Source organism: Falco rusticolus, chromosome 4 (assembly GCF_015220075.1).
Source record: "Falco rusticolus isolate bFalRus1 chromosome 4, bFalRus1.pri, whole genome shotgun sequence".
NCBI lineage: Eukaryota > Metazoa > Chordata > Aves > Falconiformes > Falconidae > Falco > Falco rusticolus.
Window position 1 is genome coordinate 98,065,585 of NC_051190.1, and position 546,945 is coordinate 98,612,529.

At 42.7% G+C, this 546,945-nt stretch overlaps 9 protein-coding genes, 2 long non-coding RNA genes and 2 other non-coding genes across 24 annotated transcripts; 6 read left to right on the top strand and 7 right to left on the bottom strand.

The window, feature by feature from the left end:
• Window positions 1-25,833: 25,833 nt before the first annotated feature.
• LOC119146358 lies at window positions 25,834-37,306 on the bottom strand. Of its 2 annotated transcripts, none has more exons than XR_005103712.1 (3): window positions 35,667-37,306; window positions 30,474-30,962; window positions 25,834-26,655 (listed from the first exon to the last, which is right to left on the bottom strand). It is a non-coding gene; the product is annotated as an uncharacterized LOC119146358 (long non-coding RNA). The 2 variants fall into 2 exon arrangements; XR_005103713.1 differs by lacking the exon at window positions 35,667-37,306 and adding an exon at window positions 31,761-31,821.
• A 5,216-nt stretch (window positions 37,307-42,522) lies between these two features.
• On the bottom strand, window positions 42,523-51,797 carry EIF1B (eukaryotic translation initiation factor 1B). Its single transcript, XM_037383864.1, has 4 exons — window positions 51,486-51,797; window positions 48,944-49,107; window positions 48,152-48,253; window positions 42,523-47,597 (listed from the first exon to the last, which is right to left on the bottom strand). Exons 1-4 carry the CDS (start codon window positions 51,514-51,516, stop codon window positions 47,553-47,555), a joined length of 342 nt encoding a protein of 113 aa, XP_037239761.1. The 5' UTR covers window positions 51,517-51,797; the 3' UTR covers window positions 42,523-47,552.
• A 125-nt stretch (window positions 51,798-51,922) lies between these two features.
• LOC119146362 lies at window positions 51,923-59,516 on the top strand. The gene is made up of 3 exons (XR_005103714.1): window positions 51,923-52,155; window positions 54,666-54,839; window positions 59,170-59,516. It is a non-coding gene; the product is annotated as an uncharacterized LOC119146362 (long non-coding RNA).
• Window positions 59,517-63,078: 3,562 nt separating this feature from the next.
• Window positions 63,079-65,554, top strand: PRLH (prolactin releasing hormone). Its single transcript, XM_037383866.1, has 2 exons — window positions 63,079-63,246; window positions 64,965-65,554. The coding sequence occupies exons 1-2, from the start codon at window positions 63,099-63,101 to the stop codon at window positions 65,141-65,143; spliced, it is 327 nt and encodes a 108-aa protein (XP_037239763.1). The 5' UTR covers window positions 63,079-63,098; the 3' UTR covers window positions 65,144-65,554.
• Window positions 65,555-66,872: 1,318 nt separating this feature from the next.
• Window positions 66,873-304,028, bottom strand: LOC119147047 (myosin VIIA and Rab interacting protein). Of its 5 annotated transcripts, none has more exons than XM_037385505.1 (18): window positions 303,721-304,024; window positions 289,546-289,695; window positions 190,996-191,217; window positions 125,001-125,137; window positions 123,256-123,336; window positions 122,561-122,658; window positions 122,142-122,222; window positions 120,463-120,612; window positions 106,748-106,925; window positions 101,245-101,894; window positions 92,571-92,810; window positions 84,279-84,341; window positions 78,027-78,221; window positions 73,213-73,374; window positions 71,446-71,550; window positions 71,290-71,350; window positions 70,362-70,480; window positions 66,873-69,675 (listed from the first exon to the last, which is right to left on the bottom strand). In XM_037385505.1, exons 2-18 carry the CDS (start codon window positions 289,653-289,655, stop codon window positions 69,643-69,645), a joined length of 2,685 nt encoding a protein of 894 aa, XP_037241402.1. In that variant the 5' UTR covers window positions 289,656-289,695; window positions 303,721-304,024; the 3' UTR covers window positions 66,873-69,642. The 5 variants fall into 5 exon arrangements, with proteins under 5 accessions (XP_037241402.1, XP_037241401.1, XP_037241404.1 ...); XM_037385504.1 differs by having other exon boundaries at window positions 123,256-123,339; XM_037385507.1 differs by lacking the exon at window positions 71,446-71,550 and having other exon boundaries at window positions 123,256-123,339; window positions 303,721-304,028.
• A 37,771-nt stretch (window positions 304,029-341,799) lies between these two features.
• Window positions 341,800-456,759, top strand: TMC2 (transmembrane channel like 2). Its single transcript, XM_037383847.1, has 20 exons — window positions 341,800-341,830; window positions 421,862-421,909; window positions 423,894-424,227; window positions 424,985-425,137; window positions 427,312-427,402; window positions 428,318-428,399; window positions 428,692-428,798; window positions 430,523-430,621; window positions 434,401-434,543; window positions 436,051-436,198; window positions 436,644-436,832; window positions 438,341-438,520; window positions 439,344-439,496; window positions 440,859-440,987; window positions 443,976-444,043; window positions 444,937-445,176; window positions 446,932-447,057; window positions 452,077-452,155; window positions 454,314-454,434; window positions 455,544-456,759. Exons 1-20 carry the CDS (start codon window positions 341,800-341,802, stop codon window positions 455,795-455,797), a joined length of 2,775 nt encoding a protein of 924 aa, XP_037239744.1. The 3' UTR covers window positions 455,798-456,759.
• Window positions 456,760-470,843: 14,084 nt separating this feature from the next.
• On the bottom strand, window positions 470,844-476,637 carry RPSA (ribosomal protein SA). The gene is made up of 7 exons (XM_037382535.1): window positions 476,507-476,637; window positions 476,057-476,224; window positions 474,085-474,203; window positions 472,575-472,820; window positions 471,477-471,605; window positions 471,073-471,241; window positions 470,844-470,988 (listed from the first exon to the last, which is right to left on the bottom strand). Exons 2-7 carry the CDS (start codon window positions 476,187-476,189, stop codon window positions 470,894-470,896), a joined length of 891 nt encoding a protein of 296 aa, XP_037238432.1. The 5' UTR covers window positions 476,190-476,224; window positions 476,507-476,637; the 3' UTR covers window positions 470,844-470,893.
• Window positions 472,246-472,404, bottom strand: LOC119147933. Its single transcript, XR_005104245.1, has one exon. It is a non-coding gene; the product is annotated as a small nucleolar RNA SNORA62/SNORA6 family (small nucleolar RNA).
• LOC119147934 lies at window positions 473,306-473,465 on the bottom strand. The gene has a single exon (XR_005104246.1). It is a non-coding gene; the product is annotated as a small nucleolar RNA SNORA62/SNORA6 family (small nucleolar RNA).
• Window positions 476,638-476,674: 37 nt separating the features above from the next.
• LOC119145833 (C-C chemokine receptor type 8-like) lies at window positions 476,675-498,471 on the top strand. 2 transcript variants are annotated; one of them, XR_005103545.1, is made up of 3 exons: window positions 476,675-476,818; window positions 478,572-478,714; window positions 480,426-481,215. XR_005103545.1 is itself a non-coding variant. In XM_037382531.1 (3 exons), the coding sequence occupies exons 2-3, from the start codon at window positions 495,828-495,830 to the stop codon at window positions 498,178-498,180; spliced, it is 1,131 nt and encodes a 376-aa protein (XP_037238428.1). In that variant the 5' UTR covers window positions 476,675-476,818; window positions 495,813-495,827; the 3' UTR covers window positions 498,181-498,471. The 2 variants fall into 2 exon arrangements, 1 of the variants encoding a protein (XP_037238428.1); XM_037382531.1 differs by lacking the exons at window positions 478,572-478,714; window positions 480,426-481,215 and adding exons at window positions 495,813-495,881; window positions 497,104-498,471.
• Window positions 480,151-490,329, bottom strand: SLC25A38 (solute carrier family 25 member 38). Of its 3 annotated transcripts, none has more exons than XM_037382532.1 (7): window positions 490,181-490,329; window positions 488,773-488,894; window positions 487,464-487,548; window positions 486,755-486,934; window positions 486,129-486,297; window positions 485,330-485,496; window positions 480,151-483,916 (listed from the first exon to the last, which is right to left on the bottom strand). In XM_037382532.1, the coding sequence occupies exons 1-7, from the start codon at window positions 490,250-490,252 to the stop codon at window positions 483,794-483,796; spliced, it is 918 nt and encodes a 305-aa protein (XP_037238429.1). In that variant the 5' UTR covers window positions 490,253-490,329; the 3' UTR covers window positions 480,151-483,793. The 3 variants fall into 3 exon arrangements, with proteins under 3 accessions (XP_037238429.1, XP_037238430.1, XP_037238431.1); XM_037382533.1 differs by lacking the exon at window positions 490,181-490,329 and adding an exon at window positions 489,806-489,888; XM_037382534.1 differs by lacking the exon at window positions 490,181-490,329 and adding an exon at window positions 489,631-489,700.
• Window positions 498,472-506,318: 7,847 nt separating the features above from the next.
• CX3CR1 (C-X3-C motif chemokine receptor 1) lies at window positions 506,319-518,901 on the top strand. Of its 4 annotated transcripts, none has more exons than XM_037385500.1 (3): window positions 506,319-506,919; window positions 507,867-507,920; window positions 517,246-518,901. In XM_037385500.1, the coding sequence occupies exon 3, from the start codon at window positions 517,260-517,262 to the stop codon at window positions 518,322-518,324; it is 1,065 nt and encodes a 354-aa protein (XP_037241397.1). In that variant the 5' UTR covers window positions 506,319-506,919; window positions 507,867-507,920; window positions 517,246-517,259; the 3' UTR covers window positions 518,325-518,901. The 4 variants fall into 4 exon arrangements, with proteins under 4 accessions (XP_037241397.1, XP_037241395.1, XP_037241394.1 ...); XM_037385498.1 differs by lacking the exon at window positions 507,867-507,920 and adding an exon at window positions 513,318-513,500 and having other exon boundaries at window positions 506,320-506,919; XM_037385497.1 differs by lacking the exon at window positions 507,867-507,920 and having other exon boundaries at window positions 506,340-506,919.
• Window positions 518,902-527,347: 8,446 nt separating this feature from the next.
• Window positions 527,348-535,646, top strand: LOC119147665 (C-C chemokine receptor type 4-like). The gene is made up of 2 exons (XM_037386947.1): window positions 527,348-532,672; window positions 533,851-535,646. Exon 2 carries the CDS (start codon window positions 533,866-533,868, stop codon window positions 534,940-534,942), a length of 1,077 nt encoding a protein of 358 aa, XP_037242844.1. The 5' UTR covers window positions 527,348-532,672; window positions 533,851-533,865; the 3' UTR covers window positions 534,943-535,646.
• The last annotated feature ends 11,299 nt before the right edge of the window (window positions 535,647-546,945 follow it).

The window sequence follows — 546,945 nt, forward strand, 5'->3', positions numbered from 1 at the left end:
AGCTGGGACGATACAGTACTCATGCAGGAGAAGACCCAGCTGAGTTTCTTAGGACTCAAGCCCATATTTCTTATAATCAGGGGTCTGCCTTCCCCAAGTGACCCTTGGCACATATTCAGGTCTTTCTGCATAGTCTGTGCCATCCCAGCAAAAAATGCCTCAAAACTCAAGAAAACAAAAGCAAAAAAAGAACTAGAAATTTGCTAGAACACAAAACAAGATTCTTTTGACCTAAGACCTGCTTTTATCTAGCAACTGCTTCATGTTAAAAAACTGGTCTTGTTATAAAAGGAGGCAGGGACTTCTTTTACTTCATTTGAGTATAGATTGACGCTTCCTTTTGTGCTGTCTGGCCAGCTCATTGTCTTGAAATGTGGCCTTGAATCCCCTCAGGCAGGAGAAGGAATTAAATCTGTGTTTCCCAGGCTAGGGGAGAGTATAAGCTCTTCCATAAAAGAATTCTTCTTCATGTCCTCCCCACTCCCAGTATCTTAATGGGAAGTGGTGAGGTATGTCTTGTAGAAGGGGGCTGCCTAACTGTGCGTTGGACATGCTCCAAAGTTTTCTGCCCCTTCTGCCCCACCAGGGTATTTAGGCAGGAACATATCCAGTTTCTTCCTGAGTGACTTAGGTATGGGACTGTTCAGGCCTGGTAGAACCAAGGTTTCCCCACATGTGGGCAGGAGCAGGTCACGTTGCTGCCTGTTCTAGGAAATCCCAGTGGAGCATATGGACTTGTGTAGCTTGGCTAGCAACAAGATGGGAGAGGGGATCTCTGCTACGCTGCAGGAATTTAAGTTAAACGTGATGTTCAGGCAGGATTTGGGGCTGTATTTTACAAGGGACAGGACAGTAGACTTGCAGGTTTTAGTTACCTGTATGTTTTGTGTGTGTGTGTGTGTAAATGTTAAAGTCAAGAAAAAAAAGGGGAAATTAATATTTTGACACATTCCTCTGCCTAATACTCCAGCATCATCAGACACAGAGCACACAGTACACAGAGCACTGTTGGGGAGGCAGCTGCAAGGAAGCCTGATAAATGCTGTGATATATACAGTTTGTCAAAGTCTGATGCCCAGTTCTCTTTTAATGACATGAGCTAAGTTTCTCTCTCAGGCCGAGAAATCCCAAATGAAGAAAAAATTGGTTTAGAGTTTATGGATTTTAAAAATGGTTTGGTTTTGAAAATATTTTCATTTTTACAACAAATGCAATTTTGGATGATTTTTTAATACTTATTTTTTAGTCAGAACTACAGAAAAAAATGAAATCCTGATGTTGTTTCCCCCTGCCCAGGTCCCTGGAGGAAAATAATCTTATATCAAGAATGTCAAGTTTAGTCTAATGATTATGTTATATTGTAGTGTTAAATTTCATCTAGCGGAAGGTGAAAAAAACCCCTTCTGCTATTTGCTACTTATCTCTATTAAAAGTTTCACTACATTCATTTTTTACTTCATTTATTCAGAAAATGCAAATCTAGTTAAATAAAATTTAAAAATAGTTATGTACAGAATATATGAAAAATGAGCCCAAGTGTATTGTACTAGAGACGTTTCCCATTTTCACAACAGAATCAATCAATAGAAATTATTCCAATTTCTGCTTCATTGGCTGAGCTCTGCACAGTAAATGCTACAGTGCAAAAAGCCAGCTAATTCCTCCAAGTTCTGGTTAGACAACGCTAGCAGATTCATTTTCTTCTTTCTATTTTTTAAACAAGGATTAAAGTAAACAATCGGTGCGTCATCTTAGACTCTCTTATGCATCTTCTGCTTTTCTTTCCTTACCTCATACTTTCTGACGGTCTCTGATTGATAAATGTGCAGCGTTTCAGATCCGTTTGTTCACAGCTTTCCTAGCAGTGTGTTTCAAGTCTTACCTTAATTTTTAGAAGCCACATGCCATGTAATGTCCTAAACGGAGCTTGTGAGAAAGAAACTGTCCAATCCAACAACATATGGTTTTTATGGTGGTGTTGGGCTAAGGGATCATTTTTATGTCACTTGTAAAGGTACCTTCCTCTAGGTTCCCATCTTCATATATCCTGATTGTGAAAGTTATGGTGCCGGTGAAGGTTTAGTGAAGAATGATTCAGAAGCAGAGCATGGTGAGAAATAGCTCAGCAACATTTACATCCTTCATTTAGGAAATAAAAGTATTGGAAGCATTAAGTAAAAATTAAAGCTTTAGTGTAAAAAGGTATTAGAAAACAACAAAAAGAAATCTTCTGGTGCTCCTGAAGCCAATATGAAGTGCTGAAATATTTCATCCCTTTGATATCTCAGGTCTGTTGCACAAAACTGTACAGAGAAGAGCTAGCAGAGCCATAGTGTTGCATGTAAAGTTACTGTTTAAAAAACTAATCTAAAAATGTGCGTGAATGCAAGTCCCTTTATCTATATGAAAATAGATGGAAATATATTCAGTGCATTTATGGCGTATGAAAGGCTATATTTAATGTTATCTGGTCTTGACCTTTAGACTGAAATTTGCATTTGATTTTCAATGCCTCTGTGAATGTTTTATTTCCTGCGCAAAACCCTTTCTAAACTGTGAGGACTGCACACCCTATTGCAATATCGATCATTTTACACTGATGCTGGTAACTTCTCATGGCTTTATAAAGTTAACTATTGTTTTGAAGTAAAATTCTGAATTTTGGATCCAATGGTGTTACATTAGGAATAGACTTGTTCAAAGCTGTGACAACCCTTTTGCTCTAATCTGTCTGCAGAGAGTGTGAATGCTCTTTGAGAAGGTTTATCGTTATGTCCTGGCTTTGCTTGAGTTCATACCAAGACATAGCCTAAAAAATGAAGGCTTACACTAAGACATAGCCTTAGACTATGATAGGATGCTTGAAGCTTCATTTTATAATACCTTTTATTAACTCAGTCACTTAGTACTGTTATTCATTTTATGTAACACTGCATTCCCCTATGCCATGAATGCCTGAGTACAATTTCATATTTCACAGGTAATCATTAATTCATTAATTTTTTCTCTTTTTCCTTTTTTTTTAATTGTCTCTGTCCTCTCTCTCTTTCTTCCGTAGAGCATAATAAACTTATTACAACCTTCATCTTAACACCACCACCTCACTCAACTGGTCTAACATACTCAGATTCAGAACAATCATTCTCCACAATTATTTAGCATTAAACCCAGGAAACTCTGCTTCAGATCTGAAGAAAGGCTTGCGCTTCTTAAAGCTTGTCTGCTTTTTTCCCTAGTCATATCAGTAGCAGTATCTTTTATAAAAGATATTGTTTCAATTATTAATTGTTGGCATTAAAAAGTGACACTTCAGGATCAGGACCTTACAACGAGACAAGGCGGTGCATTTGCTCACACACAAAATTACTATTCTGTATAACTTGATATTCCTCAGGTCTTTTCCTAGATTTTTGACCGATTTGTATATTTGTGTAGGATAGTGTCCTCAAGGCACACAGACATGTACTTGTGAACACACTGCACAGTAGTCCCAGCACATCTCTCCCAGGAATGATCCACTTCCTCATCATTATTCCATATTTTATGCCTTCTTCATGTTTGTGTCAGAGCAAATCAAAAGATCCAACCCTTAAAAACCAAGGGCTGAATTATCTCCCAAAGGAAGGAGTGAAGCATCATTCTGCAGCAGTAGTTTCAAGAATTATGAGACGCACATTTTTTAAAGCATTTTGAGGTATCTTTTTCTATTCAGCTGTGAGCAGGGTACACCACTCCAATAACAATCCTCTGTCCACTTGAGAATCAGCAATTTGATGACCAGCATCATTAGCACAATGAGGTTAGCAGTCTGCTGCATTAGACAATAGACTGTATCACCTACATTACACTTGGATTCACTTGCAGCTCATGAAAGGAAGAGGGATGTTCTCAGAGGCTTCTGTGGAGGTGTTAGTTCAGATCAGGTCTTGGTTCACTAAGCATAGAAATTTAAAAAATAATGCTGTATCAAAACATTAGAAATTAAATATTGTGCTGATAAGCTCAACAAAGTAGTGTCCAGAAAATTGCATTATGACTAATGCAGGTCAAGCCACAAGGGGAAATGACCTGTATTTAATAAATGTAATTTATGATTACACAATATTGATAACCCTAATCTAATAATTTATTCAATATGTATTCCTGGTACTCATCAGTTTTATTCTTTCAGGAATGCTAGCAGTATAAAGCTTATATATTAAATCCAGAAAAGTGATTTACAATATGTATTACTTGTCAGGGCACTCATATTTGCTGGGTAATGTAACTATGATATAACATAATAATATCACTATCCCAAGCAGGAAAAAGCAATCTGGCTGAAAAAATTACACCACCTTTATGCAGAGACATAGTAACATGCAGACTTGCCATTAATGTCATCAACAGAAACTTGGCTGAGAACTCAGTCAGATTTAAATTGCGAGGTTTAAGGCTTCCCCATTGCCACTGTGCCGTTCCAAGACTGCCCCATGGAAGGGTGACATAATGCAGTGCTAGTTACAAAACAAGACCCATATTTTTTCTCTCCTACCCTGTCTTTAACTTAGAATAACTTTATAGGACCTGACCGTGAAAGATGTTACAGTGATCAGCACTGCAGTGACCAGGAGACAGTTGTCAGTGTTAGGGGTAGCATGTACAAAGCTGAGCTAGATGTTGAAGTTCTCTGCCTGGGGAAGATGCTGGTGTTGGGATGTTCTTTATAAGACATGATGCACAAATATGCTGGGGTGGCCACACAAATTGGAAAATAACAAGGAGAAAGTGTGTCGTATGGTGGGACACCTGCTTTATTCATTCCCCCCCTCCAGGTTAGAGCACTTTCCCAGGAGGCAAGGAGGATGCGTTCCCATCCTGCTTTGGCCAGAGAGGTTTTGGCTGCACAGTCTCTTACCCGAGGAAGTGTCCAGCCTACCTGGCTATAGGTACTGAGTTGGAACTGGGCTAACAGGGTCAAAGGAGGAGGGGTGGCAGTGTCCCTCAAATGGATGGGAGGAGATGGTGGGAGTGCTGTCCCTGCATGATTTTTGGATCGTATCCTATGTCTGTCTCATGCAGAAACAGCTTGGGGAACTGGAACAGACCCCAGAGCATCTCCCTTCTAGTAGGTATTTCATTGTTCCGCCCATGCTTACTGGTTTGCTCCTGTCTAACATATGAGAATATGGGGTGGCTCCTCACATTGTGTGTCGCATTTATGTTTTACTTCCAGTTGAGCCAGCCTCCTTTGAGGCTTTCCTTTCCCTGGACAGTCCTTTTTATATTAAGTGCAGCCATAATGAACTCCCCAAAAGTCTTCAGCACTGCACCAGTTTGAAAGGAACTTGTACTTTCCTTATCTCAAGATTTTTGTTGTCCTCTGAAAAAACTCCACAACCCAACACAATCACAAGTCCCTGCCAAATCCCCAAACATTGCTGCTTTTTCTCTGAGCCCTTCAGCACCCCACTTCGCTTTTGATTGTTCCAGTGCAGCATCTTCTGCACTCAGATGTGGGATTATCAGCTGTTATCTTCCCTCCTCCCTCATGCTTTGGTGTTTTCCATCCCTCCTCCTGGCAGGCAGTGCTATATTCTGGGCCCCACATTCTCTGCGACAATTGACATGGGCACAGTTGTTTCTTTTTTTGTTTAGTTTTATTTTTGCTTATTCCTGTTTCTGCTTAGCCTTCTCTCCTCTGTTATCTCTTCTTGGTACTATCAAGCTACTTTCAGCTGTGTTGCTCTCAAATCTCCTCCACAGTCTCTGCAACGTCTGTTATCACTTCTCTTCTTTGGATCTCTGCTGCTTAGCTGCAACATCTTTTCTTTGTTGCTTTTGTGCTACAGAGAAACAAACCAAAACAAAACAACTAAAAAAATCCAAATGAATAGAAAAAACCCAAGCAACCTCCCGTGAAAATTCCTACTTGCAGCCATCTGTTCACTGCCTTCCTTTCACTGAACTTCAGCTTATAGACTTGACCAACATGACTTTTTACTGCAGATAACTGAACGCTTGCCTGACTGTGTGTCTTGTCTCTGACATGCTCCTCCTTGCCCACACGTGCTACAGGCTCTGTAACATCAAACATAAATTAGCAGAGGGAAAGTGTTATTGCTTCAATATCTACTGTTCCTTTTTATACTGTTCAGTATATGGCAAAGTAGCACCACCTGAAGAATAGCCTGCTGCTGGTGTTGGTTACCAACCTGGAAAACAGCTCATTTTAATTATCTTCTGCTGTTTGACAAGCAGCAATGTTACTGTTGGATGTGACTGTGCAATGCTTTGTCGAGGTTTGGCTAGATTAGAACCAGACCCACTGTAGCTCAGAGCTGTGAGGCAAAATTGCATTATATGAATTAAACACTCCAAACAATCCCCGCTCCACAAACTAGCACATTTTTTCCTGTTAAAGCTCAGAAAAGCTCTTCTAGTCATGGCACTATTTCACAAAATAAGGTGGCCTTCTTAATGAATAACCTGACTGTTTAACGAGGATAAGCAGATGATTGCAACCCAGTACTAATGTTTAGTTCCCGTGTGTTGGGTTGACCCCGGCTGGACACCAGGTGCCCATCAAAGCTGCTCTGTCACTCCCCTCCTCAATTGGACAGGGGAGAGGGAACATAATGAAAGGCTTGTGGGTTGAGATAAGGACAGGGAAGATCACTCACCAATTACTGTCATGGACAAAACAGACTTGACATGGGGAAATTAATTTATTACCAATCAAATCAGACTAGGATAATAAGAAATAAAATCAAATCTTAAAAACACCTTCTCCCCTCACATAGTCTCCCTTCTCTCTCTGGCTCCAATTGTGCTGGGTTTTTTTTCCTCCTTCTTAAATATGTTGTCACAGAGATGCTACCACTGTCACCGATGGGCTTGGCCTTGGGCAGTGGTGGGTCTATCTTGAAGCCAGCTGGCGTTGGCTCTATCAGGCATAGGGGAAGCTTCTAGCAGCTTCTCACAGAAGCCACCTGTGCAGCCCCCCCCACTACCAAAACCTTGCCATGCAAACCAAATACATCCCCAAAGGGAATGGCAGATATTTTGTAAGTACCAAGCATATGCATCCTTCCAAAAATCAGTGAATTGTAGTACCCTTCTTGGATAGTAGGAGACATTTTCACAAGCTGAAAGTTCTTACAAGAAAAAGAGCTGGAGACATTCCATACATGTGACAATAAGAGACAGGATACTATTAAAAACGTGTGCCTCATTCACTCTGCATTCAGTTGTCCCTCATTTAGAGTCACTGCAGAATAGACAACTGGCTAGTGATTCATTTGCAGGGGCAAGGGTGGTAGTTCGCCTAACATTTTGTTCAGGAAAGGATGATTGAATCAGTCATGTAAATTATTTTCACTTGCTCATTTGATCTATTCTCAACTTTTTTCTCCCTCAGGAATCTGACTGCTACAAATACTTGAAAATCATATGGATGTTTTTCTAATTTCAACATAGTGTAGGCTTTGCCATAGCTGATCCACACATTGTAGCAGAGCATGACTTACAGACAGGAAAACCACAGCAGTAATAAAAGACCAATTTAATTGTCATCAAACTTTATTAGTTTATTTTTCTCTTTTCTCTGTTTCATTTGTTCCTCATTTCTTTTTGTGTTGGTATAGCATGTTGATAAAGAAGTACTTCACAGCCAAAATGAATCCAAAGATGAATGGATCTTAGTCACCAAAGATAGGCTTTTCTGCAGCCCTTCAGTTTTTTATCCTAAAGAGGTCATTGTTAGGACTGCCTGGCTCTTTTCCCCTGTTATATCAGCAAAAGCACACAACCTCTTGAAACTTCTTTTTGCAGGCTATTTGTCTCTTTACCTTTCCTTTGTGCTACTTCTTTCTCCCTCTATCCCACTTCAGTTATCTTTCTTGCTCCCTACACTCTTGGTAGGCTTTTTTCCTGACAGCACATTCTGGAGCCTTTATCTGCCAGAAGGTTCATGAGGTGGATGTGACTGTGTACCATAAAAAGCAATGTAAGACGCTGGGCCTGCAGTCAGTATTTCAGATTGGCCAGGAGGTGACCAAGAAAGAGTTGCAGAAGGAGATGGTCATTATCTGCTATACTGACTACTAGAGAGAAAGCAGGAAACATGTTTTCTGGATCCTGCTGAATGGAGTGAAGCCCATTGTCTGGGATAAGAAAAAGCAGAGCCATCCAGGGTGGTCTGTGGAGCAGAGTGGTGAATGTCCTCCAGGGGACCTGGGCTTTCCATAATAATCTCTACTATGAAGGGGGTGGTCTGTGTCTTACTTGTTTTGCCAATCAGCATGGCTGTTAATCAAGAAATCCACCATCCTTTCACTGGCAATGGCGCTGAGGTAAATTCCTGCTTCCTCACATGTTCTGCCGTTTTCACAAGTTTTCAATCAGGATGTGGTAAAAATATATTCACCCTTGTACAGGAAAACTCACCGTGAAAAAGGTACTTATGGCATTGCCTGCACGGCATGGGATAGTGTTTGTGGGATCAGTGTTTCTCATTTTTCTGTTGCATGGGAGTCTGAATGCTGCCATCCCACTTTCAAAAGTGTCTGCATTAGTCAGGACTGTAACACCTAAAGAGAATCACGAGTCTTTATCACAAGGTCCATTTCTGCTGCAACCTGTCAACATCTGCGGTACCGCACTGTTGCTGCTTTGTCAAGGGGTGGGTTTATGCAGGCACTTTATTGTGTGAGAATGGTGGGCTTTTTTTCTAAGCTCTGAAAAGCAGAGCCAGGGTTGCCTATGAGCAAATTCACCTTCCTTCATCTCACTGCCTCTCTGAACTAATATCCCTGCTTCTGGGAAAAACACTTGCTGGAGAGCCTCCTTCTTTCCAACCGTAGCAAAGTGGGTGGCAACATCTGGGTCTTGCTCAGAGGCAGATGGAAGCTAATGCCTGGCTGGAGGGGGCCCAGGGAGCGGAGGCTGCTGGCGGCATGACCAGAACCGTGTTTGTGCTGGCGGCAGTTGTGGTGCCATTTGCTGGTGCCTGGTGTCTCTGGCTGATTCCCAACACAAATGTAACAACAGTTCATCCTCATATGTGAGCCAAGCCCGTTCGAACAGGGCTTCCCTGCTTTTCGCCTTCACCTGCTGTGGATTCGCTTTGAAGAACCTGTGTGATTGTGGCAGTTTTAAAAGTTTTGAAAGGCCTCCTTAAAAGCATGTGGCCTGTAGGAGCCATAATTATTGCCCTGAATGAGGACATATTAGAAATGGGGATATATCAATGGGCAACTGCTTGAGTCAGCTGAAGTAGGTGCAACCATTCCTTTCTGTCTTTACCCTGCATCTGGCATTACTGTTTGATTCTGCCCTGAAGTGTTGCTGAAGTCCCTCTGTGTCATATATACTTACAAACTCTCCCTTCATGGTGGCTTGTAAACACACAGAATAGTGGGGGATTCTGGCTATGTAGTTTGAATGTTGCATCTTGCATTACTGTGATTTTGCCAGTTGGCTTATATAGCTGCAATGGCTAGCAGCTGCACCTGAACTCCCAGATTCCCCAGGGCTGTTGCCGTTGCTGGTTCTTGTTGCAGAATTTGGAAGATTTCCTTCTTTCCGGTCCTGGTGGGGATTGAGACCTAAAATACTTGGAGTATGTTGTCAAGGGTTTCCTCTTACTAAACAGACCACAAACCCATCTGTCAAGGCCTTTTCAATTGCTAATTTAAAGAACAGATGGATCACCACTAAAATAGCTCCAGCTAATTGAACTTGTCAAACAAAACTGCCCAAACCCTACCAGGCCTTGCTTGAAAATATGCTTTAAACAAGTCCTGAAAAAAATAATCTTTGAAATAGCTAGGGTGGTTAAAAACAAATAAAAGCTATCTCATGTGAAAACAGAGAATGCAAGACCTCTCTTCACAAAACTCAGGTAAAACTACTGTGTTGGTCTAGGAGCCTTCACAAACTTCACAAAGGAACTCTTGTGAATCTTAACTGATGATGCTTTGCTCATATCCTGGCACTCGGGAAGGGATTGGTTTTTTATATCCAAATGAGATGTTTCTTGCACAGTCAAAGCACACTGTGATGGAAATGGGAAATAGGTATTGAAGCCCACAAGAGCAATAGCTGTATGTGAAAGTTAGTCATGCAGTTGCTGTGAGAATTGTTTACTTATTAGTTTTTAAAATATGACCTTAGCATTACTGTTACCATCATCTTGCAAATATTTAACAAAACTCCATTTGTTGTCAATTGCTTTAATTCAGTTAGTTGGTGTGGAACAAAAGTGATTTATACATGCATAAGTATGCATATACCTTTATCATTATCTGTGTGTCACTTCATGGTCAGGTGTACCTAGGGATGTATCAGAGGTTCTCTTTTGTCAGTCTGCCTGGTTTACAAATAATATAATGGATACTGAATCAAAAGAATTATGGGAATCAATTACTCATGAGAGTAGAAGTACTTCAAGTACTGCTCTTTTAAATAGATCACTTCCTACTTTGTCATCTTTGACCACTAATTGCACAGGGCAGTTCTGAGTTAAATAACCTGCAGGGCAAGAATTATTTATAAAAGATTACACACATAGGACTTTGATACATTTTTTAATGCTGCATAGACAAGAGCAGTAAACCCTGGAGGAGACTGCTGCATTTGTAATCACAGCTTGAAATGCATTTACTGTAACAGGTGATACTGTGTATCACAAATATCAAATGTGTGCTATTCTTTTGGTACTTGGCTGAAACTAATGAAATCTTTGAAAATGCTACAAGGCATATCCATGCAGAAATACATTCGCCCTGAAACTGCAAATCTGTAGAGCTTTCATACGCATGTATCATGTGAAGTACTTCTGTTATGAAAAGCAGGTACCAGTGTCTGTGCGTAAGCATAAGCACCTGTCTGTGTGCATATGCTGGAGGGAAACGTCAGTTCAGACTTTTTCTTAGTTCTTGTATGACTGAGAGAAACTGTCGTGATCTCCTGCTGTTTCCTGTGAGTAGACTGTCAGAGGAAAGATATTTATTCAATGCCAAATGTAATCTCATTTTTTATGTCTTAAGGATGTATTTGTTGTTAAATTTAAGGACTTCTGTCATCCAATAGAGCTAGAATTTTAGCTAGTATGAATTAGTTTAGAGCTTCTGAGATCTGTGGAGATGCAGTGCAACAGATCCTCAGCTCTTTTTTGTGTGGATGCCATGATGCAAGACTTAACACCACATGGTAAGAAAAGAGAAAGAGCAAGAGAGAGGGAGAGAGAAGAGTTTTTTTTCCTAAGAGGCAAAAATTAATTTCTCCAGTGTTCAAGATTTTGGGGAATAAGGAAATATTTGCATAATACTTCCTACCTGATTAAAAAAAAATAGTTGAGGGAGCCCATCCTCATTCAGTAACTGGCTGAGAAGAGCAGAGGTGCAGCATCTGGAGCTGATAACTGAGAGGGCTGTTCTGGGAAGCTTCCCTTCAGATTAGCTAGAGTGAAAACATAGCTCAGTCTCCAGCCATACCACCAGCTGTGCAGCTTGCTAGGAACGTTCTTACATTGAAAAACCTGTTCAAAACTCAGACACCAGAAAAAGTCAAGTTTTGTTACAGAGAGCAGAGGCAGGCCCCACGTGTCTGCTTCACTGAAGTTCAGTATTCTCGTTTACCTGAAATCCAATTTTTAGGTGAATCTAAACAAGTTTAGAGTTTTTAGAAGAGTTCTACAAAACTCAGAGTTTAATGTTGATTCCTCTTAAAAGTAGGCACTTGTGATGAATTCTGTTTTGAGATTATAAGTAGAGCTGAGAAAGGTTTTATGATACTCTATTTGGAAGGGCCAGTCTGTAGTAACCAAAACCTACTATAAGGAGGCATCAACTGAAACAAATTTCCTGTTGAAGTTTCAAAAATGAATGAGATTTAACACCCTTTAATATTTCATTGCATCATTGCTAAAATGTAAAAATTGGTGGGCTTTCAATTTTCATCTTGAAAGGTAGGGTACTTCAAAAAGTTACTAGAAATTGAAACTTGCAAAATTAATATTTTTTCAGTTGCCCTATACTGTCGTTTTATTTGGGTTTTAAGTTCAGTAAAAACTTTTAAGAGTTTGTTTCACCTGATTTTTGTCAGAAGTATTTTTGTTCACCTAGAAGCTCGTGTAGAATGGGCTTACTTCTTCCTCTGTTGCTGTGATGATTAGCTCATCTGTTCAAGTGAAACTCAAGGCTTGCCTCATCAATTGAAAATTTATGACTTGACAAAGCTCTCCTAATACTCCTTAGGCATCTATCTTCCAGTGAATTAGAGAAAAGGGAGGGAGAAGGCTCCATTAAAAATACAACCAACATGTCTCCTAAAGCATTAAAGGCAGGCAGCAAAATTCAGAATTGTTGGGCTAGTTTCAGTCCTAGCTTACCCCCTGAGCTGTGTCTATTGGCAGGTCCTCTGAGCAGCAGGTGGCACTGGTGAAATGTGCTCTCCATGTATTTTCCTGTAAACTGGACCCAGCAGAGTGACAGCTACATTTCTGAGCATTTAGCCTCGACCTGTCCCACATCCATTCCCAGTTATATAATTTCATAAGTAATTGCAAGGGGGTGGTATTTAGCCTTGAGTTCATTTTTGATGGAGCAGCCTTCCTGTTCCCGTATGATGTTTCCACATTTATGTGGCCAGTATTCGTACCATTGGTTTGAAGCAATTGCCTTGTTACCATGCCCTGATGAGCCTTTGCTGTTGCCATTGTAGCCTTGAAAGCTGGAAATTGCAAGTGCTGCAGGTGGTGAGCTGCAGGGTTTGATTAATCCAAATTCCATTTTCGCATTATTGAAAAAGGATTGGGCAAAAGGGATGCTCTGCAGCTGAGTGTCAACATAGTTAGAAATAATGCAGCTATGGGGATGACGATTTGGGTCATGCAGTAATTATTTTGAGCCAGGAGGACATAGTGAGGCGATATCAGAAATTTGTCAGAGAGCATTGCTTTAACATGTGGTTATGTAAGAGCTCAGTAAGAAGGCCAGTCTGCAAGACAAGTGGCTTTTTGTCCATTGTTATATTAAAAATGTGATTTTCACCAAAACTATGCTGAGCTACAGGATGTTAACACAATACATAGGACTGACATGAATTTGGTGCCCAGTCCTGTATCGGATCATGCAGTCTTCACAGAAACAGAAAAACACTCAACTGCTGGCCATGAAGTACAGCCTTGGAATTAAAGTAAGTAAAATACCCAGAAATAATGATGAACTTCAGAAATAACTGTGGCAGCTTCATAGAATCGTAGAATGATTTAGGTTGGAAAAGACCTTTGAGATCATCAAGTCCAACTGGTAGCCTAGGACTGCCAAGCCCACCACTAAACCATGCTTCTAAGCACCAGGTTTATGGGTTTCTTAAACACTTTCAGGGATAGTGATTCCACCACCACCCTGAGCCTTCTCCTCTCCAGGCTAAACAACCCCAGTTCCCTCAGCTCCTTCTCCTAAGGCTTGTGCTCCAGACCCTTCACCAGCTTCATTGCCCGTCTCTGGACATGCTCCAGCACCTCAATGTCTTTCTTGCAGTGAGGGGCTCAAAACTGAACACAATATTCCAGGTGCGGCCTCACCAGTGCCAAGTACAGGGGGACAATCACTGCCCTTGTCCTGCTGGCCACACTGTTTCAGATACAAGCCAGAATGCTATCGGCCTTCTTGGCCACCTGGGCACACTGCTGGCTCATGTTCAGCCAGCTGTCAGCCAGCACCCCCAGGCCATTTTCTGCTGAGCAACTTTCCAGCCACTCTGCCCCCAGCCTGTAGTGTTGTGTGGGGTTGTTGTGCCCCAAGTGCAGGACCCGGCACTGAGCCTTGTGGAACCATGTAATTGGCCTCGGCCCATCAAGCCAGCCCATCCAGATCCCTCTAAAAAGCATTACTAACCTCAAGGGGATCAACACTCCCGCCCAACTTGGTGTCGTCTGCAAACTTACTGAGAGTGCACTCAATCCCCTCATCCAGATCATTGATAATGATATTAAACAGGACTGGCCCCAGTGCTGAGCCCTGAGGAACACTACTTGTGACTGGCCACCAGCTGGATTTATCTCCATTCACCACCATGCTTTGGGCCCGGCCATCCAGCCAGCTTTTTATGCAGCAAAGAGTACACCCATCCAAGTCATGAGCAGCCAGTTTCTCCAGGAGAATGCTGTGGGAGATGATGTCAAAGGCTTTAGTAAGGTCCAGGCAGAAAATATCCACACACCTTTCCCTCATCCACTAGCCAGGTCATCCTGTCGTAGAAGATCAGGTTCGTCAGGCAGGACTTGCCTCTCATAACCCCATGCTGGCTGGGCTTGATCCCCTGGTTGTCCTTCACATGCTGCGTGACGGTGCTCAGGATGATCTGCTCCATAACCTTCCCCAACACTGAGGTCAGGCTTCATCCTTTTCTTTATTTCCATTTACCACAGGTTCACTGGTGTGTGGTTTTTTTGGTTTGTGTTTCTTTGCTACATCAGTTTAATCATGGATTTCATCTTTTTCTAGGTCTTTCTCTGTTGCCAGTACGTAGCCTCAAGCTTCCTTGCTGTGCTTATAAGAAGCCGTTTCACAGGTGTCGGTGAGGTGTGTGTGCTGCTATTTCAAGAGGAAGCAAGATATTAAATGCATATGTGAAACAGAGAACAAGATTTTATTTCTCTGATGTATAAATTCCATGAATCTCCTCATTTCCATAGGTAGGAAGAAAATGGTAGAAATAAACGCCAAATGACAAAGTTCATTTCTGCGCTGTTCTGTCCAGAAATTAATGGGACTGAAATCCTGTTACCAAAACACTTCGGTTTAAAAACTCACATATTTGCTGTGAACAGCTGTATATTTGGGACCTGTAGCATGGGCCAGAACTTTGTCTAATTGTTGGTACCTGAAAATGGTTTTAAAATATAAAAAAAACCATTTTATAACCCTTTTTCCATTTACCATCCACAGCTGTACTGGTTTTGGCTGAGATAGAGTTAATTTTCTTCATAGTAGCTGGTATGGGGCTGTGTTTTGGATCTGTGCTGGAAACAGTGTTGGTAACACAGGGATGTTTTGGTTACTGCTGAGCAGTGCTCACACGGAGTCAAGGCCTTTCCTGCTCCTCACACCGCTCCACCAGCAATTAGGCTGGGGGTGCACAAGAAGTTGGGAGGGGACACAGCCAGGGCAGCTGGGGTTACAACCAACCAACTGACCAAACCATACCATGTAACACCATGCTCAGCAGTATAAAGCTGGGGGAAGAAGAAGGAAGCAGAAAGAAGGAAGCAGAAGACCTTCGGAGTGATGGTGTTTGTCTTCCCAAGTAACCATTATGCATGATGGAGCCCCGCTTTCCTGGAGACGGCTGAACACCTGCCTGCTGATGGGAAGTGGTGAGTAAACTCCTTCTTTTGATTTTGCTTGTGTGTGCGAGTTTTGCTTTACCTATTAAACTGACTTTATCCCAAGCCACACAAGTTTTCCCACTTTTACCCTTCTGATTCTCTCCCCCATCTCACACGGTGGGAGTGAGCGAGCAGCTGGGGGAGGGTTAGTTGTCGGCTGGCGTTTAACAACGATAGTCCTTTTTGGCACCCAACATGGAGCTCAAAGGGTTAAAGATAGCAACAGATTTGATTGGAAAGTGCTAGATGGAATTTATAGCTGTTATTTCTGTTAAGCTATTAATCGGCAGGCTCCTGTGCTTGCCCTAGGGCTTGCTTGCCTTACTGTATATTAAGAGTCTAGTGCTCGTTAGTGGCTGCTTTTTGCTTTTGCTGCTTGCTGTGCTGCTGTACTGCTTATCATCTTACTCTGCTGTGCCTGGGAACATTTTGGTAACAGCAATGGGGATGCGCCGGGGCTGGCAGATGGCCAGGGCATGGCTGCTGTTTCTGTGCTGCTGTACTAGACAGGCTGGAGCTCCCGTGTGAACTGGAGTCGAAGAGACTGACTTGTGGATGAGTCCACATGGGAGCAAGACACCCCAAAGTGCCTGTGGCCATGGATAAGCCCATGCCAGAGCAGGTGTATCTCGAAGCATCTGTGGCCGTGGTTGTCTGTGCTGCAGTAGGTATACCTCTGAAGAGATTGTGGCCTAAGGATAAGTCTGTGCTGGAGAAGGTATACCTTAAAGCGTCTTTGGTGGTGGGTAAGTCCATGCTGCAGCAAGTACAGCTTGAAGCATCAGTGGCTGTCCATGAGGCCATGCTGGAGCACCTCAGAGCATGTGGCCATGGATACACCCACAACAGCAGGGTAATTCTCTGAGCATAAACAGACCAAGATGTAATTCTTCTTGCAAACAAGGCATGCAAACAAGCATCCCGCAAAGCATCCTACACTGGCAGAGCAGCTCTTTGGAGAGATTCCCATTTGATATAGTACTTACAAGTGCTGCTGAAGGTAAGCACAAGCCAGGTTAGCATAACCTGTTGCCAAGGCTGCATGCCCTGGATGTGAGTTTTGGCCTCTACCATACAGGATGTCATAGAAAACGGGACTGTGAGGGACAGGGCATGATGTGTTTGAGGGGCTGTTCCCAGAGATCTGCCTGGAGCAGGGCACCTTATTTTGGGGTGAGGACAGGGCTGGTGTCACAGATGTGAGCCCTGCTGTGCCTCAGGGCCAGAAGACAGGCCAGGTCTTGTTTTGCACACTGGGTGGGACCCAGACGATGCCATCTTACCCTCATGGTCAGTGCTGTGATTCTTCCTGTGGTATTTTTCTTATGATGAAGAAGTAGATCAAACAAGTAAATTGTGTAAGTGAATGCGAAGAGGCATGGGAATGCTGGGCAGCTTTGGGCTTCATCACAGCAGTGGAGAGAGTGGAAGAAGCTGTTTTTCAGGGATGTTTTTTCTGGGCTGGCCTGGGTCTCCTTGTATGCCCTGGCAGTATGCTTGGCAAAGGCACCACACACTACTAATCGGCTCCTCTTCTCGCAGCTGCCCAGCTTCCAATAACAGATTCACCTTGGGCCCATGCATCATTATGCTACCATCTGCATTGGCCAGGGCATGGAATGGCGTTGGTTGAGTACAGTTATATCCTTTAGGGTTTATGTTCAGTTGCAGCTGCCCATCACCTAAGTCAGACATCAGCTCGTGTACTTATGAGTAATCACAGCACAGAGCAGCAGCCAGCTTTTGTCTCTTTTACAGTATGATTTTTAAGCAGCTTATTTTCATGTTGTTGGTAGCTTCTTTTACCATTAATTGATCTTACAGACACAGGCTTTGCTTGGATCTGTACTGCAAGAAGAATGAAGAAGCTTTTAATAGGCAGTGCTGTGCTTACTGTGTAATGTATTTTATGGACTTGCAATCCCTTCCTCTTAGTCTTCAGCCTAGATTCAGTATTAAAGCAGTGGCTTATGTAGGGCAGGAATCCTGCAGAGTGATTGCCAGCAACATGAACATTCCAACTCACATTGTCGTGCATGTCACACTTCTGCAGGCTAACATAATGCCAGTATTTCTAGTAGTTTATATATACATTTCATCAGCCTTAATGTTCCTCTGACACAGGATTAATTTGCTGCCTTTTTTCTCCTTAGCTGTGGAACTTTCTGGAGTCCTTGAAACAAAAATGAAAGCAGTCAGCTATGTGGGGACAGCAAGCACACACCTGCATCTGTGAGTGTTCAAGAGCGCTCAACTTCTCTGTGGCTGGGCCAGTAGGACAAGATGCCTATCACTCCTGGCTGCTAGCTGCTCTGCATCACCATCACTGCCACAGTACATCAGGCATTTGCTGAGTCTGAGCTGCTCCCTTTCCAGCCAAACAGCTCATTTTTGTCTGTCAGTGTTTGGTTGCTTACAGTGACCCCACGAGTCAGGGTGTGATTATATGAATTGTTACTGGCAGGGAGGATGGGATAAGCACGCTAAGGAGGGTTGGGGGTGATTACAGTTGTAACTAACTGACAGAGTAAGTTAAATCAGACCTCGGACAGTAGGTGTCAAGGAATAAACCAGGGTTCTTAATTCATAAAGATGGACATATATCAAATAGGAGTCCTGCCTGCCTTCACACGCAGCTTTCCCACAGAATATGGAAGAAGGGCAGGAATCGGTGAATGATGAATGCACTCCACAAGCTACACACCTGCTGCATTAAAAGTGAGTATCTCCACTCCCCTGTCTTGTAGAAGCTGATATAAGCCTGGAAGAGTACTGAGAGAGCTCTCATTCAGTGGAATTTTCCACTCTCTTTATATACATATGCATGCTGTGTGCTGCTGGGGTGCTGGCAGAATGGATGCAGGTACTACAGAAAAAGTGGCTTCCTTGATGCTTTAAAATACAGGGGAAAAAATAAGAGGACAATGAGAAGAAATTGCTTATAAAACCTGGCTATTGAAAATGCTGTAAAATAATATTTAGTCTGAGAGTGAATGGCAGGGTTTCACAAAAGACTATTTATCTGAGACCCCATATGTCAAGTTGAAACGGTGATTTTTCTATTTCTATTTATTTCAAATTTTGCAGTCACTAGAATTGATATAATAACATTTAAAAACCCCAACATTTCTGGCACTGTCAGCAAAGAATGGCACTTGAATCTTTCATTTTTCTCTGTGTCAAACCTCTGCAGATCTTTAACCTTGGGAAAACAAGGCACCTGTAGCTATCTGAATATATTGGGGCATGATGTGCACTGGAGGGGGAACTGATCCCAGGTTCCCCACTAACCTAGCTGAACAGTGTCTCTTGAAACTCAGAGCTGCTAAAGAAAATATGGTCACTGCAGCTACTCCTTACTGTTTTGGTTGCATTTTATGAATGAGAACTGGGTTTAGGTTCCTGTCACGATGGAGGTGTTAAGAGCTGTGAAACCCAGGTAGTCAAGTGTCTTCTTGCAGATTAACGCACATGTACACCAGACGGGGGACGACAAACAGGACAATCCCTATCCTTGCTTCTTGCCTGAAAAAATTGCTCCCTGATTAACATGCAGGCTCTGATAATCTCAATTTGATCCTTTTTTTAGTCATTGTACGGCCTGCAACCTGGAACATAAATTTCATTGGACAGACAGGCACTGCAGTAGATGTATCATTTCTCCAGGCCCAGCACCTACAGGATAAGAAGGTAAGCTGGAACGAATGGAAGAAACTATTTTTATGAACATATGGTGCGTGTACCTCTTTGCATGTTTTTTTCCCAGGGCCATGCAAGGGTACTCACACATTTGCTGTACCATTAGGGCCTCACACACGGAGCTGCATCATTACACAGCTGGGTATCTATTTAGTAGGAGCATTCAGGCTCCTCTAGGACTCTGCTTACATCCTGCTCTGTAAAAGGGTCCAGTTTGACTCCAGTCATATCCTAGCTTGCTAATATGAGAAGCAGTATAACAAAAAAAGTGATACTTATGAAATGGTGCATCTGCTTTCTTGTGTCCAAACTTTGGCACAGGAAGGCAATTTAAAACTTGAGTTTCTTAAGAGAAGCCTCTAAAGCTACCTTGCACACAGGAAAGAAAGCTGACAGAAAGGAGCTCAGCTGACTTGATGTCAACTTCATGTCTGAAGAAAGCTTTACCTTCTTTCCAAAGGTCAGATTAACTAGGAAAAGTCAAGTTTTCATTTCTTAAATGATGTTTCCTCACAGGGTGCTTCAAACAGTATATTTTTCTGTTCTAGTCTGTGTCTCTGAGCCCCAGCTCCCCCTTGCACTTTGTTATAGATAAAAAAACCTGTTGTGTTTTTTCCTTACTGTTACCCTTATAAGCATTATAATGCTTACTTTGAGTTCATTTTTCTTGGATTCCTTGCTAAAAGCTGAAAAGATGATGCATTGTAAACAACAAATCTCTGCTGCTGAGAGCCAGTTTTGCATGTGCAAAGACTTAAAAAAATGTGAGATTGTTCTACAGATTATGAGATACAAAAAGGAAAAGAAGAAAAATTTATTCTTTTATTTGAATTCTGTTTCCCCTATTTTATTTTTTGGTGAACAGGGCAAGAATGTCTGTGTTCTTTTACGGACCTCAGGGGTCAGGAATATTTTTAATAAGGAAAATGAAATGTTCATGCAATTCTTGGACACTTAAGTAGGGCTTTAATATCTGTTTCTACACATTTTAGTGAAATTTTTATATAACGTATGATATAGAGATAGATATTTTGTTATGCATCTGTCTATATATGCATATCATAAGACAGGCTGTGAAAATGTTATGAATTGGCAATGCTTGATATTAATGCTGTGCTTAGAAATGTTAAAAAAAAAACACCAACAGATACTGTTCTGGTCTACCAGAATTAGGCTGTTATTGTTAATGCAGGACTCTCTAAACTCAATCATTTTGAAGAGGCTTTTAAACCATTTCATTCAGCAGTTAGTTCTTTAATTAATCCCTTTTTATAATGAATGGTAATGGAGCCTTCACCCCCTTTACAAAGGGCCTATAATTCTAGTTCCACTTTCAAGGTCTACAGCATGCACAGCTAGTATATTAGACAAGTATAATATATAATAGTACAGATATGCAAGTAATGCTGCAGGTATTTTAGAAGCACAGATGAGCCAAAGGAAGATTAATGAAATTTGACAACATGACAGAAATGCTGCTGCACAAGGACATCCATCTCTAGGCTTTTTGTTATTTTTTGCTGTAACAGAACAATCAGTGGAGTAAAATACCCCTTTGATGAGTGTAATTTGGTAACAATTTGCAAACATGATAATGTGCCTTCTTAATTCAAAGACATTTCACAGAGATATCTTGACATTTTCATTACAGGAGCTGTCAGGAATAATCTGGAAGAGCAAAAGAACCTTATTGAAAAATGCCTACTTCTATTTGGTAATCTAATAATCTGTAGTAGTAGGGTCAAGTCATTTTTTATGATACAGCCTTTAATCATCTATCAATTACGACTTTTAATTACAGCTGAGCTGCTGAGATGTACAGAGATCTTCCTGGTGACAAAATGAACAGCTGTAGCTCCGAATAGTGCACTACTGCTAAAGAGAGCAGTTCCCTTTCTCCACCACCACCTTCCTATCAATGAACTGGCTACAAAAAAAGAACGTGCTGAGCGCATTACACATAATGCCAAAAATCTGGTTATGTCATAACACATATCCATGACAAACTGAATGAAGATTACAAGAGAAGTTTTTGTGGCTTTTTCTAATTTACAGCTACTTGACTTTGCCCTTCAAAGTTTCTAACTAGCAAGCTGTACTAACAGCTGCAGATATACTTTCTAGGTAATTGTGAACATCTATATGAGCCAGGACTTTTTTTAATAGCAATCACTCTGACACTGTTTGAGTCTCTGCCCCAGGGAGAAGGGAAACACTTTGCCTGGGAGCCACAAAGGCCGGCTCAGAGCAGGGTGATCTCAGTGCTGAGCATTACCTCCCTCAGCAGCACAGTCCAGGCTGTCATATGCAGATTGATCACCTGAACTGTTTTGGGTAGAAAAATAAAAATACATAATGTTAATAGCCCCAAAGTAAAAATTTCAGGTGTCCTGCAGGTCTCTGCTGATATCATAGAACAAATTTTTCTGTGTTCCCTGAAGGCCACTGTGTCTTGCTGCTCCTTGGTGGCTCTGCTTTTCTGTGGGTGGGGTAGCTTCAGAGGGCTTGTCTGTTAATAGCACAGTGATAGCTTTCCTGATTCTGCAGGCTAGTACTGTAAAAGTCCAGCTGTTTATAAAAAGCAAGTAAATCAAAACTCAGTCTACTTCACACCAAATGAAAACTCCTTCCTTTATTTTTTTTTTCACTTCTTTCTCTGTGTGCAGGACTCTTCAGTCTAAAACAAAGCGGCATCAAATGACCCTGCAAATAAGATCAGTGTAATTCAGAGAATGAAATTAATCCGTCAAGCCCTGGCTTTGTTTGTCAGTTACCATCACTGTAGTTTCTTTTCATCTTCAATTTTTGCTCCCCTTCATTATTTTCTATAAAGAATTTTATTTGGAGGAAGAAATAGAAAGAGGATTTTATGCATCCATTATTTAATGATGGACCTTTATCCTGGGGGAAAATGAGCAAGAAGGATTCTGATGATAGAATGAAGTGAATTAAAGATCAAAAAATTTCCTAAATTTGGCTGAGAGTTTATGACCAAATTTGCATATCTCTGGTTTTAATGTCAGTGACTTCTTTCTTGCTCCATTGTTGGGTTTGTTTTTATTTTTCTAATTTAATTGCTTGTGTATTAATTTTCACAATTCTGGAGCCAGCATCCCTGAGAGATCTAATTTAGGGACTGTATTTCCTCTTTGGAAAATAAGAGACTATTTCACAAAGAAGGAAAAATCAAGAACAATGGGATCTTTGAAATAACATACCTTATTTATTTTCAGAACAGCATTTCTTTTCTATAGCTTCTTAGGAGGGAGTGTTGTCTTCACAGGAGATTTGCCTGAATGCAGTTTTCAGACTCTTACCAGGCAGCACAAAAAACTGGAAGAGGCACCATAGCATTGCTCAAACTTGCATCAGCGGACCTGTTGCACGAGGGGTACGTACCACTGTGCTTAGGCTGGGCAGAGGGAATTTTATGTTGTACCTCCTCCTGGCTGATGTTTCAAGGAAAGAGTGGGACAGCCTGCACATAGCTCTACTGTAGTACCAGCTACGTTATACCTAAAGAGAGAGGTCTTAATATATCACATATACAATGTATATATAGAACTTTACGTTCCAAACAAAAATCACTTTAGGCATGAGTCGGGTGCCAGGAGTTTTCTAACCTGCTTCGGCAGCGTACTCTGTGTGCTCTGCATTGCTGTGCTGATGCACAAGAGCTGTATGGCTGGCATACCGGGCTACCTGCGCTGGTGGCAAAGCTGCTGAGCGCCACGTGAATGTGAGCCTTGGGGACGCAGGATTATAGCCACATGAGGGAGCTGCTTTAATTCTCCTCTCAAGCAACACAGGCATCAACTACCAGTGAGCAGCAGGGTTTGGGGCAAACCACAGGGCTGCTGTACTTGCTGCCAAGCCTTTGCCTCCCCACTGCAGGATGGCAAGTAGGGAGATTTGACATCACTTCCAAGATATGTCTCAACAATGCCCTTTCTATCATCCTCCTTAGTTCTCCCCATTTTTACTAATAACATCATGCCAAACTTCCCTCCTAAATGACTCGTATGTATCTCTATCTTCATTTTCTTGCCTTCTTTCCAATCGTTACTGCTTCCAGCTTTCCTTCTCTCATCTGGGGGGGGGGGGGGGGGGGGGGGGGAAAAAAAGGCAGCAAAAATCTTCCAAACCGGAGTATTTAAAAAACCTTATTACTATTAAATGAAGCACAGATTAGGATAAAGTATTATACGAAGTGCACAATGCTGCCTAAAGACACCTTTAATGAAAAGATGGGGAAGCTTATGGATGCTGGAGTACTGGACCCTTGTGATTGCCTAGGACATGCCAGAAAGCACACACAGGTGCTTGAAAACACAGCAGGACTTTTGTGTGATGAAGAGCCTCCAAGGAGTTGCAACCACAGTAGAGCTGTTAAAACAATCTGGTCTCTTATGGTTTCCAGCTAAGCTGGTTAAGAGCACAGTGCCTGCATGTAAATAGAGCTCTTAACCCTACTGCATTACAGGCACAACAGGAGTGATTATCTCCCCCACCTCTTTTCCTAAGGCTGCTTTGTTCTTGGTTCCTTATTTCTTTAATGGTGCAGAACAACCTGGCTCCATCACAGTATTTTTTGGAAGGGGACACTTGCCTCCTTCCCCAGCACTACAGGTAGCCATGAAGTGCTGCACATCCTAAGTACAAGGTGTCTGCACCACAGGAAAGCCTGCAGTACATGAAGAGAAGGACAGGCCCCAAGACCTGAAGGCATAAAATACGTTGCACCGGATTCAAAGCAGCAAAAAACCGCTCATGACTCACAGTCCTAATCCCAACTAGTGAGGCGTCTTCTGCTCTGCTGAGAAGCCTCTGGAAAGCTCTCCTCTGTACCATCTGAAATTAAATTAATGAACAAATGTATGTTTCTGCTATGTGAAAATACTACATCTCTGGAAAGAGAATGAAAGCAAATGACCTTTCAATCATTCATCCTCTGTGGGACTTGGGGGCGCTCCTGTTCTACCCTGTAAAAATGTCTCTGGGTAATTCTGGATTAAGGCTACTACTCAATCCAGAAAAGAAAATACTTTTTCAGAATACTAGAGAAACTCTTTCCAGAGTCAGATATAAGGTCCTTTCTGGCAAGCAACAAAGCCACTAACGAAAGCTCTTCTGAGCTTCACGGACACATTAGACTTCAGATGCTGATGTTTCCATTTTCAACTCTATTTAGTCCTGCTGGCTGGCCTAAGAGCCCCAGCTCTGCTGTGTCACAGCTCTTCTTGCAGTATCATAAACCCCAGCAAGATGTAGGAGACTGCAAACCATATGTGTGCATGGGGATAGGTTGAGCAATTACTTATTTTAAGGCCTATGCATTATTTTCCAACAGTAACAGAGGAGATTCACACTCAAAAGTTATTCTCGAAAGGATGTTTCCTGCAAAGCTGAGAACACTGACTCACTGCTGCCATCCTCCCAGTCTCCAGAGCGTGATGCAGAGGTGAGGTAGGAGAAGGAAGCAAGTGATGTCTTGCTTTTGCCGTGAGAAATAAGGGCTGGTTTGTAACTTGGCTCTTTTCCTGAAGATTTCCAGCATGAGATGGGAGACTACAAATAGCAAATCACAGACAGCTGGCTTCTGGTGTATAGAACAGATAGGCAAAGTTTTCAACCCTCTGCTGCAGACAATTGCCTAAAATACATTGAGACCATACAGCTCAAGGAAGAGAAAGAAAGACCAGATTAGTTGACTTAATCGTGGTCTTCTCATACTGAATCTAGCATAGGTAGAGTTACAAACATTGCCATGAGGTGAGTTGACACATATATAAAGATACACCTACTCCAAAGGAGAGTGCTTTTTCTCTCTTTAACTTTCCTGTAAATACCACATTTCAGCTCTGCTGCCAAATGAATGCATTTTCTAGTGGAAACGCACTGTGGAACATGAGGAAAAAATTGGGAGCAAGTGCTGTCCCATCATTGGTTTGCACCACATCAAAGTAGGGCAGCTGAAATGAATGCAGTTACACTGGGGTGCAGCTGTGTTTACAGCAATGAAACTGTGAAGAACTGCATTATTCAGGCACTGGAGGAGTGAAAAGTGATTTAAAAGAGCTGTTTGGAACAGTTGATGCTTTTCTTTTACTTAGGTAAATTATTATTGTTACATCTACATAGCAAAAGGGCAATTTTAATCTGTCTATGACTACAGAAATACAATTTTCAGGTGATATTTGGAAAAGCTTTAGATAATGCTGGACACAGAGAAAGAGACTAACGCAAATGGAAAAGGTGTCAAACCCGTAATGGTAATGAATTTCTCATAAATGCCCTCACCGATCCCTTGCAAATGAAAACTGGGTCATTGGAAAAGTTCAGTTTAAAGTACAACCCAGTTATTCACAAAGGTTATTATGTTGTGCAAAGTTTTCATAAAAACTTTGTGTCTTCTGCCAAAATTTACAATTCCTCATTGAAAATCAAAATTCAGCTGAAATACAGTTTTGCGTGTTTTTCTGAATAAGATGATATTGCATTTGGAAACATGATGCCTGGTAGCTGTACATTTATGGCCGCAAATTCCACTTTTGTGTTCTGAGTCGGGTTAGATCACCAGACTAAACCTTATGTTTAGACTCGTCCAAGAGAGAAGCTGGGAATGCTGGAAGCTTAAAAAACCTGCCCCAGATAAAAACAAGAACGATGTTTCAAGGTTGTCTGTCTTTTTGTTAGAATTTAAATGAGTCACAAGCATGTAAACAGTAAGTAAATGAAGAACAGAGCAACACAAGAGATGATACACAAAGACAAGTAATTGTATCTTCCAGTACTTCACATTATAAACTCAACACAAGGCTAACTCAGCCTTTACAACAGAGTCACTAGCCTAGCTAGACTTCTAAATTTCAAAAGGCAAGCTTCAAAGAAGATTTGGGTGCACCTCTGGATGGGAACCTCAGCGTAAACAAGCAGTTGTTTCTCCGAGCGAAGGCAACACAGAGGGGCCTGTTACAGCAATGTTGCATCTAGGCACTAAAACATGCTGTAACAGGCCCCTCTGTGTTGCCTTCGCTCCAAGCAAAATACAAGTCTATATTCCAATGGGAGGGAAGAACACTAACAGCAAGTGATACTATAAATAAATCAGGTGTAAACCGTGTGGTTGTAGACTTCAGGAGAGGAAAATAACACACATGAGGAATTCAGTTTTTCTGCTGCTGTAAGGAGACAACTCCTAGGTTTTTAGGACATTTCACTAGTTTCAGCTGTTAAACCCTAGCTTGGAGTGGCTGACAAAGATTACAAAGGACTGACGACGATGATTAGAAAGAAGAAGTCAGAAGACATGAGGGCTGAACTCTTATTGGAGAAATTGTAAAAAGCTAACAAAAAAACCCTCAGAACAAAACAATCAACGGCAGACCTGTGACAAAAACAATTACATCCTCAGGATTTCCCCTTCACCAGCAAATACCTCCAAGCAGGCAATGGTCTCCAACTTCTTTACAGTGCTAGTAAATCATCTCAGCCCCACAAGCCGCAGGCGTCCTGGGCAGCTGGTGCAAGGGCTGCTCTGGCTTTAGCAGCTGGACTCTAGAACGGACCTTTGTTGCCTCCTGAAAAAAAAAAAAAATATGTTTTTTTAATGGCAATACAACACCTTTGCCTTCACATCACGCATTCTTGTGCTCAGCTCAACCATGACCTATGTCTCATTTGTCCAAGGAGTATTTAAAGAGAGGTTTCAAAATGCCAACAGAATTTAATAAATTCTAATATCACAGTAGTGAAAGGATGCTCTTGAAAGGCATTTCAATGGTGTTGAAAAGAGGTTGAATGAGGGACAAACCCCAGTCAGTGAGGAGATACTGGGAAAATACAATCTCCATTATGCATTTAATATCAGATGTTGATAATGTACTGTATGAAACAGTCCTGCGTGGGAAAAGAAATGAGAGCCTTCACTCTCTTACAGTGCCAAGCTGTCCACTGACATAGTAGAATAAAAGTAAGAAAAAGATACAAACATGGAGAAAAAGCATTCAGGCAGCTTTCCTGTCGATGCTGTACAGTCTTTCCAAAAATCTGAGCAAGTGGCCTGAATGAAATTAATAATCAGCTTTGATTAGAGGACCTTGCTGTATTAGCTATTTATTTATTTATGTACCCGCACACACCCACGGGCAGCAATGAGGTAATAGTCAATGTCTTTATTTCTAATGATGTGGCATATTTTTCCCAGGTTATGAAAGGCAGGTTAATATTTTATCTTACATCAATAAGTCTCTCTGTACTAAATACATAAAGGTTATTCTTGAAAACATACTCTGGCATGGCCATGAACTTACTGTAATAGTTTGTAGGAGGAAGAGTTCACTAGGTGTCTGAAGAATTTCACTGCAACTACGTGAATATACTGATCTCGATCCCCGTTACACATATTGTTGCACGTGATGTTACGGGCCGGTATTTGAAATACATGACTTATGAATTTAATATCATCTCTTATAGGCTCTCTTTCACCAGCATAGTCACTGGATGACATTGATTTCTTCTCTCTCCCCCTGCTTATCTCAAGCTCTTCCATTTTGCTTGTCTTACTGATTTTTCATGTTCACTTCACACGTTATCTCACCGGAAGCTGGTAATGAATCAATGTGGCCTCCTAAATACATGTTCTGTTACAACCCTTCGGAAAGAGCCACTTGCAGCTATCTATATCAAAATCGACTCAGTAGCTATTGCACACATCTAAACAAGAGAAAACATAGTTGTCTCAACCTGACTCACAGAAGGCCTGTACAGTCTTTCTGGGTGCATGTATTTTTAAACGCCTGCCATGATAATATGAATTTAAAAGGAAAACCCTGGAACAAGCTAGACTGAAGTCCTTAATTTCAATTAGTTAAATTTTTAGTGGCTCATCTCACAACCTTCTGCCTGGAAGCTGTGTGCCTTCCTCTCAACCCCTTCTTGTCCTATATCCAATATTACTGGAAGGCCTTCAGGGCAGGGACTAGCTCTTATTCTCTGCTTACGGTGCCATAACACACAGCTGTTCTCAGAAAGAGACCCATTGGCACAAAAGGGACACCTGAAGCGTAGATAACAGTAATACTAATTACGCGAAATAATGCCAGGACAGCTATGATGACAAATTGTTGCTATTTTTACTCCCTGCTGGTCTTACATCTTTAGGTAACATTAAAATGTAATGGTTAGTTCATTCCCATAGAAGTACTCTATTTATTCTAGCTGGCCTGCTGCAGTACATAAAGGTTCTGATACAGCTTTCTGCTATACAGAGACAGGTCTAGCTGAGAAAGGAACACTTGTACTCCAAACTGCTGCTTGAAACTAGTCAAGAGTAATAACACAGGAAACTAATTTACACTTGAAGATGTTTTAAATGGGTACTTGAGGGAAACACAGCAACATCATAACACCCTAAATTAACCAGCACCTCACTGAGAGAAAACAGGATGTTAAATTCAGGGATTTCTCCTAAGAGATTTCACGTGAGTTAAAAATCTGCTCAGCTGAACAAAAGTAGAAGATGCATATGTTCATTTTGGAGCTCTCCAACACAAAAAAACCAACACTGAATTTTTAACATCCATCTATGCAATGCAGTGATGACTGACAATATTTGTGTGCCTTATTTATTTGCAGGCTCACACAAACCTCATCCTATCCCGCACTAAAATGGGGTTCGAACAGAGACTTGTCACAGAGGCCACCAGGGCCCTACAGTAAAGGTCAGTGGAGCCTGCATGTCCCTGGCTTGCATCAACCACCTGTGCTTCCCAAGTGACACTGCGCTGGCTGTGTCACAGCTGGTTCCAGCTACCCACTACAGGACTTCCCGGCGGGATTAAAAGTGGGTTTCCATGACTGCATTGTCTGAGCAGCCTCCTGTGAAAATCCAGGCTCAGCGTATTTGGAAAGACTTCATGGCTTGATTTGCAATGGATGAGAGCTCTCTCATTCCCATCTAACTCACTAAAGTCCAGACAGCTAAAGACTTTTCTCAACCCTGAACAAATCGTGAATGCGTTGGTAACAAACTTGAAGGGCTTGCTTTGCTAGAAAACAGCATCTTGGTGTTCCACTTGTTTCTGCTTGTGCTCTTTACCAGCAAATGCTGTCCTAAACATGGACAGACAAATCAAAATTCATGCTGAATTATACAGAAAACAAATCGCCAGAGCTGAGTGAACACCAAAACCAGTGTGCAAACCCTCTGGGAAAAAGGAACTGTGTAACTCTTCTGCCAGGGGGTGGTTTTGGCAGTGAGAAGGGTTCAGTCGTATGAGGTGTCTCTAAACTTCCCAATCCCGACAGCAAAACTTGAATTAGCCTGCCTTTTGCCATCAGGCATGTGGGAGACTAGATTACATTGTCTGGGCTGAGCAACACCTCCCCATTCACAACCATCATCTGGAAGCCCTTGCCCAACTGGATCTTTTACATGGGCTCTGCTGCACTCCTGGGCAAGGAATTTAAATTCATTCATTCAAGCAGAAGGACTAAAACACTTATTTCAAAGCAACAACAAGTAAACAGAAGAATCAAAATCTCCTACACTCATTTACTTTTACAAGCTGTTTCGACTTTGAAACCAAACCAAAAACCCCAAGAGGCACCACAAGGCTTACCAGCATTGCAATTAAACTGTGAGATGACATTTGGGTTTGTTAGCTCTGCTGTGGCTAAATGAACAAACGGCTTATATGATATTAAAAGATTATTTTTTTATCTTCTCAGAAGCCCTTCCCCATTTACACGGCAGAGCATGTGATGCATTTGCCCTCCTCTTCTTTGTTGCTGTTTTTCAAAGTCTCAGTAAAGCTTCAGCCAGCGGGCCCTATGTGATGTCTCAGGACCAGCTGTCATCATGCTTCACAGCTATGAGAGTAATTCAGTTAGCATGTCTTTTATACAGTGCTTGCTACAGGGAGATTTCAAAGCCCCTGCAGCTCCAGAGGTGCCTACACCAGGAACACTGCCGTGTGAAGTCTGAGGACATTTCATGAGCTACACCTTGCTTCTGCAGCAAATTGCCAGTGGTAGTCAGCAACTGCTTTACAATATCCTCGCAGTTCTACCAGATCTATTTATGAGAAGCCTAGTTAAAATGAACGTGGTTGAGCCAATTAGACTGTAAAGGTCTTTTAGGTAATTGCTTTGGCGTGCTTAAAATTTCCAGTTGTACAGGGTGCTTCACAGTGACCTCTGAGCTCTGGCAGGTCCGGGAGATCCTCCCTAAAGAGGTCCCCCTGCCTCGTCCTGGCTTAATCCCATTTCTACCTATATGGGCTCCTGAAAAGCACAGGTTTTACTGCCATCTAATGTCAACCCAGACTGCATAATCTCCTGCTGCTACAGTATTAGACTAATGCCATTAGATCGTTATTCTCCTGAACCTACTTACCTGCAGCAGGACACAGGGGTCATCACAAGTTGACTCCCCCGTTGCAGGAACTTCCCAGCTAAATCCTGCTCAGCTCTTCGCAGCGTCACCCTGCAGCCTGCGAGTCCTGTGAGTCATTTTTAGTACTGTCTGGAACCAGCAGCTGGCATCCGTCATGGTACTGAGGAGCATCCAGGAGAGGGGCTGGGAGAGGCTCAGTTCTCAGGTGGGTGGCTGTTGCGGGGAGTCCAGCCGGTGGTAGCACGTCACTAGCCCTGCTGCCCTGTCCCAGCCCGTGGTGGAGGTCTCGTGCCTGAAGATCCCATGGGAGAAGGCTGAGGAGTACCACCGTGGCCGTGTGGCACCCACCCCTTGCTGACCTGGGCTGTCCAGTGGGCTGCGGGTTGCTCCACAGGGTGACACCAGCGAGAGAGCCCGGCCTCCTCTCACCAGCCAGATTTGGAGGAGCAGAAGAAAATGTCACCCGGTACAGCCACGAAAGACAGCGTACTGCAAAAAAAAGGAGAAATGGGCTCAGGTGCCGCGCACACCCTGGCAAAAGGCAGGAAGGCACATGCCTGTTTCTCGCACGTGCTGAGTTTGAACTGCCTGGATGGGACTGCAGAGGCACAGCAGTGTCCTTTAACTAGAGACTCCAAGTGCTTATTTCAGCATCACTTCCTACCATAACAGATTTACACAGCACTCAATCTCATTCTAATTGACCAGAACTGCTGATTGTGTTACAATTAAATTGCAGTCTAATTTTACTTAGCTATAACTGATAGGACACACAGCTATAGAAATTAAACCACATTGAAAGGAATCTGCGCTGAACACTGGTGTGAATATTAGGCTGGAATTAAGCTGAAGAAATGTGGCAACAGGCTACCATCACGGCCACCACTATTCAAAGAAATTAATATTTAGGGACCAAGGGAATCTAAAATAGTTTTCCAATGTGTTTTTTCTGCATCCAGCACTCTAAAATAGAATTCAGATTTCCGTTAAAAGGACAAAAGCTGAGACTGTCAGAGGACAGTCATTGCAGGTTCAGCTTTTTCAGAGGTGTTGACTGGATACTTACTGTTGGGTATACTGGTGGGCTGAAGCCCATGCTTCTAATGCCTGTTTTTCTACTGTCCTATTTCTTCCCTCTTGCCAGACCAACTATTTTATTTAGTGCCTTGTAGAAAAGTCAGCTCATCCTACAGATAAAAGATCAAAGATGTTCATTGTGCAAGCCCTAGAACTAGGTCATTCAGCTCCCCTTCTAGATTTTATCTTCTCTCTTTTGTATTAACAAACCTGCAATGGAGGTGGCTTTTTACATTCCTTGGGCATTGAAATGAAAGCTGCCAGCACTTCATCCCCTGCAAAAACATGAGAAAAAGCCCTCTGTAATGCTGGAGAGCAAATACCTGGAGGTCCCAGCTGCCATGCCATGCTCTCTGTAGACCATAAGCTTTACTAAAGCAATTGTACATACACATTTCCAAAAGCTTTTTTTTTTTGCTTTTTTTTTTTTTTTGGGGGGGGGGGGGGAGGGGGGAGGGAAGGGGAGACAACGACAACAGGCAGTGCTGAAAAATTTATCAACCTCTCTCCATACATAACAGGGACCACAGACTGCACCAGCAGTGTTAATTTAACGTCAGGGAATACTCCCTCCCAACAGGCCAATAAACCCAAACCTATGTAAGGGTATATACTTTTATACATACCAGTGTTTGATACTGCTTTCCTTTTGGCACTGCAGTGGTGACAGGGCACCCACAGATTTTACCAGGAAATAACCCCATAATGGCGACTTCATCAGCTTCAGCCACTGCCGGGTTTACCTGGCAGCAATATGTACACCTCTGGTCTCCTCCAGGATTTCATTTTTAAGGGCAGGATAGCTCACAAGCATTTGGTTTTCCATTGATAAAACATACTATTTTCAACAATGGAGTTCAAATCCCAGGTATGCAGTGGCTCATGTGGCTAGGCCTTCTCAAGAGAGCTAAACCACAGAGTGAGGCTTTGTTGCTCAGGCAGAAAAACCACCTAGAAGAAACGTGCTTTGGTCACTAGCCTGCCAGACCTAGGTGACGTTCCTCTGAAAGCCAGGCCACGGCAGGACTTTCAGCCCGAGAGCTGCAGGCTGAAAGCTGCAGAGCCATACTGTAAGATATTGTCTGGTTTCACTAACCACATGAGGTTAATGTGCAGAGAGCTATTAATCCTCCTACAAACAGATCATTTTTCAGTTCATTAAACATTATTGCTAAAGTACCAGTAGCTCTTCCTCAATTACTCACCTCTGAGAAAAGTGGCTCACAACTAAGTAAGAGGAGAAATAGATATTAAACCGTTTATTCCCATGAAATCTCATGCCATGCAGGATAATTTCTGTCATTTCATTAGGGCGGGTGTACAGAGGGACTGGGTTTGTCTGCACTTAATTATTTTGTTAATGCTGAAGAGATATGTATTTATTCGGCCAAGCAAGCATTCATTTTATGCTTCCAGAATTTGTACGATGGGCAGAGCTGACCAACCTTTTCCTTCCAATCCCTTCCGTCACACTGCTTGACTCTGTCCCTCCAGCAATATAGAAAGCCAGCCCTGTGCCTTTTCACCCGGCTCCATGGTTCCTTAGCAGAGGGCTCCTACAGACATGTGGGGCCATCCCTTTGCTGATTGTACATCTGGATTCCAGACCCTGGCACAGCACCGGGCACTAGCAGGAGGTCGCTGCTTTTGCTGCTGGAGACAGGCTGGGGGGCAGAATCAAGGTTTGAAGGAGGCAGCAAGGAAGAATGTGACCAGGAGAATACTGTATTTAAGCAGATCCTTTCTAAGCTTGCCTCTAAAGGAAGGAGAAAAAATACCCAGTAAGTGTGTGGTAGGAGGACAGGACACTGGGAGCAGATTGGGGAGGATGCCTGGTGCTGGGTGAGAAGGGAATCTTAGAAATCTTAAAAAATGCAAAGCTACCTTTGAAATCATTGTAGGCCGCGCCAATCTGGATTATTAAAAGCATCCAGTTTTACTTGTAAACGGAATTTGCTCAAAAAATCTGATCAATTTATGACTTTCAGATCCAGCCCATGGATACAACCCCCAGCAGAACTCCATTTCATGCCTCCAGAACAGCTGTCAGCATCGTGAAACCTCAGTTTTCCATCCAAACCAACAACCAGCAGACCTAACTGCTTTACTTACAAAAGAACTGATCAAGGAATTAATTTCCATCCAGGTCTTCATCATCCACTCTTATTTAAAAGCAGTGTCATGGTCCTCAGAATAATCCTATTATGCAGTACAAATCGGTCCAATTCTTCAGCTGGGAGCAAAGTGCTTTAGTGCTACTTTTTCCCCAGCTGTCAAAGTTGTTGTGTGACTGCCGATTTGGGGAAAGAAGTAACATTTAGATTTGTGTTCCCAACCGTGGACTCAATTTTGAAACCTTTACCCTGTACTCTGCATTCAAAAGCAATGACGTATAGATGGCAACTTCCTGAATTGAATGGATAGACTCCAAAAAAACAATTGATCCCAGATTCTATGCTTTCCAGTATTATAGCTTGTCCTAAAGGACAGACTCCTTTTCAGAGTACCTGTTCAGCAGGTCTGTTGGTCTCAAAGTCAGCCACAGACTGGGGCTCCATCATGCAACAGCAAACTCCTGACCTCAGGAGAGCTGCAGAGCCCAAATTGCAGCTGGTCTGTTCGGTGGGAATTTCTGTTAATCAAGTTGAAAAGAGTGAGATCTTCCCAGATCATCAACAGGTAGGAGATCCACACTTAAAGTGAGGACCAAGCTTGCTCGTTATAGGAAGCGTTGATGTATCTACCTGTCTTCAGCAATGAGAGAGAGAGCTCACAGAAAATGTTCAGACTGCTAAATTAGCTGAAATTGAGCCCCTGAACATGTGAAATGGGAGTACTTCCATCAAACTGACCCAAGCTAACCTAAATAAATGTAATTCCAAATGGTTTTCTTACTGATATCTAGACTTATGGGCTCGGTCCCTAAGTCTCATGAGATGTCTGCTTGCAGGAGTGTGCAATGCTTGAGTTATATTTACGGGTTTAATCTAGACCAGGAATGACATTGGTAAGGATTACACTCTAATCAATCTGACCTACAAACTATTTATCTTGGGATTCTGTATCTCGTGATCAATAAATTCCAGAATTAAGTGACATGTCTGCATGCCCTTGCCTCCTAGGGAACCTTTATGCTTCCCAAACAAACAAGCCAGCGCCACTCGTTTCATTTCATGAAAGGGAAGGCAAGGAGAGGCTTAGGAGAGCTTTGGGTCAAATAGACAAGTGTATTTAGGTGCCTGCAGCCCCCCAGCAATCAATAGGCACTCGGGCACCTAAGAGACTCACTGGTGCCTGTCCTTAGGTAGTATTGGCAGTTTCCAAAAGGTAGTCTAGCAGCAGCTGGCTGGCCATATGGGCTGCATCCATTTCTGGGTGTGCTCAGCCGCCAGCGAGGTCAGTGGGAGCAGGCTGACTCCTGAATCAGAGTTTTGCCTGCGCTCACTTTGCCACCTCCTAATTCACATTTGGAGGCAGCCAGGGACCATTCAAGGCCAATGCCATCAAGCATTCTGAAATTCTGTTCCTAAACCCACATCCGATGCCTACTTGCAAGCTATTTGGACAGGTGCAGGCACTATCCTGTGATGTTGCACAGCGTCTGGTACCACGCGCTCCGGCTCTGGGAGGCAAGTCCTAGTATTGTAACTAGTGTGTTCATCCTCAGTAAAATTGACCCAGTTTTATTTCAGTGGCACTGTATCATTAATAGATCTGTCACAAACCCATAGCTTCAGTTTCCTGGCATTATCAATAGGCTATCTTTTTTCTCTCTGAGGTAGTGCAACCGCACACTAAGTCTTTGTGGGGAACAGCTGCATCTAAAGCTTTTGCTTCATGTGTTTTCTGACACGACATTAACCCTTTAGGTTAACCTTTAGGTAAACCCTTTAGGCTTCCTCCAGGCTCTGCACAAGCAAGAGTAGCCTCAGCAGTGGATCACTTTGTAGCACTTAGATACATTTACATGACCCGAGTTAGCCTGCCATGCCTATACAGGAAGGTATGTGGACAATCAAAGATCACATAAGACCATCTAACTCTTCAATCTCTATTAAGCATGACACACTTCAAATAATGTATATGAATGTTAAATCTTACTATAAAGCCACTCACCTGAAGTTACTGCTGTTTCTCAAGACCACCTTGAATGCAGCCAGGATCAGTGCTGGAGTTACCGATGTGAGCTCAGTGCCAGTTTTCTGCTGTTGGTTGCTTTTCTCGCCTTTTTCTCTTTTCAAGTTGCCATTTTTAGCACCTTGTGCCAAATAAATCACTGCTTTGGCCCCAGGAACAATTAGCTGCTGCCTGCTGGCCATGTCGAGGCAGCTCTCATTGTTCAGCAGAACTAAGTGTCCATAGCATCTCAGCGTGCAGTAGGCTACGCCTGCCACATCAGAGTGATGCTACCCAGAATGACCTGAACCACGGTATGAGCTCACCAGCCCCAACAGGGAGAGGCAGTAAAACATCCCAACCAGAAGAGTAAGTTCCCTTTCTTCAGGGCTAACATCTTTCTTCAGGGCTATCATTTCCACCAGCAGCCAAAACTTTGTACACAGTTAACCTTAATGGAATTAATACACTCACAATACCAGGGGAAAAAAAAAATAAATGCCTTCAGTACCTTTCTTACATTGTGGGAAATGCTATTGATTTATTTATTTGAAATAAATCTTTTTTTATTTATTAGGAAATTACCTACAGGGTATCAGAAGTCCCTCCATGTACGAGTTGCGGATGTTAGGCTTTAGGCTACATTTTGGATTAGAGCTTGTTCTGCAATACAGCTGGATGGATGGCACCAGGGAGGCAGTCGGACACAAGCTATTACACCTGCTGGCTGTGGTTTGAGATCTTGCCAACGGTGAGATCAGCCAGGGCCTTCAGCAGGAAAGAGCCCTTACGGCTGTAAGGTAGGACACGATTCTCATGGAGCGCACTCTCAGGTCTATGGGTGCTGAAATAACCTGGCAGGTGCTGGCGAAGGGCTAATTAGTTTTCTCCCCTCGCTGAGCCTGGCTTACACTTCTGTATACCAGCCTCAGCAAGGAGACGCAACACATCTGTGCCTCCTCAGGATCTCGCTTGAAGTGCCTCAGCCCAAAGCAGGTGCCAAGTCAGAGAAGGTGATCAGGAAAAGAGGTGCAATGAACTTCACATTGAGCTGGTTTGAGATGGTTGGCAGCACCAGCCGTGGCTGCTCACCCAAGTGAGGAACAGGCAGTGAACAACCTAGTCCCTTCCTGCATGTCATGGACCCCACAATACAGGCAGGGTCTCTGTACCAGCCCAGAGGGGCTAACCTCTCCTCACGGTCCCAAACCTGGTCTCCCACTGTTGTTATTTTAGCTGTATCTCGTTTTGTTAAACAGTGAGGCTGGTTGAAAGAAGCTACAAAACCACGGTGCACCACACCACCAGCCCTAAAAGCATCAAACACTGACACCAACTGTGTCTGCTGAGAGAGTCCACAAACACCAAAACTCCCAAGTGGAGAGGTCAGCATCCCTGCTTTGACCAGAAACACATACATACATTATTTTAGGAAAGTATGTTTTAAATTACCGACAGATTTCTCTGGAGCCATGTCTTGGCACCACACAGCACTGACTGCAATCACGTGCCCGCGACCTAGGGTCTCACTTGATGCACATCATCTATCCATTGGATATAACCGGCTCCAGAGTTTCATAAACTCTGATCTCACGCACGCAGTGTACTTTCTAATCATGTAATCTTGTCAGTCATTGTACTGCAGCTCTTGGGGTGGGGGGGTGGGTGTGTGTGTTAGAAAAAAAGGGAAGGTTAACATACAAAAGGAAGGTTTCTGTTTTACAAAGCTCCCTTTATTCACCTGAATCCTGCTAAGGTCAAGAGAGAGTCTGCTACTGACTCATAACAGCATTTGGATTGAGTGCTGAATTAGAAATCACGCTTTGTACAGTTTCAGTTCAGGAAAGAACTAGCTTCCGAAAAGATCACATGGTGCCAACTTTTGTCTTTTCTTAGCTAAAGTCCTAGGAGTACTTTCCAACACTTACTCACCAAATGAGAGCATTTTTCACTTCTATAACAGTTTTAATAGAAGTGTGGTGTTTAAAGAGCCCATTTCTAATGGGCTGCTTCCAACTCTTACAGCCTTGGGAGAGGAACAGGTCCCCAGGCACCATCCATAGCCAGATCCACCCAAATACCCTTATGAGCCCAACCAGCCTGGGGTGGCACTGCAGAGGACTGTCATCTGTACAAACTTCTGATCCCTAAAGGTGCCTGCTCTGACTTTTGCAGTGTTTCTGAATGGCTTTTTCATTGCTGGTTCCTTACAGCCCCTTCCTATAGGCAGCTGGGTCTGGTGTGCAGTCACTCCCATTGCCACCACACACACACACTGAGCTCCTCTCCTCCACCTCGTTCCAGCAGACCCACCACCTCTCCTCTGAGCCTGCAGAGAACTAAGTGGACAAGAAGTGACTCCTTAACCCCCAAAAGTAAATAATTTCCTGCCGAGTCACCTCTGAGAACTGGCTTGCTGTCACAGGATTTGCAGCACTAGCTGGTGGAAACTGTGGAGGTGTACAAAGGCAGGTCTGCCTCTTTCCGTGGTATCTTGCCATGAGCTGACTTTTGCCTGTTAGAAGCCATAGCTGTCATCTCCTGCGTCTCCCAGTAATTTTCTTTCTTCTCTCTGAAGTGATGCCCTGGGACTCTTTTTTCCTCACACCTCTTGCACCAGGGCTCAGTGGTAAGCGTGAACGGAGCTATGAGTTGTCGACGTGTGGCTGGCTGTAGGGAAAGGGTACATCTAAGGACAGATTTTAGATCCTCTCCCTCTCAGGCAGAGGAAATTTGGGGTACAGTTTCACATGGGTTGTGCTTGCAGCCACCCAGGAATGTTACCAAATTTTTCCCTCTGAATTTCCCCCATCTAAGCTTTACAGTCATTTTTCCTGGCTCAGCAGCACTATTTTCAGCATGTGCTGTCTTCCAGTGACATCTAGGGATACCGACTGGAAACAGCAAGCTGGCCATTAAGATAAGCATTGTTTAAAACCTATTTCAAGCTGAAAACCCCCATTCATTTGATAGAGACCAATTATTTAATTGCTTTAAAAAAAAAGGTCAGGAGACCCCTATCTCTCCCCAGAAACATAAAATAAACCCCAATTTGTCATGGCAGAATTTGTATTTTTAAAAATCTTTTGTTGCAATCTGATAACTGTTTGTAAAACTTCAATTGCACAATGGACACAAACCTGTAGATCTTAAATAAGCCAATGGCTGAAGAAACAATTGCAATTAAGATCAGGGGAAAAGCATCCTGCCATGTTTTGCAGGATTGACGCATCATACTCCCCAAGGCCCACTCCTCACCTCATGTTTCATTAGCATTAATTTCATAAAGTGGCAACACAAGACATGGCACTGACTGGCATAACGTTTCACTCTGGTACAAAGAATGCAAGATAATAGCATTTCATTACTACAAAGCACATGAAAACGGAAAAATTCAACAGGAAGACAGAAACACTTTGACGTCAAAAAAGCAAGTTGCTTCCTGTAGCTGGATCTACTATTTACTCGTTACATTTATGGCAGTCCTCCAGTCACAAATCAGAGAGTCACCATATTTGGTGTTTCACCTACACAGGACAATGATATAGGCCATATAGGCCCATAGCTCTTACCTGCAGGGTGAGGCACAACCGACGGGATGGAAGCAGTAGAGCAGAGGGAACGGTGCCCGCATCTAGACTGCTCTGTAGCCTAGCTTGATGTCAGACTTGAGTCTGCAGTGTTGAACAGCTTATTCCTGTAGGAACAAGGCAGCAGCAGCAGCAAGGCTTCCCACCGTGCCTTCATTTCGTTACTGAAGGAGCAGGCAGGCTTCCTCCAGCGCACAGCCAGGGACAGCCAAGCAGGATTACTACCTGCCTGTGCAATATATCACATCAAGGGTGCAGAACCGCCTACGCTAGCTCTTTCAAAATCGACTTTGCCTGACTGTACAATCCACATCTGCTCTGGATTTCCTCCTGTAAATTCCTAATTCTTCACAACGCAGGACAGCAAAAGAATCCTGCACTCATTCATGCTTGGACCTTTGGAGAACCCAAGAAAATAAGTCTCTTTGATGGCAGGAGGAAACATGGAGCGTATTCTCAAAAGGAGAAGACATCAAAAGAAGTGCTCATACATGTAACAGGGGCTTTTATGTCCAAACCTGACGTATTTAAATCTACTTGCATGTAACAACAGTGTGGAGAGGGTGAGAACAGAGGCAAGCCGGTGATTTCTCAGGACCTTTTTGTCCAATGAGATAGAGCCGTGCCAGCCGAGGCCCAAATTCCAGCAATCAGGAAAAACTCTATCCAAAAGTAAAGGTCAAGTAAACTTTTGAAAAATAAGTCAGTGGATGCTTCACCAGTATCAGCCCTGCAAGATGTGATCCTGCAAATATGGTCTGTCCAATTCTATTAACTGGAGGGCAATTTCTCTTGATACATATCTGCGAAGGAACTAGAAAAAAACCTGACCCCTTTGCTCTCAGCAGCCACTTTGCCAGATCACTTAACTACTACAGAAAGTGGCAATCGCAAGCCACACCTTTTGCTTGTTTCTGCCACCTCTGCTGTTCCCATCACACAGCAGCCTACCCGAGGGCAGCGACATGCAACTTGCGCATTCCCGATGCTCACAAGAGCAGCACCCGTTGCAGCATGCTCTCCGAAGGCCCACACAACCCACGCTGTGCCTTCCGCACGTAGACCTGAGAGAAAGCACTGCTTCAGGACTGATTTAAGGCACTGAAATAAGTACAGCAAGAACTCTTCGGGCAGCAGATGCCTCTCAAGGTAATGTAAGACGGCCTTCAATTTTAATAGCTTCTTTGCAGAAATAGAACACCTAAATATGCACTTGGAAGATTCTCACATTGTCTCCTTATATTTAATTGGTTCAGCTAATCTTTCCTTTTTTAAGCAATCCCTAATGCCTTCCTCCTGAAAACATACCTTAACAATGTGAGTATAAGTAGCCTGAAATCAAATTGAGACAGGTAGTAAGATACTAGAAAGTAACAGAAGATTAGAGATGATCTCCGGAGGGGGCACAGGCAGGTGGTGTACACTGCGTAAACAGAGCAAAGATTACAGCCTAGACAAGAATCTGGCAAGCAACACATCACCACCTTCGCTAACAGCCTGTAGAGCCTCCAGACAGCTATAGAAGGGGTATTACCATTTTAAGCACGTTTCCTTTGCATTCCTCCTGCCTGTAGCCTCATCCAGCAATATGCAGCTGCCAGCAACAGGGTGTTCTTGCTTTCATACACAGAATTATGTTCTCAGATGCTCATTTTTTGTCTTCCAAATGTTGGGCTTGATGATTTCTAGAACATTACAGGCTTGTTTGGTCCCACCCCGCAGTACAATTCCACAGCAGACAACTGTCAATCCTCCCTACTCAGAGGGTGCTGCCCTGGAGTTGTTAGGATACTACTTTTATCACACAGACAAGAAGTAATTAAAGGACTGTAGAGACAGACCAACAGTAGATGCCCATTTCTGTGTGGCCAAACCACTTCCCGTGACCAGAGTGCTCTGGTACTTTGCATTTATTGCCAGAGACCAGCTGTGTATCAGCCTGCACTGCTGTGAGAACCAGCCCACACCTTGAAATCGTGCAGCTGCTTCTGTGCAGTGCAAACCGCCAAGGCAGCAGAAGCTGCCGTGTTCAGACTGGCTTCAGGGGCAGGCAACCTGAAGGGCTCTGCATTGCTGTACTTGGAAGCAAGATGCAGACACCCCCTTCCCTCTCACCCTCTGTAAAACCCTTTCTATCTTCCACAGCATTACTGAACCATGATTTGCTATCAGCGTGACTTACGCCAGTACTGGAATTCACTTCTACCACCAGGAGAAATGAAACAATTTGATGACCCCAAGAGGTGTCCCTCCCCTCAGTGCCCTTTAAAAACAGCTTAGCAAGCAAGGCAAGCGAGACAGGGATGGATGAGGACTCCAGGCCCAGCTATGTTCAAAACATAGCACCATTCACAGTATTTTTAATGAAGTAAAGATACTACTAGACAATCAGAAAGTTTCTTCATGCCACTGCAAAGTCTTTCCTAAAGTTAAGGTAAGGTAGTAAAACACTCTTCTTTCAATATACTCTATAAGGACCTTTTTCATATAATTTCTCACTCTTATAAATTATCTTGAATAATGTATGGATCAATTTACAGGTTATTATTCACTAAAGGAACCTGGACAGTGTTTTTGTTCTGTATCGTCAAGTCCTAATCTAGATCTGGGCTTTGAGTTACAGGTGTAACTCAAAGATACTGACAGTATCAGATACTGACAAGTATCAGTTTGCAGGGCCATCCTTCTCACCAGTGTTACCGAGCACAGATGTGCTGATACTACCAATATCTGTTTGGTCTGTTTACTGAGGTGTAACTCATTGCTCACCAGGAGGTACCCCTGTCGCGTAAGTATCTAACGTCTTCTGTTGGAGAGTAGCTGAAGGCCGTTTCCTCCACACCAGGGGCTGCCCTTTGGTAGGTTTTGCCAGCAGGACTCTTGAGAATATCTAACTTTTAACCTTTCTTAGCCCAGAAACATCCTCTGATTACACATTAATGCATTGTGTCATTTTCCGGGTCTACCTAAAAGAGCAACCTTCTAATTCATCTGTGGGACAGCTACTGAAACACCTGCAGTGCCACCTCTCCCATGGGGTTAACAGTCCCATCATGATGCCCAAGGATTGTCTACCTGTACTGCAGGAACAGCAGCTTCCCTGTCCAATTGTGAGAGGAACTAGGAAGACAGCTGACAGCTAAATCCTGTCTTCGAGGAACATGACCATTCTACTTGCAACCACATCTGAATTCATCTACTTGTAACTTGGAGAACTGAGCCTGGATCATGGGGGTTTTTTGCTGCACATTCATAGCAAAGAAGGCTTAAAATGGAAAAAAGCATTTATTATATACACAAGTGCTTTTAATCAGACCCCAAATGAATTTCAGAAATGTGCTGCCACACTTCACAGATGCAAGACATTCTAAAATGGCTGAGACCAGACTTGAGCATGTTACTGGCTTCATCTTAAAACACTGTGAATTTTGCTTATTCAAGAAGTTAAAAGATCCTCTTCTACCCAAAATTTTGGATCTCATGCCAATACAATCATCTTCTTTTAGAGCTGTGATACCCCAGTACAAGTCACAATATTTTTTAAGTTGGTCAGTACAGATTATGGTAGAAATTTAGAAGAGGAAATGCAACATTTCTTGAAGAAATCAAACTGATTACAAGAAGATCACATACATCACTTAAATTACACTACTTCTACCTTCCACCAAAAAAAAAAAAAAAAAAAAGAAAAAATAATCCTCCTTAAAAAGAGCACAGAATTCCATTTCTTAGAAAAGCATACATAAAACAACACTGGTACATTTTATTTCAAAAGACTTTGTCGCCTCAACTCTCCAGCAATACTCCAATACAGGTTAAGACTTGTTCATAGAGATCAATCACAGGCATGTAGCAAACATTAAAAAGGCATGCCGAGTACAAATCCTCTTTTGAGATTTATTTTTTTAAAATGTAAACTGGAAACAGTAGGCATGAAGCATCTGTACAGCAAACATAAAACAACTATTTTTTTTTCCCTTATTCATCTCAAGATTTTTTGATCTGGCAACTAGAAAATAAACCTCATGTTCTATCCATGGGGGACACGTTCCCAACTAAACTGAATATAAATGTAGGAAGAGTCTTAGGAGGAAGGCAGATTCTTAGTACCTAAATACACATGACCCTTTAAGACCACTTCTATTTCCCTAGTGGCAGTAGCACACTAATTAGAGGGACACTCAGTGACACTAATCAACACTGAACACACCAAAAGTGACAGCAGCCCCTACTGCATCCCAAAGTAATTATAAAAATGCTGGCCTCCCCCGTTCTTTAACTGGCTAAATACCAGTCCTGTACGTACTTCCACACAGTAAGAGGAACTACTGAGCCACTTCAAAGAAGGGTGTAACATATGGATCCTGTACACTACAGCCTTCCAGGAAGATTAAGGAAAAGATAACTGCTGACCACAACTCAAGGTACACCTTGCCTATACTGTAAAATCAAGAGTAGTACAGCCTGTAACAGTGCAGCACAGCGGGTAAGATCTTACACAAACTACAAACAGGCTATTGCACTACAGCAGGGTATCTGCTTACTGACAGGTCCGTAAATACCTGTATATGCATCTTCAGGACAACTACAAACTGATTATAAGCAGGACAGCAGTATAGGGCAAAATGCAGAGCTCCGCTTAATTTTTTTCTTCCAAATATTTAAAACTTAACACTTCAATAACTCCTCAAAAAAAGTTTTATAATGGCTTCAGATATGTTTATAACCTTAAATGCCAAACCCTCAAGGAAGTTTAATTAGGATTTTTAAAGATACAAACCCAGAAATTACAATGTTACACAGATCTTGCAGTCCAGGAGAATCTAAGTTAATGAAAACAGGCAAGATATAAACTTATTTCCTCAGGTGGTTTTTTGTGGGATTCCCTCCTCCCTCTCCAGAACAACATGCTTTTCATTTAGGCTGTGCAAGAACGTAGTGCAGGATGTAAGGTTTAAACAAAGCCACTGAGCCAATGAACAGCACACACACACAATCTAGGCACTATTCTTTTCAAAGGTTCTTTCACTTGAGAGGATTATTGCTCATCTGCCCATAGTTGTGCTCTTCACACTCATCTCTGAAACACACGGTCAGATTTAGTACACCACAGGTGAAGTAAAGGGCCTGATAATTCACCCAAAAGGAGGAAGTAGGCAGTCTACACGCTTAAATTACTAAATCTCATCTTCTACAAATAAGGACTGCTACCACCACTTGGGAAGTGATGGTTTCATTGTTCGCAATTTCATTATGTAGATGGAGGCTCTGAACACACAATTCAATGAATTTATTTAACCAACACCTTATTCCTGTGTATCAGCTAAAAGAGTCACCTACAACAGCCCAATGTAACTATGCACAGCAAATTTCAAACAGCAGTTCCTACATCCAACTGCAGCTTGTGGTTAAGCCTAGATATCACCAAGGCGGCAAACAATTTGGAGATCTCAAGGACACAGATTTCACAATATTCCAACAAAAACAAGCACCACTCTTTGCAGTCTGAGCTTGCCCTGTCTCAAGTCCTACTAGTGGGTTTTAAAAGTGTTTCCTATTATTAGTTCCCTTTTACTGCCTTGACAATTATGCGCCACATCCTTTACATTTTTTACCCTGTTTTGGAATAGATGGAAAGAGTGAAACCTGCTTTCCCCTCTGAAAACAGGTTCTCACGGCAGTAATTTAAACAGTTCTTTCCCATGGTCTTCCATATTTCTCATCATTCTTGAACATGGATATATATGCCACATAGGCAGAGCTTTGACAAAGAAGTTTTAGCGTAAGATGATAAAACATGAAATTGTTGAAGCCTTTCCTCCAGAACATGAAGAGGCTTGGGCATGTTAACAAGAGACGCTGTTCTAGTTTAAAACACTTCAAGGATGAAAATTTCTGCTTTTCTTCTAGGAAGATTAAATTGTTTGTTGCTACAACAAATCTCATCTATTTAAACTTCAAATGTGTTACTTCTTATTCCCTCTCCTTTTAATTTTGACCTTCAAAGGGCAAAACACAAGCAGCTCCACTAGAGCGTAAGAACCAATCCACTTACCAACTGCAAGGTTCCTCCTACCGGCAAGGACTTTTAAATGAGGAAGAAATCAAAGTTTTTTCTCATTTATTCCAAACAGAATAACTATGGAGAAATGACTCAAGCTTAGGCAGTGAAAGTTAATGGAATGCCATCTGAAATGAAGACTGACTCAGTAACACATGAGACTTGCTAATCCTTTGTTAATCTCCAATTCAAAACCTACTAGAAGTACTCACATAATACCAGTAAAATAGGAGAAGATACTGCTTGCTCTTCCGCTTGGGCAGCAGAACAAGCTTTAAATGAGAATGTCATTTTTTCCCTGGCATTTGATAAAATGAAAATCACTAAGTGCTATGTAACCCCAAAGGATTAATTACTTTAGCATCTATGAATAAGGACCAGGTAAAAAATTTGCAGTACAATGATTTTATTCTGCTAAAGTGTAAGACTTGCATAAGACTTACGCTTTAGATTTTCATTCCATGTGCTGGTATTTCGAGTTTTGCAACAGGCATTGCCTCCGCCTCCTCTTGAACACACTACACCTTAACGGTATACAATCTTCTGGAACATCTTTTTCTCTGGAACTGTTAAAATCTGCAACACCAGGCAAAATTTGTGGAGACTGAGAGACTGGACACTGGATACTTACAGGTGCAATTGCCTAGACCAGACAGAGAAAGGAAGTGCCATATGTATGCTTTATAACGTTCCTCTAATTGTTGCTAGTGCCATAAAGGTTCAGATCTGAATTCAGAAATCTAAAAACAACTTCAAATGAGTTGAAATTGAGCATTTCTGTTTAGAAAGGCAACTCTGAACAGGAAACAAAGCACAGGCACAGGTGATATTAAATAATATAGTTTTGGCTATTCTTGATGTTTACTTAGGTAGTCATCAATTTTTTTTCTGAGTAAGTTTTATTGATAAATCTTAGCAGTAAAGAAATGTCTCTTTCTTCCTTTCCAGAGAACACATGGTATTACAGGAAGTGTTAACATTTCCCACTACTGTTATGGTTTCCCAGCTCAGCATGTTTTGAATTGTTTCAGAGACAATTTCCATGTCTATCTCACAAGGAAGGTAAGACCTGCTCACAAAATAATTTCATTCTGTAAAGAGACATGTCTTAAAAGCAGAATAACAAATGCCTAAAGCTAACTAAAACTACATGAAAAGCATGGTTGAACCTATCATAACTTTAGATAACACAGAATGAACTGCCTGCTAGAAAAGGAGACTAAATCAGCTTTCTGTAGCAACACCCCAACCCCACTACAAACCCCTCCATATTAACTGTTAAACACAGCAAAACTTCTCACACTAAGACAAAAAAAGTTTAGTGCAGAGCCTGTTCCCTTCGTTACTTCTGCAAGTAATACTAGCTGCTAATTAAAGCATTCTGCTTGCCCACATTAAACGTACAGTCATGGCAGAAGCCAACTCAATGTGTTTCCCCTTTACTCAGTAACAGAAGAGATACAAAATCCCATGCACCTCCTTCAAATGTTTTGGGAGTCCTACGTAAGACCTAGATGTTTAGCATGTTCTCAGGAATAGCAGCCTTAAGGAGTTCAGCTTATTTTAGCCTACTATGGTTAACGCTAGTACATCATAGTCACTGCAGTAGATTTTAGAGAAGATCCAGTTGCTTACTCAGCAAACAATTTATGTCTTATCGTGCTGCTACTAAGATACACCTACACAAAAGACTTTAAAGCTCTAGTCTTACAGCTACAGGATCACATCATGCTAGAATACTGATTTAACTGGCTAATACTTCATCACACAGATTTTCCAATTTATTCAACCATCAGTGAGCTACACTTGCCACAAAACAGTTTAGCCATTCTTTAGTAAGGCTGCTGTGCTAGTTTAAAACTTAAGCTAAAGCATTTCAGATATCCCAGAAAATATATGAATAAACTTTTATTTTTAAGCAACACCACACACTATTTTAATACAACCCACACATTTAAGTCAGGTGGAGAGTACTAAACTGAACAATCATCGCTAAAACATTTCCATTGGAAATGTGGTAAAGTTCACAAGTGTCTTCATTACCACCTTACTGAAGTTTTCTTATGTGTTTCTAGTCTACACAGCCCATGTTTCACACAGTCATGCAAATCTGAAACAAATTTGAAGTGTTTAGGTAACAGGGAAGTCCATTCACTGCAAAGATTCATTTTTCACAGAAGAGCCAGGCTAGGTAAGGCCAAATACTTCAGGGTTCTTCATCGGAGTACAGGTATTTTAGAAACCATGAACTTTCAGTTGTTCTTCCTTGACAATGCCAATCTAAGGGAGAAAAGCAACGTATTTCAGTAAAGCTTACATGCTAAGGATATTACAGTGATATCAAGTTACCACAATCTTACATACTTTGATTAAAAGAAACTGAAGTATATAGTCAGTAAAGCAGTTTTCTGGGAATGTTTCTGAGCCAGGCAGAACAACTGACTACACAAAAAAGAAAATCTTATCAAACATCTGACTTATTCTGTAGTCCTAGTGTAACATCTCTGCATCATGATTTGCATCGGTAAGCCTCTTTCCTTTATAGTGTTTTCAGTCTCAACATTATGGTTCGCATCAAAGGCTTGATTTCACAAATGAAGAACTCAAGCTGTACTGCCAGAGAACAAGTGGTATGTTGAAGCAGGGTAAATGCATTCTGCAGTGCTTTCATTCTTACTGGAGGGTTTGCTCTCATTCTGCAAGTGTCATTTTACTTTTTGGCTGAAAATACAAAGGAACTATAGTGGACATCTTTAGCTTGTTAATTAACATCAGTGCCACCTGTCACTCTAATGCTTCCAGAGAGGTTTAGATATTTATCTGCAGTCCCTCACCTCCAAGAGGAATTGGCAAATGTTCTTCCTCTGGTCACCCTGAAGCTGGATAACTTCACCGTATTCAGGATGTTCAATCACAGTACCATTACAAGCAAATTTCTAGAGAGAAACATTCATACTGTTAGGACATCTGATGTACATTATGATTTCGCTTAGTAAGTCTTTTCAGCAGAATTTTGTCACAGAAGCTGCTTACTAAATTCTGATGACAAGCAAGGCAAAGGCTAGATCTATTTTACACTGGTTTTGAGAGCAAATAGAATCTATCTGCTGATACGCATAGACACAAACTAGGCTGCTGATAGTAAATCCAGGCAAGGACAGGATTAACTGTTGTGCAGAAGGAACTGGCCAACATGCATTACAAGAATGGGGAAAAAAAGTCATGACACAGCCTTTCAACTCCATGCTATTTTAAAATAAGTACTTTCATCCTGGAGAAACAAGACCTATTTTCAACAGCAACCCAGCTATGACAGAAGCAGGAATGCAAAAGAAGTTCTACTTTAAACTGATTTTATTCTTCATATCAACAAAGCCAGGTATCTTTGAAATTTTCTTGAAACATTAAGAACATATTTTATTTACTTCTTTATAGGAAAGAAACATTTAACTTTTAAAAATCAAGTGTCACTAGACACTGATAGAAGTTTTGAGAAAAACAGGGAAAGGGATCAATCTGAATATTAAAGTGATGCACACTGGAAAGAATGAAATAAAACAAACATTCTGTTACTTAGTATTAAAAGCTATCATAGTCCTTTATCATTGTCAAATCAGCAACTTCACCTTTTTGAAAGCTTTCACAAGTTTCTTCTTGTCATAATCATCTGCAATTCCCTGGACAGTTGTTAGTGTCTTTCTTCCGTTTCGTTGCTGGATCCTTATGTGAATATAATCCTCAGTCCCCGCCGGGAGTAAATCGTCACCCTTTGTTGCATCAGCAAAGGGGTCTGCAGGAGGAAAAAGATTCATGTAATTCCCACAACGAAAACACTCAACCTCAAAAACTAACAGTGAAGTTTCTCACTTCACAAAGAGATTCAGGGGACAATCTTGCTGTTTTCTCCCTGTTTAAAAGCATGCTGTTAAAATCACGAGTACTTTTTTCAACAGTTGTATTAAGGCTCACCAACCTAACTCAGCATAGCACTCTCAACTGTCATGCATCCATCTTCAAGGCCTTTCTGGATATAAACAATTTTCAGCTACAGTATCAATTTAGCTCACTGCTCCTTGCAAACTGTAAATCCTGAAGCTCTGCACCTGAAAACAGGATGTTGCAAGAGAACATCAAGTGCACCTAAGTTTTAGACAGCCACGTGCATAATAAGTGAAATATGGAAGTTGTACCTGTTATCAGATCAACTGCTAAGTACATGCAAATACAAAAAGTTCTTGTGCAACTTTACAGGTCCAAAAGAGAAGTCATGTACTCTGTGACAACTACCACACTAGCAGCATATTAAGGCATGGATGTAATTTTTGGCTACGAATGTAAACAAAACATGGCAACAGACACCAACAGATGTCAGAGGGTCTTGTAAACCAGCACCCTTCTGCCAGTCAGTAGTTTTAGGCAAGAACTGTGACAACATTCATTTAGGCTTTGACTACAAAAAGGTCAGTTTTCAAATCCTTCCAAGTTTAAAATGAGACTAGCACAGGTGAAACAAGAATGCATTTAGGAAGAAAGGTTTCAGGGTTATACTTCTTATTCTCAGTTGCCCACAAAAAGATATTTAACACTCACTCTATCATGAAATTTCATAGCCCTGCAAGTTTCCTAATCAGTAGCTCCAAATAAATCTTGAAGCATGAACTACTTCAAGTATTTTTTTAAGACAAATCACAAGTAATTTTTTGATACTGGTCAGAATCATATTGAAGAGTCTGATCTTTAGAAATTGTAGGTGTAGGTTCAACAGCCACGCAAGCTACAATTTCCCAAACTTCCATCCAAAACTTGAACGTAAAAACACTGATCAAGTTTTGTCATTCACTCAAAAAAAAAAATGTCCCAAAAGAGTAAAACTTCAGCAGAAATAGGAACAGAAGTAGTCTAGCTACAGACAGACTGACCCTTGCAGAAACAAGAATGACAAGAGCATTAAAGCCATTGAAAGCAGGATGACAATGCAAGCACCACAGGGAAAAAAGTAACAGCTCTGCGAAGCCTGACTGGCTTAATTTCTAAGACATTTGTTAAGGTATGCTGAATTTCACTGTGCACCACAGTTTGTGGGGCAAACAAAAAACAAAAAAAAAAAAAGGAAAAAAAGAAAATTCCAGTCAAAGAAAAAGTCAAACAAAAAGGGGTCTTGGGCATGAAGATCACTTGGCAGAGTTTAGGATTCTAGGTGGGAGATAAGACAGCGCTGTAGCTGTTAACATCGAAGCACTTTAAAAAAAATAAATCCTTTCGGCAGCACCTTCCTAAGCACAGGGTCAACTCCAGAACCGTGATTAACGCAACCTTCTCGTATTGCTTGTGTATGCAAGAGATCAATGACAAAACTGAGACCAAAAGCCTGGCAACATTATTACATAGTGTGAACTTGCTCACTTCTGTTGCCTATAGATAAGGAAGGTGGAGGAGAACCACGGCCCAGCACAGTAAACTTCCTTGCTACTACAAGAAAAACGCCCTACCATCTGTATAGCTCAAGCTACACAAACACCACTCTTTGCAGGGCATGGATCAGGTTTTGGGACATCGGTACGTGTACGATGAGGCAGCAAATCAACAAGCAGTTGGAAGCATGGAAATTATTCCCTTCCTTAGCAGAGAATATGAACTCTGGCCTCCCTATAGAGGCCATATAACATGAAGATTATAACTTTGGGACTGCGGAGCTGACAGAAAAGCCCAATTTGGGGTGCTACCAGACATGCGGGCAAACAGCGCAGTACGGGCCGCCCGAGCACGGTACACGGCAGCACCTCCTACGGCCGCGGAGGGAGCGCTGAGCCTCCCGCCCGGTGCCTGCCCGCCGCACGCCCGGCGCCCGCCCCGGCAGGACAAGGACGAGCAGCCGGAGCTGCCGCTGCGGAGTAACGGGGCAGCGCCGGGGACGGCAACCCCCGCCCAGCGGCGGCTCCAGTGTCACGGCGGGGGCCGGGGGCACCGGCGCGCACAAGCCCCGGGCTCTCGGGAGAGCGGGAGCAGGGCAACACCGGGGGCCGGGGCGGCAGCACAGGCGGCGGGCCGGGGCCGGGGCCGGGCCGGCGGAGGCAGCCGCAGCCGCAGCCCCGGGCTGGGTGTGCCGAGGGGGTGACCGCGGGGCTCCCCTGCGGTACGATGGGGTGGCGGGGTGGCGGCGGCTCTTACCGAAGGATTGGAGGTTCTGGATAGATGACATGCGATTCTGCGGCGAGAGGCTGGAGCAGCGGGGAAAAGGCCGCGGCTGGCTCCGCTCGGGTCACGTCTCCGGCTCCGCAGTGCCGGCGGGGAGGGAGCGGGGCGGGAGGGGAGGGAGCGAGGGGAGGGATGACAAAAGCCGAGGGAGGGGCGGCGAGAGAGAGAGAAAGGAGTAAAAGGAGGAGAAAGCGCAAACGCGAACAGACCGGGGTGCGAGCCCGCCGCCCCTCCCCGCGGCACACCGCCCCACACACCGCTAACGGCAGCGGCCGCCGCTTCCCCTCAGAAAATGGCGGCTGGCCCGCGCCGCGCCAGGCACGTGACGGCCGCCCCGCCGCGCCCCACGGAAAGGGGTGCGCCCCCTCGCGGCCCGCAGCGCGGGGAGCCCGGCCCGGGCGGCGGGTCAGGGCTGCCCTACAGCCCCGCCGGCCCCAGGGGATCGCCTGCTCGCCCCCCGAGCGGAGCGCCGGCGCGGGGTTGAAGCCCCTGGTTCCCCACGCTGCCTGCCCGCAGGGACGGCGCGGGCCCTGGCGGGGTGACCCCCAGTGAGGGTCCCCTCCGTGCTGGCGGTGCCGTTCATCAGCTCCCTCCGTGTCTCCGAGCTAGCTCCTGCCGGCCGCTGGGCTGACTTTCCAAGCTGGTAGGGAATGGGGGGAGTGCTTCCCCTGTCCCCTTACCCACTCAAACGTATGGGGACCTTCCCCCCGGCCTGCCTCGCTGGGTGACGCGCCTCCAGACCGCCCGTGCCCCTTCGGCTGGGTACTGCCCCCGCGGGGCTCCCCTGCCTGCCGCTGCCCGCCTGGCACCGCTGGCCTCCCGGCGTGGGGGGACGGGGGTGCGGGGGCTGCAGGGGGAAAGGCGTGCCTTTGGCAGGGCCTGCTGGCATTGCGGAGCCTGCCGGGCCTCAGGAGGTGACAAATGGCTTTGCAGATGTACAATAACTTGGTTGCATTGGCACGACTGCCAGAACCTGTTTCTCCTTTTTTTTTTTTTATTTCTTCCCTTTTTGTTTGTTTTTTCTTTTTTTTGGCTTTTGTGCTAACCTTCAGTCCTCTTAAATCACAGGGATATTTCTTTCCTGTTATCCAAGGCCTGGATCAGCACTGCAGTATTATGAATATCAGCATACATTAAGAAAGTTTCTGGTCCTGGCACTTTGCAAGGAAGCTTCTCTTTTTTACCTTGGGGCAAGCAAGGCCACTTGCCATGGTACAAAACTTCTGCTCACCCTTTGCTACCATCCCTGATAAAGCCTTACGGTGCAATATGGGCCGTGGAGAGGGTTGTCTTAACTCCTTCCCAAGCAGCTGCAAAATGCACTGCTGGACAGTAATGGCGGAATGGGGAGATGCTCATTACAGAGCCCAAAGGGCCTGTCTCGGTCACAGGCTTGCCAGAATTTGAACAATGTCCATGGATTAAGGATGCTGAGCTAGATGCTCAGAGACCTTCTGGGCAGGTTGTACAAGCTCAGGACACCCACCCTCAGGGACATGTTCCTGGTATGTCTCCAGCAGTTCTCTCAGAGAACTTACATTACTACTAATGTGGGGAATTTTTGGCCCTGATGCATTTTTGAAAATTCTGCATCTCTGTACAAAATTTTATTGTCTCTTTTGCTCTCCCATCATCATCCCATGAAACTTCCCCAGCAGCCATGCAGGTCTGTCATCCTGTTTTTCCCCCAGCCACTGGTTCTTGTTACCTTGGCTGGGCCAGTACCACTGTGGGGCACTGTAGTGAGCCAGATGAGCAAACTGATTTGAGTTAAAAAGTAAAGGTTAAAACTTCCTATCTACTCCACTTGCACAATCCTGCAACAGTTGTGCTGGGACAACCAAAGAGAACAGAAGCTGGGGACAGCCCTGGCCGTGATGAGAGGACGGTGGGCCTTCAGATGCAAAACCCAAGTCCAAGCCTGCAGGTTTAGGCTGCTCACTGTGGTTGTTCTTTTGCTTACTTTGAATCCTCATGCCTTTAAAATAGTTTCGTACTTCTCACTGCAGGATTAACCCAGGCCTATGGGCTCATTGGGTATTTGTGGGATTTGTTGTACAGTTTATAGACAAATGAGAAACAACAAGGCTTCTTTATAAGCCAAGAAGATGTGACTTTGTAATCCTTAAAAAAACCCACAGTGAGCAGTTCTTAAGTGCAAACTTTGACAACTGCAGAGGGAATGGAAACAAACCCTAACTGCACAGCTTGGCATGCGCTGGGCAGCAATTAAAATAAAGGCAGCGGACAGCACACTTACTGTTCCTTTGGCAGCCTGCTGCAATGGCCACATGCATTGGCATGGGGTCTCTGTGAGGCTGCGTCAATGCAAAAATCTCTCCCTCTTCTGTCATCCTCAGAGGGAGCTGCAGGTCTCCGTGTCATGTCCGTCACTTAGTTCTGACACAAACATGGTCTGTGCCAGAGCCTTGCACCAAACTTTGGTCACAGTGGGCAGAGACAGGTAGCATCCTGCTGGAGATGTGCTGCTTCTGCTTTTGCCCCTTGACAGCTGTCCTGAGGTGCTTTGTCCTGACTGAGTCCTTCCCATGTCTCCTGAGCGGCCACTCATGACAATAGATCTGCGGAAGTCCTGGTTATGGGGGCTTCCAGCCACACCAGACTGCAGAAAGGTGGGCCAAGCAGACATGGCACCACAGCAAACAAAAAAGGTAGAAACAATTAAAATAGTTTTAAAACCTAAGTGGAAACAAAAGGCGTTGTCACTTAGGCTGTTAAATTTCAGATTACGGCTAATCATCCTAGGGCTCAGGCTGGAGTTAATCTCACCTGCTAATATCTGTCAGACATCAGAGTTTAAGCAATGGATGGGAATGAGACTCTTGCCTTTCCATGACTAGTGTATAACCTGGCAACTATTGCGGCAGAAAAGAAGAGCATCATCTCTAATTATCTTGGTCATGGCTTCACGATATGTAATAGCTGCAAGACCTGGTTTTGAATAGCAATCCCCTTGCTTGACTTTTACTGTATTCCTGTTCATCTGCCAAGCTGTATGTGAATCATTAGAGGTTATTTATGACTGGATAAACTGCAGGCACTAAAACCAGGGACTCACTGGCATGCAGATGAAAAATATGATATACTAAAGCCATGAAGTACACTTTTGTAAAAATTGTCGCCCTAGTGCAGAACTGCACCTTCACTGGATATTCTCAGAAGTACTTCGGCTGCCCTTTAGGATCAACAAGTAACCCAGACCAGTGGGAGAAACTTTGTTCTTCCAGAGAATTGCTGTGTTGGAAATACAGTCTGGGAATGCCATGAGAAAGCATCACATCAGGAAAAAAACAAGTCACCCACATGGTAGGGACTAAAGCTCTGCTTTAATTTAGGACTCTGTACAATGTCTGTCTTTGCATGTGTGTACATGTGAGGCTGCCATTACCTTCAGCTGTTTTCAATGTCCTCTGTTATAACTGGATCATTTTTTTTCATTTCCTACAGACATAGTTCTAATATATACTACTATTATTTTCATGTGCAGCACCCTAATATTGAAAGTTTTATTCCTTAGGAGCTTTTACAAAGTCAAAATTTAATTTAATTAAGGATTGCTCCTGTAGGCAGATCCCCCATACCTGTCCCTGCAGTCTGCCATACCAGAAAAGAACAAACTGGCATGCTGACCTGTCCTCTGCAACAGCCTGGAAACCCAGACAATTACTGCTTGAAGCACGCAGTGTTCAAAGAGCAGTTTAAGATGCCTGACAAAGTGATTGTACATGAAATGTGGAAATGGCATGTAGCGGCACTAACTTCTGTCCTGTATTCCACCAATGCAACTACTTTATATCCAAATTCTGCTCCACTCCAGTGCCAGAAGCATGACTCTGCTGGCCTAACGGTGGCCTCCTGAAAATAGCATCAAAGCACTGGATGCTTGAGATAGGCAAAAGTACTTCCATCCTTGATTTTTTTTTTCTTGAACTTTAATCTTCCCTGCTCCTCCTACGCTACCCAGCTCCGTTTGCAAGCTGCACCTCCCAAACCTGTGTGCAGAAGGCTGTACGGTGGCTTTCTAGCAGGGAGGAAGAATAGCAAAAGTGTCAGAAGAAAACATCCCTCTATCTTTACTGTCAGCAGAATAGTTTTGAAGGTGGCTGTAACCATGCCAAGCCTGACTTGTGTTTTTCCATCTGAGCTCTAACGCTGGTGCAAAGCCTCCATAGTGTGCTGAGGAGGGCTTGGGGAGACTGGCTTATGTCCTGAGCTGTAGCCTATGCTTGAGCTGCCCAGCTGCTAACAAGTTGTTCCGGTAAACACGTGCTATCTGGGAGAACTGGGCAAATTGGGAATTGTGCTCATGGTATATACCTGTATATCCAGTCTAACTTATCAGAATCTGGGTTATATGCAGTTTGGTTTAGTCTCATTACATGGGACAGATACCAAAATACACGTTTTCATTTGAAACGTGTGGGGGGTTAATTCCTTGTTCAATGATTGAAAGCAAGACGATAGTTTCTGTTTTAACCACTAGATGGGCCTCTTTCTCAAACAAAAATACAGCTTCAAAATAAAGCCAGTCCTGGCTTTTCTCTGAACCTGAATGTTAGTAGAGAATGGCTTCAGTGTAAAGCTATACATGATTAACAGTCTCATCTAGTTGCTTGAATTGACATGGTTTTCTGAACAGATTTGAATATAACTTTTCATGAATCCTCCAAACTCAATTAGTGCAACCAGGCCTCTTATCAATCATCAAGTTCTTCCAAGTTAATGTCAGATAAGAATTTTCAGCTCCAGCCAGCGCAAGTGTCATTGTTCTCCCTCCTTCTCATTCAAGGCTAAGCAAAATCAGACCAGCAACGTTTTAATATTTCACACTCAGAAGTCATGCTCTACGCTGGCATAGAAGGCTGGGCAGATTCATAGATTCATGGATCAGGCAGTAGTTCATGGCATTTGCAAAGTATTTGCATACTGGTACGTGAAACAATGAAAGTGGTGATTGGGGAAAAAAAAAGCGTATCTTTCTCCACCCAGCTGCATCAAATGTCTTTGCTTTGGTGGTTTTCACCTTCTGTTTGTGGAAGGCTCCTACCAGCAAAAGAAGTACAGAAAAAAAGAAATTTTGGATTAGCTCTTTGGGCAGACTAGATGGTAGAGTTTGGCACCAAACCTGTAGTTCACTGTTGGCCTCTGGAGCTGTCTTCCCAAGGAATATTCCTCTGTGGCAGGCACCCTGGACCTCATCCTCTTGGGTCACTCCAGCCTTCAGGTGATACATTCCACCATTGCTGACATTCATCCTCCTCATCATTTCCTGTCCAGGAGCCCAACCTCTCCTTAGCCTTGGGAAGTCGCTGTCCTTACCACAGCCCGTCACAGCTGTGTTTCTGCTGCCTTTCTAAGAGGTTGCATCCCACGGTGTCTCCCCAGCCAGCTAGCCCACTGAGACACTGCAACACTCCAGCTAACAGTGGGCACGGTCATGCTTCTGGGTCCCATAACCTACACAAGAATTTTACATGCAGGAGTCCTGGGTCTTGTGTGGGGCAGGGAAATGATGGAGGCCTGAGCCCTTCTGGGGGATCATCTTACAAAGAAGAGAGCACGTGCCCAGCCTCACTCGAAAACAGAAAAAGGATGAAGGTTTTAACACGCAAACCTCTGTGCCTTCACTACAGACCAAGCTGTGCTCTAGATGATATTGGTTCAGTCTTTCACGACCCTCTTTCCCCAGCAGGTCTTTTTCAGTTCCTTCCAGATCTGAGTGGCTTTCACATTTCTGTGCTGCCTGAGCTGACTTGCTTTCCTTGGCCAAACCATATGCCCTGCTCTGAATGGGGTAACAAAATGAAATAAAATAACAACTGCCTGAAAAGACCCCGAGAAGTCAGGACAATTTCTCTGAAGCTTCTGAGTACTATATATAGCACTCTGGTAGTTCAGTCGTGGTCTGGTGGAGAGAATTGATAACTTACAGTCAATGAGGATGGAGTAAGGTAGCACTGTGGTAAGAGAAATGCCTGATGAGGCTCATCTAAACAGACTGTCACAGTTTATTAGTCTTCATGAAGGCAGAATGAAAGCAAAAATGAAAAAATAAGTACTTGAAACTCACAAGTGGCATGCCCAGAACAGGTGCACGGTCGTGATCCTTCTTGTGGCGGGGAGAATGCTGTGAAGTTCTTGGCTCATGATTTTGTGGGTGCTGAGAATTTACATGGGTTCAAGAAGCAGCTGTGAAAGAAAAGAAGTCCATTAAGGGCTACCTGCCACAAACATTTGGCTTGGGAAGCCTCTAGACCACAAGGCTCAAGGGCCTGGGAGAATAGTCTGGTGGGGAATGTCAAAATGTGCTGCCCTGTATTTAGACTCTTCCCAAAGATGTTCTCTGCTGGGCACCGTCAAAACCAGAATACTGCAGTAGATGGACCTTGGGCCAGAACAAACGCAGCTGATCATATTAGAGCATTTTAAACGCTGGCTCTCCTAATATTTTTTTTTTTTGTATGGCATATTATTTTGCAGGCAACATTTACCAATAAGCAAACCATGTTACCAGGAACACATTGCACAGTTTTACCTTACCTGGTAATTTCCATGTAGATGCCAATCGATGAAAATGATCTGTGCTATTGAAGGGCTCCCATTGCAGTGCCAGCAAGTCTAGGAAGAGTGAATGGGATGAAACAGGCTTTTATTTTTGTGTTAAGATGATAGGATCACTTAGCAAAACAGGAAAACAAGACAGAGTCCTACATAATCCTGGAGAGAAAAAGCCCTCGCTCCACCAATTGCCCACTAGAGATCAAGAAAGGATACCCACATTTTCTGGTCAAAACCAATGTGAAGACCAGTAAGGGAAAAGATCTATGATGCAAAACCATGAAGGGTTTTACTTACTAAGCAGATACCCTTGCCACGCACGCACGCAAAATTAGCACAGCAGAAGCAGAGCCACCGCCTGGTTCTTGGACACAGATTGATTTTTAGGTAGGGAGCGTTTGCAAGGTTCAAAGGGAACATGCTAAAAGGAGGTTGCTGAAGAAAGCATGTATATACATTATTGATTGTGTTAGCTGTAGAAAGACCTTTTGTGCTATCATGGACTTGAAGTGCTCTTCATATTTTGTAGTTGTAATCCTGAGTAGTCTGAGTAAACTCTTGAAAACTTGGATGAGGAAGGCACTTCTTTTAGCTGTTGCTAGGTGGAAATTGGGGAATGGAAGAGTATTTCTCAGGTTTCTTTACCATTTGTGTTCATGCACATGCCCAGAGAGCAAACTATTACACATAAATGAGAAATTTATTTTAATCCCTACAACTAGTGACCATACCCTCATTGGTGGTGGTGGTGTCATCTATTTGATACCTGGACACTGAGTAGGGGCAGGGCCAGGCAAAATTTCAGTCAGGCTTCCTTCTAGCAGTACCCCACAAATTGCCCCTAGGAAAAAGAATAGTCTAATTTCTTTTGGAAGGTGGCTGCAGTGGAATAGTGTCATTTGTACTTTGAAGTTTTCCCAGCTGGAAACATCTCTGTAGAAAAACTAGATTTGCTACTGAACTTCCTTGCACTTTATATTAATGGAATTCCAGCATTTCTTATCCAGTCTCAGCTTATGGACTGGGTCATGCCTCAGAGCCCTCTCTTCTAAGCACAGCTTTAAAAATTGTTTTTCAGGGAGTCAGTCTCACCAGGAGCAGAGCACAACCCTGTGTCTGTGAAAATCTCTGCAGGAGAGCCTCGGTCCCCAGGCAGCCCAGTAACGCTACACATCTCAGCCTCTTTGCAGTATGGTGCCGAAGCAGTGAAACACCTGGCAGTTCAGCTGCTGCTCCGCTACAAACCTTCGTGGTAAACACAGTCTGAGCCATTAAAGCAGCGAGGTCTGTAACAGCAAGATTGCAATGACACATTAGTCAAGAGACAGAGTTAAAAACAGCTGTCCAGAAGAGATGCCTATTGCAGAAATACAATATTGCTCCAGATATTAGCCTCATGCAGATGAAATTTCCTGTGCCACAAAACTGGTAAGCCCCTGCTTAAGCACTGAACCACAACTGATTTCCTCAGCTACTTGGGTGCTGTGTTGCAGTATGGCCTAAACCTGAGGAACGGGTCGGTTGACGCCAGCCGTGGGTTAGGGGATTAATGGGACAAGAGATGCCATCAAGTAAGATCCCAAGCAAAAAAGCAGAGGTGGGACAACAGCAAGGGGAACAAGGGCTGGGAAGGGGTGTGTGGACTGACTGCTCCAGTTTGCTGGCCCTGAGAGCTTCCCACTGTCTGTCTCCTCTTTCTCAGCACCTCATCCCCAGCCACGAGTGGCTTTCCCCTGCAGATGCACGCTCAGACAGAGCATCTCAGCCAGGCAGCACAGAGAGCGTGGCTCTTCAGTGCACAGAGGTGCTGCTCTGTTCTGCCTGTGTCCCCTCACCCACAGGGACATGGCAGCAGCCCCCTCCCCTCCACTTTCCTCTTGGTGGGCTCGGGGGGCCTCAGCCCGGTGTCCTGCCGGCCCCCGGCCCCGCTATCCCTTGACGCCGCCCTCAGCTCCTGCTCCCTGCCCTGATCAATGGCTTTCTAATAGAGCCACAGTTCTCTACCCCTCCTTCTTTAAATTTAAATTTTGCTCACTAGTACTGCTGACGTCCTCCTGGCCCACCTCTTGACTCCCCCCACCCCGCCTCCCCTCCCTTCAAGCCCATTTCCCTCCAGTATAAAAGGCACAAGCCCCCAGCAGCTGCCTTGCTTCTGCTTGGAGCAGCGGCTACCTGAGGAGCAGCTTGGGTGCAAACAGGTGAGTGCCTCCCTCTATCTGCTTCAGCACTCGTCCTGGCTCTTGTTTTCTTGCTGGATTTCCTTGTGGGGTTTTTTTGGGTTTTGTGTGTGTGTGTGTGTGTGTGTGTGTTAGCTTTTCTGCACTAATGTACTCAGCTGTGCTCTGGCCTCAGTAACTTCTGTCCAGTTTTTGCAGTGAAGGAGACCATGCTGAGGCACCACGGCTGACCCCCCAGGCAGTGGTGTGCCCCTGCAGAGAGAGCACAGGCAGGAGCCTGCAGCGCAGCAGCACACCTTCCGTGCCGCTCAGCCCTGAAATGAGCCATGGTCCCAGGCCTGGATCCACCCAGCATTTCGTCTCTTGCGGGGATTTCCAGTACTGCTTTCAAGCATGAAAGCTATTCGTGTTTGTGTTGGAGGGGGTGTACACAGCCACTGATCTTGAGTAAGATGCTATTTTAGGGTTTAAAGAGTCAGTAGCACCTTGTCTTCTGAGGATCTCCACTGTAGGTTTAAACCTGATGAATCTGCAGCAGAACTTGAGTTTGATGTGTGGAAGCCTGTCACTGCTCACGTGTGGCAGACCCACGGCAAGCTGTGATGCTGCAACTTTACTAGTGGCTTTAACTTCCCCCTTTCATGTCAACAGAAATTGTCAGACTGCTGTCACAGATGTTGCTCAGCCAAAATTTAAAGGCTCTTTCTGCTTAGGGACCACGCAGAAGTGGCAAGTTGACCAGATAGTGGTGGTGCTGACTTCTGCTGAGCTCCAGGAGAAAAATGATTCCTGAAACTTTTAATTGCATCAAGTTTTGTTGAAACTAGTAAGCTTTAAAAGTTTTTTGTGATCATGTAATGGTTGGAAATGGAAGGCATACACAGACTGACTGTACAAAATCTTGTTTTTCAATTTCTCCTTTGGAAGAAAGCTGCAGGTCTGTGAGGTAAGCATTTTGTGCTTATCCTTAAAGCCTAGTGACAAGGTAGAGATGGGGGTAGAAGTGCTCAGCATCATGCAAGGTCAAGTTTGTGGCATTATCTCTGCCTTGGTTTCTCCCCGTACAAACAGGGGTGTGACAATTAGGAGGAGGAAAAATCAGGGAGTATTGGAGTTGCTGAGCCCCCTGATTATTTAGGTGTGGCATGTTACTGAGGAGCAGTGGGAGCCATGCTTCACAAAAGTTCTAGCCAGTCAAGGGTATGAGCAAAAAGTTCAGTAAATAACAGCACTTTAGAAGGTGGCCAGAATGGCTGATTCTGGCACAGGACCAGCTGCTGGAGACTGAAGACACAGCATTGCTTAGGAAAAAGCTTGTGCTAAAAGCTTTTCCCTGCATTTTTGTCTTTCATCAACAATGAGCTCAAGACAAGCTCTTCCTTCCTGTCACTCACTTCCCAGAAAAACAAGACACAAAACCAGACAGCAAGTAACCTGGAAAACCTGTCAGCAGCCCTGTAAGCACACCAGTGAGATTCCTCAAAACATCTTTCTGTCTCACAGAACTTAAAGCTTTTCTAAATATAGAGCAACAAGAGATGTACACCAGCTGAAAGTGAAAGCAGAATTTATCCCATGTGGTGTTACATGCCAAGATCATTTAGTCCTGATTGTCATGAGATTGTCATGACGTAAGTTAGAAAAAGTTAATTCACAGTTCTGTGGAACTGTGGGTTGAAATCACTTTCCTCTAAGCTGCCTGCTAAGTAACTGTCAGTGTGGGAAAAATCCCCAACAGACCTTCACTGAATTCTAGGGGTTAAGGAGCTTTTGCCTTTGCATTTTAGTGAAAGACACAACCAGATTCTCCAGGTGCTTTTGTTGTGTTGCTGTGCAGTGTGCTTGGGAGCATCTTGCATCAAAATACTTTAATTCCCGCTCTGCCTGTACTGAGAGCAGGCTAAGATTTTGGCAGCAACAGGGGAAAAATCCTACCCGTACACAAGGAGAACTCCGTGTTGGCGTAGCCGAGAGGATTTCCTATAGCTCTGTACCTGTATACCTACTGTACGTGACGCTTAAGCAGACAGGGCTCCTGCTGACTTCTGTAGGCAGAGGCTCCAGGCTGTCAAATATATCGGCAGACCTTGCATGTTACAAGGCAGACTGTCCTAGCGTGACAGCTCGGGGAGCTGCTGCGAGGAAGCTTGTACAAAATGCCGCAGGCAGTGGCAACCTGAGCCTGGGATCCCTCACCCCCTGGATGCCATTTTCCCAGCTCAGCACCTTCTGTTCTGCACAACTCTTCTCGGGGAGGGGCGTGGGTGGGATTTCCCATCCATTTGCATCTGGGTGCATTTACAGGATTGGGACGTCTACCAGTGGAAACCATAACTGGAAATAGTACTTGAGCATGCTGGCTGCGAAAGGGAGCGATGACACAGGAGGAGCATTCCCTTTCATACCGAAATGCATGTAACTGTACAAAGAGCATGCACAATGCAAATGTTAGACATATTTTACAAGTGAGGAAAGGATGGTGAAGGTAGTGGCCAATGCCCATGGTCACAGGGGGCCACACACTGAGTCAGCAGCAAGCTCAGGGCCAGGACTCAAGCGTCCTGTGAAGCCGTGACAGGGGCTTTCACTGATGGCGAGAAAAAACCTCCAGCTGCAGACTTACCTTGGTAGATGGCTCACTGCAGAGCCTGTGCCTTCGAATTGGAATACCCAGGACATCCTCAGCATCAGCGTTTCACAGAACTTGGTTGTGAAATGGCTCTGATGGATGAGAACACACCGTTAATGGTTGACACTTTCCCTCACCTTCAGAGCTTTCACTTTTTAGCTTTCACTTTTCTCCTCACAGCCTTCCAACTGCTGCTCCATCATGTGGCATCTGATCTCATGGACACCATGTGCCCAGTGGTCACCAAAGCACTTAAAGCTGGTCACTGTCTACATGCTGGTGCTCTTGGTATTGCTCAGCTTTGCTTCAGGACAGAGCAGGCCATTTAAACATCAGATAGACAACAGAAGTAAGTATGAGTCTCACCTGGTGTAATGTGATGGACTTCCGTGGGGTGACCCTGTGGTCTCTGGTGCATCGAGGGATCAGGGCCGGGCTGTCAGGCAAAGTTCAGCAGCAAATCCATGTGGGTGTTTCTATGGTGAAATGGTGGTGTGGGGTCCCGTACTTCCATTTACACTTGTAAGTGCATATACAGAACCTAGTTCTCGCAGTCCTTCATTATCCTAGAGAAATAGTGTAATTTTTTATAAATACCAGAGGAGACACTAATGTACAGAAGATGACAAAGAAAATGTAAGACAGTATACATCCAATATTTAAGCATCAAATTTTCAGCTGTGTTCTGTAGTCCTGGGGTAGTTCACAACTGCTTCTGTACAATAACAAGAAAGCAAGAGCCAGAAGCTTAGGTTTGCTTAATGGACATCTTCATTTCTGTCTGGAACCATGAGTTGTCTGAAAGTCGAAATACAAGTGGTTGAAGTATCTTCATTCAGAGATGCTGTGAGGAACTCAGGCTGGCCAGGTGAGAGGCAACATCATCTACCCCAAGCAAAAGCTAGCACACAGTCCAAAAGATTTTTGAGAAAATCTTTATCAGGAATTCTCATGTTCCCCCAAAGAGTCAAGGCTGATACCTGTATGTAGAGTGGGAGAGAGGGGGTGTGGGGGGTAAGGCACATGGGGTCTCAGTGGCACACCTTTCCCCATGAAAGAGGACTAGAGATGTTGGGACCCTCATTTTTTAGCTACCCAGGTGAAAAAAATGAAGTTACTTAGGTTTGGTGGGCAGGTGGGGTGTTGAACACCATGTGGAAAGACTTCAAAGATGTCTTTATGAAGAAATTTACAGCCAAACTGGATTTTTAATTTTCTCTGTTCAAGCATCAAAATGCACAGGGGAAAATCCTGCTGCCTTGCCTGAGACTTTCGTATGACTTGGATGATATATAATGCACTTAAATTGAAATTTATTCTTGTTCCTGACAGTCCTCCAGCTTTGAAATGATTTGGCATTTCCTTGGGGTGGCATCATCTCCAGCACTTTGTAGATTTTCCCTGTTGCTGTATCTTAGTCTTTCAACACAAATTACCCCTTTCCACACCTGCTCTAAAACTAGAGTATAAAAATAAAGTCAAATACAAGCATGCTTCAGATGCTTTAAAAGAAGAAAAGTCGTCCATGAAAACAACTTCCTAAGCGAACAAGAATTAGCTTTTTATGTTTACCTCTCACATAGGAATCCCCTCTGCAATCCAGTGGAATTGTCAGACTGTAGAGATAGCACAGCTGGTGCGCACAGCAGAAACGGAGGCTGGACAGTAGGATCTTCAGAACTTTAGCTAAGAGAGGAGAGTTTGAAAGTGGTGGTACAAGGAGCTACTATGGTCTTTCTGGATATAGACCGCATTGTAACCTCTTCCAGGGTTCAGATGTTTTAAACCACGCTGTGACCTACCTCCTGAATTTGATGGGTACTTTGGCTTATGTTAGAATTGCTGGTGGCAACCCAGGTAGATGAAAATTCACATCTGAATCCTCTTCCTTTGAGTTCTACACATGGAAATCAACCCTCAAAGGCACCAGAAAGTGTGTGTCTGGCTGCAGCCCTTCCCCTTTTTTCCCCTGGGCTACAAATAAGCCACCTAGCACCCTCGAGATGTTTAGGAAATGCTGCCTTTGAGTAAAGTGGTAGATGCTTCACTGACTGCTTTCAATTCCAGGTCCCGAGATCGATCCTTTTTGGTATGTGGGCCGTGGTGTTCGCCCCATCGGTCGGTTTGGGAAGAGGCAGCTGAGAAGCAGCCACAGCAGCCCAGGGCCTGTGAGCAGGCACCTAGATTTCATCTTGAATGCTTTGTGGGAACAAAAGGTGTCGGACACAGAAGACAACGACTGGTGATCTCTGTTCCCTGCAGTTGTGACCCAACCTCTCTTCTTTCAATTGTGCCCTCCCCTGCACCTCAGACCTCCTGTTCTGCTTTTGCCACGCAATCTCACGCTGCTCTTCTTTCTACTCCTTGTGCCAGTTCCTTCGAAAAGAAACACATTCAGGGTGCAGGTACAAGACAATGCATGGACACTAGTACTGAGTGCCACCATAGCTTCTAAAAATGGTTCTTCATCTTACATCCCCACCAGTCTCCTGATGCTGTTCCTTGTAACATTAGGTTTATCCAAATCCCACACAGATTTTGTGCTGGGACTTAAACTCTGTGGTGTTAAGTATATAATGAAACCTTCCTGTCACATTTTGAAGTCAATGGCTGTTGATATGTAAAAATAAAAAGCAATGGTTGGAAGAAAGAAAAAAGGCTCTCCCTAATTTTTAATGTACCTGCATTAATGGCATGGAAGCTGGTGCTCTGTGCATAGTCTTTATGTAGATTGTTAACATCGACTTGTAGGAATGTAGCCCTGAACTACTCACTGACCCTTCATGATCCTTCCTGTACTGCTGGAGAGATATATTAATGAACAAAAAGGAGCTCCTATCAGAGATAAGCATTTTCTTCTTGCTGAAGAAAATAAATAAATAAGCTAACTAAACTCTTCAGAGCAGTTTTGTGCCTACTGCATGTAACCGTGCACCGTTAACCAAAAGGTGTAAGGGGCCTAAACTAGCTCGTTCCCTTTAAAACAGTGTAGGTGTTTGTAAGCGCAGTATCTGATCAAGCTAAAGTCACTCTTTGAGGATCACAAGCCATGTACCATCTCCTACATTAGTCCACATCAATAAGCCTGGGGTTGTGGCTCAATACTCATGCTTCCCCTAGTAGTTAGCTTTGTTGTAGTAATTTTATAACTGTTACTCACAATATGTTTAATCTTGATTAATAACTATTACCAGCAATAATATTCAAATGCAGTTTAATCTATGGTTTATACCCAAAAGAGACAGTTTACAATTTAGCTAATGACTGACGGTTAAATCCAGGCCATGACTTATTCTGCTAAAGACAAATTAAAACTTGCATTTCTAGTTATGCTTTCTTAGAATTACTACTAAAAATTGATAGCAGCTGAATTAATCATTGCAGATAATCTATCCCTTTTTTTTTCTTTTTGCAAATGGTCTGTCAGCAAGGAGTGGAGTTTTACTACAATAAGGAAGTTACTACTATTTATAATACAACGTGTCTGCTGACCCAAAGTGTTACTTAAAACGTGCCAGTTTAAATGAACGCTGTCATGGTGGAGAAAATACGCTGATAAAGAAAAGTTTTGATCAGTATTCATTGCATGGGACTTTGGAAATGCTAGACTAAGATTATTGGCAGGGTTCTTGCTCAGTTTGTCATTTCGCACCAATCCAAGCGAAAATTACAGAAATCCTGCCTGAGAAATTCTGTTTGAGATGGTATTTTGCCCAACGGACTCGACAGTTTGGGGAAGACTAACCGTCAAATGTTCATAACAGGGTTCCCCCCATCCCAGCCCCAGTGAAAAAAATCTGAGCCAAGCGTGCGAACGTGCATTCCTCCCCTCGGCTCACAGGAATTCTGCGGCGCTGCCCATCTCCTGGGTTTAACGGGGTTGCGTGGGGACAGGCAGCACCCGAGCGCTGCATGCAGCAGTGTGTTCTGCGTGCTTCCTGGCCCAAGTGCACATAAATCCACACAACAGAGAAGAACTTTCGGTTTTTCTTTATGAATCAAGTCCTTGAAAAGGCATTCTTTTCATAAATTGGTTTTACTCTTTTGTAATTTCTCTTGACAATAATTCTTGGTGAGTATGCAGATAACAACAACAAGGCAAGCTTAATATTCACTCAGACTTAATCAAATAGATCATATAGTCTTCATTTTACCCATTAAAATATTTTCATTTATAAAAATTAATCTAAATATAAATATTAACACTAAAGATTGAAATCACTTGATGACAAAATAATTCTTTGTGTGCTATAACATACGCTTTTATGATTTTTTAAAACAGTAAATTATATTTTTGCACATATTTGGCACAATAAACATTTGTAAAAATCCAAATGCCTTAGCAGGTGGGTTTTTTTTTTCTTTTTTTTTTTTTTTTCAATGCCTACACAGTACACATTTTTCTGTCAAAGAAGACTGAATATTTTAACATTGTAACACGATAACAGTTGCTTTTCATGCCTCTTAAGGAAAACAACCTATTCCAAACCTTGTTGGCTTGTTTAAATCACACTAACAGAACAAAAGCTGAAGAGTTATTCTATTAAAATTAGTCATTTCTGTACTGATATTACATACACAATATTAGTTATTATTTATTCGACGAATATGTAGACCAACCACCATTAATGACATTTCATAACACGCATACCTGCATAAACCAGAACCTGGGAATGTATTGTATACATACATGAGAACAGTCAAGGAAGTAGGAGGAGACTGGATAACAAAAAAATTACTAGGCGTCCTACTCTGTTTAATCTCCTTTACTGGATTGCATATATAGATAAAATCTGTTTGTTTTATATATATATATATATGTATTAAACAGAGTGGGCCAAATTCTGCCCTCATATCTGTGCAAACCAATTTCAGAGAACTAGTATTGTGTGAGAGTAAAAGAAGGCATAATTTTACCCAGAAAAAACCACGTTGGGTCAGATCTCGAGCAGATGGAAATTCCTTGAAGGGATGGAGTGACACTTACGTACTCTAGGTGGGACGATGGTTGTATTTATTCCGAGGGTTCCTTACATGCAGCTCGGCATCAGAGTACTGACAAGCTAGATGTCAAATGTGGGTGGCAGATCTGCAGCTGGCGCTGTTTTTCCAACCGTCCCATCCAGCCTCACCTTCCTCACCCGCCCCTCTAAATCCAGTCCAGCCAGGCAATTTGCCCAGTTCTGCTCACACTTGCCCAACCATAGCCATTTCATGGCCCGGTGTCCTGGGGGACTGTGTTCCCGCTGCACGGCAGGTAACGTGGCACTCTGCTAGTGGGTGTCTGCTGGGAGCCCAGGGAAGGGAGCAGCTCTCCTTTGCTGCACCCCCTGCTCTCAGGAGAGCTCACCATTCCTGGATACTGAGGGGAGCTTGCCAGCCCGTACCCTCCTTCATAGCACGTTTCACTTCAACCCAGTCTGCATTTGGGTACCAGCTTTGCACTTTGTGTGGAAGATAAGGGATTCACTGGCTTATCACCTCCTCTAACTACTTCCTTTGTCTTGTTCGGAACAAGAAGTACCACAAATTGGCAAGGTCCTCCCCAAAAAGGGTGAGGGGGACACCATGTAAGAAGCATCTTCCCTCCTAAGGCATCTGCTCAAGGCCTTTCCAGTTTGGCTCACCTTTCAAAGGTGTCAAGAAAGAAGAAATTTTCCTATTCACAGTCCAATTCAGAGTGGTCCAACGTTGGTGGGGGTGCACATGGCCCCAGTGAGAGGCCCCAAATACTCTGCAGTGGCTACAGACTAGTCAAGGCAGAGACGTCTGGGCTACATTTGCCACCTCCTCAGAAAACCCGGGAGGCCGCAGCCAGCCTACAAACCACCAGAGCCAGTCAGCAGATATCTCATCCACAATGCTTTGACTTTCTTTTTCCAGTCTTGAAGATTTGGTCATAATTTATTCTGAACTACAGCGTGGCTGGACACCACCAAGCGGACTATGCTACCAAGAAGAGCGAGACATACAAAGGTGTTGGTTTCACAACAGTGTTCAGATGTTTCCAGACGCCAGGACTGTAACTCAACAGACGTCTGGTCCACATGTGCTGCCGCCAATTCACGGCTCAACGTGACATCCATGTTCCCCCTGCTGCCAAGAGCAAAATACCTGGCTCTGGAGCTAGAACACCAAGTCTGCCAAACATACCCTCAGTGAACAGAGAAGTCCTTGCATATTGCATCTCCTCCTACAAACCCTGTCAAAACTTCCACTGACTCCCTGGGAGCAGAGCTAGGTACACTGATTCTCCACTCCTACCACGCAGCTGAAAAGCAGCGTACACTGCACAGAGTTGTTCTTATTGCTCAACAAGACACGTGGCCTATGTGAATAGTAAGAGGCCAGCAAATATGGATCACAGGTCTGCTCTGGCAGATTAATTGGCCTATCATTATGATTGACTAAGCGTACAAAAACATACTGCGGTTTAAAGACAACATACTTTAGTACAATCAATAGGGAGAAAAAGTGCATCTTAAAATGTGGAGCCTTGCTTTTGAAACTCAGCATCCTGTCTAGAGTCTCGTGAGAACTTTAAGGCAGAGTTTCCTTTAGCAGACCATAATGCTGAAGACTTGGACAGCTTTCTCAGTGAGGTATCCAAACGAAGCCCTATAACCGAGGCTTTGTGGGTTCTTGAGGGTCCATTTTCAGCTGGACATACACAATGGCTGTTAAGTAAAGGCACTGTAGTGTACAGCCTTAGGCAGTGTGTTATTGGCAGTAGGGAAGTCTAAGTTTAGTACATCACAGCAGATCCTATCGCAGGTTCCTAGAACAGAGAGAGACAGGAAAGAAAAACAACCCATGAGTGACACACAACACTACCTTACTGAAGCTTCTACAGACCCAGGTCCTTTTCCTTCTCACCTCCCTGCCTATTTTCCACATTATCTAGTGGCAGACTGCTTCGGGACAGTCAGCTTTTTTCCTTATCCTCTGTGGCTACTGTAGGAGAAATGGCTGACAGCTGTCCAGCGAAGCCTATTTGTTCAAACCCTGCAGAGCCAATGCATGGCCTATCCGCCCCTTAAATTCCACTTCGGTAACCTTTGAACACTTCTCAAAAATTAGTGAGGTTCAGCATGACTCTCACCTGCTGAGTTAAAGCATGCAGCTGGTTCTCTGAGGGTTTGGTTCAGAAGCCCGAACTGCAGGGTTTCAGAAGCCCTAGTTTACTTATTTTTTAAAAAAATAAGTGTAGCACATTGCTGGACACCTGGCAGCCACGGTACATTCACTCAGGCTGATACTCAGGAGCTGTTATACTATGACATATAGTCAGACACCTTCCAGGACACTGGTCATACTTTCTCAGAGCTGCCTCAGTGGTCTCTATTCTTTCCTCAAACTATTAAGAGAAGTTTTATGAAGATACTGAACTATAGCTGCCTATACAGATACCGCTATCTTCTATTTACTGCTTTTAACAGTATTTTAAAAAACATTTGAGTTTACCATTAAGTCCTTGGCAGTGCTTTTCCTCTCTTTAGCTCTTTGTGTTAGAGATCCTTGAAGCATGAAGTTTCTGTTAAATGTTCGGACAGTGGTAACTGGAGGACCATCTACTTTTTCACCTGGGAAAAATACAAAAAGGGAGATTTTATTCACATAACAGATCGAAGCAGATGTAGCAATACTCCTGAAGAGTCACAGCTTCTAGAGATAAAGCTTCTCCTAAGATGCATAAAGAAACCTGGATTTAATTTAAAAGAAAAAGAGCAGGCTGTGATACCCCAAATTTACTGAAGTTTGAGGCCATGTCAATCAGTGGAATTACGCAAGAATAAAACAAGAATAATGCAAGGTGAAGTAGGCCCTAGAATTATCAGAGATAACACACTGTGGGGTTTGAAAAAAAAAGGAGAAAATATGAAAGAAGAAAGCACTTTATTTTATAAAGCCAATTCACCTACTTAACCATACCCTACCATACCAGGAACACTGCTGAGCCACATCATATGGACTGAAATCAGCGTACACAGGCTTTAAGTAACGGTGGTTGTGGAGGGTGGCAACTGGCTTTTGGTAATTAAACACTGCAACTGCACACAAACTAACCCCAGGCACGCTGGAGCATCATCATCTGTGCTGCAGGGCAAGTATTCAGCATTGCTTATTGGCTTTTCCCAGCCTTCTGCTTCTGCTGCTATTAATTTGCCACTGTCACAACTTCCACTGAAGAGGAAGTGGTGATGCTTTTTAACATGACTAATGGGTATTTTATGTAACGCAAGTAAAATGGGAAATGAGGAGGGCGGACATATTTAGGCTTTCTTTGTTGATTTTGTCACTTAATCTTTCCCCTACTTTGCTGAACTGTACATTATATTGAACCCTACAAAGAGAGACTCTCTATATAACATATGTAACAACTTAAGTGCACCTTTTACTGGTGGAGCTGGAAGTTTTCTCCTCTGCTGTCTTGACGTGTCTATTGTATGCATCTGTAAACAACAAATATGCATTAATCAACTCCATTGCAGAAAGAGAGGCAAAATTTCCCCAATGTATTTTTGAATACTACATAATGTTCTGGCACCTGGTTTGTTTGCCTTTGATCCCGTTTTCTTGTCAGGCGAACACATGGAGCCACGTTCAAGCCTGCAACAGTGAGAGCTGATATTCTGCTCTCAATATCTGAAATCTTCAAAGAAAATAAAAGAGACAGACAGACAGATGGGGAGGGGGAAAAAGAAGTTTTAACATTACTGTGGATGCCACTACCAAAATATATCCCTCCCCCAGTCAAATCCTCTTTAATCAAAAAATATAATCAGATGGCTAACTTCTTCAGCAATTCTGACACCTTCCTGTATTCTTTAGTCCTGATGTTAAAAAGGGGCTTAGTTTGTTAGTAAAGATGGAGTGACAGAACAATCCAACCTACCTTGTGACTCCAAGGAGGAGGCATTTTACTCCTTTTGAGGGAAAAAAAGAAAGGAGGAGAGAAAACCTGCATCTGTTATCTACCAGTTACCTTTAGTTGCATAATCCTGAGTTCACTCAAGCTGTATTTTTCAAAGGTTACATTCAAAGAATAACTTTGCGGGACACATTTCCTAACCCAGAATTAATTTCATGAACATGCAAAGTACATCCTCTGTCACAAAATCTACACATCTGATCTGAAATATTTATAATTTAAGTGTATACGTATGTTAAACACAGACACGCATAAATGCAGGTACACACTATATAACAATGCTCAAGGGAAAACAAATTGCTAGGAAAACCAAAAGTCCCAGGAAGTAAACATCTGGGGGAAAGCAGGCTGGTGTTGAGACTAGTGGAAACAAACGCTGCCGAAAGGGAAAGAAGCGTCAGAGAAGTCAGACGTGTAACTCAACTCCTGATTCACGAGGACACCTGAAGCTGTTCACCCTGCAGAAGACTTCTGTTGGCCTCTTTGTGATCCTCCTCACATAGCTCAGGCCTCTCTCCTCCTCTCACCCCCATTAACATATTTACCATAAAATAATGATCAAAACCAAAAACCGTCACCGTTTGCTGCCTAGTGTAGGAATGCACTTCTGACATCTGGGACACGCCAGACTCTCAGATCTTTGCTTAGTCCTGCACCGAGCGTGCTCCTGCTGAGTGCAGTGAGCAGGTAGTTCCCACGCAGCCCGGCACAGGCAGGTCACAGCACCTCACCTAGCACAGGCTGCAGGGAGCTGCCAGCTGTGTGAGTCCCTTGATGTCTGGCAGCGTCACCTCGTTCCATTCCGCTTTCAGCACCAGATCATCTGGAGCTCACTAGAGAGCTGCTAGATCACAGCCCACCAGAGCAATTGCCTTTTGGCTGGGGTATGTGCTGCTTAGCGGCTAAATCCCAAGGCAGGCTTGCACGTGCTAGGCTCTGCACTTAGCAGCCGTCGGCCTTTCTGGTCAAATGGTACCAATACTGGCTTCTCTCGGGAAGTGCTTTACACTCTGCCCATCAGATAAACTGCCTCAGACTGTATCTGCTGTCTGACCACAGCCACGTGTGTGACAGAGCGCGACAAGTGAGCTGCCTGGCAGCAAGGAGCAGGGTCAGCATTAGTGTTGCAGCATCAGGCTGTTGCACTCCTGTGTCCGAAAATAAGCTGAGGGGGAGAGAAACAAGCAAACACAGTACGCCTGGCTGGGCTGAGCTACACATCCCAGTTACACTTTGCTCAGCTCCTGTGATGCAGTCAGCATCCTTGGATCACCAGCCCACTGCAGTACAAAAGAACACTGAAAGTAAGCGTGTGCAGACAGCAGGTGAGTGCTAGGCAAGGCGGTGTGAAACCTGCAGAGAGGGAGGAGTGGGCGTCCTCACCTGAAGCTCCGCGTGATGAACCTGAGCAGCCGCTGTGGCCACCTGATCCTCCAGATCGGCCAGCTCAGACTCTGCAGTAACACTGTTGATCTTGCGTGCGGCATCTTCCAGGTTGGTCAGCTGCCCCTCCAGCCCGTACACGGTGCTGGCTGTCAGGTACACCTGCAGGGCCAAGGCAGGGAGAGGTGTCAGTGTTTTCTGTTTTGTGGGCATCGAGGTCTGAGCAGGCTGCATCTTCCGTTGTAACTTTGAGCTTTGCTCCTTGCTAACCCTCTACAGGGAGACTTACCTGGCAGAGGAAAGGCATAGGGGAATAATCTCAAAACGCATCCACAAAAAGAAGGGAGGCATGAGGTGGCTGCACTCCAGATTTCGTAGTATTCTACAATGGTATTCTAAAAGATTTGCTCCAGATTCACCATCAAACAAACAAACAAAAATAGCTCAAATGCTTGCTTAGTATTGTCGATACTCAATTGCATAACAAAACTCCTAAGTCTGCAAGGGGAAGCCAACAGGCCACACCTCATATGAAGCTGTTTATTAAACACACCTAATGCCTTCTAGCAGTCAAAGCTCTGCAAGAGTTTTCAGCAGTAGTTATTCAGCAGCATATGATTATTAATTTCTTAAAGAGCAACTTTGCTTACATGCACAACACAGTTTCCCATTCCATCCTGCTCTCACACAAATATACAGCAGTCAAAACCTTCTAGCCTCCTAGCCCTTTGGAGTGAATCGGTGGAGGGTCAACAGACTTATCTGGGCCACGTAAGAGAGAATAACAGACTTTATCATTAGGACATCCTCCCTAAAACCAAAAAACTTTTAGTATTTAGACCCATCTACGACACCTCTGATAACTCCAGGTAAAGGGTTAATTTCCATTCATCTCCTTGGAGTAATAATTGATGATACACTCTGTTTTACGTGTTTCTTTTATTTCACACAGAAATCAAAGGTATACAGCCAGATGGAGGCCTCCGTATTATAGAAAAGGGTCATTTTCAAGCATTAGTATTTGACATGCGTGCTTAAAATTGTTCAGACCCGTGCGAAAATACTGCACCTTCTGCCTGTTTACTAGATAGCTGAGACTGTTTCCATGAAGCTGGTAACGGCGCAGTGGAAATGAAATGCATACTCTCATTTTCCCTATTGGCAGCCTCACTCACTAATAGCAGTAAACACCGTGTTGCTACAAAACTAGCACAAATTGAACATATTCTGTGGCTGACTTCATGGTCCAAGGGGCAAGCAAACAGGATCTGCACTAGGTTTTTGAGCAGGTACCTTCACTTCATACATGTTTTCCACTCAAGTCATTAGATCTGCATACAACTTTTAGATCATGCAGTCCTTTGACATAACAGGTATCCAAATAAATTCTGGCCATGCTGTGACTTTATGGATCAAAAGTGGTGCACAATAACTAGATTAGGATTTAAGTAAGTGTTTACTTTTTATTACTTTTTATTTTATTATTGTTTCTTAATTGCTTGCAATAGTGTTTTTTTTCCTTTGTATCAGTTGTTTCAAGGCATAAACACAGATATATTTTTTTCATGTATGTGACACTGCTAAGAAGCAAATTCACTGCATCTTGTAAGACCACAGTCTAACTGCAGGCATGAAATCTTTGAAAAATGTACCTAGAACAAATAAGTGATCTGTTTTAACATCTTTGCTGAAGTACTTGGAGACACAGGTGGGCCATAAAGTTAACAGGCTGATTTAAATAGAAATCAGCTCCTGCTTTTGTGGGTTTTAATTATCCTTTCCATTCATTTAAATTATACATCTTTGTGATGCAACATACCACAGCTTCAGATTAAAAGGTGATTTTTTACATATCCCTATCATGTCTTTCAGACGTGAGATTGAGAAAGAAGAAAAAGGAACGTTATGAACAGAAACATCTTTAGAAAGTTAAAGAAAAGATGCATTTAAATGCTGTGCCAAAATTCTCTGCACAGTAAGTTGTACTTGCAAAGAAGTGTGGTGGTGGTGAATTTAAAGAAAATAGAACTCACAGAAAAATGTGGGAAGGGAAGGTCATCAATGTTTTTGTAACTCAATCATCCCCTAAACTGGTTAATTTTTAATTTTACTGAACATTTTTCCAGCTAGATATAAATATTTTTTTCCCTAAAGAATATTTTCTTTACCTGGAAAATCATTGCACTTCCAAACAGCAGTTCTGTACTTGTAGGTCTCCACTAAATTATGCCCTCATGCATACATTCCCATTCAGATTGTGGAGACTTCATTTAGGTATGTACAGCTTCCACTAAAACCCACCTGACCTTGTGCTGGTACAGGTGGCCCTACGTTCTCCACACTGATGTGTGTATAGTCCCCAAAATGCTAGAGAGAGAAAAATGAACAAATTGTCTATATACACCCAGATCCTCTGCGAAGAGGATATGCTGCGCTCAAGATATGCCCCCAGCTGTGCTGGGAAAAGTTATGGATTCCTCGATTTCTAAAGCTCCTCAGAAATCTTTCATGGAGTGTGGTGGTGAAATCTTGAAACAAAGTTTTGCCATCTACTGCATATCCTGTGTAGGGCAGAGACATGTAGTGTGGGTTCACAGCAAGGCCGAGCGGGATGCCTTATGCATTGTGCAAGGCACTGGGAGAAGGTAAACCAGAGATAAGCTGCAGAGGGCAATGCCAAAGCAAGAAATGCTCTGCCTCAGTGCCCAGTCTCTGCTCAGTGAGAAATCTCGGCCCAAATGAATGACTAGGGGCCACAGCACCACAGATGCCAAAGCTCCACAAGGGTGGGAGGGATTGTTGGAGTGCAATTTAGGAAAAAAAATGCACCTCCGATAGTTTACAACACAGGTCTCCCCAGGAAAAATGTGGGAACAACTCTCCCCAAATTGCTTTCTGTCCTCCTGTGGAATTTCTTAGTTTTTCTAAAGATGTGATCCAGCCTGGACATGGATTTTCATTATGTATTCACTCTCCTGCCAGATGCATTCTGTGCGTTTGGAGCTAGGATGTGTTAGTATTTCATGGGGAGAGGAACATCTCCATCTACTTACCTACTTCTATTATTCTGAAAAAAGACCAACCAAACCCAACTAGAAGTTGTGGGGCTGCATCTGTTGTGTAACAATGAAATGAGTATCATGGTAGGTAGCACGAGGAAGCCACTTTGCTCACCACGAGCCCAAGGTATACCCTTCTCCAGGCATCAGAGCAGCAACTGCTATGGAAGCCTTTACCATTCTGCAGAGGGCCAGATCTGACGCGCCACACGTCCAGCATCTCCTGGACACATCCTCCTCTCCTGCCCTTCCAGCCCCACTGTGTTTGACTCCCAAGCTTATTTACCTTGTTCATTTTGAATTCCCCTCCCAGAGAGGAGCCAGGAGCATGGCCACCGTGTGGAAAACCCTGTGGTGGGGCAGGTTCAAGTGGCTGTGGTGCCCCATGGGGGAGGGCAGGAGAGGCCAGCAATCAGGACAGCGTGTGGGAGCAGGGAAGAGCAGGAGTACCTCAGCTGGCACAGCAGGATGCCTTGGAAGGATGAGCAGAGGTGGGAAGGGGAAATTTGGAGGTCAGGTTAGGATCAGGAGCTTGCTGGGGAGGAGTGAAGGTGCTCAGGGGTAGGCTGGAGGGCATCCTGTTGGTGTGGACAGGGGGAAAGGCCTGACATGGAAACGGTTTTGGAGCGGCTGAGGTTAGGAGGGGTAGGATCAAGTATGGGAACCTCTGAACTGAAGCAGGGCTGGGAGATTTGAGCTCAGAAAAGGTGTGGTGAGAGGACTGGGGAGTTGTGGGACTGCTGCTGAGAGGGCTGTGGAGTAGGACAAGCCCAGTGCCAGGACTGGCTGCTATTGCCATGGATTATCTCCTACTCAGCCCTTAGCCTGGGGCTGTTGTGGAAGTGTGCTTCTGTGGAGGAAACTGATTTTATGCCCCAAGAGATTCTGTCTGAAAATTTTCTGGGGCTAAAGAAAACCAGGATCCATTTTCTTGAATTAATCAGAATCTTATAATGGGACAACACAGATTTTTACAAGGTCTTTAAGAGCTCCTAATGAAGGGGGGAAAAAAAGCACTGAAATGTAATCAGTTAAATGTGGGAAGAAGAGAAAATCGAAAGTTACATGTGTACCAACTCCATTAAGCGGATGCATAACATTTTCCAGCGAGTAGTGACTCCCCTCTCTGACTCAGCATTGCACTTTTTCCTGCAGATGACAAGTACTCATGAAAAAGGACAGACGACTCAGATGTGGCCAAATGAATGTTTGTTTAATTCAGCTTCTCCAGCCTGCTCTTTTTAACAGTGCAGCAGGCAGCTCCGGCCCCTTGGGTGCTCAGTGCAGTATGCTGGGGGTGCCTGGGGGGAGGAAGACTCCTCCATTTCTTCTCTGTGTGACTGGGGACATGCTTTCCCTACCTGTCCTTACAGTAACGAGGCTATGCTGGGGCTGGGAGACATGTGGCTTCAGCCAGGCATGGTGCAGCTGCACAGCCACAGAGGTTCAGAAGGCTTACGTTAACTTTTGAGATAGGGATTCTAAAATTAGTTGCAAACCCCAAACCATGCAACTCTTCTCTTCCCCCAAATATTTTGAAGTACCCCCCCCAAAACAAAACAAAACTGCAGCACAGCTGAGCACCCCTTTGAAATATAATATTTTTGTTCTGTTTGTGTATTTGTTTAACAACCCCAAATTAATTCTGCACATCCACTGATGCTGTCTACGTGCTTTCCCTTTGCAGTTGGCACACACACACAGGTACACTCAGTCATGCACACGAGACTTTCACAAACTGATTCACGTTCTTACATTTTCTTCCAGTGTGGTGAGCTGCTCATCAAGTCTGATGGGGTCTGTTCCCAGCGGGAAGGTCCCTCTTCCTCTGTCCTGAATGTCAGCTGGGAAATCACAGGGACCAGTGGATTCTGCTATCAGTTCTTCAGTGGCATTGATGACTTTCAGGACTTCTGTAGATATGTTGCAGAGAGAGACAGCAGAGTACTTCTGTTTTGTTACAAGAGAAAACAACAGCATTATATTAGCATAGAGATGTAATAGGTAAAATCACCTTGCTAATAGCTGCAGCTTTAGCCACGCTAAACCAAGACAATATACCTGGCTAACTGCTGTGAACACACACAAGAGCTAGCTGTGTGGTGAAATTGGAATCAACTTCTCTTCCCCCCGCCCTCTTTCACATAGGCACACTGCTACAGCATGCAAAATAACATACACATGCATCTCTTCTGCAACACAATTTCTACTGGAGGGATGGTCCAAATCTTATCCTAAAGGGGCACACAAATAGCCAGCTTTGCAATCCAAGTGAGATAGATGAGGCTATTTTTGCAATAGTGTTTTAAACTGTTTTAAAACACAGTCTTCCTTTCTGGGTACTGGCAAACAGATGTGGAATCATCTGTCTCCATATCCGCAGCAGCTATTGCATAGCAGCCCAAACAGGGGAGAACAATCTTCAGCAGCCCTATGAGGACAGTATTTTACAAAGATGTTTGTTATGAATTATATGATAGGAACATATATATACCAAGGATACACCAAGGAAAAGCATGTAGTTTTATTCGTTCTTCTTTTTTAAACAACCATAAGCCTTTTTATGAGTGTTCCTCATTTGTAATTTTTAATTAACTGTTCTGATTCTGATGATTCTCACAGACCTTTAGGTTTCAGGACAACTCCTCCGATTGCAATTAAATTTCACCTGATGTACCTTCGAGCACCAAGCTCCACATCCAGACTAGACAGCTTGGAGACTCAGCCAAAGCTTGTTGAGGCCAATACAAATACTGTCACTGAATTTATGTGCAACACCTTTAGTGTTGCTTTGCCTAAAAGAAAGCGTGGGAAATCTAGACCTACATTTAATTCCTCCTCAAAGCTGCGAATACTAAATGCATGTGGACTAGGGGCCTACTCATCTGTACATTTTCCCACAAACAAAATATCTGAGGATCAAACCCAAGGAAACGGACAGTCTTTGTATCCTATATAGTAAATTCTATAGTACAGGAAAACATAACTGAATAAAAATGTTTTTGTGTTATGTAAACATCGTGTTAATGTCAGCTGGCCTCCTAGGCAGGATGTAAGAGAAATAGCGTGCCTTTGCTTTGCACAAACTCTGGTGGGTTTAACTGGAAAACTTCTTTTATTGTCTCTTTCCTTTAATCAGCTGTTCATTTTTATGTTAGATAAAACTTTTACTGAAAAATTGAGCAGTGTGTGCTCAGTTGTTGTGTATCAATACATTAAGGCATCTTTAGCACTGTTATTTCTCTGAATTACAAGAAATAATTAGATACATGAGATTAAAGAGAAGGAGAACAAAGCAAATACAGTATGCTACAGCACTCAGATCTTTAGCTTGTTAGGACAGCCAACACAGCCCTGAACAAGCAGGCCTAGGACTCTCGTACTGAGAACAAATACTTGAACCCCATAAATAGCCTACTGCTTTTTCCATTTATTTTCACAAGTGCCAATTAGGTTAGAAACAGATCAATAATTTTATAGGACAGAAGAGGAAATCAATGTTACTTTGTTTTAGTATTGGCTTTTACAAGTACCTAATTCTTACTCTATTCTATGAGTAGTGAGCAAAAAAGGATAAAGGCCAGACGCTACACTTTCTTCATTGTCTTCACTGATGTATGTTCTCCATTTCAAGAACAGTAGCCCCACTTTAATGTTCATTATTTCTTAATTTTTTTATTATCCTTTGTAGTTAATGATGGATTTCCAAAAAAGATTAAATTAAATGCAGAAAAGGTGTTCTTATGGCAGAATATGGAAATCCATATTGGCATTTATTACAGATCAATTACTACAAAACAGGTTTTTTGGTTTTTGTTTTCCGGTAAGGTGTTCTGTAATAGGAAGCTTCGTGAAATCAAGATTTTGAGTAAAAGACCCTACCTTCTCAACAGGTCATGGATAGGGGAAGACAAGTTAAGTGAGAAATATTGGATAGGATAGGATTGGACAGGACAGTTTTTCAGTTGGAAGGGAACAGTGATCATCTCGTTCACCTGCCTGACCATTTCAGGGCTGACCAAAAGTTAAAGCATGCTGTTAAGGGCATTGTCCAAATGCCTCTTAAACACTGACCAGTTCAGGGCATCTATCACCTCTCTAGGAAGCCTGTTCCAGTGTTTGACTACTCTCCCAGTGAAGAAATTTTTCCTAATGCCCAGTCTAAACTTCCCCTAGTGCAGAAATGTGATTTTTAGCTTTTTTAGAATTTTTACGTAAGTTCTTAGTGGCAGATCCTGTTTGACCTCTAAAACCAAAGATTTGCTTCCCATTAAATGTTGCACAAGGCAGCTAGATGAACGTTCTTGAAGTGTGTATCGCTGAATGTATCTTGATCCTAGCCTGCAGGTATCTAGACACAGCAGTCACAACATTAAAGATTTTATTTAAGCTTGTGAAACATCTGCTTTTATAGTATAACATGGATATAGCACTAAAATTTAAACATCGTAAAGAAATACATGGCAAGCAAAAGTCATTTTCCTTAGAATGAAAGAATAGATCTCCCAAAACTTAAAAGCACAAGCAATATTTCAGTGTATTTAAATCTAAACTTTGTGAAAGTTTTCTGCCAAAGGATATTTAAAGCTCAGCTTTCCCCTGTTGGTTTTTTTGAGCACTGTCAAAAGCTGCTAACTCATGTTCCAAAATGGTCAGTCTGCAAAGCTAGTGGGGTACTCTACACAGAATTATTGAACATGTATAAGGAGGAAAAAACCAAACCAAAACCCAACAAGTATCCTGGACTTTTAATGCTTCACAACCCTCTCCCCTCCCCAACCACCCACATCAAACTTAAGATTTACAAGGTTCTGTAAAAATCACCTAAAATTCACAGACACATGCACACCAGATCACCCTGGTAGGTGGACACTTCCAATTGCTATAAAGACCTCTTGGCTGTCTCATTTATCTTGCCCTTGCAGGAAAGGTCATTATTACCACCTACAAGTGATTCAAAGAGACAGCTATCATGCCATGATGAAGTCTCTCCCATCTGTCTTGTCAAGCAAGTCAAAGAACTAAAATGTATGTGATAGACACAGAAAGCAATCTCTGTTACAAATACCTAGCACAGAAAAGCTAAGCGCAACCATTCTCGTTGAAACACCCAGATGCATTCTGATTTTAGCTGTGCTACCCTACTTCTAGATTAACACCACCACACTACAGATCAAACTGATGCAGCTGATCCAAATTTTAATGTTTCTAACTGGTTATGAGAATCTCATTTTTTACTGAATTTGAGATAAAGAATTTAATGGAATGAGGAAAGCATGCATTTATCCTTTTTATGATGATTAATGCTCACACTCATAAATACATTAAAGACACAGTCAAAAGGAATTGCTAATTTTTCCCGAGTTCTTCATTGGAGACACTTAAAATCAATGAAATACTCAAAAACTGTGTGGATGCAAGCACATATATGTACATGCGTGCATTGAATATTACAAACAGCATCTTGTAAAACTTCTTTACTGTCATTTCTATGTGTGCTTGGACAGATGGAAAGGATTCCTGTTTTGCTGAAGATTATGTCCCAGTGGTCTAAGCTAGCTCTTGCTGACTGTTAGCCATTTCTCTACCCTTCTGCTGTCTCTCCTTCCTTTCCCTGCTGACATTGCCAGTATTTCCTTTGTTGTTTTACCTTAAGGATGCTACACTGGAAGGTGCTTCATAAAACAGTATTTGCATCCTTGCACAAAGGATGACGAGTAACAGAAGGGAAGCAGGATGATAAATCTGAAGCAATGTAAGTGCCGAAACTGCTGAGAGTAGGTGGGCGTTAAGCCCTCGTGTGCATCTCAGCAGCCTATGACACTTCCACATCCAAGCTTCCTTTGCATGAACAATATTGCTTTTATTTTTAATGCTCTTAAAGTAGTTGAGCTCTCTGTCACTTGCACTAATTTCTTCTGCTTGTTGTACTCTGCCATTAGCATTTTCTTTCTTGCTACTATAATGTCATGCCATCATTTGGTTCTATTAAACTGGCATGGGAGGCAGTGACTTGCAGTTCAATAGAGAACAGTTGACACCAACAGTTAGATCAAGCAGCAGAACAAGAAAAACTTTCCATCACTAGTGGCCCTGGCAGTATTGACCACGTCCTTGATGACTTGTAGTGCAATCATTTTTAGCTCCAGTCTCAAGCCGTTCTATCACACTCTAGTCGCGTACCTGTCTGGCAGTCAATATCCCTCATTTTTTTGTACGGAGTTGAGGGGAGCTGGGGAAAAGATGAGTTTTGCTTTGCCACTAGTTGATAATCTTTTCAGAGTAACCTGACCGAATCTAAACTTGACGAAAACAAAACCTAAACCCAGATGTGCCCTTCTCATCTCCCCATCCTGTAGGAGTTCACTGTACAGCTTTGAGAAGGCCCTGAAAAGGCCATCAGAAGTCCATCTCTTTCACAGGCAAGCAAGATCTGGGACACTGGCTGAGTGACAGCGTGGGAGAAACAAGAGCCATCAGTGCCCAGCTATCAATGGCACTACTCAACCCTGACATTCCCAAGACGTTTGGCCTAAAAGTGAGCCCAGACCACTCATTACCACAAAGACTGGGGAAGAAAGCTATAACTTGTCTTGATATTTGATGAAAGACAAGTAAACCACAATAAACTGTGTTGTTAAGGAATTACTATTCCGTGCCTTAACATCAATAGCTTAATTTATGGGAGCTTGTTTAGAAAAAAAAAGAAAAGAAAAGAAAAGAAAAGAAAAAGCTAAATTTCCTTAGAGTGAGCTTTGATTCTACTGACATTCTCCAATTTACCACACAGAGAAATACAGCCTCTCTTTTCGATTGTGCTAGGTAATTCAGAATATCAGATTTTTACTAACAAATTCAATCCACTGTCCTAATGTAGTTACAGATGTTATTCCTAATAATTTGTAATGCCTCATTTCTAGAGACAACTTGCCTGTAATCATGAGAAAGGAAGTTATTTTTCAAGGGTGAAATATTGTGGTCCAAATTGGAAATGGAAATACTTAAACCTTAAAATCCACACAAGATTCTGTAACAGTATCTATAACGGACACAAACTGATGACACTGCACAAACGGAAAAGTATTTTTTCTTTAAAATCATCCTTGATATTTTTACTACAGAAAACCAAGATGATTAAAAGCTGATTAAAATTCATAGTACAAAATTTAACTCTGAAAGTAAGGAGAAAAAAAAGTTGAGAGGGGGAGTGTTTTGCTTAATTAAGCATCAAACGACACAAAAACAGTGATTCTTGTGTTATGACTGACAGAATGCTACAGATTTAATTTGCTTACCATATATATGACATACTAAAAATAGCACATATTTTAAAATATAAGATAAGCACATATTTGCTCAGGGAATAAAATGAAAATCTGTTTTAATATCTGATTCTCATAAGGTGAGACTCAAATAGCACAGAATATGAAACCTCTTCCCACCTACACGAATGATAAGCAACAGACACTAGCAGCAAAGTGAGAAAGTGCCTACTCTCTATGTACAATCTCTACAATGAATTAAGGGTTTTTTTATTTTTAAAATTCAGAGCTTAGAAAGATTTTTGAAGACCACTGTAGTAAAAAAATGCTGAAAATCTTATTGCTGAAATAACATTTTGATTTTTTTCCTTCCAAATTTTTTAATATAGATGAGTACACGAGAATAGGAAGATCATATACTTTATCTTTGTCTTCTGTTCTTCTTTACTGATAAAACCAAATTCTCATTACAAAGCCAAATAAGAGAGCCAGTCTGCTCCACATGTCTACTTCATGCTCATCACTCCCATCATGACACAAGGCTAGCTGTGATTATAAAATAATTTTCTGCAATGACTATTGATTGTGGCCAAAAGGTATGATTTTTCAGGCCTGAAATTTGCAGGAAAACATTTTGAGACTGATAATTTTGCTTGGGAAATGTGGAAACCCTCAATATCACTTTATAGCATCTCTTACTATGTAAGAGATGTAAGACGACACAGACAAAACAAAGCAGTCTCACCTGCTGCAATACAGTGGATAAAAACTGCAGCTTTAAATGAAGATCAAAAGCCTTTTGTTTTTCCTAGATAGTGGGAAAGCAGTTAAATAAAAAGGCAGAAAAGTTATATTAACAGCTACAGAGGTTAACATTTCTATAGGTTCAGACTTACAGAGAACTTTAGGATGAACAGCAAGGATAAAGAAACTAGCAAATATAAAATATAATAAAAAATAATTTAACATCTATTGCTAGAATATTTTAAAGAAAGCAATGCCTGATTTATTTTGTTTGTGGGATTTAGAATAACAGATCTTATTAGGACAGATACTGCAAATGACATACCATTCTTAATAAAATGGAATAGGTGGGAAATACTGATTTCCACCATCACAAAACCAAGCGGCACTAGCAATAGAAAAATATTTTTGCAGCAGTGTTAAGAAAAAGAAAAGCCAGCTATCTTCATTTTTTGGGTCTACACTTCCAGTTTGGACACTGTGCATGTTTCTCGTTACAAAAGGGTCTGTACCTCACTTACGCCCCAGTCAGATGCTCATGTCCAAAACACCTGGGCTGAGTTCAGTAAGATGTCTTGTGCCAAATCACTTCCTACTGTTGCTGCTGTCCCTCTCCTGGACTTCACTGTCCCAAAACGAACAAGTAAATCCCCTCAAGTTCTCATCAACTTCTCCAGTGAGAAGTCAGTAGGCTTACCTTAATCCCCCTAATTTACTTAGGTCTATTTAAACAAAACCTTTTGCCTTGAAGTTATGACACAACCAGTCACCCTGTTGGCTGTGCTGTGACAGAAATATCCACCCGCTGAGGAGCAGTGTTTTCTTGAAACTGTTACAGATAGATCTGAAAGAGCCCATCTGCCAACTCTGCGCTGCTTACAGAAGAGGACAAGGAAATAGTAATTTTCTTGTTGCAGTCTAACCTGTAACACCCCCCCCCCCCCCCTTTCTGTTACAGCAGTTTACACTAATCTTCACTGATTTTCTGTATCTGTAAAATGGCTTTTACGTTTTCTTCCTAAGTAAATAAATCTTCGGTGATCAGACAACTGAAAGATTCCCATTGCACGCATGCTGGACAGAGCTGGCTTGGGCATGCATGCACATCAAATCTGAGACTATGAGAATCTTGTTTACAAAGATGCTGCATTCCCCATGTGAAGCCAGCCGTAATCTCACCTATTCTGCACTTCTCCAGGTAGATTCAACAGGGCTTTGATTCTGTTGCTTAAACACATGCAGAAAAGGTGCAACCGGAAACAGCTTGAAGTATCTGAGGATTTTCAAAGCTGTCAGGTATCCCATGGACCTGAGAGATGCATGTTTCCTCTGGACTAGCATACTAAGGCCCTGTGGAATACCCTAGGGCATCTCAGATGGACTGTCTACATCCATACTAAGGCAACTGTATCGAGCCCAGAAAGTATCAGAACTGGAGGAACACAAACACCACTGCCTACACTTCTTAAAACTTGTTAAAAATAAATATTTATGGTCTTGAAGCAGCTATTTTTCTTGAAACTGAAGACTCAGATTTTCACAAAATAAAACTTAGGATCAACTTAATTTTCCATACTAAAGACCAATAAATAATAGTTAAAACATGTGAGAAATCTCCTGAATGGGACTTTTGTCCAGTAAACTACTTAATCCTCAGTTTAAAACTGAACATATGCTTGACTGCTTTCTTGAATCGAGAACTTCAAACTTTGGATCCATTAGCCCAATGTGAAGATTAAAGTCTCCTATCTCTTTTGGAAGAAAAAGCCACTATTTCACCTTCTTACCCATAATCTTTTTTTTCTGCTGTCATTCAAAATTCTGTGCCTAGATTATCTGCAGTTCATGCTGCCCACATTCAGTTTTCAATCCCGGACTTTGGAAGACTGCCCAGATAATTAACATCGTAATAAAAGTCATGATCCACCAAAACACAGGAATTATTCTGAGCATCTTGAATACAAAAATGTGAAACAACAGACACAAATATCTTGTGAGTTGTTAACCCAGGAAGATGTAATTGTATTACACTGTTCAGCTTTATTAGCATAGTAGCTTTACTACATTGCTAATACTATACTTACACTATTACATTTTCTTTTTTAAGTCAGCCATGGGGTTCTGACTCCTTTAGGAACTTTTTCACTCAGTCGTTTCTAAAACTTTCAGGCATATGAGGCTGGATGGCCATTTCCTATTAACCCCTGCCTGGACCAACACACCACAAAATTTTCCAGGAGTTCAGGGAGTTGCAAGATAATTATCACAGAAACTACTACATCATGTTCTGTGAGGATGGTGCACGCACCAGCACAAATGATTCCTGAAAGCCCAGCCACCAGGAGACACGGGCTCTCTCGTTATTGTAGCACTGCTGTTACAACATTGCAGCCATCCCTACCATGATGCTTTAATGGGTCCATGATACACGGGACAGATTCACTGCCATGTGCACATCTAATGCCATTCTTCACCTCCATCAAGGCTGTGAGCATATTTCTCTCCAGTGACCATGTCCTGTGAGTCCCTGCTCACTGGACCTCCTTTACTGCACCCTGGCCACCCAATCCAAGGCCAGCCCCAGGCACAACCACCAGCAGATGCCACAGCAGGGAGCTGGCTGTCTCTGCTGCTGCAGTAATGTGCACACACATGCACAGCTGCTGGCGATTCCTCTTGATGAAGAGAGCTGCCAGGCAGATTTCCTAACAAGCGTCAATCTATCTCATTATACTGGTAGTTGAAAAGTGCTAATTTACTTGCTGAAAAATGTAAGATGTACTCTCAAAACAAAGATTATAGGCCTCTGGCACAAGTACACATGAAGATGATGCTTGTAGTACAGACTTTCCCCAAAATAAAGCTTTACAAAACCCAAGATGAATGTTTCCAGAGAATGAAGGCATAAATATTTTATGGAAAGAATATTTATGCTGTTATTCATACTGTCAAGGGACTTGGGAGGTTTCACTTAGGGAACAGGATCCCACTGTGCTACTTACCAAACTTACTCACAGGTTGCCATTCAGAAAGGAGCTGTTGTGTGCCTAGTCATGTAACAACGTCAACAGAAAACAGCAGGATTTAAACAAATTACTAAGCCTTGGTTGTAAGAGTCTCTGAGCAGAAGTAAATGCACAAAGGGATTAAAAGAAGTTCCTCAAGTACACAGCACCTTGCATCAAGCTAACGCAAAGAGCAGAAAAACTCAATGTTACTACTAAAGTTTAACTCACTCATTTGCATATCTTAAGCAAGGAAGAGTACAAAGTAAAAGGCGAGAAGAATAAAAACACATGTAAGGTTTTAACAACTGTTCCAGTTTTTATGCTATGTGGGGCAATTTGCAAAAATGGCAGAGGCTATTCTGTTTTTTAAACAGTATCTCTCTGGTTTCTGATAAAGCCGTCACAGTGACAGACTGCACTCAAAACACAGTCTGCATTAGACACTGCTGAAACTGCCTTCCAGGATGTAATTCTGGGGTATACCGTGAAATATATACCCAGCCCATTCAACTTCATGAAAGCACTAAAAGAGAAAGAGAGAGGACAGAGGAAAGCGATAACTAAATACATCCCATTTATTATGCTTGCCACTCTCAGGATCATTGTCATTAAGATACTTCAAAGAGGATTTACTTTTTTCTTTATGTTATTTAGTTAAGGCTAGGGTCTTGGGGGGTGAAGCACTCCCCTCCCTCCAAAAATAACCACAAACACAAACACCAAGGCAGAAAGAACTGTACAAATCACTGTGCTAGTACGAGATGCTTCACTAACCCAACAGTTGCACAATGCAATTTTTGGTCTGTTTACATCTGAAGTTTAAAGGGGCCAAAGGCTAAATCTACCCTGAGCACAGTGGACTCCATGGCCTTTCATTGCACAGCTGAGACAAGCAGGCTTTTCAGGGGTCTGCATACCGCTGAAAAACCTGAACTACTTCTGTAGCTTAATAAGCACAAAATGTTATCTATAAAAACAAGTCTGCTGTAGGATTATATTTTAGAGAGCTGTGAATCATTAGGCAATCACAAACTTAGATATGTTAAAAATTATTGTGCTGCAGCAGATTCAAGTCTAAGGTATAAAATTAACTTGCGTTGAGTAATACCTGCCTAAATCCTCAGGTATCTCACATGAACAAAATAACTCAAAGGTCAGCATTTTCAACCTTGTATCTTAAAGGCTCAAAAGCTCAGTTTGAAGTGAGAACCGAGAACACATAAAAGCCCAGCTTCAGCCAACTCCCCAGTCAAGATATGCCAATACCTGCCATTGCTTCAGATCTTAATATACTAAATACCCTTTTTAAAGCATCAGCTCAACATGTGATTATGTCATGTTCCCAGATTCCATTAAACGCAGAAGTCCAGATTTCTAAAGGTGCAGGCACGTGAAAGTCAGATTTTCATGAGCACTAGGTACATAATTTTCACTGATTCAATAAAAAATATATGCTTTTTAAAGCTTATTCTATGGTCAGTGGTACTATAACTAGAAATTCCCTGTGACTTAAGGTTGCTAATGTGTTCCAAAATGAGCTTGTGAGAATAGAAGACTAAGAGCTAATAAAGACAAGCAGCATGTCTAGAATATAAGCAAGATGGCTAAAGTACAGAATTTAACTTGTGTTCAGGAGCTCAAAGCAGATTGTAGGCACTTGAGCTCTCATTTTAATGGCCGAGAATTGTGCTTCTGTATACCTAATATGAAACTTGATGCCCAGGTCAGAAGTCTAGGTGGTCTGGCTGAGAATGTTAAGTGCCAGTCTGAAAGATCTGTAATTCCCTACATATGCGTTCTCCAAAATTCAGGCTTCTTAAAGAGACAGCATATTGGGACATCTGGCTTTTAAGGCATCTAAAATTACTGGTTCCCTGAAAATTTTTTTATATGCTTGTCTGCATTGAGACATGCCATCTGTTCATCTTAATTTTATTCCATATTTTGAGTTCAGCTATGTCTTTATATTTTAAGTCACCATAGCCACAACTGGCATTATATACACTGTCATCTTCAGTATTTCACTGTAAGGTGTTGGTCAGCCACCTTTCCAAAGAGAAAGAACACATCGGATTTTAAATCACCTTTAAGGACAGCTGTCAAGAATAAGAATGAAAGCAGCCTGCTTGTTTCTCTACAGCTGAAGCAAGTTCCACTATCAATTCTGGTGAAGTCATGACCATGAATAGTATTGGGATATTTTGGTTTCTTTATTATAGACAGAAAGATTATATACTGCGACTGTGAATGACTAAGAATTTTTTTTTCATCCAAAACCAATAGCAAATTAGGGAATCCAAGCATTCCCTTTTTGCTGAACAAATGTATGTCTTTTATTTTTTTACACTTAAGGAAATTTTACTGAGAAAAAAATTAATCTTTATTTTAAATAAGTGACATGCAAATGTTAAAGAAATAATAAAATTAGAGGAGGAAAACCCAAGTAACATACTTTGTAGATGCATGCAGATGAATAAGTACACCACAGAACACACATCTGCCATTTTCTGTGCTCAGTTCACCATACAGGAGCGTGTCAGAAAGGCCTATTCACAGCCTTTAATTCTAATTTAATTGCATCATGTTAGACCCTAGCTAGCCTATATATCCTGTTGAATAATTTGATATTGCTGGTTTGCCTTTATAAACCAAAGGCAAGCTGAACTGAATGCTGCTAGCAAGCACTGCCAATAAAGCTTTTATTTGATTTCCTCACAAAGGTGTGTACATCACAGGGGTATCTGCATACATGATGACAAAGGTACTTACACTGCTGTGTAGTCCATGGCTAAATAACTCAGAATCAGAGAGTCAGAGGATACTTAAGTTTGGAAAGGACCTCTGGAGATCATCTAGTCCAAGCCTTCTGCTCAAAGCAGGGTCAACTAGATCAGGTTGCCCAGTATCCTGTGTCCAGTGAAAGTTAAGATTATCTCCCAGGGATACAGACTCTACAATCTCTCTGGGAAACCTATTCCAGCATTTGACCACCCTAACAACGTAAAGGCTTTTTATGTTTAGATAGAATTTCTTTTATTTCAGTTTGTGCCCACTGCTTGCAGTCCTGTCACTAGGCATGGGTGAGAAGAGTCTGATTCCCACTTCTTTATTTCCCACCTCAGACACCTTCCCCCTCCATCGGGTATTTACAAACATCGAAGAGATCCTCCCTGAGCCTTCTCTGTCCTAGGCTAGACAACTCCAGCTCTCAGCCTCTCCTTATACAACAGATGCCCCAATCTTTCAGTCATCTCTGTGGCCCCTTCATTGAACTCACTTCAGTATATTCATGTGTCCCTTGTACCAGGAAGCCCTGAACAGGACACAGCACTCCAGAAGTGGCCTCACCACTGTTGAACAGAGGGGAATAATCACCTCCCTCAGTCTGCTGGATGCTGGTGACCTTCTTTTCTGCAAGTGCACATTGCTGGCTTATGTTTAACCTGGTGCCTACCAGGACCCCTACGTCCTTTTCTGCCAAGCTGTTTCCCAGCCAGATGGCCTCCAGCCAAGCATGGGTGATTGGGGCAATTGCTTCCCAGGTGCAGGATTTTGCATTTCCCTTTGTTGAACTTCATGAGGTTCTGTTGGCCCATCTCTCCAGCCTGTCAAGATCCTCTGAATAACAACAGAACATGTATCAACCGCTCCTCCAGATTTAGGGTACACTCTGTCTTATTGTCTCTGTCAATAGTGAAGCCATTAAACAGGACCGGGCCCAGTATTGACCACTGGGGTACACCACTACTGAATGGCCTCCAGCTGGATTTCAAGCCTCTGATCACAACCCTTTTGGCCCAGCAATTCAGGCAATTTTCAGTCCACCTCACTGACTACTTAGCCAGCCCTTACTTGCTCAATTTGTCTCTGAGGATGTTATGCGAGACAGTGTTGAAAGCCTTGTTAAAGTCAAAATAAACAATATTCAGTGCTTTGAATGCCTTAGATTACCACAAACTTTCAAAGATGAACAGTGGCCTCAATGACATGGGCCGGTTCCCTCAGCTCTTCTGAGCATATCCCCATCGGGTGCCATGTACACGTGTACATCCCATTTGTTGAAATATTGGCTAACCTGATCCTCCTCTACCAAGGGTAAGTCTTCACTGCTCCAGACTTTCCAACAGGTCTCAGGGTCTGCGATGCTTGAGGGCAAATCTTAACTGTAAACTGAGGTGAAAACAATGTCGTGTAACAGCCTTTTCCATGTTCTGTGTCACCAGGTCACTGCAGTAGTGAGCCCCGCTTTCCCTCATCTGCCTTTTGCTGCTGATACAGCTGTAAAAGCCTGTCTTACCTCTCTTCATGTCCCTCACCAGATTCAATTCCAGGCAGGCACGGGTTTTCCCCCACACTTGGACAGCACCTCTATTGTCCACCTGGGTCACCTGATACTGCTTCCACCTCCCGGTGCATCAGTTCTTTACATAATTTGAGCAAAAAGAACAGATTTCCTTTAGAGAGTTGTCCACACCTCGTGTGAAAGCTCAGCTGCTGTGCAGACAAGACACCAAGAGGCCAGTCAAGACACACAGCAGACAAGAACGAGCCTAAGTGGATCGAAGGGTGTGTTTGACTGGCAAGGGGCAGTGCTGGGCTTCTACAGCACCAAATTCAAGCATATCACATGATCTGAAGAGAAATTCAGAGGTAGAAAGGGAAGAGAGCAGGTGCCAAGTCCTGTGGAGTCACACTGAAATCAGGTAAGGGTGAAACGGCACAAACGGAGGTTCTCATGCATCATCAGAACTGGCACTGGATTTCAGTTTCATTGGAATATGTTACTTTTCACAGAGGCCTATTAGCTGACAGAGTAACCAGGTTGGAGAGCTTTAAAGAAGCACAAAATACTCAAATAGAGGAGCAAAAGAAGAATCTATGACACCAGAACGAACTACATGATACTAAGAAGAGAGATGTAAATAAAAGGACTGAAAAACCACTTAAACCAGCTGGTTAGCAAGGACAAAAAAGGGAACTGGAACTTTTTAAATAAAAATGTACAAGTTGATTCTCCGTCAGCATAAACTGACATAATTCGATTATTATCAGTCACTTAACAGGTTTGTTACGCAGGCCGAGTTCACTGCTTTGAATTGATGCTGTAAGCTCAGAATACACACCTTAATTGAAGTTCTACCTGCACAAGGGTTGCAGGCTCAGACCCAGTGTAAAGGACCTTGGATTCTTTAAAGCAAATATGTTTAATTTTCTAAGCACATGTTTCTCTTTCTAGATTCTAACTTCTACAAGACTGTCCCCACTCCTCTACAATGACCACTTACCTTCTTTAATTCTTCCTGAATGCTTCTGCCATTCTCCTCTGAGGACACACTCTCCTTCTGGTTTTCAGGGTCTGTTCTAGATTCTGATTCTTGTTCTTCACCAGAAGATGTTTCCTTGTCACTCACTTTAGCAGCAAGCTGAAATAACCTGGATTTAACGTCCTCCTCCCGAAGATCAGGCTTGATATTATGACACTGATCCTCGCAGCTTATATCCGTTTCTGATAAATCATCAAAATCCTACAAAGAAATTAGAAGAATGGTATAATTACTGTATAGGCACAGAAAGAAAAACAAACAGCCTCCTAGAAAAGTATAGGTATGATCACTCTGCATGGAAGCTAGAAAGAAAGCATGCTAAGCGTGCCAATAAAAACCCCCACCATACCTTTTCTAGAGGAAAGCCAATAAACCCACACTTGCTGGATGATATTTATCATTCCTGCTTACTTTTATATTACATAAAAAGGAACTATCAAAATCATTATGTATCTGTGTGCAACCAATAAAATATGCCTACGTGGCATTTCCCATTCTCAGCACTGCACTACCATCATTCTCAGGCATTGGTACAGATAAAGAAAGCGAAGTGTGGGAATGAAAAGTTGTGACCTAGCAGTTGTGTCCAGTTTTCAGTCAGAAGCTGTGCTCCAGTTCCCTGACTGCTTGGTCTTGAGCATTATCTGTGTTCTTCTTAAAGACTACTGGAAACAAGTTTTGAAAAATCTGCACATGATGGTGCTCAAGATTTTCAGCTTTCCCAGCGATTGTTTACATAGGTGGATCCTCTACAGTGATGAATGTTTTCCAAAGGTCAATCTCCTTGGAACAAGTTCCATCTCTAGGAGCACCTTCTTTTCTTACTCTTGGATCACTGAAGGTGGGGAGTACTCAGAGGCTCAGTTAAGTACAGTGGGTGCTCCAGGCTCCACCACAAGTCCCTTACTTTGGAGGCTGAACAGAACAAAAGCAAAATCTGTTTGCAAGTCTGTTTAGCAGGGTGCCTGCCCAACATTTAATGATGTGAAAAGGGGGATATTTTTGTCAGACGTTGCTGGAAACACGAAAATACCTCACGGTTGTTCCAAAAACTAATGTCCAGATACATACCAACTCATTTTCTGGATCTGTGCTATCTGATTAGGAACTAATTTCCCCTGATTTCCACTACAGTCCACTGAGACAGACAGACACCTCCCAGAACAACCTGCTCCAGCTAGAGCATTAACTGCATTCTGGAAACATTCTTCTCTCCCTGCTGACTGCTAAGAGAAAGAATCATTAGATGGTTTGTTTAGTGCTTCAGTCAAGCCCATAAAGCAAGGTAGGAATTAGGTGGTTTTAGAAGTGATGAATTCTTTGAAATGGAGCATAATTGTTACAAAACCACCCAGAAGGAGGCTATGAAGAAGGCAGCCTGGGACCAGAAGCGGTAGGCACATCTCAGCAGGTCTAAGAGGATGATTTGGAGCAATTCTCAGATAGGACATTATTCCTATTACACCCTCCTACCGTGACAGGACCAGACACTGCTGGAGAGACTAAAAGCTGTGTTCTCTCTGCCATTCATTTGAAAGTACACAAACAGGAGATTTGCTCTGCACAGCTCTCTGCAGCTGCAGCAGCAGTATACATGTACAGACCAGTTACCTCCAGTTCTCAGAGGAAATGTTAACTGACAACTCCCTCACAAATCCCACCCACCAAACCACTCTTAATGGACTGACACATCGTGTTTGTAATGCCAGTACTGCATCTCTCATACGGAAAACTGTACTGTAGTATCTAGCACTTTCACAGCTTTCTGGACAATTTTTGTCTGCAGTTACCTGTGAATCGATTACACAACTGAATTACTGCTTTTTAGCTCACCTTAAGGATGCAGAAGGCCCTTTTAGAAAAACAGGATCTGAAAGTACATGACTAGCTATAATAGAAGGGAAACCATGGGCTTATGCTGAAATGTATTCTTTTCCCAAACAATCAGCTTCTGCAGAATAAAAAGCCTTTTCTGCCAAATGACATTCAAGGCTGTTCTGAATAAGACCAAGTTTTCAAGTTAGTGTGGTTCCACTTTAGTTTTGTAATAGGTTATGATATGCTTTTATATACATGTGGAAGACTGCTGTCATTTCCCTGTGATGATGGTGCTTCCTCAAATTGTAAGAAGAGATTTTTTTCCAGACATATCTTACATGTCATTCAACAACTCATTACGTCTGCCCAACAATCTGCTAATGAAAACTACTCGCATTCTCCTAAACTACTATAAAAAAACTCTGAAAGTTGTACTGAGTCAATCTGTTCATCAATTTGTACCCAGAAGAGAAAGAATCATAATTTATGGGATAAACATATCATATTTATAGGATAGAAAGCACACCAAAACCATGCGCTTGTAATTTAGGAGAATACAGTTTAGTGGAGATAATGTCTCATTAAACCAGCTATTTACAGTTAGGTATCTAGTCTAAGCTAATTACTAGATTCCTTCTTTACTTGAGTTACCTCCATTTATTTTAATAGGTACCTCCAAAAACCTACTCTCATCTATCAAAAAATGTGGTTTAGGATTACAAGACTTGCTATTGAGCTCTGACAGCTCTGCACCTGGGGCGTGGGCTTCCTTGAGCAGTGTCTAGGCAGGAAGACTACGGCTTACCTTGGGGTCAGGTCTGCAAGGAAGAGAAGAAAACCCCATTCTATGCAGTCATTTGAGCAGATCAAGCTTGTAAAGACAAGTTTGCTGTTGTTTCAATAAGCTGACAAGTACGGGTACAAAATCTAGTGGAGCAGTGAGTGGGGCTGGCAGTCCGGAGGGGCAGGTTTTCTCATGTTTCCATCTCACTGCCGTGCCACGGAATACTGACAGACTTTACTGTGCAGCAAGACATGCGTGATGCCTCTGAGGGCTTCTTACAAGTACTTGCTCAGCTTTCAACTGCTTAGCAGCGATATTGGAGTTGCAATACACACATACCCCCACAGAAAGGACCACAGGCTAATTTAATGAATCCATACTGACAACAGCAGAGTCATGATTCCTCTTAATCCTGAAAAAAATACCAGTCTACCCAGGATCACACATGGCAGCACCTTTTAGGCTGATCTCTACTGCCTCTACCCAAAGCTCAGTGAAATCCTGTAAAGCCCTGCAGCTGACTTCCCATGTATTCTGGAAGAAGACATGGCAGGGCAATATTGCTAAGTTGCCCAGATTCAGCAGGACAAGAAATCTAGAGTGTAGTTTTATGAAACAAGGTGAGCTAATGTAACAGCCTAGTGCTGCTGAAAGAGGGTCACCCTCCACCTTCCTGTCTTTACTCGGTTGTAACGAGTTGTGTAGGCTTGGCAAAGGGGTCCAAATGGGGCTAGCGCTTACAAAGGAGAGATACTGGACCATGCTGGAAGCAGGTGGAGGGAAGGCACGAAGGCAGAGAGGAAGGAGGTATCCCTCTCTCAGCAGCAGCAAGTGCTGTGTTACCTTAGCCACACGTCACACCGTTGCTGAAACACTCCCAATTCAAGCCTATGCTTTACACATACAAAAGACTTTTCCTAGCTGGGAAACTTAAACAGCTTTTTGCTACATTTGTCAGCACAGGTGAAAGTCAAGAGCTGCCTCGGCATCCCTAGGGTTTCATACCACAATAGCTACATTTGTGTTACGAATACACATAATTTCTTGGGGGAGGACTCACCTTGAGGTTATTGCTTTTATTACAGCTGGATTCAGGTATGTTTATTATCCACCTTTCTGCTTTCCAATCTCCTTACAATAAGCAGGTGGAGTATTTACTTTGGCAAGAATTATTAGTTCCTGCTCACACACAGAGATAATGATACCCTATAATACTACACTTTGTGGTTTCCGTTTCTAGTAGCTTGGCTTGTGTGTTGAGCTTTTCCGATGGTGGTAGTGAACTGTTTGTGAGGAGATCGTGCCTCTTCCATGGATTAACGAATTAAAAAAAAAAGTATCAGATGCCATGACAACAATAAAAAGTAATAAATGCATTGAAAGGTCCTATTATTATTTATTTAATAGATACTATCTTAAATGTCATTATTCTTTACTGTTCATACTTTGGCTCCATCTGGTAAGTTTAATGACATCTTTGTGTTCGTATAAAACACTGTATAAATTCCCATTTGCATCTGCCAGCAACACATAATACTAACATCTGCAAACAAGAATATAGGGCTACCACTTTATCTGAAAAGAGAGCTTCAGTGAGGGCCTGGCAGACTAACACAACCACAAACCCAGTCCCACTAAAAGAAAGCCAAATGTTTCTATGCAAGCAAAAGTCCTTTAGCAGACAGTGAACTAGGAAATACACCTTTCCTCATACACACTGTTCATCTCCTTGCAGGCAAATGGCCGATAACTCAATGTAAGCCTAGCAAACAAAACAAACAAACAAACAAACAAAACAACAACAACAAAGCCCCAAAATACAGCAAGGAAGCAAAGTACTGGCTTGGAGGCTCCAGAACCAAACCCATGTTATACTATAAACTCTTGAGAGGAAGCTCCATTCATACAGAAAACCAAAAATCAGAAACTACATTTTTTAGAAGACACAAATGGTGAGGTTTGCAGGCAGTTTCTCAGCCAGAGCGGGTGCAATTTCAGAGCAGCTATTTTCAGTAAATACATCCCAAGCGCCATCCCGTGGGGACCGGCAGTCTGACAGCACTCCCCCCTTACCTGGCCGCCGGGCAGGGGGCTCTCATTAACAGGTGGGGTCTCCTGATCAAAAAAGCAAACTCACAATGAGGGCACTTCCGTCACTTGAAGCAATTAAGCCACTCCGCTTTCCATCAGAAATGTAAGAACTGCAGCTACACTAAGCAACATCTCCTCCTCTCAAAGAGATAATGAAAGCCAATACATTGGTATTATTATTAGTAGTAAGATAAATTATTAAAATATTATTAATAATGAAAGCAGAGAGAGATTGGTGGTTTGAGCACCAATTTCTTGTAAAAAGTTACAATTTAAAAAATAATCATCATCAAGAGTAAAGTTGCACTTCCCAGTTAATTTTCCAAAGGAATATACATGTGGTACATAAGTAATCAGGTTATCAGAAATTCATTACAGTAGAACGATGGTTTTATCAGGCAGTTTTCATGTCTTGCTTCACGTACTTCCTTTATGACTGTGTTTACAGCATGTCTACAGGCAACCCAGTAAAGCAGGTTGGTTTTTTACGTATGATTAAGTGGCAAAAAACTCTCCCCAAATACAGTACATCTGGATATCTGTTCTGAGGTTTCCCTTTTTAAATCACTCCAGACTTTGAGTTCTCTCTCAGCCACAAAGTCAGCATTCCAGGGTTGACTTTAAAATACATTTAAAAAAGAATGCCACAGCATTATCCTAATCTAGGTACATGATCTAGATTAAAAAAATACCTAATTTTAAATAGAAATTCAGTTGTGAGTTATGAAATGACCACAGTTGTTCCACAACGTAATTGCTTATAATTCTCTAGACTTGGGGCAGGGAGAGAGGAAAGGGCCTATTTTCATTTCACTGTGAGTCTTGGAGAGCGGAAAACAAAAAACCCAGCCTTCACTATTAGAAAATTTAAAAAGAACCCCCAACTTTTAGACTGCTAAACTGAAATCCTGTTCTACAATGTTGATGAAAACATCATGGTTAACAAATTATCATCTTATCATTACAATGCAGTAAAATAAGGTCATTGCAATGCAGTAAAGTACAGAAAAAGTATGTTTCTTCACCACAATTTACATACAATCAGTTGTTCAGTGTCTAATGTCTAGATGCAACATGGTTGCATCTTCTAAAGAGCATTTGGTATGGTTTCTGCAAATTCTCTATAATCTCAGCACATGAAAATCTATACCTGGTTTAAGACCCCACAATGAAGCTTTGTTAAGTTTATGCAGTTCTTCACACACCTACACTATTGGTTTTGTACAAACTGTTTACACGTAGGCCTCTCTGTCGCAGCCTCAATCATTTTACCAAGATTAGTATGTTACTCTGGGGATCATACAAAACACTGACATCCTTTTCATCTTATTTTCCTAAGCAATGTAAATTATGTCTGGCTAATTTATTTTCATACCTCAAATCATATTCCTTATGCTCACGATCATTTTAATTGCTTCCTAGAATTATTCACCCATGCAACATCCTTGCTATAAACTGTAGCAGCCAGTCCATTCCTGCTCCCCAGCAGTGCTTGTGTACCGGAGGCTGGAGGAACAATTCTCCAAATGTGGGCACCAGCTGTCAAACCAGCCACCGGGGCGCACGTGTGTGTGTGTTCAAACAAAAACCAAATGTATACAAACCCACCCATACATAAACTTCCTAGGGAGAATTTAATTGCTTTGAAAACAGTAGTGGGATCTGGAGGCAGCGTGCCCCTGCCTGCCCCACCGTGACTGTGAGAGTAGAGAGCAGGAACAGTCTCTTTTAGCCTAAAGGGTGAAAAGAAGGGGAGAGTGGGTGAGAAACCCAAACATTGCATTTTGTGCACAACAGAGAGGTACAAACAACACTTAAGAGACAAAGCAACTCACAAGAAAGTTGGAAAGAGCAATCATTCTCCGCAACAGCTTGCACTTTGAAGCACACACGAAGCTGCTGAAGGAGGATGCAGTTATGTATATCTGGAAGCACCCTGCCTTTCTGACCTCCGCTGGATGAAAGTGGGGGAGGTTTAGAATGGGTATTAGGGAAAATTTCTTCACTGAAAGGTTTATCAAGCACTGGAACAGGCTGCCAGGGAAGTAGTTGAGTCACCATCCCTGGAGGTATTTAAAAGACCTGCAGATGTGGAGCTTAGGGACATGGTTTAGTGGTGGACTTGGCAGAGTTAGGCTTACGGTTGGGCTTGATGATCTTAAAGATCTTTTCCAACCTAAATGATTCTATGATTCTATAATGTATCCAGGACCTTCCCTGTAAAGTCTGATCTTCTATACTCTGCAGAGCAGTAGTAACTTGAAAGGTACAATATGAACACAGGCACACTTAGAACAAACACACAAAGCCAGACAGGGAAATGCAGAAGTCTACAGTAAAAAATATGGTCTTCGTACAGTCCCTAGAAAGTCCTGTAATTCTGCCTGATGTTCTAAGAAGTCATTAGTTGTCACTGATGTATTGTTAGAGCACATTATCACATATAACTCCCCTTCAACAACTGTAGATTATAAATATATGAAGATAAGAGTATAAATGAGTCAGTACAAAACACCCGAAACACCTGTCTCCTAAAAGAGATGGAATAGATACAGATAAGCAATAGTTTACCCAGCATTAAAAACCTGCTGAAATCCTAGAGTCCTAATCTTGATTTATGATCAGCTGTACCGATTTCTGAAGGAAATACAGGCTAGCAGCATAAGTGAAGAAAAACAATTCCAAGCATCCTACAATTGCTCAGATGGCTTTGAAGACCGGGTCAGGTTGCCTGTAGTCAGAGGCATAGCGAGAAGACAGCACTTAGCTCCTTGCTTCAGGCTTACTGTTACTCTGCTGCAGCAATGATGCAGCTCCAGGATTAACAGGGATAGGGCGTGGGAAATGGAACTGGGCAAGGGGTCAGTATTCTCATCCAGCTGGGTAATTAGAGTTAGAAGAAGTGTTCTTGTACTGCAAAAAATATCTGGGGGGACAACTGGATCCCTTACATAACACCAGTTCCAGACAGAGAAGACTTGGCTTTCTGGTTATTCCACGCTTTTTGTTTTAAAGAAAAGTTTGAGGAGTACACAGCTGTTTGTTTTTTTTTTTTTTTTCCTTTTTAGTCAATTGACAAATTATTTAAATGGAAGTAGTTTGCAAACACTTACCCTAACACATCAGAACTCATAATCAAGTGACCAATTAAGAGCAGTATCACTTGGACTGTATTTCAAAAAAACCCCTTTCTGAATTTCTGCTGCTCTGTTGTAGTCGGAGTCCAACTCAGTCAGCCTCACACGGGGCACCAATTGTTGCAGCACAATCAAACTAGTAGGCTGCAACAAGGCTTTACCGTTGGTCAGATTGAACTGTCTGCACTGTATCTCCTTCCTCCAGAGGTCAGACCACACTGCTCCTCCTACGGCTGACCCCTGGAGGAAGGAGATACAGCATAGACAGTAGAACCTGACCAACGGTAAAGCCTTGTTGCAGCCTACTAGTTTGATTGTGCTGCAACACTGCTCATTATCTTTACCCCTTAGCAGGACATTTGCAAACAGCACACAGAAGATTCCCAGGCATATGAGCTATTTCTTATTCCAAGAATTCCGAGAGTTAAACACCCTCCCAATGCAACAAACAGGTGATTAGTGAATAATTGTTAGTGTTGGCAAATCCTGACCTTTTTTTTTTTTTTTTTTTTTAGAGCACTGTATTTTACAGTATTAACAATGTCGTTGACGAGATGGAAGTGGCATATTTGAGAAAGAGGCAAAGCCTTTTCATGGTATATGTAACACTGAAAGACGCAAAGCCTTTTCATGGTATATGTAACACTTTACCTCTGCTTCTTCTCAGTTGGGAGGCATGAGGAAGATAAAGCTTGCAAGAACACTCCACCTCCCACTCATGATTCACACGTTATTGCCACCATAGCTTAATTAGTTTTGCCCAGCTCTTTTTGAAAATGCATTTAGTAAGCTCAAGCACAATTACCTGACTTAAATTCATCTTGTTGACTTTTGTGCGATTTTTTTCTTCATGTAATTCTTCAGAGATTGCTTTGCTCTTCCTCCACCTTCTTGATCTTTTTTCTAAATCATAATGGACTTCTTCAGTCTCACTGCTGTCTGAATACTCCAAGCTGGTTGCCTGTGGATTGAAATTTACATCCAGTTCCCCATGAAAATGTTTTTCTTCCATTCTGGGCACATCACTTTGAGTTCTGCTTTGTAACCAGAGAAGTTTGGTAGGTCCTTTAGCTTCCTGGGAAGAGTTTACCGAAGATGTCTCTGAATCAGAGAACAGTGTCTCAGTATTGGTGTATAAGCCAGAGGAAGGGGAAGTCACTGCCTGGTAGTGATCATTGCCATAAACCCATTCAGTACCACACTGGGAATTGGTATAATAGAAATCATCTGGTAATTGCCGAGGTCTCCGACGCAGCTTGTTCAAGGCCACATTCCAGTCATAGTCATCCTCGCTGTCTGAGCCCATCTCGTCATAGGCAGACACAATGCTGGATTCATTCTCCAAAGCTCTGAATACTTGACTCTTTGGTTTGGCGAGCATTCGGGGACGAGGCAAAGTGACATTCTGCAAAGCTACCCAGTTTCCATCAGTGCTTTGAAAAACAGAAGGCGGATCTATGAAAACAAATCAAGAACAATTGTTTTTACAGTGTGAAAGGCTCATTTCACTTCCCAGTTTGTGATCAACTGGCCACAAATTGGAGGATTCCACAAAAATAACAAACGCAAGTGTTCCTTCCACTAATTAAAATGCGAGAGTATTTGGACCAAAGCTTTTTTCTAAAAGAATTATTTGGAAAAGCTGAGGAACAACAGTACACAGACATGTATAAATCCTGTGGGTTTGCATACGTCTCTAATTCTGTGTGCAGTTCTGGTCCCCCATCGTGAAAAGGAAAGACGGAAAAAGGATCAGAGAAGAGCAACAAAGGTTGCACCAGCATCTGAAACAGCTTTCATTCAAGGAATGATTAAATAAGCCAGAGCTCTGCCGTCTGGAAGAGAGAAGACTGAGAGGATACACGCTAAAAGAGATGGGAGGGGACCCCCTTCAACCTAACTACTAGAGGACACCAAGTGAAACTAGGGAAATCAAGGTTCAAAACAAACAAAAGAAGTGGGATGCAATGGGTACCAGACCTATGGAGCTTCTTGCCTCCTTAGACATGGTGTTATGGATGTAGAAATTAATCTGGGATAAAAAAGATGTGGCTATGGAGATGGAAGAGAAATACACTGACATTTACCAAACACAAAAAACCACTTCTAGGTGAGACATTCATTAAGCTGAAAGTTCTGGAGGTTCAGAGGCAGCATGAGAAATACTTGCTTTCTCCTGATTTTTCCTAGGCTCTTGCTTATGGTTACTGTTGCTGCTGCTATTGCATCCTAGACTAAATGAGCTTTTTGTCTGACCCAAGCACTGATGCTCTTACATTCTTACACTGTTTCAGAGTATGTTTCACAATTCCAACAGGGAAAAAAAGACAAAGCCACAAATATGGTCAAGTGCTGTGTAACTCAGAGAACAGCATTTTGTCTAAATTTAAATTCCATTTTCAATCAAACTCAAAAAGTCCCTTCATGGGAAATGTGAATGTGTGATGACTCTACCTTCCACAGCAGTTGAATAAACAAATAATGCCATGGATTTAACACAGTAATCTCAGCCTAATGAACAAACTTTCTAGCCTTACAGATTCCTTCCACAGGTTCAAATTTGCCATTTAGAGAAAACTGTAGAAATACTTATCATAAATTTTAGTTTTCTAAAACTGTAAACAGAACATCACTATCTAAAAATGGATGAAGTAAAATCTGGATTGTGTTGTAGACGATACTGAAGCATCTTGCACTACATGACTATAAATACTTGGGAGCTCAAGATTACTTTTTCCCTGGAATTGAACATAAGCATGCGGTAAGAAGGCATGCTTAGTTAAAAAAATAAATAAAAAAGCCTGTGGTGCACTACTACCAAAACCACTCCCACCCAGAATGAAACTAATTAAATGGTAATGAAACTTACGAGCTATGCAAGATTTTGAACATTTTTTGTTATCTTTCATTCATTTTAGTCCTTTTGGCTTGTTTACACTTCCTAAATTTCCTGCCAATTCAGGTAACTTCAGAAAAATACAGCAGTGAAGTCACTCTTACTCCTGCTTAAAAAGAAATCAAAATAGTGCTATTTTTCTTGTAGCAGTGACCAGCTGAGGATATAACTGATGTCAGGGTTATAGGGAGAACTAATAACTCTGTATTGTAACATTTGATTTTGGAGAAAAAAAAAAGTATACAATTATCAAGCAAAAGGTACTCCTGCTTGTTCACTTTTTTCAACTATGCTCACTAATCTAAGTATAGGATTCTCCTGAAAGAAAGATGACCTTTCCTTAAAAACACTGTTCCTTCAAAAAAAGCAAACAGCTCTGCAAGATACAAATCTCCAACAGGAACTGAATTCAACTGCAACACATTGCACAAACAGAATGCAGTCCAGTGACACATACTTTTTCTCTCCCAAACGACATCCCCTTTTTTTGTTTAGCAACAACATGTGAGGATTGGTCAAACATCCTCGGTTAACTGAAGAAAGGACAGGATAGCAGTTGATTACATCTTCAAGGGTAAGTGGGCTGGAAAGGAAATACACTGAGAAGCTTGCGTTCAGAAAGCTGACTCAGTTTTATCCCAGCTTCAAGTAATGTCAAATTTTTCCCCTTCCTGATTTTGCAAAACAAAGTCACTTGGAAGAATGGATGAAGCATGCAATTCTTTAGGTATACACTATAATTCACCCATACGAAAAAGAAAATAGATTTAAGAAGTCTCATTGTGAAACTATTGGTAAAGGGGAAAAAAAGCAAAAATTCATGGTTGGGCTCTTCACTCATAATTCGAAACAGTGCAAATCGTAATCAAAAAGATTTACGAACTGCTTTTTGGCTACATGTCTAAAAAACCCACTGACGTTACCACTCCAGACTCTTGGTCGAGACATCTTTCATTTTCTGTATCCTAATACAGAGCTGCTGACCAGTGCATAGGTGAGAGAGCTGGGCAGAGAGGAACCTGATGGAGCCCAACAGAGGCCAGTGCAGCGGCCTGCACCAGGGAGGCACAGCCCCACGCACCACTGGGGCTGGCCTGCTGGGGGGCAACCCCACGGAGAAGGACCTGCGAGTGCTGGGGGGCAGCAAGTTGCCCATGGGCCAGCAGCGTGCCCTGTGGCCAAGAAGGCTGATGGGGTCCTGGGCTGCATCAGGAGGAACGTGGCCAGCAGGTCGAGGGAGGGGATCCTCCCCCTCTGCTCTGCCCTGGTGAGGCACATCTGGGGTGCTGAGCTCCCCAGTTTGAGGAGGGAACTACTGGGTAGGGTCCAGTAGGGTCCATCAAATATGATGAGGGGACTGGAGCATCTCCCTGATGAAGGAAGGCTGAGAGCGCTGGGGCTGTTCAGTCTGGAGAAGAGAAGGCTGAGAGGGGATCTTATCAGTGTCTGCAAATATCTGAAGGGCGAGTGTCAAGAGGACGGGGCTGGGCTCTTTTCAGCAGTGCCCAGCGACAGGACAAGGGGCAACAGGCACAAACTGCAGCACAGGCAGTTCCACCTGAATATGAGGGAAAACTTCTTTACCTTGAGGGTGATGGAGCACTGGAACAGGCTGCTCAAAGAGGTTGTGGAGTCTCCTTTGCTGGAGACATTCAGAACCCGCCTGGACGTGACTCTGTGCAGCCTGCTCTAGGAGAACCTGCTTCAGCTTGGTTCTGGCTTGGACTAGATGGTCTCCAGAGATCCCTTCCAGCCCTGACCATTCTGTGAGTCTGTGATCACATTTATACATATTAGCACAACCAGCTATTTACTGTAAGCTCAACAGGCACCACAGTTTCATCACAAATGTTGTTCTTAGATGAAAGGAGCAGAACAAATCCTCTGAGCAGAGCACTTGAAAGGAAACCGGGTCAATACGTCATTCTGTTGTGGTTAAGCAATTGTTAAGTACTAAATTGCTCAATAGTTGAATTCAATGGGATTGAAGTGGGTTCTTAAATTTAAGTATCCAATTAACTGCTTTACTGAAAATAGGCTTTCCACAAAAATGCCCAGGAGAACACCACTTCTGACAGGGGGGTCACAAAGTAATGCAGACTTAGTTAAGTCAGATTTTAACACTACTTTACTATCACTTTCTTTTTTGGGGGAGGAAGGGTACTGACACCGTCTAATTTTCAGTCTCCCAGGTTACCAACTGGCATTATAGATAAACAAATAGAACCGACAGGCATCCCCCATGCCTGGTCCCCACTACACCCAAACACTATTTTGGCTGCTTCTGCCTGCCAGTGCCTAGCGAGCCAGCTGTAGCAATTACAGCACTAGTAAACTCACCCTACAGAAGAGAAGTTTTCTGCTTGTTTAGCTTCATAAACCAATTTGCTACGGTGGTCATATGGGCTCTACAGCTGTTCCAAGGGAAGGAGAAGGAAGCAGCAGACTGTCATGGGAGGACAACAGTAGCAGGTATGTTAGCTTGGCTGTTCCCTGTCACCTGGAGCCAGGGGGAGTGAGCAGTTCAGCCCTTCCCCTTGTGCAGCTGTGGGGGTGAAAACTAATCAACTCTTCTGTGCAGCAGTTGCCTGGTGCTACGCTCTTGTGGCCTCATGAACACTACAGCCAGAACAAGACAGGCAGTGGAAATGGGACCCCTCAAGAGAAGGAACCTCCTTCTTCAATGACAGCCTGTATTTATGCCATCCTGAAGCAAGCAGGGAACTGCACTCTATTCCAGGGTGCTGATTCAGGAATGGGGCTGACTTAGGAAGCTGTCACCTTCCATCATCTGTATTCACATCCATAACTCATGCATGGAAAGACAAGACAGGTCTGGGGAAACTGCTGGTCAGTGAAGTTCCTACTCATACAGCTTTCTCAAACTTATGTGGAAGCAGCAGTTAGTGGGGCTGCACAGGACACTGCATTGGTGTTTCATTGGGGTTGAAAATTAAAGTGCAAGGGGGAATCCCAAATGTGAATTATTTCACTGTTTGGTTCACCACGTAACCTCAATGAACAGTCAACTTGTGCAACAGAAGGGATACTAGGGGCAACTGCAAACTCTTTCAACTGGAGGACAGATAACCAGGTGACAAACCAAGGCCCTTGGGCTCTTGTGTCTTAGAAGGTCTGAAATTATCTAAATCAGATGCCTAAAGTTTCCTAACAGTCTATAAATCAACCCTCCAAAGGCCCAAATTTTGAACCTTTCCTTGGGACAAAAAAAAAAAAAAAAGGTAAGATAAGCAATGACACAGCCAACGAAATCATGGCATCACCAAACAGACCCCTACAAGCACAGAGGTCAGCAGAAATTTCCTGGAGAAGGTCCTTGCTTTAAGTCATATTTATTCCACATGTGAGTGAGAACCAAAAAAAGAATCATATTCGTACTAGAAATATTTACTTGTTTCATTTAGCCTGTCCACACTCTTCCAGCTGGGTAATGCAGAGAGCTTCCGTTCCTTCTGTGTCCTGAATTGTCCTTTTTGCTGCCTCCAAAAAGCTTCAGTCATAGATGATGCAAGGTCTAGTCCTTTACTGGGCATATCTTCACTAGCCAGGGAGAATGCAGACTGAGACCTCTGTGGGAATAAAAATCAAAAAGCATAATTTAAAAATAGAAATACTTAATTATCAACCTCTGTACTGTAATTAGAATGAATATTCAGTTACCCATGGAAGCGTGAGATCTGCTAGCATCCAGAAATGGAATTTAATGTGTTCAAAAGAATTGTTTCAGCACCAGGTTGCTTATTTATGTGCATTTCTGATGCTATGCAAAGAGGCAGGAAGTTGTTTATACTACCATGGACCAGATGGAAAGAAATAATTAATGTGAAGTTGTTAGGCATATGCTTGGTGAGGACTGATATCTAACTGCTTTGACTCAAGCTAGCCAGAAAGAGATCCCATTGTGGTGAGACACGATGATCTATTGTTGGCTCAACAGGCCATCTGGTGTAACAATCTGCAGAAGTTAAAAATCAGAAAACACAAACAAACAGCCTGTTCCCCAGAAATAGATGTGTAACTCAACTGGTTTTAATGCAGAATTCTCTTGTCTGCTAGGATATACATATCACACAATACGGTGGGCAATTTTATGCAGTCTTGCTAAGGAAGTCAACATAACCTACAGTTGCACATCTATTGAGGGTCACATTTCAAGTAAAAAAGACCTAAAATACTGTTGTGCTTGTTAATGAGCCCTGACTACTACTGAGGGGAAGGTGCTTTCCTTTGGATCTACATAAATAGATCAGACATTTTAGTTTTGACTTAGGCACTGGGGTCAGTTACAGAAGTCACATCTAAATTTGGCCAGTTTTAAAAAACTGTGAAAGCTGGCAGTGTTTGATTTCAGGAGAACTCACTCTTACATATGAAAGCACGTATGTAATTCTAGAAACAAGGCTACAGCAGCTCAAGTCAAGTTTTAATCTCTGGCTGACAATATTTTGCTGCAGTCCATTTTTTTTTTTTAATTAATAACTTTGCTTTTGATGACAATATGTGCTTAGGCAGCTTGAATGGCAAAAGAGATCACTTTTTCAAATGACAATTAGCTTTTTCCCAGTAACTTTTTACCACTGAAAACCTCTGTCTTGGCCTTCATAACAGAGTCAGTAAAAGACTGCCTGTGTATGCCAGGGCTTCATTAAGAAGCATGCTTTCAGGTGGCTCAGCTTCTTTATGCAAGCGAAGTTGGCACTCAAATCTTTGTACATTTTTACTGATGTTCAGATTACAAATAATTAACTAAAACTCTTAATCTCAAAAGGGCCAGTCTTTGCCTGCATCAGAGCTCTGCTTTGCCCTGGTGCAGAAGAGGAAAATGATAATGTGACTTTCAGCTGTTTTCAAGTCCCTTCAGTTCCCAGGACAGCACAAGCATTGCTGGTAGTCCTCCTGGCTTGAAAGCATACTTACACCACTTTTCTGGCTGCACCTCCTCCCACCTGAAATGCTCCTGTGTGGGACCCGTGTACCATGCCAGAAGATTTAATTAACTGCAAATCCTCCTGTATCCTTGGCTCAGCAGTATGATTTCATGACAGATTCAGTAAAAAGAAACACAGCTAAGCAGCAGGGTTTAATTTGGCTTCTGAACTCTGGAGGAAAAGCCAGAATTATTGCCCTAGAATCAAATATTTTCTGTAACTGCAATGACTGCGTAACTTGGTTAGTCTTGTCCATGCAAAGACACAGGTCCTAACGTGACATACTGGGAGTGTTTCCTTCCAAATTCAGTGACATGAACTACTGACAGTAAGCCAATAGTATTGTATAATTTTATTATAAGGAACATTTCAGATGAGTCACTTTCACAGACCAGCTATATTCAAGTGTATATTTAGGCTTTCTCAAACCTCAGACTAGATATTCAACTGATCAAGATCATCTAAATCCTCCTTAACCCTGTAAAAGGGTTAGTAATCTAACACAATACAGACAAGGACACAAATTGTTTTGCCATAGGAATTTGCTCATTTAATTTGATTTCATCCTGCTAGGATATATGGACAATATAAACAATTCTGCCACAAATTTGCAGCCTAACTAACAAGTTTTAATCGTGCTGTGTCTCACTTCACTGTAAAGCAAGAACCACTGAACTTCCCATTCTTAAAATAAATTAGGTCCAGTTCATGTCTGCTATGTCCTCTTGATATCTTTGTGCTAAAGGTGTTACATATTGAAACCAGCAAGTTGTTGTGGCTGTCACTATTTTCACAGTACCAAGAATATTCTCTCAGGGCACATTCCTTTTCCACATATATGGCAGAGAGATAAGAGATGCTGAAAAACCCAGAAGAAGGAATATCCTACAGTTTAATCACTAGTATCTGTTTTCCCTTATTACTTAAAGAACCAAATTGTAAGGAGAAGAAAAAAATCAAGAAAAACTTGAGTAGTCTGTATAATAACTCTGGGCTCAGATAATTAATGTAACATGTTTGTTCTTATGTAAAATCTGTAGGCTTGACAACTTTTCTGGGTTTTGTTTAAATAGCAGCTTCTTGCCGGCCTATTCACTGTTTTATAAACATCACAGTCAAGGCTGCATTGCAGCGATGGCCGTGTCCATACATAGCTCTCAGCTAACCTGAGACCCACCAGAACTTGGCACGGGCTGCAAAATCCAGTGAAGGAGCTCAGCCATCACACCCTTAGACCCTTGCTTCTGCAGCAGTGCTGCTACCAGTACTGCCTGAGCAATTCAAAGCTAGCTCAAGTGGGTCTACACTATAGGGCAGATACATCTTTCTGAAGGACCAGAAGACGCACAACAGCCTGAAAGATTTAGAAAGGAGATGAGTGTGAAGGGCCTGATGGACAAAAGGCACTGAAAAATAAGGAAGCACAGAAAAGAAAGCAGACATAGTCCCATGTGGTACAGCAGTCTAGGATCTCAAATAAGCTTATTCAAACAAGCTTATCTAAACCAAGCTGATTCTTTTAAATTGTGTGCTGAAACTTTTGGGTCAGGTCAGAGGGAAACTCCTCTCCACAGCGTCTGCCAGCTCTCTGTGGGAAATAGGTATTATGCAGGAACTACTGCTAATTCCCAGGAAAACCCCTCCAAATGCAGCAAGGGAAAAAGCTTTTGGTACCTCCAAAGCTCGGCTTGAAGCCATACTCATAATTTTTCTACACTTTATGTGAATTCTGGATGAAATCTGTCTTGGACTGCTCTGCTAGAAGTACCACCTCTTCTTACTGAAGGTGGTTCTGACATAAGAATTATTTACTTTAAAAAAGAAAAAGGGAAAACCAAAAAAGTAAATATCTATAGTGAAAAACAAGAAATAATTTGAAAAATAGAGGATGTTAGTTAAATCCTTACAGTTAACAAAACGTGGCCTTGGGAAAAGGAACAGACACCATAAATATGTCAAGTTGGAGCACAACAAGATAAGCTCCAGAACCAAACAGTTAATGAGACTAAACAGAAAATTATTGGAACTGTGTGTGAACTATCCTAATTACCATACTAAAAGATCCACCCTCAAGCAAAGAGAGCCCTCTACTAACAAAGCCCCCTCCCCGGTGAAAAAAACCCCACTACCTTTAAATGGAGATGAGATTTGTAAGAACCAATGAAAATTTAAATGTGACAACACAATTGTAAACAATTTCTCAAAGCTATAAAAAGTTTTACTATGTGTGAAAAGGTGTGCTAGCTTTGTGGATTACCACCTAGCACCCGTCGATGTGCAGACATGCAATAAACAAGTATCTCCACTCTGCCTGTGGATCAGCTCTTGCATGCTGGGTAAAGAACCCAGATCTGCAATAATACTTTGATGTCACAGAAGACTCAAGGAGGTAAAAGTACTGCATTCATATCCTGACAAAGGATGAAATGATGCTACTGGAAGAGGCTCTTGAACTAGCACTCTTCACTACTACTATTGTAGTTCTCTGTATTTCTTGTATCTGGAGAGATGTAAATGATCAAGAAGTGACAGTGTTCTAATAAGCTTCGACTCAGAAGAATAAATAGTAGAGGATTCGGTTATTTCTTGTTCTGAAAATCAATTTTAGACAGGGATGGAAGTGGAACTGTGTTTTACTCAGACAAGTATGGGTGGAAAAAACCTGTAATTATTCATTCCCAATAGCAGCTCAAATCACTGGTAACATCAATAATGACACAAAAAAGAAGTGTCAATAGCCAAATCTGGTGTAGGAATAGGACAGAAGCATACCCTGGCATGAGAACAAATCCAGCTACATTGGCATAAACTGGCCGTTTTTTTTTCAGAGCACAAAAGCAAATGTTTGTCCACAAGTTTATCTCCAATCAATTACCTGCCGGCCTGATGACTCTATCTGAAAAGCAAATGATCCAAGACCTCTTTTTGTTGCTTTTGCAACTAAAACCAAACGAGAAAGTTAGTTATTTGGTGTGAGGTTACACAGAAAAAGCTCTAATCTTGGTTGGCACATTTGCATCAACTTAACTCAGCTGGCATCAGTACCTTAACAGCCTTACAGCCAGAGCATGGGCTCCAAACCTATGTACGCGCCGCCCATGCTATTGACATCACTGCCACACTTACCTGTGCGGGCAGCATAAGCACACATTACCGTGCTGCACCTGGGCCTCCCTTTCTCACAGATGACAGCCCATCTGCAGATACAGGGGATGTTTTTCCTTTGTGGACTTCTACATAGGAAGATAAATGCTGAACAAAAGGGAACAGGATTGAGAAACCTATCTGGAGGCTGGTGCTCTACGTAGCTTCCCTGTGCATGGATGCAGGGAAGTCCTGGAGGTCAGGCCAGCTACCCCAATAGGCTCTTGGATTGGTTCACATTCCAGCAAGGGATATTTTACTGACCAAATGGAAGAGCCATGGCCCTGAATCTTTACCAATTAATTGCCTACAAACTTGGACAGCAACAAGACCTCAGCGCAGAACCACCAATCTGGTCCATTTTCCAGAAGTATCTAAATAATACAGCAGCCTAAATACAATTTTCAAAAGGAGGCAGGAATGTAGGAGCCTTGGTCCTGATTTATAAAGACATGAGGTGTCAAGAAGATCCTTCCCTCCCAGCTAAAGCTACAGGCACCTTTCCTAACCAGAAGTTCTGCTTCCTCAGCAAAACACACCTGTCAGCCAAGTGTTATTTTAGATGTATTTATTTGTGATGAATTACAAGGCTGCCCTGTATGTCTGCAGTCAGACACTACGGTTCTGCTACTGTTGGTTTCTGCAATAAATTAGGACATCAGCAGATGGCATTGCAACCCAGCAGGTGATTCGCTATGTTCACTGCACACACTCCTCGGAGGCATGTGCTGCATACCGGATTGCTGTGCTGTACAGTACAGCTTGCAAAATATAGTTACAGTATTGACAGGCATTTCCAAACACTTTAGTTAGAAGAGTTCCCAACCAAATCCTGCCTACTGGCATCTGCTATGTTTGTTTCAAAAAGAAATTCCAGACACATTATTATTATTTTATTTTATTTTAATCCCTCTTCAGGGGATTTCTGCTGCATAGTTATAATGTCTGGATGGAGAGAACTCAGCCTTCATTTTGTACTGGGCTAGCACTAAAAGGAATCTATTTTTGCATGTACAGTCCTGTTTCATTGCTGGCCTTCAAAAAACGAAAAGAAAAAAGACAATGTGGTTTCTGAAGATTAAAGAAGGAGGGAGTGAGTAAAAATAACCACATACGTCTCCTATTACTTAATACATATTCCATCTTCTGTCTATATAATTTACAAGTTTATGCTTCTGAACACTGAACAGAAACAAAACAAGTAACCAAAAGCAAGAACCACTTTTTTATAAAACATGCCTGTGAATACTGAGTCTAATGTTGATAATATATGGATTCTTTACCTTGAATAACTCTCTTAGATGTATGCATATTGTTTAGAAGACAATAGAAAGATCTTGCTCTACATTCTTCCTCAAAAGATGAAAGAGTATGGGTAAATCCTCTTTCTTCTGAAGAGAAACCAAAGTGGTAATTCAAAGTAGATTCCGAAAGCAACTGACCGAACTCTACAAGGGATATTCTGGATCACGCCTGTTTTAATCCTCACTTCCCTCCTATTTCACCCTATTTCTGTGGTCTGGCTTAACTAGTAAAACTGTAATTTATTCTGCACATATTTAGAGCAGATCAAGGACTCTCCCAGTTTCAGGAGGGACCGAGAACCTGTCCTGGTTTTGGCTGGGACAGAGTTAATTTTCTTCTCAGTAGCTGGTGCAGTGCTGTGTTTTGGATTTGGTATGAGAATGATGTTGGTAACACACTGATGTTTTCAGTTGTTGCTAAGTAATTTTTATATTAAGTCAGGGTCCTTTAACTTAAACCACAACATAGCCCCAGGTGCGACAAGGGTAAGGCAGCTGCAGGGTCACCACGGTAGGAGCCCTCACAGGCACTGGGAGCTCAGCACCGGGGCTGAGGGCAGGGAGGGTGGCTCTCGATCTGGGCAGCAGAGTCCTGTGCTGTGCAAGCACTGACCTGTGGGGCAGCTGCTATTCTGGTTTTTGAGGACAACCTTATTCATGGAAGCAGCCTAAAATTGACAGCACAAACACAGATGACTTACATTCAACCTCATCCATTCCCTCTCCTCACCCGCAAATTCTATGGCTATGCCTGCTAGAGGTGCAGCAAGAACAGCCTCTTGTGCTCTATGAATACAATCAGAGCACAGACAGAACGAGCAGGTCCCACACACCTGAGCCAAGACAGCATCAACCCCTGAGCATCAGCAGCTAATGCATCCTTTGGTAAGTAAACGCCCACACCAGGAAGGAGACAGCATGAGCTTGTGAATGGTGCCACCCTGCAACAGCCTATTTATCACTGGAAGTGATTTTCACCCTGCTCAAATGTATGCCAGTCCAGACATTTCGCAGTGCAAGTGGAATACCAAGGGTTTCAAGCATCTGTTCCTCAGTTAATCTTGTATGTGGCAAAGATTCTGCTATCAACCCTATGGCTTCTGAAAAAGGGCAAGAACAGGCAGATGAATGGGAAATTTTCACACTCTGTTGAAAGGAAACTCCCTTCTTCACGCCCTGACCTAAACCCTGGTTAGGATATCCCAGCCGTCAGGACAAAAACTTGATGGGTTGGGAGAAAGCAAAGATGACTGCTCCCTCGCCTGCAAAATCCTTAGAGCATCTGTCTTTCCAGGGTCTGCCCAAGCTGGCTTGTTGTTCATTAGTGACACAGACACAGCCTGGCTGCACTGGATGGTTTGCCATCCTTCTACTGGCCTCTCAGGCAGCTGATCCCCTTAGAAGCATTGTTCCTTTAAAAGGAGTACAAAAATAATGCTCAGTTGATCAGGAATGGGTCCGTCAGCAGTATGAATTGCACGGTTGTGTAATAATATGTAGAGCCACATTGGGGTGTACATTTATCTTGGTTGAGTTTGGATTAGCTGACCTTGAGGATCCAGCCATGGGTTGCAAGGGGGAGAGGCAGGAGGTTATTCCCCAACAAACCCATTGCTGCTGAGTGTGCAAGTGGCATTACACATCACCACATAGAAGTATAATTCATAGTTTGAGGGGCTTCGCCCCCTAATAACAAGTAGGGCCCACATGTGAAAACACTATTGCTTTGGTTGCAAGGGATTTGTAAGCTAGTAATAAGGGACATTTAAATAGGTGTTCCAGAATATGAGTATAAACATCCCTTCATTGTAATTATGGGGCTAGCAATTCAGGAAAGTGCTAGGAGCATAAAATATCACAGTTCAAGCAATGTAATGGATTTACGCAAACAAGTCTATAGAAGTTTGCGGTAAACCAGTTGTTGGGTGCTTTGACAGGAATAGAGGGTAGAGGTACCAATGCAACTGTAACCTAAGCGGTGCCTCTACAAGTACCCTTGTTCGTTTAGCTGTTACTGTTCCTCACATACTCCCCTGTGGCCCATCCTTCTTCCCTCCTCCCAAGCGCAGAACACCGTATTACATCTCTTCAAAAAACCCAACAAAAACAATCAGGGCAGATGTTTCCCAGTTGTGCAATACCTTTCATTTGAAGATACTGAGAGCTCAGTCAGTATCCTGTGATGGCAGTATTACCACACTACTTACAAACGAGAAAGCCGAGCAACTGCAAAGGCCAGATCCCTGGTTCTGGTGTAGGACAGTATAATTCTAAGTTGCTACTAGTGTGCCCCACTAGGAGAACGCATGTGTATAAATGGGTCAGGGCAGGAGGTAAGCTGGCATTTTCATCTCAAGTCTAATTGCAGCCTCACATAAACTTACCTTTTTTTTTTTTTCCAAGGGAATATTCTTTACTGAACATGATTATTCTTTTTTTCTTTAATTTCTAGGTTGCTCGGTGCCCTGCACAACCTTTCACATCCTGTTCTGACCCTCATCTACAAAGTTGTTCTCAGCAGAGCACTCACTCATCGGAGAGAATCACTGTATCTCCTACTCAAACACCCACTTGACAGAGGAAGCCTTAAGTGTTCTGTGTTTATTTGCTTCTTGCTGTGACAATATACACCCTGATTTCATCTAAAAATAAAGCAAGATTTGTCAGGCAGCCTAGCTCTGAGCATCACAGGTTTTAAGTTAGACATTAAAGCTTCACGATACCCAGCAGTGTATTAGGATAGCATCTTTAAAATAAAGCTGAAAGAACAACATATGACCTAAATTATTAGAAAATGACATTATAGAACAATCACCCTTCTCTGTCCTCTCTCCTACCCCCTTCTCATGCCTTGAAACCTAGCTTTGTTTGCTGGCAGTAAGTGCAATTCAGCTGAATTTAGGCCTGCATGGGCTTGATGATACACCTAGCATCCCAAACTGTCTTCTTAGATGTTTGTCAAGTGCATGAATAGTACTATAAACCCAAAAATTAGTAATCTTCTGCTAGAGATACATCTCAAACAAACTCAAAACCATACAAACAACTTTAAAAGGAAAATGCTGTCATATTTAGCCTTGCACCAATTATTTAGCAAGCTGGAGCCTTAAAAAGTGGTACTATGCTAAGTTAGAATTGCAAAAGCAATTGTATCCTGTCCTGCCGCTGCAGTGGAAGGAGGAATATCAGCCAGATTACTGTGGACAGGGCCGCCTGGATCTGAAATCCACATCACTTTTGCAGTGAGACTACAAAGTTACACCTGCAGAATCAGCAGATGACAGTAAAATTTGTAACCTGGGAAGTACTTAGAGAAAGTTGGATCTTCTCATAATAAATATTAATAAAGAAAGACACGTTTTCTAAAGTACCAAGCGCTTTTCCATCTCAAAGTGTACTGTTCTTTCACACTCTGTACAGAGAAGATGGTGCTGCAGCTGGCTTCTTCTGCAAGGAAACAAGACAGTAAATAGCCCATCTGGTCCAGCTGATGGGCTTCTGGATAAATGCACACCTGCCTCATTGGAAGTAGGTCCCAGCAATACACTCTACGCAACCTCCTGATCCCAGGTCATGTACGAAAGCTAAAAGCTCCATCTTCCCTGTGACATGACACATTTTTAATTAGACATAAATACCATGTTTCTGATACCGAGTTGTTCACAGGTAAGGCCTGATGTCAGCTGTTATCATCTTCCTACAGCGTTATGCCTCCCTCATCTGAAACAGCTCTCCCGCTGCGTCCTTACAACTGCTAAAGAGGATTCCTCTTTATAAAGATTTTCTTCAAATATTTGTTTCAGACAAACCTACAAAGGCATAGGGCACCTGCAAAACCTCCAGGGACTTCCAAAGCAGTATTGGACCTCAGGCTTGTGGAACCTTTCTTCTTCTCTTTATGAGAAATCAAAAGGAAAAAAAGAAAAATAAACAGCTGTCAGTACACTGTGGACCTTATAATTAGCTTAACCAGTAAATTTCTGCTTCCCTTGAGGTGCATCATAATGTGTATTTAATGTAATTTTCCCTATATCCTTTTCCCTACATCCCTAGCTGTTTTATATACTATAAATTATGGATGAGCTTCTGTTTATATATGCAATCTTTTAGCTGTAAAATAAAGATCACTAATACAGCACTTAGAACACACCAGGATGCCTGCACTCCATCAATGTTTAAATGGGACACAATATGCCAACTGGTCGTTTGCTCTCACTGGCAGTGATATACCGGGGGGAAATGGACTAAGAGAGTGGAGGAGCACCCACCCATTGCTCTAAGCTCCTCCTATCCCAACATTTTACAGACTTCGCTTACTGGTAATGAGAAACAGATGGTGCCATCCATCTCTTTTTATGAGATGGGGAAATAAAATACTCAGCCTTGTATCACTATTTTTAGCATGGGCAAGGGATCTCAAAAAAATCTAAGGAAAAAAACCTGGAAAAGACAGGATCTATAACTATTACCACACTACAGCACTGCCCTTAACAATCAATAATATATTTTTCAGGGAGATACTCTGTGTGTATGTATTGCTCCTCAATATGAAGATCAATAGATTTTTCTCCAGTCAAGCAGGTCTCATACAGTTGGTCTCTTGGCATTGTGCTGTCTCCAGCTTACACAGCTCGTGATCTCTGCATACAGCATTTACTTCATACGACAAAGAGGCAGTTTAACTTACTCAATTATGATTTCAAAGCAAGTGATTTTGAATGAGCAGGGAGGTAATGCAGGGCTTCCAGAGCCCACTGGAAGTTTCTGGCTGATATGGATGAACTGCACACAAACAGCTGCGATTAAAAGAAAAATTTCTTGGCAGGTACAACCACACAGTTATATCTGGGTTTAGTACTGCTCTCCCCGCTTTCCCCTCCTCCACTGTAAAGCAAGTGACTTTGGTAATAAAATGCAATGCAATAATAAACATAGGTATCTAAAGGCCAGTGTTATAGCATACAACTGCCCTAAGTAACTGTATGTTACTAGCTTTATTGTGCTGGCAAAACTGCATGGATTGTCTTCTATACAGAAGACAAAAATATTTGCTGCAGAATAAATTTCCAGTTTTAAACTTTGAAATTCTAACTTCCTTAAGATTTGCTACCCCTACCTCCCTTTCCTCTGCATGTCTGTCTTTCTGTTGATCAGTTTCCTCCCTTTTATTTCATCTATCCTGCTTCTGTTTGCTTCAAGTACTAATTTGTTTGCCAGCTAACAAAGAAAGTCTTAAACAGAGGAAGTCCTACTTCAATCGTCTCTATGGGGAAACATGTTCACATACATAACTCTAACCCAGTAACAGGCAACTTGGGTAGCAGACAAAAAAGCACTCTTTTTGTTTGCTTCCCTTAGGGTTGCTGTGGCCACATTGTCTGCAAAAACCTTGGTTATACTAGGAACACCTGCCCTAATAAATCTGTTGCAAAACCCCCCTTGTTAGCTGTGGCAGGTACTAATACAAAAGGTTTTTTATTGTTACAGGTAGATCTCTGCTCAAACTCAGCCAACACAGAGCTCAATGGTAGGATGTGTACACAAACCAAGAGTCTGGGGTTCTTTGGTCAATATAATGTCATCAGTTAGGAAATAATAGAACTTCATGTACTGCAGTGGAGCCCATGAAGATTTGCTGTTACAGGCTTAGACTCAAGAGCTCCAAAATCCATCTGGGAGGGAAGAAGAAGCTTTGCCTGCAAAGAGCATGTGGCCATAGGGCCTCTCTACCAGCTTCCATAGAAGCTAGGTTTTGTTTTGGAAAGAAAAAAAATATGCAATTCTTTTGGTAGAAAAAGTAACTTTCTCAAGTGATATACAGAGGCAAAACTGATGCAGTGTAGTCCTGCAAGTCTGCCAACAGATGCATGCTTACCATTCCTAGCTGAACAAAAGCAAAGTTGACTGGAAAGAAAGCGCAGGAAAAGGTATTTAAGTTGTTTCACTGCTGTTGATAAGAATCAGGCTGGCTGTAACTGCCCTATGTTTGCTCTGCACAAATTGCCTTTCAGTACGCTTTCCAGTAGACCCTTTGTTACAGCTTCAATGACTTGACTTCTGCTAGCCTAACAGGCTAACATAACTGCAATGATGTTAGCTACGGGAGCAAATGGAGCTACAGTACCTTTCCAAGGGTGTCTGATTATACTAAGAAAATTCTCCTCTATTCAAAGCAAAGCAAAAATAAACACATGCACACTTCAAAGGCAAAAGAAAACAATAAAACAATGCTAGCAAAGAAAAAGGCAGAAACTGGATTTATGGGAGGGGTGAGAGAATCCAGAGCAAATGGCCAAATTCATTCATGTTCCTCAACACACTGTGGGAAGACAACTGGACCAAATGGTGACAAACACGGTGAAAGACCCTGTAAAAAGGTGGAAAGTCCTTATAAAGCACTGTACACATCTGGACGTCTAGTACTGACTGATGGCTGCAGAAATTTTGAAGCTGTTCATTGTGGCTTTTCTCACCTTAGCGTGATTATTTCTGCTACTCCAGTATTTTCCACAAAGTACTATTTCTCAAACCAATGAGCCGCCCTCTGGCAAAAATTTGAGCTCATACTTGTCACTTCAGAACAGAATTTCAACATGTGCTGAGTTCCAGCTTAACTCTCCAGATGCAGACAAACAACAAGCTATTGTTGTAGTAACTGAGGATTTGAGCAGCGTTCTCCTAGGTCCTGTCCTTAAACTCCAGAAAGAAAACTCAGTTGAGTCAGACACAAAATTAACTCTCCATCTCCTGGCTCTTATGTCCCATAAACAAGTTCGCTAGAAGCTACAGAACAAAGTGCTTAAACATGCTCACCCTGACTTGTGGTCACTTGGTTAACAGCAGCAGCTTGAAGGCGCTGCTCCTTCAATTTGGAAATAGATGGAGGGTGAGAATGTGAGTCTGTATCTCTGCAATTTTCACTGGCAGTGTAAGCCAGCAAACTTAGCTGGGAACTAAGGCACGACACATCCAATTTCTGTGGCTCTGCTCAGTGACAGAGAGGTGGTTACTGGTGAAGTAGCAGGACACTTGGGAGCAGCAGCTTAAAAAATACTGTATCAAAATGCACTGGAACTCATCTCTCACTGTCCTCCCTCTCCAATTGTGGAACAGCCTATCCAAGCCTATAGCTTATTTTCACTTCTTTTCCCTTGCTGCTCTTCTTAAAATGTTACTATTACAGCTTGTCAGATTTCCTTCAGCTTTACAGCAGGAGCTAAAGGCATTGTGCTGAGAAATATGTGAAAGGAGGAAATATTCTTTAATGTGAGACATAAATGGTACTCTGCAGTTGGGTTTACTTTGTTGTTGGCTGTTTTCTTTAAGATGGGCAAGGAGAAAAGAGAAATATTACAGAAATCTAACACTGTACAAGAGAAAATATAACACTCAGTAAAAATCCAAATAAAAGCTAAGTGAGCATAAAAACTGTTTTAAGGAATAAACATCGAGGCATTGAGTTCTATTAAAATCAAGCAGCGAGGTTGCTCACATCACAAACTGAACCCTCCCCAACACACTCACCAATACAACATCTGTGATGCACTTCCATGACCCATGATGTGATAGGAAAGCATGCAACTGAGCGACAGTTTGTCCAGACACAGGCTTAATGCTCATCCTCTGCAAGTCTCTACTTACCGTTCCAGGCAGTAAGTGTACTTATCCATGATGTCAATCTTCCAGTTTTGTGCACCAGAAAACATCAATAGTTGTGCTAAGTCACTCACCCATAACGTGTAAGACCCCCTACGGCTCCCTGGAAAAGTCAGCATACTCTGATCTGAGACAGCAACCGATGCCAGGCCACTGCTCCTGGATGGTGGCCATTCAAAGTCAGCCTCGGCCTGCTCAGTTTTGCTTTTCTGCTTCTTTATAATCTGTAAGGTAGGGGGACAAGGGGTGGGAGGGGAAGGAAAAGAAAAGAAGGATCTTTGAAAATAGTGTCTGAGCTGTATGGAGAAAAACTACATTAACCCTGTCTTAAGGTAAACTGCCTAGGAAGAACGTGTGAGAGTCTCCCTCTGCTTTTGCTCCAGTTCATGCCAGGATGATTCTGACAACTTGCATGCATTTCTCCTCATCTGAAGCCATACTGCCTGCAAATGCATAAGCATCGACACAGTAAATCATAATCAATGCCTGTAGGAACATCAGAGATGAATTAAATAAACATGGAAACCTGTTCCTACAGTAACACTTTAAACATTAGCAGCATCTAAGTGTCAAATACTTTCTCAGAAAGAATTTTTGCAAAGAAACACAAAATACTAGGTATGAGGGGAATTTCAAAGGCTCTCGTGGCATCTATACACATTTCTACTGAAAACAAAGAGGCACTGTTTTTGTTTTTGAAAATCTACACCATCTTAAGAGTGAGAGAAGATCATATAGACTACCTGTCTCTCTACACTGACAGACTATATCCTGCCACACTTCATTTCCACAACTTTTCTGACTCCAGTTTAAAATAGCTACAGAATATTAGTCTATGGCATAAAAGACTTGGCAGCTTTTGACAAGAGTGGTAGTAATTCAAGCCTGGCTGAGGTAGGCTCCAGACTGTCAAAGATCTGATAAGCAGAACTCATCTCCTAACATTCCTAGTAAAGAAGGTGGCAGATTATTTTTCATTGAGTTGCTGCTTTTCTGGCTTTTCTTGATAGCTTTATGGACAACATGTTCCTCCTCTGGTGTGTGATCCATACATTGTTAAATGCCACATCCCATACACAGATGTGGCAACTGGATTAGTTCACATGGAGGGAGACTAAGCGGAGTGGTTATTTTACTGATCATGGGAGCTCAGCAGCACTCTTCATGCTCACATTGCCTTGCTCCCAACTGTCCAGGCAAACCCAAGGGGTATTTGTTCCCACAAGCCCTCCATTCCTGTGCTGCGTCAGAGCTTTGCAGGGAAAACGAGCTTTCTGGAAAAATCCACACAGAGGGTTCTGTGATGTTTTGGGTGTCCATCTTACAGCATCATTAACAGAATTCTATTTTAATGACAGATATTTTCTTTGTATGTGTTGCAGATGCAGGACTCAGTAGAAGGTATGGTCAAGAACCACACTTGTTCACAGTTGAAAACTTTGTGCCTTTTGGGAAGTGCAGAACAGATGTAAAACTCAATTGAGCAGCGGCCTCCTTTTCCAAGAAAGGGTAATGCAGACCTGAGGGAGTAGGCCATCAGTTTAGGCATCGGATGAAGCTTATTTATAAATTGATTTTTATGTCAGATGTATCTGATTAAGCCTATACTGTGACAGTTAAGTTGAAACTTGTCATTTACTCTACTTCCTACATGGGTGTCATCCTTTTTGCTGTTAGCAGGGTTGAAGCTCACCAGGCTAAAGGATTGTGTTTTGGCTATTAAACAAACTAGGGAAAAAAACACATGCAATACCTTCTGCACGATGGTTGTGGCCAGCTCTTCTATGAGGTCCTCCTTGTGTTCCTGCAAGTAACAAGCCTCATTCTGCTTGTCCTGCATGAAAATGGATATCTGTAGTTGCTAAAATCACATAAACCCAGCCTTTCCACAGAAACGGTACAGATCAGGAAATGGGTGATATGCCCTATTGGCACTGTGGGAAGAAATTACAGGTACTTATATTGCATGTCACCTTCTGAAATGCAACATGCACCTTGGATACAAGTTCACAAAACCCACACCCAGCTCCTCAGGTATGGCATGAGACAGTCACTACTTCTTCATGTTTTCTTTTTTGTCTGCTTGGTTTTGTACCAGTACCCAAATTAAAAGAAACATAACTGTTCTATTAAAATTACTGGTGGGTTTTGGGTTTTTTTTGAAAATGTTACCAGGCTGTCACTGTAGGTCTCTGCCTTAGAAATAGCTTCTTCCACTGCTTCCTCTGCAACACGTAAGGCCACAGCAAGGGTATCCATCATGCTGTGTCCTAGGTGAAGAATAAGATAAAACCACCATGTTCTTTATATATGTACATTTTGCATAATGAGCTCCAAAATTCACTCATATTCCAGACATATATTCAAATCTTAAATTGTTCATTACGAAGTTCATTTTCTCAATCCATAATTACACGCAGTAAAATAAACACCTTAAAGACAGAGAAATTTGTCTCAACCTCTATGTTACTTCTTAAACATAAATATTAAATACAATAAACCATAGTATTTTTATGTATACATAAACAATTTTAGAATCCAGCAATATAGTTAGCAGGAAATCACAGGAAGAAAATTTGTAAACCTCCTACAAACACCAACAAAATATAAGAAAGAATGAAAAAACATACAAACATAGGAAATGGAAGAGAAGTAACAAAAACTGAACATGAAGAAATTCACACTAGAGTAATACTGAAGCAAGATATTCCAGCATGGTACACAAAGGATTTTTAGTATCTGGCTAAATGTTTCAGCTACAAGATCGCTGGAGCTGTGAACAAGACTTATCAGCACTCTAGGCTATTTGTCCAGTAATTCAAAATGTAAGGACTGTGTTTTAATCAAACTGGGTTTTAGCAGCATACCTTCTGTCTGTTGGTAGAATGTAGAATCACTCCCACAAATGCTTCCTTCATTTTCAAAGCTTCCTTCAAAAAATCCTCCTTCTGCTTAAAAGAGACAGTACTGTGCATTAGTATAAGAAGTACCCATCAACAGCAGAGGCATGATTAGATTAGAATATTCACTCCAGATATGGTGACACTGCACACAGAGAGTGATAACCAGAAAATTCCTCCTACCTTTTGTATAAACCATGACTGCAGCAGCTTTTGTATAAAACTTGACTGCTTTTACACAAAACAACTCTCATTCATTTTCGATGGAGAAAACTATTTGCACGGTAAAAGAGAGAGAGAGAGAAGGAAGCTACTAGGTATAAAGCTTACATGGCAGAAATGCAGGGAAGTTGCCTTTAATATGACATTTGAGGTTGAAATAGATTTTACATTTTAAAGGGCAATGCTGTATAAATAAGCTCAAACCCAGACACATATACTAGTATTTATCTTCAAAGGGAACAAAAGGTTTACCTAATAGTCACATACATGGAGAGCAGAAGAAAGTTAGCAATGACATTTAGACTCAAAGGCCCTCCTTAGAAAGGTCTCACAGAGAGTGCACATGCCACTGCCACTCATCATTGCATTCTTCACACTTCCATTCAAGGACAAATTCAGTTAGACTACAGCTTAAAGGTAACACGTATTCAAGTTTGGAAGGTTCCCTCCCCAGTTTTTAATTCCATTGTCCCACTGCTGTCCTCACTGATATGGATTTTCTTCATACATACTTGTTCTCAACTGTTAAGGAATCTTCTTGAGAAAATGAATTTGATAGAGAGAAAGCAAAAAGACTAATAAATCAGAATTTAATTTATAGATTGCTTCTCCCTAGAAGCTTTATGCCAATTTTTGTCAGAAACACCTGAAATTTTCACTCAGGATCAGAGAGTCCACTTACCTTCCTACATAATTTCAGAAAAAAGACAAAGTAAAGCGTATAGAAAAACTATAATCTCTGTACAAATTTTAAAAGAAGTACTTTAGGAGATCATCTGGTCCAATAAATCCAATGAAATCTCAAACATTCAGCTAGCTGTGTTTTGAGTGTTTGCTAAAGTTACCAGTGTGACACCAAACATTGTTTCTTCTAATCCATTTTATACGTCCAATTACTCTTCTCATGGGGTGAGGCATTGTAACACCATAGGTAAGGGAGAACTATCTCTCTTCATTTAAAAGGGTGAAACCAATATTTAATCAGCACTGTTTAACCATTTACAAACATCCATACAAAAGTAAGGTGTGGCCAGTTTCAGATGCTTAAGCATGCAAAACTCTTAAGAGAGGACAATCTAAGTTTTGGTAAACTTGCATAGTGAATGTATCCCATGTTAACCAAATTTTGCTTCAAACACCATGGAAATGTGCTTTAAGGCCAAATGTTGAATGCAAAACTGTTTTCTCATTCATTGACTACGCAGAAGCATGATAAATTTTGGAACACAGGCTAGAATACAAGCTGCAATTTACTTTACAGACTGAAGATAACAGTTCCTCTGTATCAGTGGCATAATTAAGATTAAACCTTCTTTGGATTCTTAAACAGCTGTCTAGACACTCACTCCACTCTTTTTCTCTCCACTAAGCTATTTATTTTAAAAAATAGCCTTTAAAAAAATCTCTTTTGAAATAAGCTCAGAATTTCCATTGTCAGCTTTTGTGTTAAAGTAGATAAGCTAGTACAGAATCAACACAGTCGTTCTTACCTATTACATCAGGACAAACTCCGCTCTCCAGTCTATGCTTCTTGTATAAGTTCTTCAGGACTTTGGCACTTCCAAAACACTTAAAGCGGGTTTTGACATTATTATAGTACCAATCCAGAGACTGGGTCCTCAAAAGCCTAAAACAGAAAAATAAACTACATATTTGGAACGATTCTACAACAAATAAACAGTCTACTATCCTTTTATGTAAAACATTGGATCATTTAGACCTCAGAGCACAAACATACTACTTTCTGAATACTTCTTTACTGTTTTTACTTTGTAAGTGTCTGGTATACTGAGGCAACAGCCCCACTCCCCCCACCCTAACTGTAACTCACGAGCAAGTACCTGCTTCACATGACTCAAGCTTTTACTTGGTTTTGCTACCATCAGAAGAGATGCTCTCCCTTTTTACATTATAGTGCCAACACTACAGCCTTTTGAAAAATGTGAACAAGCCTTGGAACAGCACAGGAGGGTTTTGAAAAATAGCCTTTATTTACAGAGATTTACAGGTAATGTAAAAAATTAGCCCATTAATGTACTGCAAAAAATAACATTTTCATAAAAATATATCACTGCTTTTATTTGAGGAAACCAATAGAGTAGACAAAGCCTCATGTGAGGACCTCAAAGCAGAGTAAGCACAGAATTGTAGACAGACAACCTTTCTGGGGGGAAAGGACTCACAACTGTAGTTTCGTTTCTTACTTTCAATAGTAAGCATCACTGACATCAGTGATTCATCCTAATAATTTTTTCCCCGGAGCTCCTATACCTCTATAAAGCTGTGAGATACTGTCAAGTTCTGTATTCTTTTCCACGTGCCAATGGGCTCTTGCTTCACCTGCTACTTCAGCAGCGAGTGGAGAACCTGCACCACAGACCCAGGCAACACAGCCAAAGGTGACTGCAGGGTGACCCAGGGCAGACCCACACGTTTCCTACCAAGAGCACCTATGGCTGGAGAGAGGGATCCTAGGGTTCTACCTATAAATCAAAGCTTATTTACCCAAAAGCCTCTAGAAAGGAGAATTAAGCCCGAGCCAGTGAACATGAGCCAATTCTGAGTGCTTCCTTCTCTGTTTGAGCACATTTGTTCCTCTGCATATTGCCACAGTAGTTTATTTACTGCACTTACATTGCAGGAGCCAAGGTATTTTTATAGGACATGATACAAAACAGTATTTAGTACAGGCTGCAAAGGTAATTTCCCTTTTGCAATAATTACAAAAAAACAAGGTCTTGGAACTATAAGCCCTGTGGAGCTTGTTACATAGCTAAGCAAAGAGAAGATTCTTAACACCAAGAGTTTAGAGAACGAAAGGTTACGGTTAGTGTCCAGTATCAATATATGAATCCCTAAAGAAATGATATTACTATCAGGAGCGCTCAGCTCTTCCAAACTTGAACACATTCAGATGATTTAATTCCATTTTTTAAACCTGGGGTTGTACGTGAAAAACACTAACCTTTACAGTTTCCTTCAGGGACTCTGAACTTTTCTTTATGAAGTGCAAAGCAAGTGACAATCCACAATTTTTGTTTAACATACACCATTTCATAAGCAAATAAAATCTTGCTAGCAAGATAAAGTTCTTACTCGCCACTGAACCTCAGGAGATACTCGCTAACAAACAAATATGCTGAGCCTGGGGTTTTTCCACTAAATGCATTCAGTCCGACTCTGGATTTTTTGTTTCACTATACTGCTTGAAAGGAACATCCACTTCACGTAAAGTAGAACACCATGATATAGTCCACTTCTCTGTTACCACTAGAAAGTATTTAGTAGCAGACATCAGCAGCGGGAAATTAAAAATAAAAAATCAATGAAGCCTATCATATTCAAACTGTGAACTCTTCTTAAAGTTACATTAGTTGCTCTATTGAAGACAACTGAAGAAAAAGCACATAATGGAAGAGGCATATTTTTCCTGTATGCTGTGTCAGCAAGTAGATGCAGGAGAGATGTTCATAGATAATGTAAGAATATTAGCCCTTTACTATCTATTTGCACAGTAATATCCCAAAGGTAGCTATGGTTCCCAGGAGGCTCATTAGTTCCAATATTCACCATTTTACAAGTATCACTAACATGTGACAGGGACAAAAATCCTTTTTTTCTGGAAAATGTCCTTACACACAGCGCAGGGATGACAAACACCTGATGAAGCGCAAGTGGCTGCAGGAGCACAGGGAAGCATGCCTAGGTCTGTCTGTGAAGCACAGGATTTCTGAATCCCTGTAGTGCTGCCACCGAGAAATCTGTTATGAAGCCTGTCCAAGTCCTGACCCACTGAACAGGGTTGGCTGCTGGCACAGTGATGAATCTGTGAATGGAGGCAAATTTCTCTCCTAAACCTGCAATTCTTTGGAATTTTGAGAACCTGCATTCTTTGCGGGGACCACTTGCTCTCAGAGAAGCTGCATCAGAGAGGTACAAATGCTATGTTGTCTGCTTGCTGAATTCGATTCACTTTTGCCACTGAGTTTGTACAGGTGCCGGGAGTGTAACATTTCAGTCAACAGCACAAAGTCACAACCATTAAGATGGTTTAAACTCAGTCTGCATGACTGGGTGGGAAGTGGCTTAGGAGGAGGAATTGGCCAGGAAGGACACTGGGTATCTGCCCAGTGAACACAGGGCTCTCCATGCTGTCCACAAAATAGTATCACAGTACTATCACCGCTGGTGGACTCACAGCACTGTGAGTCCTCAAATACATTTGCTTTAGATCTTTCAAGACCCCTACCAAATACCTTAAGCATGTTTACCAAGCAAACTCAGCTCCACTAGCTCAAAATGCTGATCTTGTTATCTTCTTGGAAGCCAAGTAGACCCAGTTGCTAATATCCAGACGTAGTGGCAAGGTAGAAGAGTTTACAAAATGACCAACAACCAAAATCAGAAAATCACTCACCTCATTGTACACACTGTATGAATTAAGATAGTTAGGAATGTTGACCTGGCAACTTGGGGAAAAAGGAGAGATGGGACCCACTGCAAGCCTGCTTCAACATCTTCTCCCCCATGCTACCATGTTTTTCTGGGTCTGATCAATAATGTTTCTGTAAAAACAGAAAGCTAACAGCACTGATTTCTTAATGAAGTGAGAGTGTTTTGCAACTACCACAATTTTAGAGACAGGTTTTATATTTGTAATAACATTTCCTGCATGTGAACTTTGGGAGAGTCAAAAGGATAAGAGATGAGACATATCAAAGCAACAATGAAAGAAGAGATGTTTTCTTCTTTGTACTGGTTAATCTGGTGTAAACACAAGGAGTGGGATTTTTTTTTAAAAAAATCCATCGTTGCTGCAGGATTAACACTTTGTGAGTGATCTAATCATCTCATGCTTTTCTCCTGTGTGTTGGAGAGCTACCAACTCCAAATCCATGCCTTTGTCCTGCACACATTTTACAGCAGATTACAATGCCTCCTCTAAAGCTTTTTAGCCTCTTTAACTTTCAAGTAAGTCACAGTGTCCCTGCTGATTTGTCCTGGGGAGAAAAGATTTGGAGAAGACAGCAGGTTTTTTTTAGAAATACTAAAATAAAGGACCCACTCAAAAGAGAAATAAGAGCATTTTCACCTTATTTTAAAATACTTTAATGTTGACCTGCATTTGAAAGCTGTATTCTGCAAAAGCGGTCCATGAGCCCAGACTAATGAAAGACTATGACAGCACTAGCATTAAATTGTTAAAATGAAACACTTCCCTTATTACCTCTAAAATAAAGCCTGCCTGAAATGAAACTTCACACTTAAAGGATATTAGTTGTATACATTTTAAAGAAGCAGGAATGGCTGAGGCCATTCCTCTCTTTCTGTGCCATAAAGACCGCTATGACCTTATTGCTAAATAGCCTTAAATGCTAAGGACATTATTTATGTTCTATAACATTGCCATGGAGTTGAGTTGCATTTTGATGTGCTTTTGGCAGAGGGGAATACTGTGATTTTAAAATTCTGCCTTACTAGAAAGTGTGAAAGCTAGACAGACACTCTTGGTTTAATAGCGTTAAAATTTGAATGAGTATGATAAAGCCCCTGTCTTTTTTTTAGTGCAGCAGCGTGTTTGCCTTAATCAAGTAGCACCATAAGAGCAACAGATAGACCCATTAAAATGTTTACAAGTGGTTTTCAGTACACTACTTCTCACCTGCAGCACCCAAATAATCATTTTTTAGCCTTGTCCTGAGAAAAAAAAGTACACCAGCTGTGCTGGGGAGTGGGGACATGAACCACCTCTCATTTTTCGTGATGATCGAAAAAGATCACGTGAAAGATGCCACTCACGCATGATGACTAGTATTCACTACTCAGTACAGAGGAGGCTGTTTAGTGACTGATTTAACACTTTATAATTTTTTTTTCTCCTAAAATTTGTGAGGTTTTACTTGGTCTAAAAGGCAATATAAAGCTTCTGCAATAAATTTTCTCTAAAAGGTAGTATCAACTTCATGTTCATGAGCTTAACCTCTACTCATAATGCAAGAACTTCAAGGAAGCATTTTATAGTGTTTTTTCATTTTTCCATGAACTTCCTTTCTCCCACAAAAAGAACTTGTAACTGACTGAGTTACAGACTAGTTTCTGTAAGTCAGGAGGTGCTTCTGGAAATCTGAAGTTACATTTTTTTAAATGTCAGAGTGAATACACAGTCACTTAAGGTTTCCTTGCTGTTGTCTTGCATAGTAAGCTGAAGACTCCTTTTCAGCTTTCCACTCCTATTTTACCACATCTTCCATAGCTTTGTGCCGATAGCCAGGACAGTAAATTCTTTGAGGCCCTCAATATGACTCCAAAATCAGAGCCACAAACCTCCATGTACATATTGCAAAATGTTAAGACAAGTTTCATGCCACCCTGCTAAAGCCTCTTACGTTCACTCAAGGTGGAGGTGTTCCCTGGAGCCCTGGCTGGCAGCTAAGCCTCGAGGCCAATTCCTCACCCCTTGTGCATAACCTTTTCCATCTTTCTACCAGAACAATGGGAATCATGCTGTAGGTTAAATGACACTATCTATCAGCTCCCTGCAACACCACTGATTCTGTCGATGCTCCGTAACATGTTAAGATACTGGAAATCTGACTTTATAACCCTTAGGTACACAATGACAGCAAAATAATCGCAGAGCAATATCTTTAAATATAAATTCTATACTTCCTTTTGACAGGAAAAGGTGCTCCTTCAAAAACTCATTTATAACTCATTACCATATCCCCAGCTTTACCACTGTATTTACTAGTAGCAGATTCATGGATGGCTGCAATTTTCATTACAAACTCCAGGGTTTCCAGACTTAGTTGAGATGTTCCCCATGGTTCTTACTTTGTAAAACACGGAATAATAAAAAGGATCTAGTAGCAGACCACTGAAGTAATGTCCATCGTAAAAAAGGTCTCATTAAACAGCTGCTTAATACTCTTGAATGGGCATCAGCACTACTCAGCCCTTTAGTGCAGACATTCAAGAGCAATTTCTCAGACAACTGATCATCAGCTAACAACTGATCAAACTCAGTAGAAACCAAATAAAAGAGTTGCTGAAAATAACTTCTATCTGGGGGGGGGGGGAAGGCTTCGAAATTTTTTGCCCGCTGCTGTGTCAATGCCCTAGTGTGTGACATCCAACCTCAGGTCACCCGAAATCTGCACTCAGCAATTGGCTACATTCACTCAGGAAGGGAGCTGCTTTACAATTCCTGGACCTTTTTACTTTTGTGGATGTGACAATTTCTTTAAATTAAGTAATGAAAATTTAAAAAGCCGAAGAAATCCATCTCTGAAATACAGGACTATCCACAGATCAGAACTGCTGCTCTGTGGGAGACTCTAAAATGCAATGTAACCACATCAAACTGAAGAAATATTAGAAGTGTAAATTTTCAGTGGAAAAGCAACATCAATGCTAAGTTTTCATAGTTTCGAAGCACTCTCAAGGCTCCTTGAACTGTTTGGAGGCTCAGCAATGAGTGAAGAGATGGAGAGACTGGGAGCCAGAAGAGTGCCTGCTGAGCTATGGCAGAGCTAAGACACTAGTAGACAGGTCCTCTCCAAAGCAGACGTACTTAGCCACGCTGCTGGGCTGGAGGCAAAGGCATGCTGCAGTTAAATATTCTTGTCCTTAACTGTGATGTTCCCTGGCAGGCAGGTGACCGGTGCTGTAGGACCAACATCCTTGGAGCCCTGCTCCTCCTGGGGAGCTGCACATCCATCACCCTCCAGCTGCACTGGCACCCTGTTACGCATCAGTGGCTGGGAAACGCCAGCTAATCCAGATTATGCTGTCTCAGGCACACCGGCTGTCATAGCCCCCCCGACAAGGGCTCTCTCCCTGTCCCAGCCTCACACAAATACAAAGCTCAGGGCCCTTCCTCCTTTTCCCAGGCACTGAGTGGCCTCAGCCAGGCACCCAGAGAAACTAGGACGATTTAGCCTGCCACTTCTTATTTACTTATTTTGGAGTAAAATTGCTTCAAACTCAGCATCCTGAAATACTCTTTCTCTGCCAACAGCAATATGTGCTTTTTCCTCTGGGCTGATGTTTTAGAGCTTGTAATGTACTGCTTGTTATAAATTGCTGAATTAAAGTATTTCAGTTCCTTTCAGTTTCAGTGAAATCAAACATACTACCAGGTTCAAGAACACAACTTCACCTTCATTCCCTTCAGGATGAATACTTACTATAGCACATGAGCACCACTCACATGAATGTTGTGCCAATGCTCAGCTCCCTAAAAATCAGATTTAAAGAAAAATAGATATCCTGAGATGGTTCGGCCCCCTGAAGCCCTGAACAGGAACTTAGGCCAAGTCCATGTCATTCTAAGAGGGGACTTATATTTCCCTGATTGTTTTGCATATATCCCCTGCCTGGGAAAGGCAGTTGTTCACACCACAAGAACAACAGCTCCTAATCATTTAGCCTAGCAGGCCACTGTTAACTCTTTGTGACACTTCCTTCCCAAGCTTCAAGTTGAATTCCTATTTATTTTTTTCTTAATGCCATTCTGCAGATCACCCATCACTTAAGAAGCGCTGCTCCAGAAAATTTCTTCCTCCAATTACAGCAGAGGGCTGCACCCATATTACACCGTGACACGTGAAAGCACGGCTCATTACAGGAAAGGCTGCAGCAGTGCGCGACGTGTGCTACGCTCAGTGGGCAGCAAAATCCAAGGAACAGCAGGGGAGAGGCCCTCTCAAGCTAAAGCACCTACCCTAAAATGAAAACTGTCCAATCCAGTGAAAACACCATCTGTCTTTCCCGCAAGTGCAACAAAACAACTGGCCATGTCCCTCAGAGTGAAATCGTGACCTTCCTGCACCAGCAGAAATGAACCCAGCTCGGTAATTGCATTGCAGTCTACAGTATGTTAATTATTCAGAGAGCTCAACCACCAGTATTGTACTATATAAGGCATTTCCTAAAAATACACATCCTCCCGACCATTCACTGAGAAATTCACTGCCCCAGTTTGGGCTTTTAAATTCCAACACAGAACATACAAGAAATAACAACTTAAGGTTAGCACAGAGAAAAAGAAGATTTTTGATTTGTTTACAGAAGACAGCTGTATGTGCAAACCCTCAAATTTGCTTACTCTGTCTCCTTTACCTTTGAAATCAGCAGTCAGGAAGTTAGATGTGGGAGGGAGAGAGAACAGGTTTTATACAGAGAACCTAGATATACTTTCTGAATGGAAGAAAGATCAAAACTTGTAACAAGTTCCCCTAATCCTGATGATTAAGGGAAGTACTAACGGGTCTGCCATCTGGGCCCTTTAAACCAAGCCTCAGTGACTTTCCAAAGGGAGATGACAAGGATTGCCCACTGCATCGTGCGCCAACGTGCAAGAATCACTCACTGCATTATGCAGCAGGCCACGGTAAGTGACTGCTGGCTCATAAAAATAAGATCATGAGCCATACTAGTTCAAATAAAATGTTCACCTAGCCTCTTACTCTGTCTCCGTCTATCAGCAGATGCGAAGGAAGAGATGACAGGAAAGATGCAAGTGTGGAGTGACCCTGCCTTTGGCACTCTCTGCACCTGCCAGCTCAGGACACCATGTTTGACATTACAACTGACCACCCTTGAAAGACACTCATTGATGGACTAATCTTCCACAAATTTGGCTATACCTTACCTAAATAGAGGCATACTTTTGGCCTCCTCCAAGCTCTCTGATGATAGTCTGCAGCTACATGCCACACAGAGATGCATCACCTTTCTTCATTTTGATGTCTAACTCCTATTCCTCTGGATGCCTTACGCATGCCCTGACATGGGATGCTGCAGTAGAGGAATGTATCACTGGCATGCAAAACTGGAAAAAAAGCTTTAGTGAAAATACAGGCATCATAGAATGGCTGAGGAAACCGAGTAGGTTTCAAAATGAAGTCAAAGTCCACTCAGAATCACATTTCCCTCTACTGGGCAACTTTTCAAAGCCTGCTAACAAACAAAAAATGTCTTAGATATATAATACGCAGAATCCACTAAAACCCCTTTCTCCAATTCACACACATTTCTCTGTGCCATGGGTTTGTGACCCTTACTTCCAGTGGTAGCTTGATCATCAAATCTACACTAAAATAAAACACGACATTGCTCATCTTTAAACATGTAATTGAATTATTGGTCAGTAATCAGCATGTAAAAATCAGGAGTAAAACATCTGCCTTTAACAGTCTTTTTGAAAACAAGAATGGAAAAGATACAGGTACCCCTGTCAAGAAAACACCAGATCTAACCCGTGCTTTATTTAAAAAAAAAAAAAGAAAAAAAGAAGAAGTTGTAATTTGTAATCCTTATACTAGTAAAGCAACACTCCTTGGAGATCACATCTAGCCTGCAGATAGTAGTTTGCGTATATTTGCTGACAGACATTACATGCAAAGATTAAACGCTGGCCACATGCTGTGACAAAAACTTGTTGGGTATGGATTGTGTTTGCTCAATGGTATATTGTGATTTTCCAGAACTGATGAGTTCAGCTGAAGTCAAGTCCATGAGATACAGGAGGTCTAGACCTGAGGTGAACACACCTGTAAACTCCACTATGTACCTTTGATGGTTCCCGAAACCCAGTCAGAGCATTTATGTCCTCAAACTCTCCCTGAGAAATGCCAGACCTGACATACCACCTTCAGCTCTGATTTACAGCCTTTTGGCATTTATACCTACCCATGCTACCACCTAAGAACAGGTTTTCACCCACCCAGCACCATGTGTGCACTCCTCCACCACTACACCCTCCTCCCTCCTCTTCGGCAGTCATCTGCATAACTAACATCCTTTTCCTATGAAGCTATTTGAGTCTTCCAATTACGTTTCCCCAGAATGAAAGAGGTTCCTTCCACAGAGGCTTACTGCAACAAGACACCTGCTTTTAATTTAAGATTTCTGCAAAGAATAAGACTTGAACAAATGGTGGCTGAACGTAGGTCAGGTTCAGTGGTTTTTGCACATCGTCCCAAGTTAATCTTCTCACATGACAATGGTCAGGCTAAAAACATCTTCTGGCTTAACCTGGGCACAAGAGTCATCACTCTGGTTTGTGAATGAAGGCTGTGAGTGCGACTTTGGTGAGGATCATTTTCAGGTCTGTTCCCCACAGTGGATAAGTGTTCTGCAGCAGGTGAGGAAAACACTGAAACAGTACCAGGTATACCTGGAGATACGGTTTGATTCTCCAGTAGGAAAACACATCTAAAAGTAGAACATGTCAGCATTTAACTGAGCTATACTGCCTTGTATTTCTGCCGTGAGACTGTATGTCAGGAACCCCTGGCTCACAAATGAATGCATACTTGGCATATTAACCTGACCTGCTGCCCCCAGGAAGCATGTTGTGTTTTGGGATAACTCAAGTGAAAACAGGGGTTTTGCAGCAGTTATAAAAGTTAATTTTTAAAAAGAAAAGGGTTTTCAAACCCAGTGCTCCACTGTAATTTAGCTGACTATAAACACCAGACATGAAATCATGATCGTGGAGAGTTAATGGCAGTTAAAGCCATGACATAAGAGGGGCAAGACCTCTCTTCAGGCATGTACCAGCAGTAAAAAACGTGAGAAGCTGTATCCAACACAGCTCCTGACATCTCTCAGCAAGAGCTAATAAGCTTTTGCCAGAACAACATGTTTATAGGGATGTTTGCATGTCTTACAGCCATTAGTGAATATTCTTTCTCTATCTTCTCTTTTTAAAGTAAGCATCAGTTGACTGATGCTTATTTATTCAGAGCTGACTTCTGAACCTAAAAGTTCAAAAGGCTGCATTGCAGGGAAGCTTGCAGAGAGCTTGCAGTACAAGTTACTGCTGCTTTCAAGCCACTTTGGCAGAGCCTTAGTCCATGAAAGAAAAGGGATCACATAGGTGTTCCCCTTGCCACCACACATGATGAGCAGTACCTAGATCACTCCCAGCAGATACACAGCTAGCCTGTTCTTAGTGACTGCTGATGCTGCAGAGCTCTCCCAGCCACCCCCTTTCCACTTCAGTATTTTCTTATCCTAATGCTGAAAGTTTTTAACATTTAAGCCATATCTTGTTTCTATTTAAACTAGATAGTTTAAGATGTTTGCTCTTCTTTTCTTTTTTTTTTTTTTTAAGGCTGAAGAATCCTGTTTCATCCCAGATCATCTTTTTTAGCCATCTGATCATTCCCACTGTTTTTTTGCTGGGACCAGGTGCAAAAGACCCAAATGGTCTATAGCATTGCTTAAATACAGATCCCAGAACTGGTAATTTGAGGCTTTCCCAGTACTCTTTCAAGAAAAGTCAAATGTAACTGTCGGGATACGACTTAGCACAGTGCAGACCCTATGGATGAGATCCCAATGACAGCACCAGATATGCCATACCGATACTGAATCTGGGCTACGCAATGCTGTGAGCCGCCCATCTGTCAAAGTCGTGGTTAGACTCGCAGTGTAGAAACTGCCAACTCTTTAAAAAGAAAGATCCTGTTGAACAAAGTGAAGGGTATTTTTACTCCACCTTTTCTTTTAAACTGACAATTGCATGGATGCCACTTTCACAAATGAGTTTTAAAGTGTATCTCCTCACTAGACGGCAGATACACTAATGGGTTAAAATGCCACTTTTGTGGGAGAAATCCAGGCACTCAGCTGTTACACCTTCTTATCAATCAGCAAATAATGCTCCCAGATAAGAAACCCAGGAAACCTATCATTCACAAGATGCCTTAGGTCCTATCTGTACCACTGCCACTCCACTTGCACAAAAACCCGACCTCTCTTCATTTTACTCCCGCTTTCATTTCTAGGTCGGTGTGTAACAAGCCCCAGATGCTACTGCAGCCACCGTGGATTATTAAGTGCATAAAACCAGTCTGTAGTCATCACCAGTAGTGTAAATGGAGGCCAAGAACTTGTGCCCTTCTTTTCTCAGCCCTGCTAGGTGTTTCATTCAGTGCCTGGAAATCACTTCCCCACCACACTGTCATGTATTTTCCTCTTAAATATTTCATTAAAATGCATATCTTTACGCAGCTGATTAATACTACCTGTTAACACAGACAAAAATTAAATAAGCAGCCACTGGATATTTGAAACCAAAAGGAAACGAGTCCAAATGCCTCTGTAAAAGCTGCAACACTCGGGTATTGCTGAAATAGAACATTCTACATGTTCACTTCAAAGTGCTTTTTATGAGGATATTTTAAATTACAGGACACATTCATGACATTTGTATATGATCTATAGGATTTACTTTGTGACATGAAAATCATAAATATACAAATAAAAATATTACCACTGAAACAAACTGTTTGCCCTTAAGAAAAAGGAAATACTTCATCTAGATCTCTTCTTCCCCAGAAATGTAATTTCATGTAAAATTTTGCATTTTTTTTTTCTTCTATCTTAATTTACAGTAAAATACATTTTCAGTATCTCAGTATTTTTCAAAGGAAAGACATTCCATATCCTGGTCATCTGGTACCAGACAGTTTTTCAGGCAAATCATAAGAATTAATCGATACTGCATCATTAGTAAATTTATGACACTCACATGCACACAACATGCTGAAGCAAAATACAAATAAACATGAATCAAAGCAAGTTATTATAGCTACACTGAACACGAATACATTGTCTTTTACTGTCATATTTGTTTTGCTTGCTACAATACATCAATGCAATTTTTATTTCAGATTTCTGAAGGAAGACAGGCAAAAAGAACAAAAATCCACACTGACAGTGCCTCAAAATGAATACATCCTGCTGCTTTTCTTAAGAAACAACAGAAAGAGATATTCATAAATTCTCAATTGGAGAGGCATTTATTTCCTGCTGTGTGCTGTTACTACGAATTTATCCTTTGCAGCTACCCACCAAAGTGAAAGAAAATTCATACAGAAACCTCATGGAAATAAACTTCAGAAGGCAGAAAGCAACACCAAAACACTCTCACGAACGTTTGGTCATTGACCTTTGTGTTCATGTTAATGAAAAGAAAGTATTTACAGTCAAAATACAACAGAACATAAAGGGCTACAAATAAATGCATCGTTCACCCACGAAACATGTTTTCCGTTACTGCAGCAGGTATCAAATGAAACAACAGAACATAAGCCACTTTGATTAGTTATTCAAATTACCTAAGTGAAGGCTTTTCTTTCTGCAAACTTCATTTTTAATCCACAGATTCTTGAAAAACAGCTGAACAACAAAAAAAAGTAAGGTCGATGAAGCATAAAAATTTTCACAAAAGAGATAAAAACGCCGCTCCATCAGAAAAAAATACCAGAGGATAAACCATGCAAATTAATTCTGTAATCCTGATTAGAAAAATACGCAGAGCTTTTAATATAGAGCTCAAGAACACCAAAAAGACAACAATCCTTTGCTTTAAGATCTGTTTCTGTTCTTATATTGCGAGAAAACTGTGAGCAAACAGCTGTGAAATGCCAGAAAAGATGAGAAGATTCATCACCACGTACAATCAGAGAGAAAACTGGGCTCATTTCAAGATTATTTAAAAAAGAAAGGAGGAAAAAATTTTCAAAAAAGCTAAAAACCTTAGAACCTTGCTGGGGAGCAAAGATACATGATTTCAGTTCCTGTCTTTTGTACTAATTATCTCCCTCTGCAAACCCAACTTCTGCTGAAGTAGGCTGCGCAGTTTTCTTCTGGGAGCTGTGCACACAGTGACCCCACCACCCCTTTCTGAGATGACACGTATTTGTAGCTTTGCAACTCCACCAGCCACAGAACAGCTTAAGAAACACATTGTTCAGCTGGAGGCATGACAACTCCAAAACCAAGTCCCATGCAAGTCCCTAGCTGGGAGGTGTAAGGAACGGATTTCCTTGCCACCCACCCACCCGCCGCGGTAGAAGGAGGAGCGAGGCAGGGTGATGATGTGCTCCCCAGACAGCAAACCACCCGGACACAGTTCAGATGTTTATCCAGCAGTTTACGCAAGATTTCCTTGAATTAGAGTGGAAAATGGGCTAGATGGGGATAGCTCGCCAGACCCAGAAGGTGGGCTCAGTCAACCACTGCACCTCAGCAGCTCTTCCCAGCACAGACCAAGGGCACATAAGGACTGTGTGAGGGTATCTGATGCTGTGCAACAGTACTCTGTTGCTGCTGTGTGCAAGTGAGCATCCCAAGCATACCATGCCTGTCTCCTAAAGTTCCTTACCATTCTATTTCTGCTTTTGCAGAAAATGAGCCTTCTGTATGTTGTGCTACTTATGAATGGAGCTCTCTTTGATTAAGGGCACATTTTCTTTTGTTTTCTTCTTTTTTTAATAATTTGTTTTTTCAAACCAACTAGCTGCTGCATTTAAAAATGGTTGGGTTTTCCCTGTTGCACAGGAAATATTTTTAGTTGGAAGCTTTATTGTGCAAGCTGTCCAGCAGTCTGACAAAAGCTAAATTCCAGCTTATGGCTGAAAACCGTAGGAAAAATTCCAAAGCCTTTACAAATTATACAAATGAGACTTTAATCCCAGCTGGCCTCACTAACAGGGGCTCTACATCTGGGCACACATACAAATGTACTTTTCATATGGATTTTCAGCTATTTGAATAATGAAAAATGGAAAAAAAGCACCCTCTATTTTTGTAAATACTTGTATCGCAATAATAAAGCCAAACAGTCCTGCAAGCACAGATTAGCCAGACTGTCAAGAGAAATACAGCTGTTCCTCAAAACCGGTCCTGCTCAGAGCTTTTGGGTAAAACTGATCTGATGTCCAGAGAAGGATTCAGTTCTTTAACAAGAAGAAAGCTTCAAAGCCATGCAATCCTCCTGCCTTGTCCAGGGCAAGCTTATTCTCATCTGCACAAGGCAGGGGGTATCCTCACAGGGCTACCCAGTTGTGATAAGATGCGTGTTTGCGTGATACCATTAAGTTTGAACAAGAGCAATCAAAGAAAATATGGAAGGAACTAGAGGAAACAGTCTATGAATGTGAGGGGTGACAACAGGAAGAACTGCAAAGCTACCTGGTCATGCACATGGGATGATAGTGTGCAATGGGTCTTCGAGTCCCTTAGTGCTGGCTGGCAACTGCTGGCAGTGAGCAGAGTGCAAACATCACAGCTCTTCTCAGATAGATCCACAATGCTCATTTGAGAAGAGCTTCTACTTCTCTCAGAAAAGAAATGCATGCCAAGGATTTTTGAATTCCTGTTAAACTGGGAGGAAAATACGGTAGCCAAATGATGGATGTTACTTGCCTGAGATGTCTCCTCCTGACCTGCTTTAATTACATGAGGTATCACTACCACAGCTTTTTATGTTTAGTTAAGCAAACCCACAGAGGCAATTGTCTAAGAACAAGGAAATCAAGTTCTATCTAAAGTTTTTCCAACTGTGCTGCTTAGGCCCTCGGTCAATAAAGGGATTTAATGCAGATCCACTGCATACAAACACTCTTGTAATTTCACTTGACAGTGGCAGAGAAGGTCCCATTGCAAAAACAGGAGGCATCTTTACTCAGGTACTCAGGCATCCCTCCCATGTGTCGAGACCACAGTGAGACAGGGCCAACAGAAGCTATTTGTCATTTCTGAGACATTGCTTACTCTCACCTCTCATCCAAGGGCAGGGAATTAAGGTCTCCTCTCAAGCATAACTCCTCCCATAAAGAGAAACTGGATGGCATTTTGGGGAAGCAATCCTAGCTGCTAGGATTTCCAGCTGAGCAGGCTGGTTGTACCGTGAACTGCTGGCTGCTAATATGGCTCGTGGTGCAGGCTGCCAAACGGCTGCTGAGTCCCAGTGGATTGGAGACAGAGGGGGGCATGTGTATCTGCCTGCCCTTCTGTGCATCTGATGTGGATGCCTTAAAGAACAAATTAAAATGTTCTTTCTTTCTGCACATACACAGTACTTTTGTCAGAGGGGTGTAACTAACTCTCATGCTGCTCCTGCCCCTTTTTCTTGCTATTCTTTTCTCTCTATTCTTAATTTTCCTTTGGCAAACATGGAGATGGGGTAAATGATTCTCTTGCATTGTTGAAGACAAATTTGGGGAGTACTGGGACAGGCAGGAAGAAGGCAGTGCATCAAGAACATCTTCACTGTTTGTGCTGCTCCATTAATGTACTGACCTCCTTTCAGGTGGTCAAACTACACGAATCACCAGTCCTTGTCCAGCAGATCCAGGGATATGAAAAAGCCTATTATATATAACGGTAAAATGATGAAATTTCATTTAAAAATGCTCTCATTTTCTTCAGAAGTTCGTTTTTGAAAAGGAGTAGAGACCCCAGGGGTAGAAACAGCAGGGAAGGAGAGAAACCGGAAAAAAAAAAATCAGACACCCCCTCCCCGACTTGAGTTCCAACATGGAAAAAAAATAATAAAATAATTCTTCACTCCCAGTCCCCAAAAGCAAGAGGTTGTACCAATATAAATCATTAAGAGTATCTACTTACTTTCAGCATAGCAAGGAAAACAATAAAAGGATCTACGTTCATGGACATGACTCCTAGGATGAATCATACCCTGAATAATGACAGGTTAGTACTGCTGCTTTAAAGTATCTGGGTTTTATACATGTAATCCATCTACAATATTAGTTAAATAAGACAACCTGAGATGATAATATTAAAGACTCCACAACTGCAACAATGGGATTACTTACTGAGAGTACCTAAAATAAAATCACAGGTAGCAAAAAGAGATTTTCCAGAAAAAGTCCAGAAACAGAGTTAAAAGTAAGAATTTCTTTAATAAATAGTAACAGAAGTAATTTTCAGATCAGAGTCAACTTCCAAATCCTGTGATACAACCTATGATCCAACCCCTAATTTTTTGAGAGATTAACTCTTCAAGGGGCAAAGTGCCATAACTCTATAGTAAGTGAAGCAGCTAATAAAACTATTTTACATATATCCTATTTCATGCTTCATTATTATACAGACTTTTAATACTCTTTACAGTCAGTAAGTATACGACATATATCACAGTTATTTAAAACTTTCTAGGTCATTGACAATAATGCCATTATCTTAAAGCATTTAAGGTCTTTGAAAGGAAGCTGACTAAAATCTCAGCAAGTAAATAAAAGAAATGGCCAAATAGCCTTTAAATCCATTTTATGAGGGAAAAACTGAGGCACCAAAATACTTGCTTCCATGTGCTTTGGAAATCTAGCATGTTGAGAAAGGAATTCCGTTATTTGACTCTAAAGCCTTTGTTTTCAACTCAAGTTGACCCCTCTCCCCTTCCGAGGCATTAAACATTTGTCTTAAAGCTGTTTTTATAGCTGCAATTTTTTCAAATTAAATATTTTACATTAAATACTTGTGTTGAAAAGAAAAGGAAGCCAACACTCTCAAAATCTTTATGCATGAAGTACTGTGAGCAAGATCAAAGGGTTGAATAAGGCGGTGTGACAATGCATGCAATCCTCTTCGAAATCCACCAAACAAGCAGCATATCTGAACTTGGAAACAGCCTGCAAGCCAAGGATTTTGCAGATTGTTTTGGTAAGATATACAGGAAGAATCATAAATGGCTGAATACATGACGACAGATGCAAATCTTGAAAAGTGATCATCTGCATTAAGCCTATTGAGCACCGCTTCCACTACAACAGCTAAGGTGCTTTGCTCAGAAATGCGCCACAGAAATAAGACATTCACATTTCACAACCAACGAGCCACAAACACACACCATGTATCTCAGCCAGCTTCTGTCATACAAATCCCTTTGTGCAAGCCTGCACTCCCTATGGCCTAAACACTGGCTTTATTCTCAGAGGATGTGGGGTGACACAGCTATTACAACAGCTAAGGTGCTTTGCTCAGAAATGCATCACAGAAATAAGACATTCACATTTCACAACCAACGAGCCACAAACACACACCATGTATCTCAGCCAGCTTCTGCCATACAAATCCCTTTGTGCAAGCCTCCACTCTCTATGGCCCAAACACTGCCTTTATTCTCAGAGGATCTGGGATGACACAGGAACCTACATGCCCATACCTACAGGCTTCTTCAGTTTCTCATGCTGCCTCATTGAGAAAGACCATCATTGCTCAAGAGTGCAATTATCAACAGGGCAACATCTTTTAGAAATATTTTTGGCCAGTTTGATAAAAAATGCTCCATATTTACTGAGACATCACAGTAGCAGGAGTCAGGTTAGCCTAGCTGAATGCTTTTAGTTATATTGCCCGTGTTTTATAAACAAGATCATCACTCCAAGTTTGGGCTTACTGAAAGTGACTGAAACCTAGGCTAATTGACAGGTCCATACAGTAGGAGACTGCAGAAGAAAAGGGAATTGCTTCCTCCCCTGATGTCACCCCTCAGATCCACTGTCACCTCCGAATCCATCTGTAGCATGTTATTTTGGGTAAACGCTTTCATAACAGTCTTCAATCTTGTTAGAGAACAAAACATGCAAAATTGCTGTATATCCTTGTCAGCCAGATACATCTGCCACTGTGCCAGTAAAAACTCACTTAGAAAATTGACATCAGGGCTCTGATTTAACTTTCACATTAACACACAAGTTCAGGACAAATCAGCCACTGTATGCCATTCATCAATACACAGGGCTATGAGAATAGCAAGACACCAAGAAAAAGCAGGTGATGGCGCAAGCACTATTATATCGAGCCGTACAGCACAGAAAGGGACTGGAATATCCACCTGCACTCCAGTCAAACTCCTTCAGATGCCCGTATGTATGCCACAAGGCACAGGGAGGGAGCACACAGCCACACATCACAACACATGTGCATTTGTTGTGCAGTACCATAGGATTGCAGTAGGTCTACATATGCTGCTTTGGAGCTATAGAAGTCTCGCATTCAAGACTCCTCTGCTTGCCAAGTCAAACTACTACAGTCATGACCACTCAGTTGGGTTATGTCCAAATTACCCATCACTCAGGGTCTGCACTTACTGGTTACTTTGCACAATGATGAAGCTTAATTGGTAGAGGACCATGTTTCTTCATGGGGACCATCATTTCTGTTCACCAAACCTCTGACAGCAAGGCAGCAATATGTTGCTGCCTTTGGAATTGAGTCACTTCAGTAGGAGGACAGAGAGGATGAAGAGAATATTGAAAGCTTTTTTCAACATTAAGTCTTCAAGCACATCATAGCCCAATTTGTAAGGATGCCAGCCACTCCTTTTGGCAGACTGTATGATGTCTTGTATTCTGCAGCCAATTTGTTGACTCTAATTAGTAATTTGGGAAGAGAGTAAGAAGAAAAGAGGAATAAAAAAATAAAGAGTGCACCATGCCAATTACTACAGTGGGATACACACTCTTTCATTATTATTACTATGTTTTTTTAATGTAGCTGAACATAGGTTGCATCCAGCTGTTTCTTCAAACCAGCCATAGGTGTGAGTAGCTCCATATGACATTCGACTCTGGCTGAGTAAATACCTGGTCTCTTTTCTGTGTAAATGTCACTCGTGACTTCCTGGGTGGGCTCCAATGGGCAACCTAGTACGTGAAACCAGGTGTCAAGGAACACCTTCCCCCCCCCCCCCCCCCTTCTTTTTTATTTACTATCTCTTACACTTCATGTTTCAACTTAACAACAAAAACCTGGGCCTCTCAAAATTATTCAGTTGCAAAAAGCACTAGGAGAGCGCTACCATGCATAAGCCAGCTATTCATTGTGGCTTAAAACACATATCAAATCCAAGTTTAGCAAGTTTCATGGTATTTGGTTTGCTCCTCTAAAAAATCCTTATACTGTAGGACTTTCCAGCTTTTTTCTAGCAACAAATGAAACAAACTGTTAATGTTAACACACTACATAAGCATGAAAGATACTCACACAGCCATGATATTTTCTCACATGAACCACCAGATTCATGTCACTATGTCTTCTGACATGAACCACCAAAGTATTTACACCAAATAGCTCCAGGATCCCATGGATTTTGCCAAAACAATCTTTTAAAGTAAAAAATTAAAAGGCAAAAGAGAAAAGACTGTGATGATCAAGCAAAGAAAACACAAGTGCATCTGTATATTTTTTTCCATTGTACCCAGGCCTCCTTCAGGTATCTTCAGGCAAAAAGTCCCAGCAGTAGGTGTAATCTTTCCTGGGGTTTGCTACACACTAGCCATAAGCCCTTCCTTTGCAAACAGATCTTCTGGGCTTTTTTGACAAATTTCTCCTACTTAGAGAAATTATTTTTTCTCACAGCTGGAAAACTGATAGTTCCATCACCTCTCTTCAGCTAGATGCATGGACTCGCACTGCCTGCAGATGGCCTGTTTTGGCTGAAAGGGAAGAAGCCAAAGTCATGTAAGGTCCTCAGCTGGCTTTTCTTCAACGAAACGAACCTTCAGTTTGCGGCTATGACTCTCCCCTGATGCTTTCCCCAAGCCCTGCCCACTTGGGCTCAGGAATTTCACTGCAGGAGCGGCAGCCAGCTCCCTGCTCTCTCACAGTTCCATGGATGCTCCTGCCTCTCTTTGAGTCTTCAGATGCAAGCTCTGGGTACCACTTCCCATCATGGGCTATGGCTACGAGCCATGGTATCAAGGAAAAGCAGCCTCTCTTCTGTATGGATCACAGGTAGCACGTGCCTCATATGAGATAATGCAAAAGGAAGTCTTCTTTCTGATGTTTTTTGAAAGACATTTTCCAACCTCTGTTCCCTTTACAGATGATGGGGGTGTGGGGTGACAATCACAAAAGTATGAATCAGTGCACCTAAGACACTTTGGTATGAACATTGCTTCCAAAAGAGTTTCTGATCCACTTTACCATGGTCAATACTGACATCTACACTTTCCCCAATGTCCTTCAAACCCTTCTTCTTTGCTCTCTTCACTTTCTAATGCCACACTACCCTGACACATGCAAAAATACAAATGGAATAACTCTCCCTTCTTCCACCACTGCCTTTCCTCTTTTGTCAAAACTCATGGGTTTTATTTTTGGGAAAGACCACTGCTATCACAGCTTTTGTTGGTGGCTGAGTACAGAGCACTTCAGTGGCACAAGTGGCTATAAGACGCACACCCATGCTGAAGCAATTTTACAGAATTTCTTTCTCAACAAAATCAAGTATACCTTAAATAGCTGCCTTTAACAGAAAAGGAGAATGAGCTGAAAACTTGCAATGGCTTTGGTGAAAATTGCCATTATAATGTCACAAAGAGCCATAAGAGTGCTTACACGGCACTGATGAGCATGTTAAAAACCACAGAGAATGGAAAAGTAATAAGAAGTTTAATTACGCTCTTTATAGTAACATTTCAAATTAGTATTTTGAAAATATTGTACATTCCTAGTGAGAGATAACATTTGATTTTGAAACACTAACTCAGGACAGTTAGCCATGAATATCTGGCTGCTAAGTCATTTGTATCTCTTCCAAGAAGAAAGAGTTCCCGAGGGGCACGATATTTATATCAAAACATTCAAATTTACATGAACACAGTAGGATTAGATACAGAACACTCGCAAATCTCGAGCAATTAAAAAGACTATAAAATCAGTGTGCAGAATTTCTCTCTTTTCTCCTAAATTTTACCTTCACTCTTTCCTCATAATTCTGTTAGGGCAACAGCTCACTGGCATGTGGTGGCACTTCTGCTAGGCACAGGCTAGCACATCCACTGGCCACGGCAGCTGCACCCCTTGGGCCAGCTCACAGATTTTTGGCATGCCCAGCAGGTGTTTGGCAGTGGCTGACTGGCGTACAGCAACTAGGCAGCGATCAGACGGTCTCTCTAAACAGGCAGACTCCTCATTTTGGCCATCAAGTCTAGAGTCGAGTCCAATATGTGCAACAGCTCTCACTAAGCCTGCCAGCCAAACAGGTTACAAACACTGCAAGAGCTGTGGTCTGGTGGTGGGTAGAAGATAGGGAGCACAAGGCAGTATTGGAGGTATAAACATAGGGAAGAGTGATAGATGCAACCCAAACTGGCTTGCTTTTCCTTGTTGTGCATTCCTGCTCTAAAAGATTTATGGCAAACCAAGCTGTACGTTTTTACTATTTGTCAGTGTCACCACAAGCTACTGCAATGTATCAGAGCTATTGCAATAGACAGGTATATAGCAAGAATCCCTTCCCCTAGGGAGAAAGCACAGCAAGTGCCACTAATAATCACCTAGGTCTTGGAAATTTTGCATGCCTCTATGTGCCTGTTCTAAAAGCTCTGGTGCTATGTAGAAAACCTTAGCTTTACTTTGGAGACAACAAAAAAAATGGGTTCACTGTGAAAACAAGAAACAAATCTAAAAGTTTTCACTTGATGGGTAAAGAAATCCACTTTGAGAGATCTGCATTATTTTCTGCACATTCTGGGATTTCCTTAAAGGCCTGACTCATGTTAATGCTTCCACGTGGACCTAGTTCCAGTCCTGACAGCAAGACTAACATGCTGTCACTGATGGGCAGGTGTTATGGTAAAACTATAATACAGCTTCTGGAGATGAAGTGTCAGAGGAGTGAGAAAAGTGGTTTGGATTCACCTGTGCTCCCCTTCCTCCATCCTCTCACCATCCTTGTTCTAGTTATTTTGCAGTCCAGCTCAGAAAGGGGTGCCAAAACCCCCCAAATCCTCCCTCAAAACAAAATGCCCATTGGAAGTCTTATTTCTGTGCATTACACCCACTATGCCAAATTCACATCAACACTTTAGCCCACCAACACCCCAAGCCTACCAAACCCTAGTATAATTAAATGCCGCCTCCCACCTTGGCTTCAACAGCTGATCCTTCTGTGTCTGCCTGGCTCTTGCTTTGCATTTACTGATACTCTCCTTACCTATCAAATTTCAAAGAAAATTAAAAAATGCAAAGATTACCTGATTACACAAAGTCTTCTCCACTTAAGGACCCACTTACATATTTCCAACTAAGACTTAAGGTCTCGGACACTCGTCAGCAGCTTGCTGTTGACACTTGGTATGCTGGCATGAGAGTTAACTGAGGGTGGCCAAGAAAACCAGCCACCTACTGCCCACATCAGACTGCCTAAAGCGCCTGCTGGAACAGAATGCCCCCCAATGTCAGTATGTTGGTAGCGATCTTGAGAAATGCAGGAAAAAAAAAATCATCTAGTCCATGTAGCAAAGAACAAAATAAATTTTATTTAAGTGTAGTTCAGCAGTGTTCCAAGTGGTCAGGAAAGCTGAAAGGGTAAAAAGCCACTGAAACTTCTTCCTCATTCTTTTGAGAGAAAAGGGGATTGATTGCACTTGGTATAGCACTGAATTGGCCAACTGTAACATATCTGAGACATTATGCAATTTGCACATTTATGTGGATTAAGGTATTTCAGTAGAATCAGTGTCTTTGCAAAGCTCTTTACATATATGAAAGTTACATATAGGTTTGTCCTCTTCATTCTATACTAACATCTTTGTTAGCGCTGACACTTTCAAATTTGTCTTGGTGTTGTTATGATCAGAACTGGATTCCTGGAACTGCACAATATTCGCTGCAAGAAGATGCTGCCGTAGGTGTAAAATTTGCTTAGACTTTTATTGGAGTCTTTGATGAGTAATAATGCACAGAAAGCTGTTGCGTAGGAAGGGGAAAATGACCACCAAATCACAAATTCCAAAGGCTGCCAGTAATGCAAGTCCCAGAGAGGGGCTTTCTCCAGAAAACATGTTGAAATCTATGCTGGGTGGCAGCAACTACTCAGAAAGGCAATGGAGGTACATGGCTATTATTACTTGTTATAGTAGTATCAGTAACTCAGAAAAAAGGTTGATGGCTATCCTTAGCTTTCAGTACAAGATCTAATGAATTCTTTATCATTTAGCACATCACTTTATTTTTACAATGAGAAACATCCATTTACAAAGTCTCCACTAACAGTAATGCTATTTTTAACCTTGGAAGATAGGTGACATGAACACTGGTGTTTGATGATGACTTCTCTATTTCAAATGAAGTTGCCTTTGTACCAAAGTGATGATGCTTATATTCTTTCTTAGGCTCAGGTGCACCAATTCTCCTCCCTTTTAGCCTCAGGTTTGCCCATTCTTCTCTTTTGCTCCCCCTTTCTTTTTTACAACCACTAGACCTGAGTTCCTCTGAGGACTGTAGTTACCTGCCATCCCGATATGGAACGAGCTGCCACCTGAGTACCTGGACTCCTCACTGCATGAAACAAATCAGCCCAGGGCCTGCAGAAGCCGTGACATCTCTGACTTCAGGAAAACACACCCACTAGGCATGGTTGATGCAAAGCCCCTGGAAGCTCAGGATCACTGATGCTCAGGCACCCTCAGTGCTGCTGATGGACCAGCTATCCCAAACCAAGGCAAAACACCAGCAGGTTTGCAAATTCCACCAGGAAAAAAACAGAAGTGCCCCAGTGGATATTTGCTGCCCCTTACCAAACACTCCCCAGACCTGGAGCACCACACAGAGACAACACAAACAACAGGTTCTTCCTTTTTACTTTGCTCATGCTGTCCATTGAGCAGGCATAACTTAAGCGAGTGTTATTTCAGATATAAAATCTGGTGGCTCAGCATGGCCAGCAGGCTTTCAGCTATAGTACTTAAACATTGATACTGTTGTTTGTGCAGGACTTCCTGCAGAAACAAAAAATATGAACATATTCATGCACAGAGCATAGAGGTAAATTTTGCAATACAGGACAGCAGGCAGAAACTGAATTCTCCAAGAGCCAGAGTTCCTATAAAGTAATGAGAGGAGGAATTCTAAGTTACAAATGCTGCTGCACTGAGTACGGTGTAGTACAGCACGGGTACAGTGCCTAATTTCTAGGCAAAGCATCAGATAAATCAACTGCATGCTTTCTTGAGCCTCCAGGACATACAAAGTCCTTCAGTAGCATCAACAGAACCAGTCCCAAATGGCCTGGTTGTTTAGGACCCACACTTAAATCCTACAGAAATACTTAAAGGACAGAGATCTTAATAGGTAAAAAAATATTTGGGTTTAAATTCACCAGTGTCCTCAAGCCATGACGCACAAAAAGGGCCAAATTTTGGGGAAATGGACCCCAACTCTTCTGTAACTCTACTGACCAGAACCAGGGGGAAAAGGGTTTTCCATGAGATTAGAAACATCAGCAAAGGTGGGAAACCCACCCTGACAGGGCCACTTTAATCTCAGTTTCTTAACTTGTGCATTGACATGCACAAGTACATTTGTTCTAATGTTGCTGATGTAATAGATTTGTAAGTGTGCGGTCATGAAGCTGAAAGGGGGATGGAGATACTGCTCACATCCACACACCTGTGCCAAATGGGACAACACATCATTAACTACAGCAGAATCGCAGGTCGTTATTACACAGGGAGAAGGAAACCCACGTTCCTTCCATCTATTACTCCTTCCTCCATCTATTACAGGGTAATCCAGCATTTGCCAAAGAAAGTGTCCCAGCAGGTGCTAACAGAGGAAAGCAGCAGAGAAGCTTGTACCCATTTGTGACCCTCTGGCTTGCAAACATTATGTCACCTCCATGGGAACCTGGCCAAATCATTCACCAGCTCTGTATTACTGCTGGCGTGGCAGGGGAAGGAAGGGGTAGACAAGCAAATCCACTAAAAATGAGTCAAACAGAATCTTTATCAAATGACTCAGAATAACAAGGTGAGTAACAGGGATTATGCAAGTACAGACACTGTTGCATGAGGCCATTCGTATGACTTGTGTTCCCCAGTGACGCAAGAAGCAAATGAACTGAGGACTATTGACAATGTATGATACTTATCTTGCTGCCTGCAATACAATTTAGAGGATGCTTCCAGAGGTAAGCTGAACCAGAGATAAAAAGTGACATGAGACAGCTGGGAAAGAAAGAGAAACAGACTAAGTTGATTATTTTTTTTTTGCACTTTTCCCCCCCAGAGAAATGGAAACAAACTGATTGCTAAAGGCTTATCAAATGGGGCTCATCCTTCTAGTGCCAGTGCTTATTCCCCTGGAGAAGCAGAGACGTTTTCTGCATGACTAAGGCTGTCTGGAAGCATAGCTCCTCAAAGCCACACATGCATCATCCAACACTATGGAGCATTTTTCTCCACTGGCCACACGTGGGCTGCCATCAGCATCAACTGAAACCCAGGCCAGTACTTTGCACAGACCCCAAGGTAACTACAGAAGCCTGAACTGCTATTATTCTCCTCACAGTCCAGCAGCTAAATGGGATGAAGTCCTAGGCTCTGTCACCAGGATTTAGGGGCTGTTTGACATCCCAGAACATCACTCAGTCTCTATGCCAGGAGAACACTAACACTGACAATGCCCAAGGCTTTTGCAGCGCTTTTTGATTTGCTGATCCAGCAGCTTGCTGTGCAAGTGTCCAAATCTTACCTCCATTTTACAGATGGGATAAAAGTGTGTTAAGCACAGAGAGGAGTGCTTCAGTGGTACTTAAAAATCTCTTGTGCATGGGGCACACAAGTGAAACAGTCATTCACTGGTCATGTTAAAAGAGCGAAGTCACCACAAACCCTCAGGATTTCAGTATGTCAGCTGTCTGACCACTTGCCTTGCCTTTCTCATGTCTGACAAAACCAGGTTCCTTCAAATTCAAAATCATTTATAGTCAAGTGACATGCACACTGAGTGACAAGAGATGAGGAACAAATGATGAACAGTTCAGATTAAAAGATGACCCACGTGACAGAGAGGCAATGCTGTCATCTTCCAACATGGAACAGAACAAGTCCTATGAAGAAGCATCCATCAGCATGCATCACTGGCATACCTAAAACCTGTGGTACCTACTTGACCTCTAGATAGAAACCTCTTCAGGAATGGATGGTGCTACTGTCACTGACCTCAATTCTCCACCAGATGCCAGAAAGGAAGTGAGGGTTTTAAGTGCACACATTCTCCCAGCTTTGCACAAACTCCTCTGTGGGACAATCCCAGGAAAAACTATGCTTTGACTGTAAGAATTCCAATGAACTCCATGTTACACTGGTAAAATACTGGTAGATTTAGTATTTTATAGTACAAGACAATACTAAAGGAATGCCTTAACCTTCCCCCCAAAGGTAACTTTTTTGATAAAGTTCATGAACACTTCTAGCCATTAGGGATCTCCTGGCCATTGTTAAAAGCCTACTTAAATAACTGCATTTTGTCTAGCTAAGCACCTCCTGTAACTTAAGCATTCTCAATCTCTTCATTGTACTCCAGGTAGCAGAAAGGAAACCTAAGATCCAATACACTATTTACTAAAACATTCTTCTCATCTGGCTTCATATATTTTGATTTAAATTCTTTTTCATAAAATGTTTGTGATTAATTTATTATTTCATGAGTCTAAACAGAGGACATATTGATTCCCTAAGCCACTCTTCCCCCAAAGAGATGTTACTTTTCATTAAGAAATTATGACAGCCAAAGTAGGGCAAAAGCTATAGCAGCAGCTTGACTGATACTGAAAAAGCAACAAGTATGCCAAGCTCATTAGAAGCATTATTGTAAGAAAGTAAAAAATAACTCTTTCTCTGGCCTAATGACAGAATCACGTTTGCTTATAAACTGCAAATCTTAGCGGCCATCCCTGACATGATCTTAAAAACAGCAACACTTCTCCCTCTCAAAAAACACCCACAGACTTACCAGACTGACTCAGCAGATGGAGTTTCTAGACTTTACCTTCTCTTTTAACTGGGGCTAATTAACACATCATCATCACCGCTTCTTTCTTCTTACATTAACTACATAAAAGGTTATGAAATATTGTGATACAAAGGCCACACAAATATCTGAAATGGAATCTGTATTCAATCCCACTTCTCTTTAAAAATCTTCTTACTGCGATTTGCTTTTGTAGCTAGTATGATTAGTAGCACGAAAATCTCAGCCTCAGCTTTCTCCCTAAAACTGCTTGTTTGCTACAGAATTTGCCTGAGATCTGTTCTACTGCTACCATAATGCTTCCAGTCTGGTTGATTTACTAAGCTACCATAACTCTGTGGATCAAGTAGGATCATTAGCTGTGCAATTTCTGAAGAATGCTAAATCTTGGAAACCAGGCAGAAGAACAGCAGAAATACCTCACCAGTTCCCGTGCATGTCTTAAAGTCAATCAACATGTTACAGGTTTCCCACACTGGATCTATTTAGGAGTTACCAATGGGTCTCCTGAACTCACAAGCCCTACATAGCAGGTCAGGGTTTCTTATGAATTACTGCACACCTAACAGCACTGTGAAACACCACAAGGATCTGTTCAAAAGCTCTTCCAAACTTCATGCAACTTCAGTGCATTTGAAGCAAGGTTCCAGATACAAAAGTGCAGGACTAGCTTTAAGCTCATTTGCTTCGCTTCATGTTTCCTTCATTCCTCACATTTAATCACTTCTGTGTCTCTTTAGAAAGATTTATTCTTAGGCATATTTAAAGGGTATTAACCTATGCTTCCAGAAAGCAAATGTGCTCATAAATTGTTTCACAGAACAAATGTTGTCAGCTACCGAGTTTTCCTTCTCTGAATTACACTGTAGAGTTCAGTGACCCCTGCAAGCATCCAGCAAAATTGGAAGCTGTTACTAAAGCAATTTTTGCAATCACTTCCTCTACCAAAGTGTTACCGAAAAAAACCCAACTACCAACCACCGAAAGCCCCAAGTTTCTCCTGAGCTATCACCAAGTAAAAGCACTGAAATCACACCACATTGACACAATACTACACAAAATCACAGAATACAAACACGTGTAGTAGACCCTTTCTCTTACCAACACTGGTGTATTGGTTCTTCTCCAACTCAAGAAAAAAGATTGCGATTCCACAAACCACATCCCAGAGCCTTTCAGAGTAAGGCATCAGATCACACTCACTCATGTTTGTCAGTATGATGAGCTCATATTCTGAGCTGAAATACCTATAGGCATTAATAATGAGAAAATCCATAGAAAAGCATATACTGGCATAGGAAATGTAGAAACAACCTTTACATAAGCTTTCCTTTGGACAAATTCTACTTTGTATTTGAAAGTATTGTTATATCATTCCCAGACTTCTGAAATGGTCACCTTACTTTTCAATTCAATTAGGATGAGTTTTTTAGGTAATACTTTTTAAAATGCAAAAAACCCAAAATATTCAGGTATTGAAAAAGAATAATTTATCAGTACTGTCAAGTGCTTTGGGGTTTCTCTGTTTGTTCAGTTTTTTTCTTACTGAACCTTTCCTCTTCTACCAATTCTTCTGATGCCCTATTTTTACCATGTTACTCCTATGCTATCAGAAAAGTGAGGAAGTGAAGATCTAAAATAAAATTGTTCACGAAAGGGCAAATGCCTTTCCAAATCTCCTTACACTCAGAAATCTTTGTTGCACAGTTTTCTGCAGTTAGGTTCTTGCTTTAAAAGCACAACTGCGATACCTTCTTCATAAAAGGTGTATACTGTTCAGTTGTTTTCACAACCATGTTTTGGAGGTAGGTGAAATAACATCACCATTTCCTACTATAGCTTCTCAGGTGTAACTTTGCTGTTGAAGATCTGCATTTAACCTTTCCAAACTTTTGTTTTCTCTCTCTCTTTTGTTTTTAAAAACCTTTGAGCAGAAGGTAAGTAAACTATAAGCCCTGATCAAATACTGTCACGAAAAATTCCTTGTGTTTTTTTCAGGGAAACAAAGGCCTTTCCAGTAGCCAACGACTGTTCAGAGACCTGTAACATTCGGCTGTCAGACACACTTCCCATCATGTGCTCCAGACTGGCTTCCTAGGAGACTAATGGACTTCAGTTGCTGTAGCCTTCCCTTTGAAACTCAAACCCTACTCATAAGCCCTAGCTATTTCAGACATACTGTTTTCAACCTCTTCTCAGGACCCAGCAGAATCACACATTTTTCTAGTCTCTGGATGAAGAGTTTGGGAAGTTTGCTAAAAATACAACTTTAGGAGGACTCAAACTCAATTGTTTCACACAGTCAGGTGCCCTTCTAGTGCATTTTGCTCCCATTGAGACTCCACTATTTTTCAAATACCTCAGTAGCTTGCATCAACATGATCGGGATCACCTTAACTATGTGCCCTTAGTAGGAACTAGATGGGACCCCAATGATAGACAGCAGCAGCAAATAGTGCATTAACCATTCAGGAGGCAACTGGAGACTTTGTCAGGTGCAGTGTAACTCAGTGACAGGCAGCACTGAGAAACATGAGTCTTGTCTTCCTGTACAATGTCATTTCTGAGCAGCTCCATTCAAGTATTGGCCAGACCAGACTGTATTTTGCAGGGTGACCGATCAGAACCAATGGGGCAGTGTGATGGGACCTGGGGTTTATGGCTGCAAAGGGAAAGATGAGATACTGAAAGGAATAATCTTAAATGCTCAGACAGATCACCAAGCTCTGAATTAATTCTGTCCAAATAATAATAATAAAAAAAAAACCCAAAACACCCCCACCTTCCTCCCCAAAAAACAAACAAACAAAAAAAAAACCCCAAAACCCAAACAAAACCAACCCCCCAGAAAGCATTATAATCAATATTCTACAGAAAAACTCTGGCCAATGGGTAATAGAATCACAAAAAAGTTAAAGAAAACAAATGGGAATATAAAATTAGTCCCACATAGAGTTGGTATGCCTTCATTTAGAACACACAGTTCTGTTTTCATAGCTCCGGAGAAAGGAATCAGAATAGATAAATATGCATTGCCAATGTTATGAAAAGATCAAGATACATTTATGTGAATGTAATAAAATGTGCATATACACGTGCACAAAGAATACCTTCATACATACAGTTGATACAGATCAGAAACATTTAGAAACTGAAGAGATCTTAACTGGGTGTCTACAGCGATCCAAGTCACAGCAGGCCTATATAAAAGGGACAGCAAGAAGTGGACTAGCTCTTACTTTGCACTGAGGGATAATGAGAATTACTAAAGAGGAGAGTTATAGTATAGAGACAGTAGAATGAGCAAACTTTATCCTCTGAAAAAGCTAGGTAAATCCACTGAGATTATCTGTGAAACAGAATGGTAAACAAACATGTGTCAGACTGAAGATTTTTTTTGATGAAAAACGCAATTAACACATGGAAGGATTTTTTTTTTTCCTGCAAAGCATAAGCTGCAGCCAGAAGCTCATAAAAAGAGCTGCAGAGGTAACAAGAAGAACCATGCTTACATGAGATATTTGGACTCCAACAAGCCCACAGCCTGGAAACTATAGTGTTTCACAAGCTGAAGACCATTAGCTGGCAACAGTACCATAGGTTGAGTTTATTCATGTGGCGGTGCTTGGTCCTGGTCTCCTGGAGATGAGGGGATCCCAGGAAGCCTGGCTGGGGGCAGCAAGCTCCGCAGGGCAGTGCTGAACACCAGCAAGAGGGAGCAAGATGCCCTGTCAGAAGGCAGCAACCACTTGCCAGGATGTGGCTGGCTGCCTTTTACATCTCAAGCAAAGCAAGGGAATGGGAGATTTTTAGATAAGGCTAAAAAGCATTAAAAAAATGGATCCATTGCAGAGGTTAGTTTGTTCCTGACAGTGTGCACCGGCCCGAGGGCAGGGTAAGAACTGAGCACCACAGCTAAGAAGCAGCAGCAGGATTTAGTTTGCTTAAAAAAAAAAAAAAAAGTATTTTTAAATTGGTTCTTTTTAGTTTTCTGCAGAGTTGGCACATTGACCAAATCCAAGCACTATAATAATATCAACTATCAGGTCTCAAGGGGAAACTTTTCATTTAGTTAAGTTGTAGACAATTAACAAATGACAGACTTCAAGGACGTTTATTCTTTTCTGAGAGAATAATAATTTGTCATTAGAGTATTTAATACTTTGTAGGTCAAAGTGGAGGTTGGAGAATTCAATAATTGTAGTTAGACACATGTAGCTGCTTTCATTAAAAGGATAAATCTAATAAACCACAGTAAACATTTTTTTTTCCTCATTAAAACAATTCATACAAATGCAAAGGCAAAATTGCTGTGTTGATAAACTTGAGGTTGGGGAGGGGGCAGAAAAACACAGGCTGCATTTAAAGTAGGATGAAGCAGTATTATTTGACACTTTAGATGTTACCAACCAGAACCTCAGCAGGAATAAGCTAGGGTCAATTCAGCAAGTTTGATGAAACTTGCATCAGGAAAGTAGCCTGAATTACAGGCAGGCGGCATCAGGCATGAAAAGGCAGCATCACCTTTAATTCTGAATACGATTTCTTCCAGAGAAGCCCAACTTACACTGCAATGGTGGGAAATACTATTACCCACTTTTACCAAAGGGAAAACAGGACACACGCATGCAAGATTTTAAAGTCACAACATTAACAATCCCTCTCTAGCAGCCTGCTATCAGCTCAATCAAGTTGCTTCCTAATAATTTTCATGTTTTATTTTAACTGTGATTTTAATCTAGCTGGGTTCTTTTAATTAAAAAACTAAACCTGAATATCCACATATCTTTATAATTGGAAAGAGAGAACTTTTCCTTGAACAGAACATTTACTGCTTTACGCACATTTCGTGGTCAAAGGATAATGGAAAAATTCAAGACTGATTATAATTATTACCATATTTTGTCCAGATTTTTTTTATTCTGCCTTGGTGGCTGGATTAATTTTACATTTTTGTTGTATGGGAACCTTATTTTTCTTAATACTTGGGACACTGTGGACATGCAATTTTATGGTGCTTGTTTCCTGTTCAGGAGCCTTGTATGGCAACAAAGACTTCTGAGCTATGCTTGTGATAAAAATAATTAATTCTCACAGAATTCATTTTTCCTGCATCCAAAGGAAATTAGCAGCTCATTGTTATTTCCTGCTCATCCCGAAACTGCCTGGAAAAAACAAACAAACAAAATCAAACCCCCTCAGTTTACCAAAGGAAAGCTCTTTAGAGGGATCGGAGTGACTGAAAACATAGTGCCTAAAAATATTCAGCCCAGTTATTCTGCCAAAGCGAAGGAAATGTCAGCAGGGTCACTGAGACTGCAAAATGAAAATCCATTTTCATGTCATTCTTTTATGTATTTCTTACCTTTGCATCTACGTAGCCACATGTTGCAGCTGGAATACAGCTGTCAACATGCACTTTATGGTACAAATGGTAATCACTTGCACTTCTGAATGCAGTGGGAGTTTTGCTGTGGATGGTAACACTGTAAAATGAGGTCATTAATAGCAATGTCAGATACAATGGCACATTTCTGGCTGTCATCAACCTCATCCTAACAGTAACGAACAAAATGACTGAAATGCTTTTGACTGTTAGTTTTATGATTAACTTTTCTTGCATTGTGAAACAGTCTACTGCAGATACATCAAGGCACTACCAAAATGTGTTTGTGACTAATCAGTAAGTTATATTGCACCTGAGCTCTGTGCAGGAGGGACCTTTGTGTTCTGTATCATTCCTAAACTTAACTGGAACAATGTACCAAAGCTAATTGTATTCTTGGCATCATTATTCAGTGAGTGCTGGGAAAGTGCTTATTCTCCATTTCTTCAAATTTATTATCCAGCTCTTATAAATGAAATTAACTAATGGGATTTCATCTTGTCAACTATTGGGAAATGGCTATAATGCTTGAAATGAGATTTCATATCTAGCCAGCTGGATGGGTTGCTCTCCTACATTTTACACGGTCAGAATGACTGCTCTTCCATGTCTTTTTCTCATTCATGTTTTTTATATATCAGAGGTAAAAGTAGGCATTAATTGTATTTTACTGTATGAACACACACAAAATAGTCTGCTGTATGAATGGACAATGAGCAGCTTCTACTATACATAAAAAATTATTCTTGTATTTTTTTACTTGTTTGTATATAGTGAAAAGACTGTTTTATCCGTTGGAGACATACTGCAGAACTGCACTGAAAGTAGAACAGAAAATGTGCTCTAAGTCTGCCATCCTATAAACATTTTGTCCTCGACAAGAATTCACCACTTTACAAAGGTACACAATGGGATATGGCCCTCTATGATTTTATCTATCAGGGCTTGTTGTTTTTCAGTTCTTCTGTGAATGGGTATTCCCTGATAATATGATGATATTAACTGAATAACAGAGGCTGTTAGTGGGGAACTAATCACAACAAGTAACTTTTGAGAGCAACAGGTCATGTAATCACAGGCTTCACTTTCCTACTATTGAAACCAGGGCAGGATCAGGGCCAGAGGTCCTGCTCCCCTCCGTGGGGAAATGTCAGTACTTGGCACTGAAGACCCTGTAGTCTCTCCCCCTCCTCACTAGCGTTCTTCAGAAATTATACCCAGAAGCCTGCCATGACCTTTAAGGTTCCCCAAGAGTGAAGGCTCATCAAGGAAAGCTTTATATAGGAAACAGAGGCTAGCTCCAACCACTGCTTAGAAGATGGTGGGGAATGGGACAGCAACAGACATCTGATGGACCGGGCTACAGACCATGGGGCTGTTATGCTTTCCACCCAGCCAAATGCAAAGGGCAAGCTCCTAAAAGTCACTCGGTGAGAAAGAAAGAAAGGAGTGCGTGGGAAGAAATGCTCATCATGTGTCAGAGCTGAGCCCCAATGACACCTGCGCATAACCTGCACCACCGGGAACTTCCAAGGCATTGCCAGGGTAAATTCATGCTCATAACCTCCCAGAAACTGATTATGTCCCATTTGTTTTCTGTATTACACTGCTTTTTCTTTGTCTCCTCCCCATAGCACTGTGCAACCCATTTTGTTCTTTACTGCATCACACGTTCCCCTGACAACTCGGACATTCAGAAAGTGTGCCAATGCATGCAATTAGAATATCTGAAATCTGGCACATGTGTTACCTTGCATCTGCAGAGCTGCTTGTAAAAGCGCAACAAAGGCAACATTTTCAGTTGTACCTGCTGCAACATCCTTGTACTTAGACTCTTCCTTGAGAGAGAGACTGAATGCCTAACCACACATATACTGTGTGGAGCTACAAAAAACAGAGCAATACTCTGGTGGGCATACTAAGTATTATTTTACTAAAAACTTGGGGAGGAGTGTGAGGCAGGAGTCCCTGGCTGGCAGGTTGTTCCAAACTCCCATACCTTGCCTGTGGCTCCCACCCAGTACACCCAAAAATTCATATGGACGAACAAGCAGTCCTTCAGGAAGTCCCTCTGCTGCTAACCTGGGGAACACAAAGATACGGTGGGCTCCTTGGTCTCTCCCTCAGCCTTCCCCTCTTGCTGTGCATTCTCCAGCAGTTCATGTATATCTTTTCATTACAGAGGCCTTGCCTTCTAACTGCAGAAGCATTAGCAAGGGTTGGAGAAATTTCTCATTAGCATCCTTGCCAAGAAGGGAGTCTGGTCAGAACTGTTTTCCCAAACTGGGTATCAAGGGAGGAAACTCCTGAGAAAATTTTATTGTTGTAAAAGCTGGGATCCCAGGGCTAGGGTCTCTTTAATACCAAGAAATCTTTGCTGCTACTCTTTTACTGACAGGGAGAGCTATGCTGTCTGTTGCCTCCAGAATTACAAATAACTAGCAGTTATTCACAGCCTTATTTTCTATGAGCAGTACAGAGAGAGACTGATGGGCACAGACAGTAGATAATCTCCATAAGCACAGGCAGCAGAGATGGGAACAGCTCAGCAGCAACAACAAACTCAAGGTACAGTCTCTAATGGCATGCCCTGCACCAGTTTTAATGGATTATACATGCGAGGCAGACTTAATATCCTTTAAAGCTGTGTTTACAGAAGACCAGGAATATGTTTCACAGTGACCCAAAACAGTTTGTTACTTGAATATGCCTAACTTCTTTTCTTGCTGTCCACCCTACAACAAAAATAAATATCCAATATTTTGAAACTGCTGTGGCTGGCAAGACAAAACATAGAGAACTATCCTCCTGTTACCCATGCTTAAGTATATGCAGTGTAATAATGTTTCAGCTTCTGCTCACTTCAGAAGTTGTGATTCCCCCCCACCCAGGTTAGTGGGTAACATAACACTGCTCTATCATCACAACACAGATGCTGTGATGCATCTGGTAAGACTTCATGTTGATGCTTGTAAACCCCGTGTTATGACTGCAGCAGTAGAAAACAGTGTTTAATGTTAATGCTGCTTTCCCGGAATACAGTTAAAAGGCATTAAGAGAGAACATTTCTAGGAGCACTACAGAATATTTGTCAAAACACTGTCAAGACAAAAAAAATGTATGTAATGCTGAAGGAAATGTGTCCTACCTCGGTTACAGAGTACACTATGGATCATCAAAGCAGACTGTTAAATTAACCTTGCACCAGTGAGCTCTCAGCATATCTATCTGTCCAAGGAAACTACTGCTATCATTGTGTCCACTTCCTTACGTGGCCCCACAGCACTGCATCGTTTGGGATTTCAGCAGTGCCAGTAAACATTGACTAAACATTTGTATTCACTCACAAATTTAAGAAGTAATACTATTTTATTCATGTAAGCTTCTCCATTGCCAAACTTGTTTTTTTTAAGTCTGCATTTTGGGACTAAGCTGTTTGAAAGCATCTTTTAAAGTAATTATAAATGTAAAGATAAAGCAAAACATATTTAGGAAAAACAAAACTCCCCCTAGCTAATCCAGCTAACTACTGTGCAGAGATACATTTGTCACAAGTTCAAAAACCTGAAACTTAAAATTTTTGTCATGTTCACTACATCTCAGCATCCAATATTGAAAGGCACTCCCAATCCTATGGTTAAATCACACACTAATGTTATGAACTGAAAGAACTGCATCGCAAGAACAGCGATGCACAACACAAGGAATGAAGTCATCTTATTGTATTATCATGCATGACAAAGATACGGGTATCATCATTACAAATTATAAGAAATAAAGCAATAAGCAGATTTACCTGGAGTAGTTACTGTGTTCTATTCCTGATCTGTTTCATACTCCTTTCAGGATAAACACCCCTAAAGTATATCTCCCACTTTGCACTAATATTTTATTCACGACATACATGTTCTTCATTATTAAGTGGAGAACTGTAAGGTTTTCAGATGGAAGGCAGAGAATGGGGGGAACAGAAATCCCCCCATTCCCAGCTCTCGCAACTGAACTCTTATGATGCAGGTGGACAGAAGGATTCTGCTGAAGGGAAGGCGCAGTGTATGCAGCTCCTCTCAGCAGTGCTTCTCTCCCCAGAAAATGCAGCTCGCTCACGGTGGAACAGCCTGCAGTAGAATAACAAGAGAATTTCTCAAGTGCTAGTGTAAGCGAAGGAGGGGGTGTGAAGGAAAGCAAGGAAAGAAAATGCTCAGGAAGCTGCTTCTCTCTTCAGCTAAGGCACACTGTATGTCCATTTTCCACTGGGGTCTTGTGAGGATAGGCACACCACAGATTTCAAGACTCAGAGATACTATGTGAGAGCTAACACAGACAGTTGGCTAAAATAAACAAGGTTAGCGCATGCAAAATATTAAGTTTCCAATAGCAACATCAACACCTCCCTGTTGTAGCTCCCATAATGTGATGTACATTTTGAGACAAACAGCAATATTGTGTGAGATAACATCTTTGACCTGAAGTGCGGCTGTAAAACCAGTCTTGCTTTACTACCCCTCCTCAAGACTCATTTGCCACTTTTTAAATGTTGTTTGAATTTACAGATACCATTTTCCCCACTGTATTCTTTAATATTTTCTCTCCTTTGATGGTGAACAACCAACCAAGACATTAACACTTCCAGGTGCTTAAATATCTCAGTTACAGCCCATTCCTTGATGCCAACTTAAGTGACCATACAGATCAGCAAATCTACACAGCAGATGTACTAGAAATAAAATCAGACTTTTTTTCAGATGTGTACAAGGCTTATCCAGCCATCATGTAACCAGAGTGACCTGCTGAGCCTCACATTGTGCACGAAGGCTATTGATCTGGCATCCCCTCCTGTAGCCCCCTGGCAGCTCCTGCAGCTGAGCTGATGACCAGTGCACACCACTTCCCTGGGGCTGGATCCTAGGCACCCCCGGCATGTAATCTCACAGTTAGCCCCAGCACGTGACTTGGAACGGCACCTTTTGCATTAAACAACAGGAGCCAAAATGTTTGCTTTCATACAGGTATTGCTAACAGATGGCAGATTTTTTAAGGAACTCTAACTCTTGAATTACTACAGCCTCTCGTCCTTGCTGACTTACCAGCTCTAAGCGGTATGAACCCGGTTCTCTCTTACCCACCATTTTAAAACATTATTTACAAGTAGGTGTTTTAAAAAAGCATTGTTCTGTTAATAGTATTCATGACGATATAGTAATGACTACACTTTGTAATCTAGTAATAACAGCTCAGAGAAGTTTCTCTTGGGGAGAATTTTCATTCCCATATGGTTTATATATGCTAATTCCTATGCAAATTAAGAACCCACTGACATATCCTATTATAATACGTGTCCATTTTGTACATGTATTTGGTGAAATCATTGCACTCATATTATGCTTTAGAAGAAGAACACATCCCAGTCTGTACTGTTACTACAATAAGAGATGAGGTACGGATCCATCACGGGAGTGTATCCTCCACTCTGGGAGGCAAGTCTTCACCTATCACTAAAATGGCATGGACAGTGGGTGGCAGCAGGTTATATTTTCTTTCCTGTGTTATGTAATTAGCACCGTCAATCCCAGCCTCTCAAAATCTCAGTTTAAGAAATAGAACAAACTGATGAATTTTTATTTATTGTTTCAATATTCTAGCCCTTAAGATTTGTATTTTCTGTTCTAAAGAGCCAAGCATCACAACTATATTTAAAAGGGAAGCCTGAGCTTTCCCATCACTGTGGAAACTGAAGCTTTAAGGGAAATCACAACAAGACCCATAATAAAATCATGACTGCCAGCAGCCTCACACAGCATGCAAAGAAGAAACCCCTTAACAACATGATGTTGTCAACTAAACATAAACTGCTGGTAAATGAGGAGAAAGAACCATTAAGTAATGCAAGGTAGATCTTGAGTGATATGTTAGTGTACAACGGAGTGCAGCTAGCACACTTCTGGATGGGAAGGGGATTGTGCTTGTGAGGCGAGGGAGACACAAATGTCAGCCCAGTAGGCAGTGCCATCCATATTGCACCGACAGTGCCTGCTCAGGTGACAGCTGTGTCAAAAAGGCAACTACAATTGCTGAAAAGCTTTCAAAAGAAGCGTACTCCCTGGAGGCTGAACGCAGAGGCATCTAGCAAGTCAGGACTGGGAAAGCCACGAGCTCATGGAATTTACATGCCGCTTACCTTTTCAACAGCTAGTTTACAGTGGGTATCCTGCTTTGCTTTTACATGCAAACCCAGTACCTGGCTCCAGCCAGCCCTGCATGAGGACAACGCTGACTATTCCCTTACCTCATGTAGATTGGGATCCCCAACAAAGCGCAAGATCTTTGGCTATTCCAGACTCCAAACAGCAATGCAAACAGACCAGCCAGGGACACAGCGACTCAACCACCCCAAAACCTGCTATGAGGCTGCAGGCCGGAGCACGAGCTTACCTTACAGATATGCAGGGCTGGCTGGTAGACAGACCATGTGCTGGCTGAGCACATCGCACTCCTGGGCCACCCACACAAGAACAGGTTGTGCCATACTCCTGTGTGTGTGACACCAGTGTCACAGAGCAGAAACAACACTTGTATGAGACCTGATCTAAGCCCTGGAGATGCAATGGGTCTGACACATTAAAAAAGCCTTGTTATTATAGCTCCCTGTTGTACATTATTAACGCAAGGGCCAGGATCTGCCTGTCCTTTTGTGCAGATTAGGCTCCTCAGATCTGTGTATCTGAGATAAGTGGTAAAACTGATGTGAATCACTATTGTTACAGGCTGGAGACCCCAAGGCCTCCAACAAAACCCAGGGAACTGTACAAACAAGAGGCATTCCTTGCCTAGGGGAGCTAATAATCTAAACAAGAAAGACAGGCAGGGAGTTGGAGGGGAAGCAGAAGCGGGGAGAGGTGAAAGCAATTTGCCCAAGGCCACACAGCCAGTCGGCAAGCAAACCAAAAATAGAGGCTGACCGCCTTGATTGTCAGCCCATTGTTCTCTCCACTAGACTGAATCTCCCATGGTGGATGTGACATTAAATTGGTATTTCTGTTTTGCTGCTGTCATTTTTAAAAATAAAGCATGACGGCAATGTCTCTGTACTGAGCTGCTGTAATCGAGGCCACACAAGCACTTTCAGAAACGATTCCATGGAGAACTTTTGCTAAGAAAAGCAAGCAATCCCCTGGGCACAGGGTCTGGAGAGCACACCCTGCTTACCAGCTACTCCTCTGCCACTGAAGACAAGGGCTACTGCAGTTTTGAAGGCTCTCAGCATTAATGGCTTTACCAGAGCAAACTCTGGACAAGAAGTGTAACCGAAGAATGCAGCTAAGGGCAGATGCCAATAGGAATCAAGAAAGGATCTGGCCCTCCAGAAGGGTTAATAGCACACGAGGATTTAGGATCATAAGTGTGTCTGCAGTAGCTTTCAACCTGGCAGAGTAAATTCTCCTGTGCAGAACTTGGCACTGCCAAACACGGACTGATGAGGGATCAGGATCCTGGCTCCTCTGTACAGCACTCCAAGCTGCAGAGCACTTGTCCTTTTAAAGCACAGGCTTTCATATTCCTTAAATGTCACTTTAAAATGCAGTAACGATTTCCAAAAGACCTGTATCTATGTCTATAAAGCCTGCACCAGTGTTACTTCAGGCATCAGAAATGCAAAACAAGACTTCCACAGTGTGTACCCAAAGCAGTTTTTCAGAAAACCCTAATGAGCATACGACATAGTGCTTGGAGGCTTCTACCGGAGGAACAGCCACACACATGCTGTCCTCATGGAACACGAGGAGGAATTCAATTACCTGCATTCCAATACAAGGACAACTTATTCTGAGTGCATCGATATTTTATTCCATTCATTCCAGAACAAAACCATGCAGAATTATTCCAGTTATGTTTTTAAAGACAGGTCCTTGGTAGTATATACACAGCCTTGGCCCCCCAAACTGGAAGACAGCAAATGTCGCTCTGATCATCAAGAAGGGCAAGAAGGCAGATCCAGGGAACTACAGGCTGGTCAGCCTCACCTCAATCTCTGGGAGCACGGTGGAGAAAATCTTCCTGGAAAGCACTTCCAAACACATGAAACACAAAAAGGTACTGGGAACAGTTAGCATGGAGTTACAAAGGGGTAATCATGCTTGACCAACCTCATTGCCTTCTGCAATGAGATGACTGGCTTGGTGGACAAGCAGAGACCAGCAGATGTTGTTTTCCTTAACTTCAGTGAATTTTTGATGCTGTCTCCCATAACACCATTGTAATGAAGCTGACAAAGCATGGGTCAGTTAAGTGGACAGTGAGGTAGATTAAAACCTGGCTGAATGTCTGGGCACAAAGTCCAGCTGGAGGTAAGTCACTAGTGGTGTACCCCAGGGTTCACTACTGGGGCCATTACTGTTCAATATTTCACTGATAACCTGAACAACGGGATGGACTGCACCCCTCAGTAAATTCGCAGATGACGCAAAACTGGGAGGAGTGGCTGATATACCGGATTGATGTGTTGCCATTCAGAGGGTCTTCGACAGGCTGGAGAACTGTGCAGAGAGGAACCTCATGAAATTCAGCAAGGTAAAATGCAAAGTCCCACACCTGGGGAGGAGTAACTGCTATCACCAGTAAAGACTGAGAGCTAACTGGCTGGAAAGCAGCTTTGCCAAGAAGGACCTTGGGGATTCTGGAGGAAAAGCAGCTGGCCATGAGCCTGCAACATACTCTTGCAGCAAAAATGTCAAATAGCATCCTGGGCTGCATTAGGAAAAGCATCACCAGCAGGTCAAAGAAGGTGATCCATCCCCTCTACTCAACACTGATGCAGATGTATCTGGACTGCTGTGTCCAGTCCTGAGTTCCCCAGTACAAGAAACATATGAACTTACTGGAGCAAGTACAGGACAAGGCCACGAAGATGATTGAAGGACTGGTACATCCATGCAAGTTGAGATGTGGAGAGGCTAGGAGAGCTGGGACTCTTTATACTGGAGAAAAACGATTTGTGGGGGGATCTTATCAACATATATAAACATTTTATAGGAGGGAATGAAACAGAGGGAACCAGACTCCTCTCAGTAATGCCCAGTGGTAAGACAAGAGACAATGGACACAAATGAAAACACACAAAATTCTGTCTCATCGCAGGATAACACTTTTTTTTCCCCCCACTTTGAGGGTGGTGAAACAGTAGAACACGTTGCTTCGAGAGATTATGGAGTCTCCATCCTTGAAGATATTAAAAATTTGACTGGGTAAGTTCCTGGAAAACCTGCTCTAGCTGACCCTGCTTGAGCACTGGGGCTGGACAAGGTGATCCCAGCAGGTTCCTTCCAATCTCAATGATTCTGTGATTTGCTGGTGCTTCAGTACATAAACAGCACAGTTTGCTTGCAATGACCAAGCTACAATCAGTGCAGGCGTATGCAACTACCTCACCACTGTTTCATGGTGTGCTTTCTCTCTTTCTGCCCCCAGCAGATCTCATCAAATTAAAGAATTTAATGCTAGTCTTAAGACTGAAGAGTGACAAGTTATTAATTCCTTAATAAACAGTGCTAATTCACCTTTGTATCTTGTGTCCTTTTGACAGCTGCTGTGCATATTCCACTACTTCCAACCTTTTGGCATGTGAACTGGACCTCATTCCCACTAAAAGTCAAAATGCAGAAATTATATTGAAGGCATGTATGTAACTGTTACTTTGTTATAGAAAGCAGAGGATTCCACTTTAACAGATGTAATCATGTCTGGCACAAAAGCCAGTGAAATTTGTGAAACGAGAGTGAAAAAATGCAATTGATAAATATATTTCAATCTACTACTGATACAGATACAGGCTCACATTCAGACACCAAAATGTGTCAGAATACTATAAGTGAAAGAAGGAAAATATCTTAAATACTTCATTTATCAACATTAAGGCACTGTAACTTTCTTAAGCAATAAGTTGACAGATTTCAACACATTCTTATATAAAGATATTTAGTACTTGCTCATCTCTCAGGGAAAAAAAAGGGGAAGAAAACTATTTTTCTGAAGTAGTATTCCTAGATTGACTTGGTTGAGAAGCTGTAAATTCTACATGTCTGTAATATGGATTTCTCTCCATCTCCCTCTAGGACATCCAAATACAAAACATATTTGAAAGACGGCAGAAGCAGTTTCATAATACCTCATATCCACATTTCCAATACTAATTCCTCTTCAATAATAAAGAATAATGTCAGAAGTTCAATTATACAAAACAATTACGCATACAACTGACTATAATATTTTAAAGTAAATGAGCTACAGATAAAGATTTTACAGAATTGTATGCATAGGCTGTTCTTTATTTTGAGGAAGAACAGCATCCTTTTGTACCTTTGGGTAATATATGAGTTCATGGTTGCTATTAGAAAACAGTAAGAGCATAAGCATTGCCAGTTGCAACTTCTTCCATGAATATCCTCTTCTCATTTAAATCAGGAAGAGGATTAAAAATATTCACTTTATTGGAAAGAATAAATTTCCTCTACATGTAGCTACTCACTGCATACACAGTATTTTTGAATACAAGTTCTGCAGCTGTGCTTGACTGTACTTCTTAAATTTCTTATAACATATACAAAGGACTTGATAAGGTTTTAGAGAAATTAGTTGTACTAACTTAAAAGCAGTACTTACAAAATTACTTAGGACCTCTGTACTTCTGAAACAGTTCTGCAAATCCAAAAGATTCCTACCTGAACTTTGACAGCAGAAAGAACTTCCCTCACTTGAAGGTTTGACTCCCCCTCCGCCAAAGAATCTGCCTATATTTTAAAATAATGCATCTTACAAGCTAAAATAGTGATTTCTGTATTGTGATGACATTGTTGGTATAGGACCTGGTCTTAAGATCCAACACTCAAGACACTAAAACCTGTGCTTATGGCAACCCAGGCTTCCTTTTGTAATCCTCACAGCACAGGGATACTTCAGTACACAACACTGTCAACGTAGAGTTAAAAAAATCAAGCTCAGGAAATTTATGTATTGTAATTCCCTGGGACAAAAAAGTTAAAAAGCCCTAGTAAGGACACAAAGTTTAAAAAAATAAGTTTTTCTGAAAAAGCTTAAGTTCATACCACAGATCAGTAGTAAAGTATGAAAACTGAAGTTGTTTCCCTTCTGTATGCTCTGAAGCTCACCACATTCTTAAGTTGTATATAGATTTTACTTTAGTTCAAATCCCGAAAATTTCCCACTTTCAAGTCAATACTGTTGTGTAACCAAAGAAAGCAGCAAGAGACTTACCACAAAAACACCCCCAAACCGTACATTTTATTCTCTTACGTTACAAAGCAGACTACTGTGGCTAGTCTATTGCAAGAGCTAGCACAGAACAGGCATACTTGTTTACATGAAAATATATTTCTTCAGTATCTCTGGATATGTAGCACTGTTTATGTAGTAGTTTCAGGCAAAACAAAAATGCAGTTACTCTATGCACAAACCCAATTTGCCACCAAGATACGAGAAATTTAAATTAAGATTTATAGTACTATTTCCAACAGGTTTTTAACAGCACTAAGTATATTCTTTTCTACCTGTAGGTGAACTGTTTTACCCAGTATCATAGGAAATGATAAAAAATATTGTCAGTACTGTATATTTTTCTACTAGAAGAAGAGAACACATGCATGAAGCTGTAAATTTTCACACTTCCCTCTACAAAGTCTTGTGCAAGAACTACCCATAGCCATTCTGTGGTATGCTTCCAATAAAACTAAGTTCAACAGCCTTGAGGACAGCAGACTGTAAAGCCTTTCATAGGAAGTAAGAACCACAGATAGGAAACTTGCTCATGCAAATAAAAGGCTCTTACATAAGACAACTTGTCCTAAGCAGGATAAAGAACCATCTAATTTGTAAACTCAGCACAGGAAGGCAATTTTCTAACTTGCTGTCAGAATCAGAGCAACCAAAGGGGAAGACAGTGAAGGACATGTATATGGTAAATAAATGCACATGGTTTACAGGTCATTGAAATGAAGTTTTTCTTTCCCCCAATAACCTGCAGATTTTACAGACTGGTATTTAAAAAAAACCAAAAATCAACAGTTAACTGCAGTTTCTTCTCCTAAGTATCAGATGTAAAGGAATGGTGAAACTCAAACCAGATTTTAAGTGTTGCAGTTCCCAACTGTATGTGTTCTGATAGAACAATGCAAGGCACACAAGCACAATCACTTGTTCTTCTAGATGCAATATTTAAAAAGGCCTTTGAGAAACTGAATTAAAAGCTTTTCTTTATACATCTCTAAAACTGCAGCCCTCCTTTGAAATTATATTATTAAATCTAATGACTCCAAAATAATCAACAAATGTGCCTGCAAGATGAAGTAGCACATCTCAGACATCATGTCTGATCATTATTTAAAATGCTCATATGCTGTACATATATTGCATCAAAATCACTCCCTTGGGCGTGGAAACAGTATAAATATGCATTTATGCAGGACATGTTTCACTAGGTAATGCTGACATGAAGCTTCCATGTTAGCTCCCATAATTTATGAAAAGGATTTCGGAATGTGTATGCAACGAATTTTGTAAAGAAACTACATTTCATATATATAAAATATATGTACAAAAATATTTATTATTTTAAATTATTACACAATATTATTATAAACATGAAAAAATAAAAATATATACTGTTAATATTATATGTTAGTATGTTTTCACATTACGGTATTATCAATCTGGTGCTCTTTGATTAAACTTCCTTAGAAAAAGATGATTACAACTGATAACCTAGACAGTAAAATTTAAAGAGAAGTTGGCCATACTTTTAATTAGAACTTCAATATGGTCCACTGTTTGCAATGTCACCTTTAAAGTCAGAAAAGGCAATTTCTCCCACTACTAAATTTTCCCTTTCATGGTTAACACTTCATTGATCATCAGGAGCAGTAAAAGGATCCTGAATTCAGCCTGGCTTGCAATGACAAGAAAAGCCACGCTCACATTGTCAAATAATCCATGCTGGAATGACTCCCAGCTCTGTGTTAATTAAGGTTGTAACTTGATTTTCAGGCTCTAAAGGAAACTTCCACAGAGAGCTAGGAGGAAGGACGCAAGCTGCCCTCCAGACCTGAAGGAAACCAGCACTAGAATTTGCTATTACATATCACACACTATTTCTGCCGCAAGTCCACCCCAATATGAAAGCCCTACCATGCCTGACAACAGAAAAAAAAAACAAACCAAGTACAAGGAGATACCCCCTGCACAGAAAACTGCAGTCTGGCAACATGGGGAACAATCTATGAGACAGAAATTAAACTTAATGATCTACCAAAGTCTTATGGATGTTCCTGACCAGAGTATGTGGGTGGCTCCACTGCAGCAACACACTCCAAGCTTTAGAGCAGGCTGTGGCCAAACAAGCAGCACCAAGTCTTCCGGCCTCACAGACCAGTACTGCAGATAGGGAATTGTATTTTATACCTGGATATAAATTCACCTCTAACAGGAATGAAAACCTTCACACCAGCATAAAAAAAACCGCAAACTTATTTTGACCCATTCCTTTACAAATGAGAAACAGATGCTTTCACAGAGCACATCTTACAACACCGAATAAATCCCTGATTGCCACTATGTGAATGGAAATGAGGAAAAAAGTGCTCGTAACTGAAACAAAGTTCTTGCTTCCCGGTGATTCCCAGCAACCGCTGGTGTCTTAATACTTTTTTCAGAAAATCAAACTGTATCGCAAAAACTGGCAGACTTAAAATAGCAAATAATATGGCTTTGAGGCAGTATGACACCCTTCTACAGTGGCTCCCTTGCTGAAATGAGCCACTCAAGCATAGGAAAAGATAAACATACCCTGTAATGCAACTAGCTTCTAGGTACAAAAGCGGTACAATGATCTGAAAAAGATTTATTAGCATCAGCTATGAAAATACACAGTAAGAAATGAAAATACTAATTAGTGGTAGGAAGTGTGTTCCTATTAAGTTCGCTAATTACGTGGTTGTTGGGAGGTAGTCAGATAAGGTCTGAAGTATACTGTAAACTGGCTTATAAGTACTGTAAACTGATTTATAATTTAATGTTACTCTTAAGATTACCTGCCATCTCCACCTGTTGTTCATTACTTTGGTAAAACTTGAACTCCCTTGTGTTAACTGTGTTGTGCTAGGGATTTGCCTTACATTAAGTATTTTGAAGAAAACGTCAAAGTTGTTCCACAGTTTCTAAGGATGAGGCTAAAGAACAACATGCTTTTCACATATTTGGCAACATTTATCTTGTAATCTTTTCTTCGAGATGCGTTGCTCTTGAATGCAGCAGAGGACAACTTCTGAAACAGACAACAGGAAGTCTGTGCATCTCCATGAAAAAACAAAAAATCTGGCAAAAATGTGTTTTTGAGAAACCACAGTGAAGGTTACAGAGACTGAGCAGAGTAGTATAATTTTGCTAACACACTCTATATCAAAAAAAATCTGCTCATTAAGGCGCACGCTCTTACAAAGGCAGGAGCAGAGCCTGAGTCACCTGCTACAGCCAGATCTCTGAGAAACAAACTGACAAAGCATCCCATTTTCCTTTCACGTCGCCTCCCAAAAAGTAATAACCTGCTACCCTTGCCTCAAGTGCCAAAGACCTGCAAGGTCTGCTGAAACATGCTGACCTTTCTAAAGATGCACATAGGTCTCAGTCTAGTAGCAGACAGGGAACACTGGTTTTGGTTTGTATTTTTCTTTGGAGAAGGAATACAGGAGCTGTGACTTTTGTGCAGAAATGTAAGCTGTGCCTCCAGGGCAATTTTTGCCTTATTGGCCACATCACTCCCAGCTTCCGAAACAAAGGAAGCAAGCGCTTCAGCCTCTAGATGGTCCTTTTTAACTTCTGCAGCAGGACAACAATAAGGCAGATGTGCTGTGGCCAAACCAGTAAGAAATCACAGACTGAAAAAAATTTGTAATGCACACCTGAATTATCCCTTCACAGTCTTCTTAATCATCGCAATACATACCTTTCATGTGCTCACCACTGCAGCTTAAATGCTCTTTAAATATCTTTGTGTGTCACTGACATACTTAAAGCATTAGGCCGTCTATAACCAATCTCGGTGATTTTCTTTTTGCAGCCCTCAAGCTTCTACAGCATGTTAAAAATATTTCTAGAAAGCTGAGAAGCAAAAGAGTCTAGATCACTGTTGATGCAAAGAATAAATCTACTACAGTAGCTGATAAAACAATGTCAGTAAATATATTAAAGTCCATTACGATGGACTTTAACTGTATCTTTTCTCAGTAATAGTCAACTCTTATATTTCAAGATAAAACTAGCAAAAGGGAAAACAGAAAAGTGAAATGTCACCATGGAAATGTTTGACACCAAAGACAAATGGAAGGACTCTAGGAAAACAGCTCAAGTTTTAAATAGCAGGTATCCACTGCAAGCACAAAAGCATAAAGAAAGCAATTTTTAATGAACATTTTTTATTCCCACTCACACCGTACTGTGACACAGCAAAAGTTGTGGTTCATTTGGGAATGCAACATAAATAAGCCGATACCGAACACAGCAGGGATAGTTTAAAGCGACTGTCTTCTCCACAAGGGGCTTAGATTTAGCCCCTTTAAGAGATCAGGGAGTAACGTGTCATTTTGAGACAGCAAAGGGATTTTAAGAGTTTGTGACAGTGAAACTACGTTTTAACTCCTTGCTGAGAAAGAAACTTTCAATTATAGAGAACTGCAGAAAAGTCATGACCTAGGAGTGTCCAAATATACCAAACATATACCATATGCCAAATATACCAAGGGTTCCAGTGTTCTAATGAAATGGGAAGCCTGAATAGCCTGGGCGTTCTGTCATATGCTGTATTATGGCCAGAAATTATTTTGAAATTAGATTCAAATCAATCAAGATAGTGATAAAAATTTCTGACTATTTACTTCAGCCTCCTAAATATATTTGTTACTCCTAGCAGTAATATGAAGTATATCTCTTGTGAAGTATCTCTCTTGTGAAGCTCTGCTTCAAATATTAAACTCATTTTAACTTCAGTTATGGAAGCGCAAACAGTACTGGCATAATAACATCAAGCAACATTTCACAGATGATGTTAGTAAATATTTATTTATATAGGCTAAACCAGGACCACGTGACCCCATTAGACATATACATGCTGACTCTGAAAGGCAGATCTTTCAGATCTGGTTTCAGGGTGGTTTCTCCTCTGTGGATTTTTAAATATTGCACGTTACATTTCTCATGTCCTTCTTTTAATGATGCCAAACAAGTTGTAAATACACAGAAAAGCCATTTAGACATGGTGCTTTTACACACAACTAAATTTTTGGCATCAAATGAAAGAAAGAACCTGAAATGACCTCTTGCTGGCTTTGTCTAAATCTGTTAAAAGGCTGTAAGTATTTTGTGATCTTTCCATGTAACTTATGAGAACAGAAGTAAGTAGAGGGAAATAACCCAGAACTGTGATAATGTTATAATAGTAGAAAGTTAGGCAACTTTACCTCATGGGAAGTGCTGATTATCTCTCAGAAAAAAATATTTTTCTATCGCAAAACCACACAGACTAACTTAAAAAAAAAAGCAAAAAACCCCCAACTCCTGCAGGACAGTACAGCTCCCTGTCAAAGAAGGTTAAAAAAAGCTCATTTAAATCTTGATGTCAGCTTGAATTAATTTAATTTAGACCCATGACAATATCTCATGATATCACAGGTTTTTAAATTATTAGGCATAAAAGCAATGGTCTTAATAAATCCCAATAGTAAGGATAACGGCAGAACATTGTTACTTTCTGCAGACTCTCAGAGGCTGTAACTGCTACATTTATTCTGAGGGCAGTGTTCAGATTGGAGATGAATCTGTAGAAGCATCTGGAGACAATTATTCAGCAAGAATTAAAAGCAGAACAGACCTCTGAGATTTGTGTCTGAAAGGAGGAAGCCCTTCTGCACCAGAAACGGCACTCTGCCAGTGCAGAGGCTTTGAAGATTCGCTATATGGGTTTTGGTACCACAGAACACTGTACTCCATCTAGGAAGATGGCATGCTAGCAAAAGCTAGTAATTTTATATGAGGGAAAGAGAGGCTTTTTCTGCTCTTCATGTATATGTCAAATAGGGAAAAAAGCCAAGCAACCAATATGTTGCAGTTCTAATGGGCTTAGGAAAAGTCACATCACAGAGAAGCAATAAAGCTATTTAGCACCTGGTTCCCCATCCCAAGTCTCTTTGGATTTGCCAGAATCTTCGCTACCACAGGGAAAAGACATTTTTAGCTAGAGGAAACCTTCACAAAAGCATGGTAGGGCAGTTATGCTTTCTGGCTTGGCTTAACAGAACCTTCCAACTACTAACTAATGCAGACTCCTAGTTAAAAGCATTCTTGTAAGAATTCTTAATTCTTTCCCATCAGATTTTTTTTTTTCCTTGCAAAACATAAATAACAGAGTTTGGGAGGTTTCATCTATACTGCTTAAATTACAATTCCCTCAGCACTCAGAGCACCTCTGCAGAATGATCCAGATCTTATAAATGAAAAGTATCATGCAGTTCGTTACATGCTGATTTTATCTTCTGTAGGTTATAACAACGGAAGTTGTAACACACAGGACAAAACACTTAGGATATATGTTAGCTCACTATATTTCTATGACCCTTACTAAAAGGAAGGGACTCACAGAATCTCAATTCTCACTTATATTAAGCTCTTATTCCTGCTCCTGCTCCTCCAGATGCATCTTCTCTGTAAACTTCATCTGCTAGTCCACAGACAAAGGACAGGAGGTGCTGCTCTTTATATTAGTACACCATAGCTGCTAATTGGGTGTACAGGATGATGGACAGGATTTGCTGATTTAAGAAATCCCATCGCAATGGACCAGGTTACCTGTGAAAAATCTCGTTAGAAGAAAATTTTTATCAGCTGTCTGACTTCACCCAAATCAGCTAGCCTCAGACACAGGTCTTAACCAGTCTGTCAATTAGGACACGATAATCCCGATCTATGAGGTAACTAGGAGAAGCACCATTTTTAGATTTTTGTCTCATTAAAAAAAATTATTAAACCCATGAAATCTAGTATCTAAAAGCAGCTACTATGGAGGAGGTGTTTCCCTTCACTAAATGCAAGGTTTTATTCTTGTTTTGGTTCTTTTTCTGATGAAGATTTCCCATCTGCTATGTTATCAACTAAAAAAGTTTCCAGAGGACACTTCAGACTTCACTTGACAATCATGTGGACAGGAAAGGCCACTTTTCCCACAGGTGTGTCTCAGGTTCAGTTGTACTGCCCTGACCACAGAAAACCCACCCCGCTGCAGGAACAGTGGTAATTACAGACTTTTAAAAGCCTACATGGGGTTTTTTTTGATCTTACAGCAGAAACCTCAGCTCTGTGTCCTCACCATCCTGCTGTTATTCCATGTTATCCCAAACAGGGAAGGAAATTCTGAGCCATTTGGATGCTTTTCTGACTGTGGACCTACCTGTGGAGTTACCCCATCCTCCAGCAAAACAGAGTAAGTTATGCTCTCCTGACTTGGAAAGTCCTTTAAACTCATATTGTGGTCAAGGCAGGCTGCAGAGCACATGTGGACACACAGTAAGGCTAACAGAGAAAAGTAGACTGGCGATATTGTGCTTCTGACAGATGAGATGAGACTCTCGACTGATCCTTACAGAGGATTCAGAAGGAGAGAAGCTTTGAAATGTCTCACCTACTTAACTGGATGGCATATTGCTCCTTATTAAGACACAGTAAGTTTATCAGAGCCTGCAGCCCTCCAAAACCCTGATTTCCCATATGGAGCCTGTCACATCCATATTTTTTATTCAGACATTCTGGGTCTGTATGACCTCAAGTAAAAAAAAAAAAAACCAACCAAAAATGTAGAAAGCTCAAATGAACACACTTTATCAAGGTAGAGATTATGTCTCTATCATAATAGAGCAAAAAAGGGAAAGGCAGGGTGACCTCAACACCAGATGGTGAGCAAGTTATGAGCAGGAAGCAGAATCCAAGCCCACCTCCTACTTCTTCACCTGATGAATTCTGTCACCCACAGAGTAATAAAAAATTTTACTCCATTCATGTACTGTAAAAAAAGAAACTATTTACAAGGCCTGACACATATGTCTGTTACATAAGATACAGAGACATGAAGAAAACACTTTTCGTCTGTAGCAGGATTCATGTATTAATTTCCTACCTTTAAATATACACTAAACCTATGTTTTGATTTGAAGTTATTCTGCCCTTCATAAACCATCCAAAGACATTTGGAATGCACAGAATCAGCAACAGCAATCATCCAGGAAAATGGAAGTGTCCAAATAATTTTGGAAGCCATGATGATGCCTTCATAATCTAAATGAAAAATGTTCAAATATTAGACAGCTCATGAGATTCAGCACAATTCATCAGCCATTGTCTGGCTTTGTCCATGAGATTGCATAGATCCACTTTCTATATTAAAAAGTACTTCTGACAACTAACACTTTTCAGCTTTAGTAGTGCTGGGACAGCAACTTTTTAATGTGCCTTTTAAAAACTGGAGCAGTACATTCGAACTGAGAGAAGGAGAATCTTTGTGTGACAAGAGTTAACAAAGCCCACACAAAGGCTAAACCGCATACTGCAAGGCACCTAGTTATACAAAGTGAGAGAGTTCAGAAGCAGTGGTGATCTGTATTTGCATTCTGGCAGCACCCACCAGCTGTACTATACCTGAGATACAAGCAGAATTGGGAGGTGGTCCTTCCCTGAGAGGCTCTACGACTAAATTAGAACATAAAGGAATTGCCAACACCATTGTCTGTTCTGTTCCACCAAGAAGGAACGGCAGCATGCCAAGTTTAACTCAGCTGCTAAATCCTGACTTTCGGAATTTTGAGGCAGTAATTTCCTCACATGACTCTTTGATATCAGTAACTGGTGCATCTGAGTAACTGCAGCTGTGGGACGGACACTGCCAAACTTGGCACAAGCCTTGAAGAGTTGGCATATACGCTCATTTGTCATGATGCTCAGTATCCATTTGAAAGTCAGCAGGTTTAAATAAAGCACTCAAAAGAGTCTGCAGGGCTTGAGTCCTGGCTATCTCATATCAAAGAGGATTTCTGTCCTGGAACTCCTTCCTTACCTTTTTTCACATCCATGTTACTCTAGATGCTATTACTGTAGCTAGTCCATGCTGATCACCCGAGAAGTTTATTTGGCATCCATTAATTCTACTATTGTGTATGTCTACTAAAGTGTGCTGTTGCTAAAAAGAAGCATCACAAAAGTGATACCACTACAGTAAGCTCAAAGTGCATGGGTTTGAGTTTACTTCTGTGTTTTTCTCAGGCTATTTTTCTATTTATTTCCTATTCTCTGTATTTCATATTTGCAAAGGAAAAACATGAAAAAAACAGAGTAGTCAACTTTTAGGTATCTACAATCACCTAAATTACACAGTGTATGGCAACGACCTCATGAGAGGATTTAGGCAAGGAAGCACCAGGCTCTCCTCAGAGATGCCCAGGGAGTGACAAGTGGCTGTGGATGCAAGCGAGGACACAGGAAATCCGGATTAGATATATGGAAACACCTTCTCACCATGAAGGTGGTCAGACACGGGGACAGGGGCCCTGAAAGGCCGCAGGATTTGCATTCTCGAAGACCTTCAAAACCTGACTTGAAAAGTCCCTGAAAACCCTTGTTCCTCCTCGTCCTGCTTGGAGAAGGGGACTGGGCTGGAGATCTCCAGAGGTCATTTCCAGCCTGAAATATTCTGTGATCTCACTGCCAGGGACCATCCTAAGGAGCAGGCTGACATGCAAGCGTAGCGGTGTCCCACAGCTGCTAACAGCCTGCAAGCTGGTTCGGCTTCCAGCAGCACTGCCTTTGTAAGCCCTGCACAACCTGCCGCAAATCACTTGCAAAATCACTGCAAAACAATCGGACCTCTTGTACCACCAGACGTGCCCGCTGCCCTGGGGGAGCCCCAGCCAATAATATTTGGTTTTCATAGAATTATTTAGGTTGGAAAAGACCTTTGAGCTCATTATATTAAGTACTGGAGTATGTTACTGTATGGTGCATGTGAGGCGGGTATCTGTCAAACAATTTGCAAATTATATACTGGAAGTGTTGTTCAAGATCCTGAACATTACCCTCCAGTGCTACTAATCCTTTATGCAGATATGTGTTGCTTAATTGCCAGTTGAGAATTATGATGACACGTTACATGACTAATTTTTCAAACCATAATCATGCTATTCCCCCCCTCCTTCTACTTTTCCTGTCAATCTCCTGTCACTCTATTTTGTTGCTGTTTTTCTTGCCAGAACCACCTTCTTTGGTAGCAACTGGAAAACTCTGGAAGTGGAAAATAAGGTACAGAACGGACTCTGAGAACTATGCTTTCGCAGGTCTCAAAACCCATCCTCTCTACCCAAATTCTATGTAAGACTGCTTTGAAAGCTGGTGTTTCCCAAGAATATTAAATCTCTATAATTTCCCTGGCAAAAAAAATAACCACTACTGCCACACAATGTTCAGGAGTAACAGAGACACTTAAGTATGTTTTCTGTGTGAGTGGTCTAGTTTCTGTACTCGGGGAAACAAGTTTCAGGGAGCAATGTTGATACAGACATGTTCTAAAATAATAACCTCACATTCCCATACATCCAATAGCCCTTTGAGCCTAGAAGCAAAACACAAGAAAGCATTTTGACATAGGCCATGGAGCCTAAGGCTGAAAGGCACCAGTTGCAATGTTGTTTGGTTTGGTGGGGTTTTTGTTTGTTTTGGGTTTGCGGGTTCTTTTTTCTAAACATATAACAGAATTACTTCCCCAAGAAAATGAATGGCTCAGGATTTCCAAAGCATGGGAGATAAAGGAATTCAAAACGTACTTCATAGTGGGCACTTCTTTGTAGTACAACACCCTACACCCCATCCTATCCTGCTCCCCCCACCCCCTCCCAGGACAGTTTCCAAAATAGCATTTTTGATCAGAAGTATGCACTGCCATGAGACAGAGGCCTGGCTACTGGTGAGTTTGCAGGATTGGGACAAGTCATCACAAATTTCTTCCTTGCCTCTAACAGATATTAATTCACTTCTTATCTTGCCAGAGACTGAAAGTGCTTTTGACAATCGCAGCTACCTGAGATACAGAGAACCCAAGAAGTCCCGTAGGTTACAAAGCCCTGCAAACACATCAGTGAGACAAAATCACAACTGTACTACTGATGCGATTTCTACTATCCTCTACATAGATCTCCTCTATCGCACAAGCACTCATTCAAGTTTCCACACTCAGGCACCAATCTACAAGCCACTACGTTGACCAGACAGCAAAAACATGAATACAAAGCAAATCTGTCATCAGCAAATTGAAGGCAATGCAAACCACAACGTCTTCATCACCTTATTAACCTCACATTCAACCTCAGACTGTGACAGATAGTGGAAAATAATATAAACTCTTCCATTCATCACTAATTATCTCTTGGAAGCTTCATGAGAAAAGAAGGTGGCACTCTCAAGCTGGGGCCTGGAGAAGCACCCAGCAGTCTTCACATCAACATACCAAAACACAGATGAAACCTAAAAGAACCCGTATGGATATCTGACTCCCACATATTGCCAAGAGGTATCACTCACTGAATTAGAAGTTATACAGCATATTAAATTTCAAATCAAAACCATCAGGGCAGGAAGTATTAAAGATCCAGCAGCAAAGTCCAACAAAGATTGCTTCTCCAAAGCGAAAGTATTCAGCCAAGGAAGCAAGACCACTTGGTCACAGAACAGCCCCTGAACAACAGGACTAACAAAACCACTTCAGAAAAGCATTAGCAACTCCCTGCTGGCATCCAACAATCGAGAGACAAAAGCCGTATTGTAAGACCATACCGTGCTTGATCCCAGAAACATAGAGGAGTTTTAGGTTTCTGGGGTTTTGTGGGTTTGTTTGTTAGTTTGTTTTGGGGTTTTGTTGTTGGTTTGGGTTTTTTTGTTGTTGTTGTTGTTTTTGGGGGGGGGGTTTGGGGGGGGCGGGGGGGAGGGAGAGCGGCTATGGGAAGAGCAAAAGACATATTTGGTATGATTCTGAGGAAAGATTTCACCTTCAGCTCCCATGTTTCAGGCAACTGAACTGTGATCTCTCACAGGCTCCTTTTCAGAATTTCCATGTTGGGCCTCATCATTTTCCAGTCAAAGCAAGTATGTGTTTGTAAAGAATTTCCATTTTGACTACAGCAGCTTTCTGATTAAAACATTTTATCAAAATAACTCCCAAGCACACTATAAATCCAATACTGATCTGAAAATGAACAGGAAACTTTCTTTTTCTATGATCATACAGCATTTTCGAGAAGTTCACAACCTCTGCAACCAGAAGTGTTCTGGTTTTAGGCAGCTTTTATTTAGGCACTATGTCAAAATTTGATCTTCATTTCTGAAGCTGTTTCTGCAAAAAAAAAGATACAACCACCTGAAATGAATGGAGATGCAAACTGAACGACAACTTCAGGTCACAGATGGTTTCCCCCCCTATGTTAACATGATTTTATTTGTGGATACAAAATAAATACAAGAATTGCCTATTAACTCCTAAGCTAAAATGAACAATATGTTTGCCTGCATAGCTACAGCTATGTATGCAGGTGTGATGTAGGACAGGAAAGTACATGAAAAGTACTTCCAGTACAGGTAACTCTGTCAGGGATTACCACTTATTTCATGATGCACAAGTGTAGATAAGAGTCTTATTTTGAAAGCTGAGGGGCTGGAAGACATATGAAGAGTAGCTAACTCTCTAGCCAGCAGTGCTTATCTGGAGTAAGACCACAAAAATCTAGGTGCAGAAAAGACATGCTACTACAAAAAAGTACAAAGAAAACATACACTTAATTCTGCACAAAAATTTAGAAAACTTTGTCTTTAGCAGAAGGACAGGACAATTGCTTTTTCCTCCTTCCTTTTCCCCAAGGTCACAGAAGCAGGATGAGTTACTGCCTGATGGAATATGTAAATGTATGATCTCATAGATTCTTATTGAAGATACTAAGCAGTAAGAGCTTTACTAGCTATTTCATGTGAGAGGTGGGTCTCAAGAATAAGAGTATAGAGTCTTATTGATGTGGTTAAGCTTTTTAAAAATGACAAATTAAATTCTCAATTTAACTTCTTTGGTAACACAAGCACCTTTTAAGAGAGTACTATTCCTGATTGCAAAGTGCATTACCTAAAGGAAAGACACATTTGTTATTGCCATTCACAGCTAGTGGCTACAAGTCTGGAGGATTTCCAATTTTATCACCAAGAAAAAAACCCTGTGCTAACCACAGCATTTATAATGCTTCTAAGGGTACCCACACATAATTGGGCAGCTGTTCACAGTTAGCAGCATAAATCTTTTGGAGAAAAAATGCACTGAGTATGCACAGATGGTTTTTGACCCATAGGGAGTGGGATAAAAATAATACAACTTGGCAAAAAAATCTCAATTATTTGTGAACTCTGGGAATAGTCTTCATATACAGCTTAGAATGACTGAGACAGAGGGACATACAATACAGGTATAAATAGTTTTCCCTCCTTGTGAGGAGTGTATGGGAGCTAAACCCATGCGGTTCTGAGGTGGCAGAAGACTCTTCCTCCACTGCACAGACCTCCCCTCTTGATGCCCAGTTCCTCAAATTCACAGTGGGCCCCACCAAACATTATGAACCCAGCACCTTCCAGGTCAGACTTCCCAACTAGAAAAAGCAAAGAGCATGCACATGGTGTGTGTGAGACCGGCAGAGTACAGGACAGAAGGTGACTTCACTCTTGGAGGTCGCAATGTCAGCATTGGCTGGAGCAAGTGACTGATTTCTGTACTTTGTCAAAGCTTGATGGTTGCACAAATACAGCAGGAGAAAACCTGAAGGCTCAGCAAATGCAGAAACAAATATGTATCAAGCCAAGCAGCAATCTTTCATTATTGATAATTAAAAAAAGTTCAAAGGTCCGCCTTTGTGAAAGTGCACCGTGCTCTGTTTAAAGGCTATCTTAAAGCAAGAAGTCACACTGTGGTAAAGACTTATGTGCATTTTATGATGGGGGAAAAAAGTAATAGGGCACAATAAGACTTACCAAGTGAAATGTGATTTCCCCTGTAATTCAGTATTGTTACCATTTAATAGAGACCAGAAAAAGAAATTCTAATGTAATGCTGAACAAAGATAGTCTGACTTAATCCAAAAATTTAACACTTAACCAAGATGAGAAGTTGTGAAAAAACTTTTGCTTACACAAGTTTTTTCCATTAAAAATAAAAATCAGTACAATTAGTTTTAAAATTTCACTTTTTTCCAAAGGGACTTTCACAGGTACTAATTCAATGTTGTTTATACTGAAGTTTAACAACCTTTTCAGATGAACATGTTTTCAAAAACATTTCCCAAACAACATTATGCTAAAAGGATTTTATAAACCCAACCCAGAGGGGGAAAAAATTAATCAGAAATCAGTCTCTGCTGTGTAAGTAAACATACAGTGGTCCTGAAGAGGATGGAGAAGGAAAGGCTGATGCTTGGAGGAGCTAAGGGATGTCCCAGCACGTTCCAAGGTCAGTAGATAGTTCAATGCTGTGACATGAGCTTGGGAGGGAGATGGCAGGGGCTGAAATGCCTGAGCAGCAGACACCTCCTGAATGTTACAGTTCAGCCTGATCGGAAAGCTCCTGCTCTGAAGCACAGTGTTTTGCATTTCAGCTAATGCTAACATAGAACAAAGCCAGAATCCTCTCCCTTCTCAGAAAACCAAAAAGGGCTAGTTTGTGATCTTCTGCAGGGGATCAGAGAAACACTCTAAGGGTCACCCAAAAGCAAGCAGCAGCACCAGCTGGAAAGAAAAAAAAGAGGCCCAAGCATGGGATAATCAGAGGGGCTTATTAGATTCCAGAACTGCCCAGACACATTGGGTTTATTATAATCATCATTCCTAATGGTTGCCTCAGTTTACTCCTAAGCCTGCTGTAGAAGTGTTGCGGGAAAGGCAAACCTCATTCCATCTGTCAACCAAGAAAACTCTATCACAACACACAGGAATGATCACCCTACTTAGACTATACAGGTCCAGGAACAACTTTCTCAATTTGCAAGTATGTGAAAATGTCAAAACGTTGGCAAGGCAGTATGAAAGGAAAAAATCACTTTCTTCTCCAGGAAAGAAAGACAGCAGATTAAACATCTGATACATTTTAAAAATAAAAATAGTATACTACTGAGACCAAGAATTAGTTGGAGTGGACTTGCTTTAGGCAGAATCGCTATATTAATAAAAGGGTTGCATAAATTTGAAATTATACTGAAAAATGAAGAGTAGTACATGCATTATTGAGTCAACCATCCAGGAGTCATAATGACAGGCTGGTTTTTGACATGATGTGACCTTTTCCTTCCTCAGTCATGGAGGCAAATCTTGGCTTGCAATCCTTTACTACCTCACATATTCATAAATTTGAGCCCTCTAATTACATATTGCCATCTTGCTCTCCCTTGTTTGACCACCACAAACCCTACATCTTTGCTGACTGCCACCAACCCAACGCAGGGGCTGTGATGGCCCACAGCCCTCCAAGTCTGCTCCTGCAACAGTAGTCAGTAACAGGGTGCAGAGCACGTGAAGTTCCAGTTACAGATTTGATGCAAGGGAAATTCTTCCCTAAACTCTGCTCAGTACCTAAGATTTCCTATCTCAGCTACAACGGATGATGCTCTCACTTGCCACTTAAGTGCCCACACTTGAATAATCTTGTATATTTTTTATTAGCTTTCAATTCGTCACATTCACTGAAAGTTCCTTGGCTTTTACAAAACTGAAAGGCTAAGTAAGTACAATCTACAATTTGTATGCTGCTTATTATGTGGAAAAAATGTTACATCCTTTCATATCCCCCTCCTTCCAGTTCAGGAGTCCCAGTATTTTTGCACACTATTTACATAATATTTATTCCTACTAGGGGACAACATTTGATAACTTCTCTTACCATGACTTGCCGAAGGTAGGTGGGGCCAAGCACAGGCAAGCATTTACATATTAACATTGAAAATAAAGCTGTGATATTCTGTCCTCATTCATTCCCTACAAGAATCCAAGCACTTTTCTGTGCTACTGCAACACACAAAGCAAAGGTTTTAACCATGCTGACTGCAGCAAGATTTCTATAATAACAGTACATTAATACTACTTAGCACTTTACAGCCATAGCATTTAACTTTTCAACCACTGACCTCCAAGAGCTCAGCATCATTAAATCCATTCTGCACATGGGGAAACCTGAGACTTGGAAACTTCCCCAAGGTCACTTGACAATTGGGTGAACAGCTAAAACTGGAATCCAGAGCTCCTACAACACAGATTAGTCCTTCAGGTACTCACCCATACACTCACTTCCGAGGCTACTAGATCTAGAAAAGATCACCTAATTAGCATTTGTATTTAGCTGTTTTAATAGACCTCTTTCCTACTCTCCTGTTCAACTCCATTTTTAGATACTTAAAGTTGAGTGCAGCACTGCAGTCTGCTCTATGTTATGCAAGTACAGCTTTATTCTGCCTAGCAGAATTGAAATTCTTCACAGTGCATACTTCAGAAATAATTAAGACAGATCAGGATAGCAAAAAACCCAACAGAGATCAACCTGCCAAAGCAACCAGTTTGCATATTTCTCTCTCTCCTTCTCCAGCCAGGGAACAACTGAATAAACCAAAGACTGTTCCTGGCTCTTGTACAAAATTCAAGCCATTGCCCTTGCTGTTCATGGGTACTGTAAGCAAAAGGATATGGTGTCTGTGATCCACTGTGATTCTAAAGCACGGTAAGGAGAGGCAGATCAAGAAACAGGATACAAAACGGAGACAGTGGTAGGAGGAGGGGGAAGGACTGGAATAGAGCAGTAGCCATTTTTGGAAGGAATTGCATCAATTTCTAAAAGTACATACAGCCGAGAAGACATTTTTCACTGTTATTTACTTAAAATTAATAAATCCCTTAAGTGCAGTACGAATGAGATCGTCCAGGTTTTTTTTTTTAAAGCAGAACAAGACCCATGTGGGTCTAGTAACAACAACATGCACATGGGCAGAGCTAAAACATCATCCTTTCTGCTACGCCACACAGCAAGTGAACATTCCTATACAATTCTGTCTCAGAAGGAAAAAACACATTTCCTGGCATTTCCATGACAAAATCACAGCTTCCAAGCTCTGTAGTTCTCTCAAATGTCAGACAAGGACCTCTGGCAGCAGAAATACACAACTCTCATGAAAGTATTCACAAAAGTCCAAGCTATGGCTGAGACAGACTTCCTAAAAGACATTTCAGCTTCGTTTTACCAGACGCTTTACCTGCTTGAAAGCAAAACAAGATTGCTAAGCAGCACTGTGTCTTCATTAGCTTTCCACAACCAAGTCCTTAAACCAACTCTTTTGCTATGGCTGAATGCATCAACAAATACAAGGTTCAATTAACTAGCAGTACTTCTTTTTCACAAGTACCATCCCAAGGTTTTGCTAGATTTTGGTGTTGGGTTTTTTTTCCCCCATGAAGATTGTAAAGAGTTTTACACTAAAACTTGCATCAGCTAAGCAGAAGTGATGTAACCTTGGGCAGGCTAAAATCACACCTATCATCAACTTCACCATGTTTCCACAAAAATATGCTTTGTTCTGCTAATCTTAAAGCACATTACAACGAATGGGCCCTCCAAACAAAACCATCTGAAATATAAAGATTTTATTTAGGGCTGTTCCTGGGGCTTGCAAAGCTCCAGTCTGAAGGGTGTTCTGCCTGCCCACTGAGCCTAGATTTTTATTTTCTGTTGCAATTTTCATGTTATCAGAGCACTGCTCCATTTTTACGTTAGCACTAACCCAAATACATGTTAGCCAGAGCCAAATGTATTTGGCTCTGCAGGTAGAGTAGATCTTAATAAACCTTCTCCAAGTCTCACTGTAATGTACATTTAAAAAAAACCCTAATGCATATCTAATTAATCTAATTCTAATTAATTTTCAAGTTCCAGTAAGACAATTACATTTGCTACTGATGCAAATTGTTAGTCTAATTAGAAGCCCACCTTTCAACTGGGCACCACAATAAACTCAAAAGAAAATGTAAAAACATTCACAAATAACTCTGGATTAGAGTCTATAAAGATAAATTATATGCTCTTTCTTTCTGTTTTTTAAAGCAGCAGTCAAACTAGGAGTATGGAAACAAACAAACAAAAAGAGCAGCTCTCAAACATTCAAATAAATCTGTGCTGCAAACAACCAGTGGGAGAATTTTTGGGAGCCATTTCGAGTGACTCAGAACACTACTCTGACCACATGAAGTCACAGTGTATGCAGCCTGGCTGTGTTTTTTATTAGTTAACATTGTTAAGGAGAAAAGGAGAAGTGCCTGGGTGTCTGTCTCTTAATAACTATCATTAGCAAAGAACTATCAACAACAAAGCAGCTCTTACCAAACAGAACAAGGTCTTCCTGCAGACCAGGCAGTGCCCTCATACTCACAGCCTGGCTCAAGGGGAGCTCTGCAAGAGGCCACTGGTGATGAGCCGTCGTCATCTGAGCAAGGGTTTTGAGAACATTGAGAGAATCACACAGCAGATGGATGTGAAGGCAAGAAAGGATTAGGTCTCCATGCTCCCACTCAGAGACAGAAATCTTTTGATATGCAGACAGCGAGACCATTCCCAAGAAGAGAACCAGGCATGCAGGGGTATTCACAACCCACAGTCATGAAAAGCTGAGGTGGACAAACAGATACTTGTGTGTCTTATCTTGGATGGGACTCTACATACTCCTCCTAAATAGTAGTACAATGTGATTGGTTTTGAAAACCTGCAAAAATACACATTTTTAATGGCTGACACTAGGTGGATTTTTTAGTACAAGTGTTGAACTGGAAAGCAGCGTATCACTAGCCTGGTGTCCTGGGATATGGCTTCTTTGGGACTGGAAAAAGAAAGTGGTCTCAGCCAAATGGAAAGCATGTCCTATTTCTAATAAATGAGCAAAACTACCCCAATCTCACACCCACCCCCATCTGGCACCAAAAGCGTTAATCCAGAGGGCAAAGAACTGTGCCTGGAATCTACTTAGTCAAGAGGACTTCAGAGTTACAGACCTCAGCAAGCTGCCTAAACACATTGTCTGATGGATGTCTAACAAGGAGACACTGCACAAAGCTTTGGAAGAGCCAATGCACTATACAGAAATTAAAAACTTGGAATTAATAATATACAGTTTTATCATAACACACTTAAAAATTAAGAAGATTCCTATATGAGAGGAAAACCCCCCTAGAACATTAATCACAGCATCCAGAGAGAAATCTAAACTAAAATGCATTAGGAGAATGTGTGCTAAATCTGGAAAATTGGGAAATGGAAGGAAGGTTCTCCAGTTCCTCACAAGATCTATACAGACATTACTGTAAATACATTTCTCAGTACTGAGATGACTCTTCTAACTTTTAAAAGATGCATTGTAACAGGAGATGTGCTTTAAAGGAGTTCAAACACCAAAGTGTTCACTAGCTTATTGATGAGTTTTCTGCTTTTGGAAGAAGCAAAGACTAACTTTTTGGCCCAATTTTCTATAAATGTTCTATATTTCAAATGCTGACCTGCATATTTGCTCCCTGCTAAACGTTAATGTAGGTCTCTGCCTTGGAAGATGAAAACCAACTTCCACAGAACAGGTATCTCCACTTGGGTCATGGCCTTGATAGACTTAAACAGTCTAATTTTCTTCAGTGTTGAGAGCACCTCTGTGCAGGAATCTACCAGGAGACAATTTACAACCTGCCAAAGCTGGCATCACTCTTTTGGAGGAAGATAATTGGAAATAGTATAGTCTAATGAAAAGGGTACAGCTCCCAGAAGGATTTTACATCCAAACCCAAAGGATGTTTTATACAATGTATTGCTTTAAAAAAAAATTAAATATTTAACTATCCCCAAGTCATTGGTTCTGATTCCCACAACATACATAAACTTTTCAGAATTTTCACATGTGCAGATAAATAAAATGTATCTTCCAAGTAATTCACCTAACTAGAGTCTCAAGCACCAATATCTAAGGTGAGCCATCTTTACAAAAACAATTTATGCTCAGAATGCTTTATAGCCTTTTGTACAGAAAGAAACTACTTCTCACATCAGAGGACTGGTTGACATATTCTAAACACATACTAGAAATAAAACTCGGGTTTATTCAAGCACTGCTCTAGAGCAGAGCTGAACAGCACAAACAAATCATTATAGGAAGCCTGAACTATATATACTTGTACTTTTCCAGTTTGTCCAAGCTCTTTCAGCGCAGCAGAGAACTACAACATTAACTCTTGTAGAATTAAGCAAAAACAGAGAGAGAGGGAGAAAAAACCCAGGACAACCTGAAAATGCAGTCCTCAGATATTTCTAGCTCACTCTCTATTGTGCAGTAAGATGTGCAGACAAGCAGCAGTTAAACTGAGAACCACCTCCACTACTTGTGCTATTTTATTAAAGGGAAAAAAAAAAAGAATAAGAAGAGGAGCTGGGGAGGGACAGGAGAGCACAGTCCATGCTCCATCTGAGGGATAAACCACTGACAAAGCGACAGGAACTCATAACACACTGTAGTATTTCCCCCTGGAAGAAATACTGATGGGTAGTTAAAAAAAAAAACAAAAACACAGCACCCCACAAAATGCAAAAAAGCTCCCACCAAACCAGAACACCTCAGCAGTCCCTGGGGAACGCCAGCCCCTGCTTCCCCTACAGGTATCTGTAAGTTGCACAGTCCAATCAATAAACCAGATCATAAAAAGATTAGCAGCAGTGATAATTCATTTATTCACTGAAAAATAACTCAAGCTGTCTGTCAGGTCTCATAAATAAAGAAAATGTTTATAACTGCGTTACAGGTGGGTGACTGTGGGGGCTGTGCAGGATTATGGGAAAACCACTGACTTCAAAGGTCAAAAATAGCATTTTTATAATAGAGCTGCAGATTTTTCTTCTGAAATTAAACTCTTCCGAGACATTTTTTGTTGAGTCAGCAAAAACTATTTTAAGTGCAGTTCATCAGCATCCACAAACCTACCTGTGGATGCCTGTTCTGCTACCCGTACGGGTGAGCTCAGGAGAAGTGGAAGAAAGAGGTGTAATATGAAACGGTTGAATGACTAAAGCAGAAACAAGCACTGGCTCCACAGTGCTCTGTTGCTGGAGAAGGTAACTCCTGTCGTTCCTCTGCCTCCTCACTAGGGGAAAGGGGATGTGCATAGCTTTTCCAAGATAAAAGGCAGAGCAGGAACCATGGAGAATACAACCTCCTTCGGGTTCCAAGGCTGGCATGTGGAAACACAGTGTCATCTGTCTGGGATCCCTATGGCTTTAAAGCCCTGTGTCAAAGGGTGCACACTTCATTCACAGATACTACGTGAAAGCTTAAACTTCAAGTGGGTGTTGATGGGAAACAAGTGGGAGCGATAGTGTCTTTGGTGAGCACAGGAGTATCATGCAGCACTGGAAAGGGCCTCAGCTCACCTTCATCCTGTGTTCTCCACTAACGGGAAAGATGAAGAATAAACTGCCATCCTTGTCACATTTGCTCAGCTACTACTTCAGTCACCAATGTTCAAAACTAAACTATGAGGAATCAAATTATTTCATTCACCCTTCTTGTCTGAGTAAAAGGGCCTTGGTCAGTGCTATGCCACCACAGCTAAGGCTACTTTTGGAACCTGGCCTGCATTGCAGACAAAAGAAGGACTACCACAGCCACCATCCAAGAAATGGCCCTTTTGCTGCTGTTACATGTTTGCTCGAATTTGCTTTTTTTTCTCTGGTGCTGTCTTTAAATGTTATGGCTCTGTTAGCCTCAAAAGGGTGAGACAGTAAATCCCTGATACTCTCTGAAAACAGAAGCCTGGCAGCATATTCTTAACAGATGTTAAGAATTATAACAGGTTGCACTGCTATCTTCTCTGGTTATTTGCCAAAGTAAGCACAAAGCATCGCCACCAATAAGCTGGCAATTAGAAAAGCACTCCAAAACACAGTCACAGCTGGATGATCTATTCACCAATATTCTTTCTTCCACTCCCCACCCATCAGTGGGATTTGCTGCAAAATGATTAACTGCCTTACCACCATCTGCACTCAGGTTCCATTAGCAACCCAGGCATTTCAGGAGATCCCAGCCCTGCTCAGGCTAAGTCCAATTAATGCTTGCTGGTTCATCAGTCCAGCTAAGCAAGCCTGGAAAATGGAACAGATAATCAAACACTCTCGGAACAAATTAACCTCTACAAAACCCAGGCACGTCACACCTCAGGAACAAATCAACCCTTACATAAACAGGTCCTATCCCACCAGTGTTACCTACTGACAAACACAAGGAAAAGGTCAAGTCAGGCCACAGCTGCTTTACACAGGTTGCTGAACAATAGGCCTTTACCTTGTTTGCTGGCAGACACTGCAGATCCAAGCCTTCTCCTTTTTCTGGTAAGAACTGCAGCTCTTGCAGATGTTGTACTTGCAGTCTTGGCACTGTCGCTTGCTGTTGATAAGAAATGTGAAAGGGGAACAGCAGCGAATACAGCAGTGCTCGTTGAACTTCTGCTGCTTGGAAAGGATGCTGCACTTGTTACCCTCTTCATCCAACCTCTGCTTCATTTCACTGGAACAAAAAGCAAAAGAGCAAAAATGTAACCACAATTTCAATGGGAAATACCCTCTTTGCCTTCCTCCTCTTTCCGCATCTTCATGTTATACTCTTTACACAACTTTTGCAGGTGTGAAGTGGATGTCAGAAGTGCATATTCCAAATCTAGAACTGGGAAGGAAAAATTCCTGTATTCCTGGAGTCACCCATGGCTGATCCACTTAAACTCTTTAAGTCACAAGCCAGGGCAAACAGTCTCTCCTTCACTCAGCTCCACTGAGACAACCCTCAGGAGAGCCAGGCTGCTGCTCCAGGTACTCCAGCTGTGCAAAGCCATAGCATCATTTGAGAATTCTGGGCTACTTTCAGAACACTTTATGAATAAAAAAGTCAAGTCTATGAAAGTCAAAAGGTTTGGTGCACAGTAATAAAAATTCTACTGATCAACAGTTTTGAAAACAAAAGTGTTAAGTTTGCTTTGTTCTGGCCATTGGGATCATAGTATGCATAATAGCTCCGATTTGTCAAGTAAGGTTAATCACATACTTCATTTCAGAGAGATCTGGGTGTTTTACCAGTTAGGGCCAATACCAAGCCACCTGTCAGCTGTTCATGAAAGTGTTTGCAACCCCCCTACGGTTTTCTGTGTTCCAGCAGAAGAGCTCACGTATTAAAAATAAGTTAAAATAAAATAAAACAAAACATAAAATAAAATAAATCATGTGTGCAGTATTCAGTAATGTGCTATCTCCTATTTTACAGTGCTTTTGATATTTTAAAGATTAAGTAATATATTCCATGATAGGTGTAATAAAAAACATCCAGAAGGAACACTTGTGTAAGTAGACGAGCCTGCAAACTCATCACACAGTTTCTGGCATGTACAACTAGCATCTATGTTAAGAGAAAAAAAAATTAGGATTCATGAAAAACATGTTAAATGAAAGCTTACAGAACAGTGTGCATGTACAGATATTAATTCTTTCTATTTCTCATAATTAGTGGTGGCCACCTTACTATTTCCAATTGCTGATAAGAACCACTTGTAACACTAGAGTAACACAAAAGTCTAAACAAAATTTAAAGGTACCAGAAGAGATAGACTAAGCTGCAGGAAGACAGAGTCATGACACACCTAAATTCATGCATTAGTATCTTGCTCCCTGAAAAAAAGAATACATTTATTGCATGTTCAGGAATTCAGATAAGATCATCTATAAGCATCATTATGAGCCAAGCCTGGAATGTTATAAAGACTCATATTACCAGCCTATAGAACTCCTTTGCCATTTCTGCCTCAGATTTATAAGTCAAAATAAAACCAGTCTATTTCATGGAAGTCTGACAGGTCAATTCTAAACCTCAAGTCAAAAAGGCAATTAAGGCAGTGATCTAAAGCACATAATTTCTGAACTTGCACATACATCATATTTAGCCATATTCCGATATATACCTTTTATAAAGGTAAGACTTCAAAACAATGTTATGTTTCTGCTGTTTTCCCCTGTACAAAGGTTTGGCTGTCTTAGACCAGCTGCTTAAACCCAAGTAAACACTTTTTGGAGTTTCATGTAAATAATCTTTATGATTTTTGTTCAGATGGTAAAATTTACTAGGTTTTCCACATTTTTACAGAATGTTGATGGTGAAAAAGGTAAGAGATTATAATGTAAGAGAGGAAATGTCTGAATTACGCAAGTCAAACTGCCTTCTTCATGTAAACCAACAGAACTATCCCACAGATTAAACAGCATGGTTAGACCAGCTTGTCTTATCTTCACTACTCCCGCCTACTACAGTACCACATGAACAACCTTTCTAGCGGAATGGGAAAGGAAACAAGCTGTTCCCCATGTCACTCCCCCATCCACAGCACATAGCCTGTGCAGCAACGGAGCGAAACAGAGCAATGCTGCTGCACAGGAGGTCAGGCAGGAACCCCAGGTCCCAGAAGAGAGGCTGCTGAAGGTAAGAGCTATGTGATCCAAGGAGGGTTTCTGGCACAGAGAAGTGTCAGCAGCCCAAGATGTGGCAATCTTTGCTTCAGGCTGGAGACCCCAAGCAGCAGATGCTGGCCTCCCTGTAAGATGAGAACTGCTAAGGAGCCAAGGTCAGGAGGAGCAGTGAAAGAAGAGGTTTTTGTCCTCGTGCAGCTGTATTATCCCCCAGAATTAGTAACACCAATATTTGGTAGTATCAGCCTGCACACTCAACATTGGCATGCTCAATGGCATTTTGAACCCTCATTAGGGCTCTTATGCATGATAGCAAGATAAACCACAGACGCAAAGCCACCTATTCAAGCCCTACAATAATGCTCACACAATACGAAAACAGGCAGTTTCATTCACAACAGAGCTAATAAAGCCTGATACCTAGGAAAAGCTGAGCACACACTGAAGCCTTTTCATCAGTACAGGCATTAATTACATCTCTCTCCTGTATCTGGTTGCCAACATTCATTACAGTGGTAGAACCTTAATATCATTAAGGCATCTGTCTCACTGTTAAATAGGATTAAAACTGGCTAACAGATTCAGGAGGTCAATGGGATAGGGTTGGACAGGCTGGCAGAGAGTGCGAGCACGAAGTCTCATTTCCACAGGAAACCAGGCAGAACAGAAGCGAAAGCAATGCACATCCTTCCCTAACAAATTAATGCCCTCGTGCACTACCTGCCAAAGGCTATTCTAGCTTCCATCAGAAGTCAAATGGCAAAAAGGACTGTCAACAGGACTTGACAGCTGAAGCCAAAAGGCTACTCTGCACACCCCTTCCTTGCAAGTATAAAAAAGAGTTTCATATGAAGGCAAAGTAGTGCACAACACTAGTAAGCAACTCAATCTGCATGGTTTGAGGAAAACTACATAGTCAAAGGGAAAAGCTGGCTCTGGTTTACTCCTGCCAACAATGAGAAAACTTCACTTGCACATGATTTCAGCGAGATGATTACCAGCAGCAAGATGATTAATCTGAGCTCCAATCTCAATACACTGGGAAAGTTCGTTGCACTGCAATTTAAGAGGTACAAGTCCCAGTTCAAGGCCTCCTTAGTTTGCAAGCCTCAGACTTTACCTTCAAAATGTTGAAACAGCTTGGTGCGAGAACATTGCAGCAATGGTCTAAGGAAAAGGGAGCAGGCAACACCACTGATCCTCTCACGGGGTGAAACTTGCTTCCAAAAGGATGACACCCACCTGTGCAGGAGCAGACTTTTTCTAAGAGGCAGGTCGAAACACACAACCATAGCAAACCCCCTCCTCCCCATGCAACACTGTTTACCTCAACAAAACACATAGGAGAGGGATAGGACAAAGAAAAGAGGGAGAACGCGTGTGCACTCATGGATGCTTTCTTTCCCCAGCATTACCTCCCCAAGGAGGGAATGCAATGCATTTATAGGTGTATATATATAATCAGTATACAAATAAAGCAAGCAACAAAAAAAGCCTGCACAAAAAATTTCCCTTTTGGGGAAAGGACAGAAGAGCAGGAACCACAAATGACAGAATTTATTCACATCACTTAAGTCACAACTGACTGTGCTCAGCTATTATGGTTATGTGTAACATAGTAATGAGGATCTCTGGCAAAGAGAACCCCTGCTGTTTGAATGAATCTCAGATTGGATTTAATTTTCTTTTTCGAGTGGCTGCATTTCACTGATTGCCTATAAATACAAAAGCAGCAAAGAATACTCCACAGATATCCAGCATGTCTGTCACCAAAACTAATCCTGTCAAAGAACGTTTTATTGGACTGTAAGTTCCAAAATATATAGATGCATATTTAGATTTTTCCAGAGGCTTGTATTAATTAACCTACAACAGTTTGCATAATAAATATGTAATTAATTTAAGTCAATGTTTTGGGTGATAGACTCCTGACACATAATCCTACAGAAAGTCAGGTTAGGAATACTTTCCAGCACACTGTTTTGAATGCAGGTTTTGCTATTATATTCTGAGGGTAAACAGTCATCTGCCCCTCTTCACTGCCCCTCTTCACCGACTATGTTTTTGCTGTCTTTTTTTTTTTTTAAAAAAAAAAAATTAAGTAGCTTTAAATAGCTTTCATTGTCATGGTTTGGGTTTTTGGTTTTTTTTAGTGTCTTAGAGGACTTTAACCAAAGTACAACATTCTGCTTTGCTAGTTTGTACAGTGGTTTACAAACAATACGGTAGGTCAGGCATCATGTTATGCTGAAGACAGGTACTGCACAGCACACTGCAAGGGAAGACACCACTGAAACGTGGCTGGTGGGTTGTGCAGGCATGCAGCATGCCTCGCTGCATGACTGCTCTGCAACAGCTGGGCAAGAGCCTCTCTGAAATACTCTGACAAGTCATCTTTGGACTCTGAATTGGCAGCCCCTTTTGTTTCTCCACATAACACTGCTTCGGACTTGTAAGTGCAGGATGAAAACTGGCAAACTGAAGCAACAGGATTGTTTTCCTTGCTCTTCACTGCCAATGATTTACAGTCCAAAGTCACCAGTTTTTCACATGCTTCAGTTTATCTGCCATACAATAGCAATAACAGTAAAAGTTATAATGGCAATAGTAAACTTGTCTGATCTAAATATATAAATATAAATGCATACAGAACACCTCTACAGCATCTTTCATTTAGTGACCATATAGTCCTCTCCACTGCTGTTATTGCAAGCAACATATTTACAACTCATACTCACAGCAAATGACCCTCAAACTTTTTTTTACCACAAGTCCTGATTGCCTTATCTAGATAAAATTCTGTTTCAAGCCACTTGTACAGTATAGAGCTAAGTGAGTTCCTACTTATTAGCAAGCAGGATAAGATGTATTTGGTGCGGGACTGTAATACTGACTGCTCTATGCTTTGGATAGGCCTGTTCTGGTGGGATACAAGAGGACTGAGGCATTTTCCCTGTATGATTGCAATGGCCTCAGCTTCAAAAACAGGCTAGCAGGTTCAAACACAGTTCTTCAACATTTGCCTGCACAATGCCTTCTCCCCTAACACATTTCTTCAAAACTGGTTATCATATATAATTGCACCTCCTGAATACAGAAATACAAGCTTTTTTTGAGAAAAGCCTTTCTGCTTTTTTTCCAAACTCTTTTATTAAAGTTAGCCTTTTTTTTTTTTTAAACTGGCAGTGCAATAAAGATGGTCGTTTATCTGAGCTACACTTTGATATTCACAAAGCTCAATGTCTGTAATTATCGTATATCTTAATAACCGAAACAAATCCTAGATGGCCCTGCACACTTCCCTGCAAAAGGCCTTACTGTGATTACATACTCAAGGGCTGGGAGCAGGTGGAGCTACAGCCTCAAACTGTGAAGTCAACAGCAAAACACGCTGGCAACTTGCCATAGTACGATAATACCGTGAGGTTTAAAATAAAGCTGGAAAGAAGTCTATGATGTGTGTTTGACAAACAGGTTAAAAAAAGTCATTGCTACATGTGTAAGGCTAGGATGGTCAAACTCCAAACCTCTCCATCGGGGGCAGCAGTGGAAGGGAATTCAGAGAAACAACAGGACTGAGGGCCATGGTTCATATTACAATATAAAGCTAACAAAACCCACCTGTTTTCCATATAGAAAGGAACACGGCTCCTGGTGGAAACCTGACAGTTGGCTTGATTCACCCAGTTATTTGTGTAGCAGAGCTACCATGACTTTTTTTTTTGCCAACAGATCAGCAGTTGAAACATTTTCCTGGGATGTGGAAGCTTTATTGAGGTCTCCGCTCTTGTCAAAAGAGACTTAACATCCTGACCACCAACTTAGTCATCAGGTTGAGTGGCCGCCTCAGGCATTGTTCCTCATCTTTGGTAAGATTACCATAAGGTTATTTACAAATATTCACTGGAGCAAGTGATACTCAGAGCAAGATGGAAGCATAACCAAGCAGTCAAGGCACTCACAAGGCCAGGACACCTTCCTTTAGTCTTGCCTTAGGAAACATTCAGGTATTCCACAGACAGCAGTACCTCACTAAAAATCTGCCACCCCTCTGGGAGGTGGCAGATGAGGTGAGGATGTGCCCAGGTGGTTCAAGAGTCCAGGTTGGGGAAGATTCCCCAGCTGACCTGTGAAAGTAGCCTTACACAGAGGCATTTGCGAGATAACAACGGGACCACTACCTCTGGCAGCAGCAGAGACAGCCCTCTGGAAAGGATGCAACATGTATCAGTCAGCTACAATGCAGCACGCCATGCTCCAAGACAGAGTCTGTATAAGCAAGTCTGTCTGCCAGGCTCCCCAAAACTCAGCACTCTGCTCTCCCCTGTGGAAACATATCCAACTATCAGGCTGTAGCCATCTTACTCTCGCCTCACACCAGTCTCCATTTCAGGCTGGCACCTGCCAGTTTAAAGCCAAAGTTCACTGGTGAAGTTCCCATTTGCTCTGTTGCTTTCTTGGGTGATGGACAAATACATTTTTTCCTACTGTATTTTGTTTTTACTGTTTCCACCTTTTATCTTCTCCAACAGAGAGTAGAGGTTAAAACTATTTTAGTGCCTGCACAGGAAAGGAAGAAAACGAAGAAGAAAACGGGGGGACAATGTTCCTAGGAGTTAAAAAAAATAAATCTCATTTCATTCACATCACTCCTTCCTGCAGAAAAGTTATCAAAGACAGGTAGAACTTTCTCCTTCTACTACAGATGAGAGCTTCTGCTTCCCGCCCTCTTAAATCAAACTATTTTCATAAAATAAGCTACCTTTTGTCCACCTGGCATTAGAGCCTTTTGTCCTTCAAATACTAGTGACCAGGCAGCATACACATACAAAGTGCTTTTCTTAGGGGACCAGTGTTCTGCTCAGCTGTGTAACTGGTTGTCTCTTCTCCACATTTGTTCGCACTATCTCACCTCTCAGACTAGATTCAGATCAATCCATGAAGATCACCAATTTGTCTTAAAACTGGTTTTAATCTTAGTCTGACCACTGTTAATAGCCTTAAAACATTTTTTCCCTCCACAGAAGAGAATGCCTTCAGTCGCTCTTCTGGCCAGGCACTCTTCATACTCACTGACACAAACAAGCTACTGAGACATTTTGCTTAGCTCAAGATCTGGTTTTCTACACAGTCTGGGGAGCGGGTGAACAAGTTCTGCTGTGCCTGTTCCCAGCCTTTCAGAGCAGTCATTTTCATCAGCTGCACCTCGTGTTTTTCCACTCCCACAGTCAGTCCAAGCCTAGTCTGTTAGGGTGGGAGTTTCCTTAGCATACAGAGATCAGCTGAAAACACAAGTTCCACCAATACCCTCTAAGCCATCATGTTGGAGGAAAAAGGGCTTTTCCTATTCAGAGGCTGCAGTGTACACAGTATTCCTGTCTCTGCTCTCCTTAGACCTCCCAGATGTGCACCAGACACTGGAGTGCGGGTAAAGCTCCTTCAATGTGTGCAGAACTTGTCAATCTTACTCCTTGGCTACTAACACAGTGAAGAGTCACAGGCTGAGCGTGACTGAAATTTCCTTCCCATTCACTTGTTTTGAATTTGAAGTTCAAGGTCCCAAACTGTGATTACTAGAAGTGGTTCCCACCTCCCAATCCTCCTGACTCCCAGAAGCAGACCAACCAGGTTAGTACAATGCTGCTAAATTTAGGGAAAAACCCTCAGTGGAAGGTTTATAGCCCCTCTCCAATCCATGTGCAGGAGTCAACTAGCCAGAACTGTAAAGGAGAGCTGCTCACCATCTTATCCCTTCCATGGCCTCTATGCCTCAAACTGTAGCACGGTGCAAATAGCGACAAAGCTACAGGCCGACAAGGTCAGTAGAACCGACAGTAAGAACCAAATCCTCCCAGCAGGCATATGCCTCCATTGTTACTTACTCTCTAGGGGTTCAGTGCTCATTTCTTTTTAAGCTGCCTCTTCTTCTCAGGCAGTTTATTCTTCTCCATTGGGATGGGCACCTAACACAACTCTAGTCCCAGGCCGTGCTTCACCATCAGCACACATACCTTTTGTTTCTCTTATGTCTTTGCTAAATTGTCCCTGGTGAAACTCTACTTGTTCCCTTTTAAAAAAGTAGAGCACAGTATAGGATTATGCTCTTTTACAGCAAATGCCAAATTAACTCATTATCTTCAAATGATGGCCTTTTCTCTAGGCTCCTATCAACAGTCACAACTGTGCCTCATGCCAGATTTAACACTCAGTACATCTATTGGTATTCTACACGTTGCTGGTGCTGTCAAAAAGCCATGCTAGTACACATGCAAACACACTGCTTGCAGTTGGGGAGCCTTCGAGGAACACACACCACTTTAATCTCTGCAGAGGGATATCGATACAGCAGCCATAGCGGACTTTCAGGGAGGATTAGACAGCAGGGAGTGCACCATAAGTGAGCAGGGGGAAAGTAATATAAAAAACAACCCAAAGCAAAACACAAAGTCTTCTGGGGGATACAGAGGGATGGGACACCTCAGCATTCAAGCATTAAGAGGCTCATAAATAGTCATGAGTAAGTCGCTTGTGTCAAAAATCAGGAAGATTAATATTTCACAGTACAATTACTCCAACAGCAATTGCATTCTTTTAAGATCTTACTAGCATCTCTTAAGGGTTTTTTCTCCTCAGCTTTTTATTTCTACAAAATTAGATTTCTATAAAATTAGCAGCTAATCCTATCAAATCTCATTTTTAAATTTTTCTTTCCTTCTCTTTTCAAAACTAGGAGCAAATACTGATGGTACTGCATATATGCTGACTAATGATCTGGTCCCATTAAATTCTTTACAACTGTTGTCATAGTCTTGCCCTTTTGTTGCTTAACTCAGAAGGCCTACAATGTCATCCTGTTGACCTTAAAAATCAATGCTAACAATTCAGCGACTGCTGTGCATTCAGCCCAAACACTACGTCCAACAGCACATACCATGTGGGTACCAACGGTAAGAACCCTGACAGGGAAACAGAAAGGGACGTACGAACGGTGAACTGAGTGGCATGCAGCTTCAATGCCATCAGAGGTCTCACAGGACAGCAAAGCATTTAGGAGCTCAGGATAACCTTAACTAAACATAAAAGTAAGTTAAGTGAGGTAAAACAATAAAATCCTATTTCAATACATTTTTAAATAAGCCTTTGCAACAACAATGTGGCAATTAAACGGACTCAGTATTACCCTACTGACATATGCCATCTACCTCAAATGATGTTTCTTGGGGCTAAATAAATGAACACTAGAAGACAGATGTATACCTTCCCTTTAAAAATTATAATCGTCCTTCTAAAATATCAGACAGCACTATAAAAAAAATTTACCAGTTACCTGCACAAAAAAGTATCACAGATTCTGGGGACAATCACTTTCTAAAAATAAAGAAATCCAGCACAGTAGAAACACTGTTGCTGGTCTGGGTTTGTTATTTTGGGGTTTTTTGTTAGTTTGTTAGTTTTACATTTGCAAGCACTTCTGATACCGGGGAAAAAACTGCATTGACATCTTCGTATTTTTTATTAAATACCATAAAATACATTTGTGAAGACCAACTGTGGAAGCTTCGCACTAACCACAGTTGAGCCAGTTAAACTGCTGACAGAACCAGAAAAAAGCCAACATACTCAACACTTACCTCTGTCTAAAATATGCGTATGAGGCACTGCATTCGCTAGAGAGAGAATAGATTCAGCCAGCATCAAGATAGTTGTGGTTCACTTGCCCCAGACCAATGCTTGTTGCACCAGGCTCTATCCTAATCTGTCAACAATTTCATGCTCAGGTGAAGCAGTTCCCCAAAATGAATGACTGCTGCTGTATTACTCCATAGACACCGTGCTAGTGGCTCTTAAGGGAAGTTTCCTTTTCTGTTGCTGGCACAAGTACTGTCAATCAGCGTCTATCTTCAGTTGGAACTGACTGGCATGTCAGAGTGTAGATAAATGAAATAAATAATATGCTGGTATTATTTTAAATTCCTCCTTCTCACTTTGTAAACCTGCAAATTTTCAAGAGACTTATATTCAACCCCATTTTCTTTTGTCATGTTGGGTATCACAGGAGCAGACTGTGCACCACATTTAACTGATAGGCTTTGAAATCTCCTGCATGCAAGTGGAGCAGCGAGGGAGAAGCAGGCCCTGAATTATAGAGCAGATATTCTGGGGAGCTCTGGGGACATCAGAAATCTCCACATGAAAGCTGAAGTGATCTCTTCCAAGAAGCAGTGCTGTATGGACTCCTTTGCCCTCCCATTCTAACACTGCCACATGGTACATGTGAAAATAAGTCTAGGTTTTAACACACTTTGTTTCCTCACTCGTTTATCTTGTCTGCCCTCCTATCTCAGGTTAGAGACTGCTCTGCAGCCAGGCATGGTGTTCTGAGGTGAAATACTTCATCGGTATTGAGAACAAGCACTTCTGCTGCAGGCGCAGGGCCTTCTGGTTAAATCCCGGGTTTAACTGATCCATTGAGAAGGGCCAAAAGGTGTTCTTCCATGTTGGACATCAACTGCAAGTAATGAGAAGCTATAAGGTTTTCTCCCTTTCTATTACATCCATACTGAACCACTGACCATTACTATTACTATCTGAGCCTACGCGTCCAACCAGTTTTCACTCATTTTATAATTTCACCTGTACGTGTCACAGCCCCACAAAGTGGCTACAAAATGGTTAACTTCAATTATTATTTACATTAGCATTTTGTGACACCTTCTTCTTAGATTACAAACATGTAATACCTTAACAGATGGTTCGAGAGCATCAAAGGAACCTGAAGGTACACAAGTCCATGGGACCTGATGAGATGCATCCATGGGTCCTGAGGGAACTGGCAGATGAAGTGGCTAAGTCACTGTCCATCGTACCTGAGTAGTTGTGGCAGTCCAGTGAAGTTCCCACTGACTGGACAAGGGGACATGTAACCTCATTTTTAAAAAAGAGAAATAAGGAAGACCTGGGAAACTACAGGCAGGTCAGTCTCACCTTGGTGCCCGCCAAGATCGTGGAGTAGGTCCTCCTGGAAACTATGCTAAGGCACATGGAAAATAAGGAGATGATGGGTGACAGCCAACATAGCTTCACTAAGGGCAAGTCATACCAGAAAAATCTGGTGTCCTTCTATGACAGGGTTACAGTTTTGACAGATCAGGGAAGAGCAAGTGACGTCATCTACTGGACTTGTGCAAAGCTTTTGACACTGTCCCACATAACATCGTTGTCTCTAAACTAGAGAGACATGGATTTGATGGGTGGACCACTCAGGGGATAAGGAACTGGTGAAATGCTCAAGGACTTGTTTGTGGTCAACAGCTCCATATCCAAGTAGAGACCGGTGACAAGTGGTGTTCCTCAGGGGTCCGTACTGGATCCGATGCTATTCAACATCTTTGTTGGCAACATGGACAGTGGGATCAAGTGCACCCTCAGCAAGTTTGACAATGACACCAAGCTGTGTGGTGCAGTTGACATGTCAAGAGGGATGGGATGCTGTCCAGAGGGACTGTGACAAGCGTTGGGAGGCGGGACCAAGTGAACTTCAACAAGGCCAAGTACAAGGTCCTACACCTGGCTTGGGGCAATCCCCAGTATCAATACAGGCTGGGCAGAGAATGGATTGACAGAAGTCCTGATGAGAAAGACCTGGGGGTGCTGGTGGACAAAAAACCCAATATGGCCCACCAATGTGTGCTTGCAGCCCAGAAAGCCAACTGTATTCTGGGCTGCATCTAAAGAAGCGTGGCCAGCAGTGTGGGGGAGGTGATTCCCCTCCTATGCTCTGCTCTCGTGGGACCCCACCTGGAGTACTGCATTCAGCTTTGGAGGCCCCAGCTTAAAAAGGACATGGACTGGTTGCAGCCAACCCAGAGGAGGGCCACAAAGATGATCAGAGGGCTGGAGCACCTCTCCTGTGAAGATGGGCCGAGAGAGTTGGGGATGTTCAGCCTGGAGGAGAGAAGGCTCTGGGGAGACCTTCTAGCAGCCTTCCGGCACCTAAAGCGGGCCTACAAGAACACTGGAGAGGGACTTCTTACAGAGGCATGTAGGGACAGGAGAAGGGGTAATGGTTTTAAGCTGAAAGAGGATAGGTTTAGATTAGGTATGAGGAAGAAACTCTTCTCTGTGAGGGTGGCCTGGAAATGGAACAGGTTGCCCAGAGCAGCTGTGGATGCCCCACCCCTGGCAGCGTTTCAAGGCCAGGCTGGATGGGGCTTTGAGCAACCTGGGCTAGTGGAAGGTGTCCCTGCCAACGGCAGGGAGGCTGGAACTAGATGATCTTGAAGGCCACTTCCAACCAAACCATTCTATGATTCTGTGTTGTACTGCCCTACTAAACATCCTAACAATCTATCAAACCATCATTACAGTTTTCTTATATGCCTTCCCTGACTTTTTCCCTCCTGCATTTGATAGTGATTTATAGTTATATAAACATTTGCTACATTCCCCTCTATCTCATTTCCTCTCAATAAATGTCACTTTGGTCTCTGCAAAGTGTATTTCTCACTGCCTGTCTGGTATCTTTCTATAACTAATACGTAAATGTTTCTTGCCTCTTTTTTTAGCTAATTACAGTATAATTTTATCTTTCAATGTTCTTTCCAAATAATTTCCAGAAATATCAAGAAGTCTGTAGAATTGCTCTGAATTAACAGCATCAATAACTACTTACCACAGTTTACTTGACCTAAAAAATACCACAGCCTGACAGATTTCTCTTCCCTACCATCTAAAGTTACCTACCTACTAAGCAGCCAAAGCATAGTTCTGTAAGTCTCTCTAATGCCTTATTTCTGTATCAGTCAGTCTCTATTTACCACTCTGCAGCTCAGAATAGTGCATTTTGTCACATATTTAATCCTGTCTTTTTTCTCCTCATTGTACCAAGTGAAAAAAAACCCCTACAGTTTAACAGAATTATCAGATGCGTCTAATTTTGAAGTGTTGAAAACTGAACTGGCCATATTGACCAACTTCCTCTGATATTTCATTGTGTATTCAGGATCAGTAGAGGAAAGAAAAGTATTCATCAAATGCTGGTACTCCTGTGGCATTGATCTCCACTCGCCCCCTCCCACTTGTCACACACAGTTCCTCTCCTCATGCATCTCTCTCTGAAGAATTCCACATTTCCCTTACCAGGTCCTGATTTTCAGTGCAAGGCCATCCAAAGTTAATGACCTTTTTTATCCCTTTTGGTCATACCTGACGAATGATAAACACAGAGAAGCATTTTTAAGAATAAAGTATTGTTCAATTTAGACAGACCAAAAGTACTTAGTGAAAATATTTTTTAAATGTACATGCTCTTCCATCATACTTATTTGCAATACATTCTTTGCATCATTGGTAGCATCTGTGAATCTACCTTTCTTAGGAATGCAATCTTATGCCTGTATCAACTTGAAGAAATTTCCTTTAAGAACAGAAGCACCCCTACTACGTTAAACAGTTCTTCTCCCAGTGCCCCTTTCACAGTGCCATATGCCTTGACCTTACAAAACACAATTCATAGGCTGGCTAGCGTACAGCAGGAGAGTAACTCAGGCACTGGCTCTGAAAATCTCTGAAGTCCTCACTATGAGTCATTCTTCCCTCTTGCTGGCTGGACTTCCAGCAGACCTACAAAGATTCACACTAGAATCAGTGTTGTTACTTGACCCTTCCCCACAGAATACGCAGCAGAATAAACAAGAGTAGGCAGCAGAATAAACAGTAGAGCTCGCTAAGGAAACAGGTTTCACAGCCTGACAAGTCACAGCATCAGAGGATGGTGTGTGTGAACAGCACAAAGACATTCATCGCACTTTGCACCCAGACAAGATGAGTAATGCTTCACACACGAGGGCCTTCTGTCTGATGAGGATGGCTTTGAAATTTGCCTGTCCTGACCACTGCCTTCCCAGGAGAACAGCTGCCACTCCAGAACCTAGGAGGGACAGGAACATTGGGAAAGCCATGCCCTCCACTAGCATAGGGAAAGCAACACAAATTTGCACTGTGTCCTCCCACATGAACATCCACCGAGTATTTTGCCACTTCCTGCAACAACCATGGGAACCCTAATGTGCTGCAAGAAGAAAGCAGAAGGCACTACTAAATGCTCTGGTAGGCCATGCTGGTAAGGGGGTTGTTTCAGGTGAAACTCCTATGCAATGCTAGGAAGCACACCATGCTTATATTGTCCAAGGTGACAAAAGAAAGAGAAAAGAAAAGCTTCAAAGCAAGAGGTTCCCCCTAACTTGATCTCAGAGTGAATTCCATGTAACTGCAGCACTTAACTCTCTATTTTCAACAAGTCTGCATATGCATAGCTCCTAAAGCCCACTTCCCTAGTCCAGCTCCTCTTCATGTTGCCCATGCTCCTAACACATAGTAGATTGTTCTTAGAGATTCCACATAGACTCTGTAATTCAACTAGCTTAAAAACTGCAAGCCCTGCAATTCCAAACAACCAACGTGTCAAGAAATAGCAGCTTGGTATTTTTAGCAAATTTAAGCCTATAAATAATTTTAAGTACAGAAGTCATTTGCAATATCCATGCAAGTTTTGTTTATTTTAAAGACAAAGACTTACAGGCTTAAAATTACTACATACTTCTACTGTAGACAAGAAAGTATTCTGGCAGACAAAAGAATCTGTTCTCACAGAATGCGCTTTATATTTAACATGTTATGTTACCCTGGTGTGTTTCGTATCAACAATATTAACACCTTCTGGAAGCAGCATCATATCCCTTCTTGCAAACCAAAAAATCTCTGCAGAGGGGCAGGAAAATAACACCACCACCTCCACCTGCCCATTCTAACACACATACTTAAAAGTAGTCCTTTATAAGGTGTTGGCATACGCTAGTGCTATAGTAACACCAGTATTTAATACAGACACAATTTTCATTTAGCACTGTTACAATACTTCTGTTATATCACAGTTAACGTTCTTAACTTAATCCAGAAGCTTTTTATTATGGGAATGTTTCAGCAAATTTAACAACATACTGATTTTTTAACATATAAAGGAATATACAGTAATGGAGTGAAAGGAAATCACAGTAAGCAACCACAAAAAAATATAAAAAGTGTAGAGAGCTTTATGGCAGGTACTGGAGACCGCGATGCCTGTGAAGGACCTTGAAGGCTAAAGAAGAAACAAAGTGAGATAAGGTTGGCTGAATGCCTGGAAGAAAAACAGGATATGAAGTGAGGCTGGAGCAGATGTGTGATGCCATGTCGGCAGCTGGCTGAGAACATGAAACTCACTAAGAAAAAAAAGAGAAAAAAAATTGCAAGAAGTTCAGTGTGTTTGTAGCTTTGTAATTAACCAATTATATGTAGCCAAGAAGTGTCTGAACTGTATTGATTAACCAATGATATTTTAGTATGTTGTGCGTGAACAGCAAACGAGGATATATAAGCGTGGGGTTTGGACTAATAAAGGGTCTTCTGGTCAAATTCAGGAGTCCGTACCTCAGTCTCCTCAAAAAAGCTAGTAATTTGTTTTTAATTTTGTAGCTGTGACTACAACTGTAGCTATTTAGCTTTACTCTGCATATGTGTGTGAGCATGCATGCATACACATATAGATAAACCTCATTACTCAATATCTCTTCCAAGCGAAAGCTGGGAATCTCACCCACATAGTACTCTCCATAGCCCATCCCCATGGAAACATAGTACTAAGTAAAGACTGTCCTTGAAAAGGCAGTTCAGCTATAGAAGAGAAAACACAGCCAGGTTACCAGACTGGTGGGATATTATGGAACTAGTGATAAATTAACCGGCAGATATTCTTGCAGCTCTGTGTATCCCAGTAATTCTTCCTCAGCCCTTAACAGAATGCCTCACCCAGGGCACAGAAGGCTATATACAGTCAGCTTTCCCAGAGGGGAGAAAGGATGCAGGGGAACATCAGAAACCTGCCTTTTTCATTCTTCCTCTTAGTCCACGTGCACTCTGTCTGCTTCTTCCTAATTAAGTACCTAGCAATCTGAAGTACAGTGAATATACAGGATGTTTTTGGTGAATGGTAAAACAATTGGAATAATGCAGAAGCTTTTGAAAAGTGGAAATTCACCTGACTGAACAACTACATTTCAGAAAGACGGTTAGGTGGTGAATACTGGGAAAAGACAATGGTTCTTCAATGTTCTTCACCATTCTTAGAATGATGCATTTTGAATTTGTAAAATGTCAAGGTTTTTTTCCTGACTTCTTCCTAATAAAAGGGTTGCAGACACTATTATTTGGTTCTTCTGTGCATAGTGCCATTCATATATCCGATTCTTTTCTTCTCTCCCGCATGCATTTTCTCTCTTTAAAAGCAGCAGACCGAAAAGATCTCCCTTGCAGGGAGCTCATGGCACAGTCAGACCCCAGACTTGGTTCATGTACTTTGTGCAGACCCTCTGGCTATGTCTGAATTTGCAGATAATTCATCACACCAAGAGCAGATCAGTAGACTGAACTAGATAGCGCTGAAGGCCTACACTCACACAGTATGCGGTTCAACAGCTTTGCTTCTGAGAAGACAGTTTGATTCCCTGGATCAAATATTCCAGCACTGCACACAGTTTGAATCTGTCTCACTGTGCGATTCATCAGTTCAGAGACACTGGTTTAGTTTCTTCTAGAAGGAATCTAGCTTGTGCACAGCAAAACCAATCTGTGACATAAACCACGGAGTAATAAATGAGGATGAGTAGCTTTGATCTAAAACTGTACCACCACCCTGAACTGGAATGCTAACAAAAATGCAGTGATAGACAACTAGAGGTGCCTCTCTCAGCACAGGTACCTGGAGCAGGTCATTTTTCCATTAACAGGTCTATAACAGCTTTGTCTACTGAGTTTAGAAAACCATTCTAATACCTGCAACATACGTAGCCATGGCTTGCATCCAGCTAAGTTTTATACATTTCTACATGTACCTTGCTGGCAGTTAACAGAGATGTACAATGCTGATTTATAAAGATATGTAAGAAGCAAGAAGTAGTTTCTGATTAGTAATTCTTTTTCTTTTAAAAGAATTCACTGGGGCATAAGACTTGTACATGGGCTTTTGAAAATTTTCCTTGGAAAAGCACTAGAAGTTCAATGTATCATACACCTACTTCACTTCAAGACATAATTCTGGATTGGTATACCTAAAATATAGTTTTATAAAGCACTGCCAATAGGATCCAAATTTGTACCACTTAGTTTGGAATACCTTTGAACATAACTAAGCTAATTTTCCACAGCACTGCATTGCTTCATCCTGTTGTCACTCCGCAAATTCCATCAATGCTGCAGTACAGTGAAATGGATAGGGTAATAGAATCAGGAGCCAAAAGCTCCACCTTTTGTAGCTACAGACTGAAATGCTACCAAAACATGGTCAGCCTGTCAGCTTTTATTCAGTAGCAGAAAATGTTTACAGAGTAATCTAGGGATTCTCTCACAAAACCACACAGTTATTTTCTCAGACTTTACTGCTGCCTTACAGATGTCTGCTTCAGTCAAATCCTTCTTCGCTCACCATGCTTCCAAATGAAGCCAAAGCAATCTGCCTTCCTCATAGGTAAACGTCGCTTGGTTTTACCTTTCAGGCTCAGCTGCTGGGCTGACAGTCTGAGCAGAGGACTGCCGGCAGATAGTCCACTCCTAAACCCCTCTCTGTAGAGTTGCACTGATGTACTGTCACCTGAATTACAGCTCAACTGCTTCTGATGCGTGACTGTCAGCGATTTAAATACATCAAAAGGAAAATTGTTGTTTTAAAAGCAACAATTTGTTCTCAAAACCAAACATCTATTCTCAAGAAAAAAAAGAAAGAAAAGGAATATGAAACACTAATCTTTCAATATAATCAGAATATAAAAGCATTGGCATGTCCATAAAAGCAGGACTACAAAACCCAAATAAGCGGTCACAAGGGAATATCTCTGAAATATCTGTTGATTTATAACAAATAATGAAATGCATTTAATTAAACTTCAAGTGGAGGAAGCTCCTCCAATAGGAACCAAAAATTAATAGGAAGGATATTAAAAATTCTAGTGCTGATAAAATAAATAATTTTTAAAAATAAATTAATTGCTCCATTTGGTTTTATATATTTAGTTGCAAGTATGTGAGAAGACTAAGGAGTGACCAACTTGATGCTTAAAGGGTAGGAGAAATGCAAGTATAGATCTCCTTCGAAACAGTCCTAAAAATGCATATTTAACCAAGATTTTACTACTTAGAAAAGGGAAAAAAGCGTAACTACGTTTTCTATAAATATTCCTTAACTGTAGCGATGCATTCTGCCTGAAATGTATCTATTATCTCTCACAACAGTACACTTTGGGTGCAGGAGGGTCAAAGCACAAACACATTTTCCTGCACAATCTTCTGTTAAATAAAGGGGGAGAAAGGAAGCCTCTTACTAAAAAGTTATGCTTATGGCAGGTAGTGCAACACCCAATGACACAATACAGATTCCTTTAGTGATGCAGATGCCACAAACAAGCAAGAGGGTTGCTGAAGGACAGGCACTTGCACTTTGGTTCCAAGTTGGATGCATACAAGGATGTTGTCTTGATGCTCCCTTACATTAGAACAGAGTAAGTATTATTGCCTCCAGCCCTGTAAACACTGTTTTCTTCCCATTCTTTCCTTTCCACGGAAAGCAAAGCCATCACAACTCATTTCTTGTTCATTCACTTCTGTAGCATGCCACACTTCTCACAGCTTTTACAGTTTTATGTATTTTCTGGCTATAGCACAAACATCCTGGAACTGGTGCAAGTAAAGTCAGTTTACAAAATACGACATAGAGGGTCAAAGGTAGGCCACAAGAACCAAAAGTTAAGTAGTTATCCCCACAAGCAGGGGTGAAAGAAGCATGTAATCCAGAGTTAGCTGTTGGCAAATCAACTGCCACTTATATTCAGTCAAGAATAAGAAAAATACTGGCAAAGACTGAAATAGCAAGATGATTGTTTTCTTCGCATATGGGGCTATATAATTTTTTGCCCAATTCTGTACTATTCTCCTAGACACCTTTCAAACCATGTTCCAGGCCAAGGGTGAAAATATCAGTTACTATGGCAGTACGTGTAAGTCGGACCAAAAAAAAGTAGTATTTTAGCATTTACAGCAAAAAACCAAAAATCCCCTAAAAATCTTGACTGACAGCCAATTGTTTTTACTGAGAAAAAAAGACTGCACAAATTCTTGCCTAAAGCAAAAGACTAATTATATGTAACATTTTCGAGAGCTCTAACACACAAACTGGAATGCACCAATACTTACAGTCAAGGACCCTCCCTTTGAGCAAAAAAACCAAAAAAGCTTTGGAGGAACTCAGTGCGCTGCTTATACCTATGTAACTGCAAAAGCAAAGAAAAAACTTTATATCAAAAACAGAAGCAGAATCTTGAAAAGCTGCTGATTTATAAAAACCATTATTTGAAATCAGCAAGCAATTAAAGCAAAGCATTTCTCATTCTGCTATACAGGCATAGCATACACAGCCTGTAACACACACAATCACTGATGGAGAAAGCTATTTTATCTGAAACATTTGCCCCTTGCAGGAAATACTGAAGATTCCCTTGGTTGCAGTTCAGTTCATTTTCTGAACAGGGCAACCACAGAGTTTGTATCCAAGCAGCACTTAAACCTCCCTACTCATATGGTTCTTTTCAGCTCACTTAAAAAGCTGAATCTACCTCTAACTTTGCAGAAACACCAGCTCAGACCTCAAGGTTTATATTCTGACATGGGAAGTTACAAAGACCAGACATGTTCATAGAACCATATGGTTTGGGTTGGAAGTGGCCTTCAAGATCATCTAGTTCCAGCCTCCCTGCCATGGGCAGGGACACCTTCCACTAGCCCAGGTTACTCAAAGCCCCATCCAGCCTGGCCTTGAAGGCTGCCAGGGGTGGGGCATCCACAGCTGCTCTGGGCAACCTGTTCCATTTCCAGGCCACCCTCACAGAGAAGAGTTTCTTCCTCATACCTAATCTAAACCTATCCTCTTTCAGCTTAAAACCATTACCCCTTCTCCTGTCCCTACATGCCTCTGTAAGAAGTCCCTCTCCAGTGTTCTTGTAGGCCCGCTTTAGGTGCCGGAAGGCTGCTAGAAGGTCTCCCCAGAGCCTTCTCTCCTCCAGGCTGAACATCCCCAACTCTCTCGGCCCATCTTCACAGGAGAGGTGCTCCAGCCCTCTGATCATCTTTGTGGCCCTCCTCTGGGTTGGCTCCAACCAGTCCATGTCCTTTTTAAGCTGGGGCCTCCAAAGCTGAATGCAGTACTCCAGGTGGGGTCCCACGAGAGCAGAGCATAGGAGGGGAATCACCTCCCCCACACTGCTGGCCACGCTTCTTTAGATACAGCCCAGAATACGGTTGGCTTTCTGGGCTGCAAGCACATGTTGCCAGGCCATGTCATGTCATCAACTCCAGCACCTAAACTTATGTGAAGAAGTTACACACCAAAGAAGCTACTCTACCAAGGTTTCTGCTCTTCTACCTCCCACCCTTGTGCAGAATTATTTTCAGAGCCCTCCTAATTTCTCTTCATGTACCATTTCATTGATGTTGGAGAAACTATCTTCTGCCAACTGAAAACCTCCATGAGGACCACAGAAGGCCTTAAAAAAACAGAGATCATTATTCATGCTCCTCAGTCCTCTTTATCTGCTGAGAGAGACCAAGGAAGCCTGATACCTGCTAGAAAGGCTTTACAGAAATTCATAGGCCTAGTCTTTATCAGTGACTCCCGATCTTACTAGTTCTGGAGTCGCATTTGGATGGCAAACTCCGAGATACACTGCTGAGCTTACTGGAGTTGAAAGAAGGGACCAATGCTAGATTTCTAACAGAGGTATGAAGTCAAGATGAATTAAGAAACTGAAAAAAGGTTAACTATGGCCATATTCAGAGCTCTTCTTCCTCAAATATAAGTAAAATCATCTATCCAGAAATTTTCATACCCAGAATCACCAGAAATTCTGACCCAAATCAGTAACAGCTGCTTAAAATGAGAAATGAGCCTAACTTTCCATTGAAACATGAATCCGAGTAAAGAATCTGGTATCTCTACTACAATGATACACACCAAAGGCCAGAGAGACCAAAAGACCTGGGGCTTCATGGAGCTCTATTTTACACGATGCTGTATAACAGGGAAGCAGCTCAATGAAGCTTGGTTTTGTCAGTCCCTAGTTAGGACACAATTAGATTCCAGCCACTGCTGCACCTGTCTTGCCTGCAGACATAAACCACGTTGACTTGGGGCAACATGACCTGACATACAAGCAATTGGGCATTGCAGGTGAAACTGGCCCCGAGGACCCAGAAACACAGTTGGCCGACTTGCTCAAGTTGAGCACTGTGACACTGCATCACCTTACTATCAGCACCCAAGTCAGCCAGCCGAAACTAAGCCAGATCCCTGAGCTAAATAGATTCTTGAACACTGCAAGCAGTGAGACATTCAACAGAAAAAAAGCACGCACAGGTGGAGGGAAGTTTTTAAACTTGTAAGAGATGTCAAGGAAACAAATTACAGAGTCTAATGCTGTGAGGTAAACTGTGGAGATGCAAGTCGAGATGGACTAAAAAACACTGTATCAGCATGGCTGGATTCAGACAAAATGGCCAAGATGGCGCTTTGTTGTTTTTACATATTGCTTATATATATTAGATAGTACATGCCAGATGCTGATAGGCTTTCTGTCTTCTTCTTGCTTGCTATTTGCTGTTGCTGTATCTGCCTGTATGCTGTGGTTTTAAGTTCCAGGTTTTCACATCCTGTTTACATGCTTGACATTTTTGTGGCTGTCTTTAAGGTACATGACTAAGTCTTCAAGGTCAACTAACCCGCCTGCAGACCCCTACAATAAACCATGGTCCTTCACCTAGACAAGCTTGGCTAGAAAGTACAACAGACTGGTGTTTTGCATCATGCATGTGCCACAAGCTAACTAACGGAAAATCTCCAACACCAGCCGGCTTACTGACTGACTTTGGCTTTGCCTCTGCAACCAGTCACCAGACTATTGTGATTGTCAAAAGGTATCTTGCAGGCCCTATCCTGAGAAAACCGATGTTCTTGATGACAAACAAATGCTTTGCAAGCTGAATTCATACTCCAGGATGGATGTATACTAGGCTGGCTGAGTGCCTTGGAGCAGCCTTGTAAACAAACTCAGATTAAGCAGGGACACTTCAAAAGAAAAGGATGACGACTCATTGATCTCACCATTAGTATTCCTACATGAATCTGAAGGCTCATATGGGACAGGTCACCATCAGTTACACCCAGTAGCTAGAAAATAAACAGACCAAGCTCCAGTAACAATAATAATTATAGTGATGCTGTAAAAGCAAGCAGCAGTTTCAGAGATTTGTTAGCCATACAGTGTCCAGCTAAACCACAGAGCACAAACCAATCTCAGCATTAGATTTAGTGATCTGCACCCTCTGTTCAGGACAAGTTTTTCAAAATTACATTCTGAATGTTTTCAGTCTGGGTAGAGACTAAAAGAAAAAGCTCACTAAATAAAACACAAATGCTCAACTCTCACTGGAGTGTTATTTTCTTCATAAATATTAAAATAACTGATTCTTATTCAAATCCTTGTTATTTACTCTTTACCATATCTACGTGTCAAGATGAACACAGGTGTACAAATATGCATGAATATTAAATCATACCTTCCATGCACTCCATATACCTTGAGCTGGATGATTAAGATCAGATTTTTGGCTCTGCAGTTATAGAATGTAGAATGACAGGTGCTTTAAAGAAGCTTGGTTTTTAGTGGTATTTTAGCCCTTCTTGAAAATAAAATTCCTTTAATTTCTTTCTCTCTCTCTTCTTCTCTCTTTTCATACCTCAAATCTGAGAAATCCAAAAGCAGAGATCAAGTTCTACTTTCTATCCTCTATTACTATCAGTAAAATATCAGCTTTTGTCACACCCCATTAAAATGGATTATATTCACCACACTACACTTTACCCAGAATATTTGCACTATTTTTCTATCTTAGAAGTACACTCAAATATCCAAGTAAAAGAAAATGCTGTACTAAAGTAAACAATTTTCTTTAAACTGCCTTTATTCTGCGGAGCTGAGAAGTTTCTTCAGAATATTTTCAAAAGTCTTCTATGACTTCAACTTCTTCAAAATCCTTAATGATAAAATATTTATTTACAACAGGGTAGAAATCCCCAGTTTTATTATTTAATCAGAAGAACATAAAGGGAAGTTTGCAAAAGATCAAAGAAACAGAGATGCAGTAAGAAAAACAGTAAACTACATAAATGGGATAAACATTTTAAAATATACATTATATGCCTGCTACATTTGTGTGTACCCAATTACAACAACCAAAATCCCAACCAAACCCCTGAGAACATGCAAGTATTTTATTTAAGGAGGTCTTACGATCTGTTCAATAGAGCACAGATGACTCAATATTTTTGACTTGCTGTTTCACCCTACTTAAGAAACAAACAAATCAATAAAACCAAACCCAAGCAATCTAAATTTAATTAGGGCCCTGATTCTCATGTCCAAGATTGATGGGGGCTTTGCCCTTCCCTGAAATAAGAGCTCAATTCAAGCCATTTAACATAACCCACAAGTCTTCGGTGTGAAACCAGGTGACCTAATATGAATAGTGTCAGGCCAAGATTCACCTATTACACCTATAGTACACAGCACGATAGAGCAAGCATAACAGAATCTGCTACTTGGAAGGAACAAAAGAAGGTAAGAGTAACGGTGTTTAATTAGCTGACTGGGTATTTCTAAGATGTCTCTGGCATCTCAGTGTCAATTATCCAGGTACGTACTATTTTATCAAGTCATTGAAAGTGTATCTTTAAGGGTAATCACATAATTCAGAAGCTCCAGTTATGTAAGTTCCCTTCAAGTCACTGAAAAAAATTACCCTCTAGCATAGGGAGGTATCTTTCTCTATCTTGGACACGTGTTCATTTTAAAACACACTATTTAGGATTCAACATCTTGCTCGGGATACTCTTCCCAGAGTGGCAACAATTTATACTTAATCGATTAACAACTGCTCTGCAGCTTCTTCTACTTTCTTTCATCGCTCTGTGTGTTTGCAGGCCATCAGCTAACAGTATATATGCCGTAACACTGCTAAAAGTAGCAACTTCACACCCTACACACACTCTGATCCCATTGTCTAAACTCTCAAATCGTGAAACTCTGATTTAGCTTTTAACAATACGTTAAACAAATCTGTGCACAAAGTTTAGGCCAAGCTGACTCTCTAAAGTTATTAAAAGTGACAAATGAAGGGATTCATAATCAAGGGAGTCAGCCTTGGGAAGGATGGGAAACAAAGAACGGATGGTGAAAAGAACATCGTTATCTTATGCTATGCAGAAAGAAGCCTTCAAGCCAAGAAGTTCTGGCTGCAAGGGGAGAAAAGTTGATAGTGTTGCAGAAAACTGGTTAAAAGTAGGACAGAGGCAATTGTGCAGTGGGAGATCGCAACCTCAGACTCAAATAGGCCCCTCCAAGAGGGGCAAACCCCTGCTTGGGAGGCACGCATAGCTGGTAAAAAGCTTTGGCAGCGCTACCTGAGGATGTGTACCAGTTTGCATTAGAAGCGAGATACTTGTAACCAATTCTGTGCATAAATGAAAACGAATATGTAATACACTGTGAATGTGCAAGTACTCTACTGTATATAATGCGTACCCTTGAGTAACTTGCTGTGCACATTGGGCAGAGCAATCCCCAGTGCACCCTGCGCTGTAAATAAAGAGTGACTGCTTCTCAACACTGCGCTGGTGTTAACAGGTTTACTCCCAAGTTTGGCGACATCTCCCCCCCAGCCCACCCCCCCAAACAACGAAACCAAAACACCAACCCTACTACTAATTGTAACAGTACAAAAGCAAGTGTCCAAACCAAGCTTCATTCTTTGTTTCAGCAACAGGGACAAATCATAACAAAGGTTCAAATCTGCCTTTAAAATTAAGTATTTGACTAAACTGACTTAATCCCCTATTACTTTGCGTTACAGAACTTTGTTTTAGCAAGGAGAGGCAGGAGCAAGGCATTGGCTCTCACTCAGAAGAATGATCCTTCCACCATATTTGATGTGAGGAATATTCCTTGTCTCAAAAATATTCTTCTGAGAGATCAAGGGGATGCTGTGCCTTCCCAGTGGCTGAGGCATGCAGCCTTCCTCCTGGCCCTCCACTCTGAGCACTCTGAGCAAGCAGAAGCTGAAGGGAGAAGCTGCTTTAGCTGTTTATTTCTCTGTATTATGGCTACTTGCTATTACTCCTCTTCCTTCTGTTTCCCCCTTCTGTTTTTCTTTCTGCTAATGCAGCAATCCATCCCATAATGGATGCAAGCAATGACTACACACACAACTGTTCTCATGTGGACCTTTGTGCCGGTGCATCCAGAAAGGAAGTCATGGCAACTGATGCATTTCTGAGAGCATCAATATCGCCTCAAAGACATGTGCCCCGTAACATTTAACTCATCTTAGACTAGGCCAGATTATGTAGCAACAATTCCCATTCCATTTTGCATTTCCAGGTGTTTCCAACAGAAAAGGAACCATGAAGGTGTCATTACAATATTGCCCTCTGGAAATAAATGTCACCATTGAAAAATGCTTATTTATTCAAATACTGCTCAACACACACTGTTACATTTTTCACCCATAGGAGTTTTAAACCTGATTTCTAACAATTATTCCACATTTCACTTTATTAAGTAGCAGCAAAATTCTAGCTTGCTTTTTTTTTAGGACAAATTAATTTTGGATTCCCCAGAATTGTTATTTAATCTTTATTTAGATTTCCAATGATCTTTTCCAGCAAAATTCACAACCTGAGTTAATTAAAAATCACCTGCCTCCCTTAAGGCTTTCCATCAGTCTTCTGAGTATCAGAGCACTGAATACATTGGTTTTTAATGACTCTAGAGCACCTGGTATTGTTACTTGCCTGCTAGAGACCAAAGAATTCATCATGTTGCAAAGATGTCAGATCCCCTAGCATAGCAATTTATTGTGTATATTAAAAAACCCAAACCCAACATTATGCTTCTGCAATAAACCGTACCTCTTCTATGCCAGCCCAAACCCATTCATCTAAAGCAGGTGACATACTGTACATTGTCCTCTTGCTGCTGCGCTGTATTCACTACTGTTACTTTCTCCCTTCCTCTGGTTGTCTAAAAGGCTCTCAGAATTAGGATTTTCACAAGTATCAAGCTTGGAAGACTTAAACTTCTTAAAACTGAATTCTTCTTATTTTTAGCAAACTGTTTAAACAACAGCTAGCAATTTATCTCAGCAGCTTCTTCATCCAGCCTTCACTTAAAACCCCAATGTCAAAATTAAATTTCATCCATCTTTTCCTTTTGAAGCACACATAATCAAAACCGATCATCAGCATTACAATAGTTTGTCAAGGCTGCATCCCAGGCTGCCTGTAGCAGACTTTGAAGCATACACATACCTTCATTCTCCTTTACTCTGATCAGAGTACCTCCCCGCCAATTCTTTGCATTGCTGTTTGTTTGTTTTTTTTCCCTAATTATTCCAAGATGCACTATGGTGCAGGTAACAGCTGGGTTAGATGTCTGACTAGATGGGCAGGCGTTACTGGAACAAAGACAGTTTATTTGTAACTCCCTTCCCTGCTCCTGTCTATAGAAATAGTCTTAATCTTCAAAGACTGAAAGATGCTATTGTACTGAGTAACAGTAATGTGTGATTTTGTTGCTTGTCTGTTTGTTCAAAAAATCCTGTTAAATCTGAACTTTGGTATATGGAAAATGAATTCCCTAGCCTAATCATGGAAAAAAAAAAATATTGGATTTATTTAGTGTAAATTTGATGATGGCACATTTGTTATCAAAAGGAACTGCAAGAGCACTTAATTCTATACCACATAATACCTTCTGTACTTATGTTGTGCTCTCTCTTGTCTGTTTGGTAAGGCAAACTCTTTCACTCTTACATTTCTTTTAACAAGAAAGCTGTTAATGAAGGCTCTCATAATGATTTATTAGCTCCTTTCCTGATCAGAGGAAATGACTGTTTTAGGCAAGGAGGCACCTTCAATTTGCACAGTGGAATTATGAGACCATCAGCATTCCATCATAATTCTTGCACCCTCCAGTATTTCCTTCACATGGGCAGTTTTTTCTGAGGTATCTTCCTACCCAACTGTGTACCACAAGTTCTCAAACTCAGTATCACACACCCATCTAGGTTCCTCTATCCAGGTGGCATTGCCCAGCATTTGTCAAAAAGGCAAAAAGAATTTAAAAAAAAAAAAAAAAAAAAAGGAAAACAATCCCAATCCAGTCAGAGCTTGAAACAAAACCTTTACCTGCATCCTTGCAGACATCTTTGACTTCGCTTAATCTAAATCCTTCTGTTGCTTCTGAGCATCTTGCTGTTCATTTCGTTTAAAAAGCTAAAGTCATCCTTTAACATGAAGCCCCGCATGTCTCTAGCCAAAGCCAAATTCACTATTTGTTCCTGCTCAATTTCAGCTGCAGTTTCTAATCTATAACAACTCTTTATTTCTAACCTCCTGATAACATCATGACCTTTTCTTCATATTTTTAAATGGGATTTTTTTCAAAAGCTTTTGGAAATCTAAAGAAAGTAATCCTATGGAGTTAGGCAGAGCAAACAGAAAAATGGGTCAAAACTAGAAACTTTCTCTAGTACCTGGAGTTTGATACAAACTATATAAGTTAAAATACTTAAATAACAGTATGAATAACAAACATCGATATATTAATGGAACCAGAACACAATTTGCTTTTCCTTAATAGTACATTCTTCCAGAGCACTGGTTTTGTTCTTTCTTCATTTCTAAATGTAGATGACAACATTTACCCAACTCCTTTGTAGAACATCATCACACCTACAAGTGAAAAGTGCTATATGAGATATACATAATGGAGGAATGAATGCCTTTTAATTTATTATTTGCTGCTAGAGATAATGCTAGGCATTACAAATTTGAAAACATACTGTAATTTAAATGTAAGGCCAGATGACTCCAAATCTACTATAATTTCTCATTTTGTTAATTAATTACTAATATAACAAATAGCTAAAACCATTTTTTTCTTACATTAACAAAACAGCAGCATTCAAATACTCTTCAAAACAAAAAAATATACATTAAATACTGCAGCCTGTAGAAAATCAGCTAAATTCCAAAACACATCAAAATGTTTTGCTGGAAATGATGGCAAGATTATCTTCTGAACCATGAACAACCTCATCATATGTTCTTTTATTCAAATTACTCAGACATGCCTGAGAAAATTCTATCTCCCTCAAAAAAATCAAAGATAAACTTTTCCCATGCACATTTAAGCTTCCCAAGGAGAAAATGTTGCCGTCAAAACTACTTTTAAAACTTAAACTACTGAAGCTTCATTTTGTGGCTCAGTGTAGCCCTAAATATATAATTTTGACTTATATAAACTCATATTTGTGATCCAGTCACAAACCCTTTCAATCTTTAGTAAGCAAGAATATCTATCAACATTTGAATAAAGCAGCAGCATAAAAAAGCTTTAATAGCCTTCAGGAACAGTTGAGATTACCTTCCCAAATGTAAGAATGACATGAATCGCAAACTGGGCCCCAAATTTTTCAAGTAGGTGCACCGTAAGATGAATTTTATGCCTTTGCAAAACCTTGAAGTCAGTGAAAGGTTCCAACAGAATCCAAAAATCTTTGAGTTGAGGCTGAGTCTGACACACAAAGGCTCCTACTAAAATGTAACTGCTTAAGGTACACTGGTTTTATTAACACGTTTCCTATGATGGATTGGATTCTCCCCACCAAAACATTTACAAGGGCTTTCAGGCTGGTAGATATGTTTGCTGCTTTTTTTTAAAATTAAGAAAACAAATTTCTTCTTAGAAAAAAGGTCTCTCGGATTATTTGATCAAAATGTGGTTTTAACACCTAGCGCAGCAACCTCTCTCTAAATGTTGAGGACAATCACCTCAGACTACAGCAATACAGACATTAGGCATGTAGCTTTGGAAGCAAAATGGTTTAAGCACAACTTCGTTTTTCTACGAGTAATAAAGACCATTCAAAAATAGAAGTCACTAACTCTGGGCAACACCTAAATTTGAATCATCTCAAACTGATGATGATCACCTCAACCTTGATAAAAAATAAAATAGTAATAGCCTTGATGGAAACATTACTTCCCAAAATTGTAAATGCTTCTTTTTGTCCCTTAAACGGGCATCCATCTGCAGTGTACACTACTGAAGACTACAACTGAAACAAAAGAAAAAAGCACAAGCAAAACTCACTACTGTGCTGAAGAAAACAAGTATCTCCTAATTGTACAGCATACCAGAGATGCTTTTTGTGCTATTTCACCAATATCAATTAAATCACTTACCACATACATGTGTGCAGTGCAGGGGACAAGAGTTGCCTGCAACTTCAGACAACTTACAAGCCATCTGGCAAACATGGAATGAAATTCTAGACTTAAGCAACAAGACAAATATACCTATTGCATGTGGCAGAACGTTTCACACTACACTTCAGAAAGACTAAGTTGCATTTTCATTGGCATAGCAAAGCAGCTTCACCTCACACATTTAGCACCAATTCCTGCCACAGTTCGAAGTTGCTTAGCAGTGCCAGCAAAGCTGAGTTACACCCCAGCAGCAAGCATAAACACTAGAGGATGTTCTGGAGCACTGAAGGCAGTCAAGAAAGGTCTTGCTTGTATCAGCTAGCCACTGCTGCACCAGCCTGCCCCGTCTGCACTGAAATACACGTAGGCTACCAAAAAACCTGGTTTATTTAATAAAACCACTCAAATGTGTGCGATCAGAAATATCTGGTAATAGTGTAGTAAAAGACCAGGGTGGAATTCAGAGTCCAACCCAGTAGTCAGGAACAACAGGGAAGCTTGATAGCAGTATGTGACCCTTGCTTCGTAGGCAGAAAGAAAAAGATTAAGCAGTAAGAGATACTAGTTGCTGTCTAACTTGCGATTGAGTGGGGTTACCATTTATATTGGAGCTAAAGCCTAGAGAGAGGAGTAGAAAGATGGATGGGGGAAGGAAGTATTTCATAAGAGCAGGAGTTTAGAAAGTTACTTGCTTTGGTAACACTGACTACATGCCCTAAAAGCATTGGCGTTAACAACCAAGCCTGTGGTGTTCTGGTGAAGAGGTGTAGCAATGGCATAGCAACTGAATCACGAGTTAATTATCAAGGTAAGACATGATGGAAAGAGGTTTTCCAAGCAGCATAAACCAGAACAGTTTCATTAGCTTCACATTTAATTAGATGTCCAAATGATGAAGAGTGAGAAGTCTTTTTCATGCTTAAATGGAGGTTAAAATAATCAACCAACCCTTGCCTAACCATGAGCTGATGGGACATTAGCACCATTACACATGAGTTACCAATTATGAATTCAGCATAGAAACAACAGAGCAACATTAAGGCAGGGCTTATTGGCACACATTGCTTAGTGCTGCGTTGCCAAATTACAATGAAAAATCCTGAAATTCCTCTGCGAGGCATAATTCACATGACTATACCAAGTAAGTTAAATGAAAAGACAATTCAAACCAAACACAAAGATCAGGATACTTCCATCCATTCTCCTTGTACCACAAACAATTTAGGAGATAGTTTACATATCAGAGTCCAACAATTTCGAGTTCCTGTGGAATCTGTGAGCAATTGCCACCTGGCCCCAGAGACTATATTCTCTTCTTTTTACTGATTTAGTGTAAAACTCACTCTTGACACTTTCAATTAGGGCAGGCCCTCACACAGTGAGGCACTGATGGGAAAAATCCCCTAAATTGTTCAAAAAAAAAAAAAAAAAGCCAAAGCAAAAAAAAATCTTGTAGTCATTACATGACATTAACTTCCAACAAAGCTGGGGAAGGGTCTGGATCACAAAACTTATGAGGAGCAGCTAAGGGAGCTGGGGGTTGTTTAGCCTGGAGAGGAGGAGGCTCAGGCGACGTTATTGCTCTCTACAACTACCTGGAAGGAGCCTGTAGGCAGCTGGGGTCGGTCTCTTCTCCCAGATAACAAGGAACAGGATGAGAGGAAATGGCCTGAAGTTGTGCCAGGGGAGGTTTAGGTTGGATATTTGGAACAATCTCTTCACTGAAAGAGTGGTGAAACATTGAAAAAGGCTGCCCAAGGAGGTGGTGGAATCACCATTGCTGGAAGTGTTTAAAAAATGTGTAGATATGGTGCTTAAGGACATGATTTAATGGTGGACTTGGCAGTCCTGGTTTATCAGCTGGACTTGATGATGTCAAAGGTCTTTTCCAGCTTAAATAATTCTATGACTTTATATTCCTGGAGTGCTCCTTTTCCATCCTCCTCCTTTAGATAGCACATTCACTCAAAGACACTCCAGAAAACTTCTTCCTCCTGCTACCTCTGCACAAAATTTTGTTTTTATTAATTACTCTCCCCCCATCTTTAAGGGGCACTTTAGCTGTCCTAATTCACTGGCAATTCAGTCACCCATGTCACAGAAAACCAAAGGAAGTGATCAAAACTGAATTGCTAGGCATTCCATAAGGAAACTTCATGTTTATTTCAAATCCTAGTAAAAAGCTACTTCCTCCACTTCCCTTCACATCTTGATGACCAAACAACCAGTTAAAATGAACAACATCCTTACTGCCATCTGAATTGATACAAATAGGGTAGTTTATACCTTCAAAGGATCATTTCAGCTTTTCTGCAAATTCAGCAAACATAACTGAATTTGTTTGGTTCTAATCACATTTTCCAAAGCTTTTTCCATAAAGCAGCTTGATTTGTTTCCCTCATAAAAGTATGAGCTACTGAATCTGTGGCCAAATGTTTTGCTAGGATTTTCAAAATCAAAGGGGATATGCCTGCCGGAAATTATTCTTATACGAAAATACTCACATTCCAATAAAATGCCAAAAGCATTTCAGAAATAAGCAATCTGCTATCACTGACTTACAGAGGGCACCATCCCCTACACAGGAGCTTTCAAATGACTGGAATAAAATTCGACCCTGTATTCACAGATGTCCTGGTTTCAGCTGGGATAGAGTTAGTTTTCTTCTTAGTAGCTAGTACAGTGCTGCGTTTTGGATTTGGTGTGAGAACAAGTTTGATAATGCACTGATGTTTTCAGTTGTTGCTAGGTAATGCTTAATACTGAAGTCAAGGACTGTTCAGTTCCTTGGGCCCTGCCAGTGAGAAGGCTGGAGGGGCACGGGAAACTGGGAGGGGACACAGCCAGGACCCAAACTGGCCAAAGGGGTATTCCAGACCATCTGAACATCATGCTGAGTATATAAACTGAGGGAAGGAGAAGGAAGGGGGTACATCCAGCATTATGGTGTTTGTCTTCCTGAGTAACCGTTACACATGATGGAGCCCTCTGGAGATGGCTGAACACCTGCCTAGTGAAACAGTGAGTGAATTCCTTGTTTTGCTTTGCTTGCATGTGCGGCTTTTGCTTTACCTGTTAAATTGTTCTTATCTTAACCCTCTAGTTTCACATTCCTTCCTGATCCTCCTCCCCATCCCTTTGGGTGAGGGGGAGTGAGCAAGTAGCTGCGTGATGCTTGGTTGCTGGCCAGGGTTAAACCATGACAATGGAACATCCTGAAGTCTTCCAGAGCTGATGATAAGATAAATAATAGCAATAATGAATGATGCAGTGCTATTTTTTCATTACTGAGTAATTCACTTTAGAAGTCATTAGGCAATTTCAAATTCTTTAAAATGAGATGCTGGGCTGCTGCTGCTGGGTTTTTTTGTTGTTTTTTTTTTTAAGCCTCAGATTCCTGATTTCAGCCTGTAGTTATGCAAGACTGTAAAAGCAGATCCCTCTGGTTTCCAAGAACAGTTTTACTGAGTATACAATTAACTATGCAAGGACCAAGGGGTTCTGCAAATGACACACTGCTGTTTATTATTTCTCCTGTAAACCTGATTATTTCTCCAACAAACCTTATTAACTGAAATCCTGTACAAAATGAATAAAAACTGCAAGTAATGCTTTGCTTGTGCTCTTGATTGTGTACCATGTTTTGCTACATTACCTGCTGCAGAAAATTAAATTATATGCTTACTTTATGAATTTTTTCACCTGCCAGTGCTGGAAAGAAGGTTGTTATATGAAAGAAGTTCATTTATATCAAAGGTTATCATTAAGCAGATAGGTGAAAGATACTGCAATCATCCTTTTACTGGCTTCCACTAGCAAAAGAAAACAGCAAAAATATATAGAGATATATATAACTAAGTATTCTATGACTTAATTCAGTAATGTTTAGTCTGCTTTTTGAGCTTGTAAACAGGCAAAAAAAGTGTTTAATTTAACTGTCAAGCTATTCAATGTAAATTCAGTTACAATATCAGCTTCTATTAAACCAATCCATTACATTTTGGACAGAGTTACTGTAACGCTATAGGAGATGTCACCACAAGAAGGGATTAAGAAAGCTCTCCTAGAAAACCTCCATCAGGCCTACAGCGCACACAGCAGCACATCAAACAGAGAAAGAGACAGAGGCTTTGCAAGTGACTCGAGTTCTCAAAGAAAACTCTCAGACCATGATCCATAGCAGTATTATCTCCTTGGACCTACCTGATCTTTGTTCAGACAAAGAAATGAAAAGCAAGATCAAAACACAAACAGGTCTATCCTGACTGAACCTAAGCTCCTCAATCTGATGTCAATCGAACTCAGCCCCTATATGCCAAGGAACACTTGGCAAGACAGCCTAAAGGTATTTTTGTTGTAACTTGGATCTCTGTTCTGTGCAGGAAATACCACTTTCCAATGCTTTTGCAAAATGGAGGTAATGAGAAAAATGTTGATTTCTGTATCTTCCTCAAAAGGACTCTGTTTAAAAATTCAGTTATAATGCAAACAAAACAGGTAAATTAACAACCTTACCACTGTGTCATAACCAATATTAATTTTGTTATCAAAGAAGAATTTTATCATATTAGAAATATAAATACTTTAATTGCAAACATTTGTGTAATCTTAGAAAAAGGTGGCAGAAAACCAGAGAGTCACCTGCAGCACAGCAGCACAGAACTGCTCCATCTACTCATTATGGAAAATTACATGAATGCCAGAATGAAGACTGGACAGATGAAGCAGCATCCAAGAATTTGTAGCATTTTTACAAACCCAGTTTACTCACATCTTTCTAAACCGATAGATCTTTAAGGAATTAACATCTCCGGGATTCTGGAACATGGCATTCCATTAGTGCAAATGAACTGTTTCTCAACCACATTTCTGAACTTTTCCTTTTTAAAGCAGGTTTCAAGTGTCTAATAAACAGCTCCACCTACTGTCCCAGAATCAAGGAAAGCATTTCCCCCAAAATTTCCAGGCTGCAGAATGTACAACAGATCTCTTATAACCCCCCTTCCATCCCACCCCACCCCATTTGTAACGAAGAGCTACGTCTGAAAAACCTTAATATCAAAGCAAAAAGAAGAAAAGAACCAGTCATGTAATATCCCACTCTGAAGTTCTTCAGATGTCCTTTAGGCAGCTGAAGGTCCCCATCCTAGCCAGAAAAAGCTTAAGAAACCCACTGATACACAGACCCTCCTGCTCAACTACTGACACGGAGCCCTAGAAAACAAGGGATAGATGCTCTCCAGCAGGTCCTAATTTCCTGATGTCTTACAAGAATAGCTGCCTCTCACTGCCAGTGTCTGTGTCTCAAGGAGAAAAACACACCTGACTGAAAAAAACCCTGGAGTGCTACATAGGCCAAATCAAAGCTTGCTATAGTCTCTTGTGGATTTCTTCCAAATTTTGAGCGTGCGGGCTTCTTCAGTACAAGAGGGAGTGTGTCCAGAAACAGGAAGAAACAGTCAGCTTGAGCTTGGATTTTCTGCCTGACATGAGGAGAAGCACTACCAACACTTACAAAATCATGGCGCAAAATTCACTTGGTCAGTTCCTATAGTCTCACAGCAGCTCAGCTGTTTTGGTGCATTGGTCAGACTTTTACTCAGCTTTTTTGAGTGGAACTCTCCTCAAACAAATCAGTTATAGATGGAGAACGAGGGAAGACTGTACAGACCCTTTCCTTTCAAGCATGAGAAAAATCTTCAAATGCTATAGCGATGTGATACTCAAAACCACAACTTGCAATCTTTGAGACCATGCCCCAAACCATGGTTTGTAACTCACAAGATTCTTCAAAGGATCACTAAGTGGGGAAAAATAAGTTTAACTTAATTGTTTTAAAACCTGAGATACTACTTATATGCTCTATTTGACTGTCAGATTTCTTATGGTCCAAATTAAAACAATCACAGGCCACTCATAACTCCTACTCTAATCAGCAGTCTTCAAAGCACCTTTGAAAAAACAGAGCTAATAACTAGCTTGTGAAAAAAGCAGAGCACAACTTGTCTGGCCAGCTATTTGGGAAACATCATGAGACTGCTCTGCTGCAGTATCCCTGCAGCACTCATCACAAACTATCACCAAAGGGTGGGATGATACCACTAGATTTGTAATGACAACCAGCTGTTTGAAATTATTATTACTTAAAATAAAAAAAATACCCTTCACCCAGAAAAGAAAAATATTCGGGAAGTTTCTGTGGTTTTTTTGTTTGGGGTTTTTTTTTGAGTTTGGGTGTTGTTGTTTGTTTTTTTTAATAATGCAAGACTAAGATGATTCAAATAAATTACACTGAAGTTAACTTTGCTGAGAGTAACTTTTGCTCACATGACAGCCAACTGGCATGAGGAGTCGTATTAACTCATCATAATAAACCTACTAAAGGGAAGAGTTGTGCTGGACAATTGAGAATAACTCAGCTTAATTTGCTTTCATCGGGCAACACTGAAGTAATGATGTTACAGAAGAGAGCTGTGTAGAGCGGCAGCCACAGTACCAGCACACGGCTTCGCTTTCAATCAGTCCTAACAGTCCTGCCACCTTCCACCGTGCCTCAGGTTGGATCATGAGTCACACTGCTTCACCACTTCTATAAATGTCATCTGCCAAATCTGAAGCCATCGAATGCAAGGCTTACAGCCCACAACACAAACCTGCAACGAATATGCCAAGATCCCTATCCCAGCAATCTTTCTGTCTCTCTCTGACTAGAGCCTGCTTTAGCTCCTAAATTTAGGCTCTGTCACTGTATCAAGTAGATGGCACTATGAGCTTTGGCTGAGTAACAGTGGGGTGCACACTCTGTAAGAGCATACTCCCAAATAGCAGCACAGCTCAGAAGGATGCATAAACTAAAAGAACACAACCTAACTTACAAAAAAAGCAGCAACACCTTCTTAACCTTTGCAAGGGAAACCAGCCAGATGGGTAAGTGCAGTTACTGGCAGTACACTTGCTGCCAAAACTTTCAGAAACAGAAGCTCCAAGTTTAAGACTTTCATTTTTCATAATTACAGATCTATTCAATAAATATGAAAACTTGTTCTATGGGGAGACATTTATAATAAGTACCTGGTGTTAGACCTTTGCCCTTAATAATTAGTACAGCATGCGGGAATGTGCCCATTCCAAAGAAGTTATGACTTTTCCCATTTCCCAGGAGTGAAAATATGGCTGGCTGAAGCCTGGCTTCACCTCAGGTGCCCACAAGGACTGTTCTGCCTTAAGCTATACTTTCTCATGGCAGCACTCCCCTTGCCTGCTATTATCTAGCCTCTCTCAAGCACACTATGACACACAAGAACTGAGCATGTTGATCCGTGGAGCCCGCACACCTTGCTTTGTATTCATCAACGCTACACTGAGGAGTTCAAGCTGACTTTAACAGGGTAGACAGTACCATCAGTGCAAGCAGGGCAGCACAGACCCCTGCCCCATGCCCACAAAGTAATACCAATAAATGCTTTGTGTGTTGACACTAAATTCCATGCAATTTCTGCTGCTTTGCCAACAAGGATACCTGAATTAGCTGTAACATCCCGCACTACCTGGGTGGATGTAACTGCAGTGAAAACGCAGTTTTCCTGCTCCATCTTGTTTTGATTTCCACATCCAATAAGACCAAAAAGCTACAGCTATTCGTTCACACGTGCCACTAAGTATTTGTGTTACTGACCACTGCAACACAAAAGCTCAGCAAACTCAGCAGCAAAACCCAATCAGTTTAACAACTCAGCTCTAGCGAAGCTGAGCAGGATTCGGACATTTGCTATTTGGACTGAGACTTTTACAGAGATCTCCAAGTCACTGCATGTATGACCAAGTTTCCCTAAAGTGTGCCAGGAATCTATAAAGCACCATCCCTGCTGCAGCAGAGTAAACACATGGACTGTCCTCTTTTAGAAAAGCACAGCCAGAAAACACAGAAGACCCATAAAGCATGCTGTATCTGTGTCCAGCAAGAAAGTTCACACAACCTGTCTCTTACGGTCCTTTGAACCTTGTGATAAATACATCCCCAGGCAAAGCTTTAGCATCACTGCAGTAAAAGTATCCACTGCAATTAAAACCAGCGTTAGTAATCTTATGCTCTGCATGTATCTCAGTTTGAATACATTGGGTTAATCCTCATTTTGTTCTTTCTTATAAACTAGGTAAATCTTGTAATTTCTTTAGATGGATAAAGTGTGAAATACTGTGAAATCCTGGCAAACTCTGTGTCTAAAAGTGAGTGAAACATACAGCCTGACTCACACAATATACTAAAACAGAATTTAATGTATCATTTCCTCTATTTTCTGTAATGTTCTCTTTTATATATATATACAGACTTTTATTCTCATATATTGTAAGGATTCACTGTAATTTTAACATTCTCATAAAAAATGTACAAATATATCATAAGGAAAAAAAACACAGGAGAAGAAAAAATACATACACAGCACCAAGAACAATGTGCATAAAATAATTGGGTTTGCTATTGGCATCTTTATTTATGAAAAGAAACAATGAAAGCTCTGTTGTACTGAAAAAAGTAGCAGTAGCTGTTCAGATGACAAGTCTTAAGGGCTCCACATCTTAGCACCTAAAACCCCTGAGTTTATTAAATTCCAGAGGCGAAAAAAAGTTTATAGCAGAAATCAGGCATGCCTTTGTTGTCTTTTCAAAACAAAAACAAACAACAAAAGAACCCCACCCCAAGAACAAAAACACCTGCACATGGGAAGACCAGTATGGGTGCATCTAACATAGATCCTAAGAAGGGCTAGAGTACAGGCTAACCACATGTCCAGATTAGGTCCATTAGAGTATGAAAGTGAGTTTCTCTACGTTTTCTCAATACAAGAATCACTCCTGATTCAGAGAACACACAACTCCTCTCTCCCTCAGTTCCTTACATACGCAATGGGGATATTTTAGAACATGTTAAGGAAATTAAATGCACTTAAACCAATATACACGCACAATGGGGATTTGGGCCATTAGAAATTTTTTTTTTAATTTTTTTATTTATTTTTTTTTTTTACAAAAAATTGCAAATACTTTAAATAACAGAACAATTCTGAACTTCCAAAAAAGTCTGTATTGTGATACAGTGGATATACTTGGCCGGTATGCACTGCTGTAAGCTTATGTAAAGTCCAGTTGGCAACAAACCATCATTAGTTCTTGGCCTGGACTAGCTAGATAGACTAACTGCCTAGAAAGGTCACTCCGCAGATAACTAAAAGTCTCCATGCCTAATGATCACTGGTATTTTGAAGTTATATCATGATACAACCATGATTTACAACTTACCAATGTGTTTCAGAATACAGTGAAATACTGCTTGTATTTCACAGGTTAAAGAAAAGTCCATGCACGATTCTGTTTCTCGCAGTGGGTGGATGAGAAAACATTATCATTCCTTTGGATACCTTAAAACATCATCTGGCTAATTTTCAGTACCAAGAAAATGTTGTGGTTTAACCCTACGCAGAAATGTAAGTACCACACAGCCGCGCTTGCTCACTCTGTAGGGAGGGGGAAGAGAATCAGAAAGGAATGTAAAACTCAAAGGCTGATAAAAGAACAATTCAATAATTAAAATAAAATGGGAGGAAAAAAACCCCAAACCAGACAATAACAGTAATAACAACAATTATAGTGAGAAGGAGGGAGAAGGGAAGAGGAATAAAATCCAAATGGAAGGGAGGAAAAAACGAAGCCATGCACAGTACAGTAACTCACCCCCCACCGACTGATGCTCAGCCAGTCCCAGAGCAAGACTGGCAGCTCCCAGCTGACCCTCCCGGTTTATATACTAATGATGTTCTGTGGTCTGGAATACCCCTTTGGCTAGTTCAGGTCACCTGTCCTGGCGGCGTCCCCTCCCAATTTCCCATGCCCCTCCAGCCTTCTTGCTGGCGGAGCCTGAGAAGCTGAAAAGTCCTTGACTTAGCATAAACATTACCCAGCAACAACTGAAAACCAGCAGCATGTTATCAACATTATTCTCACACCAAATCCAAACCCCAGCACTGTGCTAGCTACTAAGAAGAAAACTAACTTTATCCCAGCAGAAACCAGGACGCAAGACATTTTACTACCTGGGGCCTCGGCTGCAATTACTTGCAACCTTGGTTGCTGCAGATGCATTAAGAACAAAAAGACAAAGTGAAACAGAGGCTAAATGAAATGCTTCCTTAAGTGTTCTTATCTCTATGTATTTCATTAAACTAAACTCTAAGCTTTTGTGGCTGACAGACAGGAAGATACTTAGTATAAAACGTATGTAGTTACAGTCAAAATTTGGTACTTTTTTTCCCCCCCAAGTAATATATATGGCCATACAGTATCTGGGCCCCTTGTATTCACTCATATTTTTCTTTTTTTTTTTAATTAAAAGATTTTATTAAAGATTTAATTAAAAGATTTTACTCAAAATTCCAAACACTGAATTTCAAACAACTTTTTAATACTGATTCTCTCTGTTATCTTCAGCATCCTACCTCCTGTCTTTTGTCCTACTAAAAACAGGTGACTAAGAAGTGCTTTGAGCAACAAAGATCAAGGCAGCTGAAATAACTGTCTTTGTGCTTCACATTACGCACTGGAACAGAGAAATTTCTACTTTTTGAGGATGTGTGTGTCAGGTGGCCAGTCACCCTAGGTTGTACATGAATAGTTATGGCAAATTGGGCAGGGAAGGGTCTACATGAGTTCATTTAGTTCATAGCTCCACCTAAAGCAGAATCACTTACATCTATATAGCTCTTAGTATTTCCTTATTCTTTAACATTTTTAGAAGCAGAGGATCCTGCAGACTTTGTGGATAAGCATGACAAGGTCTCATTACCTTTAGTGTTTAAGGGTGGTTCCCAGTGTGTACTCTCAATTTAAACCAACTAATTCATATTGTATCACCAACCATTTAGCACCTCTCTTATTGAAGAACCTTTTTATTTATTTGGTCTATGCAGTATGTGTCAGCGTGTAGGACCTTGAAAGTATAATATCTACAAAGTATTTCAGGCTCATTCTTTGGTGCATAGTATATTTATTTCACCTAAGTAAGGTTTGTCTGTGTCATAGAGCTGCTGTCCAGCTGCAGGAGTTGTAAACCTACTGAAGGACAGCTGCCACATCTTTCACAAACAGGGAGAATGCAAGAGGACGCTGGAAGATGACGTGCTCATGCTTGCTAATTCAATACTTTGCCTTCCTTCTTTTGATGTGACAGGAATCATTCACCCTTTTCTGAGGAGCTCATGCAACTGCCTTTCACACCTTATTGTTAACCAAGACTTGCTTTGTATTTAAGAAACTGTAAAACAGTAGCTTGCATGACACATCTTAAGAGATTCAGTGAATTAAGTTTGACTGGGGAACCATCTGCTCTCTCCAAGTGCTACAATCAGGTCCACAACATGCAAACTTTACCCCATGCAACCCTCTTTCTCTCCAACCCCACCTGAAGTCCACAGTGGAAAGGGAAATGCACAATAGTTTGAGTCTACTTATTGTCCATCCAAAGGCTAGTAGTACATGACAAACATTTTAATGAGGTTGAAATTAGGACAGTTTAACCTCTTTGACTCAAGTATACATTATACGCACATCCACCAGCTTAACAACTAGGCTAATCCTCACCAAGGAAGACAGGCACAAACAAGAGAAGGCCTACAAAAAATTTACATCATACTTTTTTTCAAAATGAAGAACTACATAAAATATTTTGAAATCCAACAAATCTTTCTAACTAAAATTCATTACTTCAGCTATTCTACTACACCAACCATGAAATTAGCCTTCGTCCTGTTTTTAGGTACTCTAAGGATATTGCTTTCTGTTTTGTACTATGAACCGCACTGACTGACTCATTTGATCTTTTGAGCACAGAACAGAAACATTCCCTGAGCAGATCACACAAACAGGGTTATTCTGAAGCAATTTCATCCAAGCTGAAACCACAAGACACAGATGTGTAAGAGAAGAGGTCACAATGCTCTTCTGAAGGCACATGCAAAAGCCTTCCTCTAAATAGAAAGCAGTTAGGGTTAATGAAACGGGTAAGACCACCCACAAGGCACTGAAGTATGCTGCAGAAAAGACTGCCATGTGAAAATGGGTAACAATGAAACACTACAACGTAAATTCAGTGATGTGGTATCCACCTTGCAGTGATGGGAGTCCTCACAGATTGAACTACCTTCAGTCTTGAATAGTCAGAAATAATAGCTCAAGATCTCTCTAAAGCCTTGAGTTCCTACTCGTTCAAGTTGATAAGATACTACAGTCTTTCCTGAAAGATCTGAACTAATTAAAACCAGCAATGAAGATGCATCCACATCATGTTACTATATTCATGCAAGACCTCAAAATTTCTTTAGGGGAGGGATCATCTTCTGGTCTCTCCTGACCAGGGATTTATGAGTAAATGAATAAACAAAGGCATAATTTTCACCTAAGGTGTTTAGAACGTAGCCTATTCTGAAAGTAGCGGCACAATTACAGTACCTCACAAATCATAATTTAAAACAAAAACAAAGAGCCTTGCAATATTAGGATGTACATGGACTGAAGCGACATGTTTCTACTCCCACAGTTCTGGCAAAAAATGAATTGAAATTTCTTATTAAAAAAATTAAAATACAGAATGGCGTAACATCAGAAATAGAGGAGATCTACGAATAGGAAGTTGCAATCTATTTACACTTTGTTTTGTAAGACATTACCTCAGCTGACTGACTTCAGGCTACTCTTATTTCATGTGCACCAAAATTTCCCAAGAGAGATTCTTATTTTCATCCTAGTCTGACATTGCAACAAAAAGCACAGCTTTGGCAGGATTTCTTGTATCACACCAGCATGAAATCAGACTTTTAATGTTTGGGTGGATGAAGAAAGCCTGTCTGATTCTCTGGAACTCAGGCTTCGCCATCTTCTCTCTTGCCTCCAGAGCTTGAGTAAAACTTGCTTGAATAGTCTTAATGCTGCCTTAATTTTTATTATACAGCAAATTACATAACCTAAATAAATAAAAGAAGTATCTTTTTGCTTTTGATAGAGGTAAAACATCCAAAAATAAAGCGGCAAGATAAAATGCTTCTCCTTCAGGTCTTAGGTACCTACATCTATAATTACTTATGACAGCTTCAGTTAACTCAATTTCAATGAAGAAGGTCAAATCATAAAGGCCTAATTAATTTTACAAATACTCAGCAGGATAAACTAAAATTTCTCTAAGGGGTTCAAGAACCTGAAAGGATTAATTAAGAACAAGACTAAGACGTGGTAGCTTAAATTTATGTAAATTTTGCACGCAATTCCAATCTAATCCAGACTGGCTGGAACCCACTTCAGGTATTTCATTGAGTTCTAGTTACAAAGTAAACCAAGAGTGCTGAAAGATTACAAAGCAATTATTATTTTCCCCACCTAATTTATCTGCTTCTCTGTGCCTCCTTCCCAGTCAACGGAAACTAAATGTTTCAGGGTTATACTAGAAAGCCACAGATTCATTTAACTTTTATTCTGAAAAATAATCTGGCTGATTTAAAGACCCTTTTTTTCTGCTTTCACCCAAAACTGATTAAAGAAAAAAAACCTATCTGTAGCATACATTGGCATTGTATGTTCAAAGCACACACTAGTACATGTAAAATTCTAGCCATACTGAACAGAGAAAAGCTTTGGGGAAACACAAATCTTATCAGAAATCTAAAGTGATAAAAACCTCAAGGCAAGTTACAGAAGTGCTCAGATTTATATTTTACTTCAGAATAGCATGGTTCATGATGTTCAACGTTTCAGGCCAACTACATCCAAGTGCGTCTTTTGATATCATCTGCCAGTGAATAAAGTGGCATAAAAACACAAGATCCAGTCATCAGTCACCTGTTACACAGTGAGAGTGAATAGGATTACACAATATATGTAGTTTTACTTTGTACGTAGAGCACGCGATACTCTGTGGACCCCAACTCTTCTGCCAGAGGCAGACAGAACAATAATTATAATTAACTGCATTTTTTGTCCACTGGATGCATTTCTACATACATCATGTTCCATCCCAACAAAAGGAAATCTGATTTTACCATCTCTTAGACACTGGGTAAAATATTACTTTAATAACAGAAATTAGAACCTATTGTGGAGATTTTGTTGGGGGTTTTTTTGTTTTGTTTGTTTGTTTTGGTGTGGGTTTTGTTTTTTGCTTTAGAACAACCCTATATATTACTTTTCATATCCAAAAACTATGTAACTCAGCTCAAAGATATATATGTCTACACTCCACACCACCACAGATAATAAGTGTATGTATGTTAAATAATCATAGTGTCAGTAAAAAAAAAAAAACACAACAGCATGCCATCATTTGATAAACACGCACAGTTTTCATAGTTTTTAAAACAGTGTAAGCTCTAGCAAATCACTCGCAAGTGCAGATTACTCATAAAATCCACATATACCAGTACACAAATTTACTTTTGAAATTATACATTGCTTTTGCAACTCAAACTTGCAGTCGTTTGCTGAATGACCTCACACCACTTAAGGTGACAAATGTGGTCACACCATTATGAAACAAACATACTCAAATACTCCATGAACTCTGGACATGAACAATACTCCATGAATTCTGAACACACGGATGTTGTTGTCATACAAGAATAAACAAATTCTCTCAAATTCTATGACATAAAACGCTCTGGTGAGCTTCAAACTTCTTTAATTTCAAATTGCTCCAACAAAAAGCAAGCTTCATTTTATTGCCAACAACCACTTTGTTGATAGTCTCCCCACCACCACCACCATGACAGAATAATACATTTTCAAGAAATTCTGGTTTACTTTTAACATATAGAAATAAGCTTTAGGGCTTTCATTAATCATCTCCCAGACACAGCTCCACAGTGTTCTTTCATTAAATATCTCACAAGTATACATCAAGCATAATTTTTTTTCTGAAAAAAATGTATTTTGTTAAAGGTATTCTCTTTTAATAAAAATGTGCTCTAACCCTTGTTCTCTGGCTATTTGGGGCTGACAAACACAAACAGAGCTTGTCACTTCCATGCAAATCAGTAAAGAATCAACAGCATCTGGGCAAAGAATATAAATCTCTTGCAGAAAGAAACCCCTAGCTATTGCTTATTTGAAGGACCATTAAAATTATTATATTTATATAATCAGTCAGTGAATCAAAAAAATATCTTATGCTACATTTATGAAGACATGGAGTGTCTTTCCATACTGTATTTCCACATAGAAATGTATCTGACTTAACAGCAAAATGTAAGGCTTTCCTGACAACCCCCTTAAATTCACATACTAGAATGCTGCTTAGAGAAGTAGAAGTGCATTTAATCATCTTTAATGATGGCATGCATTTTTTTCTCCAGTATCAAGTAGGACAGCAATCAGTTTAGAGACCCAAAACAGACAAAAGTTAGAGAAGGGGCCCAACCGGAGTAGTGCTCAAAGTGGTACCTACAACAGTGTCAAGCCTGAGATGCCTCAGTGCAGGATATTTAACCCTGCTCCCACAGGGTGTCTAGGCTAGCTTTTCTGATGGCTGTTACTTCCAGATGTGCAACCTCAGAGACCTCTTGCACAACAGCTTATCTTTTTTCACTGTTAAACAGGTCACCCAGTCATCTTCAGAAAGTCCTTCCTGAATATATTTGGGCTTCATTTACATCACCTTTCTTATCCTTAGTCTCCATGAAATAGGGATGGAAGTACTTTCCTACCTCACCTTAGCCATTAAGGGAATAAACATTAAAAGGTTGCTTGGGTCCTCCCAAGGCTACAGTGACACAGACTGTGTTTTGCATAAGCGAGGCAGGAGACGCTCCACTCACATACATCTCACTGAGATTAAGAACTACATCAGAGGCAAGACAGAACCTAAAATGACTTTAAAGGCAAACACAAACTGATGGAATCAATCATAAAATAGAAAACCTAATTAAGCTATTCTGGGACAAAAGTAAGGTTGCAAAATTCCCTAATATCTAAATAGTAAAGACAGTGAAATTTTAAATTTCCTGAGGGTTTTTTTGTGTGTGTGTTTAGTGGTAGTTCATATGCTTTTTGCTCCACCACATTCTATTAACATGGAAAAGGTGATTCTGCATTGACATGTTTAGTAGTAGAGCTCTGGGCAGTCAAAATAAAGTACTGTTGCTGTGTTTTGCTTTGTCACTGAACACTTCAGGGTTTTGATTCCTTTGAACACATTATGTATGTGCACATAAACTGGAAGCAATGCTTAACAGTTTGACACAGAACACCATTCACTGGCAACCACATTATCAAGCAGCTTTGATTTTTCATCAAAATCTTTCATCCCTTGCATCATGAATAACTGAACTTTTCAGCATGCAGTATTAACCTGCTTACCTTTACTAACCAATGTAGTAGAAAAAAAGATCAGAGTCAGCATACTGATTACTACTTTATATACTTGGTACCCTTATACTCCACAGGAACTATGAAGCGTTATCATTGTCATTAGTCCATTTAAATATTACTGAAAGTGTGCTGAACTTCATGCAAGTGTTATCTTAGTAAGGCAAACATGGTAACTTGAGTTTGGGATGTCGCATGTCGAGTCCTCCTTTGTAGGGCAGGAATGGGAGTCTCCATTATGTTCAATAATATATGCTCACATATTTTAGGTTATGATTAGACCTCAGCCTTTTTGTTGTGTTTAGACAGCATAGTCTGCAATGAAAACTTAGTCCTATGTTGCCATTCTTTTAATAACTGTGGAAACAGAGCTGTCTGGGAAGATGTAATACTTACATACAGGTAACGTAAGTATCAAAGGAGATACATGAGTGACATCATATGGACTCTTCCATATAACTAGGTCCAAATTTCTATGTGTGATTAATCTTAGATTGTTTTCCTATGTTTATGTAACATCTGCTCAGCCTGGGAGAGCTCCCTTTGAATAGTCCCAAAATATCTACCAACAGTGAAGACCACTCTGGAAAGGGGAAAACAACAGACAAGATAACGTACAGGTCCTAGATAATATAAGAATTCTGCTGTAAAAAAAGAAGCCAGAACACTTCTAGGACTCCAGTTTAATTTCTCCCTTTGCCACTAACAAATCTTTCACTTCCTTCAACAGAAAATATCCAAAATAATTATTGAGAAGTTATTAACATCCTGAACTCACAGAAAAAAGCTATGGAAATATAATTATGTATATTCAACAGTGCTGGCCTGTTAAGCAAAATTAAAAAATGCATATTATGTACTTAACTATAACTCCATTCTTCCAGGTAATCAAAAAAACCCATGAAAAACACACATCTGAAATATTTACCTGAGAGAATTAGAATCTTTAACCACAGAAAATGTTGCACATTCTTTACATTTGTTTAGTTATCCCATTGCTCCTCTCCACTACAGTTAAGCATCATAACCTTTGTCATTTGGAGAGCAAGTCAAAACATCACAGTTTTAAAATTGACGTTTAATCCCTTTTTTTAATACATTAATTATTGATTTTCTGATACACAAAGCTGTGCTACACTCCAATCTGTCCAGAAAGGCCTGTTTGAAACTGCCTACTAGCCCATACAATATTCATACTTGTTATTAAATAATGTACATTCTGTTGGCTTTTAAAACTTGCTCAATATGGGGAGTCTAGTATATATATATTTTTTTTATTAGACTGTGATACATCCTCAACTACTGTTTCTGCCTTGTTTTCTCAGCCCTAAGCATACAACTACAGGCTGTAGTTCAACCTTCAAACCAAAGCTGAGGTCCATTCTTGCCTTCAAGTACTCATCAGGAATACTCATAAGAAAAGGAAGAGCAATTGTCATAGTGATAGATGAAAACTCCCGAAACTGGTCCCAGGCAGGGAAGGCAAGGAAGCAGGCGCAGAGCAGCTGGGCAATGCCCAAGGCTGAGGAGGTTCTGGGACAGACAGAAAAAGGAGAAAGTGGTGCAACTACTGGCCAAGAGTTTCTGCTTATGGCATGCAGAGATACTCTGTGCTCCCCAGCACATCAGCCACTGCTCAGCAACTGTCCTGAAGTCTTGGCCTGTCGGAGTGATGGATCACTAGGCTGTAAAAGCAGCTTAAGTAGTCTTTGTGTTTTGGCTGTTTCAGCTGACTAGATCTAAGGGGGTGGGGAAGGCGGTTGCGTGTTAGACACGAGCTGGTTTGCCTCAGCAAGTGCCATGCCCACAGTCTCTCCCGTAAAAAAAGGGGAGTACACAAACTGGGTTGGGGGCTGACAGCTTAAATTCTGCCTAAATCCCAAACAAGAGGCTCAGCGAGCAATGAGGCAGTCTAAGCAAGCAGCCCCACCAGAGTTACTGCTGTGGCAGCCCAAGCAAAAGCCCTGTACTCATAGCCAAGCTCCTTGGCCAATGCTGCAGCAGCTGCTGGGCTCGGACCCCTTTCTCAGGTCGGAAGTGACATTCTGCTGGACTCTGGACCAAACACACAGCGCTCTGCTCCTTACCAAGGTCTGCCAGCAAACCATCCCCACGGCATGTTGGGCATTACTGCTACCCAGACAGCCAAGACTGTAACAAGAAGCAGAACCAAGATCTGACCAAGAATCCATAGCCTCATACCCAGAAACAGAAAAGATAGAGTAAGCCCTCATCCCCATTCTGATGCGGACTTACTAATGCAGCACAGCAAGTACTACCTACTAACTAGCCAACAGCAATGAGATCTCACCAAATGAGACATGGCCTTCAAATGTAGACCACTCAATACTGTTGCTTGATGAAGATATCTGGTGGGCTAACACAGTCTGATACTGGTTTTCCTGAGAATTTTCAGCACCCAGCATGTTTTCCACAGCTTACAACATGCGTTATCTCTGGCCCTTTTACAACTAGGGATATGTATGTACCAGGCACTACACAAATACACAGTAAGAAATGTTAACTGTGCCAGTAACTGGTCCTGCCTGCTCTGCCTAGTTAGGCAGAGCACTCAAAAACAAGGAGGAGAATTAACTCGCCAAGAATTACACAACTACTTGGTCACGAAGTTCTCCCAGCTCTCCCAAGACCAGAGCTGCCTTGTTTCTGGGTCACACTGTCCCCTTCTCACAGAGATTATCTTCCCCAAGGAAGGCACATTGTGAATTAACTCGGTGCACAGAACACAAGCCCTACGAACACTTTAAAGTCTAGCAGTACTAGGTGAGCAGTTGGGATCCTCTGGCCCCAAAAAATTTTATCCCTAGTAAAAAAAGTTTATTTCAACTTCTGCCTGTGCCCTTATCTCTAAATTTAATGAGGAAGCAGCTCCTTCTCTGCTGTTTCCCAAGTCTCTTTGATCTCATGATTATGTATGTGCCGGTTGCTAGCCATTATATAGTCTGAATAATGTATATTGATACTAGATAGCTCCAAGTACACTATGTACTCAGAAATAAAGAACTGCTACTCTTTCTGTAACAGGAATCTTAGAAGCAGTTCAAAAAGCTTGGGAAGGAGAAGGGCACATAAAGCCTGTCCCATGGTGATTCCATGCTTGCTCCATGCCTGCACAGCCCTAAACCACATGGGGATGCAGCACAGGCAACAAGCAAACAAGAAATAAGACAAAAAAGTGAACACTGCTGCCCTGGAGCCCATCTCCTTTTGCATCATTTGCAGTTTGGAGGTACCCCCCAAATGTGAGATATATTCTTCTCATTTTGATACCTCTCTGAAATATTATGATAGCTGAAAAATAAACCAGAAAAGTAGAAAGGATGGTGGCATTTCGTTGTTTGGTTTAAGCTTTTCCCATTATTCGTTTTGGACTCTATTCTGCAAATAGTCCAGGACCCAGTTAAGTACTTGCACTAGCTGTAGGAAAAGGTAGGAAGCCACAAGAAATCAGTAAGGTCATGTCACTCTCACGGCAGTTTATACTTTTCTAAGCCTAAGAATGAAATACCTACAGCTTCACAAGCTACATACACAGCCTTACAGAAATCACTCCAGGGGGGAAAAATAAAAAAAATTCATTTGTATTTAAAATACTGAAGTGGCTGGGTATCAACTATGCCTTGATCAATCATGGTGCTTAATTCTTCAACGCCAGTGACCACAAGCACCTTGTAGATATCTACACTTGGGCTACCACATTGTCATTGCTATAGCAAAACAAGCCTTACGTGGCCACCAGCTGCAGTGTCCTAACTAGCACCACGCCTGCAACAAGTCCAAACTGGAATAATTATTTACATAATATATGTATATATATACAAATCCATGCATGCAAGCAACCTAAAGATCACCAAATCAGAAGTACACTGCTCTCAATTTTAAGGAGCTGCTGTGGACGGTTCAGACTAAGGCAACGTTAATGGGCCTTACCAAACACAGACCTCATTCTCTTGGTCTTCTCCTCTGCAGCTCACAGGGAAGGATGCTGAGGGAGGATGGAGGGCCCGGCCATTCACAGGCCTGAACTACCCTCCCACCCACCCACGCAGATTACCACTGCACTTCAGTGCAAGACATTTTCAACCTTAACGAACAAAACCATATCCTCTCTAACTGTCTTTACCTCTGCACCCATAACAAAAGCAAAATGTCCTGATGTCTCTTCTACGAAATTCTGCCCATTTTGGCTTTATCATATTCATTTACTAGCTCACCTTCTCCTTTGTATCACATGCTTCTGAAGAGATGACTTGCCAAATATACTGGTTTGAATAAAAGCTAGTCAATATTTCTTACTACTTTTCCATATGTCCTGGTATATAGATATATTCAGTGAGAGTTATCTACCCTACATTTACTTCAGAATTTAATGTCATTAGTTTTTCTTTATATTAGGCTGATTGTACTCCCACCCTCACTGATTTAGTCCTATGCTCTTTAAGGGAAAGCTACTATACAACAGAGTGATAAATTCCCCTTTATTAGCATTGCAACTATTGATCTCAGAATTAAGTTAAATCCCCAATAAAACTATACTTTCTAGTAACATCAAAAATCAGATTCTTCTTATTATCAACACCAATATAAATACTTTGTACAGTTCCATGTGGCTTGACCCAGACAATGCTTAATTACCCAGACTTATAAAAATCTGAAAAGGAAAACGTCTACTTATTTTAAGAGAAAGAAAAAAGGGTAAAAAAAAGAAAAAAAAAGATCTGCAACTAAACCAGGCTCTAAAAGGAAGCAATTTTGGAATTCTTTCAGCTTTAATAATCTTTACACCACTATGTCCCTTTTTATGTTTCATAGCTCACAAATAAGTTCGTAACACAGAACAAATTGAAATTTTAGATATTAATTTTCAAAATACCCGTTATCCTACTAATACTGTACAGTTAGATTAAAATACTGTACAGGATTAAAATACTGTATATGATAATATAAAGGCAAAAATGCTTTGAGACAAAAATCCAAAGGAAAATTAGCTTTTATTTCTTGGTATATAAGCACCAAGCAACCAAGCATTACATCACAAACTCTTACATTCTAAGCTTGGCTGTATCACTTGCTTTTAGATCCATAATGTGTCAGGTCTCTAAAGGATGCTTATTTGTGCTGCTTTCATCAGGAATGCTACAAATTCAGATAAACTAGAAATCTAAGATTCAGGATATGCACAATTCCATAAACAAGTAGAGCTATTCAGGACCATGAAAAGAAAGCAGTACATAAAAATAGATCTCAAACACAGACAGGCAAAACAGGCTGCTTTGAACATGTGCTGTAACTTCTCTGTACACACCATACAAGTTTAAAGCAGTTGAAAAAATATTTTGGCCTGTTTCAACCAGTTACTGAAAGAATTTATTATTAATACTCCTGAAGACCAAAGGACGGCATCATTATTATAACAACACATCCCTCAGCTGCATATTTTGTACTCCATTCCACACTGTGGAAAACACAATAACTTGAAAATGGATGTTTCAGAATGATTATGCAGAGAAAGGACAACCTGCCAGCATGGGCAGTTCACACATGCTCAGACACCAGAGGTAGTGACCCACACTGTGGAAAACTCCCGTGTGACAGCTGACAAGTCACTTCTTGTCTTCTGGCTTCTAGGCCCCACCTGTACCCCCAATTTTACCTGGCTGCTATCTCATAATCTCAGGGATGCATAAAAAGTTACACAGACTAAAGATCTGAGAAACTATATGCCACTGTAATTATGGATTAAGTAAATGCTAAAGTGAAAAAGATACATAAAAAAATCCTACTGTTTATCAGAGACTATAAAGCCTTAACAGAAAACCAGAAAATGGCAGACAGGGGCACAGCTGCTAAAACAGAGAGGAGCTAAATTCTGCACAAACAGCATGCAGCCAGCTCTTGGCACTCAAAAAAAAGCATCCCGGCATTACCAGACTGGGGTTATATATATTGATTCAAACTGTTTTGCTTACACCTATAGCAATCTCCAGCAAAACACCTATCATCTTCAGCAAGAGGAGGAAACTGTTTCTGACCTTCGCAAAAAGCAAGCCTGCTGAAAACACAGAAAAAACACTCTTATCTCCTGAGGCTATCAAGTGTTAAAATGTCAGTTGTAAGAAGTCATTTAAGACAAAAGTGGTTGCATAATGGCATTATGTAGGGATCCTGATATGATTAACTCTTAATTAAACCATACAGATGAGTAGCATTGTGCTTGCAAGCAAGCTAGCTTTTCCCAAATTATAATTAACTAAAATATTGAATAAACAGGGCAGAAACAAAATTATCTATGTTTGCTGCTGCTGCGTTTTCTTAGTCATAAAGGTGATACTTCAAAATTGCATCATATTAATTAGGAGTATGAAGGAGTACTAATTAGAAGAAATCACCTCTTGCAAAGGCAACCTTATTGGCTTGTAGTAAAGTTACAAACTATACTGGATCCAGTTAAGACACAAACATCTGAAAACTTGGTAGACACAGAACTTTTATTTTCTAAATCCGAGTTAAAGGACTACACAGACATCATCCAGGTCTTCAACCTTTTTCATAGTGGAATACACAGAGCTCTAATTCACAGCAGGAAGCAAATGCAGCTTCAGAAGAAAGCTGCCTCTATAGGACCTCCCAAGAGATTTGAAATAGTTTGAAACAAATGCAAACTTCATAGCTTATGCAAGGACACAACTCAAGCACACTCATTCTTTACATGATAAAGGTACCAATCAACACAACTCAGTGGGAAAAGGATGGAAGGATTTTGTGCTTTTTTGCTACCAACATCGTGAAGGAAGGCAATGTGGAGGAACACTGTTCAAGCTAGTATTACAAGGCATCTACTATTACACAAACTTGCCTATCACCCCCAGAAAAAACATTTTGAAGGCTAGTGGCAGACTGAGGCAACCTACAGCAAAATTTAACCTAATCAGCTTCTCTTATGTAATTTAAAGTAACTGTATCCACTGGAAAAAGCAGGGTTTAGATTTTATTACAGCAAGAAACAACTCTTAAGCTTTTCAGTGATCTACAAAAAAAGTTGCTCATTTACGTTTTAATGAAAACCCTTCAAGCTAGGTATTTAAATGTCCTTTATAAAAACCTTAAAAATAAAGATGAATTAATCTTTTCTGCATGGTCACATAGCAAATATAGATGTAGAACTGACTGGCTAGCTATAGGTGAAGAGGAGCTGTCAATGGACCACTCAAAATGCAGACATATCAAGTGGCACTGCAAGCTGTTCCACTCAGTCTTAATTAATGAGTCAAAGAAAGAGTATGTTTATTTGCAGATGACAAAGGCAGCCAGAAGAAACTCAAAATGATCAAGATTATTGGTAAGTTGCCTGCAAGGAAACCTCTGTGAAATTCAGTAAGGGACAAATCCAAGGTTGAAGACTTAGAATTATCTGTACAAACACAGGACGAAGACAGTGGTGAGACAGTAGTTCTTTAAGGATTAATTCTCCCAGGCAAGTATCAAAAGCTGACTATGAGGCAATAGTGTTTTCCATACTATTGCAAAAACAAAGCACTGACCACGTAACAGTCTGAAAAACACCTGAAACCATCCCTCCAACTTGCTTTATGTGGGTGAGGTCTTAGCTGGGTTCATTAGAGCAAGGTTAGGTACTGTTTATAGGCTAAAGTCAGCAGCAGCAACAAGAATGATCTGAGATCTAGAAACAAAGGTTGTAAGAAAGAAAATATACTGAATAAAAATTAAGTCTACAAAAACAAAGGCTGATTTCCTAAGATCCCTTCTGTGTTTTTTCATCTTTTTTTAAAATGAAAGGCTCGCAACATGTATTTGGGATTGTATTAAAAGGCTGAAAGTGATAGGCAGAGGAGAGAACAAAGAAGAAATAAGCAGGGGGGTGGGGGGTGGAGGAATGTCAGTGCAGAACACAAAAACCAAACCAGATTGAGGAAATTAAGGAGCATCTCGAGTCAAGGAGACTATCACATCAATAACCTTTTCCTATTAAAAAATGGGAATGTTTTCACATTAGCTCCTTTCATAACAGCTGTGGTAGCCGCAGCATATAGACATAGATGAGGTCTTCTAGCCCCCAACTCTCAAAATGTATTGCAAGATAAGCATGGTTATTCCTTAATAACAGGTCCATTGCTTTAGAATGCACTACTCTTTTGAATTAAAACGGCACATCCAAACACAACAATTTATTTTTTCTCAGGTACATCCTGAAAGTTTATCATTTTTCAAGGTGAAGAAAATGGAATTGTGGAACAAATGTAACTACTCCCTCTCCTCCTGTTGTATTGGGCCTGGCTGAGCCCCACAGCAGCCCTCCCAGTGCTGTGCTTGTACCAGTACCTACAAAGGTGTTTTGGCCACTGCTGAGCAGTGCTCGCACAGCATCAAGCCTGTCCCTCCAACCCCAACCCCCTCCCCAGCAGGCTGGGGGTCAGCAGGGGGTGGGAGAGGACACAGCCAGGACAGCTGACCCAAATTGACAAATGGGATATTCTATACCATATGACACCTGCTCAGATATAAAAGCTAAAAGAAAGAAGGAGAAGGGGGGAGGAAGCATTTTTCATTTATGATGTTTGTCTTCTAGAGCAACTGCTACGAAGCTCTGCTTCCCAAGAAGTGACTGAACATCGCCTGCTGATGGGAAGTAGTAGAGAGTAACATCTTTTGGTTTCCTTTGCTTCCACACGTGACTTTTGCTATTGCTTTCATTAAAACTCTCTTTATCTTGACCCACGAGTTTTATTTTTGTATTTTCATCCCACACCACCACCACGGTTCTGCTGAACTGGGCAGTGATAAGAGCCATTTGGCAGGCACCTGGCATCCAGCCAACATCAGCCCACCACACCCATCTTCCCAAGGCAAGGAAGAAATCAAGCAGCCCTCACAGACGTAAGGCATCTGAAGCATTTTCCCCCTAACAACACATCAGCCACATGCCAATGTCTACACCTGGGTGGTTTTCTATCTTGTAAACCTAGCCACCCAAGTAAAGCCTTCAGCTCTCTTTGTGGTATTAGGACTCTGTGTGTCTTGTGAAGGAAAAAGACTGAGCAGATAAGAAAAATAAATTGTCTTGCTACTACAGGCAGTATTTCACACTGAGGTAAACTGAGAAATGTTTGGTAAATTTTGTCCAATTTGCTCTCTGTGAATGGCAATGTCAACCCTTCAGAGCCCTTCACACAACACAGTAAAAATGGAATTTTTATTTACATTTGAAAAGTAACTGCTATTTTTTAAAAGGTGACATAAAACTTACATTTCACGATACTTTAAATGCATAGACATTGCAAACTAAGAAGAATGCAGTCTTCCTTACACCAGCCACAAGATTTTTCCCTGTTTTTCAGATGTCACACTGTATAACTTCAATGAATGCAAAAGCTCTGAAATGAAAGAAAAATTCAGTAGTCTCAAATGGCACAAGGTACAGCTGACCAGCTTCAGATAACACTCCTGGTCAGTCTAATTCAGAGTATTTTAATGGCTGTATTCTGAACCCCTTAGAAAACAACCAGATTCCAATACACATGACTTCTAGGATGACTGGACTCATCGGTAAGGATTCTTTCACGGTAGTTAGTAAATGCTTACATCTTCTTCAGTTCACTTGATAATCATGTGTTTGCAGATGGATGAAAAATCGGATTTGTTCACATGTACTTTTTCCAACTTGTTCACTGTTCTCTTTGTAGTAATAAAAGCTATTCCTTTTAATCCAGACAAATGAAGCATAATTTACTACTAGAGTATATTAAAGGCATGAGAAAACAAATAGAAAACATCTCATTACATAATAAAAAGCCAAATAAAAGGTGAATTCAAATTGTCAGACTAGTCTTTAAACAGAATAGCTGTATTTGGAAATTTGTATTTTGGTGCATTTTGTCTTTGTTGTCTGCAAAGATCAAATACCTTCATATAAATAACCTAGTTAATGTAATGAAACTATTGTATTTAAGTAGAAGGATTCAGCTGAGCCACAGCAACTTAGACTTACCTTGGGAGGCACATTTTGGAAACTGTCTACGCTCAGCTCTGATGAACCAAATCATGAAAACTCAGCACACTATAATAAGTCTCTGCTATTTAATCTATCTCTCTCACACTATTCTCTAATAAGCAACACAAAGTCCCCTTGAAAATATCAGACATTAAAGCATATCCATTTGGAAGCTACTGCTTTTAGGCACAGTAAGGAGTTTCTTCGTGGAATAAACTATTTCACTTGAACTTCTTTATTCCAACATGCCTTTTCCTTAACATATTGATCCCCTACTCACACATAATTTCTAGTCATAGCTTTCAGTGTTTTGAAACCATGATGGCACAAGCAAAACCAACCTCCATGCTCTTAACTTCTACCTAATTTTGTCCCCTTATCTCTTTCTCCAGCTCCAACACAACTGCCAAGCACTTCATCAACACAAAAGCATGTACATCCCTGCATTCAGTGCCTTGTATGTTACAGATTTGCCCGTAGTGGTGGGGTATTTTCATGCTGGAATAGTAAAAATGTTGGATGAGAATCTTTTCTATCTTTCTGCATGGATAAAGTCCAAAACCCAATGAAGACTGCAGTCTGCTGGAGCCTCTAGAATCAGCAACGATAATAAAAATACTGATGTCTATATTATTTTCAGAGTGTTAGAAAGACACGCTTCTCTCCAGGATCTGTGCACTCACATTTGTAATATAAGAGTATACTGCCAATGGCTGCTTAAAGGAGAGGGGAAAAAAAGGAAAAAATAGGGTAGGCGATTGTCCTCAAACCCAGCACTTTTACATTTGTTTATGCAAAAGGAACATTAATTTTACAGTTTATAAGATCTAATCAATGAAAAAATTAACTTTTTCAGTAAATTAATAGTAAGATTTTAAAGAAGTATAAATACTACTGTGTTGACAGATATTGCAAGGAGATAATGGTGTTTTATGGGCACATAAGTGCCATAATCACCAAATTATAAGCAGACATGAAACAGATTTAGCTCAAGCCAAAAATATACCCACAGCACGGATGAAAAGCTACACATAACAAAAGCACCAACCCTCCAGACCTTCATCAGTAAGCACAGAAAATGGGACAGGGAGGACACACAAAGAATACAGAAGCAACCAGCATATTAGACAAATATTTATCACAGGAAACTTGTCATAGAAAATTCCTATCCAATACTGGGAGTCAGACACCCAGTGGGCAGTCAGCAAAGTGATAAATTCATAATAGGCCAGTGAAGCCAAATGAAAACACACTCCTGACAAGTCTGGCACATCCTGACAAGTCAGCACAACCCTGAACTGGACAAATGGTAGCTATGCCTGTCAGCCCTGAGAGAAAGGATGACCCTCCAGCTGTTTCCCATGTGCTCCCCAAACGCCCATCTGAGCATCAGGAAGAAAAAACAAGTAAGACAAGGCAAGGGAAGCAAGACTTGATCTGGAGATGACCAAAATAAGGAGATTAGTACAACAGACATGAATGCAGTAAATGAATGTTTTGCAAATTTCAAGCCCTTTTAGGAACACAAACAAATCAAAATACCCAGCGCTCCTGATTCAGTGTAGTAGGCCAGGCTGCACTGGAAGGAAAGGAGAAGTACATTGCTACAGAATAGCAAAGGTTTAAGAAATTAAGTCTGGCATAACTGGCAGAGTTACAACAGGAATTAAGTTAATCATAAGGGGCACTATTGCAGAGGACTTTGAAAATGAAGGACAAGGAACAACTCTGGGCAACTCTGAAAAAAAGCAAGCTGATGAAGGAAGTGACAAGCCAAGTGAGCAGCTGAAAGCTTGAAGCATGTGAGGCAACCACCACGGAGACCAGAAATAAGATCATAATATATGCAGTCATTGTGGCAGGGTCTACAGTTCTGAAAGCAGACAGAAAAGAAAGACTACGTGTGGCAACTCAACCAGCTGATACCACAATGTCTGTATCTTTTGATGCAGCCCAGAGACCAGGACCTACAAGTACCAGTCAAGGATGACACTCAGGTTACAGGTTCAAAGTGATGGGCTGGATGATGAGTTAATCCTCTGCAATGAAAAAAAGGTAGTAGAAGAGGCAGGGCAAGCAGAGTTTAGAAGGACTATTTTAGCTGTAAATAGAGCTCCACCATTTTTTTGGTTGGTTTTTAGAGAGAGATAAGCTGGAGGTTGAGTTTGATCCAAAAAGGAGAGGGGTACAGGCAGATCAACCCATTGCCAGTAAAAAGACAGCAGTCCTACAGTAAAACACAGCATGAAAAAGAGTAATAATTTAAAAGAATCACGAAACAGATCTTGCACAATGGGCAAGAAAAGATGGAACCAGCACTGGAAAAAGAGAAATCCTCCAAAGCAAGTGCTAGAACAATAAATACGGAAAGAAAGTTAAAGGCAGTTCCTCTCAACTTTGCTAAGATTTCAAGAAAAGAAGAAATTTATCTGGTTCTGAAGACTACTGTGATGGAAAAGAAGTAGTTTAATTAGGTTGGGGGCAGGGGGGGTGGGGGGGGTGGCTAATAGTTCAGAATGGTAGCCCTGTAGTTCTGCTATTTAAATTCTGTTTTCCGCATTTTACTGCATTCTTAATATATAGTAGACTTCTAGAGTCAACATTCGCCACTGTAACTGAATGCTATTAGGGTGGAAGAACAGGGTAAAAGGACACTTTTTTGGGAACTAGACAAAGCTGAGGGATAGCTGGAGCTTTTTACAGTAGTGAGATGTAGGAAGCACTATGAAGCCAAAGAATGAATACAATTAATATACCCAAATCTATCAAATGATGAAACAGCTAAAAGACTCGACAATAATCCATCAACTTCTCAAGTGAAGACTTGCATAGGCAATGTAGGTAACAACCATAGGACAATACTTTTAACTTATAATAATAAAAAGAAAAGCACATGAGGGTTCTTAATGTACTAGAAGCTCCGCATTTTAACCTTTCTACTTTTTAAAACAACAAAACCAAAACTCAAAAAAGTTTTAAATACAAGCAAGAGGCACAAAAAGGATAACATTAAAAAGCTTTCTATTTTTTCGAGATTTTAGTGGTAGCACTAAGAGCCAATTTTAACCCCAAATTTCTCCTGTGTGCCTCAATCATGTCAATTAATATTTTTATCATATTAAAAGGTGCGTAAGAGGCATTTACAGCAATAAATTTTGGTCACAATGTATTAGTTACCAGAAAAGGTTGGCAAAAGCAAAATACTTCATTAATACTTAAAAGGAAAAAAAGGCCATCTCCCATCCAAACAACTCATCTTTTTTGAGGTTATGAATAATAACAAACAGGACATTATTTATGAATAGTAGGAGGCAAGACAGCTTTACAATTGACATTACTGGAGAAACTCTGTTCAAGTAAACCACGTGAAAAATTAATCCTCCCTAAACATATCTCTTTTAATACATCCATTTATACATTACATCAAAGAAGCATACACAGATGTCTGAGCTTGTGCTCATATTGTATCTCAGCTTCAGAAAGACACAGGACAAAGAAAATGCTCAGAGGCAATCCGATTGGGTTTGACTGCTGTCTGACCACATATTTGCAAAATAAACATACTTTGTAGGAGTCAGAGAATAATTAAGCGTCCAGATGCCCATTCAATTCTTACCCCTTGGCAAGCTTGATCACCCCCCATGCCATGTGCTACACGGACACATTTCCACAGAGCTTGAGGCTAGGACCAACAACTCACTGGCAAGACAGGCTGCTGAGCACAGGGCAACTACTTGGTCATTGCCAATTACCTTTAAATTTCAACTCATGATCTCCAGGTGAAAAGCTTCATATCCTGTCATCAGTGTATTAAAATTATTTAGTTTTTAAACCTAAGAATGCTAATGTAAATAGCAAAGGCTGGTGAAAAAAAAACTGGAAGGAGGCAGCTGTAAAGTCATTGTCACAAAATATGATGCACTGTAATGTACCTTCAGTTATCCTGTTCCACTGCTGCAGATATTCTTGTGATATCTGCTGCTTTCACCGCAGGTAATGCGGATGATGTACACATCCTGTCATTTTCAGTTCAAAAGATTAAAGAGCAAATATGCCTTGTATTTTAGTAATTATCACAAAGTACAATCTTGCCCAATTAAAATGAGGGGGTTTTTAACCACTGTACAGCTCTATTACTAGCAATTTAATTATTTGTCACTAATTTCATTCTTAAAGAGTGACAAATTTATATGATATTCTGAACTTCTATCTTTTGCAATTGAATTTAATGAGAGTGTTTCTATGAAATGTTTTATGTAATTAAATCCCCAAAATGAGCAAACATCTCACACACACACACACACACCCCCCGTGTGTTACTGTCCTCTATAGTACCACACTACATGTAACAGTATCACAATAGGGTGTTAACTTCTAATTTCATGCTTTTATGTTCTACTCATCTGCAGTATAACACCATGTAGCTAACTTACCATTGCTGCTTGGCTTTTACTACAGCGGCTCTCAAATACAAAACACAGTTTTTTTCACACTGGGTTGCAAATTCCTCCTGTACTCGATTTATTGCTTGCTTACTGCTTTAGCAATACAACAGCAATAAGTGCTACTGCCTTTAGACACTACCACAGGCACAAACATTACAGGAACATCTACATATCACAGAATCACAGCACGGTTGAGATTCAGAAGGACCTCTGGAGTTCACCTGGTCGAACCCCCCCTGCTCAAGCAGGGCCACCTACAATCCATTGCCCAGGATCATAACCAGACAGCTTTTGAATAACTTCGAAGCTGGAGACTCCACAAACCTCTCTGGGCAACATATGCCAGTGCTCAGCCACCCTCATAGTGAAAAAGTGTATATTGATGTTCAGGGGGAGCCTCCTGTTTTCAGTTTGTGCTCGTCACCTCTGGGCCTGTCACCGGGCACCACTGGAAAGAGCCTGATTCTATCTCCTGTGTGCCCTCCCTGCAGGTATTTATATAAAATTAAGATTCTCCCTGAGCCTGCTCTTCTCCAGGCTGAACAGTCCCAGCTCTCTCAGTTTTTCTCATGGGAGAGGTGCTTATAACAGTCTTAGTGGCCCCTCACTGGACTCCTCCAGTACATCCATCTCTCTCATACTGGGAAGCCCTGAACTGGACCCAGCACTCCACCTGTGGCCTCACGTGTGGCTGAGTAGAGGGGAAGGATCACCTCCCTCAAACTGCTGGCAATATTTTGCCTAACACAGCCCAGGATACCGTTAGCTTTCTTCATGGCAAGGGCACATTGTTGGCTCCCATTCAACTTTGTGTCCACCAGGTCCTTTTCTGCCAGGCTACTTTCCAGCTGGGCAGCCCCCAACATATATTGTGCATGGGGTTGTTCCTCCCCAGGTGCAGCACTTCACACTTTCCTACTACAAGAAAGTATGAATTAAGAACATGGAGTCTATTATTTTGTTTTGAAGTCCTACAAAGCCATCTTGATCATGCACAGAAATTTAATAAGCGACTTTCAACGTGAAAATTTAACAGTAGCCTCTTAGTTAAGTAAAACTGCAGAATAAACAGAATGATTTAATACCATGCTTAATTAACTTTCTTTTATCTCATTAAAACCTCAGAATGCTTTATGGAACAGTCATACATAAACTATTACTTTGTAATACAAGATCGTGCATTTCTCTAGATAGATAAACACAAAAAATACACTGTCTGGTATGTCTAAAAAGTAAGAAAAAATAATGTCACTGCTTCTACTTCAAAAAACAACATGACATAGTGTAACTATAAATTATGCCTATACATATAAAATTTGTTCTGTATATACACAAAAAACTTCATTCATTCTGAATGAAACACCAAAATTAGCCTCTTCGTTCCTAATGAATTTTAAAATATATAAAGTTTCTTTGCCTAAGCAAAATCAGGAGAACACTCAGAAACCAGCAAATTTCTGCCAACAGAATCGATGAGGAGCCACAGGATGTGAAGGATAAGTTCATTCCCATTTGCACAAGTTTAACAGCATCACTGTGTGCTGAAGAGGCACTTCTCAGGCAGCATAATCCCAAGACTGGCTGTGTCTAAGAGCATCTGAATTCTCTCATCTATGTGAAACAGTCTGGATCTTCTTGCATTTACTAGATTATTACAAGACTGTTTTCTCAGATTGCAGTACTTTTAACGTGGCTTGAGCCTGTCAGAAAGTTTCAAGCAAATGTAAGAAAGAAGTAAAGTCTCACGATTGTAGAGTCCTGCAATTAGGTGACCAGAAGGGTTAGACTCCAACAGGAGGGCATTAGTTTTGTTCAGCCAAAAGAGAAAGCTCAGCTATTCTGCAGCTGGTTCAGTGATGGCTGGCAGGCCCAGCAGCAGCAACACCCAAACACCCAGACCAGCTCCTCCAGCACTGTTTGTGCCCAGGAGCCACAGGGAGATAGGTGGGGACCTAGAGTTACTGGGGTGGAGAGGGTACAAAGCAGGCTGTCACTGTTCACAGCGCAGTCTTGGTACCCGCTGGTGTGATTTTAGGAGAGATTGTTTTGATGCTATTTTAACTGCGCATTCAAAATAGCTCTGAATGAACTGGGGTCAACGGAAGCAAAAACCAGGGCAGTCAGCCTCAGGAGACATTCACCTTGGCCTTCTATTACAGTAGGCAGTACTGTGCTTCTGCTCTCCCAACCACATGTTGGTCCCAACCACAAGGCAAAGAAGGGTTATTGCTGCTCATAGCAACACAAAATTTATTGTATCACAAATCATACTACCTATATACGCACACACTCCCTTCCCAAGCACAACAGTCAAAGACTTGAGTAATCAGCCAGGCACTGAACAGCTCAGATAAGCTCATTTTCCCCATGCATGAGCCCACATGCAGAAAAATGCATGTTCTCTTTGAAGAAGTACTCATCCCAAGGAAAACAGCAAGCCTGCAAATCTCCAAAAAGGACTAATAAAAGACTAGTTACTGTTAGCAACCTCCCACAAACTCTGTAGACTGCAAAGTCACATCTCACAAACACACACAGCCCTGGCTCCAGCACAGGAAGTACCATGGTGGCTTTTTGAGGTGAATGAGACATAGCTGCATGAACATCATGTCCTCACACAGTCTCATTTGACACTAAATGCAGTAAAAATTGCAGCCTTTGGGGAAAAAAAAGAAAAAAAAAGAAAAAAAACCCCTGTTCATTACAGTCCACACTGCATAGTAAAGCAAACAAGCAAAAAAAACACCCTGAAAAAAAATAAGAAAAACCCCCAAAACAACCCCAAACCACATATTTCGAGTCAGCAGCAGTCCAGAGTCACTGACTCAATGAAGGAAGTAATAAGCAACAAACCAGAAGCTTTGATTTTCATAAGGACCACAGAAGATAGCAGGACATTCCAGAAAACAAGTAATTTATGTTCATTAAGTATCAAAATATTAATGAATTAGCTACTGTAAGTCTGGGATATATGTTTCCTGTTAACTTTCAAAACAAATAGAACCCAGTGGAGAATTTGCCAAGCAAAAAATACCCACTCTTCAGAATTTACACTAATGAATTTCCACATTTACTGTGGAAATAGCTTTCTTTTTTTATAAACAGCATTTTGCATGCTGCAGTGTTAAACCATTTTACAACAACAGTCTTATTTAAAAGGGCTTTTCATTATATGTTCTATTATTCACATCTGTATTTTGTTATCGCAAAACTCCTAGGTATTTCATAACCTTGCAGGACATATGCTTAAAACACATCCTAAAAATACACCCCTCTTTGTGCTTTTTCCCTTTTTGCAATTTTCTTCAATTTCCATAATTTAGGCTGCTCTAATTTATGTCATCTGCTAAGAGTCAAAGACTACTTCCTATCCCAGCTGCAAGAGCACCACCTAATTGTCTGAATACTGTCACCATAGGAAGACCATGCATTAACTGCTGGGCCAACTAAACTGGGCCAGCAGGGTACTGGAAGGCCCGTTTAGCACAGGCCACTACATAACCCAACACATCAAGAGTTAAACCAGCCGACTCGTTTGTTTTACTGGAAATACACATAAATTTGTGAGACCTGCAACAGAAGCCACAAGTATATTTGCCTGGAGAATGCTGGTTACCAGAGGTAAACTCATTGCTTACGTTTCAGTGACCTTGGGGAAAATCTCAACCTTATCAGAGAGCATCTATTTGTGATACCTCAAAGTCAAGTCACAAGATTTTTATTTATTTTTTTTCCTTTCCTTCAAGGGTGAGGGCATCTATAGCTACCAGAATCAGCTAAATCCTGAAAGAGGAGATTTCTCATTTTGGAATGGAGACTTATTTTGGAGTGGGGCCCACTCCTACCCTCTTTATGGCTTCTGTTTAAAGAAACATAAGCTAGCTAACCAAGAGTTTCTTTTCCACAAGACTGCTGCAAGTCAGCAACTCAAGGCACTACTGAAATCAGTGTCTTAAGCAGCCCACTGGTGAAAAATCTTGGCAAGCAGAAGTTAAGGAGGGAACATGCTGCCCACTTGCCTTTAACACTGAGCATTGGCTGCAGAAATAGACGCTCTTTCTCCTCTTTGTCCTTCCTTTCCATATGTTCCTTTTGTGGGTTGTCCAAGAGCTGGACTGTGCTCCAACAGCAGTATGAGTCACCCCCCCAGGCCACTAATTTATCCTCCTTTCCTCTAAAAGCATTAGTTACTATGCCTCCAATATATTAACAGAAAAAAATTAATGATGACATAGAAATAACTAGACGTCATTATAACAACAAGAAACAACTTCTGTGATCAACTGTATTAAAGTCTCAGTACCAAATCTTGCAGCACTATGAAGTAGTATTAAATACCTTTCCTTTTTGTATCCAGTTTGTTCCATTTAAACTCAGCACAACATAATGCCACCTAGTCCCAAAGGTGAAGTCTTTTAAGTCTTGTAGAATGGGCATTGAGTGAACTTACTGGAAAATCGTTACAAATCTTGGCCTCGCAGTGCACAAAAACAATGCTTTCTAACATCCAAAACTAGATCACTACAACCAGTACAAAGTAAACCCAACTCAGGAGAACCTAAAATTCATATTTCAGCTCAGGCAAGCAAATACCTAAATGCAATTATTTTACTCATGTGTAAACATGTATTAAAGCTGGGCAAGGAAAGGCATTTCCACATTGGAGAAAATTCCCAAATCTGTTCTGGCGCTAGTATGAAACCAAAATCAAAAATTTCAGCTTATCCACTGAAGAGAGGGAGACAGTATGTCTAAGGGACAGTTCTACTGTTGGTGGCCCTAGGAGAAAAAAAAAAAAAAAAGAAAAGAAAAAAAAAATCACACTTGGCAGTACTCTGATGGTTAAATTGCTGAGAAGAGACAGAAAGGTTCTCTCTCTGGAGACAGGGAGATAGAAAGGAACACTGCCCCATATCATCAGACCTGTCAATACATAACAATTTTGAAGCTTTATGGAATTCCAGCTAAAGACCAGAATTTACCAACCAGGTCTAGCCAAGTCATATTGATTCTGAAATAAAGGATGATAAAGAGTAAAAAAATATGTTGTCCTAGTAGTGACAGTGTCTTTTCAAACAAAAATGAGTCAAGCATTATTACATTGTTTTTTCTCCTTTAGAAAAAGGAGACAAAGTTGCTCCACTATTTTTATTTAATCACTTAAAGACACTCATTGTGTCTATTTATAATTTCAGCGTTTAAATATAGTGCACTGATTGCTTCTTGTTTTTTTCAAGTACCACAGAGTAACATCTGAGAGTTCATTTCTGAAAAAAATATAAAAAATTAATAGAATCTATAAACTCAGAACTCAAGTGGCTCTTAATTGAGGATGGTGACCCTGCCTGGTAGTTAACAGGCCTTCTAGTTTTTGTTTGTGTCCCCTGGGGTCTGACCCCTCCAGTGGTCTCCAAGTACAGCACAGTGCATGAGAGCACAGGGGAAGCCCCCATGGAACATAGAAAGATGGGGAGGAAAACAAAGAATAACCAGGGATAGATTGTAATATTGTGTTTGTAGCCAGCTGATGCCAGCTGTTTCCTTCTCTTGCTATTCCCTCAGTTTTAACAGTACTTCTACCTTCCGCCTGTTTGGGGAAGGGTATTTCCTCTCAGCTATACTATCAGAAAAGGGATGCCTACCATCCCACCTCTGTGAGAAAGGCAGCAGAAACTGTTCCAAATTTCCAGGAAGATTTTTGAAGAAAATGCTGCCTCTAGAGCTCCTACTTATAACTAGGATACTACTGCCACAAAAGGGAACAGCTAATAACAAATGATGCAGAAGCAAGTTTTCTGCTGAATAAAACTGCTGCAAGGCTGTCTCTAGCTGCTGATGGGTCAGCACGCCGCTCCTCAGCCCACCAGAGCCTCCTCTTCATGGTCTCTGCCCCTGAGCCTTCCATACAGCTCTAGAGGAGCCTGTGAAGGTACTGGGAACTCACTTCTCCGGGGGCAGGAGAAAGCAGGTTCACCTTTCTGACAACAGTGCGCACAGCTCTGGCACAGCTGCCATGCCCCCTCCAAACACATAGGCACCCAGTCATTCCATCAGTACCAGTTCTAGCTGCTACCTGTTCCTTTCCATACCTTCGTAAGAACAACTCCCACACTAATTAAAAGGCATGGAGTGATTTATTATTCCCACACTTCACATATAAGCTCAGCAACTTCCTCATGGGTTCATCACAGTAAAAAGTGAACACCACCCAGTCCGTGCAGTTTGACATGTAACACGCACACACACACATAACCCTGGCAACCTGAATGCATTAACTACTGAAAGAAACAAACATACCAATGGTGGGGGCAAGGGGAGAACATCCCAGTTAAGATCTTTTGCAAACTCCTCAAGACCTGACCCCACCCTAAAAATCTGTTAAAAGCTACAGCAGTGACCAGGAACTTTTAAACAGCCCCACCGTTCACTTGCTCTACTCTCCAAATAAGAACCAGATATAGCGAAGTGAAAACAACACATAGTTCCATGTCTCAGTTGAAAGTATCAGCTTAAATAAGCCCACCTTTTGTAATTGAGCCATTACTTTAAGGGGACTGCTAGATTCCATTTTGGCCTTAGTCAAAGCATCCCCATATCCAGGGAATGATCTCCACAGAGCATCTCTGGCCATCTGCACCCTGAGGTCATGAAATAGGAGCTCAACTGGATGTTGGGCACATAAAAGCATAACTGATCTCCTGACATCTTAATAGGATATAAAGGCTTCTATTAGATTAAAGCAGGTTTAGTAACTAGATACCGAGTTGATGCTGTACATGATGCACAAGGAAAATGAAGATGCTGGGTACACTGTATGACTGCTTGGCAGTTCTGCACATCCAGCATGACAGTACCCATCTCACAGAGGAATCTACCCTTCTTCCTGAGAGGATGGAAGACAAAACTCCTTTTAAGGGGATATGCCAATCCAATTTATTTGGGAGGATGGATTTCAAACCACAAGGTCACCAAACAGTTGCTCTCAACACAGTGGCTGTGTACCAAAACACTGCTTCAGCATCCCCTGTTCTGATCCTTGTCTTTCAGACCTGCTGAAGCAGTCTGTTATTTATTGTATCCTCCTGAGTTGCCCTCCCAAATGACAAGAACCTCATCAGTATCTGCAGCAATAACTGCCACCCTAGCAGCTCCTACCACAAGGCACAGTCCATGCAGTGCTCAAGGTGGGAGTAGAGCACAACAGAGAACATCTAGCACTACAAGAAATGGACACTAGAACAGTGGTCACACTTGAGGGAGGATGGCGGGGGGGGGGATGTCAAGGATAGAACACCTTAAATCCATAAATTTCTTCTCTCAAACTATGAGTTTGCTTATTTGACTTAATATCTGATGTATTTTTCTAAACAGAACAGTACTATTGTTAACTGCTTATAACTTCATAAGGTTTTTGTAAACTAAGAATTACTGCTGGTACAATTTTTCAACTTGAGAAATACAGAGAATTATGATGATTTGTGACCAAGTGAAAAGGTCAAGTAATTTACTAGTTGAGGTTTTCTTTATTTCTCAGTGAGGTAAGCAACAATTGGAGGAAGGAAATGCTTAGGCACAACAATTTCAGAAGTCAGAAGCTGTTCTTGTAAGGCAGACTAACAGTACAATTCAAACCCAGGAAAACCACATATAATTACAGGTCAAAAAGCTGAAAACATTAATGGGAGGGGAGGAACCAAAACATTAACAGCCTAAAAGACCAACAAAATACCAGAAACAATTAGAACACACTTACATATATAAGCAGAAAACATAGAAAAATTAACTAATTGAAATCTGACAGGGCATCAAAACACAAGGATAAAGGGTGAATTGAGTATTGAATGGTCTGGGTTTTTTTTCTTTTAGGAAATAAGTATGTCAGATTTTAACTTAAAAAGGAGAAACAAAAGACAGTTGCAGGTTTGGGTTTGTTTGGTTTTTTTAATAGCATTCATGTTTAATGAATACACTTTGGCAATCTAGTGGGCCATGAAAATTTAAGTCAGTGGTTCATTAAACAAGACTACTTTAATTGTTCTTAAAATACCACTGCTACATTTACATATTAAAAATATTTATCAGTGGAGAGTGTTATCTTTCCAGACTATTTGAAAGATTACGGGTTTACAGGAGTACAGATATACTGAAGGTTTCAGGAACAGCAGAATGAAAATAAATATGAACTAGTTCAGTCTTATTTACAAGAAAAAAGGTTTAACTGCAAGATGTTCACATATATTAAGGAGAATGCAAATCCTTCTACTGTTTGAAATGGAAAGGGTTTTTATCTCTGGTACAAAGGCTAGATGATTTACACACACACACTGCTTACTACAAGGTCTCCTTTAATTCTCTTTCAAAATAGACCCTTCATACTCTCTAATGGGCATGTCAACTAGGCTGTCATTCAGTTTTCTTCTCTTCTTTAGCTCCCCAGCAACTAATTAATATAACAATGTTGTAGTAAATATCAACCACGACACTTAAAACTGAAGTGACCACTTAGAACTATACTGAAGTCATGCTATGCAAAAACCAAAACAATATCAAATGGAGAGAGTCTAGACTTCAGACTAGACTGTGGCTTTTCTCAAGGAAAAGGTGCAAACAAAGCAAAAGGCGTCTGAGCTTTTACCAACACTACAGCTAGCCATAAATATGGATCTGGTAATTTGGTACATGCTGTACAAAGCTGTACAACATTTACAATTATGCATATTAAGAACACACGGACTTCATCAATAGCTAGGCCACATACTTGGAAATAGGGTTAATCAGTTTAAATCTTTATAAAACTTAAGAGGTAAAGTCTACCGAAAGTGAGATTATAGTAAAATACATTACTGATACAAGGGCTGCCACAAAGATTAAACAATGGGGAAACAACTGGGCCTCTGATACACACACACACAATCTGTAATGCCTAGCCTACCATGGAGAGCAAGGAATGAATTAGAAGAACTAGGTACAGATGCATGAAAACCTGCATTCACAAGAAATGCTTTTCTTTTGTTTAAACTACACAGTTATACACAATTTATTTGATTATTTAACCCATGGTCATTTCCACAACGTGGTTATTTGAGCAGCCAATGCAGAGAGAAGGTGAAGAGGGAAGACATGTTTTTGGACACACAAGGCTTTTTCTTCAGACTACCCTGCTTTTATTAACTGTGTCTTTTGGTGTAATAAAGAATATTCCCTCCTGCTACAAACCTGATCTTTTTTCTGTAGACAATCTTGACTACACTGCCAGTACAAACAGGTTAAGAACTTTGAAGGAAGAGAATCATTGGTTTGTTCATTCATTTGCTCTAAACAGCCTGTTTCCTCCCTATTCAACTGTCTACTCTAACATCGCTAATGTGAAACCGTGAGAACAAGAGTCTGTATTTACATTCTTTGCTCCACTCAGGGTTTTAAAAAACTATTTGATCTACCCCCATACAGCTGGGTTTTCTTCTAAGCTGAAAAGTTTTAGTCCTCAGACAGAAAACATCCCATACCTTTGATCAAACACAACAACTTCTGCTGTACATTTACTATTGCCATAATACTTTACAAATAACTGTAACATTAGGGAAGTATCTATAGTATTGACAAATGGATATGGTACAGATTCATACATTCGCACAACTCATGTTTTCCAGTTTGTTCTCTGTTCCTTTACTAGTATATTGCAACATTCTGTCAAATACTTCAATGAAGGAAACATTCTTGATTTCTTCAGACATGAACACCAATGAAAAAAATACTCAACTTTGCTGTGCTTCCATCACATTATCCACCGGTAATGCCTCCTTTTCATCCTAATAATTATCAGCTTTGCTGTCTCCCTGGCAAACTTCTTTCTTCCTTATTATGTATTTATTATTATTAGCTGTTACGCACTTAAAAAAAAATAATCAAAGCCAGGTTTGGCTTTCATGGGTTTACCTTTAAAATGTTAGGAGTTTACATTTTTTTTCTATTTTCTTCAGTGGACACCAGTCTCAGTTTTTGAAAGACATCTTTTTATTTCAAACTTCTTTGATTCTGCTTTTTGATTACTTTTTTTTTTTTGGTCTTTTCAGATTTTTTCATTTAACTGGTGGAACACATTTACTTGAGCCTCTACCTTTCAACATTATTAATCCTGACTCCAAGCACCCTCTCTTTTAGCTCTTCGTTTTATTTTTCATCGAATTAAAATCCTTTTCATAACTCAAAATGCTAGACAAAAGTATAACAAGGGAGGTACAGTAGTGTGCCACCACCACCACCTCTGTTGAAATTACTATGCAAATAAGAAAAGGCCTTTAGCCATTCAGCAGCCATCATTACTCGAGTCTCAGGCAAAAGATGCATAAGACGTAGTCCAAATACAAGTTTTAAAAACTCAGAGACATTTTTCAGCTAGTGACATAACCATGATGACAAAACTTGTTAGTCTTAACACTGAATGCAAGTTAAACATAATCATGTGCTTGTAACACAGCAGTTACAGCATTACATAATGGAGTTGACAACTTGCAAAGCATTTCTCTGCTTAATTAAGAAAGACTACTGGACATATCCAGCATTCTTAAAACTTTTTTTTCCCAAAAAACTTACTTTGTTGTGTTCCTTTACAGTTAAATTTGCTAAATCATGCCCTCTGAAGACCAGAATAAACAAATTACTACAAAATGGGATTCATTAGGTGAAAAAAACAAATGAGCCAGCCAAACATATGTAGACTTGGTATTGTTTTGCTAAATTAGGTAAAACATATAAGACCATTTTCTATGTCCCAATAGTTCACTTATTTATTAAATAAACCATATACATCTTGCTATTACTTAATTCTCCATTTTAAAACAACTATGGAATTTGCATTTGGAAACTGGAATTTGAAACAGAATTTGAAAAGTTTCTAGCTTTGAAATTGAAAATGGAATTTGACCATTTCTAGCTTATTCACCCTTCTTACTACTACTTCTTCAGTGACCTCTAGGGCTCAGCCTTGCCACAAACTCTATCCTGATATTTGTCTGGCATAGATAGTTGTGCTAAATCATAAAAGACTGAGCTCACGAAAGACAGTTCCTCTAACACTCAGTGGAACACAACTGCTTTTCTGTCACAAAACGATAAATCACATAAGTTAAAAAAAATAATCAGTAGCTTCAATATATAAACACAGCTGGTTAGCATGAAATAATCAAACCAACATAAACAACTCTATCCAATCCAAACTCAGGGAATGCATTTTCATTTTCTTTCAATAATGGCTTTTGCGGTAGGTCTTTCAGACACTATGCATTAGTATTTCAGGATGACTTACTGCAAGTCAGCCTTCTGTAAATGATCATTTACATTTTGTGAAAATTGATTATGTGCAGTTGAAGCAAGCTGCTTGAGCTAAAAATCTGGGATTCAATAAATGAAAAAAGCCAGTATAAATTGACTTGCCAATGTTTGAGTAACATATGCCTACACCTTTACAACAGCTCTTAAACTTCTGTTCTCTATAAATAAAAACGTAATAACTAACAACAATTAATTAGGCCTAGACCCAACTCACATCAATGTTCTGAATCATGTTAATATTTTTCACCATTGGTTGCTGTGAAGAGAACTGTGTAGTCATATGCAGAGGATCAGTATGTCATGTTGGAAGTGATCAGGAGTGGATGAATTTATAAGATATTGCTTTTACGCGAAGGACACGAGCATATTTTTCCATACACTTTCCAGAATGAAGTAGCAGGAATCTTTTACAGTAAATACTTAATTGTTGATTCCTTTTAAATAAAAACTTTTAAACGTAAAGAACACAACCCAAATAGACGGTACCAAGGATACACCACTACTGAAAAGCTCAGAGTAGCTCAGAAAGCCAGACTTACTGAAGCCTGCTTCCGCCATCAGCTGACCACAAGCCCACACGAGGCTATGCTGTGCCTACAAAGATAAGCCTTGATTTAACCCTCATGTCACAGTATGCAGTATACCAGAGCAATCTGAAGCAGTGCAAGAAGTCTTCCACACCTATCCTTACCTATGCAAGTCAAAAGAAACATGCATTCACCTGAATCAAAAGCACACTCGTACCTCTCTGCCTAAAACAAAACTAGTCTCTAAGAAACTGTGCAAACTTCAAGTTTCCAGTTTTGAGGGCCAAGTAGCTTAGATCGATCAGCTTTGCTTCATCTTGCCCTCTCAAAGCTACTGCTGAGCTTGTCACTAGGGGCACTCTCAGAAATAGACTGCCCTTTTCTCTGTCTTTACAATATGAAAACTTAAATATAAAAACCTTTGGAGACTAGAGATATGCTGGAAAATACTGAGGCCTGCTTGCCCTGTCCCACACTCTCCTCTTACCCACCCCCTTACTTAGTACATTTTTCGTTGAAATCAAGTCCTCAGTAAAAGGAAAACGTGGCAGCTTTCCTTCTCCCTCGTTTTCCTTCATAATGTCATTACTCACTACATAAAGTAGAATCTTTCCTCAAGGACCACCTCCCCGTATCACCCATCATTCCTCAACAGTCAGGAGCTGCATCATGTCAGTGGGACTGACTTTCCAGAGGTGCACGACACAGGTCACTCCTCTGAACCTAGACGGGACAGCAGCTCTCTCTTCTGAAGGAAAGAAAACAAAGCCCTACAGGAGACTGAGGCATTGCTATAGGTAAATTATGTCACCCATTAGCTATCATGTACAAAAAGTGGACATTGGACCTTAAAACAAATGGGGTGCTCACAACACCTATAAGAAATCGCCCAGAGAGATGGACATACTGAAGAGAGGTCCTCTGAAGGGCCACTAAGACTACTATGGACCAGAGCACCTCTCCTATGAGGGAAGCTGAGAGAGCTGGGACTGTTCAGCCTGAACAAGAGAAGGCTCAGGGGAGATCTTGGCAATTTTATATAAATACCTGCAGGGAGGGCACACAGGGGATAGAACCAGGCTCTTTCCAGTGGTGTCCGGTGATGGGCCCAGAGGTGATGAGCACGAACTGAAACACAGGAGGTTCCCCTTGAACATCAGGAAACATCTCTTTGCCATGGGGATGACTGAGCACTGGCATGGGTTGCCCAGGGAGGTTGCAGAGTTTCCTTCCTTGGAGATACTCAAAAGCTGTCTGGGTATGATCCTGGGCAATGGATTGTAGGTGGCCCTGCTTGAGCAGGTGGGGGTTAGACAAGATGAATTCTGCAGCTCCCTTCCAACCCTTCAACCATGCTATGATTCTGTGAACATCAACTGAGTAAGAAAGTGCCACTGCAAATTATCTTTTCCAGAATAAACTGCACTCTAAATTGCACATGCTATTCAAACTTCAGCAATCTTATTAAATGCTGAGCTGTAGTTCTCATCAATACAGCACTCTTTAGAACCTGGGTCAGATGGGAAAATTCTGAAGTAGTATTGCTATTGGATCAATACTTTAATTAAAATGGATGAACTTACATTTCAGAATTACCTCTAGCAGCAATAAGGCCACAAATCTCCACTTTCTTACTATGCTTTGGTATTAAATATAAATCACAGCAGTTCATAAGCCTCTAGCAAGGTTAATTAATAAGGTAATATCAATGTAATATGAAATTCTCATGGGACAATTGTTACCCATAGCAAAAATAAAGAACAAGAAGGTATGTCCATAAAAAAACCAAAGGGCAGGCAAAGACCAGGTTGTTTTCAAAATGAGACCCTGGATTTGACAAGCACAGCACAAAGACAAAGCTTTAATACAGTACTCTAATGCATCACCTAACGCAGTAACTCTAATGCATTGATTTTCATGTTAAGCTGTATTCAAATGGAATTATCCATCTGAAGTGTGCAGTTTTGGGTTTTCCCCATTGTAAATTTAAAGTCACCAATTATTAACCTTTTAAGGAATAAAAATCTGGAAACAAACATATGAAAGAATATTCCCTGATATGCCTAGGCATTCAATCGACATTTTTGGGACAGCCCCACAGCAGTTCTAGAGGACGGCTTCACGTGAAATAAATTGCTAATTCATTTTGACTACCCAAAACATGTAGTTTGGGCTCAAACCCACCAGCTCTGTCAAACAGCTCAATCTGTACAGTATACACTATTCTACAAGTGCTCTCTGATTATAATACACAAAACCCCCAAAAAAACCAACCAACAAAAAACCTACAAACCCTAAACGTTTCCGAAACATCAGATTATATGCAACTCTTCCAGTTTTGCACCCCTCCTAAACAAGACAGCATGACAGTCTCTTCACTGAGCTGGTGTCATACATCTCATCTGCTGCGCAGACACTGTGTCCTTTCTACTCTGAGTGACAGAATTAAGAGCTAGGAGTACTGAGTACTTCTCTGAATCAGTCTGTTAATGAGACAGAACTAGGTAGCATCCCTGGCTTCATTTACTGAGCATAGAGTATAAAAAGGATGATGATGAGAAAATTCTTCCCAACTATGAGATTTATTTTTACTTCCAATTAAAAACAAATGAGAACTTCATTGAAGTGAGTAGCACCACAGGATGGCATGCTCACACAGTTAAACAAATGTCAGAAAATACATGAGTTCATACAGAATGTGTCATAAATTAATTCTACATCAGGAGTCAGCTTTTAATTACATTATCTTATGCTACAACTTCAAGATGCTCTTGAGAACTCCTACTGATCTACAGAGTCTTGAGGACCTTTAGGGTTTTTTTGACTCCTGAATCAGATACTTCCCATTTGAAGCTTTCCTTATTTTCCATGCTGTTGTCATACGCCGTTGCTATCAGAAGCCTGATGGAACTCTACTATAGAGCAGAGCAATACATGTATTTCATCATTAAGATTGCTCTACTATAGAGCAGAACAATATACATATTTCATTCACCAAGATATCAGCTTTGCTTACAAGAGAAGTGTTCCCAACGCTCATTAGTTTAAAAAGGTAGTCTGAGCCAGAACTAGAGGTCTCCTGAAAGGACCTTAGAAAGAAACTCAGACATCTCAAGCTGGCTAGCCACCTCATGCTACCTTCATTTAACTTTCTGGATGTTTGCTAACATAAGTAAGGAATAAGGACAAAAGCCGTTTATTTTTTTTTATTTATTATGGAAGGGCTCTAGTTAAAAAAATATATCCAACCATTTAACCTAACACAAAGAGAAAACATACAATATCAGAGTTATTACTGTGCAAGACCGGTGCCCCAGGGAGACAAATAACCTGAACCTAATAAACGAGTGTTTTTTCTATGTTATCTGAAGAGAATTATCTTTATATAAAACCAATCTAGACTTTATGAATAATACATGCCAGCTTCAGACAGACCAAAAGAACAGTTACTGCAAAATTACTTCTAGGAGGGGGAAAAAAGGCACATTCTTACTCAACAGATCTGCTTCCTGATACTTTCAGTCAGAAAGATATCCATTCACCCTCACACGTTAAAAAACCCCCACCCAACAAGAAAAAAGATCACTTATTCTTTTATAGCCAGCCTTGCTAAGGAGTATAAGCCACCATGATGTGCTTCTGCTGCCAGAGCTACTCTTCACACACTGGGAATGGTACGGTTATCATCACCCCAGCTAGCCCAGCACACAAGGAAAGTTTTGCAGGACATCAAATGGACCACATAAGGTACCACATAAGCAAGAGACCAAGGATACTGTGAAACTAGACACAGAGATCACAGGCAACACACAGTTATGCTTGACTTAAAATCTAGAAACAGATTTATCCACAGCCAAGCAGGTAAGAGGTTCAATACCTGAAAACAATAGGAAATGAAACGCACTCAGTGCACAGGTGGTGGGCAGCTGTACCCAAAGCAACTGCCTTGGAAACTATACCACCAATTTTGCTGTTGTTGCATCTTCACAAAGGGCTTCACAACCTGACAAAAAAAAAGTTGAGGAAACTCAGATAAGCAAAATGTTCGTAATTCCTGTGGCCTTCATGTAACCAGGCTGAAGTTTTAAGAAAGGTCAGATAACAGCGATACTGAATGTGTACAAGGTTAAATGCCCATCAGACAAATTGCTTCACCTCTGCCTGCTGTGAATTACTTGCAGCACTCACTTCAGTTTACTAGAAAGATCGCAAATTCTTTTGACAGTCTTTGCTATGCTTTAAAGCATTTCCCAAACGTTAAAAAACTTAAAGGTTCAAAATTTAGTGGAAGTCTACAAACAAAATCCTAGTTTCATGTCTTCCACCTACTGTTCTGCTATAGCAACTATTCCAGCTCTGGATTCTAACTATGTTTTACAGAGGTACTCATTGGATTCTAACTATCTGTTATGGAAGTACTCATATCAAGGCCAGCAGCTTTGCAGAGAATCTGTCCCAAGCAGATCGTAAAGGAACAACATATATACTTATGGACAACCTGTCACTTCTAATATATCTGTTCTGAAAGCAGGATCTGGATGCTTCAGGTTCACAGACATCAGTCAAGCGCTACACGTCAAACACAGAGAACATTGTACTCAAAAGCTATTTGCTGAAGGTGGAAGCTGTCAAACACAGAAGATAAGGCACCTCTGGACCTGTTAAGATTTTATTAATATTTTTGAGCAAACAATGCTGGGAACCAGTTAGAAGTGAACCTGTGGGTATGTGCCAGCAATTAACTTCAATTCTTAGTAACAAGATGAGACACGTAATAACAACATACTAAACAGAAGCACAAATACCATGTAGTTTGAATATATTTTCTTTACATGCACATACCGCTTCCTTTTGGAATGAACACCACAATTGAAAGTAAAGAGCAAGTTCAATGCAATGACCAAATCCAGCTGGGAAAAGTCTGATAAAAATCTCATTCAGATTAGAAATATCTGGCATAAAAATGCTCCTCAGAAGATGCAGCATCTTAGAAATTTAGACTTCTCTGTAACACACTGTAAAGGACGTGATTTTAAGACTGCCTTTTAGCATTTTCATCATTTAGAAAATAAAACAGCATGTTGATGGAAAAAAAGTTAAAAGCAAACAACGTATTATTAAATACGCAAATTCTTAAATGATATGAATTAAGAAGTCATCATGATAGCAAAATAAAACCAGAGGGTAGCAAAATAGACACCACAAAATTATATTCAGTTTGGTCTTACTACCCCTCCCACATCCCTCGCCAAATCCCCTCAGAAGACCTTCACACCTTTGTATGATTATTACCCTAATTTTTTATCTCCAGCTTTTCTAGCTGTTAGCACCAATATTAAGTGTGTCAAAGTTAGACACAGGATGTTCCAGAGGGATAAATCTGTATACAACACTAATCTGACTTGCCCTGTTTTCTCAAGTGCAGCCTAACACAGGAAAACTTACTTGTCTTGCTTTGCTCATTATCTCAACAAATCCGTTCTTGCTTGACAAGCTCTCTCCTTTCGCCACGAGCCTCCATTCCAGTATTTATTTTCTTAACTGAGTATTATTAATTTGGAGGGTAGCAATGCAAACAAAATACTTGCTTACATATTATGTCATTAAAATAAAAACAGAGCTGATGGCTTACGGACATAATTCTTTAAAAAAAAAAAAAAGAAAACCCTCAAGTTTAAGTCACTGGACCCATTGTTATAATGTGTAAACAGCACCAGCCAAGGCAGCAACAACAGTCCTCATGCTCTGCTGAGAAGGTCGCACACAGGATTAAAGCTGACAAATCACCATGGGTGCATGGTTCCAGAGAGCCTTTTGCATCTTCAAGATTAAACTTCTGGCTTTTATTAATACTACAAAGAGTAAGAACAAACCAGATACACAAACTCATTTCAAGAAATGCCAAAGTTCTAACTCAAATTCATAAAGCTGAAAAAAAAAAAACCCAAAACAACAAAACCCAACACACTCAGGAAGGCTGAGGCTGGAACCCAGGTCACTGTACCCAGTTAATCGCTTGCTAAGTAAAGGTCTCTGCCCAGCTAGTCTTTGTACCCATAGAACCATGCTGGTTTCCTCAGGTCGAGTATGTGCTCAGCTAAGCTTGCAAGTCTATTAGAAAAGGATCAGCTTTATTTCCCAGGGTGGTTAAACTGGCTCCCAGCTTCTCCTCTATCTATGGCAATCCTGTCCAGTTTCCAATTCCTGTACGAAGGGTCAGTAACCAGACCGGAGACCTCCAAGAAGCAGCACTGTTCAGAACCAGACAGGGCTGCCAGTTTCTAAGTAGAATACAAGAACACAACAGCAGCCTGTTTCCTCTGCCCCACACTCCCCCTGAGGCGGAGCAAGGTTAAAACCAGTTCTAGACTGGTGCAAGAAATATGGAAGCTAATAGCACAGCCAACCTCAAATGAAATGCAATGCTACTTATGCTGTGCTAGAGCTGCCCTTCAGCTAGTGCGGAAAGTACACCTAGCTCCTGGGCAGGCTTGACCCTCTCCTGCTTCTTGACTCATGCCAAAAGGCACAGGAAAGAAAAGCTGCAAGCCTGCAAGTGGTACAGAGACAGGCCTACAGTACATGCAGATTAATCAGAAACAGGTAAGAATTAGACATACAGTGTGAACATGACTTTCCAGAACTTTGCAGTGAGATTAGCTGACAGAGATGAAGACAAAGCAGCCCTGCTGCAACAGAAATCACATTCCATGGAACTAAAAGCAATTACACCAACATTTCAGAAGTGTGAAGTTTGCATTTATCCTGTGAAACTACAATACTACGACTACTACAGTAGTTCCAGTAACTACAAAACTCTCCCAAAATGCTTTTTACAGGAAAAGGCACTATCGGAAATCTGGTTTAAAAGTCCATTGCAGGGGATAGGGAAAACAAACAGCACACTCAACTTATTCTAAGCTTATTTCCCCAAAACAAAGAAACCTTGCTGAACTCCCTCTGACCAATGCCTCTGTTACCTATGGTCCCTTGAGTACTATTAAATCCATTGCAGGGGATTTTATAGAAGTTAACTCACTCCTGTATTTATCCCTGCCAGGTATGCGTGACTCACATTTCCAAAAAAGGCCATTGTAACACATTTGGCAGCTCAGTATGTTGGAACCAATCACTGCACTGCTTCAGTTCTGATAAGTTCACCAAAATCAAAGACTTTCCTGTAAAGGTCTGTCCTTCCAGCTGAATAAGTAACTTACAGCTGTCAAAGTTAATTACATTAAAGCAATCAAGAATATTGCTTACAACAATAAACATTTTTTTAAAACATCAACCATGTTTTGGTGTTTATATTCAGAAGAGCCAAGTTGACTTTTAGTAGATCAGGAATAGATTGTTTAAAAATGGGACACATTTCAAGTTCTACGAGAACAAGAGAAGACAAACACAAGATGGAAACTTACCTTAATTTTCCCCCAAGTTTTTCTGAAAGATGACAGAAAGATTCCTAAAAAGCAAAGTCCTACTTGTCTAAAGACAAGTCCAGTAATGTATGGCTCCAAATACTCCAAAGGACAGAAAACAGGTTGAGGTTGTCTTGTTTTCATCTTTGTAGGGTTGTTTTTTTTTTTCCCCTACACACACGGTAGAAAACGCTATTCTAGGACTTAAAAAGGAAAATTAGTAACTCTTGCCTTTGAGAAAACAAATAAAAGGAATTTTGCATCATTATTTTAACCAGAGGTCTTTAGAGAAATTATTTACTGGAAGGTGGGTCGTATTCTTAATACCTCAGTTGGCAGTACTGATTTAATTTCTCCCTTACATACAATTGCAGTGAAACACCATTTACACAAAAGCGGTTGGTTCCCTGTTGCAAGGCCCTTTCTTGTAGGCACTTTGCACACATTTTTGTTAGGACTGCATCTATGCTGGAGCACAGTAAGACACACAACAGACCTGTTTCACACCAGGAACAATCTAGTCCTGTTTGTACTGCCTGGATGCTAACAAGCCCTGCAAGAACGTATATGCCCCTTTCAGCCATGAGACCATAGGCAGGCTTCGTAGGTAGGTAGTACTTGGTAGGTACTGCTGCATGGCCTTACCGATGGCAATTTCTGCTAGCTTTACTGCCCAGAGCAGGTATTCCCTAAACAAGAGCTACAAAGAAAAGCATGCTGCCACATCTGCTAGTCAATGCAACTAATGCATTGGTCTGTAGGGAAAAAGAAAAGCTTTGGAAAGAGATCACAGCATCTGGCAGTCAGTGCAAGAAAGACCTCTCTTCTACAAGTGTTCTCAGCCTCCCACCAGTAGAGGCAGAGACAGGTGGGAGACAAGCAGACTCTCCCACCTCTTCATTATTGGGAATCATTTACCCAAATCATCTACGATCTTCCACTCTCTTCAGTTGAGAGTTAATGAAACAGTAACAGACCAGCTGGCAAGAAGTACAGGGAGATGCAATTGAATGAATGGAGCTGTGATTTGTCCCTGGAAGAGTGTCTTGGCCCAGGAGGTTGGTCCCTCTCCTCTTTCTGCCAAGCTAGAAAACTGGCCATGGCAATGCTTCAAGAACATTCAAGTGGATGCCTGCCCCCTGTCAAAGCAGCAAGGGAATTTTAGCTACTACCTACTCAGTTTTAAACAGTTTCTTTTATATAAGCAGATAAACTTATTCAAACATTCATTTGCTAGCAAGGATAAAGAATTCAGCCCTCTAAAGCCCCCTTCAGATGAGCAATAAAGCTCTTACAGTATTATGCCTAGATAGGTGAGTACCCTTACAGATCTATTTAGCAGGGGACAACAGCTTCACAGAATGTTGAACAACTACCAAAGCGTCAGATACTAATACAATGACTATACCGCATTGCTATGTTCAGTAAATAACTAACAACTTTGTTATCAACTTTGTGAGCAAAGAGGTATAGTGGACTGGAGATACAAACATTACGTTTGCCCAAAGCATGAAAGAGGAGAATGCAGCAGCAGCATCCTTATACACACCAGGGAAAGAGGGAGGAGAAAAAGGAAGGGAGGAGCACATTCTCCTTTGGTCTACAAAAATAGGAAAAAGGGGGAGAGGGGGAGAATTGTGCTTCCCCCGCCTACTGCTGTTACTTCACAAACCCAAATATAGGATAATTAATTTTTATCGCCTAAATTTAATCAAACAGTAAAAATTATTATATGATCAAATGAGAAATTGCTACAGAATATAAATCTGAGACACTTTCAACTGTAAGTCACCACTTGTGACTTTCTCTACAGCAATTTACTGCACAATGTACAGAAATATTTTATTATGGATTGAAATTAATAGCAATCACAGTATAAATCAGTGTTCAAAAAAGCCCATGAAAAACAAAACCTAAATTTTACATATTTGCTTACCAAATCCTTGTGATGAGTCCAGAAATAAATAATAATAAAATCATCACAAGTATTTACAGTACAATCTGCAACGCCATAACAGTCTTGTCTATTTTGTTTGTTTCTTGCACAAGACAAACATTAGCAGGCAAATTCCTTCAAAGCCTCCTTCACTGTTACCATTTTAATAACAAATTCACCTTTTGAACAAAAGCTAATGGCAGATTATCTATCCAGATAGTGGAAATCAGCTGAAATAGCAGAAATCTGAGTACTGCCCACTATATGCATGTCTGCGATCAACTAAAATCTGCCTTTCAAGGGACAATTTAGTTCTTTAATATTTAAGTGACAATTGTAAATGGATGGGCAAAAGACAAGAGCCATAATCCCAATTCCCTATTAAAGATGTAGGTCTGTAATGAAAGCTAGAGACTTTCATATGAAAGGTTCCTTTTAGCTAATGCACGCAGAAATGGTATTTTATTTGCCTCTAACCTATGGAAACTAAAAACACAAAGACAACTGTAATTAACAGGGCTTAAATGAAAGGCTCTGCATGCCTAAAATTTTAATTTTTGAAGTGTTAGTACCTCAGGGGTGGGTTTGCGGGATAATGATTCCAGAAACATTAACTTGAATTGAAAACCAACTGGTTTTTTTAAGCTGCAGACACTCTCCCAGCAAGTACTCAGTCATACTTGTTTGATGAAAATCAGTATATGACTTCTTACTCCTCAGAAGCTCTGAAGACACAACACTGCTACATTGAAACACAGATGACTTTATTACTTCTTGTGCAGTATTTTACAAAAAATCTAATTACTCACTCATGCAACCCTGCTAGTGCTGAAAAGGTTGCACAAGAAATACTTTCCATCTTACCAATGCTGCAGGGACTTTAAAAGGACGGCAACACATGAAATGGAAAGAACTCAGCTCAACTTTTGCAGCAGTGGTCAAGTTTGCACAGTTAGTATTAAGTGGATAGAGAATGAAAATGCATTAACGCAGATAAGAGAATACCAAGAAACAGCAAATATGGGACTTCAAATAAGCATTTTTACATTCAAGGCTTTTGAACTAGGTGTATGTTAAAGGGTCTCATTCAGCCAAATATGATAACGCCCCACCGCACCTTGCTAAACTGCAGTCAAAGGCCATAAAGCTACCACTCTCTCATTAGAAACACGGTGTGAATAACATGGACCCTTCATAAACAGCTTTCCAGATTACTAAATAGTTTCTGATCTATGCCTAAGGAGCTCTACTGGCCAACTATTAAAAGATGCAAATAGACAAAATGCTGTTTACTCAGCCTCTTCATCAAATTCCATGTGTTTTCAGGGAAGACTAGACTCTTCACCAGCAATAAAGAACCTGAATTTATCTGTCAAAAAATTGTGCAATTTGAAAGAGAGATAGATCTGGGAAGCTATTTATATCCTCGAACTTTCCTTCTGCATTCCCAAATACAAAAGTCCTAAGTTGGTTTCACACATTCAAACGTAAGGTATCTGTTGATGTTTTACTCACAACATGACAACATTCAAATGTAACTGCTCCTAACCCATGATATATTTCCTAACCACAAATATCTGTGGAGGATGTTTGTTTTTCCAAGACTGGCAACATATAAAAAGATACAGTGTTTGTGACTTCTGTCACATAATTTCTGAGTGCTTCATGAAAGCTAATATCCATTAGCATCTCTATGGCAAGCTGTTTCAGTCTCAAGTTTTGCACCTACAACTTTAGGTCGGAGATAGGACCAGATTCCCAAAACACAAACTTACATACTTAGGTATCTTGGAGTTGTAGTGCCTCACTGTTTGGTTTTAACTATTCAGAAAGACACAGAGTATGTCTTGACTTTACATCCTCCATTCTAACTACTGTTACCTAAAACAAAAGCATTTTTTTGTGAGTGAAGAAATCCATAATACTAAAGAGGAGTTTTATCTATGCAAAGCCAACTGAGCCAGATTTATAAACCATATTACAGGCAGCCAAATCATGAGAACATAAGCAGGATAAAGGGAATATCAGCCTTTGATTTCACAACAGTTACTTCTGCAGTCATCTTTCTTCTTCCCCCTCTTTCCCCAGCGTCCCTTGTCTGAAATAACCCCAATCACCATTACAAAGTGTTGTAAAACACTGAAGCAAACTAATCAAAGGAAAATACTACCATGCTAAGGAAGTTAAATGTAGAGACATCAAAGATATGCCTGAAATGCTCTGCCAAATTTCTGAGATTACTCTTCTGCAGCAAACATCGGTATTAGAAGATTTTTCACTGACTGAAAAAAGCATCATAGCTCTTTCCAAAATACCTGCCTGTTCGCATACACTACAATTATGGACCGCTGCTTTACTTATCACATTAATGGTAATTAATGCTAACGTTAATATTTGATGCTAAAGCAACAATGCCTGCAATACCCAGATCACATATACATTTAAGATAATTATTTCTGCTCAAAGGGGTGACAGCAGACAGTCACGTTCTCTTTTGCAACATTATCCTCTCCACTAACTTCCTCAAAGTAGGTGTTGTCAGGCTGGGACTGTGTGTATAGAAGAACATTTCTGTGTAGACACCTGTTGTTCAGCATGCCCTGCTCAACAGTCTCCAAGACTGCTTAACTGCTGACTCTCAACAGTTCCAACTGCCATTCCCAGCAGGAGTCACTACTGTGTCTGAGGCATACCTTAACACAGCTATTACAAACCTGGGACTGGGGGGAATTTTAAAAACAACCCACATTACCATAAAAAGTGCCAATGCTATCAACTTAAGCAGGGAAATGTAGGTCAAAACTGAGTACTCCTGAAAAGTGCACAAAAGTGAGTTTCTGTTTTCAGGTGATGATGGATTTGCTCTCCTTTCTTTTATGAAACTGAGTCCTAAGTTGATTAAATCAGATGCTGCATCTTTTTACATTACCCAAGGGCAGAAAGGGCTTTGCTCTAGAGTGCCTGGAACTGTTTCCTTAACTGATTAAAGACAAATTAAATTTGAGAGAACTGCTGGCCAGGAGAACACTTTTGGTCATCACAGACTGTGCTAAGGACTATAATAATATTTGGTTTGATTATTCCCTCTTGTGCTACTAATACTTATTTTCTGTTCTCATTTTCATTCAGAATGCAACAAGATAAGAATACCAGCCTAGAACTAAATTACAAGTTTGACAAATATAAAGAATGTAAAGGCTATTCCTCCTTAGACCCACTACAAAACATTAAAAACACCTTCCAGCAGGTACTTATAGGCACCTGATGTAATCTACACCTGGAAAACCTGTTACAGCTAGCTGACAACTGCCATCCAAAAGGCTCTGTATGTTACGCTATTCCAAACACATGGATGTTAATCCAATCTAAGTGTCCAGCCTCTCTAAAACTGGGCCACTTGAAGGTTCTAAGCTAATTTTTTCAAATCTCAAGTTTGCGTCTTTGGAGAGCTACAAGTCTAGTCCGTATTAATGGCAAACACGAAGGTACATGTTTGACTTTCTATAAACCTCTTATTCTTATTCCTCTAATTTCTCACGTGTCCCGGCACTCTTAAAGCACACTTTGCCCGTGTGGTTGTGCTGATTAGTATTCTATCATATAACATACTATTAGTATATTACAATCTACTGCAATATGCTAGTATACTATTAGTATTACATATAACTTCAGCTAATACTAATAAATAAAAGTTTACACAGAAAAAAATAAATTAAAATCCAGATGGGAAAAAGAAAAAACAATGATCAGGCTATGGTACTTTGCCTGCCTAAGACACAGACAACTCACCAGTACTGGACTGACACATAAAATACTTAAGAGCTCCTTTTTGAACTTCAAGCCACTTACACAGATTCACGACCTACCACAGAACAAAACTGTCAGTTCACAGATTGTACTGGCTAACTAGGTTTTATGCCAGCATGAAAGAACTGTTCTCAAGAACCAAAGTGTGTAAAATACGAAAGGGAAAAATAAAAATTACTGTGAATTTGTGATTTACAGTAAAATTATTTTTTTCTTTCTAGATGACCAGTTAGCTACACATGAAACACAAATCCACATTCCATTCTTCCACACTACATGCCACTACCTGTAACAGTTATAAATCAACAGGCAATATACCTAAGGCACACAGAAACTTCAAATGGTATATTATGGCATGGAAGAGATTTCTTTACTATTGATACTATTTTGATTACTGTCTCCTATCTAACAGGAGATATTCCATAGCTGTCATACAAGTATTTGGCTGTTTTTGATTCATTTAATCCATTCAAATAAAGCTTTCAAAAGACAGAATCATAGGTGACATCTTGCCATCAACTGAAGCAACATCAATTGAAAAGACTGGAAGATGGCCACAGGATTACTTCCAGGATGACTGACAGCCTAGATGCAGTTACAACAAAGCGTCTAAATTTAATCATATTTTCAACATTCCTACTAGAAGCACACAAGTATATTTTATTTTCTTAAACAGGAAGGTAAAAAAAAACAACCCAAAAAAACCACAACAAAACCACCAAAGTCAAAACAGAAGCAAGAAACTCATCACTTCCTGAAGGTTCAAGAATTATATAAAAAGCATAGGACCACAGCGGCAAAACTAATGAAGCTCCCTCCTCTTAATGACAGGTCTTCTATCACAATTCACTGGTCTCCTCCCTCCTAGTGTTATGCTGGGAACAAAACTGGGAAGTCCATCATGCATTGATGAAAACTGAGGGGGGGGGAAAGGAGGAGATACCACCAGTACATAATTAGCCACCCTCACTGACAAATGCTACAGTGGCCAAGAGAGATATTGGAGACTCTCTTGTTAAGTCGCAAAGTGTTCCTGAAATACAGAAAAATTTTATTCAATCCCTGCCACCTCAAACAGGCTCAAATTTTAATTGCTTCTTTGTTAAAAGTTCTTTTGATTGAGATGCAAGCATTAGAGTTCTGTGCTGTTTCCAAATTATTCCATTTACAATGTGCTTGACAAATCCAAGATTATTTCAGGATATCCTTTCAAGCTGAAAGTTCTGCAGAAACACTACAGCATTTGCAGCCTATATACTCCAATATTTACTAGCCAAATTATAATCCAAAGTGTATCTAGAACCACACCCAATTTGCCATAGGCTGCATTAGTTTTGCCTCTTTGTAATATACTGAAGAGCTGTATTAATGAAGACTTACTATGGAACTCCCAAGATATTAATCCTATTGTAAACCAGCTTTATAGAGGGATTTGTGTTTTCCTTCATGGAGTTTGGATAGCAGTCAACAATACTAGTTACCATTTCTCCTGCTTTCAGTTTGGATAGAGCTAATTTTTTTCTTAATAGCTGGTACAGTGCTGCGTTTTGGATTTAGAGTGAGAATAACGTTGATAACACATTGATGGTTTAGTTGTTGCTAAGTAGTGCTGACTCTAAATTAGGGAGTTTTCAAGTTTCCCATGCTCTGCCAGCAAGCAGGTGTGCAAGAAGCTGGAAGGCAGCATAACTAGGACAGCTGACCTGAACAGGCCAAAGGCGTATCCCATACCACAGAATGTCATGCTCTGTATAAAGCTGAGGAAAGAAAGAGGAAGGGGAGAGGATGTTCGGAGTGATGGCATTTGCCTTCCCGAGTAACCATTACATGTGATGGTTCCCTGCTTTCCTGGAGATGGCGGAACACCTGCCTGCCAGTGGGAAGTGGTGAATAAATTCCTTGTTTTGCTTTGCTGGCATGCACGGGTTTTGCTTTACCCATTAAACTGTCTTTATCACAACCCACAAGTTTTCTCACTTCTACTCTTCTGATTCTCTCCCCCATCGCACTGGGGCAGAGTGAGCGAGCAGCTGTGTGGTGCTTTGTTTCCATCTGGGGTTAAACCATGACACCATTCCAATTTTTAGTAAGTACCATAGAGTAAAAAGAAAAGAAAGTATGTTTGAGTTCAACTGCTTTCAGGAGAACTTTAAGTCATAACTAGAAGGAGAATCAAAGGATTAAAGCAATAAAGGAAGAGAGGCATAAGTAAATATATTGACCAATTATAATTCATTCCAATAAAAAAAAAATAATAAAGGAACATGCTGTTACACAGACTCCTCTGGTGTAAAGTTCAAAGACTTGTTTCAACCTCAGGCACAGAGCCAAGTACACTGCAAATAAAGACAACAGTAGATTAATAATTTACTCCAAGTTCAATTACAGTGAAAATTATGACACTGTAGTAACTGCCCATATGTTAGTTCCTTCCCCTAAGCAAACATGAAGCTCCTTACCATACCCCCCAAGGGTAAATTATAATTAGCTTGTATTTATCATAGGGTAGAGTCATATACTTAGATAGCACCCATTACAACAATACTTTGTGGTATATTAACTTGTATACTACCCTCAGCTGAGATACAGCTGACAGTTTTTGCATGCAACAACTACTACAAATGCAAAATTTAACATGTTAATTTACACTACTATTCTTTTTTAAAAAAAATATTTTCACAAAGGTAACAAAAGCAAATCCATTTTATTTCACATATGCAACCAACAAACGTTAGAAAGTGTTACAGTCAGAAAGTATACTGAAACACCACTTTGGAAGTGTTGACAAAGCATTTTGACATCTTCAGATTTCTCCTATACATGCATACCCCTTTTTTCTTTAGCTGAAAATGTTCACCAATTTCATTTAGAAAGAAAAATGCTGAGAATTTTGCCATTTGTGAAACAAAGATCAGCTGTCTCTAACATATACCTCTTAACTCAGTCAGCTCCTTCCAAAAGTTGCCTGGCAGTCCTTTGAACTCACCATAAACACAGAACATGCCTATATACACTAAAAATCAAACTCCCCTCTAATTACACATTGTGACATTTCTAGAAAGCAAGGTGATCATAGTTTGCAATGGTTCACTTTGGAATGAGGTAGAACAGTGAAGAGACTGGCAAAAGTTTTATTAAACCTTAACTTGGAAAGTAGCTATCTTTCCATGAACTGCTCATGACACAGGTTCATAGACTTGAAGGATTTCTAAGAACTGTTATCCCATTTAGCACAGCTCATTCCTCCCACACAGCATTGAGTGGGAAGCTGTGCATGACAATTAATAGTTCTAGAGAACTGGAACGACGAGGTGTTATGTGAATACAAACCACAGCTATTTGTTAAGATGCACTTTTACCTCTGCTGATTCAATAGTTTGACGAGATCCTGTGATACACTCCCTAAGCTTCAGCACAGCTAACAAAACACTCATTTTGCCCCAGTACAGTGGCCTTAACTTCTCTAAGTGCTCCTTCCACATGATGAAATTTACTTACCCTGTGGATTCTGACAAGCTTTCAGTTCTTCATAGGCTTCAGATAGGAAATATTAGCAAGTATTCAAAATGCACCTTTTCATAATCAAAAACATGGACAGTAGGAGACGGCTCCACACTCATTTCAGTGCACAAAGGCAACTAAACTTCACAGCAGCCCTCTTCCACCTTCCTGTGCTGCTACTTAACAGCAGTTCTTGGTTCTACTCTCTCCTGTGCCTGAGGGTACAGGAACTGGCCACAGATAAGACCAGAGAGACTTCGTTGTCCATGAAGAACACAGAGAATGGAAATTCTTTAAGTAAGCAAAGGCAAAAACTACCCCTTGATTGGCCAACAATACTTGAAATAAAAATATAAGCAAATCCAGTTTCCAGTCAATACTATTTTCCTTAAATCAAGTATCTCTGAAATATTATAATACCTTTTAAGAATGGTAAAGCAGTAATGCTTTATAGGTAGAAGAAGAAGCCTCTTCCTTTCACAGACATTCATGTTTCTTAAATGTCTACTTTTAAACTTCCATACATGTATGTTTCTGAAAAAAAGTATTAACAAGTCAATTTTCAAATCTAAATCATAAGTCATATTTCAGATTGACAAACTTCATAATGTTGAGCAGTATCTCTTATTTTCTTGAAAACCAAAAACAAGTTTAACATTTAAGATGGGAAGCTGTATAGCTTCAGACAGATCCATCCAGATTGATGTAGCCAAGGAAAGGTCTACAGTATGTTTCTATGAAACTCACAGTAAAACCATTCCTTTCTGGCATAAACACATAAACTGACTTTAAATACAACACTTTTCCAAAACTGTAAGACTTGGCCCATACTGCTTACAACTTAGTGAAGTAAGTAAGAAGAGCTTAGTGAATGTTGTATGGCAACACATTTAGAGGATCCCTGTACTCTAACACAAAGAGTAAATCCTGAATAAATTACATTATGCAGCCATTCCTGTCATGTGTATTTACATGTTTTACCATAACTTGAGAAAGTACTAATTGTACTACTAGAGTAACACCTGAACTACTACTACAGCAAAACCAACACGTAAGGCAGACTTCAGCTTGCACAGATAACAACTGTAAGTTGGTACAAGATCTTGACCTGTAAAATTAGCTAAGCTGGATAAAAACACACTCCTCCAATAAAGCCATACATTTCATCCACAGATCTTTTCAATCAGTTCTGTAATTACAGCAATCACTAACCAACCTGAAGCACTAAAGCAACAACCAATAGTTATTGTAAAAACAAGCCCACAAAGTTAAGAGTATCCACGAGGTAGGTGTCCCACCATAGTGTACATTTTGCATTCCGAGCTTTGGATTTAAACCCTATTTCCAGTGTGCAGATAACTTGTCCAGACCTTTCTCCTCTGAAGCAAGATGCTGAAATTCAGCTGTTCTGGACCTGACACTTGTGCTCTTTTACATTCTTCCCAGCAACTGAAACTGGTTCCTGGAAAGTCACCTCTGTAGGCACTACTGCTTCCATTTTCATCTTTAGAAGCATCAGATTCTGAATCACTTATAATTCCCCTTTCAAAAAAGCTTAATTTTTACTTTAGATAGCACAACACGTGCACTGACCTATCCATTTCACACATCTCTCAAATGCCTTGGTTGCTCAAAAAAAAAAGTCTAAGCAACTCATAAGAAAATTTCTTCTCCTGCTCTCCAGCACCCCATTTCGTTTAATGGGCATGAGGGTGTCCAAACTCTCCATCTTCCTACTAATAAAACAAGTTTTCTTTACCAATAGGCTGAACATTTCAGTGATGACCTGCTAAATGATGGGGTTTTTCTCTCTTAGGCTAATTTTCACCCAGTAGTGCTTACATGAGACTACAAAATGATCATTTTTTGTTCATATATTTGCATTTTGGTCCAGTACAGCAATAAAAAGATGACAGACACGCAGTAGATGAGCCCAACTTTCAATGTGGTGTTTGCCCAGATCCAGATAACCTCTACAGAATCAATAGTTCTGAATTCACAGGACAGTGGGGACAGAACTCAAGAGGTCCACATGGTACATCTTCATACCCAAGGCAAGATCCAGAAACTGATGGCATTCATATAAAACCATGAATACCCTGTTCTTGAAACCTGTAACTATTTCTCTGGTAACCTCCTTCCCTCAGTAGATTCCCTCTATCAACCCATGAACATCTATCTGCTTTTGCCATGAACACTGAGCTTTGAGGCATAAGATTTCTGATAAACTGAGTGACATATTTAACAAGATTAGGTTTGAGGGGTTTTTTTCCAGAAAAAACTTTCTCTGAAGCACTTTCCCTGAAAAACACACTTAAGATTTAACATTTTCAGCAACTATTTTCAGTGTCACTAAATTGTACAGACAGGAGTCCATGCTCAAGAGAACATCCCTTCTCCACACTGCAGGGCCAGTCAGGTGAGAGATTACTCCTCCAAATCATGTTTAACAGCTTAGACCCTTCATACACAAGATATCAGAGATTAAATATTGATTTTACATTACAGATATTCATTATCACTAGGCATACTCACTCCTTGTAGCTCAACCAAATTACTACAAAAAAGCCTGGTTTTTTGTATAACATCTTTTTTTTTTTTTTTTTATAACATCTCCTCAACATACTGCTTCCGTTAAATACTTACCCACAGGTCATGCAAGTTTGGCACAGTGTATATGGGCTGTACTTCAGCTAAATCTTCCATGGCCTGTCCAGTTTTGAAAACGTTAACTGCAGACATTTCTTTCTACGCAAATTTCTCTGATACTCCCTATAGTTAGGTGCTTTTTTTTTTTTTTTTCCCACTTTTTCATAAGCCTCATCTCTCATGTTTCTTCATGCTTGGTTCACCAGCATTTCCTCCGAGTTGAAACTGCATTTGGAAATACATTTTTAAAAAGCCAAAACTCACATCTGGAATTGCCTGTATTAAAATTCAAGAATGACAGTTTGAGGAATGAGGTCCTGCTTTTGTCAAAGAACTTACTGAAAAGTTCCATCTAGGTTTCCCTTAAAGCATCTATATGGCATTCAAATGACAGGGACAGTCAGAGTGGGTTCCCATTATAGTCAATAGTCACAAGTATGCACAACCAAGATGCACAGAACTGTTTTTAGATGCACCTAAGCACAAGCTACTCTTCAGAAGTAGCCTAGCATTTTTCCCTCTATTAGGCAGAAAAAATTTGGACCCAAACCTGTAACTTAAACAGCTGAAAGTTCTTTGCTTCTAATGCCAGACTTTTTCCAGTGCCCCAATTTCTTTCTTGTAAGACATCAACTAAATCCCACCTTCTTGTCCACTGTTCTCACCTTCTCTGCTTATAGGTGGAACAGCAACCAACACAGACAGCAGAACCTACACACTAATTTTACACCAGGACCCTGTGGCGTTAGAGCAGAGAGTTTTGTGCAAATCACAGAACGACAGACTAAATGCTGTTGCACTGCACATGATGTGGCATGTGTATCACTGCTAAGATACCTACTTCCTTGACCAACCCCAACACAGCGTTATTGGATAGCACACAGCATACCTAGATCAATGATTCTTGAAATTAGTGATGAGTAACAGTTTCTAATTGGTTTTAAAGGGCATCCTTACTGACTCTGCAGCAAAACCAACCATTAGCTGTCTGGCTTTCATGCAGAATTCATCCAGGTCACTACTTTTTGATAAGCAATTTATCCTGACCTGAGAATACAGCTAAAGTCTACCTGTTAAAATATTAAACATTGCTGTTGAGAGAGGACTACACAGTAACAGTGTAAAGCATCTAGTACAGAAATGAAGTTACTGAAAACTCTTTATCCTGACAGCCTGCACGAGCCAGGAAACAAGTTCTTTGCATCTTGAAACAGTATACAACAAAATTGGTGATAATGTATAAATAAAGATGTCTTGGCCTTAATTATGTTAATGAACCCTTAATTCCAGGAAACAGCTGTACTGCCCTAGATATATTTTAATCTTGTTTTATAAGCCAAAGCAGCAGAAAAATAACATAGTAAGTTGCAATTATGATTCTGATGAATCATTCATTGCACTCAAAAATAAGTTTAGACACAAGTGCTAAATTTACGATGGCTCAGCAGAGCTTTACACTGGAAAAGTACGTTGCTGTGTTAACGTGGGAATCACAAAGAGCACTTTTCTCAGAGAAGGAATAAACCGTTCTAAGACCTTTTATCACAGGGAGAGAATACATGTGCCAGGACAGCCCATAAAGAAATGCTACCTATTCTCCTTAGCACAGCGTGGCCTTACTCTCAAGCCTCACGGGTAAAAGCAGGGATATGTAGTGGTATGTTACAGCCTCCTCCAGATCCCTTGAGGAGTTAATGAGCAGACACAGGAACTAGAATGCTGGCTACTTGCTGCAAAAAAAAAAAAAAAAAAAAAATCAGAGTAAAGGACAGGAATGCTCCTTGTGCTCTCCCCACACTGTCCATCAGTGAAGAGCAAGCAGGCTGACCTTATGAAATCACTTGGAGCAACAAGGTATTCATCAGAGAAGTTCATCTGCTGGAACTCTGCAGCCTGTGGAGATGAGAACAATCTCCCATTCCTTCCCTACCAGGAAAACAGCTTTAAAATAGTTCTGTTTGGAAGCAAGGAAAAGAGGGAAGACAATTGGTTTGGGTTGGTTTTTTGCATCAAATACCTTAAAACAAACAAGCCTGCCACAGGAAGGAAGAACAAGATATGCAGAATCAACAGATAGCTATCCAAATCTCAGACTTGGCATCTGCCAGTTTGATATGACTCACACAGACAATATTTCAATTAACAGAGGTTGGAAGGAGTTTAATATTTTAGCCACTACAAGACCCATGCCACATACTGTAAATACACTTAAGTCTACTACAGTCTGACGTGCAAAAGCATCAAACTGAATTCTGGGTTATGTCAGGTATGAGAATTTGTTTCTTAAGAAGCCTCTTCAGGAGTCTACTCATGCCACAATGGGCTACAACTCAAAATGAGCAGAAAATAAAAAAAAAAACCACAGGGAAAAACAACTCTCAATTTAAAACATCTAATCACCTTCTACACAAGGCCCTATCCTAGTCCCTTACCAATTCTTTGGCTAAAAGAAAATCAGACCAACCAGAGTGAAGAGGGCCCTCCACAGTGAGGATGCACATCTCATTTTTTTCTGCAAATAAAGCACTTCTGAAGATTTGCTCAATCACTGCAGTTTGTCTTTATCACAACTCAAAACACGACTGCATAAAGACAACAAAGTTGATATTCAGCAACCCAGCTATGAAAGACACATCAGGCAAGACGTGGTGATGTTTTTGCCTGTGGGTGGCAGTCAACTCTCAACACTTCCCTGGTGCTGTTTCAGTGACCCCATGTAACCATATTAATCAATTAACATGTTATGATCACACGTCCACGTGGCAGCAGAAGGTCAGTAATTTTCCCTTGTAAATAGATTTTTTCCCCGGTGATTACAGCAGTTCTATTAAACAAAAGAGAATCATGTCCCCTGCAAAGAAACATATTTCATCCCTGCCCGATACAAGTTTCTCAGGTTTATCACTAGAATACCACCACACAAATGGCTAATTCAGCATTCAATATGGTGATGGAAACTTTGGTTTGCCAGTGGTTATAGGAAGATGGCTTAAATTGCTTAGGCCATGGCGTCCTAAAGTAAAGTAGCTGCTGACAGGTAAAGCATCTGTTCTCTTGGCAGCTGATCAGCACTGAGGTCCCTTCTGTCGAACCCCTTTCCCAGCCTTCTAACTTTTCTTCCTTTGCAGTCCTTCTGAATGTTAAATTAAGTGTCAGGACAGCCATCTTTTAACCTGTCTACATGGCTAAAACTTAACAGGTTGGGAACATGTACCACAGTAACATGATCCATCAGGTTTTTTTTCTATAAAATGGTGATTTCATTTATTTAAAACACCCTGACTTCTCAGCATTCCTGACCCAAAACAAACAGACAAGCATGTTTATAGATACAGGGGTAACTGTAAAAACACAACCAAAGGGGGAACTGATTTTGCCAACAGCAGAGGAGAATAAATAATGACACATTTAGACAGCCAGGAAAATGGAATGCACAGGTAGTAAATGGAAAAAAAAATATAAAAGGCAGCAGTCTCATTTACACATCTGTTTATGTAAAGAGACTTATCTCAAACACACATTTGGCCTTGTAAGCTCTCCTGCCATTTCTTTCTAAAAAAAAATAAAAAACCCCAAAACTCACAAACTGCAAATAAAAGGTGTTATACATAGCAAAATGTTAGAAGTTCAACCCTCAAAGCAGTCCAGTCTTCCCCATTGCTGACATTCTGCAGCTGCATGAAGTCTGAAATTCAAGATTAAGAAAATAAATTTGTCCATGAGAACACAAACCATTAGTGTGTCCAGTCAACTTGCTCAAGAAGCCAGCTACGATTGCTAGTGTCCCAGTAGCCCAGAGACAGCCTGCAGAGCTTCTGTGGTGACTTACACAAGGCTGTACTACCACAGCCTAGTCCTGAGCACCCATGCCACTCAATCACCTTCCTAATTATGCCAGACCTGCCTGGTTTGCCTGCTTCAACTGCTTCACAGAAAACCAAGCCCATCTATTTACAAGTCTGTGTTAAAATTTTAGCATCAAAGACTCTGGATGATTACACTAACATTGGAGTAAATAATAACATAATACTACTGCCAAAGAACAAAACCAACACATAATTAAAATATAAAGATTATGGGCATATAAGCAACAAAGAACAGTAAATATTATTAATCTGATAACAGGCTAAGAGCCATAGCAAAAAAGAAACTGAACCAATATGAAGCAGTAAGACATAATAAATCAACCACACTAATTGCTAACTATTTACATACAGTTATCTTATTGTTATCTTACCATTTTTAGTCAACTAATTTTTTCACAAGACATACAAGAGCAGCCTGTCTGATAACACTAGCATAAAGTTGGGAGAAAGATTTTAATTAGAGAACCACTGCTAAAAATTCTCACTGCAGAGAGATTCAAAACAGCTTTGCAGCAGAAAATGCAGATGATCAGTATGGCTTTTCTCCACACATTATGTCATTTTGTGTACAGAATATGGAAAAACCAGTTAACAAGGCATTGGTGTATTAGCTCTAAAACAGTTGCCATTTTAATTTACTACCTTAAAAACATTTATTAGGAGTGAAGATAAACTTAATTTCTTTAGTGTGTTCATTAAGTCTTCAGCTTCTGCTAGCAAAGCAAAATTGAAGCCATCAGCCACTTAGAGTTTTCTTAGCTTTCACTGTTCTCCTGATATAGTGGAAATCTGTCATATGTTCCCTTAAGTAGTTCTTGATCTTTAGAAATAATTGCTATCAATGGGAATAATCCCAGAGAGAGATCTGGGAAACAGCTTCTTACAGCTTTGTGGGGAGTAACACCCAAAAATAAAACTATTTATGGTATGAAGAATTATACAGAAACCCTATTTTAAGAAGGTATCACACACAAAAGTTCCAACAGTTCCATCCGAAGACTAATGTTACTACCTGGAATTAATTACAAGGAGGAAGAAATTACCCTCAGATATAACCTGGTTCTGAATTTATTAGCAGCAGTCTAATGTATAAACAATATATGCCAGTTTCTTGTATTAAACAAGATTGCTTGACAATATGTCTGAAGTGAAACTATATTGTAGACTTTGCCAGTTGGTAACTTTCTAAATACAAATGCAATAGGCCATCAAAGCAGACACAGGAACTAATCTACTTTCTTACAGGCTGCAAATCTAATCTATAGCAAGGTCTAAGTTTCTTATATAATTACATTTTCTATTACATAGTGAGACAAAAAGATATGCTGCTACATCCTTCCTTGTAACTCTGCCATTCGAAAAAAAAAAGGTCATAGCTTTTAAGCTTTGAACTTCACTAGCAATATTTAAGGCCATTAAAATTACTTACATTCCTATCATAAATATCAGCCTAAATTTCAGAACTTTGACTTTGTCAGTACAGATCATTATTTGCAGCAGTTCAACATACTTTGATACTTGCAGAAGGCATGAACTACAAGAGAAAAAAATGTACCTACTCATATATAAGCTGAGTTTAGCACATGTGTTTTTCCTATCTTTCCAGTGTTTTATCCCCCTCCTCACAACAGTTTTCCAGTTACCAAGTCTCATGGACAACTTCAGCAGCAAAACAGTAAAACACAAACACCAGGAAAAAAAAATCTATCTATCCAGGCTTTCCAATCAATTTTCTGCAGGCATGCTTTACATCTTTCCCCCTCCTTCTCTCACTAGATGCCCTAGCACTTCCCAACTGCGACATGCTTGCTCCAGTAAGATATAACCCGTCACGTAAAAAAGTAAGAGAAAGCCCCCGCACTCACTCTCCTTAAACTGTTTCTAGAATCAATTGGTTGTGAATCTCTTGGTTCTAGAATCTCTTTTGTTGTGAAAGATTACCAACAGCAACCAGTACAACCCATGGCAAAACACACACACACAAAAATAATCCACATGCCATCCTCATCCAGTCTTTTCTCCCTGCAGCAAGCTTGCGCTACCAAGCCATGCAAGAGCTTGTACAGCATGCTGAAACTGAATTAAGCCAATGCCACAAGCCTTCTTTCTTGTTCCTAATGTTCCAAGTAGTTTCAGAAAATAGTAACAGAAAATTGACAGAGACAGGATGCTTCTCAGTTCCAACTGCACATAAAATATATGCCTAGTTTTGTGTTTATTTCAGTCATCTTCCTGCCCTGTTGACTTCAGCTTGATACTAAATGATAAAAAAAACAGATGATACTTGTGATACTAGTAGTACGGTAAGAGAAAGTGTGTTTGTCAGTTATAGATAGAGACTTCACACTATTCTGGAGAATAAAGATGTGTTCAAAGAAGGTAATAAAAAAAATCAGACATAATAATTCAAGAAAATATTGTTGAAACTACAAGAAACACATTGCATCTACCAATTCAGGTGTCTGTCAGTAGTTCCCTTGTCACATAGCAAAGTTCCTGGGCTGAGAAAGTTACCTTGCAACAAATTCCATTTGTTTTCTTCCAGGTTGTTTCTGCTTGCAATCATTTTGTACAACAGAATACTGAAAGCAAAGATAACTTCTCAATACAAAGAATAGTATGTCCCATTGATTATTTCAGGGGAGGGAGAGGGGCTTAATTTCTTCACCTTCACATGTCTGCATATAGACAAGGTTTCTGAATAAAAGGAAAGGAACAGACTACAGAAAGCAAAAAATTCTCCCAGGATAATCTTAGTCTCTACCCAGGTGATATACACAGATTATTTAGAGGCCACTGTTGTGGTTTAGGCCAGGATAGACTAAACACAGAAGTGAATTACTATGCAATAACTGAATTCATGTGGAAGAGTCTGGATCTTTATTGCCTCTGGGATAGGAATGATTATTAATGCACAGAACACCACAACAAGAGCTGTGTTCTCCAGTTTACCCCACAGACAGTTTATAACAATCCAAAGAGACCAACATTTTTAATCATTATTTTAGTCTTACCTCAGCCTTTCTTCTTCTTTCTTACGAAGGCTGAAATCTCGTTGAACCACCTGGAGCACATGCTCTGCTTCTTCATCAGTCAAGCCAGAAAGATCCAGTTTTCTCCCCATTATATACTCTGTCCTGGATATAACTAACTATGAGGAATATCTGAAAGCAGAAACAATAAAAAAAAGTAACATAAATTTAAAGCACTGACACTTTTCCCAAGTGTGTTGAAATGACAGGCACATCTGCCCAACAATTAGAAAGTTGCTACCATAAACATCAGAGAAGAAAATCACAGAATCATTTAGGTTGGAAAAAAACCCTTAAGATCATTGAATCCAATGATTAACCTAGCACTGCCAAGTCTACCACTAAACCATGTCCCTAATCACCACCATCTACAGGTTTTTTTAATAACTCCAGGGACTGTGACTCAACCATTGCCCTGGGCAGCCTGTTCCAATGCTTGTCAACCCTTTCAGTGAAGAAATTTTTCCTAATATCCAATCTAAACCACCCCTGGCACAACTTGAATGATTCATTTTAGAATTATTTTTCAAGTTCCATGCACTGAAAGCAAACATGCCCAATTTAAAAATAAATGCAAAAGATAAATTATCTAGGATATTAAATAATATTGCGGGAAGATCTCAGTGTTGTCCTCCACAAGAAAAAACACACTAACTCAGGTGAAATCAGGTTTAGGCATTTATGATTTTATGCCATGAGTTTACAAAACTTTGCAAAACACAATCCCCACGACTGTGTATGAGCCAAAAACATACTCTCCTGTAACACTCAAAAATATTTTGTACTACCAACTAAGAAACCTGGAACTATTTTAAGACACCATAAAAAAAAAAAATAAGCATATACCTTTCAAACATTTCCCAGACTGACTGGAAAAAGATTTAGATGTCACCACAATATCATTATTCCCCCTTTCTGTGAAGAACAACAGAGGCGAAAAAGTAGTAGTCAGCCTTATGAAGAAGGTACTATAAAGTTTGAACTAGAGCTTGGTCCACTTATTTCATTAATGAATTATCATAAATTTGTTCCAGTTTATTTTCATGTGACTTATTAATTTTGTTGAATTTCACTAAATTTAGCTCTTAATTTCTGTAATTTGATTTATGTAATTATTTGGGCAATCATAAAGATGTCCATCTCCACATTGAGTTACAGTTTCCAAAACATCACACAGTTTTTTCAGCTCTCTTATGAGCTCCTAGCAATGTACATAATAATTACGAACACAAAGAAGTTATCACATTATACCAAAGAGGCAACTATTACTGCCTCTTCATCCATGTTAAGTGTCAACTGAATGATACTATGTGAAATACAAACTGGTTCTGTCTCAGAAAAACACCTCTAAGCAACACTGCTATGGCATACAATTAAGTGCTCCAAATAGAAGGGGGGGGAGGGGGCAGGAAACTAACACTATTTTCTAAACATAACAATTAATTTGCTACTTAGATGATGATGGGGGATGTGGTTGGTTATTTTTTGTTGCATTTGTTTGGGGGTTTGGGTGAGTTTTATTATACAATATTTACCTTCCTCCAACCATCTGGTTGCAGGTTCTCAAACAAACAAAAAAAAAAAGCAACACCACATGGAACTAGGGTATTGCTCATTTTTTTTTTCTTTTGGTTAGACTATCAAAGTTTAGAACATACTCTTCATTCAAAGAAACAACACTTCAACAAAAACAAGCCAACAAAACCAAGCAGATGGGATAGAAGCTTAGGTGAAATAAAGATGGCAAGATTCCTCCAGTGAGACACCTGCTTATCACACAGCTAACAAAGGACACAATGGAACAGTATGTTCTGGTTTGACTCTTCAGGTCTGCTACGGAAGTTGAAAAGGAATATCAACAATGAGTTAATAAAGGCTATAAAAATGTACTTCTAAATAAAATTACCCCCATTTTTGTAGAAAGATGTGTCACAAAACCAAAGAACTATACATAGTCTTCACTAATCCCATTTGCAAGGCCCAGAACATACGTTAAAATTGAAGGTTGGCTAAAATATAGTGAGGAACGACTGGCAAGACTTTCTTCCATCCCACACGCACGTGTAAGTCTTTCTGACATTTTCACCAGAATGTTAAGAATTTCCCCTGTACCTTCATCTACAGTCCTTGTACCAAAGCCTTGCTGGGCACAAGCAAGCACAAGAAATGGCGAGGCAGGGCTTACTGAGGTTACGCTTACACATTGCAGCTCAGAGACAGAGTAAGCAGTGCCCTGCGACATGTTCTTCTGTTCAGGCTCTAGGATACCTGTCCAGCTCTTCCCTCACAAAGCACTCCAAGTGCAAAGGCCTCTCTGACTTTCTAAAAGCACAGAAGGGCTTCACTTCAGGAAAGGCACACCCGCAGGGAAATAAGTAGAACTTTTCCAATTAACTTTTTTCACACCCATACACTTCACGGGAGAAACACAGGATATAAAATAGTTTTATTTCCTCTTAGTTTAAGCAATTGCTGGAGCCAGTAGACATGCCTCCATGGTAGGGCCACAGTGGTCCAAGACACAAAATGACGAAGATACTAGGAGATCAGAGATGCCATTCCAGTTGTTCTCAAGCATCAAGTTAACAACTGTAATTAACAATGTCATAATAAGTTCTCTCTTCAAGTCTTCATCAAAATGCTTTTGGAAACGTTGTCAACATTAGCACTGTTTTTCATACATACAATCTGTGGTCCCCTGGTAAAGAACATTATCCCTTTGATTCAGCCACCACTGCTGACTGTGAGCATATATTCAAAGGGGGAAATTTACCCCTAAATCTGGGGTTAACTGGACCCCCATCCAGTTACCAGAGGTAACGTCACTACCTCTGACTTTTTGGGGGTTGGCAAACGCTTAATTTCAAATATACATATATTTCAAAATCAGCACTGACTTTAATTTTTGTTTTTCATGTGGTTTATTTACCTATAAGACTCTCAGTCTGCATTCTAATATTACATTAACCTCTAAGGAACTTGTGTGGTTTTTCCCAGGAAATAATTTTTCATCACATTACTAAATCACCTCTGATCTGGGAGTTATCACAGCAGTTTATAAATATTTATAAACAATGCTCAAATGTCTTTTTTTCAGTAGATCTCGATTACACATTTTGGAAAGACACAAAGGCAAATCCTCTAGAGGAAGTGTAACAAGCTACATTTGGGGGGGCAAGGGGAGACAACCAAATAGTTTTTCAGCCTAAAGTAACTTCTGGCCTCAACTGAAATAACTTAAATGAGGATGTTCAGGTGTTTGCCTTAATGAGTAAACACTTCTTTGCTAAATCTCAAACCGAATACAAAATCTAAGCTTTCAGAGATGTTACAAGGAATAATATGGTTCCCTAAACTCCTGCTCAACAAATTAACACACTTAACAGGAAAGCCTAGGCTTACAATACATGATTAAGCATTGTTTGAGTAATACTCTAATCTTAATACTTCTTACAGTCTGTTTTAAATCCAATTAAAACTTCCACATTGAATTTTTTTTTTTACTTTAACCTTTACAAAAAAAAACCCTCCAAAAAAACAACCACAACCCCCCACACACAGAAGAACAAGCAAATAAAATGTTTTTCAAGAAACGCAAGCAATGCTTCTGAATTTTAAAATGAACAAGAGCATCAACACCAGAAATGAGGGCAAGCAGTGTATTTCCTAGTCACTCACATGATAGCTAAGCTGCTTGTACCTGCAGTCTCAGAAGATTAGCATTACAGGAAGGTGGGGAGAAAACCCACAAACTTTTTTATTTTTTTAAGTACCAACTAACATTTAAAACAGATTCTCTCCTTGACAAAGAGCCACATTATAAAGCTAATTATGCAAGTGCTCATACCAAGTATAGTACAACACAGACATCTTAGCTTTATGCTGTAGCAAAGAAATCAACACAAGCAAGGCTACATCTGGAGTGCTGCATCCAATTTGCGCTCCCCAGTGCAAGAAAGATACAGACTTACTGGAGTAAGTCCAGCTCAAGACCATGAAAATGATTAAGGGACTGGAGCATCTTTCACAAGAGGAGATGCTGGGAACACTAGGCCAGCTCAGCCTGGAGAAGAGAAGGCTCAGGGGTGATGAGCTTTACAGTGTGTATCTGGAAGAGATCCCTCCAATAACCTGGCACTATAAACAAGAATATCCTAAAATTCTTTCAATTTCTGAGTAAAATTTTTGATCAAGGTTTCCACAACACAGAATTATTTTTGCTTTAAAATGCTGCTCCTGTGCACTGATGAAACCCAATATCAAAGAGTCCAACCCCACTATTTGCAACTGGAATATTTCTATAGAATATCTTTTCCTCAAATGCTCTCAGCTTTAGTCACCAAACTAAACACCAAAGCTTTTCTACTCTGTTCTGCTAGTCTACCACTTCTAGTATTTTCCAAGTAGAAAATAAAGAAAAAAACTCCTAGTAATTGTATCCCTGCTCTGTCACCAACAAACTCATCTTTACTTCTTTCAGTAGTCTGTCAAGACCTAAATAATACTGTTCAATCCATCTTGTCATTATACTTTGGCATTTGACCAACTTTTGCAGAAGTCTTTAGTACCTTAAGAAATCCTTTCTATAATCTTATTGGTGAATATTTTGCCCTTTTAAATCATACAATATAGTCACCTTTCTATGCCAAAAAGGAAGACAAGCACTTAGTCCACAACAGAGCTCCTCCACCACAGTTCATAATTTAATAAGTTTTGTTTATTGAACCTCCAAAAGGAAGGGATTGCACTGTCAGCACAAGTTAATTATGCTAAGTTTTTTAATGTAAATGTCACAATACCTATCATATATTCATTATATAATGTCACATTAGTGACAAAAATGAGGTCTGAGTGTTGAAAGCGTAAAGGGGATTCCTGTGTTTTGAATTGTCAACACACTTGAACAGAACAGACTTTAGCCAAAACATTTAGAGAACACTACTGTCTAAAGTAATTTCTACTACAGCTAGCACATCACTAAGTCTAAAATGAGGCAAAATTAATATTGCTTATAAATTCCTTAATGTTTTTTAACCTCCAAGAAAGTCTAGAAGCTGCATTAAACAACACTGTGGATATTCTTCCCTTTTCACTGGAAATAAACTAAAGTCCCAAAATAACAAGAGGGAAAATACAGTCATCAGAAACACAAAGCCACCTATTTGGGTGAAAAATTAAGCATGGCTCAACTGACTTCAACACAAGGACTTGTATTTGGTGTGCCACATTTTAAATGAGATGCAAAACAAGATCTCAAAGAGGATGCTATTCTTTGCACCCACACCAATTTCAGCTGAGATTTACTACACGTATTTCCTGGTCTATAGCCAAAGCAGAAAATTATCTTTCTTTCAGCCTAGTACTAATTTTATGTGAGATTTGTTTAGAAAACCAAACAGATTGCAAGTTTCTGAGCAAAGTTAAGTTGATTTCACTGGAAGGGTGCGTGGGAGGGGGGTGAAGCAGCAGGTTTTTAGAAGAGCCATGAAGTTTACTTGGTTCCTTCTAGGAGAAATCTTCCTTATTAATGCAAATTACTGCAATAACTGTGTGTACTTCTTGTCTAGAAGACTGCCAGATATACTATAATGGGGGACATTGTAGATCTTAAAGGTCAAAGGTTAATACCGTATGGTTTTAAATTTTAATCTATTTAGGAAATAAATAATTTTGCAGTCTTCTTGCTTCTATATTTTACATCATTTTAAGTACTGAATATGAAATAGCAGAAGTAGAAAAGCCCCACTAAAGTCACATTTTATTTTAAAATGGCACGTCTCACCTAAGAATGGCTCTCCCCCAGAAGCAGAACACAGCATATTAAATTGTTTCTAAAAAGCAGAAGCAATTTTATTTAAATAGCAAAAAAAGCTCTTTTTACAGAAAAGACTAAAGAATATACCAAAGGACTTTATTTCTGTCATCTACCTTTCACAGATTAAAGTAAAAAGTCAATCCTAACAATAAGTCATGACCACTTTATACCTATGTATCAAGCCTACAACAGATACACAAGTATAAATCCCATTGGGAATTAAAACTGAGATAAAACCCCCAAATTCGTTGACTGGAATAATCTTCTCACTGGTAACAGCGAACTCTTACAGAAAGGCTTACCCAGAATTTGGCCCTTACAGCTGCTAAAGATCGTAGGTCACCTTGCACACACTGTTAGCATGCATCTCACTCCGCTGGCTTTCTAGTTACCGTACACTCTCATTTTACTTCAGTCTCATTTTCCATTGTTTATGCTGAACTAAGGCAAATCACATTCAGCTCTATTTTCTCTATTTAGTAGCAACTGCCTTTTGGAAGAATGCGTAGTCAAGATGATGGGTCTGACAGTATTCTGATTGTGTGAGACTGACTGTTTTCCTTCCTGAAACAAGACAGACAGCTTGGAGAAAAAGACAAAACAGGAGCAGTAACACACTGACACGCAATCGTACCTTGGATGAATGAAGGCACATGGAAAAGCAGCTACTCTAAAGCATGAAACACAGCTCATGACTGTAATGGACTGTCAACCAACCCCAAGGTGAACCATCACAGGTCAGAAAGAAAGCCAGCACATGCACTTAGAGCTTGCAACTAATGCAATCTGAAATCTTGCACATCTTGTGTGTACAGACCGCAAGGGCTTCCCTTTGGATGCCCAACTTAGCAAAGCGGGGCTCAGAGATTACTGCTGTGTACCCAGGCTCCCTGCACAGAGAAAACAGCAGCCGCTGAACAGTTATGCCCCTTCTTCCACCTTTCCATCAAAAGCCAAACCAGAATGCAGCTGGCAAATCACACTTCACACTGTATAAGCATGAGCCTGTATGAAGAAAATACTAAACAAAAAGCTCATTTGTATTCCTACCTCTCTACTCAGCCTTAGCTCAAGAGTGAAGACTGCAAAAAGACATTCACCCACCTGTCTTGCACTACACAGGCCACTTCTTTCTCCCAAGACATCTGTCAGTCTCACCATTTCACAATCAGTGGCCCTCAAATGAGCTACACACATTGAAAGGAGATGAAAGAAATAGCAAATCCTTCTCTGTTCCTTGAAAGAATTGATGGCAGTTTCTGTCTCATTTTAAGAGGCAGGCAGACAAGGGAGTACTCACTTTACCTGTGTAACAGTAATATGTGCACCCAGGAAAAGGCTATGTTAAGCCTAGGAAGCTCCAGCATTTATCTCCCTCCTTGTGGAAGAGCATGTGAGAGAACACAACTCAGGATATTCCTGTGCTCAGATGTCAATGTCCTGTTTTCCCACACAGGTCAAAGAAACTGAAGGATACAGAAGGTCCACTACCATATGAGAGCTACAGAGCAGCATGTGACAAGTAAGCTTTCTAAAGCTAAACATCTTCTCGAGTACCACAGCAGTCACTATTTAGAAGAATAGCTAGAGAGGCATATCCTACAGCTAAAATCAACAAACTAACCCAGAAAACATCAGTTCACCAAGATAACTCTTGCAAGTTCAAGATGCCAAAGCATCACTACTATGTAAAGTGGTGGCAACGTTTCTCATGAGTTATTCATACCTTTAATGTGGGGAAGAACACACCGAGAGAAAAGGTGAAGTTTTTATAGAACCTCAAACAGCTCCAAAAGCACTACACATTTTAATCTGCATATAAATTTGATTTTCAATCTCAATAATACAGGCAAAAGTGTTATATTAAGAATCTTATCATAACTTGAATGCCATATTGGATCAACCCATGCAAACTACAGCGGTAAACAGTTAAGTGGACTGCTTGACTGCTACCAAAATATCCATAATATAGAATCCAATATGCAAACATACCACAAGCATACTTAAAATATACTACACAATAAAAAGATTTTTTCCCCCACATGTTGCACTAATTGATACCCTGTATCCTTCTTACTAAATATCACTCATCACCATATCCTTAAGTTTGATCCAAGAACTAACCTTTGATTGAGAGACTATTTCTGCAAGACTGGGACAGAGACAGAAATTATATTTTGAGAGATAAGAAAATGCTTCCAACAGCAGTTGCCACAAAGAGGCAGTATTCTGCAGTGCTGCCAGATGTGAAAAAAATTAATACAGTAAAACACTTAATTCAAACTACTGACAGGAACCCTCACTGCAAATTACTGGATTTTACAGATTACCAAGTAAATGAAAAAAAAAAAAACCCCAAAAATAATTAATTTCATAAGACTGTGCCTTTCACATTCACTCTGACATCTGCAAAGCACTTCTAACCCTGATTTATGCTGGAACAAGCAAGAATTGTAAGAGATACAATAATGGCATCTGTAAATCCACATGTCCCATTTTACTGAGACTTTGTGATGAGCTGTAGTTGGCTGACACACAACTTACACCCCATGCACGGAAAAAAAGGGTTTCAGAAGCAGGTTGCCTTTGAATTGTTTAGATAAGCATTTGTTAAGAGACATAAAACAAGACTAAAATAGAGCCAGAGCTGTAGAAAGCCTCTGAAAACCCTAGTAGTTGGGTTAATCTGTCAGGTGGGGGAGTTAATGGATTAGTTTGTTGACACTGGGACCTACTCTATGCTTAAAAGAGGCTCTGTTTTGGACCTGAGCTTGACTACTTTTTCTGTGTTGACACTGCACAACATGGATATGATCTGAGCTCTGGCCAACTAACACAAACCTGAAGTTCTGGATCCCAAGTTTATACAAACAAGGAACATTTACATTCAAGCACAAGACACAGTCAGGCACTTTCTGGAGTTCAAAGGCCAGCCTCACTGTCAGGTTTTGTCTGCTGGTTCACTTATAGCTGTATCCAAACCGGTGCAGCCTCAGAGCTCCTTTAGTTTAAACTAGGGAAGCAAAGCAGTTCATCCTCTTACAGGTTTAGAGGATCATCCAACCAGCAGAGATACCTTGAGTCCCACAGAACCTATTATTTGATCAACTTAAGGTAAGCTACATCTTTAGGAACTAGCTAGGACTCCTCTGTACCTTAAAAACTTTTTTTAAAATAAAATAAAAAAAAGCATTTCCCTTTATCAGGGCTCACTCTTGAAGACTGAAGTAGCATTAGCAGTACACTGAAATAACATGCTCCTTTGATAAGTCTACATGAAGAACATCAGCTTCACCAAGAAAAACTCCTATTTCTAGTCGCTACATTAGCTTCTCCCAATTTTTAGATTCCCAGTATCCTTTATAATAGGCCTCTGGACCTTGATACAACATTGACACCATCTTCCCCTCCAGTTGAAAGCACAATCTCAGGTATTCTTCACCTACCACAACTACACAACTGACATATTTCCACGGCGGAGGTGCAGTTCACTTAATCATGTGTGGAACCTGAGTCCACAGTATCTCATCCATTGATTCCCCTCTTTTTGACCTGCGACATTACCTTGGAGCACAAAACTGAAGCCTGCTTATTAAACATTAGAAGGGTGGGGAGTGTGTGTGTGTGGAATAATCTATCTGATCTTGCTCTAGATGTGAACGGCTTTCCTCTCACTTGGGATTCAACCCACAGGTTTTGTGCTTGAGGTGATTAACATACATGCAATTTTTGGCACTGTCTTTTAGATCAAGCCCCACTGAGATTGTAAAAAGCAAATCACCAGATTATACTTTTTAGAATCCTCTCCAAAGCTCTTTCAAAAAACCTGCTGTTACTCCAATTCATGCACTATGGTTTAACTTAAATCCAATTCATGGTCTGTCAAACAAATGTCAAAGCACTTATGACAGCTGGATGCAAGCACTGAGATAACTTCCAGAAAGTGACATTCAAGCACTCTGGGGATGGCCACTGAGGGGCAGAGGAATCAGTTTTCTGAATAGGAAAAGCAGGAGTCACCCCCTTGCAAGATTAACAATGGTTAAAAAATAGCTACACTCAGCAACTTGAGGTATTTGAGGACAGTTAGCTGCACCTCTGTCAGCAGCACTTAAATCATGCACTGAACATCCATGCTGTAGCAATTCACAATAATGGTACAAATCAGCACTTTTCTATTTGGATTGCCCTGTGACACAACTTCCTGTTCATACAGCCCAAAAGGGACAGAAGAAACCCACATTAAATGACCTTCTGTATCAGAAGTAATACCTAATAAGCAAAGAAGCTCTTCTTGTATTAGTTTCAGGAGAGACAAAAACCCCTCACCACAACAGCAGAACAGAAAATTTACTCTTCAAGTTGTAAACACGCTTTGCTTGCTTTCCTTTCCAGAAGGAAAACAACAGATTATGCACTGCCTTCCTCCAAGAACAGAAAGTTGGTTTACAACGGCAGAGCCACGTATTATTCTGCATGGAGCAGTCACATGGAGGGTGTGGGGGAAGGAATTGTTTAGTTATTAAAAAAACCCAAAGATTTCAGGCTGTTTCCTGGCTTCAAGACTCATTAAAGCCAGTGGGAATGCCATGGATTTTAATAGCATTTGAATGAGGCTCTATACTTCAGACTGCTATCACAAGGCAAGACTACATCTCATTTCCTACAGTAAATAATCTTAGCACCCTTCAAACAGATTTGATCCAAAAACTATGGCTGCATTAATCTGTTTTATTCTTCTCCATCAGTAAGCAGCATATGTTGCAAGGAAGAATCCAGAAAAAAAGGTTTTTGCAACTGCTGCAGAGCAGAATTTGAGCTTAGGTCTTCAGCAGTAGGACAGGCTAGTTTCCTTCCCGCCTGCCAGCCAGCGCCAGAAAAACTCCGGAAGTCTACTTAATTGATTACCGTGAGTCAACTTGAGAGAATGCCATAGAAAGTGTCTCATCTTCAAGATTAATCTCCAGAGTAGTTAGCTCCTCCACTTCAATAGGTAGTATTTCATTTAGAGATGTACTTTGCCTTGAAGAATGCAAAATTAATTTCCTATGGTAATGCTTTATATCTTAAAACAATCAGTAGATAGTAATGACTGCAGTAATCTAAATACCAAACACCATATTCATTTTTCTTTTATGATCATCAATTGATCAATAGGTAATAGGAAGTAACAAGAGGTCTTGTTTCCTTTACTCAGCTCAGGAACTAATGGGTCAGTAAAAATTTGCAAGATAAAGGTTTTTGTTAGGATAACATTCTCAAAAAAAGAAAAAAGTGCTCTGCTGTTGAAGTTCAACACTTACTGGACTGGAAGTCTAATGTGTTCCTGTTCCCAGAATATTCTTCATAAGATCTAAAAATTTGCCATTATTGCAATAATGCCAATATTAGCTTTTGACCAGTCAAACCACTGCATCCTTATACTCTGTTCATATACGCTAAAGCTGCAAGGCAATTCATTAAACTGCTTTCCACTACAGCGTGCTTTATTTATTTATTTTCAGGACATAAAATGTCACGTGATGTTTACTTTCTGAAAATGCATTTTTTTAAAAACGTAGCACAGCATTTTTCTATAAGATTGTTAAAATAATAATAATAAAAGAGGATAACACATTTCAACTTGAAAGTTAAATAGCAAACAGGTCACAATCACTAGTCTTTACCATATGAATGACAGAACCTACTAGTGTGCCAGCCACATGCAAGAGGTCTTCCTCTTGGGTTTCTGTAAATTCATGTAAAGTTTGGAGACAGGCATCTTTGCCCAGTCTCACAAAGAGATACACAAAACTAGACCATGGCTTGAAAACTTACCAAATTACACTGTATTTAGCCCTTCTACAAAGTTCCCTGTTTATGCTATAAATAAAGGCCAAGTTTCTTTGGTAACCTGAGCAACAGTATGGCGTGCTTTGCTCCACGCTGAAATACAGCGGCTATCTTCCTCCTCCCTTAAATCCAATAACCTTCTTTTGAAACTAAGCTGCTATAAATCTCTGAATAAAAGAAATATGGACCTGGTTTATTTTCTGTCTGTCAGTGGTTCACAGGTAAGCCAGAAGCCTTTACTATCTCTAAGAATTTATCTAGTAAATTACCTACCTGGTTCCAAAAGGAAGGTGAATAAAGCATTCCACAGAAAGGCTGGATTAGTCCACTCAAACAAATGAAAGGGTTTTCTCAAAGAGAAAAATTGTCCCGATGGCTTTCATGGAACTATATGCAACTAGTTTCCTTCAGCTTGTCCAACTCTGCAAGGGCAAGTTAAGATGGTTTACATTGCCAAACAGCAGTTTCCAGTCTGATAACAGTAGGGCATATTAACGTTGGCAGCAATAGAAAGGAGTCACATTTTCATACGGGGTACTGTTTATGAACAATAATGCATTTCGTATATATAGCTCCTCTTCAGCATCACTCATGCACAGGGTTTTTTTTCCTTTTTTTAAGTACGAGCTGATCAAGTGTTCTGTTAACTGCAACTTTAAGCAGGAAAGGTGAATTCCTACTGTGCTCGTGCACTTGGGTATACCCCATATAATCCAAAAACCTGGTTTAGTAGTCAGGCGTAGCCCACTAAGCTGTATTCATCAAGTTGGGGTGAAAGCAGGAAACAAGCCCAGGAAAAAAACTTAAAAAGTTTTAGCTTAGCTTTCTTGATCTTGTATGACTCCTAGACAGCGCTGGTTCAGATGAAGACAGTCTGTTAGAAAGCATTAACCTGTATCAAAGGGCAATATTGCATCTTCAGCCTGCTGCTGATTCAAGTGATGCAAGTCCTGGCACTGGGGCAGTGCTCTGTAAGTATCCCTCACCCTGGTAGAGGCTACTGGCATGGAATTCTCACTAGCAATTAATGAATCACAGCTGCTGAAAATTATACTCTCCTGTTTGTAATTGCTATATACATTGTACTAAGTTACCTGACAAATTCCACAGGAAGGCTACAGAATTGCTGAGTACATTTTTGGATGCTTGGGCATAATGCATCAGTAAATATGCTCCGATACAATCTGGTACCTGAGTAACCATGGGTAAGGCAATAGCCTGAGGGACTGCATACAAGGTACAGCACCTTCTGCTTTTGACACAGCTCTGTTCATTTTTTTAAGCTAGAAATAAACAGCAAACATCACCATTTGACACTTAACTGCAGGGACAGAGTCAGTGATCCCAGTACAGTTCACAGGGAACCGCTATCACCATTAATAAGCAACTATAAAAACCTGTCTGTCCAGCTTGATGACAGGTCCCTCAAAGTTAGAAAAATGTTTGGTGAAGTGAGAACTAAACCAACTTTCCCTCCTTTCTCTCTCGCCTTCCAGAAAAGGGTTATCAGAAGAACGCATAAAAGCTTTTATTGCCAAAATCCATGCTGTGCCTATTCTAACAAACTCCAGGCTCCATAGCAAGACAGCTACCAGCATTTTCAGAAATGGTAGGCAAGGTAAAAATTTTAGTAAAATGGTAGGTATAAGGCCAAAAGAATAAGCACCATTTGTCAAAAATAGATCACTAGATACAGTTAACAGCGCTGCAAACATGCTTGAGGGGGGGACGCACACGCGCCCTAAGGCATTTTGCGATCTAATTTGGTTACATTCGCATAAAACACAACACAAACCCCAGCACAACACACGCTCCTACTTAATTAGATTCTCTAAGAAAAGTCAGCCCGAGCCATATGGTATTTTCCTCAGCAGTTACGATAAACTGACCTTGATACTAGGAAAACGCACGCTGCTTCTGTCTGAAGCACAAATTACAGGCACGGAGCGGCGGGATGCTCCCGCGGAACGGGGGCAGCGGCAGCGCCACGCCGAAGCCCTCCGTGCTCCCGGGGAAGTTGCTCTGGAGTAACACGCTCCAGTCATAACCGTAATAATGTGAATAATTAATAATGCACCGCAGTGACAGTGCTCGAATAACCACGCTGTCAGCAGAACACTGCGAAGCTAACCAGGCATCTGTCCGGTAACTAAAAGAAGCCTCGCATAGCGCCGTCGCCCCCGCCCCCCACCTCAGCACACGAGGTCGCCGGGGGGGGCGGCCCGCCTCGGCCCCTGAGGGCCCTGAGGCGGCCCCTCAGCCACCACCGGCCGCAGGACCCGGCGCCCGGCCCCGCCCGCAGCCCCTCACAGGGGGCAGGGGGCAGCCCGCGGCGGCCCGAGCGCCGGCCGCCCCCCGACGGGGCGCTGCGGCGGGCGGCCCCGCAACCACAGCCCTGCCGCAGGCCCGCTCACGGCGCCGGGCCCCGCGGCGGCGCTGCGGAAGCCCCCCCGCCCCAGCCCCAGCCCCTGCCCGCGGGGGACGGCGGCCGCGCCCCCGGCCGTACTCACCCTCGCCCAAACGCGAGGGCTGCACCAAAATGGAGGTGGGCAGGACCTTCCCCGCGCGGGGGGCACGGCCAGAACCACCGCCGGCGGCTGCGCCCCGTCGCTCATGCAAGGAAGGGGCTGCGGCCGCCCCGCGCCGGCTCCCGGCCAGCCACCTGCGCCGAGCCGCCGGGCACAGGTGCCCCGCTCCCGCTCGCCGCTCCGCACCGGCCAGCGCAAGACGAGAGCCTGCAGTCGCCGTCTCCTCCTACCGCCGCCTCCTCCTCCTCCTCCTCCTCCTCCTCCGCCTCCTCCTCCCCTACCGCCGGACGCGCCACCGGGTGCTGCTGCGGTGCCGACGGCGGCAGCTCCCGCCGCGCCCCCGCCGCGCACCGGCACCTGCCCGGGCGCCGCCGGCCAATCGGCGCGGAGGGGCCGGGCGAGGGGCGGGCGAGGGGCGGGGGAGGGGGGGGGAGCGGTGCGCGGGCCGGCGGCGGCACGGAGGCGGGGGCGCGCTCCCTCGTTCCCGCGCACCCGCGGCTTGCTGCTCGCCCCTGAGGCGGCACGCGGTGCTGCGGGGACGGGGCTCTGGCGGGTGCCTCGGGGGCGGCCCTCAACGCCCGGCCCTCAGCGCACGGCCGAGGAGCGGCGCGGGGGCTGCCGGGCGGCGCTTGCCGCGGCGGGCGTGGGCGCGGGCCGGGGCGGGAGGTCCTCTGAGGGGGGTGGCGGGAAAGAGACCGGCTGGTGCCAACTGTAGTCGCGTCCGTGGGGCCGCAGCGCGCCGGGCGGTCACTCGGGAGGCGCGGCCTGTTCAGGCAGGCACATCGCCGGGGAGGCACCGCTGTCTTTGCCCGTGCTTTCTGATGTCCTGTGTCGCTGCGGATCGCACTGTGGCAGGCTAATTACTTTTCCCGTGGTGGTTTTTTTCATCCCCGGTTTTTCATGCTTGTTTAACTTCGTTTTAAAATAGCTGCAGCTGTCTGCTGCAAGGTACGGTTTCATTTGATCTCAGTTGAAGGGCTTTGTCAAGACAGATGTACTCGGTAAATCTTGGCGGGTTTTCAAGGAAAATATTTTCAAGGAGCATATTTTTGTTTACATCAATTTCACAGTATCACAAATAAACTGATTTATCAAACTTTTACCTCTATGCTAACCTACGCTTGCCTGTGTTGGCAAAGCGGGCGCCACTCTGGGAGGCAGCCACAGCCTTCATTTCAGAAGTGTGCGTGGAAACAAAAAACAAAACAACTTTAGGAAGTATTCTGGGTCAAATATTATTTTGTATTTCCCAAATACACCTCCAGGTAAATACATGCCCAAGTAATTCCCAGACAGAAGAAACTTGTTACTTCTTTAAATAAGAACAAGAGACTGAACCAGCTGCTTTCAGCAGTATCGTGTTTCAAGAGCGATATGACATGGCAACAGATCAGGGACTGACTTGAACAAAAGGTTCATTGCCTGTACAAGGAGAGTAATTGATTTATTAATTTTAAAAATATCTGGGTAGAAATCCCTCTCCAATCTTACACTTCTAGCTGAAACCCTGAAATAATATGTTTTAAAATCAGCCATCAATAACAATTAGCTGTAATGCTTATGATTACACAACCACAAGATCAAACAGGTAAAACTGTGCCCTGCTCCTCACACTCTAGCTAATAAGCTGATGTTGAGTTCAAGAGTAATGTTGTGCCCTTGCCTCAACGTTGTACAGTTTGGTTCGCAGAGAGTTTGTACCGTTCTCTGTAGTATTCCACATTCCTCTCCACTGGAGACATAGCACTGGACTCAAAGCTCTTTTGTTCCATACCCATGCAGTAATCAGTACATTTTTACTCTCCAACAGTACTCTGCAGGGAAGGCATTAACATGGCACACTTAAGCCAGCCATTAACAACTTGACAGAGTGCGACTAAGAGAGGGGAAAGAGAAGAACAATGCATAAGTGAAGAAATACTGTAATAGCCTTATGGATAGTATGCTGGACTTCTCCGTTTGTCTGCATCCCCTCTCTAATCGTTGGATGCCCAGTTTGTCTATCTACAGCTTTTGGTGTCTCCCTTGGAAGGAAATCAGTTTATCTTTGTATTCGTAGCAAGTGTTTACTGATGGGTGCCATTCACAGTAAAAAACAACTGCTGACTAAAATCTCTTTTTCACCCCCATAGGCAAAATCATAAAGCATAGATGGGTGAAACAGATATGCCAGGCTTTCTCCGGAATCACATATGATACAGCTATTGAATGAATAAAATAAGTGTCTAAACAAGGATGCAGAATAAACAGAAGTCTAAAGAAGAGAAACTCTGCAGCCAAAGATGAGACCCAAGTGGTAGCATGGGAATTTCTGCCCCATGAACAAAAAGTATCCAAACATCTTCCCAACGCAGTGCCTGGGGATTGAGGAGAGGTGGAAGGCAGCAAGGGGTGTGAGGGATACTGGCAACAGTGGGATGGTCATCAGGGAAAGGGGCATGCCCATGTTTATCTCACTTCCTAAAGCTCTGAAATTCCTAGTCCTTATGTTTACAACAGAGTTAGGTTAAACTGCAGGCCAAGCAATCTTTCAGCGAGAATAGCCTCAGAACGGAAAGAATGAAAAAAGAAGTCAGACCCCTAGTACGCATCTGTAGTACAACAACCATTTGCCATGTGGGCCTTATTTAGCTGTAGCAGGGGAAAAATCTTGCAAAAAAATAGATAGCGGATCTAGTAATAATGGGGTACAGGACAAGAAAATATGTGTTTTCTCAGTGCTGATTTTCTCATGTCACAATACAGCCTTTTTTTCATAAAGAAAAAAGTCATCCAAATGTAGACTGAAATAAGCAGGTGGGTTTTGCTTGGAAAGCTTGGCGCTGAATCCAGCGGTGTCATAAGCTACACGGGGCTACGGGGCTGCGGTGGCCAACGAGTGACTCCTCAGCCTGTCCCCAGGCTGCAACCAGCTGGCTATACTTGAGCAAGGAGGCTGAGCACCAGCACCCATGGGACCCTGCCTTAACCTGGCAGCAGGTGATATGGGTAGGAGGTCCCACTCTGCAGAGAACTTCCCTCTGCCCTCAGCATTCATGGAATGGGGCTCATGGCCATAGGGAAGATTTTAGGAGTGCAGTTCACATGGTCAGGAGTTTTGGCCATCTTTTGTGTGCTATGTGGTTGTTGTAAAACCTGCAAATAAATTGGTTTGGGGGAAACCAAAATTTGCACTGGTTTGGTATCCCTCCAAGCATATACAGGGGGATGCAGAAAGAGGGTGTTAGCCAATGCACTCCGTCATGCTGGATTATTTGCTGACAATTACAGACCACTCCAGGAGGACTTCATGAAGTTTACTTTCCAAGTGTCCCAACCTTCTCGATAAAGGTAGGGCGTTTTAGTAAGGAAATTGGAAATGTAAATATGGAGAGTACCTGCTAGAAAGCCACAAGCCACTCTGTTAGCCACAGGGACCAATTATGAATTTATTCCAGCCTATTCTTATCTCAGGGCAGAAAATAAAGACAGTAGTAAGGAATTAAGTCTCTCTTGCTTTCAACTGATCTGTTAAGACCTCAGAGCATTTTCACAAAATGTAGCGAACAATAATTTGATGGTGATAACTTGGAAGTCATTGTAACCTTTTACCCTAGGGTCTCAAAGAACTTCATGAATACATATTATTTTATAAAGTGTGTATGCAAAACATGGAGTATTATGATAATTCAGGTAAACCAGTGAAGTAATTCATAGCCCATAAGCAAATGAGAAAGAAGCTGAGAAGAATGGACAAATTTTTAGCAGCATTTAATATGTACGGCATACAATGTGTTATGGCACTTTGCCATGACTGTTCTTCAGAGATTTCAACAGTCAGGTTCCCTGCCCCGCAAGCCTCACAATGTAAGGAGAAACTCTGGCAAACATTAAGTGTGAAGAGAAAAAGGAAAACGGAGAAGACAGAACTGGGATTATATACATACGTTAGTAAAGGAGACAGCTTGAAGAAGTTTTGCTGTTTAACTAGCAGCAGAACTTAGGCAAGCTAACACTTTGAAAGGAAACAAAAATAGCAAACTCAAAACTGGGATGGAAACACCAGCAGATAAACTGTAACTGATGCAGTGAAAAGATTTGTTCTGACCAGTAGCGGGGTGGGGTGGGGGGTGGGCAGTGCGGGGGGAAGGCAAAAAACCCAGCATGGTGGTAAGTGGTAAGAGCTACACATGTTTACTGGGAAGAATAATCAGAATGGGAATAAATTTCAGAAGAGAATGTGCTGCTGACCGTACTGCTGCTCCTGCAGGTTTCTTCATCCATACAAGGTGCATAAATGCAAGCTTGAAGGTGCCTGCAGCAGACGCTGCACTCAGAGAAATAAAGGCCCTTTCAGTGCTCTTCCCTTATGCCTGCAACCAAATGTGTATGGGTGAGGACAAGATTCAACTCTTACATTTCTGCGAGTAAAAAGAAAATAGTTTAAAAGGTGCGGTAAGGTCTTCAATTTCTTTGAAGAATGAACTTAATTTTGTGACAGTGGCTGAAACACGCAAGGCAAGTGTCCTCCATTCCCTGGGGTTGGTTTTTTTGTATCAGTCTTTTTCTCCACTTAGCCCCAGCTTTCATGCAGTAACTCCCTCTTGCTCATCAGTCTGAGGACAAGCAGCAGCAGGAGGGATGTGGTCCACTGAAGCTTTTCTTTAGAGCTTCATTTGTGTCCTGTGCAAAGCAGGGTGAGGGTGAGGTAGCATCTTTTGCACAGTTCAGCACTGCTCTCTTCTTTACAAATTTAAAAAAAATGGGGGAAAAAGCTGCATGGTGCCCAGGGGACGAGTAAGAAAAATGGTGTGCGTCCCCAGCTAAACAGGAAAATGTTCATGTTAAGTCAGATTTGACCTCACAAATTCAAACGCTGAAAAAACATGAGCAAGTGTTTGTTCAGCTCTTGTTCTCTTGTGTTCAGTGGGAATTTCTTTCAGCCTCATTTGGTTTCTTTGCATCAGAATCAACAGGCAGCTGTGAAATTTTGGGATTGAAACAACCCCATCTAAAACCACTTCACCTGCAGTTGCTTCTAGAACTACTCTCCTTTGCTTTTACTGGTTCAGTTCTCCAGCACTGTCAGAAATTCTTCATTTGCTTTTAAACATAACTTTTACTTAACGCTTTTAATACCTAGAGACAGACTGTAGTCAGCTGGGTTGTTTTTCATAGGAAGACCTATTAAATGCTTTTCTTACTCAGATCAATAGAGCTTTTTCATTATTTGAAATTATTAAAAATTAAATTTTAGAAGCTGTCATTGACCCAATGCCTTGGGCTAAAGCTGACAAATGAAGAGCTTTTCCCTCCGTTATTATAATTCCATACAGACAAAAACTCCTCAGATGCAGAGAGTATACGTTCTATAATTCTCTGATTATATTTTACAAACAAAATCACAGCAATAATGTAACAAATCCTCATGAACAGTCTTAAAAATCCTAGGCAGTATGAAACCAGTGAATTCCTTTAAGCAAGTTTAGTGAAAATTCAAATACTTTATATTAACTTTTTATATTTTAGTACATGCTGAATAAAGTAGTTTTCAGAAATTCTTTCTTTCTTTCTTTCTTTCTTTTTTTTTTTTAAAGAAACCCTAATCCTGGCAGTAATTTCTGCATGGAAATGAGGTCGACAAAACCCCATTTTGTTAGGGCTGAGCAGAGTTTTCCAACCTTTTATTTAGGAGATATAGGATTTAGCCACTCCTGAGGCACAGAGAAAAGACGAGCTTGCTCACTTCTTTTCCCTTCCCATTAGAACATTGGATGGAAATAGGTACAATTTCATCCACACAAGTGTTTACATTTTTACAAAGCTCTTACGCAGCCATCTTATATCTAAGTCCCTGCTTCTGTGGTATTCATCTTTTCAGAATCAGTACCACATGGCTGGGGGAAAAAAAAGGATGTTGTGAGCAGCAAAAACACCTGGTGACAGTGAGGGTAAGCTCTTTGCGAAGGACACAGGCTACTTCACTAATGTTTCTGAGCCAGGGAAGCAGACTATATTAATTAGATGCAGTGACTGGTAAGATTTACCCAGGCGTAGCAGTAACAGATATTCTGAGAAACTTGTCTCCACAGTGCTTCTAGCAGAGATGGGCATTAAAATAAAAATTATCAAGCAAAAATTATTTCCATGATGACTCTTTTGATCAAGGTAGTTTCTGTTTCCAAACCCAAAGCTCAGAGACAAACACATAGCAACAAAAGTTATTGCAATTAAAAGAGGGTTGCCTGCCAGCACCTCTTTCCAGAAAAGAACTGAGCCAAAGTATTATGAAAGTAGATGTATCAGATGCTGGCACATCTAATCACGTTGTTTGACATATTCTTGCACAACCTTTCACATGCCTTGATTATGCTCAGTACCCTTTGAGCTGTGCTCTGCACAAGCCCATAGAAAATACATTGTGCTTGTTTCAAAGAGCTTAAAGCCCATGAATGCTCTAATTCCCCTCTCTGGATTTTCTATAATTAGTTTGTTCCTTAGTGCTTTCTTACACACAAAGTAAAATTCTTCTTACTTAACTTACCCCCAAAAGAGCATGGGACGTACTGGAGCAGGATTATTCGTGTCACAAGCTGCCAAAATGACTGTGTGGTTTTATGCAAATCAAATCCTCCAGGGATTGTCCCAAATCCACACAAGTTTCTTTTTGGCATATCCGCCTTGGGACCTCGCACCAGCCATTTTACTTTTCCATCTTGTTTTAAAGGTATTGTGTCTGACAGAACCGTGACACTTACTTCACCTTGGCTTATCCTGGCTGAGGGCTGCTGGCACTGCAGGGATGCACTCTTCTGCAGGACCAGGATCAGCCCTGCAATGCCTATTCCTCACCTCCGTATGCTCTGCCAAAATTAACAGCATCTTATTGCAAACAAGACTTCAAGAATTTCTCATTTTTATAACACCTAGGAGACCCACCTTTCTGGTTTGGAAGCTGGAGTATACCAGACCTCCAGCTGACCCAGGACCAGATTACATTCATCCTCTTTCTCTGCTCAGATCTGAAACTCTCACCTCTCAGACCAACAGGGTGTGCCACTCCAGACAAATATTTATATACCGAACTTCATTTCCTTATGCAAGTTCCTGGTGAATGTATAAAGATACAGTCACAGCGATTTAAAAATCTAAAATACCCACATTTATTAATTAAGAATTTAAGGGGAGAGAATGGTCTTTAATTGCACAGCTCAAACTTCTCATTTTCCTATGGGTGCCAATTATTATTGTTCTCCTCAGCGGCATCTCCGCTGTAGGCCGTGAGGTAATGAAGAAAGCTGAGTAAATAACACATATAAGATATATGTGAATCATTAACAAAGTCATTAAAATAATTGTAGTTGATTTTATTGAAACAGGGTCTAGCACAGAGAACGTTAGTCTTCTGGTGCTCAAGCAGCCTGTGGTACCAGAAGAGAAAGCTCTGCAGCCAAGTCTTAATCCAACGGTCTTGCTGATAAAATGACCATTTGACATCCACTGTGGAAGCCCCTCAGCTGTTTGCTTGTGGTCATTCTCATGCGGCATTATTCTGATACACTGGCTGTTTGCTAGCAAGCAGCTCTGTGGCAGGAAAGATGCCCGTGACCCCAGCAGCAGGGCTCGGCAGGGCTGGCAGGCTGATTGCCCAGGAGGGCGAGCATTGGACCTAATTGAAAAACAAATATAAAGGTGCAGACCAATGTTTATTTACTTTAAATAAACTTAGGTATGATTGTGGCCATCAATGGCCTTCCTGGGCAGGTGAGTTTTCCACGTGTTGGTACCAGTGTGCTGCACATGTGCTATCATGTCCTCTGTACAAGCTGCTGTTGTCTGGATCCTCACTGTATGCAAACCCATCTAGATCAGACCTCCATCAACGTACATTTAAAGATGTTACAGCCTTTACTGCTCAATGGCTTGATTTCTGGGACAGCAGGTGGCCCACAGGTCTTACTAGAAACTTCAGCCCTTTTTTCTCTAAGTGCTCCTGGTTCTGTAACTTCATGTCCTCATGCCTGAAGAGAAAAGCTGGAGTGGTCCTGTGGTGACATCTGAAATGCAGCCCCACTCCTATTCCCATGCAGAAAAGTGAGGAATTTACTCTCCTTTAATTAAACTGCCTTCAGTGACAGTCGTTAATTTTTCTTTTTCTTTGAAAGTACTATGGACCATAATCCTTGAAAAAACAAACCCACTATGATTATGTACTGCTGTGGTAGAAAAGAAAAGACAATAAGGTTTCCACAGCAATCACCAGTGGTGACGCAGTGTACACCATAAGTATTATGTGACTTAGTTACTTCTAAACAATTTAGTGGTCTATATTAAACAACATTAACAGGAACAGACTCAGTTACAGTTTTAATACCAAATCCCAGTTGATGTACTTGATGTAAATAGCTTTACTGCAAGATACAATTATTACCAAACCTGCCCCTCACAAACAGAATGGCAAATAAATCCTCAGGCCAATGTTGCTGTAAGGCTTTAGCTTTTATATCTGAAGTTTATTCGTTTCACTTGTAGCTGTATTGCCCTGTCTTGCAATTTAATCTTACCTCTGCTGGATGCATAAATACATATAAAAGCCCTCCATATTAAGTACAAAACAAGTAAAAAATGTTCAATCCTTGAAGGCATTATTAAAGCTCTTCACTTCTTGGAAGGGGATATTTTGCCAATGGAGAAGTGAAAGGGGAAGTAAGGGGATAAGCTGAGAAGATTCAGGATTCTTGTGGCCCCCAGACACAGCTTTATCTGTGAAGTGAGATTCTCTGGATGAAAGGTGGTGAGGATAAGGATGAATTCTCAATGAAGAGCGAGACAGAAATACATAGGGTTTTGCCAGCTGCATGAATAATAGAATTCCTTCAGTGTGTTGAGCAAGTCTAGATGAGGAGCAGGACATTTGCACCAGCTTCTGTGGTCAGCTCTAGGACCTGAACATCCTTTCCTACTTATAGAGAAAATTATAGAGGACCAGGTACACACACTCACTGAAGCTGGTAACTCATATCTCAGGGGCTCAGGGAAAGGCAAAAGAGAAATGTCAGATTGAGTATATTGGTGAACTGTGTTCAATTGTTAATGGAGGTATCCATTCTCCTAATCTTCCCTGGAGCATTCAGCACTCTAATCCATAAAATCCTTCTGCCCAGATGAAGAAAGGTCTGTGTATTTCAGGGGAATCTCCTAAAACTTTAAAAATCTTTTTCCAGATAGGTTGTGGCTAATACAGCACCTTAACCAAGATATCCCTCATGTGTGGAGACACACACCAGTAAGTTGTCTTTCCAGACCCATTCAGTATCTCTTTAAAGTCACTACATGAACAACCACATAATCTCCAATTTAATTTTCCCATCTCTGTTTATACTGTACGAATACATTATGAGAGATGGTACTGTAATAATAAGTGAAGGCAGAGAATACAGTCAGCGATTCCCATAGGCAGAAAATAAACTCATGCCTTTCCAACTCTCTTTTGGGTACTATGTGTGTTACTTTGCAGGGCTACTACTCACATATAGGATTGCTTAAATTTATTATTTAAAGTAAAAGTTATGTGAATGGTTGATTTCAGCAATACAAGAACAAAGGAAGCAACAGTGAAATGGATCAGGTACTGGCTGAGATCAGCTCATCTAGCAGAAGCTAAATCCAGGAAACAAAAAATGGTAAAGATGTATGGGGGGAAAAAACCACAACAACTTCCAAGAGCTTTCAGCAACAGTAAACTCATTTCACAGGAGTCACACATCATTTTTTGAGAGATCATACCATTGTTTAGGAGCAGTCTCTGAATTCCTCCCTGCTATTCAACTCCAGCATCTCAGGATCTCCTTTTGGCTAAGAGACTCCATCCCAACACAGTGAACAATATTCTGGTCTTGTTACAGAAACTGCAACAGCAGCAGGCACTGCAGTGCAGCTCTGCAGCCCAACATAGCCCTGGTACGACTGCGTTGCGTAGGCTGGAGTGAGAAGTTCAGTGTCTCAGTCTCTTCTTCCGGGCTGGTAATGACCCAGGCTCAGCATATAAAAGGGCCTCTGAGGCTGTGGGGTAGATGGCAAGGCTGACTATTGCTCTGAAGCTCCCTGTCATGGCAGAAAGCTTCCTAAAAGTATTGCTTATGTGTGGAGCCAATGCTGAGAGGAGCCACACAGTAAAAAATACCTGCATTCTGTTATAAAAGCATGCTGCTGTGCTTCAACTTTTTCTTAGTTGGGTATGATTTGCATCTTGAAGAAAATGCAATCAGACTCAGGCATTTTGCAGTGCATCCTACAGATACCATGGGAAGGAGAGAATAAATTCTACGTTGGAAATGGCAGTCACATCCTTTTCTGCAAGAAAATGCAAAGAGACTGCGCAATGAGAATGCTCTCTGAATCTGTATCAGGGAGACTGCATTTGAAACAGTGGCACCAACAAGTCTGAGTCTCAGACAACCTTATTACTCTCTGGGTGTAATTACTTCAGTACTTCTTCTCCTAAATGCCCATTCCTTGCTTTACAGGGTCTGAATGTGCAAATAATAATTTCAAGGCAGAAATAATTTCTTCAGGAAATACAGGCCAACCACTTTCCAAATTTTTTATGTGACTGTTTATTATTTTGCTTATTATTGTGTTTTATTACTTTGAAGGCTTTTGAATGGTCACTTTACACACTCATTCAGAAGATTAACTTGATTGAGTTGCAGCAAGCATTTCATGTGCCCATGTTGTTTCTTCAAACTATTGTTTCTTTTTATTTTTCCAAATATTCAAGTGTATTTTTCAGCTACTGATTACTAAAACTTTGCTTCTCAAATTAAATTGTCCTTTTTTCCCTGTCAGGACAAGAAAATATAATATATACCTACTATTCATTAGCTTTTTAATAAATGGAATAATAAGGGGCATCAGCAAAGAACCCAGCAGCAAACCAAACAACTGTTCTTGTATTCTGACTATGGAGATAAATTGGACTTTTTTTCCCCAATAAATCTTCATGAAAACCACTAATTTATGTCTTTGGCCTGCTTTCTCCCTCTGCTGGTCTGAAAGAGAATTTCCTATAGGAAATTTCAAGACTTTCCATATTAAAATCTGAATTTTGTGTTTGTAATATAGCAAAGAAAACATGATGGCCCTGGAGCTCATTCTTTGCAGTACTAATGAATCACATGGCACTGTAGATCATGGACAAGGACAATAGATTTATGCAATGATCTGGGCATATTTATGCTGTTTCTTTGTAAAACACCTCTTCTCCTTAGGGATTTGAGCTTGAATAGTCATGGGATAGCATTAGAGTTGATCACAAATCCATGATTAATACGTCATGCTGAACCTCATTCAAGCAATAAGCATGAGTTACTGACTGTTGGAAGTTTGCTCCCTGCTAAGCAAAAAGGAACATGAGTAGGAAGAAGGTGGGGGACAATTACCATTTTAAAAACATCACAATGGCAAGAACATCACAAAGTCTCTGAGGCTGGGAGTTTCTCACTCAAGAGAAGCCAGCCTGGATGAGGCTGCATTCAAATGACATTGCCACCATGTTCCTCCTTAGTCATGCTTCTGTCTCCTTGGGCAGCCACACAGTGAGCTAGCTCAAGGAACTGCTATGGACAAAAAAATGCCTTTTGATATACCTTTGAAAAAGTTATTTTTTTAGTCAACAACTTGCACTTCAGTCAGCTTAAAATGAGAAAGAATCGCAGCCTGATCACAGTTCTGACATCTCCAGGTTCTCCATTTTTCCTTAATACAGCCTTAATTTGACTTACCACATTTCCCATGATCTCCTTCCAGAAGGAGCTGATCACTCCGTCCCTGGTTGATCTTTGCTTTGTGCCAAAGAGGTTTCCTTGAGCCTACAGCACCAACACACTGATAAGCATGCCAACACTGAAGCCCACCTGCATGCTTTGCTGGATCAGGCAAACATGTATTCCCATGGGACATAAGGGAACGGGCCAGTACAGATCATGCTCAGATCAACATAACTTCGACATCCATTTTCCCTATGATCCTTTCCTCTAACCTACAGAGGAAATATCGATTTTCAGCATGACTCATTGACAAATTTTACCTCACTGTTTGCCATTGATGAAGGTTTGAGTTACCGTCTTCCTCTGTCCACAACAAGAAAACCAGATGATCTTCTTCAGGGCTGAACTCGCCAGAGGCAGGCGTAGGTATCTGCTGCACCCCAGCGAGTAGCCGCTCCATGGCACCTGGATGCTAAGGTTTGTATTCCTGGAGCAGGAGTCGATTGCATTTGCACAAGCAGCTGATCAGGGAGAACAGAGCCACAGGGGAAGTTTCCCAAGTCCAGGCACATCATCAAGCTGTTTGCATGGAGAGCCCAGGCTTATTTCTGCACTGCAAGTTGCTTTGCTTTTACTGGTGCAAGCCCAGTTATTCAGGGCCTATAAAACTGATGGCTTTTTTTCCACCCCTCCCACCACAGCTTGGCAGCCTGCAGCTTTGAGTGTAGAAGAAGGTGGGAAAAAAAAGAAAAAAGAAAAAAAGAAAGAAAAGAGAGAGGATATTACCAAAAGTAAATGTAAAAAAACCCAGCTTGTAAGCACCATTAGGCTTGATGGCAATGTGAAATGTTTGCTGAGGAGCTCAGAGAAGAGGAGCAGGTACTTGACAGTGTGAGGAAGTATATAACCTTCCTGTCAAAAGAGGAAAGACTGTTAAGAAAGAAAAAAAACAGGCAAGCCCAGCGACAAGGATGGCTGAGCAAGGGCTTAAAGCTAATCTCAATTTGGAAAGGTAGCCAGAAGTTGTAAGGAAGGGGTGTGGGGGTGGGGGGAGATGGAGCGAAACACCACAAAAAAACAGGTAAGGCCAAACCTATGTCACTAAGGAAAGAAGTACTCTGGAAGCAACCTACAAGCAGCAGAATTAGGCAGTAAAAGAGCACGTTTTAATGACAGTAGTGCACTCACTCTCATTTGTGGGGCTTTCTGGCCTCTAAATAGACATGAGCAAGCAGAGGGTGCCATATGCCACTGGTGCTGAGGCATGCGTGAGAGGGGCCAGCCCATGACACCACACTCCAGAGCACTGCAGCCACCCAGCCTCGTCTCCCCTCCCCAACCAGCTCAGGCTGCTCCCACCCCAGGGAAAGCTGCCCAGGACCATCACAACCTGCAGACACTGCTATTTTTCCCTTTAGCTGAGATACCTGAAGCATAGCAGGGCACGCAGCAGGGGCATGGAACGCCCCTCCGGGAGAGCAGAGGAGGCAGGCACAGGCTAAGACTACACAAAGGAGCTGGAGGATTTTATAGTCCAGGTCTTGCACTCCTAAACGTAAATTTCTATTGCTGCATTAAAGATAATTAATTAAACCTGAAGGGCAGTCACCACACCCTCCTGGCCTCAGCTGGGTCAGAATCTCACCTACTAGCTATAAAATGGAATGTAACCAGGCTGCTTGGGTTGAGTTAAAAATCAGTGTACAAGAGTTTCTTTGAAAACTATTACAAGCTTCTGCATTCTTTCTCACTGCTTGGTTTGATGAAGGCGGTGATACGTCCTAACAAAGTTCCCGTGCTGTATGAGGAGGCATTCCTGTTCTCTCTAATGCATTTGATCTCACATTGTCCATCCCGGCATGCTGGGATGAAATGTGTGGGCAAGATGAGTGGGTTCTGCTTCCTCCCAGCGTCCCCCCAGATGGGGCAGTTTCTCAGAAAGGGAAACGGTCTCCTGCAGGGAATGGACGTGGCTTTGCCATGACACAGGGTAAGAGAGAAGAGAACCGCAGTGGGTGCCAAATCCTTCTCTATCCACCCAGACAGCCAGGACAAGGCTTTGATTTCTCAGTCAAGCGCCGGCTGTGTGAAAGCCACCGGTTGCTAATTAAAAAAACTTCTAAGCTCCCTGCAGTGCTTAAACAGAGCAACTAGTGTCTGGCTGCACAGAGAGTATGAGCAGAAACCACCCCCTGCCCCAGGTGGGTGTGCACACAGTGGGTCTGGTTGGTGGCCAGTGGGGAGAGGAGAATGGAAATGCCACCAGAGCTGGCTGTGCCCGGGGAAGGGACGTGCTATGACCAGGAAGGGACATGCTCAGGGTCTGTGGGACCAAGCAGCCACGTGTTGCTAAGCCAGGGGAGTGGGAACTGTGAGCATAGCTCAGACGGGTCCCAAAAACCAGCTCTGGCATGCAATGAAATTTACCCAGAGCTTCCTGCCTGGCTGCCGTTTACTCATGTCTCTTCATCAAATTAGAGATTTTTAATCTCGCCAGTTTAATACCCTTTTTGATTTCCAATGGCTGGAAGGACCCACGTTCTCTCACCAACTTAACTTGTAATCATTCTTTGGTAGCTCACCCCGGACAAACTCCTGTTTGTGCTGCACACCTTAGACCAGGGGCAGCTCCCTCAGGTGATACTCCCTGCTCAGCTGTGGGTTTCAATGGCATTTGCACAGATGTCAAATGAGTAACAAAGCAGTGGATCAACTCCATCATTCCCCCCTGTGTGATCATGCTGCCTTTCTCCAGCCCATCTTGCTTTTGGAATTTTCCCTAACACAATGCTAAGCAGAATTTTAAAGTCTGAAAAAAGAAAATATATAGAAAGGCAAGCTGGGGGAGGAGGAAACAAAACCAATCCTGTTTCTGAGCATGGCTTAGAGCTGCTTGCCATCAGACCCTGACAGTGCTCATGTCATGTCTGCTGTCTGCTTACTTCTTGAATTCCCTCTACAAGGTACTCTAGTCAGAAGAAAATAAAAGTGACAAGCAGCACTGATGTGTACGTGCTCTGAAGAGGACAGGGGCAAAGTCCTCCGTGAGGTTTTAAAAATACTTATGCTGCAAAAGGTAGAGAAAGTTAAACTAAGAGTTTTCTTTCCCCCACATGCAGCTTTTGTGGGCACTTTGAATGCTGGTAGCGTCACCACACTATTCACTGTATGTATTTAACTAGGATGGCAAAGTGCACTGCTAGGCGACTGTCAGAATGCAAGGATTTCATGGTTTGGGATCATTATCTAATCGGCTCCTTTGACGTAGCAAAAAAAAAAAAAAAAAATAATCATACAGCTTTTCCCTTAATCGCTTACACAGTTTCCTGACATATTTGCAGTAGAAAAATTAACACATCATCAGTTACTGCAGATCAATTTGATGCATGACAGATTAAGAACTGGAAACACAGCATGGATGTGTCAGTGTTTGGCTGGGCATTTTCCCCTTTCAAAACATTCTTCTAAGCTTCCTGGAAACCACCATAATGTACACAAGTCTCCTGGTTTTTTGTCTCCCTCCTTAAAATAAGAGGAACAGTGCACAGTATCACAAACCCTTTAACCAATCAAGCACACAATTAATGAACAAGTTATGTGTTTTGTCTGCAATTTTCCACAGCAGCAGCTTTAGTGGAGACTATTGCACAGTCTTGGCTTGGTTAGAAAGATCAGATTTGCCAAGACAGTCACAATTAATTGAAAGTTGTTCCTGTTACCTTTAAAGGTTGCTGAAAAGAAATTATATACTCAACTGCCTACCAAGAAAAAGGCATTCACAATTATAAGCAGATGATATCCAATCCATTTAAATAAGTTTTTATCATGGGTTAGTAGAAGGCTGTACAAGGCCAATTAAATTTCGTATTGGCATTAAGACAGAGACAACTGTTGTAATAGGAATTCAATGGCATTATATTTAGATGCTTATTTTGCAATGTAAATACATCAGTGGGGAATGGAAAATACTCCTGTTACCAAATACTCAACTAATGCATACTAAAATTGAGACATAAACCCAGGAAATTTACTTTAAAAATACACACTGGACTCAGTCATTCTTCACAGTCACCAGTGGATTTTACTGTAAAGGGAATTTTGATTTCAGTGCCTTAATCCTAGGCTACAGAATAAGAGCTAGCTTACTGAGAAACTCCAACCAGCATGGGCACTGCCGAGACCAGCAGCACTATTCCTCCTGGGGCTTTGGCAGTCCTGCAGGAATTTACCCAGCACTGATGCTGGCTTACCTGCACAGCACAGCCAGCCCTGGATCTGGGTTTGTTTTAACAGATTTCTGATGTTTATGTAACTTTTGTAAAGTAGCAGACATAGCAGGCCTGATTCCTCCCCTTGGATAGGTCCAAGGTATCAGTGGAGTTGACCTGGCTTAAATAGGAAGAGATGTCTTCTACTTTGATGCACCACAGTCTCAGAAGCAGCAAAGGAAGTTCCCTTATCTGCCTCATGTTACAAAGGAATGACTTCTTGGGGTGCTGGAGAGAAGCAGATGACATCCAGTAGAGGAAATTAATTATTCCTGTTATTGCTGTGCAGAAAAGTTAGTATTTCTGTAGATCTTTGCAGGACATGAACAAAGACACTTAAGATGTGTTTGCACTAACAGAAAAAACGTCCCCTCACCCCCAACTACCAAAAATTAAATGACAATTCCAACAAAATATTCAGAGGAATGCAGTTATCACCTGGGGGGGGGGGTGGTCGTAGAAAATTATTAGTCTCCAAATTCTGTTGTAAAAGTACAGAGATTCCTTTCAACTCTGGAAATTTTAAACATCAGGTGGGAGCAAAGCAAATGAATGCAGTGACCGCAACCCAGTCATCTTCTATTTACAGGATGAAACGCTTGACATTATTTTTTGCTCAGAGCCATTTACTATCCACGAGAAACAGCAGCATTATACACCACAAGCCAGTACCATAATGAATCTGGAAAAGGAAAATAAAATTACCCTGGCTGAAGCCACTGCTATTTATCTATTTTACATAAGTACTAAGAACAGAAGCCCTTTCTAGCAACAATTCCTAGCTGAACTGCCTTCAACGTCATGCTTTTTCCTAGCTACATATGACTTCTCCTTGACAAACTTCTTATTACTCACAGGCATTTTAATAACCAAATATTACTGAACATACTTTCCCTAAAACTGTGACAATCTATTCCCAGTTTAATCTATTATGCAGTTTATTTTTGCTGCAGGAACATACATCCCTTTTATCCCTCTCCCAAGTCACACCTTCATAAATCTCCCTTTCTCTCCTTCACTCCTTCAGAGGAGCTTAACCACCCACAGGTTATATTTTTCCTGCAGGAACACCAGTCTCCTGCTTGTTCAGTTGTGATTGATTCAATCCAAGCAGAGACCTTTTTCTTGTAAGGAGATTTTCAGTCCCTCCAAAACTAACAGGGTGCAGGATCTCTCTCTCTCACCGCGCTGCCACCTGCACCCTTCCCCTCCACTCCTCTTAAGAGAGGATGGCCTTTGTGTTGAGGTATTGTGTGGGTGGGTTTGCATAGTTTTTCCCCCACAAATGTCACCTTCTGGGCCCTCCATCAGAGATCTCGTTGGCCCCAAAGCAGGACTTGCTTCTCACCTACTTTTTCTGTCCCTGTAGAGCAACCAGGCATTTCCCAGCACTTAAATTTTTCAGCTAAATTGTCCCAAGGAATGATAACCTCAGAGTCAGGCAAACAGCCCCTCCTCTGGGACCTTCACCTCTCCATTTCTCCTGGAGCAACATTTATAATGATGTACTGGCAAAGTTCGTCGAAGAGATGTTACTTTGCTGCTAGGGTACATGAGGCTACGCATGTTCTTGGTAATGCAACCTGTCAGTCTTAAATCATCCAGATTAAATAGACGTGTTTGCCCTCTCTGAAACACACATGCAAAAAAAGCTCCAGGGGGAAAAAAACCCAGCAGCAGCCTTGTGCCAATGCTTGAGGGGGCAGGGAGCATCTTTCTCACCTGGGATCGCTCCAGGCACACAGAAGCTCAAAGGAAGCCCCTTTGAAAACCATCCTGTTGCTGTGGCCCTAAGTGACTAGCAAGTCAGGGTGAGAACGGAGGAGGGTGCTTCATCTTGGGGATCAGGAGGCATTTTCTCAGCCTCTTGCTTTCTGCTTTCCCTATTTCTCCAGAAGTGATGAATGGGGAGAGCAGAGGCCCAGGGCACAGCTGGTGCTCCCTGCTCAGGTGATGTTCCCAAACCCACGTATCTTTTCCCCGGCATTGGGAAAACCACTACTACTGCTAGATGGGTCTATGCATTAAGTTTTACTTAGGTTATTGATGGGCATTTAACTTTGTGTATCCCCAAATTATAGGTTCTTTTATTGGAAGGATGCTACAATGCAATAAAACTTTTTCTGTGTGTCTAGTGGTCATAAAAAGTACTTTGCTACCAATCCTGGCTGCCCTATGTGGAGCAGACACATGGCACAGGTGGCAGCGGTGAAAGCTTGCTCGTCCTGCCTGGCCACGTGCCCACCTCCATGGGGACACCTCTGGCTTCAGCAGGGGTATTTCAGCTCCAGTGTCCGTTTCGAAGTGGCAGACGCCAAACTGAAAGGTAAAGCTGAGGGTTTGCTTTTACCTGTAAAATCTGTGTGTATGAGAGACAGATTTCCAGTTTGCGTGATACAAGGTTGTTCTTCAGAGCTCCTGGGGGCTTCAGGGCTCTGCAGGACCTGCAGACCTCTGATTTTGTTTGCACATGCCTTTTGCCGAGGTGATGTGCTTGCTGACCACGCAGCCTATCTACAGATGCCTGTGTTAAATGCTCCTTTATGCCATGTTTCATGTCTACATCCTTGTAGACAGAGGAAACATCACAGAAAAAAGCTAGGGGTGAGGGTAAGCAAGGTTGTATTATTTAGCTTTGAAGCAGACGTCAGAAACCCATCAGACCCTGTCTGGCACATATGGAGATGTGGTTTTTCTTGTAACAGCAATTACCTAATGGCCAGATAAGTAACTGTTACCTATCTACTTAGCATTGTAAGATTGTGTGATCTAACACCTATTCTATTGATTTTGCAACTGATAGTGATAATATATAGTTATTGCTTATATAATGAACAGTCCATGAACTTAGAATAAAACACAACATTGAGAGGTACAGGCACAGGATGGTATCAGAGGTCCCAAGGCTATAAATAACTCATTATTGGTCCTTCACTGGACATCAGAGAAATGCAGCCCTGGGAGTTGGGTATAACCAGCTCAGAGGATAACAAAGAGAGTAAAGACCATGCATCCAGCATACATGAAAAACACCACAGACACTAAATCTGAGACCAGCAAAGAAAGGGAAAGGGAGAGGTGCATTAGCAAATGTATAAAATCACCCCAACACGACAATCCTAAAGGGAGAAGGAGGAAACCATCATCAAGAAGATACTCCTCCACAGGGCCTAGGATGCTGAGATCTCACCATACATCTCTCCAGATAGAAACTGTTGATGCTGACATCCAGACGGGCAGTGGGAAGATGCACATAACACCAGAGAGAAGAGCAGAAAGCTGGCATGCATACAATTTTGACAAATCTTTCCATAACTGAGTGCGGCAAATTGGGAACTATTACCTGGTTTTATGGGTGGGGAAAACAGATGCATGAAGCATTTTGAAATACTTGCTTGAAGTTGCAGGGGAAAGCCAGCTGTAGTAGAGTCAGGAAACATTTTCTTTTGAATGTCAGTCTGGTTCTTCAACACACATCTTTTTTCAGCCAAAGTTTTGTCCCTCTGTTTCTAATAGCTTGAATTTTTCAACCTTTCTTCCTCCAAACATCTCCTGTCAACCTGAATTCCATGGAAGACCAGATATAGACTGAGATTTGGATCTGAGACGCTCTTTCTGCACTGGCTCGTGTGGAAACCCTGAATCCAAATAGCCCATCTGTAAGTGAATTCAGATTTAGGTCAGACGGCTGGAACAAGTAGTCTTCTGTTACAATGTACTTGAGAACATTTCCGTCACCTTGCTTCAAGAGCAACCAGCATGCAAAGCAATGCCTAGGAGTCAAGTAAACAGACTGTGAAGAAGCAGGGACAGCAAATGATGTTCAGTATAAAAGCATTCCAACATGAAGTTAGTGCTCCATATTCAAATGTTGCAGCAGATGCATATGGCCCTCTACATTTTAACTGACTGCTCACATGTGATAGCTCTAACCACAGCTTCTGTCTTGGAGGACTTGCAGTTCCTCATATCCCCTGAATGGTCAGGTGCCCACATAAGCCACTACACTGAAGTCAGAAGTAATGCCAGGGGCTGCTGCCAACATGCTCCAAAACTGTATCCATACTTTGGGCTGATGGAGCGGCACAGCTGTGCACAGTCGGGTGGGAGGTGTCAGGGGGAAGCCTTCCTGTGTACCTTCTCAAGGACTGCACACAGAAACCATCGAAAGCGCAAGCTATTTGCTCTTCTTCCACTGACAGAAAAAGGTGGCTCTGAAAGGTCAGAGAAAATCCCAAACCATGTCCTAGTTTGCCCATGCATCAACCTCACAGCTGGAGGAGGTGCCTGGCAGGAGTTGCTGCACCCAGCAGAGCACCTTCCTTCATCCCTCCCTGCCCCAGGCTGTTTAGGGACCGGGGGTATCTGGAGATGGGGAGATGTTTGGCCCCCATATCTGGAGTTTTTTACCTAGATTGAGATTTGCTGGATCACAAAGCATCCTCAAATGCATCACACTATTACGTGTGTACATGAAATACATTATTGTCATTGTCTCAGCTTTTGCACTGGGTCTGCCTGGAACAGCCACCCTGTTCCTTCTGGAGGAGGAATTTAGTAACTTGTGGTCAGGACTGGCCTTTTAGGGATCAAGGCGTATTCTCATTTGCATTCTGTTGCACAAGCATGAAGTATTTTTACAAAAGAAGTGCGTGCCTAACAGCTCTGTTGCACTGGGAATGGAGGGTCACTACAAGTGTCACAATGCAAAGGCAGCCGGTTGTAATTATCTGCCTCTCACGCTCCAAGCTCACTGTTCAGAAGGGCCATTCATGTCCTTACTTAATGGGGAACTAGAAAGAAGAGCTCAGTGGAAACAAATTGTTTATGTAGCCCCAGTGGAACCAAGTCTGTTCTAGACCCTAGAACCTAAAAGTATGGCTGTATCAGGGCAACCACCATTTTTCCTTTGATTTAATGGACACAACATTCTCCACCTGTGCCAGAGCCTTAGATCTTAGCCTTAGCAACATAATTTCTCATATTATTTTTCTCAAATGAAAGACATGATTTGTGCTCTCTCATGCAGAGAAAGAGGAGCTGATCCTAAAGACATCTGTACACTTCTGTAAAGTCACCCTCCATCATCACCTGAAGGGATTTATTTGGATGTTGTGCAATGACGAGCACAAAATACAGTGGGAGTGGCTGGCATCTCTCCCCAGACTGTGTAAAATTATTCTTTCACTCTTCGATCCTTTCCCCTACCTCCTCTTCAAAATACTCCCCATTCCTGCAGATGGATCTGTCCATGGAAAAAAAATACCTCTTCACCCTTTTTTTCCCCCCTTTATTCACATTCACAACAGTATAGAGAGCTCAATTAATAATGCCACGCTGCTCTGCCCACCCTGGCTTCTCACACCTGTAAGGTGATATGAGACACCCTTGGTGAAGCTAAAAACTCATAATGGACAAACTTCTATCCAAGTGTGGCAGTCTCAGTGTGAATAAACATCCAGAAGCTTGAATGCTAATCCAGGCTCTGGTAGTCAATACAGTTAAACTGCAGATGTAGCATAGTGCACATGCAACATTTCTCATACAATGCTGCCTTCTAGTAAACACTTCTCATAATATCTGGATGTCGCGCTGCCATTTCTGCTTGGAAGAAAACTGCATATCAAAATTAAGTAGCAGACTGGGTTGGGGAAAGCTAACCAAAGGGCTCGGGTAAAAAATGGCTTGTTTTACAGTAGATTTTTCCTAGGCTATATTTCAAATCAGTTTTTACTTTAAGATAAATAGAAGACTTAATTTCCCATTTTGCCAGTATAGGTTTTCAAGAATGAGCTTCACTATTTTCAAGTGATAAGTGAAGCTGTTTCACTTTAAAAAAAATCAGCAAAATTTGCAAAACCTAAATACCCATGCTGCTTTGAACTTCAAATATCATATTTGCTTTACAAAAAAAGCAGAACAGGTGATCCTGGACCAGCCAGAGCTCTGACAAGCCCAGGGTCCTGTCTGACAGTGGCTGCAAACATCTGGTGAGCCAAAAGAGCTCAAGTCAGCTGTTTAAAAGAACCAGTCATTAGTTTTAAAATATTTAAGTTTCCAAAGGGTAATAAAGAAAGGGAGGATATCAAACATGGTATTGTAATACAACAGAGGGTGCAGATTCGTCATTCTGGGGGATATATATAGAGAGTTATATATAGATGTATAACAATAATAATGTTACTTGGAAAAATCTGCTCCTTGTAGAACTAGCAGATGCTCTAAAATTAAGCCTAGACTTAGGTTCAGCTGGAGTTATGACACATTTACAGACTGCTTGCCAAATAAATATAAAGTTACGTAGATGTTTCAGGTCAATCTTAAATGCCCTTCTTCATTGTCCTTCAGGACCATTTTAGGATTAAAGAATGCACCTGTCTGTTCCTCTAAACAGGTATCCCCCTGCCATGCTACAGACTCCGACTCAATGGGCCTGCTCACAGGCTTGAAATGACAAGTGTCGCTTAGCGACAGAGATGCTCAGCATGGGTTGACTTGGATTTCATGTCATTTTTTCCCTCCTGCTGTCTCTCAGGTCACTAATGCTCTCATGTTCAATGGTTATGGATGCACAGCATGCTACAGTTGATTAGAGAAACTAGTCCCATTTATAGAAAGCTTTCTTTCCATAGCAGCTCCAAAAGCACCGCGTGGTACCAGCAGTACAAGGCCCCAGTGTCTCAGGCTGGTCCTCATGAGGAGATCATGGTGTCCAAAAGTTCCCTCCATCTCCCCCAAGTTATTTCAATGGGAGTGACAGGAAAGCAGAAAGGAGCCCTCTCTGGTCAGTGCAAATATCCCGCATTCCCCGCAACGGGCCTCTACACATTGAGGGTCTCCTGGTATTTGTACAGGAGGAATGGATTTTGGTCACTTAACAACATTTGCTGCAGAAAGTTGCACTTTCGGTTTGCAATGGCAGAAAGAAGAATGAAACATTGTTTTGCATTTCTAATTTCTATGATTTAGTGGAAATGTTGTATGACTTCAAATTCTAAAACTAGTTGTGGAAAGCCTGAAATTATATTCCAGTTAAGCAAAATGCTCCGACTTGTTTTCTACCCAGAAGCTTTAATGAAAGAATAATAAAATCGCTGTTCACAGACCCTCAAGTCTCACATTAATATAAGCTTACACATAGTGGCTGATGATATTAAAACACTCACCAGGAGACAGAAAAAAGAAAGCCTTACAGTTTGGGAAAGAGCAGCACATTAAAGACTGACCCATTCATGTCATTCTTTTTTCTAGTTTATTCTAACAATTCATAGAATTTAAAAAGATGTGAGAAGTCTTTATTCAAAGCTGAGATAAAAAGCCAAAAGCTTTTCTGAAGCTGACTTTCCTCAGATGGGCAAATGAGAAGTTTTGAGATGTTCAGTCTTTAAAGAAGGATGTTCCCACTTCTTTTTGTATCATGGACCTAACTTACACCTCCCTACAGATTTGATACAGTTCTTCAGTAATGACTGCCTGTAAAGTTCTAAAAAAATCCTTGGACGAAGCCTTTAAAATAAAAACTGTCCCTGGACAATTGCTATAATACTCTTCACAAACAGGCAATTAATTTTTAGAAAATTAAATTTCAGCTCATGGATTTATATCAAATACCACCATTTGTTCCAACCTGAATTTCCACACTGCATAACAAAATGTGTTCCTGGGTTAGGCTGATAAATATATGTCAGCCTAGAGAAAATTTTAATGTGGCAAAAAGTAAACACTACAGATTCGCTTAATTATCTAGACAATATTCAGAACATATATTTTACCTATGTGAGGACTTTTTAGGTCTTTCTGACCCCACTGATATCTGACCACCTTTAATAATATAATACTTTAAGAAAAAAATATTCTCAGTTCCTTTTAGGTAGCAGTGAAGGCAGAGTGGGTGGCTGACCCTATAAACTTTGGATTGTTTTTCACACAGCAGCAGAAGTGGAAAGTTGTGAGGCTTTTCCGGGTCCTGAAAAGGCTGTTTACTCTCCAGATACTTCCCTAATGATCTGTGAACATAAATCAACTGGGACTCACAGCAATACTGCTGAAGAGCAGATCTTTTTCTAATGACTTGGCAAGGCTGGTTTAAACACCAGATGGATCAAAAATAATAATTGGAAGAAAAGCAGTTTCTTCTTCCACTGGTCCCCCACAATCTTTTTTCTGTCTCACACACACCTACGCTTTTCCAGTCACATGCTGAATGCTGTTCTCAGGAGGACTCTGGAGCACCAAGTGCTTCCCATGAAACGTACCCAGTAATCTGCTCTGTTGTGATCCTTCCGTCACCAGCTGTAGTTAAGAGAGGGTGGTTTTATTTAGCCAGGTTACAGGGAGCCAACTGACCTCTCCAGTGAGTCTCTAAGTGTTACTGGCACAACATGGGATGGGATGGGATGGGATGGAATGCAAACCAGCAGTAGAAACCCTTATGACACTGGGAATGTGGACTGGCTCTGCTGTGCCCAGGCTCACTGTCCCCACATCCACTTTCCTAGCTCCCCCAGCAAAGTCATGCTTGCTTGAGCCTGGAGGGGCAAGCCTACTTTAATTGTGTGTATTAAATAGCAAATCCTCTTCCAACCTGTCTATTTTTATAAATGTTACATTTTCTGTATGGCTGACCTTTTCCTTTCCAGAGTTTTCTATCTGACTTGGCATGGGGAGAAATGAAGTCCAGGATTTGCAGGACAGCGATGCAGTAGCTCTGGGATGACATATGCTGTGGCAATGCAGCACTGCCACTCATTTCAGGCTCCTGATTATAGGGCTGGATCGTGAGCATGTCTGGCAGAACAATATGAGTGGATGGCACAATCAAAGGCTGAGAGAAACTGGTTCAAACTGGCACATTAAATTGTTAAGTAACCTTTACAAAAGCTCTCAGATCAGCTTATTGCAGGACTAGCCTGCTGACTAACAGAAATTTATCAAAACAGTGATTAAACACCCACAAATAAAACAAGCTATGTGACTTTTTTTTCTTAATGGAAAAATCTCTAAGCATCTACAGGCTTCAGTGTCACTTGAATGTTTCCTACAAGGATTTAAACTGACAGAGCTGCTCGAAGCCTGTGGATCACTGTATAGAGAACTCATTGCACCTACATCTCCTGCGAGTCCTCCAGCACGCCCATGACCAAAAAGAGAGCATCCTTGCATGGCACTAGTGTAAAGAGAGTGCATCCAGTTTCAGAAAGCATCTGCAGTGAAAAGAGCTAGATTACAGACACCCCAAGGTCCCAACAGGGCAGGCTCTGTAGGGCAGTAATTCAGCATGTGGGTACATGGCTGATGTTCATTTTGTCAACTAACCATGTTGCTACCTGGCTGGTCCATGTGCTGGCTGCCCCTGCGAGGCTATAGAGGAGGTGATTACAGGAAAACAGCAGCATTAGTGCCCTTTTGGTTCACTGAAGGCCATTTCCCCTCCAGTTAGAGAGCAGAAGTAGAGCAGAGGTTTTTATTACTTGAGCCCAGAGATGATAAACATACTGGCTAGCCTTCAAAACTTTTAAGTGCTTTGTGTTTTTTTAATTTAACGGAAATGACTCTTAAGTTCCTCTCTGTCCCCGCTAGAGCGGCAATCTTCTCCCAGCATTGCATGAAATATGCCTTTTCTCAAGCTGTGCTAAAACAGTTAAAAAATCATCACTGCTTAGGTAGTGATTTTGGACAATACCATTCTGGTATTTCCCTTGAGGATCAAGATAAACACGTTTTCTAACAATTCCCCTAAGAAACTTCAAGTAGTGAAGCTGTTCCTTAGCGAGTATGTCTGCTTATCAAGTAGCCCTGCAGCTTTTGCGCAGGAAATTAAGACGCATGAAAACTGTTTTTAATTGGGTCTTTGCAACAGAAGTCGTGGTGCTGGGATCTTGGACCATTCTTTCTATGCTTTCAGGTTCCACCATCACACACTGAAAGGTGATCCCTGTTGCCACCTTCCCATTGTCATCTTCAAAGATATCATTTTAATTTGGTTTTCCAAACCAGAGGGTACCAGGAGAATAACAGCTTGTTTAACTTTCATAGTGGCCCACAGTGCAAGTGACAGATTAGAGAGGAACAAATATATCCAAAGGCATTTTTTCTGAAAAGTCGGTGCTGTAAGTTTAACAGATTCTGAGGTCTTTTTTCTGTAAGGCACCAATGGGAGTTAAATGTTGATTTCCAACGCCCTTGGATGCATGCCCAAAGCCCTGGGCTGTTCGTATACCAGCAGTTCTGCAAATCAAGTATTTTACTTCCTTTGCCTTGATGTCAAGTGCCTGAAAACAAACAGCTTCTTTCTGGGAAGAACAGCGTGTTTTGCTGGACACAGAGCCATGCATTTTTTTTCCACTTCCATTTCAGTGAAACCCTCTCAGTTGCATCCAAGTTTCAGAGCTGGGTTTGATCCAGGTGGAATTTCCTATTGGTTTTGTTTCATCTTTAACAAGGTAACACTCCCCTCCCTGCCATCCCTGCCCTTGGTATTTGGGTACCTTGTTGTCCCTCCTATCACTTTTTCCTTTCCTTGGACCTGCTCAGCACTGCAACCAGCCACAAAGCTGCCAGAACAAGGCTTGGAGGAGGCTAAAGGAGATAGAGAAAAGTGTCTTTTTCTTACATTGAAAGGCTGTGCCATCAGAAAAGGGCTTTTCTAAACTAGCCGCTTTTCACTCTGAACTAAAGTGAAAACCCCTGCGTCTGAGTTTTCTTTGCGTGCGCTGCAGCCAAGAGAGGCGAGGGCAGCCCCTGGCAGCCTTGGCAGCCAGAGCAGCCGGCTCCGAGCCAGCGTGGCATGGCTGGGGACAGCCCGGTTGCCCTGACAGTCCCAGGGCTCCTGTCCAGCAGGTGGCTGCAACTGCCCCTGCTGCAGGAACGCAGGAGGCTCAGCTCTCCCACAGCCTGCAAAAAAACCTAGAGAGGTATCCGAGAGACCTCCAAGACCAGCCTTCTTACCCACAGCAATACAGGAGGGACAAATCCTTCTTGCTGGAATATTTGCAAACACTCTCCTTCAGGCTACACTAGACATAAACAAGCATGGGAATAACCTCGTGGTTCTGCCTAAGGCTGAAACCAGGCAGACATCAAAATGGCAACACACATTTCTATAAAGAAGTTTAAGAATACCCCATATTTAGGTTTCCAAAATCCCAATTACATTTTTCTTGCTTGAAAATAGCCACACATAAATAATTTGTAACTTGTCTAAAGAAGATGTGAAAGGTAAAACATAATTACCGTCAGGAAGATGCCATCGGTATGCCACCATTTCCTATTACACCCCAAGCATCAATCTGCCTGTCATCTGAACTCAGCCTGCATCAACCAGTCCTGAAGTCTGGCAGACAGAGATTGAGCCTAATGTTTAGTACAGGTAGGTAAGGGATTCAGTCTGTAATGCCTGTTGTTCAAACATCTTGACAGTTTCCTTTAAAATACTTTTAAAAAAAAAAAAAAAAGTGAAAATTTCAACCATTCTGGCTAGAATTTTGAAGATAGCTCACCTGCAGGAAAACAGAGAAGGTTCTAGCTGAAATTTCTCATCCGTTCCCCTGAGTGATGCTAGGAGGAAATATTTTTGTTCTCCTGTTACACTAAAAGATTTAGTATTTCTTGCTTTAGACTAATGAAATGGTGAGAGGGGAGGTGCCCTCCTCTGTAAATAGTTTGTACTGTCATTTTCCAGTGAAAATGGATAGATAATTAATTTTGCCATGATAAGTATTTTTGGTTGCTTATCTTTTCTGTATATCAGAACTTATACACATTTATATTAAAAAGAGACATACCAGAGAAAATGAGGACCTCACAGAGGCGCTCAGGGGTAAGACAGTAAAAACAGTCCTTGCAGAGGGTGCATTGGCAGGCTGATGGGTGTCTTTTGCGATGCTCCCTGATTGTGCAATCCCATTTTATAATAAAATACAATGTCATGCAGTTTATTAACAAATCTGAGCAGAAGAGTATATCCTGTAATTACATTTCAGACTCTGTGCATACATTACTTCCCTCTCCTGACAGCCCAGAGCTGTTCTCATTTTTTAATGCAAATGCTTTACGCTGCTGGCCAGTGACACATTCTCTTACCCTGTTTTCCTAAGAAAAGGAGGTATGAAATGGTCTTATCTGTCTGTGACTGCCCACACAATTACTTTTAATCCAAAGGACAAATTCAGCCACATCTCAGGGAGGAGGAGATGCCTCAAAGCCAGCAAAAACCTGTGTGGATGGGTGGAAGGCAGAAAGGCAGCAGAGCATGTCCAAGCAAAGGGTGGAGAGGAGCCATCCCTCTCTCAGCCAGCGCAGCCCACTGCCCCACCGACGCTTGCACAACCCTGCCGAGACAAGCAGGGGAAAGCTCAGGAGTCAACAGATCCAAATCTGTAGGAAAGCAGTCTTCCTTGGATCTGTTACCAACAGAACAGCTTAAATTGCTGCGGGGTAATCATCATGCTGCTGTAAAAGAAATGAATCAAAAGGGCATGCAAAGCTTTTTGAAGCCTTTGGTTCTTGCAGCTGTTTAAATCTAAGTGAATCACTCCTGTTTTCCATAAGTTATGTATTTCAATACATATGGTCTCTTCCTTGGGCTTCAGTGAGAGCTGGCTACTCCTCAGCTAGCAGTCACCGATTATATATTTCTTTTTTACTTTCTCTCTAGAGGTAGATGTCGTCACAGGAAAAATATACGTGGACCTTAGAATACTGAAAAATGTCCAGCAGAAATACAGCATTTGAAAAACCTGCTAGATGAAGGAGAAAAAAAAAAAACCGAACCCATAATAGGCTTATTTTTCCAAGTGCTTGCTTTCTTTTCCCTTTCAGATGCCAGTAGTGAAAAAATCCTTTCTAGGAGAGGTAAGAGCTTGAGAAAATTAACAAGGAGTGAGAGGATAAGAGGTAGTGAAAATATTTCTTGTTTTCTCAAGAATGAATAAAAAGCAAGGCAGGAATGAAGTTAAGAGATCTAGAATGAAAAACCCCTGCTTACAGCCACCCACCGAAGACAGAACTGCTCAGTGTTAGCCCAGCGTGTACCCTCCTGCGCCTGCTCCAACCTCGTTTGGCTCCAGGGATGGACGTGTACAGAAAAATATTAAGTCAGGACCCACATTACGCCTGCTGGTAGGAACCAGAGGGTCACAAGACTGGAGGGTCACTGGCTCCAGCCCTCTGCAAGTACTGGCAATCCTGTACAGGGTGCTGGGCACAGCCAGTCCCACAGCACTCCCAGCTACCACCTGCACATCTCTGAAGCACATCCTCACAGCCGGATAACTAATTTAATTATAAAAGCTTAAAAATGACACAAGGCTGGGGGTGTGTGTGAAGCTGTTCTCAGCTTCATCTAGCCGTTGGCTGTGTCAAAGCATGGAGGGAGCAGCTAACTGGGACTTCTGAAACTCCAGTGCACTGTGTCCTGTAACTCGCCTTTACCTCCAAGACTGGTGACAAAGGACGTTTCCTGCTTGCCCTGCATGGGCAACTCATACCACAGGTCTGGATTAGGTACAAATCAACATCTCAGAGTAGATAAAATATGAACACATTTCCATTTTTGTTATGCTATATCATCCTTGAGCTCCTAAACCAAAAAATCATAATAAAATTAACTTCTGGCAGTGTGCCTAAGATGTGCCCTCCCTTGCCATGCTGGTACTTGGTTGTCACAGAACTTTCCTAAGCCAGAAAAACATTCAAATGATTGAAGAAATGACTCAAAAAGATTGTTTCAGGGTTGGGATATGGGTTATGTTGCAAATTATTCCGTATCAGGTGCAGATTATTAATCTGTGCCGTCCCAAACTGCAGCATTACTGTGGAGAGAGATGGTTAATTTTTTAATTCCTATTTCAATTAAATTGATACAAGGAATGGCTTTCGCTCAAGTACTGGAACATTATTTTTTGAGGCATTTCTGGAGAGTATCAAGTGAATTTTCTGTTGCTAAACACTGACAACAATAAAAAAGTTGAAAATACTGAATTGACAAAATCTCTTTATGTTTTTTTGTTTAGTCATTTCCCCCCTCCCCCCCCCCCCCCCAGTGGTGCCCCTCCTGTTTCTACTGTCAATCTGCTCCTTTGAAAATTTAAGATATGGCACCTGCATCTGTGTTGAAAATATGTATTTTGTTTCTTTTTTCTTTCTTTCTGTACCTGCAGTGGAAATAGCTTTAGGAAAATGTGAGGAAAATCAGGAGCAATCACAGAAAATTGGCAAGTATTTCATCCCATATATGTAAGACTGGCAAAGTAGATGAAGTACACCACACCTTTGCTGGCTGAGCTGGGGAAGGACATGTTGTCTGTAGCTCAGACAGCACAACAAGTGTTGCCTCTTCAGCTCACAGCATCGTGGGATCCTGAGAGCCTGGAAGGGACCACAGGAGGTCACCCAGTCCAGCCTCCCGCCCAACCATGGGATCACGCCAGGTGGCTCAGGGCTTTAGCTGGTCAGGTCCTGAAAGCCTCCAAGGATGGAGATGGCATAGCCTCTCTGGATAACCTGCTCCAGTGTTCGGGTGGCAATTTCTGCCACTGCAGGATTTGTGTCAGTGGCCTGCAGCTCCCCCTCAGCTGTTCCCCACTTCATCACCCATGAAGCAGGGAGGGTTCCTGCATCTGACTCACAATTTCTTGGCAGCCCACCTTCAGCCTAGCTGCCAACAACTTCTGGGGCCTGCGCTGGGTATCTGCCGAGAGGAGGCAGGAGCCAGTAACCTGACCAGCACCCTACCACCCTCAGCCACTCTTTCCTAGCGAGGTCCAAAAATAGGTCTGCCATCACAGAGAGATATGTACCCTGTCTCCCCCAGATAACTCAAATTCCAGGTCTGGCGTTACAATGGGTATTTTCTGTTCCTCCCCATCTGTCTCACCTACTTTGAGGTGCTCCTCCTAATTTCTCAGTTCATATTTAACAGTCACCAGGCTTGAGTTCATGGTTAAATCCATCCTTGCTACAAATAAAAGTGCATCCAGGCAGTCTGGTAACTGGGAAAGTGGGTTTAATTACATAAAATCTCTGCCCTCATGATGCTAGGTGAGCTGGGATCTGTCTCCTCTCCTCTTGCTGAGCTGTGGTCTTTCCCGTGACACCCATGGGGTAGCAGAGCTCATTCCTGTAATGACAAGCCTGCTATGACATGGCCATACTCTGAAATCCTTGCATACAAGCAAAGCCTTATGGGCTCATGAGAGGTTTTGATGGCTTTCCCCACCGCTGGCCTGCTGGGCCTTGCCCGCTGAGCAGAAGGCCCAGGATTTCTCCCAGCCCGTGCTGTGACTCTGTTAACAACGTGTGTTTATGCCGTGCCGCAAGGCAAGCGCTCTGCTGCCCTGAAGGCCAGCAGGACGGCAGCTGCCCAACACCTTGACAGAAGAAGAGCCCTCCCACACGGCCACTTCCCAGACGCATTACGGAAGCCTTCCCACGCTCTTAGCTGGTAAGCCAACTTTCATCCCTGCACCCATTATCTCAGAGCGGAAAAGTGACATCGCCCTGTGACATGACATGAAATAGCTGAAGCAGAGCCTTTGTCTCAGTTGCCTACATCTATTGAGGTGGTAGCTAAATTAGAGAAACCACAAAATGCATTTTCAGTGTTAAACCAGAATGCTGAATCAGAGCGGCAAAGTCAGCCTCTCACAGCTCACAAGTGGATATGCTTACCTCCCTACGTTCCCCTCTGGGGCCAAACCAGGTGTTTCTTGCTGATGAAATTGCTGAGATTTAACATAATTTAATATAGACAGACACATACACACAGAACTGATCAGGGCGAAAAAGCACTGAAAAAAAATGTGACAACTCAAGAAAGAACTGTGATTTTTGAGACAACTCTTTCTAGGGCCCCCGTTCTGGTTTGGCTTTTCTCCTCTGCCTCTCTAGAAAGACCCAGCCTCCTTCGTTAAATCACACCAGATACCTTGAATTAGTTAATCAAAATCTTAAACATCACCAGTCTCTGGTGCACTTTGAAATTCTTGGTGTTCACATAAAGAGCATTTGTTGGGTGGTATTGTCTGGTCCCATTTAGATTTCAGCACCCTCCAGCCAGTTTGTATCATCCTGGGAGGAGATGAGAGCATGCAGGCATGAGAAACAGGCCAGCCACCCTGCCAGCTTTCCTTCCTGTGAAACACAGGGACCTTTCTACCAACAGAGCTCTGGAGGAACTCATTGAGACATGAGGTTTTGCTGCCACCTTCTATGGCCCAGAAGAACACCAGGATATTCCTGACCGGTCCATGAAAGTACATGAGTATGGCATCAACACACATGGAAAAAATTACATGTTTAACTGCCAATCCCAACCCTTCATAATTCCAGAGCTGATTTAATCATCTGAGCCAATGGTTTCAGGGCCAAACTAAATGAAAAAGTTAACAGAAGGGCCCATCACTGCTTCCCTAAATAGCACAAGTTGTTCTGACTTGTCACATCAGATCAGGATGAAGGCATCAGGCTACCAAGATAACCATAAAGATCAAATGGGGATGAGGGTAGGGGAGAACTAACATGTATTTCATCCCAGACACTCTACTGTGTCAAGATCTTTAAAGTTTGATTCTTAAAGCTATTTGAGGTGTTTTTTAGGGGTGAAATGAGGGAATAGTGATCAGACTCACGTGGTTCCATCACCTCGCCCAGAGTCCTACACCAGCCCCCCCAGTGCCCAGAGCAGGAGCCAGACAAGGACCACAAGACTGGCAGCTGTTCCCTCTCTGCCTCATCTTGGCTGGCAGGAAGGTCCCTGGAGGGGGAGGATGACAGTGTGGTCCCAGGGCACTGCTGATGTGGGAGGGGACAGAAGGATAACATCATGGCAGGCCCGTGGACAACACATGTCACTCCTTCCACCTGTCACCTCACGAGATGCCATCTCACCAGAGATGCTGAGGAAATCTGGAAACTGAACAGGAATGTGCAAGCCTAAAAAAATCAAGAAGAAAATGGTGCAGGAAATGCTGTTTCCCTTATTGGTGCAATATTCAGGACACAGATTAAGGCTGTGGGGGTGCCAAGTTCAGGATTACGGCTGTTTTCTCTTGCCTCTCTAAGGCTGCCTTGCCCAGGGCACACATGGGCTGGACATCTCAGCTCTTCCTGACAGATCTTTTACAAACCACTTTTCTTCTCTGACTCCAGCTGGTGCATCTCAATGTTTGGAGGAGGTTAACAAATAGCAATAAAAGGACTAATGTCAGTGTTTGGAAAACCATTCCTGTCCCCACAGACAGTAGCCTCAACAGGTCACTGAACAGGAGCTTTGCAACTGTTCTCCAAACAAGAAAAATTGAAATCAAAGGCGCAAGCTCAAATCCTCAGTGTCTAATATTTCTGTAAATACCCAAATAAATAACTATCAGCACTATTCTGAGAGGCAAGGAGGAGTGGGATGGCTGGAGGCAGAGTATTGGCAAGACATCTAGAAACCTCACAATTAGAGGCAGCAACTATCAAAGTGCCATGAGGAGGATGGATTTGGGATTCTCCAATTGCTTCATGTTTCATGAAACATGTCATTTGTGCTTTAATGTTTTCAAGTAGTAGAGGCAAAGTTCTCCCTGGGCTAAAGGTTAAAGGAACCAATGGCTGGAAATCTCTGTTGCTGAGAGACAGAACTTCTGAGATAGGTGCTGGGACTGCCCAAAGCCCAGCGGCCTGGACAAGAGGCAGAACACGGAATTAAGGCTTTCTGGAGATATTTAAATGAGCAAGCCTTTGGAGCTTTCTCCTGTTCATTTTTCCCCACTCCTCTTGCATGCAGCTTCTGCGATATCATCTTTTAGGGTTGGTGGTTGTTTTTTTTGTTGTTTCCCCACTCCCATGGAGTGTCCTTACTGGGGTTCCAACACATCGTTCCACAGGGGGGGGAACTGAACGGACACAATTCAAATGCTTCAGGGCTACCTTTACCTAGGGAGGGTTACCACAGCCTCCTTTCCACCTTAGCAAAAGTTTTGATCAGAAACTCGCCCTTGGTTTTTGTCATTAAAGAAAAGATATGAGACACTTTTTCCTGTGCAAGCAAAGTTAATCAATACCAGTTTTCTGGAGTTACAGTTATGTGAGCAGAATATAGCTCTGGAAGTCAGACATGCCAACCTCTCCCCATGGAGGTCATCTAAGAAGTCAGTTCAGTCACATCTTGCTGCCTGGGAGCACTGCTAATTCTGCCATTTCTGAGTCCCACTACAGAATTAACCACATTGACCCATGTGAAAACATGTGGTAATGCAATTCAGTTCTGGAAACTCTGTGGCCAATTTACACATTTTCAAAATGAAGTTACCATCATTTAGCATCTAGTTATTTATGTCCCTGAAGGAAAGGTTTTATTAGTATAGGGTGAACGTATTCATATTTTAAAGGCAAAACAATAAATGATCCAACTAATAGTTCATAAAATGATCTTCCCAGCTTGCCTTGAATGGGACTGCAAAAATAATATAATGAAAAAAGCATTAAAGGACTTTGATCAAACATGATCCTTCAGGGCTAAGGAACCTCATTTTCCTGCATACAGACACGGTTCACTCAGTCCCGCAGGATTTCATATCACATGAAGACATCAATATTTTCTCCAGAATTAAGCAGAGCAATTAAATAGCTACTGTACTGCTGTGCCATGGAAAAATAGAGTTGGAAAGGTTCATTTCATAGGGATATCTAGTCCGTCCCTAAACAAGGATCAGCTAGACTTACAGTACACCTGCTATGGATGAATGCTTCCCTCTGTGACAGCCCAGGTTGCTACAGGGGCACTGCCACACCTGGATCAGGCTTAAAATTCCTTTACAAGTGGTTTCTCTCTTCGCAGGAATGTGAATTAATGAAGACCTAACCACTTCCCTTGTCAACCATTTCTCAAGGAACAGCAACAACAAAGTGGTTTAACAAAAGAAGAGCAGCCAAATTCACTCACGGACAGTTTAAAGGAGCAGGTTTGCTTACTTTTGAGGTCCCGATACTAAGCAAGCTGCTCTCCAGCCAGTCAGCTGGTGCTGCCCACAGACTTCAGAGGAATGCCTGTGCAGTCTCTTCATATGCTGCAAACTGAGACATATGGTGCCATGGGGAAGAGGTAATAAAGCAGGCAGAGAATGTGAGCAGATCTTCCAGAAGAGTTCCTACCTGCTGTGGCTAATACTGGTCTTTCAAAGCACACACACATGGTGTGCTGCAAAAGAGGCAGTGATGGACACACATAAATGTGTCGCTGTATGGATGTGGTACAGAGCAAGTCAACCCTAATGAGTTGTCAGTGGTTTTTGACCAGGCCTGGTGAACAGACCCTCGTGCAGAAGCCTGTTGGTAGTGGGATGCCCTGTGGACAGAGGCAGCAGAAGCAGGCTTGGTCTGCTGTGTGTGGTGCAGGGTGAATGCAAATAACCTAAACACATATGAGGTTCAGAGAAAGAAATTTGCTATTTATGAGTAGCGACCCTTTCTACAGCATAAAGCCTGGATAGAGTTTTATAAAGTCTGATAGGTCAGTCATTTTCCACCTATTTAGGTGGACTGAGCTGCTTTAAAATAATAATAAAAAAAATTATGACACTGAAAAGCCAATGCCCAGTACCTCTAAAGACTTACTTGGTGCTCCTATCACTGCTAGGTGCTGACATGATGAGACTTTTACCCACTTGCATCTTATGCACTGAGGTTATTGCATCTTCACAGTTCACAGACTAGTTAAATTACTTCCCCAGGGTGACATAACTCATGTTTGTAAGAATGGAGATGAGAAGTCAGGTGCTCTCATTGCCACCCCAGACTCCAGGTTCTAATAGTTAGGTTTTGTGTTTCCCTCTGCTTTACTAGCTTCTGCTACAAGAAATGTATGAGCACTTCATCCTGCATTATATGCAGGAAAGGAAGCAGAAATCTGAATAGTTGCCATCTGCTGGAATTGCTTTGATTTATTGCTTTCCAGTCTCAGCTGAAGATCAAACATGCTCTAGAGAGAAACATTTCCTTAGGTTGCTGTACTGTGCCTGTCTCTGCTCAGTGCCAAACTAAGTCACAAGGACATGAGCAGAGAACATTCCCTTTCTTCACCAGAATAATTTATACTTCTAATTCAGTGGTTATAACCAACCACCCAAAAGGTAGTGTTGCCTCCATCCACTAGCAGCAATTTTTTGTTCAACTAGCACCAAATTAGAAATTGAATAAAACAATTACGCTTTGTACTTCGCTGTCTGACAATGTATTTTCTCAGAAAGGAACTCTCTATCTATTAGAAGCATACCCCTATCTTTCTTCAAAACGTCACACAGACAACAGTAATTTTATGGCATTTCACCCCATCTGTCCGCATTTTTAGAAATAGGTTTTGCACTTCCTATATTTTCATTTCCTATCCAAGTCCAAAGCTATATAATTCTTCAGATAATTACTGCTACTGTTTCCTTCAGATTATAGAACTATTTTACATGTCTATCTAGCTGCCTCTTCATTTGTAGGTTTCATGTTGATTAAACACAGAGTACTGTGCCACTGATAATTTTACTTCAAAGAGGGATTTTCACACTAGGGCAAATAACAAAACCAGCATCAATATCTATGTATAAGGTAATTTACTTTTCCATTAATTTTCTGTACTCCCTCAGCCTCTTTGGTATTACTGGAGATATTTGGTGTTTGAATTAACTGCTCCTTCGCATCTGGATTTGTCTTTGGCTCAGGTTCCAAGTACTGGTAATAGCTGAGAGAGGTAACCACGGACCTAAAGGACAGTTTCTGGCAGAGTCCTACCCAGAAGGGTAGTGTACATCCTACTAAACAGGGAAAACAATGTCAGTGGTTGGATCAGGAAATACTAAAAGATTATGCAGTTTATGTGTGTGAATCTAAATGAAAAGGAAAAAAAAAAAATCATTGCTTCCAAAACAAATAATATGAGGTAGCAATAATAATAAAACTGACAAGAAGAAGCTGTAAAAAGCCCTAAAGCAATCAGCATAATGCTTTGCCAGCTACCGTCCATGACCCCACTTTATTTTTTTTTTTGGTCACATGAAAAAGGCAACGCGAGGCTGTATATCACTTCTGTGAGTGGTCAGTGTTTTCACTAGCGTGAAACAGAGCCCTCAGCCTTAGCACCTCAAGGTGCCTCTCAGCTTTCAGGCTTTGGGAGAGATTAACACTGCCCTGCCTCTCTCAGCCTGGGTCATTGCCTAAGACCAAGGCAACTCAAAACAACCATCCCAAAGGGAAGAAGTGCCACGTGATCCTGATACTGCAGATGAGTACACCAGAAAAAGAAAAGACTTAACCTCCACCTAGAAGTTCCCTATGTACTTATCTGGCAGCTCTTTATCCTTTAGAAGAGACTTCAGGTGAGTCGGGGATCCCAGGCACCATAGCACCGCCCACCCTGCAGGCAAACCTGGCTGCCAGTCCCTGCCACCAGCCCCTCTCACCGCCTCCTCGGCGGGATCCCTCCATGCTCTTGTAGGCTGTCACTCCCCTACCTTCCGAAGCAGGGTGAGTAACCTGGCCAGCTTTCATGCTAGCCTCCAAGATACCACCGAGGATCATGACAGAGGGAGGGCTGGCTTTTCTTGCCTCTGTGCAGGCAGCCATGCCTTGAAAGGCAACCCATTTTTCCTTACATTAAACATCTTCACAGCAATGAGCCAAACAGGCAGAGCATGGATCCGGCATTCCTTCCCATGGCACTGAGGAGTGCCATGCCAGATGGCCGATCCACCAGGAACTGTGCCAATGCAGAGTGCAAAGAGACTTCCTCTCCTCAAATATGTCAAGAAATAGGACTGAGATGAAAGGATGTCGGTCCAGACAATAACAAATAATCTTGGCACTCCGGCAGATTAACTGTTGGCAGTTTCAGTTATGTTAGGCATTTGTGGGCAGTACAAAAGGGAGATCTTCTTGCGTGGGGATTTGAAAGATGATGCTGTTCAACGGCTTTTAGGTGGTATACAGACAAAGCAGTGCAGGCAATACCAAAAATGCTTCATGCTTGTCATCCTTCAGCCAGGACAGCTAGAAAAATTCAGGTCTCGGTGCCCGACATGGAGCTAATGGAGATCTTTGAAATCAACTGTGAGTTCCAGTTGAAACTCAGTGGACCTGAAAGAAAGGACTAACAGCACACCATCTAACCCAAAAGGTGAACCCACCAATCTTTGGGTCCAGCCACAGTTTCTGTCTTTTTCTCTTGGCTCCAAAATCTCACTACATTTCATTGTCTTTGGAGTAAAAACAGCCACATCATTTGTGACAATCCTTACGTCCCCTGTACTCTTAGGAGAGCTGATTTATTGCATTAAATATATTAATGAAATTTGAAACCAGTGCTTCTCACCACCAAAATCCTGCTTTTTCATTCAAAAAGAATGGAACAACTCCAGAGGGATCCTCAGGACAAAAATGTTCAACCCAATCTTTTAAAAAAATACCCTACACATTCCATTCTTACCTCCAAAATAATTTCAAAGCAGCAACGCCATCATACTGTATTCAATCAGACACAGCAGTGACAAACCTATCTGGGTAGGAAATAAGCATAAGAATACAAGGCAAATTCTAGAATATGTTCTTTCTTAGACCTTGCCTTAGATTTCCATTTTCCCTGGCAGATTTAAAATTACTGTGAATGACTACAACCACTCAGAGGGATTCAGTTGCTTCCTCAGTATTAAATTCCCAGGACAAAATATGGCAGAACGACAGCAAGGATGACGGTATTGTGTGGATGACCAGCAGTGAGCTGTCCACATCCCACGTGTACACGCTAATTTAAAATTCTGAAGAAAATTCTGATCAAAGCATTAATTGTTGGCATTTAAAATGTTATAACAAGTCACTGCTTTTCATCGTCTGTGAAGTGGGAAAGTGTCACTTCAAATCTCTCTTGTTTTGTTCCAGAGATTTCTAGTAGACATGGATCCAGGATGTTAATGTTTGCATTTGTATTCTCTCTGCAGACAGCTAAATGTTTACCTCCTATGAATATTCAGTCTATAAAAATTCAGAACGCATTTTTCTCTTGCAGGCCAATAATTGCAATAATTTATTCACCAGATGAGCTGAAATACACAGAGTTGAGCAAATATCTATCTATCCATCTAACTACTTGGACAACTTCTTTAAATGCAAATAAAAGTCACGAAAAACATCTTAAAACATTTAATCTAGTGTGAATGAACTTCTATCAAGACTGGTCAAGGTGAAATACAGCAGAAGACAGCAGATAGGAGACAGCCAAGCTATTAGAGACTCCACTTTCCATTGGAAAGGAACCCAGAAATGCTATGTTTGTGCTTTAAATTTTACAAAAACAAGGAAATTTGTGGCTAGAGATTCAAACAACAGAAAAGTGGTGGCAAATCACAGAGGAGACCTGGGTAACCTTGCAGTGGTACACAACAGGGAACAGCAAGTGTCTCTAGCATGGGGTTATGGCAAGCTGCTGGTGCCATACAGGGCTTTGCTTCCAAGGAAGGACCAAGCTGTATTTCCAAAACCTCTGTAGGCACTAAAGGAGAGTACCTTTCATCGCAGGAGGGAGCTTCATCCCAGCTTTGCTACTATTGCTGCTGTAAGTATGTAATCATCAGCTTAACCTTTCTCTGAGTACCGCTACCTGTGCTATCAGATTCTGGGGTCAGCCCTAATGCTTCCTGCAGTTAGGAAGTCCTAACCTGCTCCCACTGCCCAGCTCTGCAGCTGAACTGCCAGTATAACTTTAGTCAATGGTAACAATCAGCAAAATGCATGAATTACACATCCTAAGATACCACCATTCACTCTAATTTGACAAGGTGGATTTTTCCTCAATGCAGCAGGCTGTCCAAAGCTTCCTGGAGGTCACCTGGAGCACTGGGACCTGGTGTCCCCTGGGTGGAGTAAAAGGCAGAAGTACATGCTGATAAAGGAGCTGACAAAGCAGAAGCCAAATGCAATTAATATGCATCAGAAAAGGCGTTTCTTGGAGAAATAGGAAACTATTACTGTTACTGAACAAGCAATTGCTGCTGCCTCATTAGGGTACAGTCCACATCCCTGGGCACTTTGAAATGTCTAAGAGAATTCAAACCAAGTTGAAATAAAACCTATGAGGGTAACAAGTGGAGACATTTTTATTGGGAATCTGAAAGATCTGGACCAAACTGTCCTAGAAAAATGAGAACTGGGGAAAAACATGCTAGCTGCTTTTCATGTTGAGTTTTCCCTGAAAGAACAGTCTGGCACAGCTGCCTGTCATACCAGGGGGCACAACGCTGTGGTCCCAGGAAATGCCTTCCAGCCCTGTATTCAAAGCATTGTGGTCCTGGAGTGTCCATCTGAGGCAGTAACTTAGTGACAGAAATAACCAACTCTTAAGAACAAGAAGATGAATGCCAACACTGAAGCGTGTTGGAAGCAATGCTTTCTTTTCAGAACCTCAATCTTCTGCGTGTGAAAGTCAGAGATTTCCAGAATGGTACAAAAGATGCTGGCAGGAAAGGACTCCCCCATTCCCCTCTCCCTGCCTGAGCAGAGAGAAGTCCTACAGAATAATGCATTATTCAAATACAAAATGCAGATCCACTAATAAACTTTTTAACATCAAAGGCCAATGTTACCAGTAGACTGCAAGCAAACTGCCAAGATTACAGAGCAATCTTCTTGTGAGGCAATCAAAAAAAAAAAAACAAAAAAAATGTAAAGCTGTTTTCCAGGGTGGATGAGTTTGTTCCCTTTTTGCAAATCCTGTGGTGAATTCTAGCAGGACCGATGAAGACCAAACAACAAGAAAAGGCACGCTTCATAATTACCAGCTACAACATGATCCCTCCATCTGCAAAGCAGCTGTAGCAGAGCATTAGGCCATGTTCTTCAACTAGCAGAGGCATCCACAGATACCTGATTCTGCCATGTGTGAGCACAATCTGGCAACATGCTGATGGGATGGACCTACTCTGATCACATGCATGAGGCTTTCATGAGCATACAGTTGTGAAGTGCTACCTGAAGCAGCTGGGACAGAAGACATAACTGGCATATCCCTCTAGGTAAGATTTTTAGAGCTAGTGCATTGGGATGAATTCATATTCACTATTTCTGTGAAGGGCTGCAATGAGTTGAGGGGACCAGCCCTCCTGAGCTAAACCAAATGCTCTTTTCCCACAACTCAGGATCTGCACTCTGATATATGGGAGTGCTGCCACGGGATAAGTCTTGTTATATGAAGATGTAAATGAGGTGACAAGAGAAATAAATCTGTCACAGCTACTAAGGAATACTAGAGGGAGAAAAAAAAAAAAAAAAAAAAAAAAAAGAGTCCTTAGGGAACCAGGGACAGAGCAACTTCCATTGGTTTCCTTCCAATGACTAACTCCTTCACAACTCTGAGCTCTGACTTTATGTCAGTGACAATAACTGCAGTGAGTTCTTCAGCTGCTCTCTGATCCAGCCTTTGAACATCTCCATGCTTATTTGGATTCTGCTATGTTCAACCTGCACAGCATCATATGCTGTGTATAATCACATTTATTAATTTATCTGGAAAAAGTTGTCTTCAAAATCAGAGTTAGTGACAGATTCTTTCCCCAGTGACCAGCAGTGACATTTTTCCATGATATTGCAACTTCTTTCCCTGTTAGCTAGATCCCCAAAATTCACAATGATTAGTTTTCTTCAAGAGAGGTGAATGTGCCACTGTAGGCCAATTTTATGAATATTTCTAGAACCAAAGTAAACAAATGAATATTTAAAGAGAAACTTTGATGTATTGTTATTTCCCTAATGCTGTTGTAAGCAGAAATGTCTGGACTTATTATTGTCAATACACTACCCTCTTGGTTCCAGTACAGAGGGCAGACACCACAGGTAGGCCTGAGATACAATTTAAGTACTTTACACATCAAATGACATACTACTTGAAATATCAAATGAGACAATAGCTGCTGAAAAGATCTTCCCACATGAATCAAGAAAAGCAAACAGATGGGGCCCAGAGAACCTGACGTATGTGTAGCCCATTTACTGCCTTAAGATTGTTTTCTGCTGCAGTACTTTGCTTTTGAACAACACATCTTTTGCTGAAAGACCGTGATCTTCAGAGTCTGCTGCAATAGATCCCAAAAGAGCAGAATGGCAGGTACCTCCTCAAACCCCTCCAGGGAAACATGGCAAGTGCTTGGTAACTGTGGATCAAAGTCTGAGAACAGTGTGAAATCCCAAGAGTAAATTTCAGATTTCCGAGGGGAAGCATTTGACTGGTCCAAGAGGGCCAGAGGTGCACAGTCACTGAGATATCTCTGCCTGCCAGGAGATGCTGCACTCTACTGGCTTTCCAGATTGTTTTAAACATCACTTGCTTCATCTGTGCCTTTCTGTATTATCATAATATCATAATGGACACTCGTTAAAAGAGAGCTTTTTCTGTCTTCGTTCAATGATGGAAATGTTTATTCTGCAAGCCTTCTTGTTGACGCTCTTTCCTTATCCTTTCTATCTTCTGTTATACCCAGGCTGAGAGACTGATGGGATAAGATGGTGGGGTTCCTTGCAAAGTTTACAATATTTGAACATCAAAGGTTTCAACAACTAAGCTTGAAGAGTAAGATGTTTTTGATACTTGTTAGACAAGTGTAGGTGGGTGCTTATCTGTCTAGCCTTTTACAACCATTTAATGCAGGGGTCCTCAAACTACGGCCCGCGGGCCAGATACGGCCCCCCAGGGTCCTCAATCTGGCCCCCGGTGTTTACAGAACCCCCTGTCCCACCCCCGCCGGGGGCTGGGGGGGGGGGGGGGGGGGGGGGCGGGGAACCAAGAGCCGCAGATGACTGCCTGCCACCTCATCCGCGCGCCGGCCCCCTGGTTAAAAAGTTTGAGGACCCCTGATTTAATGCCACAGGAAAGAACTTTTATTTTGCTTTTTGGCTGTGCATGTTACTGTGTCTGTGAGATTCTTGCTTGTGTCTTGTTTTGTCCCTAATTAATATGGAATTAAAATCAGTCCATTCAATGCTCACAAAAGCTTCTCCACTGACAACAAGGGAGAATGATGTGGTAGACTCTTCTGTAAATTGGACTTGCTAATGTGTTTCAACACTTCTCTACGAGGATGCTTTTCATGGTGGGAGGAAAGGAAGGAAGGGAGAGCAGATATTCCAAACATTGGCCCGTCTGCTTAATCTGCCAACAAATCAAGATTTACTGCTGACCTTGTTCACTAAGACAGACCATTGGAGTTGCCAGTGATGATCATGGGCATGAAGGAGCTCTCATCACAAAGTGCAGAAAGCTTTTGTGTGAATCTACTTCTCCCACTGAACTAGCTCACATGCCAACACCACATCAAGGATGCAAATCCAAATAGAGCCCTGAAGACATCCCAACACAGTTCTGCTAACACCACTGGTACATTGCTGGTTACAGGAAAACAAGCCCAGCTGGAAACTCACCAGAATGCTGGTTCTCACTCCTCAGCCCAACCTGGTGTTCCAAAGCTGGAATTTCCATTTTAATATTCATCTTTAATGTTTGGCAGACAAGTCAGCTAGCCCTTCATCAGAAAATCCAGTGGCTTCCTTCTTGTCTTCTTAAGAAACTTTCTACTCAGCCTTGACCACTGAGAAGTTGTCACTAAGATATTGTCATTTATCCAAGTCACCTCACCAAAACACCAAGATGAGGAACTCTGGGAACTTTCAAACTGGTTTTCTGCCTGTTCAGTTCAGTTTCATTTAATGACTTCTAACAAGTGAAAATAATAATAGTAATGAAAAAAATGTATCCCGTTTAAATGAAATTGTGCCCTTCAACTCTAACTGCAATCCTCAGCGAGGGACACAGGGTGCTGAGGAAGGCTGTGTAGCTTCAGTTTTGCTCTCTGGGTGGACTGCAGGGAACACAGACACTGCAAAATTTGTTTTAAGATCAGTTTTCCCCAAAATGCAATAGTTTCAAATATATAGCTCCTGGCTTTAGGAAGGCTGCATAGTGACTGGTAGGAAAAAAACAACAGCTAGTTTTCCAGGTCCCCCAGGGCATGTTCCAGTCAGATGTAGGACACCAGTGTAAGAAACAACCCACAGAACGGAACAGAAGGTGGTGGGGGTTCTGTATGCTTCCTGTTTTATATACTCTTTGCCTATCTATCAGCAGATCATGGGTTGAATCTTTAGTATGGACTTGGTATGGCCATGCCTATGTTCTGGGTTTTGGCAACCACCAGAGATGCAAAACTCATGACTGTGCATGACATTTCCAAAAAGCCTTTTCTAGAACATTCTGCCTTGGAGACAATCTCGTGCCTCCTTGCACCTCTACTCACATTTATTCCTTTTAGATACACCTTGAACAAAGAACAAGCTGAAAACACACATTCAGTAATAAGATCATTATTTTTTATGCCCAGTTTCAGGATATGGATAAGTCATTAATGGGACAGAGAATAAAGAAATCTACATCAGCAATAGTACAACCAAAATGGAAGTGTTTCAACAACGGATTCATCTAGTGTAGCAAAGTCTTAAAACACCTAGTCCCTTCTTTCAAAAAACTAATTTGTGAAGACTTAAGCAATGTGAGAACATTCATTTATGCAGCCTGTCCTATGAAAGTACAGCTGGACTGCAGAATTCAGAGAAATCCTTCTAAGGCAATCAGAAGCTGATGAGTTAGGATTTCATTGAAGCCCAAAAAAGCTGCCAGATGAAGTTTATGACTCAGGCCGAAACAAAGTTAATCTCTATTTTTAGACCTAGTGCTAGCAGGCATTTCTAGATTTAGAGCAAAATTTCAGCTGCAGTTGGGGGTTAAAGATTAGGTGAGGAAGTCTAACATTAGCTCTATCCCTTTAGACCCCTGTCATCTCCATCCTGCAAACTCATAGGTGCTTACTGGAGTGAGCTCTAAACCTGTAGCACATATATCTGCCACACCTGCCCCTTCTAGTCAGAGCCTCACACTTAATTCTTCTTTTAATGTGCCATTCCCAAGTTAAAACTAGAAACACAACCACTAACATACTCAGCCCAGTTACACACCACTCTTCTCCCATCCTTCTGGTATGGATTCCAGCCTGAACCCCAACATTATTTTGGGACATGGTCAAACCAAACTTTAGGGAGAAAGCATTTACAGGCACCAGTACCAAATATGTTTCCCCTTTGCCCCAGTCCAATGTCTAATCTCAAGCGCTGTTATTAGAACTTAAAACCAGTTTACAAATCTAGGTTTAATGGTAACACTGGTTTTTAAAGATCCTGTCTTCATTGGAGCTAGGGGCTAGTGTGGGATCAGGAGGTGTTCCTGGGCTGAATCTCAGGTTTGGAATGAGCAAAGGCTACACCAAAGCGAGCTGGGTCTGAAAGCAGGTGAGGATCATGCCTGTGGCTGGGTGAAGGCTTGGGCCGAGAGCTTTAACGGCTTCCATGCAGCGGTGCTGGGTGGGCAGCAGCATTTTCCTGCATTATCTTGGCATGTTGCCCCTGCTATACCCAGCAAGATCTGACCAGTGTTTGCCCTGTACATGCTTCACCTGTCCTCTGGCACTAATGCCCACATTTCTGAGCTACAGTAAGTGCACAGGCATGCTTTCCCCTCCACGAGTCTCTAAACCGATCGAAAAGGACATCAACTAAAAATTCATTTAAAGGAACAGTAAGGAAGTGTTTGACTCACAGGTAGGCTGACAAACATTGGGAAGGTTTTCTCTTGAGAACTGAAATTCCTAGTTTAGTTTCTTGCCAATTGAAATTAATGCCAGCTATAATTGCCCTTGAGTCATTGATCCAGCTCTGCGCTGTGGCCGCTTGGGTGTATTTGGCTTGTTTGAGCCATTGCGGTTTTCTTTTGTTAAGTATCAAATGGCTTTTATATTGTCTAGAAATGTGCTGCGTATCACTGGAAAAGGCTCTGGTACCTAGCATCAGTAAGTGCCTGCAATCATGTCTTTTTTCTTTTTTTTTTTAACATCTGAGCTATTTTTGAGCTGAACGGAGGGCTGAATGCTATAGCGTCTTCCTTCCTGTGAATACACCACTTATCTGATTAGTGAATATTGCAATAAATTATGCCCCCCTACAATAATTGTACATAACCTGCTGGAGATACAGTGTAGAAAAGGGACTGTGATTACAATAGGATGATTACAACCAGAATAGTTTACTTACAAGGTATTTTCAAGTCTTTTTGTGCAAGTTTTTATGTAAGTGGAACATTATCCTTACTCTAGTTTCATTATTCACTTTTCAGAGATAAAATATACAGATATATATACACACTAGGCACAAGCCTCTTCAGTTGACTGTATATTGTACCTCATGCTATGGCTGGAATGAAGCGGGACAGAAAGTGAAATCAACTCAATCTGATCGGGCCTCAGCTAAAATTTGGTCTCAGATTGGGCAGAACTTGGGGTGGTTCAGCTGAACGCCTCTTGCACTTCTCTGCTTTGATCTCAGATGATACTGAAATACCTTTTCCTCTTGCTGCCTCCTAAAGTGGGATTAAGATTATTTATGACGAGATAAGACAATATGCTTTATTCACACGTATTGCAATCCAGAATCTTTGATGCAAAAATGCCTCTAGGACCTGGGTCAACCACTTACCCTTCCCTTAAGGAAATCCTCCTAGTAAGATAGCAAGCAGTTCTGTCCCCTGGTCTCTGCTCCTCCTACACTCATGCAACCCTCATCAGTGCTGCTCTGATTTAGGGCAGCATATTTTTAGCAATACTGTGGCTTTGGAGTTGTGATGAAAAGGACTTACAGACTGTGGAGTCCCTGGTAATTCAGGGAGACAAAGCCGGAAATCCAACTGGTTTTGTCTCTGTTGGCTTGTGGTTGTATCTGCTTTCTTTAACATACAATTACTGTTTATGACAGATTGCAAATACATACGGTATGGGATTTATATGGTAGGTGCAAGGTCCTGAAGTTATTGCTGTAATTTTCCATTGAAAATAGCATTTAAAACAGAAAGCAAGCTTTCAGAAATGGATTAAATCCAGATGGTACCAGAAAGTTGATACAGTCTTGAAGTTTCCACAGCTGAGGGTGTCTGGTCTGCTGAAGTTAGAAAGGACCAGCATTTGTCTTAGGCCTGCATATGAAATAATCCCCTTTTTGGTCTCTAAAAGTCATACATTCAGATGCATGGGGTGCACCACTCACAACTGCGGAGCTGTTCCGCCCTTAAGGGCACCCCAGTCTGAGGGGTGGGATGACACCAAAGAGGACCTGGGGGACCCCCATGTCAAAAGCACATCACTATACAACGTGCTACCATGTGCGCTTTGCATGAAGCATGTCTGACAGCAATTCAGCTACGCTTGTGCAACGTTACACAGACCTGCCATGGAGTTAAAATTTCCCGTGAGTACAGCCACGTGGCTGCTGTGCCAGAGCTGGTACCTCTGCATCATTTGGTGTTGCACTGTGTGGCATTACTGTGGAGGGATGAAGCAGCCTGAGGGATCACTACACAAGAGCAGTTAACTCCAAAGACCCTGCACATGGCAGTCTCCTGCCTGATCTGGGACCAACAGTGCTACCACAAGAGGGGCAGAAGAGCAGCACAGCTGTGAAGTTCAGATCTGTTCACCTTAAACATGAGTCAGAAGTCACGATTAAAAAAACCCAACACTTAAAACCCTCAAACAGAGAAAAGGTCAGCTTCAGTGGATAAATGGCTCCTACAAACATTTCATCCATTATCACTGTGGGAATCCTTTCTTAGACTTTTAAGTGGTACTTGTAAACTTTGCCTTGTTCTGTGATGTGAAAATGCTTTATGTGTCTCTCTTACTAATTACTGAACATCTGAGGGAGCAGAAAAGACCAGTCAAAAAAAACCCCAGGTGCTTGGAAAGTCAAACACTGAAGAGCAATAAAGAAATTAGATGAGTTCTGCCATTTATGATTTTAATTACCGTGAGCTAATTCAGCTATGGGATAAACATAGAATTCAGATAAACGGGAATTGCCTTGCCTTATTTGAGCAAGACATAAGCTTGCCCACCACCAGACTACTGAGAACAGACAGAATACAGGAGTATGAATTTGATACTTGGTTTAAGGCAGCTGGAGAAAAGTTGTCATAAACCTGATTCTCACAACTACGTATTTCATGGAGAGTCTGGGCATTTCTACCCCTTCCACAAAGTCATGTGCCCATAGCAAGATTTCAAAGCTTCACTGGCATGTTACAGGATGAGAAGCAGCCAAGAGAATTATGTAAAAAAGAGTCATGTCCATATAAATTACAAACTAAAGCCCACAGCAGTATCTTTTTCATAATAGCATGATGATCCTGTCTGCCAGAAACCAACATCATTGGTAATGCTTATCTCTCAAAGCAGTTCTATGTATCAATTTATATTTCAGGCACTATCTTGCAATTAAATTTCTAGGCTTAAAATGCCTGTTTTCCATTCCCTCTGTCCTTCCAATTCTATGTCGTCCAAGATTAACAAATCCTCCTCTGTGGCAGCAAATTAATCAAGTTACAAAACAAAACTGTTCATTAGAGCTGCAGCACACCACAACTGCCATTAAAACCTCAATATTGCTATTTTTTGTCTTTAATTTTGTGGTGCTGTTTGCAGCAGTCTCTCCTCTAAGTATACACAACACCACAATAAATAGAGTGATACGCCCTCAACTGCAATGGGTATTGCAAGCTCGTGGCACATCAATGTGTTACGACACCAGAGCCCTTGTCTATGGGGTTTTTGATGTCTACAGTCTGCAAATTCTCACACACATGGGCTTGTGCAGGATTTGCCAACACTTGACCTGAAGCATCCTGTTAGCCCATGTTCACTGATGCTTTGCTGCAGAGGATAAGCAGAGATGCAGCTGCACTGCTGGCTTTAGCAGTGACCTTGCCAGTGCTCTCTCTCACTGTCCAACCACCCTTTTCTGGCCTTTTCTGCACCGCCCCGTACCCCACCCACCCCCCACCCCCCTGCAAAATCATTAGTCGTCTTCCTTCCTGATCCTTCACCTCTTTGGAGAGAGCAGGCTGACCTAGCAAACAGTGACGAGTTATGCAGGAACTCCTCTGTCCTCTACACCAGGGTTTTGTAAGCTGGCTCAGGCATGGACGGGCTACCTTTCCTACCCTCATAGCCTTAGGGAATGTCCTCTGGAAATTCATAACCTCAGCTCCACAGGAGATTTAATTTCTAATTAAAAATTTCTACATTTTTTGTTTGTTGGTAGGAATACATGGAATTTTAAACTCATTCTGCAAAGGTAATACTGTAAAGCAAGAGACAACCTTGCATTTTATATAGAAGCAAGATGGTGTCTTTTGCTTATATAGAAAGTAATGACAAAATTCCATGGTTTTGGACAATTGGTATAAAAATACAAATTGTGTCTTATCTGCCTGCCTCTGTTCAAGCAAAAGCTGAGCTACTTCGCTCAAATGTGGAAGCTGAAACATATACCATGGTAGCCTGCTCCTAGACATCTCATTTCACATTCAGCAAAGAAACAAAACAAGAAAGCAAAACTGCAGCCCTAAAACAAAATATGGACATTGGCCCTCCCAAGGAGTGGCTAGGTCCCCTGGGAGTCTACTGGACAATGCAGCAACCCCATCAAGAAATCTCCTCAAACCCTGCAGTTTGCCCAAGTCAGCTGTTGCATGAAGCATGGGAAGGAGCCCTTGGGTTATGCACCTCTGACTTGCAACTGAATTATGCATAACTTTAAACATGCAAAATGAACCTTGGCCTCCAAGTCTTGCTATATTAAGAAGCCCTTTATACAGCTTAAGCTTAAGCAATAAGGTCTTAATCTGAGGGCAGCAGAGCTTTGAATTTAGCCCCTATGAAAGGCACCTGGGCTGGTGTAGGCTGCCATCCTGACTTGATCAAGACAAAGAAACCAGAGCTTTGCTGCAGGACTTTCCACCACATCCCGCTCCCACTCTGAGGCACAGAAGGCAGATCAAAGGCACAGCAGAAGGTACAGCTCAAGAAACCACAGTCCTCAGAAATGCTGGGAAATCATCACGACTCAGGCAAACTCACCTGTCCTCCAGGAAAAGCCTCTGCAGTGTCATTTAAAAGCACCTTCTTGCCTTCCACCACTCCTTACTTAACTGTGCAAAGGGGAACACAAGGAAACTGCCCATGAAACTTTCTTTTCTATAGCACACAGATCCCCAACTCTTGCTTATAAAATAACTGTGATAATCTTGTAGCTTCCTTGCTTAAGTAGTACAGAAGAGCAATTCGGTTCAAGCTTTCAGATCTGAAATAGTCTCCAGCACTCAGCTGCTCTGGTTAAATATACATCAGCAGTACTCATGCATTACTAGCAACCTGAACGACTAAACAAAACACTTCCTTACACAGTCCTGGTGTGTATTTTGTAAGTTGTAACAGTACGTGGCCTATTCAGTTGTGTAATGTCCTAGCTCTGTCAATGAACCATAGTCATCCACTTGGCTTGCTCATAATATTCCAGATTAAAACATACCCAGAACCACGGGGGCATTTTTTGTGATGCCCACAGGAACAGCAGCATACCCTGTCTTTGGTCTTGTGTACACACCAACTTTTTCAGCTTTACCAAACACTTCAGGTCCTGAACAAGGACTCGAGGACTGATCAAAGAGTTTTCCTTGCAGTTACCAGCAAGACTGTAACAGCCTTCTGCTGAAAACCAGAAGCACTGGCACTACGCAACTGCATGCTGCAGCCCTGCTCTCCCCACTGCCCTTCTTGTGTCTCCATCTCCTGCTGCCCACCCACATGCTCGCAGCCCGCCGGGAACCCCGTGCTGAGGCCATGCCAAGCAAATAGCTTCTCCCCAGGCATGCTGCGGGATCTGCTGGAAAGCTGGAGCGGTGTTTAGCTCCCCACATAGTGTCAGGAACTGGGACCTCCAGGGTCCTGCTCCCCTGCCTGTGCAAACACCTGGAGCTGGAAGCCAGAGCCAAGCAGGGAGGATGCCGAGAAGATACACATGCAGGTGATAAAAACCAGAAGTTAAAATTAAACTGATTCTGTATGAGAGCCTGCAAGTGTAAATTAGTCCTGTCTGATGGGAGAAGCATTACAAAATGAAAACAGTGATCTTCATCCCAGTGCTGGGGTGTGAGGAGGAGATGAAACACTCACTTAGATGCTGTGGCTCTGTCCCTGATGGAGAACCTGAACAGTGCATCAAGAGTATGGTGGTAGGATGGCTGGAGACATCTCTACCAGCTTATCCAGCTACAGCTTTCCCATCCTCTGCATTTCTTTTCTCAGGGGACCGCTCTCTTTCCTTTGGCGATACTTGTGATGCTGTGATTATTTTTTTTTTCCCAGTGTTTATCAAAAAGATCATCAAAGTAACAGTTTTGCCTTAGACTTTTCCTGCTCATTTGTGTGTGTGTTTGTATACTTGGGTGTATCTACAGTAAAGAATACAGAAGCAAATTAGTTGACTGTTCCCTTCATTCCTGGTGCACATACATGCATTTTTATGTAATGACCTCCTTCAAACTGGCACCACACAGAAAGAAGATCTGGACCCAAAACATCCTTCTGTTAGCACTGGCAGACTAGCTATGCAAAGGAGCTAACAGCTGCATACTACATTTCTTCAAAATTTATAGGTTGCTATTAAACCAGCTCTGTCACGGTGTAAGTGGCTAAAAGTTTAGGGCTTTCCTTATTTATTTTCATTGCTTCAAACTTTGCAGATTCATTTTCAATTCTTCCTTAGGGAGCCACATTTTAAACCTCTCTCAAGGTGTGATGCAGCACTGGAATCATTCTTCTTTAGCTAGGCAGTAACTTTTCCTTGACCTGCTCTTACTTCCTTCTCCTCAGCACATGCCCCTGCCTCCCTTTCCCTGCCTACACAAGGAACTTCAGGGTTGCTTTGATGCACTTGCTCTAGATGTGGGGAAACAGAGGCTCAGGCATCACAGCTTGCAATCTGAAGCTGTTCGGTGACCATGGCAGGGATAGCAAATGTTTGGGCTTCTTCAGAGCTCAGGTCCTCACTCCTTGCTCCCCTCCCACCCCTTGCAGGGCAGAAGAGGGCACACCAGTTCTACCATGCCCCATGCCCACTCTCCTCTTAGGCACCCAGTACTCCCTCTTCCCCTGGGATTTTGAGAAGCCAGGCTACTTTGGCAAAACAAGGGCCACATCTCTTCTCCATGGCTCTAACAAGATGGCATAGGGTCAAGTCATAACCTTATCTCTAAATCTTCTCTAAGTGAGATTCAGTTCAGTTTCGTTTAAAAGCCAAATGTGGCCAGGAGGAAATATTATTATTATTTTGTCCTTTAAATAATTTAAGGAGGATCCCAAAAAAAAGTTGCTGGTCAAGCATTTTCCAGGCTGGCTTACAGCTTTGGGAATCCAACTTAGAACAGTTTTAAAGAGGCTGATTTTCCACATGTGCTTAGTACCCACTTTCTGCTGAAAGTCCTACTTTTTACAAGTGCCTGTTAAAGGGGAAGGTATAAAAACACCCAACCTGACCAGTGTACTAAGAATCCAATCTTGGTTTCTATTTTGTCTCCAGCCAAGACACTCAGAGACACAAAAAATTTCTATGAGCCAACAAAAGTCTCCATGACGGAATATACTACTGCAGAAAATACTGGGTTCAGAGCCCTGGAGATTAGGAGCCATTACTTAGTGACAGCTCAGCTTTCACAGTGGAAGCAGGAAAAAGCTGTTTCACAAAATAGGTATATTATAAATACATTTCCTTCCAATCACTGTGAAATCAGTCCATAAGTGGATGAGGAGATCTTCAGACACAGCTCCACTGATCAGCTGTGGTCCACTGCTTTGCTTCTGATCTCCTAGCAGATATGTAGCTCTCAGACATGAAAAATTCCTGAATATTCCTGATTAGCATGGCTTTTTCCATGAGCAAGATTATTTATTTCTTAGCAGGTCATATGTTTGCTTGCTTCAGCACTGTCTTCCATGCATCTTCCAGTCAGAGTACCAATCAAGTGGAAATTGCCTGAGATAAAATCTTCAACACAAAAGCAGAAACCTATTTCTACCCGATCAGCAAATTCCCGTTTTTTGGTTATAAACTCTTTGGTGACTTCTGGTCTGTATTTGAACCAGCCCATTGACTACAGTGAACAGAACATTTTATCATCATTATCTGGAGTTTGTTCTTTCTGCGCCCCAAAGGAATTGCACCTGAGCTTTCAATATGTTTCAAAGTTCAGCTGAGCTAAAAATGGCAAAGATCAACACTGAGACTTTAGAGAAATCACTGAAAGCCTTCTTGGAGCAGCAACAAATATTAAAGGCTGTTATCCTTGTTTAAATGCTGTTGATGAACATGACTCAGCCCTTTCCCTGAGGCCAGTTCAGAGTTTTGCATCTTGTCAGTGTTGAGTGACTATCTGGCCTGCTTTGTTTATGGATGGGCTGTTTGGGTTGATGTTGGAAAGAAGAGATGTGCATGAATAACTGCATGGAAAAACATGAGTCTGTGCTCTGTCCAAGCTCTGTGGCAGCCAGAAATACCAGCCAAACCAGTGCCAAACTGGAGACTGTGCGGCTGTATCAGCATGGCACCAAGCTTGAATGCTCTTTTCATGAGGGCTTGACTTCCATAGCCTGTGATTAGGCAACTGGATATTGCATATTTTGAACTTAGCAAGGCCTTTGGCTTTGACTCCCACAGTCTCCTTATAACCAGACTGGTGTGGTATCAACTGGATAACTGGAATATAAAGGGGATGGAAACCTGGATGCTCAAAGGCTTGTGACCAGCAGAATAAAATCCATCCGGCAGCCCACTAATACTCGGGCCAATGTTGTTTAACACCTTTGTTAGCACCAGAACAGGGGAATGGAGTAAGTTCTCAGCAAGGTCACGAAACAACACGAACCTGGGGGAGCAGCTGGCACACTGCTAGGTCAGGCTGCTATTCAGAGAGCTGGGCAGGCAGGAGAGAGGGTAGATGGGAACATCACAAAGTTCAACAAAGGCAAATGCAAAGTCCTGTGGTGGGGATGCGATAACCACCTGCAGCACCACAGGCTAGGGCTGGCTGGCAAGCATGGATGAGGCTAGATCTGGCCTCCCAGCCCACACGCACTGAATGTTGCAGGTGGAGTGCAGCCAGGTCCTGCAGCAGCCATCTCAGGGCACCAGCCCTGTGAGCTGCCATCTGCAGCAGAGCTCATCAGGAGGTGAAACACCATGCAAGAAGCGGGGCTTCCCCCATGCAGGCAAAGCTGATGTAGCGAGCACTGCTCCATATTAGCCAAGTGAAGTAAATACAGACCTGACTTCCTCTATTCCACCGTGAGAAAAACAAAGATACACAGGAGAAAAGGAATGGAGGTGCTGTGGTGCTGCTGTGTCCCTCGCACAGCCCTTGGCAGCTTCCCTGGATCAAAGGACAGTTCCCTTCCCTGTCTGGGGCAAGCCCACTGCCACCTGCCCCAGCCAAAGTCCCCAATGGGGATCAGTCTGCTCCAGCAGCAGAAAGAGATGCCTGTACCTGCATCTGTGAAGGCTCAAGTCTTCCAGTATTTCTTACCCAACCTGAGGGCTGTGTCCTGCACCCTTTCAGCTCACAGGGAAAGGCAGAAGGCTTCTGTTGGAATTTTGAGAAGACCAAGGCTCAGTGCAGAGCCTCGCAGAGCGTGAGCTCAGCAAGTAACATGCTGGCAGAGACTCACATCTGAGGATACACCAGCAGAATAATGAACGTGTACGTGCTAGCTCATGGCACATGCAGTTAGCTCAGGCATCGACAACACCCTTAAGTCCACAACTCAACTAATATCCCATTTCTCATCCAAAAGAGTTTGAGGTCACTGAAAACATTCAGTCTTTAAATTTCTTGACCACATAATTTGCTTTCCTCTTTCAGCCTTGGGATAAAACATTTACTGCTAGCTTCGGTATAGCTATTGCTTTGTGACTCCTCTCAAAATGAAGGAAGTTGAGCAATGGTATATCCCTCTGTTATATACTGCTATCAATTTAAAATGTTTCTGTGATATTTCAGAAAACTCTTCTTTCACAACCTCTTCCTCTATCTGAATAGCAATTTGTTTGGCTCATTACTTAGGAAAACACTTGCCATGTAAAATCTACTACTTCAAAGCAGGGTTAATATGTACTCAAGGTTATATTGCTCTGTTATTAGTAACACTAACATATATAGGGAGAAAATTACATTACTCTGTTATTACTAACACTAATATATTTTGAGAGCTATACTTACATAAGCAGATGGATAAGGCTTAACCCCACATGCTTTTGTGCAGAAATCAGACTCCAGTACAGAAAAATGCTCTATTTTGCATTTAGAAGAACTGAATATTTGGCTGTAGAGGAAATGCGGTTTTGCTTTGTAAGCAGAGGTTAGTAATTATCAGACTTGCCCATGGCTGTTTCACTGGAGGTAGGAATATGAATACATTCATATTTACTGGTGCTTTATAGGGAATTACAGGTCATGCTAACACACGTAAATTCAGTTTCTGCTTGAATTAATTGCTATAAATGCAGACAACCCAATACAAAATTTTCAGTTAAATTGTCAGACATAGAAATGGAAATACATAGAAACGCCTTCCCTGAAAAAAAAAATTAAATTATTTCAAAATAAGACAGACCTATTTTCATTTTCTGTCATCATATAACTGCTTTGCCTTCTGTCCTCCTCCTCCTCCTCCTCCTCCATTTGTGCCTTCCCTCTCTCTGCCCCCCTTTTACCTTTCAGAGCTGCAGCATCTGCAGCATTACCCACAGCTGAGCTTCCCCATAACTGGCTCGAGGAGAGCTGATAGCAGCTCACCCTTAAATCTAGAGTGTACAGCAGCTGCGTCTGTGCTGGTGTTTCAAAGCAGGCAGCGCACAGAAAGGTTCAGGAGAGATAAAAAGCTACTGAAATGCCAAGGTAGGAGGAGTAAAAATAACTCCTGCGAGTGTGAATGATCCTCGGCACACCAGGAATGCTGAGAAAACCAGCGCCATGGGGTCTTGCCTTGCCACATCCAGAGCGGCTGAAACCTCTCCATGGAGGCAAAGGTCCCTGCCTGTAATTTATAATTAACATCTATGCTGCTGCAACACCTATGGGCTCTCATGAGGAGCCACAGCCTCCCTGTGGAGCAGAAAGCCCATGCCTGCCCCAAGGACCTCGTTACAGTGCCTGTTTGGGAGGCAGATGTCCACAGGGCAGCCTGGGGGGTAAAGCAGGGAAGGGGAGGTAGTGCTGCCCCGCACGATGCACGCCAGCCCCCTCCCCAGCCAGCTCAGGGTTATCTAGATCCGTGCAAAGGGCAGAGGGAGATCTGCTGGAATAGTTTTTCTGAATCTAGCTTTACCATCATTATCAGGGTTCGGTTGGTGGTTTTTTTTTTAGTTTTTTCTTCTCTTCTTAACTACAAAGAGCAGCATAGAGGAAAGCAGGAAAGAATTTCTTTGAAGATTTAGCAAAGAAGTGACAGCAGATGATGCTCTCAGCTGAGAGGAAGCAGGGGGACACAGCTTCCAAGTGTTGAGGGATGGGGAGGGAAATAGGATACAAGAAGTCCTTGGGTTACAGCAACCCCATATCTGGTCCCACTGGCAGAGGCCCCTCATCTGCAGCCAACCCCTGTAGTGGGGATGAAAGACAGATCAGTGCTTCGGGAGGAGAGATTTCTTCCTGCACAAGCTGGGGGATACTTTCCCTTCTCAGAAAGAAAGTGGGAGGCTGCCTTCTCCTGGGAGTTTGGGCTGCATTTCTTTCCTCTGGACAAGTAAATAAAATAAGATTCACGTATAATCATTGCAGTCCTTGATGTCCACCGAAAGCTTTAGGGACTTCATATGGGCATTATCATGTATCTCATTATCACACTAAATCTCAACAACTCCCAAAGTCGTCAATATTCAGTTAATATTTATTACATCTGCATCTTTGCTAGGGAAATGCAGATGAGGTTTTCTCTGCAGATCTAACTATCAGAAGGAGTTCTGTGTTCTCTACACAAGAAAATACAGCAATGATACCCAGAGAGGTTTTAATTTTATTTTAATAGTAACTTTTTTTTCCTCCCTGTCTTTCCTTCTGCTGATTTTCAACCCTTCCTCTCAGATCAGGACCTCAGTCAAAGCACAGAGCTAAACTGTCCTATAATTTCTTTTGCTGGCTCCAAAGTTAAAAAAGCTTCAGAAAGTCAAAGAGAAAAACATAAAAGTGAAAAGTGAGGGGGAAAAAAACCACCAAGCTGCTTGTGTCCCTTTAATTTCACATTTAATGACACAAAGGGAAAGAAAGGGGCACATGAGAGCTCCTGTCTTGGTGAAAAATCTACAGGTAAAAAGAAGAAGTTGCTCATCTTGAAATACTTCTGAAGGGAAATTGTTGACTGCTGCTACAGAAACATGCCTGTACTTCTCGTTTCTTAGTAGCAGATGTGGTGCGCTGGCTCTAGCTGCATGGGATCAATGTGAGCAGAGCTGCTGGGGACTGCAAGAATCCTCTGCTCTGAAGCGGCAGTGCCACAAACCGCATCTGTGCTTCCAAAGAATAAAGAAAAAAACCCTGAAAGCAGCAGCATGTGGGACATATGCCTGGTGTATGGTACTTTCACAACCAGAGAAGCAATTTCTGCTTGAGCATTAAATCTGCAGTCTTTTGCTGGTAGCGGGGAAGGGGTCAGGGTGAGGAGCCAGTCAAATACAAGCTGTTTGGTGTATTCACTCTGACAGTCCCTCCCAGGCTCTTTATCCTCCTGTTCTTCTCACTCCTGAGACCTCCACACTCCCTTAACTCGCCTCCTCCCACTGGCAGATGGTTTGAGGTCTGGGAGCCTCTACAGTGTCACGCTGTCAGCACTGCAGCCGCTGGGAGGAAATGTATCTCGGGAATTAACAGGGACCTTGCTGTAAAAGAACAAACTGACACCAAAATCATCTCACCTGAGGTAAGGAACCCCCAAATAATGATCATCTCCCAGCTACCTTGAGCTGGAATGTGAGGGGAAGGTGGCTGTCCATAAGCATGTTGTCTTTGCAAAGCTGTGCTAATGTTCACATTCAGAAAGATGTTCCTGAGGGTAAAGACAGGGAAATCACCTCTTGTCTTCCAGCAGGGAAGGGCTGGAAAGTATCTTTAAAGTCAGAAGGAAACAGAGTAGAGAACTGCTGCTGCAGATGAGAACAACGTTAGGTGTGTGCAGATGGTCAGTAAATTCCCTGGTCAGCAGAAAGGGGAAGGCAGTAGCTCTGGGCAGATCCAGTACGGGGAGAATCGGGTCTCTGTCACTGCAGAGCCGGCTGCAGCCGGCCAAACAAGCACACAGGACCCTGGCTGCAGAGCTGGCGGCAGCCCTGGGTATATGGCTCTTGTCATTGGGTGGGCAATTGCCTTTCCCAACGTGAATCTGTCTTGGCCGAGAGTCACAGACTCTGCCTAAGTGGGAAGGGCCCCCACGGGACATGAGCCCAGCCCTGTTCCTGTGTCTGGCCACCCTGGGTTAAAAGATTTTTGCCCTATGAAAAAGGCTGTTCTTTACAGTTAATCAAAGTCCCTCTTTTTCCAGCTTGCATCTGCTGAAGAATATTAGGTCGAAATGTCCAAATTCTCTAAAATGACAGGAGTCCACTCTGAGAAGGCTGTACCATGTCCATTTTTTACTTTGATTTCTACTGCAATCACTTGAGAGGACAGAATGGGAAGTAGAATAATTTAGATACACAGAGTAGGAAGATGTAGAAGGAAAAAAAAATAATTACAAGCTACCTAACAAAAGAGGATTAAATCAATCACCAGAGGACAACTGGTTCTCTTGGGAACCCCAACAATGAAATCCACAAATTTAGGACAGGCTAAGAAAGACTGGATGTGAGACCAGAGATAAAGGTCTGGAGATTACAACAGAAGCAAAATTAGTAAAATGGTAAGCTCCGATTCAAATGATACAATCCATGAATGTCCTAAGGATCCTGTAAAAATGACACTGAGGAAAGTTATTCAGAAACACTTAGTAGCCTGAAAAGTCTGGTCTTCCTCACAGACCCCCAAAGGCAGACAATGAGCCATTCAGAGGTGGTTTATACATACAAATAAATCACCTCTTTGTATTATTTCATAACTATCTTCACACGACCGGGAAATCATGATGTGTTACAGAAAAACAAGTCTAAAACTTTTAAATGTATCAGCTCAAAAAATGGACTTTTACCATAAATATTAAATGAAAACCTGCAGCTGAGTGAACATCCTTTGTCATTTCTCATCATAATCACATTTTCATAACTGGAGTAACTATTTCATAGAAATAAAGCTAAGTTCTTGTTCTTAAAAACTGACTTTTCTCAGATTTAGAGAGGAAAATCTATTTCCAAAATCAGAACAGGCATGCTGCCCTTCAATTCACAAGTTCAACTGTGGAATAATAAAAAAAAAAAAAAAATTGAGAGAAATGCTTTCACAGCAAGCCCTCGCAGAGTCCCAGCTGTTGCAGTTGCTCTGCCTCCATTGCAGGAACCTCACCCAAACCTCTTCTCCAGACCCTATAACCCAAGAGCTACAGCTTTTTTATCGACAATAACAAATAGCACAGCATCTCAACTGCTTCAGATCAAGGTAGGGTGAAAAAAAGGCACATCTAAGTGAAACCCAAAGGTTTCCAGGCAAAATCTTTACCTTCAACAAACCTTGACAAAAGCACCGCAACTAACATCCAGGCTTTTGTTAAAAGACAGCAGTTTACTAACTACAGACAGAAGAAGGTCCTCAGATGTTTATTTTTTTTTCTCAGAAGAATATGCCAATACACATTGCTAGAGAAAAGAGTGTCACCAAGTGGTGATCAACAGCCCTCTGACACGGTCCTCTGGGTTTGCTTTCCAACTGGGTACTGAAAGAGCCCAAACTTCAACTTCTACCTGCCATGGTAGGGATCGATCATCCTCATTTGTGTACCCATGTGGCTTTCTTCTGTTGCTCATCCCTGAAATCAGCTCTGAATACTACAGGTCTGTCTCACTGGGTACCAATGAGACCAGAGCCCAGGCTCTGATGGCTGTCCCCCATAGAAGTCAACAGCATAATTTGCAGCCAGCTTCCCACTAGTGTGCAGTAGTTTATTACCTGCAAACAGGTAACAAACTATCAGAAGCAGAAACCTGAAAGAAGGACCCAGTCATTCATCCTTGCAGGAAAACTTCTGAAAAATGGCAGCCTTTACTCTAGAAAAAGAGCATCTGACAGATGATATGGGAGAACTACTGTAAATATGTAATGAGATGTCAGGAAGAAGCTGGGAGTCAATGACATCAAATATTCAAAGAGGAAAAAAAGATAATAATGGGCTTACAAGAAGAACATGGGGGAAAAGGAGGCCCTGAGTGCAGATCGACAGTAGGAGTCGATTCACAAATCAGTCAATCAACAGTGAACCAACATAAAAAGCATAAAATACCTGTTTGGGGTCCCATGCACCCCTCATCCCAAATGCTCCTTGCCAGGCTGACACAATAAAGTTGCTTGTACTAAGCAAGAAACTCTGAAAGGTGGAGTATGATGGTAGTCCTGTAGTGAGGCAACGTTCCCAGTCTCATTTCTTACCAAGATGTGCACATTCAGATGTAACTGGTTCATTTATAGTAATGCAGTTGTAAAGATTTTAATTCCACTTCAGTGGAAAGTCCTGAATTAGAATCTGGCTGCAAGTAATCCTTGGAAATTCCGGGGTGCCTGCAGTTAATTATTTCTGTTTCTGATTAAAGGGTGGTTTCCACATGCATTTTCATGAGAAATTTTCATTACTCATTTGGGGATACCTGGTTGAAGTCCACACCAAAACCAGAATCCTGCCATTTCCATAATTTTTGTGTGTGTGAATAACAGTTTAAACTTCTGCAGTATTTGAAGGGGCCGTACAGTCTGTGCATGCAGGGGAGCTGTGGTATTGGAAATGCTTTGCCATTGCTTAGGGATTCTGGGGGTAGTTCCAGCTCTGCTGCAGGTGTGTGACTGGAAAAGCCAGGCTACAGATACTGCCACGCTTCCACTGTATCTACAGTTTTTCATGTCCTTCCAGGCATATTAAACCAGAAGTAAACTGGCTACCCAAATACACTTTATATTTTCTTAATATGAGCACCCATGGGAAGACTGAGATTACATTACCCACAGTAGCATCACTTGACAATGTTGCTAATAAAAGCAATTGATTCTCTTTGCCCACTATTCTTTTTATCCTTAAAGAGTAATATTCAATGTATCTCCACTGCATGAATTATTTTTATAAGGAAATGGGTAAGAAGCAGATACTGTTATTAAAATCTAATGGCACAACTGTTGCATTTAGCAGCAGTTCACAATAAAGCTGCAGCTGTCAGGGTATTACGCCCTGTCTGAGGACCATGTCATCCACTTCTCCAGAATGCATACGAGTAAGGAAAGCCAGGGTTATGGACAATACAATAAAATTACTAGGCAGAGTCTTCTCTGATCTGGAAAGATCGGAGTCTCCGAGAGCCCACTGAAATGGGGGTGTTTTAAACCTCACAGCTGCCAAGTGACCCAGTTTCAGTTTGCCCATCGTTGACTCATACCCTCATGCCACCCAAAATTTTTCATTTTTCACCCCTTAAGCTGCATGTCCCTGTGCATGCTGTGCTACCGCAGCCATTTCAGACAAAGCTGTAATTAGGTACGCTACTCATCAGCATTTCAGTATGTCACCTTCAGTGTAGGCAGATGATGAACATTGATGAATTTTACTGTAGCCCTACTCATTACTCAGCCAAGGCTGCCTGTACCTCCCAAAAATAAAATGCATAATGGCATCTTGTCATCTGCTGCAGCACAAACTACTTTAAGAGATGACAACCCCTTTTTAATAGGAAGACAGCACAACTTTTCATTTATCATCAGCAACAGTAATATTAACAACTACTGACCTGTGACCACAAATGTGCTGTTTCAAAAACTCAGAGAAAGGCAATTAAAATCCGAGATGGCCAAATATCACAAACAAACTAGAAAAATGTGCAAATTGTGGTAAGGGAGTCTTTTGAAAGAGCAGAAGAAAGAGCACCAAGGGAAGAGACGAGTAAATACACAATTCTGTACATTACACTGAATTATGTGAACAGGTTTCATAGCCCCACCTCGTTACACCGATTCCAATATTATCCTATCCTTCTCAAAGCTGTAAACCCACAGGTTTTAAAAAGCAGGCCTTGAAATACCGGTAGATAATATCAGAGGAGGAGAAATTACACATAAAGCCAAGACTTTTTGAAAGTCTGCTTTTGAAAAGGTTTTGATGACAGCACATGGCGTTGTGCAAGTCTCTGCTCTGGTGCACATCTCTGGACCCCTATGGACTCTGCTTCTGGGTTTTGATGTCCCCTGCTTTCAAGAGCAGAGCCATGTCAAGGCAGCTGTCAGAGCAGCATTAGATACAACATTTGAGCACAACATTGTGTTTTTTCATGGCAAAAACATCTCATTGTTGCTCATTCTTAATTTCAGTCCCTTGAAGCTGATTTTCCCAGCTGGTGGCACAGCCTGAATTCAAGCATCTGCAGGTAAAGCTCCAGACTCCTGAAATCTGGCAGCCAGTCTCTCTCCTCCAAAAACCTGCCTTCCTCTCCAACTCAATCAGCCAAAACCTAATGGAAAGAGGAGACAGCTGTGTTCCCAGGCTCCTTAAATGACCAAGTATCCCGACAGTTTTGCCATGCCCAAGAGCAGTCGATAGCCAGTGATGCTGTTGGCCACAGCCGTTCCTTTGATAACCATCAGCTACTGTTGCTTAAAACCATTACTTCTAGTCTTTCTGCTATGCCATATACCACTGTGTTACCACCCAACAGGGTTAAACAGAAATTAAAAAAAAATAACTAATCCTGATGAACAATAGAAGAGCCCCTCTCTCAGTAAAATTTTTCAGCCAAGTAACCTGTTGCCACAAAACCAGGTGCCACAGGAGCCTTGCAGGGGTTGTACAGTGAGCACTGAGCTTGTAGCCCCCATACAAAGCCTTGCACAGCCTCCTCCAGCTCCCCTACTCAAACAGAGGGTCTGAGAGGCGTTCAGGTGGGCAGGGACACCATGCATGGCAGGAGGGGGTACAGGGTTGCACAGACTGCTCCCTGGCTTGCAGGTCCCACAGCAGGTCTCCTCCTGGCAGATCTAAAAACAGCAGCCGAGTACCTGCTATAGGATACCCGCCCTGGGGGTCTGCCTCATGTCCTCAGCTTCAGCTTGCATGGTGTCAACATCCAAATCTGAAAGCCAAAAGCTCCCTGGCTCTACTGCAGCCCCATCCTCTCCGACATCCCCCTCTCATTGCTTTTTTCCTCTTAACGTCTTGGCAGGCCTCCTGCATGCTAATAAGACAGCGCTGGGCACTTGCCCAACCAGTCACTGTCTCGGTGTTAATTCAGCAGCAGCTCTGGCTGTTTGCTGGATGGCCGACTTGCCAGACTCACAAAATCTGGGGGCTGGGGGGAAAAAAAGCACACAATACAGCCCTGGTGTAAGAAAGCACTGCCTCTGTAAGGCTAGATTTCATCCCTTTGCTACCTCTAGTCTAAAGAAAAAGCAGGCAGACATTTTAGATTCTAATCTCTGCCATAAAAGAAGTAGTAATAATAATAATAGCAAAATAAGTGTTTTCAGGCGGAAGAAAGCAAATAGCAAAATTGCTTACACTGTGTTAGATAAGAATGAAACAAGTGGATTTTATGATCTTTAAACGTCACTGTAGTGGACTGAGTATAAGTAATAAAAAGGTTTCATGCCTCTTGTGGCAAGATTGAGGCTTGTATAAATAAAAGTATTCCCAGTTTCCTAATAACAGGCAAAACTGTCACTCTTTAACTTATTTACATAAAACAATCTATGTGGATTTCAGAAAGTTCTCTGTCTTCTCTTTGAACTATTATCAAATAAATGCAACTTTGTCCCTTTGGAACTCTAATGAATATCCCATCAAAATTCAATTTACAGAATGCTGAGACATAGTGCAAGCTAGGAGTGTTAAATGAATTGATGTGCTTTAAACAATTATTGAGACCAGCTTCGTCAGTTACATTTGCATATGGAAGTCTGCCATATTTCAGTAGTAAGATGCTCCTGTTGTCACAGCACTGCAGGCTAATAGTTGTCTTTGGAAACCTCCCCACATACTGCTGGATGAGCTGAAGACACCATCACACAATTTTGCAGCCTGACTGTGGGGTGCTCACCCTGCAGCAAACTTCCCATCACTTGCCCACCAGCTCTGGCACCTGCTGCTGGGATGGCTGGGGATGACATTCTGCCTGCTCCTACCCTGGAAAAGGCAGTTCCAGAGAAGGATTGGCAGTGTGTGTAAAACCAGCTGTGGTATGTGGGTCCCAAGCCAGGAGACAAGCAGAATCAAGCCCACAAGGTGCCTCTGACTCCCCTCCCCTCCCCCCCAACACAGTTTTGGGAGATGGAACTTTTTCCCTCTCCTGCTTTCCACCTGGGATGCAAGATAACTGTTTCTCTAGTTACAACTGAGCTTCAACTCTAAATAAAAAACAAGATTTAACCAAAAATGTGCAATAAAATTTTGCAAATAATGTATTTGCCTAAAAAAAAATATTAGTCAAGAATTAGAAACTATCTACTTTTTTCTGTCATATTCAGCAGAGTTTGAAATAAGAATTGCTAGGGAAACTACAGCCAAAACGTGGGGAAGAGTCATTACCAGCTTGTTGTGTATCTCTAAGACTAAAGGGGTAAAACAAATGCAAACTGGAATTAAAAAATGTTGCTTGAGCAACAAAGTGCACTCTTCATTCAACTAAAAGAAAATATAAATATTACTGATATTGTTTATTGAATTATAATAGTGCTGGAATGAAGACAGACCAACTTAAACCAGATTTGAGCTGAAAGCAAGAGGGTGTATTCAGTGCAAGGAGCACACATGATGGTAGACGCAGTTTTGTAGTCACCACCCTTCTCCGGATCTGTGTTCAACCCTTTGCTGCTTCCCCTGAGATTTTGTAGCTAACATGTTCTGCACAGACTCTCCTGTGGATCGGAACCCTTTCTCCCACACCCCTGCCACTGTCATCTCTCTAGATTGCAATTTGTGTTTTTAAAGGTGGAAAGACCTCTCGTGGCATCACGAGGATGTTTTTAAGGTATGCAACACCGAGCATGACCACTTTTTGGCTTTACATGGAGGCTTGGAGAAGAAAAAAAAAAAAGAAAGAAAGAAAAAAAAGGGATGTTTTAAATGCATCTTTTAAAACCAGAAACCCCTGCCTCCAGGAACTGCACCAGGTTTGCCAGGGATGCCAGAGGATGCTGCCTGGAGTGGTGTGAGCACAGCAGCCAGCCCCAGCTCACTGGGAGATGCAATGCCTGTTTCTGGGCTTCCCTCAGTTTTCCCTCTGATGCTTGCCTCTCACCTTTACACATGTCTTTGGGCCACGTGGTGGGAGCTGCAGGGAAGCTCCTTTCCCTCCACCACTGGTTTGATAAAATTTTAATACTGGCTATGTGGTTCTTCCTCAGCCAGTAACGTGATTCTTTCTCTTGCTCATAACAAGGTTAAAACAGAAATTAATAGCGGTTTGACAAGGTGCAGAAACGCTTAGAAAATTATATGTCTTTATGGCACTGAATGTGAACACCAAGATACGTACATACATGTACCAAGAAATTGGCATCTCTGAATGTGAATGCTGAAGTGACTACTGGTTTCTGATATGACAGCTTTTTGTCTGCCAAGGAAGGCTAGCAGGAAACTGATGCTTCACACGGGGAATACATCAATTGTAAGCATTTCACAATACCTCTCAGGCACCCTATTTTTGGTAACTGGTTCTTTTAAATATCACTTTTCAGATAACTTCTGGATGAGAATCTAATTATCTTTCTCAACCCATTGGGAGGGAGAAAGGGGTTAATTATTTTTCAGTTTTATTTAGAAAGAGAATTACAACAAGCAACATGAACCAAAACATAACAGCCATAGTAGGAAATAGTATATAATATAGAATTCCAAAAAACAATCTACCTTCTTTAATGCAAAAAGCATTAAGTGATGCAAACTCTTAAAACAGACTTAAATAAAACTAAAAAGAAATCTGCCTGTCTTCTAAGCATCTGTGTGCTGATGTGAGATGAATATCTAAACCAGTAATAACTGCAGCTAGATATTACATAAAAAGATTCATACCTATCATTACACAGTGCTTTTCACCCCAAAAAGGATCACAAGGAATTTACAAACTGAGGCTGAGACACAGTACATAAAAATGCAATGTTGCATCCATCACTGCTGCAGAACTGGTTCAGGCATGAAACATGATAGTAGTTTAACTGCAACAATGCACCAGCATTAGAGACAAGAAGCTGTTAAACCCTATTATTGATATTTGGGTAGGCAGAATGCCATTGAAGAGAAACTTTTCTATTTTCTTCTGTTCTCAAATGGTAAATAAACTACTGAGGGCAGCACAATTGGTCAAGAGCTCAATTTAAATTTTAACCTGAGCATTTAAACTTTTAAGAATGAAGCTGAATCATGTTGAAAGCTCTAACCATAATAGCTGCAATGCTTAACGGACCTGCATTGAGCTTGTTTTTCAGCACTTCTGACCATTTCCCATTTTTCTTACAGAGGGTGTTACCTGAGCTTGGGACATGGGGACAGCTTGGTCCCAAAATACTTAGGAAAGCAACAAATTTTTCCCAAGCCAGAAGCATTTCAAAACTGGGCTTGAGAGGCTATCACATAGTACACCTGTGTCCTATGAGCTGAACACCTGCTTTTCAGCAAAGGTGGGACTGAGGATGCACCAAAAGGAAATAAAAACTAAGCAGCTTTAAATGTATTTTCTGGACATGAAAACATCCTTATGTATATTGTTACCTGCAATACACTGGTTTTTGTGTTGCAATCTTGGCAATCACCAACAACATCCACATGGCAGGGCACCTACTGAACCTTCATCAAGTAGTAGAGGCAACAAGCATCTGGTTTCTACCCACTCTAACTTATTTGCATGAACTTGCTTCTAAATCAACTTTCACATGACTTAAGCTTGGTTAGGAGATGCTGCAGCTGAAAACCCAAGTTTAGCTGCTCTTTTCAGCCTTGGTGGGATTGTATGGAGTGTCAAAGCTGTGGGTTTAGCTAATCTCAACCTCACACACACCCCCCACACCCCAAATCAGGTTTAAAATATTTTTCCACATAATATAAAGGCATTCTAGGGATTCTGAGCACAGGTTAAACTATCTGAACCTATGCAGCCTGTACACACACAGTAACAATTCCAAACACGCACATGGACCAGTACCAGTCCCACACTAGAATCATCAAACATTTGACCAATGAAAACACTTCTTACCTGGACGCTGATAAGAGCCAGCCTTAGTCCTAACGCCAGCACGCTTTTGATTGAAGAAGAGATGTTTGAAGGACCACATCTAAAACCATAATCTCAGACTGCTTTCACTGTGCCTTTAGTCACAGTCCATTTTTCTTTTCTCCTGGTCTGTCTCTTGGGTATAATCTGACAGACATTCCAGTGTCTAGTTTGAGCTCAGTAGTAAGTAGCAGCATGACCATGGTTAATCAGTTAAAGAGAGGCTGTGGCCATGTACCTCACACTTGCTGAAGCTGTTGTGAGAGAAGAGGATACTACCCACATCCCGTTTTCCTCAGCCTTCCCTTCTTGTTCACTAGCCTAAGTGCTGGCATAATTGTTACCTTTAACTCTTCTGCCAAGCTCATCCACATTAACCCATCCTATGAAATCACTGCTTGTCACCCAGGCTGCTGTAACCCACCTGTGAACATTTCCAGCCTTGGCCAGGAATGCAGCTCGTGAGAATACATGGGCTTCTGCTCTCCTGGGAGGGTGAGGTAGCCCGTGAGGCTAGTTCCCACAGCACAGCTGTACCTCCTCAGGTAAGGTCATCTGGTCTCTTAGGAGTTTCTAGATGTGTCTGCGGGCTGAGTGCAAACAGGCTTCAGGTGAATCCAACCTCATATTTGTTTAGCTCAGTCGACCTCACTGGGCATGCAGCAGGTCCATGTGAAACACAGCTGGTTTAATTCAAGTGGTAATTGATTTGGTTTTAAATTGATGAGCTGCCCCTGCATATACATATATACCTTCTTAAGTCTATTTGTATCTAGACTGTGATTTTTAACTCACAGTTTATCAGTCTGTTTTGTAGAGATATGGAAGTAATGGCATGTTTTAAGCTAACCACACAGATAGCAGTCATAAACACCCCAAATCTCTCTAAGTTGGGGACAAATTCCTAAGAAGTAGAGGTTACAGGCATGACTGACATGCCAGTCAATCACCTTCCTGACCAAAAGAGGAAAAATATCAGTTCTTATTGAAGTTTGCTTCCTTTATCATTACAAGCACTTGCAGATTTAGGATCATGAATGTATCTATAATACAGAAGATCTGCCTCTAGCAATTACCTTACACTATGCTGCAGTGCCACGTGCAATTAAGACTGCTCCTTCAACACATCAGACAGGTGTACTTCTTGCCCAGAATTATTTTTCATCTGACAGCACCTTGAAGGAAATCGGAAAAGACAAATGGAGAAAGCAGCTAAAGCAAACGGGAACATTCACAGTGCCTGAGAAAGTAGAGAACTTGGAAAAAATGAGTATAAGGTGGAGGAGGAGAAAGATCCCTAATTGAACCTCAGAGAACTTGGACAGGCTTCTCCCAAATGCCACTGAGAGCAGACATAGGAAATGTAACCGCACCTCAGGCAGGCATTCAGAGATGCTCCTATGGGATGCCCAGCATGTCCCCAGCTGGGAGAGGGAGACAGGGATGGAGAAAGGCAGAGGCAGCCAGCTGTGATGGGGACCACTCCCTACACAGCCATGGGGCCTTACCTGAGGAGGTACATGTTCAGCCTGATGCACAATGCCAGGCTCCCTGGGTTTCGGTTGCCTCCACATTCTTCTTCAGACAAAGCCCTGCTCTCCTCGCTGGGCTCTTTGTGCTTTTGTGAATCCACACCAGCAATATTTGGTGCTTCTGTGGCATTTTTCAGAGGCAAAGCTTGGAAAACAATGCAGTGCCTTGCCTGTCTCCGCAGTGTCCCTGTGGGAGCTGCCCAGCCGAAGGGGGCTGTGGAGGGTCAGGGGAAGGAAAGCTCTGTTCCCCGAGGGCAGAGGAATGGGCCTGGGCATGCTGACGTGGAAGAATTGGTGTCACAACTGCATGTACACCGGACAGCTATCAGCATTTTGCAGGCTTCTGTTGGCTTCAACAAAATTTTGATCAGGTTTATAAAGCTTCTTTTTTCCAAATGAAAGAATACAGATTAAAAGGAAAACCTTTCTGAATCTGGATTGCAGGGGCTATTTATTTTGCAGCCAGATCCTCTAGCTGCTGGTCCCCTTCTCCACTGTGATACAGCCAGAGGACTGTGAATTTTTCCCCATCTCCCTCACATAACTGGGAATGGGATCCTGACCGTTTGCGCAAAGATCTTTGATTTAAAAGACCATTTCAAATTATCTTTGACCTGGCCAGGGTTTGTCATTTTCAGATAAGAAATAAAAGAATTTTTCAGCTGCCTGGCAGATGCCTCTCTTCCTCCCTTTAAACTTTTTAAATACCAGCAGTGCAATGCAAGACATACGCAAAGTAAAAATAAAGAACTTGCCTGTGACTTTAACTGTTAAAATAACCATCTCTTTCCTTTGCATGAGGAAGATATGGGAATTTACACATAAAATTACCATGTATTTGAAAAATAGGCCAAGAGAGCAAGCCATCTGGCATCCAAAAAATATTGTGACAAATCTGACACTCTTTCCAGATTTTTAGGAATTGCTTCTCACAATTCAAACAAACAGATTAAAGGTCTCTGAAAAGGGAAAATGTGTATTTGTGCCTGGTTTGCTTTCTTACACGTTATGTTGGCCTGAGAATGTGAGATATTTTACTTTCGCATTTTGGGGAGGAGGGCGAAGAGGAGTAGGCTGTAGGACGATGGAGGGGCCTTTGCCTTAGAAATTGAAGACAGATCATTCAGTTTTCCTGGAGACCTTGGCTAATCAGGGAACCAGCAGAAGCCACTAATATGAAACCTGGCTCTCTGAGAGAAGACTTGATTTTAATTCAGGCTATTATTTATTTTTCTTAGTGTCTGTTTAACTTCAACACTTTTTTTTTTTTTTTTAAAGAGTCTCCCTTCCCTGTCGAGACCTCAGTGCCATCCCCAGAAGAATCAATAGTGCTGCCAGCATAAAGGAATTTTTTAAAAATAAAAGGCTGGGCTTTGTGTAACTGCAGCAGAAAAGACCACCTTTCCTCCTTATTTCAAGGAGATAAAAGTAAAGGCACAAATATTTTTAGGTGCCTTAAGGACCTTTTCCTGAGGAAGCCACCTTCTTCACAGAGGAGATATTGGTGATCATCCATACAAAGGTTGATCACTGTCAGGTGGAATGCGAGTCTGGCAATGAGGTACTGCCTTAATGAAGCCTACAGCTCCCAAAGTTTTCTCAGACACTCCTAACCACAACAGTATTTGTCGAAGAAATAATCCAAAATCTCTTGTGTATCACTGTGTCTTTCCATAGGTTAATGACTGTGTTGACACAGACTTCAGTGATCGAACCCAGGCCCTGAGATCAAGCACTGTCCAGCTGGATTTTGAGCCCTGTCTTGTGTTAAACCAGCCTGTACAACAGGGAATAGCCTCACATTATCCACCACTTTCTCCACACCTTTCCACCTCCACAGAAACTTTCTTACCAGTTTAGCTTTAAGAGTTTCACCAGTTGCATGTAGTAAAAGGGATTTCCAAATCAAAGACTCTTGAGGTGTAAAACCCATAAACACCAGCCTTACGTCCTGACCCTATAGAGTTTTTTGGCTGAGTTCTCATGGATGATGATGGAAGCAAAGTTTTATTCATGTCAGTACACACAATTATTTATATCACTGTAGGCTACATCACCACGTTTGTGAACTCGTTTACTTTTACTCAGAAACACAGACATTGAAGTGCTTTCTCAATTACTTGCTCAAAAATATCAGCTGCGAGTTTACAACTTCTCTTGCAAAAGCTTCATCGGGAAATATAATTGTTTTTAAATGCACTTTGCTGTAGCAGAATCAAACAATAATCCTTGAAAATGGCTAAATTAACTAGAGTATAATTGCTTCAGTCATTTCCTATCTTTGCTTGAGGCATTTCCTAACTCCACTACTCAGAGGGCAGCTGAAGATGTGGGAACCCAGGATATTTTTAACTAATGTTTCCTGGGTTCCATGTACAAGTTTGTTGATCCATTTAGGCTTTTAAAATCCCTGGATTTTCCATTAAAAAATTCAACTTCCAAATGTTGAGGGAAACAACTAAGTGGTACTTACTCAATTGCCAAGTATAGAAGCAACTACTCCCATCTGAGCTAGCTCTTCAGAAATGGCAATTTGTGACAAATCCTCCCTGTCAGCAAGGATATGGAGCTCCTGGTAGCAAAGTCATTCAGAAATATGAATAGCTGCACTCTCGGCTGAATTTAGGGAAAAACTAGATTTCCATGATCTGCTATGTACTGTCTTCTATAAGAAAAAAACCAAAACCAAACCAAACCATATTCCTTTCAAACCTGTAGCCTCTCTCCCATTCAAATGTAAGTGAATTGGTTATCTGGACCAAGAGTTTTGGGAAAAAGAGGCTTGCTACAGGGCAAATGAAAGCCTTTAGGTTAATGCTATATTAAAACTCCCTAAATGTAAAAAACAACGACATCTTTAGAAGCTACAGACCACACTGGAAGCAAAACAGTCTCGCAGGACTGAATCTGATCTACATCCCATCTGACACAGCTTGTTGTTGTGCTCTGCCTCCCTCTGATGCTTCAGGATTCAGTCATTCTTATATTGTGAGTATGTTTTATAGTCACATTATGCCAACGAGACATTTTAAACATAAACGTGACTTTGAGAAGTGCTACCTTGGGCTAACCGTTCCTCCATTTCAGCCAGCAAATGAGAGGAGTCTGGCACAGCAATGGGTTCCTGTCAAAACATGAAGAGTTACACGATTAGATCTAATGACAGGGCCAAACCCCTTGCTCCTCACAGGCCGATTTTAAGCATGACCAAAGCACCGTCGATTTAAACGCTTGTCTTTAGGCACGGCTCCAGGCAGCCTGTTCATTACCAGAGAAAACAAAAGGGATAACAAGCAAGTGTCGGCTCCCTAGCTGGAGCGGGCAGCCTCCAGATACCCTGGTAAGAGCTCCCCATCCCAGACCCTCACTCACACATGTGGGTGAGCAGGAAAGATTAGGTCTCCATTCCTTGACATTACAGAGGCAGAGCAACTTTGAGCACCGTGACAAAAGTGGAGTCATCCACTGTTAAAGAGACTGCCTGAAGCCCTGGTGCTAAGCCCAGCTCTGTTACTAACTTGTGCTCTTTGGAAAGGTGATGTTTCCACTTAGACCCTTGTCCACTCAGGCTGCAGACTTGTTGGGGAAAGGGATGCCTTCTCCTCCACAGCGAGTGCTGTCCAACCTCAGCATGCCCCAGGCCCGTGCTGACCATAGCCTCCTTGCCGCAACGGCATCGAAGAAACCCTCCTTCAGGCTGACCTTCTGCAATGAATGCAGATCTTGGTTAAATGCACTGCAATACACAGCGGGTAGAGTGAAAGGGGCTTTCATGCACAAGGATGCATTTATTCTTAGATTTTGTTATGTTTATGCTGGTACCATCTAATGCGTGTTAAAGATGGCGTAATCAGAAGAGTGAACTGGTCAACATGTGTCCTTCATGAACATTTTGCTTGAACGCAGCCACTGTTTCTGCTGCAGTTGCAGGCACTTGTTTTTCTGGCTTTGGGAAGCCTTCACTAACATCTCATTTCTTCGGCAAGGCCAGGAACACTCAGAGAATGGTGGTTATCTCAGGAATTTCTCTGCTGAGCAAATGGCTCACTGAGGTTTTAGCCCTCAACGCTGAACTAAAATCTAATAAGAAAAGCTTGGAGGGAGAAAAAAGTTCATTTCACTGCAGAGATGGACTTCTGGTTGCAAATGAAATGAATGAAATAGTCTGTTTAGCTTGAACTATCTGTGGAGATGTCATTCATCAATAGATAATGCAATTTATTCCTCTGACATTTGCCAGTGACTCTCAAGAGCTTTGATAACAAGCTGTACAGCCAGCCTCTGATTCCATTTAAAGTTTAGTTGAAGTGTTTAGAACAAGAGGAGTTTGGCTCATATTTCTGATTTGGGAAACTTTGTTAAACATTGCCAACAAAATAGTGAAATCGTTGATGTTGGATCTAGAAGGGTGGAATGGTCACAAAGAGAATTTGCTTCTCATTTTTTTCATTTTTCTCCTCCCAAAGAGTTGTATCAATAAACTTCTATGACAATTTTATCTTCTGTATGCACCCTGAAAAAACCACCATACATACTCCATTGATGATGAGCTTATATTTGTGGACAATAGAAAACATAGTTTAGTAGCATGCACATATAGAGGGATGGAGCTAACAAGTTGCTAAGGGTGAAGACTCTGGCTGCCTCTGCTTCTTTGCTTGTGCACATGCACTCTTTAGAGCAACCAGCAAAAGTGACCATGTGGGAGCCACCCTGACCACCCATTCATGAGAAGAACAGCAAAGATGAGTATAAAGGAGAAAATTGAATGAGAGCTCTCATTCTGGAGAGAAATATAATTTACTGTGCAATAAAGAGGTGAGAAAAAGAAGGGTTTGGTACTGCTTGCTGAATTTAATCAAATCCACAAGAAGGTCAAGCTGTCAGCTAATTAATCCATATTTATATCTCAGCTTCAAAATCTAAGACCTAAACAGCACAACTAGATTTTACTAAGAGTCAGTCCAAAGTACCTCAAATCGCAGATTTTTCAGACTGAGCACAGCCTTTATTTGTTTGACTCAGACAGAAATTAGGACAGGGATGCAGACCTCGCTAAGCCACACACTAAGTTAAGAAGTAAAGATCCCAAAGTGCTTGTCAGTGTTATTTCCCCCCTGGATATACTTGGATCTGGCATGCCACGCCAAAGTCTACTCTGTTACCCAAGTCCATGGTTGGAGATTGATCTGGTCCCTTTGATGAGTGAATCGCTAGGGCAATTAAAATAATGAGTGGAGGAAAAATATGTACTGCTATTAAAGCAGTACTGCTATAAAAACACATTATACATTAACTGTGTAATCTAACTAGTGCCAGTTTCTTTTCTATGAATTATAAATTTCTATAAAACACACACACTCTTGATTTGTAAGGTTGGGTCTTAAGAGTTTTTTCATTCCCTTTCCATTGCTATACAAGAGCATGCCATTGTCTAGCAGATCAAAAGCATGGCTAACAGAAACATTTGATGGGACCAGTGGATGATTGTTTTGGGAGACAGCCAAGTCAATGACCCGATAAAAAGCAATTTCATTTGTTGTGGCTATGAAACTTACAGTGTTGGTCCAGTACAAGGATTTTCAAACTCACTCCGAAAAACTCAACAAAGCTTTCAAAAAGCAGTTGCTGAAAAATGGTCAGCAGTGGAGGGAAGAAAGAGGGAACAGCCGCTGTCTCCATCCTGCTGCTGAATTTCTGAAACAGCCATGCAGCAAAATACTTCTGCTTCAGGCCAAATAGAAATGTTTCCAAGTTTACACAGGGCACATAGCACAGCTTGGCTGATACTTCAGCAGAGATGATCACAAAAATATGAGAATGGAAATGAGCCCTCAATGAAGTCTGTGTTTGAAGAAGTATTTTGCAGCTGTTTGAATTGGGAGGTGCTGGAAGAGTCCTTGTCTGACATCTCTTCCCTATCAGAGTGAAACTCCAGAAAAAAAGTTTTCCACACAGTGCATCACCAATGTGAAGCTCTCCAGCTGTATTCATTGCACTGTATGCTGTCACTTGATAAGCATGGAAAGGACATTTTAAATATCTTGAAACCAAACTGGATTTTGTTGAGGGAAGAAAAGGAATAGAGGATTTGGAATCTCAATGTTTAAATGAGATTCCTTCTGGACACTTTTATTAGATAAATGTACAGAAATTTCTTCATTTTACTTTAAAGAACATTTTGATCCATTGCATCAGAGATGGTGGATGGTGAGACTATTGTACTTCAGGGAGTCAAACCCAGGTCAGTTGAATCCTGTTTTGTAATACTTCACTCAGAGGGCTGCAGTTCCTGTGGCTTTTACAACCAGTCCTTCTGTTAATTATTTGCATTGCAGTGATGAGAGACCAAGAGAAGAAACTGGGGCACACTGACCCAGCCAATGTATATTCTAAATCTAAAAGAGAAAATACTTCCTGCCCCAAAGACCTTGGGCTCTTCAAACCTATGCAGAGGGTCTCTTGGAAAAGTGTGTTAGATAGAAGAAAAGGTGGTTCCCACAACAGTGTCATCACGCAACTTTAATCGGTCCATGCAAAACCAGCAAGGGAGCAGCTCAGTAGCTGGCAGGGATTTTACCCCCTTCCCGAGGAGCAGTTCTCCAGCACAGAGCTCTGCTCAGCTCCCTTCTCTGTGCTGCAACTCTGCATTACCTCAGAGGATGCAGAAACCTGTGGTAAATCTGCTCCTGTAGGAAAGGATGTGAGTTGTCCCCCCATGCTGCATTTTGCACCAAGAGTGGAGTGTCATCCGTTCAGCCCATCACAGGCATCCAGCAGTGCAGTGAATTTCTTTCAAGCCCTTTAATCTGTTTCAAAGGATAAAACCACTCTTACAAGGAGCCAATTCAGCTGTGATAATGATTCCTGCATGGTACAGTTTAGTATTTAATAGACATATCACCATCTGTTCTAGCTTTGAACAATAAAATTGGAGACAATGGAACCAGCAGCTGCAATCATCTAAAAAAAAAAAAACAGAGAAAGAGGAAGGTGAGTGAATACATGCAGTACATGCAAAGAAATTTATGGCAGGGGAAACTTTCTTGAGGTACTCTGCAAGAGACAGTTTATTGCTACGTTCTGTATTCTGCACAGCATGTATCCATCATATTTTTTCTTATGTTTTAGACATAAACCAGTGGGGGAGAGCAGGGAATAGAGCTCTGCAAGGGAAAAGTGAATCCACGTCAATGCTGATTTCTTCACAGCAAACAGGGATTCACAGCAAGACCTTTATCTGATACTGGAGGGATGATAACGTTAAATGCAGTGGGGAAGACAGCATTTTTCTCTATGGGCTGCAAATGGGTCTGAGTTGGAGCTGGCGTTTATTTCCTGATAAATCAAAGATCTGCCTTTGCCAGCAATGCAGCACTGAGGGGCAGCGATGTTTCTGGAATCAAAAGTAATACACTGAACAGGTGTGAGTTACACTCAAAGCAAAGTCGTAGGCAGACTGTGTTCTTTCTCTGCGTCTTTTTCTAGACAGCTTCTCTGCCAGTGAGCTAAAGCAATAATTTAACTGTTTTCACCAAACCTCATATGGAGCATCTCTACTCAAACAATTATAGCCTGGACTAGAAATTTAGTTGTGTTTGAAAAGGCAAAATTATGTTTCACAATATTTTTCTAAGAAAAATTTTGAAGCTGAATAAAAATCAACCAAATAGACGATGAATCTTTTTGAGTGTCTATAAGAACATGACTGCACAAAAGTCCGTAAGGATATGCAACAGAGGAACTAATATTTTGGATCTGATTTTAAGCTTATGTTATCTTTATATCTTACTCCACTGGCATCTGTCAAAATCAAGAATAATAGCTACCGTCAGCAGAGTTAAACCCATGTTAAAAAACCACAGCTGGAGTCAGGCTCAGTGTCTTAACGTCTCACACATTTGGTACTCCTATTTAAAAACCAAAAAATCCTACTGTGAACCAAAAGCTTTGCCAAGGGCTTCAGAGGAGTACCATGAGGGTAATGCTAGCACAAGGGGTAACAAGATCAGCTTGTGTCTTTAAGAGCAGTTGTGAACAGAATTCAGTGAAATAGCTGGTAAATCAAAATCAATCAGCCACCTGAACTAAATGCCAAAACAATTCCCACTTGTATGTACTACACCAAGAAATGCACTGCAAATAAATGGAGTTACGTGACAGCCCTCAATACAGTACAGAGACCTTGAAATAAAGCCTTATCTCCATATAAATCAGTGTAACAACACTGAAGGCCCTGCAGCCTGCCCTGTGTGTGCTACTTTAAGAACAGCTGAATGTCAACCTTGATTTTATGAACAACCCAATCTAAAAGACTAGTGAAACATCAGTTGAAGATTCTCCCAGCTTGGCGCTCTCAAACATCTGTCTTTAGGATTTTCTTTTTCCTGAGTCCACCTGCACTTTGTCCTGGCAGGTCTCCCTGCCTTCTTGCTTGTAACCAAATTTGGCAAAGGGTGGCTTAGGTCACCCCACCTGCCTATAAGAGATGATCATAAATCCTACTGTATGACCACATCACATAAAAACGTAATGATCAAAAAAAGGTGCATGGCTATTTGCCCTGTGCTGTCGCTAAAATCTATCTACTGCAAAGACAGACGCCCAGATCGGATTCTGACAAGGCAGTCTGGACATGTATTGTACTTGCATGTTAGACACTTTCTCAGAACGGGTTGCATTTTTTTCACCATGTCTCTTACCTCAAAGCTTTTTCAAAACTCTCTGTTCACTGAACTTTGGAAACCTGGATGCAGTCAGCTTTGATGAGACATACCGGGGGACTGTAACTGATAGGGTCATGGGGAAACAGCTGAGCTACAACATGAATTAGAAGATGAGAAAGGTTGTGTTAAAAATTATGCAAGATGAACTAATGTACTAGGAATCTACTTTTAAGGGTGATAAACTGTGCAAGAATTAGTACAAAGTTAGAGCAGCAGAATCCAAGGTGGCAAAATCTGAGCTGGTCAGATTTATTTCACTGTTTTAACACAGGTTTTGTAGATGCAATAACCTTTCCCTGTGAAGCGCTTGTCTAAGATGAGTGCAAAATTGAAACCTGGATAGCACAGTACTGGTTTTGTTTGGACATCTGCTGTCTCTGCTCTTATTTACACGTTGCTGGTGAATGTTTGACTTGTTTGCAGTAAACATGATTGTTACCAAAGATTTGAAGCATATGTGTCACATCTGTGGAACTAAGCAGTGAAGAACACAGAACTTGGTGGATGCACTTTGAAGCAAGCAGTGAAACCAGCTATTTCGATTCTGGATATTGCCAAAAACTTTGGTCTTGGTGAAATAAGATGTAGCCTTTTCAGGCCTGAGGCATGAAAGAAGAATCAGTATACATAAACCAGTTTAATTTACTTGCTTCCTTTACGCAGTGTTAACAGGACAGCCAGAAGGCTTACGCTGATCAGCCAAGGTAAAGCAATTGATAATGCTCCTGAAGGGACTTGTTATTCTGACATATGAAAAAGAAAACAGGCCACTGAAGCACATTTTCTTGCCATGTGGTGTGTAATCATTAATAAAGTCTAGTCATTAATACTGACTAGACTGAGACAGCGTGTATCTTAGTGTGGTATTTAAAAAATAAAATAAAATAAAATTTTAAAATCTCTCCTTTGAGCTGTACCCTGGCTTGGGACAGTGCTGACAGACATGTGAGGACCATGAGCAGTAAAGGTGAGATGTCCTACCATGTGAATGGGAAAGCCTGCGGAGCCCCAGCCACTAAAGAGCTACCACCCCACCCCACCAAGAACTGAGTACAGCCAGCTTCCCAGTTCAACAGGTACCAGTATCAGCTCTTCTGTACCGCAGCTGACTCCTGCCAACCTCCCACCTGCAGAAGCCACCTACGAGGACACAGGGAAGTGACAGGGAAGCATCGCTGCTGCCATGAAGGAGCAGTGCCTCCCTCGGGACTGTCCCCCCTCATCCAGGCTCCCATGCCTGGCACACACAACCAGAAGAAAACCTGCTGCCTAGCTACGCTTGTCTTAGCTAAACAGTGAGTAAATGTAGTAAGAGCTATTCTGTCTGCCTGGGGATATTCACCAACATTAGTAAGGCTAATAATAACCCTGGACTCCTTCCCTTTCACAGTCCGTGAAGGAAGAGGAGCTTCTTTCTGGACCATGCCACATCAGAACAGGGTCAGTTCCTTCTGCTGACCTTCATGCACAATTTCAAGACATTTTCAAGGAACACGCCTCCTAGCAGGAGAGAAACACCTTTCCGCAACCTTAAAAAGAAAAAAGGCAAACACCTAGTATGCTTGATTCAAAATCTTAACTACACTTCATAATGTGTCAATAAAAAATACATACGTGTAATGCACAATGAGTGGATACAAGTTATATCAATGCTGAAAGAGAAATTAAATGCAATGAACTCAGAAGCCCCACTAAACCTCTTTGTGGAGACCTGGGGTTGTCTACAAAAGAGAACCCGTGCATGCACCAATGCAGAAATAGGAAAGTTTCACCCCGGAGTGGGATTGTTCTTTTATTATCTGTGCTACTAAAATAAAGCTATTCTACCACATATAAAGCAAACATATCTGTTTGTTTATTTGCAATCAGTCTCATTCAGCTGTCCATGCTTCTGGGAAATATCTGGCACAATTTGTTGCTTCTATGTGGTTCTTATTATATTTTCCTATGACCTTGGTTTGGCTCTCTAATGTCAAGGTAAGGCCAATATGGTCTGTATGTCCATCACTAAGATAAATACTTCTCTCAAAAAAGTGTAACTGTATTTGAACTCTGCTGCTACATAAAAGGGCTAGAGTTTTACCCTCTGAAGAAGCCTTTTTTACTATCTTGACTCTATCAAGGCCCAGAGAGGCTAAATTAACCTTTTGTAGGTAATCCCATATCAGCTAAGAGTGTGAGGAACACATGAAGTCATCCAGTGCCTGAAGAGGTGCTGCCAAGTCCCCCTTAGCCAAGTCAATAAGCACCTGTGTGTCATTAACAGGAGACTGTGTGAGGAACAGCCCTACATTAACTTACTAACCAGTGGAGACCATGATGCTGTCTGGGAGAGTTTCATAAAAATTTAGAGAAGTCTTACAATGCTACTTTAAAGATACATTGCGGGTAGGATTTGTCTCAGTTACTAACACTTTCATTTGATGGATGCCTACATCTGAGCAAGCATCTGACTATGCACCTTCCAGTCAGCATGGAAAGCAAGAGAATTCAGTGCCCCAAGCCCTGGCACGTCTGAGACGTCTGCATGGTGGAGAGCTTGAATCCTCTGAAGTGCCTGTCTCTCTCCGTTGACTACAAATGGAGACAAAGACGACTAGTCCAGACATAAATATCAACACTGTAGGTAGTTAAACTCACAGGAGACAAACCCTATCAATAATGTCTTGCAATTGCCTTACAATACCTATCATATGCGGAATTAAATTGTGTCACCTGCTTATGATTCATTTAGTTATTGAAGGGGTGGTTTAACTAACTCCTAGTATGTAGGGATTCTTTTTGACCAGAAATACGTCAGTATTCCAGTATCATATCAAAAATACATGTATCATCAACTAGAAGGGTTTGTCATTAAGAGCGTAGTGACTTTTTCTAAGCTATTCTCAATAAAGGTTACATAGCTAAACAAATTCCACAGATACAGAAGCCTTCAAGAAGCATCGTTAGATTCTGCCAAGTAAAGTGGTGTCAGTAGCTGCAATTTCGAAGTACAAATTTGACAAGCAGGAGAAAAAACAGAGAAGTCGGCTCACAGATTCAATAAAGCATTGTGTCTACAGGCAAGAATATGAAGTAGAGAACTGAAAAGCAAGAGGATCTGGAAAGCAGGGAGGAAAATAATTTGAAACTAATAACTCCATGATGAATAGCCTGATCAAAAACTGCAAAGCAGATAAAGACTGACTCTCCAAGACTAGCTTGGAGATACGTCAAAAAGTGATGCTGGATAACCTCCAGAACGCTTGTTCGCTCTCATAAGGCATAATATCAGGAGAAAGAAACAAACCAAAATTAAATCTGTAAGCATGGAAAAAATTTTCAGGAACCTGGGAAGAAAAAGTCAGCTATCTGTGAGGAGATGCAAGAAGTGCAAAGTAAGGGTGACCAGGCTTTACAGCAAAGCACAACAGAGAGCTGGTAAGAGGTTTCCTTGTTGGTTAATGTATGTCTGCATAGGTATTAAGGTGAGACTGAAACACTTCCACAACACAAACATCCAATACCTTAACAGAATAAGCATCTGACTCTTAGTGACTCCTTCTGGAGGGAGATAAAAAGTAATAATATGTGATACCAGAGAAGAGCTCACCATACACCTTTCAGAGTACAGAAAAGCCTGGGGAAGACATGGGAGAGTATCTCTTTGCTGAAGCAATCCCTGCTGAAGAAATGTGGTCAAGAGAATGTTGCCCAGGGGCACAGCCATAGGAGGGGAGCTGCTGGGGAATGGTGCACTTCAAAATGGTTTTTGCTTCTCTAATAGTCACTTAAATACAGCTATATAAAATGTGGGCACTGGAGCAAGTCAAGGGCAAACAGTGCTGCCAGCATCTCTGCCAGAAGAGAGGAGGAGTGTGTGGTCTCAAGTCAGATACACCCAGGTCCTTCTCCCATCCCCAGGGAAGGGGTCAGGGGGGATGCCAGGGCAGTGGAGAAGCTGAAGCCGTATGCTGCCACCCTACCCAAGCATCACAGTAATTTCACAGCAGAGGGGCCCGTGCCTGCTTGCCCACAGTGCTGGATCCCCATCACCTGCACTCCAGGTGAGAGCTGCTCTCCAGGAGGCAGAACAACATCTGCTTAAATCGCCAGCGTTTTACTGAACATCTAATGCACCAGGCAGGAGTGCAAGAGGGCGCGACATTTTAATCAAGAGATTTGCCTATTGCTGGGACAGGGCCAGGCAGGGAGCACATGTAGCTGCCCGGGGAAGGGGCAGGGGCAGGAAGGACATGCCTGTGGGCACCAGGCTCTTCTGTTCCAGGGCTACATGGCAAAATCATTTTGCTACAGAGGGGCACATCTGGCAGATTTCAGATGCAGACTTGAAATACTCTTAAACTAGGATTTAGAGCTATTTGATCTGCCTTTCCAGTAAGAACTTTTTTTTTTTGTATGAGTATAAAAATACTCCTAAAAGAAATTGCAAACCAGAGGCATCGATTTAGATCTGAATCATTCAGTGCAATTTTCACATCAGGTTGAAATGAGCCCTGATTTTAAGTGTCCATTATAGAATTCTCATCTTTTTTTTTTTCCTAAATGACTTCTGTGCAGTAAATTTCATCCTATGAAAAAAGGCAAAGGGGACACGGAAAAGAATGCCAGAAGTAATTAATGATTTTCCATGCCTCCAATTTTCACGTACCAAAGTCTGAAATACCTTAAAAGGTAACTGAATGATTTTGAAAACCAGATATTTGTATGTCCTTTCTAGGATTCAGATTTCTTTACAGTGTTTGAAATTAAGAATCAAAAAAACCCAAAGTTCTTTAAAGTAAGACTCCTAGGTTTAATGTAATCACTACGAAGAATGGTCAAAAGATCTCAATTAGCAGCTCTAAAATGGCAGCTTCGGTCAAAGTAAACCCCAGAGCTAAAGTAAATTTTGGTTCACACTCCCGAATATTCAGTTATGTCAATGGCAGACAAACTCTGTTCTGCAGACAAAAGGACTAGATCTAGGGCTGCAACCCTGGTTACACGCAGATTCCAGCAGGTATGTGCACGACTTCCCAGTGACTGAACTTAACAACAAACTCTACCCACACAGGTGGAAGTGAGGGTTCCCCGAGCCAAACCCACAGACGTTAGGGACCAACAGGTGGCAAAAACATGGAGGTTTTGGCTGAAAACTGCATGCAGCTTTGAGCAACTGCTGTCACTACATGGAAAACAAAGACTAGACTTGGTGTGGTGGAAAAGCAGACTTAAAGCAATTACAAGAGTTTTCTGAATTGGGAGAGTTCTAAAAAGCATCCTGGCTGGCATGTAATGCAAGCTGCCTTTGTGCAAAATTTTATTTCAAGGGAACCTGATGCTTTAGCTTTATAGCACCCTGCAGTCATACACACTTTCAAGCCAAGGGGCACTGGCTTTTATTTCAGGAGGCTTGGGCGGGGGAGGGGTGGGGGGTGGCGGGGGAGCTTTTAAGCCTAATTTCACATTACCCACTCTCCTTTGTGCATGGCATTTCCCCTTGACAAGCCTCTCTGATGGTGAAGGACCAGCCCTCACTCTTGCTGCTCACTGCGTGCCCAGTCCTCTGCACCAGCACCATGACTCCGCCACTCAGGAGAGGACAGTAAAGTCTCCATGATATCCCTCCCTCCCTCCCTCCCGATGGCCTGCAGCTCTGAAATCAAGAACCATCTGTTTCCCAAAAGGTAGCTACAGCTGGTGTGAGATGAGGACACTTTGCTTGGACTGAAGCAGATCTATCTCTGTGTGTGTCACAATGCAAATGGCACCAAAGCTGCCCATTGTCAAGAGTAACCCAAAAATGGTACCACCAAAAGTGAAGTGAGAATGAAAAGTGGGGCAGGAGCCCCTCTAGACATGGCAGCACGACCCATCCAAACCCCAAGCGATCCAGGCTCAGCAGCCCCAGAAGATCACTGTCACGTCAGCAGTTTACCCGCAGGTGTAGGCCCAGCAGTGCACACATGGGCATGCCCCGGGCACAGATGACAGTGGTGTTTCTGGAGCTGACCACAGGGCCAGGCATTTGACAGGTATTAATGTCACTGAGAGTAGCACAGAGGATTTTTCAGGATTCTCAGCAATCACCCACCCAGTAAAAATCCTGCGAGTAGAACTTTTTGTATTTGATCATGGAAACACTTAGGAAAATGCAGCCAGCATGTCTAAAATTCCAAATCAGATGTGAAAATCACAGCTTCTTTCTTCCAAAGGCCTACGAATCTAGGCTAGGTTTATGCAATATAAGAGATTCAATTGCAATACAGAATTAAATAAATTCATGAAATTTAATGTTCCAAGCCAAAATTATAATGAATCAAAATATAATCACATCGGCAAATTGCCCTAATCTGACAAACTCAAGAAGTCATCCTAGACTTCAGTTAATGTTATTGCCGCTCCAAAATTAGCATAATGATGTTTCACAACTCCAGCAGCCTCAAGTGAGTTTAACCACTAGTGTTACTTAGCTCCAGGAGTCTTGCCAGGGAGCTGTGACATCTTATTTATTCATCACTACTGACACGGTTGATGTCATCGCTGAACTTGCCTTACTTCCTGTCCTCAACCTGAGACACTTGGCTCTGGACTATACCCTCTGACACCTGGTATGGAAACAATCAGCTACATGCAATGCTTTAGGATAATTTCAGCTGACATGATTGCCAGGTCATTAGAGTGACACCATTCTGCCAAGGAACCAGAGTGCCTGCAAAGATCAAGCCCCGCTGTTGGGCTGGGTGTAACGGTGAAGCGTGCTTCATCTCAGAGATGGGTGTCTAGATGAGAGAGCTGACAGACAGCAGCTGAGCCAGCAAGAGTTGGCACTATTTTAAAGTTGGGTTTGGCACCTAATGAAGGGACTACAAAAAAATCTGCTTGTAGAAAATAGTCTGGGGTGGAAAAGTCCTGAGCTGATTCTCTTTAAAGAATCAAAGAGACAAATGGGAGTCTCTTACAAAGGCACATACAGAGAAATAAGGAGAACTTCTAGAAATATAAGTCTGCTGGGCTGAAAAGCTCAGTCACTGAAATGCAAAACACTTTGTATTTCCATACATCCAAGAAAAAAAAGAAGTCCTCTTTGGAGCTTTCACCTGAAGCCAGTGGAGAAGCGTGTGGGAAAGGGAAGGAAGACAGAGCATTGGGCCTGCTAAAAGCAAGGATGGGGCTTAGACGCTGAGTATCATAGAAACATTGAATTATAGAATGGTCTGGGTTGGAAGGGACCTTAAGGATCGTTTAGTTCCAACCCCCGTGCCATGGGCAGAGACACCTTCCACTAAACCAGGCTGCTCAAAGCCCCATCCGGCCTGGCCTTGAACATTTCCAGGGAAGGGGCACCCACAGCTTCTCTGGGCAACCTGTTCCAGTATCTCACCACCCTCACAATAAGGAATTTCTTCGTATTATCTAATCTAAATCTATCCTTTTTTAGTTTGAAAAGATTAAGAAAAATCTAGAAGCCATCCAAAATCTAAGTTGAGATGGTTTTGCCCATTTCCATCCAGGACAATCACGTTAGAGAGGCAAAGGTAGCACATGTGACCACCATCGTAGGGGGTTGTGCAGCACTGCATGGAAGAAGAGCAAACAGTTACTTAAGAAAGAGAGGAAAAGAGCTTTGAGAACAACCTTGAGATTTAACAGCCCAGCCTCACCAGCATGCAAATGTTCAGAACAAAGCTGGGAATAAAAGAGCCATTAAAGAGATAAAAGGGGACAACATTTAGCATATATTTACCCAATGCCAGTTATGTCAGACTAGACTTTCGTCTGATTACTTTGATGAAAAACTGGTTTTCTAGACAAAGGAAAATGTGGTAAATTATATCTATTAGAACTTTGTTAAACTACTGTGGAGGATTATTACATAAACTGAGAATTAATACAGGATATTTCAAGTGCTTAAAGTGGCTGCAACCAGCTGGGCTGAAGAAAATTTTCATCAGGCCAGAGGAAGATTATAAACAGAATTCATTACAGATCAATCTTTTCAAATTTTCTGTTCATATTCGTTAGCGTTTTCATTAATTACATTGTGTCATCAGCACACTTCCTACTAAGATTTCAAAGTGGGAACTCACTGTCAGCAAAGAGGGCAATATGAAAATTCTCTCAGAAAAACTAGACAACCCTGAAGAGAGGAACAATGGAAATGTAATTATAGTCAGTGCCAGATCGTACACTTACATGCTATAGTGAATCAGATACTTCTCAGCTGGATCCTAGGAAGAGCAGGGAAGAGGGAGCTGTTTTACGATTGCCAGCTAAGAGCTTAGCTTGCTCTAGCTGTGAGACAGGACCAAGGGGGAACACAGGTCCCTCTGTAAAGAGATGGGCAATAAACAAGGGGTCAGAAGCACCGAGCTGCCTTTAGTAGAAGAACACAGGAGTATAACCTGGCCAGGAATAAATCTAGCTTGGGAGCTAGAACGCTCAGGTTTTGAAGCAGCATCCAAACTAAATAAGAGAGGCCCAATAATTTGAACTATCACATTTTCAAATTTACAGCCTTTATATGATCTATAAATATTCTATAAATCAGCAACAGCGAGGGCTGCAACGCACAGTTCATCAGAGATAAAGCATACTGCAGACCTCTCCAGCCTCCGGTTCCCCCTTGCCTCCGAGTTGTTGAAGTTTTCCTCTACATGTACTGTACCTTTGCACATATAAACCAAACTGCCTGAAAAATACTAATACTCTAAATTAGGTCTGGATTCATTGATAGTGGGAATTATTCAATGCGGTGGCACACAGCAGTAGAGGCTTAGACCTGCAGTTGCATAAAGCCCTGCTTGACATGCCAACTCAGACTGTAAGCAGTTGTCCCCACATCTCTAGGTCAGGGGATGAAAGGGAAGACATAGAAATGGCTGTACTGTGTGGGACCAAAGGTGACCCAGCTCCAAAGGGTGTTTTCTCCAACTAGTGCCCAAGACAGAGTGCAAGAACAGGGCAAGTCCATAGAAATGCTTCACTGCACGCTCTCCCAGGGAGCAGAAGCTGAGGCACTCTATAAAAGCGATAAGAGATGAAAGATTATCACTTTATAGAAGGTGATAATATCCTACCCTCACTGGAGTCACTGCCTTGTCTATCAAGTAGGCTGAAAAATGCCACTGAGCACTGTCTATGTATTAGAGAAGAGAAAATTTAGTTTGGACTTAGAGTCAGAGGACACCACACTCTGACTTCCCACATAATTTATTTCTCCTGTCCCCAAAGCTTTTTCTCACAGATGCTGCTAGTAGAAATTAGGGAAACTCCTACCCTTAAACTGTGCTACTGCATGGCATATAATCACTAAACTTCCTCTGTATTATTTCTGCAAATAAAAATATAAGTGAAAACAAGCTGACCTTCTTGATAAGATACTATCAGCTTTGCCTGAGCCCTGATTTTGCTATACATGTAAAGGCATGTCAGGGTTCAGACAGTCCTAAATATATGGCTGTATTGGGTTTGTGTGGCCAGGTTTTGGTAGCAGGGGGCTGCAGGGTGGCTTCTGCGAGAAGCTGCCAGAAGCGTCCCCTACGTCCAATAGAGCCAACACCACCTGGCTCCAAGATGGACTCACCACTACCCTTATCTCAGCCTGTCCTTATTTTGACCCACGAGCCTTTCATTGTGCTTTCTCTGCTCTGTCCAGTTGAGTATGGCAGCGGCAGAGCGGCTTTGGTGGGCACCTGGCATCCAGCCAGGGTCAGCCCAACGCAGAAACAAATTCATGTCATCATGCATTAAGACTCCATGCAGATATGAAGTAATTGGCCCTCAGCAGCACCGAGCTCTTTTCAGTTTCCCACTGTAAGACTGCAGTGGAGCAAATTACTGAAGACTATTCTGAAAATGGGTAATTCCATTTCTGTACTGATAAATGCAGCAATATGCAAATCTGAAGCAAAATCAAGAAAAATGTTATTATTCTACCAGGTATTGATATAGTTTGTTGGTGCTGTTCTATAATAAAGGGAAATATTCAAACCCCTGACTTCCCAAGCCAACACATCTCTGATTTTCTTGACTGTCCTGCCCAGTTCTCTTATTATCTTAGCTCCATTCCCTGCAGAAATTTACATAGGAATTTCTCTAATTTACAGCAGTGTACTGTGGCAAGCTTGGTAGCGACTTCTCTCAGTAGCAGGGATAGTAATCATCTTGATCTAGAGGTAATCATCTTGATCTAGAGGCTTTAACAGAGCTTCCCTGTGTGTGGGCACTGGGAATGCAGCATGCAAGAGGAAAAATCAAAGCCCCCAGAAGGAAGCCTGCTCCAGCCACTGGCTTTTTGCCAAGCACCAAGACAAGGGAGGGGGGAGATCTTCGGTAAAATAAAGTATAAGAGAAACTGCAAAAATGTTTTAGAGCCAGCCAGGCCCATATTCATCATCTACACAGTAAACAGGCTCAATAACAGGAATTCCTATGAATTTCAAGTAGGCGCAAAGGTTCAGCAGCGAATGACTGGAGTAACAGAGTTCATCCATCAAAGCCTCAATTACTCCCAGTTATCCAGGAGGGGGTACGGTTTAAGTACAGACTATTGCTTGCTTCTCGTCAGCTTTACACCTTTTGTGTCAGAGGGTTTGTTTTTCCAGCAAATTTGACAGCTTCTGTAACAGCAAAACAGGTACTCTCCAAAGAGTGTGGATGGAGGGACATGCCAGCAAGCCTCTGCCATGGCCCAGGCTGAGGTCAGCACACTAGAAATCCCCTGGGAAGGCTCCCAGGAAGCTGGAAACGAGCACGTGTCTGTAAATAACCGAAAAAGGAAAGCTATTCTTGCTGGGAAAGTGGAGAAAGAAATCAGAAAAGGAATATTCTTTGCTCTGTCTTTCAAAACGGGTGAGGGAGGAACTTTTAAACCTTTCCATCCTGCCTCTTTCCCCTTTGGCGCACAGGCAGACATCTGTGCCCGTGCTGCTGAGGGATGCCCATGCCCTGGAGGGGGATGTGCAAGGAAACAGCTTGGTACACAGAGATCCCAGTCAGCTGTGAGACGGGATCAGACCAAGTCTTGGGTTCTGCTATGATGTCTTTAATGTGTTTTTTGACTTTGTCCTTCCTTCCAGAAAAAGGACCCAAGATCTCCTGGCTCCAGGAGGTTCTGGGTCCAGGCAGGCATAGGGAACTGGAGGAAGATGCAGATCTGCACTGGTGGAGTGCCAGCTTCTTCCAGACCAGTGATGCTGTCTTTCTTATAGTAACAATTATCATGACTCATGGTTTGCATGGCTAGTGCATCCTAATCACAAATGCCTGTTTATTTTCATAGACTCATAATATCAGAGAATGCTTTGGGTTGGAAGCAACCCTAAAGATCACCTAGTTCCAGCCCTGCTGCCACTAACCACTAGATCAGGTTACTCAAAGCCTCATCCAACCTGGCCTTGAACACTGCCAGGGATGGGGCATCCACAGCTTCTCTGGGCAACCTGTTCCAGTGTCTCACCACCCTCACAGTAAACAACTTCTTCCTCATATCTAATCTAAATCTATCCTCTTTTAGTTTAAAGCCACTACCCCTTGTCCATTTTGTGTGCGCATTACACTGAATTACATCTTAGATGGAGTTACACCTTTTTATTCTCCTAAAAAATATAAGAAAAAAAAAAATCAACAAGGTTTCTACACATTTGAGACTCCTTAACATTCACTCTCTGGGAACTTAAGCAGTCTTTGAAACACAGCCCAAGTCACTAAAATCAACAGGAAATGTTTCAGCTGGCAGCACTGTTAGACAAAGGGAAACAATGAATGCAGACTCCTGAATATGAAGCCAGACATTGGAGGGGGCACTGGAGGACCCCTGCTGCTACCAGAAGGAAACTGGGGACAGGATATAACATCTTCATTGAGTGAGGCTGGAAGAACAAATCAATGGAAATACCCAAATTCTTTCTGAAAGAATCCTGTGAATAAGTGCAGTAAGCAAAATACCCAAAAACAAAAACAAAAAAACCTCAAAACAACCAAACAACCAAAAAACCAGCCCCTCAGAAAAGGGCTCATGCTTCTATTGACTCATCCGGAAAAAGCAGACTCCTTGACTAGTTTTATTAACCTCTAATAAGACAGATCATTTAAAGTCGTTGCTGACTTTATAAGGCTTTTAAAGATTCTTCTGACAGTTTTATGCCAACTCAGGTCTTTGCTGGCTCATGCGATGTAAAGGTTTGTCTCACACAGTTTGACCAGCCTTCAGCAGGTTGTGCACCAGATCAGGACCCAGCTTTCTTTGAGTCACGAGTGCATCAACACCCTAAGTTACCTAAAACTATGACTAACTAGCCTGCTTGAAGTTAAACTCCAATTTACAAGCTTTGCCAGTTCATGAACCTAATGAATACCCCCTTAACACTGTGCAAGACTGGAGTATTTTGATGCTATACTCAATACCACTATTACCTGCTCAGTCCAACCTTGATTTACAGGTTTTTTCTGACCTTAACACTTTGCAGATAACAAACTTCAAATGTACAAAACTGGCTGAGCTTCACACATTTAAGAAGTTGGAAACAAACTCCTGATATATTCACTAGCAGCATCCTACAATTGTAGATGCCAAACAAATGGTCAGACCAAACTGTACTACATTTGTAGGGCAAAACGGGAACTGGCATGCACCAAGACATTGGGCAATGGCTCATACCAGGTGTTTGCATGCCCAAGCCATATTTTGGGAAAACAACCAATTGGAAAATGTGCGATGATTCTATTTGCTGCCATTTTTAGTGGTCTCCTTAACACCTACATCTGCACTGGTACAGTGATCACATTGTGTCTACTGGCTCTAATGGGATGGCAGGCCTTGACACCTGCCTTCCTCAAACTCCCTGTGGATAAAATAATATATAATCAAGAAAATCTGTTCTCCCTTGGGAAAAAAAAAAGGTTATTTTGAGAACGTTAATGGCCCCTGTATGAGATATTGCAGTCCAACAAAACTTAAAAAACACCAGTGTAAACAATTTGGTTACAATGGAAGGGAGAGAAACCAAGTTCTCTTCCAAGTATTTTTCTTGTTTATTCTCAGGTTGTTGATATATTTTGTAAACTGCAGAGATTAAAAAGATCTCTGGGGCTCGCAGGTGTGAAAGATCAGCACTACTGAAGGTAACTGAGGGAGGGAATGTTCACAAAGTATATCCTGTCATTAAATCATTTTGCTGAATACATCAAATTGCTTAACACAAATATTTACATATAAATTAATTCATCCATCTATTCTTGTTGCTAGCACAGATACAGAAAACGCATGCAGAAATTCAAGGGATCCCTTTAAGGCTTCCCCCCAAACAAGAATCAAAAAGGAAATTCATTATGAGAAAAAGCTAACTCAAAACCTGGGATGTAACTGAGCAGTTACATCAGCAGCTTGAGTTTGTAAACAAGTGAGCCCAGCAGTCTGAAGCAGCATGAATCACCTCTGTTCATCTCAGTGGGGTGTTAGCTTCATTCCCAGCAATGAGCCTCTAATGCATTAACACTGTGAATTATTTCTCTACTGTCCAAAGTGTGTAACGGGTGGAAGAAAAAAAGACAAATGCGCAACATACTTGAAGCAATACCCTATGGTGGCACTGCGTTGGCTGAGCAATGCTAGCTCCCATGTGGTCCCCAGGACACGAGGGAGCCATGCCCATGGCTCCAGGGAACTGTGCCAGGGAAGAGTCTGGCTCACTGGTTCCCAGAGATTCCTCCATAGGGAGGGATTTGAAATTGTAGGTAGTTACCATGACCACCTGGGTCAAACTCAGCAGCCCCTATGCTCCTCTCATCTTTACTGATGCCATTGATCTTGACCAGTGCTGGTAGCCCTGCTGGTATTTTGGTTACCATTTCTAGGAGCATGGGCTTTGCTCCCCTGAAATAAAGGCAAGGGTTACAGGATTAGGCCTTCAGCGTGGCAGGATAAAGATGCCATCTATTTAAATTAAGGTATGGCATTAATATATCACCTTGCAGGGCCCAAGACAAGCAGGGAACAGTGCACAGCATCCACAGAGATTTTGTTTTCTTGCAGAATCCATCATATCCCCTCTCACAAAACCCCCATGACAAAAAGGTCCAAACTCCAAAGACACAGTAGAGGTTTCAGGCAATTATAGATTTTGCTATTCAAGTAGAAAGAGTAGTTCCCATGGCAACGAGCCCATCACTCCCTACCTTTGGTATTGCTTGTTCTCCAAACACAAGCACTTTATTTAAAGAAATATGTATGTCCATATAGCTGCGCTCTCAGGGACTGATTTCCTTTCATTTCACCCTCACAAAAGTGACGACCTGCTCTGTGTCTGACTGCTTTAAAACACACTGAAGGCTTTCCCCACCTCCCGCAGTATCCAAGGGGACAGCAATGGTTGCAGTGCAGGGGGCACCCACATGCCTGCCCCAAGGGGTGGCTGTGCTGGGGCCGACGCTGCCCTGAAACACTTCCAGATGAAGCGTGCAAGGGAGCATCCCATGGTGCTGCTGGCTGGGTCCCCAGTGAAACCCCACTCCTTTTGCATCAATACTATACAAGGATGGAGATGCCTCCCAATTTTTCTTAATTGTGCCATGTTAAACCTGGCATTGGTGGGTTTCACCTTCAGCATTCACAGTATTGGGTTTTTTTCTGTCTAACACTAATTAGGGCAAATAGCCCTCAAACATAACCAAATAAATCAGTAAATAAATATATTAAAAGAGATGACATATCACTACAGAACATGATAGCAACTCTGAGGAGAAAAAGTCAACCACTTTAGATATTTTCATCACTTAAATACCATGCCAGCAGGACAGGCTGGCTCCTTAGGAGGTGTAAATCAGCACGGCTCCCCACTGTTCTAATAGCAGGCCCCTTGCGTGGGCTAAAGAGCAGGCTCCATGCCTTGGGAAGAGAAACACCGCTGAGAAAAACGGGGAGACAGCGGGTTGTCTCAGGGTGTCTGGCAGGGCAGCAGGCAGGGAAACCAGGGGCACAGCACAACCCCTGTCACAGGCTGGCCCCTGGCTCGCAACACGAGGGACCCTCTCCATACGGGAGAAGGGAGGGAAGGGCTGTGGCACCGCTGGCTAGCAGCATCCCTGGGCTGCAGCCCCGCGCGGCTGCTGGGGAAAGGGCTCATGCTCAGACAAGAAATGTGAGAAGCAGCAGCAATGCTGGTTTGACTCACAAGTTAAAAGCAAGATCTAGTCCAGATCCAAGACTTTCCTTCTAGAAATCAGCCACTGAAAGTAAGAAAGTGGGGTCGGTGTGGCAGAGCTGAGAAAAGGTGCAGCTGGGCTGCAGAGGCAGCTCGCTTTGCTTCTGGCTACACGCAGGAGGAAAGCACACATACAGACATGGAAACTCTCCCTCATGAGCAGGACCCTTCAGATTACTTCTGTCCCCTGCTAAAATTTTATGAGGCATTAGCTGCCCCTAAGCCCTTTTCTCATGTGGCTCCAGACCCCTTAAACACAGCCTGGTGCGACCCGGCTGGGGCTGCCCGCGTGAGCAGGCGCAGGATCCACTTGTATTTCCAGGTTGTGGTACCCAAGGGATGTGCAAACCAGATGCTTGGGTGGCTCTGGAGATCAGAGAGAAGCATGGTACGCACAGCCCTGACTGTCCATCTGTACTACCGGCAGCAGGGCAGTACTGCAAGAGATGCTGGGAGCCTGGCAGGGTTCCTCAAACCAGGCACGGGGGAAGGAGGTGAAGGTAAATTTTTTGGAAGGTGATAGAGGAAATCATGGAGATAATTACAGAGAGGGAGATCAGACAAGCTTTGTCTTAGAGGAAGTAAAGGTGTTAAAGCTGAAAAGCAGTGGCTAGGCTGAGGGGAGGAATAAATATTAGAAGAAACAGCAGGAGGAAACAGATCAATTGGAATAGCTGGAAGAGAAAAGATGTGAGGACATCAGAGACATTACAGCACAGAGCCTGGAGAGATGCAACAAAGATTGAGGAGACGATAATGAATTTAAAAAGAAATTAAAAAATAGAAGTATTGGAGAGATGCCAGATGTGGGAAAGGAAGATGTGAAGAGTCAAGTCTGGTTACGGGGCTGGGAGGCGAGGGGAGGACAGCTCAGTGCAGGACTGGAGGGTAAGGACAGTAAGGCAGAGCTCGCAGGCACCTGGAGGGAGGGAGCTATGGCAGGAGCAGGCTGCTTTGCTGGGTCCGAAGTGTTGGCAGTGCACATGGTAAGGGCTCTCTGTCAGCCTGAGCTCATGCTGTCCCACACTGCAGGGAGAGGAGGGGTTCCAGTGGGGTGTCGGTGAAGCTGGGGTGGTGTAGCTTTAGGGACAGTGTGCCCCAAAACAAACCCAATCCCAATAACTCATCCAGAGGTTACTACACAGGTTTACATCAGTTATTGTGGAAGTGCATTTTGTTGAGGAGCTGGGTGGATGGCAAGCCTGTTTGTATGTACAGAGAGGTGAGGCAGAAAACAACATATACAGAAAAAAGGGAAGAGAAGCATGTGAAAGCTTCACCCTACTTGCTTAACATGCATTTGCCAAGACATCACGGATCAGGTGAAAGCTGGAGGGACCGGTTTTTAACAAATATCAAGTTTTCTGAGTACATTCAAAACTGAACCTAGATGTCTCAAGTAAAAGTTTTCTTCAGCTCACTTCCTGCTCATTTTTAGCTTTCAGGATGGAAAACCAATATTTGGGTATATCTTCCTGCCTCCAGAATTTTACCTGGGTGAACCTGGTTTCTGAAAAATCCTTTCTTCAGCTTATTTTTGTTATTGTGTCAGTTTGTCCTTGACTGCTTTTAAAAACAAGAAAGAGATAATTAAAAAAAAAAGAAAGTTCGACTTGCCAAAAATTTTAATGTACAGGAGTTTTCTGGCTTCTTTGCTTTCCCGTACTAGTGCCCAGGTCTGTGCATTCCCACTCAATACAAGGGAACACCTATTTCACAGAGATATAATCTTTTAATACAGATTAAGAGCTGACTAAAGACCTCAAACACTATATACTGAGACTCACTGTGGATGTTAAAGAAAACACCAGCACTAGCACCACAAGCCTGCATACCTGTCTTCCTGGCTCTCAGAAAAGGTCACTGCCGTGGTGTAGGACCTCGCTCATCACAGTACAAGAGCATTAGCAAGTGGGGAGCAAACCAAGGGGTGACAGAGGGTAGGACCTGTAGCTTCTTAGTCAGCTCACTAATTCAGCAAACGAAGACAAAACTGGTTTGCCACTGTTAACTTGCATTTCAGTCAGCTCACACAGCTGAACACACAGTCCTTCTAGGGCATGATAGAATTATTAAAAATAAGACATGAAAGTCACTGATGTATCATGTGCTGCTTATCTGATACTGATGATTACTAGCAAAACTGCTTATTTGTTCCCAAGGCATAGAAACTTCAGGTTTTTGCTGTTTTGCTTCCTTTCATCTTTCCAATTTTTCACTTATTTCCATGGTATTGAAGGCTCTGTGTCATGTCTAAGGATCAGCCTACAGAGAGGCATTGAAAAGGGATGAGAAAATTATTTTCTAGTTCTTTCTTATAGCAGGATGCTTTTATAGGAACAAACAAATTTTTTCAGTATTAATTTTAGGATCTGCACAACTAATATTTCTTTTTTTTTAGAAAAAGGGCTAATAATTGGGAATCTGAAAGAAATTCTCTGGAAATAACTGTGGGAATCAAGGTGCTCCATATGGAAAGGCTACCTTACTATCCCCATCACAGCACAGTCATCTGTTGGCTACTGTCATAGAAACAGAGCTGTGCAAGATAGATATCCATTTACAATAGTGTTGTCATTGATTTGATGCAGCCAATGTATGAACAACAGAAGCCTTCTCCCTGCAAATATGATTGCTGCACTGTTTACAGGAGAAAAAGCTGTGGCATTATTTTTTTTTTGCTTCATTGCTGAACAAGGCTGGGATGCAAAAAACCAATGCCCTTGGCATCTCATACAAGGCCACATAAACAACAGTAACCCTCTTCTTGAAGTTCATTGCCTTATTCGTGCCTTTATAGTGCAGAATTGAGAAAGACACTTTTACTTAAAAAAAAAAAATCCATGTTTCATGATCACATCCATTAGGACAGAAAGGAGGGGGAAAAAAATAATATGTAGACTTTCCTTCTATTTAATCTAAGGATGGAAGGTGGGGATGGATGGCTCTTTTCCTGTCAACGTTTTATCATTCTATGAATTAGTCATGATGATCCAATTATCTTCAAATATGTAAAGCACAACCTTTTAAGTAGACTAATTTGCAAGCTTGCTTCATGGCCCTCTGCACCAATTTACCACTTAGTCCTAGATTAAAGGACTGAGTTTGCCTTGGTGAGGTGGCACTGAGGACATGACAGCAAAGGGGTGTGAAAGCAGCATTTGCCGCTTTCCTCTTGCAAGAGCAGGGTGCTCTTTCTCTGTGTCACGGGGGTAGCCGTAGCACAGGCTCAAAAAGAAAATTATTACCTCCTCTATTAAGTCAGAGAATAACAAAGAAGGATGAGAGAGCATGTGAGGACAGCAGGGGGTTAAAATTTTAATGTTTTCATCTCCTCCAAAGCTGCTCTGGGTTTAATCCGTTGTTTAACAGCAGAATTTGGCCCAAAGCATCGCTGTTCTGTGGGCATGTTACATGATTCATACAGTGGGTAGTTTGGCCACTTAACAGTACCCTCTTAAACGAGGTTGCAATTAGCAGACCCACAGAGATTATGTTAAAAAGCAAACCCACGACTCCATGCCCACGTGCTTGCAAGGATCAGGGAGCCACGCAGTGCCCTCATGTGATACCTTCCCCAGGCTGTTTCACTGCCTCAAAGGCACCTACCTCAGGCTGCCAGCACCATGGGTAACCCTCTTGCTCCTCCACACTGCTCTTTGTGCAGGGGAAGAGTCTCACTCTTTGCCATCACAGAGCACCCGGCTCAGAGGGGCCAGCAAAGCTGTGAGGAAAGGTGGGAAATGATGCTTTATTAAAAGACAGCAAAGGCAGGTCTGGGGCAGGTGGGAAGGAACACCCTAAGTCAAAATAAGCTGCAAACATTTCTATTATGCACCAGTGAAGGAACTGTGAAACAGGACGTTTACTGCTTTCACCCTCATTTTGAAGAATTTTTATTAATTGGCAAAAGTTCAGAAAATAATAATTTGTAATCTAGCAAATCTACCTTATAGGTTTAGACAGATGCAGTTCAATCTACAAACTGTATTCAGAATGTTATCTAGACCCGATTTGGTAATCTAGGCCTAGAAGGGAAAACACATACATATTTACAGATGAACCAAATCTATCAGGTAAAGGTTTAAAAAAAAAAAAATCAGTGACAGCCAGATTAATCAAGCCAAATTCAGGCTAAACGGAAGGAGGAAGTTTCTTTCTACATTGATCAACAGAACAAGGCGGCTCACAATGTGCTGGATCTTAACTATGCAAAGTCCTCAGCTTTGCAGAAGAGAAATAAATACTTGAGTTCAGTCAAAAAATTAGTCCTTAATTAGTAAGTAAAATGAAATTACATGACCCGTGTGACAGGGAAAGTCAGATTCAAGGATCATAATGATTTGTCCAACATTTAATTGGACTGATCTCTGCCTGTCTGGAGGTCACTATTAGGACCTCTACCAGGAGAAGTTCTTCAGGCATGGGAGGTGCTCAGCCTCTGGCTGCAGTGGGAAGCTCTCTGTGAATAAGTCCAATAGGATTTTTGCTCGTTTAGCATCTCCCCTTTCATAAGTATTAGTTTACAGCATTCCAACCATGAAAAACCTGTTGTCCCTTAATGACCTGGGAACTGCACAGAATTGGGATTTCTGTTATTCTCATAGAGACTATTTCTAAAAATTACCCTATGCTACCCTTATGCAGGTTTCTACAAAAGTATTCAGCTTTTTTCATAGTCCATAGATAAGTCTTCTTTCTGGAGTATGCAACTAGACACTTAGGTATTAACCATTTCTAAGAGAAACAATGTGAAACTGAAGCCAGGTGTCTTGCTAGTGAATGCCCCAAGAAATAAACTTTTAACCATTGAACAGAGAAAAAAAAATAATTTCTGACACTTGCTCTGGAACCGGAGGTCAAATTACAAGAAGCAACACTCTTGAACGGTTTCTGACATGAACCACAAAAGGAAGAGAACAGTGGGGATGGACACATCTCTCTGGGCTCCATGGTCCCCACACAGTGTGCAGGATATTATATTGCATTTCATAATTAAGAAACAGATTGCCATAAAGGTGCAGCAATACAGCCCAAGACAAATGAACAGATGCTTCCTCTGCTTTTTCTGAGTCTCCTGGGGCAGGCAACTTTGGATTTAGCTGCTGAAAAAGCAGTTAACCATAATCTGATGCCAGATGTTTAAGAATTGAGTGGGATTCCCAGGAAAGGGTTCCCATGGAGGAGGATCAGCACGCAGCTTCAGGAATGACGTGCCAGCGCCAGCAGGGTAGCAGTCTCCTCCCAGGACACAGAAATTGAAAGCAGTGGGGCAAAAAGGTAGAGGCTTCTGGACTGCTAACTGCAGTCAAGAACACGGATTAAAAAAATTTAAAAAAAAACCCCACAAACAAAAAACCAGCCCACTATAGGTAAAAGCATTGTTTCCTTCACACTATAAAACAGCACAGAGTACTGGTAAGAGGGACAAAACCAATCCTATGTAATTGTAAGTTGGGAGACCAGCCAAAAATGTGCTTTGTGTTTTCAGAATTTGTTTAAATCCATGAGTCTTCTCATAATTCAAATCCATGGGGATTTTACCTTCCCAGGAAGCTAATTAAACTACACAGCATGATTACTTAGCTAACAAGGAACTTACATCCTTTATGGGTGTACAAAAAACCCCACAAAAGCTAGGCTATCACAAGCAAGTGCTGTACGTACAGTGCTGACGTGGCCAGTACATACTGCTGTGTAATATCAAACACACCGGTGCTTCTCAAATGTATTTCTAGGATTTCATAGCTTTTTTCTGTTGTTTTTTTTTTTTTAAATTTTCAGTTTCCATCCATTTCCACCTGATGCAGATGTTACTTCCCACTCAGATGGCCAGTTGCGGGCACAGCTGACACCACTCCATACACAGGGACATTGCCACTCCATGAGTATTTATACAATAGCCAAGAGAATGACTCTGGATTCACTTTAATACAGGCAGAACCCGAGGAGGCAGGTCTGTAGCCACCTGAGTTTGGGAGGGGAAAAAAAGCAGAGGGAGCAACTTCCATGCTGCCCCCTTCCCCCTGGGAAGAGCCCCCAGTCCTGTGCTGGCAGCATAGTGTGCGCAACCCCCTGAGCTGTGAGAGCTCCCTGCAGGCAATCGCTCTCCGACATCAGGAGCTAACACTTAATTCACTCTATTGGTTTTTTTTGATGATATTTGTCCCCACACATGATGAGCCTTATGTCTCAAAATCTGCACCGCTTGCTTTCGCTGTGCATGATCTTGGATGTTTAATCACAATCAGCCTGTAGCTTAGCCTTGAGCTCTGCATCCAGACAAAAGCCAGGATGCAGTTAGTGCTCAGGAAATCTGCACACTGCAGAAAAGCAGCCTTCAATCCTCCTCCTGCACCCGGTACGCCCTAGTGCAGCTCAGTTTCAGCTGCTGCTGGTGGTGGAAATATGCCTCTGTCCGGGGTTCGCAGACCAGTTTAGATCAGACCATACCGTCTGTATGGCTGGGATAAGAAGGGTGAGGTGGAATTTTAAAGAAATCTAGTCTTTTAAAGGTGTAGTGATGGACTAAGATGCATGCTACAAGAAAACGGTGGCTGAAAGAAGTCTCGACTTCAGTTAGTTTTGTTTTTCAGGAAATCTCGCCTCTCATTTTGACTAGTTTTTCTAGCTTAGATCAGTGGTCCTGACCATTAACCATGATGCTAATTTTCATGTCTTGGCTACTGTGAGATTATTGTCACCTTCCCTGCAGGTCCCAAACCATCTACTCCTTGCCCAGCACGTCAAGAATAACAACCCCATCCTGCTTTTTGCATCAAAAGCAGCTGCCCAGGCTGACCTCATCTCGCCACTGACAGCAGCCCTCTTTCCTTGCAAGCAGGAATGTCTCCCAGCAAAACCTGGAAAATGCCAGCTGGGTTTTTCAAGCATGCAGGACACATTAGAAGACGACTTGAAACTCTTTGGGGCAGAGACTTTCTGTTCTGCTCCTGGAACAAACACACTTCCAGCCAGCCTGGTTTCTCAGTATCATAATGATAGAAAAGTATTGATAATACTAGTACTACTACAAACTGTAAAAGGTCTGTGCATTGAGGTCCATACCTCACCATGCCCTTTGCGCCTTTTTTTTAAAGCAGCATGCACAGATATGACCATGGGTACTTTTATGCAATATGTTATATTTCAGCGGCCTAATGTGGAAGAACCTACAGACAACAGAAAATAACTTGTGCATCTTTTCACCTCATAAATTGTTTTCAAACATTTGGGGAGGAAAAGAAAGAAAACCAGTTCATAGCAGGAGTCTTTCCAATAATTTCCTCTTTTCTCTCTCTAACCTGAAAATGCCACGTGGAAGCTTTTCCTGAGAAAGAGATGTGCCTGCATTAAATGCACTCAACTGTGATCAGAGGTTCCGTTTCTCTCTACTGAGAATAAGGAGGCGCCTCACAGGGCATGCTAGACAGCACGTATTTTGAAATATGGGATACTGTAATTATTTCTATTCCATTTTAAGAGTAAAACATCAATAGTCAAGCAGCAGATACTCACTCCACGGTAAACTGGAGGAAAAGCCAGAGAGCTTGTTTAAAATTCAACACGTCAGCTAGAAAAAATGCAGCCAGAGAGAAAAGGCTGTACGTTTCTGCTAACTGTCTTAAAAGAAGACAGAAGCCAGGCACAGGCCACATCAGAGGTGACAGCAATGACCCACAGTGCATCCTGCCCAGCCAGCTTGCAGAAACCCACACCCTGGGCGCTGGGGCCAAGGCAGCCCACGCCACCCCGCACCCAAGCACCACTAGGACAGCAAACCTGTCTTCAGCTTCCCTTCCTTCTGGGGAATAAAGTGACTTCCCTGCTTCGTACAGGGCTGGGAAGTGAATTTAGCGATATCTATAAATGTGTATTGTGTCATTGGCTGTCGAGGGGAGGGCTTCGTCAACTCATTGCTCTCATGGCTTAGCATATAACGGCATGTTTCTGCTTCAGTCTTACATGTATTGAAACTTCGGCTTGTTAGTCAATACAGAAATATGCCAGTTACCTTTGTATTAAAAGGTGATGGTTTACAAATTTTGAAAGTCAAGTATCCAGTGTCCTCAAGGCAATCTTCTTTTCATCCTGACCTGTATCTTTCACAAAGCTGACATTTAGAAAAAGATTATTTTCAAAATTTCCTTTTACAGATCATCTGGGAGAGTTGCCTGATTTCACACAGGATTTTTATTGTGCTTTCCACTTCTGCTACCGGTTTTTACTCTCGCAATTTTTGTTTGTGAAATCACTCTGCTAAAACCATGCACAAACAAAAATATGAAAAAGAAGGTGTTTTTTAATGTTCTTTGAAATAGATGTCTGTCTTTCCCTGTGTTCCTCAAAACTGCAAGAAGTGGTAATAAAAATGGATCCAGCTGAGTCAGGCTAGTGAGGAACTCAAGGGAGTGAAGAACAGCCTGAATTCCATCCTGGCAGCTGCTGGTGGTGATAAACCCAGCAATGAAGTTTGCTGTGTGAAGAAGAGGATGGACTTTATCAGTAGGGACCTGGGAGGGCCCCTCTGACAGGCAGACGGAGATGCTTTTAAAAGATGTAAATCTGTCCAAGCAACTTTGGAGGGGCCTGAAGTTTTGAACATAAGCATCCTCCTTTTAGCTGGTAAATATAGCAGTTTATCTTCCGTTTATCTTGTCTGAAAACTTACTCTCCTGTAAATGATATCCTGATTCTCCTTTAAAAATGCCTTGGCAGTTTGATTTTTATAGATTGATAACTACACAAATCTACTGCTGTAATCATTCCCTCTCCTCTGCATTTATAGCCTTGCATCCATTAGGTCTGCATATATATATTCAAATAGGCACTTTAATCTCTGAGTTTCTTGACAGAGCAATCTAGTTTTTATAATTTATTTTTTTTTTATAGTAGCGACATTTCATTCCCAGTAAATTACCAATTTGTTGTTATCAGTGAGTGCAGTAATACAGCTCAACACTATATTCACTTCAAAGCAGCAAGAATCTTCCTTCTACTTGACAGTGTAATGAAACCCATGTGACGTCAAGAAGTCATATATAAATTCTTGAGGCAGCTCTGATTTGCAGCATCTGGGGAGGGCAGGGGTCAAAAGTAAAAGCCCACTGGAATGGTGCAGTGCCATCAGTGTCAAATATTAAATGATCTATGGTAAATGCTTCTCGGTTCCATACATTGTAGTTAATATCATAATAATTACAACATAATAATTTGGCTCAAGTAAGCACATAGAATTAGGTTTTGTTGTGTGATTAATGTAATGATTATTACACTTAGTCTTTGTGGAATGATTATTACATTCTGTAAAACCATAAGGAGATTTAATACTAAAATCTGGAGGCATGCTTCTCTTCGTTATTCCCTAAAATTTTAGAGGAGTGAAAGAAACAGTTACATTGAACTGAAAGTTTTTGAGGTGAGTGTAACAAGTTTAAATTTAACTGAAAGACAATTTTTTGGTTTTATTTTGTCCAAAGAAAAAAAAATGAGACAGGAAATTCTCATGAAAAAAACTTTGTGTTAAAAAAATATCGAATTAAAAGACTGTGGGTTTGTGGCTGGTTTTTTTTTTTAACTATATCCTTCTCCCTGCCTGCTTTTTTTTCTATCTAATGCTACTTGCCAAATTAATACATTAGTAATTTTGCTCTAACTACAATTACAAAAGTGGCCTTTAGCAAAGCTGTTTTGCCTCAGTTAAATGCCACTCCTCCATCTCTGTGAACAAGCAGAAAGGTGCTGCTGGATGGGGCTAGGGGGACCCAGCTTCAGGTGTGTCCTTGTCCTGATGGACCACCAAGATCTCTGGGTTTGTGTGGATGCTTTTGCCTTCAAATGCTCCACCATGCCTACTGGTGTGCAGACGCTGCACTGACATAGGTGGTGCATCCCAGGTCTAACCTCATCTTCAGAGTCAGGTGCCTCACCACTGAGGTGAAGGGTTTCTGCATCCCAGTGTGCCCCAAAAGCTGATGCACACAACCTGGCTGACACTATTCTAAAGTGCAAAGTGCTCACAAAATCTGCTGCTACAAAAAGGTGGCCAAGAAAGCTGCCACCTCTTGGGTGCTTGCTGTGGTATCCAGGAAGGGGAACAAGTGATGAAAGCAATGATTTGGGACTCTTTCCTCAGGCAGTTTATAGCCATCACATGGTAACAGCTCTCAAAAGTGCAGCAATGGCTTCTTGCAGAAAGTAAGCAAGGAGCAGCTTCCTGAGCTGTCTCTTAGCCTTTCTGAATGACAGCCTGGTCGACTCCATCTGTATCAGGAGCCACTCCCTTCTCAGAGACTCTTTCCATATATCAACAGCATGTGCCCTTCTCAAACGCTGACGCTACCAGCAGATGCCAATCAATGCAGTTCAATCAGCCCTAGAATTATATATGATATGGGTTTTGCTATAACAAGCAAAACATACCTTTCAGTTACCACTTCTTAGTATTTTGCAAGTCACAATTCCATTTACAGAAAAACATTACACTTATAGCTCTGTTAGCCAAAGATTCATTTTGAGGAAAACAGAGTTTAAAAGAAAAAACAAACCACACCACCAAACCAAAACCAAACCAAACCTGACTTGTTCCAGTCAATCTGCAATGATTGCCCTAACAGATTTCCCATCACTGGAAGATTTCATGTTTGCATTTAAACTCTAACATAGGTTAAATCAAATTTTTGACATTTTGAAGTCTCTCAGGAAACTTAATTTCCCTTCTCCAGGTAGCTTCCTAGACTAAACAAAATTAGGTCCAATGGCCTAAAAGCAACAGCTCTGTTTCACAACCAACAGCCCAAGTTATCTGATGCTTCAACTGGCCTCACTGCTCTGAAGACTCTCCAAAAGCCCTCACAGACCTGATACTATTTTCCTTCATAACTTCACACACTTTCACAAACCTCAATTGCAATCCTTGTCTTCAAAAGACATACTACAAAAATGCATTTGTTTTCATTTGCTTATAACTTGCAGCTCCAGCTTCCCCTGCAATGTGAACTGGACCCAATGGATGGTGGCAATGTCACCTGTGATCTCCTGGGAGCACAGAGAAGTATGAGCACAAAGGACCATTTCACACATGCTTGGCAAAATGATGGCCTGAATCTTTAGGCAGCGTAAATCAGCATGTCTCCATCAATTTCAGAGGTGCTTTCCTGAGACTAACTAACAATGCACAAATCAACACGTTTATAAAAACCAACAAAACAAAACCACCCACATCACCTTGCTGTCTGCTGAAACATCAGATCTAGATATTCTTTAAGCAAATCCACTTAAACGATACTTTGAATTCAATGTGGATATGGAGGCAAGAGAGGAATGAGTGATTTTTACAACATAGCTAAGCCACTGAATCCCTATGCTCAGGTCACAGCAGGTCCTTGATTTTGCCAGCATCCAGGTCCTCCCCTCATCCCTGAGCCCAACCGTTGAGACACAGACTTTTAGAACAGATAGGAAATTATTACAACTAAAAAAAAAAATCTCTTCTCCTTACAGAGACACTAGAAATTGCAATAAAACTGGTACTATACAAACTTCTTATCTCTCGCTGACCACAAGAGCAGCTGACACGCTCCAGCCACCCAGGCTTATGTCTGTCTACATTGGGCAACTTCCCAAGGGTCTGTGCCTAATTCCATTCACATTCACTTAACAGAAGCAGAGCAGCCACACCACAAGACTGAAGGACCAAAACTCTCAGGCAAGAGGTTAGGGCATGCGCCTAGGAGAGGTGGAAGTGTCTGTAAGCTCCAGATCTACATGATTCAGAGCAGATCCCTCAGCCTGGATTTCTCAAACCCGAGGCAAGTGTCCTAGCTACTGAAATACTGACCACCTTAGAAATGGAAAAAATCTTCAAAACAAAAATTTCAAAAGTGTTTTCATTGCAACATATTTAAAAATAAGCTCCCAATGTCAGCTTTAAAAAAAAAAAAAAAGAGGAAAAAGGTGGGGGAAGGGAAAAAAAGGGGTGGGGAGGGGAAGAAAGAATGAAAAAAAAAACCCCAACAAAAACCAGAAGAAGGGGGTTCTCCTTTACCAGCCCTCCTTGCTCTGGTGGTTCCGGCACTGCAAGCCTAACCACAGGCTCTGCGTCTGTGAGCCCACCGCCTGCTGTGTCCCCATCCACGCCCCTACCTACCTCCCCAGCTGATCATGGAGGAGCTTTGGACTCTCTCTGTGCTCTTGGCTGTTGGCTCCAGCTGTAAGGTGCACACTCAGACCGCAGGGGCACAAGGGCTTGCAAAGTCCCTGGGCAGGTCTCACCCCAGGGACAGGCTCGGGACTGCTTAAAGTGCCAGGCACATCCTCAGGGGTCCCCTTTCAAGAGCCGGTCTTTTTCAAGAAGGTAGGAGCTCGCCCTCCTGGATCACTGAACTGCAGCCATCTTCAGACACCTCATCTGCCCAAAGACAACAAGGGATCCATCAGCTGTTACTCATCACCCCCTGCACTTGATCCACCCAGGATACAGCCAAGAGCTACAACATGCCTGAGGCGCTTGTATTTTTAGCTCACTCTATCAAAATACTTACTTTTGGTCAGCACTGCTGTCACAGAAGATGCTGGCCCCAAAAAAGGCACTGGGAGCAGAGGTAGGAACAGACAGTACTGTTCCTGGCCCTGGCATGAGATGATGCTTCTCCAGATACTTCTCTGGCTACAGGCAGGGGCTGTTAATACTGCTGTTTCCAAAAGAAGTTTTGGCTGTACCCAGTTTGCATTCTCACCCCAGCCTATTCAGCAGGGAAATGACTTAACAGTGGTGTTAGGAATTTCTGGGTTAAGAGATTGCAATTTAATAAAACCAGGAATTTGGACCTGCTTAGAAATCTGTCAGGAGGAACACATTCTCATGCAACCCATGGCATCAAAAGGAATAGACAATGTCACTGGTGAAATGCTGTGTAAAGGCAATGTGTTGCTGATAGTCTCAAGCATGCCACAGAGTGCAAATCTTTACAGAAAAGTCCATGAAACCAATGGTGGGAGGTAAAAACTGCAAAGAAACATGGGTAAAGCATAAATCTGGGAATGAGAAGAGCAAAGCTGCAGACCTTCATTGACCTTCTTGAGCTCATAGTTTAACACCCTTCAGACTCAGTTTCCCTGTACCAAAACAAGAATAAAGCCAGGTTTCTCCAGGGGCACAATTCACTTATAGCTCCCTACAGAAATACAAAATAGATGAGCAGCAGTATTCTGCTAACTTAAAATACCACACATTGGAAACTATTTTAGCATAACTTAACAAGATAAAAGCTTGAGTCTTAGGCAAACCCCAGAGGGACTCTTAAGTTTAGCAGGTCAAAAGCAAGGCTTTTCAAATCCCTTTCATATGCATAAAGGCATAAGGTTTAGAGAAAAATCTTTAAAATTCCATAAAGCCAAAGCAAACAAACAGCCTGGTGTTCGGGGAAGACTGGGATAGGGCTCAGGCTGGAAACAGCAGGTGCACTCAGCATTTCTCTCTGTCACACAGAGACACTGACATCCTTTTTGCAAAGGAAAGGAGGGATTCAGAGCTCCAGCCCAAACTAAAGGCTTAGACTATATAAACCAGATTAAATAGTCTAAACAGCCCCTCCTTCATGCCCTAGAGAACAGTTCCCATTATCTCACAAGTGTGTGATATTTTTCAGTTATAAGATTGTTCAGGCAGAAGGAAGACCTCAGGATGTCTCTAGTGCAACCCCCTGCTCAGAATGGGGTCCAAGCCGATTTCAGACTAGGCTGCATAGGATTTTGTCCATTTGGTCTTAGTAAATACAAACAGATTGTTCATTCTCTCTCTTGAATGGCTAAAACAACTTAATATTAGTTTTGACAAGAGTTCTGCAGTCATAGCAAGCAACTACAAACCAGAAGGCACATTATTAAGTCAAAATTGTGACTGTAGTGGCACTGTAAAATGAACACTTGTTAGCAAATTGCCCCAGGAACAGGCCAATACAGTTAGAGGAAAAAGCAACAACAAAAAACAAGATCCGTTCTGTGCTCCACAAAACCAGTGTCTTGTCTTCCTCTCTTACTATCATTTGCATTTAGATCTTTGTGGCAATGATCTCAAACTCACTCAACAGTGATTTAACAAATGAAGCTGCTGTAAAAGTCTCCCATCAAAGAAGCATCCAACAAAGTGGGCCAGTGTTATGTACTTAATAAAATTTAAAGCATCAGGCTAATTTTCACCTTGTTACACTACCACGAGTCAAGTTTAAGAGCAGGGGCTCAGCAATATCATTAGGCTAATCTGCCCAGTGAACATCATAATGTTTCTTAGGTATTTGCCAGAAACAGTTTTGCTAACCTAAACCTACCTTCTTCAGCTGCTGGAAGATCATAATTTGTCCCAGGTGGTAACGCAGCCCAGAATGATGGAAAAGTTGCTTGGACACACCTGCATTCAGTTTTTATTTTAAAGTTTCATTAAAACACCAGTTTCATTGTGATACTGAAAACCTCATCCATAGTAGCATGTTCATATTCTTTTCAGATTACAAATATTTTTGTTGACTTCATCTTCTAGAGGATTCAATTTTCAAGTTGGGTAAATCCAGTTTTAAAAGTAAAACTGAGCTGGTAAGGATGAGGTTTACAGTATCCTGGCCATACAGTAGAAGGGGCATGCAGGTATATTTTACATTACACACTTGATGTTGGAGGTGAAGTTTCAGAGCCCCCAGCCCTACCAGAATTTACTGCCTCTGTGATAATTTGATCAAAAGAAGATATATACACATATGTGTATAAACACACATATATGGTCACATATATGTATGTGTATGTCTGTACACAGACATATTAACAATATGACAAATTACCCTGTTCTTACATGTCTAAACAGAAGGAGCTTTCTTACAAATCATCTAAAGAGAACAAATGCACTAGAAGATACTTGGTGACTTTAAATAAAGCCCAGATAAAAGCAGTAACTTTTCATAAGCCAATTATATCAGCAACACACTCTGGACTGGTAAGGCATAGGCCTTTAGCTATTATTACATTTTTCTCAGTCACTATTTAATAATACACAGTCATTTTTAATAATAAGCATGAAAATAACTAACACTTCAAAAGCATATAACTTGTTGGGGATTTTCTTCCTTTGCCACTTATTAGGCATTTAATTTGTTTATGAGACAAAACGACAAGTTTCCACTGAACTGAGTGTTCTGCTATGAATGAGAACCTAACAAGATTTTCTCAAGACATGCTGGCCTGGTGCCTTGAGATTTGATACTAAAGTGCATTGATAGTACAATTCAGGAAAGAAACATCATGAAAAAAAATGAAAACAATTTAGAGAGACAACCCGGCATTTTTTCCTCAGGCCAACAAGGGCTCCAGGTACTTCTAAAACAATGTTTCCAGCATCAGCAGAATTACACCAGAAACCAACAGGGTATCATTTTGTGCCTTGGGTAAGAAGACACCCAGGCTCACCAAATTTCTGAAACTGCCTAACATAAAGCATTTACATGGCATGGCTGAAGTCAGTCGAATTACTTAGCTGCTTGAAAAGAAATCCTTACACATTTGCATAACTTTAGCTCCGTATCTAAATACTTTTCTATTATTATTTTGAATTGCTGACCTCAGATCACAGCCCTTCTGTGCAGACTGCCTGACTTGCTGAGCTCAAATGAATACCTCATCATCTTGCCCTCTTGGGAAATAACTTTCTTTCTTTCCAGACCCTCTCCCAGTAGTTTGGGGCTTTTCCTAAAGGTATTTGTGATAACCAATTATAAAATTCCTCAGGCTAATACTTCTAAGAGATTTTTTCCAATCTGCTTTCATTAGCAAGTGGGAATTCCAGCGCCACTCCTGTTCTGTTAAATACAGGAAACACAAATTAAACAAAAAAACAAAAAAAAAAAACCAAAAAAGAAAAAAACCCCATATCCATCACTAGCAAGATGTTTAGCAGTAGTCCTTAAAAAAGAGACAGAACATAGAAAGTGTTGTATTAAGGACTTACACGATATGAAACTAATATTACAAAAGGCCTGGCATGTCAGCATGCAGGTAGTTTAGGGTATGATGGACGTTCAAGCCCACAAAGCCCTCTCTTTCTTTCTTCACTTCTGTTCTGCTTTTTTGAGGCTGTAGCTCCAGTTCTACCTAAGAAAGCGGAAGATAAAGATTTCAGATTTTAATACAGATGAGGCTGATGTGACAAATCCTTTGGCTGTTGGATATTAGCCTGCGAGGAAATGTTTAGCATCCATGTCCCCTGGGCATCTCTCTCCCATCATCATCATTAGCACCCAGAGAAGCAGAAGAGAGGAGGGCTTTGGGGCCAAGGGACTGCACCTTGATATTTTGTAGAGGCTGAAAACCTAAAAGGTTTGAATCCAGATGCAATCAGAGACACCATAAATCTGCTCTGATTAGTCCTCTCCCGTGATACTTTTGGAAAACATTCCCATTGTTGTCTTCAATTTCCCCAGTTTTTCCACAAGCACTCCCACCTCCTATGGAAAGTCACTCAGCTTGAAGAGAATCTACTGAGGCAGGCCCCTTTGCAGAGTGTTGTGCATGTGAGAATTAGAGCCTTGAAAAGATTCAGGCAGAAGACTAAATCACACTTGGCTCTTGTAAAAGAAACTAGTGGCTGACCCAGGGAGTTATAAGAGCAGGGCATCACCCAGTGGGAGGGATGCGCCTCTCCATCACCCTGACTTCTGCCAGTTTGGTCCTTCACTTCTCAACAGGACATAATTTTAATTGGGTGATATTTCATACAGAAAAAAAACCTCACAAGCACCCAAACCTTGGTTTGGGATTTTAGTGTTTTGTTTGCATTTGGGTTTGTGTGGGTTTTTTTGGTTGTTTTTTGGGTTTTTTTTAAGTTTCACCAAGAAAAATCCAGATTGTGTTTAGTCAAAATGGCCTTTTTCCCGTTCAGTTTTTCAGTTTGGCAGCCACCTTAAAGAGCCAGAGTTATAGCTCCAGCCCCAGGAGACCCATGGAGCCCAGGGATGAGCACAATGAGCACCTTCTCTTAGTATAACATGTATGGCACCACCAGAGTCACTGGGGTGTGACATGTAGTGATAATTTACAAACACGGAGACTGCTCCCAAGAAACACCCATGGGGGTTATGACAAGCTCAAAATTGGCTTTTGTTAAATGTAATACTTAACTCAGTACCACCTCTGCTCTGCCACGCCGGATTTCTTTCTGAATCAGATGCTCATGAAACCTCTGCTGTCTCAGTAATGAGAGAGAAAGCAGACGCAGTGTGAAGGAAAACAAAATATCTCAGTTTCACACAGGGCAAGCCCCCATTCCTTTATCGAGTGTGCCGCTTCTGCCAGAAAAGGTGGTAAATCTGCTGAAATGGAGCAATTTGCTATGCAAAGTGGCTGCCACCAGAGGGAGGTCCCACTGTACCGCAGCTGGGCTCGCTCACCTCAGCTGCATGGAGCATCACCCACCCCTTCCATCTCCCTGCCGCGAGAGCCCGGCAACCATCCGCTTCTCATGCCCTCCTGTTTCTCCAGCTCATCTGGCACATGAAGGATGCTATTCCCCTAAAACCCTCTCCCTTCCCCTACCACCTCACCGCATCCCTGCCTGCCTGTGAGGAAACCATCCATGGGCTAAACGACATTTTGATTGTACATCACTCCTGACCTGGGGCAGATCTCAGCTAGCTAGGAGTACGCTAGGAGCATGTTACACACCAGCAACACTGCTTTCTTAGGATCAGATGGGTACAACTCCTGTGAGTAGTACCTGTTCATCACTCAGGGAGTAACTGACACTGAGGCAAAGGAGGAAGCAGGTTCGTGTGGTATGATATAACTGTACTAAAAGAATCCCTTAAAGATGCCAAATCATGGTATTTTTCTTCCCCAAACAAATTGCTTCTGTTCTGTCTTAGCTCGCTCCCACGCTGCGTGAGCTTTGTGCACTATTGTGAAGTTGGGTTTATGCTGCATTTTATTCTTTTTGAAAACTTTAATTGGAAAACCTAAGAAAAAAATAATTCAAAACATTTCATTAATATGGTTTTACAATTCTAACAATGGCACAAAAGCATGTTGTTTAGGTTTTTTTTTTCCCAATATAAATCAATTGTTTGTAGGTCCTTGAGATAATTTTAAACCGAGATTCTAGCCCTGACTTCCAGTCAGCCTCTCACCTCTTCCTACACAGACAGGGACCTTCAGAGGGGCCTTCTGACTCTGCCAGTGCTTTTTGGGGAGACCCCACAAAGTCCTGTGCATCACTGAGCCCGCAATCTAGCAGAAGCTTTAGGGTTATTTGGCACAACCCGTGGCTAGTGTAACTTGCCAGAGTCTTGTGGAAGTCACTAAAGCTCTAAGAGCTTGTAGCAGCAGAGGGTCGGGCTTGCACAGATGCAGGCAGAGCTCCTCCGGGAGCTTTGCACGTTTTAGGAAGAGGGTAAAAGCATACAAGATCTTCCTGCCACGATTGGATTGTCAGGCAGCTTTCCCTCTGTCTTTCTATACTTAAAAAACATCTTGTTTATCAGGCAAAGAGATTCTAGACAAAAGTGAAAGAAATTTTTTCCCACAGAAATCCTTTCAGACCCAGAACAAAAGGAGAAAACCAGTGGCAGCACCCCCAGTGTGTCTGGAGGGGCTGAACAGGAGGCAGCAAAAAAGGCTCAAAAAAAGGCCTAACTCCAGTGAAGGACATTCTTCTCCTGATCTTCTTGTACTGTGCTGTTCATCACTGGCCTTTTGGGCACCTCCTACAAAGCTGAGGGGACCAGACTGGAATCTTTCCTCCAGAACAGGGCCAAGCAGGTGTGTATGGTAGGAAGGGAGCCCAGCAAAAATGTTCCTCCTCAAGAAACCTCCTACTCTAGAATCTGTGCAAAAACCCTGCCCTCTTCTTGGTTTTCCACATACATTCTCTAAACCAGAAGTTTCTTCATATAAATCCTTCATGAAAAAAAACATTCTCCACTTCAGTACTGCAAGAGTGTGTTGACTAGTTTCATGGTTTAGATCAGTCCAGAAGTTTCTGTTATTTTAATAATTCCCCTATTTACTCTTCTTGTCCCTGGAAACATCACGATGACCTTTATATTTGGACTTCATTAAGTCTTCAGAAAGGGAATGGTTGGTTGGAAAAAATGTTGTGCAGCCTCCATTCCCTAACAGAAGCATGGGAGATGGGCAGGGATTTCCATCTCTGGTTAGAAATTTATATTTTTTTTCCAATGCCACTTACTTAGGCAGTACCAGAACCACAGGACTGTGATGGACACGGATTTCTGAATGAACAAGAGCCTCCTGCCCTCAAAGCCTGTACCCAGCCAAGCCAGCAATGGGGAGGGATGATGCAGGACCAACATATACCATCTGACTGGCATCACTGCCAAACACTTACATGTTTGGAGAGCGCTGACAGGCTCACATGGATCCAGAATGACTCCAAGCATGTGCTTAGCCTGAGACATGGAGTCAGCGAAGATGGCAGTGAGCTGGCAGACACAGGTTTGTGTTTTGCCCTAAGCTGGGGTGGTAACAACTGCAGTGTTTCCCACAAGGCTGCTGCTAAGGGGGTGCTCTATTCTCACACAGCTGGGCAATATAAGCAGCTTTTAAAAAAATATAATTATTACTGGCTTCTACATGATAGGAAGTGGTGGAAGACTGAGGGGCTGTGTCCTATGGTTGATCTGATGTTCAGAGATATCTCTCCGAGCTGGCACACCTCCAAGACCTGCCAGTGCACATCCTTGCCCTGTTTTGGTTTAATTCTTCCTGACAGGCCACCTGAATTAGCAGCCCGCTGGCAGTAATTGTTCTTTAGCTAAAACACAGACTAACAGCATGTAGGGAGCTTGTTGCGCTCTGTCCTGGGAAACCCCCAGCTGCGCCTTGAGGCATGAGGCGAGGGAAAGCCAAGGAGAGAACACTATGAAATAACAACAGGAAAGAAATAAAAAAGCAATAGCTCTGCCTCGAGGGCCTTGTGCTCCCCAGCCTTGGGTTGGGCTTATTCAGATAAAGCTTATTTCCATGGGCAAAGCATGAGCTGGCAAGGCATTGAGTTGCGCATCCCAAAACCCACAAGATTAGTCTCATGCCATTGTTTCCAGTGGGGCTGCATTGGCCTTACTTAACGAGTAACTAATGCCCACACTGCACAAACAACACAGGACGTGTATTTGGCACTGGTTTACTGCCTCCAGCCACAGTTCAGACCCACCAACCTGCATGGGAGCTAGAGGGTTATTTTCAGAGACTGCAAAAAATTTAACAATTTCTTTTCCAGATTATGTTAATGTAATGAGACTACCTCCCCATGTGTCTGCAATGGACACTGCTCACGAGCCCTTCCTTTCTGACTGTTTCCAGGCTGCTCTGTCAGACATCGCTCCAGACCCTTGTACAGAAGTACAGAGAAACACTGCAACATTGCAGAGATTACATCAGGGCCAGGATGATCCCTGCATACATATATGCTCAGGTCAATATGTAGCCCATACTGGATTTCCATGGCTTAGCCAGAAATATTTTTTTTTGCAAAGTTAAACCCTGATTTTGGTGAAAAGCCAGGCTGGATCACAGCTGAGCCAAATCCAGTTTTATGAAGCATGCCTGAGAGACCCTGGAAAACATGATTACATTGTTTTAAAAAAATAAAAATACTTTCTTTAACAGTCAGTCCTACAGAGTCAGTGCTGGGAAGTGATCTCTAACTTTTAAGTGTCTGTCTCAGATACATCCTTAAAGTTGGCTCTGACAATTTGCAAGTTTTAGGCCCTCATCAAAATATTCACACATAGGTCAGGTATTACTGATATTACTCAAAACCCTTCTCAAGTAAAGATTACTTATAGATGAGATGAATATTGAATAAATGTAATCCATGGATTAATTAGCTAAAGCCCTATGTTAATCAGAAAGCAAGAAAGGTAGAAACACTAGCTCATTAAGCATTTAGAAGCATGTTGTATGTGCTTGCAGGATTCAGTTACCCTCTCTCCATAACACAACTGCTTTTTATTTAACACTTGGAGGTGTGTGAGACGTCCAATGTCCTTGCATGTTAAAACTCAAAACTGTCAAATTGTATAGCATTAATCACCAACAGGAGGAGAAACAAACTAAGAGTATAGGACAAAAAAAGTGCTACACCTCCATAAATTTCTCACACTCTGCGTATGAAGTCTGACATTTACATAAGTAATAGTTGAACTCATGGTTGTGCATTACTTATTCATACCTTGTGTGGAATAACTCAGAAGTAAAAGACTAATCCCTTAATCCCCCTGATCCATAATCCTGAGAAATCATAAACCCTGCAAGACACTTTATCCTCCTAGGAAAATCAGGCTCATAAACTGAGGACTGCAGCGTGCTTGGTGCTGAAGAATGGCAGCATTTCCCCATTGTATGGCTACACGAGTTCATGTCAGCCCTACACGGAGCTATTTCAGGACCTGTCATCTGTTTGGTGCACACACATAGGCAAAGGAAGTCCCCACATGCGACCTCTCTCATGGCTCACGAGACACCACGTCGCTCTCCCAGGCCTGCCATGCTTGGGGATTGTTGCAATGTTTTTGTATATATTTCCTTTAATGAAGCACCTTCTACCATCAAGGAAAGACGTGTGTCAAAAGGACATGAAAAGGAGTACATTTTTCTTACTTCAGATACAGCATTTTGTAGAATATCCCACCTTAAGGTTTTTTAGCCATGAATAATTCAATGGTGCGTATGAGCAACTCTATCTTCTTTTCTTTAAACTTTCTTTTTTTGACCAATACTCTTCAGTGTCCATGAGCTACAAGCTCAGTATCACACGGGCTAAAGCAGCAGAGAGGTACAGCAAGATCTCCACCAGTTTGATTCAGGAGGGAATTACAGCTCTCTAGGCACTTACCAAAAAACAAGGCAAACAAGGCTGGCAAATCTGAGCTTTAGCCCAACCATGCTGCACTTTTTCTTGCTTTTCTCAGCTTGAATGACACCGCTTTGTTGCACTGAGCCCTGCTCCTGGAGGATCCCCAGGCTCACCTGCACAGCCTGCCTTCTGCATCACACCTTCTGGTACTGCCTGGCCCACCTGAAAAGTGACGGTGGCTCTGCCTCTCCCTCCAAGGACATGTGCCACGAGGGACAAAGACTGCAAGGTTTCTCACTGTGTTTGTATAGCTGCACATCAGCTACAAGTGCACCTCTGCTTCGGGAGGAGGAAGACAGCATCACCTGGACGGGTTATTTATTTTTCTTGGGGCTTTAAGACAAAGGGAGCAGCAGATCATATGCAAAGGGTCTGTTGTACTATAGGCTGAGTCTGAAAGGTAATGTAGGGACTTCTCCTTAAGGGTAAGTACTTGTAAGTACTTGGGCAACCACTTTAATAACCTTCTTGATTACAAAATAGTTATCAGACATTGTGCATCTCCCTCCCCTCCATGGGATGGAGTCCAATGAAGTTTGTAGTGTGAAGGATAATGATCCCTGCTTCTGCAAGGGTAGAATACTGCCACCCAGCCTGTAAGAATGCAGTTTGTCATGGGCAATCTTACTACTACTGACAGTGTAGGTATGGGGCAGGTGGGGAGCAGTGAAGCAACATCCATGCAGAGCTTACTGCAAACACGTTCAGCCACTAAACAGCCATACTGATGTGTTGCCTCATGAGCACTGAACAGCTACCATACCTGCTCTGTCCTCTGTGCTGGGATCCCTCAGCTGTCACCCTCTTCTACAGTGCAGGGTGATCTCATCACCTTGTGTGGCAAGGGGTGCCCAGGACCCCTGTGACTGCCATGAAAACATCATACCTTGCTACCACTGAGAACAGATTATAAAATCAAAGGACAGGAGGGAGGTATTACCTACCTGACGACACATTTTGTTATTGAAATGAATTTGCAGCCCCCATCATTTTTCAAAATCACGTACTCAGTACCTATGGGTATGCCAAGTGGCGCAAGCAGGTCTGGAGCCTACAGCTACCCCAGTTTCAGTGCAGATGATAGATGAATTACTGACCGTGTGACAGGGTAGAAACCAGGACACTCAGCTCTGGCAATGAGATGCCCACATGAGTATACCCTGAGCATGCAAAAAGCATCTGAGTATGCCTTGGTGAAAAAGAAGGGTGCGGTGAGGCAGAGACAGTGCAGCATGGAGCATGATATTCTGAGAGTGTGACAGGCATCTGCACCCCTTTTGCCTCTTACCACCTGATTATCCAGAAACCTGGCTTTCATTTAACAAGGAAAATTAAGTCCCTAGATCCTCTGTTTGGGAAAGAGATGCTTAGGGCTGAGGCTTGAGGCAACTGAAGTAGCCTGCAAAAAATCTGTTCCAGTTGCCTCTGGCAGCTGCAAATTTATCTTTTTTGCCTGGAGCAGTATTAATGCAATGGCCTAGTGATCATATTTGGAGCAAATTTTCAACCTACCACACTGATGCACAAGGTTATAGGTGAAACTTGTTTCCTGGGAAGAACTTCCAAAACTGCTACTGCTCCTTTCAGCCCCAGTCAGACCCACTGGTGAAGCAAACACACAGCGAAAACACCCTGTGTAATGAACTTGCAGGGCTAGAGTTGTTAATAATGTATGGGCATATACCACACATTTTGTATGGTATTTAGTTCAAATGTATTTAGTTCAGGCAAGCTGAGCTAAAGTCAAAGGCAGATCAAACAATCCATTGGATTGGACTTAAAATACTTGAAAAGTGCCTTTGGACCAAAATCCAGCAAGCAAAAGGCAGCATTAAGTCTCTCGTTGGAGTTGGTGGGTGCTGCACCTGACCCACAGCAGGGGTCACCTGCAAGAGTGGCTGGTGGCAGCAGCCTCAAGCCGATCTCCACAACATTCCTCTCTTTTGGGAGGGAAGGGGAGGATTAACACTCTCCCTGCCAACACCTGGAAGAAAGTCTTTGTGTACTGTCACCACACCAGGTCCCCCAAGGGACACCTGCACAAGCCAGGGGTCCACAGCAGATTCCAGAGCCAGTGTAGGGGTAAGCTTTTTTCTTGGGAGACCCTTCCTGAGCAGTCTGTATGCTGTAGGAGAAACCCTGTACTGGGGATGCACTGCCCGTCCCAGGAAGCTACAGCTGGGGCAGATGCTGCAGGTTTTACACCGGAGATTGCTCAGACAAACCTATTCTTGGCCTACTGAAAGACTGCAAGTTGCAGTGTGCAATCCAATACTTTGTGGTACTAAAGGACCTTCCGAATGAGGGTCTCACATTAATTAATTAAGCCTCAGAGCACCTAGAAGGAAAATCTATCCTATTTTACCAGTAAGTGCAATGAGTATGCAAAGGTCACACAGAACAGAGGAGCAAAGGAAAGAGAGATCCCAGTGTCTTGACTCCTTGCTGCATCTATTAGCTTAGGAGTCCCCTACAAAGGACAGTTATGGAGGACAAAAAGCGACCCACAGCTGTGTCCCAAGGGGCACCAACTGAGAGGTTTAATAAGGCGCAGGAGAATGAGTAACAGGGTTACACAGATTGACGCAGGTCAGTAAAGAATATGGCATTAAGAAAATTGATCCTTTCAAAACCTCCAGCCACATGCTTATGTCAGAACCAGACGTGACTTGTGTCTGTGTTTCATACGATACCACCAAGTATCCACCAAAGGGCTTTCCTTCATGTTTAAATAATGAAATGCAATGTAATGCCGACAGGTGCTTTTTTCACGGGGAGAAGGGAGCAAAAGGGAAAGTGTTTGGGTGGGCTGAGGCAGAGCCCGAGCCTTCCCTGCCTCTCCCACCCCTCTCTGCCCTCCCCTGTCCACATGGCTCACAAGCAAGAGGTCACCGGCAGCTGGATGTACCCATCTGTCTGCAATGCCAAGGAGACAAGCACATGGGCACTGGAAGAGAGAGTAACCTGTGTATGACTGGGGCGTGCATGTGCAGCATAGCAGCTACAGTGTCTGTGCAAAAGACGGGAGGCTGTCATGGGGAAGAAAAAGAAATGTGCTTTACAGGTCATCATGGAAGATGGTTGGTATCACTATGAGATCCTTCCAGTTTGGATGCTGCCAAATACTTGACAAAATGTCTTGGACTTCCCAAGCACACCATTTTGCATCTCTCAAGGATCATGCAATTTCAGTTTGCTCGTGCAGGGAAATTTTGTCCGTCTGCCAAACTAAAGTAAATAGTAAGAGCATCGCTGTAGGAAAAGAATATAATGTATGATCAATAAGTGATGTTCTGCCAAGCTCAGCTGGCACTTAAGGGCTAGCTGTGTAAAGCATCACATGTGTAAATCCCAGCAACAAATGCAATTACTCTTTGTTCTTTGTCTTGCAGCTGGAATAGAGATTGATGGACAAGTCGAAAGTGACGCAGAGAGTGAAGGTAATGTAGAGATTAAAAAATGTGGTCTTGTTTGAAATACAAGAGGTGATGCCTTTTCTTTTTTCTCTCTGGCTTGTGACTTGCTCTGCAACAGGAACCGTTTCCTGAGATACTCTTAAGCAAACGGATTTTTCCCTTGAGGTTTGACTTACAATAGTGATATATAAACAACCATTCTTAAGCAGTCTGTCCCCTTTCATCCACGCTTCAAGAGTAGGAGGCTGTCAGAGCCCACGTCCCTTGGCACTCATCTCTAGTAAACCGGGCACTGCAGTAAAACACCACCCTATGTGGGGCTGAGACCGCTTTGGACCATGCCGAGGTCCTGCTTGCCCTCGCTGTAATGCTTAGACCATAACACACTGATGCCTTGACTAATCATGGCCATGAGAAGATAAAAATGAAAATTGATTGGAGGCAGACTGATGGCTTTGAGGAAAATCAGGAAGAACCAGTGACGGGATTAAAAACAGCTTTAACCCTGTATGCATAATAAACAAGAGAATTAACTGGGAGTAGAATTGTAACACTAAATAAATAAAGATAAGATCATATGATATGAATGTAGATGCTACTGCAAAAATTATGCACAACTGTGTCTGTATGATCCATCAAATGTGAAAAAGTAATTAGAAAATGACAGGGATTTTTTTTGTAAATCATATCCACCTTTTCCATGCAGGCAAACAAGGCAATAAGATAAAAGTAACAAATGAATGCTCCACATTTAACCTAACATTTGATAGCTTGCAAACGAAAACCATGATAGCTAGCTGCCCAAAATGAACATTTTCCCAAAGAGGGTAGGCGGTACTTTGACCTAGATCACTAACTGAAATTCAGCTGAGTAGGACCATTAAATAGTAACTGAAACCTACCTAATGCCTCCTGAGAAATGAGTTGAAAGCTCCTTCTCATTCCCAGTGACAAGTGTGACAACCACCACCCACTATTTTTTTACCACTAGCAAGCAAAAACTATTTGCTTGTTACTGATTTCTAACTTTTCACCAAAAGAAAAATACAGATACTCAAATTCTTTTTCTTCTATTTTCCTCACCTTTTAGGCTGCTCATTTTTCACTCTGGATCCCATTCTAGTAAAATGTCCTTCTTCCATTGCAATTTTTCCAACCCTGGGGGAAAAAAATCAATGCCAAAGTTATACATTTTTTGTTTGAACACTTTATTTTCATCAGCCACAAATTTTGGATAATTGGAAGCCGAAAGACTCTGGAAAACTTACTTTCGATTTTAATGTACTTAGTCATAAATGGGATGGAGACGCTTGGGGTTTTTTGAATGTTTTTTTCCCCTTTCCATAATATTCTGCAACTAAATCACGCTTCATTTCAATCCTTCAAACTGGAAGCAGTTCTGACTTCTGAACAAAAGATTTTTTTGGATTGCAATGCCAGTAAGAATGAAACATGAATCAGAGACTATCTGGGTTTTGTCTCCTCTGCATACAGACTTTACCATATAAAAGAAAAATCGGAGAAACAAAACCGGGTGCTGCCTAAGCTGTACCTTTTCTCTATATACATAAAGGACCTCCATTCCCAGCCTTGAAAATGAAACATCTTTCAAGGACATTGCACCAACAAGTAAACTACATGCTGTATAACTAACTGCAATTTCTGTTTCCATTGCTCTGGTGTGGTTACAGGTTGGCAAGGTATCTGTCTGTGCTCTGTGATGGATAGACTTCTGCATTTGTAACTAATTTCCAGTTTTCTTATGGTCACATAGAGGTCACTGATGTGCTAAAACGAGGCATACTATATTAAATTGGAGTTGCAGAACTGAAGAGTTGGATGTGATTCTTGGACAGGGCATAACACAAAGCCCCTCCAGGTTAACAAACATCTGCTCAGTGACATCGCTAGGGTTTGTATCAGGCATCCTGGCTGCCTGCACTTCTCTGATGAATCCTTATTTTGCTGCCATGGATTTCCCAAAGTACTTGTTTTTTATCCCTTACAGAAGATGAAGTAAAGGACAAGACACCTAAGAAACGGCCCCTCAGGAAAACTGGCAGAGCAAGCAGACTTGAAAGGAAAAAGCAAGAGAATGACAAAGAAGAAGATGAGAGCAAAGAGGAAGACAGTTGTAGTGAACAAAACAGAGCCTCTAGGAGAAAAAACTACGAAAGAAATAATAGTGACGGAAAAAAGGTGGGAGAGAAAGGAATTCAGCCAAGAGAGACAGGCAAAAAGGCTCCTACCAAAGATCAAAAGGAGTCAGCAAACAAAGTAAAGAAAACAAACAAGAAAGGAAAGGGGGGGGAGAACAAACAGAAGACAGACAGGAAAAACAGGTAATTAAACAATCCCTGAGTGTGGTGCCTTATGTCAGACTGGCAGGGGTAGCAGATGTGCCAGTGGTGTATGAGTCAGAACTACAAAACCAATAGACTGTGAATAAACTATTGCTCTCCCAAAAGAGATACAACAGTGGGAAACAGTAGTGTAAAATGCCACACAACCAAACTGCTTCCAAAGTCTTCTGTCATTACCTTTTCTCAACCAGGATCAGATCCGTGCACGCAGTGGAGTCCTAAAACCTACAGCCAGGGGCAGAGAAGCACTCTTAAACAAGACGGCTTGAGCGACTTAGATCTGGGCACATTTGTTTAGTTGGTCTATGGAAACATTTAGGTTAATATGGATCTCTTATGTTTTCAAGTCTCTTCCTCTTCCAAATCTTGCTTGTCCCAGCCCCCTGCTTCTCTCCATATCTTCCATTTCCTTCTGAAGGTGTGAAAAACATTTCTCCAGAGCCAGCTGTACCCCTAAGCGATGCTACTGTAGCTGAAGCATGGTCCAAAGCACAGTGCTGGGCAAGTTATGGTGGAGTGCAATTGCCTCTTCATTATCCTGGCTGGAAGCAGCCTTGCCCTGAGTGCAAAGGGGCCGTGCTGGCATCACACCAAGCCGGGGGGTAGTGAGGCACTATGCTCACATCAGTGTGGGATCCCTGGGGCCCACCAGCACTGTGCCCACCCCAAGCAAGACCTTCCCTCTAACTCTTGCCAGTTTTTCTATTTTGTGCCCTTCATTTTGTGTCTCTCCCAGTACTTCTTCTGCTTCTTCCAACTCATCTGACGAGGAGTCGCTGTCAGAGGAAGAGCTTGCAATGCTGATGGAGCAGGTGGAGCAAAAGAAAAAACTGATTTCCACCATGAGAAACAAGCCCTGGAGAATGGTGAAGAAGCTCTCGGTGCTCAGGTAACCCATGACACCAGGAACCCACACCCCTGGGTCATCTCCGATGGCCGGATGCGCACTACCTTTCCTAGAAATTGCATGTCTGCTGCTGCTACTGTAACACCCCAGTCCCATCATAAGTGACCGGCAGAGCCTGGTCAGCCTGTCTGGGTTTAAATTATCAGAGTTAAAATGAGGAATTTGATTTTCAGCCTCTGTAACCAAAGAACGGACAAAGTGCAAATCTGTTCAACTGATATCCATGGCCAGGTCATCCTACCCTTGTATTTAAAACCAAATGACTCGCTACTGTCAGGCTACTTGTTAAAGCAAACTCTGTGCCTGGTTTGCTTATTAATGCCCATTGTCAAACAGAAATCAGAGCAGCAAAGTGCCATGTTACTTCGCACTCCTGACATGGGGCTGCTTGGAAAAAATGCTGTATTATTTGCAGAGGTTTATGGAGCAAAGATAATACTGCCACCCAGCCCATGCTGAATGTGGGAAGAACTCAGGCGGCTGCAGAGACCCCTTAGTGCAGAGCAACGGGGGCAGCAGGGCAGGGCAGACCAAGGAAATCAAAATCCACAGGTCAGCAGGGAATGGCTCATAACAAACTATTCCCATGTTGAAGCAATGATTCAGATCCTGGCTCTATTGGTTAAAAATCCCCTGAAACTCCCTTCTACCAGGAAAGCTTTCAAAATAGCATTGCAAGGCATGTACAGCCCCTGGGGGAGGTGTGACGCCCCTCTCCATGTTTGCCAAGGAGCTGCTCAGAGTTGCAGTGACCAGGCTGTGAAGGCCTGTGTGTTTCATCTTCTCTCTTTTACACCTTGAAGGCCAAGACCTGCTCCATTGTCCATTAAAATCAGGAGCCTTGAACACTGCCAATTATTTCTAAAAAAGTCTGGGTAAAGATCTACACAGGGAAACTGTATTAGAGCAGCTTTTCTATCTCACAGGCATGCTACGAACCTGAGCTCATTACAAATAAAATCTTATGACCCTAAAAGTCCAAAGTTCTGCAAGAAAAGAAAAGGGAGGAAACAACAAAAAAAAAAGCAAAGCAGTATTATTTCTGACATATTTTCCCTTTGGTGTAGGATCCTGGCTAAAATTCTGCCTAGGATCATGTTTTATAACATACCTCCACCCTTTAATCTTATTCCTGAACCATGGCAAACATTACCACCTGCTAATGAACCTAAACAAAATTGTTGCATTCTTGTTCAGGGGTCTCCGGAAAGGCTCCAAGTGCTGTACATTCATTAGTTAATCTGGCTGCACAAGCTCAGCCCTGAGAGAAGAAATGATTAGCCCCACCGAGCAGATGAGAAATGTGAAACACAAAGAGAGTGAATAGTATGTTCAGGACTTAGAAATCTCACTTCAGGTTTGCAAATAAACTCACAGGTGATTTTCCCACAGTTACAGGCTGAACTAGCCAACTATTTCTACCAAGTCAAGTCCATCTTTCCCACAGGTTTAGGATTGCAAAAGACTTCCCAACTCCTGAAATTTCATCTTTTCTCACAATGTATTAGCAACACCAATATACAATGAAATTTTATTCACAAACTCAACATACTCTAACAGCATCTACCTAGGTTCTTTTCTCTGTATTCCATTAGAAATTCTATTCTAAAACTAATTTGAATTTGCGGCTTGATTGTACTCCTGCCTAGCGTACACTCCTTTCTCTGGCACTGAGATTATCCTGTTGGGCCAATTGCACATCTCTGATATTTATCCTAGGAGGTGTTCATGGAGGGAAATTCTGCATCCTTTTGGAGTTTGCTTCACTAGACAATGTCATTTCTCCTTGGCCGATGCACTAGGAGAGAGAAATTATAGCAGGCATGCTGGGGTGGGAGGGCTCTGGAGTGAGAGGAACAGGCGGGGTCTTGGTCACATCCAGGAAGAAGTGTGGAACAAGTTGTGGGGCACATCTCTGCATGAACATGAGTGCTTGGGGACCTGTTACTAGCCCCAGGTGGGCACATAAGCTCTACATGGCACAGCAACACCACCAGCAGACAGTACCCAGAACCCCAGGTGCAGCACAGGGTGTGGAGAGAGACCAAGCCCCCACTTCCACACGAGCACAGCTGCTTTCCCACTGGTGCAGGCAGAGGTGAAAAAGCTAGACCTCTTTGCTGTTTCAATAACCTGCTTGTTTATTTTCCAATTAGGGAGGCACAAGCTTTTGTAGAGAAGTTTGAAGGAGCTCTGGGAAAAGGGAAGGGCAAGAAGTTGTACGCATATAAGATGATGATGGCAAAGGTAAGTGCTACAAAGATGCCAGGGGAAAGCTCGGGTGCCTGGTTATGTATTCAGCACATCTTTGGTAGAGTTTATTAACCTGTATTTGGCAAAAGAGACACCAGGAAATCAGAATAAAACTTCCTGTCCACATTCCAAAAAATACTAGCCAGCTTCAAACCTATGAATATTACAGAAAGAACAGGAGAAAATTCCCCCCTCCTGCCTTGAATCTTACTGTGACCATCCCTGAAGCAAGGGAGGGTTTGCAGGAGCAGGGAAAACCACGTCTTTCTGGTTGCAACCTCCAAAACCTTGATCAGCGAGACAAGGTACCCCTCAAGGGGAGAGGGGCCATGCTGAACCTTTGCACTGCCCCATGGACTCCTGTGAAATGTCATCTTTCCCAGTAATGAGGAGATAACAGGGAGAATGATGACTGCGTTTAAGACTGAAGTTGGTAGCCAAGTTGCATGTTGTCATGGAGATTATATTGAGAAGTGAAAAAGGGAGCCAGGCCTGAGAGGATGAAATCAATGGGAAATTAGGCACCGATTTGATGAGGAAGGATTCAAGCTCAGTATTTTATCAAAGCCTTTTTTTGTTTTAAATAGAGTTGGTTACACATCAATTCTTTCAATCCAGAGTTAGGTCTGAATTTTCCACCCTTATATAATACGGTAAACCCCTAGCACAACTGCACCTTTCCAAAAGCCTGGGAAGGTTAAAACTCAGATAATAAAGGTGAACAATTTGGGGAGGAGGGATTTTGGATTGGAGGCAGTTTCTGAAACAGTCCAAAAGATCAGACCAGAGTTTCTGCTTGGGACTTTACACCCCCGCGTAGCAATGCCACGAAGCCCTGGTGTTAGAAACTGTGCAGGTGAAACAATCTTTTTGCACCTCTCTGCTCACTGCCATGTTGTCTTGTTTCAGAAATGGGTGAAGTTTAAGAGGGACTTTGACAATTTTAAAACCCAGTGCATACCCTGGGAGATGAAGATAAAAGAAGTGGAGAGTAAGTGGAAGTTGCTGTACAGTGGCAGCTGTTTTATAAGACAGCTTTGCCTTCATCCAAAAAACGCTCCAGCCCCCTGGTCCCCAGTCCCCACTCACCCCTGGCACCGGAGCCAAACGAGGAGCACGCACGGTGGGCAGCTCTGGGCTTTGCTGTCTACATCAGCGGTGGGGACTCTTGGGAAGCTCTGGGGCAACACGCTGGGAAGTCCTGAGGGTAAAGGGGTGCAGATCTTGCTGGGAACAGTTTAACCTTTCTAAACTCCTAACGATGAAGTGTCTTCTGGTTTAAGGTCACTTTGGCTCCTCAGTCGCTTCCTACTTCATATTTCTGCGGTGGATGTATGGAGTGAATCTTGTCCTTTTTGGGTTAATATTTGGACTAGTTATAATTCCAGAGGTAAATGCTTAATTCTCCTTTCTGTAATATCTCACCCGTTGCTTTACATGGACATGGAATTCATAGCACAAACAGTGCTTTAGAAAAATGAAATGTATAAGGACAATAATTTACAAAGAACAACTTACAAGACTGTTACTGACACAGGAGCAAAAGTCAGATTGAAATCAGGATACCTAAAATGCTATCAAAGCTCCTGCCAACCCAGCAGCTAAAACAGGAGTTCAAAAAGCTAATTTAAGGCTAGTTTTACATTTTGACTGAAGTGAAAAACATGGCCTATGAATCCTAGGTACAAGCTCAGGTCCGTAAAAGCCATAAGAGAAAGGGTGTGCTCAGCAGGTGATTAAGGACTCCCTGCTCCTGAGCCCTCTGAGGGGCACAGCCCCCCAGGAGAAGCTGTGGAGGGAAAGAACGATTTCCGAGCACTTTGCCAACTAACATTTGTTTGGGAAATATCTCTTTTCTGTACCGCTAATTCCGATGATTCACAAGGAACAGTTTTATTTTTAGTTTTTCTATTTCTCGCTGTTCTTGGAGAATGGAAAGGATCTCATAGCCAACTTTATATGAATGTTTATTGAAGAATTTTTTAATGTAGCCATTACAGCCCCAGCTAAATTACTCAGTGCAGTCTTTAAAGGCTGTGCAATCTGCAGACAGTGGCATCTGTTCTGTTCAATGCAGATTTTTATGGAGCAAAAATGCAGCACAGAGTCTCTCCTGAGGACTATGCTTTTGTTCTCCTTAATGTGGTTGCTCATACTATGGAAAGTGAAAGCTCTGTTTCCTCCCAGGGTGAAGAGACATAACCATTAGCACTGAACAATACAAATGTATTTTGTATGGAACTATGCATATGGTAGAAGACTAAACAGCTTTCGTCTTTAAAGTATGCATACTGTTACTCATTGCCTACTGAGCTGTTACAATATGGAGAATAGCGAGGCAATAAACATTTAGTTCATAAATGATTTTGAAATTAATTAGATAGCCCTAAAAAATAAGTGATAGATTATATGCTAGGACCTTTGTAGGCTATGAATACTAATGAGATATTTTGGTATAGGCACCAGTCAGACTCTGCTTGTAAATATATTATTAACTCTCCATAGCCCTGGACATTCTTTGGACTTCAATAGCCATTGGACTTGCTGCAAGACCTGCTTTGGGTGGTGCTATCAGGAGAGGCTGTGCCATGAAAACTGGTCTTTGCATCATCTTGCCATATGTTTTTTGCTCAAACCTAACTGCTCTTCACCTCACCTTGGATCATTTTTCAATTCAAGACTATATAATACAAAATATACTGCAAGATCAACCCAGTGCTCTTGACTTCTCTCGAAGGAGGAGTCCTGCATAAATAGATAAAACTAATCCCTTTATTGCATTAGACCCGTGAAGTTCAAGCAAAGAACTTCTTGCTAAACTAAGGACATTTAAACTGGAGCTGTTCATTGAGGGATACAGTTCCTTGGCAAAGTATTTCCTGTGCAATGGATGTTACCAGGGAAAGAGAAATCCTCTGGTTATTTGGGTGAAGTTAATTCTAAATATTTTAAACTGCTGGTCTGGTATTGAGGAATAAAATATATATTAAAATCAAGAAAAAGGAAAACCAACCAAAAGCAAACCAAAAGGGACTCATTAAGAAAAAAACAAACTGCAAAACACTGTAAAATGTGTTATACTATATATGCATCACTATTATTAATGTTCACCAGGTCCTGATGGGAATGCCATATGGGAGCATGCCAAGGAAAACTGTACCCCGGGCTGAACAAGCAACAGCTATGGATTTTTCAGTTCTTTGGGATTTTGAGGTAAGCACAGGAGCATTTATCATAAGAGATCAGTTGAATACCTCCTAAAACCCTTCAGAATTTAGTGGCACTACAGGGATGAATTTATTCCAAGATAAACCAGCAATGCACCTATTTCTTCCAGAAGATGATGACACCTGCTGCCACAAAATCTTTGTGGATCTCCAGACATTTATGGCCAAAATAGCATGTGCTCATGCAGGCACCTGCATATGGATTTGAACCACTTACATATATAAATGTGCTGGATGGTCTGTCACATGTGCGTACACACAAACACATACAGACATATATTTCTCAGGTGTGCAGGATCAAAGGAGATGCACTTTTATTCCAAAGGGGACAGATCACATCCCAACACAGCTGGCTAACACCACCTGAAACAGGTCTGTATACAGTCACTGAGGTGGAACAGGGCAAAGTAAAATCCACTAAGGCCAGTGGAATTATACAGTTCCACACTGCAGAAAGTTAAAGCCAATTTAGGAGCCCCATGTCCTTTCACCTACACAGTATTTTTATTCATGAAGCGCAAGAAGCCAACGCTATTTTTTTCTACGAGCATTAGTAGAAGCAGGTGACTATGTAAACTGCCCCCCAATGTCACTTAAATGACATTCACATAGTTGCCTCATGAAGTCAGGCAAAAAAAGCTCCTTTTTCAGAGGAAAAAACACCCAATAAATACATTTCTGCTGTATTTTAAATGTATCTAGAACAATCTATAGAAATTTAGATCATCATCGCGCATTCATAATATAGAATTTTATTCTGAAAAAAACCCAAAGTATTGTTTATGCACAAGAGCCATTTTACTCCCAACCAGAACAGCAGCCAGCACACAGGTCAGGCGTGGGAGCTGCTCCTGACCAGGCAGCCAGAAGGTGACTTCGAGCTGTAGGTCCTCTCATGGGCAGGGAGCACCTGCCGTACCACTGAAGCTGCTCATAACCTTGGGAAGGGGACTGCTCCCCGCATCCCCGGTGCCCTGAAATACCAGCATGAGCCTGAAGCTGGAACCAAAGTTTAGGACTTGCACCCAAAGGGAAAGCCCAGGTTTCCAGCAGCCTGCCAGTGCCTGGCTGCAGCCCAGCTCACACCCCACCCCAGTTACTCTTTGCCTTTGAAGATTTAGGCCAAAGCAATTAAGCGTTCTTAGGGGATGACACAAAAAAGAAAAATATATGTGCAGGGGGTGGTGACATTCTGCTGTGGCTAATACCTTGGGATCTGAAAATGTTTTTTAAATGTTTGTTGATGCTGGGCCACATATTACAAGCATGGGACCCCATCCTTCTGTAATAAATACCATCATCGTTTCCTTAGCTAACCCCCTCCTCCCAGTAACTAATGTAAGCCAGACTATTTAAATTAATTTATTAAGTTTCAAATACTGGTGTGTCCAGGAACTTGACAGGGCCAGACATTCATCCACTACCCATTTTCTGCCAAGGATCCTTTCAGCTGTTGCTCTCCCAGCACTTTCACCCACTTGCCAGAGCCCAAAATTCAGAGGTGAATTAGTAACATTTTGAATAACGTTGCACTGAATGAAAAGCTCATTTGAGCAGCATGCTGTAAAATACGAGCAGCAGCATTTAAACTCATTCATCCAGAAAAACAAACAAACAAACAAACAAACAAAAACAACCAAAAATAACCCCCACAACCAAATAAGACCCAAAACAAACAAAAAATAACCCTGCAGGACTGTTGCTGAACTGCAGCTGCTGGTTTTATCTGGGAGACCATAAACTATATACATATTAGTAAGGACATACGCTCTGGAATAAGGCTGTACCATTGCATGAAAGGCTGGCTACCATGGCCTGCCAGTGTCCTGCCTGTGGCTTGGTACATGCGTCTGCATTCCCCTGCTGTCACCAAGGCCTTGATCCTCTGAACCCCTCTGCCACACAGGTCCCCATCCCACACCCACTCCCTGGCTGCTTGACACCAGGGAGCAATCACACAAGCTTGAGGAGCAATCTGTAGCTATAGGGCATTAATGTACACCTATATGACCTGCAGCCAGAAGATGTCAAATGAAGCCCTTCCCAGAGGCTTGCCCTTTGGAAATGAATAGACACTTATTTCAGCGCGCTCCACAGGAGAGGTGCAGCAGGGAAACATATTTCAGAGTGGGCATAAAACGCAGTCAGTACTGTGATCCTGAAAAATACATCGCAAGAAAGAGAAGCTGGGGAAATGTATGCTTTGACAGCAAGGAGGTCACATCATAGATTTCTAGAGGAGTAGAAAGGAATAAATCTCACCTGGACACCAGACGCCACGTCTCACAAAAGGAGTTTAAAGAACATACTGGATGATGTGAGCAGAGGAACTCATTTTTCAGCCCCCACCATTTGATGAATCAAGACAAAGGTTTGGGATTACAACCTAAGGAAAAAAAAAAAACTTCACTGGTGCCTTCCGGGAACACTATATTTTACGTGGCTCTTTTCATCACACCTGCCCAGCACACGTTAGATATAACTCTCTATGAGCCCCCGCAGCCGTGCTGCGGTGTGCCAGTCCCGGGCTTGCTGCCTCTCCGCGAGCGGCTCAGCAGCGCTGCCAGAAACACCCCCAGAGCTGTCCTGTGCCTGCAGCACTGCGCTCCGTGCAGGTAAACGTGCAGCTCATGTGGCACCAAGGGATGCCGAAGCTTTACGTTAGGTTAGGAATGAAAGACCTAGTGCTTTGGGGGAGCTTAGTCTAATTGATTAAATGAAGGTGGTCAAACACTGGAAGAGAGGCCTAGAAAGGTTGTGGGATCTTCATCCTTAGAGATCTTCAAAAGTCAGATGGATGTGGCCCTGAGCCACAGCACTTAATTTTGAAATTGGCTCTACTTTGAGCAGCGAGTTTGACTAGGTGACCTCCAGAGGTCCTTCCCATGTAAATTATTCAATGACTGTACACAAGATCCATTACACAGCCTCTGATATGAGCTCCAAGTTATGTCTCAGTATGGGTCTTCCCAAAGGCTTGATCAGAGGGGAGCTTGCTCAACTATCATGGCCAGACTGTTTAACTGCTCTTTAACTTATGGGCTGAAAGATGACAGGCAAAAAAATAGAGAAGAACCATACGCACTGACACACATCAACTTGAACGAGATAAAACAGTAAAACAGGGAGAAATTGCTAATGCAGATTAGGAGATCTGCACACTCATTGGATGTCCAACAGTTTGTACAGCAAAAAAATAAATCTCCTTGAGACAACATGGTTGATGCTGCATCGAAGCTCTGCTTTCCACAGGAAAGTAAAATGCTTTGATTTTAGTCTTTAGTTACATTTGCTCTGCTGGTGGTAGCCAGTAAAAGGAAATAATCTGCAGGGTACCGAGCATCAGCTGCCTCCTAGCTGAAAGGAAAAGTTTTGTATCATGGTGGGAAACTCCTTTGCTACAGCATTTGTACAAGATCTGAGTGTTTGATACTGGCTTAGAGAAGCAGGTGGGCTACAGTCACAAAGAGCAATGAGGGTTTTTTTCTGGGAGGAATGAAACAGTGATGGATAAAAACTACATTTCAGTTTTGAGCCAGTATCCTCTGACGTGCTGTCCCTCTTCTCCCCTCTCCTCAGAGTATAACATCTTAGGAGGATGGATCTCAAAGGTGACAGGGCATCAAGCAGATGAAAATAAGACACTAAAAATTCCTCTAACTTTTTTTTCCTTGTTTTAAATCTCCAGTTTTGACCAGAAACTTCTTTCCTGCAGAAGAAAAGCTGCACAGCTTATGCAAAGGTTTGCTTTTGCTTTTCCTCCAGGGCTATATCAAATACTCAGCACTCTTTTATGGCTACTACAACAACCAGCGAACGATTGGCTGGTTAAAATACAGGCTACCGATGGCGTATTTCATGGTTGGGATCAGCGTATTTGGCTACAGCCTGATGGTTGTTATAAGATCGTAAGTACAGCTGGCATTGCTCTGTCTGCAAAATCCACCCAGCTGTGCCTTGCAGCTGGGTTCCCCTCCAAGCGCATGGCTCAGGGCTCTGTCCAGCTTTGGCTAGATGACGGGGGGAGCATGAGGTGAGAGGGGCTGCGTGCCTGCTGTGTTCATGCATGGGGCTTCAGCACCCACCACCCCTGGCTCTGGCCGGCTGGGGGACCTGGGCAGCCCCCTGCCTTAGCCATCTGCTCACAAGCATTATTTTGAACCCTCCCATCTCCTTCTCCATCCCTCTTCTTCCTCCTCCTCTTCTCCGGATTGCTTTAACCTTTCCACCAACATTACTAAAGCGCCATGAAACAGGTGGATTTTGTACACGACAGAGGAGTTTACTTACAGTAAACTTCAAAGGATCCTTTCATTGCAAAAAAAAACCAGTCCTGAAAACCAATGTGAGTCACACAGATTGTGCGAGGGGTATGGAAAAGAGCCAGACGCCACCAGACTGGTTTTGATGTGTCCCTAAACCAATCAGTGGAGTTTTAAAGCGGGGGCCCAGCCTCTGTGCTCCTGGTGCACTGTCCCCAAGCACTGGTGAGGCCCCCGCAGCAGCCCCAGGGCACCGAGGATGCAGCAGAGGCACTTCTTGCTGCTGAGACAGTCTCTGCAAAGCCAAAAATAAAAGAAAAATAAAACCACCTGTCTCTGCCTGGAGGACATACCATGCAAAGGTTCTCCTTCCTTTACAAGAAAGGATAAGCCCATGGATTTGTATCACTGCTGAAACAGGCCCTATTGGTGTGCAGCAGAAAGAGCCTTTTGAGCCTTTGGCTGGGGTGGGATATGGGGATTTGCTGTACATTTGCCATGAAATTGCAGCATCTGTTGTCTTGCTTTCCTTGAGGGACTGGTACTAGGTACTCTAGTGGGAGTTACAGAAGGATTTCAGGGATCAAATAGTAGAGAGGCAACAGCAGAAGCCATATCTGCTCCCATGCTGATTAACAAGAATAATCCTCTTTCTCTCCCTGCATGACTTGCTGCAAGCTCTTTGGCTCCAGCATTGTGCATCTACCAAAGTCTCACTAAAACTTTGTGTTGCAGCAGGTGTATTGGACAGCACCAGTGGTTTCTGAATAAATTTAACTAACTAAAGGTAGCCATAACCATATACTGTAGCCTAGGATACAGAAGTACTGTAAATAGACTTTCTTCATGGATTGGCTGGTGGAACCAATCCTTAACCTCTTTAATCACATATGCTAGTTTTTTTCTACATTACAGTTTTTAATACAAGACCTGTATATCCCTGAAGACCCCATTTAACAGTTCAGCTCTCCTTAAACTTGAAGCCCGATGGCACGTGTTAGACAGTTACACCCAAACCCTAAGAATGGTCACCCCGCTCCTTCCTTACCTGCCAGCAATCCCAAGCCACTGGTGCTGCTTTGCAAAGCTGGAGGAAACGTGGTGGCTCAGTGAAACACTGTCTGACCCTGTCACCGCACACATCCTTACGCAGGATGGCACGCAACGCCAATGAAAGTACAGCAGATGGGGACGATGAGAACTTCATTTTCAGCTGGAAGATGTTCACCAGCTGGGACTACCTCATAGGCAACCCAGAGACAGCGGACAACAAGTTCGCATCCATCACCACCAGCTTCAAGGTAACCCTAACAGGCATGTCTCTCTCTGCTTCTGGGGATGCTCCCAGGGCCTGCCACGGCAGAGGTTTAAGGGGAAACCTGGGTACCTGTACAGCATCTCTCCATACAAACAGGGCATGGCACTGATCCATGGCAGCTCCATCTCCCGTGCCCTGGGTCACCCTGACCTCCTTTTTAGGATTTGAAAAACGTTTGTTTCATTTCAGAGTGTGATTCCCCACCACATTCCCTGGGGACGTGGCAAGCTGTTTGCCACTTGATGTCTTTCAGTCAAACTGGGATGCCTGTATGAAGCTTAGTTTGAACTTAACACAAATTACTGAGCTCAATATAGCCAGAACAGCATGGGATTGCATTTCATAGGATGGAAAACCATCAGATGTTGCCTTAGGCTCCATGCTGTGAGATACTCACTCCAGTTCTGGGAGCACCCCTGTTTTTTCAGGAGTCTATCGTGGATGAGCAAGAAAGCAACAAGGATGAGAACATCCACCTGAGGAGGTTCCTGCGGGTTTTGGCCAACGTCCTCATCATATGTTGCTTGTGTGGGAGTGGCTACCTCATTTATTTCGTGGTGAAACGCTCCCAGACGTTTTCCAAAATGCAAAATGTTGGGTGGTATGAAAGAAATGAGGTAAGGGAACTTTGCTTCCAATTTTCTGTTGTGATAATTTGCTTTGGAGATCAGCTAATTGTTGCCACAGCTTGAGTACAGCACCCAAGGCAGCAGGATCCCCTACCAGAGCCCAAAAGTCCCCCTTAAGTACCTTTGTACTTGTTTTAGCTGGGAAGCACATTGGTCTTATTGAGAGCTTTCAGGGCAAATTAACCGTTCCTGCAGAAGGGGGAAAATAGTCTTATAATAAATCACCATATAAGTCAATGGGTCTTCAGCACATACAACACTGACCATTTTCTAAAGAATCTACCTCGAGTAGCATATTAACACTTACAAGCTCTGTTGTGTGAGGACGCTCTCTGGGTGTTAAAAATGTCCATGAACAGACATAACGCTAAACTCAGAATTTTATCATCTATCTTGAGTTAGAGGAAAAAGACTTTAGAATCCGCAGAAAAATTTCAGTTGTCAAAATTTTTCTGTGTCTGATTTTGGAATGAGAAGTTCAAATCTTGAAAGATCTTCACCAAAAAAAAAAAAAAAAATTGCTGCAACCTGTGGAAAGGTTTAATTATAATATATAATACATTATCATTTATTTATATATCAAAGCCAAATTAAATTCAAAACCATGCATTTTCATAATTCCCTCAGAAAACATTAGCAAGATGGCACTGTCTCACAATCCTTTGATTTATTTCAGTGAACTTTTCCCAAAGAAAAAAAATTCTATTTACAAAAAAAAGTTTAATGGCTGAGACTTCTCTGGTGGTATCTTGAGATCTGAATATACACATTTCTGGGTACCGTTTCCTCTCCTGGAAAGAAAAGCACACCAAAAAGAGACCTGTGAGTCAGACCCTGCCAGCAGCTGTACAGACACAGCTGCCTTCAGGCCAACAGGCACTGCAGAGCTGTAAAAAGCCGTAGAGCCTGCAAGTCACGCCTGAGCAAACACTGACTTGCCAACAACCTCATTGACCACAGTACAACTTAGCATCTCGCACCATCGAGAGGAACAAAAATATTACTAAGACTTATTTTCTTGAGCTGCAAAACTAAGTCGTTGATGTACTTCCATTCAAATCCTTCACTGCCTATTGCAAAAGCAAAGTGCTGAATGTGGAAAATAAACATTAGCATCGACTAATTATCTTTATGCGCACAAGCTTCCAAAACTAAAATAAGAACCTCAGAGCTGATGTAAGCAGTATTAGGAGGGTCTTGAAGAACCTAAATATTCATGAGTCTGTACTGACAGGGAACAAATTCTTCAGAGCTCATCCCTTTGAGATAACAGCAAAAGTGCTCCTGCAAGAGCAAGCTGTGCAGCCTGGCCCTGAAGTCTGATGCGGTGCTGCCTGCACACTAAGCAAAACCAGAAGCTGAGCTCGCTTTGGCTCCCTCCCCTTTATAAATGCTTCAGAAATCTCCAACCAGTTGCTGGCAGCCCCTGCTCTGCTCAAAGTAAGATAGTGGCTGTTGTTACTGTTAGCAGTAATCTCGTTTTCCTTACGTGGCAGGTTGAAATTGTGATGTCCTTGCTGGGGATGTTTTGCCCTCCGTTGTTTGAAACCATTGCTGCACTAGAAAATTACCATCCCCGCATTGGGCTGAAATGGCAGCTGGGGCGGATCTTCGCGCTTTTCCTTGGGAACCTCTATACATTTTTGTTGGCCTTGATGGATGACGTCAAGGAAAAAGTAAGAGCTGAGCCCAAAAGCCCCATTTACTAGCATTTTGCAGAGCCAAGGGTGAGCACAGCCTGTCCCCACAGCCAGAAGGGACAATAACCCCCTTTGCAGCAGGCGCTCCCCGGTCCCCAGTCCTCTAGAGCATCAGCTGCAGCGCCCCTGGGAGACTCACTGACCAGAGGGGTTTCCAAGGAGTGTCCGGCTTCTCTTTACAGTCCTGAAAAAAGAGTGGTTATTGTCTCCTATAATCATGGCACATTAGGGTAATTCGATTTTTTTCTCCGTCTGACACCATTTTCAATTTCTATTAACACAGCCCTCGAGGATATAGTTTATAATCCTCTTCTCCTGCCCTCCCCTCTTTAACATTATCCTGGTAGCGTGTTGCAGGCAGATAACTGCAGGAAAGGATAAATGTCTAACTGATCCTCAGAAAAAATGACTCCGTTTTAAGCTGAGGAGAATTGGAGGAATTGGGGTGGTTTGCTCTGCCCTGAAAAATTACGAAGTGAGGAAGGAGGAGCGGGTGGAGGCTCCCTCTGCACACAGCAGTCTTGGAGGATCTTGGGCTGCTCCACGTGCAGGGAGCCGGCTGCTAGCTCCCCAAAACACATAGTGCCCCCATCTGCTTTTGTTCTGGAAGGGTTGCTGCTCTCCTGCTTCTGGCGAAATGGAAGGAGCTTCTGTGCTGTTGCCAGCAGATGTTTATATGATGGGTGGCAACTGGTAGGGAAGAGAGGGGAATCCACCACCTTGGGTTTCTCCAAACACGTCCTCTGAAACCCCTGTTTCCTGATGTTTTCAGCTGGGGGTGTGGGTCTCTTTGTTTCAGCTGGCTGAAGAGGATGTGGTGAGGAACATCACGCACTGGACGCTGCTTGGCCACCACAACTCGTCCATGGGGAACGGCAGCACTGCCGCCCCACCTCTCCTTGATCCCGCAGATGTGCCCAGGGGACCCTGCTGGGAGACAACCGTTGGCATCGTAAGGAACTCATTATGTAGTCAATCTCTCAGCTGGTTTGGGGTGGGTGTTTCTGTTGATGTTTTTAGCATTTCCAGGATTAATTTTTTTCCTCACAAGTGACATCTCCTTTCCCAACTCTCACATAGCAGCACCAAGGCAGTGTAAGTTTTTGAGCACAGTTCTCAAGACATGGTGGTGAGAACTCCAGCTGGAAATGCCCAGGGCATGCACAGCTCCGTGCCACTTGCCATGAAGAGCACAAAGGGCCAGGCAGGCTGCAGCCATGCCTGCATCATGGTTTCATTCAGATCACAGTTGTACCTTTGAAGCAAACCTGTCTTCTCCACTTATTGCTGCACTTCAACTTGCATTGCAGAGCAGCTTTGGAGCATGAGAAAAACCCAGCCAGAGAACATACTTCAAGGGAACTCCTGACACATCCCAACCTCTAAAGCATCATGAGGCCAGGGGACCAAGAGCAAAATTAGGCAAAGATAACCCCTCTGAAATGCATGCAGGGTGACCTTCAAGTCCTCAGAGTTTCACCTCACAAATCCACCCTACAACCTTCACATTGCACCAAGAAGTTCTGCAGCCAGATTATGCACAACTTAAAAAGTAAAAGCAATTATTTATTGGCTGATATAAATAGCCAGGTTTTACCACACTACGAGGCTATGCATCGCTGTGTACACCCAATGGGTCTTCACTAGACAAGTAGTCTTCTGCCAAGTGGGGAAAGACCAGCCACCATCGCTCCTTGGAAGGGGTTGATCCTCAGTGCAGCTGAGCTGTCATCCTCCAGATCCTTGGGTTTTCCCCTCAGACTTTTAAACATTTTCTTGTGGCTTTTCCTTTGAACCCTTAGGGCACCAGCTATCCCTGTCCTACAAATCTCACTGCTGCTTGCCATTTTACCCTTCTTGTCTTACACATCTGCCCTCTCTACACTTCCTCACAGCTCTGGTTTAAAACTGAGCAATTTCCTCAGAAGTCCAGGTGAAGTTTACGTAACTGAGCCCTATAGCAGGCCTATGTACAGTCAAAATAACCCTCGGTGTACATATGTTTCACAACCAGCACTATGGCAGCATTGACATTCTGCTCCTGTTTTATGCGCTGCCACAATGTACAGTGCAGTCAATAACACTAGCAGCAACTATCAAGGCTAATGGCTGCAACAGAGCTCGTGGCTCCCAAGCACAGAGTAAGGCTTAGGCACCGCCGAACGTTTGAAAACAGGCAGGGAGTTTGCTCATGGCATGCTTTTCTGAAGTAGATTACTGTCATATAAAGATGAATGGCTTTACAAAAAATACCGTCCTGAATGCGCTAATGAAATTGTAGGAACTAATTTTTTTTCCTTGTTTTAAATTGCAGGAGTTCGTAAGGCTTACTGTGTCTGATATCCTGGTGACCTACATAACCATCCTGGTGGGCGATTTCATCCGAGCTTGCTTCGTCAGATTTGTGAATTACTGTTGGTGCTGGGACCTAGAGGCTGGATTTGTAAGTCAGCATCTTATAGCTGAGCAGATAGAAGTAATTTATGGCCATTTGTTCAATGTTATAAATTGGTTTTGAATGCTTCCAGTGGTCCTCCAATCTTATCTGATTATTTAATTGGTGTAGGTAGTCTCTGCATCACTTCTCTGGATCAATCTGTTCCATCTCAGAACGAAACCCACAAAAAAAGTAGTTCTCTCTCCCACCTTAGGATTTTAAAATATGAAGTTGAGTTAAAAAAATTAATCTGATGTTCATTCAGTTGTTATAACCCCAAAACTTTGGGCCGCTCTGTACCTCTTCTCAAAGCCCCAGACCTTCCTGTTCCTTGCCCACTGCACAGGCAGCAGCCTGTGTTACTCACAGCACTGTCCTCTGATCGATGCTAGAAGCTGGTGTTACTCCTGCTGCAGTGGAGCAAGGAGCAGCTCCTTCCCCTCTCGTGTACGCCTAACACACAACAGCGCCGGGCTCTCTGCTGTTCATGAAGGCTATATTACCAAAACAGCCAGTACTGGAGCTGCACGAATCCAGAAGAAAATAATGAAAAAAGTCTATTGTTCCATGTAAGGAGTGACAAAAACAGGTGGATTCAGACAGAGCCATATGGAGATATCTTGCAAGATTACAATCAATAGCAGTGCACGAGCTGCCTAGCTGTCATACTGGGGTTTCCAGGAGCGGTCTGGAGAAGAGCAAAGAGGAAGCTTTGCAGGTATCTACAGGGGCCTGGCCAAGCACAGGGAGTTGGAGCACAACAGGCATTTTGCTGCTTGTGGAACTCTCTATTTCTTCTGGGGGAGGCAGAGGATGTTTCCCAGTGTGGCTGAGGGATTTCGGAGCTCGGAGGACCCACCTGGCAGCCAAGCGGCGTGAATTTGCTCCCATTGCATGTGCTCACAATCACGGTCTTGTTGAAGCTTCTGGTTTCCTTCTCCTGGCCATGTCCTCCTCTCACTTTGTTAGTCATCTTTGATTTATTTATTTTTTTAAGATGCTTTCCTCAAATCAACCTTTAGAAATATCATATGGGGTTTTCTTCATTCTTAATATCTCCATTGTACAAATAACTGGAAGACTCTTCTGTCCTGCAGACACTCCTCAGTGTATTAAAAAAAAAAAACACAACCAAAAAAACCCCACTCAACAAAAACCCCCAAAATATTTCCTGTACATCCATCCAGCCATCCTCCACCTCTCAGTGACATTCTTAAAAAGCTGCTTTAGGGCTTATTCTGCACTTCTCTCTCTCCTTTTCCCTGGCATATGCCATCAGCCCAGGCAGGCTGTGAGGCAATTTTGCACTGAGAAACAAACCCCATTCAGCATCTGTCAAGGGATGACCAGACTAACATGCTCCAGCAGGTAGGCCTTTGAGCTCCCTGCGTTGGACTGTTAGCAGAGGGAGCAAAGCGAGGTGCTTATTTATTAGGGCTAAGTAGTAGTGTTGATTTGCAGCCCATAATATGGGCAGCACTAGAAGATTGGCACTCTGTCATCTGGCAGAGGCAAAACTCTCCATTCATGCCAAGTGACTCCCATGGTACACACAGAAAGAAGCAGCACCATGGGCTTCCCTCCTCTTTTTCTCCTACATCTTTGGGAGACTTCTGTATTATTCCTGGTGCTATGTGTATTGCTCCACTGGTGCTCAAGTAGGGTTTGGGGTTTTTTCCCCCTGGCCCAGGAATGGAAAATAAGTGAAATATGGTTTGATAATGGCCATCTAACCCAGCCTAGCCACAGGCACCAGCACAATCGTGCATGTGTTTTTCTAATGTACATAGTGAATAAGTCTCTTGTTTAATCCAGCATTCTCACACAGAAGTACTCAAGGCAGAGGATAGCAAACATTGAAAGTTGTTTTTATTTTCATGGGGAAAAGGAGCCGATGTTAACCCCTAGTTAAAGGTTTGAAGTAGAAATGGACCGGAATCAAAAGAACAAAGAAAACAATACTTGCACTCATCCTTTCCCAAAACTGTGAGCAGCCAGCTAAGCAAGACTGACTGAGGTCCTTTTGAGTTTTCATCATGCAAGACAAACATCTTAAACCTCAACTTTATGAACTGATGACAGTATTAAGTACACACAAATTGTGTGGAAACCAGACATACTGCACAGGACATTTCAATCATTCAAGATCATCACCCATCATTTCTTAGAACCACGTTTTCTGCATTGCAGTAAAAAAAAATAAATTTCAGAACATGTAGAAGAAAAAATTTACACACAGTTTAATCTGCCAAACGTCACCTGAGTTTTGGGCCCACAAAAGCAGATATATGTAGAAGAAACAGTAGCTTCAAATCTGACAGAATAGTAATTTATAAAACAGCAAATACTGTCAATAGATTAGACCAGCCTGTTCTGGATTTACCACCATTAGCACCCACACCAGAGAGGTTGCTCCACATAAAGCAGTATTTTCACTACTGGCTAGCACTGAGCCAAATGCCATGAGATACCTACGAGGCCATACATCCGGTCATACTTCTCTCCCTTTGCCCTCTGTTTCCATTCTTCAGCAGCCTGCTGCTGCAAGACCTGGGGACACCTGACATACACCTGACATAGCATTCACTCTCCAGCTCATCATTATCACTGTTTAAAAATTTAATATTTCACCAGGCTGTAACTGTAAGTCCACAGCCAGATACACCAGCTGGAGTGTAAAATCTAGTCCCGTGCCACAGCTCCTTTGCTCACAGCTGGCTTTATATTAGCAGGGAGAGAGAAACACAGAGCAACTCTAAGCACCTCCATATATCTTTCCAATTTTCAGCAAGCCAAGAGAGAAGCAGCAGTCCAAAGCACAGTAGCTCCGATTTTGCATTCACCACACTGCTGCTGGTCATTCAAGCAGTATGCATGCAGCGGGAGCCCTCCCAGGAACCCCTTCCCACCAGCTGTAAATAAGTATCCCTACACCCAGCAGCAAACAGCAGGTACCTCTAGCAACAACACACTCTCCTTTCTTTCCCCATGCAGCCATCCTATGCAGAGTTTGACATTAGCGGCAATGTTTTGGGTTTGGTCTTCAACCAGGGAATGATTTGGTAAGATATTTCCTTTTTTCTTTGTTTGCTTTTTGCATTATTTAGAAAACCTGCCAGTGGAGTTAGAAAGCTTCCAAGCCAGCTAGAATAACCTTTGGATTTTGGTTTCTCATTGTTTGGCTTTCTGTGCTTGACTGTAAAAGTGGAAAGGTAAAAGTGCCAGCTTACGTGTCCGAGAGGAGTAGCAGTGGCATGACTGAAACAGAAACCAGTCATGTAAACCCTGCAGCACCCTCACTTCTATAAGGTTATTTTTTTTCCAGTGATAAAAATGTATTAAAATGATCCATGTACTGGGGAAAAAAAATCAGAAAGGGTTCTGGGGGCACCATGAGCTTACACATCAATGCAAGGGTGGGCACGAAGCCAGCTGGAGGCAGCTGGGCAGGAGAGACACCTCCCAAAACCACCCCAAGGGAGGGCGAACAGGAGCTGCTCTGCCCTGCTGTGCAGCACCAGGGGCAATGGGCAACAGCACAAAGCACCCTCACCTCCCCTCTGGGAGCAAGGCTTCTCTTGCCGTGGTTTGAAAATTTCTGCCTGTTCCCCTACTACTACTCCACAGATTTAAGGGGATCTCTCCCTGCTGGTTACATTCACCTGAAATTTTCCAAGCTATCTCCAAGCAATTATTGTAACAAACTGAAAATCTTTCTTTGCAACCGCTGAGGGGCCTGAGACCTCACTGGTCCTCAGCACATGGTTATTGTGCCTTAACACGGATGCAGGCAGCTTCTCCTCTGGGAGCACGTGGGCAGCACAAGCCAGCCCACTAAGACTTCATTTGAGAGCAAACTTGACACCACGTGAACACTTGTTTTCCTTGTTCTGAAAATAAAAAAAACTTCCAGCCTGTCAAAAAATAGCACCTGTCCTTCTCTTTTCCTTTTCAGGATGGGATCCTTCTATGCACCAGGGCTCGTGGGTATAAACGTTCTGCGCTTATTAACCTCCATGTATTTTCAGTGCTGGGCTGTAATGAGTAGCAATGTCCCTCATGAGCGCGTCTTCAAAGCATCCAAGTCTAATAATTTTTACATGGGACTTTTGCTGTTGATCCTGTTCCTCAGCCTCCTGCCTGTGGCTTACACCATCATGTCCCTGCCGCCCTCCTTTGACTGCGGACCATTCAGGTACTAGCAAAACACCGAAAAGGCCATTTTTCTGCTCTGGTACATGAGATTATTTTCATGAAGTTAGGAGGCCTGGACTCCAGCAGAGATGGTGAAATGCTTTCATTGCCAGTCTGGTTAAATCCTCAGCAATGTGAGGCAATGGGCCATGCCCGGCTGTGGGGTGCAGCCAGCTGGGAGCACTGAACCTGCTCTGAGCTCCTGCTTACTGTTCCCCCCGGGCTCTCACTGCTTTGTGTCCTCTGGTACATGATACCTGGTGTCTCCCCAACACACACCAATGAAAGCACCAGAGGACAGCAGGGGTGGGACAGCAGAGTGCAGCCCACAGTAGGAAAAGCAACAGGAGCACCCCTGAGGCTCTCTGGAACATTGCAGGAGCAAAACGGGTCCAAAGGCTCCTTCTAAGACCTTCCACAGAGCCAAGAACTTCCACAGCATAAGATGTATGTTATGTGTTGAATTTTTTTGGAAAATAGCAGGAAATTGATAGGTCTGAGCCTGAAGAGCTGCAACTTTCTTTTTTTAAAAAAGCCATTTTTGGTTTTTAATTAGGACAGAATCAGCCTTGCATAGAGTATTCACTGGACTGGATTAACATGCTAATAAAGTCTAATTTGATTGAATAACGCCATTTCCTGGGCCTGCTGAGTCTGACTCAGCAAGAAGCCAGCTTGGAACAGATTGTTCCTGTAGATGTGCTGTTTTAGGTTATCCTAATGGAGAACAACAACAGAAAGCTAAAAGACTCAGGGGAGAAGACGAGAGATCAACATTCCCTCAGTTCTGTAACAAGGACAGGTGTCAACGAGCGATGTCAACATCTGACAAGAGACTTGTTGCGTGCATGCTGTCATTTGGAGATGACTAATCCGCAATGTGAAAGAGCTATTTCAATTCCCAATCAACCCTTCAAAAGCCACTCAGCCTGATTCAGACCCTTGGCACACCTCTCAGCTCGACTGAAAGCTCAGCTCTCCTGAGCTTACAGCAGCTGGTGAAGTTGGGGTACCGTTTAGCCAAGTTTGATTTTTTTGATTCTCATCATCAGGACAGAGTCCAACACCTTCCTGAACAGAACTCTGCAAGATCTCTAGAGGCAGCAAGCCTAAATACGAAGAATAGCTTTGTAGGGTTGGATTCCCCAACCCAGAGATGTTGGGGAGAGAAGAAGATCAATGATGTAATCCAGCCTTTTACAGATCTGTTCTCCTTTCATACTGAATACTCTCATCTGCTTTATCAATTCGGTTTGAAATTACTCTTTCACTGACTTTCCTATTAAGCAATAATCACAGCTTGCTATTTTTGTCATTACTTAGCAGCTCTTCAAGTTGGCTCATTATTTCAGAAAGCTGGAATTTGCATATGGAAAGTCATCACTACCATGAAAAGGCCATATTTAACAAGATAATAATCAGAAATATATGGTTACTGCAATCTGTAGGCTTTTATATATTTCAAAGGGGTAAATAGCCAGAACTCATAAAAAGCCACATGTCGAAATAAATGTATTAATTCCAGAAGCAAGCTGGCCTAGCAAAGATTGTTCTTATAATCAGTGGGGGATGGGGGGGAATGGATGGGCCAACAGATAATTTAAAATGAAGGCATTTTAAAATCCTTGGTGGCCAACAGTAAGCTGGTGCTTACTGAAAGGAGGAGGAAACATGCGACTTAACATCCTTAAATTAGGAGCCACTTTGTCCCTGCAGGAAACATCTACACCCCTTAACTGGCTGTTTGTCTTTCCAGTGGAAAGAAAAGGATGTATGAAGTCATTCAAGAGACCATCGAGCTCGATTTCCCACTCTTTGTTGCCAAGATCTTCAGCTATGTGGCAAATCCAGGACTGATCATACCTGCAATTCTGCTCATGGTGTAAGTTTTCCTTGCAATATTACATGCCCAGCTGGGGGGAGGAGGTTGGAAAAAAAATATGCTGGGATGCTATTGAGGTCTAAATACAGCTTCTGCTGAGATAACAGCCCAGATTAGGGCAGACACGTGGTCCCTACCCCCCTCACCTTCACCCAACCAATTTCCCAAAATTTAATTACCTGACCCAATTAGACACAACTTTGTAGACGAAACACATTGCTGACAGAGGCCTCATGGATATCAAAGCTGTCATAGCTTTCATACAAAAAAAATTCAGTAGCCAGCAGGATATGAATGGACAGTGTCAGCTTGGTGTCTTTTGGAGAAGCAATTTCTGTCACAGCTGGTGGTATTTACAACACTGCCAAGCCAGTGCATTCAAAAATTACACATTCCAAAAATACGAAGAGGTGTGTTTTTTGTTTGGGTTATTGGGGGTTTGGGAGTTGTATTTTTTTTCTTTTTCCAAATAATACATCTGGAAATTTTTTCATTGCTGCCTGATCATTTCAGCTTTTAATCCACACTTAAATCCCTAGCACCTTCAGCAGCACCAAGACCAGGGCAGCTCTCTTTTTTCTTTTTTAAAAAAAAGATTTTGGCATTGTTCTCGAGGTTTCTGTAGCTATCAAAATGAGTGGGAGAGCTGTGGCCTAATTTTGTGGGCAGTTCTGAACACTCCAGACTAAACAGCAGGAGACAGGGACAGGGTTAGGGGGTGTATTACATATATTTGCCTGCTCTGATTCTTCCTTGGGCATCTCCACACACTGGAGATGGGCCTCTGGGCTGATCCAGTACAGCCACTCTCGCACACTGTGATCCTTCATTCTGAATAGGTTACACTAAAGATAATGCCATTAAATTAAATAAAATACAAGTGCCCTTGTTACAAAAGTTTCTTATAAAAATAGCATGAGAAAAATCCCAATTAAACTGAAAATGACCGGTCATCCCTCTACCTGTCTCAAACTACTTACCCATTTTAACCTACAGAGGATCACTGTAACTCATGCAGAGCGACCCTAACTTGAAGAATCAAATCAGATACACGCAGGAGACAAGTCTCATGCTACATTCATAGCACGACCAAGCATATTATTGAGTTATTAGCTCTATTCCTGCAGGCTTGGCACTAGCACTAGCAGATGCTACCGCAAACACGACATGAAGACTGCAGAACTAATCCATTCCAAACGGATGACCTTTACAAAAGGGCTGCAGGTCAGGTTTCTGAGGCTCTGATGCAACCCACCCCCCCGCCAAAAAAAAAAAAAAAAGTGGTGGGAGAGCAGTAGACCTTTGAAAATAATGTTTTGTTCAGTGACAATGTCCTTCCCTTTCCTCCACTGACAGCCAGGACAGGGAACAGCACAAACCCAGTTTATCTGCTGAAGAGACACCTCTTATCACCCCTTCCCAGTCTGAGCTATTCCTACATCACAGCCTTCCCATCAGTCCATCTCTCCTCGAAACACCATTTGGTCTCTGCCCCGATCCCCTCTGCAAACTGAGAGATACCCTCTGTCCACATCACCTAAAATATCCTCATTTCCCACCCAGATACACCGCCTGTGAGGCCTTTGAGTATACTAGATACTTGTGATTTCCAGTCATTCAGCTTCCGAGAAAGTCACAGACCTTAAAAAGTGGCTGCTCCCACAGTGCCTGGACAAGTCAGACCTACAGCGCCTGGGCCAGTAGCTCTCACATACCCCACGAGCATCAGGGGTCTTGCAGAAGCGCTGCTTCCTATGTGCATACAAACTTTTCCTGGCATAATCCCAGACAAAATCATAGCTACCATACAAGGATGTTTCCTAAGGCTTGAATCCTTTCCTCAGAAACTTTTCAGTCGAGGGAATCACATTCAGCAAGTCCCCAGTTTCCTGCCTTCTCCCTGAAAATCTTCAGCTTCTGCTGCTACCTCTGCTGTAGTGCAGACAGGTAGACAGGGTCAAGCTGGAGCTAGTCCTGACACTGATCCCCATCCAGCTTGCCAAAAGATTAAAACCATGAAGTGCAAAAGCTTCATTTGGTCCTGATGAGCAAAGAGACAGCAGTTCTCAAAGTAGCAAGCAAGGCAACCTACAGCGCAGCCTAAATAAAAAAGCCTCTACAAAAAGTGACAGCTGGATTACAAATGGACAGTCAATTGACTTTGATGGCAGACACTCAGAAAAATGTGTTTTCTGCTTCTATGAACAGAATTAAGTCATTTTCTCTAGCCATGATAAGCCCTTCTCCTTTCCCCCCATGCAATCCGAAATGCCTCTTCTGCTTATTTCTGTTCTTGGCTTCTGGTCCCAAACAATGACAGGGTTCAGTAGGTGACGTGGGTGTCAAACTTCCTGTCCTGTTTCCAGCTGCCTGAGGACAAGGGGGAAAGGAAACAAAGAGCAAGAAGAAGCAGAGATATTGTGCACACAAGCACATAACCTAATCCCACCTGGGTTGGGAGCAGGATTTCAACCCATGGCTTGCAGAGCCTCCTGGCAGAAACTAGAAGCACCTTACTTCATCAAGGAGAAAAAGATTGAAAACTACTGTGTAGGCTAGAGAAGGACAGTGACCCACACTTTCTCCCCAGCTCTGGGGGAGCAGTAAATCAGAAGAGGGGTGTCAGTGCCATGCAGCATCTATGCTAAACAGTTCAAGCATGAGAGTGCATCACCAGGTTCGCTTTAGAGGCATCCCACTGGAAGTGGATAAACTCCATTTGCTAATGCTTACTCGATTTCCCAGCAAAGTTTACAGCTTCTCAGGCTGCTGCTCAGTCAGACCAGGACCTGACTTTGCTCTGCCTTTTCTGGGAACCAGCACTAGCAGCATGAATCAGGAATTCAACAGCAAACCCAGCACACCTGTAGGACCTGCCCAGGACACCAGCATGCACCTTGGAGGAACACCCAAGATACTTCAGCATTGCTGGGGCTTGGCCTGAACAACCCAGTGCAAATCTGCCTGCTTTGGATTGGAGCAAAAGCACCCCCCCAAACCCCTTCGTGTGGCACTGCCCCTTTTCCCTCTCCCTCCCACGACCCCTTAAGGGGCAGTTCCATCCTGGACAAACTCAACCTCCCTTGAGCAAGAAACCTGCAATAAACCAAGGACAGAGCAAACTCAGGCTTAGCCTGGAGACAGAGTGGGTCTGTATCTCACGATGTTTGGGAGAGGAGCCTGGCGAGTTGACACCCTTCCCATCAATGCCCCGTCAAGCACCGGAGCCATCAGGGGAGGAAGCTGCGGTGGTTGGAGAGGATGCTGGCTGCTAATGCAGAGGGTGAGAAAGGACTGAAAATGGAATGGAAGTGGATTTGCTCAGTTACTCAATGAACTTGAGAAGGGAGCTCAGAAACAGAGTGCATGGCATCCCAGATGTCTCTGGATAGGCAGACCTAGTTATCTTTATGAAAACAGGGCTGCTCTAGGCACTTACATCCTGACTGGTCACAACAAAAATAGCGGAGCAGCCCAAAAGCCCTGGTTACAAAGTAATATTTCCTAGGCAATGAGTTTGATAACATAGAAGAAATACAACTATCACATCCTTGCAGAAGAACAAAAATAACAGTTTCCAAGGGGTGTTTGCAGGGCAGAGAGCCGAGATCACCAAGAATGAGTTTTGGGTTAATTCTAGGCAAAAGAAAGAAAATGCGTTTCCTCTAGACAGACCCCTGCAAAATGCCTCAAGAAAGGCTACCCTGAGACCCCTCCCTGATCTCCGACCTGGAAACCAGCTGCCGGTACACGGTGCCTTGCTGGGTTTAGAGTCAGGCACTCTGCTGACAAAACCTTTGAGCCTGTTTTGAGGATACCAAACCTGGGCCACACTCAAACAGGTGTTTTTGGATTTTTTTTTTTTCCTTTTACAAGAGAATTTTCTTTTACTTTTTTTTAAAAAAAAAGAACAGCTACAGTGGTGAACTGAACGGCTCGTGTTTTCCCTGGGAACGGCTTGGAGTCACCAAGCAGATGATGTTTATAATTTAAATTTATATTTAATATATGTTTATATTATATTTATATATTATATATAAAATATACATTTATATTTGTATTTATTATACTTATTTATATTTATTTAATATATATAAATATAAATATATGTATTATATTTTTTTTTAAAAATAAATAATAAAGAATAAAAGCACTCTAGAAAAGCAGGAGGAGACATTTTTGACAACCAAAACATTACTGGCTGGCAGGTAGCAGTGGTGGCAAGACAGGCCCTGACTCCTGGGCATGGTTTAAAACACGTCCCTCCCCGCGCACCAAAGGCTGGCTGCCAGCACGCCTTCTCCCATCCCACTCACCTTGCAGTTCCCTCGAGCTTGGCTCCATTTTCCCCTGGTTTTGGCGTGCCCTTTCTGCAGAAGAAGGGATCGAAACAAAAGCCAGTGCTCTGCTCCGACCTGGCATCTGCTTGCCCTCAGCTCCTGTCTCTGCTCGTTCCCAACAGCCCCTTCCCGGGACGCAGGAGGCAGCCGGTCCTGAAGTGGGAACCAAGACTGTGCCTTGAGCAGTGTGCTTTTCAGGAGAGGGTCCAGGGCCCTGCTCGGCCACCATTTTCCTGGTTTCCTAGTTTTTTCTAAGGCCCCTGTGCAAGCTGGTGCCTGTTTTGTCTCCCAGGCATGTTCTTCCTTTGAGCCATGGCAGAAAGCCATATGATTTATCAACTGAGCTTGTGGTTTTCAAGGCTGTCACCTAGTTTCACCAGGGCTAGTGAAAATGAAGCAGAGGGAGCCCATGGCCAGCCAAGGTGGAGGCAGGTGGCCAGGACGGTCATTTTTTTTTCTGTTTGAGCGGAACTGAGCTACTGGATTGGCTCAGCCCACCTTAGCTGACCATGCCATGAGGCAACCTGAATTTTTCCTAAGCCTTGAGCCTGTAAAGGCAGTTTGGAGACAGCTGGTGGGAAAACTAGGTATTAGAAGGTAGGCAAAATTAAATGTTCTCCTCATTTATCTTTCACTCTTCCCTGATACTATCACTACAGCAATACATTTGTTTTTGTAGCCTTGCCATCTATTACCTCAATGCCGTGGCTGAAGCTTACCAGCGCGCCAATGCAGAGCTGAAGAAGAAAATGCAGATGGTAAGTACTGATCTGGCAAAGCCATCTTTGAAATACCACGCACGTCTGACATGCAACATATGCTTTCAAATTGGTCTTCACTTCTGAACACATTAGCGACACAAGGGGAAGATGCATTTTATGCTTTTTCACTCCTCTCTGACGGTACCTAATGGCTAACTGCAAAGAGTGGTCACATCCCGTAATAGGTCACGTCCCATAACGGGCTGCTGTTTCATACAGTAAGCTTTCCCATAAACTGCACTTTCCACCTACAAAAGTAAGTTACCTCAAAGTTCAAGTAACGTTTTGGAGCCTGAGATTTCCCAGGGACAGCAATAAGCCTACCAAAACCACAGCCAGATTTTGTACGAGCTGAAGAGCAAAGAGCCATAAATAACAACATGGCAACAACATTTCTTACTGGTAATCAAAAAGCACTTTACAAAGGAGGCTGGTGTCTGTCTCTGCCATGCAGATGGGAAAAGCAAGATACAGGCAGATGCAAGGATTCAGATTAGCAGGGTAGGATTTGGACCTCACAATATCCAAAACTGGTTGAGGTTGTAACATGTAGAGGACAATAATGCAGAGATCCCTGAACTTATATGGATTAGCCCTGGCAGCAGCATACCTGCAAAAGCACAGCTCTGCTCAGTTAAGGAGTCTCAATGAGAAACAGCAAAGGTGGCCTGCTATCAGGGCCTGTGCTGGTCTGCAAGCACCAGTTTCCCCCAGAGCTTTCCTGGTGGGCGTCTAACCGTGTGCCGTCTTGTACTACATAGATGTGTACAAAGTATCAAGCCTTGCATCAGGAGAGAACATGATGCCATCAGAGGACTGGTATCAGCCATTTTACTAGTACAGGGCAGGATCCAAGCCAAGGAAGCAATGCCACATGAAGCAATGCATTGCATAAATCAGAGACTGGTGCAGCATTAAAAGTGAGGATGTGAGCACTGAAAAATTAGACTCCATAAATTACATCTGAATGCTTAAATTCAGAACTGATCACTCATGCACGTGGCTTAACATAAGGGTCTTCCTGCATAGGGCAACCTCAAGTATTGCAAGAGCTGAACACATGCTACAGCACACTCGGACTTAGGGGCACGTGGTCTATTTCATGCTGCACAAACTGGTTGTGATCAGGGTTTAAGAGAGCACAAACCCCCATGGAGGGGTCACGAGGCAAGGGCTGGCACTACCCAAAGGAACAAACACATCTTCAGACAAGCACATGCCTTTGCACCGACATTATGTATGTTTGTCCCGCAGGCACCTGTAGGATTGCTGAGACAGCCAAGCCTGGCAAAAGGAGGGGCATGCAGCAGGGCAGGGGGAAAGGGAGGGCATCAGCACAGCCCCACTGCTTAGGGAGTGAGGGATGGGAGCTGCCTGGTCATAGCAGGGGTGGTTAGCAGTTGGGGTCCCCCAGAGACCCCCATGTGGTGACCTGCTGAGCTCACAGAGATCTGCCATGGCTGCCTGCTGCTCTGTGGGCTGTGACCTCTCAGCTGTAGCAAGGACATGAGCCGCCTCACATCCCATGGCTCCAGCACACAACTCCCTCCACTGGCAGATCACCCTTTTGGGAGCAGGGATGGAGCTGGAGTGGATGCCATCCAAGCTTTCTCACTGCATGAGAGGGCAGCTTCCCCCTTTCCACATCCAGCATGCTTGTCCTGAGCATAAACAGCCCCGGGTATTTTCTTCCTCCTGCCATCCAGAAGGAAATCTTTTGAAGACCTAAGTGCATGCAAGTAAAACCAAAGACAGCCCTACATCCCATCCCCACGCTGCCATGCCTTCCTCCGGTTCCTCTGGCATTTATCACCGACACCCTCCCTCCCAAGAGGTCCACATTTAAAACAAACCAAAATCCCAGGGAGGGTGGACTAGCAGCTGCAGAAACACACAGACAGCCTGGTAGACCTATAAACCATGTCATCAGCAAGTGCTTTGCCCTAACAGGAGCAGAGCTGTTGCTTCCCAGGCTCTCAGACCTGCGTGGGATGTACTTTCTTTCTGTAAACCCTTGGGTCACTGAACCAAGATGCTGCACCTTGAACATGGAAAGAGATTGCATTCATACCAATGAACACTTAGCTGGGCCAGCATTTCATGGATTACATCTGCATTTTCAAACTAAACCTGATGGGTTTTTTTATTGATGCAGCAACGTGAAGAGGAGAAAAACAAGAGAAACAACAAAGCCAGCACTAACCCCATGCTGCAAGATCTGGAGGATTTACTTACACCAAGTACGAAGAGTGAAAGTCACCCCAAACAACCAGAAGGTAAAAACTAAACAACCTCCCCTCAACCCTCCTGAAAAAGATCCTTTTGCCACTAAACTGAGAGGGAAGGATTGAGAAACCGGAGCGATACACATTTGCAAGGGATCGGATGAGTATAACTAGCACAGATTTTGCCTGCTTACAGAAGTCCACCTGCCAATGGATGACCAGAAAGGGCAAGTTTCTAGACTAGATTATGTCTCACACAAGCTTATCACAGTGTGGGAACTGTAATCCAAAGTTATGATTTGTATCCCAGCTATTAATCATGCCAGCCATGAAACCATCAATTTATTCTGGGAACAATGCTGAAACTCCTGCGTTGTTTCTGGGCTGATGAGTTAGGCCAGGCACAGGCTTTCCTCCAAATTGAGATTTTCATTGGAAAATTTGTTATGAATGAGACAGAAGTTTTTTACGGGACTGCATTGGTCTTAGGGCAAATAAATGCATGCTGTCAGCTCTGCTGAGGGCATCTATAGCTGAGCAGAAAGATGTGGGAGGAGGCTTTGGCACCCGGGTCTGGGCACTCTCAAGGAAGACAGATCCTCCAGGCATGGTCTGAACCAGCCATTTCCTGACTGGCAGAGCATCCTCCTCTCAGTTGTCAGAAGCAGTGCAACACGTGAAAGATTCTCATTCCATCTCGATGCAGACAAGAGCAGCAGACTAGTGCCACCATAACCCTCTCACATTTAAATGGGCTGTTTCTTGGAAAGGCTGAGACAAGCTGGTAAGTTCAGATCAGCTCAACACAGATTTCCCCTCAGAGCAGGCTCAGGGGGCTCATTTAAATGGAAATAGTCCTGCAGCATTATGGGTGCATTGATTATAAATACTGAAATCAGCAACTAGCCATGGCCACCATGTGCCTGGTAGGGCTGCCGTGTCCTACAGACGCATCAGTAAGAACCTGCAAAGAGAGCTCGGGCAGCAGAGGCAGGCACTGGCTGTTGGCCAGCCTTATTTATGATTTCTACACTCAGATGCTCAAACACAAACCCCCAGACAGCCGGGTTATTGCATGTAGAAGAAACAGCAGCCACTGGGGAGAGGAAGACAGACAGCATTTGCTTTCAAAAAAATAACGTTCATAATCTTTGCTCTAGACAAGAAAATAGAGTCTCCTAATAGAACCAGCCCTGCCGGGACACAAAGCAGAGCAGCAGCCCTGGACGGCAGCACCATGAGCGGTGGCAGAGGAGCAGCACTCACCCTGCCGCCACGCACATTTGTGACACAGCCACTGACACCGGGCGTCTGGGCACCTTACCCTGGCCAGCCCAGGCCAAGGGGGTACCCACTGGGACCAGTCCCTGGAAGGGGGAGAGGGCAGCCACGCTACTCACATGCTGCTCGATAAGCTCAGCAACGTTTCTCCCATTTGACATTAAAATAGAGGTGCTGCATGAACTATCGTAGTTTTAGCAGGAAACGATTGCCGTATGTTGGTCATCCACTCCTGATGATCTGTATCGATCCAACACGGAATATCTAAACCAGCTTTGTTTAGAAGCTTAGTAGTACTTTGGCATTGTAACCCCCAGTGGCTGCGCTGATGTTGATCATGAAGGAAAAGGGAGGTGATCAGGGTGAAGATCAGCCGTGGCGTTGCTAAACCACTGCATACAGAATGCAACCCTGTGGCCACTAACAACAGCACAGTGAGCTCGCTTGTCAGTCCTTTCAAAGTCTTCTTCAGTTAATAAAAGTAGTGTGAGTTTACCTGTAATTTCAACAAAGGGATTTCTTTTTTTTTTTTTTCTGTCCCTCTACCTGAAGAATTAAGCGCTCTTTAAAAAAGGCCAGCGTCCCTGTCCAACTGCACAGCAGCTGCTACTAAGAGTAGTCCAGCACAGGAGGAGTTTTTTTCAGCTGCATTTTGTCCTTAGTGATAGCTTTCCTCCAGTCTACCGCCTCCAGACTTACACCTTTTTGCTTCATCCCTGCCGCGTATCCCGCCAGCGCTTTCTCGGGTTTCCCGCTCTGTTCCTCTTTTCATAGTTTGTTGACAGTACCTTGCACCATTATTTCATCCCTAGATTTGACTCCTAATGTAGAACACCACCCAGCACAACTGAGAGACTAAAAGTCCTTTGGCCTCGTTTCTGATTATAACCAGTTAGAAATTTCTGGTGCAGTTTAAGGATCGTATCTTCCAGATCTACTGAACTTCCCAGGACTCCGTGGCAGGCCTTCTCTGGGCTGACCTGCTCTTTTACAGCTACAGTTTCTTCCTGTTGTTGACACAAACCCATCCCAGCCAGCTTAGATCTGGTGTTCGCATATGTGTTGTTCTTCATAAAAAAATCTGTAAAAAATAAACTCATGGTCTTCAGCAAAAACAAATCCATAGATATAGCTAGTAACAATTCCACTACATCTGGGATATTTGAGATTAAAGATTGTCACCTTGAGTTTTTCCACTAAATGTCACAAATTTTGTCATAGAATATGTTCAGGACAGGAAACTCAGTCTCTTAGTTCTCCTCTATGACTTGGCAGACCACAGAGCATTTGACCCTCAGTCTGGGAATGTCCACCTTTGAGGAGCTAGGCAAAGGAATCCAGTTAGGTCAGACATGAGGCAGATTGGAAAAAGGATTCAATTTTTCAGGTCCAAGCCAATTTAGGCATCCGATTCCTCACAGCAATTAAGGACTTAAATATTGCACTGTGCTTACTTGTAGACAGAGACCTAGCTCATTGTTGGATGTCTGTGGTTTATAAAAGAGACCAGAGTCCTAAAGAAGTACTCTTCCAGGAGATACAAGTGAGAGTCAGATAAAAGGAGAATTCAGAATTTCTTCTAAATCCTTGCACTTTGCTTTCAAATACAGAAAAGTCAATGGGTTGTTTGTAGAAGTAGCTGTCCCTGGTGCACGGCTCAAAGTCGGTTTGGCTGTTCCCAGGCACACTGCGATCATTGGGGTTGCTCATTCTCCCAGGGGGCCTTCACATGGGAAGCTGCTCATTAAATTTATTTCCTGGTCTTGGAAAGACATTTCTCTGAGCTGGGTCTCACAGATAAGGTCTTGTCTTGCCTCTTTGCCATGAGAGTTGCTGGTGCAAGACGGCTGTGGTTGCCTTTCCAACCACCTCTGTCTGCAGAGATACCCAGTCATTGAACTGACGAAGAGTCAGACAAGAGAAGCTCTTTTTCAAGAGACAGAAGCTGTTTGTCACCCATCCTTCTCTGCAAGTGTCTGTAGAAAATATTGATCATAAAGTGCTGGGGAAGGTGCTGCCAGCCTGCTAATCCAGCATGGATGGCACAGAAACAACACAGTGCCCTGATTTCAGCCCAGCCAGTCTGCCCTGCAGGCTCTGGTACCTAGGGAATGGTTGCATAATGAGGAATAGGATTTCTCTCCTCTTAGCTCCTCATTTCACATTAAAACATGATTTGGAAATAGGAGACGTGGCTTCAGATCTCACTTCTGCTAGAAAACAGAAAGGGGCTGGAAACCTGTGTGTGCATACATGGGGTGGGCACATGTGGAAGAAAAGTAGAGAATATTTATTTGCACAGGGAATATCAGGGCAATAAGAAACATTATGAAGAAGCCATAGAGAACCCCAGACAGGTTTTGAAAACCTGAGAAGCAGAAGCATACTTAGACCAGATAAGTAACTATTCCAGGATTTGAATGGTCTCTGAATCAGGCCCCCGAGACCTGCAATAATACTGAGCATTACAAAGCACTGTGTCATCTCTGGAGCACACAACTGCCCATTAGCTAATTAATCTTTCAATGTTTGCTCATCTCTAATCATAGTACATTAGGTTAACCCATTGATCAATGTCTTTTGCAAGCTCAGAGGCTTCAGGGTACGTACGAGGGCAACTGTATCAGCTAGACGACAATTTCTGCAGACCGGTGGCAACTCTTCCCTGACTCCAATTCACAATAGGGTCCTCTGTTAGAGCACAACGGTTGTGAAAAGTGTAAAAACGCCAACCCTCGGTCCTCACAGTGACTGAAATGATTTTATGGCTCCCTGAGTTTTGAGCCTGTTTACCAGTTACGTGCAACCGTAGGTTAAACTCCACAGACTCATAGGAGTATTCAGTGGTGTTTGGTTTCATCCCTGTTTTTCTATCATTAGGAACAGCAATAAATACTTGTCTGAGAATTCAGCATTGATTTGCACCCCCTCCCCTGACATTTGTTAAAAGACTACATCCATCCCAAGCTTCCTGTGGGGCTCAGGCTAACATCAAGCAGAAAGGAAAAGTAAAAAGCTCAGTGCTGGTAGTGGGAGCCTCCCAGTACCATCTCACACAGCACACAGTTTGCATTCATATATGACTAGAAAAGCCCCCTGCATTGCAAATTTTTCACATCATCTGTGGCCACTAGCTCAAATGCTGCATCCAAAAGGTTTTGGTAAAAAACCAAGGAAATATCTAAGCTTAATTATTTTATTATTCTTCTCACCAAAGGCTTGTTTTTAAACAGGCAGCTCTCATGGACATCAGTTTTTAGTTTGCGTGGCCAGGCAGAGCATGGAAAGATGCTGATGAACGTTACTGATGAACGGAAATCTCATCAAAATAAAAAATAAATCTTAAAAAGGCAATTTATCAAAACATATGTGGCTAAACATGAGTTGTGAAAGAGATGCCAACGCACACACTTCTCTTAGGGTCAAAACAAGCCATTCAGCCATTTCTTTCACACTGTGTTTGGCCACAGAATGAGACAAACTGCTTTCTGTACTCACAATGAATAGAAAATAGTAGATGCCACTAAACAGGTTTGCTCATAAAGCCAGAAAAGTGGTCCAAATATCTCACATACATCCAAAGAATACATTGATTTTGCATTCAGTACCATAATACTGGGACCTTGGCTTCTCTAATGCAGAAAAATTCGCTTTTCACTCCAGAAGGAGAGTAAGTTCTTTCCAAAAGAGAACATTCAAACATCTGAGCTTTCAGTTTCAGCTAGTTTATATGAAGCTTTCCAGGGAGAGAAAGGGGAACAAGCATTGCATGCCACCACCATTGACAGCATTTTTTCCCTGACAGCCTCACTCCCAAGAAGCAGTCAAGATCATCTTGTTGAGCTCCCTTTTATCCTCTGCTCCTATAACTGACCCTGCACTAAGACAAAGCCATTATCACACATTTTGAACCCTCACAGCTGTAGCACTGTCACCTTGCTTGAAACTCTGAGCTACAGCGATGTCACGTGTAACCCACCTCCTTTCTTCTTTGGGATTGTCACTGTCTTTTGCTGCACAGCACTGCTCAAGGCAGGGGCAGAAAGGTTTCCTCATACCAGCTAACAAACCAGTTTGGGGGAGGGATTTTTGGTTCCTTTCAAGGTGCCAAGGAGGGGTGTCATCCGCAGATCGAAGCTAAAGAAACCTCTCAACTACAAAGAGGCTCCACACACCACAAGAGCCATCACAGGGACAGGGACCACAAGCTGCACTGCCTCCAGCACCTGCTGACACCTACCCTGAGAAACTTTCACCAGTGAAACCAGGTGAGGAAGACAACTGATGGCCATTTCGCCACACCTACAGAAAATTCCTGGTGGTGGAGACTGGTATTTTTACAGCTTATCCCACCCCACATACGCTGCTCAGTATGCCTAGCAGAGCAGGGGCTCTGCCAGTGCCAGAAGCACCACAGTGGCCTCCATGCTGGTGAAGATGCACTAAGACTCGATCTAATGTCCTGTGGGCCCCTGGCTGGGCCCCGGCAGGATGTGGGTGCAGCAGGTTGCCCACATCTCTGCACCCCAGCATGGTCAGACCCCTCTCCATGACCATACATCACGTGCTTTTGCTGTCACTGGAGCAAGTCAGACGGGGACCTCTGAAGCCTGACCCCACTGCATCTCTAAACCACGTCTCTTCAAAGCAGTGATGTCTTGACAAAAAGAAAAAACAGAAAGGTGCTCACCAAAAGGCTTTAAAGAGTGATCCGTCCCATTCTGATCCATGCTGCATGCAACGTTATCAGCTCTCCAGCCTGACAGGCACGGGATGGGAGGGGGGTTCTCCCTGTCACACTTCTCTTACCGCTTGCCTAAGCCCTGAGGCAGCAGCTTGTCCTTTGGCAGGTGGCTGCCTGGTTTCATCTGCAGCCAAGACTATCGCTCACAAATGCTCAGACACAGTTTTTCCCTAGGGAAAAAGGCAACTCTGGAAACTGATGATTTCTAGGTCCCAGCCCATTTCTCACACAACACAGCCGTCATTGCTGAACCAGAATCCAGCATCGTGTGTTAAATGGACTATTCCAACACAACACTACGCCGTGACGAGCTCACGCGGGAAGGCTTGGCCCTGCTGCAATCATTCTTTTCCAATCACAGGACCCAGATCCCTGGGTCCCCTTCAATTCAGCTATCTATAGACAGGCAAAACCAGCTGTGAACATTGTCTCTAAATCTTAAACTGGTACCACGTGGTGCTACCCAGGAATACCCCGCCTCTCCTCCACGCACTCAGCAAACAGAGGCCACTAAGCTCCCACATGCTGGGAGACGGTCTGTGTATGTGCGTATCCACACAGGCACTGAGGTGAAGATGAGTGGATTTTAAAATGTTTCAGGATCGATATTATTTTCTGCACCACTCTTTCATGATTGACAGCAAAACGGGAAAGCACTGAGGTGAGGTGATTCATTTGCAACTGGTGCACCGAGCATCCTCCCAGGGCAGCATGCTGGCGGAGGGAGGAGAGCCCACAGGCACCCAGGGATGGACAGACAGACGCCATTCACCAGCAGGCAAAAGCTTTGTGTGTATCAGCATCAAACCCCCATGAAAAGGCTAGATAGGCAGAAGCTCCCTGGAGGTGTCAGAGCGGCCCAGGGGAGGAGAAGGGCAACCACAGAGGGTCTCCCCCACCTTCCGGGGGCCAGACCCAGGCAGGAGAGCCCCCATCTGTGCTGCCCATAAACTCACGCCCAAGGGAACCGGAGCAGGATTTAGCATCATTTAACATTTAACCCAGCTCACAGAGCTGGGAAATCGGGAGGGTACCAGGTGTAGCAAGTGGGTGGGTTAGCAATTCAGCAGCCCTGCACCCCCCTCAGGGCCAGCACGGGGGTAAGGACACACCATCCCCCCTCTGCTGCTGCATTCAAGCAATGAAAAAGTTTTGCAAGGAAACAGCTGCAGGATATTAAAGCAGGAACAGAGGCAAGGAGAGCTTCTCCGGTGGGAACTGAGCAATGCTTGCAGAAGCTGCCAATGCCATCTTTCTCCAGGCAATGTGGAAGGGAGAAAAAATAACTTCAGCTCAGCTGAAGATAAAATAAAAAAACCAAACATAGCAGCATATTGCATTGCAAACTGGACTGCTTCAGGACAGGCAAACCATCACAGTGATGAAGTGTGCAAATCAGGCTAGTAGTAGGTGGAACATTATTAAAAATGAATTAGTAACCCTGTTTTGCTGGGGAACAGCAGTTGCAGAAACACCCGAAGAGCTGTGTCCTCCCCCTTTCTCCATTCTCCTTCCCTCAAAGCAAAGTTGTTTAGATGAACCAAGGCTTCTTCCGCACAAGACTGCAGATCCAAACCTTCCTCTAATTAAGGAAGATTTCATCACATATGGGACTTTTGGATTTTGTGGATAGAAGCAGCAGTAAATAATTCAGTGCCTAAGCAGATGTTTAGGATCTTAAAAAAACAAAGGTTATTATCATATTTATTTACATCAGTTACTGGGAAAGCTCAGGGCCAAGTAGAGAACAAAACAAAACAAAAAAAACATAATAAAAAAACATGCTTTCTTCATTAGCTGGAGCACTTTGCTACAGTAGCTTGGGCACAGTGGTACAAACACCTCCTGAACACCAAGCAGAGCTTCACTGCCATCACAGCAGCATCCCTGCAGCTTGTGGGTCCCCCAGCTCCATCAGCAGCTGATGCAGTGGGGAAGCAGCCTCAAGGCCAGGGCTGCAGAGCTTTTACAGAGGCCCCAGCAAACTGAGCTTCTCCTCCTCAGGAAGCCCAGCTGGGGCTGCAGAAGGATTTTGACACTGCATACACAAATATAACTAACGTGTCACTGGCATGCTCTCCCTTAGAAGTGGCTGCAGCTCAGCCTGGAAGTTCTCTCTGAAGCTCCTGTTCAGCTTCCCACACATCTGCCATCATCCCTGCATGGGACAATATTGTGCTACAGCAGCAGAGAGGCAGCAGTAGGGAAACCTCTGCCTTTGCACTGCCCTGAGCATTGACTCATGGGCAGAGCTGGCCCCCTGTGCAGAAGCAGTGGAAATGTGCTGTAACCCATCTCCAGGAAAGCCCAATGTCAGACACGTGCCCTTTGAGCCACTTATGCCCCCCCCAACGCCAGTAACATGGAGGATAAGTAGCTTTAAAGACCTTTTGTTGGCTCTGAAGACCTAATCTACTTGTCCTGGAACAGGACAAGTCAACACCTGGGTACTACCACGGTGCCACCAAAGCTGAAGCCAAGTAGTTTATTTGACCTGGTTATCCACCAAATAGCTAAAACTGTAACCTCATTGGGGATGAACCAGACATACATTGCTCACAGCACTCCTTCAACACAAAGCCCAAGAGAAAAAAACAAATATCCATCTAAAAATAAAGGGGAGTTGCACGTAGCTGGAAAGGGTTGTTTGGGTTGGACTTTGGCCCAGACAGCATGAAAAGTTTGCATCAATTCCTCACCACTCTAATCAGAAACGTAGCAAGAGCTCATGGGCATAAGGGAGATGGACAGCCCCGGCTCCCTGCCATCCACCACCAGATCCTGCACCTCCCAGCCAACGACACATCCCAACCCAGCACTGATTCAACCCTGCTTAGTCACGGTTCATTTACTAATAGCATTTCAGGTTGTTACCCTCCCTGGGTGAGGGGGAGCCGGCGCTGATGCGTTGGCAGCCCCAAGCTGCCCACAGACGGCATGGTGGCCCTTCCTTGGCATGTCCCGGCCTCACATTCAGAGGGAAGAATAAGGGATGCAAGGCAGGGCATCTGAAAGCAACATCTGTTAAAAACTATTTGCAAGGCTATTGCTCCACCTGTCCACAGATAAGAAGGGAGCCTCAGGGTGGGTTTGGGGACAGTGCTGTTCCTTGGTCAGTCAAGGCACTGGCCTGAAGCTCAGAGCCCCCGTTCTCAGGGAGCCCCACATAAACAGGCCCACCAGCAGCCGTGCAGGGGGAGAGAGCTCTCCTCACTCCGAAGTAACTGCTTATGTCAAACTGACCCCATGAGAAACGCACCCCACCGGCACCAGAAAGGTGGCACATGGGGGCTCTGCAGGGCAAAGACACATCCTAGGGAGCCTCCATTATACCTTACCTAACCAGGAAGATGCACCAAGCACATACTTGCCACAGGGGTCCCTATGGTACCAGCAACACATTGCTCAAGTGGCTACCACAACCGCTAAGTTCACCCCAGCCTCTGCACGGGAAGAGACGGCTGCTCTGTGCCTGGTCCCTGTGCTGTTGCCCTGTCTTACACTGCCCCACAGGAGGCACTCATTGCCCTCCTCCGTTCTTTGTTTTGCAATTATCTTATTAGCAGAAGAGCCTCAAAAGACATTAATCAAAAAGCCACAGTCCCAGAAGACAGCAGTCTTACAGCAGCCCTCATGTCCCAGCACGCACACAGGGGCAAACGTGCACACAGGCTGCAGCCAGCTGAGAGGTGCACTGCTCCAACACAGGTGCCTAACAAATGGACACCAGAAGGGAAGGTCAGTCCACTCTTCTTGTAAGGGTAGATTTAAAATAAAAATTAAATAAATGCAAAGGCTTGACACTTACCTGAACAGAGCAGCCTCCATCTCCCAGATCCCAAGAGAGCAGAGCCAGCACAGACCAACCTGCCACCGCAAAAGAAGAGCTCCATAAAGCACTTGTCCCATCGAGGCATCACACAGTATTGATAACTTGCAGCATTTTATATCACAGGCCTCATAACTGACATTTTAATGAAGTTCTTGCTTCTATATTCAAGGTATGGTTTGAGAAATCCCAGTTCTCATTTTGAAACAAAACCACAAACACGTAGCTTTCACAGAAGGAAAATAAAATTTAAAACAAGGTGCAGCAGCCTAGGAGTCAAGGAGGAATCCAAGCCACACTTAGGTAAACAGAGTTATAACTTAAAATTAATCTCAAAACTTTTCAAAGGGTTGAACCCTTGAAATCAGAAAAGCTAGTTGCTGGTGTTCTCAGCCCTCCTGAAGGAGCTGATGGAGAACTGCTGGCTGCTTACAGCATTCAGAGTGGGTTTGCCTCACAAACCTGTCCTGGTTTCAGCTGGGATAGAGTTAATTTTCCTCTTAGTAGCTGGTGCAGTGCTGTGTTTTGGATTTGGTGCAAGAACCATGTTGGTAGCACACTGATGTTTCCAGTTGTTGTGATGTTTTATACTAAGTCAAGGACTTTTCAGCTTCTCAGGCCCTGCCAGCAAGAAAGCTGGAGGGGCACAAGAAGCCGGGAGGGAGCAGAGCCAGGACCGCTGACCTGAACAAGCAGAAGGGATATTCCGTAGCACAGAACATCATGCTTAGTATATAAACAAGGGGGGAGCTGGCTAGGAGTTGCTGACTGCTGTTCAAGGACCAGCTGGGCATCAGTCAGGGGTTGGTGAGCAACTGGGTGCATCAATTGGGGGTTTTTTAGCTTCCCTTTGCATTTTATTCCTCTCCCCTTCTTCCTCCTTTGCATTATAATTGCTGTTGTTATTATTGTTATTTTATTTCAATTATTAAATTGTTCTTACCTCAATCCTTGAGTTTCCTCTTCCTTCTTAATTTTCCTCCCCAGCCCTCAGAGGCAGAGGGAGTTAATGAGCAGCTGTGTGGTACTTAGTTACTGGCTGGGGTTAAACCACAGCAAAAGACAAGACGAAAAGCCAACAGCATGTTCACTCCTACCCCACACTAGTCCTTGGGAACGGAAGGGCGGAGGTGCTCCGGTCCGTGGCACCTGGGGCCCATAAAACCTTACCCAGCTGGGAGCAGGCATGTGGCCTAAAGGAGCCACCAGAAAAGATGCTGTGGAGATGTGGAGAAGGAAGTGCTGGTGGCTTTTGGTTTTTTTGTTATCTTGCCTCTCAAATTAGAGCCTGTAAGAGCAAAATAACAGGTAGTGGAAAATGGTACACACCGATTCCCTCTCTACATGTGCTGCTTAATTTTCCCTATATAAGCAAAGCAACAGGTGTACGAGTTGCATACCTGTGAGCTTTGGGAGTACTAGGGAGAAGGCAAGTCACTAGAAATGCTGGAAGCAATAACCCAAGCAGGATGGGCGAACTAGAAGGTTTCCAAGGCATCTCCAACTAGCAGCACTGTGTTTCTCTGCACTGGAAGCCAGCAGCATCCCACACTTGCTTCCTTAGGGAAATTAAAAGCAAGATCAAGGTTTGCAGCCGAGCGTGGAGGCAAGTTTAACACTCAGAGGTGCATACAAAAAACAGTAGGGCTTGGGGATTTTTTACAAAAAGCGTGTTATGCTCCCTATGAGAAGGCACCATCCTGGGCCAGCTCGGCTCCGACCGCAGGAGGTGGAGGCTGGCGCTGAAGACCCTTTCCCACCAGTCCTCGTCGCTAGGGGATTTATTCAGTGGCTCCTGCGGCACTGAATAGCAGCTGGGATATTTAGGAGGGGCAGGCGATCTCTTGCACCACAAGGAGTCACCCCGAAAGCCCCAGATGTGTCGACGAAGCCTTTCTGACCATCCTTCCCTCAGCCGGTGCCTGCTCTGTCCAGCTGTCCTGACACGCTGCCGGCAGCAGCAGCAGCACCGTGGACAAACCAGGAATAACAGCCCCATCTACCGGGGTCTGGGGAACGATCCGCACCGCGGCATTTTGCAGCTGTGCAACTCCCCGCACACCATCTCCCTGCCCCCTGCCAGGCAGGAGGGGTGCTCGGGGGGGGTTGCCAGCCTCCAGAAAGCCGCTTTTTTTAACGTGCCTGCGTCCCAGAGCAGCGAAAGGCTGGCGTGGCAGTCCTGACCTAGTTCAGACCCAAAAGGCAAATAGCCAGACCATCTCCTTCACCCTCAGCATCCCCTCAGCTCTCCAGAGCCAAGGTGGCAAACAGCCTCTGGGACCAGAACCAGCTTCTTGGGCAACACTAACAAACCCAGCATTCCAGGTGAGGAACAGCTTCACAGCAGCTTTCCAGGCTGTATGGCTGCTCCCTGACATTTTCAGCCACGGTGCAGGAATGAGCAGTGCCGGCGTGCCTGGCTACTGCAAAAGCTTGACCCAGTCTTTCGATGCAACTGTCCTGGTGGCAGACCAGCTCCGAGCTCTGCAACGTGCCACACCATTCCATCCTGGGCTCCCTGCTTTGCAAAACCCTCATTCTAACCCTAACCCACATATATGGCGGGTAGGTGTACAGTCCCTTCCAGCACCTGAAAGGTTAGTTGCTTCGGTCCTCAGCTTCCAGCTCTGACTCGCACAACAACATGCCCTGCTCCCTCCTCCTCAGAGCTGACTGCCGTTAAACCCAAGCCCCCACACTCAGGGTGGTGGGCACACGGCGTCGCTAAAAGGCAGCCTGCACTAGACGCACAGGTGTGCTGCGGTACCCCTTGTTCTGCTCTGCTCAAGAGTCACTGCCAAGACTCTGTACCAAAATGAAGAGACCTAGCTGCGTGACTCAACCCAAGAAACCCTTCCGGGTGTAGTGCAATGGCATTTAAAATGAACACAAAGGTTTTGTACCAGAGCAGGTTTCTCTGGCCTTTAAAGCAGGGTTAGGGAGACATCATTTCAAAGGAACCATCCCATGCCCTTTAGAGGATTTATTTTTTCATGCTGGAACAGTACTAGTAAAAACAATAATCTTGTAGCCAGTGAAACACTGACAGAGATGTTTAGGACTCTGTCACATGAGAAGACACACTAAACTCAGGCTTTATGAACACTTTATAAACTGCAATTTTAAGCAGCAACCCAGAAAAGATATGTTCTTTCAGCTACAGAGATAACAAACAAAAAAGTGTCTTCATTATGTAGTTTTATTCATCAGTGACTACTGAATGTGTAAAGGAATAGGTAAAAATAAAAATGACACGCTTTCAAAATTGGACAGTAGAAAAATGACAGTGAGTGTTCTTAAAAACACAAGTATTACAAGAGCAAATAAAAACAGCTGCAAAAATCAGTGTCCCACAAAGCAAGAAATTCAGAAAGTCACAGCAGTGGACAAGATTGTACATGGCAAGATCGTGCTCATGCCTGGTGTGTTTATCACAGCCTGCCTCTTTGCAGGGTTGGTAAGAAAGGATGTTGTTCATTCCCATTGCTGCATGAGCTGCAACACACTGTTCTACCTTTACCTGTCATACAGACTCGATGCAGATGTGGTTTTCACAAACTCTGGTCTGCAAGGGCCAGGAGCTGACAGTGCCAAGCACTGGCTAGAGGAAAGAAGTTTTGGTGAAATGTGAGCCAATGTCTCTTTGGAAGCTGCAAGGCAGTGGGAAGATTCCTTAGCCATTCCTTGGTCCTACAGCAATAGTGAGGCAAATCTGAACAGTTTTTCTTCCTCTGCTAGGATGCACATATTCAAGAGGACAGGGTTCATCTGTCCTGAGAAGATGCAAGATACACACAGCTTTGGAGAGTGCTGAGGTCACGACAGTTGCAGATTTACCATGTCCCTTACTCCATGTAAAGTCTCTGCACCAGGATGCTATTAACGCAAGAAAGAAAAAATAAATTAAAAAAATTTACAAGATCTACTCCAGCTGCATAATGGCACTCCTGGTGGGAAAGAAGCTTCCTAAGATGCGCAGTGAGGTGAACTCATCAACCACACACAACTCACTTCCTTTGTGTACTTATATGCTGCATGCTGATTTTAATAAACAGGCTTCCAATGAGTACACCATACTCCCAAAGCACAGCATCAACCATCCTACAACCATTTTCACTGCTTCAACAAAGCCTACAGATGGAAAGATGGAATTATGGAAAGAGTGGAACATTTTTGCAGCCTAGATTCTAGATTTAAGTAAACAGAACTGAGTCTCTTCAACTGTGCATAAAGCCCTTTGCTTTCTGTAAAAGAAAAGCCTTGATGTAATCCTACAATACTTGGATACCAAAAATATCATGTGATTATTTAGGCAAAGAAAGACTGGGGAGGAAAAGGAACATCTGTGAATGGGGGCACATAAATTAGGGAAGCAATTAGAAAGCACACGTGTATGAGATTCATGGATCGCATAGCAGCAGATTGGCAAGGACTTTTCAACAGCTCATTTCTCCAGAGGGGTTCGGTGATGCTCAGCAACATCAGCTACCTCCTGGTTAAGACCAAATGTGGAAGACAAAGGTTATCCTAACATGCCTATCTAGCCCAGTTCATGCAACTGAAACTAAATATAAAGTGAAGGTTGTGGAGAAAGGGAACGCTGCCAGAGTCCCAAAGGACAGAAATTGTATTCACTATACGGAGACCTCAGCCTAAGCCATCTTGGCTCAAATCAGACCAGTCCAGAAGAACATTGTTACAAGTTCTCTGCTGTCCTTTTTCAACATCAACACTGCATTTGCCAGAAAAAATCTGCAATAATAAACAAGCCATTGTCTCTAGAATTTGCTCCTAGTTCCTCTTCCTATCCCTCTGCACTGCCTCAATAGATCATATCCACCAGGTATTTGACACAGGGGAAGCTCTTGGCAGATGTTAAGAACCCCTGCTACGTCTCTGTTGCTGCCTCTACCTCCTGTGCTGAGTCCTCTCCTCCCCTGTGCCCCTGTAGCCTTCCTGCAATATGCCCTCTGCTGCTGCAGTCAAAGCTGCCTCCTTTTCTAAAGGGCTGCTATTCATCCTCTCTGCAGGACTCCAGTCAAATGAGCTCTCCCACCCCACCCCAGTTACCCCAGAAAGGTAATTCAGAATCCACACGCAGAGACTTGTCTCCTGACCCTCTTTTCCCAGGCTGCGTGGATCCACCTCTCACTGGCAGTCCTTGGTCCTGGAAAAAGACACCACAAAAGTCAAACTGATATTTAGGAAATCCTTGGATGAAAACAACCACGGTTCAGTAATGTGCCAGAAATATTTCAGTAGCAAGTTCTCAGATGCAGCTATCACCGATTTAAAATAGCACCACCAGCCAGACAGAAGCTGATGATTGCTATATTCTCACCAACTGGAACATATTCCCATGCAGGAGGTTACAAAACAAAGAAAAGGGACATCAGTGAAACAACAATAGCAATGATTCAAAGTACAGAGGAGTAAGCATCTGCTCTTCTGAGTTTGGAAACTTTCAGCGTGGAAGGGTGAAAAGGAAGACCAGGGCAACAAGTTATTTTGGGCAATCTCAGCACTGGGGAGTGAATCAGCAGCTGCGGTATAGGCTGTCCCCGATCCATCTACCAGCAGAGTCCCCACGCAAACCGGCTCTCACCCCCCGCCCCAGCACGCAGTGACAGACCCCAGGCAGCAGGAAGGAGCCGGGTACTGAAAGCAGAGGACCCGCAGATGTGCCCGAAACACACATCCAAAGAGCAGAGTACACAAACGGAATGGGAAGGGCTCTCTCAAAGCCCAACACTGAAGTGCTCACATGCCTCCCTCCTAAAATCTGTTCATTATTAACAAAACCAGTAGTTGCCTTGCATCTAATAGGTAAAGACAGCAAGAAAAAAGTTAAGCTTCCTTTGGACAGATTTGTGCAAGAATATACATAGCTTGCTTTAGGGTTTTTATTGCTAATATGCACTGTTACAGTAAAAGCAAACAAGTGCCTGTGCTAAGGGAAAACATTCTTCACAGGTTGATCGGCCTGGCTGAAGGTAGAAAAAGGAGAATACTGAGACCACACCAATGTGGGAAAAGAGATCCAATTTAAACACGTCTCCACCTCCAACAAACAAAACCGGTTTCTCTTGGTGAAGGATCTGCCTCCCCATTGTCGCTATTAATCACAGAAATACACCCTCAAGATCGTTAAAGCAGGTGAATTGTATTTTTCCTGAGGATTACCACAGTATTTTTTAGCAAGCAATCTGTATATGGGGGTGCTAGAACTGGTGTTTCACCAGGGCAGCAACTCCCACACCAGGCTGCCACCCGCACCCGGCCACATGAGCCCACCTCGCCCCACAACCACTGAAACCCTGGGTGGGGGCAATTAAACAACCCCTTTTGGGCCAGCCCAGCTCCCCCCGCCGTGCCCACACCCCCTGCAGACAGCCCCCCACCAGCCACCAGGGAAGGTGGGAAACGGGCCCCTGCCCCACACTGTAACCCACCAGCAGGGCAGGGGAGCGTGGCTGGAGCCCACAGCACCACCTCCACCGAGCAGGGTGCAGCAGCAGCGACCCTCCCACCCTCAGCCGAGGGCTGTCCCCATCCCACCCACGTATTTCAACTGCCAGCAAGTTTAAAAACGCAGTACCAAGCACGGCATGTATTAAAACAGTCTTTATTTCTCCCATAGTACAGCAGCGCTGAAGTTAAGACCACTCCGTGGCAGTGCCAACCCACTCAGTAGCCTGGGCCGTGGGAGCTGCTGACCAATCCTCAGTGGCAGGCTGGGCACTCCAGTCCTCTGCAATTACAAAGACAGCAACACTCAGTGCACCCCGGCTCTTCCCACCCGCTACCACACACCCACAGGCACCCCCAGACTGACCTGTGGGGAACTGCTGGATGGGCACAGACGGGACCTGCACTCCCTCGGACCAATCTGCAACCTCGGGCTGAGGTGGAGCAGTGAATTCCGGAGCTGGGGCCGTCCATTCGGTCTGGAACTCCTCCTTTGTAACTGCTTTCTCAGCAGCAGCCTGCTCCTCCTTTTCGATCTGCAATGGAAGAGCATAGCCTAAGTCCCCCAGAGACACCTAACCATCCTCACGTACCTGACAACGGGCACCAACTCATAACAGGCAATACAACTAACCAACCACCACCCGTAAGCGTGAAGTGCAATCAGTATATTGGCAAAACCTGTCCTCAACAGCAGGCACACAGGACCACGGGGCAGGAGCACAAGCAAGGCATCTCACTGAGGCACGCTTCCTGCCACTGGTCTCCTACCTCCTCGGGATCCCTGTAGAAGTACAAGTCAGGCATGACTTCCCACGGGTGCTCACGGGAGATGGTGCCACGCATGCGCAGGACCTCCCGAGCCAGCATCCACCACATCAGACCCACCGAATGGGCTCCCTGGGACAGAGAAAAGCAAGATCTGCTGTAAAGTTAAACCTCTGACAAAACTTTTTTTCTTTGAAAGAGACTTGTCTGCGCCCAATTCAAGGTTCTTGCTTGGCAAGAGAAAGACATTACTTGCTAATGCCCAGACTCATGTACTTGGACTGAGGAAAGGGCGGCTTTTGGGAGTTCCCGGTGACATTTTCAGGTCTCTGCAGGAACTGCAGCACACTTCCATCACCGGCGTCTGAATTTGCTGTATACAGCACAGCCTGAAGCAATTCTCCTGCTATGGAGCTTCATACTGCTCACTACCACACACGCATGAACCTTGTCCAGAAGACAGGGATCATGCTCACCGCATATGCTAGAATGAATAGAAAACTTGACCAAATGAGCAAATCTTACATACGCGCTCAGATTTGGCTTACGTTGGCTTTGGTGAATGATATCCATATAAAATCAAAGATCGGTATCCTACCTTCCTAGATTCTACCTTTCAGGTGGTTTCTGGCAAGGCAACGTTTCAGAGCAGTTTCTCCACTGGTTCACTTCATCCTTTGTTTATATTGGTTGTCTCTGCCCACGGCAGAGGGGTCGGAACTAGATGATCTTTACGGTCCCTTCTAACCCAATCCGTTCTATTATTCTATAAAACTGTAGCAAGAATGACTATCAAACTCCACTCATTGGGCCACAAAGACCCTCATGGCATCAGCAAGAAATCCTGCCAGGTTACTATAGCACACGTCCTACACTTGAGAGTTCCTCGGCCAGAAACTGGCCTCAGCTCCAAGCTCCAACTGTGTGCAGTTCATCCCCTCCTCCCCACCCACCCGCTAGCTCGTGAGGGGCCTTAATTAGCTTATCACCCGGGTAGACATGTGAGATACAAGCTAACCCTCCCCTGCAGAAAGCATTCATCTTGCAATCTAGGGCATGCTCTGGAAGAAGCAGCTTTGAATGCTACAACAAAGCCATTACCTTATTGTTGCAGGGAATAGCAATATCCACATAGCGCAGGGGGGAGTCGGTGTTGCACAGTGCAATGGTGGGGATGTTGACATAAGATGCTTCTGTCAGTGGCTGATGATCAGCTCGGGGGTCCGTAACAACCAGGAGTCGTGGCTCACGGAAAGCTGCTTGGATCTGATTTGTGAAGGTACCAGGGGTGAAACGCCCAGCAATAGGAGTAGCCCCAGTGGCAGCAGCAAACTTCAGAACAGCACGCTGCAAAACAGACCACAGCAAAGGTAAAGCAGGAGAACTGCATTTCAACTAAGTCACCCAGGTATGCTGTCAGTGAACATGCACAAATATTAATTGAACTATTTGTTTCAATTCCTGTGAAATCAGGGCTTACCACCAGCTGTGTTCAGAATGAGACAAACATGTTTCTGAAAATAGCTACAGCGACACCACGAGTTAGACCACATCCACCAGCAAAGCAGGACATAAGGATACAGAAAATAGCCTTTTTTTCCCCCAAAGTTATTTGCAAGCTATACTCCAAATGCTCATCATCAAATCATGAAAAGGGGAACAAAACAGCTTATGAAAAAAGAAAAGCCAATTTTCTTCCAGTATTTCTATATCCCTTCATTATCCAACAGCACAACTTCAGGAAAAGCTCAGTAGTAAATATACACAAGCTGTAGCCATTAAAAATGCAGTTGGCAGTTCTTACTCACTTGTAACAGCTTTCAACCTCTCAGGCATGTGGCAGGGCCTACTATCAAACCCCAATCACAGAGGGAGCTCCTCTCCTGGCGTTATCGAAAACCCTGCCATCCGGTTTGCTGTAGCACACTTCCGACACTTGAGAGCTCATTGGCCAGAAACTGACCTTAGCGTCAAGCTTTAACAGTGTGCAGGTCAAATCCATAGGAACCCAAGCTCTTCCTCTGGAAGTCCACCCCATGTCATTCACAAACTCCCTGAACATTTGTGGCACCACCTGCATTAATCCAAAGAAACTAAGCTCACAGATAAACTTCAGTGGCTAACTGGTTTTGTTTAAAGGTTGTGTCCCCTTCTATGACAGAGGGTTTTTTGCTAAAAATCTAGAGACAAAATTAAAAATATACCAGTTACTATACTGTACTCAGTAACAGAGCAAATGATTTATTTGAAAACTTTTTTATCAGGTGCTTATTGTCCCCAAAAAAGCAGTCCCAGTGACTCACAGAATTAGGGGGGCACCAGGGGACTGCCAACTAATATGCCAGAAAGCCCTACAGGAAGTACCCAAAGGAGGATATGAAAGAAAAACAAGTTATCAAACACCCTGAAACTAGAGAAATGGGGAGTGGATTTTAACTGATCTGATCTAAGCTACAAGTGCAACACAAGAAACATCCTTCCAAAAAAGTGTTTCCAGAATCAAAATTTATGTTACTCCTTTTTATCATCAAGCTGCCACTGGCAGGCAACAATGCATGGCAAGAGTCGTGCTCTCAGGACTGCAGGCCTTAGAACCAGCAAATGTCCATACCTGTCCAGTATTTCTGGAGGAAATGACGCTCACATCAGCTGGGTTCTCAATGGCAACAATGGCACGGGCTGCCAGAAGAAGCTTTTCCCAGGTTCTCTTCAGATTGATGATGTAAATACCTATTAGTGACAAAAAACTTTAGAGCAACCAGCAAAAATCCTACAACAGGATAAACTCTTGCCATTGAACTTGTCACATGGCTGCAGTTACTACAAAATTATAGTTGGTGGAAAGCTATTCCAAGGAAAATCCTCCCATATGGTTTCAATGTAGCACATTTCCAGCACCTATCAACATGAACCAGAGCCTGGTATGAGCTTGTCTTTTAATAGGGTGCAGCTCAGATTGCAGAACAATGTAAACACGCTGCAGAAATCACTACTAAGACATTAAAACCATTCTGTTACTATAGCCAAGAACTAGAACTGCCCAAATCCAGCTGTGATTGACCTACCCCGTTCTGAAATCTGTGTTTCGTTCTAGTTCTGCAAGTAACACGACCCAGGAAACCACAGGCCAGTCAGCCTCACCTCCATCCCTAGAAAGGTGATTGAACAGCTCATCCTGGAGGTCATCTCAAAGCACGTGGAGGAAAAGGTTATCAGTAGTCAGTATGGATTCATTAAGGGGAAATCATGCCTGACCAACCTGATAGCCTTCCATGATGGAACGACTGGCAGGGTAGATGAGGGAAGAGTGGTGGATGTCGTCCACCTTGATCTCAGAGTGAGGATTCTGACACAGTCTGCCATAATATCCTCATAGGTAAGCTCAGAAGTGCGGGTTAGATGAGCAGACAACGAGGTGGACTGAGAGCTGACTGATGGCAGAGCTCTGAGGGTTGTGATCAATGGCACGGAGTCCAGCTGGGGGCCTGTAGCTAATGGTGTTCCCCAGGGGTCAGTACTGGGTCCAGTCCTGGTCAACTTGACTCATCAGTGACCTGGATGAAGGGATGGAGTGTGCCCTCAGCAAGTTTGCGGGTGATACAGAACTGGGAGGAGGGGCTGATTCACCAGAGGCTGCACTGCCATTCAGTGAGACCTGGACAGGCTGGAGCTGGGTGGAGAAGAAGCTAATGAAGATCAATAAAGGCAAATGTAGGGTCCTGCACCTGGGGAGGAACAAGCCCACACACCAGTGCAGGCTGGGACAGACTTGCCAGAGGGCAGCCCTGCAGAGAAGGACCTGGGAGTGCTGGTGGATGGCAAGTTGCCCATGGGCCAGCAGCGAGCCCTGTGGCCAACGGGGTCCTGGGCTGCATCAGGAGCACGGCCAGCAGGTCGAGGGAGGGGATCCTCCCCCTCTGCCCTGCCCTGGTGAGGCACATCTGGGGTGCTGTGTCCAGTGCTGGGCTCACCAGTTCCAGAGAGACAGAGAACTACTGGAGAGGGTCCAGTGGAGGGCTACAAAGAGGATGAGGGGACTGGAGCATCTCCCCAGTGAGGAAAGGCTGAGGGAGCTGGGCCTGTTCAGCCTGGAGAAGAGAGGACTGACAGGGGATCCTACTGATGCATACAAATATCTTAGGGGCAGGTGTCAAGACGACGGGGCCGGGCTCTTTTCAGTGCTGCCCAGCGACAGCAAAGGGGCAACGGGCACAAACTGCAACACAGGCAGCTCCTTCTGAATGTGAGCAAAACCCTCTGCACTCTGAGGGTGACAGAGCCCTGGCACAGGCTGCCCAGAGAAGCTGACATTCAGAACCCGCCTGGGCGTGATTCTGTGCAGCCTGCTCTAGAAGAACCTGCTTCAGCGAGGTGGGGGGGGTGTTGGACTGCATGACCTCCAGAGGTCCCTTTCCAGCCCTGGCCATTCTGTGTGTCTATGATACATTCAGTAAAGATGTCTGCACCTTTCTGGCCATGGAGAAACTGCTAGAGAGCTCAAGCATTATGACTTTTCTGCCTTCCTCTGCTATGCCCACAAAATCCCAGCTGCCCATCCAGGGCCACCCATCCCACGGGTTTACCATCGCTTTTCCTTTTGTAAATATACTGCTCCATCTGGAAGTCAAGGTTGGTGCCTCCCAGGTGGGTCCCGGCAGCAAGGAATTTGAGGACATCCTCCTCTTTCATCTGCAGGACATCGAGGCCTCCGGACATTGTGGGATTTCCCTTTGGAAGCAACGACAGGGAACCTGCGGGCACAGGCACCCGGCTCAGCCACGCGGGGCCTCCCACGCCCGCCCGCCCGCCCGCCCCACGAGGGCCCGGCCAACGCACCCGCCGGGAGCCCCAGCCGCCATCTTGGCCGCGCCGGCCGCCTACCCCCCCGCCCAGCCGGCAGGCCTCGGGCCTGTCCCGCGGCTCGGCCAGCTCCGGCCGCCGGCACCCCGCAGGGCCGCGCACAGGCCCGCGCACAGGCGCGCCGTCAGCGCCGCGGGGCACCCGCACCCCGCCGCCCCCGCGGCCGCACTCACGCTGACAACGCCGTGTGAAGGCCGCGGCAGGCGCGGAGCGGAAAGGGAGGCCACTTCCGCCTGACGTCTATATATAGCCTCGCCGGCCAATGGGGAGCCGCGGGGAAGGCGGGGCTTCGGCTTCGGCTTCGGCTTCGGCTTCGGCTTCGGCTTCGGCTTCGGCTTCGGCTTCGGCTTCGGCTTCGGCTTCGGCTTCGGCTTCGGCTTCGGCTTCGGCTTCGGCTTCGGCTTCAGGCGGTGTCTCCCCAGGCTCCTCGCGCAGGGTTTGTCTGGAGGAGGTTATTCAAGTAGCAGGTTACCACGTCACCGCACGTATGTTTCTCACTTCTTGTAAAACGAGACCTGACTTTGGCGAGCAGCCGCTTCCCGTCACTCCCACAAAACTTCAACCCGCAAGCGAGGAGCTGGCTCTGGCGCGGATCCGTGCCGGCTGGCTGAGCACGGTCAGCGGGTGGCCAGGGCCGGCGTAGGGTATTCCGCGAGAGTGTAATTCACGCATTTGCCACGTGGCGGCGACAAAGGCAGGTAAAAGGAAACCCAGCCAGCAGGGAGGTGAGCTAGCCCTCAGCCGGGACACGGCCGGGACACGGACAGCGGTGGGGGCCGTGGGACCGGGACACGGACAGCGGTGCGGGGCCGTGGGGCCGGCCGCCCCCTGGCAGGGCCTGACCCACTGCAGCGCCATCTCCCCACGGCAGCGCCGCGTGCCTGTCACCTGGAGGGGCAGGTCAGGGTTGGTGTTACCGTAGTGTGGGCGGTGGATTTAGTGTGAGGAGCTCTTCTGCATAACCAAAACCCAACTGCATTGGAAGTGTATTTGAACGTAACATTTTAAGCTCGGTAACGAGTACTGCAGTAAATATAATGCCGAAGAAGCACCGCCGGTAAGCATTCCAGGCCCCTCCGGAATCTCCAATACTTATTTCTTGTTGTTACAGTTTGGGCCTTTTCTGGTAAACCGTGAGCTCCACAGCCGGTGAGAGGGCTTGCAAGAGGTGTGCTAAAGCTTGACAGTACAGTTTTTCTAATTATTTTCTTAAGCAACCTGAAAGTTGGGTTTATATTTTAACTGGGTGCTGAGACACTTCAAAATAAATCTGTCAACTAATGGACAAGTCCCTCAGGTAGCAGCGTATCTATCTTACAATGTGTTTTGGACGGTGTCCCTCCTGTCACTGTTCAAACTGAACTTTGTTACACAATTATATGCAGAGCAGCCATTGCTTTTTACAAGTTGTGCTACATTCAAAATATTCCTTGTCTCAAGAGAAACTTCTTGCAGTTTAGTCACCTCATCCAATGACAAAGATATTGAAGCTGGTACTAAACAGAAACAGCTTGAACGTGAAGGGCAGAGATGTTGCTACTTCTTTTGTGCACACTATTACCAGTCACTGATGATAACCAGCGAAACACAGATTTAGCCATTCCCATCACAGGCTGGCCTGCAGTTGTGGAGAACAGCAGACATGGGGAACAAAGGTGTTCAGTAACTCGGGCAGACAAGGCAATAGCTGCGCCGTTCTTCTTTGGGCTGGTTTTGACTCTTCAGTCAGTGCCAGCCAGGCAGTGCCATCCTGGAGCAAACCCTGCGTAGGGTCTCCAGGACGGAGCCCAGAATGCATTAGGGGAGGGCAGCCCCTGGCCGCAAAGAGCAGCCTTTCTCCGTGGGAAGCAGAATGACACGTGGGAGCAAACCCACAGAAAGGGGCTGTCAGCCGCTGGTCCTCCCGCAGCACCAAGGAGACTTGGGGCAGGCAAGTGCAGGGAGAAGCATCACGGAGTTGCTACCAGCCTTTGGATGGTGCATTGAGAACCTTGAGCAGGTTCCTGGTCACAAAGCCCCAGAGAGAGGATTCTACTGACAGCCAGCCCAAGAGAAGCCTCTGAGTAGGGGCTGTAACAGGACCCCCGCAGTGGTGGGACAGCACTACTGGGCTGCTGTGGAGGTGTCCTCGGCTGCCAGGACAGGTCCCGTGATGAATGGATTGGACAGTGCCTCTTGGAAAGCAGCTCAGGCAGAAAGGTGTTTGGGCAATATCTTCCCCACCAAATGTGCCAACAGGTGTTGTCCAAGAGATGACATGGCACCCCTGGAGCTGGACCCTCCAGAAGACAAAAAGGAACCCATGGAGATCGACACATCTCCAGTGAAGCTGCACAATACCGTGCTTCTTTGTCAATCCCATCTTGGCTTGTGTTTTAAAGGTTTGGTATTCTTTCATGTTTTGGGACAACAAATTCTGGCAAATTTATTCCCTTCTTGTTTCTAGTTCTACAAAGCTAGAATTGCCTAATACAAAATCTATGGAGGTCTTATTTTAACCTCTTACTGTTGGGGTTTTTTTGTCATTTTTACTGAAATTCTTTAATGCATTACAATAAAATCTCCCAAAGCGTTTTATAGTGACAATAAAAGAGAGTGCAATGTGGAAAACCAGCTTGATACTATGAAGCCAGAAGCAATGCCAGAAGGGATAAGCATATTCAAGGACTCCACACTGAGTTTGCAAAAGTGCACATACATAACATGTGTGAGATGAGAAATACTTTCTGCTCAGTTCTGGTGTCACTGATTATGCATGACATAATGTATCAAAATCAAAAAGGCAAGCAAAGCGTTTGCCATTTTTAGGTGAAAGGAAAATCCATAATTCAATGTTTTATTACAAGGACAGTACCTTTAAACTGTTCCAACTTTCCCACCCTCCACTACCCAAGAGTAGTAGCTCGGGAGCTTGTCTGCTATCTCTTATCACAGCTAGGCAGCTGTCAGCAGTACGAGCAGAAACACCCTCTACACCAGAAGTGGTTCTCCAAGGCAGGAGGAGAGCTCTGGGGAGCCCTGCATGTAAGAGCAGGCACTACTGCCGGCCTAACTTGCTATCAGGTACCTGCACAAGCAGCTCAGGTCCAGCTGGCGCAAGGCTGCACACCAGGACTGCCTGGCAAGTCTGTTACACACAGGTAACTCTCTGAAAACTGCTTCATGTAAGAATGTATCATACAGGCAACATCTGAAAGTTGAAGAGGTTTGGGACCTTCATCTTTGGAAGGCGTACATCTCTGTAACAGCAACAATGTTTTGCTTAGCATAACCTGCCTGCTGCTGGATCCCAGGACCACGCTGTGACAGCAAGAGGAGATCCCAGCAACCCTGCGTCACCTTGCACTGCGCCTTGCAGCAGAGGATCACGTCCCAGGCACAATTTCTGGTCCCCTGCTGAGATCAGACTGCCAACTGACTTGGTTGGCAGGAGATTAAAGTCTCACCCCAGAGTGCTCAAACCCCACTGTCCTAAAGGCAGATATTTCATGAGCTAGTATGGAGATTCGATTTCCATCAGGCTTTACCACAGCAGGCAGAGGAAGCTGTGAAAAAGGCAAGATTCTCCACTGCTACATGTTTTTTCCATTTAAGTAAAGCTGATTTAGGTTGTACTAGCACAGCCTGTGTACATTATACCCCATAGAAAAAGAGAATATGCATTGCCTTGTATGGGCTCTGAACTCATCCAACAGTCCTGTTCTCTTGGGAAACTTCATCTGCTCTCTTTAGCCTCTATTCTCTCCCATCCCTTGCAGGTTTGATTGGTTCAGGGGGGGTTGCTTTTTTTCCAAGAAACACTGAAGAGATGACAAGGTTCATTTTGGCAACCAGTTTTTAATAGAAACATAGAATACACCTTCTTAAATAAATATTTTATATAGACACATAAACACTCAAAATACTCAAACCTATTTAATGTTCCAAAGCTCCAGTTCTGTTTAAACAGTACAGGGTGGAAATCATCAGCACAGGAAAAAAAGAAACATGAAATTTCTAAAATCATAAATAATCAGACTATTTCTCTTGTGGTCTTACAACTCAAATACTGCCTGCCTCAACGTGTTAACCAGTTGTGTTCTTACACCACAGCTGCAGGGGCAAGCAGAGAGAATGCACATTCGCTAACTGTATTGCCAGCGACAGAGGTCATTCTGAGAGGGAACTGATTGCAACCCTGCCATATACAGAAGGGACTGCACCATCTTCTCTGGAATCTAAGCTAAAATGGCTTTGAAGATGATAATCTGATAGGATCGGTAGTGTTGGATTGCCAGCATGATGCAGGTAGGTGATTAAGCAGCTGTGTCCAGATCTTTAATTTACTTTGCATTTAGGTTGTACAGTGACCATTTGTTGTTAATTAGAAGCATACAGCCTCAAGGGCAATATATCTAAACTTCAAGTCTGCACACTTCTTGACTTGCTATAGCTATCAAGAAGTAACTTCAATAAATCACTTTAGAAACAGAATGTTTTTGAAAAGGGGAAAAGGGTGAAGGATGGTAAGGATCACAGCTGAGAAGAGTCTTATGCCTGCCTATGTGATACAGCTTTCAGCAGACAGTGAAACAGAACTTCAGGCTTTCCCTTCCCCCATATATGACACCTGACAAGAGAAATAGAAATAATAAAAGAAAAACAAACAACAGAATTGCACTACAAAACTCACTCTGCCCAGCTCACATACAGAGAGGTTTTTGGATTTGCAGCACCAAGGGTTGATAAAACACAGTGCAGTTTAGATTCTCTATTTCTTAAATTCAAAGGAGCCTAGGCTAATTCACAAGTCAAAAGCATACACTTTTTCACTCTACTGCAAAGGACTTTCCCAAAGGAAAAGTTAATACTGCTTTATGCCTGAATCCAGATATAAAACAAAACAAAAAAACCCCACCAATAGACTTTAAAACACCAGCACACCAGAATAAATTCTGTAGTTCCTCCTTTGTTACTTGACCAGGCAGGAGCATAGCGCATAAAAGCCACTGAAGTGTTCCTGCATTTCAGGTTTCTGATAAGGACATTACTCAAGTCAAGATTTACCACCTGACATTCTTTGCTTGCCTCATTTTTAAAAGCCTAAGTTTCTGTCCGCACAAGTTGCACACTGCTTTGCCATTGCTAAATCAGGAACTAAAACATTCATGAAGCACTTTGCAGGTGTCACCATACACAGCCCTTGACTGCCATAGCCCAGGATGATCAACATATCCAGCTCACACACCAGACTAAGCAAGCCCCAGATAACTCATTTGTCTTATTTCCCCTATGCATGGGATCAAACCAACATGGTACTGGTAAGCCTGAATTTAAGTCATGTAACTGCCACCTTACTCTGTCAGGTCAGCACCCCTAGACTTGGTTCTCCAGCTCTCTGTGCTAGTAGTGCTTAGGATAACAAACAGCAGGATGTGCAGTTACCACTGTTTCATTCTCGCATGAGTTCAGGTCACTAAGGGTAAGAGGGGCAGCAAAAGGAACAGTTCTTCATGTTTAGGATTTGGCAAATCATGAGTCCACATGCCTCATAGTGAGAAGCAGCAGAGGGAATCTAACAGCTTGTCAGTCACAACGTGGAATGATTTGATACAGTGCTCTATGTGCACCTGGGACCTTCAACCACCATTCTTGGAGACTCCCGCACTGTGTAGTGCCCATCTCCCCTCACAAACGGGCTGAAGCTAAAAACAGGCAGCACCTTCCAAGCCTCCAACCCTGTTCCCTTACATTTTACTCAGACTTAACTCTCTCATCGGTTATCAAACCTTCTTGGAGTTGGAATCTGGTACAGAACATCTTTTACAACCCACATCCCCTCTACTCTTGTGTTCAGGCGGTTGCCAGGGTAGGCAGTGATTTTGCAGATTATACTCTAAGTTTTATGAGCCACAGGTAGGTAGTACTGGTTGCTCATAAGCTACAGTGTCATGTCTTCATATTTAGAGACATCTGCTCTTTTTCTAAAGTGAACTGCGATATCCCTAGATACTTAAAAAATAAAAGCCAAAGCTATGTTTTCTGCAAGGCACGCTACAGAACAGGATGTACATTTCCACAACCAGCTTTTGTGGCAACGCCGACAGAGCTGCAAGTCCCGACCCAGCCAGCCACTACAGAGGCACAAGTGAAGAGGGGAGCAGGCTGTACCTAAGTTTGGACAGCACATGCTATGAGGTCTGTGTAACAGAGTAGGAATGAGGAAGAAGGCACAGTGGATGAAAAAAGTGTATTTATCTTTAAGCCTAAACTCAGGAATTCTGCAATACAGACTACCTGCTAAGAGAAAATGATCAGCCAAGACACTGTGAAGGATCTGTGTGGAGCCCAAAGAGAATACAAGTCCCCAACCGAACACTCACAGGTCTTAAACTTTGGAGAAAACTTACAGAAAAGAGCAGTCTTGTCTTTCCAAATCCAAAGATACACCACATGTGATCAGCAGCAGCTTTTAAGGGAAATTTGAAGTGTATCTGTATCTGCTTCCATTATACATTTATACATTATGTACGAGCTATGACCCTAAAAGCTACATCTAAGGACAAGCTCACACTGAGGCTGTTGATGAGGGATTAACAAATGAATAATAGAGAGCAAATAACGCTTTAGTACAACAGAATTAGAAAACCAAACCAAACAACCTTGAGAACTCGAATGTTCCTGATATAGTCAGACCAGCAGGTAAAATGTTTTTCAGAGAACAAGTAGAACTTTGGTAGCAATCAACTCTAAAGTGCCTTATGCTTCTTAATTCCTGTGCAAACAGTGCTGTGGAGGCAGAAGCACGTTTCAAGAGTGTTAAGATGCTCAATTACATAGTAACACATGACACAGCAAGGAGATTCCAGTTACCTTCTCTGCTATCATGCACAGTACAAAGCTGATGACAGAGACTGTGTTCCTAGCTTTCCTTCAGTACTTCAATTTCTCTGCCACCCACTCCTGCAATATAAGCATTAAGAGACACATCCAGCCTCCCACTGTGGTCTGCAACGTTCCCCTGTAAGAACAAAGCATATGAAGGAGGAGGATCTACATCACACAGTGGGTCCTTGCAGCTTTCCTAGCCAGACCAGCAAGGAACAGGCTGGCAGTTCTGCAATCACTGTTTTTCTTGAATACATTTGCTCAGCAATGTCTCATTGCATAAAGGTGGTGAGCACAGCACTATTTTAAAAAAGGGGCTTCTTAGCATCGTTGTCACCAGTCTGTGGAAACCCTGGCATTTCCCGTGGCAGTCTGCAAGTGCAGTCCTTCTGGAATGCATTGATCAAATGATGCAAAGATCCAATCCCTCCTTTCCTCTACTTGCCGAAAGGCCTAATTCCCTGTCGCAGAAAGGCTTTTTTCCTCCTGCCTGAGCAAGGCTTATTCCTCTGTGGAACTGGGAACCTCCTAGTGCCAGTTGATCACAGCAAGCAGGAAAAGGAGTGAAGCTGGTCATTTCTTGTGCAAGCCAGTCAGGATTTCAAGCCCATTTTTTCCATCATCTGTTCATACACCGTCCATGCCATTGCTGCCATCAGAGTGCGCCTGAGGGCACGGGGCACACCACCTCGGAAAAAGCCAACCAACCCAAAGTCCTGCAACAGGAGATAAACAGAAGTCCATCACATTCTGCCTCTACTGTTTTAATTTCTCATCATCTATTACATGGAACAACACAGGATATATTTCAGCTCAGACCCAGATCAGTTTCTGAAAGATCTAGGCTTAAATAGCATTTAATGTTTAGGAAGAACCTGTAGTACTGCGCAATTGCAGGGCTACCCAAGAAAGCAGGAAGAGCAGTGAGTGCAGAAGAGAATGCCAGGATGGGGACAATGGATGGAGAAAGCCACACTCAAGCCCAACAAAGAGAAGGCGAGGATGTAACAGTTTCAAGACACTTCAGGAACATGCCCTTTGTAAAGACCTTTGTTGTTTACAAAAGTCACTTAAGCTATTCTGTAAAAACTGAAATTTGTAAGTACTGAAGTAAAAAAATCATTCTGATTTGAGAAAAATGTACCATGCACAAAAAAATCCATGCATAAATAAACAGATTCCTGTTTAGGAATAGATTTCAATATGGAAACGAAGCAAACCTGACAAGATCTGCCCTTCTGAGGGCCGGAAGAGAAAGAAGGGCTTTGAGTACATTCTCCATCCCATTTGTGGGATACCGATCTGGGCATTTATTTCTTTTTTAGTGTCCAAAGGGCAATTGTTTTGTAGCTGGTTTGTATCTGAAACTGGCATTTCACAGCATATACTAAAGAAACCCTTTGCCTCATTAGTGGTCATCACAGATGCACCTACGCTGACAAACCAGAGGCAGCAACACCTGTAAGCACAGCCCCTCCAAGCCCCTACATACTAAACTGAAATGAAGTTAAGATGAAATAAGCTAAGCACTTTCCATCACTACCAGTGTAAGAATCAATATGCACCAGACAAAACTCAAGTAAAATCATTCACCAGCCTGAAACACGATACAGGTCTGTGTGGAGAGGCGCTTGCTGGAATATGCCCACCTTTGTGCTCCAGTACTCTGAGCTCGCTCTCCAACTCCCCATCATCCGTAATTTTGTGAGAACAGAGGACCAAGGAATGGCAAGAACAATCAGGGAGCAAGTTCACTGCCTTGTAATCCATTCAAGAGGAGCCAGAAACACATCTGAGTAATGACAATGGCCCCTCTGATTACCAGGAAAAGCAAGGAATGGACTGAAGCTTCCAACTGCTTTCAGACCATCAACCAAAGTACTTCCCAGTTACTACTGAACAGGTCTGCACAGTGACAAGAGATTCAGCCTTACTCTCCCACAGCATGACCCACTTCAGCTTCTGAAAATGCTGACACTGATTAGCTTGACTGCAAGAGCGTATCAAGCAGTCACGTTTGATCACCTCCTTTAAAAGGCAACAACTTTCTTAGCATAGCTGTGCTTTGTTCGGGCAAGGAAATCTGAAGTAAGGCTGTGATCGCATGTATTAGAAAGGATTCACCTCACCTTGTAGATGAAGGCAATGGCCTGGCTTGTCCTGTGGTACTTTTGGGGCGATAGCTGCATGTGTGTTTTGACGACATCAGCAGGCTGCGTTGCTAGTGAGGCCAAGATTCCCGCAAAGATCCCACAGCCAAAATTCAGCAAGGGCATGAGCATTGGATCCAGCTGGTCTGCAAGAGAGCAAAGGGACACTTAGACACAAAACAGGCCAGGAACATTCACGCTGCGTGACAAAGTGAAAAGCTACTGAATTATTAAATCAACATCGAAGTCTAGAAGAAGTTAAAACCCATGCAGGGTAAGAAACCTTTCAAGGGAAAAAGCGGCTATTAGTCAAAAGTTAGCACTTATAAAAAGCCTCACTTGCTGGTGAACTGAATTTGACAGGAACTCAGAAAAGGAAAGACTGTGCAAGTGTTGCCTGTGCCAGTTCTAAGATCAGAGAAATGCTGGTTTAGGGGAAGCTGATCAGTATACAAGACAGCCAGCAGCAGAAAGCACTGCTGAAGACATCCTCTCTTTCAGCTGGTCACTAATCCACCTTATGCATCAGTCTTCATGAAGACAATTAATCAATTTAGGACCAATTTCCATTTCTACACTGACCTGAGCTATAGGTCTACAGTTTTCCACAGGAAAATGTCAATGTCCCACATAAAGCCCTACAAAGACTTTTTTTAAAAGAGACTAATTTAACTACTGAGGTAGAAGGCAAGAAGCAGAGCATGCAGGCAGTCAATTGCAGGGCAAGATGTGAGATGAGAAACAGTCTTCGATTACCGCCTCTGATGTTCAGCCTTACCCTGAGGCACGAGTTTTTTGGTCTGTGTGTAGAACATCAGGTAGATGCCAGAGAAGGGTGCGTCCCGCAGCAGTGTTGCTGTGAGCCCGCTGAACATGCCACGAGTCCCTTCCGTCTGATAGATACTCTTCAGAGCTCCATATACACTCCCATAGCCAAATCTCCCACTCTGCAAGGGTAGACAACAGTCAGTCACCCATGTGCCAGGCACAGACAAAGCCGCCCTACACATACCCTGAGGCCATAGCGTGCAAAGAAACGGTAGCATGCCCAATGTGATGCCCAAGATGACAGCACAGAGAACAGCTCAAGGCAAAAAGCGAGTTTCACCTACATCAGCCTTTAATACAGTCCTTCAGAAAGGTAAAATATGAAAGATGCTACACAAACGTTGCATACAACAAACTTAAAAATCTCAGGATGAATTCTGTTTCACCTTATACTTCTTGCCTAAATATTAGTGCATGATATTTCCTGCACAATGCATGAACCTGGATGAAATCAGGACCACGTCCCTGGCTGTACGCAAGTGTCAGAAACCTTCTCCAGACAGAAGAATTTATTTTTCATCACGAGGAAGGCATGTGACATCATTAACAAGGAACTAATTAGAAAGTCATACTCACCTCGTATCGGGTCTTCACTACAGTCACTGGCAACATGCAAATCCCAGAAACTGCGCGGGCAGTGGCACCCAGAAAGACAGACTCCAGGGCCGTGGGTGAACGGTCCACTAGAAACTTTTGCTTCATCATGTACAAAGTGCTGAAGTAAATCCCAACCCCAGGAATACATCTTGCAAAGGACTTCAAAAGAAACAGAGGCAGATGAAGAAAGAAAAAGCATATATAAGACAAAATGCACTGCAGAACATTTCAGAGACTACTAAACTTGAAAGGAAGCTTTGTAGAAAACAAGCAAAATAAATAAATCACTAAAGCTAATGTGCTGAGCAAAGACAAGGTAGAAATCATATACAGCCCTGAGAGACCATCGATTCAAATGATGCCAGGATTTAACGCATTCCTCAATGGCAGTTTTCTAGGAACAAGACATTCCACAACAAAATTAAGTTGGTGCAGCAGCCACACCACATTTGCAAAAGTATTAAAGTGTTCAGCTGCTCAGGACTGGAAAGCCACAGGGACTGCCATGACCAAATCAGTGGAATTCACAACATTAACTCCTTAAAATAGGACTTAATCTAAATCACATGGTTTCATTAACAATTGTACAAGAGTTGGCTATTTAAATCCAAGCAGCCATAGTTATTAATAAACAATAGGTTTATTTATCTACTTATTTTTAGAAGTCAGGGTTAAAACAGCCACTTACTGGAGAGACACCTTTCCAGAGCCCCAGAAGACTCTCAGTACGAACAACCCTGAAGAGCAGCGTTACCATCCCAGCACGACCAGGCCTGAAAGGAAGACAAGACAGTAACTGAAGAGATGACCTGCTCCCGCTCTCTGGCAGATGTACTCGACGACCATCCCCTTTCACTAATATCTCTGTGCATTACCCCAGCACCTCTGAAGTATTCTTTCTCGACTCAGCCTGCTCTTCTTGGTGTATGGGGTCTGGCTGAGCCCCATAGCAGCCCTCCCAGTGCTGTGCTTGTATCGGTACCTAGAAAGGTGGCGATAACACACCAGTGTTTTGACTACTGCTGATCAGTGCTCACACAGCATCAAGGATGTCTCTCCAGTAGGTTGGTGGTGAGCAAGATTTTGGGAGGGGACACAGCTAGGACAGCTGACCCAAAGCGACCAACAGGATATTCCATACCATGTAATGTCTGTTCAGATATAAAAGCTAAGAGAAAGGAGGAGGAAGGTGGGGGGTGTTTGTTATTTACAATGTTTTGACTTCTGGAGCAACTGCTTCACATACTGAAGCCCTGCTTCGCAGGAAGTAGCCAAACATTGCCTGCTGATGGGAAGTAGAGAATAACATCTTTTGGTTTTCCTCCGCTTACGCATGCCAAGTTATTTGCTGCTGTTTCATTAAGATGCCTTTATCTCGACCCACAATTTTTTTTCCCCATCTTATTTTCTCCCCCTGTTCTGATGAGGAGAGGAATGAGAGAGCGGCTTGGTGGGCACATGGCATCCAGCCAAGGTCAACCCACCATGCTAGGTGACTTTCCAGGGCTTCCGCATCACCTTCTGCTTTCCCATCACTGCAGCACATGTTAGAAGCCTCTTTCATTAGCACTTTTAGTTGCTCACTCCCTTTTTTAGCAGCAGCAGATGTCATGGTTGACTACACTGAGCAAACCAGAGCAGTTGAACACATGGAAAAGTTACTCCACCACTACACAGGATTTTTCAGGCAGAGGACACCCCATGAAACTGCACAGCAGCCACTCCAGCAAGCACCAGTCTCAGATGAGTACAGACAAATGCTTAAGTTGCATGTTATTAAAGCAGTGTTCACAAGAACAGCCATTTTCTCTCTTCTGGAGCAAAATATCAATCCTTCTCCACGCTATAAAAACACATCTCCTATTTCAGAATCCGAATTATATATTTTGGTATCCAAATTACAACTCTGAACTCCAAGCCCCAGCCTGCAAATCAGGCAGAAGCCTATAGTGCAGCACCTCCACACCGCCCATGCATACACATCCCCAGTCTCTCACCCATTCACAGCAGGCTGCAGAGTTTGCAGGCGGGTTTTCAGCAGGTCAAGGGGTTGGAAAAGGAGCGTGGAGCAAGTCCCACTGATGGAACCACACACAAAGGCCTTTAGGACTGGATGCATCTGGAAGAGGAAAAAGAGGACTTTAAATGGCCATTTAATTAAGAATGGCACAAGAGGAAATACAGCAGCTGGTATGTCGCATGTTACAGGAAAGGAAGACAAGCTGACCCCAGACACTAAGGACTACTGCTCAGGGCACAGAAAACTTTTCCAGACATTTTCAGAGCCTGATCAAGTTTTATTTGCCGGTTTTGGTCCCTCTGGCTTTGCTGGGAGATTGTTCAGAATCTCTTTGCAATTAGGTGGTTAGAAAGTGTTTTCTGAACATCAAATTTATTAGCAGCCGTCTGGTAACCATTTGCAATGTCAAAGGAAACGAGTGCTCCCGTCCCACCTGCCCCGCCACGGGCACTAGCAGGGCTCTCCTGGAGACTACCTGCCGCCAAACCTGCCCCAAACACACCCAAGGCACCGCACGGCCTGCTCAGCCAAGGCCCGCGCCGGCTGCCACCTCCTGCACTTCTCAAGCGATAAAGCAGGAGGCACAAACCACACAGCACGGTGGAACGGTTTTGTTGGTCTTTTTGGTTTTGTTTTTAAACATTAGCGGTGCTTTGTTAAATGACGAACGAGTTTCCACGCCACTTGGCGCAGAAGCACGGCAGAGATTCCTGCAGCACGGCGCGCTTCGGAGAGCACGCAGCGAGCTGCACACGGCTGCCCTCCGCCGCCGGCTGCCCGGCCCCTCACCAAACCCGTTACGATCCCCGGCCCCCTGCACCGAGCCCGGGCCTACCGCTACGGGGCACGACCCGCGCGCCCCCCGCCCCTCAGGCTGCCCCGGGGCCCGCCTCCCCAGCAGCCGCGGGACACGGTGGGGGAGAGCCGGAGTGGCAGCCAGCCCCCCGCCGCCCCGCTCCCGGCCGCCGCCCCCGGGCTCCCCTCAGCGGCACCCCTCAGCCCACCCCTACCTCCGCCTCTCGCCCCGGCATCCCCGCGCCGCCGCGCACCCGCCCCGCGCGGCAGGCGGCAGTGACGTGCCTCCCCCGCCGGCCAATCCGAGCCGCCAGCGCCGACCCGCCCTGGGGAGGGGGAGGGGAGCGCGGGCCCGGCCGGCGCAGGCGCCTCCCCCTGACCCCCGGCGCGCCGGGCGCGGGCACCGTGGGGCCGCCTCCACGTCGCCCCGCTCGGTGTCTGTCGCCCCGCTCGGTGTCTGTCACCCCGCTGGGCTGCTGGCTGCCGGGCCGCGCGCCGCCGGCGGCGGGAAGGGGCGGTCTGCGCGGGCAGCCCTCGCGCGCTCCCTCAGCCCGCCGCCCCGGCCGCGGCGTCCCCCGGCGCGTTGTTACCTCTGGCCGGTGCCTCCGCCTGGGCGCCGCGTCCCGGGCCGGCAGCGGCGGAGGGCTGGGCTCCCAGGGCATGAAGCGGTGAGGGGCCGCGCCTCCGCTCCCCACCGGCACCGGCCGCTGCGCCGGGGTCCCCGCAGGGCCGCTGTCGGGGACGGGGCGGGGCGCCCCGGTACACCGCGCCCCAGCCGAGGCGGGCCGTGCCCGGCCGGAACGTCCCGGGGGCAGCGGCAGCCGCACGCACACACCGGTCCGTTTGGCCGCTTTGCCGCCGCAGCCCCGCGGGCAGGGAATGGAGCTCTCCGGGGCGAATGTAACGCACGGGCCGGCAAAAGCTCCTCGACAGCGGCTCCCCTGCTCCCTCCTGCGCGCTCCCGGCTGTTCCCTCCTCGGGGGTGACTCGGTTGCGTGGGATTAACTGGCTGCCCGCTCAGGGAACCGGCTCACCCCCGTCCCTCCCGGCGAGCCGCTCCGCAGCGCACCCCGCGCCCCGCTGTGCGCCCCCGCGGGGCTCTGCCCGCCCCGCCGTGGCTCCCCATGGGCCGCCGGGGAGCGGCTGCTGCGGTGCCGAGACCCCCCTGCCCCTCCTGCCCCGGCCCGGGGCTGCAGGGCCGCCGCCCCCATCTACTCCCACTCCTCTCGCACAGCTGCTGTCGTGCACCTTTCTCACATGTGTCCCCACAGAGGTGCTGGCGGTGTCGCTGATGGGCTCAGCTTTGGTCAGCAGTGGGTCTGTTTTGGAGCTGGCTTTGACCAGCATGGGGGCAGCAGCTCACAGAAGCCACCTCTGCAGCCCCCTGCTACCAAAACCTTGCCATGTAAACCCAATATATCATCATGGGTTATATAAGGAAGCGGGGGGGGAGGTATATGTAATTTCGAAAAAGCTCCTTTGGCCCGTTTCCTTTGGCATGTTTCTGGTGGGATGGGCAGGTACCCGAGCGCTTGGGGGATGTTTTGTTCTCAGAACTAATTCTGACTTCAACCATCGCAGTTTGCATCTTGTTTGACTTCCGCTTTGAAGACACAATAAAAACATGTTACAATGATTTCTCAGAGGAGTGAGTGTAACAGCTCTAACAAGGCTGACAAACCCAAGTGATGTGTTTGACATGTTTCTGTGTGGAGCTGAGCTTTTGTATGGAGCAGAGAGCGTGGTGCGGCTGGATCCTCTCCCTCCGTGTCTTGGGTGGAGCTGCAACGGACACTTTGTTCTCCACAGCAAAGCAGGGATAGCAACAGCAGTGGCTAAATGGCTTGCATCCCAAGAAAGAGCTCTTTCAGCATGAAACCCAGGCAGCAACAGCAGTCGCCAGGTTCTTGGCTTGCTGTGGACCTGGAAGAGTTTTTCAGGCTTTAAATAAGCCTCATGATGAACGAGGTGAAGCAGCACCACTGATCACACGCATCTCTGCAGGGATGATTTCTGTGCCTCACTTCTGCAGGAAAACCCAGCAGAGGGAGCCTCATCCCTTCATGTCCCTGCCCTGGAGACGCGCAAGGAGACAACCCAGGTCTCCTTTCCAGCCACCAGTGGGACACATTTTTTCTTCATTAAAAAGCTAGGGAGGCAAAAATTACCTACATGATCTGTATCCAGATTGGTCCCTGCTCAGGGCGTGGCTGCAGCTGGAGTACCCAGGCAGAGTTGGCTTTAGGTGTAGGATGACCCTGTCTGAAGTCCCTTCTGCCCCTGTGCTGAGAACTATGGTCTCATCACGGTCCCAGATTTTCCAGTTGCTGAGAGACAGGAACTGACAGGCAAAATGTTGCTGGCTCTGCTGAAGGACACAAGCCTCTTGGCAGAGCCACCCCCACCTCCCCACCTCACCCCCTGCAAGATCATTGCCAGTGACAACACTGGTCAGCCAGCCCACCACCATGTCAGAGCCAACAGGGCTGGGGACGTGGAGTGGACACCTCTCCACAGCAGGTCCAAATGGCAGTCTGGTGGGCATCACACCCAGGGTGATGCCAACACAATCAATCTTGCTGTGACCAGGGAGGTACACCACATGTGCTGCATGTGTCGTGCCGTGAGGACATCTTCCACAGGAGGATCTCACAGGGCTTTACAGGGAACTGCAGGTCACTGTGGCCACGCTGCAGTAGGGATCAGTCTCACCCCATTACAAACAGGGAGACCCCAGCACACTGCGCCCATGCGCTTGCATGTGGTGGAGGCTTGGATGTGGCTCGTGGTGCACAGTGATATGGGCACACCAGAGTACATGGGCAAGGTAATGTCCTGACGTAAGTTGTGCAGATTAGCAAATGGCCTTGACATCTGTCCTGGTTTCAGCTGGGATAGAGTTAATTTTCTTCTTAGTAGCTGGTACAGTGCTGCATTTTGGATGTAGTATGAGAATAATGTTGATAACACGCTGATGGTTTAGTTGTTGCTGAGTAGTGCTTGCTTCAAATCACGGACTTTTCCAGTTTCCCAAGCTCTGCCAGTGAGCAGGTGCTCAACATGCCAGGAGGGAGCGTGGCCAGGACAGCTCACCCAGACTAGCCAAAGGAGTATTCCATACCAAAGAACATTACACTCAGTATATAAACTGGTCGGGAGGTGCCGACCGCTGCTCAGAGACTGGCTGGGCATCGGTCAGTGGGGGGTGAGCACCTGTATTGTGCATCACTTCGGTTTTTTCCTTTGGGTTTTATTCCTCTCCCTCTCCACTCTTCATTATTATTACCGTTGTTGTTATTACTACTATTTTTACTTTATTTCAATTATTAAACTGTTATTATCTCAACCTATGAGTTTTACCTTTTCCTGATTCTCCTCCCCACCCCACCAGGGAGGGTGAGGGGAGAGTGACTGAGCAGCTGTGTGGTACTTAGCTGCTGACTGTGGTTAAGCCACCACAACATCACCGCAGGGAAGGTGCTGCTGTCGAGCTTCAAGAGGCAAAGCTGAAGCTGGCGGGTGTGTTTGCACCCAGCACCACCTCTCTGCACCGCTGCGGCCGAGCACCCCTTGGGTGCTGAAGGTGCCAAATTTGTGGTTATGAGTTAAGAAAGGCATTTTCCAGCTCTCAGCCTAAGGCAAAAGGATCCCCAGGGGCCATGTACGGCCCTGCTGTAACCGGGAGGGTTTTGTTCTGCAGTGCCTGCAGACCCTTTCAGCTGAGGGTCTGTCCAGAAGCAGCAGGTTATGTTTATCTCATGCCGCTACTCACCTGCTCACATTTTCCCTCTGCCATAACGGCATAAGAGCACCTGCGAGGCCGAGGAGTGAGCAGGCAAAGTGGGGCATCCCCTCCAGGCTGGGGCATGCTGCCAGCAGGAGCGGCACCAGCACCCAGGCACTGTCCTGCCTGCAGTGTGGCTACCCAGGGGCAGCTGCAGCCCTCTGCTCCCCGTGGGCTCCTGCCTTCTCCTCCTCCTGCTTCTCCTCCTCTCCCACTGACACCACTCCTCCAAAGAGGGGGACACTGGCCACCTTCCCACCAGGGCTGGTGGAACATTGGCACGGCTCCTGGGCTCCCCTCAGGCAGGGCTTCCCGCTGTCCCGCAGGACACGGCCAGTGCTGTGACAGACTGCTGACACCACCAGTGTCCCCTGACAGTGGCATTTGGCCTTGTCCCTCTCCTGGCACCTCAGCAGCCTGTGCTGCTGCTGTCATCGGTGCCCACTGACATCTCGTCTCCTCAGGCCAGTGCTTCCCTCTACGGAGAGCCTGGTGTGGAGCTCGGGGCGCTGCCAGCAGAGGTGCCCTGTGGCTGGGGACAAACCTGACCCCACGAGAGCTTGCGAAGCCACCCGTGCCATGGGTGCAGGGGGCCGTGGTGGCTCCGAGGGGCTTTGTGCTGCTGTGTGCACCAGCCAGCGCAGGCAGCAGGGGATGTGCTGCCACGGGCTCTATGCAAACACTATGGGCAGCCCGCTCTGTTCTCGCTCGGGCTGGCTGAAATGCCTGGCCTGAGCATGGCGGCTGCGGTGTGAGCATCCCCGGTGCCACCTGCAGTCCCAGCTACCACGCAGGGTGGCCTGTGGGCCTCTGCCCCTGTGCTTTGGGAGATGCCTGGGCACTTCACAGCTCCGTGGCAGTCTCAGTGCTGCTGGGGCTGCTTGTGCCTTGTGCTCGGGCAGCCTGCCGTCTCTAGGAGATGAGGGGTACAGAACTGCCCAAGGGGCCAAATGCCTGTTTGGTTGCCACTTCTTTCCACATTGTGTAATTCCTGGGTATCTTCTCTGCCACCAACAGTGACAAAGGTGTGAGTGCTTTTTAAACCTGAAAATGCATAACGGAGAGCCCACTTCAACACTGCCAGTAACTCCTATGACAAAGGAATTTGCTTCTGGTTTTGGTTTCTTGTTTCAGCTCTTGCAGGAGTTAATACCCAGCAGACCTTGGGTATTATCATATACATATAGCTTGACTCTGACCCAATATCACACCATGCACCACAGCCAAAGAAAGCCACCCACTGCCGCATGTGGAATAGTTGCAGATTTTCTCCATCCATAGAGATTTTTCCCTCTGCCTTTGGAGCGATGGTGAATGAAGGTGAGCATTCAGAGGGTTTGAGGGAGACGACAGACCATTCCACATGGGAATCTCTAGAGCACATGTATGGACTGACGCCCAGTGAGGTACTGTTTGCTCAAAAAGAAAAACAAAACCAAGGTGATGTGACTTGCCTGAATTACAGCGTAGCCTGAATTACAGGCTATAGTGAGGAGCAGCAGTATTTAAGGAGATAACACACACTTCAAATGCTGCCCATTGCTCAGTAGTGCTGCTCTTTGCCATATATCTGTCTGAAGGCAGCTGTGGGATGAAAGCCTTGTTGGGTCAGGTTGAGGCCCCAGCAGGTACTTGGCAGAGTTGGTAGAAATCCAGTCCTGTTCAGGGTTCTACTTCAGTGTTAAAGTCTGCAAGAGTGTTGTGCAGGGTGCATGTTTGGGGAAGTAAGGGTGATACGGACTTGACAGTGCTGGGTTTATGGCTGGACTTGATGACCTTAAAGGTCTTTTCCAACCTAAATGATTCTACAATCAGTTCCCTTGGGTGCTTCTTTCCAGGCATGGGTGTGGAGGGAGGCACCTTCCAAAGGAAAATGTTAAAGGTGGTACCCTTTGCCATTGCTGGCTATGTGCTGGGCCATCCCCTACAGGCATCTTCACCAAAACTCCTTGGTGCAGAGGAGAGGCAGCACTGCTTTCTCTCTCCCAGCCATGGGGGCTGCAGAGGAGGGGTAGTAGGTGGGATGGGGGCACCGAGGTGAGGGATGGGGGCACTTCACATATGCATGGGGAAAATCACAGAATCACGGAATTGTTTGGGTTGGATTGCAAATTTCTTCCACTGACGTTCATCTAAATGCTCAAAGTGAAAAAAAAAAAAAAATGACTGATTATTCAGAAGATAAACCTGACATGTTTCCGTTTCTCTGTCAAGTACAGAGGCTGGAACTCATACGCTTGGGGTTTTAGACACCTTTAATGTAACATACCACACAGAGGAAAAGGTATTTTGGGACTGTACACTACTACGGTGAGGACCTTGCCTGTGACTTGGCATTGCAACATAAACTAAGGTAAATACTGCCAGCATACACGTGCGAAGGTATGCCTGCTTCTTAAAAGCCTGTGATATAAAGACATTTTTTGGCACTCTTTCAGACCCAGTGTTGGATTATGGAGGGGAACCTGACACACCTGCCGGGCAGAGGTGGCTCCGAGGATGTGTTGGTGAGTGATTCCCTGCTGGGCTGCTGCCTTCCAAGCCAAGGCCAGTAGCACACCTGAGGGCTCTGGTTTCGCCTACAGGGGCACACGGTACGGGTAGGGATGACAGGGGTTTAGAAGAGATCAGTGTGATTTTTGTTCTCTGAAAAAACCCCATTGAGTGACAATATCTTTGGCTGCTGAGACTGCTTGTGGAAGAACGCTGTCCTTGAGCGTAGGGGTAGTGTCTGTGGAGGACATCCTGACTGGGAACTGTGCCGCCACTCATCTTCTTTAGCTATTTGCTGTCACAGGTGTCACCCAGGGATGCGGTGATTGCTGCTGGGGGGCTGCGAGGGGCCAGGGAGCAGGGAAGGGGCACATCGCCACTGCTGGTGCATCCTGACAGGTGCCAGGAGAGCAGAGCTGCTGGTGTTGAAAAGAAAATCAGCCACCTCTGTTAGCAGAGTAAAGTCTTGGTGGGCACGGGCTGCTGGCAGCAGCAGTTTGTGCTGGTACAGACCAAGAGGGCAAAGCTCCTGCTGGGGAGGGAGGAAGGGGCAGAAAGCCATGTCTGCTCTTTGGGAAGTCACCTCTTGGGCCAGAGCTGCCACCACCAATCTCATCTGGAGTGGAGAGAGCGTGCTGGTGACCTGTACGTGCTGGTGCCTTTACAGCTGAAAACTTGCTTGAACTGTGCAGGAATCCTCTGCAAAAGTACCTTGTTTCATGAAGGGCTATTTCTGCCACCCAGCTAACTGGAAATGCAGCTTTTAGATGAGCCATGCCAGTTCCTCCCTGAGCCCCACCACCTTTCTCCTTTCTGAAGGAAATGTGGAATAGGGCCGCAAAACCTATGCCGGTGGCTCTCAGCCCTTGGCCATGCCCATTTAGTTGCTGGTTTGGGGGTGCTCCCTGTCTCTGGCCTTGGTGCCCTGCCTGGGCTGCAGGCATGGGGCTGGGCACCCGACCTGGAGCTGGGAGGGGGATGCCAGTAACCTCTGTTTTACCACCATAGCTGCATGTTCCTTCATCTCCTCTGCCCCTCTGGTACAAGAACCTCATCCCAGATCTTGCAGGGTAGGATTGGTCACTCATGCTCCTTCCTCCTTGGCATCCTCCAAGACAGCTGAGGCATGGCTGTTTTGTCCTCATGCAGCTTGGTGTGAGTTGACTTGTGCCTAATGTATTTACTAAGAGGGTAATTTGCGATCTGGGCTTTATGAACTTCATTGCCTTTGAACAGGTGGATTACATGTCACCAACATCCAACTCCTCTGCAGACTATGAATATCCCTTCTTCTACACAGAACTGGACATCAGCTGTGATCTCGAAAATATTCCAGCATTTGCATCTACCTTTTTTCCAGTGCTGTACTCCCTACTGTTTGTGACTGGCCTCGTGGGAAATGCTTTGGTCGTTTTGGTCCTAACAGTCTTCAAGAAAGTCAGGGCCATGACTGATGTGTATCTGCTGAACCTCGCCATCTCTGACCTCCTCTTTGTTTTCTCCCTCCCCTTCTTGGTTCAGTACTCCATCGTGGGCCAGTGGACTTTTGGAAATGCAATGTGTAAAATCATCAGCTCAGCTTACTTCATTGGTTTCTACAGCAGTGCCTTCTTAATAACTATCATGAGTGTTGACAGGTACTTGGCCATTGTCCAGTCTGTCTACGCTCTGCGGGTTCGGACAACTGTCCATGGGGTTATCACCAGCCTGGCCCTTTGGGTAGTTGCCATTTTAGCGTCAATGCCAGACCTAATTTTTTTCCAGGAAATAAATGACGATAACCAGACTAAGTGCACCCCTCACTATCCCGACAGCAACGTCTGGAAGACTGTCAGTAATTTTGAAGTCAATGTACTGGGGTGGCTGATCCCTGCTTGTGTCCTCATTTTCTGCTACTACAACATCTTGAAAAACCTGCAGAAGTGCCATACTCAGAACAAGTACAAAGCAATGAAACTGGTTTTTATCGTCGTCATTGTGTTCTTCCTCTTCTGGACCCCCATCAACATTGTGCTTTTTCTGGACTCTCTGAGATACATGTACATCATCGATGACTGCCAGACAAGCCAAAGGCTAGACCTAGCCATGGAGCTGGCTGAGGCCCTCTCCTTCGTCCACTGCTGCCTCAACCCAGTCATCTATGCTTTTGTGGGTGAGAAATTCAAGAAGCACCTCCACGAAGCTTTCGGAAAATATGCACGTTTTCTGTTGATCTGCAAAGACTACAGTGCCGTCGATGGGCGCAGGCCAGACAAGCAGTCCTCTCTGCACATGACATCTTCAAAGTCATCTTCTGTTGCCACTGTCCTGTAGAGCTATAAGTCAAAAACTTTCATCCTGAACAGGTGACCTGAAGTTGAGAAGTCCTCCCAGCCGGGCATCCACAGGGATGCAGTGTTTGGGCAGCCTTTTAGGACAGGAAAAATGGGAACAGCTGCTTGAGCTTGCTTTGATCATAGTTGCCTCTGGGGTTTTTAACTTTTTAGTGTCGTTTTTTAGCATCTTCCTCCCTTTCCCTTGGCATGTCCTGCTCTGCCTGCTTTGTGAAAGAGAGGCCAAAATCACCAGCAGACTCCTGCACTGCCTGAGCAGCGTGGAGGGGTGCCTTAGAAACATTCCTCCCCACCCCCCCAGCCCCTCACCCCCCACCCCCCCAGTCAGTGCTGAAAGGAACTGATTTTGTTTCCAAAGTCGGGACACTTGACTTCTCCTTCCCTCATTTCAGCAGAGTGGATTGGCTTTGTAGGCAGGGACCAGGCTCTCAGCAGGAGTGGGAACCCACTCTTCGGAGTGAAACGGTGCCCAAGTTTGAGGCATCATGCCAGGGCATGGCTCCCGGCTGACAGGTCTGAACAAGGCTTCTAGCCCAGCGAGAGCTTAGTGAGTGAACAATTAGATAAGCAACACAGAAATAAATGCTGTGCATGTGTTTTGTTGAAGTCAATGTGGAGGGATATCTAGGTATTATCCTATCTTCTCATCTGCTACCAGAGCCTGTGCCTCCTGGGCTGGAAGGGTTTGGAAGTGGTAGCCTAGAAATGACACTGTGGGTGTCAAGGAAATACCCTTAGGGGAATGAACGAGTGCCCTAGGTATGAGTGTAGAAATAGTTACTAGGAAAAAAAGGCTGAAGAATGGAAAAAGTACTGAGTGTGAGCTGAGAGTGCGGTAAGTCCTATGTCAAAGCTTCTTGCTGGCTGGTTAGCCACCGGCCAGGGTGGTGGCTGCTCTCAGCAAAGCCCTGACCTGCTGGCCAAGGGGCTAGTTTTTCTGTGGAAGCCCTAAAAACAGGGGTAATACACCAAGCATCCTGTAACTCAGGTGGTATCTAAAGTGGATGGCACCGGCTGGTTTGAGGCCAGAGGCTCCAGAGATGCCTAAAACCCAGATGACACTCACACTTCCCCATGAGGGAACTTTTTACACACTTTTAGCAACCAATGTGCCAGTATAGTCGCTGCTCTTGAGCGTACGGCTGGGGTTGACCTCCCAGTTACTGTTCCAACTCGGTAAGTGTGAATGATTGATTTATATATGAATGGTTACCCATGCATATATGTATAGATGTACACATAAATACATGTATATACATGGACATGTGTGTATATATACACAAATATATACACAAGCATGTATGTGCATCTATATTTTTTTCATATATATACACATATACATATACATATATATACACAAAAATATTGATAGATAAATGCAATGGTGTTCTAAAGCTTTTACTCCTGATCTATTTCTCCCTACAAGTTATCATTATGTCTGAAGTTTTATAATAAAGTTACTGCATGCAGTGTAATTGGACAATCCTTGCACCTGAGGAACCTATTTAATCGTTGATTCTTCCAGCTTGTGCATTTTCTTCTGTCCTGGGCAGTTCTACAACTGTGCAGGCGTAGAACAGGGCAGGACAACCCCTCCAGCTGCCTCTTCTCTCCCTCTTCTCCCCCCCTCCCTCTTATTCCTCCCCTGGGAAAATAAAGCGGAGAGTAGATTATCTTTTTATTCTAGGAATTTAATTTCCTGTAAAAGTCTGCCCTTGTAGAGTTTCAACACATACTGAGTAGCCTTGGATTTACTTCCTAGAGTACAGCAGAACAAAACACAAAATACAATTCTTTTAAACCAATGATCTTCTTGAGCTAGGATTTACAATTTTAATGTGCACTCATACTTGCAATCTGCAAGGTACAATCTTTTGCAAGAACAGGCCAGTAACAGAAGGTGTGTAAGACAGACATGCTGCCTCATATGGGCCATGATACATGTTCTCCAGGTTGTAAAGCAAAGACTGTGACCAGAGGAGAACGTTCAGCTGCTGCCTAGGTCCTGCAGCAGGATCAGAGCCAGGCACAGCAGCACAGCTCCTGCCCTTCAGGTGCCTTACCACCCTTGGGTCACCAGGCTTTTTTTGTATATGCACTCAGGTGCTCTATAAGGGTATTCACAAAAATTCAGGACTAAGCCAAAGGGTGCTGGGCGAGGGGACAGCACTAGCTATCTCCTCTGCAGAGTCACAGCGTGAGCCCTCTGTAATCAGACCTCGCTCAGCTGAGGTCCAAGAGATGGGAATGATTTCTGCAGCCCCACAGCCCCATCCTGCAGCCCTTGTGTGCAATGCTTTGGGACAGGTGCTGGAGCCCATTTGCCCAAGCTGGCAGGAGGATGGCCTTCCCTGGTGCTGCTGAGCATCTCTGCTAGGGGATAGCTCCCTCTTTTCAGAGGTCTCATAGCTTGGCATTACGTAGCTGTGGAGTGAGGCTGTGACCCAGGACTTCCCCACAAGGGCTGCAACCCTGTGGCACGAGGGCAGCATAAACGTGCAGAGCCTTCTGTGCAAAGTCTTTCACTTCTCTAGTTCTCACTAGAGTCTAAAGGGCATCTTCTCCCTCCTTGCTGCCTCAGCACCTCTTGCAAACCCTTCCAGCAGGGAGACAGGAGATGCTTTCTGCAGCTCAAAGGATTTGCTGCCAGAGGCAGCTGTCTTCCTCCATCACAGCAGTAACATCAGGAGCCCCAAGGTGGACCTGACCTCAACTTCTTCTCATGGGCCAACTGCTCTGAGCTGTTACTGCTGCCTTCCTGTGCAAAGCAAGAAGGTGAAACCCACATCCGGAGGATCACAGCTGGCAGGACCTGTCCTGTGTCGCTGTGGGTGGCTAGGAGCATCCCTGCAGGTCTCAGAGCTCCTCTCCTTTCTGAAGGGACAAGCCTGGGTGCAATCTGCTGCCTTGCCACTGTCTGTGAAGGCACTGAGAGTACAGGAGAGCAGGAGGCATCTTCCTGTGTCTGTGAAAGCTGCCAGGCAGCTTGAAGGTAACGCCAAATTTTAGGGTCAACCCAAGAGCTGGGAGCAAAAGAAGCACCCAGCTGCTAAGGCTAGACCATTCTGCAGAGGCTCCGTGCCTGCTCACTTGCTTGCATAAAAAGTACCCACCACAGCTGTTATATCGGTCCTGCTCATATCTGCACTTAGCCTTATATCCTGATCTTGATTTTTCTTTTTGCTGAGACGATGCAGGTTAAAGAGGACTCAGGATGATGTTGGCACATTAAATAGTCAGATACTCTCTTGTTCTGGCTTGAGCGTGACATCTTAAAACAGAGACCAGAGTAACAGTTACCCACATTTAAAGTTAAACCTAAAATACATGTTTCCTTTTGGTTTATTAGTGCTGTTTGCACCAGAAGGTGCCTTCTACAGAGGGTCTCTGTTAGAAAGATGGAGTCTTTTTCTGATGCCAGGCATGATGCCCTGCACGTTTGGATGGAAAGGTTTTGACAGGCTGGAGCGTTGCAGTGGCATCAATGGGGCTCTTCTTGCACAAATGTCACGCTGCACTGTGCAAACCTGTGCAGCACTTGTAGAGAGCAAAAAGGTATGTTTAAGGACACACACTGTTGAACTACACCAGAAGAAAGTGGGATATATGAGGACATGTTAGCTCACAGTGTTGCTAGATCCCTTGGGAAACAGTGTAAAGTGGGACCTGGCGGATTCTTCTACATGTCTCAGCTCTGAGCTGCAGGACTGCCACTTTAGCACAGGGAATGAGTGTCTCAGCATCTTGTTCCAAAATGGGATCAAGGAGTATGAAACTAGTCCGTGTCTGGCTTTTTCTGGCATTATACTGAAGCCTCCTTCCCAAGGCAATGCTAATTAAATCTTCGGCAGAATCTCTGGCTTTCAAATCACTCATGCAGTCTGGGGATGAGGATGGGAGCTTCTGACTTGATCCTTGATCCCAACCAGCAGCACAGCTCTGGCTCTTTCTGCTGTGGTAACATCTGGCTACGCCTGGAGATCAGAACCAGTCAAAAGTTTTAGGGGTGGGGGGGTGGGGGAAGAAAGGTTAATGAAGGGTATTTGTGTGCCATTCCTCTCTTAGCTGGAAGCTGTGCAGGGATGGGCCTGAATTAGCACGCACAAAACTCCTCAAACCACTAGTAACTGTATTGTGTCCAGGATAATCCTGTTTTATTTTCAGCCTCTTGAAAACACTGATTTAGTATACCAGTAATGAAGTCCCATGGGAATTACTGACTCTGCCAGGAGAGGATCCAGAAAGGATCATGACAGAAAAAAATAATCATTACTTCAGGTCTGTCCAGATGTAAAAGAAGTTTGCGAAATTGAAAGAGAATTATATCCTTAGTCCGAATACACCAATTTCGACTGTAACATCTGGGCTGGCATGCATTTTTGGTTAATATTAGTACCTCAAAGGCACTGAGTAATGCTGTGCAATGCAAAGCTCCTTCTGTACTACACCAGTTTTGCTGCATGGCTTCTGAACAGTGTGCTTCTGTGTGTCTGTGCGCTTCTGCATAAATCTGTATTTCTGCTGAGTTGGCTGAAATGTCAAAATGTACAGAGCCAGGGCACAGAAATCCCCACCTCAGAATAGCAGTAGTGTGATTTGGGTTCCCACAGCCTCTGCTGACAAGTGCATCTGCTGGGGCCTCATCCTGACCCAACGCCACGCTTGTCTCATGGCTGGCTGGGACCGTCCATCAGGTCCTGTGTGCTTTCCAGCAGCCAGTGCAGCCAGTGTAACCCTGGCACCAGCAGCGGGGTCAGACTTACTGTGAAGGAGGAGATATATGCAAGAGAAGAGTATTACCAAGATAACAGCAATGTCTGCTGTGTTACCCCAGTAAACACTGGTTTTCCTCACTGTACTCTGGTATCCAGGCCAACTAACTAATGTTTCCCACTAACATTAACGAACGCGTGACATATGCATGCACACCTGCATCACCAAGATGTTTATCCCTTTCTTCACCTGGCACTCCCTGAGGATGTTCAGCCTCCATAAACCTCCATATGCTTGGGTTTAGAGAAGGTAAAGCACACAAGTTTTGAAAGAAAGGGTATTCAAGCATCGTAACCAGCTGAGGTCTTCGCATCACATCTGTCCACCATTAGCCACACGGATAACCCTGTCTGCCCTAGAGGATCCTGCTGCACAGGTTCAGGAGCGACTTGAGAACAAGGCTACCATGCCTTCAGCAGTCCATTTTTTCTCCTTTTCTACAGAAAAAAACCCACCCAAACCAGGCTGTTAATTGATGAAGTGCAGCAAAGCAATCATTCCTCAAAGCCTAACTGAGCCATACTTGGAGATAAATGTGATCTTTCCAGAAAATGTGAGCATAGTGCCCAGGGCGGTGTTGCACATGTGAAATGATCTGCAGGAGTAAAGCCTTGCCAAGCTTCAGCTCTGCCAAAGGGAGCAAGCACACCAAGAAACAGTGGACCAGAGCATCCCTGCCCATCTCTCCATTTCTAACAATAAAAAGAAAAGGGGTTTTTCCCCCTCTTTACCCACTATATCCCTGCACAGCACATCCTTTACTCTTGATTTTCTCCTCTGAAACCCTCCTGTGCCTTGCAGTTGGGAAGGCAGCAAACTCTACCTAGCCCTTCCCAGGAAAAGTCTCTGGTTACAAGGGGTGAAATGTCTCTTTCTTTTTAGCTTGAAGAAACCAAAAGATGCTTTTACTCCTCATTTATGGACGAGAATGGAAGTCTTTTCACTGCTGAAGGTCACTTCCTCAGCTTCCTTGCCCCTGAGCTGTCCCCGAATACCAGAGCGTGAACAGAAGTCAAAGATGGAAAGCAGAGAAATTTCTTCATGTTGCAATTGTCTTTCAGGCAGTGTTCCTTTCATACTACAAGGGCACACCATGCTAATGAGCAGCACTCTTATTTAGGGTTACTGCTAACAGCAGAGTACAACAGAAAGCCTTTTCTGTCTCCCGGGGAGACGTGTTGAGGATGTCTGTGAGTCAGCCTGACTTGATTTCTCTTTATTTGAAGTCCTCCAGTTAAAAACAGCATGGGTACTCCTTTGGCAATCCTCATTTCTTCATGAGGGCGACGGCCTGCTCTGTGTTTGGTTCTGGCTGAATTCTGGGCAGCGCAGGAGGGACAGGGTTGATGGCTGCCTTCAGGGAAACTCCGCTGTAAGGAGGTTCTTTCTACCCAGAGGCAAGCAGTGGCTGGGGACTGCCTCTACTGCTGTTACATGGGCAGTCCTGGCCCTTATTTGCAAGGTTTTTGATGGCAGAGGAACACCAGAGGTGCTGAGGATTGGTGACCCAGGGGCAGGTGCCCGGCGGCACAAGGGTGGCCACGTCTGCCTGGGCTCCGGCAACACATGTTTTACACATCAGCAGCAAACCAGCCTGGCGTGTGCAGGTCTCCAGTGGGAAGATCCTACTAGATTATCCACACATTTTAGGGCTGGGGAGGATGCAGTCCTTCATCACCCCCATGAGGACATGGGAGACAGGTTTAGATTTGGGTGTCCTCTGAACCACAGCACACCTTCTGCAGGACCCGCGGCCAGGGCAGTGCTGCAGGGATAACGTCAGACTATCGCTGGCATGGAGGAAGCTTTCATTTGCTTTTCTGAATCTTACAGTTCTCACACAATGAGAATGTTTCCTTAGTGCCATATACCAGACATTACCTTTCTGAAAGCTGAAACTTCGTAATTTTGGCAGTCATAGCTTCTACTTTCAGTGTGTGGGGAGAACCTGGCCATCAGCCTTTTGATGTTTTTCTGAAAAAAGTGCAGGGTTCTTTACATTTGCTTTAAAAAAAGAGGTAGGATGGGGCTGTAGCACTTGTCAGAGAAAAAGGCAAGTTTTGAAAACTTGCTGCTCTGGCCCTTTACTGTTCCCTAACCTTCAAACTTTATTTTCAGCAGTGCATCTTTGTGGTTCCTGGCTAACACCTAACCAGGTATCAGCCCCCTGATTATTTCCATGGGTGCTTGTCCTGGCCCACGTGGCTGACATTGCTTGCATAATTCAGCTAATCCTGGAGACCCACAGTTTGACCCTTGCTATATTGCTGCGCAGCTGTTGGGGATGTAACCTTTGCTAGATAGAGCTAATGTCACAAAAAAACATGCAATTGGCACAAATACCAGAACAAAACTTACACAAGAATATTTGCCTGGCAGCTGGCCACATCAAATAATGAACAACAGCTCAGATAACCTGGAGGATGCTCTCCACCCCAAAAACCCCATCCAGCTCAGCCTGCATGAAGCCAGCACAACTCTGAAGTTGTGCCTGAGAAGGGGTTTTAATTTCCCTTGGCATCTGAAGCAGGGACAGCACCTGGAGATGTTCCCATGACTGTATTCCTGTGTGTGCCAGAGGACCTTGGTACTGGTACAGCTCCCATCCAGGTGCGGTGTCTCGGATCCCTACAACAATGCACCCCATTGCACAGCCTCCTGCCTGGTTTCACCCCAGATGAACTGCTTTGCATGCCCCAGTGGTGCCTGAAAATGTGCTATGCAGCATCCTAGTTGTGGGTGCACTCGTAACACTACCCTGAGCATGAAACTCGGGGCAGGGGCCAAGAAGGCTCCTTGATTAATAAACATGCCAGTGCTTTAAACCCTCAGACAGGTCCACTGGCAGCCCCGGGCAGCAGAGAGATGTTATGCTCAAAATCTTGTTTACAGGCAAAGAAGGCACAACCTATGTATCAGTAAAGCCAAGAATTTATTGTTAGTGCAATGGCAATCTCAAGGTTCCAATCTTATCACTATAGTACTGCTGGTGGCAGAAAAAAAAATACTACTAATGAGGTTAAAATTTTTTTGCACATCCATAGTTTCTAGCCCTTTTCCTGGTGGTATGCTCACCCTTCCCCTGCTCCTTTGGGTCCTAAGGCTGGTGGCTTCACCCAGGTGGTGGTGGTGGTGTGGTGTGTTAGAGCAAGCTGTCAGCACCTCCAGCCCTTCCCTTGGACAAATGCCACGTTCATGGTGATGTTTTGTTCTGCCTCCCTCTAGGATGTGCTTGGGGTCATTTATATATTTTCTAACATGCTTCTATACTTTCTTCTGTCTTCACTGATCTTCAGCCTCATGTTATACCAAATTTACTGTGTACAGTGTCCTTCATGTATGTTAGATACTATTTGTTCTGTCTGTTACCTTTATCGCAGTTTTGCCAGCTCTAGGTCTGTATTTTTTTTAACTGACCTTCAGTGAGTTGTGTATAGCTGTGGAGGTCCCCAGTGCCAGCCTGTGCCCCATCTTTTACCATCTCATTCCTGTACTCCTCTGTGCTGCATCCCACATCCCCACAGCTCAAGGCCCCTGCTATCATACCAGACATATTTCTATACACTGTACCATTGTGTCTGAGTCAATAATATTCGATTCTGTGTAAGACAGGGGGAAACAAATGGGGTGAGAGCTTTTACACGCTGAGTATGAAGCTTCCTCAGGCATTTCTGTCTCCCTGTGCAAATCCTGCTTTCTGTAAGCACTTCTGCCCCACTGAGTGGCTGCATCCTGCTTCACAGTTTCACAAGGCGCCAGAGGGACCAGAGCAGAACACATTAATACTTTGTCAGCTCAGCCCTGAAGCTCAGCCCAGGAAGCTGCCCTGCCAAAGTTCACGTTTCACAGGGTAGGCACAAGCATTAGAGAAGAGGAAATATACATTTAAACCCAAACAGGCTCAGCTTGAAGAAAAAGTTGGTTTTCAACACAGCTATGATTTAAGGTAAGAGACAATTACATTTTACCTACAGTTTGACAGAACAGGATGACAAGAATAGTGTGTCCAGAACTTAAGGAAACTGTTAACTGCTTAGTGCTTGGAACTAAAATTATACTTAATTTGGGTAAAGATGATGTGGGTAATATTTTAAAATTATAAAAGTAGAAAGGGGACTTTGATTATCAATCAAAGTGGATGAGGGCAGAGAAATTTTACTTGGTGACTATTTGTGGCATCTTGTGGCAAGAGAAATATTCACCCTGGCTAGAAGTCCTCAAGGGTAAAGCAAAATGCTGATAGATGACTAGTGTGCAGCATTAACCCAGAAGAACAGACCAAGAAAAGATACAAGCCCTTCTACTTCATTAGAGGTTTTTGTTAGATGTTTGCAGGGATTTCACAACTCATGAGCACTGCTTTGCTTTTAGTTTTGGTCAGTGAACCATTATCAAAAACATCACTGACACTGAAAGACAGACCAATACAGAAAATTTGGTACAGACCATAGAAAGTGTCTGATGCAGAAAAAAACAGCAAAAGATGGCAGAAATTCAAAAAGTGTGAAAACCCAACTATGATCATATTACATAATTTCCCTATGACTCGGCTTTCTATAGGAAAGATGCTGCACAAAGAAGTCTGCTGGTCTGGGTGAGACATTTGGGTAATACAGTGGTGGGCAGCCCCTTAAGTACCTGTATGATATAAACACAGATCCAGAAAAGGTGGTTCCCAAAATCGGGTCTGTTGGGGCAAACCCTGCATGGAGGCAGTGCAGCCGGAGGCAGTGAACTGGGTGACAGGATAAAAGACAGCAACAGCAATGAACTACAAGGGTTCGGGCAGCATAGAAGAAGTCCAAAAGGGAGAGCAGAAGGCTGAAGTTTGACAAAGGACAACACACAGTAGTAAACTACGAGTAAATGACATAGTAAATGTGATCTTCCCAGGAAGGGGCTGGCAACTCCAGAACTTCAATCTCATCTGAACACAGTCAAGAAAGGGTATGTAATATGTGCTGATCTGTAAACCAACAGAGAAGTTTATTTAAGAGATCTCCAATTTCTAGAAAGCCTTCTCAGATTTCTTGAGGATGCCAAGGCAATGTGAGCTTGTTAATAACAAAAAAGGAGGGGCAGGAAGTAAATAGGCACTATGATACAGGTGCTGAGAGGACAGAGTGAATGGTAATCATAAACAAGTACAAACAATGTACATAGCTAAATAATCCATTTCTACTATCCCTTTAACAGAAAATACAAAAGAAATTTGAATTCCACTTAAGAAGGGAAGGTCTGAGAAAAAGAAATACTGAGGAAAAGCATGTAAAACACTGGCAAAATGCTCAGCTGTACATACAACAAAATATACAGTGTCACGAGCAACTGTGCAAGCAGAAGGGGCAAACAGGGCAACTAACAGCCTAGAGGAAATACCTGTGAAACAAATTTTCCGAGAAAATCCTGATCCTGGCAATCACCATGCAGTCAGATGAGACCCCCGAACACCCAGTGCCCTGCAGGCAGCTCTTGGGAGGGCACCTGGTCCCTCCCCAGCTCTGCCACGGCCCCCCTGGCAGCTGAGTTAAAGCGCTCCCCAGGCTCCCTGAGGGCAAAACCAAATACTGCTCTTCAACAGGATTCTCACACCATTTACCTCATTTCCCATCCCCTGGCCAGGCCCTGGGGTCAGGACACTGTGTGGAAAGCATCTCAGGTTGCCGAGGCTCTGCAGAGGACCCTTGGATCTGGTCATAGTACTGAGACCACAAAATCATGACCCTCAGGGTCACAGATGAAAATTTCAGGACCATTTCAGTGGGTTTTGAACCTCAATTTTAAGATCCAGGGGAGATGCAGGAATCTGAATCATAGCGTCAGGTCATATTTCCTAAATGTGTAAGTCATTTCTGAAATAGATGTTTAAGGCTCTGACCTCCTTAAGGCCAGATTTCTAAAGGTACTCTGCCAGAGGTTCAGACCATAGCCTTGCAGGATTTTTCAGAAGCCCTCCAGTGCTTAGCTCCCATTCAGAAGAATGATTTGAATCAACAAATGGAAATTGCTGGAAATTCCCCTGACATGACTATCTGCATCTCTACTTCCTTAACAGCCTTGGTCATGCCCTGCTCCCGAGAGTCTACTCCTTGCTCCATTAAGGAGCAGGTGGGACCCCCAGTGTGCAGGCACCAAGTCTCCTGCATCACGCTGTCAGCCTCAGAGGGGCTTTGTCCTCACCAGTTTAAGGAAGGAGCTGACACCACTGAAAGCTTCAGCTTACAGCTTTTGCTATAAATACATCAGCAACCACAGGGGTGAGCTGCCAGGGGCTTGGCAGGGTTTGCCGTGGCCCCAGCAAACCACACACTGCTGCTGTCCCTTCTGCATGGCTCACAGCAAGTCTTCCTGGCAGGGCAACAACACCAGCAAGGGAAGGGTTGTCACGTGGGGCAGGATTCGCCCACAGCATCTGGTTTCAGTCCCCTGTGCCCGCTTTGATGTGACGGTAGCACAACCAGTATGAGTGAGGGCACTGGCCTGCCCAGCTGGACCATGCATTTGCGGGGCAAGAGCAAGATCTTGTTCAAAATACCATGGTGGCTGCTCTGAAGCACAGACGGTGAAGACTTCACTGCTGACAAAAACTGTAGTAAGTCCATGTTTTCTTTGTAAATCAGAGTACACCTAATTTTGATGTGATGAGTTACGCTGAAACTTGTGCCCTGGCTACTTGCTGCCCTGCAGTTACCTCCAGGTTTGCATAGAGCATCTTTGAGAAAGCACTTTCCAATGTTATAAAGCCTTAGATGAAGGTGATCCTGGGGATTCTGGACTCCATACTACCCCTCCTGCCCTCCATGATCCAAGCCTAGTCTTTTCAACTGTATTTTTTTACACAAAACTTTTGGTTTAAGTTTTTAGATTTACATGCTGCTCATCTCCAGCTAGTGGTGTCTACTTCTAATTTAGTTTGTGATGTTGATGTAAAAACTGCAGAACTGGTTCAGGGAAAGGGCATTTTTTTTCATCACTTTGACCTAAATGCCTTTGTAAAGGGATCGCAGGCTTCTGCAGTATTCAGGCTTGTATTTATCTTAATCAGCAGTGATTTGATCGGCTTCCATTTCTGGGTCCTTTATTTAGGACACCTTAAATGCCCTAATTTTTTGAAAGCTTCAGCATCATGCTTCTGCTCCTTGAACTCCATCTTGAGCTGGAAAATCCACTAATGAAGCTCCCCAGATCACTACTTGCTTTTAAAAAACTTATCCTCTAAGTCTTGGGGGGAGCCTCCATAAATTAAATGACCCAAATTGACAAGCAATTATTAAGCTTGTTGAACATTGCTGGGCCACAGAAATGGCCCAGCTGATCTGAGAATAAATGACAGAAGGAAGAAGAAACACCAAAGAAAGGAATCTCCTCACCTTAAAGTCATCAGGGAAGGACCGGGGGACCAGGGAGCAAGGATGCATCTGGGGAATTACACCACAGCCACTCGGAAGTGATGGAGGAATCATAAAAGAACTGCTTAGCAGTAGGGAAAACATTCAGGGTTTAACAAAGGCAGTACAGACTGGCTGTTTGGTAACAACATCCCCAAACTCTGCTGCTTTCTTCCTGACTCCCCTTTAATCCAAACCCAGCAGCTGTTCCATGCTCTTCACAGGACTCCACTTCCTTCCAGGGGATCCCATCCCAGGATTTGGGCTAGCTGGTGCTGGTGAAGTACCTGGGGAGAGGACAGTTTAGCTTTTAGCTTTTTCAGTCATTTATTACCAAAACAGAGCCATGGTTGTTAAGAGGAGCGTGCCCCACTCGCCCGTTTGCTCTGCCTCCCTGCCTGCCAGGGGCTGTAGAGTTTTACCCAGCGCCCCCCGGCTGAGCCTCTCCACTGTGTCTGGCCTAAACCAGTTTCCCAGGCTGATGTCTTCTCTTGATGTGGAGACGCTCAGACATGCAAAAATCTCCATTTCCTAATTGAAGTTTGTTCCAGTCATTAGCCTTTCACTGTTAAAAATGTGTATCTGATTTCTAGCTTGCATGTTTCTGGTTTGAATTTCCACACATTGGTTTATAGTATGACTAATTGCAGTAAATTAGCAAGATTGTTAACATGAGCAAAAGTGAAATCAAGTGTTATCAAAGTATGCCTACAGTATCATGCTCTGCAATGGTAAAGTCTTCCTGCTTTTGTTCCTTCCCGTTTATCACCTCTTTAAACACCCGAGGGTTGCATCAGCTTTTCTTATTGCAACATCTGGCTGGGAGCTCAGTTTCAGAGTCTGCCCGTACCGTACCAGCAGCCAGGGTTCCCAGCAGATGGGCGCCCACTCTTGAGACATGGCCTGTATTGTTTAACTCCCAAGCGTGTCTCTTCGGCTGCATTAAAGTCAATGTGAATCATCCCCAAAGCCCCAGATGACTCAAGATTTGTCTGAATCACTATCCAATTCTCCAAGTCTTTTATCACTTCCCCCTGCCAATCTCCAATCTGCTTTCAGACCAGTGATGAAAATACTGAAGAGTTTTTTGGCTTTCAACTTGTCATTCCCACAGACCTTTTACAAACAATATTCCTAGTGTGGTCCTTCACAGACCTTAGCTTCCTCCATGGATGGCTGCCTTTTGAGATCTGACTGCTAACCAGCCCAAATCTCATTGTAATACTTTGTTGGGCTTGTGTTGCTTTGGGCTGGAGAGATGCGTCAATCAAATAAGCAGGCAGTGCAAGCCAAAGCGCCACCTCTTCTGAGCAGTACCCTTTATCAACCTTGCAATCTCATCAGATGTTCAAACTAAAACTTTTCTTCTGTAAACCCATGCAGACTGGCATCAGCTACGCTCCTCCCTTTACTGTTTAAATCGCATGCTGCCGAGGTTAAAGGTTAGCTTACACGAGCTGTTTCACATTGCTTCCCGCTTTTGAGGGGCGGCATTGTGTCAGCTGCTTCCAGCATCTCTAGAGATGGAATGGGGGGAACATCTCCCCACTTCAGAATTGAATAAAAGACTAAGATTTAAGATTTATAGTAACTGCACCTGCTGGGCTGGGCCTGCTTTTGACCCCCAGTACCTAACATGATCCCTAACAACTGCAGAGACGGCACCCTAAGAATAGAGCCACCCCACTCTGAAAGATAAGCTAAGTGAATCACAGGAACGAGTTGGTTGTAGGACTAAAAACTGGCTGGTGTATAGACCATAAGTCTTAAGTTTTGTTTTAGGTATCATCCAAACTGTGGTTACAGGTGTCCACGGCAGTCTGGCGATTGCACAGTAGCTGCCTGGCACGAGGCTGGTTAAGAGTTTCACCCAGAGTGCTATTAAGACTTGCATCTCTCCTGCTAATTTCCACCCAGTTCTGGTTAATTCCATTAAACGTCTTTTTCGGTGTGTTAGAAGTGCCATCAGCGGCTATGACATTTCATTTGCAGGTACCCGAGGACATCCCTGCAGTCTTGCCAAGAATCACCAGCCAGCAAGATTCAGATGGGTGTAGTCACAAATACGCAAAAGCAATGGCATATATATTTGGGTAGGGTGGTGGCAGCTCAGATCTAATGGTGAGAAAGGCATATGCACCTGTAGGGTTTCACAGGGATTCCCACAAAGCCTACAGCTTCCCTGGGCCAGCTGAATTGTTGGCTTGCAGCTCCAGACCACTCAGCATGCATGGAAAACTTAATTTGCTTGCATGAGAAAATTGTGTAAGTCAGCCTCACCCAGAAATGCTGACTAAGGTGTGAAGATCTTTCTGAGGTTTAAATACTTTTATCAGCATGTTGTGCAAATCTGAAGTGTGACCCTCTGGCAGAGGTCTGGGTTTGATTTTTATTTTTTTTTTACTTCTTTTCATTCGGTGATGGCAAAGGCATCACAGAGAGGCGAAGTGCTTGCAGACCCCTCTTCTTGGCAGTAAAGCTTGCAATGTTGCACTTGGCTGAAGTGCCAGGGGTGATAACTGGGAGGATCAGATGCATAAACAGGATTTAGCTCTTGTGTCACCCAGCCTGATGCTAGTGGTATTCGAAGGCTGAAATGCAATTTCTGTTGCTTAGAGGAGTTTGTGGATCTCTCATAATTTCACTTCCCTATGTATTACACGTACCGCACATGCTGGGAATAGCTGTGCTGAGAAGCAGGGGTTTTGGTCCTGCAGACTACTGTCTTTGAGATAGCAATAAATGTGATTAAGGGCAGAAGTTTGTGGGGAGAAGGGTGTAAAACTGCTGGAGAACTCTGGAGAGAGAGCAAAGCGGTTGAGCAGTTCCATGAGAAGCAGAAGTGAATCTACTATTTCCTGCACTCAGCAAGGGAAAACAGCTAGTGGAGGGACCTCACAGCCCTGCGGTCCTTCTTCAGTGCCCTCTATTGTCTTCAGTTCGCTTTGTCCCTTAGGTGAACATTCATTGTAAGCACAAGAGAGAAAACTGGGTTGAAGCAGACAGTGAGAAGAGCATGTGTTGCGGTGGCCTTTGCGAAGCTGACGGAGAATACCTGGCAGGGAAGGATGGAGGATGGGCAGAGCTAAGTTCCTTCACTTTACAGTACAATAACATTTCATCATATTATGCATATCTGGTAAGGGCTGGGTTTGGGTTTCCCTTTGGAGTTTGTAGTCCAGCTGTTGAGTAACATCAGCTTAAACTGAGTGAAGTGGTATCGGAGGAGCTAAATATTCAATCAGAACTAAGAGCATTGCATAGGCAGGATGAGAAGCGGTGGGAGGATAAGAGGATGTGGCTGGTGATATATGAAATCCAGGAGCTAGAGAGTGAACAAGCCACAGACTGTGCCAGCAGTTTCAGATGCCAATGTCATTTTGGTAAGTGCAGTTCTTGCTTGCCCCTGGACATGCTATGCAGCATCACACCCTTCCCGTTGGTGTAGGTACCACAGGCATTGCAACCACCCATCCAGGGGCAAAGGAAATAATTTGCTACTGCAGAAATAAATTATCCCTATCAGTGAGCTAGAGGAGATTACCTGATTGAAAAGGTACTTCAGAAAAAATCCCAGCCTGACTGATGCTCCTTTTTACTTCAGAGCACAGCGGTTTGTACAGACATATAGAAACTCTCCAGAGGAACAAGCTGCCTTTCCAGACATGAACTGAGTGAGCGAGCATGGGAAAGACCAGCACAACTAGAGGCTTTCAGAGAAGGGAGTAAACCAATGTGTGCTCCCTCTCTCCAGATCAGGGATTTCACACAGCGCATACAGTCTAGATAAGCACCACTCAGCAGCCCTCTCTGGATGCCTGCGCAGTTAGCAAAGATGCTAATGGGATATGAGCAGGCATCAATCATTTTTTTCCTCTGTGGATGATGGGAATTCTGCCTGTCACACCAAGAAAGACATATCAGAAACAGGAGCTTACAGGGCAGAGAAGCTGGGGCACTTTGCAGAGACATCATGGACTCTGTCCAGCTTTGTCAGTCATGAAGTTAAGGATGCAACTTCAGGAGGTCTCTTGTCCAAACTCATGCTCAGAGGAAGGCCAACCAACTTTCAAGTATCTCCATGGACGGAGATCCCACAACCTCCCTGAAGCCCTGTCCTGGTGTCTGACCACCCTCACAGTGACTTTTTTTTCCATACAATGAGTAACAATTTCCCACGGCCATTGCCTTATTCCTCTGAGGAAAGTCATCTGCTTCACCTTTACACCTTCTCACTAGATGCCCCCTGAGATGTCTCTTGTTGAGGCTGATCAAACCCAGTTCTCAGCATCTTTGCACACAGCAGGTGCTCCAGCCCCAATCATTGTGGTAGCCCTCAGCTACCACACAGCAGTGCATTGGTGAAGAACCAGCTGTGGAGCACATCAGCTCACAGTCAGACAGAGGTCCTGGTACTGTGCAGATGGGTGCAGTAACAGCTCAGTGGCAAGGATCTGGGTGGGCAGTGTAGTGACTCATATTCAGCGCAAGAGACTTGATGTATCATGACCCTTCTTTTCATTTTTAAGGCACCTGCTGCTTACATTTTGTATCAGAGAGGAGAAAGAAAACGTCAGGATGGGAAGACAGAAAATGGCAGGCTATGGGGATTACTACGATGTCTCCTGCTTATTTCTGTATTCCTCAACAGGGTAGATATAGTAAAGAGATGAGGAACCAGTCACATATCTCTGTAGGCAACTCCAGTTATCTCATCAGTAGAAAATCAGTATCTTGTTTGCAACCACTGTCAGCTTCTGCCCCAGCACCTTGCCATTTCCTATTCGTCCGCTTTAATTTTGCTGGTGTCAGATACCCTGTCTCCAGAAGCTGGAGGATTAAACCGGGCTGGAAGCAAGGGGCTGCACAGATTCTGCAGGCAGTCTCAGCTCCCAGTTCAAGTGGAAAGGCACTGCAAGAGCTGCTCAGCCCATGCGTGTGCCCACCTGCAGCAAACAGCCTTCCCCGTGCTGTGCCCATGCCTTGGAACTACCAGCACTGAGCTGGTCTTCTTCTAGACCTTCTTCTAGCCCACTTTTCCTGTGCAAAACCACAGACTGTTTTCTAATGACTGTGGGCACTTTTTATTTAAATGTTTTGGGGGCAACTAGGCTTTGAACGTTCAGAACAAGAAGGTATTTTAAAACAGAGAGCCTGCATTTCCAACTAGCACACAAAAACCCAACTCTTTGAGAAATGACTACAAAATAAGAGGGCAGAACTTCATGGCCCACACCACAAACAGCACTGAAGCAATAAGGCATTAGGAGAAAATGTCAATATGATCACGGTAGCCACCTATGGAGGAGTTTATTGTAGTTACCACTACGTCATATGAAACTTCTTGGGTAAGGACTGACTCACACCTCAGGACATCTTTATTTCATGCTTACTCTTGCAAGGCTTATTTTAAACAGAGTCTATACAAACTATTGCCATCAGTGAAACGCTGACATGTAGGCTGGGATTCCAACCACTCCACTCTGAGAGTCAGGAGTGGGAATAGCTATATATCACTGGCATCTACCACTGAGTAGTGTGCCCATGCTCTCCTTCTAGTCAAAAGGAGTTTCATCAACGTGGTCAGCAGAGTCTAGAAAGCAGTCTGTCTTGTCTTAAAGCAGATTTGGCCTGCCCTGCGCCAGCTCAGTTGCATTGCTCTTCATTGGCTTTATTGACTACATGTCCCACTAACACGAGATGCAAACATCTGTGTTAGAGACAGCCAAGACCCTTCTTTAGAGTCAGCGGGGGCTCCCGTATGAAGATTGTGACACTGTGACCAAGGGGTAGTGATTATTTGCAGTTTTATTATCACTGACCTTTCCTTTCAGTCTCAGCTTTAACAGGTTAGTTTGGACATGTCATCTCCCTGGGCTTCCGCACAGCCTGTCACACTCAATTTCCTTCATTTCCTACAGTGAGAGCAAGTAACAGATACTTACAAGCTCTTTACCCCAACCAGGGAGCAGACTGAATGCAGTAACACCTGCAACCCCTCTAGGATTTTTAGTTCCCTGCAAATGGAAATCTTTGTGGAGACTTGAATGCCACATCCTAAGGAAGTGTGGATGAACTGATGGGTACCCCGAGTTATTCGATGTGCAGACCAGTGAGCCCAGAGGTCACACACCTGCACCCCACACTCTCTTTGGATGCAGCCTCCAAGCTAGCAAGCCCAGGCTCCAACCTGACTGCCTCACAGCCAAGGCAGGAGCAGTCACGAGACACTTTGGTGCTTGAGGAAAAGGGTCAGTATAGTTTCCCTCTTCTTTTGACCTTAGCGATTAAAAAAACCCCACAAAACACCTCATCAAAGATATGCTTGCTCCCAGAGGATGTCCCACTGTAGACTTTGCTCCTTCCATGTCAGCAAGCATCAGCTCAGACCTGGTCAAACTGGGCGTCTTACTACACTTCCAGCCTGGGGTTAAGGTGTGGGGCCAGGCTGGGCTCTTGGTGGTGTTGACAGGCACCACACACTGATCAGCAGTGACACGTGAGGTATCGTTTCCTGCCCAGCACTGCCCAGCAGACTGGGGGAACGCCTGCATTTCTCACATTGCGACGCACCACCTGCAGAGCTCAGGCAATGTTGGCTTGCTGCCGCTTCTGCTGCCCCTCTGATAAGCTTATGCAACTGCCTTTGAAATTCTCATTTGTTCTTATCCTAAAGAGCTAACATACAGTGACGTACATGTAACGGCAGAGTCTGGGCTTTTGTTAGTAACTGCCATCACCGCTGCAGTAATACAGCTTTCGCTAACCCAAACAGTGACAAAACCCCAAAGTGTGTGTTAGTGAGGTCTCTCAGTATTTGACCATAGCAGATACTGGATGTCTCTCTAACATTATTCTCTTTTCCCTTTTCATGTTGTCTTTAGCCAGGAAGTTCAGCATGACGGAAGCATTCACAGAAACGACAGCTGAATATGCTTATGACGAACATGCTTTTTCCTGCAATAAGACTGACATCCAAGAATTTGGGAAAATATTTCTGCCAATATTTTACATTGCAGTGTTTGCTCTTGGCCTCACAGGCAATCTAATGGTGCTTTTTGCCATTGTGAAAAAAGGCAGTAAAAAAAGCATCACTGACATGTATCTCCTGAACTTGGCTATCTCAGACCTTCTCTTTGTGGTCTCCCTCCCCTTCTGGGCTTCCAACACAGTGCGTGGATGGACCCTCGGGACTATTTCATGCACAGCTATTTCCTCGCTGTATTACATTGGTTTCTTTGGGGGCATGTTCTTTATCACTGTTATCAGTATCGACAGATACTTGGCCATTGTCCGGGCAACATATTCTCTGAAATCCAGAACAGTGAAACACGGCTTTCTTATAACCTGCGGAGTATGGGCAATAGCGGTTTTATTTTCAGTGCCGCATTTTGTGTTCTCCCAGCTGGTAGAAAATGACTGCATGTCTGTCTTCCCCCAGGAGCTGGAGAACATCTGGCCGGTGTTCTGCAATGTGGAGCTGAACACCATTGGCTTTTTCATCCCAGTCTGTATAATATGCTATTGCTACTGTGGGATCATCAAAACCCTGCTGTCCTGCAAAAATCAGAAAAAAACACGAGCCATAAAACTGGTCTTGGCTGTGGTAGTCGTGTTTTTTCTGTTTTGGTCCCCCTACAATGTACTGATTTTTCTCGAGACTTTAAAGCACTATGAGTTATTCACAAGTTGTGATCAAATTAAATCACTGGACTACGCAATGCATCTGACCGAAACCATTGCATTCAGTCACTGTTGTCTCAATCCTCTTATCTACGCTTTTGCTGGGGAAAAATTCAGGAAATACCTTCACCATATCTGCTTAAAGTATTGTCCATTCCTGTGTTTCTGTGGTCCCTGCAGTCACTACCAGGTCACCTCTTCAGCTAGCTACACAGAAAGCGTCATGCACAGCAACATGACCCTGAACACCAGTGACCAGGATGGTTCTGTCTTCGTCTAAAAGGCTCTGTGAAGAAGAAATGTATGTAAATATGACTTCTGTGAGGCTAGCCACCACCAAGATTGCCATTGCCCACATGAAGAGACTTAACGGCTGCACTGAGTTACTGACATGCCTCTTGTTAAGCATAAGGTATTCTGAAATGGTAAAGATTTTTAAAATAAAAGCAGTACAGTATGTCAGGTCTGGATGCAGAATTGAATCAAGAGGGAAGAAGAGGGAAAGTAGAAGCAAAAGCAGTGCTCTGTGCCTAGAACAGGAGATGGAGAAGAATTCAAGGACAGAGAAGTCATTAAAGTTTCATCATTGAAACTTGTGTGTGTGTCAGTGTATGCACACGTAGTACAAATGTACATAGACATAAACTCATTTTTTAAGGGAAGAGAGATCTCTAACGAATGGTAGCTGACTTTGCAAAGGGCAATATTTTTGATAGTAAAAGGGTATATTTTTGATGCTATATATCAGCCCTATGGAAGTGATTTGGGGGTTACTGATGGCAACAAATGTTTTACTTGTGCTTTCGAACCTAATAAAATCCTACTGTTAATAAAAAAGATTGTCATTTAAAAAAATATTTCTGAATATGTGTTTAGTGCCAACAGTGCACTCAGTGTTTACAGCATACAAAAATCAGAGCAAGGACCATCCTTAAAGATTTGGGACCTGACTTGGAGCTGACCCAAGCCAGTAGGTGTATCTCCTGATTTCCACGGGCTGTGGCCTGAGCTAAAGGCCCGAGTTTGGTGGAGCCCTTCAGGCAGTACATCCCCATGCGCACTGCTGAGCGAGGGGCTGCCAGCTCCATCAACAGACACCAGCACACACTTGGGACAATGGGAACGGGAGATACAGGTTTGGGTATCCCCGTGCTTGGTCTAAATATGGCACAACCAAGCTGGGAATTCCTTGCAGAGCATGGTAAGTATGTGATTCACACCTGTGCTCTGCTTGCTACACTTTGTAAACACCAACTGTATCCACACCATCATAGACAATGGCTTTTGGGACAAAATAACCACTTGCCCATGCTGCTTAACGCAACCCTTCCCAACCTTTGTGGCCTCCCCTACCACAGCGGATTTCATCAGGGAAACCTGTAGGTGTACCGATATTTAACGTGCCCTGGAGGACACATTTACCATGTGCACTCCACAGCCTCCAAATAGCCTTTTTACTCTTGCAATGACAACGCACTGTGGGTGGAAAACATCAGACAATTGAGTCGCTCCCCAGGGCCCTCCCTGGGAAGTTCCTGCCGTCATCTGCTGCAAGAGCAAAAGATATTTTTGTTGGCACTGTGGATGACAGTTAGGTGAATGGAAAAAGGACTGTTGCCATCTATGAAGCTGAGATCAGCTTACAAGGGAAAAACAAGGACCAATCTTACAAAACTACTCCACGCCAGTGGGACCCTATTTCTATGCATTGATGGAACTGGCAATATGTCAAAACTGAAGAAGCACTCTCACTTTCCAACTAACACAGAAGAGTTGTTCTAGAGTATCAGTGGGAGGAGTAGGCCCTTTCTTTGTGGACCTTAGTACCCCCTTGTTTCTAAGAAAGCCTGGAGGAGAGCCCCTCCATTGAGCAGTTTTCCATATGCAATAATTCCACAAATACTAAATATTCCATTTTTTGCTGCTGAACATTCAGCACAATTTACAGTATAATAGCCTTTTCATAAAATGGCTTGTATTTGGGTATAAATATATTCTATATTCTCAACTTTTAAATTTTCAGCTATAAGTGGACTTCCAGACTCTAAATACCTAAGTTTAAGTGTAGTATGAGTGTCACTCAAAATTAAATTACTTTTCAAAATTCAGTCTGCCTAAGCAAGTGAGATAAGACAGCTCGCTTTGTCCCCACCCCCAAGCAAGTGGTATTTTTAAGAAATGGTGTTTTTACAATGTTTTTTTAAAGAAATGCTAAGATGTGCAGAAAGAAAGAGGAAGATACGGTGAGACTAAACAAGAAGTCATCTGCATGAAACTGGTCTGAAGAGGGTGGATTGCCAGGCTGAGCAATGTAATCTCACTTGGTTCATTTAACTTCCCTTTTATTTTTCAGATAATGGTGCGATACTGAGTAGGGAAGAGTAAAAGATGCTTTTAAATATAACCCATGTGCTGTCTCCAGAATGAAAGGTGCAAGCCCAGAGCCTTCTGTCAGCTTTCTAGGAAAAAAGAGCATTTTCCTGCCTACCCCAGTGGTTTCCCAGGAACCCTACCCATCACCAGCACAGTGCATCACAGCACACACCCCTTCCAGATGCATCTCCCTCTGGCAGTGCAGACTTGCTACTGTGAGTCAAACTGCCTTAACAGGCCTGTGTCCTCTGCAAGCTGAAATGTGTGAAACTGCACCTGCAAAAATCCGTCACTTCCACAGGTCAAGGGCCCCTCCTGACAACCTGCACTTTTTCTGTCTTCTTTGCCACACTGTGCAATGGAAGACTTCAAGGTTTGTCAGCATAATATTTTCAGTGTTTATGCCACGAATTTGCAAGTTATTACATAGAATTTGCTATTTATGTGCAAGGTCTTATTGCTCAATATTTGAGCATTTGTACGAAATTAAAAGCTTCAGGCGTTTCTAGGCATGGGGCTCCGTAACAAATAGCTAGTTTATGCAGATGCCTCCTCATAGCAGAAGTGGTAAATCTTTGAAAACCAAAATCAACATTTTTGTTTTGTTTTGCATTAGCAGGAAGAATTTTGTTGCAATTGTCCTTAAAAAACTTCAGCCTCCATGAAACATACAGTGCTCTGAGGACAACTGGTAACAAACTTTACCAAGACTGGGTTCAACTGCAGCTGAGACAGGCATTGCTGCTCTTCACTGTACTGCACCATGTCAGCATGCATGGAGAGCTGCAGCCCCGCAGCTTCTGCCCACTCCATGCCTCTGTTGTGACTTGTGACACCTAATATTGTGTAGCTTCCTGGGTTTCTGCTGATTTTATACATTACACTCCTTGAGGTATCCTTTGCCTGACTGAAAGCCCACTGATGTCTCTTTAAGTCCCTCCACTGGACTTTCAGTTAATCATAGCCTTTATCTGAAGATACTACTTCTCTTTCAAAACCTCTGCAGCAGGAAACTGGTGCTTTCTAACTGCCCAGCTAGTTTACAACATACGCTTTTCTATGTACAGCAGTAATAATGCATACATCCTTAGCCTGGATCAACACATCCCTGAGGACCAGCAACATCCAGTCCCTACCCATTACACCTAAGAAAGTAAATCAGTCTCTCAGCATGGGATAAAACCTTTTCTTCTGCCATAAATTAAGGACAGACTCTTGCTAACATGAAAATGCACGCGCACGCACGCATGCATACACACACACTCTCTCTCTCTCTCTCGTTAAATCTATCTATTGAATAGTACTTGGTTGTGAAAAAAGGAGGTCAAGAGATCTCTGGGTTTGGTGGGGGGACTGGGCTTTGGGGTTTTCAGAGGTGGTGAGCTATCTTTGCATCTTGTTTTTTCATCATGAAACCTTTTTTCCTGTTTGAGAATCACTCTGACACTTAACATAAATCTTTTCCCAGCTGGGCTATGTTTTGAGGAACTAATAAAACCTGAATCCAAATTTTCTCTGCAGGCTCACTACTATATTTCATGTTCAATTTATAAATAGAATGAACAAGACACATATTTAGCCAAACTGCTTGTAGTGAGATACGTGGAAATCAGTATCTTTTTTAGGTGCTACAGCAAATCCCTCTCATTCAAATATCACATCACAGTCCCAAAATCATAGAATTGATGTTTCTTCATTTTTAAGTTGAGCATGGTCACTTTGAATTCTTTTCATTGACTCTTGTAGTTTTTAACTTGTACAGAAAATTTAGAAATGCAGCCAGTCAGAGCATCATATTGACCTAGGAAATCGCTCAGTGGTGAAAGCCACTATTTTCACTAGTGGCATCAGAAGGAGTCACTACCCACGTATTTCCTTTGGGTTTAGAATTTGGTGGGAGTGGATCTGAAGTCCTGGTCCAGGGTAGTTCAAAGTTTTAAGGCTGTATTTCACAGAGAACAACTTATAAACACACTGGGTACGGGTTCAGTCCTGTCATTTTCATTTTGTCTCTACCACCTTTGCAAGTCCCTCACTGAGATCTCATAGGTAATACAAAAGTGTTGTCCTAGAAGGACACCCTGTTGTCAATGAGGGGACAAGACCCAACCGTGCAAGTCCCACATCCTGCTTTCACTAAAAAACAGAGGAGAGTTTTCCAAATAAAATCTTACTTATAAGCTTTATTCTCCCCACATCTGAATTCTAGAAGTTGCACTAATTCTACCCACCGCTGCTTTTGCAGCTCCTAGTAGGTAGCATTTTTCCTCTGTAGCTACTGCCCAAGCATAGCGCAGTGCTTTGCCAATGGCCATTTACACACCACTTCTAAAATGGCTACGTTTTAGTAGTGAATTAAATATTTTCTGTGTTAAGGACTTACCCAGTCCTGCTCAAAGATTTACTGTTTGCGCTTCAGCTTCTTAACTCTGTAAGACATCAGGAACTCTAACGAAAACCTGTGAATTCCAGAGTTCCTATTTGGAAATTTAAATCTGGTAATTGAAGATAAAATTGAGAACAATTTGTAAGTATTAAAGGATGTTTTTTGACACTTGTCACATACATACAGCTTCTGTTGAAGCTGGTAATAATTCTGTTGCCATTGTTAATAAGAACTTCCTAATTCAATCGCTAACTACTGCAAGAGCTTGGTTTTCAACATATACACACCCAAACCTCAAGCCCTGGGTTTTGCAGTGTCAGTGTTGACACGTTGGTTTCAACGCAGAAAAGAATACACACCAACTGTTTCTGTATAATTATGTTTGTTACACTAATATTCAATACACAAATGTCTGTAGTTAATATGTTGCATTTGTCATTCCCCTTCTAAAAGAAATACTGTAAAATAGCTCCCATTGGACATGGGGGAAATGGTTTGCTTGTGAAGAACAGTTTGCATTTACCAAACTTCCAAGTGTGAGCACATTAACTTTATATCGCTGAAGGCAGAGGTTAGTGAATGGGACAGAGAATGCAAGCAAAGACTCTGCCACAGCTTTTTCACTATACAGGGTATATTATCTACTTACCAACTGAAGCTGTAACTAGGACAGTCTGTTCTCCGCCCCACTCAGATTTTAAGTCTCTGATAAGTTATACTCATTTGTCACTGCTCCATATTCAGCTGCAGCCCAACAGTTCAGCTGTATATAGGTCCATATGCTGGGATAATGCAGACAACAGAAAGAAGCTGCATTTCTCCCACAAGAAGTTTGCATGTAGCCCATAAATGTTGCAATTGCTACATTAAAGTTAAACCCAGCAGCATGTGTAGTGGATTTGCATGGCAAGGTTTTGGTAGCAATGGGCTCCAGGGGTGGCTTCTGTGAGACAATGCCAGAAGCTACCCCCACAACCACAGAGCCAGTGCCAGCTGCTCCAAGGTGGACCCACCGCTGGCCAAAGCTGAGCCCAGCAGTGACAGTGGTAGTGCCTCTGAGAGAACATATTTAAGAAGCGGGGTCGGGGAATCTGTGAAAAAAAACCTGCAGCTGTGTAAAAGGAGTGAGAATGCATGAGAGCAGCATCCTTGCAGACCCCCAGGTCAGTGCAGGGGGCGGCAGGAGGGGCTCCAGGTGCCAGAGCAGAGGTTCCCCTGCAGCCCGTGGTGAAGCCCATGGTGAGGCAGGCTGTGCCCTGCAGCCCATGGAGGTCCATGGCGGAGCAGGTATCCACCTGCAGCCCGTGGAGGAACCCATGATAGAACAGGGGCATGCCCAAAGGGGGCTGTGATCTGTGCAAAGCCTGTGCTGCAGCAGGCTCCTGGCAGGACCTGTGGAGAGAGGAGCCCAGGCTGGAGCAGGGTTGCTGGCCGGGCTTGTGACCTGTGGGGGACCCACGCTGGAGCAGCCTGCGCCTGAGGGGCTGCACCCCGTGGGAGGGACCCACGCTGGAGCAGGGGAAGAGTGTGAGGAGGAAGAAGTGGCAGAAACAACATGTGTTGTAACCTCCATTCCTGGTCCTCCATTCCCAGTCCCCCTGTGCCACTCGGGGGGAGGAGGTAGAGAAATCAGGAATTAAGTTAAGCCCAGGAAGAAGAGAGGGGTGGGGGGAAAGTGTTTTTTTTGTCATTTTGATAGTAATAAATTAAGCTAACTTTCCCCAAGTCAAGTCTGTTTTGCCTGTGACTGTAACTGCTGAGTGATCTCCCTGTCCTTATCTCGACCCACAAGACTTTCGTTATATTTTTTCTCCCGTCCGTTGAGGAGGAGAGTGATAGGGCAGCTTTGGTGGGCACCAGCCCACCACACTATGTCACAAAGAAACAGCAGCACAGTTTGCAATGGCCATGATTTGCAGGGCACATTCAAAGACAATGAGGAAGCTGAGGAAGCAGAACAGTAGCTCGTTCTACACATCTGCTGACAAGACAGTTCCCTCTAGTGCCAGACATGTGCTGCTATTTCTATGTGCAATTTCCTACACACTTAACCAGCACAGTTCCTTACATGTAAGGACTGCTTGAAACTCTGAGCTGCAGCTTCAATTATTTTTCCAGGTTCTAACCAGGTAGGAGCAAACTAGAAGGACATGGTATGTCTAAAAGGCACCTGGAGCAGGTTGTTGCACCACTCTTGTCCCCAGCCCACTGACATCTCGTTTGTCCAGAGCAATTGCTGAGCAATATAGACCCTAACTTGGCTATAGCAGGAGCACACAGCAACAGGGAGCATTTCCCACTGGGAGGGCCTCAAGCATTAGTGCTAATGGCCTAAAAACACTCAGGGGTAGGGAACTGGCTAAGCATGCACAGGAATTGCTCTTCCAGCCCTTCCTAGGGACATCTCCCTAGGACATCTCTAGGGACATGACGGAAAGACAGGCCAGGTAGACGAGAGAGCAGTGGATGTTGTCTACTTGACCTCAGCAAGGCTTCTGACATTATCTCCCATAACATCCTCATAGGTAAGCTCAGAAGTGCGGGTTAGATGAGCGGACAACGAGGTGGACTGAGAGCTGACTGATGGCAGAGCTCTGAGGGTTGTGATCAATGGCACGGAGTCCAGCTGGGGGCCTGTAGCTAATGGTGTTCCCCAGGGGTCAGTACTGGGTCCAGTCCTGGTCAACTTGACTCATCAGTGACCTGGATGAAGGGATGGAGTGTGCCCTCAGCAAGTTTGCGGGTGATACAGAACTGGGAGGAGGGGCTGATTCACCAGAGGCTGCACTGCCATTCAGTGAGACCTGGACAGGCTGGAGCTGGGTGGAGAAGAAGCTAATGAAGATCAATAAAGGCAAATGTAGGGTCCTGCACCTGGGGAGGAACAAGCCCACACACCAGTGCAGGCTGGGACAGACTTGCCAGAGGGCAGCCCTGCAGAGAAGGACCTGGGAGTGCTGGTGGATGGCAGGTTGCCCATGGGCCAGCAGCGAGCCCTGTGGCCAACGGGGTCCTGGGCTGCATCAGGAGCACGGCCAGCAGGTCGAGGGAGGGGATCCTCCCCCTCTGCCCTGCCCTGGTGAGGCACATCTGGGGTGCTGTGTCCAGTGCTGGGCTCACCAGTTCCAGAGAGACAGAGAACTACTGGAGAGGGTCCAGTGGAGGGCTACAAAGAGGATGAGGGGACTGGAGCATCTCCCCAGTGAGGAAAGGCTGAGGGAGCTGGGCCTGTTCAGCCTGGAGAAGAGAGGACTGACGGGGGATCCTACTGATGCATACAAATATCTTAGGGGCAGGTGTCAAGACGACGGGGCCGGGCTCTTTTCAGTGCTGCCCAGCGACAGCAAAGGGGCAACGGGCACAAACTGCAACACAGGCAGCTCCTTCTGAATGTGAGCAAAACCCTCTGCACTCTGAGGGTGACAGAGCCCTGGCACAGGCTGCCCAGAGAGGTTGTGGAGTCTCCTTCGCTGGAGACATTCAGAACCTGCCTGGACGTGATTCTGTGCAGCCTGCTCTAGGACAGGGGTCCTCAAACTACGGCCCGTGGGCCGGATACAGCCCCCCAGGGTCCTCAATCCGGCCCCCGGTATTTACAGACCCCCCAGCTGGGGGCTGGGGGGGGAAACCAAGCAGCCGCAGATGACTGCCTGCCACTTCATCCGCGCGCCGGCCCCCTGGTTAAAAAGTTTGAGGACCCCTGCTCTAGAAGAACCTGCTTTAGCAGGGGCTTGGACTAGATGATCTCCAGAGATCCCTTCCAGCCCTGAGCATTCTGTGAGTCTCACCAGACCTTCTAGTAAGATGAAAGACCTTCACCAGCACATTTTCTTTAGCCTGGAAGGAAGGGGTCTGAGGCAGCTCAAAGCTGGGTTTGTCTATTTTGTAAATGGTAGTATTAAAGCTGACTAAAATTTGACCAGGTTATCACCCCTGAGTGGTTCAGAGCCCCTCTTCAGTGAGTCTTTGCTTTGTTGTAGCCCCTCTCCTCCTTATGGTCCTGTCTTAGAAAATATGTACCCTTGTACTGCTGTTAGCCGATTTTTTCTAAGGGAACTCTCATTTGAATCATTAAGGCTCACCACCACTTGGTCTCTTGTTAAGTTCCTTCTTCTTGGTCTCATTGCTGGTCCCTGCTCTCCAGATCCTCCAGGTAGCTCAGGTTTCAGAAGGCTTCTGTGCAAGGGATGGACAAAATACCAGATACCATAAAGACAGTGAATGCACAGGCCAGAGTTTAAGGTAAGTCAGATCCAGAAAAGGCAGCTATAGGCAGTGGCATACATCTTTTTACACAAGGCTAACAGCACCTGGAGCCAAGTATTTCCAGAGTCACCATAACCTCTCACTACCCCTGTAATAACCCTTGCTCATGCAGGACCCTCTGTCCTAAGCTTGCTCTGCCATTGCTTCTGCCCTTCTTTAGTGTCAATGGTTTCTTTGCATTTCCACCAGAGGGTGGTATTATTAAACACTGGGCTATTTAAAAAGTCATTTAAGGAGGACACCCCAGGCCAGCAACTGGAGTCACTGATGAACAAACACAGTGCGAACATATGTTTATGGAAAGTAAGAAGAAATTAGTCACTACATTCTGCTGCTGGAAGAAATATCAATTTCTCTTGAGTTTTTTTTTTTTTAAATTTGCCTGCTATAGAGCAAATCTAATATCCACAGAGTCTGTGGATGTTACATTTGCTACAAGCAGTTTCATCAATGATTCACAGAACACATCAGAATATCTTGCAAATCGCAAGACGAGAGAGAAATTCCAATGAAAACCTTTTATTGTTGCTATCACAGTTTTATTTCAGTGCCCTGAATGGTATCCCTTGCTACTAAAAGCGAAATGAGTACTATGGAAGTTGGCTGTACAGCTTGTCTTGAAGAGGACTTGCAGCAAAACGGCTTTTACTGTGTGATGGCAGTTCCTGGGTCTCAGCAAACATAGAAAGAAGACTAACTTATAAGAGCAATTATTGGTTCTTTCTCAGTCTTGATCCTCTGCAAATACTTTGTTTTTTCTAACCAGCTTGCATTGTGTTACAACTGCTGTGTAAGGACCATGGCAGGAGAGACTGCAAAGATACTTGTTGTGCAAATGTTTAGGATAAGGCCAGTCATTTAATAAGCTTTTTAAGACGACCAACAACTACAGTGTTAGAGACCACCACAAAGCAAACAGAAACCAAAGCCTGTATGCCAGAATGCCATCATTCCTCTGTATCTAAACTCACTGCAATAAGCACCAAACAGACTGGCCTGAGCAGACCTCTGTTACTCACTGCTGCCCTGTCTTTTTTTTTTTTTTTTTCCTTAGGAGAGACCAGCCTTTAACGGGGACAACGTAGTGATGGTTAGATACTAGCTGAGATGTTTAAAAAAGAAAAAAAAATTATTTCAGGTATCAACTGCTCCTCAGAGTGGAAACAGCCCAAATCTCTCATCTTACTATAGAAACATCTTGGGAATATTTGATAGATCACTGAACAAGACAAAGACAGTTCCTCATGGTCTCATTTCACACTTAGGAAGAATACAACTCATGTTTTTTGCAGCAGTGATTCTGTAAAAAAAACAAAACACAACAAAGTAAAATTCAGCGTTTGTAAAATACAAATTGTTTCTGTGATGTTTGAGGTTTGAAGTTTCAGTTCTTTTTTATGAGGAATTCTGAATACAGCAGCTTTATGAGCACAGCACATGGAAAAAAAGCAAATCACATTGAGGAAAACCACGGCAAATACCATTCACAGAATTGCCAGTGGACACAAACAACGGAATTCCTAGGACTGGACCACTGAACGAAAAAAACGCAGGGAATTGCAACTTAACAGTATTGAGAAAGGAAAAGACATTTTGGGTTTAAATCTCTCACTTGTCAGCACAAACAGCTGTCTCAGCCAAAGGGAATTTGTATGTTCAAAAAGATTTGAGGTAAATTATGAGTGAATCACCTGGGACAACGTGTAGACAGGAAATTAATTCATTTTCCTTTTTTTTTTTAGTTCTCTCTCAGATTGCTGCAGTTTTAGTCATGCACAGGAAATATGGAATAAAGCAAAGATTACAAAGAAAGGAACTGCACAACGAAGAGGTGGCACAAACACTTTGCTAATGAGCAAGGGTGGGAACTACACATATGCAAACTGTGATTCAAATTCACTGGAATTGCAAAAGAACTGCACAAACCCTGACCACACAAGAAGGGGTTGGCCACCTGACGAAGACAACAGTTTATTGAGAAAGGTAATTGTTTATCCAGCTGTGACTCTGGTGGCCTGGATCCTGCGCCGATCCACACAATCAGTCAAAATACTGATTCATGCAATAGTTGGCTATCTTTAGTTACCATCACCTGCTTCTCTCCTGAGGCAGTTTCTTCTGGATGAGAACTTCTCTAATAAACACTTCCGAACCCTCATCTATGGCCAACACTGATATCAGAGGGAATGGATGGTGCACTGGCGTATCAGTGGTATCTTACAGCCTAACTAGCAGATTAGATAAACATCCATCTCTAGTTCTTCCCTGGGCAAGACTCTTAAGCATCCTGTAAAATGGCAAGTTAATGCTAAGACTTTCCGTAAAAGTGGGAGTGGCTGAAATATCTTTTGTTGAGAAGCAAGGTTTTCATGGTGTGGGTTGTTCTGCTTTTGCTTTTATTAAGTTCCCTTCTGTTGGTTTTAACGTGCCTCTCTCCATCCCATAAAAAAGGTTAATCTCCTCCCAGTCAGGCAAATCAGGTTTGGTCCACTTCTCCACACTCTCATGATTTATTTGGTCAGTGCCACATACCTGATACCATCTAGCAAAGAGGTAAGACGACTTCTTTCTTCTCACCTTCCCCTGCCAATCTGTCAGTTTTACAGCAACATCCTCTACATCTCACCGAGATCCTTTTCCCCCTTTCCTCATAGCCTTGCTGCCTCCTGCTATTCCCCCTTTGTTAGTCTGTGCCAGGTTCTTCTTCACCAAATAGGAGATGAAAAAAAGACATGCTGCCACGTTAGAAGGGAACTCAGAGCTCCTCTACTATGGACTACAGTTATGCTTAGTCCCTTTCACTCCTCTTTCTCTCCAAGCCATTGCAGGATCTTCACTCACAACACCTCTCATCCATTTTCTGCATCATCTCATTTGCTTAGAGATTTCCTTTATGTTTGTCTTCTCTGTAGTTTTCCTCACGGGCTCTCCCAGGGGCTCTTTTCATCTGTAAACTATCAGGTGTTTCAGGCTTCATTTTTATCTTCTTGATTTGCATGACTAGCAGGTATTTTTTTAGCTTCATTTTCTGGAGTTCACACATCCGAAGTTTTCACCATCTGTAGCCACAACCATTCTCCTCTTTTTGTGGCAGAGCATTCCTCTTTCTGCAGACACCCCCTCTTGCCGAGTCTCCTTACAAAGACAGACCTTCTCATTTGCTTATGCAGGATGAAATGCATTGGTATGGCAGGCTTCTCCAACACAGCCGCTGCTTTGCAAGACAGTGTGGTCCAGCCATTCGTCTCCACCTCACCACAGTCGCACAGGTGTGCGAGAAGGAGCCTTTGTTGCCCTACTCCTCCGGTGGTAGCAGCCCAGCTTTCACCACAAGGCAGCAAGCAGATACAAAGAGCTGCTTAGAAAGCATTCTCTGCTGGGAATTCTAGTACTAAGCAAAAGGCAGTATGTCAGATAGGTCCTTTCTTCAGGCCACTGTCGTATGAATAGTGCCAAACTGGCATTCATAAGGATGCAGACTTTGGTCCCTGCTACCAGTATGACTGAAAGATCAGAAGCATATCTGAAGTATGGCATGTGTGCTATGGACAGGTCACCAGATCTCAAGAGGTAGCTGATGATGGGAAATCATCCCTTAACTAAGAAGTGTTCTTACAGGCTAGAAAAGAGATCGTATCTGGATTCACTTATATTCACTACTTCATCTGGAAATCAAGAAAAAACTACCATTGATGAAATTCAAAGGAGATGCCTAGTTTGATGGAGTAGAAAATACTGAGCGGGACAAGATAAGCACACAGATGCATAGTGGTTTACCGAGCCAAAAACATTACAGCACAAACTAAGAAAGAACAATGCCTGCAGAGCAAAAGGTGGTTTTTTTCCTGAAAAGCAGATGCTTAAAGAAAGATTTGGTCATTGTAATTGTGGGTGAAGAGCTGAACTTGTGCCCCTAGTACGAGAACACATCAAAGAAGAGATTAGTGAGGCCCCTGGACAGACACAACAGCAGCAACAGGAACAGCTTCTAGTTTCTCTGAGCAGAGCTGATGAAAATGGTACCACAGCATTGCCTGCTCACGCGATGTTGACATCTTTAAAGGTCTGCCAGCAAACTGAAGAGAAGACATATATGATCTGCAGAGCAATACCCTGCAGTGGAGGAACATCTCGCAGCGACAGACTTAAATACAGATACAACCTGTGAAAGATGACTGAGAAGCTACTTCCCATACAATTGTTTTATTCTGGTGAAACATGAAACCAATATGTCCCACATCTCATGCTGTCCTTACATCAAGCTTTTCTGGAAGAAACACTTCAGCCAAATGGAAGTCATTGGGCAGAGTAACAACGTCAGAGGCATACGGAATAGCAACACAGCATAACTGAACAAAAGCTATACCCGTGTGCAGAGTAACACCGGAGGTCAAACTACAAGACATACAGCCTCTCCCGGACTGAGATCTATGATGCTTTCTACCCTCCCAGCCACCTCCTGTAGCTTTCATGTTTCTGCTTCTCATTGTGTCTCTTCAGGTTCCCCTGTGAACAAGCAAGCAGCCTCCCCTGTTGAGAAATGGCTTTTACTTCCTCTTGACTGGCCTCTACTGTAACATAAAGGAGAGCAGCACTTGCCAGCTACTAGCACAGCTGTTCTGCTGGCAGGACCCTAAATCATCCCATTTCGCTAGCACATGTCCTCTGTGCTCCCTTCTCGTTTTCCAGGATCCCCCAAAAGACAGACAGGGCCCACTGCACTTTCAGGAGAAGTTCATAAAAGCTGCTGAGCTTCCCCCTGTGACAAGCACTATGGCAAACCTCAGCACCCTCTGCCCTTACACTGTCATGCACACACATGCTATTTCTTATATGGTATTCTGACCACTACGACCATTTGTGCCAGGCCAGCGATAGGAAGTACATTTGCTGTACATAAAACCTGCTACAGGAGACATCAAGCAAAAAGTTAGCATGAATTTAACATGCCTTCATTTCTTTTTTTAGCAAGGTAAATAGGAGTTAGGAAAATCAAACAACAATGAATAAAAGGAGCCTTCCCTACTAAATCTATACAGCTCATTTCTTCTACAGGTACACAGCATAATTTGCAAAATCAGTTATCTGAAGGAGGGGGACTAGAAACACCCCTTCCACATACGCACAAAGTGCCTTCCTCCTCTTGCTCACTACAGGTAATTGCAGAATAGAATAATCAAACGTCAAGATGCATTTTACAACCCGTAAGAAAGAATAAGGCTTCTGGGGAATGTGAGCTGCTTAGTGACATCTATTTTAACGATTATTGCATACAATGAAGCTGTTTTAACTCAGTAATCAGGCTCTCAGTGGGAACTTCGCATTTTCTTACACATTAAGACGTATTTAAATTTATTTCTGAATTTAAGGGACCAGCTCTTATGAGCACTGGGGAGAAAAGCACTTGTGATACAATCTGTAAGGAAGTACAAAGTTTCCGTTAAGAGAGACAGGCAGCTATTTAGTGACATCTGCTTTTTGCAGCTGCTGGATATCACTGTGTGGGCAGCACCTGCCTCTCAGAGCTACCCGGTGAGAAGCAAATGATTCTGCACACTTAGAGCAAAGAAGCTTCTTCACATCATCTGAGAAGGAAGGAAAAGGTAAAATTAAAAAACTGCAGTTGCTGAAACAGTTGTGTATCGTATACTCATCATGTGCGTGAATGTAATGCTTTTTCATTTACCTTTTGCTGCTGCTAAGGTAACCAGTTTTAAAGAATCCTGCATCATCAGAAGTGGGTGTATGTGTGTTCTGTGAGCATGTTTTCAGTTTTAAATATTTAAGTATATTATGCTGAATCTAGATTAAATTCAGGTATGTCTAGGTGCAGCTGTTGGGAAACTGTCATGTCTAGACCATTGGTGTCAAACAGTTTTGACCCTGTGACTCGTAATTCAGATAAAATTCTTCTCTGTGTATAACAGAACGGAACTGGAGGCCAGAGAGGTGTCATGCCTGGAACTACCTACACACAGAAGGGGTCAGGTTAATGATAGTTAATGTTTGTTACAACATACGGCGCAAAGACAACTAAAGCGACTATACTCAACTCTTCTGTTTTCTATTAAAAAAAATAAAGGGGAAGAACATAACTCAGACTTAGAAAAATTTTGGTACAGTAGGCTAAAAAAAATGACGCTGTTATGGGAATAACACACAGAGTAATACATAAGCAATATAGTCGCACTGTGTCCAAGTTAGTTACTTCAAACTAACATCACTTAAAACTCTGTCTCTGCCTATTAGAAAAGTACATATGAAAATGACACATTTCTGTTAGCCACAGAAAACAGCACTGACTGAAAACTCACATCAGCTTTCAGTAAGCTTAATTTCATTAGAAGGGTCAACTTATGAAGACAAACTTCTTACAGTGATGTTTGTCTGATTAGGAAAGCGGGTGAAATCCTGAACTGCTGTGAATAGTGCCTTTGCTTTTTACTTTATCCCACAAAGGATTCCTCCCTCTCTGATTTGATATCTGTGGCCTGTACCTTTCCTTATTATTTGCTTTCCTCTCCACCACTTGAACAGTGTGCTCTGTGTGCTTGACATCCAAGTTGCAGTGTTCCAAGGACTATGCACATGCACGTTAAGAACAGTATATTTTGCAAGTGTGCCTATGCATCCCATAATGCTTAAATAGCATTTGAGAACCTGTAATGAGAAGCGTGCTGAACTGGCAGTCAGTCTCTGCTAGTGATGCAGGCTTGCAGAGTAAGCACACGGTCTTCAGGCACTGAAAGTCACTAGCATTTTTATATTCTTTCTTTCTCAGGAACTGGGGGAAAACATGAGTTCTTCAAGTACAGAGTCCTTTGAAGTTGAAATCTCAACCTTCTATGACTACTACGATAATTACAATGATGCTCCAAAACCATGCAGTAAGGAAAGCGTCAAGAGGTTTGCAGCCTCCTTCCTACCTGTTCTGTATACCCTAGTATTCCTGGTCGGGCTCACAGGAAACGTTCTGGTCATTGTGGTCCTCTTCAAATACAAGAGGCTGAAGAGCATGACTGATGTGTACCTGCTAAACCTTGCCATCTCCGATTTGCTCTTTGTTTTATCCTTGCCCTTCTGGTCTTATTTCACGATAGACCAATGGGTTTTTGGAACTCCCTGGTGTAAAATCATTTCATGGATCTACCTGGTTGGGTTTTACAGTGGGATATTTTTTATTACGCTTATGAGCATAGACAGATACCTAGCAATTGTTCGTGCAGTGTTTTCTTTGAAAGCAAGGACTGCTTTCCATGGCTTGATTACTAGCCTTGTTGTATGGCTAGTAGCTCTTTCGGCCTCAGTTCCAGAACTTGTATTTAGAGAATCTTTTAATGAACACAATTATACTACCTGCAAGCTGAGATATCCAGGTAATTTCACAACGTGGAAACTTTTTTCCACTTTGGAAATCAACATTCTAGGGCTCCTAATCCCTTTTATAGTTATGACATTCTGCTACTCCATGATTATTAAAACATTAGTTCACTGTAAAAATGAGAAAAAGAATAAGGCTGTGAAGATGATCTTTGCTGTCATGATCATGTTCTTCTTCTTTTGGACCCCTTACAACATTGTTATTTTTTTACAAGTGCTGGAAACTGTGGGAGCCATTAGAGACTGTCAAGCGAGCAGGAATCTGGACTATGCTTTCCAGGTAACAGAAATCCTCGGCCTTTTTCACTGTTGCCTCAATCCGGTCATCTACTTCTTCATGGGAGAAAAATTTAAGAAGTACCTGAAGATGCTCTTTAAGAACTGGCGGTTACCTGGAGTTATTTGCAAGTGGTGCGGAGTTCACATCACTTACCACACTGAATCTACTAATTCATTCCACACGCAATCTACAGGGGATCAAGATGCTCTGTAATGTGTTTCAGATCAGCCACTGAACTCACCACCAAACAAACTGACAAAAGCAGGAACTTTGAAAAGCTAAACAAATGCACATGCATTTCACAATAAGCTACTGCCAGATAATTAATTACTTCAGCTTTGATTTCTGCTTCTAGATTTTCTGAATGTTATGACAGAAGGTGTCCTAGATGTGCAATGTGGGAGATAGACGTGCAGGTTTTATCTGCTGCAATTACAGATCACTGCTCAGACGTAACAGCAGCCTCAGCTTTCAGCAAAGCACTATATGCTGTGCTGCTTCTTCACAAGCATCAAGACAGAGATTGGCCTACACAGAGGGGCAGAGGAGAGAGAGCTGCTTGTTATCAGTATGTGCATTTGGAAAATATATTTGTTTGAATAGGATGGTTATTACCATATCTTTATTCTACAGTTGATTTGTGTAGGACTTGTTCGCTCTGACTATTAGCAAGCTATTAACAATACCTCTTACCATTAAACGTTTCATCTCAGGGGAGGATACACCCTCAATCATTAAGAAAAAGGACAGAAAAATTCTTTATGTGCACAAAGACGCAAAGCAAATGCATTACATAGTCTTATAGACACGTTTTCTCTTAGGTGCCCAAGTCACCACATATGCCTATGTGTACGTGTATATATGGGCATTCTGAATTACTTTATCACTGTAATTAAAATACAGAATTGCTATCCAAAATTAACATAGAAAATGTGTAACATATTTTTGAATAAAAAAGCATTAAAAAAATTATTTTCCAGCATGTGTGAGTAAGTTGGAAGCATCTAGGTTAAAAGTGTTTCTTTTAAAGTCAATGTTCTTTGTTCCAAAAGTACTTAACCCCAAGACTCAATCTTCATTCACTGGTTTTGTAGAAATCGTCTGTCATAACTTAGAAAACACACAATGAATCCTAGCGTTTGATAACAGCAAAAGGTTTAGAGCGTGACGCCCCAAGCAGCCACTCACAGATCTACATGACATTCATCAGAGATCTGGAACAGGAAGGAAACTCACATAACAATGTTTAGATTTTGGCACAAAAATAATTAAGAGTAATGTGGTAGCAGACAAAGTAAGAGCTGAAAAACAGGTATCTCAAGATATTTCTAGTGTGTCTTTTTGCTGGACAACCACCATTCAGCAGGAAGCCTTATTTTTCTTAGGCTATCAATAACAAAGCACTCAGCTATGGCTGCAAAGACCAGACAAGACATTCAAATGCATCAGGAAAGGGCTGGAGAAGAAAAGTAAAAATGTTGCAGTGCCACTGTTCTCATCACCCTAATAAGAAATGTAAGTGGAAGCTCACCTTCATGTGACCTCACTCATGACACAAGACTGAAAATAAAAAGCAGCACACTTAAATACTCATGCACACACACACATCCATCATAATTAAGTTTGGGAATGCATTGCCATTAGCAGTTCTTCACTGACAAGTAAAGATCTGCATTAATGCAGATAATGAGAATAGCCGTGGAACATGTTCCTTGTGGTAAGAAGTGTCTTCCCAAGAAAATAAAATACTACTACTCAAAACCTTACAAGCCACTGAGTAAGCCAGTTGGGAAAAACTGTTGTAAGGGGTGGGCAAAGCCATCCGTTACCTATTTTGAAAAGGAAGAGGATGACAAATTGCAAGTGTTAGGTGCTTCAAAGTTTCACAGATGTCACTGAACCCAACAGCACGTCACTCCCAAGCTGGCATGGCACGTTGTCCTCACAGATGTGATACTGAGAGCACAGGTACTGTGAACTGTTGAGCTATTCATCACTCAAGTGCATAGACTAACCTGGAAGGCAGACAGCGCACCGCAGTTACTTTTTTCTTGGTCCTACTCTGTGATTCCTCTAGTCAATAAGAATAAACAGGTCCTTTTGAGAAATCTTTGCAGACCAGGGGAAGGGCTGCCTGTGCTGGCCTGGCAAAACGATGGTCAGCAAGCAAAAAGGAAGCCATAGGCCCTTGATGAGAAAACCGTGAGATAAGAGAGAGCCAGAGCTAAGAGCAGTGTTGAGGAATGGCACTGAGATGGCCAACAGCTTGCAGGCTGGTCCGGCTCTGGGCACACACCCTTTGGTGGGGAAGGGTGCTGAATCTGCTCATGTGTGGAATTCACAGGCCGCACCCAGCAGCATCGCCATAAACAGAGCTAGCGTAAAGCCCCTTTTCCACGCAGAACTCAAAGATGCTGCACATCCTTGCGTCGCTTTGTGCCCCCGCTGCCTGCGCACACGTGCCTTTGGTGCAGAGGGTGCCTGGCACCATCAGATCTCCCTCTGGGTGAATGCAGTCTTTGCATCTCTGTCCAGAAAACCTCTTCCACTCCTCCCAGTTATCACTACAATGCGCGTGCTGGACAAGCAATCATTCTGAAAACTGTGCTCTGAGCAGGTCTGCTGAACTGGGTGCAAGGGGGAGCTCACCTTTAAGTGATTTGCTCAGGAACCCACACCCTGGGAGATCATCAAACCTTGGTGGCATTCTCCTCTGTTACCTGGAACAAATCCTCCTCCCCCATGCCCCGAGCTACAGTGGATATTGCCACTCCTCTTTTGAGAGAGGGCTTTGAAATAAGAAAGGACGAGATAGTAGTATTAATACAGACAAAAATAAAGCTGGGATTTTCAAAGTGTCAGTTGACCAAAAGTGTCATTTTAGCTGAACACGAGTTTCCAAGCAATGAATGATGGTATGATGAGACCTGCTGAACCATGAAAGGCAATGGACAGACATTTGAGTGAAGCAAAGCTGACTCATTCTTAAACCCACAATTTTACATTAGGGTTCCTCGGAAGGCCAGCCTGCGTCCTCTCTTCAGTTGTGCTAAGCCATCACAGAAAGACAGATGAGGGGAAAAATCAGCTTAATTATATTAAATACAAATTATGATGAAACGGTGAAAAACAAGTTGGTTGGTTTGTTTTCATACAGTGTTTAGGCCACCACAGTAACTCCCTAAACATTACATGCTTATCTTTTATTCTGAAAAATGGCTTCATCCCTTTTAATTGTGCAGAAGCAGCATCACGGTCAGCAGCTTCCTCCCAGTCTGCTCCTCTGAGAGCCTGTGAGGAACTGCTATTCTCCTTCCTGTACTATTACTACTTTCCACTGTCCCAGCACCAGCTCTGCAGACCTAGTCTGAAGGAGAGTACAGTTCAATAGGCACTACAGTGCTCATCTGTTACCAGGATGCTTCCAGTCTAAAACTGCCAGCAGGGATCTACACTCACACCTTTTCCTCCAGGAGCTCCAGTTTTATCCAATACCTCTCTCAACACAGCCATATTAATTCCCATCCCTTACGCAAACATTTCCATTTTACTTGATTTACAGGTAGAAATCAAGGGCCGTATCATCAAAACGGAGCTTAAGGCAATGCTGACAAAGAACCCAACAGGACTCCACTACTCCAGGCATGAGAGAAACTTTTGATTAGGAGACTGGAAATGAACAGTCAATATAACCGCGGTGAGATTTCTAGCATTCGCATAACTGATAAGACCATTCAAAGGTCATATAGTGCTGGTCATATCTGCAGTCATCTTACTGTAACACAGCAATAACATATGCAGGGGATAGTGGCAGTCATGGAGAAATCACTCCTGATGGAGCAGGCATTATCAAGGAGGAGACACCGGGATCAATCCTTCCAGGATGATTTCCTTTTTCACAGTCATTCAGCAGCAGCAATACCCATCAGAAAAGTCAACAAAATCCCATCTTATGGGACAGTCACTGAGTCAAAGACACTTCTCACAGAAATGAGGCTCAAGAGTAGAAAAGCCCTTCATCTGTTCCAGACCATCAAAATCCAAGTCTCCTGCCAAGTCCCACTGGCATGACCAACCAATGATGCTGTTCTCTTACTCTTGGCAGAGCATATCTCTCCACACAACCCTCACATGCTCACCTCAAAAGAATATTGCTCACAGGCCACAGTCAGGCTTTCCTCTTTATTTCTGATCCTCCTTTGAACTCTCAAAAATGGCAGCATGTATATGGTATATCTCTACTGAAAAGAATAATTAATGTCTTCGCTTCTGCATCACTGGCCACTTGGCCTTATTTTTTTAAAAGCTGCTATCTTCCAGCTAGGGGAGGTGAGGCACAGAACAAGAGCTCAGATATTATGAGCAAAAAGCACATTTTTGTCAGAATCTCGGGGCCCTCCTAGCTCTCACTGGGGAAGATTCACATTTCAGGTTGGGTAGGGGCATTCCAGGTAAGAGCTGCCCATACTGTGCCTTTTCTGGTAGTCAAATTTGAGATGACCCAGCCAGGCAAGTCCCTGTCTGGATCCAGATTCTGCAAGGAAGACCACAGGTTAATATGAAGGGTATCTGAAGGTAAGTGGATGAAGACGAAGCTAACGCCATCTTCCAGTAAAAGATGTTCTTTGCTGGCACAGATGGTGTTGTCTGTCTTAGAACATCAGAAAGCAAGGATTCCTGTTTGCATGTGACAAAAAAAAAATCGCCCTCTGTGTAAATGCAGCCCAAATAAGTGATTAATCAATGCATCAGACTCCTTTAGTTTTTGTGCCAGTTGTTTTTTTCATTTTGTTTTTTTGTTTCAGGTCATCTTCGACGGGTTGAAGTTTCTCTGCGCTTTGGTTTCTTGTTTCAAAACAAGTACCAGCATGCATTCAGTATACATACCTCGGTAACTGCATATTGCACGCCTTTTGTTATTTCAGGTGTTGCAAAATAAGAACTACTAAAGCATTACAAATTTTTTGAAATTCCAGGAAGTTTGTTTCCTTGCTTTTGCTTTTAACAACTACAGCAAGTAATCAAGAATCTGATCTGCAAGAATCTGATATTTCCACAGATATGAAACCCTCATAAAAGGTACACTCGGTGCTGCCAGCAACCTGTAAGACAACAAAGACTGAAGGAAGATTGACATTATCAGATCTACTCTTCTGCTCAAAAAAGGCCAGTGGCATTTGATCAGCATTTTCTGAGAAACCCCAAGCATCCAAGTTCAGGAAGAGACTTTTGCACCTGGGACAGTGATTGAAACAACAGATGGACATCCCTGCAGGAAAAGCGTATTTCTCTCTCTGCACAGGGACTTTGCACTCCTTAAAATGTCTCCATTGAAGCACTGTGGTTTGGACAGGTAGATCAAAGAAAGGGTCCCTCCCTGACTTTTAACCTGTCGCCATCACACACAAATAAGAGCAGTACCAGCTAGTAGTAACACAAAAGTGTCTTAAAGAGAAGACAGACCACAATTGATCTCTGTACTTGCTCATAACTGGTAAACTGAAATTTGACCACAAGTAAGACTGAATGACTTGTCTTTTCCACTACCAAAGTATGTGGGAAAGCTGTAAAAAACACGTAGAGAACAAAGAGAAGCATGGGTTTTCCTGTTGCTTATGCCCTTGCTGCTCATTCACAAGCACCAGGAATGGAAAGAAAATAAAGCTGTGTGATTGCAAGGTCCTGCAGACAAAGAGTGCTAAGAAGTTGCAGAGCACAGGTCTACCCTTGCTATCAAAAAAATCTTGTTTACACTTTCCAGAAAAGTGAAACCCGTAGCATGAGGTGTCATACAAAAACCTGCAATGCTACAGAGAAGGGGCTGAAGAGTCCACAAAAGGAAAGAAAAAGGAAGTTTGGATTTAGGCTGCTTCCTCCTCAGTTCTGCTTCACCAACCCATCCTTGCATAACACAGGTCAGTATTAGCTTCCTTTCCTCAGAAATATTAGGGAAACCCCAACACCCCCCCCACCCCCACCCCCTGGGGAGGCTGGCTCCCATCTGCTCCTGCTCTGGCTTTTTGCATGAATGTGCACACCACAACCTCCTCTCCCACAGTCACATGGAGTAAACCTATTAACTTGCTCTCCAGCTTAAGCTCACATTCTCCAACGAAGTGGTCACCCAAGTAGGATGCCCATCTTCTTGTGTCTACACTGGCAGAACATTTTGCATTTGAAAAGGCAGTTTGATGAAGATGTCCCTGCTCAGTACAGGGGGGCTGGACTAAATGATCTTTAAAAGGTCCTTTCCAACCCAAACCATTCTATGGTTTGGTTGCTTCCATGAAAATCTGAACACTGGAAAGAATAGATTTTTAGTAGCAGCTGCATTAGCTAACAATCTACACCTTTTAACCAATGCTATTGTTTGCATCATGATTCCACTTCATATTAAAACTATTTTAGAGTAAGCACAGAGTTTTTTCAATGTTATTGACATACATTTCATTACTTCTACTCTGAACTCTTACTAATTTGATTCTGATGGGGGAAATAATTTCAAAGTTCTCATGTAAACAAAAATTGTAGAAAGAACTCATGGATTTGTCTTGTTTAACACACTAGTCTTTATTAAAACTAACAGAATAAATCCACTGCACTGCTCAATCAGTACCTTATCCCACATAACCATAGGAATATGCCAGAATTTAGAAAAAAGCTAGCACTGGAAGCAAAATTTCAGTAATGAGTGTTACTGTGGAAGATTAACAGACAGAAAAAGGGGGTTTTATTGTTTTCTTTTTTTTGAAATCTACGGACTTTGCTCATGAGAATTTGCCTTGCAAATGAACTTTTGTTGCTTCTGTAGTGTAAAAAACTACACCACTTTGTAGACTCTAACAAAATGGGATTATGTAAATAAAATTTAAACAATAAAACATCAAATTAGCGTTCATGAAAGGGCACCTCTTAAGTGATAGTTACTTAACAATTTGTGTCAGAGACTGAGAAAGCAAGGTCAGCACCAAATATCCAAGGTTCTGCAGAATATATACTTTTTTTTTCTCTAAACTTTCAAGAACAGGTTTGTACATACACAGGGGAACTACTAATTGTGTCAGAAAAATAACGCCCACCTTTTCTGTAAGGTAATTCACAATAAAGACTTCAGTCATAATATGATGTGACTGAAGGTGGCTTGGATTTTCAAGAGGTCACTTGCCCAAATTTATGAACTGTCATGCCAACATAAACCACTGTGTATGTATAGGCTTCCATGTTCCTGAAAAAATGTAAAAAAAGCTCTAGAAACGTTAACCACTTCTAAAGAAATAGCTGTTGAAAAGCTGATACTACCTAACAATGGAGCAAATAGGTAGCTAGTATCAATATTCATTTTGGTGACACCTCCTAAAAAAATCTGCTATGTTTTCTAGACCTGAAGCCACAAGACCGCAAAATTACTGCTTTAGGAAAAGTGAAACAACACAACAGTGAAAAAAAAAAATAGATCAGTGAGATCCTTCACAGAAAAAGCCATATCTGCATGGGCAGTGACTTGCACAAGCTAGATGGGTGTACTCCAACAAGAGCAGCGGCTGAGGATCCAGTACATGAGACCTTGTACAGACCCATCAGCCAGACATGCCCTTGTGACAGTAAAAATGCAGAGGGTCCCACACAGACAGGCTGCGGTGTATGGGGGCAGAACACAACTGGCCCCAGCAGTGTTCACACAGACAATGGTTCTGTTTAGAAAAATCCCATGTTTTATTACCTGTAGCTTAGTAGACAGCTTCCACCGTCTGCACTGGCTTCCTTACCATATTGGGCTGCAGACTTAAACCGGGTAGTAGTAGCCCAACCACTATCAACCAGAGCAGATATCCCCAAAAGAGACTGTAGCACCCTTATCCTTCTCCATTAAAAAAAAAAAAAAAAAAAAAGAAGCTGTTTTTAAAGCCTTCAGCTTTGTCAGAGATCTTGGCGAATCCAACTGTTGCATCTGCTACACAGAAATCAAGACTGCCCTCCTTTAAAACAAGGCACTTTGCAGATAAAAAATACTACAATGAAACTGTGTATTCATTATTATAGACACAAAAATGTGTGTATTCATTGCTACGTTTCTTGCATTGTCACAAGACATCACGAACCATACACACTCTTTTACTCACAGCCCAGAAAGTTTCATCTCTTTCCACAGAAGAGGAAAACAGCTTTGCAATGCATTACTCTAAAAACAAGCCTTTGGTTTTGAGCAATTTCTTCCTAACATTTCTCAGGCAATGGGCAATTGTTGTCCTGAATCATGAAGGTTTGCAAACAAAACCCCTACCCCTTTTAGACTTGCTTACCTCATTTACTTCACATTTTGACACTTGCAATCAGCAGGGGGTTTCGCCAATTTGCATGAACACACTAAAACAGGTAGCAGAAAAAACCTAAGTATTTCATAAGAACAGGAACATTCTTTCCAAGTCAAACTACCATCACATTTTTGCACCAAAAGGCATACAGCCTGACAATAAGTAAGTAGCCCCCTAAATCAAAATATGCTGTGGAGTACAGGCCAAGATTGTTCAAAGAGAGCTGATGCTTTTAAATAATCTCAACTGCTGTACAACAGTTTGCACTGCAGAGTAAGAGATTTAGAGTTTTAGGTGTGTTTTTTTTCCAAACCAAGTCATGGTGAGCAAGCAGGGAGCAGCTGAATCTGCAGTCAAAGCTGAGTCTCTTCTACTAGAAAGAGTTTAAAAGCACTGAAATTTCAGCTCAACTTGGTAAGAACAAAATACTTCACCTGAGAGTTTTAGGTGCTTAAACCCAGAAAGAGATGATCAGATATGCTTGCCTTCAAAAGATGATACAAGGCTAGATGGAGCTTAGTCAAACTCAGTACCATTATTCTTATATGAAAAAATACATTTTCATTAAATGAGAAAAAGAAAACAAAGACAAATAATATGACCTGAGCCTCAGCCCCTAAGATAAAAGCATTCTTGTGTTCTGTGCCACCAGGGCAGACCCTTCACAAACTCATTACTCAGAGACAGAAGAAATGGTGGGATCCCTGAACGTTCTTTTGATCACCTTGCAGGACAAGTACAACAGCATGGTGGTATTTCTGAAGAAGGTACCTGCTCACCAGAAACCGTAGTGAAACTAAACCACATATCATCTAGCATTATTATTTTATGAACAACTGAAAGTACATGATGCATATCAAGGACTCAGAAAAAACATGGTTTCTACGTTGAATTACAAAGATAAAATGGAAGACAAGACTACGATAAGCAGTTGGGCAGCAAGTACCAGCAGTTACAGGTACTCACAGCGCTGCTACTAGGCAGATTTTTGTTAGGATTTGGATATATTTTCCCTACCCTGCACATCCAGCCAGGGGAGCTGAATCTTCACCCCAGTTCACCTCCTTTCTTTCATGTAAAATTTTCCTCTTGTAGCTATGAAAATCTGAAAACTACAGAGCCCAGCATCATTCACCTTTACCAGTAAGGCCACAGTCTGTAGCTGGTTGGTGGTAGCTGGAGGTACCAAAAGGAAAATTTTCTTTCCCCTCTCCACTGCAAACCTGCTTGGGTTTGAAAACAGAAAAATTTTTTTAAAAAGCCCAGAAAACAATGAACAACCCACTATTTACCTGACACATTACCATACTTTTCCCTCTGTCTTTACCAGCCTTCTCACCCAGATCATATTTTGTAACACTGAATATTCTTGTTTGCTTGTATCTCTATACTGCTTAAACATCCCCTGTTTCAGCCCTTTGTACTGTACCTACAGGAACAGGATAAACAAACTTCATGCAAGTATGTTACTACTGTAATCTCATTTCAGTATCTTTGCACAGGCTGGGTTTTTCAGAATTACAAAGAGAAAAAGCATCTTTTGAGGCAATTTCAGCATAGCTGGTTTCTACTCTTGCATCTGAACTACTGGCAACTTCTGTCCAAGTTCTCTTTATTTCCCAGGATAGGCAAACAAGCTTAACTTTGGGGTGGTATCCCTTTTTTTCCAATAAAATACATTAAGAGGAGTCCAAAATTTCACTAATACTAAAACACCAACTGTCTTGGTATCAGACAGTCAAAATTAGAAAGAACCCATAGAAGCTCTAGGTTTTCTTCAACACCTCCGAAGCCTTTGAGTCAATGCCAACAGACCTGAGAGGTTAGACTTGAAAAAGTAAAAAAAGAGCTACTTCAGTAGATACCAACCAGCGGCAAATTTCTTCTATTTCAACACAAGCTAGGTGGATGCAGAACTTTATGAAGTCACGTCTGCAAGTGTCTATGCTTGGCTGTAGTCAAAAGACTCACATTGTTTTAACTTTGGATTTTGAAGTAGAAACTGCTCTGGATCAAAGAACCATAGGAATGCGTGGTAGCAGAAGTCACTACTTTGACAAAATTTTGCAGGAAACCATGCTAACCTGTGAGTTCAGTACTAGATTCTCAGGTTCTTCAGCACACCGGATCCACCTATTCATGATCAGTAGAAACCACATCCGCGGCGGCAAGTCGAAAAGCTTGCAAGAAAGTATGTAGAGTGTGCGCAGTATCCAGATCCACCCCTCAGAGCCTGAAGTCTTCCAGGAAGCCTCACTGGTACAGCAGAATATTTCAACATCCAGAAATAAGGTTTTAACATGAAAGAGGCAAGCAAGGAGTGCAAATTTTCTTCTGCAGTTTCTTTCTTATCCCTTATGTGCCTGCAGTGAAAACAGTGACTAACATTTTTGGTAAACAAGAGAAAGGTTACAGTCTAAACCTCAGCAACAGACAGGGCATGAGGAAGGTTAATAGTAAGCTATCAGTTTCTTTTCCTCCTCCTCAACAATTCTACCTATGCTGCAGAAGGCCCCTTCACCTGTAGTGCAGGAACATGTCCAGATCCTGCAGCTGGCACACAGAACATGCAGCCATTTACCTTGTCTCAAGGCAAGTGCTTTGGAGAGTGCTGTTGCCAAGGTCCACAGCGAGGGGATGCTTCAGTTTAGACTACAAATCTAGTGTCACTCTGTGCACCTGACCAAAATTTGAGGGACTTGTGAAAAGGAACCTCTCTGAGTGGGATTTGGAAGAAAGGAGAAAGGCATAAGCAAGCTGAAAGCAAAGGCATCTTCATCCAGCTTGCAAACTTAACACTGGTTGGATGAAGGGGTGGAGATTAACTCTTCAGTCAGACAGACTGAAGGAAATGTTTTTAGTTTCTCTATACATAAGACTTGCCTAGTGTAAGAGGAAGAACCAGCAAGACTTAAGGAAGAATGAAACAGGAAAGAGAGAAGAATTTCTTAGCTATAGCATTAGAGGGATGACCCTCAATTTCCCCACACTGTGCTCAGATCTGTGCTCTGGCCCGCAACCACAGACAACACTGAAAATGCTCAGTTAGTATTGGCATAGTGCATACACTTTCAATGAATAAGGAAACTTTACAGAAAAATCCTTTCAAACTGCAAATATTGGCTGCATTTCCCTACTAGATTTGCACCAGTATTCCACAGATCCACTCTACTTAACATTAAGACCCTTTCCGTTGGAGTTTCAAACTCAATTCCCAGTTCCATTAAGGAGTCTTTTTTTCCAACCCTTGCCTATCAAAAAAAAAATTTAAAAGGCTAAATTTTGATCATGCAGCTGTAAGCACATTGCCAAAGGGCAAGACAGCAACCTTACCATGATGTTTGCACAGTGTGCTATGAATGTGTGCTGGGGGGAGTTTCATTAGCAAGACTGTGCTTCCCATTACAACACTACAGAGTTAAAAGCGGGACCTTCCTAAGACCCTGACTTTGGAGTCCTATGTATATACTTGGCTCCTGAGGAACAGGAGCTAAATATGTGCACTAAAGCCCAAACCAAGAATTTTTAAGTACACCCCCAGTTCCTTGGCCACAAAGATCACATATCCTACATAAAGGGGACCGTATTACCGAGGGCCCGAAACAAGCACTGATTCTGTGAAATCTCTTGTAGGGAACACATGCTTTCAAGAGTTCCCCCAAAGCTGGGACTCTGGTTCATTACTCCCATCTTTTATAACATAACAAGCAACAGAAATTACCTTCTAAAAAGATTTTTAAACATACACAGTTTATTCAGCAAAACCACAAAGATCCCTGTGTCATCTTTTCCCAGCATTTTTCTATTCAGCTCTTTGCATCAAGTCCCAAGATCATCTCTTCCTGACCAGTTTTTTGCCTTATCACTGAAGGAGAACCATTAAAGCAGACCACATTTTTCTGTA

Coding starts and splice junctions, on each gene's coding strand:
- EIF1B (XM_037383864.1), bottom strand. CDS start 51,516: ATGTCATCTATCCAGAACCTCCAATCCTTCG. Junction 49,108..51,485: donor CCAGAACCTCCAATCCTTCG/GTAAGAGCCGCC, acceptor TTCCTCCTGCAG/ACCCCTTTGCTGATGCAACA. Junction 48,254..48,943: donor TTGTGAAAGCTTTCAAAAAG/GTGAAGTTGCTG, acceptor GTTTCTCTCTAG/AAATTTGCTTGTAATGGTAC.
- PRLH (XM_037383866.1), top strand. CDS start 63,099: ATGTGGCATCTGATCTCATGGACACCATGTGCCCAGTGGTCACCAAAG. Junction 63,247..64,964: donor ACATCAGATAGACAACAGAA/GTAAGTATGAGT, acceptor TTTCAATTCCAG/GTCCCGAGATCGATCCTTTT.
- LOC119147047 (XM_037385504.1), bottom strand. CDS start 289,655: ATGGGGAGAAAACTGGATCTTTCTGGCTTGACTGATGAAGAAGCAGAG. Junction 78,222..84,278: donor TATCCACTGTATTGCAGCAG/GTGAGACTGCTT, acceptor GTAACAAAACAG/AAGTACTCTGCTGTCTCTCT. Junction 71,351..71,445: donor ATCAAAGGCAAACAAACCAG/GTGCCAGAACAT, acceptor TGTTGTTTACAG/ATGCATACAATAGACACGTC.
- TMC2 (XM_037383847.1), top strand. CDS start 341,800: ATGGAGCTAATGGAGATCTTTGAAATCAACT. Junction 440,988..443,975: donor GGGACCTAGAGGCTGGATTT/GTAAGTCAGCAT, acceptor TTCCCCATGCAG/CCATCCTATGCAGAGTTTGA. Junction 445,177..446,931: donor TTTGACTGCGGACCATTCAG/GTACTAGCAAAA, acceptor TTGTCTTTCCAG/TGGAAAGAAAAGGATGTATG.
- RPSA (XM_037382535.1), bottom strand. CDS start 476,189: ATGTCCGGAGGCCTCGATGTCCTGCAGATGAAAGAGGAGGATGTCCTC. Junction 472,821..474,084: donor CCTCCAGAAATACTGGACAG/GTATGGACATTT, acceptor TCTGTTTTGCAG/CGTGCTGTTCTGAAGTTTGC. Junction 470,989..471,072: donor CATCCAGCAGTTCCCCACAG/GTCAGTCTGGGG, acceptor TTGTAATTGCAG/AGGACTGGAGTGCCCAGCCT.
- SLC25A38 (XM_037382532.1), bottom strand. CDS start 490,252: ATGCCCTGGGAGCCCAGCCCTCCGCCGCTGCCGGCCCGGGACGCGGCG. Junction 485,497..486,128: donor CAAAAAACTCGTGCCTCAGG/GTAAGGCTGAAC, acceptor GCTCTCTTGCAG/ACCAGCTGGATCCAATGCTC. Junction 483,917..485,329: donor CCATTGCCTTCATCTACAAG/GTGAGGTGAATC, acceptor CTCCTGTTGCAG/GACTTTGGGTTGGTTGGCTT.
- LOC119145833 (XM_037382531.1), top strand. CDS start 495,828: ATGGAGGGGAACCTGACACACCTGCCGGGCAGAGGTGGCTCCGAGGAT. Junction 495,882..497,103: donor GTGGCTCCGAGGATGTGTTG/GTGAGTGATTCC, acceptor GCCTTTGAACAG/GTGGATTACATGTCACCAAC.
- CX3CR1 (XM_037385500.1), top strand. CDS start 517,260: ATGACGGAAGCATTCACAGAAACGACAGCTGAATATGCTTATGACGAA.
- LOC119147665 (XM_037386947.1), top strand. CDS start 533,866: ATGAGTTCTTCAAGTACAGAGTCCTTTGAAGTTGAAATCTCAACCTTC.